The sequence below is a fragment of the Erythrolamprus reginae genome, chromosome 10 (genome assembly GCF_031021105.1).
Source record: "Erythrolamprus reginae isolate rEryReg1 chromosome 10, rEryReg1.hap1, whole genome shotgun sequence".
Taxonomy (NCBI): Eukaryota; Metazoa; Chordata; class Lepidosauria; order Squamata; family Dipsadidae; genus Erythrolamprus; species Erythrolamprus reginae.
The window spans coordinates 24,517,980-25,094,695 of NC_091959.1; the positions used below are offsets into that span (position 1 = coordinate 24,517,980).

At 42.6% G+C, this 576,716-nt stretch overlaps 3 protein-coding genes and 1 long non-coding RNA gene across 8 annotated transcripts; 2 read left to right on the plus strand and 2 right to left on the minus strand.

Moving 5' to 3' along the window:
- Positions 1 to 7,237: 7,237 nt before the first annotated feature.
- Positions 7,238 to 134,256, minus strand: IGDCC4 (immunoglobulin superfamily DCC subclass member 4). Of its 2 annotated transcripts, XM_070762161.1 has the most exons (21): positions 134,046 to 134,256; positions 89,742 to 89,865; positions 87,352 to 87,602; positions 83,505 to 83,646; positions 82,239 to 82,372; positions 59,995 to 60,132; positions 57,168 to 57,323; positions 55,223 to 55,633; positions 46,772 to 46,936; positions 44,231 to 44,368; positions 41,382 to 41,552; positions 40,819 to 41,052; positions 32,611 to 32,718; positions 31,220 to 31,403; positions 29,873 to 30,000; positions 26,979 to 27,149; positions 24,439 to 24,576; positions 23,453 to 23,549; positions 20,031 to 20,268; positions 14,370 to 14,531; positions 7,238 to 11,962 (listed from the first exon to the last, which is right to left on the minus strand). In XM_070762161.1, the coding sequence occupies exons 1-21, from the start codon at positions 134,095 to 134,097 to the stop codon at positions 11,429 to 11,431; spliced, it is 3,876 nt and encodes a 1,291-aa protein (XP_070618262.1). In that variant the 5' UTR covers positions 134,098 to 134,256; the 3' UTR covers positions 7,238 to 11,428. The 2 variants fall into 2 exon arrangements, with proteins under 2 accessions (XP_070618262.1, XP_070618264.1); XM_070762163.1 differs by lacking the exons at positions 55,223 to 55,633; positions 57,168 to 57,323.
- Positions 134,257 to 189,120: 54,864 nt separating this feature from the next.
- On the minus strand, positions 189,121 to 200,906 carry LOC139173117 (uncharacterized). The gene is made up of 3 exons (XR_011559980.1): positions 200,894 to 200,906; positions 190,220 to 190,281; positions 189,121 to 189,146 (listed from the first exon to the last, which is right to left on the minus strand). It is a non-coding gene; the product is annotated as an uncharacterized lncRNA (long non-coding RNA).
- MCTP2 (multiple C2 and transmembrane domain containing 2) lies at positions 200,253 to 432,985 on the plus strand. 4 transcript variants are annotated; one of them, XM_070762681.1, is made up of 23 exons: positions 200,253 to 200,322; positions 249,040 to 249,576; positions 257,878 to 257,934; positions 262,942 to 263,047; positions 278,926 to 279,068; positions 284,334 to 284,410; positions 287,542 to 287,653; positions 292,666 to 292,701; positions 307,797 to 307,961; positions 311,063 to 311,193; positions 320,793 to 320,979; positions 323,086 to 323,179; positions 323,364 to 323,466; positions 324,921 to 325,023; positions 342,126 to 342,227; positions 345,333 to 345,407; positions 347,003 to 347,122; positions 396,873 to 396,995; positions 403,266 to 403,307; positions 411,587 to 411,696; positions 421,920 to 422,029; positions 426,310 to 426,407; positions 430,129 to 432,985. In XM_070762681.1, the coding sequence occupies exons 2-23, from the start codon at positions 249,094 to 249,096 to the stop codon at positions 430,192 to 430,194; spliced, it is 2,643 nt and encodes an 880-aa protein (XP_070618782.1). In that variant the 5' UTR covers positions 200,253 to 200,322; positions 249,040 to 249,093; the 3' UTR covers positions 430,195 to 432,985. The 4 variants fall into 4 exon arrangements, 3 of the variants coding, with proteins under 3 accessions (XP_070618782.1, XP_070618781.1, XP_070618783.1); XM_070762680.1 differs by lacking the exon at positions 200,253 to 200,322 and adding an exon at positions 201,258 to 201,360; XR_011559979.1 differs by lacking the exon at positions 200,253 to 200,322 and adding an exon at positions 201,260 to 201,360 and having other exon boundaries at positions 396,873 to 396,999.
- On the plus strand, positions 368,865 to 370,405 carry LOC139173147 (uncharacterized). The gene is made up of 2 exons (XM_070762739.1): positions 368,865 to 368,978; positions 369,013 to 370,405. Exons 1-2 carry the CDS (start codon positions 368,947 to 368,949, stop codon positions 370,403 to 370,405), a joined length of 1,425 nt encoding a protein of 474 aa, XP_070618840.1. The 5' UTR covers positions 368,865 to 368,946.
- Positions 432,986 to 576,716: the final 143,731 nt, after the last annotated feature.

Below are 576,716 nucleotides of genomic sequence, written 5' to 3' on the forward strand. Positions count from 1 at the left end.
GTCTGCTATGGGGCATCTGCTGAGGCCGTCTGCATGATTGATTTCCTTCCCCCCCTTGTGGGTGAGCTCATACTGATACCCAGAGAGGAAAAGGGCCCATCTGATTAGTCTTGGAGACATAAAAGGTGGAGTGGGCTTGTTGGGGGCTAGCAGGCCTAGTAGGGGTTTGTGGTCGGTGACTAGCTCAAAATTTCTTCCAAAAATGTAATTGTGAAACTTCTTTACCCCTGCCACTAATGCCAGAGCCTCCTTGTCTAACTGGCTATAATTTCTCTCCGTGCTGGTCATGGTTCTTGAAAAAAATGCTATTGGGGCCTCTGTCTGATTAGGTAGAACGTGAGCTAGGACTCCTCCTATGCCGTACGGCGAAGCGTCGCACGTGAGCCTAATGGGTAGTGAGGCACTATATTGGACTACTACACTTTTAGAAGTTAGTAAATTTTTTATTTGAGCAAAGGCTTCACGTTCAATTTTCCCCCATGTCCAGCGGGCTTCCTTCTGGAGTAAACGATGGAGAGGCTCTGCTACTGTTGCCTTCTGCTTTAAAAAAACGGAATAAAAATTAAGGAGGCCCAAAAATGCTTGCAACTCACTCTTATCCCGTGGCTCTGGGGCTTCTCTAATTGCTCTCAGCTTCTCAGTTGTGGGGTGGATACCTTCCTTATCTATTTTATATCCTAGGAATTCAATACTGTTAGTTCCCCAGACACATTTATCAGGCTTGATTCGTAACCCTTTGTCCTGTAGCCTCTTAAGTACTTCCCTTATTCTTTTGTTCACTTGTTCCTGGTTTTCCCCTGCAATTAAGATGTCATCAAAATATGGGATGGCCCCATTTACCCCTGACAATAGGCGTTCCATGATGCTCTGGAATATCCCTGGGGCTATGCTCACCCCAAACTGTAACCTCGTGCATTTGAAAGCCCCCCTGTGCGTTACAATTGTTTGAGCGTTTGCTGTTTGTTCATCGACCGGAAGTTGCTGGTAAGCCTGCGCCAGGTCGATCTTTGCGAACCTTTTCCCCTCCCCCAGGGAGTGTAAGAGTTGTTGCACAACCGGAATGGGGTAGGGGTGGTGTTGGAGTGCCTTATTCAGGGTTGATTTGTAATCAGCGCAAACTCTTAAGGAGCCATCTGGCTTCAGGGGTGTCACTATGGGAGTTTCCCATGGCCCCTGTTCCACAGGGACCAAGATACCTTGACTAATGAGTTTGTCCAGCTGTAAGTCTAGCTTGGGGAGAAGCGGGAGGGGAACCCTGCGAGGTTTCAGTCTAACTGGTGGGACCTTGGGGTCAATAGAGAAAGATATGGGGGTTCCCTTATACAATCCTAAGGTGGGGCTGAACACTTCAGGGAACTCTTTCACAAAGTTAGGCATAATATCACAGTTTACATTATACACACCCGAAATTTCAATCCCCAACGGTTCCATCCATGCTAGCCCTAGCAGGGAGTGTTTGGCCCCCGTCACAATAAGCATGGGAAGGGTACATTTGACATTCTTAAATACAATAGGTACATTTGCAGTTCCCAGGACCGAGATTACCCCCCCTTGGAAGTCTCTGATCACCAAAGAGGTTTGAATTAGGTCAGCCTCAGACACATTAGGCATATATAGCTTAAATTTTTCCCAGGGCATGATGGTATATCTCGAACCCGTATCTAGCTCCATTGAGCAAGGCTGGTTATTTAGCAACAACGAGATAACAATTTTAGCCCCCTTTTTGGTTGCCGTGTTATTCACGGAATATTGAGAGTTACCTCTATTGTAGTCTCGGTTAGCGGTGGGGTAATTCCTTTGACCCGAGTTGCGGAACGGTCTCCTTTCTCGCGATTGGGGGGGGTGGTTTTGGGGTCGCTGGTATTGTTGTGTGGCAAAAGTTTCTTCTGGTGCCGTTGCCCTGCATGCGATGGCGATGTGGCCTCTCCGGTTGCAACGGCGGCAAGTGGTGTCGCGGAACGGGCATCGATGGCGCTGGTGATTTCCCCGGCAGCCCGCGCAGGGGGCTGGATGAGTAGCTCTAGGGTGTCTCGGTTGGTCTTGCAGGAGGAGGCAGTCGTCCCCGTTGCTAGTTAGCTGGCCGCGGACGTCTGTTCCCATGGCGCTGGGAGACTCGGCGTCGATCTTGGCAATGGTTTCTCGCCTTCCGTGCTCTTTTAATTCTCTTGCCGCTGCGTCGGCTGCTTCCGCGGTTTGCGCTAATTTGATTACGGTTTGTAGAGTCGGCTCATCTTCGGTGAGGAGTTTACTTCTCACTGTGTGGTTCTTCATGCCGAAAATCAAGGCGTCGGTGAGGCGAGCTTCCGGATCTTGAAACTTGCATTGAGCGAGTACCGTTCGAAGCCGCGTTGTGAATTGGCTTATCGACTCGGTTTCTCTCTGAGCCATCATGTGAAATTGATGCCGGTAAACCACGGCTGGTCTGGTTGGTTTAAAATGGCTCGCTAGTTTCTGTTGAAGGACGTCCCACGCTGTGGCTCTTGCTTGTTCTGGTTCGGTGAGAGTTTGGGCAAGTCTACGGATCTCTGCGCCGCAGTAGTTTAGAAAAATAGCCCGTCTGCGATCGGCTCCGGCGTCCTGCATTCCCGCCGCCTCGAGGAATATCTCGAAGGTGGCCATGTACTCGTCCCAAGTCATTTTCTCGGCATCGAAAAGTTCTGGAGCCTGGCCGATCTGGATTTTGTCCATGTTGCACGCGAAGTTCTTCCGTTCGTTCGTCGCCAGTGAAGTAGACCCAGAGACAGGGTTTGAGCAATCGGTACTTTTATTCAGCTCAGAGAATAAGTGACAGCTCAGCAAGGTAAAGTGACGATTCAGCGAGTACCGACTGGCTCTGCAGGGAGAAGCCGCTTCTTTTATACTTTTGCGGTTCCCGCCAAAGCGAGAGCCGGCCGCGTCTGAGCCAATCAGGAGCGACTTCCTGCTTGGGCTCAGACAGCGCTGGAAAAGAGGAACAAACTATTTACAGCGTTACAAGGTAGCCATTTCAGGATACAACACATACCACTTCATAAAACAGCTGGGGTCTCCAGATGTGCAAACTTTCAGCTTTATAATCCCAGACCAAGACAGCACTATTTACAATTTACAAAAAGATTAGCTGGGAACTATGTTATCTGAACATGTAGCCTGAATGGACTCTTAACCGGATTTTATTTTTTTTAAAAAAATCCAAGTTCAATTTGTGTAGAAAACCTGATGGAAATGTGGATTTATGGTACTTGTTCCAAAGGATGTTTTGACAGCACAACTTGGAGTGACAAGACTGTAGACCTTGAAATAAAATAGATTCTCAGAGCTTATTGGAAGAGAGCAAGGTTTTTAATTCATGTAGGATGAGAAGGTGAAGGGGGAACCTTAAGCATCTGGTCCTGGCAGATCCCCCAAAAGAGCTTTTTAGATCTACCCAATTAAAATACCAGAAATATTAGTGGGCTAATATTTGGAAGCAGGACTTCCAAAACTTGGCAACTTCTGGGAGTTGAGGTCCATGCATATTTTAACAATACGAAGTTTGGGAACCCTTAATCTAAAACCTTAACAACTGTGTAAAAACAGCACACATATCCAAAACAAGCCACCCCTCCTGGCTTATTGACTTGCATGAACTACACCTAAGGCTTCATACCTTAGGTGTAGTCTTAAGCATAAAGGTCTTAAGCATAAAACATATCAGGAAAGACTTCATGAACTCAATCTGTATAGTCTGGAGCAGTGTTTCCCAACTTTGGCAACTTGAAGAGATCTGGACTTCAACTCCCAGAATTCCCCAGCCAGCGAATGCTGGCTGGGGAATTCTGGGAGTTGAAGTCCAGATCTCTTCAAGTTGCCAAGATTGGGAAACACTGGTCTGGAGGACAGAAGGAAAAGGGGGGATATGATCGAAACATTTAAATATCTTAAAGGGTTAAATAAGGTTCAGGAGGGAAGTGTTTTTAATAGGGAAGTGAACACAAGAACAAGGGGGCACAATCTGAGGTTAGTTGGGGGAAAGATAAGTAACGTGAGAAAAGTAGACGTTTGGAACAAACTTCCAGCAGACGTGGTTGGTAAATCCACAGGAACTGAATTTAAACATGCCTGGGAGAAACATATATCCATCCTAAGATAAAATACAGGAAATAGTATAAGGGCAGACTAGATGGACCATGAGGTCTTTTTCTGCCGTCAATCTTCTATGTTTCTATGTTTCTATACAAGGGGATAATTCATGCTTTGTATAAGCGGTCATTATACTAAGCTTGGAAGAACCGCTTAGAGACAACGTGAAAAGCCCGATAGGCAGTTGCTTAGCATGAGTTATACATTTCATCAATTTCTTTTAAAAGGAGTAACTTAATAATAGAGGCATTAGATGCGTTCAATTTGTTTGTGGTTTGTGGGCATTTGTGGTATTGGTATAATACTAGGCACAGTAGCCTAGTATGAATTAGGCATTAAACTGTGGCTGAAAAGATCCTAACAATGCAAACCCAACCAATTATCTCAGTGAGATAATTTTTGATTCTTGATTTGTCTTCTCTCCTGTTTCTCGACATCATCTTTTAAAAGTGTGGGTATTTACATGATTAATACAAGGAATGGGAAGATAAAGGATGATATAAATTAAGATTTAAATATTGATAGAAATATATCGCAGCCGAATTCATGTCACAAAATAACCTGTAATGTGTTTTTACTTGCTTTCCAACAATTTGATAAATAATTCCTATGAACTGGATCTTGTCCATTTTACCAGTACACTGTTTAAGGCTAGCATATACATCTACTTTAATTAAATTCTAAAGAATCCCTTTTATTGTTATCAAAAAATCATCAATCTCCATCCATCATCCATCCATCCATCCATCCATCCACTGTCTACCTACCTATTCTCTCTCCCTCTCTTCTGTCTCTCTCCCTATTCTCTCTCATCTCTCTCTCTCTCTCTCTCTCTCTCTCTATATATATATATATATATATATATATATATATATATATATATATATACTGTATATATATATATATATATACTGTATATATATCTATCTATCTATCTATCTATCTATCTATCTATCTATCTATCTATCTATCTATCTATCTATATATCTGTCTGTCTCTCTATCTATCTATCTATGTATCTACCTATCTACCTACCTATCTCTCTATCTCTCTATCTATCTATCGTCTATCTACCTACCTATTCTCTATCTCTCTCATATATATATGGACAGTCTGTCTGTCTGTCTTTCTTTCTGTCTATCCATCCATCTATCCATCCTCATTTACCTATCTACCTATCCTATTTAATGTACATCATATTTATCATCAATTATTTACCACCTGACTTTCTATCATGTTTATCATCTGTCATCTATCATCTCTTCTGCTATCAATTATCTATTCTCTCTCTCCCTTTCTCTTTTCACTATCATCTATCTATCATCTCTTCTGCTATCATTAATTCTCGCTCTCTTTCTGTCGCTTATAGCATCGCCCACCCACTAAAGGAACTCTGGATGGCAAACAGTGTGATGTTATGGTGAAGCCCTATAAAACTTTCAAGAGAATGAACTGAGATTTGAACTCAACGAATCTCATTGGAACGGATTACAGCATAACACAGTTTTAAAATCTGCTTCAGTGAGTTTCATGATCTGGCCATAAAGATCACGTAGGGGCATCAAACTATGAAATACCCTGTATAAATTGGAGCCTTTCTAAATGTCATTGTCAGACTGGTAAGCAAACACTCAGGTGTGTCAAAGCCCAACTCATTCCTTTCAGTTCAAAGGATAAATTGGAAAACTGTATTTCACAGTTAATTCTACTATTGGTTTATTATTTGGATTTTCAAATTCATTTTTGTTCATGGGATGTGACAAACTGATTTGTTTCTAATGTTACCTGAAAACTTTTGTCATTGTAGAACATTGGAAATTGAAAAAAAGTGCATTTAATTGGATTGGTCAAATTTAGTAACATTGATAACCCGCTACAACTAAGGATACGGGACATATTCAAGTTTAAAATCTTTAAACATCCATGATTTATTCAAATCCAATTGGCATTTCTTTTCATCAAGAAATTTATTTTCGTTGTGCAAAAGTCGGCTGAGCAGAAATATTGAATATGGATAGAAACATAGAAGATTGACGGCAGAAAAAGACCTCATGGTCCATCTAGCCTGCCCTTATACTATTTCTTGTGTTTTATCTTAGGATGGATATATGTTTATCCCAGGCATGTTTAAATTCAATTGCTGTGGATTTACCAACCACGTCTGCTGGAAGTTTGTTCCAAGCATCTACTATTCTTTCAGTAAAATAATATTTTCTCACGTTACTTCTAATCTTTCTCCCAACTAACCTCAAATTGTGCCCCCTTGTTCTTGTGTTCACTTTCCTATTAAAAACACTTCTCTCCTGAAACTTATTTAACCCATCTGCGGTTCCGTGTGCGATTTTGCTACCTCCACAGGTGCAGAAGCAAAATCGCGCTGGCCCCGCAAGCACTTACAAACCGCGGCGGTGAGCCCGATTTAGCAGTCCAGCTAATAATAAATAATAATAATTTATTAGATTTGTATGCCGCCCCTCTCCGAAGACTCGGGGCGGCTCACAACAAGCGATAAAACAATATTGTACAGGCACAAATCTAATATTAAGAAAAAACTAAAAACCCTATCAATTTAAAAACCAAACAGCACATACATACCAAACATAAATTATAATAAGCCTGGGGGAAAGGTGTCTCAAATCCCCCATGCCTGGCGGTATAGATGGTAGTAGCCCACCGCTCCCTGGAGGTCAGGGCTGAATATATTCCCCTCTTATTTGACACAGTTTAGATAGGGAAGGGAAGTTGCTATCAAATTTTCTGTCCTTGGAGACTAGACACTTGGAGGAATTCCAGATAGCTACAAAAGAGCATTCTCTTGACAAAGTAATATTGCTTTCAAAGAGCCACTTTCGCATCCTTTCTGCATTACACATAAACATGACAGATGAAGAATGGACAAACCATGATTCATAGCCAGGAATAACCTACTGAAATAGAATAGGCAATTATCCCAATGTCACAAAATCATCTTCCCTATAATCTAAATGTCTTGCTATTAACTGATTGTGTTTCAATTTTTTTTAAAAAAATAATACAGGCCATTTCTGATATCGTTTAGCGACATTGATCATAATGTGTCAGTGAATTCTACAAATATTTAAAGCGGAAGAGAGAAACAGAGAAGAAAGTGGCACCAAAGAGCAAAATCTACTGCTTTATTTTCATTAAAAAACAAAACAAAAAACAAAAAACCAAGCATGAGGTAGTTGTGTTAAGGGGAAAAGGGAGACAGAATAGAGAAGAGGTGTAAAAAGGCTACGCTAGAACACACACTATTATTTTTTTTCATCTTTTTTATATAAAATTAAATAATATAAAGATGTTCTGAAGAAATAAAAAATACATTTGTCATACGTTAAAAAAGGAGAAAAGAGATAGATCCAATACCCAAAATATTAGGTTCGAGAATTCAGAGGCCTAAACTGGCAAAATCTAATGTAAAATCTTTTGCAAAGATTTGCAAAATCTTGTACAGATTCATGTACAGATTCCAGCCACTTCCATGGGACTGGTTTGGGGAAAATCCCCAGTAGCCTCCTAACCTAAATGCACAGATTGGTGAGGCAACCCAGACGGGCCAATTCGCTGCAGCCAACTCAATACGGCCAACTCACCATAGTGGGACAATTAAACAATTCAGTTTAAAGATTAAAAATAATGTATTTTAAATCATTTTGATTTTTGTCAATCACATTTCATTGTGTCCCTCCTTTGGCAACCTTTCTTTAAATGATTCTATTCCACTACGTCTTGGATATTAGTGTAACAACTCTTGTCCCGGGCTGAGTTTTTTCTGCGGTGAGTTGGCGGAGGTGAATTGTCATGGACCCAGTCCAGGAGGCTGGAGAAAGTTCTCAAGCTTTCAGTACAAGCTGTCTAGAAGCACTCGCAGAGTGTGTAGTAAGAAACTGGCCCGCCTACCTGTTGAAAGAGTGGGAGAGAGAGGGCTTCCAGCTTGAACCCGGGGTGGGCTGCGGGGGGTGCGCAGGGATTCAGGAGAGCCTCTAGCTAAGACTCTGGGAAGTTCAGAGAACCCACAAATCCCACTCCGGGATGGCCCCAACTTGTCCCCCTGCCTCTTCCCTCCCAGGAGTTCCCAAGTCAGTATTGGATTCCTACTCGGCATGGGCCACACTGCGCATCGGTGGCGAAAATAGAACTGCATGCACAGCTCCATGTCTCCTGCATGTGCGTGCATGTGTCCCAGCAAGATTTTGCTTCTGCACATGCACAGAAAGCAAAATCTCATGAGAGGATGCGCGTGCGAGAAATTTGGGCAAAAAGGTTTTTTTGCCAAAATCTCACACATGAACTCTTGCAAGATTGTCCTTCCTGTGCATGCACAGAAGCAAAATCTCGCTGGGACATGCACATGTGCATGCTGGTGACCCAAAGCTGCACATGCATTGCACTGGAAGCGGCGCTAAGTAGCAACCCCCACCTGCCACACGTGGTCCGTTTTGGATGCAGGTAAGCGTAGGGCGTGCACGGAGGCTCAGGAGGGTGAAAAATGGGCCTACCAAAAGTTTGGGAAGGCCGGAAATGGACCTGTTTCTGGCCTCCAGAGGTCCTCCAAAGCCTGGAGAAGTCATTTTTGGCCTCCTGGAGGCTTGAGGAAAATCTCCAGAGCTGGGGAGGGCAAAAACGCCCTGCCCTCCCCCCCAATGGTGCAGGAGGCCGACTAGGCCATGCCCAGCATGGCCACACCCACCTAGCAACCAGGCAGTTTAAAAAAAAAATTCTGCAATCTAAGGAAGGGACCTGCAGAGTTGAGAAAACAGGCTGCATCAGTGTGAAAAACCACAGTTGAATCATCTCTAGTTTTTCAAAAGATTGCACAGAGGAAATGTCTCCGGATGCTAATCTTCCATCAGCTCTCAGCCAAGGGGTCCAGTCCACTTTAGACAAAATGATGAGATGAGGTTGGTAGGACTAGGACCTACCAAAGCTTGCTTTGCCATAGTGTGTTGAACAATCCACAAGTGGCTGGCTTTGAAAAAGAGGCTGGTTGTAAACCATGATTTACAAACCAAAGTGGCTGGCTGAACATAAATTCATTCAGGTAATTTGATTTTGGCTTCGTGTACAGTGTCACCCATCTCAAAGCATTAAAACAGGTTAATCCATTGTTTCAGTGTCCTGCAGATTGAAGTTAAAAAATACAAGGAACCCCAATGAGGGTCAAATCTTAATCAGGGGATGGAAGAAAACCTGTGATTCTTGAATCACCCTTAGTCATATTTCTTCAATGGCAGAAAATAGAATCAAATGGGTAAGTTCACCCTACTATGAAGATTACAATGGTCACATTTGTTTTTCAGTCCTTTACTCAACTTTCCTGCCGCCACTCCAAGATTGCTCTCCATCCTTTGTTATCTCCCCAGCTGAGAATTCTCTGCCAATCTCTGGGTCATGGCTTCACCCAATGGGGCATATATTATTGCAACAAGAAAAGTATCACTAGTGGGGTCTTCAGATCAAAGACAAGTAGAGACAATTCACAGCACTGTTCCTGAAACTAATTTGTGTGTGATTTTTCAGAACTTCATCACTGTTAGATGGTCTGTACAAGATGGTCTGCCTTAGAATGGGGGAATGTAAATGACATTCCACCTATAGCATGCCCATTTCCACCTATAGCATGCCCATTTCAAGAGAATGTCATTGGGCTGAAGGTTTATCACTGGAGCACCAATAGCATTTTTCACAACTTATCAGCTCTGGTTAAGGAGGAACACTGGCCAAATATGGAACTATACCATGAAGAAAACCTTCAGTTCTTTTCTTCATGCAGCTATGATACAAACACACTGGTTGCTTGACAAGTTACCTGGTCACAATCCATCTCTCAGACACTTTCAGGATACTAATGCACATCTAATGCAAAACGTATCTGCGGCTTGTCCTGGTGTGATTTGCACTAGCCACACCTTACATCAAGCCCGCAGTGCCAGAACACACTGGCAGGAAACTGACAAGATTAATGTATTTATTGAGTGTTCGGTTAACCCTCTAACCCAGGGCTGCCAAACTACCGGCCCATGGGCCGGATGGGTTATGCGCTAGCCATGCCCTCTCTCAGTTTAGCAAAGTCCCGATACATCACGTGACGCTGCCATGGTGACGTGAGTTTGACACCTCTGCTCTACCCATCCCAATGCTAATAGGAAAGGAAATCACATCCTGACAAATTGGGAATATTCCTCTGACTCAGTGCCTGAGTTCATACCACATGCTAAGCCAAGTTATGCTTAGAATCTGCTAACTAAACTAGCTGGGTTGACAAGCCACATTCAATGGTAAGCTATGAATTATATACTGTAAGGGTGGGTGGGTCACACAACATGCTTAAGCAACAAATGAACAAACCAATCCTTTGCCTTGGTGCATTCTCTCTACCTCTAGAGACTGACCGTGATTTTTAAAGGGGGCTAAAAGTGGCTTGAGGCTTCAAACAGATTTGATAGGTTTTGGAGACCCGGAAAAGAAAGAGAGATTTTCACAATTATCTTCATCAAAAGATCCTTGCAAAAATGCAAATGGATATTATTCCGATGCAGATTTATTTTTTTCACAGTTCCCGATGGATGTTTGGAGACCGATGTGCCTTCTTAGTTAAAACAGTTTTGGCCCCCCCAAAAATAATAATAAAAATTGCATTTGGCTGTAGTCCTACATCAGCACCTAGGGCCGCAGAACAAGGGATGCTACGAAATCTTCTCAGGCCATCTGACTTATTGCTTTCCATCTCTGCTTTCATTTCATCCTTTGGAGACGTAGAAGAAAGGCCCCTAAAATCTATTATGCTTGGCAACTTGAAGATATTTGGACTTCAACTCCCAGAATTCCCCAGCCAGCATTACGCCATTCAGTATTACGCCATTCAGAAGAGATGATCAACTCAAGGACCAACCTCATGACGTCTCATGAAACCATCTTCTTCCCAACACAACTGGTTATGTGACAGCTGCACCTGATAGTAAACAGTGTATGCAGCTGGTGGGCTAGAAGGAGGGCCTTGGGCCGTATGCTGCCTACTCCTGGGTCCTTGAGGCACAACATTAACTCGTAATTGGTATGAAATTCGCCAATTCTCAACAGCCTTTGTGGACCGGCTGGAGAAGAGAGAAAGAGAGAGTGAGCAGATACAATACTTCACGTGGGGTGGGGGGAAGGTCCTCCTTATAAAATCTTATGGAGCTTAGCTACGATCATTCCCTTCCCAACCACGAGTTATGAGACAATTTAGTGCCACAAAGGTCAAATCTTTATAGCTATTCTGTTTCTCCGAGCTCTGCCATGGCCAAGAATTTAATCAAAGCTCTCATCAAAGATGGTGGACACAGGCTGCGTTTTCAAACCCGGAAGGCGAGTCAATTATTTTAGGGAGGCCACTGTGTAGAAGGCCTTGTGGTTGGGCTGTGGGAAGAGCATCGCACAGGATGGGGTCTGGGTCCACTGCCCCTTTTTGGGATGATTCAGAGTCCCCGCTTCCTATCGCGTCCTTCCTTCCTCCAGAATGCGGGAACCCCCCGTCTGCACCATGTAATTTAGTAGCTCTCTGGTGAGCATCTTTCTTGATCTCCGGCAATGTTTCTGCTGTTTCGGGCTCGCCCTTGCCATCTCGGTCTTGGAATATAACGCCGAGATCTTGCGGAGAGGAGCTATAAGAAACCTGGTCAGGTAGGTCTTCCGCAGGGAATGTTTCCGGTTCACAATCCTCAATGGAGGTCCTTTCCAGGTCCAGCATTTGGAGTTGGGAACCACAGTCTCGGCTTGAGGCTAGAAAATCTGAATGGACAATGACCTCGGCTTCCAGTTGATTGAGACTACTTGGTGGGTGCTCCTTTTTTGCTTCATTCTTAGGAATTAAAAAAAAAGGATTCTTAAAACTCTAGAAATGGACAAGGCCCCCGAGATCAACAAACCCAACTCCCCGTTAGCACAAGAATCCAAATCTAAGTGAACAAGAACATATTTTAAGAATACACCCCGGAAACAGGAGAAAGATGCTAAGTCATTCGTTGCTTGGATTAGACTGGGGGTGTCAAAACTCCAATTCATTTGAGGGCTGCATCAGGGTTGTGTTTGACCTGGGGAGGCTGGGGTGGGTGTGTCCAGCTGGATGTCACTCATGTCAAGGGCGCTAGTGGTGGCCCAAGCATTCTGCCAGCGAAAATGGGCTGTTGAGTTCCGTTTCTGGCTGCGACGGCCTCCTGCAACCCTCTGTCAGCGAAAATTGAGCTTGGGAGTGCTCCTTGTGGCCCTTGCGAGCTCTGTTTTCACTGGCAGATGTGCTGCGGCCTGGTCCTTCGCTGTTTCCAGAGTGGCCCCGTGAGCCAGATCTAAGCACCCCACAGGCCAGATTCAGCTTCAGGGCCTTGAGTTTGACGCACCTGGATTAGACCATCCATAATTACCTGAGGGACTGCCACATCTACCTATCCCATTAGAGTGGGGGAGGCAGGGAATGTTGTGGGTCCCATCCCTGAGGGAGATACACTTGGTGGGACCCAGAAGAAGGACGTTCGCCGTGGTGTCACCCTCTCTGTGGAACATTATTCTACCAGAGATTAGAATGGCCCCTACACTATAGCAATAGCATTTAGACTTATATATCGCTTCATGGTGTTTTTACAGCCCTCTCTAAGTGGTTTACAGAGTCAGCCTATCGCCCCCAACAATCTGGTTCCTCATTTTACCCACCTTGGAAGGATGGAAGGCTGAGTCAACCTTGAGCCGGTGGTGAGGTTTGAATGGCTGAACTACAGCTAGCAGTTAGCTGAAGTAGCCTGCAGTGCTGCACTCTGACCACTGCGCCACCGCCGGCTCTAACACACTTCTGGAAGGTGCTGAAGACCTGGTTCTGCCAGCGGGCCTGGGGAACCACTGTGATCAGCCGTCCTTGGGGGGGTGGGGGGTGGTAGGAGTTGATTTTGTTATATTATACTATATTAATTTGATTTTTTTTGTTAGTTTTCATTGTTTTAAGTCTTCGGAGAGGGGCGGCCCTGTGACCCAGATCTACCTATCCCATTAGAGCAGGGGAGGCAGGGAATGTTGTGGGTCCCATCCCTGAGAGAGATACACTTGGCGGGACCCAGAAGAAGGACCTTTGCCGTGGTGTCACCCCCTCTGTGGAACATTATTCTGCCAAAGGTTAGAATGGCCCTCACTTTATAGCAATAGTATTTAGACTTATATAGACTTATAAGTCTAATAAATTATTATTATTGTTGTTGTTGTTGTTGTTGTTGTTATTATTATTATTATTATTATTATTATTATTATTAAAATGTGGTCTTTTAGTCTGTAAACTGCTTTGAGTTGCCATGGGCAAATAGGCGGCAATATAAATTCAATCAATCAATCAATAATCTTTAGCCCGGTGGGCTGTGGCTAGTCTACCTTCAAGCAAACCAGGAAACCATCAGGAGAGGCTGGGAGCTTATTTTGCTATTTTGATTTGTTGGGCCATGTACAAAATCCAGAGCAGAAGCAACCCAATGACGCCCAGCTCAGGGGTGAAAAGCTCCTGGTTTGCCTGTGCCTGTCCGTCTTAGGAGAACGGGTCGCGAAGGGAGCGTGAGGTTCCGCCCACCTGCCTGGACATGCCCTTTGGGTTCGTTTACCCTGTGCGCATGCACCTTCTGTGTATGTGCAGAGGGTAAAAACCCCAAATGGCGGCATCCATTTATGGGGCTGTTAACCGGTAGGGGTCACACTGTGTACTGGTAGCAATAATGGAGCTGTGTGCACAGCTCTGCATTTCCAGTGTGTGCGCATGTCCATCCCAGTGAGATTTTGCTTCTCCGCATGCGCAAAAAGCAAAGTCTTGCAAGGGGATGCGCATGAGAGATTTCGACAATCTTTTGCTTCTGCGCATGCGCAGGAGCAAAACAATCGCCAAAATCTCACTCGCGCGTCCTCTCACAAATTTTTTCTTCCTGCGTATATGCAGAAGGAAAATCTTGCTGGGCATGTGCACGCTTGCCTACTGGTGAGGCGGAACTGTGCGCGCATTGCGGTAAGTAGCAATCCCTGCCTGCCTACGACCGATGGGCACGAGCAAACCAGGAGCATTTCACCCTTGGCGCAGTGCCTGAAAACAGCGCTCTGTTCAATGCATGATAAATCCCAAAACCGGTATGGTAAGTGAAGCCGAGCACCTTAGAAGAACTTGACCATCTCCATAGTAAACCTTTAACTAAGTGGTGGGTCTCCATCCCATTATAGGCAGAAAATGTCTCCCTGCTGGGAATACACACCATGACAACCTCGTAAACCACAGCCTGCAACAAGAGCTTCTGTCCTCCGTTGGAAGCCATCTTCAGCGATCCGTTCAAAGCCATGGTGGGGTCTTTTGCAATGGAGGCTCCATAGCCGGCGACGCTGTTTGTCCAGCTGTTGAGAGATTTCTCCCATGGAGGCTGCCGAATCGAAAGAAAAGGCACATTATCTCTAATCCCACACTGACGTTTATCAGCTTAGAGCTATTTTATTTGCTCTTCCTTCCGATTTTAATTTTACAGGGCTTTCCAAGAGTTCTCAGCATTAGATAGAACAACATGGCATCGGGCCAGAATACCTGCAGGACTGCCTTCTGCCGCATGAATCCCAGCCACCGGTTAGGTCCCACAGAGTTGGCCTTCTCCAGGTTCCGTCAACTAGACAGTGTTGGTTGGTGGGACCTAGAGGAAGAGCCTTCTCAGTGTGGGCCCCGACCCTCTGGAATCAGCTCCCCCCCAGAGGTTTGCATCACTCCCACCCTCCTCGCTTTTTGTAAAAGTTTAAAAACCTATCTGTGGCTGCCCGGCTTGGGGTCATTAGACCCTCGCGCCCTGGCCAACAAGAGTGTATATCTTGTTGTGTGAATGGGAATGAAAGATTATTAATGTTATTAGACTTTTTAAAGTTTTTAGTGATATTAATTGGATTTTTAGATATGAACAATGTATATTGTTTGATATATTGTGAGCCACCACAAGTCCTCGGAAGGGGTCGGCAATCAAATCAAATCAAATTGAATCGAATCGAATCGAATCGAATCAAATCAAATCAAATCAAATCAAATCAAATCAAATCAAATCAAATCAAATCAAATCAAATCACTAAATAAACAAACAAACATGATCACAGCTTCATTTTCAAACCTCATAATCGGCTCAAGGTTGACTCAGCCTTCCATCCTTCCGGGATGGGTCAAATGTGGACCCGGATTGTGGGGGCAATAGGGTGGCTCTGTTTAAAAGTGCTATGGTTAACATGTTGTAAGCCATCCTGAGTCTAAGGAGAAGGGCGTTATAAGAAAATCAAATAAATAATTAAAAATAAATAAATTTTAAAGACAAAAGACTTGTATGAACACAGAAAGGCTTTGGCTAGGAAAACCTCAACATGGCATCTGGAGAACCACTCAAAATAGCTCCATCCACTCAAAATACATATTAATATACAGTGGTACCTCGGTACTCAAACGCTTCCTTTCTCGTACATTTCGGATAACGAAAAAAATTTTCGGCAAAAATTTGCTTCGGTATCTGAACAAAAATTCAGATACCGAACAGCCAGAGAAAATTTTGTTCATTATCCGAAATGTAATCCCGGCAGCTTCAGGGGACTGAGGAGCTCTCTAAGAGCTCCAAGCTGCAGGAAAGGTGGGGGCTGCTGTAATCTTGGCAGCTTCTGGGGGCTCCTTTCCTCATTGCTTCCTTTTATTACCTGTAAGCAGCTTCAAAAACTTTCTCCTCCCCTCTGGCTGCAACAGTGGCGATTTCCCTTCCAGTAGCAAGAGCGCCGGGAAGTCACGTAATGAAGGGAAGCTGCTGGAGCGGCAGCAACTGCTGAGATGGCTCCAGCGGCTTCCCTTCATCACGTGATGTTCCCGGCGCTCTTGCTACTGGAAGGGAAATCGCCGCTGTTGCAGCCACAGGGAAGGAGAAAGTTTTTGAAGCTGCTTACAGGTAATAAAAGGAAGCAATGAGGAAAAGAGCCCCCCAAAGTTGCCGGGATTGCAGCAGCCCCCACCTTTCCTGCAGCTTGGAGTAGCGAATTTATTTATCCCATTGGAAATAAAGAAAATAGATTTAATTGGTTCCCAGCGAGTTAACAGGGGCTGGGAACCAATTAAATCCATTTCCATTATTTCCTATGGGATAAATAAATTCGGTACTCGACCAAATCGGTTCTCGACCACACTTCTGGAATGAATTGTGGTCGAGTACCGAGGTACCACTGTATATATATATATTCATTTCATCTAGTTGACAACTATTATATTTCTGAAAGATACTAAACAAATTCAGTAGAAGACTAAGTATACAACTGTATACTTAAGTATACAGCCACCCCGAGTCTACGGAGAGGGGCGGTATACAAATCTAATAAATAAATAAATAAATAAATAAACTTCATTAGAAAGGAAGATTGAAATAGGAAGATTCGAGAATTCGGCGTTCACAAAATTTAGAGTTTCAAAGTTAGTATCTTGAATTGGTGGAGAAGGGATAAAATACTTTGCACAGTGGTACTATAAAATTGATGTATTATGGTTCCTGGACCACTGAAAAGAGTGCTGGTCATTTTCTGGCTGATTTTGAAATTCAAAAACTTCTTCAAGGATAATGGATAAGTAACACAACTGGAAAGTTGGAGGCAGAGGGGTACCGTAAACTAAAATGCCAGTGTTCAAAAATTATAGAAGCATGATATGTACATGTATGCAAAGTCTTCATATATACAATATTTGGTCTGATTTTATTTTACTGTGAAGTAAAAAAAAATAAAAGCCATTTTTTTAAAAAACGCAGCCACTGAGTAGAGTGTGTGTGTGTGAGGTGTGTGCATGGGCCTGCTTGCAAACAACTTCCAAGGTGAGAAACTCTCCTGCTTGACCCCACAGGGTGCAAAGAGCAGGGGTCTCTCTCTCTCTCTCTCACACACACACACACACACACACACACACAAAAGGAGTGGTGTCTTAGCAGGTCAACTTTCAGCAGTGTCTTTGCTTCCCTCTGGTGGCTACACAAATGCAGGCAGGATTTACTGTGTTGAAGAGTCGGTGTGTTCATTTCTGCTTCCAAAGCGTTTGTAAATGCCGGATTTGAAGTTATTGGTGGACCTTTTAAATGAGCAAAAGGAGTGGGAGGGGTTTAAGAAAAGGGACAGGGCCAACTGAAGGCAATATAGGTAGTTCTTGGCTTGTAATCACTCCTTTAGCAAACATCTGAAGTTACACTAAGTAAATGGAAACACCTTGCAGCTCTTCATTGGAATTCAGATTTGTGAAGCTCCCTTCCAACAGTTTTTGTGGAAAATGGGTTCTGTACGTGTCTATTGAGCTCTGCAGTGATTTTAGGAGCTGTGGTCTTGCGATCCGCTCTAACAATTCGCTTTAGAGTCCGATGGTCTCTCTCAGACCACTTCAACTTTCGACCAGACCTGTACTTGGCTGAGGACATTTCCCCTTCTCTTTCAAAAGGAGTCATTACTTTTGAGACATGACCTCTTGAAATGCCAAACATTCGGGCACTTTCTGTTACACTAGCACCTGCCATTTGAGCACCAACAATTTGGCCTCTTTGAAAGTCTGAGAGGTCTGCCATTTCTAGAAGGTTATAACCATTTTCCTTAAATTTCTGTAAAAAATAGTAGTTTAATAAAATATATCAAATAAAAGAATTTTTTAAAACTCATTAAAATATGTCAAATTTTGATTGATTTGAACATTATGATGCCAAAAAGTCAAGTGTTTCCATTTTTCTGTCCACCCCTGTAAATGTTTCCCTTGTCCAGATCTGTCCAACACTAGGAGGCAGTGTCCATCTCTGTTTCTTAAGCCAAGAAACTGTTTGTTTGTTTAGTTTGTCAAACATTTACTAACGAAGGACATGAACGGACTAAATTAGTACAAATAAATTAAGACAGTAGGACAGGGATGGTAGGCATGCTGGTGTGCTGTTGCGCACCCTCTAGGAATGGGGTGAGGTCCATGGTTGGCAGTCTTAAGGTTAAAGTTTTGGGGTTTGGGGGAAGAAACCACAGAGTCCAGTAGTGCATTCCAGGCATTGGCCACTGTAGCTGAAGTCGTATTTTCTGCAATTGAGTTTAGTGCCGTTTACCTTGAGTTTGTATCAATTGTTTGCCGTGTATTATTGAAGCTGAAGTAGTTGTTGACAGGTAGGACATTGTAGCAGACAATTTGGTGTACTATGCTTAGATCACACCACGGGTGGCATAGTTCCAGGTTGTCCAAGCCCCAAATTTCAAGCCTGAAGGCATAAGGGCTTCTATTGTGAGCAGAACAGTGGAGGACTCTTCTCGTGAAATACCTCTGGATCCGCTCAGTTGTGTTAATGTCTGACATGCAGTGTGGATTCCAGCCAGACAAGCTGTATTCAAGAATTGGTCTGGCAAAGGTTTTGTATGCCCTGACTTAGCAGAGCAATGTTATTGGAGAAGAAGCTTTGCAAAATTAGGCTAACAACTCTAAATGCCTTTTTGGCTCTATCTATCTATCTATCTATCTATCTATCTATCTATCTATCTATCTATCTATCTATCTATCTATCTATCTATCTATCTATCAGATTTGTATGCTGCCCCTCTCCACAAACAATGTTGTTGCAGTGAGCTTCGGGTCTTAAATCATTTGAGATGAGTACTTCTAGGTCCTTCACAGAGAGAGGGTCATCTACGAGGTCACATCCACCCAGCTTGTATTTGGTGTTCTGATTTTTGTTGCCAATGTGTAAGACAGAACATCTGTTAGTTTTTCGAGGAGATTTCTGTAGTTATCTGGCCAGCGTGGCTATACGCTAATGCAGCGATAGTGAACTATGGCATGGGTACCACAGGTGGCATGCAGAGCTATATCTGCTGGCACATGAGGTGTTGCCGTACTCAACTCCAACGTGCATGTGTGTGCCAGCCAGCTGATTTTTGGATCGCACAGAGGCTCTGGCATTTTTGGCTTCCAGAGAGCCTCCAGGGGGATGGGAGAGGGTGTTTTTACCAACCCCTGGCTCCAGGGAAGCCTTTGGAGCCTGCGGAGGGTGAAACATGAGCCAACTGGGGCCACCAGAAGTTAGAAAACAGGCTGTTTCCAGCCTCCAGAGGACCTCCAGGAGGTGGGGGAAGCTGTTTTCACCCTCCCCAGGCATAAAATTATGGGTGTGGGCACTCACACATGTGCAATAGCTTGTGTGCACGCTCTTTTGGCACCCGAGGAAAAAAATGTTTGCCATCACTGCGCTAAAGGTTCACAAAGTAGCATTTGCTAATTGGGATAGACAATCTATACCTTCTCAAAAATATAAAAAAGAAATTCAATATTTATTAATATACTGTATATCTTAACGGCAATGAGATTAATTTATGCACAAAGATGGAAGGATGCCAATATCCCAAGAGATGAAGAAATAATTAATAAGATTACTGACTGCGCTGAAATGCATATGATGATGAGGCAGTTAAAGGTACAAGAAGAATCGGGTATACGTTTTACAAAATTGGGTATACGTTTTTATGATTGGTTGAATAAAAGAACATCTATGTAACAGAATATATTATATTAGATGGTATAAAATTCTGTAAATTCTGTAAATAGTAGTAACATATATAGTATATATCTACTTTTTCTTTTTTTCCTAAGATGATCTGTAAGATTCTCTTTTCTTTCTCTCTTTTTTTTGGTGGGGGGGGACTTCTGAGAAGAATGGAGCAATTTTGGCTCTTATTTTTATGTTGTGTGTTTTTATCCGTGACTTTGTTTTATCTTGAAATTAAAAATCAATAAAAAATTTTTTTTTTAAAAAAAAGGTTCACAAAGCAGCATTTGCTAATTGGGATAGACAATCTACAGGATCTACCTCCCCACGAGAAGAATGGGTTCCCCACACAACACAACGAAAGGATCTCGGTCCTACCTTTATTGGGATGTGGCCTGCCTTGTCCTCCAGAGGATGACCACGGATGAGGCCATGGGCTTCACTCAGTTCTGCACAATCGCTCGGAGGTGAGGGAGCACCGTCGGAAAGCGGAGCCATGAGGGACTCCATTTCGTGGGAAGTGGAAGGGATCACCGAGAGGGGCACTGCCTGTCGGCTCCGGTGGTGGTACGTGTGGCTTCCTGAAGCTTGGGAATCCACACCCGGCATAGATTTCCTACAGAAAGGAATGGGGCAATTATTGTTCACCAAGGACAGCTCCATAGATCCACGATCACAAGCCTGTAAGAGAAATTGTGATCTTAGCTGCAAATGCTGTTCAGAATGGTGTTATTTTTCCTTGCTCAAGAATGGTGGAGATTTGTTATGCAGTTTTGTTTGTTCGTATTTCATGGCTTGCTTGTGTTCTGACCTAGGATTCCACAAACCAAGAAGCAGACTCTTTGTCCCGATGAAAAAACCCTTTTTATAAAGTTATTGTGAATTTTTCTCATTCACATCCAGCAAAGTCTTTCAAGGACAGATTTCACAGACCTTCTCTGGCTTGCAGAGCTGCCTGGCTGATATCTTCAAAAAGTGGCAAGGGAGTCTCTGAGAGTCACCAACCAAATAAGGGAATTATTTGTCCCATCCTCGTTTGCTCCTCTTTTATTCCGTATAGGAGTGGCCATTCATCGTCCACCTGTGGCCTTAGTCCCAAATCAATCCTTGTTCCTTAGCTGTTCCCTTCGTCTGGAAGCTCTGTCCATGCATACAGTGGGAACAGCGCTCCAGCTGTTCTTCTGCCTCACTGATGTCTGACTCCAAAGGCAACAAAAAACTGTCAGACAGCCCTGGCCCCATCTCTTCCTCCAATGCAGAGCACTTGTCAGAACCTTCCCCAGACTCTAGGACTGACCCATGTTCCTCCCCAACCTCCTGTCCACCTCTGCTGGACCCTGGTGGACCCCAACAACTTGTATTGAGTTTTAATTGCAAACCTCTAATTTCCAATTCTCTCTCCAATATTATTTACTATTATTATTATTTATTAGATTTGTATGCCACCCCTCTCCGAAGACTTGGGGTGGCTCACAACCTCGAGGTGATGAGGGCATGAGTGACTGTGAGCAGTGACTCCCAGTCCAGGTAGGTGCACCAGGCGAACCTGGGCAAACGCCCCCCTCGCCACAGTTGAAAGATGGTTCTCTAATGTAAGCTGTGGATCGAGGAGGACGCCCAAGTTGCGGACCCTCTCTGAGGGGGTCAATAATTTCCCCCCCAAGGTAATGGATGGACAGATGGAATTGTCCCTGGGAGGCAAAACCCACAGCCATTCCGTCTTATCGGGGTTGAGTTTGAGTCTGTTGACACCCATCCAGACCCCAACAGCCTCCAGGCACTGGCACATCACTTCCACTGCTTCGTTGACTGGACATGGGGTGGAGATGTACAGCTGGGTATCATTAGCGTAATGATGATACCTCACCCCATGCCCCTGGATGATATGGTGGTCTTATATCTCCTTTACATAATAGTTACCATCCCCTAGAGTACAGAATAACAGAGTTGGAACGTGTTGTGACTTGGCAGCAGCCAGTGCAGCTGGTAGCGGATTCTGTTTGAGACAAGGCTGATGAGCAGTGATGAAGAAGAAGAAGAGGAGCCTCTTCTTAATGCATGCCAAAAGGCAGGAGCTGCCAAAAGGCAGGAATGGCTACTCAGGAGGAGGTCTCCTCGGGAGTAGGCTTGGGGATAAGTGGCCACTCTCCAAGCCTACTTAAGGGATGATGAAGCAGGAAACAATTTGTTTGATAGTTTGTTCAAACAAATTGTTTCCTGATCCGTCATCCCTTAGGTTTGTTAAAGGTTTGTTCGTTTGTACCTCTTGTTTGGAAAACTTCGGCTTGACTTAACTGTTTTGGCTTCTGTTTTGTGGACTGATTCCAGGCATCTTGCCAACCTCCGTAAACTTCCTGCAATCTTGAGGACTAATTAATTATCTTTGCTTCCTGACTTTATGGACCTATGCCAGCTGTTAATGCCATATAATTAACAGATGCTTTTTTCAAGAAAAGACTGATTTAAGATTTATTTCCGTGTGAATACTACTAAGCCAGTTCATTAATAGTGGTTAATCAATCAATATATAGGTTTGAACAAACTAAGTATGTGCTATGGTTTCTCTGGTCCATAGCTGGGGCAGAACAAAAGGAGATCTATAGTCCAAGCCCCTGCTCAAGCAGGAGACTCTAAACCATTCGGGACAAATGGCTGTCCTGTTTCTTCTTGAAAACCTCCAGTGATGGAAAATCCACAACTTCTGGAGGCAAGCTGTTCCACTCATCTCATTGTCAGGAATACCACATTTTTCAGAGTATAAGACACACCTTTTTCCTCCCTAAAAGAAGCTGATAATTTGGGTGCGTCTTATACTCTGAATGTAGCCTTTTTTCCAGCCCTAACTAGCTGCTAACGATCTTCCCAGCTCTTACCTTGTAGGCTCTCTCACTGTTTCTCTCTGCGAAGAATGTTTTCCAAGCCCTAAGTCTTTGCAAGGTTTTTTTCATTGCTCTAGCTTGCTCCGAATAAGTTTCTTTCCAGTTATAATCAGGTGCTAATGATGTTCCCAGCTCTTACTGGCTTGCAAGCTATTTCATTGTTACTTTCTGCAAAGAATGTTTTCCAAGCCCTAAGTCTTCGTAGGGTTTTTTTCATTGCTCTAGCTTGCTCCGAATAAGTTTCTTTCCAGTTATAATCAGGTGCTAATGATGTTCCCAGCTCTTACTGGCTTGCAAGCTCTTTCATTGTTACTTTCTGCAAAGAATGTTTTCCAAGCCCTAAGTCTTCGTAGGGTTTTTTTCATTGCTCTACTTGTTCCGAATGTTTCTTTCCAGGTGCTAATGATGTTCTCAGCTCTTACTGGCTTGCAAGCTCTCTCATTGTTACTCTCTCCGAGTAAAGTTTTTTTAAAGCCCTAACCAGGGAATAAAATAATGTGTTGGCTAAGGACGCTAGCCAGATGAATACCTGGTAAGCACATTCTTTTCCCTATTGTCCTCCCCCAAAACTAAGGTGCGTCTTATACTCTGAAAAATACAGTAATTCTAGGTTGGAACTAAGTTGTTAAATCAAGACAAATCATTTCCTTGTCTTCAAGAAAATAATCAAAGACCAACTGTCTTTTAAAAAGCACCTTTGGGACACGACAGAGTCCAGTTTCTGCTTGGTTGCCTTGTTTTCACAGAGGGGCATTTATAGGTGAAATGATCTTTCCCAGCACACACCTTGATAGGGCTATCATCAATTTCTGCCCTTCCCAATTCTTTGACAACATTCACCCTTGAAAACAGGCAGAAGTCAAACAGGAAGGCAGACGAGTGGGTCCAATGCATTGGAGACCACAGCAAGACCAGACTTACTTCAGGTAATTGTTGCAAAAGCTGGCACAGGCACAGAAGATGATGCAGAGGAGACAGATGGCTACCGTGACTCCGGTGACAGAATGAACTAAGAGATCTGCAGGTGAAGGACAAAGGAGAAACATGAAAGCAGAGGGGAAGACGAGAGAGAGAGAGAGAGAGAGAGAGAGAGAGAGGACACAGAGAGAGAGGACAGAGAGAGGGAGGGAGGGAGGTCAAAACTCTCCCATGAACTTCTGTTTCTGAATCCCCATGATGTCAATTCCATGTCAAGATATACCACAAGGGTTTTCTAAAGTGTTAAACTTCTGTTCTGTTTTGTTCTGTTCTGCTTAATGTTCAGTGTTCTATCCTATCCTATCATTATTCCATATAGTCTATTCTATTCTATTCTATTCTGTTCTGTCCTATCCCTATTCTATTCTATTCTATTCTTAATCCATATATTCTATTCTATTCTAGTCTTATTCCATATATTCTATTCTATTCTGTTCTGTCCTATCCTTATTCTATTCTATCCTATCCTTATTCCATATATTCTATTCTGTTCTGTTCTATCCTTATTCTATTCTATTCTTATTACATGTATTCTATTCTGTTCTGTCCTATCCTATCCATATTCTATTCTATTCTATTCTTATTTCATATATTCTATTTTTATTCCATATATTCTATTCTATTCCATTCTATTCTGTTCTGTCTTATCCATATTCTATTCCATTCTATTCTTATTTCATATATTTTATTCTTATTCCATATATTCTATTCTATTCCATTCCACTCTATTCCATTGCTACTTTGTAATTTTGTTCTCTTCTCTTCTTCTTTTCTTATTCCTATTAATTCTAATTCTAATTAACTCTAATTCTATTCTACTCTATTCTACTGTTATTTTCTATTTCTCTTCTCTTCTCCCTATTCCTATTCCCATTCCACCCCACCCCACCCTTCTTTTTAAGGTGGCAAAAGGAACCAGCAGCAGTTACCTGTGAATCCCTCTGGCAAGGTTTGCACATCTTTCACGCTGGAATATGGTCCTGATCCTATAACCGTCTTGGCTCCGACCTTGAAGAAATATCTGGTGTCACTCTCCAACCCATCAACTTCGGCGCTGAAGGTGCTGCCTGAAGAAGAGAGGAATTGTGGATGCGGTATTAGATTCCAATATTCCAGCTGCACGATTGCAGCAAGTTGAATCTGCTTTCTTCCTGACCAGGGATGTGCTCAAAAAAAGTGATGCCCATAAAATATAACATAATAACAGAGTTGGAAGGGACTTTGGAGGTCTTCTAGTCAGTGTTCTCTCTAATTTTTTGGGGGGGTGAGCGGAAAAGTATAGTGTCTGAGCGGCAGTCCCTTTGGGACTGGGCGGCACAGAAATAATAATAAAATTTCCCTCTCGGCTTCTGGGCAGGTTTGGAAAACTCTGAGTTGATGATGATTTTTAAGTGAGCGATTGCTCACTGCTCAGCTTAGAGGGAACTATGCTTCTAGTCCAACCCTCTGCTCAGAAAGGAAACCCTCCACTAGACAAATGGTAATCCAACATCTTCTTAAAAACTTTCAGTGTTGGAGCATTCACAACCTCTGGAAGGAAGCTATTCCACTGGTTAATTGTTCTAACTGTCAGGAAATTTCTCCCTAGTTCTAAGTTGCTTCTCTCCTTATTTAGTTTCCACCCATTGCTTCTTATCCTACTGTCAGGCGCTTTGGAGACTAGCTTGATTCCCTCTTTCCGCTGTATAGAGCACTGGTGAGACCACATTTGGAATACTGTGTTCAGTTCTGGAGATCTCACCTACAAAAAGATATGGATAAAATTGAACGCGTCCAAAGATGGGCTACTAGAATGGTAGAAGGTCTTAAGTATAAAACTTATCAGGAAAGACTTAATGAACTCAATCTGTATAGTCTGGAGGACAGAAGGGAAAGGGGGGACATGATCTAAACATTTAAATATGTTAAAGGGTTAAATAAGGTTCAGGAGGGAAGTGTTTTTAATAGGAAAGTGGACACACGAACAAGGAGGCGCAATCTAAGGTTAGTTGGGGGAAAGATCAGAAGCAACGTGAGAAAATATTATTTTACTGAAAGAGTAGTAGATGCTTGGAACAAACTTCCAGCAGACGTGGTTGGTAAATCCACAGTCACTGAATTTAAACCTGCCTGGGATAAACATATATCCATCCTAAGATAAAATACAAGAAATAATATAAAGGCAGACTAGATGGACCATGAGGTCTTTTTTTCTGCCGTCAATCTTCTATGTTTCTATGTTTCTTTGCTGCAGCCCCTGAGATATTGAAAGACTGCTATCATGTCTCCTGTTAAGGAGTGTGCAAAATTATCTCTGAGTCCTCAAAGATATCCAACTGATAGCTCAGAAATACTAGTAAAAATTCAGCAATACAATTCAGACACACTAAGTGTATAATATATTCTTTACTTTTACAATTATCTTGGTTAAGAACAATCCTAGTCATACACAGTTACATCAATCAAAAACTCTTAATACATATACAATACTATAAGCTTACTTGTTCAGCTTACAAATACATAAACACTTGTTGTTCCACTGATTAATTATTCTAAATCTCAGGAAATTCTAGGTTGTTTCTCTCCTTGTTTGGTTTCCACTCATTGCTTATTGTTCTACCGTCAGGGGCTTTGGAGAATAACGTGACTCCCTCTTCTATGTGATAGCCCCTCAAATGTCGGAACATTGCTATCATGTCACCCTAGTCCTTCTTTTCATTAAACTTGGCATACCCAATTCCTGCAACCACTCTTCATATGTTTTAGCCTTCCGCCCCCTATTTATTTATTTATTTTTATTTATTTACTTACTTAATTACTTACTTACTTATTTTATTTTGTCCAATACACAATACACATTGAAGAGAATAGACATGTAGTAATATATATAAAGAAAAGGATAGAAGAAAATATATAAAAATAGAGAAGATATATGAAAGGAAGAAAAGATATATGAGATAAAGGAGAGACAATTGGACAGGGGATGAAAGGCACACTAGTGCACTTATGCACGCCCCTTACTGACCTCTTAGGAACCTGGAGAGGTCAATTGTGGATAGTCTAAGGGAAAAATGTTGGGGGTTAGGGGTTGATACTACTGAGTCCGGTAATGAGTTCCACGCTTCGAGAACTCAATTGCTAAAGTCATATTTTTTACAGTCACGTTTGGAGTGGTTAATATTAAGTTTGAATATGTTGTGTGCTCTTGTGTTGTTGTGGTTGAAGCTGAAGTAGTCATTGACAGGCAGGACGTTGCAGCATATGATCTTGTCATGTCATCCTTGTTGCTATTGTTGGCTGGGGGATTCTTGGAGTTAAAGTCTACAAGTCATGCTGTTATCATCTCATCCCAAGTCCTTCTTTTCATTGAACTTTTAAAAATTCTTAAACTTTGATCACAGGCCAACATCTTGAATTTTGGATGGACACCCACACACCCCTCTGCAGACAACTCCAGATGTTTCTGCGCATTTGCAGACCCCGTGCTTACCCTCTTTGGTCAACAGAGTCCACATCTCATCTGGCTGGGTGCAGTTGGCATTGTAGAGGATGACATATTCCACAATGATGCCATTGGGCTCCAAGGGGGGACACCAGTGAAGCTGGACCGCATATGGGTTGATGGGGTGCAACCGCAGGTCAGAAGGGGGAGTAGAAGGCCCTGCAGGAGAACAGCAGAGGCAGCAGGAGACAGAAAGCAAGCAGGAGGTAATATGGATGAGACTCTGAAATGCTTCCCGCATCCAGGTTCCCTGATAAATCAAATCAAATCCAATCGTAAGGCCAGATATAAACAAAGATAAATAAAAAGTATATCTATTTATTAATCCATCCATTCACATACACACACACGCACACATATCCATCATCCACCCATCTAACTATCTATCTATACATCCACCCACATATCTATTGCCTATCTCAGTGTTTCCCAACTGGTGTGCCGAGACATGGTCAGGTGTGCCACGAAGAAAGAAGCTCAGCTTCTGGTCTTGCAACTTTTTGCGAAGAGCAAAAAGTTGCGAGACTGGAAGCTGAGCTTCCTTCTTTGCGCCTTCCAAGTTTTCCGGCAGCTGCAGCACCCCGTCCGGCTGGAGCTTCCCTCACGACAGCAGCAGGTGAGCTTTGGGGCCTGGTGGGAGGGCGGTGGCAGCGGGAGGGTGATGGCGGCAGCAGCGGGCAGTAACTGTGGGGTGGCGCCAGGGTGGTCAGCTGTGAGGTGGAGCTCCGGAATGGAGGCACTGACCGCCAGCGGCTGGACATGCTGGAATTGCGTGGCTGGCACTTGCCTGCTGGCTGGGCCGGGACGGAGGCTCCAGCCCCACATCCATGCCCAGCGCAACGCCAGCATGTACGGCGTCTAGCAACAAGTCTAGCCGCCGCCGTCGGTGCCTCTGTTCCGGAGCTCCGCCTCACAGCTGATCACCCTGCAGCCGCCCCATGGCTACTGCCCAATGCCGCTGCTGAGAGAGAGAGAGAGAAAGAGATAGCAAGAGAGGGAGAGAGAAAGAGAGAGGGAGAGAGAAAGAGATAGCAAGAGAGAGAAAGAGAGAGGGAGAGAGGGGGAGAGAAAGAGTTAGCAAGAGAGGGAGAGAGAGAAAGAGAGAGGGGGAGAGAAAGAGAGAGGGAGAGAGAGAAAGAGAGAGGGAGAGAGAAAAAGAGGGAGAGGGGGGGAAGAAAGTGGAAGGAACGGAGAGAGAGAGAAATAGAGTGAAAGGGAGGAAGAGAGATATTTTTTTGTCCAAACTTTTTTTAGCCCCCCCCCCCCCCCCCCGCTCAATGTTCCCCAGGATTTTGTAAATGTGAATAATGTGCCGCGGCTCAAAAAAGGTTGGGAAACACTGGCCTATCTATCATCAATCTATCTTCTCTCCACCCATCCATCTATCCATCCACCCTTCTATCATCTACCTATGATCTGTCTGTCTGTCTGTCTGTAAAAGTATTATATCTATATCGAATCTATATCTTTATCTATCTATCAATCCATCCATACACCCACCCATCTGTCTGTCCGTCCGTCCACCCATCCACATATCCATCATCAAACTATCTTCCTTCCTTCCTCCCTCCCTTCCTTTTATCATCTACCTATTGTCTACCTGCCTGCCTACCTGAATGAATAAATGAATGAATGAATGAATAAATAAATAAATAAATAAAACCATCCCCATATATTTGCTTGCTACCTCCTTTCTGGAGGTTGACACTTCTTGGAGATGAAGCAGGTGAAGGCTAGGAATGGGGACTTTTTGGTAGCAACTCCCTGATAGCAAAGAAAAGAATTCAACTGAGACAAAATTTATTTAAAAAAATGCAAATGAAGAAGTTTTAAACCAGGGAAATGTGTTTTTCAGTCAATATCTACAATATATTAGTAATCTTGTATTCTGGGGCATTTATGGAGGGGTGTGTGTGTGTGTGTATGCAAAAGACAAGATGGAACTTGAGAAAAGAAGGGCTCAGATTGCACAATTGTACCTTTTGCTGCTAAGTTAAAAAAAGTTTCTTTCCCTTCATTTGGAGAGAATATTTAAAAATCTGTTTAAGCTGTCATTTTTTATTGCTCTGATTGTAACTGATTTTAACTGTACTAGCAACTGTTGTGGCTATTCGGATATAGCAAAGGCTTACATGTAAACATTTTGAAATGGGTGACTATAGAAATAACAAAACAAAACAATTAAATCAATCAATCAATAGATAAAAAAAATAAAATAATGAAATAAATAAATAAGATAATGAAATAAATAAATAATAAAACAAAACAAATACGGAAAAATAAAATAAATGAAATAATAAAATGAAATGAAATAAATATTATTATTATTATTATTATTATTATTATTATTATTATTATTATTATTATTAATTAGATTTGTATTCCGCCCTTCTCCAAAGACTCGGGGTGGCTAATAAAAGAAATAAAATAAAATAAATAATAAAATAAAATAGTAAAATGAAATGAAACAAATAATAACATAAAACAAATGAAACAAACAAATAAAATAAAATGTAATGAAATAAATAATAAAATAGCCTAAAATATAAACAAAGTAGTAAAATGAAATGAAATAAATAATAAAAATTAAATAAAATAAAAATTAAATAAAGTAAAATGTAAAATAAAATAAAGTAAAAAAAATCATTAAGTGCTATACCACATGATTCTTGACAAATGTATCTTTTTCTTTTATGTACGCTGAGAGCATATGCATCAAAGACAAATTCCTTGTGTGTCCAATCACACTTGGCCAATAAAATTCTATTCTATTCTATTCTATTCTATTCTAAAAACCCGGACTATTCTGGGTTTTCTTTTAAGGACTAAAGTTAAGATGCTCCTTTGTATTCCCATCCCAATTTTCATGCTGCTCCACTTACTGTCTGGGAGAGTAAAACACTCCACCACATTCCCAAACGGACTGTCCGTTCTGACGCCATTGGACTGCACCGCAAACTCGTATCGTGTGAATGGTTTCAGACCGCTGATAAGCGCATCCTCTTTAGAGCTACAGAGAAGAAGAAAATATTGCACGAGAGGATGAACCAGGATCACACAAACAGGTGCCCTTCAAAGGCTGGCAAGATTTTGGCAGATTTTGGAATGGTAAAATCATAAAATGCAAGAAATTTAGGGCTGGGAGGGAAAAGGCAGGTCTCGGTAGCCAATAGGGGCCTTCACCAGCTTCTGATTTAGCTTTTGTTTTATCTAAAGGGCTTAAAAACAGATTAAAATCTGGCGGGTCATAGAATCTGACAACTACCCAAAGCAATTTCTCTGGGTTGATCATGAGTGTATAGAAAGTCTAGTCAGGGTTATATCAAAAAGAAAAAAGTAAAGAGAAAAGAAAAGAAAAGAAGGAAGGAAGGAAGAAGGAGGGAGGGAGAGAGGAAGGAAGAAGAAAGAAAGAAAGAAAGAAAAAGAGATGAAGTTTAACAGAGACAAGTTTAACAGACTAACGGAATTGGGAGAGAACTTGTAGGTCATCTAGTCCCTACAAAAATCACAAACAGCTCAGAAAACTAAACATTGGTTTTCCCTTGAAAACGTTTCGCATCCCAGAAGCATCTTCAGAACTGAAGAAACATCTTAGGTGGGAAGTAAAATGTCTTCAAGGAAAAACAAAGTCCAGTTGCCTTTTGGAAAAAGCACCTTTGGGTCAACCATGACCTGGATGCAGTGGTGGGCTACGAGCTTAAACATTAAATTGTGCTTGCTGCCGCAGCTCGTAAATTCTTGCAGGGCCAGCGCGATTTTGCTGCTGCACCTGTGGAGGTAGCAAAATCGTGCATGGAGCCACAGGTGCACCTGTGTTTGGCAAGAGTTTTTTGCTTCCACGCATGCCGAAACACGGGCGCACCTGTGGCTCTGTGCATGGTTTTGCTGCCTCCACAGGTGCAGCAGCAAAATCGCGCTGGTCCTGCAAGAACTTACGGCCGTGTCGGCAATTTAGCGTCCCGGCTCATAGCCCACCGCTGCCTGGATGACTGAAAATCTCTGTAGACACTGTAATATGAAGGTGAAAACATAAATGCTCCCCAATAGATGAACCGAATGGTTCCAATAAGAAAAAGTCTATTTTTAATTCTTTGGTAAGAAAAGCCCCCACATTGGTTCTGCTTCCAACTGTCCACTGCACAACACCAAGGGTACATGCCCTGTGACTTCATTTGCGCAATGCCTCACGATCCTTGTGACATCACACACTCTCCTAAGGATGCTCCTACCTTGTGTAATACATCACAAGCGAGGCATTCTTTAACCCCCAAGGGCTGAATCGCACGGTGTAGTTGACGATCTTCACGCTGGTGAAGTTGGGTTTCTTCCACCGCAGCCAAATCGTTGTGGAACTATTGGAATCAACATGGAGATGCCCCGGAGGTGGCGGGGGACCTTTATGAACCGGAAGATCTGAGATCACAGGAAGAGGGGAGGGGGAAGCAGTGGAAGAGGAAGAAGGGGAAGAAGAAGGGGAAGAGGGAGAAGGAGGGAAAGAGGAAGCAGAGGAGGAAGAGGAGGAACGAGGAGGAGGAAGAGAAGGGGAAAATGGGAAGAGGAACAGGAAGGAGGAGGGGAAGAGGAAGGGGAGAAGGAAAAGGAGGAAGGAGGAGAAGGAGAAGGGGAAGAAGGGCAAGAGGAACAGGGAGAAGGAGGAGGAGGAGGGAAAGGGGAGGAAGAAGGGAAAGAAGAAGGAGGAGGAAGAAGATGGGGAAGAAGGGGGGAAGAAGGGTAAAGAAGAAGAGGAAGGAGGAGGAGGAGAAGGAGAAATTGTTAGGACTGTCCATAACTGCTGGGTTGGCAATATATTGGCTGCAGGTGTTGCAGACTCCCACAAGAGGGAGCTAGAGTTCATAGCTTATGAACCCTCTCTGTTTCGCTTTGGCTACTCACTGTTAGGTTTGCTCTGCATTTTCGCTGCAATCTCTCTGTATTGTAGTTATGTATATCAACCAAAATGTGTTTAGGCTTGATATTTTTGTTCACTGATTATGACAAAGACAACTGGTAAGATAGACTTTGTATTTGGTAATACTTGGACTGTTTATCTGAATATCCTATTTTTCAAAGTAAACTTTAATTCAAGTTAGTGTGACTGTGTGTGTGTGAGTAATTATTCACAACTGATCTCAATATAAATGTTTCTGTGTGTGCACAACCTTGGTAAACAAGGAATACAATAACAGAAATAATGAGAATACATCTGGAGTTATGAATAGAGGTGTGGAAATTCCAGCATCAGTAACAGCCATTGCTTACACTACTAGGTTTCCTGTCATGGGGCTCTACACATCAAATGCTTCATGGGTTCTTTGGAGTTCAGAGAAGCAACACTGGGGGAACTCTCCCAAAACAGGAGCCGTCAAGAGAATGAGCATTCCCACCTACAAAATGGTGGCCATGTTTTACCCAGACAACTACAAAGCACTTGTTTTGAGAACACCCATGTGTGGCTAAATGAGCTAATCCAAAGACCTAACTGCAGATTGCCCTCAACCTCAATTGTGGTCGTAAATTGAGAATCACTGCTAATAACCCCACTTTTTGAGTATGTCAAGCTTACGTCTGAAGCAGTGGCAATTTAAAAAATAAATTCAATATTTAAACAAAAGGTACCTACCAGCTGCCGTGATAGGCACTCGCTCCGTCCTGCCTTTCCACACGGCTGCGTAGCCATCTTCATGCTTGTTGAAAGCCACCAGCCTGATTTCATAAAGCTGTCCAGGAACTGGACAGAGTAAAACAGAGATGCGATTACTGAACAAAATACCAAGAAAGAGGCAAAAGCCAGAAAAAAATTAGTTTAACTTAACTTTGGCATTTTGGCATCCTGCTAGTTGGAAATTATGAAAGTGCATGGAAAAAAGTAGTTGATCTGACATCGCAAAACTATCCCAGTTGGTGCACTATGACCTAAATTTTGATTGTATTGTGGCCAGTGTTCCCTCTAATTTTTTGGGGGGTGGGCGGAAAAGTATAGTGTCTGAGTGGCAGTCCCTTCGGGACTGGGCGGCACAGAAATAATAAATAAATAAATAAACAAACAAACAAATAAAAAACCCACCCTGTTTTGCCTCAGAGAATTTCAAAATAAAATACTGTAGTGTGTGTCTATAACAGTGAGCTCATAATAGGGCAACTCTATCAATATCAAAATGCCACTTAAATAGTTGAGCTAGTTTCAAACTAGATTTTGATTTTCTTTCTCTCTTCCTTACTCCCATTCTTTTTCTTTCTCTTTTCCTTCCTTTCTTTTTTCTATCTGTTTCCCTCTCTTCCTCTCTCTCTCCTTCCCTCTCAGTCTTTCCCTCTCGGCTTCTGGGCAGGTTTGGAAAACTCTGAGTTGATGATGACTTTTAAGTGAGCGATTGCTCACTGCTCAGCTTAGAGGGAACTATGATTGTGGCCCACCAGTGGCCTGTGCAACTAATAGCGGATCCTGTTCGAGAGAAGACCGACTTGGTGATGTGCCAGCAGCCGGTGCAACTGGCACCCGAGTTGGACAGTGGGAAAGCTGGTAAAGACCCTGTGCCAGAGGTAGAGTTTCAGCCAGGGCCTTCGGAACTTCCAACACCTCTTGACAGTGATGAGGAAGAAGAGGTTTCTCCTTTTCTTAATGCACGAGCATGCAGAGCTGTGGAGTACAGGAGTGGTTACTCCAGAGGAGGTTTCCTCGGGAGTAAGACTTGGGGCTAAGTGGCCACTCCCCTAGTCCACCTTAGGACAGCAGAGGCAGCTGAAAGGCTGCAGGAAACGACGTTTCAGAATCGTGTATCTGTCATGAGTACCTCATGTCTAAGAAAATCTCTACTCTGTTTTTCTGCTTCGTCCTGCTTATTGAGAAAGACTTTTTGCCAAGCCTTTGTGAGATAAGAAGAAATAATTGCATTGGTCCAATTTAAGACTTTGCTGAACCTATGCCAGCTGCTAATAAAAATTAATTAGCAACCAAGTTTTTTGGATTGCTTTAAGATTTGTGTGTCTCCACTACTAAGCCAGTTAATAGTAGTGGTTTATTGATTAAATTAAGTCCGTCCAAACTATATGTTTGTTACATTCTTAACTGGGGCAGAACAGATGGTAGTATATTCCCTACTCAGCCACGCCATAAAAACATAGAAAAGTGGAGTTAGTAGAGACCTGAAAAATCACCGCTGGCCTTTTGCCTTGTGCTGGAAAACCAAGTACAGATAATTTTCAACTCACAACAGTTCATTTACTGACCGTTCAAAGTTAGAAAAAAAGTTACCTATTATCATTTTTCATAATTATGGCCTTTGTAGCATTCCCCGTGATCAAGTGATCACAATTTATTTTTTATTTTTTCGTTTTTATTCACAAATAGAAAAACAATACAATTCAAAAAGAATAATAAATGACTATTGCTAACATATAATTAAGAGAAAGAAAAGAAAGGATAGGGAGAAGAAGAAAAAAAAACCTAGCGAAAGAAGAGAAAGAGAAACGGGAAAGATGGACAGAGACACAAAAAGAGAGAAAAGAAAATGGAAGAAAAAGAAAAAGAGAACAGAAAAAGAAAGGTAAATGGTTACATAGTACGTCATTTCCATTTTGTTTGCATTCCTGGTGAATTAAAAAAGCAACAATAATAATAATAATAATAATAATAATAATAATAATAATAAATAATAATAATAATAATAATAATAATTTATTAGATTTGTATGCTGCACCTCTCTGAAGACTCTCTATATATCTCCTTATTGCTTTATCTCCGTATATCAGTTGTTTACATTTTTATTGTGTTATTTATAGTTATCAATTATATCCATATATTATAAAGTAAAAGTCTTTCTCTTGTTTATTTTGTAGTACAGGTGAGCTATGGGTGATCACAATTTAGATGCACTTGTGACCACTGCTGCGTCCCAATGTCATGATTCCCTTTTGTGACCTTTTAATAAGCACTAACTCAATGGGGAAGCCACATTCACTTAACCAACCAGGTTACTAACTCATCAACTACAAGGATTCACTTAACTGTGGCAAGACAGTTCATTCAATGGGGCAAAGCTTCACTTAACAACATAAAATTTGGGGGGTGATTGTGCAGTAGCGGGTTGCAGCCGGTACAGGGCAATATGGCGTCCCAGTAACAAAAATGGAGTTCAGCTTCAGCTTCTGCCCATGCACCAAAAGTGAAATCTAGTGTGTGGATGCGCACAAGTGAGATTTTGGCACTTTTTGCCAATTTTTTGCTTACGCGCATGCACAGAAGCAAAAATATCGATGAAAATAGCTGAACTCTGATCACGTGCCTGTCCTCACACACGATTTCACTTCCGGCGCATGCGCAGAAATCTAATCTCACGTCAACATGCGCGTGCCTGCCCGCTGGATGCCTGTGTGCCTGTGCCGGTCACCAGGATCATTCTGGTAGCACCGGTGACAGGGAGCCCTTCACTGTGATTGTGGTCATTAGTTGAGGACTATCTGTACACCCAGAGGTGGGCTGCTAAGGTGGAACGGTGGCGTGTGCTTGCCCCCGTGGCTCTCAGGGCTAGCAGAGCCCAGCATAATTCTGCTACTCCGAGTAACCACTCCGAGTCCTTGGAGAGGGGCGGCATACAATTCTAATAAATTATTATTATTACTGCACCTGGACAGGGAGCGAAATCGCACGCAGACACACAGGGGCGCCCAAGGCTGCCCAGGTGCAGTAGCAGAATTGTGCTGGACTCCGCTTGCGCTCCGAGCCGCAGGGGCGAGCACACGTCACCGTTCCACCTTAGCAGCCCACCTCTGTGTACCCCTATTCTTAAGATGCCTATGGAGATTCTCGGTTATCTAGCTCATGGCTGTCTCAAAGGTGCTTTTTCAAAAAGCAACTAGACCAGTGATGGCAAACCTTTTTTCCCTCAGGTGCTGAAAATATATGTGCCCACACTATTGTGTCTGCGCGAGTGCCCACACCCACAATTCAATGCCTGGGGAGGGCGAAAATTGTCTCACCTGGAAGCCCTCTGGAGGCCAGAAACAGCCCATTTCCCAACTTCTGGTGGGCCCAGTAGGACCGTTTTTCACCATCTCCAGGCTCCAGAGGCTTCCCTGGAGCCTGGGGAGGGCAAAAACGCCCTCCCCTATTCCTTCGGAGGCCCTCTAGAAGCTGAAAATGCCCTCCCAGAGCCTCCGTGTGCTGAAAATCAGCTGACTGCACACACATGCCTACTGGAGCTGAACTATGGTACGATATGGCTCTGAATGCCCCGTGACACCCATGCTACAGGTTCGCCAGCACTGAACTAGACTTCCTTTGTTTTTGTCCTTGAAGATGTTTCGCTCCCCATCCAAGAAGCTTCATGGGTTCTGGCAGAGTGGCGATGGGGACGGAAAGGTCATGTTTCTTTGGTCGTGAGAACACTCCCTGAGAGCTTTTGAGGCCACTTGGCAGTTTATCAGGGCCACCGGAATCAGAGTGCAAATGGGTGTGGAACAGAGGTGCCATTCAACCAGTTCGGGATTGGTTCGCCCGAACCCCTAGCGGAACCACGCCCAGTTTAGCGAAGGGGGGAAAAGTTCCGATACAACATGTGACGATATGAGTTTGACATTCCCGCTGTAGAGCAACACTTCCCAACCCCGTGAACTTTAAGATGGGTGGACTTCAATTCCCAGACTTCTCCAGCCAGCCCCGCTGCATTTGGAGCAAATTGGAGCACATTTTTGGGGCATGCCTGGCTGGGGAATTCTGGGAGTTCAAGTTTTACACCTGTCTTAAAGTTCCCAAGGCTGAGAAAAAAAATGGAAACAAAGAAGGTTGACAGCAGAAAAAAGACCTCATGGTCCGTCTAGACTGCCCTTAGACTATTTCCTGTATTTTATCTTAAGATGGATATATGTTTATCCCAGGCATGTTTAAATTCAGTTACTGTGGATTCACCAACCATGTCTGCTGGAAGTTTGTTTCAAGCATCTATTGCTCCTTCAGTCAAATAATATTTTCTCACGTTGCTTCTGATCTTTCCCCCAACTAACCTCAGATTGTGCCCCCTTGTTCTTCTGTTCACTTTCCTATTAAAAACACTTCCCTCCTGAATCTTATTTAACCCTTTAACATATTTAAATATATTTAAACATACTGCATTTTAAAAATCTACCAGACTAACCAGGGAAAGGCAGATCCTGGTGGAGCTTTTCTTGCTCTTGTTGAACCACAATGGGAAGCAATTTTGGTGTTCTCTAATTGTGGGTCAATGGCGCACAAGGCCAGGCCACGATCTCCTCCGAAAGCAGAGAAGCCAAAGTAGGGCATTGAAATGGCTTGCTTGCCTGCTGCCAACATAGAAATGGGGCAAGCTTTCTTTTTTCACTTTCTTAATCCAATTAAATAATTGCACGAGGCCGGTTCACCGCTGCAGGCTGCCCCTTACCCTCCCCCCCCCAGGCCAGTTCAAAAAGAGTTTGGCAAGGAAAGAGGATCCGGCAACTGCCAACTCTGGCCAATTCTGCATTCGACAGCCAAAAGACCAGCTGTTTCTGCCTTTGGCTGGCTTCTCCTTTTCTCCTTGCCTTGTTGAAAGATATTCTTTAAAAACTGTCCTATAATTTGATCCCCCACCTTTCTATTTTCTATTATTTTCTATTTTCTATTATTTTCTATTTTCCATTCTTTCTCTCTCTCTCTCCCTCCCTCCCTCCCTCTCTCTCTCTTTCTCTGTTTTATTCAGAACAACTGCAATGGCCCAGAGTTTACAAATAGAAAGAAAATGGGGCCATTGCTTTTTTGGAGCCCCCAGTCGCTCGTTCCCAAACGGTCTTCCCCTCCATCTCCCCTCATTAGCTTGCCCGATGAAGCCTTGCTAATTAAGGATGGGTCTATTCACCGCCTCTGGTTCAAGGCAGCCAGCTCTTTCTCACTTTCACAAAGCAGCCTGCAAACACCCCCTGTGAACACTGCCAACGGTGTCCCTCCTGCTTTGGCTGTATTGCGGGCAGGATGGACTGGGGTGGGGGCGGGAGGGCGAGGAGGAAGGGGGGGCGGCGGCTGGCTTCCAGCTTGCCTTCCCCACCAGGAAAAAAGATGGAAAAAAAGGTCCAGCCACATTTGCATCCGGAAGAGGAATCACATTTAAGCGCCCCTTCTCTGCTGGGTCTGCGCATTGAGAGGTTTTTGGTGGGCTCTCAAATAAGGAGGGCAGCCACAGGAGCAGAAAGACGAAGGGAGAAACGGGCGAGTGGCTTTGGAAGGAGGGCAGGGAGCAGGGGAGAAATTCTACCAGTTTGGACTGGCTGCCGGTGAACCGTTAGTGGACATTTGAGCTCCTCTCAGTTCACACAGGTTCTATAGAACTGGTAGCAAATCGCTTTGTGACATCACATAACCGGTTCTGCTAGTGTTGGATCATGGACACTGCCATGGGTTTTCTTTGGAATTTTCTTTTTGAAACTTTTTTTTTTTGTGAACTGAAAAAAGTTCACAAACTTTTGAAAAAGGTTGGGAACAATTAACTAGTGGAACAGAAGGTGTAGTAGATGCTTAGTCCCTGCAGCTTTTTAAGAAAAGGCTGGACAATCAGTTGTCTGAAATGGTCTAAGGCAGTGATGGCGAACCTATGGCATGGGTGCCACAGCTGGCACGTGGAGCCACATCTGCTGGCACCCGAGCCATTGCCTCAGCTCAACTCTAGCATGCATGTGCACAATGCCCAGATGATTTTTGGCTCGTACAGAGGCTCTGGGAAGGTGTTTTTGGCTTCCAGAGAGCCTCCAGGGAGATGAGGAGGGCGTTTTTGCCCTCCCTGGGCCCCAGGGAAGCCTCTGGAGTCTGGGAAGGGTGAAAAAAGAGAAGTTAGGAAACGGACTGTTTCTTGCTTCCAAAGAGCCTCTCAGGAGGCAGGGAGGCAATTTTCGGCCTCCCCAGGCATTGAATTATGGGTGTGGGCACTCGTGCAGGCATGATAGTGTATGTGCATGCGCTTTCGGCACCCAAGGGAAAAAAGGTTCGCCATCCCTGGTCTAAGGTCTCCTGCTCTAGCAGGGGGTTATTATTATTATTATTATTTATTAGATTTGTATGCTGCCCTTCTCCGAGGACTTGGAGCGGCTCACAACAAGAAAAAAAAAGTACAAATCCAATATTTAAAAAACAGTTTAAAATCCTTAACATAAAAACAATCATACATCTCATGCAGACCATACATAAAGTGGAAACGGCCCAGGGGAATCAATTTCCCCATGCCTGATGGCAGAGGTGGGTTTTGAGGAGTTTGCGAAAGGCAAGGAGGGTGGGAGCAATCCTAATCTCCGGGGAGAGTTTATTCCAGAGGGTTGGGGCAGCCACAGAGAAGGCTCTTCCCCTGGGTCCCGCCAGACGACATTGTTTCATCGACGGGACCCAGAGAAGGCCAACTCTGTGGGACCTAACAGGTCGCTGGGATTTGTGTGGCAGAAGGCGGTCCCGGAGATATTCTGGTCCGATGCCATGAAGGGCTTTATAGGTCATAACCAACACTTCGACTAGTGACCGGAAACTGATCGGCAACCAATGCAGACTGCGGAGTGTTGGTGTAACATGGGTATGACTACAAGACCTCCAAGGTCCCTTCCAGCCTTATTCTGAATTGTTCCAAACGGCTCATAATACGTTTCTCACTCAGCAACCTACAGTATATTCAGACTTCAATTGTGGTTGTAAGTCAAGGAGTGCCTGTATGTAACATGGATGCCTTCTCTCCATAAACAGACCTAAAGCGGACAGTCAGATCCTATAGAATCAGCCTTCTCTGGGTCCTGTCAGCTAAGCAGTGCCGGCTGGTGGGACCGTGGGGAAGGGCCTTCTCTGTGGTGGCTCCAGCCCTCTGGAATCAAATACCTCTGGAGATTCGCACTGCCTCCCACCTCCTGGCCTTTCAAAAGGCTTTAGAAACTCAGCTTTGCTGGCAGGCCTGGGGCCGTTGAGTGAAAATACCTGCTCCGGCCAGTAGTGTATTAGTGGAGTGGATGAGTGATGAACAATTGTCTTTTAATATTAGGGGGTTTTATATTGTATTTCAGTTTTTAATTCTGTACGCCACCCTGAATCCACTGGAGAAGGCTGGTTGGGCGGTAGGAAAAGCAAGTAGGATGCTTCGCTTCATAGCTAGAGGTATAACAAGCAGGAAGAGGGAGATGGTGATCCCGCTGTATAGAACCCTGGTGAGACCCCATTTGGAATAATACTGGGTTCAGTTCTGGAGACCTCACCTACAAAATTGATAAAATTGAACGGGTCCAAAGACAGGCTACAAGAATGGTGGACGGTTTTAAGCATAAAACTGATCAGGAAAGACTTCATGAACTCAATCGGTATAGTCTGAAGGACAGAAGGGAAAGGGGGGGACATGATCAAAACATTTAAATATGTGAAAGGGTTAAATAAGGTTCAGGAGGGAAGTGTTTTTAATAGGAAAGTGAACAGAAGAACAAGGGGATACAATCTGAAGTTAGTTGGGGGAAAGATCAAAAGCAACGTGAGAAAATATTATTTGACTGAAAGAGTAGTAGATGCTTGGAACAAACTTCCAGCAGACATGGTTGGTAAATCCACAGGAACTGAATTTAAACATGCCTGGGATAAACATAGATCCATCCTAAGATAAAATATAGGAAATAGTATAAGGGCAGACTAGATAGACCATGAGGTCTTTTTCTGCCGTCAATCTTCTATGTTTCTATAAATTTGATTAAACAAACAAACAAACAGACTGATTGATTGATTGATTGATTGAATAAATAAATAGATCAATCTGAAAACCAACAGTTCATTTGGATCCCCTTTTCAGTTGAATGGTCCATCCACCCTTGTAGAGCACTTTCCGAGAAAGCTTACCTAATGGTCTCAGCTCGTGTTGCTTCGCTTTCTTCTTCAGTTTGATGGGCCCGACATCCCGAAGACGGTTCCCTCGGCCTTCCAAAGGCGTCTCCATGCTTGACTCCTCGGTGGGTATTTCTCGGTAATACAGCTTGTAGCCTGAAATTTGTCCGTGGTTGGGTGGAGGCTGCCAAGTTATCAACAGCGAGTCCATTTTGGCTTGGACCATCAACTCGGTTGGGGCAAAGAGAACTAGGAAAAAGGGAGAACAGAATCGTGAGACGCTGCCCAACTGACCAGGTTAGTCTCAAATTCATCGGCATCGCCATAACTGTTCCCTGTCCTTGCCTTCTCAAATTTGCCTCGAGCGATAAATCAATGACTCAGATGTGCCAACATGGCTCTGCTAATAAATTGAAATTTGAGCAATGCTATGCCTGGGACTCTTGATTTAATTTTGAATGCTATTTGGAACCCTGGCAGCCTGCGGACAACTTGAGAGCCAAGCCCATCTCTTATTTCTGTCTCCACTGCTGGGTCAAGCCTGGAAGGATCCTAAGGTACAACAAGAGGTCGCTCACCATGGGTTTGGTTGTCCCGATCGGGAGTGCGGTGCTGAGTCCATTCTGATGGAGCTCCGTAGCCCACACTGGTGCTCGCAGAAATCCGAACTTTGTACATTTTGTTTGGCTGTAATCCGTAAAGCACCAGCTGGGTTTCATTCCCACTGAGCTCCGTTGAGGAAATCAGGTCTGCGAAGGGGGGAAAAGAGCTCAAAGATTATTTAGGTCACCAAATATAAATCCAATAAATATATTAAGTTAAAATCTAGTTAGACAACCCTAATCCAATAGATCAAGGGTGTCTAACTAGATGATAATAACAACAACAACAACAACAACAACAACAACAACAACAATAATGATGCTGCTGCCAGGGGACAGCAGAATTGAGGAGAAGCAGCTAGAGAAATTAGTGAAATACGAAGATCTAAAAATCGAGCTGCAACGACTCTGGCATAAGCCCATGAAAGTGGTCCCAGTGGTACTTGGCACGCTGGGCGCAGTGCCAAAGGATCTCAGCGGATATTTGAAAACCATCGGAATTGACAAAATCTCCATCTGTCAATTGCAAAAGGCCGCTTTACTGGGATCGGCAAACATAATTCGCTGCTACATCACACAGTCCTAGGTGCTTGGGAAGTGCCCGACTGGTGATGAAATAAAAAATCCAGCATAGTGATCTTGTTTGCTGTGTTGTATTGAAATAATAATAATAATAATAATAATAATAATAATAATAATAATAATAATAATAATAATTTATTAGACTTGTATGCCGCCCCTCTACGGAGACTCGGAGCGGCTCACAACAAATGATACAGAAATAGAAATATAATATTAAAAACAATTATATAAAAATTCCAAACAACCCATACATGAAATGGAACAGCTAGGGGTATGTCAATTTCCCCAAGCCTGGCGACATAGATGGGTTTTCAGAAGTTTGCGAAAGGCAAGGAGGGTGGGGGCAGTCCTAATCTCTGGGGGGAGTTGATTCCAAAGGGCCGGTGCTGCCACTGAGACGGCTCTTCCCCTGTGTCCCGCCAGACGGACAAGCCAGAGAGCCGCATCAGGATTGCGTTTGACCTTTGGGGGGGGGGCAGGGTGTGTGTGGCCTGCTCAACGTCACTTGTGTCGGGGGTGCCTGTGGTGGTCCAAGCGTCAGGGGATTCCTAATATTGCCGGTGTGCTGTGCGTGCAGCTTCAATTATCTTGAGAGGAAGCATGCGCAGCCCAGCATGGTTTTGCTTCTGCACATGTGCAGGAAGCAAAATCTCACCAGGGGATGCGCGTGTGTGTGAGATTTTGATGATTTTGTTTGCTTACATGCATGCACAGAAGCAAAAAAAGGGCTCCAAACTTGGCAACTTTAAGACTTGTGGATTTCAGCAGAGCTGGCTGGGGAACTCTGGGAGTTGAAGATCACATGACTTAAAGTTCCTAAGTTTGGGATGTTCTAGAGCAGTGATGGCGAACTTTTTTTGCCTCTGTGCCAAAAGGGCGTGAGTCTGCATAATAGCATGCGTGCCTGCCCATACCCATAATGCAATGCCCTCCCTTCATATATGTACACAAAACCTCATTCCAGGGGGCAGGGGAGCCCGTATTCACCCTCCCCAGGCTTCAGGAAAGGCTCTGGAGCCTCAGTGGAGAAAAACGGCCCCAACGGGCCTACCGGAAGTTCGGAAATGAACTTCCAACTGGGCAATTGAACCATTTTTCACCCTCCACAGGCTTCAGGAAAGCTTCTTGAAGTCTGAGGAGGGCAAAAATGGCCTTCCCACACCCTCCGGTGTGCCAAAATTCATCTGGCCTGCATGTACATGTGCATTGGAGCTGATATAAGGCAACACCTCACGTGCCCTCAGATATAGAAACATAGAAACATAGAAGATTGACGGCAGAAAAAGACTTCATGGTCCATGTAGTCTGCCCTTATACTATTTCCTGTGTTTTATCTTAGGATGGATATATGTTTATCCCAGGCATGTTTAAATTCAGTTCCTGTGGATTTACCAACCATGTCTGCTGGAAGTTTGTTCCATGCCTCTACTACTCTTTCAGTCAAATAATATTTTCTCATGTTGCTTCTGATCTTTCCCCCAACGAGCCTCAGATTGTGTCCCCTTGTTCTTGTGTTGACTTTGCTATTAAAATTAATATTATATGGTTCCATGTGCCACTTATGGCACGTATGCCATAGGTTTGCCATCACCGTTCTAGAGTGTTGTGTATACTCCTGTTCAGCTTGGGGATTTTTCAGATTCTGATTGAGAAAGTGGTTATAAATTAGTGGGAAGGCCTGATTTACAGGCAGAAAAAGAAGCAGGAGACCAACCACAGGGCATTTCTATGAGTTCAGATTCAAGTGAAGGAGAAGCAGATGCTAGATGGGTAAATCCTTATTTCAGACGCTTGCAGAGGCGAAGAGAGCAAGTGTCAGGGAAGAAATATTAAGGAGAAGAACGGGTTAATTAATTAAGTAATTAGTTTGTCATGTCTGGGTGTCAGCGTAAGAGAAGAGTTGAGTTGTCAATCTGCTGTTAAGAAATATGGAGGTTTTTTGAAGCAGCTCCGAATATAAGCTATGCCTAGCCATAAATCTTAGAATGACTTGTGGAATGTTTTAATGACTTTGATGTTGCCTTGCATACTGAAGTTTAAGATAAGAGATTAGCGCTGCGTGCCGAGATGATTCAGTGTGGATCAAAGGAAAGAAAAATAAAGATGATATGGTGTTTTACAAATATATTCATTTAGCAATCCTTTATTCCAATTATCAGTGGCCTTAGCCGAAGACCAGAACATAGAGTGTCAACAACCCACCATTCCATATGATAAGGCCCCTCAAACCTTCTCTTTCTCACCTTCCTTGAGAGAAGCATACTCAATTTTGTACTTGACGATCTTTCCGTTGCTCAGTTCTGAAGGGAGAGGCAGCCATGTTGCCTTGATGTCAGTCGGGGTTATACCGGACAGGAAAATCTGAGGGGCTCCACCAGGAACTGAAAGTGAGCCACAAAAGAGATCATGCCACCTCAAAAGGACCATCAGAGTTATAGCGGTTCTGCTCAAGAAGACATCTTTCGACTTGGAGGGCTGTGTCCATCCAGGGATATTGTTCAGGGGTGAAACTCAGCAAGTTCTGGAGAACCGGTAGCAGATTTTTTTTTGTAATTTGGGGAAGTGGCAAATGCCACCTTTGGCTGAGTGGGGAAGGAATGCACATTTTGCAATATCCTTCCCCCTGGAGTGAGGAGGGAATGGGGATTTTGCAGTATCCACAAGGGAAGTACAGAGGGGAAAGGAGAGAGAGAAGTGGAGAGGAGGAGAGGAGCAGGAGAGAGGGAAGGAGAGGGAAGTGGAGAAGAGGAGAGAGGAAAGGAAAAAGGAGGACAGGGAAGGAGAGAGGGAAAAGGAGAAGGAGAGGAGGGAAGGAAGGAGAGGCAAGCGGAGGAGAGAAGGGAAGGAAAGGAAAGAGAAGGAAAAAGACAGACGGTTGTTGTAAAACTGAAAATGTGATGTACTAGAAAGGAAAACGCATAATAAAAACATTTATAAATAAATAAATAAAGCCCTTCATGGCATGGGTCCAGAGTATCTGAGGAGCTCTCTCACCCCAATAGTTTAGGTTTTATTGGATTTATAAGCCTGATGGACTCTGGGCAGGATACAATGATAAAAACAATATGCAACAATTGAACAATCCAATACAAAAACAGTCATCACATTTTGGGCCAGAGCAGAGTACTATGGCTCAATGGCCCCAGGCCTGCTGGCAAAACTATGTTTTTAAGGCTTTCCGGAAGGCCAGGAGGGTGGAGGTGGCACAGAACTCCGGGGGGTAGTTGGTTCCAGAGAGCTGGGGCCGCTACAAAGAAAGCCCTTCCCCGCATCTCCGCCACCCAACACTTTTTGGTTGATGGGATCTAAAGGACAACCTTGTGGGCTCTGATCAGCCTCTGGGAAGTATGAGGCATAAATAATCCCATAAATAATCTGGTTTTATGCCATTTAGGGCTTTATAGGTGATAACCAACACCTTAAATTGCATCCGGAGACCGATTGGTAGCTACTGCAGCTCACGGAGGGTTGGAGTTATGTAGCTATACCCGGGCACACCCACAACAGCTCGCACGGCTGCGTTCTGGACTAATTGAAGTCTCCGAATGTTCTTTAATAATAATAATAATTAATAATAATTTATTAGATTTGTATGCTGCCCCTCTCTGAGGACTCTGAGCGGCTCACAACAGGAACAATAATATTAAATTAAATACCAGTTTAAATTACTACTAAAAAGCAATCAATTCTACACAATCATGCCACTCTCAAATGCTAAAGTCAGAAGGGTGGGGGAGAAAGTTAATCCCCCCATGCCTGGCGGCATAAATGGGTCTTCAACATCTTGCAGAAGGCAAGGAGGGTTCTGGTCTCCGGGGGGAGTTGATTCCAGAGGGCCGGGGCCACCACAGGAAAGGCTCTTCCCCTGGGTCCTGCCAGACGACATTGCTTAGTTGATGGGACCCGGAGAAGGCCAACTCTGTGGGACCTAATTGGTGCATTGAAGTAGTCGAGCTAGCCAGTCCCACCTACGCTGGTAGAAAGGACATTCTGCAGACCCCATCAAGGGGTAAAGGAATTCTGGCTGGTGAGGTCCAAGTGGAGAGCCATCTCTCCTGTGGCTCCTGCCCTTTGGAACATCTTGCCCACCATGGTGAAACCCATAGCAATCCTTCTAACCATCCATAAGAGTCTGAAGACTTGGTTCTTCCCCCTGGCCTGGGCTTGCATATCCAGCTCCCTACCATCTTTTTAATTGTTAAATTATTACTATTATGATTATTTATTGGTTCAATGTTTGATTGGGTTTTTTTAATGTCTGGAGATTCGCAAGTCTTCCAGGTCACGGCTGTCCCAAAGGTGTGCTTTTCCAAAAGGCAACTGGACTTTCTTTGTTTTTGCTTGAAGATGCTTCGCTTCTCATCCGAGAAGCTTCTTCAGTTTGGACGGAATGGAGGAGGATGGAAGGATTTATATTGTCAATATCAATCTTTCCATCCTCCGCCATTCTGTCAGAACCGAAGAAGCTTCTCGGATGAGAAGTGAAACAGCTTCAAGGAAAAATAAAGTTCAGTTGCCTTTTGAAAAAGCACTTTTAAGACTTTGGTTTTAAGATTTATAAGCTGCCCAGAGTTGCCTCCAGCTGAGATGGGTTGGGCAATTAAATCTAATAAATAAAGAATTCACTCAATTTTCCCAACCACAAATCACCTAGACCCATTTCAGCCTAGTTGGGCAGCTCATGGAAACCTGTCACCTCCTGACCAGGTAAACCCTGGATTATTTTCACCTCCAGTTTCAGATGGCCCTAAGGGCAGATTTTTCTCAGTTTCTGTTCTACAAACCATCCTCCAGAGTCTGCACATTTATGGACGAGGAGGTCCGGCTAGCTCCGAGCTGGGAGTAGGCCACCACGTAGAAGATATAATTGGTGTTGGGCTCCAAGTCTTTCACTGAAAACTCGGTGGTGTCGTTATTCACCGCAAACTGGTATTCCATGTTGTCAGCACCTAGAGAAGGCACACAACGCTGTCAGACAGAAAAAAAGAAGAAGAAGAAGAAAGTTTTGTTCTTTCTTTAAACTAGTTGCTTGTGAGATGTTTATAAAAAGGCCCTGCACAATTTTCATCCTGGGGTTTTTTCTTTTTAATGAGTTAAACATGTCAGGATGGTAGCCACAACTCTGCAACGGAAGCCCCAGCATTTTACAAACGTGCATCACGTACGAAAAAAGCTGTTGACTATGTAACACTCTCCTTTAACCTTTTAAACATCTAATAATGTAATGTAATGTAGTGTAGTGTAGTGTAGTGTAGTGTAGTATAATAATATAATATAATATAATATAATATAATATAATATAATATAATATAATATAATATAATATAATATAATATAATATAATATAATATAATATAATATTATTATAATAATACAATATTATGATGCCGGGGTGGCGCAGCAGGTAGAGTGCTGTACTGCAGGCTACTGAAGCTGACTGTAGATCTGTAGGCCAGCGGTTCAAATCTCATCACCGGCTCATGGTTGACTCAGCCTTCCATCCTTCCGAGGTGGGTAAAATGAGGAGCCGGATTGTGGGGGCAATAGGCTGGCTCTGTTTAAAAAAAAGTGCTATTGCTATCATGCTGTAAGCTGCCCTGAGTCTAAGGAGAAGGGCGGCATAAAAATCGAATTAAAAAAATAATAATAATATAATAATATAATCTGATGTGATATGATATGATATGATATAATATATAATATAATATATAACATATAACATATAACATAACATAATGTAATAATGTAATAACGTAACATAACGTAACAGAACCAGTGAAGCGCTGCCTGTCCGGCGGGCACACGCGCACACACCAGGGTGAGATTTGGATTCTGCTCATGTGCAGGAAGCGAAAACTCACGAGGATGCTCACACATGTGAGATTTTGCCGATTTTAGGTGACAATCGGCGAAATCTCTCTCTCTCGCACCTCCTCATGTGAAATTCCGCTTTCTGCGCATGCCCAGAAGCTGAATCTCATGCAAGTGTGTACATGCACACATCAGAAATGCAGAGATGCAGGCACACTTCCATTTTTCCAACCGGGACTGTGCACTGGACCGCCCATGCAGCCGCCCACTACTGCAACGTAACGTAACATAATATATAACGTAACATAATTCGGGACCGCCTTCTGCTGCACAAATCCCAGCGACCGATTAGGTCCCACAGAGTTGGCCTTCTCCGGGCCCCGTCGACGAAACAATGTCGTCTGGCGGGACCCAGGGGAAGAGCCTTCTCTGTGGCGGCCCCGTCCCTCTGGAATCAACTTCCCCCTGAGATCAGGACTGCCCCCACCCTCCTTGCCTTTAGCAAACTCTTAAAAACCCACCTCTGCCGCCAGGCATGGGGAAATTGATTCCCCCTGGCCGTTCCGTTTTATGTATGGTTTTTTTGGGGTGTATGACTGTTTTTATAGTAAGGGTTTTAACTGTTTTTTAATAATTGGATTTGTACTGTGCTTTGCTGTTGTGAGCCGCTCCGAGTCTCCGGAGAGGGGCGGCATACAAATCTAAATAATAATAATAATAATAATAATAATAATAATAATAATAATAATAAAGTTGGAAAGGACCTTGGAGGTCCTCTAGTCCAACACCCTGCTTAGGCAGGAAATCCTACCACCACTTCAGACAAATGTTTATCTAATATTGGAGCTTTCACAACTTCTGGAGGCAAGCAGTTCCACTGATTCATTGTTCTGTCAGGAAATTTCTCCTCAGTTCTAATCAGCCAAGAAATAGATAGCACGAATTCATCTCAGCAAGCCGAAGATATTAAAAAGGCAGGGTGCTAATTGGAAAATTAAGGTAACACTTTCATTACTGCCCTCTCTTATCACCTCAAAAGGTGATAGACCATTTTCATTTATCCAGGAGATGGAAAATCATTCCTTGCTCATGCAAGGAAATAAGATTTAACAAGACCATGAAGATGGTTGGACTAGAACTTCCAACTTCCAAGAGTCTTTTTAATAAGAGCACACATATCTTATTGTTTTCACCAAGTGCTTAATTCAATTCCTTCGGTCTGCATCCCACTCTCCTTTTACTGTGTTGTAATAATTAACCAATGTATGAATTACAAGTCTGATTAAAAGCTGCTCGGGGAAGAGTAATTTGCACCAACGGTGTCAGAAACCTTCAACAAGTCTGCTATTGAGCAATTAATTATTATTTACGGGCCTTTTGTGAGTGCGTATTTTGTGTTGTAAATTAATCAGGTCTCGTGCACCATTCATCTATAAACTGTGTTTCTCTGTAGAAAGGCAACCACAGGCAGTCCTTGACTTATGACAAATTCACTTAGTGACCATTCGAAGTTATAACGACCCTGAAAAAAGTGACTTATGACCATTTTTCACACTTATGACCATTGTAGCATCCCCCACAGTTACAAGATTTATATTCAGATGATTGACAACTGACTCACATTTATGACGTGTCTGTGGATCACAGGATCCCCTTCTGCGATCTTCCGATAAACTAGATTTATTTAATAACTGGGTTACTAATTTAATGACCACAGTGAATCACTTAACAAACATGGCAAGAAAGGTCGTAAAATAGGGCAAATTTCTCAGCCACTTCAATTTGGGGCTTTAATTGTGGTTGTAAGTTGAGGACTATCTGTATTATGTCTATAACGGTTGTTTTTATTTTATTTATTTATTTTGTCCAATGCACAATGAGAGTTTTAGTGGGGAGATATATGTGTGTATATACACACACACACACACACACACACACACACACACACACACATACACATAGTAAAATACATGATGAAGGTTATAGAGGAGATACTCATAGTAAAATATATCTATGAAAGAATAGAAAAGAAGATATAGTAATAGAACATATCAATGAAAGAAGAAGAGAGATAGGAATAGAAGAAAGGTATAGGAGATATAGGGGAGCAATAGGACAGGGGACGGAAGGCACTCTAGTGCACTTGTACTTGCCCCTTACTGACTTCTTAGGAATCTGGATAGTCAACCGTAGATAATCTAAGGGTAAAGTGTTGGGGGTTTGGGGATGACACTATGGAGTCCGGTAATGAGTTCCACGCTTCGACAACTCGGTTACTGAAGTCATATTTTTTACAGTCAAGTTTGGAGCGGTTAATATTAAGTTTAAATCTGTTGTGTGCTCTTGTGTTGTTGTGGTTGAAGCTGAAGTAGTCGCTGACAGGCAGGACGTTGCAGCATATGATCTTGTGGGCTATACTTAGATCTTGTTTAAGGTGTCTTAGTTCTAGGCTTTCTAGGCCCAGGATTGAAAGTCTAGTCTCGTAGGGTATTCTATGTTGAGTGGAGGCACCTTGTCATTTGCACCTTAGCAAGATACAGTGATACTTTTACTTAAGAACGCCTCTACTTAAGAATTTTTCTAGATAAGAACTGGGTGTTCCAGATTTTTTTGCCTCTTCTCAAGAACCATTTTTTACTTAAGTTGTTTGTTGTGAGCCGTTCTGAGTCCTCGGAGAGGGGCAGCATACATATCTAATAAATTATTATTATTATTATTATTATTATTATTATTAAGAACCTAGGCCCGCCGGGAAAAAATTCCCAGGAAATTTGAGAACGGCATGAAGGCCCAGCCAGTTTCCTGCCATCCCCCCTGGGTTTCTCTCTCTGGCGCAGTGTATGGGAGGCAGCCTTGCGCGGAGTGTATGGGAAACGTGTGCTCCTCTTCACCGTCTCAGAGTCTCTCTCTTTTTTTTTTAAGCTTTAAAGTTTTGAATATTTTTGATTCCCCTCACCTCACCTTCTTCCTTCGGCAGTGACTGTCCTCCTCCACTTCTTCCTCCTCCTCCTCCTCCCACCCAAATTCCGAGCTTTTATTTCTTCCCTAATGGTTTTGCATGCATTGTTTGCTTTTACATTGATTCCTCTGGGAAAAATTGCTTCTACTTAAGAACATTTCTACTTAAGAACCTGGTCACGGAACAAATTAAGTTCTTAAGTAGAGGTACCACTGTACTAAGAATGATAGAGGGCATCCAGCGATTGCTAGTAAACTATTGTCTCCTGATTTTCCCAGAAATGAAAATAATATCACCAAGATATTGGCATTAGTGGCTAGTCCTCACTGTCCACCCCCATATGAAAATGAATACAAGGACCCGCCTTGAAGCCTGTTTTATTACTCTCTCATAAATCCTTCAAAACGTCCATAACTTCTCAGCTTTTACAAGATGCTCCTTCTTTGATTATTACTTTCTACTTTGGATGGATAAGTGCATTAAAAGCTGTTCACGCCAACCCAATTAATCCATTCAATTAACAATCAACTAAGTGCTTGATGTCCTGGATCTCCTGTGTTTAAAAATTTATGCTTTCCAACCCACAGTAATGACTTTAAAGACTGCATTTCTACAGCATCCTCCCTAGCGAAGAAGCTTAGGAGAAACATTGTGGTACTCTTAGATACTTATTTAAAGGTCATCATTCAGAACAGAGGAGGTAAGGGGAACTTGAGAATAACCCCAAAAGTGGGTCAGCCAAAGCCAAAATACTATGACATTCTGTTTTCCTAGTTGCCAAGCATAGAAACATAGAAAGATTGATGGCAGAAAAAGACCTCCTGGTCCATCTAGTCTGCCCTTATACTATTTCCTGTATTTTATCTTAGGATGGATATATGTTTATCCCAGGCATGTTTAAATTCAGTTACTGTGGATTTACCAACCATGTCTGCTGGAAGTTTATTCCAAGCATCTACTCTTTCAGTAAAGTAATATTTTCTCACTACAGATACAGAAAGCCCACAGCTGATCTGAGCAGCTCCTTCTGATCACATGCTAACAGAATAATATGTATGAGTCCCAGCGACCGGTTGGCCAAACAATGTTGCTTGGCCGGGCCTAGGGGAAGAGCCTTCTCTGTGGGGGCTCCGGCCCTCTAGAATCAGTTCCTCCGGGAGATTCGCACTGCCCCCACCCTCCTTGCCTTCTGCAAGAGTCTTAAGACTCCCCTATGTCGCCAGGCTTGGGGCCATTAGGTCTCAGCCCCCTGGTCAACAAAATGCGATATATGTTGTATGATTGAACTGGTATGATTGATTTTTAGATATTGGATTTTTAGATTGTAATATTTTTTTTTAAAAAGATTTGCTGTTGTACTGTATTGTTATATTATATGCTGTTAGCTTCCCTGAGTCCTCGGAGAAGAGTGGCATACAAATCAAATCAATCAAACAAACAAATAAACAAACAAATGCTGGACTCGATGGGCTTTGGCCTGATTCAGCATGGCTCTTATGTTCTTATGTATGGTTTCAAACAATCAATCAATCATAAGAGTTGGAAGGGACCTTGGAGGTCTTTTAGCCCAACTCTTTGCTCAAACAGTTTGTTACTATTAAGATTTGAATTGCAAACCTTCACTCCTTTACATTTTATGCCTCCCTTCTCCTTAGACTCTGGGTGGCTTGCAACATGCTAGCAATAGCAATTCTTAACAGAGCCAGCCTATTGCCCCCCACAATCCGGGTCCTCATTTGACCCACCCGCAAGGATGGAAGGCTGGGTCAACCTTGAGCCGGTGATGAGATTTGAACCGCTGACCTGCAGATCTAGCAGTCAGCTTCCGTGGGCTGCAGTGCAGCACTCTACCTGTTGCGCCACCCTGGCTCATCATATAGCATACGGAATAACAGAATTGGAAGGGACCAGGCGGGGATTGCTACTTACTTCTGCCAATGGTGCGCTTCCTGCGGAGCTCTGCATCCCTGGAGTGCATGCGTATGCATCTGTGCATGTGCAGGAAGCAAAATCTCATATGGGGACATGTGTGTGCAGAAGAAAAATATCACTGAATATCCCTGAATATCACAGAAATCTATCTCTCCACACAAGAATTTGCTTCCTGTGTATGCACAGAAGCAAAATCTCATGCGGATGCATGTGCGCACATCCTGGGGATTGCGGAGCTGCACGTTCAGCTCCATTTTCGCTAGTGGAGCTATGATGTGGCCCGTTCCAGTAGCAACTCCAAAATGCAGTCGCACGAGCAGTTTTGGGCCTTCCAAGACATTTGCCCATATCTCGTCATCACTCCACAGACTGCATTGGCTGCAATTGTGTTTCCGGACACAATTCAAAGTGTTGGTGATGACCTATAAAGCCGTACATGGCATAGGACCAGACTATCTCCGGGACCGCCTTCTGTCGCATGAATCCCAGCGGTGAGGTCCCACAGAGTGGGTCTCCTCAGGGTCCCGTTGACCAAACAATGCTGGCTAGCGGGACCTAGGGGAAGAGCTTTCTCTGTGGGGGGCCCGGCCCTCTGGAATCAGCTCCCCCCGGAGATTCGCACTGCCCTCACCCTCCTCGCCTTCCAAAAGAGCCTAAAAATGCATGGGGTTACTAGATCTTCCCCCTGACCAATGAATGTTTCTTAGTATGATTGTTGAATGAATGGTAATGGAAGTTTTTAAGGATTGTTTATATGTATTAATTGGATTGATTTTATTATTGTCTCTTATATATGTTGTGAGCCACCCCGAGTCCTCGGAGAGGGGTGGCATACAAATCCAATTAAATAAATAAATAAACTCACTACTGGAAGGGACCTTGGAGAACTTCTATTCCGACCCCCTTGCTCAAGCAGGAGACTCTACACGAGTGTTGGCGAACCTTTTAGAGACCAAGTGCCCAAACTGCAACCCAAACCCCACTTATTTATCGCAAGGTGCCAACGCGGCAATTTAACCTGAATAATGAGGTTTTACTACCTAAAATAATGATAAACAAGGCGGAGTTCAGCTAACTGTTCTAAGAAAAATGTGGTAGACACACTTTTATGCGCCTTCATTTTTGTCTGCTTTTGAAATATTACATTTAGCAACAATTAAAAATAAAAACTTTTGTAAAAACTTTCCCTCCCTCCTTCCCTCCTTCCCACTTTCTATTTCTTTCTCTTTCCCTCCCTCTCTCCCTCCCTCTTTTCATCTCTCCCTCTCCTCCCCCCCCCATGGAAGAAACACACTGGAGTTGGGCTGGGGCAACGGTGCCCATGCGCCACCTCTGGCACCCATTCCATAGCTTCGCCACCATTGCTCTACACCATTCTGAACAACTGGTTTTCCACTCTCTGGAGGAGGCATGCCAGTGGAGGAACCACTAGTTAATTTTTCTCTCTGTCAGGAAATTTCTCCTTAGTTCTAGGTTGGCTCTCTCCATGATTAGTTTCCAACCGTTCCTTCTTGTCCTACCAGGTTATTATACAAAGCTAATCATAATCCCTTATGGGGTGGAATCTGGGCAGCTGAATGGAGCTAGCAGAGTGTTTATGGCCAGATCATCCTTCTGTCATCAATGCGGAGTTTTGTGCAGTAGATATATTCTCAGTGTGCCCAAGAGAGAGAAATATCTGCTTCTACCTAGGATCAAACTCACAGCCTCCTGATAGTAAGGCGGAGAACTCCACCTCTAGGCCACCGCACCACTCCTATTACACTGGGGAACAATTTGTAACACAATTTCTGTTGAGCATTGATTTTTAAGCTTTTTTATAGTTAATTAGGTATGCTGGTTTCAAAACTGTAGTTAGTTTTCTTCTACCACATCAAGTTTTTTTCTCTACACCTTATATATATATATAATAAACTTAATTAGGCAACATGAGCATCAAATTGCATTTTTTACATAGATATCTTCCTAACTTCCCGGAAAATCTTGGTGCAGTCAGTGATGAGCAGGGTAAGCGATTCCACCAAGATTTGAAGGTCATGGAGGCCCAGGATCAAGGTAGATGGGATGTACGTAGGATGGCTGACTATTGTTGGAGCATCAAGTGAGAATATCCACAGATTAAACACTCCAGAAAAAGATATAAGCAATTTTTTTTTACCTTAATACGTAAAATTACTGTTCGATTAAACAAACAACTATTTGTATGAACACAATTTAACTTGCAGCAACTATTATAGCCTTTGCATGAATAAAATTATTCTTTGTAAATGGTATATCTGGTAAGTTTTTACTTTCCTTTATATGAACAATTTGTTTGACTTTTGAGGGTATCCTGTAGCTTAAAAAGTTGACGTGATAGACAAAAACTGTGGTTATTTTTGGATCCAGAGGCCAAAAGTTAATTGAAAACAAATCACAGATTTAAGACAACAAAATTGTGGTTCCCCAGTGTTATACATATCTAATGCACCCCTATTTTCTTGCATTAGGAGTAGCCGAAAGAGCTAAGATCTTTAGGATACCAGAAACGCACCAAAGGCTTTTTGGTAATGAAGAGAGAATCCAATAATCTGCTCACTGTTGAACTCCGGCCGTTCCCAGGATACCAAGACAGTGGTGCTGGACAGAGAACTGGCCAATACTCTCTTTGGAGCGCTGGGCAGGCCTTCACGCACGATCACCTCTAGCCTGGCTGTAGCACAGGCCATGCCCAGGTGATTTTCAGCCACGCACTGGTAATATCCCGCGTCGTCCATGCCAATCTGGTTGATCACGAGGGTACCGCTGCCCTGGATTTTAACCCGTCCTTTAGACTGTAGGAGCCTTCCATTCCTCATCCAGTGTATGGCGGGCAATGGTTCTCCTTCTGCTTTGCAGACAAACCTCGCGGTGCTGGCCCGGGTGCGAGAAATTGTTTCAGGTGCTTGGGAAATCATAGGAGGAGCTAGGAATTGGGGGGGAATAAAAACACCAAATGAGCATGGCAGCCAATTGGAAAGTCTTCTTCTTTTCAAAGTGTGTTTTTATTTTTTAATCAGGGCAACTTGGCCTACTCAAATATGGGATGGAACATATTGCTTCCGCTTTCTCATATTTGGGTCCTAAGAAAATAAAAAGAGCCATGCTGAATTGGGCCAAAGCCCATCAAATCCAGCATTCTGTATCACATAGCGGCCCACCAATTGTCCATGGGGATCTTGAACAGAAAGAGAAGGCAAAACCTTCCCTTTCCCTTGACCACCAACAAATGGTATCCAAGGGGATCCTGCCTGTCTCAACAAACATAGAGGCGGCACTTGGACATCTGTTTCAATCACCACTGAAGTTGAAGTTTATCAGGGTTGACCAGGTTACTCTGATAAACTTAACAACTGCAGGGATTCACTTAACCAACATGGCAAGAAAAGTCATGAAATGGGACAAATCTCACTTAACAAATTTCTCACTTAGCAACATAAATTCTAGGCTCAATTGTGGTCATCAGTCAAGGACTATCTGTAGCTGAAAAATCTAAACTAGCCATTGGACTTATTATACTGTGGCTTATACACTATACACTAAACAAATCAAGCACTCTTCATACAATTCTACTTAAAGTTAGAGCTTAAAATCCCTAAAGCCAAATTCTTGACTGTCAAAGCCAACGTTGATAAGATAGCAGGATCCTTCCTCTGGCACAAGAAAGAAGAGACAATCTAAAGAGACAATGGCTTCTCTTCCATCCTTCCTGGACTGTTTGCAACCTCCTTCTGAAGGCCCACAAAATAAAAACCAAGGGAATTTAGTGGCTGCTAATGTTATGTTTAATAATAATAATAATAATAATAATAATAATAATAACAACAACAACAACAACAACAGCAACAGCAACAACAACAACATTGGAAGGGACCTTTGAGGTCTTCTAGTCCAACCTCCTGTTTAGGCAGGAAACCCTACACCACTTCAGACAGATGGTTATCCAACATATTCAAAACTTCCAGTGTTGGAGCATTCACAACTTCTGGAGGCAAGCTGTTTCACTGATTAATTGTTCTCACTGTCACAAAATTTCTCTTTAGTTCTAAGTTGCTTCTCTCCTGGTGTAGTTTCCACCGATTCTTCTTGTCCTATCCTCGGCTGCTTTGGAGAATAGCCTGACTCCCCCTTCTTTATGGCAGCCCCTGAGGTATTGGAAGACTGCTATCATGTCTCTCCTGGTCCTTCTATTCATTAAACTAGCCATGCCCAGTTCCTGCAACTGTTCTTCGTATGTTTTAGCCTCCAGTCCCCTAATCATCTTTGTTAGTCTTCGCTGCACTCTTTCTAGAGTCTCAACATCCTTTTTACATCGTGGTGACCAAAACTGAACGCAATATTCCAAGTGTGGCCTTACCAAGGCATTATAAAATGGTATTAACACTTCACATGATCAGGATACAATCAAGATCACATGAAGTGTTAATGCCATGAAGTGTTAATACCACAAGTGTTCTCACCGAGGACTTGGAGCTCAGCTGCAGCTGTTACAAACTGCCTGGTTTGGGGTTTGTTGGCTCGGCATACGTAGACTCCTGCATGATGAAGCTGAACGGAAAAGATAACGAGGTTGGTCCGTCCTAACACAATCACATCCGTAGAAATCGGATCCCCATCTTTAAAGAAAGAGCAGAGAAAGCATCAGACCTTTTCACGGGATAACAAGTATGCGAGAAAAACATAGAGCTGGAGGGGTGGCAGAATTAAGCACATCATCAGTTTATAGTCGTTGCGTTCCCATAGGCGCTCCAAGGCCAGCCCCTTCCTGAATTCAGTTGACACTCATCTGGAGCCAATTAGTGTTGAATTTGAGGTGACCAGGTTCTTATGCACAGTCTTGAATAAATATGCTGCAAACCTCTGAACCTGAACATAATGAGTTTTGTCATAGATATCGCTGCATGGACCACGTCTCTGCTTCAAATATTTCAGCACTACATAAATTTTCTCCACCCATTTAAATTTCTATAAAGGTGCCCAGCCCCAATTTTGCATAGGAATGCATTAGCAAAGAAAACCTTAAAAAGTCATCACATTTATTGGTTAGATAGCTTGGCCACTTTTGGCTTGGTGAACTGCATTAGATCTGGGTCATATGTTACATAATAATAATAATAATAATAATAATAATAATAATAATAATAATAATGTAGAGTGCTGTACTGCAGGCCACTGAAGCTGACTGTAGATCTGTAGGTCAGCAGTTCAAATCTCAGCACCGGCTCAAGGTTGACTCAGCCTTCCATCCTTCCAAGGTGGGTCAAATGAGGACCCGGATTGTGGGGGCAATAGGCTGGCTCTGTTAAAAAGTGCTATTGCTAACATATTGTAAGCCGCCCTGAGTCTAAAGAGAAGGGCGGCATAAAAATTGAATGAATGAATGAATGAATGAATGAATGAATGAATGAATAAATAAATAAATAATAAAACATTTATATATTTTGATATACCAATATTTCGACTATATATATTAAGCAACAGTGTTACAATTAATATCTTCAGAGGTGTACTGATTACGATGACAGTAGAAATATGTTAAAATGGTAAATGAGCATAAACTATTCTTTGTTATAAGTACAGTACTATAAAGTAACCCTAGAGGCATAAATGTGTGTATTGTGGGATTGTTTTTTGGCTTGATTTGTATTGTATAGTGTTTTACTTGTGTGTTTTTTAAGTTTATAAATGAATAAAAATGTATTTAAAAAAATAAAAAATGGCAGATTTCTATAAAACAGACTGTTTTGCCTCTACTTCAATGCTGAAATCCAGAAAGTTTTTTTTTAAATTTTTTTGTCAAGTATATATTGGTAATATACATAGATATAAAGCTGTCTATATTCATGATATGGGTACTAATAAGAGGGAAACATTAGGACAGGGACCTCTTAGGAATCGGATGAGGTCACAGCTCTTAATCAACCAAGGAGGTATTTCTGCAGAATGCTAACACATGTGTCGTATTTCCTACCAGATCGGCACAAAGATTCAGCCTTTGCCTCCTGACCTTTGAAGCTTGGGCATCATTAAAGATCAGCCTTGACTAATGTAGATCAAAAGGCATCCAGAAACCAGAATTCTGTATATCTTTTACAGATCAAATGCGGCAACCCAATCTTGTGCTTTGTCTGTTTTTAACTTTTTTTAACCGGCAAGCTCGACTTAGTAGCCTCACATCGGTTACTGCAAAGTTAAGTTTCTCAATATTCAACTGCAGATTATAGCATTTCTTAGAATGTCCCAAATGTGCTTTTTCAAGAGGCAATGGGGCTTTCTGGGTTTTTTTTTTCTTTGAAGATGTTTTGCTTCTCATCCAAGAAGCTTCTTCAGCTCTGACAGGATAGTGAGGAATGGAAGGATTTATATTTCTTGCAGACGGATAATCATTTGCATCGAGTGGTTCTCAACCTTTCTAATGCTGTGAACCCTTAGTACAGTTCCTCATGTGCTGACCCCCAACCTTAAGTCTAGCACCAATTCTCCCAACAGAGCTTTAAGCTGATTGGCAGGAAGGTCAGAGGGCCACCCCCACTGTAAACACGATTGGTCAGATTGTAAAAATATGTTCTAAGGTGACAGAATGGAAGCTTTAGTTCCTAACGCCATGAGAAATTTGTCTTTTCCCCTGGCCTTAGGTGAGCCCTGTGAAACGGTCGTTCCACCCCCCAAAGGGGTCCCGACCTCCAGGCTGAGAACCACTGTATTTAGAGGGTCTTTGAAGTACTTGGAGGGTTTATCTGTGTCCTCAGGATCATTTGGTTCCTGTAATCTGCATTTTTTTCCTCTGGAAATTCATTCCTACTTCCACACCATTCAAAGGATGTTTATCCCAAATTGTACATATAAAAGTCTGTAAGATTCTCCTTCATCCAGGTCATGGTTGTCCCAAAGGATCCAAGGTGGCGCAGTGGTTAGAGTGCAGCACTGCTGGCTACTTCAGTTAACTGCTAGCTGTAATTTAGCAGTTCAAATCTCACCACCGGCTCAAGGTTGACTCAGCCTTCCATCCTTCCAAGGTGGGTAAAATGAGGACCCAGATTGTTGGGGGCAAGAGGCAGATTCTGTAAACAGAGAGGGCTGTCAAAGCACTACAAAGCGGTATATAAGTCTAAATGCTATTCCTATTTTTTTCAGGAGGCAACCGGACTTTGTTTTTTCAGAATAGACATTGCATCTAGAATGCAATATCTATTTAAAACAACAACAACAATAACCACCACCAGATTTTAAGACCAAAAGGTCTTAGAAAGGCCTCTTGGCATCAAAAGAGGAATTAACTTCGTTTACCTTCCCGTATCCAAGAGATGAAAGGTGTGGGATTTGCCGATGCGACACACTCCATCACAACAGTCTCTCCAACCACCACTGTGGCATTTTCCGGTGCCGTGACAATGACCACATCATCCATCATTGGTTGTTGGGGACCTAGGGCAACAAAATTCAGATTTATTTTTCGCTCCTCCATTCCCCATATGCGTATTTCTATCAGAACGATTTCACCAAACCAACACACAAAAAAGAAAAGTTTTCTGAGTCCAGCGTTCAAGTCTTTGCATGAGAATGAAGGTCTTAGAGAGTTAAGACAGACTAACATACTTATAAAGTTTACACCACGTACAAAATGCTTCCTTCCATTGTGAAAGTGTTTTTGATTTTTAACTTTGGAAACGTTGGAAGGAGAGGTAGAGGAAGGAAAGAAAAAGGAGGAAGAAAGTTAATTGTAAGACGTTGTAAAAAAGGAGGAGAATCTCAAATTTTGTGAAATGACTAAATCTCCCCAAATTTTCACAGCTGAAATTTCACACAGTTGTCTACACTTATAGGAGTTTAGGCATGCTGAATTCAATTTGGAGTCTGGTTGCTACAAAGCTTTTTGTCCCCTTATGCTGTGAGTTCCATCCCTTGTCTTCTTTATTCAAAACATTTTCTCCAATGTCTGAACTTGGGGGAAAAACCCCTTTGATTACTTTAAAAAGATACTCTTAACACTCAGCTATAATTTATTTCTTCTCCTGTTCTGTCCTGTCCTCAATTCATTTGCCTTGGAAGTTTTTAGGCTAAACCTCCCATGGCCAGGACAATCTATTCAAGTCACATAAAAACTTGGGCTCTCTATTTAAAAAGACCAACATCCCCACAAAACCAGGATTCGTTTCTTTCTCTTTTTACCAACTAAACCATTTTTTACCCAACTCAATTGATTTAAACTAGCATGAAGAATTTCAATACTGGTTTTTTTTTCCAGAGGCAAAGAAAGTACAAGTCTTACGAAGCAGACCCTTGCTTTTAAAGGAGGAAAAACTAAATGAACACTTGGCTGGATTCCTTCCTTCCATCTGCACTCCAAATCCACAATTGTTGGGGGAGTAAACAAATGCACATTTAATTCTCAGTTTTCCCCTCCCCTTAATTAAATTTCCTCCCCCACCAACCAATTTTCCACTGCTTAAGTTTCTAATTAAATAGGTTGATGCTTGCAAGTCCTTTTGAGATAAAATAGGAGGGTTCTATAATACAAATCTGTATTTAATGTCTCTCGCCACAGTAGGGTGTCCTCGGGCCCCGTCATCCTTTTTGGGGTATCCACAGGGAGTCAAAAAAGTCAAAATGTGATCTTTTAAAAATATATATAATAATTTTTATTGATTTTTTGTAATAATAAAAACATACACCCTACATATAACACAGTGCTCGGTGATCTGTGCACCCACCACCAAAAAACATTCAAAACCCACCACCAGTTGTGGTCCCATCTGGACAGGGAGTCTCTGCTCACGGTCACTCATGCCCTTATCACCACGAGGCTCGACTACTGCGATGCTCCCTACATGGGGATACCTTTGAAGAGTGTTCGGAAACTAGAAATCGTACAAAATGCAGCCGTGCGAGCAGTCATGGGTCTCCAGCTCCTGTCAACTAGACAATATCACTTGGCAGGGCCTAGGGGAAGAGCCTTCTCTGTGGGGGCCCTGGTCCTCTGGAATCTGCTCCCCCAGAGATTCGTACTGCCCTCACCCTCCTTGCCTTTTGTAAGAGTCTGAAGACTCTTCTATGCTGTCAGGCTTGGGGTCATTAGATGTATGGTGAGTTTGTTGAGTGAATCGATATGAGAGCATTTTAACTGGTTTTCAGGTTTTTAGATTTTTAACTTTAATTAATTGGATTTTGATGTACAGTGATACCTCTACTTACAAACTTAATTCTTTCTGTGACCAGGTTCTTAAGTAGAAAAGTTTATAAGAAGAAGCAATTTTCCCCATAGGAATCAATGTAAAGGCAAATAATGCGTGTGATTGGGGAAACCACAGAGAGGGTGGAGGACCTGTTCCAAGAATATTCCTAGAGAGGCCCCAAGGAGGCTTCTCCCTGCCTTTTGCATTTACAGTTTCGGAGGCTCGGGTTTGTAAGTGGAAAATGGTTCTTGAGAAGAGGCCAAAAAATCTTGCTAACATGTTGTGAGCTTCTCTGAGCCTAAGCAGAAGGGCGGCATAAAAATCGAATAAATAAATAAATAAATGAATGAATGAATGAATGAATGAATGAATGAATGAATAAATAAATAAATAAATAAATAAGGCACGGTCCTGAAGAAACAACAATCAGATAATCTTCCACAACGGCCAAGACAGCATGCTGCTATTTATATTAGCAGCTCTAATTGCTGGAGCCCCACCCAAACACAGGTGGCCTCTCTTATCTCCTGTAATATTTCTACAATTGGTCTCTTCTATGCACAATTCTGCGCATGGGTGGGTCTAACACTTCCTCATCTGAATCGACCGAAGATAATGGAGATTGGCTTCCTGGGCTGTGTGCCAAGTCCCCCTCTTCTAAGTCACCCCCACCTTCGTCTTCGTCCGAGGAAACTGCACTACCTGACTCTGTCGGCAATACAACAGGCCTATGGCATGTTGATGTTTCCCCTGCATCCACCTTCACATGCCTTAGGGCAGGAGCTAGGCCAGAGCCAACCACAACACCGTATAACCTCGCACAATGTCCCATCGTCCCATCAGTTCTCGCAATTTATTTTCATTAACCACATTCTTCTTTATCTCCATAATTTCAAACTGAGTGTGGTCCACCATGTACTGGTACCAATTTTGTATTGTCCATTTTGTTGCATCCTTCCAACCTAAAACTATCACTGCTTGTCCACTTTTTATAGATGCTTCTTTAATTTCTTTAAATTCTACCATTTCATTTCTTTTTATTAATACAGCCATTTCCTTTGTAACTGTCCAGCTTTAAAAAAGTCAAAATGTGTTCGAAGCGCTGCCTGTACTGCCTCTCGAGAACGGCTGTCCAAACCAGTAGCATTTGCAAAACATTTCACGTCAACTGCTAACTGCCTTCTCGCTTTATGAGCAACCAAGAAAGATGGGGGGAGGGGGGGAAATCACAGATGGATCTTTTTTCTGCCCTCTCTTCTCGTCTCCTGAACAGCTGCTCAAAGCCTGAATCCATCCATCCCCAGGGAGGTTGTGGGTTGCTGGAGAGAGGAGGGAGGCTTCAACCCAATTTCAAGCTTCTGTTCAGGAAATGGACAAGAAAGTTCATAGCTGGCCCATACTTAGTTGTTCTACCTGTTTTGTCTCTTCCTCTTGAGATGCTAAATGCATGAAACCCAAATGAGATCCAGAACTTTGACCTCACTTGGGTATCTGAGAACCAACATCAATATATAAATATATAAATATATAAATATATATATATGTGTGTGTGTGTGTGTGTGTGCGCGCGTGCGTGGTTGTGTATGTATGTATGTATGTATGTATATCACATATTTTTTCTGAATATTTAAAATTAAGGGAGACTAGGATAGCGCTATTTCAGCCTTGTTCTGGCCTCATCAGCTAGCCATACCCTTACTGGGATTTGATCCCGGGGCTTCTGCCTTGTAAGGCAGAGAATTAACCTCTAGGCCTCCAGATCTGATCCCTTCAGCTTTGTACTAGGGAGGGGTTATATGTTTTTTCTGTTGGATCACCCTGGTATATTGAAGGAACGTCACATTTATATATATATTAATGACTATTTACACACACACACACACACACATATGTATGTAAATAGTCATTAAAATAAATTTTAAAAAATGAACAAACAAGTATAACAATAACAAACAATAACAAGAACAACCAAAACTACTACAAAATATAGAACTACTACAAAATATGTACACAAGTATATCAGTGTAAATTTGGATACAAAATATTTAACCAAAAAAAAATCAACCTTTCTGTTGACTATCAATTTCTACAGCCTTTCAGTGGCTTGCTATAAAAGTCCTAAATACTTATATATATTCCTTTAATGTCTAGCGTTCAATCAATTAACTGTGTTTCTATCTTATTTTCCATTAAATATAAACTTATATTACCCTTAATTGATTTTTATCTTCAATCTATCTGTTACTTTATCAACTATATTTTGTTTTAACATCAATTTGTCTATTGATAAAAAATTTATACCTAAAAAGAAAAAGAAGATGATGAACTCAGAGATCTTGGTGGTACTACCTGGACCATGCTACATGTCATCTCCAAGTGGCTTTCTTAAGCCAGAAGAGACATGGGTCTTAATAACCCGTTGACCTATGAACAGACACTGTCTACCTCCTCAGGAGTTACAGATTCAAACTCATCCTGCCTTGAATAACATCCAATTACGCCATCCCCAAATTATTCAAAAGATGGCTTTATAAGCGAGAGAAGGAAGTTTAGTTTTGAGGATACCTGCTAGATTCTGCAGAGTCTCTAATTTTTTAAATTCTATGCTGTGAGGTCCTGCAGAGACCTCTGAAAGGTCCCGAAAGCAACACACCAGTTTCTTTCTGGTGTGGAATCTAGGGTGCCAGCATGCCAAGCACTAAAGAACCGCCGATGTGCCAGGAAGTCGGTGGAGACAATATCATAGATGTGCAGCTTTTTCTCAGCAGGGACAGGTGTTCCTGGAGAACTCGGGAGCGAATGCGTGGCTATTGGAGACGATACTCGGAGTTTGCTGTTGGCAGAATTTCATTTAAACTGACAGATCTAATTGATTGCTGTGGTCATGCCCCACAGAAACATGTTCTCTGTGTCAAATATTTGTACAAGATCAGAGTGTCGGAATAGAACTAGCAGCATGTGAAGCTGCCTTCTTTTTTTTCTCCAAGAGAAAACACGGGGGTAGGAAGAAAGCAGAGGTAGGTAGGTGTGCCACTTGATAATGATAATGATATCATCATCATCATCATCATCATCATCATCATCATCATCATCATCATCATGTATTAGATTTATATGCCGCCCCTCTCCGAAGACTTGGGGTGGCTCACAACAGCAATAAACAATGCAGTACAAATCTAATAATTAAAACTACAGTATAGCTAAAAACACACTATCATTTAAAAACAGTCAACACTACCCACTCATAACCACACATAAATCTTACTAGCCAAAAAGGGGATACATCAATTGCCCCATGCCTGGTGACATAGATGGGTCTTCAGAGTCTTGCAGAAGGCGAGGAGAGTGGGGGCAGTTCGAATCTCAGGGGGGAGTTGATTCCAGAGGGCCGGGGCTGCCACAGAGAAGCCTCTTCCCCTGGGTCCCCCTAGACATTGTTTAGTTGACGGGACCCGGAGAAGGCCAACTCTGTGGGACCTAATCGGCCGCTGGGATTCATTCGGCCGATAATGCCTTGGTATAAGTCAGAGATGGCGAACCTGTTTTGGTTCATGTGCCAAAAGGATGTGTGCGCGTGTGCTAGCACCCTGGTACCTGCTCACACCTATTCCCTGCCCCCAGTGATGGGCTGCCAATGCTGGTGCTCACAGGGTGCTCCATGCATGTGTGCATATCCGGTGCATGTGCTCGCAGTCGCTTGCATGAGATTCAACTGCTGCGCATGTGCAGCAACTGAAATCTCATGCGTGCATCCTTGTGCACATGAGATTGGGGCGATTTTTGCCTTTTTGCTCCTGCGCATGTGCAGAAGGAAAAAAAAGTGAAAGTCTAGTTTTGTAGGATATTCTGTTTTGAGTGGAGGAGTGAAAGGCTCTTCTGGTGAAGTATTTTTGGACATTTTTGAGGGTGTTGATGTCCGAGATGTGATATGGGTTCCAGACAGATGAGCTGTATTCGAGGATGGGTCTGGCGAAAGTTTTGTAAGCTCTGGTGAGTAGTGTGAGATTGCCTGAGTAGAAGCTACGTAGGATCAGGTTAATAACTCTTGAAGCCTTTTTGGCAATATTGTTGCAGTGGGCTTTGGCACTTAAGTCATTAGATATTAGTATACCAAAGTTTTTTTTACTGAACGGGGGTTGTCTCTGAGATTTTGTTTATTCATGATGTTGAGTTTCTAGAATAAGAGTGCAAGGAAGAGCAACGAAAGATGATTAGAGGACTGGCGGCTAAAAAAGATGAAGAATGGTTGCAGAAATTGGGTATGTCTAGTTTAATGAAAAGATGGACTGGGGGTGACATGATAGCAACCCTGGGTGTTTTTAAGGAGAGACTGGAGAGCACCTTGCCTGAAATGGTTTTGGTCCCCTACTTGAGCAGGGGGTTGGATTGGAATACCTCCAATGTCCCTTCCAACTCTGTTATTCTGGTATCTTCTGATGGCATGGGAGCTTTGACAAAATGACCACTATGGAATCATTTTTTTCACATTAACAAATTAATAGAGTTGGTCATCTGCCTAACTAAATAGGAGACCCTACAGCAATTCTGACAGACGGCAGTCCAGTCTCTTCTTGAAAGCCTCCAGTGATGAAGCTCTCACAACTTCCGTTCCATGGGTTGATTGTTGTCACTATCAGAAAATTTGTCCTTATTTTGAGGTTAAATTTCTCCTTGATCAATTTTCATCCATTATTCCTTGTCTGGACTTCAGGTGCTTTGGAAAATATCTTGACCCCCTCCTCTCTGTGGCAGCCCCTTTAATATTGTAACTCCTATGTAGCTTCTGCCCTGGCAATCTCACACTACTCACCAGAGCTTACAAAACTTTTGCCAGACCCATCCTCGAATACAGCTCATCTGTCTGGAACCCATATCACATCTCAGACATCAACACCCTCGAAAATGTCCAAAGATACTTCACTAGAAGAGCCCTTCACTCCTCCACTTGAAACTGAATACCCTACGAAACTAGACTTACAATCCTGGGTCTAGAAAGCCTAGAACTACGACGCCTAAAACATGATCTAAGTATTGCCCACAAGATCATATGCTGCAACATCCTGCCCATCAATGACTACTTCAGCTTCAACCGCAATAACACAAGAGCACACAATAGATTCAAACTTAATATTAAGCGCTCCAAACTTGACTGTAAAAAATACGGTATGACTTTAGCAATCGAGTTGTCGAAGCATGGAACTCATTACCGGGCTCTGTGGTGTCAACCCCTTACCCCCAACATTTTTCCCTTAGACTATCCACGGTTGACCTCTCCAGATTCCTAAGAGGTCAGTAAGGGGCGAGCATAAGTGCACTAGTGTGCCTTCCGTCCCCTGTCCAATTGACTCTCCTATATATTTTATATTCTTTTCTTCCATTCATATATCTTTTCCTCTTTTCTTCATTGACATATTTTATTTTCATATCTTCTCTTCTATCCTTTCCTTGATATATATTACTACATGTATTCATTTTGTATTGGACAAAATAAATAAATAAATAAATAAATAAATAAATAAATAAATAAAAATAAAAAATAAACTCTGCTATCATGTCTCCCATGGTTTGTCTCTTCACTAAACCAGCCATGCTCATGACATCTCCCAGGACATATTGGAAAACTCAGAGCTCCCATGAAATATCGAAATGCGCCTGAAATATAGGAATAATGTCCCCTGCTCAAGGAAAAGATGCTGCCTTTGGTCAGGAGCCCAACTGTTGAAGTTCTTCCTTGTTCATCCTTTTAAGCAATTGAGGGCAGATGAGCACACAGCATTTGCAGGCTCTCTCTGTTTTTATTTCTTCAGGGGCTTCCGGAAACAAACAATATGATTTTAAAAGGATCTGTAGCATTGTAATGCATATTATACTGTATTTAAAACACAGACGCATCATATTTCCATTGAATCCTTCATGCAACGCTTGAAAAATTGAATTCTGGCACCAGATTGGATTTGGCAAATTAAATATCTCTGTGTAATTTCTCTTGACTTAATTCATAATACTGACTTTTATGAGATGACCCTCCTTCTGCTAATGGAAGAGGTTAATGGGATGTACAAAGGAAAACCCCTTCAGCTGAAACCCATCAAAGTCACCCCCAAACGAAAGGACTGAGAGTGTTGACCTCAATTTCTCCAGAGGGCAGAAGTAAGATGATCAACTGGCTTTCAAAATGAAGAAGACTTCTCCGGCCAGCTATAGTCAAGTTCTGGAATGTATAGCTGACATAGCTGACATATTTCCAAGTGTAGCTTCAAAGACATAAAAGACTCTGAAGTTGAATCGAGTAGAGTAGAGTACAGTAGAGCGGAGTAGAGTGGAATAGAATAGAATAGAATGGGATCGGGTGGGATGGGGTGGGATGGGACGGGACGGGACGGGACAGAACAGGATAGGATAGAACAGAACAGAACAGAGCAGAATTTTATTGGCCAAGTGATTGGACACACAAGGAATTTGTCTTGGTGCATATGCTCTCAGTGTACATTAAAGAAAAGAGATGTTCATCAAGAATCATAACGTACAACACTTAATGATTGTCAAATAAGCAATCAAATTATATTAGTAACCAGTCAATAGTGAGGATAAGAGTCAGAGAACTTAACCAGAGGTTTCATGGGTCATACCTTGACGTTCGGGTGAAGAACATTATCTGACCAGGGTTACTCTAACATCAACCATTTTCTTCCCCTCAACCATAACTTCTTCCTGGGTTGGAGAAAACAATCTCTCTGCAAAGACCCTCCCAGTCTCATTCTGCTTTGGAATGCACATTACTTAAAAATGTCTGGAACTTAATATGGAGCAGTCTAACCAGCCTTGAGTGTAACATCTGTCTTGGATGTAACAACTGCTCAAATCCTCGCTACCAGGAAGGCAAAAAACACCACAACATGACCTTTTCAACCTCGGCTTTAAAATAGCATTTAATCCAAGAGAGAAAAAGGCATCCATGCCACCCATTCATAGAAGCAAAACAAAGACTTTTTAAAAAAAGCACATGAAGAACGGTTGCATGAATTGGCTGTGCCTAATCTAGTGAAAAGAAGGATTGGAGTGACAAGATAGGAGTCTTCCAGTATTTGTGGGGCTGCCACAAATATTTATTATTTATTTATTTATTTATTTTGTCCAATACACAATAATACACAATGAAGTTTATAGAGGATATAGTAGAGAAGAAATACGAGATATAGGAGAGACTATAGGACAGGGGACGGAAGGCACTCTAGTGTGCTCATGTACACCCCTTACTGATCTCTTGGGAATCTGGAGAGGTCAACCGTGGATAGTCTAAGGGTAAAGTGTTGGGGGTTAGGGGATGACACTACAGAGTCCGGTAATGAGTTCCACGCTTCGACAACCCAATTACTAAAGTCATATTTTTTACAGTCAAGTTTGGAGCGGTTAATATTAAGCTTGAATCTGTTATGTGCTCTTTTGTTGTTGTGGTTGAAGCTGAAGTACTCTTTGACAGGCAGGACATTGCAGCATATGATTTTGTGGGCAATACTTAGATCATGTTTAAGGCGTCGTAGTTCTAAGCTTTCAAGACCCAGGATTGTAAGTCTAGTTTCGTAGGGTATTCTGTTTCGAGTGGAGGAATGAAGGGCCCTTCTGGTGAAGTATCATTGAACATTTTCAATGGTGTTAATGTCTGAGATACGATATGGGTTCCAAACAGATGAGCTGTATGTGAGGATGGGTCTGGCGAAAGTTTTGTAAGCTCTGGTAAGTAGTGTGAGATTTCCAGAGCAGAAACTACATAGGATTAGATTAACAACTCTTGAGGCCTTCTTAGCGAAGTTGTTGCAGTGGGCTTTGGCACTTAGATCTTTAGTTATTAGTATTCCAAGGTCCTTAACCGAGTGGAGATTATCTGTGATAATTTGTTTATTAAGTTTGTATTTGAAGTTCTGATCTTTTTGCCGATGTGTAAGACAGAGCATTTGCTGGTTGAGATTTGGAGTTGCCATGTGTTGGACCAGTCAGAAACTGAGTCTAGGTATTTTTGTAGAGTAGTTATGTTATCAGTTGTGTTGAAGAGTTTTACATTGTCTGCAAAAAGAACACAGTTGCTTGTGATGAGATCGCAAAGTTGTTGATGTAGAGAATGAAGAGCGTAAGTCCTAGTACGCTACCTTGGGGGACACCACTTTTAACAGGGGCGGGTGTATATGGAGCTTCCTATTTTGACCACTTGTTGCCTGTTAGACAGGAATGCAGTAATCCAGCTGTGGAGGGATCCTGAGATGCCATAGGATTTGAGTTTTTGAAGTAGTTTGCCATGGACCACTGAATCAACGGCTTTGGAGAATATTGTGAGAGGGGCAAAGCATCTGAAGGTAGAACAATATCAAGGACAAGACCAAGGGAGGAATTAATACCACTCTATAAAGCCTTAGTAAGACCACACCTAGAGTGCTGCATCCAGTTTTGGTCACCAGACTATAAAAAAGATGTTGAGACTCCAGAAAGAGTGCTGAGAAGATCAACCCGGATGATTAGGGGAGTGGAGACTAAAACATATGAAGAACGGTTGCAGGAACTGGGCATGGTTTGTCTAGTGAAGAGAAGGACCAGGGAAGACATGATAGCAGTATTCCAATATTTGAGGAGCTGCCACAGAGAGAAGGGGGTCAGGCTGTTTTCCAAAACACCTGAAAGCCAGACAAGAAATAATGGATGGAAACTGATTAAGGAGAGATCCAACCTGGAAATGAGGAGAAATTTTCTGACAGTCCATCAACCAATGGAACAGAAGTTGCCTTCAGAAGTTGTGGGAGCTTCATCACTGGAAGCTTTCAAGAAGAAAGTGGACTGCCATTTGTCAGAAATGGTGTAGGGCAGGGGTCCCCAAACTTGGCAATTTTAAGACTTGTGGACTTAAACTCCCAGAATTCTAGGAGTTGAAGTCCACATGTCTTAAAATTGCCAAGTTTGAAGACTTCTGGTGTAAGGTCTTCTGCTTGGGTGAAGGGTTGGACTAGAAGACCTACAAGGGCCCCTCCAACTCTATTAATCTTAATCTTAAGAAGCAATAGATGGAAACTGTTGTGGTTGACTCTGGCCCAGGTCCTGCCCCAAGGAATGTGGAGGTGGGGGAAACATCCACATGCCACAGGCCTGTTTTGCTCCCGACAGAATCTCCTGACAAAGTCTCCTCTGATGAAGGAAGCATGAGTGGCAGGGAAGAGGGGAGTTTGGCAGACAGCCCAGGAGTAGATCAATCATCCTTATCATCCCTGGATTCTGAACAAGAACTTATGACAGACCCACGCAAACTCCCCGCCTTCCATAAACTCCTTAAAACCCACCTTTGTCGTCAGGCATGGGGGAACTGAAACACCTCCCCCGGGCATGTCTAATTTATGCATGTTATGTTTGTGTGTGTGTATGTTAGTAAATGGGGCTCTTTTTAAATCTTTTTAAATATTTTAAATTTATTTGGATTTGTCATGATTTGTTGTATTTTGCTGTGAGCCGCCCCGAGTCTGCGGAGAGGGGCGGCATACAAATCTAAATAATAAATAAATAAAATAATAAATAAATAAAAATAGGAGAGAACAACTGAAGGATTATTACAGGAGATAAGTGGGGCCACCTGTGGTTGGGTGGGGCTGCTGTAGTTAGTGCTACAGATAAAAAGAGCAGCATGCTGGTCTAGCCTCTTGGAAGTTTATCTGATTCATAGTTCATCAAGATCGTGGTTTGTTGTTTCCCTGTTCAAGACTGTTTGTGGACTTTCTGGACTTTTGGAATTGGACTCAATTTCCCAGTTACTGGGTGAGAAATTGGATTGCATTTAACCTGTACCTTGTGTGTACCAGAGAATCCCTTTGACATTTAAAAAGGGAGCTTTTTCTGCTTTTCTGTTGATAAAGACTTCTGGTTTTCCTTCTATCATGTGGTGTGTGTCTTTTTGGACTAATTACCCTGTAATTATGGGCAGTTGGGACACGCCGGCAGAACAGAAACTAATCAAGGGGAGAAGCAACCTAGAACTAAAGAGAAACTTCCTGATGGCTAAAACAATCAGTGGAAATTAATCAAAATTAATTCCAGACATTTTGGCTGCCCTATCACTGGTTTTTAAGAAGAGACTGGACAGCATAGTTCCCTCTAAGCTGAGCAGTGAGCAATCGCTCACTTAAAAATCATCATCAACTCAGAGTTTTCCAAACCTGCCCAGAAGCCGAGAGGGAAAGAGTGAGAGGGAAGGAGAGAGAGAGGAAGAGAGAGAAACAGATAGAAAAAAGAGAGGAAGGAAAAGAGAAAGAAAAAGAATGGGAGTAAGGAAGAGAGAAAGAAAATCAAAATCTAGTTTGAAACTAGCTCAACTATTTAAGTGGCATTTTGATATTGATAGAGTTGCCCTATTATGAGCTCACTGTTATAGACACACAGTACAGTATTTTATTTTGAAATTCTCTGAGGCAAAACAGGGTGGTTTTTTTATTTATTTGTTTGTTTGTTTGTTTATTTATTTATTTATTATTTCTGTGCCGCCCAGTCCCGAAGGGACTGCCGCTCAGACACTATACTTTTCCGCGCCCCCCCCCAAAAAAAAAATTAGAGGGAACACTGCTGGACAGTCATTTATCTAAAATTGTATAGGGTTTCCTACTTGAGCAGGGGATTGGACTAGAAGACCTCCAAGGTCTCTTCCAACTCTGTTATTCTTTTTCTGTGTTCTGCTATTATACTATTTTCTTTCCTCTTTGTTTCGGACTAACAATGGCTGAAATCCCCAAATCAATTGTTGCCAGAAAAAAAGATTTGCACAGTCTCCTTGAAACCCAATAAAAGCTCAGCAAGCTTAACTGGAAGATATTTTAATTGGGCTTTCCCCAAAATCTCTTTTGACTATTCTTTACGATATGGTCAGAAGTAATGAATCAGAAGTAATGAATCCCTTCATTTTTCTGTGTCTTGTTCTAACACACACACAAAAATTATAGAAAGGTGAGGAAAAGAGTAAAAGGTAGATGGAAATGAGGACAAACAGTTGGATTCTACCCTGATATGTGATGTTCCGAAATGTATAAATAATGACAATTTCTGTATAAACTGACCCCACTGTAACAAAACAAGTTTGATTTTGCAACTGCTTTTTCAAGCAAAATAGAGTGATTCAGCAGCAGGTTGACAAATCTAGGGAACTGATGAGGATTTCTTTTGTGAGCCGCTCTGAGTCTTCGGAGAGGGACGGCATACAAATCTAATAAATAAATAAATAATAAATAAATCAATTTCAGTCTAAAACTGCAGTGGAAGCCTTTGAAACTGGCTTAGGAATCCTGATTTTCCAATTAGTGAAGTTTCTCCTGCTGCTCGATGTTGTAGGGCAGAATTTTCCAGGCCAGTAGACACTTTCCTAGAGAGCGGGCAATAATCCTCTGGAGCCATGGGAAGGTCGTCCCCAAAATAAATTAATTCATTAATGACAACTCTTGCCATTGCTCAAAATGATGTCCCACTTACTGAAAACACAGGGACATCCTTCAGCTGGGAATTATGAAACTTGGAAAACAAGTTAGTTCCTGGTAGAGGAGACATGGTTGGACCCAGAAATGGGACGAAAGTTTCATATTGTTGTCAAGAACTATAATAAACAGAATAACAGAGTTGGAAGAGACCTCAGAGGTCGGCTAGTCCAAACCCCCTGCATATCATTCCAACAAGTGGGTGTCCAGTCTCTTCTTAAAAGCCTCCAATAATGGAGCACTTGGAACAGGGGTGTCAAATTTGCATCGTCATGGTGTCATCATGTGACGTATTGGAACTTTCCCCCCCTTCGCTAAACTAGCTGGGGTTGGGACCAGCGGGTGATGTATCCAGCCTGCGGGCCGCGAGTTTGATAGCCCTGAATTTCTGAAGGCAAATGGTTCCACTAGTTGTTCTCATTGTCAGGAAATTTCTCCTTGGTTCTAGGTTGCTTCTCTACTTGATTAGCTTCCACCTATTGCTTCTTATTTTACTTTCAGGTGCTTTGGCAAAAATGTTGACCCCTTCTTTGTGGTAGCCCCTCAAATATTCAAACATTGCATATGGTGTCACCCTTAATCCTTAGAAACATAGAAGATTGAAAACAGAAAAAGACCTTATGGTCCATCTAGTTGCCCTTATACTATTTCCTGTATTTTATCTTACAATGGATATACAGTATGTTTATCCCAGGCATGTTTAAATTCAGTTACTGTGGATTTACCAACCACGTTGGTTCCAAGTATCTACTACTCTTTCAGTAAAATAATATTTTCTCATGTTACTTCTAATCTTTCCCCAACTAACCTCAGATTGTGCCCCCTTGTTCTTGTGTTCACTTTCCTATTAAAAACACTTCCCTCCTGAACCTTATTTAACCCTTTAACATATTTAAATGTTTTGATCATTTCCCCCCTTTCCCTTCTGTCCTTCAGACTATACAGATTGAGTTCATTAAGTCTTTCCTGATTTTTGTAGCCCATCTTCTTTTCACTAGATTAGACATACCAAATTCCTGCAACCATTATTTTTAATAGGTTTTAGCCTCCAGGCCCCTAATGATCTAATAATTATTAATCACCTAATAACACTGGGGAACAATTTGTAACACAACTTCTGTTAAGTTTGATTTTTGAGCTTTTTAAATAGTTAATTAGGCATGCTGGTTTCAAAACTGTATTTAGTTTTCTTCTACAACATCAAGTTTTTTCTATACACCTTATAATATAGTTAATTAGGCAACATGAGCATCAAATTGCATTTTTTACATAGCCATCTTGCTCACTTCCCAGAAAATCTTGGTGCAGTCAGTGATGAGCAGGGTGAGCGATTCCACCAAGATTTGAAGGTCATGGAGGCACGGGATCAAGGTAGATGGGATGTACGTAGGATGGCTGACTATTGTTGGAGCATCAAGCGAGAAGTTCCACAGATTAAACACTCCAGAAAAAGATATACGGTAAGCGATGATTTTTATCTTAATATGTATAATTACTGTTCGATAAGAAAACAACTATTTGTATGAACACAATTTAACTTGCAGCAACTATTATAGCTTTTATATGAATAAAAGTATTCTTTGTAAACAGTATATTTGGTATGTTTTCACTTTAATTTCTATGCACAATTTGTATGCCTCTTGAGGGTATCCAGTAGCTTAAAAAGTTGACGTGATAGACAGAAACTGGTTATTTTTGGATCCAGAGGCCAAAAGTTAGTGGAAAACAAGTCACAGATTTAAGACAACAAAATTGCTGTTCCCCAGTGTAATCTAATTGTGCCTGGACGAAGGTCCTGATCAGTCTGCGAATCCACATTGGAGGAAACCTCACCAAATCTTTGCAGTTGTTTGTTGGAGTTAAACCATGCTAGTAGAAGAAGGTTGCTTTTGCACAAAGGAGTTTCCATCAGCTGCCCTTGGCCACCCCTGATGGCTTTGGAAAAAAAGGCAAACCAGCAAACCGGCTTAGCCACCTGCTGGATATGTCAAGATGTCAACACTTTTCGAGGTCCCAAAGTTTAAAAAGACAGCCAGACAAGAAAAGCAGCCAAACCAAGAATGCATCGTGCACAGATGTGTCTTCTCATCCATATTTTGTCTGCTTTTGCATTGAAGCACTGAAGCTGGAGAAGCAAAATGTGAGAAAAACACATTTCCCTCAGAGGACTAGGTGACTGTTTAAAACTATAGTTGTCAATTAAATGCCTCATTTCACAAATCGTGGTTAAACAAATTATGACTTGGTTGAATGTGTGAACACAATTGAACAAATGATCTAAAATGCAGCTTGGGGAAAACCCTGTTTGGCTGAGTAATTGTAGTCCTTCCCCTTGCTATCTTAGTTTCTCTGATGACATGTGACATCTACACATGATAAATGAAACCAGGATCCCATGTATAATTCTATTGCATTTTAGAACGTAAATGGGGAACCCCATTTACACCTAGGAAGAAAGTTGTTGAAGCTCATGGCCAAAACACAGGTATGCTTCAACATACAACCAGTGAAGGGCTACCAAAATTTTTACTACCACACTGTGGGCGTGGCTTATGCATTTTCTTTCAACATCTTTCAGTGTAAATTGGGTGCTCTGGGGTGGAGCTCCATTTTCGCTACCCCACTGTGTTCCCCCCGGTTCGGGTAGTAGCCCACCCCTGCATGCAACCCCAAGGAAGTCCAGAATTTGAAGTCCTTGCAGTCATCAGACAAAACATCATGATGTGACCAGACTTGCTTTATGACTGTTTTTCCAATGATTATAGAACAAGTCACTGCAGTTTGTTTGATTTGATTGTTAAGCAAATCCCATTCTTATCTGAACAGGCGTTTTTTTCTACCCTTGGAAACCAGCATATGGCACTGGAAACCAGTAAAATTGCAAACGCTGATCATTTGAAAGGCAATCATGTGCTGGCAAAGAAAGGGGCAGATGGTAGTGAATAATTTCAAGGATGGGTTTACAGTGAAGGGCTACCAAAGTTTTGACTACCACACTGTGGGTGTGGCTTATGCAGGATGCCCTGCATTTTCTTTCAACATCTTTCAATACAAATTGGGTGCTCTGGGGTGGAGCTCCATTTTCACTACCCCACTGCGTCCCCCCCACATCCGGGCAGTAGCCCAACCCTGGTTGTAAGTGTTCTGCCGGCGTGTGCCAGCCGCTCTTAATTACAGGTTAATTAATCCAAGCAGACACACACACATGATAGAATCCAAGTAAATGTTCTTTATCAACAGAAGAGAAGAAAAAACTCCCTTTTAAACTTCAAAGGGATTTCTTGTACAGACAAGGCACACTTTAAAGACAATCCAAGAACGAAGTCTACTAATAAATCCAATTACTAACCCAGTAACTGGGAATTGGCTCACAGTTACTGTTGTCCACACGAGGATAAACACTCACAATGAATTATAGTCCAGAGTCTGGGAATTCAAACAAAGTCTTGAATATAATCAGGAAACAGCAAGGCACGGTCTTGATGAACTACGATCAGATAATCTTTCACAACGGCTAAGACAGCACGCTGCTATTTTATCAGCAGCTCTAATTACTGGAGCCCCACCCAACCACAGGTGGCCTCTCTTATCTCCTGTAATATGTCTTAAGTTGTTCTCTCCTATGCATAGCTCTACGCATGCGTGGGTCTGTCCTATGTTCCTCATCTGAATCCAAAGAAGATAAGGAAGATTGATCTCCTCCTGGGCTGGCAGCCAAGCCCCCCCTCTTCCATCCCACCCACACTTCCTTCGTCATCGGATAAGTCACTAGCTGACTCTGTCGGGAGCAAAACAGGCCTGTGACATGTGGATGTTTCCCCCACCTCCACCTCCACATTCCTTGGGGCAGGAGCTAACCACAACAGTAACTAGCTTAGCTCTGTCATAATTCTGAACAGTTATTCAACAGCCATTAGTAGGTCAGGCGCTACCTACACCCAAATCTTGGTGGTGGCCTTTGGAGGTTGGTTTGCAGGATCTGGGGAGAATTTTATAGTACCATTGGTAGCACTTTCTCTCCAATGTGTCTCCTACTCCTAATCTCATTTTTAAGTCCAACCCTGAATTAAGTCCAACCGACCTTGGAAGGATGGAAGGCTGAGTCAACCTTCAGCCTACTGAGATTCAATCTGCCACACTGCTGGCAGGGACTGAATGCGGCCCTGGATGTGGATTTGCATTAATTGGACCAGAACAACCACCACGTTTTTATTAATTATATTTAAAAGGCAATACGATATAAGTACCAAGTATCTGATTTTGTATATCACAACAGCTGCTAGGATCGTGTACGCACAATGCTGGAAGAACCTTAATACACCCATTGAAAATTTGATAATCAAGAAGATAGAGCCACAGTGGCGCAGTGGTTAGAGTGCAGTACTGCAGGATACTATTGCTGATCACCAGCTGCCAGCAGTTTGGCGGATTGAATCTCAGTAGGCTCAAGATTGACTCAGCCTTCCATCTTTCTGAGGTGGGTAAAATGAGGACCCAGATTGTTGGAGGCAATATATGCTGACTTTGTAAACCGCTTAGAGAGGGCTGTAAAGCACTGTGAAGTGGTATATAAATGCTAAATGATATTGCTATGTGATTGCACGGAAATGGACAAAACCCCATAGAACTTAAGAAGACAAAAGGACTCGGACTATTGCAAAATACAGTGGAACCCCGACATAAGAGCTGCTCGACTTAAGAGCTACTCGAGATAAGAGCTGGGAGAGGAGAGACATTTTTTTATTTTATTTTATTTATTACTTGGATTTGTATGCCGCCCCTCTCCGCGATACGAGCCGAGAAGAGCCGGGCTGGCTTACTTTCCTTCCTTCCCGCGCTGATGCAGAGCCACTCGAACAAAGCGTCGCGCCCCTCTGATGCTTTCGGCGGCTTCCGAAGCGACGCTGGGCTCTTTTGCCGCCAAAAGCGTCAGGGGGGCGTGACGCTTTGTTCGAGTGGCTCTGCATCAGCACGGGAAGGAAGGAAAGTAAGCCAGCCCGGCTCTTCTCGGCTCGTATCCCGGCACTTGGTGAGTGGAGAGGCGGTCGCCTCCCCTGCCGCCCCACTCTGGGGGTCCTTGGCTTCTGCTGGGGGTGGGGGGATCCGAACGCTGTTTTGAATTTCACATTCCGAGTGGCCCAAACGCCAAAGGCGAACTTCCGCACCTCAGGAGTTAGCTCGCAAACGGCGCGGCTGTTTTAAAACATCGCTGCCGGCCTGGGGGGGGAGAGGGAAAGGGGGGAGAGGGGGGAGAGAAAGAGAGAGGGAGAGAGAGAAAGAGAGAGGGAAAGGGGGGAGAGGGGGGAGAGAAAGAGAGAGGGATAGAAAGAGAGAGAGAGAGAGTGAGAGATGCTCAGTGAGCCTTTCTTTGAAGTTGCCTTTCTTTCTTTCTTTCTTTCTTTCTCTCTTTCTTTTTCTCTCTTGCTCTCTTGCTCTTTCATTCTTTTTTCTTTCTCTTTCTTTCTTTCTTTCTTTCTCTTTCTTTCTTTCTTTCTTTCTCTTGCTTTCTTTCTTTCTCTTGCTTTCTCTCCTTCCTTCCCTCCTTCCATTTCTTTCATTCTCCCTCTCTATTTTTATTTCTCTTTCATTTTCTTTCTTTCTCTCTTGCTTGCTTTCTTTCTTGCTCTTTTTCTTTCTCTCTTTTACCTTCCCTTCCTCTATTTCTTGCTTTCCTTTTCCTTCCTCCCTTCTTTCCTCCCTCTACAGGATTGGGTGGCAGTGAAGTTACTCTCCCCTTTCATAAGTTTCCTTGCTTCCTTCCTCTGTTCCTGTCCCTTCACCCTTTCTTTCTTCCTTCCTTTCTTCCTTCCTTTCTTTCTTTCCTTCCTTCCTTTCCTCCCTCCATTTCTTGCTTTCCTTTTCCTTCCTCCCTTCTTTCCTCCCTCTACAGGATTGGGTGGCAGTGAAGTTGAATAAATAACTACAGTTTAATGAATAAAAATAAAAGTTTGCCATGTTGATTGTTTTGGGTAAAAAGAGGAAGGGAAGGAAAGCTCTCAGCTTATCATCTTAATAATAAGTAAAGTTACATTTATTCTTGCAATGTCTTTTTGCATAATTTAGACTAACTTTGTGAGTTTTTTGAGGGCTGGAACCAATTAAAATTATTTACATTAATTCCTATGGGGAAAAGTCGTTCGAGATAAGAGCTGCTCGACTTAAGAGCGCAGGTCCGGAACGAATTAAACTCGTATCTCGAGGTACCACTGTATGGGAAAAGTGGTATAAATGGACTAATGATAGAAAACTGAAGAGAAAATGTGGGACAAAGAAGTAGAAAATACTGTAAAATGATGTATAAATTGTATAAATATAACAACAATGTACTGTATATAAAAGGCTCCACCTAAACTATGTTTCTTAGGACCAATGGTATCAACAAATACTACCTCTAAAGGTTCTTTAGTTTTAAATCCATTGAATCTGTTTGCAGGAGTTACTTTGCTCTTTTTCTCATTGACAGGCATTGTAATTTAAATATTTTGTACAAGGTTTCAATTTGATACCATTAGCCAACTCAACAGTTTTCTTCAAAACTTTAAAAGTCACATGTCCCGTACGCCTATGGAGTAGATGGATTCAATTATCACGTGTCTTTTTGATGACACAAACTCAGCCTTACTTAATAGATTGCCATTAAGCACAAACAAACCATTTTCTAACTTTGCAATAACTTTTCTTCCCTGCTTTTCAATTTTACATTTATCTCTCTCAAATGTTACAACATATCCTGCATTTAACAGAACCCTAACAGATAGCAGATTATGTGCTAGTTTAGGTATGTATAACATTGGTAAACTCTCATTTAACCATGAACAATATACATTATCTTCTCTGGTAGCTCTCAGTTTCCAGCCTTTAGCTAATGCTACATGTTGGTTACTTCTAGTCATGTTAACAAACTTTTCTCTAGTGTTAGTTATGCATTGTGTTGCTCCACTACCAATTACCCACAAATTGTGGTTTACATCTGTAGTTGCATAGCTAAACTAACATTTTACATGCTCTCTGGGAATTACTAACATTGTGGTTTCTATTCTTTCTACAGAATTTAGGTATGTGATCCTTAGCCCCACAAGAATAACATTTCCTAATAAAATATACATTTGAAGATATTTTCTCTTCTTGTTGTGGTTGTTTCTCTCTCGTCTGCCTTCTCATTGATTCCTCTATCACTTCCAGTTATGCCAGTCAATGTCAATTTGCAACACTATCTCTTAAACCTGTAGTACTTCCATGCAAACAAACATTCATTGTTAGCTTGTTTATATATTGAAAACCCAAATGTTTTGTACATAGTACTAAGAGACCTGCTCAAAAGGACATGTAAAATGTGAAAAATTAATAAAAACACATTGAATAAAAAAGAAAAACAAAGGGACTTTAGAGATAGCCTCTATAATTAATCCCCCCATCAAATTTATAGAATGTACCTGTTCTGCCCCTTTGTTACACAGATTGCAGATGCTCCCAACACCCTTCTTTAATGACTTTATTCATAACATTTTTGTCCAAATTATCAAACAATCATTTCATTTCCAGCTATGTTCATTAGCTCTTGGCAACTCTGCATTTCAATCTCAGTTCTAATTGAATGGCGCCGGGAGCCACACCAAAGGCTAAATCATTACTGTCCCAGATAGATAAAATTTCACATACATCACAAACTCTGACAGCTTCCCCAAAAGTTACATCTCCTCGTGTAAAGGTTCTTTCTTAGCTAGAAGCACCCTGGAAGAAACAGCCTCTACGAAGAATAGTTGCACTCCACAAAGGATTTACCCAGACTCCCATTCTTTATATAGCTCTAGTGATGAATCTGCCACTCTAAACTACACATAGTACAGAATCATTTCTTTTTCCCATGCAATTTCTGCTGTGTGCTCTGGAATCTTCTAAATCTAGGATCTAACAAAGGTCCATTTTCCATAAGATCTCCCAATTCCTCCTCTGACTCAGAAATAGTCTGCATTAACACCCCTCCACTGTCGTCTTCCCTCCCTTCACTTTGGGCCTCGGTTGGCAAAGCCATGGGGCTCTTCCTCATCCTCATCATCCAACATTATCAAAGTTGATCTAGGCCAGTGATGGTGAACATTTTCTTCCTCGGGTGCCGAAAGAGCGTGCGCGTGCACTATCGCACATGCTTGAGTGCCCACAACCATAATTCAATGCCTGAGGAGGGTGAAAACAGATCCCCCAACCTCCCCGGAGGCCCTTTGGAGACTGGAAACAACCTGTTTCCAAACTTCTGGTGGGCCCAGTAGGCTCGTGTTTCACCCTCCCCAAGTTCCTCTAGGGTAAAAACGCCATCCCCCATCTCCCTACAGGCGCTCTGAAAGCCAAAAATGTCCTCCCAGAGCCTCTGTGCGAGCCAAAAATCAGCTGGCCAGCACATACATGCACATTGGAGCTAGGGCAACGGCTCGCGTGCCAGCAGAAAGAAACATAGAAACATAGAAGATTGATGGCAGAAAAAGACCTCATGGTCCATCTAGTCTGCCCTTATACTATTTCCTGTATTTTATCTTAGGATGGATCTATGTTTATCCCAGGCATGTTTACATTCAGTTACTTTGGATTTACCAACCACATCTGCTGGAAGTTTGTTCCAAGCATCTACTACTACTCTTTCAGTCAAATAATATTTTCTCACGTTGCTTCTGATCTTTCCCCCAACTAACCTCAGATTGTACCCCCTTGTTCTTGGGTTCATTTTCCTATTAAAAACACTTCCCTCCTGAACCTTATTTAACTATTTAAATGTTTCAATCATGTCCCCCCTTTTCCTGTTATGGCTCCACCTGCCACCTGTGGGACCCATGCCATAGGTTCACCATCACTGCTGTAGGCTCACTCACAACAGTACCTTGTAAGAGAGTGAGGGGAGCATCCAGGCTGTAGTGTCTTCCCACTGAATTGGCTGCCAAGCAACGGTAGGCCCCAGCATCTCCTTTCTGGACATCAGTGATCTGAAGGACACCGTTTGGAAGGACGATGAACCTGTGAACCCAAAGATGAAGGGGAAAGATCAATTCCTACACTGGATCAAATCAAAATGCAGGAACACCCTAGCATATGTGCAAAGATGATAGAGGATCTGGAGGCTAAATTAGAATCTTTCGGCTAAATTAGAACTTCCATTACCCACCATCCAGTCAGAGCTGAGGAAGCTTCTTGCATGAAAAGCAAAATGTCTTCAAAGAAAACCCACAAAAGTCCAGGTGCCTCTTGCAAAAAGCACCTTTGGGATATTTGACTGGAACATGTAGAAGTTCTCCTGCCTTGAGTAGTGGGTTGGATTAGAAGGCTTCTGAGGTGCCTTCCAGCCCTAATTCCTTTACCAAATCAAAAAAGGTCGATGGCAAAATCTTTTTTTCTTTCCATTTTTAAAAAATTGCTTGATAATCTAATTTTATGTTTGAAACAGCACTCAAGTCTCCCATTGTACATATTCTTTCTCTTCCTAATTTGACTAAAAGTTCATGTAATTTTTAAATAATATTTTATTTCTTCATTATTTATATTTATAAGGAGTATCTTTTCTTGATCTATCTGTATTTCAACTATTAATGTCCTTCCTTCCTCGATATATTTGTTGCTGTCTTTAACATACATTAAATAAAATTTGTTGCGGTCTTTAACATACATCCACATAAAATTTGGATCAGCTTAAAAGATGTTTTAGCAAATAGAATATTAATATAATATAAGAAATCTGAGCAGCTATTTATTATCCAGATGTCAAAAGTAAAGGAGGTAGCATTGGATTTGTATACCATAATTTTTAAAATTGAATTATTGATGTATTTCAGCAATTTGATGTTGTTGGTACTTTACATTGTTCTGTGACTGGTGAGAAAATTAAAAAAAATTGAGAAAAAAAACCATACATTACTACTCCTCTTTTTTTAAAAAAAATCATCTAATGCGGCAAATACTTTCCCTAATTTAGATGTTATATTGGGCCATTCTGACAATCCACAGATAAACCTGTCAGTTGACACAACTACTTTCAGGCATCAAGCTTAGGCATATACCGCAGCTTGCAATCCACAACCAAAGATGCTTAGCAGCCTCCAGCTTAACTAACTTGGTTAGGTTTGATGCAAGGTGTGAGCCCTGCATAATTTACCTTGGTTCTGAAGGCACAGCCTCCTTGTCTTTCTCCCAAGTGATGACTGGAGCAGGTAAACCTTTGATTCGACATTCAAAACGAGCCATGCCATTTTCTGGCACAGACTGGGGTTCTGGATGTTGGAAAAATGGAGGCAAGGCTGGAGTAGGAAGTGGGGAGGATAACCGTCGACCGGAGATCAAAGAAAGTGGATAGAAAGAAAAAGAAAAAAAGAAAAGAAAAAAAGCCAAAAAGGGAGGCATGAGTTATAAGCAGAAGAACAATCTGGTTTTAGACAGAGTTGACCTACTATTGATAATTGCTTTGGGTTTGTTTGTTTTGTAGAATATTTAGTTTATTCAAGGAAAATTAAAATGCAAAGCACCAAAATATTAATATTTTAAAAGTTCAGTGGTACCTCTACCTAAGAACACCTCTACTTACAAACTATTCTAGATAAGAACCAGGTGTTCAAGATTTTTTCGCCTCTTCTCAAGAACCATTTTCCACTTACAAACCCGAGCCTCCGAAACTATAACTGGAAAAGGCAAGAAGAAGCCTCCCTGGGGCCTCTCTAGGAATCTCCTGGGAGGAAACAAGGCCAGAAAAAGCAGGTAGAACCTCAGTGGGGCCACTCTAGGAATCTCCTGGGAGGAAACAGGGCCAGAAAAGGCAGGGAGAAACTTCCGTGGGGTCTCTCTAGGAATCTCCTGGGAGGAAACAGAGCCACCCTTCCTGTGGATACATTATTTGCTTTTACATTAATTCCTATGGGAAAAATTGCTTCTTCTTACAAACTTTTCTACTTAAGAACCTGATCATGGAACGAATTAAGTTCATAAGTAGAGGTACCACTGTATTTTGTGAGTGGTCAGGACCCAGATATTACATTAAAAATAGCCTTTTCTTTGAATAAAACAGAATAATTGAGCACTGGCTTTGTTTGGGAAAAATTCAGTGTTGGGTTGCTACTGGTTCAGACCAGTTGGTGTGAACTGGTGGTGGAAAATCGGCCCCATTCACTGAACTGGTTGCGATGGCCGGTTTGCCACGCCTCTGAATCGATTCCCCGGTCACTGTTGCTTGAAAGTAGTTGGCAACGAACCCTCTGTGCATGCGCAAAGGCTTCTGCGAGAAGAGAAACCCACCCCTAGATAAATTATATAAATGATATGAAAATATTTTCTTTTCATTCTGCCTTTTACTCTTCTTGCTGCATATGGTTTTTCTGCTGTCTTATATTTTGCATTCTGATATGTCCATTGACTAATCAATCGATCCATAATCGTAATAATATTTTAAGAAAAGGGAGGGGGGAAAGGAATTCCTTATGACGTTCTGTTTGGGTGGCACAATCTTGGTAAATTGGGTGCAGTTTTTATGAAGACCATGAAAATAAAACAAGAATTTCACCCAGGAGATTTGCTCTAGCTGCGTACATTTCCTTGGACAAGAAGAAACTATTTTTTGTCCTTTAAAACTAGCAGAGAGAATATTGAATTTCAGGCAGGTTTCGCTTCCTTGCCCGGCTATTTAACCTGTCAAACAAGATTTGCTAATGGACACAGGTTAATAAAATAGGCTTTTATGAATAAGTCGCTTATATAAATTATGCATGGGCAATTAGAATGAAATGCGATCAGGATTTATTGAAACTGTTGTGTTACTCCATACGCGGGTGGTCCTGGACTTACGACCACAATGGAGGCCAGAACCTCTGTTGCTAAAGGAGGCAATTGTTAAACGAGCCATGCACCCATCTTATGACCTTGTGCAATGGTGGTGAAGTGACTCACTGCAATTGCTCATTGGATCCTAAGCAAATTGGGCTTTCCCCATTGACATGGCTTGTCGGGTGTCAGCTGGGAAGGTCACAAATGGCGATCACATGACCCTGAGACACTGCACACTGTCATAAATACACGCCGGTTGCCAAGTACCCAGATTTTGATCACTAAATGGACAGAGATCCAGTTGTTCTGTCACAGCCTCCCAAACACGACAAACCCTCTGAAATTAACTCGAAAATTCCTTTATGAGGAATGCCTGCAGACCTAGCATAACGTTTCTCTCTCGATGCAGGCTCAGTGAAGGGCTGCCCATCGCCAGCACTACCGGGCGCTCCTGGAGGCTGGTGTGGGTGCGCACGGAGAGCATGCGTGTGTGCGTTGGCATGAGATTCGGCTTCTGTGCATGTGCTGGAAATGAAATCTCACATGGGGATGCGCGCACGAGCGAGATTTCAGCAATTTTTGCTGATGTTTTTACTTCTGCACATGTGCAAAAGCAAAAAATCAGCAAAATGGCAATAATAATAATAATAATAATAATAATAATAATAATAATAATAATATATTAGATTTGTATGCCGCCCCTCTTTGAAGGCTCGGGGCGGCACACAACATAATACCCAATGCACAAATCCAATATTAAAAAAACAGATTAAAACCCTTATCATTAAAAAAAATTAATCACATTAATCACAATGGGAGACTTAATTAATTTAGGAGCTTGTGAAAGGCAAGGAGATTGGGGGCATTTGCCGGCTGGGGAATTCTGGGAGTTGAAGTCCAAATGTCTTCAAGTTGCCAAGGTTGGGAAACACTGGTATAGAGTAATAGTTTGTTTAGGTGTTCTGTAATACAGTGATCTCTCGATTAGCGCGGGGGTTACGTTCCAAGACCTCCCGCGCTAATCGATTTCCGCGTTATAGTGGTGCGGAAGTAAAAACCACCATCTGCGCATGTGCGCCATTTTTTTCATGGCCGCACATGCGCAGATGGTGGAGTTTGCGTGTGGGCGGCGGGGAAGACCAAGGGAAGGTTCCTTCAGCCGCCCAACAGCTGATCTGCTCCGCAGCGCGGAAGCAGCGAGGAGCCGAAGATGGGGTTTCCCCGTTGCCCAGGCAAAGGGGAAACCCCATCTTCGGCTCCTCGCTGCTGCCGCGCTGCGGAGCGGATCAGGTGTTGGGCGGCTGAAGGAACCTTCCCTTGGTCTTCCCGCCGCCCAGGCAAAGGGGAAACCCCAAGATCGCTTGCCGCTTGCCGCTTGCCGTATTGCAGCTTGGAGCCTTGCTTCGCCTCCTTCGCTGCAATACGGCAAGCGGCAAGCGGCAAGCGATCTTGGGGTTTCCCCTTTGCCTGGGCGGCGCTGGGGCCATGCGGAGCCGCTCATCTAGGGGGGCGTGGACCGGCAAGGTGCCCTCCGCTCTCTCTCTTTCTCTCCCTGTTACCGGTGTGGTATAAGAGAGAGAAAGAAAGAGAAAGGAGGGCGACTTGCCAGTCCACGCCCCCCTGGATGAGCGGCCCCGCATGGCCCCAGCGCCGGACTCCGCCGTTGCCTCCGCCCTTGTTCGGCTCTGCAGCTGAGAGGCCACGTCCACCCCCTCCTCGGTGTCCCCGGCACCCAGCATCCCCACGCCGCCTCCACCTCCCGGTAATGCGCCCGACCTCTGCCTCTCTCTTTCTCTCTCATATACCATGCCGGCAACAGGGAGAGAAAGAGAGAGAGAACTAGCGCGGACTTATTTTTTAATTAATATTTTTTGAAAAACCGCGTTGCAGCGTTTCGCGCTAATCGAGACCGTGCTAATTGAGGGATCACTGTATACTATAGAGTTAATAGTTTTGATACTAAGAAGAAGTAAAAACCTTCTGAAGAAAGAACACCTGGTGTAGACAGTAATGAAACTGTCAAGTACCTGATATCCTCCAGGTTCCAAAGAAAGTTCAAAATTAACTCTTAGACTATATATATAGTGTATTGCACCACAGTGAGGACTGGAAACATGATTCATTTTCTTTTTTTCAAAAGATACCCACAGTTGAAAGGCTCTTGTAATGAATTGAAGGGGTCAAATACTCACTAGATTCTCGGAGCATCAGAGTTTGGCCAGTGATGGATCCAAATGGGCCCTGAGTGGTACAAGAATAATTTCCTTCCATGTTGGAGCCTCCTGAGCGGTTGTCATGTTTCACAACTGCCTCGGTTGACGCGATCAACAAAGAACCGTTGGGGAGGACACGGAGGTTGTCTTCTTCTCTTAGCAGATGCCCGTTCTTCTTCCATGTAATATTAGAAAACTGCTCACTGGATGGAAAGGAACGGAGACCTAGCCTTAGGAAGAAGAAAGGGAGCGAGGAAGCGACAAGGGAAGAGAAAAGATTACTCGGTGTTGAGAACCAAGAACGTGCAAGAAATTATAAGCTCAACCCTGCCTTGATTTTGTTTGGCATAAAGTGGAGAAGAGACCAACTCTAGTGAGCTTTCAAGATTCTGTTATTATTACCTTATATTGATGTTTCTCAGCGTTAGCAACTTCAAGACCTGTGGACTTCAACTCCCAGAATTACCTAGCCATGTATTATTATTATTATTATTATTATTATTATTATTATTATTATATTCACAAAAAACAGTAATACACAGCAAACGAGATTCATATGCTGAATTTTGTATCATAACATCACAAGTCAAACACTTCCCAAGCATCTAGGTCTGTGTGATGTATTTTCGTATGATGCACACAGATCCATGTACAGTGGCCTTTTGCAACTGACAGATTTTGACTTTGTCAATGTTTAATATTTTCAAATGCCGGCTGAGGTCTTTTGGCACAGCACCCAATGTGCCGATTACTACTGGGACCACCTGTACTGGTTTATGCCAGAGTGCTTGTAGTTTGATTTTAAGATCATGTTATCGGTTAAATCTTTCTTGTTGTTTTTCATCAATCCGACTGTCACCTGGTATGGCGACATCAATGATCCACACTTTTTTCTTTTCCACAATCATGAGGTCCAGTGTATTTTGTTTCAAAACCTTGTCAGTTTGAATTCGAAGGTCCCAAAGTATTTTGGCATGTTTGTTTTCAACTACAGTGGTACCTCTACCTAAGAATGCCTCTACTTAAGAACTTTTCTAGATAAGAACAGGGTGTTCAAGATTTTTTTGCATCTTCTTAAGAACCATTTCCTACTTAAGAACCTGAGCCCGGAAAAGTTTCCCAGGAAATTTGAGAGCGGCATGAAGGCCTGGCCAGTTTCCTACCATTCCCTCTTTAATCCTGGTCATCTCGGGCTTTTCTGGGCTGCCAGAGGAGCCATTCGGTGGCGCTTAAGGAGGCTTTGTCAGTCCAGAGCGAACAAAGCATTTTCCTTTCTCTGGGTGCTTGGAGAGGGAATAAACCTCTGCCAGCACCCAGAGAAAAGAAACCCTCCCTTCGCTCTGGGCAGCCGAGGAGTCACCACAGCGAAGGAAAGGCGCCGGCTACAAAGCGAGCGAGAGGAAAGGGAAGCCCTTCAGCATGGGAAGGAAGAGGCAGCAGGTAGCAGCAGCAGCAGCCAATGTATGGGAGGCAGCCTTGCTCTGGGTATATTGGAGGCACATGCTCCTCCTCACCGCCTCAGAGTCCCTCTTTTTTTTTAAGCTTTAAAGTTTTGGATTTTTTTGATTCCCCTCCCCTCTCCTTCTTCCTTTGGCAGTGACTGTCCTCCTCCTCTTCTTCCTCCTCCTCCTCCCACCCAAATTCTGAGCTTTTATTTCTTTCCTAATGGGTTTGAACTCATTATTTGCTTTTACATTGATTCCTATGGGAAAAATTGCTTCTACTTAAGAACGTTTCTACTTAAGAACCTGGTCACAGAACGAATTAAGTTTTTAAGTAGAGGTGGCACTGTATTTTCTCAGATTTATGATTATTATTTTTGGGTTTATTGTTGTTGTTGTTATTGTTGTTGTTCTTGTTATTATCATTATCATTGTTGTTGTTATTGTTATTGTTGCTGTTACTACTACTACTACTACTACTACTACTTTGACTTATAGGTCGTCCAATCCTGTAGGACCCAGGGCTCCTTACAACAATAAAACAATGCAATAACACTAAAGTCATATATTAAGCAATAAAACCCATTTAACTAATCAATCAATATTAATAACATAAGTAAATAATGCAATCATACACTCACACATACCAATCGAACCATGCTTCAGCCGGGACTAAAGGGTTAACACTCACGGGCCCCAGGCCTGCTGTCTTTAAGGCTTTTCAGAAGGCCAGTAGGATGGGATCAGTATGGACATTGGGGAGGGATAGTTGGCTCCAAAGGGCCGGGGCTGCCATAGAGAAGGCCCTCCCCCGTGGGCCCTCCATGTATGGAGAATTCTGGGAGTTTAAGAACCACAGGCCTTAAAAACATTGCCCTACAACCATACAGCAGTGATGGACAGTGTCTTCTTCTTGACAGGACCTACCTCAAAGGGTTGACCTCAGGAAACAGACTGCAGCTCAGCTCCAACATCTCACTGGGGTTCAGGGTCACTTGTCCAGTTCCAGAGCCGCAGCTCAACTCCAAGGCCTGCACTCGAGAGCGTTCTCCTGCAGAAAAATGAGACGACCCACCCTGTCACAATTCCTGTTACCCCATGGTTTGTATAATTACAATCTACAGAATCAGTCCAAATTGGCCAAGTTCCCATAGGGCAGTGATGGTGAACCTTTTTCCCCTTGGGTGCTGAAAGAGTGTGGACACATGTGCAAGTGTCCACACGCATAATTCAATGCCTGGTGAGGAGCGGAAAAAGCTTTCTCTGCCTCACAGAGGCACTCCGGAGGCTGGAAAAGGATGGTTTTCCAACTTCTGGTGGGTCCAGTAGGATTCTGTTTTGCCTTTCTCAGGCTCCAAAGGCTTCCCTGGAGCTGGGGGAGAGAAAAAATCCCCCCCATCCTCCCAAGTCTCTTTGGAAGTCAGAAACGGAAGTCAGAAATGGCACCCATGCCATAGGTTCGCCATCACTGCCATAGGGCATAAATCCAAATACAGTAAGCCCATTCAAGCTCAAATATGTTGAGTAAGCAAATATCAAGGTGTTTAAGGAGAGACAATTGTTGTCCAATCATTTGCTTGAGTAGGAGGCTGGAGGAGAAGACCTCTAAAGTCCCTTCCAATTCTGTTATTCTGTTATAATGGCTCATCGGGCCTCTGGAGGACCCCCTGGTGGGTGGGGGAGGCCATTTTTGCCCTCCCCAAGCTCTAGAAAAGCCTCTGGACTCTGGGGAGGGTGAAAAACGGGCCTACCAGGCATCAGGAAATACATGCGTGGGGGAGGGGGGGCGTGCAAATGTGCAGGGGTGTGGGGCACAGGGGCATTGAATTATTCCCCTGTGATCTCTACATGGGGCTACCTCTGAAGAGTGTTCGGAAACTTCAGATCATGCGGAATGTGGCCGCACAAGCAGTCATGGGCCTTCATTTTGCCCTTGACAAAATTGAACGGGTCCAAAGATGGGCTACAAGAATGGTGGAAGGTCTTAAGCATAAAACGTATCAGGAAAGACTTAATGAACTCAATCTGTATAGTCTGGAGGACAGAAGGAAAAGGGGGGACATGATCGAACCATTTAAATATATTAAAGGGTTAAATAAGGTTCAGGAGGGAAGTGTTTTTAATAGGAAAGTGAACACAAGAACAAGGGGACACAATCTGAAGTTAGTTGGGGGAAAGATCAAAAGCAACATGAGAAAATATTATTTTACTGAAAGAGTAGTAGATCCTTGGAACAAACTTCCAGCGGACGTGGTTGGTAAATCCACAGTAACTGAATTTAAACATGCCTGGGATAAACATATATCCATCCTAAGATAAAATACAGGAAATAGTATAAGGGCAGACTAGATGGACCATGAGGTCTTTTTCTGCCGTCAGACTTCCCTGTTTCTATGTTTCTATGTTTCCCAGATACGCCCATGTTTCATCAACACTCTGCGATCCGCACTGGATGCCGATTATTTTCCAGACACAATTCAAAGTGTTGGTAATGACATATAAAGCCCAACATGACATCGGGCCAGAATACCTCTGGGGCCGCCTTCTGCCACATGAATCCCAGTGATTGATAAGGTCCCACAGAGTTGGCCTTCTCCGGGTCCCGTCAAGTATACAATGTCGTCTGGCAGGACCTAGGGGAAGAGCCTTCTCTGTGGTGGCCCGGGCCCTCTGGAATCAACTCCCTCCAGAGATCCAAACTGCTCCCACCCTCCTTATCTTCCCCAAGACTTTGAAGACCCATTTATGTCGCCAGGCATGGGGGGATTAATGTGCCCCCTTCTGACTAGCAAGTATGGTATGATTGTGTAGTATCGATTGTTTTTTAATGATAGTGGGTTTTTAACTTTAGTTTTAACTATTAGATTTGTGCTATATTGTTATTGTTGTTGTGAGCTGCCTGAGTTCTCAGAGAGGGGCAGCATACAAATCTAATAAATTATTATTATTATTAATTATTATGAATGTGGGCGTGTGCACCTGCGCGCTAGCGCATGTACTTTCACCACCCGAGGGAAAAAAAGGTTCACCATCACTGGTATAAGGTCTCCTGCTTGAGCGGGTGTGTGTGTGTGTGTGTGTGTGTGTTGGACTAGAAGACCTTCAAGGTCCCTTCCAGCTCTGTTTTGAATTCATTGATCACCTGCTTTTTGTTTTACTGTCTCTATGTGATTATTATTTTTTAATCAGCCTGGGTGAGAAACGGTGTGGCACTCTGCCCATGCTTGAATAGATTTTACAGCGATCCAAGCAAGCAGCCGATTAAACCTTTTGTTACTGATTGCTGATAAACAGGCCATGTTGGAGTGTGTGTGTGTGTGTGTATGTGTGTGTGTGCAGGGGAGAAGGCAGAGCGGGAGTTAGGAGCCGAAGGGAAACCAATACACTTATGCGCTTGTAATTAACTGCACCAATGCCCAGAATGAACACAAGAGATCTTGAAATGCTTCAAAAGAAATGCAAAGGCAGCTGGGGACCAAAATACCCCTGTCACATTATTGCCAAATAAAACGCTTAACTGCTCCATTAATACTTCATGTCTGCACAATCTATCCGAGTGCTAATATTTCAAAGCTAAGCATTGCCCACTGTTTAACCAAGCAGCTTCTTCTCACCTGGGCTCCACAAACTATTTAATTCAAGACCTATTCTTCGAGGCCTTCCTTCCTTCAATGATTAGGAGGCTAAAACGTACAAAGAACAGTTCCAGGAATCGTAAACTCCTTAAAACCCACCTCTGCCATCAGGCATGGGGGAACTGAGACATCTCCCCCAGGCCTATATAGTTTATGCATGGTATGTTTGTGTGTATGTATTGCTTTTTAAATAAGGGGTTTTTAGATATTTTAAATACTGTATTAGATTTGTTATACATTGTTTTTATTGTATAGTATTATAATACTTTAGTATTTTATTTTATTGTATAGTATTATAGTACATATTAACATAACTTCAGATCGTGCAGAATGCAGCTGCGAGAGCAATCATGGGCTTCCCTAGGTATGCCCATGTTATTCTAACACTCCGCAGTCTGCATTGGTTGCCGATCAGTTTCCGGTCACAATTCAAAGTGTTGGTTATGACCTATAAAGCCCTTCCTGGCAACGGACCAGGATATCTGCGAGACCGCCTTCTGCCGCACGAATCCCAACGACCGATTGGCCTTCTCCGGGTCCCGTCGACTAAACAATATTGTCTGGCGGGACCCAGGGAAAGAGTGGCGGTTCCGACCCTCTGGAATCAATTCCCCCCAGAGATTAGGATTGCCCCCACCCTCCTTGCCTTTCAGAAACTCCTTAAAACCCACCTCTGTCGTCAGGCTTGGGGGAACTGAGACATCCCCCCTTGCCTATGTAATTTTGTGCATGATATGACTGTGTGTATGTATTTTATCTATTGGGTTTTTTTTCTTTTTAGACTTTTTAATGTAAAACTGTTATTTTAGATTTTAATTATTAGATTTGTTACCATGTATTGTTTTTATTACTGTTGTGAGCCGCCCCGAGTCTATGGAGTGGGGCGGCATACAAATCTAATAAATAATAATAATAATAATAATAATAACAACAACAACAACAACAACAACAACAACAACAACATAACATAAGTAGAACATAGTAATAGAAAGGATAATAAGACAGTAGGACAGTGACATTACGCACAAAAGTGCACTTATGCACGCCCCTTACAGACCTCTTAGAAAAGGGGAGAGGTCAATTGTAGATAAGGTAAGGTTGAAGATTTTGGGGTTGGGGGAAGCAACAACAGAGTCAGGTAATGAGTTCCAGGGAGGCGGTGACCACTCTATTGCTGAAATCGTATTTTCTGCAGTCAATCTTATGTGCCCTCTGATATGGCTCTGCAGTTCGCCATCACGTATATATGGTCTCCTGCTTCTGCAAGAGGTTGGACTAGAAAACCTCTAAGGTCCCTTCCAACTCTATTATTCTATAAAAAAGAACAGTTTTTTTTCCTCGAACACCATTACTCTGCTAAACAAATAATTCCCTTAACACTGTCAAACTATTTACTAAGTCTGCACTATTATTATTACTAGTTTTTTCTCATCATCCATATCACCCATTTCCTCCCACTTATGACAGTATGACTGCAACTTGTTGCTTGTATCCTTAAGATTTTTATTAATATTGTTTCCTCATTGCTTACTTGACCCCATGACAATCATTAAGTGCTGTACTTCATGATTCTTGACAAATGTACGTTTTGTTTTATTTTCACTGATAGCATATGCAGCAAAGACAAATTCCTTGGGTGTCCAATCACACTTGGCCACTAAAGAATTCTATTTTCTATCTTCTATATTTTAGGCGTTCACCCTTTTATTGTAGAGTTGGACCAACATATTTCTGTATCTCTTCTCCAAGAACTTAACATGGCTATTTTGTCATGCTGATAAGGTGCATGGAAGGAAAGAAAGAAAGAAAGAAAGAAAGAAAGAAAGAAAGAAAGAAAGAAAGAAAGAAATTAATTCCTGTCTGTATTCTTTCAACCCAACACAAGAAATTCTATGCATCTTGCTTCCTAGAATTCTTGGTCTCCTGTGGTGACCCACATAGTTGTTTAACATAAGGCAGGAGTTATTTATTGGATTTATTTTTATAACTCTCTCCAAAGAGTCTGTCCCTTAGATCTGTGCCTTGTATGCTGATTCCATTTAAGCAGATTTTAGAAATATCCCAAAGGTGCTTCCCCCCCCCCAAGAGGTTAAGTAACCATCTAACCAACCCCCCAAATATTTTCCTCCAACTTGTTCTTCCAACAGCTCATATGTCTGGAACCCACAACATATTTTGGACCTAAATACATTAGAAAGTATCCAGAGATACTTTATGAGAAGAGCCCTCCACTCCTCTACTCCCAACAGAATACTTTACGCAACCAGACTTGAAATTCTGGGCTTAGAAAGCTTAGAAGCACATTGCCTTCGACATGACCTAAGCATAGCCCATAAAATCATCTGCTAAAACGTGCTTCCTGTCAACAATTACTTCAGCTTCAACCACAACAATACACGAGCACACAACAGATACAAAGTAAACCAATCCAAACTTGACTGTAGAAAATATGACTTCAGCAACTGAGTAGTTAATGCCTGGAACTCACTACCTGACTCTATAATTTTATCATCAAAACCCCAAAACATTACCCTTAGACTCTCCACTGTTGACCTCACCCAATTCCTAAGAGGTCAGTAAGGGGCGTGCATAAGTGCACCAGCGTGCCTACCATCCCCGTCCTAATGTTTCCCTCTTATTAATACCCATCTCATGTATATAAACAGTGTTGTATCTATGTATACTACCAATACGTACTTGACAAAATAAAATAAATAAAAATAAACTAGGCAGAGAACTTTCCCAGGCCTGATTGCCAAGAATCCTTTAGCTGATGCAATTCCAAAACAACCCTGGTGCTTTGGACAGGTGTTCTCACCCTAGCCGTCTAATAAAGTCAAATCTCTCTGGCATTCACGCTTGGATTCTGATGACATCAATGAACACACCCAGAATAGTTTACTTGGCAACAAGCCAAAGGCTCTTTTTTTTTGGTCACTGTCTTCTTCCAATTTTTAAAAATTTATTTTTGGCTTCCCATTCATCCCGCATCTCCTGGGATTCCACCCCCCCGCCCCCCAAATGAGATGTCTTCTGTCTAACTTTCTCAGATTAATAATGATCCACCAGGTGCAGCTACCAGTTGGAAAAGTTACTTAAAGAGAAATTTTTGAACAAGGTCTCTTCCCTTCTCTCACCTTCTTTCTTCTGCATAAATCTAAGCCTGTCTTTGTCACTTTGAACATGCTATTCAAGTATTTTTCCAGAAAACATCAACCATAAACTTGCATCTACGGATCCAAATTTGCAAACCGGTTCCCAGGGGTTCAACAGAAATCACCACCACAACAATCCAGAAGGCTACAAATTTATGCACAAGTATTTGCTCAACTCGTAGCAAGGTGAATAACTCTGAGCCTCAATCAGTTGAAGCTGTAATTTTTTTATTTTTAAAATGTGGAATGAAAAAACTCAGATGCTCTTCAACATTTCTAGTTAACATGCTGTTAGCCAAGTCCTAATTGCTTATTTTTCTATTGTCCAATTTGTGTCTTACCCTTTTAGAAAGATTTTCCTGAGAATCATTTACAGCATACTAAAAAAATAATTACAATCCATTAATCCCTCACTCAGCCTCAGGACACCTCACCTGTAAAATATGTGCATTTAATAGACTCTCCTTTCATCACTTTTGTATTTGAAACCTCCAAATGATAATTCCTCATTGTTGATGGAGCATAAAGAAACTAGCAGAATTAATTCGTTTAAACTACCGCCACCCATTTTTTCTCCTTGTCTCAATATGCTGTCATTATTTTGAAAGATTTATTTGTTCTCCAGAAACTGAAAACACATATATGGAGCTCTTCATCTGTATAAAGAACCTTGCAAAGTTAGGATGAGAGAAAGCCCATGAGTACTCCCTGGTTGAAATTGACTTGAACCTGGACAATACCATTTCTCTGCATGGCCTCTGGCTAAGAAATGAACAGTTCCTTAGCTTTTGCTGAGATTTTATGAAAAGCTTCGGGAGGGACATCACTCAACTCCAATGTTTGTGCTCAGGAAAATAGTCTCCTTCATGGATTAAAAGAAGATATGGATTCCAAAGCATCAGAAGACCAGAAATAATAATTTTAAGAGTTAACACTCTTTTATGTACACTGAGAGCAGATGCACCAAAGACAAATTCCTTGAGTTCAATCACACTTGGCCAATAAAGAATTCTCTTCTGTTCTGTTCCGTTCCGTTCCATTCCATTCTAATCTATAATAATATTAAAAGTTGTTAACTTAATTTTGTGAAGCTTCATCTTCGATAACACTGCACTGCTAACTAGGATATACAAAACCTTTGCCAGACCAATGCTCAAATACAGCTCGTCTGCCTGGAGTCCACACTGTATATCGGACATTAATACAATTGAGCAGGTCCAGAGGTATTTCACGAGAAGAGTCCTCGACTCCTCTGCTCATAATAGAATACCTTATGCTACCAGATTTTACATTTTGGGCTTGGACAATCTGGAACTAAATCGGCTACATTCTGACATAAGCGTAGCACCCAAAATTTTCTGCTACAACATCCAACCTGTTGTTCTGCCGGTGTGTATCAACCACCCGTAATTACAGGGTAATTAGTCCAGGAAGACACACACCACACGATAAAAGGAAAACCCAAAAGGTTTTATAAACAGAAAAACAGAAACAGCTCCCTTTTTAAATGTCAAAGGGATTTTCTGGTACACACAAGGCAGAGGTTAAATGCAGTCTAATTGCTCACCCAATAATTGGGAGATTGAGTCCAATTCTAAAGTCCAGAGAGTCCACACACACAATCCTGAACAGCAAAAACCACGATCTTGACGAAACAATGAATCAGATAAACTGCCATGAGGCTACAACACCAGGCTGCACTTTTATCTGTAGCACTAATTACAGCAGCCCCACCCAACCACAGGTGGCCTCATTTTCTCTTGTAATAATCCTTCAGTTGTCTACGCATGTGTGGATGTGTCATTAATTCATGTTCAGAATCCAGAGATGATACAAATGACTGATCTCCTCCTGGGCTGTCTGCCAAACTCCCCTCTTCACTGTCACTCACGCTTCCTTGGTCAGAGGAGACTTTGTCGGCAGATTCTACTGGGAGCAAAACAGGCCTGTGGCATGTGGATGTCCCCCCCCCACATCCACCTCCACATTCCTTGGGGCAGGAGCTTGTTCTGTCTGGGTTCCCCCAGACCTCAACACCAACTGGAAAAAACAGCCAGACACTCTGGTAAAAGCAAAAGTACTTTATAGCTGGAAAAAATAAACACAGAGGAAAACCTGTTCTTCCCAACAGACAGGCTATAATACTTTACAGCAGAGTCCTGATGTCCAGACAATACAGCAAGCTTCTTGCTGGCACACCCACCCCAAGGTTTCAGTAGTCAAAGGCACAAACCAGGATTCCAAGACGCCAAAGTTCACAGCTAGGTCCCAAGACTCTCAAAGATAAAACTCCACAAGCCAGGAAGGGTGGGTCTGCCTTTTAGCCTTTCCAAAGAGCACCACACCCAAACCCAGCTGTTGCCTCTTTAATGCTGAAAGTACCTAGCCAATTGGTCCCTTCGCTGTGTAGCTCTTCTCTGTCGCAGATCAATTATGGCTTGTGCATTTTCCTCTAAGGAATCCAGGCTGCTTGCTGGGGAGAGCTCCCTCTGGGGGGACTCTGGCTGTCCTCCCTCTTCTTCAGCCTGGGATTCCTCCTCCTTGTCTGCCTGCACCTCCTGTTCCTCATCCTCTCCCTCTGAGCTGGAAACCGACAGAAGATCAGCCATTCCCTGAGGGGCCTCAGACGGAACCACAACAGAGCTGAGCCAGAGCTAACCAGAACACCTGTCAACGACTACTTCAGCTTCAACCACAATAATACAAAAAGAGAAACCATAGATACAAACTCAAGCTCCAAATTCAACTGCAGAAAATACGACTTCAGCAACAGAGTGGTCAATGCCTGGAATACTCTACCTGACTCTGTTGTTACATCCTCAAACCATCACAGCTTCAAACTTAAATTGTCTACCGTGGACCTCACCCCATTCCGAAGAGGCCTGTAGGGGGCGTGCGTAAGCGCACCAGCATGCCTATCATCCCTTAATAATAATAATAATAATAATAATAATAATAATAATAATAATAACAACAACAACAACAACAACTACTTATTAGATTTGTATGCCGCCCCTCTCCGAAGACTTGGAGTGGAATGTTTACTTCTTCCTTGGGGGAGGGTATAACATAAAATAATTGAGAAGCACTTGTTTCAGAGGTGGGCTGCTAAGGTGGAATGGTGACATGTGCTCGTCCCTGTGGCTCTGAGTGCACCTGTGTGTCCGCGCATGATTTTGCTACCAGCCCAGGTGCAGTAGCAGAATTGGGCTGGACTCCGCTAGCACTCAGAACCACGGGGGCGAGCACATGTCAGCATTCCATCTTTGCAGCCCACTTCTGACTGGCTTAACAACTTTGCCCCAGCAGCCAGTCTGATGTGGTGTACAAGAATATCCGGCTTGAACTTGTGTCCCAAATCTTTAATAGATATTTTTCATTAACAGCCTACAAAAGGCAATGTGCTTGCCAAGATGTTAAAACTTGCTCTTTCCTCTGAAGGGTGTTATAAAAATAAAGCAAATGAACTATAAAACTCTTTGTCCGTAGAAGTCCTGGGAAAGATTTTTTTTTTTAATAAAAAACCTGCATTTGGATTTGTCAGCATCCAGATCTTTTAAAAATTTAAGAAACTTGATTGTACAGATTAAAACTTGATCAGATTATTAAGCTTTGGGTCCCCGTGCATGATCGAGTGGTCCATGCTCAGGGGCGGGCCACCATTCCCGGCCCTAATGACTGGCTGGGTGGGCATGGTTAGGTGATCATATGACTGTGTGGGTGCGGTCAACTCTATGTCACTCATGTGAAGGGGCATCTCACCCCGCCCTGCCCAGCTCCTCCTCCACCTCCTCGCCTGCCCTCTCGGGCTCCTTGGGGCCCCAACAGGAAGCAGTTGTTGGAGCTAAACAGCCACCACAAGAAAGAGTTGGCAAAGCAGCGGGCTTGGTTCAAATTGGACCTGATTGAGAAGGAGGCTCAGCAGAAGCACCTCACTGAGGACAAGGAGCATAGGCTTTCCAAGCGGAGGGAAGACCAGCGGGAGTGAAGTTACTGCAATGCTCTCTACATGGGGCTACCTCTGAAAAGTGTTCAGAAACTTCAGATCGTGCAGAACGTGGCCACGAGAGCCATCGTGGGGCTTTCCAGATTCGCCCACGTTTCTACAACACTCCGTGGTCTGCATTGGCTGCCGATCAGTTTCCGGTCACAATTCAAAGTGTTGGTTATGACCTTTAAAGCTCTACATGGCAGTGGACCTATGGAACCGCCTGCTACCGCACAAATCCCAGTGACTGATAAGGTCCCACAAAGTTGGCCTTCTCTGAGTCCCGTCGACTAAACAATGTCATTTGGCAGGCCCCAGGGGAAGAGCCTTCTCTGTGGCGGCCCCGGCCCTCTGGAATCAACTCCCCCCGGAGATTAGAACTGCCCCCACCCTTCTTGTCTTCCGTAAATTACTCAAGACCCATCTATACAGCCAGGCATGGGGGAGTTGAGACACCTTTCCCCCCAAGCTTTTTTAAAATATTTTTTATATTTATGTTTGGTATGTATGTGCTGTTAGCTTTTTAATATGATAGGGTTTTTTATGCTTCTTTTAATATTAGATTTGTTTCACTATAATATTGTTTTATTACTGTTGTGAGCCGCCCCGAGTCTTCGGAGAGGGGCGGCATACAAATCTAATAAATTGAATTGAATTGAAAGGACAGGCACCGGCACCTGGAGTCTCAGCAGGCTGAGATGGTTAGCCAGTTCCAGGCCATGATGCTGTCCCAACTGGAATGAGGCCCTCCGGCTCTTTGCCACCAGCGACGCTTTCCTCCAGGCTTCACTCAAAGCCCAACACCTGGAGGCCAAAGAAGACCCCAAGTTGGGATTTCTGTCCCCCTCTGACCTGCACAAAAAACCCCAAAGGGGAGACTCTTTGTAGCAACACAAGCATTCATTGCACGTATCCGTCCCAGGGGCCATAGTTCGAGGACCTGTGATTTAGTGCTAAATGAAAAATTCAAATAATTTTTCTGTGGACCACCAAAATTTTCTCGTGGACCATCAGTGGTCCATAGACCACCAATTGATGACCATTGTTCTAGTCCAACCTCCTGCTCAGGTAGGAAACCCTATACCATTTCAGACAAATGGTTGTCCAATGTCTTCTTAAAAACCTCCAGCATTCATAACTTCTGGAGGCAAGCTGTTCCACATATTAATTGTTTTCAATGTTAGGAAATTTCTCCTTAGTTCTAGGTTTCCACCCATTGCTTCCTGTTCTCCCCTCAGGACCTTTGGTGAATAGCCTGACTTCCTCTTCTTTGTGGTAACCCCTAAGATATTGGAACACTGCTATCATGTCTCCCCTGGTCCTTCTTTTCATTAAACTATCCATGCCCAGTTCCTGCAACCGTTCTTCATGTGTTTTAGCAATAATTTTAGCAGAATTGATTGAGTGATTGTTGTTGCCAGAGGGTGATGGTGGGGATTATTGCTTTTTATTGCTATTCATAACAGGGTTTTACTTTTGTAAACCATCCAAAATCACTGAGAATGAGTTGGACAGTCATATGTGGAATGCCTGTTGATATGACTAAGCAAACCTACTTCTTTAACCTGTTTAAAGAAATGATTATTTAATCAGTTTCTGTTTATCTAAGTTAATTAAAACTCTTGTTTGTCCAAAGTAAAAAGTTAATTAGACATTCTTCTCTTTAGTTAGCAATCACACCTTGATATAATTTGTCTGTATACTATGTGTCATACATTAACCATTTAGCATTGTAACTAAATTAGTGAAAGTTAATATTTCATACTTGTACACACAAGAAATTTGTTATAAAAATATAAACGCAAGTCCATGAAGATCAGAACTTCGGAACTTAGGGGCAGCTCTACTCAGAGTGATTTCTTTCTAACCAGGACAAGCTTTGCTGAAGAAATCTTCTCTCTGTGCCTATGATTAGTCTTAAATACCATATTCTTTGGAGTATAAAACACACCCTTTTCCTCTCTAAAAGAGGCTGATTAGGGTGCGTCTTATACTCTGAATGTAGCTTTTTTTCCCCCCCCCAGCCCTAACTGGCTGCTAACGGTCTTCCCAGCTCTTACTTTGCAGGCTCTTTCATTGTTTCGCTCTGCAAAGAATGTTTTCCAAGCCCCAAGTCTTTGCAGGGGGTTTTTCATTGCTCTAACTTGCTCGGAGAAGTTTCTTTCCAGCCCTAACCAGGTGCTAATAATGTTCCCAGCTTTTACCCGCTTGCAAGCTCTTTCATTGTTACTCTCTGAGAAGAATGTTTTCCAAGCCCTAAGTCTTTACAGGTTTTTCCCATTGCTCTACTTGCTCCAAATGTTTCTTTCCAGATGCTAATGATGTTTCCAGCTTTTACTGGCTTACAAGTCTTTCATTGTCACTCTCTCCAAATAAAGTTTTTTTAAAGCCCTAACCAGGGGATAAAATAATGTGCTGAAGCTGACCAGACTAAGGATGCTAACCAGATGAATACCTGGTAAACAGATTATTTTCCCTATTTTCCTCCCCTAAAACTAAGGTGCGTCTTATATTGCAGTGCATCTTATACTCCAAAAATATGGTAAGTAAACAAATTATTGTTCAGAGGAATCGGCATCATGTGGCCTGTGTCGCTTGCACAATGCCATCCCATGTACACAGTGTTATTGTGGGTTCTTCTAGAGGTCTAAGCTCACAGTCCCGAGTGAGACAAAGCTCTGGAACTTTAATCCAAAGAGCCACGGAGCTGTTTCTATGTTTCATGAACAGCTGCATGAATTGGCAGACAACAAACATCTTTGCAAGGCGAGGGGGATTTCAAAAGCTGTTTGTAATCCAACATGATGAATGTCCCAGGGCAGAACAGCAGAAGGAGAAATAAAATAAAATAAAACAATGTCTAGAGCTAAGAGGGAGGGAGTCAGATGCTGAAAAACTCTTTTTTTTTTTACAAAAGGGCACAGCCGATGTTCCATTGCTTGGCACCAGCAGGGACCATCTGGCCTTAGAATATTGGGATCATTCTGAAAACTGGAACTGTACATGAGCCAGTTTGGCACCACTTCTGTTTCGGCCAACAAGCTTAACGTAGCTGTTTAACTTGTGTTTGTAGTGCCTAAGAGGGGGAAAAAACCCCCCTTTCCTTCCCAAAAGAGAGAAGTAAAAAAATACCACTTCATTTCCTCCAAAATGCCAGGCTGTCTCTGCAATGCCCCAAAACTTTTGGTCACTGTACAAATGTGAGAAAAGGTCATCTTCCCAGCTGTTAAACCTGGTCCATGTTTAAAACAATCTCCATTTTTTCCAAACTGAGACTTCCCATTTTTCCCCCTCCTTCTGTCTAAAGACGCCTTTCTTCACCTCCCCCGTGGGATACTGCACCCAATTTTGATCACAGTGATGTCAAAAAAGATGCTGAGACTCTGGAAAATGAAATCCTGCTCCATTCCTAACATGGAGACGTCTCTAAGTGGGAAAGCTTTAAAAGGGTTTTATCAATGTATACATAAAGATCTTTGCAAGAAGGAATGAGATATAAAAAGGATGTTGAGACTCTTTTAAAAAGTGCAGAGAAGAGCAACAAAGATGATGAGGGGACTTGAGGTTAAAACATATGAAGAATGATTGCACGAACTGGGCATGGCTAGTTTACTGAAAAGAAGGACCAGAGAAGACATAACAACAGTCTTCCAATATCTCAGGAGTTGCCACAAAGAAGAGGGAGGCAAACTATTTTCCAAAACACCTGAGTGCAGGACAAGAAGCGATGGATGGAAACTAAACAAGAAGAGAAGCAACTTAGAACTAAGGAGAAATGTCCTGCCTGCGAGAACAATCAGCAGAACAACTTTAAACCCAGAAGCTGTGGTTGCTCCATCACTAGACTTTTGTAAGAAGAGATTAGACAGCCATTTGTCTATAATGATATAGGACAGTGATGACAAACCTATGGCATGGGTGCCACAGGTGGCACGCGGAGCCATATCTGCTGGCACATGAACAGTTGTCCTAGCTCAGCTCCAACGTGCATGTGTGTGCTGGCCAGCTGATTTTTGGTTCTCCCAGAGGCTCTGGGAGGGCCTTTTTGGCTTCCAGAGAGCCTTCAGGGAGATGGGGGAGGACGTTTTTACTCTCCCACGGCTCCAGGGAAGTTTTTGGAGCCTGGGGAGGGTGAAACACGAACCTACTGGTCACACCAGAAGTGTTTTCACCCTCCCCAGATATTGAATTAAGTGCACATGCACGCTCTTTCGACACCCGAGGAGATAAAGGTTCGCTATCACTGGTATAGGATCTCCCACTTGAGCATGTAGTTGGACTATAAGACCTCCAGATTGGTCCTTTCCAATCCTATTATTCTGTTATCTCCCAACACATGATCCAAGCCATCGGCTTTCTCCTTCCTTTCTTATCCTTCTATCAGCTTTTCGCAAAGTATTTTGCAAAGTAAGAAGAAGTGGAAGGACACTTTAATAGACCTATCCCATTATAAAATCAAAATTGTCTTGATGATGTTTATAATAGTGGTGATGATGGATCACTGACAAGATTATTTATTTATTTATTAGATTTGTATGCCGCTCCTCTCCGCAGACTCGCAGAGATTACCTATTTGGGTAGTGAAATATCTTCAAGCAAATCACCAAGCTCACCGAGGGCCAAGGGCTTCACAGACACCAGAAAACACACAATTGAAAATACAGCCTACTGAATTCTAAGACTTTTTCTAAGAGGTCTGTAAGGGGCGTGCATAAGTGCACTATTGTGCCTACCGTCCCTGTCCTATTATCCTTTTTATCACTTTATACTTTGTTACATTAATACAAACTATAACTCTATACTTGTTTGACAAATATAATAAAGAAAGAAAGAAAGAAAAGAAAGAAAAGAAAGAAAAGAAGAAAGGAAGGAAGGAAGGAAGGAAGGAAGGAAGGAAGGAAGGAAGGAAGGAAGAAATTCACACCTACAGTATTTGTTCCCCGAAAAGGCCAAAGGACTCACTTATTTCCTGCTGAGCAAGTAGAATAATGGGCCAAACCCTGATTAAACTGCAATTTTAGAAAGAAACCAGCTGAGCTGCTCAGGCAAATAATCCATTGGCTCATACAACTGAGCTTAGTCGGTTGTTGTTCTTCTAAAAGAAAAAACAGCCTCTCTGCCTCTCTGTTACAAAACAGAGCCAATGTATTTCCTTTCCTTCCTCTCTGAGCTAGTAAGCAAGGTCAGAGCTGGTGATCCCAAATTCATCTTTATTGGTGGAATATTGACTCCTTCGATCTATCAGAGCAACTGGCTTCAAGGAGAAGGTATTTGCCTTCCCAAATACCAAAATCCCAAATAAGATAAGGGAGGCACCAATATATTATGGAAGCTTGCCTTAACCCTCATGAATATTTCACAAACCCAGAAAATGGGTTGACTCATTAATCAAGTTAAATATGTTTTGCAAACTCAGCTAAGGTGCAACCTACATTTTCTCTGGAGCTCAGGCCACCCACTGGGTACTTAAATGGGCCAGGATGCCCTGGGTATTAGGCTACTTCCAGGGGTAAAAAAAGCAAATACTTTGTAAGGTAAAATGTGCTAGTCATTCCCAACTCATTCTCTCTATCTCTCCCTCCCTCCCTCCATCCATCCAGTTTGGAAAAATTTGCAAGACACATGGTTGCCTGATTCTTCTTTATTAGGAATTGGCTCCTATGTAACAAAACAAAGAACAAGGTATCCAGTTTGAGCTCACGGCAAAAGACAAAGCGCATGGCTTGGGTTGCTTTTTTAAAAGTATTTTTTCCCTGTAGGTGCGACTTTGACAGCCACTTGAACTTCCCGGCCGCAGTTTAACCAATCCGCAGCTGGTATGTAAATGGAGCAGATTTGCATACAATATTTACATAACATATTTACATACTGAACATTTACATAGGAACACAACACTATCTATTCAACTATCTGAATTTCTAGGCTGCCCCCCAGGGGCAGCTTACACAATAAAATAATAATAATAATTTATTAGATTTGTATGCTGCCCCTCTCCGCAATAAATCAAAACAAAAATACAAAATGTAAGAAACCCAATATAAATCTAATATAAAAACCCAACAATTAAGACCATTCAACTAAAAACCAGTCACACTCACTCATACTGTCAACCAGAACCGGTGGCAAATGCTCAGTGGTCCCAGGCCTGCCGGAAGAGCTGTCTTTTTAGAGCTTTACAAAGAGCCAGGATGGTGGAGGCGGTGCAAATCTCTGGAGGGAGTTGATTCCAGAGGGGCGGGGCTACCACAGAGAAGGCCATTCCCCTAGTCCCCGCCAGGCAACATTGTTTGTCTGATGGGACCTGGAGAAGGCCAATTTTGTTAGCTCTGACGGGTCGCTGAGATATATGAGGCAGAAGATAGTCCTGTAAGTAATCTGGTCCTAAACTATGAAGGGTTTTATAGGTAATAACCAACATGGGGCAGTGCTCATCTCCATTTCAAAGCCATTCCCAAATAACTATGACATCACAGCAGCTCAGCCAAGCAGTGAAGGCCTGCCACTTATCTTGCTACCCGGACGGTCCTCAGCAGCCGGTACAGGTGCGTGCATGCCCCGTGCGAGATTTGGTTTCTGCACATGCGCATCAAGCCAAATCTCGTGAGATTTTGGCTATTTTCACCATTATTTTTGGTTCTGTGGATACGCAGAAGCAAAAAACGTTGAAAATTGACGAAATCTCGTGAGCGCGAGATTTCGGCTATTTTTTGCTTGTTGTGATGATGATGATGATTATTATTATTATTATTTATTATTTATTATTATTTTTATTATTACCCTGTTTCCCCGATAGTAAGACACCCCCGATTGTAAGACGTATCGGGGGTTTCAGGGGGGTCGGCTAATATAAGCCATACCCCGAAAGTAAGACATATGTCTTACTTTCGGGGAAACACCGGGGGTATTGCCGCCTCCCTCTCATCTAGCTGGACCTGGAGAGCGAGAAGGCGGCGGCGGCGGCGAGGGCGAGGAAGGTGCTTGGGAGCGGCGCGGCGGGGAAAGCAGCAGGGGCGGGGGCCGCCTCCCTCCCTCCTTCCTTCCCAGCTGGCAGCGCACTCCGGGCCTCGCCGGCCGGCTGGCCGGCTCCCTCCCCGTCTGTCTATGTCTTTTTCTGACTCCAGCGCTACCTTCCTGCTCAACGAGGTAACTTAACGGGCACCGCACAGCCGCCGCCGTTGCCATCGCCTCTCATCTAGCTGGACCTGGAGAGTGAGAAGGCGGCGGCGGCGGTGGCGGCAAGGGCGAGGAAGGCGCTTGGGAGCAGCGTGGCCGGGAAAGCAGCGGGGGCGGGGGCCGCCTCCCTCCCAGCTGGCAGCGCACTCCGGGCCTCGCCGGCCGGCCGGCTCCCTCCCCGTCTGTCTATGTCTTTTTCTGACTCCAGCGCTACCTTCCTGCTCAACGAGGTAACTTAACGGGCACCGTTTTTTCCAATATAAGACATACCCCGAAAGTAAGACATAGTGGGGCTTTTGGGGATAAAAAGAAAGTAAGACACTGTCTTACTTTCGGGGAAACACGGTATTATTATTATTACTACTATTATTATTATTTTCTTCGCCGGTATTTTTGCTTCCCCACATGTGCAGAAGCAAAAAACTGGCGATTTTTGGTGGAAATCTGTTGGTCACACCAGTGGTACCTGGAGCTGCGTGCGCAGTTCCATTTCCACTACCTGGACAGCGTCTCCCCTCATGGAAAGAGTTGCCCATAACTGGACAGGAATGTTTTAATCTAGTTAAGTAGGTATGAAGCACCGTCAGCCTGGGCCAAGGGTCTGCAACCTGCAGCTCTGGAGCTGCATGTGGCTCCTCTACCCCTCTGCTGCACCTCCCTGTTGCTCAAAATATGTGTCACAACTGTCAATGTGCAACACCCACCAACCCCTGGTAGGCCAACCATGGATAAAGCCAAAACAAGAAAAGTTTCAGAAGAAAACAGAACCTTTAATTCAATTATATATGCTAGTTTTGTGGCCGCTCAGAAAATAGTCAGGCACGGGAAGAGTTTTGTGGCTCTTGGTGTTTTCTCTTTTGTGGAAAATAAGTCCAAATCACTTTCCATCCCTGGCCTAGGCTCTTATCAAAACATGAAAAATGTCATGGCGTATTCAAATTTTCAGGCCGGAATGCTTGTCACTACTCTCGCAGACAAGATTTGGATAGTGCTCTGAATTCATTACACTTTCAGAGTACGAAGTGATTATGATAATCAACCTTAAGTTTATTAGCTGCCTTGTTCACTGGTCCATAATCAATCCCATTTTCCAAAGCTAGGTATTATCAGCCTTGCTCTGATAATCCAAATCTCCCATTCGCTTCCTCCGTAACTTCTTCGAGCAAAAACATGTTCTTCCTAAATATCCTATTTGTTTCAACTGTGGTCACACCTTACAGGACATTGCTATGACATTTGCCGAACAGCCAGTTGCTTGAGATATTGTGTTTTGTTTTTTCTCTTTGCAATGTTTCAATCCATTTTTTGTCAAAATCTTAGATTTTGGTCAGGTGTCTGGAGCTGTGTTCCTCCAACTTGGCTGAGAGTCGGACTTCAACTCCAAGAATTCCCCTGCCAGCATTTGGGTCACACAGCCTTGAGAGAAGTGAGTCAAAGAGAGTGAGCAGTGGTGAGAATTAAGATTCGGTTAACAATGCACAATGTGTCTGCTTCCACGCACAATGCAATGGAAGCGGGCACAAGGCAAGAAGCAACCATCTTCTCTTTCAACTAAGAGCAGAATTACCATATTTTAAAGAGTAAAAGACATTCCAGATTATAAGACACACTTATCTTTTTGGGGGAGAAAACAAGAAAAAACCTGCCCTTGCTTCCCAGCATCTGCTATGCCGGCCCTTCACTAAGAGCCCCTCCAATGAGTTAGCAATGTAAATTCAAACACATACACCATTTCAGAATAAAAAGAAAGTCAGTTTATCCAAAAATAGTGCTGCACGCATGTACTTTAAACAGAGCCGAAGTGTTCTCACACAAATAACAGGCCTGGAATGCTGCAAGACACAAAAACAAAAAGAGCAGATAAAGGCAGCTGTGAAGGCATCACAGCCACCCCCTTCAAGAGTCCACGAGATGTACTTAACTGTGAAATATCCAAAAAGTCTTTGTAAATCATGGAGCAGTCCAAACCAAAAACACTTGTCTTTCTCCAAATGGATAAACTCCCACATGCACTTTCTGCAATGCTGGTAATTTATCATCAACCCCATTAACCTAATTGCCTCAGCAACAGGTGTTCTCTCTTAACTCCGACGATACCTGCGCAGTTGGTCCCTTCTAGCCATGAGCCTGCGTATTCTGGCATCTATCCACCAATCCTCCTCCATGTCTGATGACTCACTAATGGGGTCATTAACTAATGGGCTGGCTGCATCCATCTCTCTATCTGATTCTTTTCCCCCAGCGTCTGACCTTGGCAATGAATCTTCACTGTCAGAGGCTGATGGCAGTAAGACAAATCTCTGGGAACCTGAGGATTCTCCTAAACCAACATCCAAATTCCCCATTGCAAGAGCTGGCCCAGAGCCAACCACAACAGCATCCATCCAGTATTCATCTGGCCACGTTTGCCACAGCCTGTCCATGGTCCATTCGCTGCTGCCACTCGTTTGCTACAGTCCCTTTGCTGCCGCAACGGCCCATTCAGCACAGCCCACTCCTGCTATCTAGAACCAGACGAAAATGCGATGTGTGGAGGCAAAAAATGGGGCATGAGGAGGCTGAAAAAAATGATGCATGGAGGCTGAAAATGGCCGAAGAGTGGGTGTCAGCGGGTAGGTGGTGCTTCGGCAACATTTGGTGTATAAAGATGCACTGCAAATTTCATACACTTTTGTGGGGAGGGGAAAGGGTCTTTTAAACTCCGAAAAGTACGGTATTCCAACAACACAATGGTCCTCCATCATAGAACCCCATATGGAAATAGGGATGAGGGAAGGTGCTGAAGGTCATAACTGGGTCAGTGGAGAAAACGATCCACAGACAAGTGCCAAAAATCTCCAAGTAACAATTGATTTATGATCATTCCCAACTGGGGTGCCTGCAAATTTTGGTTTAAAAAATCCAGATTCAACGGTGAGATTAATAAACTCCACCTGTTTTATATGAATAACATGCTTCAATGCCACTGTGGCAGCCTGCAGATACCTTAATAGAATAACAGAGTTGGAAGGGACCTTGGGGGTCTTCTAGTCCAACCCCCTGCTTGTTTTATCCCAGGCCAACGCCTCTTGAAAACAAAGGCGGAATCCACATGCTGATATTTCCAATCACTCTTTTTATATATAAAGTCTCATTTTTACAAGCCAAATTCACGCATGTGAGTTCAATCATGGCAGCTTCTCAGTGAGAGGAGTTAATACTTAGATAGCCGTAAATACTTATAGGAAGTGGTCAACAATTCCCTAAAGCAGTGATGGCGATCCTTTTTTTCCTCGCGTGCCAAAAGAGTGTGCACATGTGGGAGGGAGGGAGGAAGGAAGGAAAAAGGAAGGAGGGAAGAAAAAGAAAGAAAAGAAAGAAAAGAAAGAAAGAAAAATAAATAAATAACACAAAGTTAACTAATCAGGGATTCTATAAATTGAATTCTAGAACCCAGAAAACTTTCCATCTATGATTCCAACACACAAAATTAACTTATTGCCCAAACAACAATAAGCTGGTTAAATTGTTTTCTTTCCCTTGTGTGATGTAAATAGAGTTAGAAAACTTTGGGATGGAGGCCAACAGCAAATTACTCTGCAATTAGATCCTCTCTTAATTATATAAGCGAAGGGGGTTTGCAGTAACACCAGAAAAACCCATTTCCATTTGACAAGTAATGTGCATCTTATTTTAAAATATAGACCTCTTGACCACTAAACTCTAACATTAACACATAAACCTAACTAATTTATAATTCCATAATATGGCTTTTATTTCTCAAAAACAATAGAAGGGCACAACTGTTTGAAGGCTGAAAAGGACAGCTGGTCTCCAAGAACCAAGCTGGCCTCTGTTCCCCAAAATGCATGCGGGACCAGTCAACACCCTAAATTTGAATTGAATTTACATTTTAATCTGGTTTAATATAGCTAATATGGTTATTCTCCCTGCATGACATCACTAGTCCCTTCTGTCACATTGAAAGTTATTTGGAGTCACATTTATCTTCCTTTTCAAAAGCAAAGTTATCTCTATGTGTTTGGCTACAAATCTCAACCATGAGTTACAAAATTTTTAAAGCACTTCCTCCTCCCCTCCCCTCTTCTCTTCTCCAGCAGTAAAAGTTTTTTAGTTTTTTCCTCTTCATCAAAAACATACATAACATACATCACCTATACCTTCAATAGAAATCAATATACAGTGGTACCTCTACCTAAGAACGCCTCTACTTACGAAATTTTCTAGATAAGAACTGGGTGTTCAAGATTTATTTGCCTCTTCTCAAGAACCATTTTCCACTTACCCGAGCCTCCAAAACTGTAGCTAGAAAAGGCAGGGACAAGCCTCCGTGAGGCCTCTCTAGGAATCTCCTGGGAGGAAACAGGGCCTCCACCCTCCCTGTGGTTTCCCCAATCGAACACATTATTTGCTTTTACAGTGTACATTGATTCCTATGAGAAAAATTGCTTCTTCTTACAAACTTTTCTACTTAAGAACCTGGTCACGGGATGAATTAAGTTTGTAAGTAGAGTTACCACTGTACAAAAGCTTAAAAACAATAGTACAATAACATAACTTACATTCCAATTTTAATTTTATTATTTCATCCATCTCAATCTTCCCTCTTTCCACTCCCCTCATTCTATCTCAGGTGGCTATTCCACCTTTAGTTACCTACTTTTTTACACCTTCTCTCCACGTTCCTACTACCATCTCCTCCTCTTTTCTTCTTCCTTCTCTACCTTTCCTTCTACTCTCTCTCCTTCCTCTTCCCTCCTTCCTCCCCTTGTATTCTTTCTATTTTCTCTCATTCTTTCCCACTTCCTCTTACATCCTCTAAATCCTTCCCTGAGTGGATAATTCTAATTACAAAGATTAGAACGTCACACGGTTTACACAGATAATTTCATTCTCCAATTAAATTTTAATGTTATTGTTTACTTCCTCTGCTAATTGTTCTCTCTTGCTTAATAAATTAAAGCCATTGTGCTTCATTCATTTCTTTACTTCCTTACCAATCCTTCATTTTTCTAAAACCCTATTTTTTCATAACTAAATGCCCCTAAAAATTGCACACTTATCCAAAGTTATTGCTTTATTATATAATTAATTACTTTTAAATACTTATGTTAATTCTTAAATGAAATTAATCAATGTCAATATTAAATCTCATCATCAACTATTAATCATTCAAAATCCCAAATTTCCAAAGATTAAGTCATTTCATCCATTACTGATTGTAATTCTTTCCATCTAGAAATACCAATATGTATTTAACAATTTTTAATTTAATCCACCAGATCAAGAATATTAATTATAAACATACAATATATTCATAGATATATTCCATTATATATTAGAAAAGGGTCATTATATAGTAGTCAAATAATGATCAAATAGTCAAATAGCAATCAATCATTTTCTTTAAAATTCCATCCTCTTAGTCTTAACTTCCCCTTCTTTTTTTCCCTTGTAACTTCTTCCCCTCTCTTTTTTCCCTTTTTCTTCTTTCCTTCCTCTCTCTTTCTCTGCTTCTTTCCCTCTCTCTTTTTCTCCTCTTTCTGTCTATTATTAATACCACTTTTGTTTTGGCTCCTTTTAATCCTTTCTGCAGGCCATTAAAGCTGACTGCTAAATCTGCAGGTTAGCGGTTCAAATCTCATCACCGGCTCAAGGTTGACTCAGCCTTCCATCCTCCCGAGGTGGGTAAAATGAGGACCCGGATTGTGGGGGCAATAGGCTGGCTCTGTTAAAAAGTGCTATTGCTAGCAGGTAAGCTGCCCTGAGTCTAAGGAGAAGGGCAGCATAAAAAAATTGAATAAATAAATAAATAACAACTGTGGCAGGATAGATCATAAAATGGGGCAAAATCCACATAACAAATGTTTCACTTAGAAACAACAATTTTGGGCTCAGTTATGATCGAGGACTACCTGTATAAAGTAAGAGATTTGAAAACTTTATATCTTTGTTTGCTTATTTGGACTTATATGCTGTTCAACTCCCAAAGGACTCTCGGCGGCATATAAGTCCAACCTTCATTTCTGCATGTCAAGATGTGCTGAAAGATACACAGCAGAAGCCGCCAAAAGCTGGTAAAATGTAGGGGGGAGGGGGAGAGCCTTTTCAAAGCCTTTCTTTCAAGTATTTCATCTTCCTGGAGGGATTCACTTAACCTTTTAAAAAATACATTTCATGGCTTCTCCCAACTGGCTTTTCATCTTCACTTGAAAGCTTTAGTGGACAAGGACTGATTTGATGTATCATGTGACTGACCGGGTAGCTTAAGCATAGTTTTATTGAATTCATTATCATTGTGGACCTTTGCGTGACACACAACTCATCAATCATGGATTGCAAGCCACATTTTACACAATTTGATAAAGCCAAAGTCAAACATGAACCAGAAAAATATGGTCTTTGCTTATTTTACTCTAGCCTGGTCTCCCCGCCCCCCTATGCTGCTAAACACAGCACTTTGTAGAAAATCTCAAATAACTTTCACTTATTTAAAGACAAATATTCACCCCAAAAGTCTACCAAATCTGGGCTGCAAACAATCGGGTGAGCAGTAGATGGCAGCAAAGAGATAAAGAACCTCCACATTTGTGCCCCCCCCCCTGGTGGCCAACTGAAGTGCTGCATTCCTGATCTAGTAGTACTGTGCCACTGAATATATTTATATTTTTTTGTTCCAACAGCTCCTGTGGATTAATATCCCAACATAAATCATAAGGCTGTGGAGAGCTGGACATATTTTTAAGGAATAACTTGCTGCAATTGTCTGAATTCTTACTTGATGGCGAAGGAAATGAATGTTACTTTCAAATAGAAATATATAGGATCAGAGCAAACGGATTGCTTTGCCACAATCACGAGGCTTGGCAACTTTTTTTAGAAAATTTCTTATAACTAACTTTCTTCCTAATGTGCATTCAAGCATCCCTTCCTATCACAGTTCTCTGCACCAACACAAATCTATATAAACCAGCCATGCAAAAACATAATGAAAATAACAGATGTAACAGTAACGTGAGCTGTGGGCTGGACTACAACAGTGTATTAAGTATCTTGCAGAAAATCTATTGCTAATCTAATTTAAAAACCATCAACTTCTAATTATTAAAGTTTTGGCTTTGTGCAATGGAAAAAGTGAGAAGAGGAGGTGTGTGTGTGTGTGGGGGGGGTTAATAGAAAGGGACTGTAACCAAGCTGACATTTGTTGGTCAAAGTACTAAACAGTTACTAATTCATAAAGTTGTGCTAAGATGGGCCATTGTAAATAGCAGGAGAAAAAACAATTGGGAGCAGCCAGATGCTGCCTTGATCAGCAAACCTGCTCTTCTTTACAGAAAGATCAGAGGGAAAAACTGTACAGTTGTAATATCGTCCAGATATTACCAGATCGGTTGACAGATTTTATTGTATTTATTTATGTATTTGTGAAACAATTATAGGATGGTAATTTGTACAAATGAAACATTAGATAAGTAATGATAAAAAGTAATGATAGAAGTCAATAGAACAGTAGGACAGGGATGGCAGGCACAATGGTGCACTTATGCATGCTCCTTAATTTTTATTTTCCCAACCAATCTTTCCCTAGCTGGCTGCCTACATCCCAGAATTTCCTAATCAACCTGGGCATTACTGAGAATCCCCACATCTGGAAACAGCCAAGGTGGAGAAGCAAACGATCACAACCAGTGATGGGCTACCAAAATTTTCACTACCAGACAGTGGGCGTTGCTTATGCATTTTGTTTCAACATCTTTCAGTGCAAATTGGGTGCTCTGGAGCTCCATTTTCACTACCCCACTGTGTTCCCCCCCGTCCGGGCAGTAGCCCACCCCTGATTATCTACTATATAAAGTGTATTTATACACACGCATGTACAGCTCTTCTAAAACCATACACATTCAAACTCATTTACTGTGATAGGAAAAACATACCCAGAGCCCAGAAGGGGAAAAAAAGAAAAAAAATTAAAATTTTGCTACCAATGCTGTGTACCTGACCAAAATTGTGCTACTGGTACTGCGTACCTGACCATACCCGTAGGAGCCCATCACTGATCACAACTATCAAAAAGTTTGCAGGAAGGAGACTTGCTACTCCCAAGCCACTTTGGCCCACTCCGCTTGTTTTTTTCACCAGGAATTTTTAAGCTTCTCTAAAATTCTAATTCTATTAAATATCTAGAAAGACAGTATTACCACCCTTATTCTCATCTCCCCTATTCCCAATCTCCTTATCTTCTTATGACTATAGGATTGTTGCTCGTATCTTACGATTTATATTGTTTACATAGTATCCTAGTCTGATTAATTCTGATTGCTTGTTTAGTATCCATGATTATCACTAAGTCTTGTAGCCAGCAGAGGGCTAACCGCCGCTTCTAGTGCGCTCCTGGCGGTGGGAGCAGGCACGGGTGCATTTGGCACATGCGTGACCTACAGGTGGGAGATTTGGCTTCCTGTGCATGTGCAGAAGTCAAATTTGCTCATGCGTGCGAGATTTCAGTGATTTTTGCTGATTTCTTTGTTTCTGCGCATGTGTAGAAGCAAAAAAAGGTGAAAATCGCTGAAATCTCATGTGGGCAAGTGTCCTTACATGGGATTTTGCTTCCTGCACATGTGCAGAAGCCAAATCTTACATGGGTCATGGTACATGCCTGCCGGTCACGTGCAGCTACGCATGCATCCTTGATTTTACTACCACTCTATAGAGTGGCCTGCACCAGCAGCAGACCACCATTGGTTGTAGCTAATGTTGTATGATGAATCTATTTTTACAACGACTGTGATAATGACCTATCACTATTTACCACCACTCTGTTAAACGCCTTATTCCCCAAAAAACGTAGTACGGCTGTCTTACTATCCTTCTTCTTGTCCTTCCTATTAACTATCTCCTTATCTTCTTATGATTATAATGCTGTTGCTTGAATCTTATGGTTCAGTTGTGGCTTCTAACTTACTGTGCTGCTGGTTCGTTTCCTCCTGCACCGCATGGCCGTGCCGCAGGTGTGCGTGCACAGTGCCAAAAAATTTAAAAAATCCCAACACCCCACTCCTTTGTAACACTGGTGATGTTACCTAGTTGGGTAGTGAAATGTCTGCAAGGAAACAATCAAGCTCAGAGAGCATCCAGGACCTCGTACTCCTCCTCTGCTTCCTCTCTGTACACTCCACTCTCTTCTAGCACTGATAATGTTACCAAGAAGGGTAATGAAACATTTGCAAGAAGACAGCCAAGCCCAGAGACCGCCAAAGACCCCAGTGTTCAGCCCTCAGCTGCAGACATTCTTATCTTGTAGGCAGGGGTGGGCAGCAGGCCGGACGGGGTGGAACACAGTTCCACCAGCGGAAATGAAGATGCGTGTGCAGCTCCAGCTGATTGGCGGCTGTCACTTCCTGGATTACTGGTCTCAGCTTGGCTCCTGTTTTTTTCCCTGCTGCTGTTGCTGCTGTGTCTGCGCTCATTGCTTTTTTCCTCTTTCCTCCTTCCTGGTCTCAGACTTCTCCTGCCCGGCTCCCCTCCAGCCTCACGCAGCCACCTCCCACCTGAGGTGCAAGCAGAAGGCGTGGATGGAAGCAGCGCTGGCAGCATTTATACTTCTGGCAGCACCCGTTCGCCTAGCTACCCAGCCTTAGGTGGGGGGTTGCGACACAGGAAGGAGAGCGTGGGAAACGCGAAGCAAATTGTCACCCCCGCAAGCAACACTGGTAATGTTGTAAGTCGAGGACTTAACAGTTCACCTGAATGATGATGATCGTTCAAGTCACTCCCACCAGATCACATGGCCGGCAAGCCACTCCCACCCAGTCACATTACCATTAGGCCACACCCACAAAATAAGCCACACCCACAGTGTGGCAGTAAAAAAAATGGCTGCCCATTACTGCTTGTAGGCCTCGTGATTCTAGCCAATGCTGAGATGTATAAACAATACCTAGGACAGGGGTGTCAAACTCAAGGCCTGGATCCGGCCTGTGGGCTGTTTACATCTACCTGCCATGGAAACAGCGATGCACTGGCCAGCGGTGCCTCTGCCAGTCTGAAACCAAGATGGCAAAGCATGCGCAGAACCGGAAACTTGGCTTTGGTGAATGCACAGAGAAAAAAAACGTAGAGTGTCCAAGCTATGCACATGCGCATACCCAAGCTGAAAAATGTGCATGTGTATGTGTGGACAAGCATGTATGTGCATCAGGGACCCCGAAGACCAGCTGATCAGTGGGAGGCAGAGCATGCCAACACAAGCAGCATGGCAGGATATGCCCATGCTTCTCCAGCACTCGGCGAGCTGCATTTGCTGCTGATTGGTCTCAGAGCGTAATTCGGATCAGATTACTTACGGGACCGTCTTCTGCCTCATGTATCCCAGCAGCAAGTCAGGTCCCACAGAGTCGGCCTTCTCCAGGTCCCATCAGCCAGGCAATGCCGTCTGGCGGGGCCTAGAGGAAGAGCCTTCTCTGTGGTGGCCCCAGCCCTTTGGAATCAACTCCCCCAGAGATTTGTACTGCCCCAAATCTCCCCGACTTCTGCAAGGCCTTAAAAACTCATCTTTGCCAGCAGGCTTATGGCCACGAATTTTAACATCTAGCCCTGGCCGATGAATGAATTTATATGTATGATAAAATGAATGTGGATGATTGGTTTTAAGAAATTGGGGTTTTAGAAATGTATTTTAACTTTTAGATTTCTACATGTTTTTGTATTTCTAGATGAGAACCGGGTGTTCAAGATTTTTTTTGCCTCTTCTCAAGAACCAGTTTCCACTTACAAACCCGAGCCACCAAAACTGTAACCGGAAAAGGCAGGGAGAAGCCTCCGTGGGGTCTCTCTAAGAATCTCCTGGGAGGAACAGGGCTGGAAAATGCAGGGAGAAGCCTCTGTGGGGCCCCTCTAGGAATCTCCTGGGAGGAAACAGGGCCAGAAAAGTCAGGGAGAAGCCTCCGTGGGCCTCTCTAGGAATCTCCTGGGAGGAAACAGGGCCTCCACCCTCCCTGTGGTTTCCCCAAACGCACACATTATTTGCTTTTACATGGATTCCTATGGGAAAAATTGCTGCTTCTTACAAACTTTTCTATTTAAGAACCAGGTCATGGAATGAATTAAGTTCGTGAAGTACCACTGTACGTTGCTCCACTGATGAATTGTTCTGTCAGGAAATCAGCTCTTTGCTAAGTGGTTTGTCTGAAACATCTTAAACTTTTTGCAGCCACCTTCCACCAAGAAATACACAGAAGGCAGTAAAATCGAAACCTTGCATTCCTTGCACCAAAATATCTTAACACAGCATCTTTCAAAATAAAAAAACCCCACACTTGCCAAAAGTCCTTGAGACAAATCTAAGAGAAATCTATTCTCAAGGCCATGGCAATAAGGCAGTGGTTCAGAGTCGCTGTTCAGAAGCTTATTGGTTAGATGCAGAAAAATTACCAGGAACTGGAGACTTTGAAGAATGAAGACAATGTAGCAGGAATTCTTTTGAAGAAGTTTTACTCTTCTTTGTAGCAAAACTGTATTCTCTATTTTCTATGTTACAGGACACAATACTATCCAACCCCACCACTCACTACAGAATACTAACCATTACGAACCACTACAAAACTAACCATGGACCACACCTATGCAAAGTTGCATTACTGTTTATACAATTGTAAACCAATCAGGTTGTAGCTTAATCATCGTGACTAAGCAGTCTTTCCACTTTGCATAATTACAGCCTTTCAACTGTAAATGGAACATTACTTTATGATAGTGCAAATCCTGAGACAGTGAAACAGCTTTTTCAGGCAAGGAGAGAATTAAAAACTGCTTTTGAGTGGAGCATGACATTTGTAGACACATCCATGCAATTTTCTTAGCAAAGAGAGGGTTGGGGTTTCCCAGGGTCTCCTTTCACATGTAGGAAGTTAGCAGCCACCCCTCTCATAGGAAAGTGAGATATTTTAGAAAATATTAAAAGGGCAGCATATTTCCCTTCAAAGGGAGGAAGAAACTCATCCCCCCAACACTTTTGTCAATCAATCATCAAGGCCTAAGTCAGTCTTTTTAAAATAAAAAATAAAAAAGTTTTTATTAATTGTCCAATGTTAAAAAAAAACCAAATAAAAAATACAAATGCAAAAACCCCCAAAGAAAAATAAATAAAAGTAAAAAAATAAAAAGACAAAAATTGAATTGAACAAATACAGAATACATACAGATATAAACTTTAAGAACACTATACAATATATTTTACAGTATTTTGTGTATTTGTGCATGTGTGTGTGTGTGTGTGTGTATATACACACACACACACACACACACACACACACACACACATATATATATATATGTAGATTGTTCTGAGTTCGGGTTTTGCCCTGTGTAATATTTTGCATGTCTATGCGACGTTTCGGTGAAATCACATTCACCATCATCAGGCTGAAGTTTTAAGCTTCGTGTTGCTGTAAATATGGAATGTTTGTAACTGCCATTTCTTCCTTATATATAGTGTTGGGGGTGGAGATTTGGTTTGAATGTAGCAAATAGATTGGGTGACTATGTTTTAGTGATTTGATTGGTTGGTGGAATCACACTTACTTGAAAGATTGATATGGTGATTATTCTGATATGTTTTTTTGTTTAAGGCTGGTTTCCAAATCTCTGGTAGGCGGGATGTATCATCTCTTTTATTCATGCATAGGGGGCGTTTCTCAATCTCTATAGCTTCTCTAGTAATTCTTCTGTATAAATTTTCTGTTTTGGAAAGTAATTTAGTTTTTTCAAAGTCAATTTCGTGCCCTGTTTTTTTAATGTGCTGGACAAGGGAGGAAGTCTTTTCTTCTTTTTTAACTGCATTCTCATGTTCTGTAATGCGTTGGCTTACTCTTCGATTGGTTTGTCCAATGTATGTGGCTGCACATGTTTTGCAAGGGATTTCATAGATTCCTTGGTGTTCTAGTCGGATTTTATCGTTTGGGTTCCTTAGGATGTTTAATATTTTTTGGTTAGTGACAAATGAAGTTTTGATATTATGTTTGTGCAGGATTTTACTAATTTTTTCAGTGGTGCCCTTGATGTAAGGGAGAAGGGTGGTACCATTGTCCTGTTCTTGATCTTGATTTTTTGGGGGGGTCTCTTTTTTGATTAGGTTTGTGATTGTTTTCCTTTCGAATCCATTAGAAATTAATACATCTTTGAGTTTGTTCAATTCAGTTTTTAAGTGCTCTTGGTCAGCTAGGCGTTTGGTTCTGGTGATGAGAGTTTTGGCTACTGAGGTGATTTGTGCGGGGTGGTGGTGGGAGTGTGCATTTAGATAACGGTTGGTATGGGTTTTCTTTTGGTAGATGGTGTGTCCTAGGGTGCCATTGGGTTTTTTATAGATTAGTACATCTAGAAAGGGAAGTTGATCATTGACTTCTGTTTCCATAGTAAATTGTATTTTGGGGTGTAGGCTGTTGAGATGTGTGAGGAAATTGTCTAGTTCAGTGTTTCCCAACCTTTTTTGAACTGCGGCACATTATTCATGTTTTCAAAATTCTGGGGAACACTGAAGGGGGGGGCGGGGGGTCTAAAGAAAAGTTTGGACAAAAAAAATATCTCTTCCTCCATTTCACTCTATTTCTCCCTCCCTCTTTCTCTCTCTTCCTTCCTTCCCTTCTTTCTCTCCATCCCTCTTTCTTTCTTTCTTTCTTCCTTTCTTTTTTGCTCTCTTTCTCTCTCCCTCCTTCCCTCCCTCTATGTCTTTCCCTCTCTCTCCTTCCCCCCTTTCTTTCTCTCTCTCTCTTGCTTTCTTTCCCTCTCTTTCTCTTGCTTTCTTTCTCTCATTCTCTCTCCCCTCCTTTTTCTCTCTCTCTCTTTCTCTCTCGTTCACCACGCCAGCAACAGAGAGAAAAAGAAAGAGCGAGAGAGAGCCGGAGAGAGAGTGGAGTGCGCAGCAGCCATCAGCCTCCTCGCCCTCCCAGACGTCCCCAGCGCCCGGCCTCGCGCCGCCTCCCGTTAGCCCGGCCGAAAGCCACACAGTCCCGGACTCCCGGATCGCTCGCTTCTCCGGCCAGCGCGGCGCTTTCCTGGGCAGATGGCTTTGCTGACCGGAGAAGCGAGCGATCCAGGAGTCCGGGACTGTGTGGCTTTGCGCCATGAAGAGAAAACGGCAGCAGGGAAAAGTCGGCCGTTTTCTCTTCATGGCGCAAAGCCACACAGGCCCGGACTCCCGGATTGCTCGCCCCAAGGCAGGAGGCGGCGGCGGAGGAGAGTGGGCGGATCGGGCGGGCAATGGGGCAGGGCGGAGAAGCCAGGGGAGCGTTTGGCCGGAGGCACCGTGGGGAGGCAGGGGCAGGGAGGTGCGGCAGTAGGTGCCTCTGGCCAAACGCGCCCCTGGCTTCTCCGCCCTGCCCCATTGCCCGCCCGATCCGCCCACTCTCCTCTGCCGCCTCTCGCCGCGGCACACCTGACGGTGTCTCGCGGCACACTAGTGTGCTGCCGCACACCGGTTGGGAAATGCTGGTCTAGTTTTTCCCTTCCATGTGGCCAAATTACAAAAGTATCATCAACATATCTCAGCCAAAGTTTAGGTTTGTGTTTAGATTGCTCTAATGCATTACTGTATTTTCAAAATATTCCATATAGAGGTTGGCGATGACAGGTGAGAGGGGTGATCCCATGGGGGCTCCCTCTATCTGTTTATATCTTTGTTCATTATAGATGAAATATGTATTAGTCAGACAGTGGTTGGTTAGATCTAGGATATATTTGGGGGGCTTGTGTTTGTTTTGGATAGCTGTTAAGGCTTCTTTAATAGGGTTCTCTTTTTCTTTTAATTCCATAGTCATCCTATCCATTTCAACACATTCTAAAATATTACTAATCACCATTTCATCTGGAGGAACCTTTTTTTGCTTCCAGTATTGTGCAAAAGTAATTCTGGCTGCAGTATGTGAAGAGTTAAATACTGTTTATCTTTTACCATTTTCAAATTCAATATTCCCAATAAATACAGTCCTGGTTTCATTTGAATTTTATACCCCATCATTCCTTCCAACTACTCCCTAACTTTTTGCCAGAATTTCCTTGCATGTGAAAAAGTCCACCACATGTGGTAAGATGTTCCAGATTTGTAACTGCATTTCCAACATTCTGGGGACAGGTTTGGAAGCATTTTGGCTAACCTCACTGGTGGCAGATGCCATTGGTAAAACATTTCATATACAGTGGAACCCCGACATAAGAGCTGCTCGACTTAAGAGCTACTCGAGATAAGAGCTGGGAGAGGAGAGACATTTTTTTATTTTATTTTATTTATTACTTGGATTTGTATGCCGCCCCTCTCCGCGATACGAGCCGAGAAGAGCCGGGCTGGCTTACTTTCCTTCCTTCCCGCGCTGATGCAGAGCCACTCGAACAAAGCGTCGCGCCCCTCTGATGCTTTCGGCGGCTTCCGAAGCGACGCTGGGCTCTTTTGCCGCCAAAAGCGTCAGGGGGGCGTGACGCTTTGTTCGAGTGGCTCTGCATCAGCGCGGGAAGGAAGGAAAGTAAGCCAGCCCGGCTCTTCTCGGCTCGTATCCCGGCACTTGGTGAGTGGAGAGGCGGTCGCCTCCCCTGCCGCCCCACTCTGGGGGTCCTTGGCTTCTGCTGGGGGTGGGGGGATCCGAACGCTGTTTTGAATTTCACATTCCGAGTGGCCCAAACGCCAAAGGCGAACTTCCGCACCTCAGGAGTTAGCTCGCAAACGGCGCGGCTGTTTTAAAACATCGCTGCCGGCCTGGGGGGGGAGAGGGAAAGGGGGGAGAGAAAGAGAGAGGGAGAGAGAGAAAGAGAGAGGGAAAGGGGGGGAGAGGGGGGAGAGAAAGAGAGAGGGATAGAAAGAGAGAGAGAGTGAGAGATGCTCAGTGAGCCTTTCTTTGAAGTTGCCTTTTTTTCTTTCTTTCTTTCTTTCTTTCTCTCTCTCTTTCTTTTTCTCTCTTGCTCTTTCATTCTTTTCTCTTTCTTTCTTTCTTTCTTTCTTTCTTTCTCTTTCTTTCTTTCTTTCTTTCTCTTGCTTTCTTTTTTTCTCTTGCTTTCTCTCCTTCCTTCCCTCCTTCCATTTCTTTCATTCTCCCTCTCTATTTTTATTTCTCTTTCATTTTCTTTCTTTCTCTCTTGCTTGCTTTCTTTCTTGCTCTTTTTCTTTCTCTCTTTTACCTTCCCTTCCTCTATTTCTTGCTTTCCTTTTCCTTCCTCCCTTCTTTCCTCCCTCTACAGGATTGGGTGGCAGTGAAGTTACTCTCCCCTTTCATAAGTTTCCTTGCTTCCTTCCTCTGTTCCTGTCCCTTCACCCTTTCTTTCTTCCTTTCTTTCTTCCTTCCTTCCTTTCTTTCCTTCCTTCCTTTCCTCCCTCCATTTCTTGCTTTCCTTTTCCTTCCTCCCTTCTTTCCTCCCTCTACAGGATTGGGTGGCAGTGAAGTTGAATAAATAACTACAGTTTAATGAATAAAAATAAAAGTTTGCCATGTTGATTGTTTTGGGTAAAAAGAGGAAGGGAAGGAAAGCTCTCAGCTTATCATCTTATTAATAAGTAAAGTTACATTTATTCTTGCAATGTCTTTTTGCATAATTTAGACTAACTTTGTGAGTTTTTTGAGGGCTGGAACCAATTAAAATTATTTACATTAATTCCTATGGGGAAAAGTCGTTCGAGATAAGAGCTGCTCGACTTAAGAGCGCAAGTCCGGAACGAATTAAACTCGTATCTCGAGGTACCACTGTACATTCTCCTTATAGGCCACTGCCATTGTAAGTTTGTAATTAACTTCCCACACTTCATTCCATTGTTCCAATTCAATATTATATCCAAAATTTCTCGCCCAAGCCAGTCTATTCCACATAATAAAGATCTACCTCCTTCAGGCAGAGCCATAGTATATCATCACCCAGCAAGAGTCAACCAAGCCTGGGATTCAAAAGACAACCTACAATGTTACCTCTGCATAGATCAATGGGAGTCTGACAACCAATCAGAGTACAACCTCATATTAAAAGCCCAACAGAGGCTATAAATTCTCTGTCACACACACCCATGTGCCTTTTTGCTCAGAACCTCAAAATCATGAGATCCTGTCCCCCATTAAACCATCTTTTCAAGCACTCTCCATGTTTCCAGCATCTTTCTCCCCACTTGGAACTGAATCCAGATGGTAATTTCTTCCAACGCATGCAATTTCTCCAACTTTCAGCTTTCAGGCCTGGGATTCGTTCATAGTTCCTCCCACTCTCCCAAAACTAACCAGGATCAACTCTGCTTTAACTTTCAAGGTAAGCTAAGCTCAGCTAAGATGCTATTAAGAGGCAGCAGGAAATGTGGGTATGGACAAGCCTAGCATGCTTGAAGAGGCCCATTGCTCCCTCTATACAAGGAGTTCTTGAGTTATGACCACAATTGAGCCCAGAATTTATGTTGCTAACCGAGATGGTCGTTAAGTGAGTTTTGCTTCATTTTATGCCCTTTTTTGTCTTGCTGCAGTTGTGAATCACAGCAGTTGATAAGTTGGTAACCTGGTTGTTAAATGTTAAATGTGGCTTCTTCATTGACTTTGCTCATCAGTCGGCTGTAATTTCAGTGCTGTTGTAACTTAGAAGGGTCATTAAATGAACTTCTGTAAGTCAAGGACTAACTGTATAACTTTGGGATCATGAGGTCCACAAGACCTCTTGTTCTTAAGGCTGCTGGGCTAATCTTTACTCATTCATTTGTAAAATACAGTGGTACCTCTACTTACGAACTTAATTCATTCCGTGACCAGGTTCTTAAGTAGAAAAGTTTGTAAGAAGAAGCAATTTTTCCCATAGGAGCCTTTTCCCCACCTTTTCTGGCCCTGTTTCCTCCCAGGAGATTCTTAGAGAGGCCCCACGGAGGTGTCTCCCCGCTTTTTCCGGCCCTGTTTCCTCCCAGGAGATTCCTAGAGAGGCCCTACGGAGGCTTCTACCTGCCTTTTCCAGTTACAGTTTCGGAGGCTTGGGTTTCTAAGTGGAAAATGGTTCTTGAGTTGAGGCAAAAAAATCTTGAACACCCGGTTCTTATCTAGAAAAGTTTGTAAGTTGAGGCATTCTTAGGTAGAGGTACCACTGTATATTGCTCAAAAAACCAAAGGGAACACTCAAATAACACATCCTAGATCTGAATGAAGGAAATATTCTCATTGAATACTTTGTTCTGTACAAAGTTGAATGTGCTGACATGTGAAATTGATTGTCAATCAGTGTTGCTTCCTAAGTGGACAGTTTGATTTCACAGAAGTTAGATTTACTCCGAGTTATATTGTCTTGTTTAAGTGTTCCCTTTATTTTTTTTGAGCAGTGTAGATTAGATAGAGTTAATAAGGTTAAATGGATTAACTTTTTCCACGTGATTCTCACCTTGGTCGTGTTCCAGAATTATTATTTTTTTAAACCTGGCCTTGGGGAAAGCTAATAGGGAAGCCCAATTTGGTGTGTGTTTTTGCAGTGCATGTAAAGTATATTTTGCTTAGACATAACATGGTCTGGTCTGTTCTTTACTATTTGTACTCTGTTAAAATGTAAACCTTCCACTTTGGAATCTGACTGGCTTTCGGTTTGCGCTTCTCAAATGTTTTCCTTGGTAACCCAAGCCTGTTTTTCAGAAAGTCTTATCAAGCTTCAAGGACATGTCACTAAGTCCCTTCCATCAGCACTGCTGTAACCTTGGTCATTGAGTCATAACTTGAGGAATGCCCTTATCATAAAACCCTTATCACTGAAGGACCATGTCATGTCAACAAATGGCCATTGGTATTTTATCTGTTTTTCACCTTTGTAGGCCTCTTTGGGAATCATGTTTCCAATATCTTTTAGTATACATGGCAATCTTTAAAGTCCATTTAAATAGACTAGAATAGACTAGAATAGACTAGACTAGAGCAGAGCAGAGCAGAACAGAATTCTTTATTGGCCAAATGTGATTGGACCCAGAAGGAATTTGTCTTTGGTGTATAGGCTCTCAATGTATATAAAAGAAAAGATACATTTATCAAGAATCATGAGGTAGAACACTTAGTGATTGTCATAGGGTACAAATAAGCAATCAGGAAACAATCAATATTAATATAAATTGTAAGGATACAAGCCACAAGTTAGAGTCATACAGTCATAAGTGGGAGGAGATGGGCGATAGAAACGATGAGAAGACTAATAGTAATAGTAATGCAGCCATTCCCATTCAATCAACGTTCTCTCAGCACATTCATTGGCCAGGGGGCAAGAATCTAGTAGTCTTAAGCCTGGCAGCATAAATGAGTCTTAAGGGTCTTACGAAAGACAAGGAGGGTTTAGGCAGTATGAATCTCTGGGAGGAGCTGATTCCAGAGGGCTGGGGCCCCCACAGAGAAAGCTCATCCCCTAGGCCCTGCCAAGCGATATTGTCTAGTTCAGTGTTTCCCAACCTTGGCAACTTGAAGATATTTGGACTTCAACACCCAGAATTCCTCAGCCAGTGAATGCTGGCTGGGGAATTCTGGGAGTTGAAGTCCAAATATCTTCAAGTTACCAAGGTTGGGAAACACTGGTCTAGTTGACGGGACCTGGAGAAGGCTGACTTTGTGGGACCTGACTGGTCACTGGGATTCGTGCGACAGAAGACGGTCCCATAGGTATTCTTCGTTTAGCAGAATGATGGCATTTAGGAAAAAACAAATAGAATAGCATTAGAATATTTATTTATTTATTTGTTTGTTTGTTAGTTTATTGATTTGATTTGATTTGATTTGTATGCCGCCCCTCTCCGCAGACTCGGGGCGGCTAACAATAACAATAAAATAACATGAAACAAATCTAATATTAAAAATGACTAAAAACCCTTATTAAAACCAAACATACACACAAACATACCATGCATAAATTCTATAGGCCTGAGAAGGGGAAGGAATATCTCAGTTCCCTCATGCGTGATGACAGAGGTGGGTTTTAAGGAGTTTACGAAAGGCAAGGAGGATGGGGGCAATTGTAATCTCTGGGGGGAGCTGGTTCCAGATGGTCAGGGCCACCACAGAGAAGGCTCTTCCCCTGGGTCCCGCCAACCGACATTGCTTGGTCGACAGGACCCGGAGAAGGCCAACTCTGTGGGACCTAATCGGTCGCTGGGATTCGTGCGGCAGAAGATGGTCCCGGAGATATTCTGGTCCGATGCCATGAAGGGCTTTATAGGTCATAACCAACACTTTGAATTGTGACCGGAAACTGATTGGCAGCCAATACAGACTGCGGAGTGTTGGTGTAACATGGGCATACCTAGGGAAGCCCATGATTGCTCTCGCAGCTGCATTCTCCACGATCTAAAGTTTCCGAACACTTTTCAAAGGTAGCCCCATGTAGAGAGCGTTACAGTAGTCGAGCCTCTAGGTAATGAGGGCATGAGTGACTGTGAGCAATGACTCCCAGTCCAAATAGGGCCGCAACTGGTGCACCAGGCGGAGCTGGGCAAACGCCCCCCTCGCCACAGCTGAAAGATGTTTAATGTGAGCTGTGGATCGAGGAGGACGCCCAAGTTGCAGACTCTCTCTGAGGGGGTTAATGATTCCCCTCCCAGGGTAATGGACAGACAGATGGAATTGTCCTTGGGAGGCAAAACCCACAACCACTCCATCTTATCAGGGTTGAGTTTGAGTCTGTTGACACCCATCCAGACCCCAACAGCACTTCCAGTGCTTCGTTGACTGGACATAGGGTAGAGATGTACAACTGGGTATCATCCGCATACTGATGATACCTTACCCCATGCCCTTGGATGAATAGCAATAGCAATAGTATTTAGACTGTTTCATAGTGCTTTTACAGCCCTCTCTAAGAGTTTTACAGAATCAGCATATACAGTACAATAGAATAATAGAATCAGTGTTAGAAGGGACCTGGGAGGTCTTCTACTCCAGCCCCCTGTTTGGCAGGATACCCTATATCACTTCACACAGATGGTTATCCAACTTCTTGGATAACCATTTGAAATATCCAGTGTTGGAGCATTCACAATTTCTGAAGGCAGTCCGTCCCACAGATTAATTGTTCTAACTGTCAGGAAATTTCTCCTTAATTCTAGGTTGGATCTTTCCCTGATTAGTTTCCACCCATTGCTTCTTGTCCTGCCTTCAGGTGTTTTGGAGAATAGCCTGACTCCCTCTTCTTTGTGGCAGCCCCTGGAATATTTGAACACCTGTATAATGATGCTACAGTATGCAGTGGTATCAGCACATGAAAGCTGCCATAATTACACATAATAATCTCAGGCACACGTCAGAAGGGCTGCATGATGACACTGCCACACTTGTTATATCTGTGAACGATTAACCACACTAAAACTTACTTCAATGATATGACGCTGGACACCAGCTGATAATTAGCCTTTAAAAAATGATAAGTAAGTAAGGAAGACCTTGAATTGAGCTCTGCTCTGATTGACTTCAGAAACAGGGCCATATGGGAAGCGGGGAAATGGTACAAGTAGTCCTCAACTTATGACCATAGTTCCCTCTAAGCTGAGCAGTGAGCAATCACTCACTTAAAAATCATCATCAACTCAGAGTTTTCCAAACCTGCCCAGAAGCCGAGAGGGAAAGAGTGAGAGGGAAGGAGAGAGAGAGGAAGAGAGAGAAACAGATAGAAAAAAGAGAGGAAGGAAAAGAGAAAGAAAAAGAATGGGAGTAAGGAAGAGAGAAAGAAAATCAAAATCTAGTTTGAAACTAGCTCAACTATTTAAGTAGCATTTTGATATTGAAAGAGTTGCCTTATTATGAGCTCACTGTTATAGACACACAGTACAGTATTTTATTTTGAAATTCTCTGAGGCAAAATAGGGTGGGTTTTGTTTGTTTGTTTGTTTGTTTATTTATTTATTAGATTTGTATGCTGCCCCTCTCCGAAGGGAAGGACTGCCGCTCAGACACTATACTTTTCCGCCCACCCCCCCAAAAAATTAGAGGGAACACTGCTTATGACAGGTCACTTAGTGTCCACTCAAAGGAATCAGAAATCTGAATAACAGAAGAAGGGACTTTGTCTAACTTCCTTCCTAAGCATAAGACTCCATACCATGGGTCAGCAACCTTAAAGACTGAAAGAGGCACAAAGAGGCTAACCACAAGCCCCCCATTCAATTCTGGAGCCCACTGGAAGCCCAGTTCCTCCACCATAAAGTCTCCTAGTGTGGCATCCTTTTTCTTCTGCAGACTGGAAGCCCAGTTCCTCCACCATAGAGTCTCCTCCTAGCATGTTGTCTTTTTTCCTCTACTGATCAGAAGTCCGGATCCTCCACCATAGAGTATCCTCCTAGCGCGGTATCCTTTTTCCTCTACCTTTCCTAACTGAACTACCTATCAATTGTGGAGCGGACCAGAAAATCCACCTCTTGCCATAGAGTCTCCTCCTGATGCGCCCTGCTTACCCCCACCCCAGCCGGAAGCTCCTCTCAAAATGGTGGTGCCAACCGGCGAGAGGGAGCTGCAGCAAAGGGAATGAAAAAGCCACATGCGGCTCCAGAGCCACAGGTTGCTGACCCCTGCTCTATACCATGACAGACAAATGGCGGTCCAATCCCCTCTTAAAAACCTCCAATGATGGAGCATCCACAACTTCTGGAGTCAATCCATTCCATTAACGGATTGTTCTCACTGTCAGGAAATTTCTCCTGAGTTCTAGGTTGAATTTCTCCTTGATTAATTTCCATCCTTGTCTATTAGAATATTCTATTCTATTCTATTCTATTCCATCCCATCCCATCTAACAACTGCATTCTATTCCCTTAATAAAGGTGGCGAAAAAAGTCATGATCTGAGAGAAAACCCACTTAACAAACTTCTCATTTAGCAACATAAATTCTGGGCTCAATTGTAGTTGTAAATCAAGGACTACCTGTACCAGTTAGATTAACAAACTACAAATAATCAGAGAATGCAAAACATTTGCTAGATCAATTCTTGAATACAGCTCACCTGTCAGGATTCCGTATTGCATATCGGATATCAATACAATTGAGAGAGTCCAAAAAATTTTCACAAGAAGAGTCCTCCACTCCTCTGCTCACAACAGAATACCTTATTCCACCAATTTGAAATTTTGGGCTTAGATAGCTTAGAGTTACGTCGCCTTTGATCTGATCTAAATGTAGTTCATAAAATTCTCTACCACAATGTCCTACTGGTTAATGAATACTTCAGCTTCAACTGCAACAATACATGAGCCTGCAATAGATTCAATCTTAATGTAAACCATTCCAAATTCTATTGCAGAAAATACGACTTCAGCAACAGAGTGATCAATGCTTAGAATGCAGTACCTGACTCTGTGGTTTCTTCCCCAAACCCCAAAATCTTTAACCTTAGACCGTCTACTATCGACCTCTCCCAGTTTCTAAGAGATCTGTAAGGGGTGTGCATAAGCTCACCATTTTGCCTACCGTCCATGTCCTACTGTCCTATTGCCTAATTTATCTGAACCTACATTGCTAATTTATTTATTTATTTATTTGTTTGTTTGTTTGTTTATTTATTTATTATTTAGATTTATATGCCGCCCCTCTCCGCAGACTCATAATATTTATGTTTATGCCAATACCTACCATCTTGTACATGTTTGACAAAAAATGAAAATGAAAATAAAATATAAATATAAATATAAATAAATGAATAAATGTATATATAAATAAATATATAAATATAAAATAAAATGTAAGAATCATGGAGAAAACCTGCAATTCTCCATTTCCTTTCCTGTATGGACCACAATGGAGAAGCTCCCGAAAAGAACCTGAAATTTTTCTGTTTCTCTCGTTCTCCAGGGTGTGGCCATGAAATTCAGTTCCCCGGCCCTTTGAGGAATCTAGATAATTGGAAACTTATCCTTGAGCACCTAATGTTCTACCCAAGACAACAGACATCACTGCTCTCCTTTCCCCCCAAATCCATAGATCACTTTAAAAATAAATCTAATTACAGAACCTATAACCAGGAATAAACCCAACCATACATGTTGGTTTCATAGTTTGAGAGAAATCCATGAAAATGTAAATGAGGCCAGACCGGATAGTCCATCAACATGAATATTGAAGATCCAGAAGACCAGCTTCTATGGAGGTTTCATGTCCATGCCAGAGGCCATCATACCAGTGACTACCAGGAGGCTGTTAAGCAACAGGCCAGATCTGGGGGACCCTAACATGGCAACTGAAAGACTTGTCGACATCACCTCCAGGTTTCACCAGCCAGCTTGAAGAACTGGGAGTTGAAGTCCACAAGTTGCCAAATTTGGGGCTGCGCTCAGATAATACAGTACATTTTACAATACATCTTCAGACTCTCTCACAAGTTCCTTTGTGTTGGAATCTACACATTAGAAGCAGCTTTGCCCTCTAAACGTGAGATATGAAAGCAGCTGCAAGTCAAGACAATGTATCTTTCACCAACTCGTGCCAAAAACCGATGCTCTATGTTTCATCACCAACTCTCTCTACAGTTCTACAGAGAAATTATTGAGTCAATCATCTGCACTTCTATAACTGTCTGATTCGTTTCTGCAACCCAGCAAGACCAACACAGACTTCAGAGGATAATCAGAACTGCAGAAAAAACAATTGCTGCCAACCTGCCTTCCATTGAGGACCTGTATACTGCACGAGTTAAAAAGAGGGCTGTGAAAATATTGACTGACCCCTCGCATCTTGGACACAAACTGTTTCAACTCCTACCCTCAAAACCTTGCTACAGAGCACTGCACACCAAGGCAACTAGACAAGAACAGTTTTTTCCCCAAATGCCATCACTCTGCTAAACAAATAATTCCCTCGCCACTGTCAAACTATTCGCTAAGGCTGCATTACTATTATTATTAGTCTTCTCATTGTTTCTATTACCCATCTCCTCCCACTTATATACTGTATGACTGTAACTTGTTGCTTGTATCCTTACGATTTATATTAATATTGATTGTTTCCTGACTACTTATTTGTACCCTATGATTATTAAGTGTTGTACCTCATGATTCTTGATGAATTCATCTTTTCTTTTTATGTACACTGAGAGCATCTGCACCAAAGATAAAATCCTTGTGTGTCCAATCACACTTGGCCAATAAAGATTCTGTTCTGTTCTATTCTGTTCCATAATGTCACATTTAGAAGTTTTGAAGATCATCTAGCAACTGAACTTTCCGAGAGCGTCATATGGGCCCTAAAAGTTATGAATTACCAAGAGTTTTGTTGACACAAGCTCCATCTTTTCTGCCCTTCAAGACTGACAAAAATCCAATAACCTCCAGAGGTGATATTGCAACAAAGAACTTCAAAAGAACCTTACTGACTTGCTTTATATATCCATCAAACTAACATTACAGGGTTAACTCTGTCCAACTCAGAGTCTTCCAGATATGCTTAGATGAAAACTCCTTTCACCACTAAGTAGGTTGATGGGAAATGTAGTCCACACATGACTGGTCCATACACAACTAGAGAGCAACAGATTTGGAAAGACAATTGAGCCACTGAATCTGCTTCAAGGGGGCTTTTGTGCTTCTCTCAAGCACTGTGCTCAGCCTTTTACAGCCAAAAGTATACTGCCTTTTCACATGGAAGCTCTTCCGTCTAGTCACTGAGGCTGCCACTGCGATCTTGGCTTGCCAGCCATAATGAGAGTCAAAGCCCTAACATCTGGAAGGCACATTTGAAGACTGCTGGGAAACAGCTGTTCCGATTGCATTCACCAGGAAATTGATCTGAGGCAGGGCGAAGAGCTGAGGCAGAGCCCCTGCCATCTTGTAAACAAACAAAGCATTTTGTTTGTGGTCTTGTTGTTTGGGGATTTATTTTTCTTTCCAAAGCCACTTTCTAATAGCATTTTTTTTCTTACACAGCATCAGCCCTTTGCTGCTCACCCAGAGTTATTCTCTTGCACAGTTTCTGCAACGCGGCTGGATCAGTCACGGATCTCCTTCCTGGATCGCAAAGCAACTAACCCCAAAGATACTTTTTCAAGAGGCAACTGGACTTTCTGGTTTTTCTTTTCTTTTTGTCTGAAGACGTTTCACTTCTCCTCCAAGCAGCTTCTTCAGCTCTGACTGAAGCTAGATATCTATTCCAGGGGTGAAATGCTACCGGTTCAGGCATACCAGTAACAGTAGCTGCCGGTGGTTTGGAGAACCAGTAGCAGTACGAGGCTCTGTCCACCGGCCCAAATGTCACCATTTTCTCTTTTTTAAATCCTCTGTGCATGCTCAAAACCTTCTGTGTATGCACAGAGGGTGAAAAAGCACATGTGCATGAAACATGCACTTCCAAACTGATAGGGAAGGTAAGCAGATTTCACCACCAATCTATCCCCATCATGCAGTCAGAGCCGAAGAAGCTTTTCGGATGAGGAGTGAAAGGTCTTCAAAGAAAAAGAAAAGAAACCTCAGAAAGTCCAGTTGCCTCTGGAAAAAGCCCCTTTGGCACAGCCACTGCCTGGAGGACGGAGAACTCTCCAAAGGCAATATCCCCCCAAATAACAAATGGACTTTAATTAAAAATATTTTCGCTTTTCATCCAAGAAGCTTCTTCCTGTTCAAGAGAATTGAAGAAGCTTCTTGGGTGAGGAGTGAAAGGGCTTCAAAGAAAAACCAAACAGTCACTTCTTGAGGGAAAAACCCCAAACCCTGGATGACTGAGAATCTCCCCAGACAAAAGAAAGGCAGCCACTTCCAACTGCACTTAGGCGTCGCTTTCGCGCGAATTTGCTCCAAAGACCCCGCGCCCCGCTATTCAACGCTTTCAAACTAGGCGCCCCCGGGGCCCGTCTGCTTGGCGCGCGCTAACCGCCATAGAGCCGCTTGGCCGCCTGGCCGGTCTTGGGCCACTTCTGCTCTGAGCTCAGCGGCTCTGGCCGCATCCAGCCCTCGCTAGTAGCCGTCGCCCCCGCCGCCTCCCTCCGCGCATACACCTGTTTGGAGCCATCACCCACGGAGGGGGCGCGCTGGAGAGGGAAGGGCGCGCGGCTCGCCAAGGGTTTAAGCGGCCGAGCGGCCGTTCTTCCTTTCCCGGCCGCGGCAGTTGGCTTGGCCTGGGGGACCTTTTCCCGGCCGGGGTTCCGTCTTTAACCTTCCAACCCCCTCCTCCATCGGGGCTTCGCACTCTCCTCCTTTCCCGTTTGCTTTGCGCGCAGCCTGCGGGCGCCCCGTGCGCTTCCCCGGCTCCTGTGCGCCCTCGAGTCGGAGTCTTAGCGCGGCGCCCCTTCCTCCCTGGGAGCCTTTCCCGGGGGGAAGGGAGCGATCTGGGGAGAGCCGAGGCTTGGGGTCTTACCTTCCACCGTGGTCAAGGTCAGCAGCAGCAGCAGCCAGCCCAGTTGCGCCATGGGGAGAAGCGAGCGGGAGGCGTCCGGAGCCCCGGCTCGGTTGCTTGGCGGCGGCTGCGGTGGGTTCTGCCTTGTTCCTTTTGCTTTTTTAGACGTGCGCGCAAACCGGAGACGGGGTCGCTCGCCCCTCCATCGCCATCTTGTGCGAATAAATGCGAGGGGGACTCCGCCAGTTTGCACACCCACCGCCCCAGCCTCCCCCTCCTTCCTTCTCTCCCCCCCTCTCTCCCGCACGCTCCCTTGCTTACACTCACACCCACATATACACACACAAACGCTCCCCCCCCGCGCGCCGAGTCCCGATTGGGGAGTCCGCTGGAGACGCCCGCGCCTCCTCCTCCTGTCCCCCTCCTCCTACTCCGATCGCTGGGCAAACCCGCCACGCCGCCCCCGCCCCCCCGCTTTCTCGCCGCGGAGAAGACGGACAGATGGGTCCCCTCCAGGCTGGGGAAGGGAACTGGCCCAGAGGCGAGGTGGGAGGGGAGGGAGAAGGAGGAGAAGGAGGGGGGGGATAGCCGAAGCCAAAAGGGAGGGGGGCAAAGAGAAGGTGGGGAGGGGACCGAGCTAAGGGGAGGGTGGAGAGGAAGACAGGGAAGGTGAGGAATCGAGCCAGAAGCGGGTGGACGGCGGGGGTGGGGGAGAAGACGGGGTGGGGGGGACCGGAGCCAAGCGGGGAGAGAGACCGATCCAGAACGGGTGGGGAGGAGGAGACGTGGGGGGGGGGCGACCTAGCTGGAAGTGGTTGGGGAAAGGGGAGAAGACGGAGGAGGGATACCAGAGCCTGTGTGGGGGCGAGCCAGAAGGGGTGGGGAGGGGGGAGGAGGAGGAGATGGGGTCTCTCTCCTCCACCACTGACTTCGGCGCAAAGCCTAAGCTGGCCGGTCGCCCTTTGCCAAGCCGTGCCGGTCCCCTGACCCTCCCCACCGGGGCAAAACTTCTATGCCGAGTGGATCCCCGAGAAGCGGGGTTTGGAAGGATCCCGCTTTGGGGCTGGGGTTGTGGAAGAAACAGTTAACGAAAGACAGACCAGGTTGTTGCAATAGTCGGGAGTTGGGGGCAAGGTGTTATGTTTGTTTAAAATGGTTCCCCTTTTTTTGGTTCCCCTTCTGTCCCAGCTGAAATCCCTCTCACCTGTGATTTCTATATTTAAGTTCAGTTTGCTGTCTTCACTTTCTCCCCCCTCTCTTTTTTTCTTTCTTTCTGCACACAAATGATGGCGCATTATGTGCCCACTTGTTTAGAATGTTTTCATTGTTAGGAAAGGAACCCTTTTTTCTTTGCATATTTTCTTTGGTGTTGAACCAGAAAGGTAAAGTGTATTTAATGGGTTCGCTTTTGATGAAAAACTGTTTAGAAATATAGAAACATGGAAGATTGAGGTCAGAAGAAGACCTCCTGGCCCATCTACTCTGCCCTTATACTACATCCTGTATTTTATCTTAGGATGGATATACAGTGGTACCTCTACTTAAGAAGGTCTCTACTTAAGAACTTTTCTAGATAAAACCAGGTGTTCAATATTTTTTTGGCGACCATCTCAGGCTTTTCTGGGCTGCCAGAGGAGCTTTTCGGTGGTGCTTTTAAGGAGACTTTGGCAGCCCAGAGCGAATGAAGCATTTTCTTTTCTCTGGGTGCTTGGACAGGGAATAAACCTCTGCCAGCACACAGAGAAAAGAAACACTCCCTTCGCTCTGGGCAGCGACTGTCCTCCTCCTCTTCTTCCTCCTCCTCCTCCTCCCACCCAAATTCCAAGGTTTTATTTCTTTTCTAATGGGTTTGCACACATTATTTGCTTTTACATTGATTCCTATGGGAAAATTGCATCTACTTACAAACTTTTCTACTTAAGAACCTGGTCACGGAACAAATTAAGTTCTTAAGTAGAAGTACCACTATATGTTTATCCCAGGCATGTTTAAATTCAGTTACTGTGGATTTACCAACCATGTCTGCTGGAAGTTTGTTCCAAACATCTACTTTTCTCACGTTGCTTCTGATCTTTCCCCCAACTAACCTCAGATTGTGCCCCCTTGTTCTTGTGTTCACTTTCCTGGTGCACTGATTGCAGCCCTACCTAAACAGGGAGTCTCTGCTTATGGTCACTCATGCCCTTATCACCTCGAGGTTCAACTACTGCAATGCTCTCTACATAGGGCTGCCTTTGAAGAGTGTTTGGAAACTTAAAATTGTGCAAAATGCAGCCGTGCGAGCAGTCATGGGCTTGCCCAGGCATGTACATATCTCTCCAGTGACCAGTCAGGTCCCACAGAGTCGGCCTTCTCCAGGTCATTTGGCGGGGCCTAGGGGGAGAGCCTTCTCTGTGGTGGCCCCGACCCTCTGGAATCAGCTCTCCCCAGAGATTCCTACTGACCCACCCTCCTCACCTTCCAAAAGAGTCTGAAGACTCATCTATGCCGCCAGGCCTGGGGCCATTAGATCTTGCTCCCTGGCCAATGAATGTGTTGAGAGAATGTGGAGTGAATGAAGTGATTGGTGGTTTTTTTTCATGTTTTGGTTTTTTTTTAGATTTTTAATTAGTTAATTGGATTCAAGACATTGTATACTGTGTATTTTTTATGCTGTGAGCTGCCCTGCATCCTCGGAGAGGGGTGGCATAGAAATTCAATCAATCAATCAATCAATCAGTAAATAAATAAATAAATAAATAAATAAATAAATAAATAAATAAATAAAATGCACAGGTACAGTATTATTATTATTATTATTATTATTATTATTATTTACATTTACATTTGTATGCCGCCCCTCTCCGAAGACTCGTTTATGTGGTGCATTGCTCAACAGTAACAACTGCGAGAGGGATCTTGGAGTCATAGTGCAGAACCATTTAAATATGTGCCAGCCGTGTGCAGCAGCTGCCAAAAGAGCCAACAGAGTTCTAGGTTGCATTAACAGAGGGATAGAATCAAGATCACGTGAAGTGTTAATAACCACTTTATAAAGTCTTGGTTAGGCCACACTTGGAATACCGTATTCAGTTTTGGTCACCATGATGCAAAAGGATGTGGAGACTCTTCAAAGAGTGCAGAGAAGAGCAACAAAGATGATTAGGGGACTGGAGGCTTACACATATGAAGAACAGTTGCAGGAACTGGGCATGGCTAGTTTAATGAAAAGAAGGACCAGGGGAGGCATGATAGCAGTGTTCCAGTATCTCAGGGGTTGCCCCAAAGAAGAAGGAGTCAACCTATTCTCCAAAGCACCCGAGGGTAGAACAAGAAGCAATGGGTGGAAACTAAATAAGGAAGGAAGCAACTTAGAACTAAAGAGCAATTTCCTGACAGTCAGAACAATTAATCAGTGGGACAGCTTGCCTCCAGGAGTTGTGAATACCCCAATACTGGAGGTTTTTAAGCAGACGTTGGATAACTATCTGTCTGAAGTAGTGTAGGGTTTCCTGTCTAAGCAGGGGGTTGGACTAGAAGACCTCCAAGGTCCCTTCCAACTCTGCTGCTGCTGCTGTTATTATACTACTATTACTACTACTACTACTACTACTACTACTACTACTACTACTACTACTATAATAGAAGGCAAAGAAGATGCCAGTGCAATCTGAAAACTTGCTGTCTTGCAGATTGCAGTTCAATCCAAGACAAAAGATTAAAAGCAGCCAGACCGTAAACAACACAACTACCAGCAAACATATAAAGCTCGAACTGTCTGGGCAAAGGCCTGTCAGGAAGGAGCAGCTGGCTACATTAATAGCCACCCTCATGGAAGTGGACCACAAAATAAAGCAATTTGCTCCAGAACAGAGAGCTGGAGACAATTCCATGTAGTAAAGAGAGAGAGAGAATGGAGCTTAAATGCTCCTGCCCTTGGGGAGCTTGTATATAATAAGTTGTTTCATTATGTCAATTCTCATAAATATTTATTGCCAACTGCCAACTTTTTGCTACTGCTTCGAGAACTTGAGAGGGTGTGTGTGTTAAGGTTTCTCTCAATCCTGAGGATGATGGCGGAGAAAGAAAGAACAAGGCAGAGGCCAAAAACTGAATTCAAGGGATGTATGTTAAAGGGTTCTGCAGGGAGATGTGGCTCTGGAAGATGATAATATCTTATTTAGGATTGCAACTAACCCTCCACCTACAACCAGTCATTTGGTGACTGTTCAAAGTTACAGTGGCAGTGAAAAAAAGTGACTCGGGGCTGTTTTTTAATACAGTAGTTGCAAAGGTTGCACGATTCCTGTGGTCAAGTGATCAAAATTTTGATGATCGCATCAAAACTTGTTCTTTCTTTTTTTTTTAAATTATTTTTCAAAAACAAGACAAAACATTAACATACACACATAGAGAAAAAAACAATACATACAATGAAAAACAGAAGCTCTTAGTAGAAGTCTTTAAAGAAAAACCTTTGTCGATCAGATCATATTAACAAGAAAAAAGAAAATATGCTTGTATTTTCCTATTATTTACAAGTATTCATAATATTTACAATTTTATGGTAGTACACTTTTATGGTAGTACACTTTGTAGTCTTGATTTTTTAGGTATTTCTTCTGTTTAACAAAATATAAACCTTGTTTTTTCTAGGGTAAAAAGTCTACGGAGAGGGGCGGCATACAAATTTAATAAATAAATAAATAAATAAATAAATAAATAAATAAATAAATAAATAAATAAATAAATAAATAAATAAATAAATAAATAAAAATGTTGTGTGAGACCACATTTGGAGTACTGTGTTCAGTTCTGGAGACCTCACCTACAAAAAGATATTGACAAAATTGAACGGGTCCAAAGACGGGCTACAAGAATGGTGGAAGGTCTGAAGTATAAAACGTATCAGGAAAGACTTAATGAACTCAATCTGTATAGTCTGGAAGACAGAAGGAAAAGGGGGGACATGATCGAAACATTTAAATATGTTAAAGGGTTAAATAGGGTTCAGGAGGGAAGTGTTTTTAACAGGAAAGTGAACACAAGAACAAGGGGACACAATCTGAAGTTAGTTGGGGGAAAGATCAAAGGCAACATGAGAAAGTATTATTTTACTGAAAGAGTAGTAGATCCTTGGAACAAACTTCCAGCAGACGTGGTTGGTAAATCCACAGTAACCGAATTTAAACATGCCTGGGATAAACATATATCCATTGTAAGATAAAATACAGGAAATAGTAAAAGGGCAGACTAGATGGACCATGGGGTCTTTTTCTGCCGTCAGTCTTCTATGTTTCTATGTTTCTATGTTGTGAGTAGAATAGAACAGAACAGAACAAACAGCAGAACAGAACAGAAAATGAAATAGAATATGGAATGGAATGGAATAGAATTAATAGAATAGAATTAATAGAATAGAATTAATAGAATAGAATAGAATTAATAGAACAGAATAGAATAGAATAGAATTCTTTAGTGTGATTGGACACACAAGGAATTTGTCTTGATGTAGATGCTCTCAGTGTACATAAAAAAAAGATAAATTTGTCAAGAATCATAAAGTACAATACTTAATGATTGTCATAGGATACGAATAAGCAATCAGGAAACAATATTTACTATAAACCGTAAGGATATAAGCAATAAAGTTACAGATGCAGTCATAAGTGGGAGATGGGTGACAGGAACAATGAGAAAATTAATAGTAATAGTAGTGCAGACTTAGTAAACAGTTTGACAGTGGTGAGAGAATTATCCGTTTCGCAGAGTGATGGCGTTCGGGAGAAAACTGTTCTTGGGTCCAGTTGTTCTGGTGTGCAGTGCTCTATAGCATTGTTTTGAGGGTAGGAATTAAAACAGTTCATGTTCAGGATGTAAGGGGTCTGCTTTTGACTTATGCAGAACAGAATTAAATGGAACAGAACAGAACAGAACAAAATAAAGTGGTACCTCTACTTAAGAACTTAATTCGTTCCGTGACCAGGTTCTTAAGTAGAAACGTTTTTAAGAAGCAATTTTTCCCATAGGAATCAATGTAAAAGCAAATAATGAGTGCAAACCCATTAGGAAAGAAATAAAAGCTCAGAATTTGAGGGGGAGGAGGAAGAGGAGGAGGAGGACATTCGCTGCTGAAGGAAGAAGGGGAGGGGAGGGGAATCAAAAAAATCCAAAACTTTAAGGCTGGAAAAAAAAAAGGGACGCTGAGGCGGCGAGGAGGAGCACGTGCCTCTCATACACCCGGCACAAGGCTGCCTCCCATACAATGGCTGCTGCTGCTGCTACCTGCTGCCTCTTCCTTCCCATGCTGAAGGGCTTCCCTCTCCTCTCACTTGCTTTGTAGCCGATGCTTTTCCTTCGCTGTGGTGACTCCTCGGCTGCCCAGAGCGAAGGGAGCATTTCTTTTCTCTGGGTTTATTCCCTCTCTAAGCGCCCAGAGAATGGAAAATGCTTTGTTCACTCTGGACTGCCAAAGCCTCCTTAAGCACCGCCAAAGGGCTCCTCTGGCAGCCCAGAAAAGCCCGAGAGGGCCAGGATTAAAGGGGAAACTGGCCGGGCCTTCGTGCCACTCTCAAATTTCCTGGGAAATTTTTCCGGGCTCGGGTTCTTAAGTAAAAAATAGTTCTTAAGAAGAGGCAAAAAATCTTGAACACCCGGTTCTTATCTAGAAACGTTCTTAAGTAGAGACGTTCTTAGGTAGAGGTACCACTGTAGAACATGGAATAGAATAGAATAGAAGGTAGAATCAAATCGAATGGAATAGGACAGGATGCGACATGACACAACGCAACACAACACAATGGTAGGAAGGCACCTTGGACATCTTTTACGCCAACCCCCTGTACAAACAGGAGACCCAAATGGCTGTCCAGTCTCTTTAAAACCTCCACTGATGGAGGAGCCACCACATCTTGTGAAGGCAAGCCGTTCATATAAACATACGGATAGTTTCTTAACCAGTAACAACACCCACTGAAACTCGGAGATGCTCTTTTTGAGATTGCAGCACGTGCCAAGACCTTGGCATTCAAACGACCATGTCCCCGACAGAAATACCAGAGGGCGTTGTGACATTCAAAAACAGCAGCAAAGTTAACAGTTTTTTAAAAAACTCCCAAAGACTGCCTTTCGTCTCACTGCGGTTCACCATCTTACCAAAGTAGGATATTAGGAAATAAGCACCATCCTAATAAGCTTTTTAACTACACATTTTAGCCAGGAGAGTGGGTTGGCTTGACCCACAGTTTGCCAGCTGTTTTCACTCCAAGATGATCCAATGAATTCTTTAAAAATCTAGAAATTGAAACGATTCTCTGCTTCAAGTTTCAACTTAACAATATATTCTGACATATTACAGCCCCAACTCTGCATTCTGTGTCCTGCAAAGGAGGGGCCTAGGAGTTCCTCCCTTTCCCCTCTTCAACCTCAACTGAAATAGGTCTGGAGGAATAAAAAGAGAACTCCTTAAAAATGCTACCCCCTAATCCCAAACTCCTAGAGCTGGCTCAGGACACCACAGTTGATTGATAAGAAAACCAGCTGATAGATCAAGGATATACACCAGGGATGAATCCAACAGGTTCTGGAGAACTGGTAGCAGAAGTTTTGAGTACTGGTAGTTCAGAGAACTGGCAAATACCAGTGCTGGAGAACCTGCAATCTCCAAATAATGTATTTATATTTACAGTGGTACCTCTACTTAAGACCTTAATTCGTTCTGTGACCAGGTTCTTAAGTAGAAACGTTTGTAAGTAGAAGCAACTTTTCCCATAGGAATCAATGTAAAAGCAAATAATGTGTGCAAACCCATTAGGAAAGAAATAAAAGCTCAGAATTTGGGTGGGAGGAGGAGGAGGAGGAGGACAGTCGCTGCCCAGAGCGAAGGGAGCATTTCTTTTCTCTGGGCGCTAGCAGAGGTTTATTAATCCCGGTTTATGGCCGGGATTAAAGGGGGAATGGCAGGAAACTGGCCGGGCCTTCATGCCACTCTCAAATTTCCTGGAAAACTTTTCCGGGCTCAGGTTCTTAAGTAGAAAATGGTTCTTGAAAAGAGGCAAAAACATCTTGAACACCCAGCTCCTATCTAGAAAAGTTCTTAAGCAGAGACGTTCTTAAGTAGAGGTACCACTGTACTGTATAAAATGCAAAGAGAAATTCCAAAAGATTATACAAAACTAGGAGGAGGGAAAGGGGAAAAACCAGTGTAAAGATGGAAAAAGTAAAAGAAAAAGGCTGCAACTTCCAACTCTCTTCAGTGCAATAGAAGATAACAATATTACACCCACAACGGTTTACTTTTACACAACAGTATGTACAAGCCATTTCTATGAGAATAAACCCGTCTAGTTAACAAAAACAAAATAAAAGTTTCATTATTTGTTTTCATTTCAAGCACAAAATCAGGAAGCAATTTCAAAACAGAAGAAACAAGGTTAGACCAGGGGTGAAATGCTCCTGGATGCCATTTGGATTCTTTTATCCTCTGCGCATGCGCAAAACATTCTGTGCATGCGCAGTGGGTAAAAGAACTCAAATGGCGGCATCCAGGCAGTTGGGCGGAGCCTGGCGCACCCTTCGCGACCAGCTCTCTGTCGACTGACAGGCATGAGCAAACCAGAAGGATTTCACCCCTGGGTTAGACATATTCTCTTCTTTGGATAAAAGAATCATGCCCATGTTTCGTGGCCTGCACTGGTTGCCGATTAGTTTCCGGACACAATTCAAAGTGTTGGTGATGACCTATAAAGCCCTACAGGGCATCAGACCAGAATATCTACAGGACTGCCTTCTGCCACATGAATCCCAGCAGCCGATTAGGTCCCACAGACTTGGCCTTCTCCGGGTCCCGTCGACTAAACAATGTCGTCTGGTGGGACCTAGGGGAAGAGCCTTCTCTGTGGCGGCCCCAGTCCTCTGAAATCAACTGCCCCTGGAGATTCCAGCTGCCCCCACCCTCCTCGCCTTCCACAAGACCCTGAAGACCTATCTTTGTCACCAGGCATGGGGCAACTAATGTATCCCCTTCTCTGGCCGTTAAGAGTTATGTGTGGTTATGACTGCACAGTATTGATTGTTTTTTAAGATAGCAGGTTTTTAGTTATAGTTTTAATAATTAGATTTGTATTGCATTGTTTTGTTACTGTTGTGAGTCTACTCCTCCTCCTCCTCCTCATCATCATCATCAATTTGGTCATCTCTGTTTCTCTTTGCTGCGGGGAATAATACATTATTCTCTGTATTTTCTTTTTCTTATCATCTCTCTCATCTTTCATAGCAACAGTATTGGGTTGCTCTCTGGTACGAGCCACACTGCGTACCAGTAGCAAAATGTAGTGGGCGCGTCCCAGTGAGATTGGCTTCTGTGCATGCGCATAAGCAAAAAATAACCGAAAAATCACTGTAATCTCATGTGCATTTCCTCTTGCAAGATTCTGCTTCCTGCACATGCACAGAAGCCAAACATATCTTGGACACATGCGCCCGTCCACCGATCACCCAGTGTGGTGCAATGTGGCGCGTACTGGCTAGCAACCCATTATTGGCCATGTTCCACCTAAGCATCTCTAAAATCCTGATGCCCCCCAGTGACATATAATTCTTATATTCAAAAAGTGAACTTGTTACGTCCGTTAATTTAAATGATTGGTTCCGGCGCGACAAGCAGACAGAAGCCGCCAAAATTAAACGTCTGTCTGCAGTTTTGCAGCACTAGTTGGTGTATTCCAGTTCCTGCTTTCAATAAAGATTCACAGAACTACAACAGTCTCTTGTGGTCCTGACATAACAGAACCCCTACTCATGCGGAGGAAGCCTAAAAGGCCACTAACTTGGTTTAAAAAAGGTTCCAATTGCCCCATCTACCGCACGAATCCCAGCGGCCGATAAGGTCCCGCAGAGTTGGCCTTCTCCGGGTCCCGTCAACCAAACAATGTCATTTGGCGGGCCCCAGGGGAAGAGCCTTCTCTGTGGCGGCCCCAGCCCTCTGGAATCAACTCTCCCCAGAGATTAGAACGGCCCCCACCCTCCTTGTCTTTCGCAAATTACTCAAGACCCACTTTTATCACCAGGCATGGGAGAGTTAAGATATTCCTTCCCCCTAGGCCATTACAAGTTATGCATGGTATGTTTGTGTGTATGTTTGGTTTATATAATAAGGGTTTTTAGTTGTTTTATTAATTGGATTGTTACATGTTGTTTTTATCATTGTTGTTAGCCGCCCCGAGTATGCGGAGAGGGGCGGCATACAAATCCAATAAATAATAATAATAATAATAATAATAATAATAATAATAATAATAAATCAAATTGGTCTCAAAATCAATAAGGATAAGACTAAAATACTAGCCAGGACCTTACAATAAATCAGGAAAAAAGAATTGATAGAGAAAACTGAACTGCAAATTGCAAAACATTTTTTAAATATTTAGGAATTTGGTTGACAGTAAGATGTTCAATGTTAAAAGAGAATAATTATAAAAAATATTGGAAAAAACAAAGCAAGATCTGGAATAATGGGGGAAACTGTAACTATCATTGGTAGGGAAAATGACCTCAGTTAAAATGAATATATTTCTAAGATGGTTTATACCATTTCAAATGATCCCTATAAAATTAGACCAAAAATTATTTGGTGAACAGAATAGAATAATAACTAAATTTGTATGGGCAGGGGAAAAAAATCTAGAATAAAACTTAAATTACTACAGGATACTCGAATTAAAAGTGGCTTCGAACTCCCTGACCAGAAACACTAATATAGATTAAAGAATGGATACTTCTAAATAATAATAAAAATACTCACGTTAAAAGGACATGATTTGCAAACAGGGTCGCATGAGTATTTGTGGGAGAAAAATCATATAAAACATTCACACTTTCAAAATTATCTAATTGCACGTTTGGAGGAAAATTAGGAAAAAAACATTACAATAGAATGTGGCTATCTACAATGGAGCCAATAGTCACTTTATCCTAATACTCTAAATGTAACTAAAATGAGAAGGTACAATCAATTGTTGGATAATTGAGGCAAATTGAAAACAAATCAAGAACTGAGAGAATAGGGAATAATTATTGATTGGTGGTCATACCTACAATTACAGACAAGATACAAGGAGGATATAGAAGAATTTGGCATTGATTGGGAACAACAACGGATACAATCCTACTAGGAATGGAGGAGAAATTCATATCCAAAATGTATAATTGTTAAGAATTGATAAGACAGAGGAAGTAGTAAAAGGAAATATGATAGCTTGGGCAAGAAATTTTGACTACAATATTTAATTGGAGGATTGGGAAAAATTGTGGGACAAAAAATTACAAATTAACAATGTTGGTCTCATATTAAAAATGTATACAAAATATTTTATCGCTGGCATCTGGCACCGGCAAGATTGGCAAAAATGTACCCGAATCTGAGTCCGAAATGTTGGAAATGTAAATATGAACTTTCATATGAGGTAGTCATGCCCTGAAGCCAGAAAATATTGGAATAAAATAAGGAGTTGGTTGCAGGAAATAATAGGTTTCCAAATTGAATTTAATCCAGAAATGCTTTTATTAGGAATACTGGTAATTAGAGGAACCTTTGCAAAAGAAATGCAATATATTATAATACACATACTGACGGCAGCAAGAATAGCTTATGTGCAGAATTGGAAATTAGAGTGTAGGCTTTCTGAAAATATGATAATTAAGAAAGTAATGGTCTGTGTGCGAGGATGGTTTAATTAAAACTGCAGGGTAGAGAAGATAAGGAATATTACACAACATGGGAAAAATGGCATTATTGGTTAGAAAGTAAAAACAGTAAGAAAGCTTATATCATATATATGTAATATTAGTCTATAGGAAATGGGCGGTAGGAAAAGCAAGTAGGATGCTTGGCTGCATAGCTAGAGGTATAACAAGCAGGAAGAGGGAGATTGTGATCCCCTTATATAGAGCGCTGGTGAGACCACATTTGGAGTACTGTGTTCAGTTCTGGAGACCTCACCTACAAAAAGATATTGACAAAATTGAACGGGTCCAAAGACGGGCTACAAGAATGGTGGAAGGTCTTAAGCATAAAACGTATCAGGAAAGACTTCATGAACTCAATCTGTATAGTTTGGAGGACAGAAGGAAAAGGGGGGACATGATCGAAACATTTAAATATGTTAAAGGGTTAAATAAGGTTCAGGAGGGAAGTGTTTTTAATAGGAAAGTGAACACAAGAACAAGGGGAACCAATCTGAAGTTAGTTGGGGGAAAGGTCAAAGGCAACATGAGAAAATATTATTTTACTGAAAGAGTAGTAGATCCTTGGAACAAACTTCCAGCAGACGTGGTTGGTAAATCCACAGTAACTGAATTTGAACATGCCTGGGATAAACATATATCCATTGTAAGATAAAATACAGGAAATAGTATAAGGGCAGACTAGATGGACCATGAGGTGTTTTTCTGCTGTCAGTCTTCTATGTTTCTATGTAAATATGAATACTACATGCAATGTAAATTGATTGAAAAACATGTATGAGGATAACCAAAATGAAGGGCCATGTGTCAGGATTGGGAAGATTGGATGTGAGGTGTTTTTAATGTAAAAATAAAGTTCAATAAAAATATTTTTTTAAAAAATCAAATTCCTCCCCTGTGGGGTGTGGGCCCCATATTTGGAACCATTAGTCCACACAGTCACTTATCTGAAATGGTTTAGGTTAGTGAAATAACACCTTTGTTCTATGAGCTGCACTGGCTTCCTATTAGTCTCCGGTCACAATTCAAGGTGTTGGTTATTACCTATAAAGCCCTACATGGCTCAGGGCCAGGCAATGTACAGGACCGCCTCTTGCCACATACCTCCCAGAGACCAATAAGAGCACACAGAGTCGGCCTCTTCCAGGTCCCATCTACTTAGCAATGCAGATTGGCGGGACCACGGGGGAGGGCCTTCTCTGTGGCTGCCCCAGCTCTATGAAACCAACTTCTGCCCGATGTCTGTACTGCTCCCACCCTGCTGGCCTTTTGTAAGGCCACAAAGACTTGGCCTTGCCAGCAAGCCTGGGGGCCATAAATTTACATCCTTGATGGCCAACTCTATGAATGGTGTGCATGTGTATGACTGTGACTGCCTTTTAAAAATAACTTTTTAATGGGGTTTTAGTTTTAGATAATATTTTAGTTTTAGGTAATGTCCGACTTCTTTTTTTATCCCTTTGCATCTATTTATATTGTATTCTTTATTATTGTTGTAAGCCGCTCTGAGTCCTTTGGGATTGGGCAGCATAGAACTCAAATGAATGAATGAATGAATGAATGAATGAATGAATGAATGAATGAATGAACGAACGAACGGATGTATACATATTACGTTATGGATGGAACAACTGCAGTGATTCACTTAATGATTGTTGAAATACAGGTTGTAAAATGGGACAAAATTAACTTGTTTATCAGCGGAAATGTGCTTAAATATGGTCATAAGTCCAGGGCTACCTGTAATAGAATGGCCCAGTATGATTGGACACCCAACAAATTTGTCTTTGGTGCTTATGCTCTCAGTGTACATAAGAGAAAATGATGCACTTGTCAAGAATCACGAGGTACAACATTTAATGATTGTCATAGGGGTCAAATAAGCAGTGAAGAAGCAATCAATATTAATACAAATCTTAAGGATACAAGCAACAAGTGACAGCCATACAGTCATAAGTGGGAGGGTAATAGGAATGATGAGAAAAAAACTAGTAGTAATAGTAGTGCAGACGTAGTAAAAAGTTTGAGAGTGTTGAGGGAATTATTTGTTTAGTAGAGTGATGGCGTTCGGGGGAAAACTGTTCTTGTGTCTAGTTGTCTTGGTGTGCAGTGCTCTGTAGTGACGTTTTGAGAGTGGGAGTTGAAATCATTTATGTCCAGGATGTGACGGGTCAGTAAATATTTTCCCCACCCTCTTTTTGACTCGTGCATTATACAGGTCCTCAATGGAAGGCAGGTTGGCAGCCATTGTTTTTTCTGCAGTTCTAGTATTTAGACAAAAAAGACGAGGCCAAAGAGTTTATCCTTTCCCAGTGTGGTTCTCTCTCAAACTTCACCCTCTGTGTGTGTTTTTTTTCAGGTCAGGGCATCACAATTATAAGCAGGGTGCCAAGTGCCACAATCAGCAGACATGGTTGGTAAATCCACAGTAACTGAATTTAAACATGCCTAGGATAAATGTATATCCATCCTAAGATAAAATTCAGGAAATAGTATAAGGGCAGACTAGATGGACCATGAGGTCATTTTCTGCAGCAAATCTTCTATGTTTGTATGTTTCTATGATCCATGGGAAATGGGTTACAGGGATCTTTAAAAGATACACTTTAAAAATACTATATTCATTTCAATGTTAACCATTTGTCTGAAATGGTATAGGATTTCTTGCCTAAGAAGGCGGTTGGACTAGAAGACCGCCAAGGCCCCTTCCAACTCTGTTATGCTAAAGATGTCCTAACCCATAAAGCACGATATTTATTTATTTTATTTATTTATTTATTACTTGGATTTGTATGGTCGGGGGTTTTAAAAAAACAAACTTACAACTTACAAACCAGCCAATATTGTGAGTGGTTTTGAGAGAGCCCAGATCTTCTAGATAGGCTTATTTTAGGAGACCATTCTTCCTTGGTATTTTCAATACTATAGGATATTAGCGGCCACCTGTCATTCTTCCCCCACCAATCCATCCATTTACCCGACTGAATGAGCCAGCCATTGGTGGTTTTGTCATGAAACCATGCTTAAGGAAAAGAAGGCTTGCCACGGAGACTAAATCCCCTCTTTACATTCTTCCTTCTTTGTTTCTGCCTACGGCAAGCTCTTCATATAAAACTTTTCTCCGCTTCCCTGCGGAGAAAGAGAGTGGAGTGCAAGAGATAATGTTCTGGGCTCGGACCAGCTGGCTTTACTCTTTCCATTTTTTTTCTATTAATCAAACTTGTGTCCTTTTCCACCCTCCCTTGACACCTGCAATTTCAGCAAGTCTGATTACACATGGCTGTTTTTCCATTCTTTCAGCTTTCTGACTCCTGTTGCAGATTTGTTCCAAGGTCTGGCACAAGAATCATCTGCATTGTTCAGCAATTGTGCTACGGAGCCTGTGCTAGGAAAGGTTTTTATGAAAAAGGATTATTTATCGACTGGACTGTACATTTTTACGCAGGGGAAAACCTCCCCGGCATGCATCTTAAAGCACAAATGAGTTCAAAGGACTTAAGACCTGACTGTCTGGAAAATGCTCATTTTTTTTTTTGTAATATTAAAATATATTTACCTCCTGAAAGGGATTATAAATCGACTTTAGAATGGGCTACCATATCTGGGTGGCTGAAATCTAAACTAACACCAGAGGGCAGCAAAGGACAGAAAAAAATTCTGTCCTCATTGCCATCTAGTGGTTGAGTGGTGCAGTGGCCTAGAGGTGGAGCTCTCGCCTCACAATCAGGAGGTTGTGAATTTGATCCTAGGTAAAGGCAGATATTTCTCTCTCAGGCACAATGAGGCTATATCGGCTGAACAAAAACTCCGGATTGGCGACAGGAAAGGCATCCATTCATTGCTCAGACTCTGCCTGGCAAGGGATAATTGGGCCATTAAAAAAAGATGACGATTGCCACCTACTGATTAGTCCCATTGTGTTTTTTCCAGTCCATTCAGGGAGTCCTTGACTTATAAACATGATTTTGAGCCCAACGTTTCTGCTGTGGAGCGAGACATTTGGGAAGGGAATTTTGTTTCATTTTACGACCTTCCTGGCCATTGTGGTTAAAGAAATCCCTGCAGTCTTTAAGTTAAGTGACACAGTTAAGTGAATCTGGCTTCCCCATTGACTTCTCTCATCAGGTGATGGCAAAAGGGGATCGTAGGACCCCAAGACCACCTTAAACAGGAGCCAGTTGCCCAGGTGCTGAATTTTGGTTATGGGGCCGTGGGGACTGTCAGGCCCACTCATCCTCATGTGAGATTTGGCTTCCACGCATGCGCACAAGCTGAATCATGTGCTGGGAATGGGCATGCGCCGGATGCGTGTGCCTGTGCGCACTCACAGTGCATTCCAGTAGGGCTGGGATTGGTAGCCCGCCCCTGGGTCAGTCTATTCTCCAAAGCAGGAATGGATGGAAATTAATCAAGGTGAGAAGCAACTTATACTAAGGAGAAATTTCCTAACAGCGAGAACAATTAATCAGTGGAATGGCTTGCCTCCAGAAGTTGTGAGTTTGGCCCGCCATTTGCCTGGAATGATATAGGATTTGCTGCTTGAGCAAGCGGTTGGGCTAGAAGACCTCCATGGTTCCTTCCAGTTCTGTTAGGATACAAATATGTTTCAAGTACGAAAAGCAATAACACTGGGTCGAATGCATGTAGGTGAAACCTCCACATACGAGCCAGTCAAAAATTGAACAGCTATATAAGAGTTGCTTCTTATAAAAAAACTGAACTGAACAATTCCCCAAAAGTTGTAGCCCGAGACATTGTTATTTTCCCAACATCTTTGTGTGTGTGTGTGTTCTGTGTAGCTAACCATTGTCCAGAGGAGAATAAAATCAGCTGAAAACCCTTTCTGGCAAATAATAAACCAACCTTCACTTTCACTTGGCTGATTGAGAATAATCAATTGATGGGACATTGCCTTAGATACAAGAAATTCAGGATACAATGCATTCAATTCAAAATACTAAACTTCAAGCCCTCTCGTTCTTGATTATCAAACAAAGCCCAAATTCTTTATTTTTTAATTGTTTTAAAGTTTTATTGAAAATATATAGTTAAAAATCAAGATCATGTGAAGTGTACATAATCTTTGGAATCTGCTTCATACTTCTTTAAAATAATCCTACTGTATATTGTCTTAAAAAGGACAAACATCTTAAACAGACAGAGATAGGAGTGAAAAACAAATAAGAGGAAAGGAAAACATAGAAACATATAACAACCCCCCCCCTTTGCTGCTTATCTTGACAGCTATTTCTTATATCAAAGCCCAAATTCACTTCTTCAGCTACTCTGTAACTTCCAGTCTGATAGAATCAGAGGTAGCATTTACGTATTGAGAGGTACTGTGTACAGTTGTTGTTGTTGTTGTTGTTGTTATTATTATTATTATTATTATTATTATTATTATTATTATTATTATTTAGATTTGTATGCCGCCCCTCTCCGTAGACTCGGGGCGGCTCACAACAACAGTAAAACAATTAATGTTTCCTTCCTTCCTTCCATCCATCAGAAAAGAACTGGCTACCAAGAATGGAAATAGCAAATAACTGTGAGGGGGACCTTGGAGTCCGTGTGGACAACCATTTAAATATGAGCCAGCCGTGTGCAGCAGCTGCCAAAAAAGCCAACACAGTTCTAGGCTGCATTAACAGAGGGAGAGAATCAAGACCATGTGAAGTGTTAATACCATTTTATAAGGCCCTGGTAAGGCCACACTTGGAATACTGCATTAAGTTTTGGTCGCCACGATGCAAAAAAGGATGTTGAGACTCTAGAAAAAATGCAGAGAAGAGCAACAAAGATGATTAGGGGACTGGAGGCTAAAACATATGAAGAACGGTTGCAGGAACTGGGCATAGCTGGTTTAATGAAAGGAAGGAGCAGGGGAGACATGATAGCAGTCTTCCAGTATCTCAGGGGTTGCCACAAAGAAGAGGGAGTCAACCTGTTCCCCAAAGCACCTGAGGGTAGAACAAGAAACAATGGGTGGAAACTAAACAAGGAGAGAAACAACTTAGAACTAAGGAGAAATTTCCTGACAGTGAGAACAATTAATCAGTGGAACAATTTGCCTCCAGAAGTTGTGAATGCTCCAACACTGGACGTTTTTAAGCAGATGTTGGGTAGCCATCTGTCTGAAGTAGTGTAGGGTTTCCTGCCTAAGCAGGGGGTTGGACTAGAAGACCTCCAAGATTCCTTCCAACTCTGTTGTTGTTGTTGTTGTTAATTATTATTATTATTATTATTATTATTATTATTATTATTATTATTATTATTATGTCGACCTTCCTGTCAGTCAAGCACAGTGCCGCCTGTCAGGGCCTAAGGGAAGAGCCTTCTTTGAGGTGGCCCCAGTCCTCTGTAATCAACTCCCTCTGGAGATTCACACTGCCCCCACCCTCCCAGTCTTTCGCAAAGCTCTGAAAACACATCCCTATCGACAGGCTTGGAGGCGCTAAGAACTTTTTGTATCCCTGGCCCATGAATGAAGAAGAATGAAGATAAATCTACGTCTGTTTCTTAAATTTCTAGGGGGTTTTAGAATTAATGTAAATTAGATTTTTATGTTTTTAGTAGCAAGTTTTTAGTACTTTTAAATATTTAAATATTAGATTTCTTCACGTATTGCATTCTCTGTTGTGAGCCACCCTGAGTCCCAGGAGAAGGGCAGTATAGAAATCTGATTAATAAATAATAAATACATACATAAATAACCCAAAGGTGGGCTGCTGGGCAGTTAGCGAAATCACACATGGACCTGCCGGGGCACCCATGGCTACCCAGGTACAGTAGTAAAATTGCTCTGGACTCCACTTGCACTCAGAGCCACGGTGGCGAGCACACATCACCGTTCCACCTTAGCAGCCCACCTCTGAAATAACCCCAGAAAAAGGGGAGATATTCCCTACCTAGCCTACGCCAATCCTCCCCCAGCTCTGTTTCCATGGCTGCCAAATAGAGTGGCAACTTTGCTTGCTGGGAGAGGCATTCCAGCTCAGAACAGCTGCACCAGCCTCTCCCCTTCTTTCCTCTCCCCACCGCTGGCTTTGATGTTGGCGAGGAAGGTCAACAAGTCCACTCAAGGGTCTCCTCCAGGAGGACATCGGCTCAAGTTACACATCACACCAGCCAAGAGCATTTCGGCCTTGGAGAGTCATTGGAACCACCCAGGGAGGCATTTGCTGTCAAGAATTCGGTCCCAACCTTCCGGGGGTTCAACATTGAACACAGCTCTCTCGTCCTTTGCAAAGCCTGTTCTTTGCAGTTTTAGAGAAAATTGGATCCTGAGCAAAAATGGACTATTGGAGTGGAATAGCAATAGCATTTAGACTTATATAATACTTTGCATCCCTCTCTATACGGTTTACAGAGAGTAAGCATTGTCAAGGATTTGCTCAATCCTAGGTGATATTTCACAGTGTTTATTTATTTATTTGATTTTTTAATGCCGCCCTTCTCCTTAGACTCAGGGCAGCTTTCAGCATGATAGCAGTAGCACTTTTTAACAGAGCCAGCCTATTGCCCCCACAATCCGGGTCCTCATTTTACTCACCTTGGAAGGATGGAAGGCTGAGTCAACCTGGAGCCGGTGATGAGATTTGAACTGCTGACCTGCAGATCTACAGTCAGCTTTAGTGGCCTGCAATACTGCACTCTACCTGCTGCGCCACCTTGTCTCTTAACCCTAACAGGTAAAAAAAAGAGAAGGATATAAACCATGTTACAGTAATGAATGATGAGTCATTAGGTGTAACCTGCAACCTGATTGGGCCAAAACATTATAAAATGCAAAACACCTTTACAATGGGTGTGGTTTTGGTTTGGTGGTGTGTTGCTGGTGGTTTGGTGGTAGTTGTTAGTTGACTGGCTGGAATAGTTTCAGCTTGAGTTGATATGGAGAAACCTGGATTGGTTTAGGATCTACATGTAAGTAAGCTTTACTGCAAATTGTTAAAATACAGTTTGTTCCTGTAAACAGAAGACTAAGACAGAAGATATTTTGCTTGCACTGAAGATATTTTGTTTGCTACTGTTTTCTACAAAGGTGTCTTCGCCATTTATCTGCACTGGTTCCTTAATGCAGTGATTTTCAACCTTTTTTGAGTTGCGGCACATTTTTTACATATACAAATTCATGGGGCACATTGAGTGGGGTGGAGTGGGGGGGCTAAAAAAAGTTTGGACAATTTTTTCTCTCTCTCTCTCTCTTCCTCCCTTTCACTCTATTTCTATCCCTCTTTCTCTCTCTTCCTTCCTTCCTCTCTCTCTCCATCCCTCTTCCTTTCTCTCTTCCTTCCTCTCTTTTTTGCTCTTTCTATCTCTCCCTCCTTCCCTGTCTATCTTTCTCTCTCTCTCTTGCTTCCTCTATCTTTCTCTCTTGCTTTCTCTCTCTCTCTCTTGCTTTCTCTCTCTCTCTCTTTCTCTCTCTTGCTGAGCTTCGCGGCACACCTGACCATGTCTCGCGGCACACTGGTTGAAAAACACTGCCTTAATGAACACAATATAAATTCTGGTATCTTGACAAGTCCTGCTGCGTATCTCAGTATATCTGGACAAACATATTGCCCCCAGCAATCTGGGTCCTCATTTTACCAACTTTGAAAGGATGGAAGGCTGAGTCAGCAAAGATGAGTTGGCATCACTGCAGAGGTGGGCTGCTAAGGTGGAATGGTGACGTGTGGTCGCCTCCATGGCTCTGAGTGCTGGTGGAGTCCAGCGCAATTATGTTACTGCACCTGGGCCATGGGCGCACCTGTGTGTCCGTGTGCGATTTCGCTACCTGCCCAGGTGCAGTAGCATAATTGCGCTGGACTCCGCTAGCACTCAGAGCCATGGGGGTGAGCACACGTCACCATTCCACCTTAGTAGCCCACCTGTGCATCACTGATAATTATGGGAATCAGAGCCCCCACCACCTGCTCCAAGAATTCAAGAGACAGGTGTGTCCATCTAACCAATTGTTCTGGCTCATTTGTTTGTTGGTTTGTTTTGATTCTCTCCACTCTTATCCCAGTGGGATGCTAGCCTGAAAAATGCAGCTGCCCTAATGAATAAGCATCCAGAGGGTGGGACACAGGAATGGGGATACATTCTATTCCAGGCATCCTCAGCATCTCAGGGCACAAGTGACAACATTACTGCTTGTGTTGGACGCAGCTGCGAGAGGGTAGGAAACACAAAAACAGAATGATAGAATAACAAAGGTGGGACCTTGGAGATATAGTCCAACTTAGGGTTGGAAAGGACCTTGGAGGTCTGGTCCGACATAGAACTGAAAGGGACCTTGGATGTCTAGTCCAGTGTTTCCCAACCTTGGCAACTTGAAGGTATCTGGACTTCAACTCCCAGAATTCCCCAGCCAGCGAATGCTGGCTGGGGAATTCTGGGAGTTGAAGACCAGATATCTTCAAGTTGCCAAGGTTGGGAAACACTGGTCTAGTCTAACATAGGGTTGGAAGCAGGGATGGGCCCAGGCCCGGAACAGCGGGAACACCATTCCGGTAGTGGAAATGGAGCGCGTAGCGTAGCTCCATTACACGTAACCAGCGCGACTCTAGTAAAAATTGCATGGAAGCAAATAAATTGGCAATCTTGCTACCGGAAGGACGTCCGTGTGAGATTTCGGCTGCTGCACATACGCAGCACCCGAATCTCACTGTGGCGCCTAGAGCAGCAGCTGGAGCCAGCAGCCACCGTGGTCTGCCCGAGCTCCGACTGTGTGGCCTGCTCTCTGTTCTCCAGTGCCGCAGGCATCTCTCAGCGCAGGAATGGCACCCTGAGCGAGTTGTGGCCTTTGGGAGCAGTGCTGTGCTTCTGAAGGCCACGATTCACTCGGGGTGCCATTGCCGCGCCGAGAGACGCCTGCGGTATGGGAGAGAACAGAGCAGGCCGCATGGCTGGAGCTTGGGGCCACCTGGCCTCCTCCCCGTGCCACATGCCATCAGTGAAGGAGAAGCCGTCGAGCAAGCACCACAGTGAAAGGTATGGCAGGCAGCAGGTGGCGGAGCACTCGGGCTGCTCGTGGTGGAGCCGCCACTCGCCGCAGGGCAGGCAGCGGGTGGGCAAATGGGCAGGGCAGGTGGCGGGTATAACTTATCTGTTTTTTGCTGTTTTCAGCTTTTTTGCTTCTACGCATTTTGGAGAAGCAAGAAAAACTGGAAATCGTGCATCCCCATGTGAGATTCGGCTTGTGCGTAGGTGCAGAAGCAGAATCCCGCGGCAGGCGCAAGCGCATGCACTGCCGGCCTGTTCCGGTGGTGCCGGGAATGGTGGCCCGTCACTGATTGGAAGGGACCTTGGAGGTCTTAATAACCCTCAGCAGATATCAGCCCTTAAGAGCTAAAGAGCTTATCGAAAGAAGCCAAGCATCTAGGTAGCTCTATTCATAGGCGAAGCAAAGGCTGCAGGCAGAAATCCATTGAAGACAGGATATTTTGAAATTCCTTGCAGCAAGGTCTGAAGAACGGTAGGATTTGCCCTCAGCCACAATAGGAATTGTCCAACGCCCCTTCATTGCATCACTGTCCGAAATTTCAGCCAAGCATAGCTCAGACAAACACCTGGGATTTGTACTTTCCCTATAGAGCAAGCTACGACCCCCATGTAACCCCTACAAGCCTCCATGGGAAACAGCCAAGAGAAGACATGTTCTTGCAGAGAAACAGGAAGCTCAAATACAAAGAGCCCAAGAGAAGATACAAACCCCTCCCCCCACTCTCCACTCCATGTGGTCAGCTCCCCAGAACCCATACGCTTGGAGGTTTCATTCCTCAATAAACCATCTTTCCAATCAGCTTCCATGTTTCCAGTGTCTTTTTCCTCCCTTGGAATTGAACCAGGATGGATATTTCTTCCCACAATAGGGTTGGAAGGGCCCTTGAAGTCCAATCCCCTGCTCAAGCAGGAGACCCCCGACCATTCCAGACAGGGGGCTGCCCCCTCTCTTCTTAAAAGCCTCCAGCGATGGAGCATCCACAACGTCCGAAGGCAAGACGTTCCACTGGTTATTTGTTCTTATAGTCAGGAAATTTCTCCTGAGTGCTAAATTGCTTCTCTCCTTGATTTAATTTCCACCCATTGCTCCCTTGTCAAAGTCGATGGGGAAGCCCGATTCACTTAACGACCGTGTCACTAACTTAACCAATTCAGAGATTCACTTCACAATGGCGGTGTCAGCCTTGTTATGTTTCATCCTTCAACTAGGCTTCAGTTGTCATAAGAAAAAGGAGTGGGTGTGGGTGTTTGCGTTTTGGGTGGGTGGGGGGAAGTTTTCTGGAGAGGCCCAAGTAAGTTTTCCTTTCTTCTGGTGAAGGCCAGGGGAGTTTCGTTTTTCCTGGGAAGAGGTGATAAGGAGGTCTGTTCCGTGGCGTGCATTCCAAAAGCATGATGCGACAGTGAAGATGCGCCCACCTGATGAAGATGGACCACGGGGGTTGGTTGTCTTGCCAAGGGGGGGGCAAGTGGGATACTTTGATATGAGCAACGATCGCTCCTTCCCCCCCAGACTTTGCTTTGCTTCTGATGCATTCGCTTCTGATTTAGTAAAGTCTACTTTTTGAAGTTCAAAATGGACTCTGAGTTTTACTTTTCTTAAATACTGAGTGGAGCCATCCTGACAGGCGGCGAGAAAGATCTTAAATTGGGCAGAATTCGCTTAGCAAATGTTTTGCTTAGCAGCAGAAACTTTGGGATCAGCTGTGGTTGTAACTCGAGGACTACCTAGAGTTAAACAATATTTATTTTTTTATTTTATTGTATTTATTTACTGGATTTGTATGCCTCCCTTCTCAGCATTTAGCATTTAGACTTATATACCACTTCACAGAGCTTTACAGCCTTCTCTAAGCGTTTACAGAGACTAAGCCTCTTGCCCCCAACAATCTGGGTCCTCATTTTACCGACCTTGGAAGGAGGGAAGTTTTTTATTTATTTTATTTATTTATTTATTTTGTCCAATGCACAACAATACACAATGAAGGTTATAGAGGTTATACTCGAGTAAAATATATTAGAGAAAGAATAGAAGTGAAAATTTAGGAATAGAATATATCAATTAGAGAATAGAAGGATAATATGAGAGTAGTATCAGAAGAATAGAATAGAATAGTAGTATCAGAAGAATAGAATAGAACAGTGTTTCCCAACCTTGGCAACTTGAAGATCTCTGTACTTCAACTCCCAGAATTCCCTAGCCAGCATTCTCTGGCTGGGGAATTCTGGGAGCTGAAGTCCAAATATCTTCAAGTTGCCAAGGTTGGAAAACACTGGAATAGAAGAATAGTAGATACGATGTATGAGATATAGGAGAGACAACAGGACAGGGGACGGGAGGCATGCTAGTGCACTTATGCACACCCTTTAAGTTCTGAGTCAACCTTGAGCCTGATTAGTTTTGAACTGCCAAACTGCTGGCAGCTGGTGATCGGCAGAAGAAGCCTGCAGTACTGCACTCTAACCACTGCACCACCGAGGCTCTTATGTACTACTCAAGTACAGTCTCCAGATCGATTTGCTTTATCTTGGATTAATAATTGTTGCTGAGAAATATTCCTACTGTTTTCCTGCCCCAAGACCTTGGTTTCTCTTTTCCCCTTCCCGCATTACAGTGGCCTCTCTTTCTTTTTCTATCCTTCACCAAGAGAAGCAACCTTTTCTCTTCCTCTTCGCTTTGTAAAACAGTTGGGCATTGCAAAGACCAGTCTGGCAGTTCACTATCCACAGATGGCCTTCGTCTGGGAGGGGGGGAGGGAAGGAAGGGGAGGACTCAAACTGCACTTCTACAGATTTACCATTGCTCTGTTAAACAACTAATTCTCCACAACACTGTCAAACTATCTAGTAAGGCTGTATTAGTATCCTTATCAATAGCATTAGCACTTAAACTTATATGCTACTTCATAGTGCTTTTCAGCCCTCTCTAAGCTGTTTACAGAATCAGCACATTTGTTCCCAACAATCTGGGTCCTCATTTTACCTCCCTGGGAAGGATGGAAGGCTGAGTCAACCTTGAGCCAGTGGTGAGATTTGAACTGCTCAACTACAGCTAGCAGCTAACTTCAGTAGCCTGCAGTGCTGCACTCTAACCACTGCGCCACCTCAGCCCTTCTCATCTTTTCTATTAACTATCTTCTTATGACTACAACATTGTTGTTTGCATCTTATGGTTTATATTGTTTTGTTTAGTATAGTAGTATGAATTATCTCTGTTACTTATTTTGTATCCTATCACTGAGGGTATTATCTTATGATTTATGATTAATGTATTTTTTATGATGACTACGATCATGATTTATCACTTATTGCTTGTATGTACACTGAGAGCTTATGCACCAGAGACAAATTCCTTGTGTGTCTAACCACACTTGACCAATAAAGAATTCTATTCTATTCTATTAATCTGGGACCTAAGAAAGGGAGGCAGGATGCAGTCTGCATTGGTTGCCGATCGGTTTCCGGTCACAATTCAAAGTGTTGGTTATGACCTATAAAGCCCTTCATGGCACTGGACCAGAATATCTCCGGGACCGCCTTCTGCTGCACAAATCCCAGCGACCGGTTAGGTCCCACAGAGTCGGCCTTCTCCAGGTTCCGTTGACTAAACAAGGTCGTCTGGTGGGACCCAGGGGAAGAGCCTTCTCTGTGGTGGCCCTGACCCTCTGGAACCAGCTCCCCCCGGAGATTAGAATTGCCCCCACTCTCCTTGCCTTTTGTAAACTTCTTAAAACCCACCTCTGCCGCCAGGCATGGGGGAACTGAGACATCTCTCCCGGGCCTATACAGTTTATGCATGGTATGTTTGTGTGTATGTTTTCTTTAATAAGGGGTTTTTACTGATTTTTAATTATTAGATTTGTTATATATTGTTTTGTTGTTGTTGTGAGCCGCCCCAAGTCTGCGGAGGGGGCGGCATACAAATCTAATTAATAATAATAATAATAATAATAATAATAATAATAATAATAATAATGTGGACAAACATTTTCTTTAAATTAGATTTCTATGCTGGTGTTGGGATTCCATAAGGTACAAAGATTTATCACTTATTGCTTGTATGTACACTGAGAGCTTATGCACCAGAGACAAATTTCTTCTGTGTCTAATCACACTTGGCCAATAAAACATTCTATTCTATTCTATTCTATTCCATCCCATCCCATCCCTATTCAATGCATTGTATTGTATTGTATTGCATTGCATTGCACTGCACTGCACTGCATGGTATTGTAGCCTAGCCTCTATTTAATGGGCTCCCTCTGTGATCCTGGATCTCCAAGCTGGACCGTCTTCCAGTTGATCTTGAGTAGGATGCTGAGGTGGTGCCTCCCCTGAATTTGACCCATTTATGTCATTTGATCGGAGACACAATCTGACTTCTTCTGAATGAGCTTGCTACTTGAGCGGAAGGAGTTTGGGGTGGGGAGAGAGAATAAGCAAGAGATAGGGAGAACACCCCCCCCCCAAGGTCACTTCTGAGAGGAGGCATCTGCAAGTGCCCAAGTCAATGGCAATCTTGTTAGGTGGAGAATGGCCCCTCTTTGCTAACAAGCTCTTATCTGGACTCCCCGCCCCCCATTGAAGACCCCCATCATTAGCGGAGTGTGAACCAGGGCTCTCAATAGCCTCCCAACAGCACAGCCGCCTCTGCATATTCATGAGCAGGAGAAGAGGATGTGGGAAAGCAAATAAGGTGGGACGGGGGAGAGCGGCCACCAGAGCCTGGGCACTTGTTCAAAGGGGAACACCCCCCCCCCCCGCCTGATGGGAAAAGGGGGCTCTGGGTTCCCAGGAGGACAATAGGGCTGTTTCCCCCCCCACCTCATCCCGCCTCTGAGACGCAAAACAGACCCCATCTGCCCCAATAAGGCTGAAGACAGAAGGGAAACGAAGGGAAGAAGAGTAAAGAAAAGGGGAAGAGGAAGAGGAAGGGGAAGGGGAAGGAAAGGACAGGAAAGGAAAGAAGGAAGGAAGAAAGAAAGGGAAGGGAAGAGTATGGAAAGCTAGGGAAGGGCAGGAAAAGAAAGGAAAAGAAAGAAGAAGGAGGAAAGGAAAGGAGGAAAGGAAAGGATAGGGTAGAGTAGGCTAGGGAAGGAAAAGAAAGGAAAGAAGAAGGAAAGGAAAGAAGAAGAAAGAAAAGGAAAGAGAAAGAAAGGGAAGGGAAAGACAGGGAAGGGAAGGGAAGGGGAAGGGAGGAGAAGGAAAGAAGGAAAGGAAAGAAGAAAAGAAAGGGAAGGGAAGAGAAGGGAAAGGGAGGAAAGGGAAATAAAGGAAAGGGGAGGATAGGGAGGGAAGGGACAGGAAAAGAAAAGAAAGGAAAAGAAAGAAGAAGGAGGAAAGGAAAGGAAAGGAAAGGAGGAAAGGAAAGGATAGGGTAGAGTAGGCTAGGGAAGGAAAAGAAAGGAAAGAAGAAGGAAAGAAAAGAAGAAGAAAGAAAAGGAAAGAGAAAGAAAGGGAAGGGAAAGACAGGGAAGGGAAGGGGAAAGAAGGAAAGAAGGAAAGGAAAGAAGAAAAGAAAGGGAAGGGAAGAGAAGGGATGGGAAGGGAAAGGGAGGAAAGGGAAGGGAAATAAAGGAAAGGGGAGGATAGGGAGGGAAGGGACAGGAAAAGAAAAGAAAGGAAATGGAAGAATGGGAAAGGGAAGGGGAAGAAAGGGAAGGGAAGGGGAGGGTAGGTTACAGAAGGAAAGGAAAGACAAAGGAAAGAAAGGGAAGAAAATAAAAGGGAAGGGAAGGAAAGGAAGAAAGGAAAAAGAAACAAAGGGCGGGGAAGGGATGGGATGGGAAGGAAAGAAGGAAAGGAAAGGAGGAAAGAGAAGGGTACAATAGGATAGGGTAGGGAAGGGAATGAAAAGAAAGGAGAGGAGAGGAAAATGAATGAGAAAAGGGAAGGTAAAAAGACTAAAGGAAAAAGAAAGGAAGGAAGAAGAAAAACCAGAAAGTCCAGTTGCTTCTTGAATAAAACACCTTTGGGATGTCTCTGGAAGGGTCCACGATTTCATGCCTTTCACACTTATGACCATTGTAGTATCCCCAAAGTCCCACGGTCAAAATTTAGATGCCTGATCACGACTGATATCGTGCTCCCCTTTTGAAACCTTTTGACGAGCAAAGTCAATGGGGGATCCAGAGTCACTTAATAACTGTGTTACTCACTTCAATGCCGGCAATGATTGACTTAACAACTGCTGTAAAATGGGGCCAAAAAAATCATGCAACTGTCTCACTTAACAACAGAAACTTTAGGCTCAATTGCGGTCATACATTGAGGACTACCCGAACCAAAAATAAATAAATAAATACAAATAAAAGCATTTGGAAGTTGCCTTTCTACATTTGGGCACCGATTGCAAAAGAATTCTGTCCAATTTCCCGGGACTTTCTTTCAAAAAAGTTTGCCAAATCTTTGCAAACAGCCGAGACATCATTTCCACTCAGCAAATAAATACCTGCAGAGCCCTTTAAAGCTAGGAGGATCTTCCCAGATTACGATAGTTGCTGGGGAGTGTGAAAGAAAACGTTAAGGTGAAAGATAATAAATATGTTAATTAATTATAGTATATTTTATTGAATAGAATTAATGTATGATTAAAGTGATAGATCTATAATGCACCAAATATGAGATTGTAACAGGGCTAAACAATGTGAAGAACTGCACAAAATATTCTTTGAAAAGGGAAAAAGTTATAGATAAGAATTTGATAGCCAAGAGACAAAGGGAGCTTTCTCTCCTATTTTTAAGCAAGTGAACTCTTCTATGTTTTTGTATTTTTTTTGCTCCCCCCCTCTTGTTTATTGTAACCATGCTATTTTCTTGGACCCATATGCACATTTGTAAATATAAGGCTTGTTTATTTTGCTTTTAATTAATAATTTAAAAAAAAAAGAAAAAGAAAACGTTATATATTTATATTTATATATATATAAAAAACAAATCAGAGAAGAAAAGCGGGCTGCAAACTGCAGTTGGAGAAAAAGGAAAGCAAAGAAAACTGGGCTGGAAGGCAGAAGAGAGAAAAGAAGAAGAAAAGAAGAAAGAGAAAGAGAAATGAAAGCAGGAGCATTAGCTCAAAAGGGATCTTGGTATTTATTTGCCGATTTTGCCATGGACTAAAAGCTAAGAAAGGAACTTTGAAAGTGCTGGGAAAGCTAATCATCCAAACAGCTCAGCGTGGAGAGCCAAAAAGGGTGGTGGTTTTTTTTTAATTAAAAAAGAAAAAGAAAGGACGTCCAACACAGAATACAAAGCAGCCTCTACGCTTAGGGCAAAGGGACCCTCGCCTTGCCTGGTGCTGAGGAGAGGACCCTGCCCATCACATGCGCTGGAGGAGCTGATCAGGATGGGTTTGAGGGAAGGGTCAAACCAGGGATGAAATCCAGCAGGTTCTGACAGGCTCCGGAGAATTGGTAGCGGAAATTTTGAGTAGTTCGGAGAACCGGCAATTTTATTTTATTTATTTATTTGTTTGTTTTGTCCAATACACAATAACACACAATGAAGGTTATAGAGGATATATATGGGTAGAATGTATCAAAGAGAGTACAGAAGAGAAATATAGGAGTAAAATATAACTAGAGAGAATAGCAGAAAATATAAGAGATAAAAGAGATATAATAGATAGATGATGGATAGAAGAGATAGAAGATAAGATATAGGAGATATAGGAGAGACTATAGGACAGGGGACGGTAGGCACTCTGGTGCACTTATGTACGCCCCTTACTGACCTCTTAGGAACCTGGTGAGGTCAACCGTAGATAGTCTAAGGGTAAAGTGTTGGGAGTTGGGTAATGATACTACGGAGTCCGGTAGTGAGTTCCACACTTCGACAACTCGATTGCTAAAGTCATATTTTTTACAGTCAAGTTTGGCGCCTCTGGCTGGACCCAGGAGTGGAGAAGGATTGGGGATTCTGAGGAATTTATTTATTTATTTATTTATTTTATTTATTCGATTTTTTTAAATGCCGCCCTTAGACTCCTTAGACTCAGGGCGGCTTACAACATGTTAGCAATAGCGTTATGTCCATTGGTTCAAATGAAAAATTTGTTGTGATTGGTTCCCACGCGGCAAGCAGTCTAAAGCTGCCAAAAATAAATGGCTGTCTGCAGCTTTGCCACGCTTTTGCAAGACTATAAATAAGGCAATGGAGGAGCCATTTGTTGGGATTTAGCGTAGTTGGTGTGTGTTGCTGTTTCAGTCCCTGCTTGTAATAAAGATTGTTCGAACTTCAAAAGCCTCTTGTAGTCCTGACTTAACAGTGGCAACAAAGGTGGTCGGACTCTTGCAAGACTGAACTCACCATGCAATCGTCTGTGGCTCAAGCGCCCAATTTTTTCAACTCGGACAACGAAACATGGACTTCATATCTGTCCAGATTTTGAATCTTCCTACAAACCAGCAATCTCCACAATGCCTCTGATGACCGGAAGCAAGCGATTTTTCTCAATTACTGTGGACCCACTTTCTACAGCCTTATTACTACGCTTGTTGATCCGGAGTCTGTAGAGACCATTGTATGTTCCTCTCTTCAGACGAAGCTCCGAACTTCAACAGCCTCTTGTAGTCCTGACTTAACAAATAGCACTTTTTAACAGAGCCCCAGACTATTGCCCCTACAACCCGGGTCCTCATTTGACCCACCTCCGAAGGATGGAAGGCTGAGTCAACCTTGAGCCAGTATCCTTCCCCCAGGAGTGAGCAGGGACTGTGCTGGCTGAGATCTGATCTAAGCATAGTTCACCAAATTGTCTGCTACAACGTCTTGCCTGTCAACCAACATCTTCAGCGTCAACTGCAATAATAGACCGGGAAACAATCGATACAAACTCAAGGTAAACCACTCCAAACTCGATTACAGAAAATACGACTTTAGCAACAGAGTGGTTACATCCTCAAACCTTCACAGCTACAACCGTAAACTACCGTTGACCTCACCCCATTCCTAAGAGTTCTGTAAGGGGCGTGCATAATGCACCATTGTGCTAACCTCCCAGTCCTACTGTCCCAATATATTCATAATCATTTCCTTCATTCATGTCCATGTTCATATTTCTACCTACTATCTTGCACATACGCGAGCAGTCTTGGGCCTTCCAAGAAATGCCCATATCTCACATCACTCCGCGGACTGCATTGGCTACCGATTTGTTTCCGGGCACAATTCAAAGTGTTGGTTATGACATATAAAGCCCTACATGGCATAGGACCAGACTATCTCCGAGACTGCTTTCTGCCGCACGAATCCCAGCAACTGGTTAGGTCCCACAGAGTTGGTCTCCTCAGGGTCCCATCAGCCGGACAATGCCGGTTGGCAGGGCCTAGGGGAAGAGCCTTCTCTGTGGGGGACCCCGGCCCTCTGGAATCAGTTTCCCCCAGAGATTAGCACTGCCCCCACTCTTCTCGCCTTCCGAAAAAGTTTAAAAACTCATCTTTGCCGCCAGGATTGGGGTTTTTAAATCTTCCCCCTGACCAATGAATGATTTCAGTATGATTGTTGATGATTGGTTTGATGGCTTTCCTTTTAATTAGAATTTAATTATTGTTTTAATGTATTACTAATTGGATTCATATTATTGTTCTGTTTTTGCACATGCTGTGAGCCGCCCTGAGTCCTCGGAGAGGGGAGGCATACAAATCCAATTAAATATAAATATAAATATGTTTGGCAAACTAATAAATAAAAGAAATAAGCCAGCACTCCTCTTCTCTGTGACAGTCCCTCAAGTAATGGAAACATGGAGTGACCCTCACTGTTTTATTTTCCTTCCTTTGAAAGGGATGGATGCAGAGGTGGGATGCCCCGTGGCTCCGAGTGGTAGCGGAGTCCAGCGCAATTCTGCTACCGCACCTGGGCTATGGACGCCCCTGCGTGTCCATGTGCGATTTCGCTCCCTGCCCAGGTGCGGTAGCAGAATTGTGCTGGACTCCGCTAGCACTCAGAGCCACTGGGGTGAGCACACGTCACCGTTCCACCTTAGCAGCCCATCTCTGGATGGATTGGGGGGGGGGGTACGGAATGGTACCCTTTGAGGAGGCAGCTGGGGCGGAAATCAGGAGATCCAGGCAGTTCCAATAAATACATAGGGGTGGCGCAGCAGGTAGAGTGCAGTACTACAGGCCACTGAAGCTGACTGCTAGATCTGGAGGTCAGCGGTTCAAATCTCATCACCGGCTCAAGGTTGACTCAGCCTTCCATCCTTCCGAGGTGGGTCAAATGAGGACCCGGGGCAATAGGCTGGCTGAGTCTAAGGAGAAGGGCGGAATAAAAATTGAATGAATGAATGAATGAATATAAAGATTTATTGCAAGCTCTGTACCAGAATCTGAACTAAAGTACTAATGGCCCAAGCAAATTATTGGTAGATAAGACTAACAGAAATTCAAATTGGGCTATGCAGCTACCAAGGGATTCTAGACTGATGACATGTTTGACCCAGTGAGGAAATCCATTTTTTTTACTACAGGTTTTGTGGGTGTGGCTTGGTGGGCGTGGCAGACAGACAGATAGGCAAGCAAGCCAGCAAATAAATAAATGCCACCCTGATCACATGACCACCAAGCCACGCCCACCTGAAGCCATGACCACCTGACCTCCAAGCCATGCGCAGAAAATAAGCCACATTGACAGAACTGGTAGGGAATTTATTTTTGATTTCACCACTGATTTCTTCCCTTATGTATCAAATTTTTTTCAGGGGTTGTGAGGGGAAAAAAAATCAAATTTCCACACAAATGAAATTATGCATTTGGTCATTTGACCCTACCTTGATTTAAAACAAGAACAACATCTGTCTACACAACCCAAACTTTGTGATCGGACCCATTACAAAACTGTTTCAATGATCTATTTTCTCTGTTTCTCCTTAAAGTGCTAACCTTCTTTCAATATTTTAATAGCATTTTATACATTTTTCCAATACTGCTTTGGGGCAATATCTTTTTATTATCTCTAATTCAAAAGCCAGCTTTATTTTAATTCTGTATGCCTTAATTAAAGCCTTTACTGCACATTGCAGCTGAAGAAATTAAAGAGAGTCTGATTTTCCCTAATAATTCGGAGGTTTCCCCCACTAATTTTGGATAATAATTTATTTGAATTATCCTTAATTGTAATCATTATTTAATTGCAGTGTTAAACCACTCTAAAATTGATGAATGAAAATAATATTCTTGGTATTTCTGAAAACAAATGTCTGGAATTTTATAAATTAGAAAATGCACTTTTTTAAAAAATCCAAGGCCCATATTTGGTCTTTAGAGTTGTATACTGAGGGGTAGGGCACAAAACAGAAAAATAGGTGAGACCTCAGTCAGAAAACAGGCAGTGCCTATTTTACATTTCAACCTGCCTCTCTTTCATAAGCAAAATAAGGGGGGAAATCCTGCTCAGATTCATAGAAAGGGACCTTGGAGGTTCTTCTAGTTCAGCCCTCTGCTTACTACTTCAGACAAATGATTATCCAACATCTTTCAAACTTCCAGTGTTGGAGCATTCACAACCTCTGGTGGCAGGTAGTTCCACTGATTGTTTTGTCAGGAAATTTCTCCTTAGTTCTAAGTTGCTTCTCTCCTTGATTAGTTGATTAGTTTCTACCCATTGCCCGGTAACAATGGGATGGTGTTAGATCTCTTGCTTAGGCAGCGGGTTGGACTAGATGACCTACCAGGTCCCTTCCAACTCTGTTAATTAATGTAATCTATGTTATAAATTGAGGACTAAAATTGTATTTCTCCTGAATGGGGGCTACCTAATGGAATCTATAGGAAACACTGCCCCCCTGATGGCTCAATGAGGGAACTGAACTTTTAAGATGGGAAGACTTCAACTTCAGATTACAGTGGGACCATCTGAAATAAAGGAAAACCTGCGAAGTAGGGACACTATATTTATATAAATATTTATATTTTAAGGCTTTATAAAGCCTCCCCCATACTTTTACGCTACATAAACCTTTCCCATTCCCTTAATAACCGTTCCCACACTGTTCTGTGCATGTATTGTACCTTTACCCTTACTGTAAAATGTTTTGAATTCCTAAACCTACACGATGAAACGATGCTCCACGTGAAATGGCCGAGTGTAGGACCAGGCTCGGAGATGGGGAAGCTGCGCACAGAAGGAAAATAAACAATGCACTCTCTGGTTGGTCACTTCTCCATCAATCAACCAATCGTATGTAGTTTACAATATCATGTAGGCAAGTAGTGTCTCAGGTGGGTGAGTTCCGCAGAAAACCCACAAAATATTTTTCCATTAATATTTTATTAAAAACCCGTGATGCACCGAGTCCGCGAAAGGTGAACTGGGAAGTGGCGAGGGAACACTGTATTCTCGAAGGTGCATTTTCAAAAGGCAACTGGAGCGTGTTTTCTCCCTCCAGGAAGACGTTTTGCTTCTCCTCTAAGAAGCTTCTTCAGTTCTGACTGGATGGTGGATGGAGATGGAAAGTTTATATTTCTTTGCGGTTATGTTTTTTTTAAAAAAAGGATCCACAGATCTCAAAGATGCCATGGTCAGGAAACACTGGCTTTAATTTTAAGGAGGTGATAGCATATCACATATAAAGAACGGTTGCTGGAATTGAGTATGTCTAGATTGAAGAAAAGGACCAGGGCAGGCAGACATCCATCCATCCATCCATCCATCCATCCATCCATCCATCCATCCATCCATCCATCCATCCATCCATCCACCTATTTATTTATTAACCTATTAACCTATTAACCTATTAACTTATCTATCTATCTATCTATCTATCTATCTATCTATCTATCTATCTATCTATCTATCTATCTATCTATCTATCTATCTATCTACCTACCTACCTACCTACCTACCTGTTTATTTAGGACCAGAATACCTACGGGACCACCTTCTGCTGCACGAATCCCAGCGGCCGATTAGGTCCCACAGAGTGGGCCTTCTCTGGGTCCCGTCAAACTAAGCAATGTCATCTGGCGGGGCCCAGGGGAATAGCCTTCTCTGTGGTGGCCCCAGCCCTCTGGAACCAACTCCCCCCGGAGATCAGAACTGCCCCCACCCTCCTCGTCTTTTGCAAGTTGTTGAAAACTCACCTTTGCCACCAGGCATGGGGAAATTGACATCTCCCTTAACTACTTTGGTTTATGTATGGTTAGATTGGGTTGTGTGATCATTTTATTATAAGGGTTTTTAAATTGTGTTTTTAAATATTGGATTTGTACATTGTTTATTATTGTTGTGAGCCGTCCCGAGTTTTCGGAGAGTGGTGGCATACCAATCTAATTATTATTATTATTAATAATAATAATAATAATAATAATAATAATAATAATTTATTCATTCATATATTCATTCATTTACCTATTCATTCATTCATTCATTCATTCACCTATTTATTTACCTATTTAGTTATTTACTCACTCACTCACTCACTCACTCACTCACTCACTCACTCACTCACTCACTCACTCGAATTTATAAGCCATCCTTCTCCAGTGGACTCAGGGTAGCATACAGAATAAAACAAATACAAAATCTTTCAACCCCAAACATTAAAAGAAAACCATTCATCCAAGATTCATCCGGTACCACAACATACTACTGGCCGGAGCAGAGTGTTAACACTCAACGCCCCCAGGCCTGCCAGCAAAGGCGTGTTTTTAGAGCCTTGCGAAAGGCGAGGGGGGTGGGGTGCGAATCTCTGGGAGGAAGTTGGTTCCAGAGGATCGGAGCCACCACAGAGAAGGCCCTTCCACTTGGCCCCAACAGCTGGCATTGTTTGGCTGATGGGACCTGGAGAAGCCTGACTGTGGGATCTGACCGGCCGCTGGAATATATGAGGCAGGAGAGGGTCCCGTAGGTAGCCTGGTCCCAAGCTATCATGTAGGACATGACAGCCGTGTACCAATATCTCAGGGGTTGCCACAAAGAAGAGGGAGTCAAGCTTTTCTCCAAAGCACCTGAGGGTAGAACAAGAAGCAATGGGTAGAAACTAATCAAGGAGAGAAGCAACATAGAACTAAGGAGAAATTTTCTAGCAGTCAGAGCCAGGGATGAAATGCTTCCGGTTCGCTCGTGCCTTTTGGTCGTTGGACAGCTGGTCACAAAGAGAGCGTGAGGCTCTACCTATCTGTGCGGACACCATCATTTGGGTTCTTTTACCCTCTGCCCATGCGCAAAGTGTTCTGTGCATGCCCAGAGGATAAAAAAGTCCCCTTTGCAACTGGCATTCCAATGATCGACAAGTACGAGTGAACCGAATGCATTTTGGTTCATGTATCCCAGTGGCTGGTGAGGTCCCACAGAGTTGGCCTTCTCCAGACTCTGTCAGCTAGACAATGTTGTCTGGCAGGACCTAGAGGAAGAGCCTTCTCTGTGGTGGCCCTGGCCCTGGAATCAGCTCCCTCCAGAGATTTGTACCGCTCTCACCCTCCTCACCTTCCGTAAGGTTTTAAAGACCCACCTCTGTCGACAGGGTTGGGGCCACTAAGTTAAACATCTAGCCCCAGCCGACGACTGAATTTATACGTATGAATATGCACGACAGAAATTGAGTTTTTAAGAAATTAGGGTTTTAGGATGTTTTTAGTTTTAGATTTCTAAATGTATTTTTTTTCTTGATGTGAGCCGCCCTGAGTCTGAGGAGAAGGGCAGCATAGAAATCTAATGAACAAATAAGTAAATTTCACCCCTGGTTAGAACAATTAATCAGTGGAACAACTTTCCTCCAAAAGTTGTAAATGCTCCAATACTAAAAGTTTTAAAGAAGAGATTGAATGATCATTTCTCTCAAATGGTATAGGGCAGTGATGGCGAACCTATAGCACAGGTGCCACAGGTGGCAGGCGGAGCCATATCTGCTGGCACGTGAGCTGTTGCCCTAGCTCAGCTCCAATGTGCATGTGTGTGCCAGTCAGTTGATTTTTGGCTCACACAGAGGCTCTGGGAGGGGGTTTTCAGCTTTCAGAAGGTCCCCAGGGTGATGGGGGACAGCATTTTTGCCTCTGGAGCCTGGGGAGGGTGAAAATCGGGCATACCGGGCTCATCAGAGACTGGGAAATGGGCTGTTTTAGACCTCCAGAGGGCCTCCGGGAGGAAGGAGGCTATTTTCATTGTTCCCGGGCATTGAGTTATGGGTGTGGGCACTCGCGCATGCTTGAGAGCTGTGTTCCAATATCTCAGGGGTTGCCATAAAGAAGAGGGAGTCAACCTATTCTCCAAAGTACCTGAGGGTAGAACAAGAACACACACTTTTGGCACCTGAGGAAAAAAATGTTTGGCATCACTGGTATAGGGTTTTTTGCCTAAGCAGGGGATTGGACTAGAAGACCTCTATGGCCCCTCCCAACTCTGTTATTCTAACCTGCAGCTGATACTGGAAGCTAACCAAGATGGAAGTTGGATGAGGAGGGCAGTGTCAAGGACTGGCTCAATCCTAGGTGATATTCCATTGCGTTGCTACATAAGGTAAAAGAAGGTTGTAAGCATGCTAAGCACTAATGAATGCCGAGTCATAGGGAGTAATCTGCAATCTGATTGGACCAGAGCATTATAAAATGTATAGCACCTTTACAATGTGGTGTGGTGGTGTTTTAGGTGGTAGTTGGTTGGCTGGATGAAGCAGTTTGAGTGTGAGTTAAGTATTGGGTTTGAGCTGTGGTGTTGATACGGAGAAACCTGGATTGGTTTAGTATCTACCTGTAAGTAAACTTTACTGCATATAGTTTGTTCCTGTAAATAGAAGACTAAGACAGAAGATATTTTGCTTGCACTGAAGAGTAAAACTGTTTTCTACTGTTTTTCTGCAAAAGTGTCTTCATCATTTATCTGCTCTGGTTCCTGAATTGCCACACTGTAAATTCTGGTATCTAGCTGCTGGCTGCATACCTCAGTATATCCGGACAGGCAGTTCTTAAGAAATTGCAGAGCTGAAGCTAGGCCGAGAATCAGGAAACTATCCTGAAAGAATTATTTCTACATAACCAGACAGAAATCTACGTGGATATGCTCATGAAATCACCAAGGGATTAAGTTGAGTAGGAAATGTGACATACCTACAAAACTTGGCAATGTGCGGTTGACCCTGGCTGCTCTTGAGGAGCTAAGCAAGGTCAGATCTACTTGATAGCTGGATGGGAGTGACAGGATATAAGCTGTTGGCTTGATTAGAAAATCAGAAAAACATCCTGAAGCCAGACAATGGCAAATGCTGTCCTGAAAATACAACCAATGTGGTTGATTCAAGTACTTTTTCTACACATTTATGTTCCATTTTAGAGGTGTGGAGAGGAGTTTGTGCCCGACGCTTGTTTTCTTTTTTGAGATAAAAATGATTAAAGTAAGAACAGAAACAGAGGAAATTTTTCAGAACCTTAAGGGGCATTTTCTTCCCTCTGTTGTTCTCAGCTGTGCTTACTAGCCAGAAGTATTTTACTTGCAAAGAAAATTTGATTGATTTGTGAAGCAATTCTGCCCCCTTGTGGTGAGATGCAGACAGCGCTTGTGAAAACTTATAAGATCCTCATTGGAATCGGAATTTGTACCTTGTGTTTTTTCAAACAAGGTGTGTCTGCAGGAAAGGGGTAAACAGAATTAAGATGGCTGTGAACACTCTTGCTCCAAAACTGGAGGTTTGTAAGAATCTTAAAGTTTGGGTCACGTGCTCCTTTTACACATCATCAGGGCTACAATGGGGTGGGATGTGCAGAGGAGGAGGAGGACGATGGGGTCCTTGGTGCCCTCTGAGCTTAGTTATTTTCTTGCAAACATTTAATTACCAACTAAGCAACATAATCAGTGCATGACATGGCTCCCCAAATCAACACAGACTGTGGAAACTTTTGCATCTCATTTGGAAACCAAGGACCCAGAGTATGGAGGAAGAAGGGAGAGGCACACACTGCAAGATGATTGAGGTCCAGGGTAACATTTCCATAATCTGAGTTGATTTGGGGAGCCATATCATCTGCTGGTGTTGTTCCACTGTGCTTCCTTAAGTCCAGGGTCAACATAGCCATCTACCGGAAGATTTTGGAGCGCTCCATGCTTCCACCCGCATACGAGCTTTATGGGGATGGTGACTTCAATTTTCCAGCAGGACTTGTCACCTGCCCACATTGCCCAAAGCACCAAAACCTGCTTCAATGACCGTGGGATTACTGTCCTTGATTGGCCAGCAAACTCGCCTGACCTGAACCCGCTAGAGCAGTGTTTCTCAACCTTGGCAGTTTGAAAATGTGTGGACTTCAACTCCCAGAATTTCCCAGCCAGCAACGCTGGCTGTAGAATTCTGGGAATTGAAGTCCACACATCTTCAAATTGCCAAGGTTGAGAAACACTGCGCTAGAGAATCTATGGGGCATTGCTAAGAGAAAGATGAGAGGTATGACATGGAACAATGCAGAAGAGCTGAAGGCCACTATTAAAGCATCCTGGTCTTCCGTAACATCTCAGCAGTGTCATAGGCTGATAGCGTCCATGCCACACCACATTGAGGGAGTAATTGCTGCAAAAGGGGGCCAAACGAAGTACTGCATACATATGCATGATTATACTTTTCAGAAGTCCTTTTTGTATTGATCACATGTAATATTCTAATTTTCTGAGATGGGGGATTTGGGGTTTTCATGAGCTGTACTCCATAATCATCACACTTATGACAAATCACGGGTTGAACTATCTTGCCTTGCATGTCTTGAGTCTCCCTCATATATTAACTTTCACCTTTTAATTACTGAAATAAATGAACATTTGCATGATATTCTAATTTTTCGAGTTTCACCTGTACATACAGGCAACTAAGTGATAAGTCATAAGGTACAACCAACAGGTGATAAGTGATAGATACCAACAGGTATAAGTGATAGGAAAGATGAGAAGGGGGACAGTAATACAGTCCTACTACATGGTTAGATACCCTTTGACATAAGAGAGTGTTGTGGAAATTATGTATTTAGCAAAGTGATGGTCTTCGGAGAGGGGTGGCATACAAATCTAATAAATTCAATTCAATTCAATTCAATTCAATGTGCGGCGGTGGGGGAACTGTCTTTGTATCTAGTGGTTCTGGTATGCCATGCCCTGTAACAGTGTCCTAATGAGAGAAGTTGAAAGAAATTGTGTCCAGGATGTGAGGATCTGTAGATATATGAATACATGCAAATGGAACCTATAATACAGGGCTCTCCAACCTTGGCAACTTTAAGACTTATGGACTTCAACTTCAAGTAGTCAAGGTTGGAGACCCCTGCTATAGGATATCTTATGCTTGTAGTAAAGAAGTCAAAACATACTTTGGGAAAAAGCATGGGGAAGGAAACATCTTCAATATAAGCCAGATAAGTCTGCCCGGATGCTGTCATAGACCTTGTTCTCGATTCAACTCCATCCTCGACTTTAGCTCTGAGAATTATCTTCAAATCCACACGATTGTTGACAGAGAATAATAAGAGTCCCACACGGTATTAAAACTTTTGCTTTCAGACAGGATGCTCCTGCCTTACTAAATTTAATACTGCTGAGGTCATGCAGGAGGAAAAGACTCATTTTGATATAAGGAAAGCTGAGGATCATTGGTGAAATTCACATTCTTTTTCAATAAGGGGTTTTTAATGACTTTTAATTATTAGATTTGTTATACATTGTACTATTATTGTTGTGAGTCACCCCGAGTCTACGGAGAGGGGCGGCATACAAATCTAATAAATAATAATAATAATAATAATAATAATAATAATAATGTTCATTTATAGGAAATCACAGGAGATGCATCAGATGATAACTGCTCTTACCCTGCTGCTATTTACTTTTAGGATGAGTTGTGGGTGTCTGCAGGATGTGGCCAGAACATGAAGATGACAGCTGTGACAGGGCATGTGAAACTGTGTATGTGTGAGAGAAAGAGACAAATAAAGAAAGAGAGAGAGAGAAAAAGAAAGAGAGAGAGAAAGAAAGAGAGAGAGACACACACCTGGAATGAACAGATAGCAGAGAAGTAGAGGCATATAAGCAAGGAAACCTGATCCTACGCAGGAGCCACAAGGGTTTTTTTCCAAAAGGCAACTGGACTCTGTTTTTTCTTTGAAAACATTTCGCTTCTCATCCAAGAGGCTTCTTCAGTTTTTCACTGAAGAACCAAAGTCAGAACTTCAGTCAGAACTGAGGAACCTTCTCAGATGAGAAGTGAAATGTTTTCAAAGAAAAAAATAAACCCAAATCCAGTTGCCATTTGAAAAAAATACTTTTAGGACAGCCATGAAATTGATGATTGAGAATCTGCATAAACACTCCATTGTGTTGGTTTCATTTGCCCTTGGTCTTCTTCAATTGCAGCTTTTATGCAAAGCTGGCCTTTGTAAAAGCGAAAGTTAGAATATTCCCAACATTGCAACGCAACACCTGGAAAAATATGCCGTACTTCACTTAATCCTCCAGGGAAAAATGGAAGGCAAACAACGTCCAGGTAGAAAGGAGAACATCGTGGCTTCAAAATCTAAGGGATTTGGTTTGGACAAAACTCAGTAGCACTTTTTTTTTTGTGTGCAGCTGCTGATAAAAATAGGATCGCCGGCATCTGATGACAGATATGGCAGAAGTAGGAGGAGGAGGAAGAAGAAGAGAAGAAGAAGGAGGAGGAGGAGGAGGAGGAGAGAGGAGGAAGAAGAGGAGGAGGAGGAGGAGGAGGGGGAGTTTTCAATGCCACCAAGATTCCTGGAACCATAACAAAACCCTTTTACTGTTTTCTTCTCCAAGGATGATCCGGGGAACATGAGGTCTTATTTCCCTGCTCTTTTGATACCTTACTCCTTGCTTCTCTGTAAGTAGGATATCCCCTGCTCCAGATAGCTTCTGTCATGCTCCCCTCTGCTCTCAATATACTATCCGTTCATCTCTCCCCTCCTTTTCTGATGGAGTGAAGAAGAACTTTGCCTGTTTGGTCTTCATTTTTTCCTCCTGTTTCCAAACCCTGCTAAGCAAAGGGTTGGGCTTGGAAGGTATTCTGAAACCAGAAGTGTTTTGCCAAACATTATTTGATTATGGCGTGGATTTATTTGCATAAGTGGGTTAATCAAGACGGGCGAAATCTGATTTTTCATTTTTGGTGTCATTTTTGATTTGCTTTTTCCCTCCTCTGTCTTTCCTTTCCTTTTCTTTGCTGTAGGTGTTGTGAGTGGTCCTTGACCAACTCTGGTCATGTCAGATTCTGAGGAGGATGAGCCAGGCCCATCTTGGTACCCTGGGCCAGTGGTGTTGCCAGCTGATGCAGAGAGTGAGAGTGAGGGAGAGATAGACTTGGATGAACCTGAAAGACCACCAGAGGTGGCAGATATGTCAATGACAGTAGAGTCTGACTTAGAGAAAAAGGAGGAGGAGGAAGACCATGAGCCGTTGTTAGATGCCCGCTTTAGAAGATTAAGAAAAAGACAAGAATATTTGTATGGGAAAAGGAAGTACTACTGTAATGCTCTGTACATGGGCCTAACTTTGAAGAGTGTTCGGAAACTTCAGATGGTGCAGAATGCAGCTGTGAGAGCAATCATGGGCTTCCCTAGGTATGGCCATGTTACACCAACACTCCGCAGTCTGGTTGCCGATCAATTTCGGGTCACAATTCAAAGTGTTGGTTATGACCTATAAAGCCCTTCATGGCATCAGACCAGAATATCTCCGGGACTGCCTTCTGCCGCACGAATCCCAGCGACCGATTAGGTCCCACAGAGTTGGCCTTCTCTGGGTCCCGTCGACTAAGCAATGCCGTTTGGTGGGACCCAGGGGAAGAGCCTTCTCTGTGGTGGCCCCGGCCCTCTGGAATCAACTCCCACCAGAGATTAGGACTGCCCCCACCCTCCTTGCCATTCGCAAGCTCCTTAAAACCCACCTCTGTTGTCAGGCATGGGGGGATTGAAATTTTTTCCCTTCCCCCTAGGCTTATAGAATTTATACATGGTATGCTTGTTTGTATGATTGGTTTCTTAAATTGGGGTTTTTTAGACTACTTTTTAATATTAGATTTATTACATTGTTTTCTTTATTGTTGTTAGCCACCCCGAGTCTTCGGAGAGGGGCGGCATATAAATCAAACAAACAAACAAACAAATAAATAATTTTACTGAAAGAGTAGTAGATGCTTGGAACAAACTCCACAGCAACCGAATTTAAACATGCCTGGGATAAACATATATCCATCCTAAGATAAAATGCAGGAAATAGTATAAGGGCAGACTAGATGGACCAGGAGGTATTTTTCTGCCGTCAATCTTTTATGCTTCTATGTTTCTATAAGTTGGTTGAAAATAATAACTACCCTGTTTTCCCCAAAATAAGACATCCCCTAATAATAAGTCCAATTGGGCTTTTGAGTGTATGGCAGGGTCTTATTTTGGGGAAAACACGGTATTACTAATGCTATTAGTTTTATTCGTATTGGAATGTATGACACCCCACACTGTTCACCCATTGATGCATTTGTAAAAAAAATAAAAAATAAATTATGTTTTAAAAAAGGGCAGGTGAAATCTATGTGCAATGCGCTCAGACTGATTATTATTATTATTATTATTATTATTATTATTATTATTTACTTAAGGTTCCTGTTGTTGTTTGTGGCTCCAAACAGTGTGTGCAAAGCCCCCACAAAAAGGGGTCAAATGGGTAACCCAGTTAAGACTGGTGCTGTGTAAATGCTGATGCTGATTGATGCGGATCATATAACCACCACAAGCAAAATGCACTTGGCCAGTACCTCTCGGATGGCTATTTAAGAAGGCGCAATAAATATATTTCATTTGTTCTCAGACCATATGAAAGATGCCTAGGCACAGAAATTCCTCCAAATGTCCTTTTTTCTAATTTCCCCCAAAATTAAAGGCAACCATCTGCTTGTTTAAAGACATTTGTTCTCTCCGGTCCCCAAATAGAAACAAGTTAATGTCTGAACAATTTCCATAAAAGACTCTTGACTTGCCTTAAGCTTCTGCATCATTCCATCTGAAATTTAGCAGGGCAGACTTCATTTCATTCTAAGGGGCAGGCGGGGCAAGTTGCAAATTTCATTTCATGCCGGCAGAAGTCAAAAGAGTGAAAGAAGCTATTGTATTGACTTGATATTTTAATTTGAGGTATGTAAATTGGAATCCTTGTAGGATGTGAAAAATAATAAAAAATGTAAACCCCCCAAAAACAGTGAAAGAAGCCATACCACTGATAACGAGAGGGGCATTGTGCCAATTATGAAGCACCTCTTGGTCTTCTTTTCTTTCAACCCAACAGAGTACTGAATCTTTGAAGAACGTTTGGAGACTGCAGGTAGTGCAGAATAAAGCTGCACGAGCTATCATGGGCCTCCCAAGATCTGCCCACGTCTCACCATCACTCCGCGAGGTGCATTGGCTGCCGATTGGTCTCCAAACGCAATTCAAAGTGTTGGTTATGACCTATAAAGCCCTATATGGCTTAGGACCAAATTACCTAAGGAATCATCTCTTGCCTCATTTATCCCAGCAGCCGGTCTGGTCCCACAGAGTTGGCCCTCTCCAGATCCCATCAACTAGGCAATGCTGCCTGATAGGGCTTAGGGGAAGATACTTCTCTGTGGTAGCCCTCTGGAATCAACTCCCTCCCTCCAAACTCAACCCTGACAAGATGGAGTGGCTGTGGGTCCTGCCTCCCAATGACAATTCCATCTGTCCGTCCATTACCCTGGGTGTGTGTGTGTGTGTGAATCACTGACCCCCTCGGAGAGGGTCCGCAACTTGGGCGTCCTCCTCGATCCATAGCTAACTTTAGAACACCATCTTTCGGCAGTGGCGAGGGGGACATTTGCCCAGGTTCGCCTGGTACACCAGTTGCGAACCTACTTGGACAGGGACTCACTGCTCACAGTCACTCATGCCCTCATCACCTCGAGGTTCGACTACTGCAACGCTCTCTACATGGGGCTATCTTTGAAAGAGTGTTCGGAAACTTCAGATCATGCAGAATGCGGCCACGAGAGCAATTGTGGGGCTTCCTAGATTCGCCCACGTGTTCTCAACACTCCGCAGCCTGCACTGGCTGCCGATTAGTTTCTTATAATTCAAGGTGTTGGTTATGACCTATAAAGTCCTACATGGCATCGGACTAGAATACCTTCGGGACCATCTTCTGCTGCACGAATTCCAGTGGTCGATAAGGTCCCACAGAGTTGGCCTTCTCCGGATCCCATTGACTAAACAATGTAGTCTGGTGGGGCCCAGGGGAAGAGCCTTCTATGTGGCGGCCCCGGCCCTCCCTCCAGAGATTAGAAGGCCAACTCGTGACCTTCTGCAAGGCTTTAAAAACTCACCTTTGCTGGCAGGCTTTGGACCGTTGAGTGTTACGTGTAGCTCCGGCCAACGATTGGAATGTACATGGGATGAGTGTGGATGATTGTTTTAATGTATTGGGGTTTTAGATTCGATTTTTAAATTTAGATTTCTTCTTGAAGATTGATTGATTTGTTTGTTTGTTTGTTGATTGATTGATTGATTGGATTTGTATGCCGCCCCTTTCCGCAGACTGGGGGCGGCTAACAACAGCAATAAAACAGTATATTACAAAATCTAATACTAAAAACAGTTAAAAACCCATTATATAAAAACCAAACATACATACAGACATACCATGCATAAAATTGTAAAGGCCTAGGGGGAAGTGTATCTCAGTTCCCCCATGCCTGGCGGCAGAGGTGGGTTTTAAGCAGCTTTCAAAAGGCAAGGAGGGTGGGGGCAATTCTAATCTCTGGGGGGAGTTGGTTCCAGAGGGCCGGGGCCGCCACAGAGAAGGCTCTTCCTCTGGGTCCCGCCAAGCGACATTGTTTGGTTGCTGGGATTCGTGCAGCAGAAGGCGGTCCCTGAGGTAATCTGAAAGTAGGAAATCCAAGACTCATGATCTATGTCCTTTCTCTACTTTTCTTTAGATCACCTGAAATATTACTGGTGCTTTATAAAACTCTACTAAGACCCCCAAAGATGTTGAGACTTTGGGAAAAGTTCAGAGAAGAGAGACCAAGATGATCAAAGGCCTGAAGACTAAAACCAGGGATGAAATGCTCGTCAGTTGTTGGAGAGCTGGTTGCGAAGGCAGCGCGAGGCTCCGCCCACCGGTCCGGATGCCGCCATTTGGGTTCTTTTATCATCTCTGTTTGCACAGAAAGCTTTGCGCATGTGCAGAGGGTAGAAGAACCAAAATGGTGGTGTCCAGGCGGGTGGGTGGAGCCTCATGCTGCCTCCGTGACCGGCTCTCCGATGACTGACAGGCACAAGCGAACCGGGAGCATTTCACCCAAACTAAAACATATGCAGAACGATTGTAGGATTTGGGTTCGGCTAATCTAAAGAAAAGAAGAATTAGGGGGTGACATGATAGCAGCATTCCAGTATTTGAGGGGCTGCCACAAAGAAGATGGGGTCAAATTGTTCTCCAGAGCACCAGAAGGCAGGGCAAGAAACAATGGATGGAAACTAATCAAAGAAAGAAGCAACCTAGAATTAAGGAGAAACTTCCTAACAGTGAAGACAATTAATAATAATAATTTAATAATGATTTATTAGATTTGTATGCCGCCCCTCTCCAAGGACTTGGAGTGGCTCACAACAGCAAATACAATACAATATAAATATACAATAGAATACAAATCCAATATTAAAAACTAAATTAAAAACCCATTATTACTAAAGAAACCTAGCAATTCTGCACAGTCACACCAAACTCAAATGTTAACTTAGGTGGGGGGAGAAATTAATTCCCCCATGCCTGGCGGCATAGATGGGTCTTCAACATAATAATAATAATAATAATAATAATAATAATAATAATAATAATAATAATTATTATTATTATTTATTAGATTTGTATGCCACCCCTCTCCGAAGACACCTTGCGGAAGGCAAGGAGAGTGGGGGCAATTCGAATCTCAGGGAGGAGTTGATTTCAGAGGGCCGGGGCCGCCACGGAGAAGGCTCTTCCTTTAGGTCCTGCCAGACGACATTGTTTAGTCAACAGGACCCGGAGAAGGCCAACTCTGTGGGACCTAATCCACCACACTTCCACCACCTAATAATAATCCTCCAATGGACAAACCGGAAGTTCGGAAAAACGCACTTCCGGTTTGCCTGTTTGGGCATTTTTTTCACCTACCAGCAGGGGTTTCTACCAATGGGGTCCAGAGTGCTGCACCGATATGGATTCACGGATGCAATTTTTGGGCGATTCCACCCCCCCAGCATCTCCCGAGAAGAAGACAAAGACATAAAAACGAGGTTGGACCAGAGGGCGTCTTCCGACATGGAGATGCTGGAGAAAAATAGCCAAAAATCGCATCAGTGGGTTCATATTGGTGCGGCACTGCCTGCCAGGCTTTGGAAAGGCATGTGCGCATGTGCGGTGGGGGGGGCAGCACGCAGGTGAGTTTTCACAGGTATGGGGGGAAGGAGTGTCGGCAAATGCATGCATGCTAGCACCCCCACAACTTTTGGCATGCAAATCAAAAAAGGTTCGCCATCCCTGGCCTAGTTCATCCCCTGTCCCCCACTTTCCTTCTCTTCTCTTTTCTTGGGAGGTATAAATTTTTTTATTGTTTTTCCACACCTTAGAGAGATTCAAATTCACATGCCTCAAATTAAAATACAATACAATATAATATCTATAGTCAAATTCTTTATAAAAATTTCCTAATTATTTATCCATTTTATTCTGGTGCACATCATTCATCTTGTGCTTCCTCCTTTTCAGATTTTATCATCCAGATTTCAGGGATTATATTTCGCTTTCATTGGAATTCAAAATGATATGAGCTATCCAAATTTCTCTTGGCTTTTTACTTTTTTTTCTTTTTACTAAAACTATGCCGTCATGCTTCAATCCATTTCTTGTATTCTTACTTAACTCATTCCTGCTTTTTAAACCCACTTTTTATCATAGCTGCCCGTAACAAAAAAACCACAACCCTCCAAATTTACTTCTCTTTATACCACAGAAAGAAAAAAGAAAGAAAAAAGAAAACCATTCACATCATACCTTAATCTAGCATTACCAATGTACATGTAAGAGGAAGGGTTATTATTAAAAAAATAAAAATAAATTTTCTACTCTCTGTGTTTAAGCATTTTGTCATTCCTTTCATTCACGCATGAAAGAAGATCCCCAGCCTCTTTTGCAAATCTATTTGGATTCTTCATAAATCCCTTGGATGAACAGTCTGGGATCAAGCGGTTCAGGTTCATTGTTGTATCAGTTCAAGGCTGACCTCCGTGTCAAAGGACCGTCCATCCATTCTTGCACAATCTCCTCAGCCATTCCTCAAGGCTGACCTCCATTTTAGACACCATAATTGATTGGGTCCGACTTGAGGCATCTCTCAAGATGGAGGTTAATAATAATAATAATTATTATTATTAAGGTATATTATTATTATTTATTAATAATTAAGGCAATATTATTATTAATTATTATTATTATTGAGGCATCTCTCAAGATGGAGGTTACCGTAGATTAATAGCACTGGCCCACACAAAAAAAATCATCAGAAAAAGTAATATTAGGGAGTTTGATGTGCTGATTCCAAAAAATATGCTTAGTTTTGCTCTATCACATAAAGTGTCTGATATAGAAGCATTTTTGTTATTACATTATTTCTGATATGTAGATTACTGTTTTCTTAATGTCACCAGTATATTTCCTATACCTTAGAATAACGATGCTGCTCCGTGGAAACTATACCTGCTACAGAAAAACTATATACTACATTTTAAAAATCTGAACCAAAAAAATGATTCAGAAAAGTACAAGGTCAACTGCGGTGATTATGAAAAATATTTTTTTACAAACCTGTGTAACCAGCAGGTTAAGGAAGACTGGGGTTTTTCTTCCCCCTTCTTGCTGTGGTAGAAATATGAAAAGTAGAATTGGGAGTGTTCCCAGCCTTTTTGTGATTCTCCACCAAATTTATCAGCAAAGAACTTGGGTAGAATAAGGTCCTGAATCCGCTCCGGGTCCTCGGAGAGGAGCAACATACAAGTCTAATTATTATTATTGTTGTTGTTGTTGTTGTTGGTTGTTGTTGTTGCTATTATTATTATTATTATTATTATTATTATTATTATTATTATTTTAATTTTTTTTTTCACTGATGGAAGCTGAAGTTCTGCAACCATTCCCGAAGAACAACATTTCTCTTTAACAGTTATAGATATTAAAATGTCTGTGAAGATTCTCAGTCATCCAGGCTGTGGTTGTCACAAAGGTGCTTTTAAAAGAGGAAACTGGACTTTCTGTTTGTTTGTTTTTCTTTGAAGACATTTCGCTTCCTATCCAAGAAGCTTCTTCAATTCTTCAGAATCGAAATCATAACGATACATTCAGAGTCCTGAGCTGTCAGAATGTCCACTAGGAACTCTTGTCAACCGAGCACAATAAAAGCGTTTTACCACATTTTATGTAAATATCTCCTGTACAGATTTTATTGGCCTGTTATAATTTAACTGCGAGTGCTTTCGTCATCAGTGCAATAAACCATTTCCTCTCCAACTGAAAACGATGTTCCTTTAAACCTGTACATCCACATTCTTTTAATCTTGATTTTTTCCCCTCCCACATCCCCTGAATATTGATAATAATAATAATAATAATAATAATAACAACAACAACAATAATAATAATAATTTATTAGATTTGTATGCCGCCCCTCTCCACAGATTCGGGGTGGCTCACAACAATAATAATAACAACAATGTGCAATGTAACAAATCTAATATTTAAAAGAAAGTATCTAAAAACCCATCATTTAAAACCATACAATACAAGCATACTATACATAAAACTATATAAGCCTGGGGGAGATAGTCTTTGCCTTACAATAGTTTCATTTAATGACCAGAGTTACAAAAGTCAACGAAAAATTTTAGACTGGACCTGTTTCCCAAAATAGATCCACTTGTGCAGTGTCTTGATGGAAGAACACAAAGGCATCTCACAGCCAAATTTTGCAAACTGCCCGAAAATTAGGCCCAGGGATGGAGGATGTGTTTAAGGGGGATCAAACTGGTCTCCTTTCTGGATCTAGCTGGAGTTTCTGTTTGTAATTAAAGAGGAAGAACGTGTCCCTGGAGCTGTCATTTCTTAAAGGCTCCATTCCTTTATGGATTATCATTTCAACCCCCAGCAATGGCGTATCTTTATTCGGTACCCACCATTATACCACTCCTATTTTGTTGGCACTTCTGAAGATAAAACAACAACAGGCCATTTTCTCACCGGGGTTGGGGGAAAAGGAATCCTGTGAAATTTATGAAAACTGGCCAGGAGGTTACAGGGCGTCCTTGACTTACAACAATTCGTTTAGTAACCGTGCAAAGTTACGATGGCACTGAAAAATGTGACTCTAGGGCAATTAAGCTAGAAATAAGGATTCAGAGATGCATATGAATAAATAAGGATATACGAAAATTGAATTTAAAACTGTTAGAGGTCCATTTGGACCCAGTATATTGATGAGTAAAAATACTCGATTAGATATATCAGCCAATGGTGTTGTAAATTTGAACAAGGATGTTGGAAAATTTTATATTTGATTTTTCAGGTGATAAAAGAAAGGAGGCAGCACTTGTGGAAGGATAAATACAAAAAGCAAATGGATAATTATTGTATTATAAAGTAGATGGTAGGTATATGATATTGAACATGTTTCTGATTGGAGAAAATTTTTAAAAAAATTAACCTGGAAAATAAAATGTCACTCCTGACGGTGTTTTACAGTTACGAGCTTTCCAGTGTCCATGTAGAGCTTGACAACCGGTTCATAATTATGACGGTTGCAGATCCCCTTTTGTGACCATGGGGGATCCAGATTCACTTAACAACTGGGTTACTAACTTAAGAACTGTAGTGATTCCCTTCCCAATAGTGGAAGGAGAGTCATAAAATAGGGCAACACTCACTTAACAAATTCCTCGCTTAGCAACATAATTTTTGGGTTCAATTTTGTCCGTAAGCCGAGATCTACCTTTAGTCTCCTTCATCGGGACAGGTAGTCCTCAATTTACAACAGTTTGTTTAGTGACCATTCAAACTAATAATAATAATAATAATAATAATAATAATAATAATAATAACAACAACAAAACAACAACAACAACAATAATAATTTATTAGATTTGTATGCCGCCCCTCTCCGCAGACTCGGGGCGGCTAATGCCCTTATCACCCCGAGGTTTGACTACTGCAATGCTCCCTAGATGGGGCTACCTTTGAAGAGTGTTCAGAAACTTCAAATCATGCAAAATGCAGCCGCTCGGGCGGTTATGGGCCTTTCAAGGCATACCCATGTTTCATCATCACTCCACGGACTGCATTGGCTGCGATTGGTTTCCGGACACAATTCAAAGTGTTGGTTATGACCTATAAAGCCCTTCATGGCATAGGACCAGATTATCTCCGAGACCACCTTCTGCTGCACAAATCCCAGTGTCCGGTGAGGTCCCACAGAGTTGGTCTCCTTAAGGTCCTGTCAACCAAACAATGTTGCTTGGCGGGGCCTAGGGGAAGAGCATTCTCTGTGGGGGGCCCAGCCCTCTGGAATCAGCTCCCCCTGGAGATTTGCACTGCCCCCACCCTTCTTGCCTTCCGAAAGAGTTTAAAAACTCATCTTTGTCGCCAGGCATGGGGTAATTAGATCTTCCCCTTGACCAATGAATGTTTTCAGCATAATTTATTGGGGGAATGTTAATGAATGTTTTTAAAAACGTTTTAGAATTTTTTTAAAAAAAATAATTGGATTTATTGGATTTATTGTATTGTTATGTCTACTATATATGCTGTGAGCCTCCCCAAGTCCTCGGAGAGGGGCGGCATACAAATCCAATTAAATATAAATATATAAATATAATATAAACGTACAACAGCAAAGAAAAATGTGATTCCCGATCATGTTTCACAGTTACAACCTTTCCAGCATCCATTCCAGGTCACGTGATCCAAATCCAGACACTGGGAAAACTGCTTCATCGTTACAACCGTTGCTGTGTCCTGGAGTCACATGACCTCTGTTTGTGAACTTTTGACAAAGTCCACGGGCAAGCCACGGTCACTTCACAACTGTGCTACTAACATAGCAACTGCCTTGATTCACTTAACAACCGTGGGAAGAAAGGTCGTAAAACAGGGCGAAACCCAGTTAAGAAATGTCTCCCTTAACAACAGAAATTGGGAGGTTGATTGTTGTCGTAAATCGAGGACTATGTGTATTCCTAGGGAATTATCCCTATGTAGTCTTTAATGGAAGAAGAGAAGGTGTCTCTTATCTGCTTCTTTCCTGAAATGTCCCTCAAAACATCAAGCAAAACATCAATTCGTATAAGTCCCAGCGACCGATCAGGTGCCACAGAGTCGGCCTTCTCCAGGTCCCGTCAATTAGACCAGTGATTTTCAACCTTATTTGAGTCACGGCTCATTTTTTACATTTACAAATTCCTGGGGCACAGCACCAACCAAAATGACACAAAATGACACTCTATCGATAACATTGTGATGCATTGTATATCACCCTTTGCGGGGGCCTCTTATAAAAAGAAAAAGGTCAAATATCTATATACACCACCAGGATAAACATAACCAGCTGAGGCTCCATCTGATGGTGGCAACATTTACCTCCAGTCCTGACCAGGATTAGAAATCGGGACTTTGGGGAGGAGTAGCAGCTTCAACTACTCGCCGCAGCCACATAATGATAAGTGTGCGGCAGCGCGAGCGGGGAACCTTCCTGGGTGTGGATGAGAGGCGGCCTGCTATTGGTTCATCGCTAGGGGTCGGGATGAATCCTAGAAGGTGATTGGTCAGTGAGCGTTCCCTGTGCCTCCATCTTCTTGTCGCTGATAGCTGGAGGGATTGTGAGGGGAATGTTTATGTTTGGACAGAGGCGGCTGGCGGCGGGCCTCCGTGAGCCGTAAATGGCCTCCGTGGGCCGTATCCGGCATGCAGGCCGTAGTTTAGGGACCCATGTTTTATTTTCCCCACAGCACATCTGACCATGTCTCATGGCACACTAGTGTGCTGTGGCACACCAGTTGAAAAACACTGAACTAGACAATGTCGCTTGGCGGTGCCTAGGGGAAGAGCCTTCTCTGTGGAGGCCCCGGCCCTCTGGAATCAGTTCCCTCCGGAGATTCACACTGCCCCCACCCTCCTCGCCTTTCGCAAGAGTCTACTCATTTATGCTGCCAGGCTAGGGCCGATTAGATCTCAGCCCCCTGTCTGACGAATGCTATGTATGGCTGTTGTTTGAATGGGTATGATTGATTTTTAATATAATTAATTATTTTAGAGTATTTTATTTAACGTTAATTAATTGGATTTAGCGTATTGTATTTTAGTGTTCTTTTTATTTATTTTTATTTTTATTTATTAGATTTGTATGCCGCCCCTCTCCGATATGTTGTAAGCCATCCCGAGTCCTCAAATAAGTAAGTAAGTAAGTAAGTAAGTAAGTAAGTAAGTAAGTAAGTAAGTAAGTAAGTAAATAAATAAATAAATAAATTCAACAAATCTAACAAATGGTTTAAATTAAATTCTAGTACTTTAGAAAATTCAGCATCACTGGCTGAATTTTATAACACATGGGATTTTTTTGGTGGGGGGACACCAAGGAAAGCAACGTTTGCCTCATTGGAAATTCCACAATGTGAGGGTGAACGAGGGGTGTGTGTAGAATAATTAACTGCTGCTTTGCTACAATCCTCCGCTTGCCTCTTAGGAAAGGACTTTCCTTCCGATTTCTGCCTCCTGCAGGAAACCGGCCTGATGAGTCTGCATGCTTTCCTTTGCTGCTTCGGTTGGTTTCCAGCATGGCCAAAAGAACAGCCTTCCCGTAAAATGTGTTACGCAACCTGGCTGGGACCCAGCAAAAGCCTCGAGGCCAGAAAGGGTTGAAGGGGGATGACATTGGAAGGCTTTGATGGGGCAGAAAAATTCTGAGCCATAAAAATAACTGATGACTCTTTTTCTTTTACTTCCTGCTTGATTCAGAGTGGCCTTAAGAGAGCCCAATGCTTAGAGCCACAACAACAACAACAACAATAATAATTGATTAGATTTGTATGCCACCCCTCTCCGTAGATCTGGAGCGGCTCACAGCAAAATAATAACAGTATAACAAATCTAATATTAAAAACATCTAAAAAGCCCAACATTAAAACCATACAACACAATCATACCATGTCTAAACTATATAAGCCTGGGGGTATCTTAGTTCCCCCATGCCTGGCAACAAAGGTGGGTCTTTAGCAACTTACGAAAGGCAAGGAGGGTGGGGGCAGTTCTAATCCCTGGGGCGAGTTGATTCCAGAGGGCCGGGGCTGCCACAGAGAAGGCTCTTCCCCTGGGGCCTGCCTGTTTAGTCGACGGGATCCGGAGAAGGCCAACTCTGTGGGACCTTATCGGTCGCTGGGATTCGTGCGGCAGAAGACGGTTCCAGAGGTATTCTAGCATTTAGACTTATATACCGCTTCACAGTGCTTTACAGCCAGTGAAGGGCTACCAAATTTTTTCCTACCACACTGTGGTCGTGGCTTCTGCAAGACGCCCTGTGTTTTCTTTCAACATCTTTCAGTGCAAATTGGGTGTTCTGGGGTGGAGCCCCGTTTTCGCTACCCCACTGCGTCCTCCCCCCCCCCGTCCGGGCAGTAGCCCACTCCTGTTTACAGCCCTCTCTAAGTGGTTTAGAGACAGTAAGCATATAGTCCCAGAACAACAGAATCCCCTATGCAACTAGACTTACAATCTTAGGTTTAGAAAGCTTAGTACTACCTCGACCTAAGCATAGCCCATAAAATCATCTGCTACAACGTCCTTCCTGTCAACGACTACTTCAGCTTCAACCACAACAACACACGAGCACACAACAGATACAAACTTAAAGTAAACCCCTCCAAACTCGATTGCAGGAACTGGGGCTTTAGTAACTGAGTAGATGATGCATGGAACTCTGGTAGTCCTCAACTTACAATGGTTCATTTAGTGATTGTTTGAAATTCCAATGGCACTGAAGAGACTGACTGACGACCGTTTTTCGCACTGGTGACTGTTGGGAGGGCACTTGGCCACTGATCTGTATTATGGTTTACAATGTCCTGGAAGTCACGTGATCCTCTTTTGTCCCCTTCCCACAAGCAAAGTCAATGGGGAAGCCAGAGTCACTTCATTGCCGTGTTACTAATTAGCAACGGCAACCATTCACTTAACAACGGCGACAAGAAAGGTAATAAAACAGGGCAAAACTCGCTTTATCAAGTTAGCATCAGAATTTCTAGGCTCAGTTGAGGATGACCTGTGAGGCAGCTCTATTTCAATCAATCAGACTCGAGCCGGAAGGGACCTTGGAGGTCTTCTAGTCCAACCCCCCTGCTCAAGCGGGAGACCCTGTACCAGTGAGGACAAACATTTTTTGGTTTGCGTGCATAATAATAATGATAATGATAATGATGATAATGATAATGATAATGATAATGATAATGATAATAATAATAATAATAATAATAATAATAATAATAATAATAATAATTATTATTATTATTATTTTTAAAAATAGATTTGTATGAGGCCCCTCTCCGAGGACTCAGAGGGGTTCAAAACAGCAATAACAATACAATACAATACAAATCCAATATTAAGAAAACTAAATTACAAACCCATTATTACTAAAAAAAAACCAATCAATTCTACACAATCACACCACTCTCAAATGCTAAAGTCAGGAGGGTGGAGAGAGAATTAATCCCCCCATGCCTGGTGGCATAAATGGGTCTTCAACATCTTACGGAAGGCAAGGAGGGTGGGGGCAATTCGAATCTCCAGGGGGAGTTGATTCCAGAGGGCTGGGGCCGCCACAGAGAAGGCTCTTCCCCTAGGTCCCGCCAGACGACATTGTTTAGTCGACGGGACCCGGAGAAGGCCAACTCTATGGACCTAATTCACACACAAAGGGTGCGTGTATGTATGCTAATACACGCAGAGGTGCCCGCACCCATTCCCTCTCTTCCACACATGTGCAACCCCCACATGCTGCCCCCTGCACATAGACACCCTCTCTGCCCCCATGCATGCACAAAGACCTCACTGAAGCCTTGGATGGTGACAAAACGGCTCAATGGGTAAACCAGAAGTTTGGAAAAATGGACTTCTGGTTTGCTTGTTATGCTGTTTTTGACACACCGGAGGCTCCAGGGAAGCTTCCTAAGGTCTCCGTAGGGCGAATCAGCCTTCCCCAAGGCTGGAAATTAGCTGGCCAGAGCACGCATGCACCCCGGCTCTGACATAAGCCGATGCCTCACGTGCCTTTCGATACGATTCTGGGTGCCACCTGTGCAGTGATGGGCTGCCAAATTTTTTACCACCGCACTGTGGGCATGGCTTATTGTGTGGGTGTGACATAATTGTCATGTGACTGGGTAGGAGTGGTTTGCCAGCCATGTGACTGGGTGGGAGCGGCTTACCGACCAAGGTAAGTTTTCAAATAGGTGCTTGGACTCTTTTGCAGTTGATGAAGTCACGTTATCTGAACAGCCACAAAAAGAACAAATGATAGACAGCATTATCTGATGAGGAGCACAGGAACATTTTAAGGTTTTGTACTGAACCCACAAGGTTCAGTAGGATAACAGATTAGGCAAGTAGCTCAATTTTCTTTCATTGCTATAAAAGTTCAGTTCTAGATCATGTTTAAAATGATTAAAGCATTTAATGGGTAAAAACATACTATTTTACTTTTTCCTATTTTAAAGGTAATTAAGGATCATACTAAGGTACTAGAGAAGGAAGGACAATAAAAAAATTAAGTATTCTATAAATAGTGCATAAACCTATTACCCCCACAGCAGCCCATTACTGCATCTCAGGCACACATGCCATAAATTCGCCATCACTGCCCCATATACACTTTCAAACAAGGGTTGTGCAGTTGTGCATTTTTCAGGCTTCTGGGTTCCAGTCCTCTCTGTTTATTCTGTTCACTGTACAGTATCTGCCTTTGGCAAACATCCTTTATAACAGGAAAAACTCAACAAGCATATTTGATCCTGGCTGCCTTTCAGCATCTGCAGAATTATTCTCACATTTGGGTGCCGCTGTGGTTTGTTTTATTTCCTTGTGGACACAAATAATGGTTTTTTTCTTTTCTTTTTTTGGGTGGGGGGAGAATGGACTGAGCAGCACTTGCGCACAGACACACAAACACACAACCCTTGCCCTGCCAGGAACTGTAGAAGCCACAAAACAGAAAAAAAAACCTATGGTGACTGGTATCGCTTTGGGAGTTAATGGTGTGTGAGTAATATTTTATTGGCAATAGCACAAGTTTAACAAGAACAAGCTTGGCCAGAGCAAGGAAAGATTAGATTGGCAAACGTTCAGGAAAGCTTGAACCCAGGAAAAAGAGAGACAAGCCTCCGAGCACGGCGTGACTTTATGCAAACACAGGAAGTAAATCAACAATCAGAGGTTTTGTTAAGAGCCAGAGGTCAGATAATTTCCCATCTCAGATTGCAATGGCCTGTTGCTGCTTTTTTTAAAAAAAGCAAGTTCCTAATCCTGGTGATTATTATTATTAAAATAACCTCGAAAAGGGTTTCTCCTGGCTACTCCGAGCCAACACCTGAGAGTAAGGGAATCTCCCTATTGCTTTTTGTTATTCCCTGTGATAAGCAAAATTTAAACGAAGTATAGGATAATAGTAATGGTGCGTTTATGGTGACCTTACAGATGCCTTAGAAACAGGGAGAGGTCAACTGTAGGAAGTCTAAGGTTAAAGTTTTTGGGGTTTGGGGAAGAAACCATAGAGTCAGGTAGAACATCCCAGGCATTGATCACTCTGTTGCTGAGTTTTCTGCAGTTTGAGTTTGGAGCGTTTTTCATTTACGTGCTTGTGTATTACTGCGGTTGAAGGTGAAGTAGTCATTAACAGGAAGGACATTTGGGTATATGGTTTTATTAACTACAGTTAGATCAGATCGGAGGTGATGTAGTTGTAAATTGACTGATTTCAGTATTTCAGGTCAGGTGGAATAAGGTGTATTTGTTGCAAGCGGAGGAGTGAAGGACTCTTGTGAAATATTTCTGGATTGTATTAATGTCTGATATGCAATGGGGGTTCCAGATAGGTGAGCTGTATTCCAGAATTGGTCTTCCAGAACACAGTATAGTACTAATGAGGTCTTCGATTTACGATCACAATTGAGTCCAAATTTTCTGTTGCTAAGTGAGATATTTGTTAAGTGAGCTTTGTCCTGCTTTAGGACCTTTCCTGCCACTGTTGTTAATTGAATCACTGCAGTTGGAGTTGGGACAGGGTTAGAGGTTATATAGTTAGTAGAATTCGACACCAAGGTATAAAGAATAAACTGGAATCACTCTACAATTTGTAAATATTGCAATGTTCTTGGTTTAAAATAATATTAAAAGTACACCCTCATTTTGGTGGAGGGATCTGAATGGTGGTGAGACCACACTTGGAGTACTGTGTACAGTTCTGGTCACCGCACCTCAAGAAGGATATAATGGAACTGGAAAAGGTGCAAAAAAGAGCAACAAGAATGATCAAGGGAATGGAGCCCCTCCCTTGTGAAACCAGGTTGCAACGCCTTGGTTTCTTCAGCCTTGAAAGACGGTGTTTAAGAGGTGACTTGATCGAAGTGTATAAAATCCTGCATGGGATAGAAAAGGTGGATAGAGAAAAAATATTTTCTCTATCACACAATACTAGGACAATACTAGGACCATTTGTTGGGGGTCAAGGGAAAGGGAGGGTCTTGCCTTCTCTTTTTGCTCAAGGTCCCCATGGACAATTGGTGGGCCACTGTGTGACACAGAATGCGGGGACTCGATGGGCTTTGGCCTGATTCAGCAGGACTCTTCTTATGTTCTTATGAATGAATGATGTTGGGTGGTGGGAGCATGCAGCACTGTGCATCACTTGTCTTTTATGTAGTGTGTATCTGTCATTATTAAAAATTAATAAAATTTATTTTTTAAATATTGAATCACTGCAGTTGTGAAGTTAGTAACCCAGCTGTTATGTGAATCTGGCTTCCCATTGGTTTTGCTTCTCAAAAGGTTGCAAAAGGGAATGACGCATGAACCTGGGGCATAGCAATAGCGCTTAGATTTATATAGCGCTTAGCCACCGTCATAACTATGAGACAGTTGGAGGGGATCCGAATTTCGATCACGTTGCCATGGGGATGTTATAAAGCTCATTAGTGTGAATAATAGTTGGTAAATGAATCACTGCAATTTTTAAGTTGGTCCTTGACTTACGACCATAATAGGTCACTTTTTTCAGTGACACTGTAACTTTGAACCGTCACTAAATGAATTTTTGTAAGTTGAGGACTGCACCTGAACTGACGAAGAAGAATACAGACAGTCCTCAACTTATGACCAGAATTGAACCCAACATTTATGTTGCTAAGCGATGCATTTGTTAAGTGAGTTTTGCCCCATTTTATTTATTTATTTATTTATTTATTTGTTTGTTTGTTTGTTTGTTTGTTTATTTATTTATTTATTTATTTATTTATTTATTTAGTTAGTTAGTTAGTTAGTTAGTTAGTTAGTTAGGTATTTAGGTAGTTAGTTAGGTAGTTAGGTAGTTAGTTAGTCCAAAACACAACAAAGGGTACATTGGATATACTCGTAGTTAAATATAATAATGAAAGAATTGAAGAAAAGATATAAGAATAAAATATATCAATGAAAGAAGAGAAGAAAAGACATTTATTATTTATTTATTTATTTATTTATTTATTTATTTATTTATTTATTTATTTATTTATTTATTATTTAGATTTGTATGCCGCCCCTCTCCGCGGACTCGGGGCGGCTCACAACAAGGCATAAACAAATCGTAACGAATCCAAATAATTTAAATATTTTTTAAAAAGTTTAAAAGAGAACCCCAATATACTAACAAACACACACACAAGCATACCATACATAAATTATACATGCCCAGGGGAGATGTTTCAGTGCCCCCATGCCTGACGGCAAAGGTGGGTTTTAAGAACTTTACAGAAGGCAGGGAGAGTAGGGGCAGTTCTAATCTCCGGGGGGAGTTGGTTCCAGAGGGTCGGGGCCGCCACAGAGAAGGCTCTTCCCCTGGGGCCCGCCAACCGACATTGTTTAGTTGACGGGACTCGGAGAAGGCCCACTCTGTGGGACCTAATCGGTCGCTGGGATTCGTGCGGCAGGAGGCGGTCTCGGAGGTAATCTGGTCCAATGCCATGAAGGGCTTTAAAGGTCATAACCAACACTTTGAATTGTGACCGGAAATTGATCGGCAACCAATGATATGGGAATAGAAGAAAAGATATATGAGATATAAGAGAGACAATAGGACAATAGGACAGGGGACGGAAGGCACTCTAGTGCACTTATGCACTCCCCTTACTGACCTCTTAGGAATCTGGAGAGGTCAACCGTGGATAGTCTAAGGGTAAAATGTTGGGGGTTAGGGGATGACACTATGGAGTCCAGTAATGAGTTTCATGCTTCGACAACTCGATTACTGAAGTCGTATTTTTTACAGTCAAATTTGGAGCGGTTAATATTAATTTTGAATCTGTTGTGTGCTCTTGTGTTGTTGTGGTTGAAGCTGAAGTAGTCTTTGACAGGCAGGACATTGCAGCATATGATCTTGTGGGCGATACTTGGATCATGTTTAAGGTGTCGTAGTTCTAAGCTTTCTTACCATAGTTGGTAAATGAATCACTGCAATTTTTAAGTTGGTCCTTGACTTACGACCATAATTGAACATACATTTCTGTTGCTAGGTGAGACAGTTAAGTGAGTTTTGCCCAATTTTACGACCTTTCGTTCACAGCTGGTAAGGGGATCGCTGCAGTTCTTACATTAATAGCACGGTTGTTAAGTGAATCAGGCTTCCCCATGGTCACAAAAGGGGATCGCGTGACCCCGGGACGCTGCAACCATCATAACTATGAACCGGTTGCCAAGCTCTACATTTTGGTCACGTGACCGCAGGGACACTGGAAAGATCATAACTGTGAAACACGGTAAGAAGTCACTTTTTTCAGTGCCGTTGTAACTTTGTATGGTCACTAAACAAACTGTTATAAGTCAAGGACACCCTGTAACCTTCTGCCCGGTTTTCATAAATTTCACAGGATTCCTTTTCCCCCAACCCTGGTGAGAAAATGGCCTGTTGTTGTTTTATCTTCAGAAGTGCCAACAAAATAGGACTGGTACGGTGATGGGTACCGAATAAAGATACGTCATTGCTGGGGTTGAAATGATAAACCATAAAGGAATGGAGCCTTTAAGAAATGACAGCTCCAGGGACACGTTCTTCCTCTTTAATTACAAACAGAAACTCCAGCTAGATCCAGAAAGGAGATCAGTTTTGATCCCCCTTAAATGCATCCTCCACCCCTGGGCCTAATTTTAGGGCAGTTTGCAAAATTTGGCTGTGAGATGCCTTTGTGTTCTTCCATCACGACACTGAACAAGCGGATCTATTTCGGGAAACAGGTCCAGTCTCAAACTCTGCCCCACTCCTGACTGCTTGGTAAATTAAGAATCTTACCTCTATTGTTACCAGGATCAATTAAGATTCTTGCTGGGGATTAGCAGAGCTAAACCCCAGGATTAAGAAGGTGTATGTTTTCAGGCTATTTGATTAACAGTTGCAACAGCGGTTATTGTTCGTAGCTCATTCAATAAATAGAAGTATAAACTTCAAAATGAAATAAAATATAAAATACATAAAAAATATAAAATATATAAAAAATATAAAATATATAAAAAATATAAAATATATAAAAAATATAAAAAATATAAAATATAAAATATATAAAATATATAAAATATAAAATATATAAAATAAAAAAAATAAAAAAAATAAAAAATAAAACATAAAATAACAAAACAAAAAATAAGATAAATGAAAGAATGGGATGGGATAGGATAGGATAGGATAGAATAAATAGTAGAATAGAACAGAACAGAACAGAACAGAACAGATGGAATAAGAAGAGAAGAGAATACAGAAGAGAAGAGAAATCTTTATTGGCTAAGTGTGATTGGACATACAAGGAATTGTCTCCTGTGTATAAACTCTCAGTGTTCATACCAGCAACAAATGATAAATCATGATCACAATCATAACATGTAATTATCATGCATCATAGGATGCAATACTCAATGATAGTCATAGGAGACAAGCAGTCCACATAAATCCTAAGAATTAAACAGCATAGTTATAATATGATCACTTATAGTGCAAAGGGAATAAGGAATATGATGATGATGATGATGATGATGATGATGATGCAGCCCTACCACGTGGTTTGACATCCTGGGGCCTCAGATCGTTTTGTGGAAATTTGTTGTTTAGCAGAGCATGAGCTCCAAAGAGTGTTCTCTGTCAGAATGGAGATCATTATTGGTAATGATTTTTTTATGCCCTGTAAAAGCTCTGGTCCATTGACAGACAGATGCTCCTGACAAAACCGGTTCAGTGTCTAGCAGGCTTAAACTTTATGGGATGTTTGGCCTTCGCTCGAGGATTATTTGGCTACGGCATATCAGAGAAAACAAGCAAAGGAAGGAAGGAAGGAGAACCTTGGCGATAATCTGCAGCTGAAGGAGAAAGTTTGTTTATTACAGCAGAGCTGAAAGAAAACTTTCTACCTGGTCATGGGAATACAATTTTACAATCTCCAGCCACCGGAAAGAAAATTGTTCTGAACCCAACTTCAACCAAAACGATACACAAGAACACAATAGATACAAAGTTTGTATTACAAACTTAAGGTAAACCACTCCAAACTTGATTTGATTGATTGATTTGATTTGGTCAAACATGTACAATATAGTAGGCATTGGTACATAAACATAAACACTAGCAAAGTAGGTGGTGAAAAATGGTGGAAGGTCTTAAGCATAAAACTTATCAGGAAAGACTTAATGAACTCAATCTGTATAGTCTGGAGGACAGAAGGAAAAGGGGGGACATGATCAAAACATTTAAATATGTTAAAGGGTTAAATAAGGTTCAGGAGAGAAGTGTTTTCAATAGGAAAGTGAACCCAAGAACAAGGCGGCACAATCTGAGGTTAGTTGGGGGAAAGATCAGAAGCAACGTGAGAAATTATTATTTGACTAAAAGAGGAATAGATGCTTGGAACAAACTTCCAGCAGACGTGGTCGGTAAATCCACAGTCACTGAATTTAAACATGCCTGGGATAAACATATATCCATCCTAAGATAAAATACAAGAAACAGTATAAGGGCAGACTAGATGGACCATGAGGTCTTTTTCTGCCGTCAATCTTCTATGCTTCTATGTTTCTAGGTACAGGTAAATTAGGCAATAGGACAATATGTTTGATTGCAGAAAATACGACTTCAGCAAACAGAGTGATTAATTCCAGGAATACTTTACCTGACTCTGTGGTTTCTTCCACAAACCCTAAAATCTTTATTTTAGACCTTCTACTGTTGACCTCACCCCATTCCTAAGAGGTCTTGAAGGGACATGCCGCATGCATAAGTGCACCAGTGTGCTTACTCCCCCTGTGCTAATGTCCCCATTTATTCATACCCATTTCCTGTATTCATAATCATGTTTATACATGTATCTATGATACATGCTTGACAAAATTAATAATTCAATAAATCACAACTTATGATTATTTTTTTCCCAGGAAAGAGGGATTTCTTTGCAAGTTTTAGAAGCATACAGGTAGTATTCCACTTACCACAGTTCGTTTAGTGACTGGAGATACACCAGCAATGAAAAAAAAGTGACCCTTATTCACACTTATGACCCATGGTGGCATGCCTATGGTCACAGATCAAAATCTGGACACTTGGTGACCAACTCGTATGTATGACAATTGCAACATTCTGGAGTCATGCGATTCTCCTTTTGTGACTTTCTGACAAGCTAACTTAATAGGGAAGCCAGACTCACTTAACGACCATGTTATTAAAACTTAAAACAACCACAGGGATTCCCTTAACAACCGTGACAAGAAAGGGTCGTAGAATGGGGCAAAACTCACTTGACGCTTGTCTCGCTTAGCAACAGAAATGTTGAGCTCAGTTGTGGTCATAAGTCGAGGACTACCTGTTATTGTTGGTATATAACCATGATGGCAAACCGATGGCACATGTGTCACAGGGGGCAGGCAGAGCCATATCTGAGGGCGCGCAAGGCTTTGTCCGTTGCCGACTCTAGTGTGCAAGTATTTATTTATTTTTATTTATTTGTTTCATCACATACGTATTGGTGGTATACAAAGTTATAATATTTATATACATGATATTAGTAAGAGAGAAACATTGGGACAGGGAACGGAAGGCATGCTGGTGCACTTATGCACGCCCCTTACTGACATCTTAGGAATCGGGAGAGGTCAACAGTGGAGAGTCTAAGGGTAAAGTTTTTGGGGTTAGGAGATGACACTACAGAGTCTGGTAGGGAGTTCCATGCATAAATTACTCGGTTGCTAAAGTTGTATTTTCTGCAATCCAGTTTAGAGTGCTTTACATTGTTTGTATCTGTTGTGTGCTCATGTGTTGTTGTGGTTGAAGCTGAAGTACTCGCTGACAGGAAGAACATTGTAGCAGATGATTTTATGGGCTACGATTAGATTGTGTTTAAGGCGACATAATTCTAAGCTTTCTATTCTGTTATGAGCAGAGGAGTGGAGGGCTCTTCTAGTAAAGTCTACGGAGAGGGGCGGCATACAAATCTAATAAATAAATAAATAAATAAATAAATAAAAATAAATAAATAAATAAATAAATAAATAAATAAATATATAAATAAAGGATCTCTGGATATTTTCTAGAGTGTTTATGTCTGAAATGCGGTGCAGGTTCCAGACAGATGAGCTGTATTCAAGGATTGGTCTGGTGAAAGTTTTGTATGCTCTGGTTAGAAGTGTGAGATTACCGGAGCAGAAGCTACGTAGGATTAGGTTAACAACTCTTGAAGCCTTTTTGCCGAAGCTGTTGCACTATATGCGCTGGCCAGCTGATTTTTGGGCTTCTTTTCGGTCATTTTTGCACTTCTCAGGCTTCAGAAAGGTCTCCAGAGCCTGTGGATAACGAAAAATGGGTCCAATGGGCCTATTGGAAGTTCGGAAATGAACTTCCGGTAGGGCCATTGGGCCATATTTTGCCCTCCCCAGGTTTCAGGAAAGCTTCCAGAACCTGTGGACGATGAATAATAGGTCCATTGGGCCTACCAGAAGTTCGGAAATGACCATCCGATGGCCCTTTGGGCCATTTTTCACCCACCCCAGGTTTCAGGAGATTCCTGAAGCCTGGGGAGGGTGAAAAACAGCTCAACGGGCCTACTGGAAGTTCAGAGGCTTCAATGAGGCCTGTGTGCAGACATGGGAGACAGCACTGGGGGGGTTTGTGTGCGCATGTGTGGGGGAGAGGCCTTTGCATTATGGGTGTGGTTACAGGCATGTGTGCTATAGTGCACACACACACCCTTTTGGCACCTGAACAAAAAAAGGTTTGCCATCACTGGTATATAAGCTACAGGTGTGGAATTTGAACCCTTCCTGGGATGATTTTAATAACACAGTCCTCCACTTACAACAGTTCCTTTAGTGACCATTCAAAGTTATAGCAGCACTGAAAACAGCGATTTATGTCCAATTTTTCACACTTACGACCACTGCGGCGTCCTCATGGACACACGATTTACAATTGGGTGCTTGATAACGGGTTCATATTTATGATGGTTGCAGGTGTCATCTTTTGGTTCCCTTTTGCGACCTTCTGACCAGCAAAGACAATGGAGAAACCAGCTTCCAAAATTAACAACCCCCTTCATCATTTAACAGCTTCAGGGATTCACTTAACGGCCGTGACATAAAAGGTCATAGAATGGAGCAAAACTGAACAAATTTCTCACTAAGCAACATAAATTTTGGGCTCCATTGTGTCCTAAATCGAGAACTACCTGTAGAGATTTATTCACACAGGTACACACAAACACATATAAATTTTAGGAGTTAATATGAATTAAGAGGCATAAATTATCCGGAATATGTTATTCTTAATTATCTTGCAATTAGCGTGTTATTATCATGATATTATTATTTGTTTGCTTTCTCTGTTGCCAGAAAACTGTTTCTAGGGGGATTTCTCATTTAACAACATATACGTTGGGCTCCATTGTGTCGTAAATTGAGAACTACCTGTAGAGATTTATTCACACGCGTGCGTGTACACCAACCCACCTCCACATTAATTTTAGGAGCTAAAATGAATTAAGAAGTCAAAATTATCTGGAATATTTTATTCTGAATTATCTTGCAATTAGTATTTAATTCTTCTTCTCCTCCTCCTCATCCTCCTCCTCATCCTTATTATTTTCTCTCTCTGTTGCCAGCTTCTGTTTGAAGGGTCCCAGGGAAATTTCTCCCTTAACCACATAAACATTGGGCTCCATTGCGGGTGTAACCTGAGGACTCCCTGTGGGCGCCTTGAGTTGAGTTGGACTTTACAACACCTAGCACCTGAACTCGGTGCCTGGAATTAAGCTGATTGCAAGTATGTATGTTTTTTATATTATTGTTATTACTGATTTTTATCATTATTTTTATCATTATCATTTATCATTATCTCCGGGTCGCGTCGACTAAACAATGTCGTTTGGCGGGCCCCAGGGGAAGAGCCTTCTCTGTGGCGGCCCCGGCCCTCTGGAACCAACTCCCCCCGGAGATTAGAATTGCCCCCACCCTCCCTGTCTTTCGTAAACTACTCAAGACTCATTGATACCGCCAGGCATGGGGGAGTTGAGATAATCCTTCCCCCTAGGCCATTACAAATTATCCATGGTATGTTTGTGTGTATGTTTGGTTTTTATAAATAAGGGGTTTTAGCTGATTTATTATTGGATTGTCACATGCTGTTTTTATCATTGTTGTTAGCCGCCCTGAGTCTATGGAGAGGGGCGGCATACAAATCCAATATTATTATTATTATTAGATTTTAATCTGTTTTTATTGCTGTCCCTTTGGAGTGAGGGGCATAGAAATACAATAAAGACATAAAATAAAGAAATAAAAAACAATGAGAATATTGGGGTGGGTGGGTGGGAGGGAGGGGGCAACAGTCCTACCTTGCCTGTCCCACTTCACGGAGGTCTTCTGAAGCAACTCCCGCCATCCTAGCCCCTTCCAGAATGGGTATAAAGAACGCTGGCCTACTCTGCAAGGCTGTTGTGTCGTAAAAACTTTTTTGGGGGGCAGATTCCAGTCCAACGCAGGAACCCCCTTCTTCCCCCCTCCCCAGATTGGGTGGGTGAGGGATCCCGTTCCATCCTTCAAGGGGCGGGGCCTAGTCTCATGTGGGGGCGGGGCTTCTCCGGTCGGCGGGCCCCGCGGAGGCGCGCGCGAGGCGTGGGACTCTCCTCCCTTCCGCGGAGGCGGCTCCGGCTCCTCCCCACTCGTGTCCGCCCCACCCCGTCGGAGGCGGCGGGGAAAGAGCGGCCGCAGGGAGGAAGCGGAGCTCGAGGAGGAGGACGGGGAGGAGAAGAGCCGCGCGGGGGCGAAGCTCGCGGGGGAGCCGAGCCGCGCTCGGGGGCAGGTAAGGCTGCAGACGCGCGTGGGTGGGGGGTTTTTGGGGGGGAGGAGGAGGTGTGAGCTGGGGAAGCGAGGAAGACGGGGACGAGGTCTTAGGGACTCCTCGGGAGGGCATCTCTAGACCCGGCTCCGAGAAGCCTCTTTGGCGGGGAAAAGTCTCGGGTGGGTTCTTCCCACGACTCGCTGTGGGTTCCGGCAGGAAGTGGGGAGGAGGTTCGGTTTTAGGGAACCTTTGGAAAGGGGGATGAGGGCATATGGACCCCGCTCCAAGAAGCCTCAAAAAAGTCTCAGGTGGGTTTTTTCCACCACCTGTTCTGGGCTCCTGCGTGTAAAGGTGGAGAGGGGGATGAGGTTTTAGGGACCCCTTGGGAGGGCATCTATAGACCCTGGCTGGGAAAAGAGGTTGAGATGCAAGGGGGGGGGGGTTCCTAGGATAGAAGGGGGAAGTGGTGGACAAAGAGGATAGAGGGCATCTAGACCTGCCCCCCTAGAAGACCCCCTTTGCCTGGAAAAATATCAGGTGGGTTCTTTCCATGACCCATTGTGGGCTCCGGCAGGTAATGCGCCTGGGAGGGGGTTACGTTTTAGGGACCTTCGGGAGGGGGGCAAATTGGGGGGGGGGGGTAAGGGCATATGGACCCGGCTCTGAGGAGCCTCCTTTGCTGGGAAGAATCTCTAGTGGATTCTCCCCACGACCTGGTTGTAGCCAGCTGTTGCTCATGGCTGGACTCCAGCAGGAGATGCTGGAGACATGAGTGGGGGGGTCCTGTAGTAGGAGGGGTAAGGGGTGGGCAAAGGGCGCAGAGGACATCTAGACCTGGCCCACAAGGAGACCCTCCTTGTCCGGAAAAGTCTCGGTGGGTTCTTCCCACGAACCTTTGTAGCCAGTGGCTGGGCTCCAGCAGGTAAGGATGGAGACTCACGGGGAGGGGGGGGGGAGGCTGGGATAGGAAGGGAGAAGGAAGGTAGATTTTAGGGACCCTTCGGGATGGGGGGGAAAGGGGGGTGAGGGCATAAGGATCCGATCCGAGAAGCCCCCCTTTGCCCAGAAAAGTCTCTGGCGGATTCCTACGACCCGTTGTAGCCAGCTGTCGCTCATGGCTTGGCTTCTATAGGTGAGGCTAGAGACATTGATTTATTTATTTTGTCCAATACATAATGAAGGTTAATGAGATTGACCATGTGATAATATATATCAAAGAGAGGAAAGAAGGAAGGAAGGAAGGAAGGAAGGAAGGAAGGAAGGAAGGATAGGAGTGAAGATATAAGAATAAAGTACAATACATCAATGGAGGATAGAGGAGGAGATATAGAGATAATATGAGTGGAAGAAAAGAAATATGAGATATAGGAGAGATAATTGGACAGGGGACGGAAGGCACCCTAGTTTGGGGGTGGGAAGGAGAGGCAGGGAAGGAAGACTAAGACTTTAGGGACTAAAGTGCCCCCACACCCCCAAGGAGCCAGGGCCCGGAAGACCCTCTAACTGGGTTCCCACGACACCCTTTCTAACCATCTTCAGTTACAGACTCCGTGAGTAGCCCTCTGCTTTCATCCCATGGATAAATTTGTCTTAAAGGAAAGTGGGATTTTTATTTTTTATTTTTTGCTTTCTCGGCGGCTCCTAAGGCTGCGCTAACCGTTCCGACGTGTGTTTGATGCCAAGCCAGGTCCTGGATGGGAAAAGCGGGTGATAGGGAGTCGTGTGTGTGTTTGGGAGGGGGGATGTTGGCTAAAAGGAAAGAGATGCAGGGTTTGGCAAGCCAGGTGGCAAAAGTAAAGAGTGGGGTGGGCTTGAGGTTGGATGGTGGAGATCACATCCCTCAAAGGCAGCAGCTCTGGGCCTGCCTGCAAGGGTCATGCCGATTAGGTGGGTGGGTGGGGGCTGAAAATCCCCTTATTTTTGATGAACTTGGACTTGATTGGGGGGTTTCGCTGCAGAGGTTCAGCCTCAAAGCAAGACCCTCAAAGGGTAACGTTTTCTCGTTGCGTGCCAAAAAGCATGTGTGCGGCCATAGTATGCCCACACGTGCTAACCCCTATAATGCAAGGTGCGCATGACACCCTCGTGCACTTTGCCCCCCCCTCCTGCGTGCCCCACCCCCACGCATGCAAATCTTTCCGAGGCAACTCAAGAAAGGGATCTTGGGGTTTTGGTGGACAGCTCAATGAAGATGTCAACCCAGTGCACAGCAGCAGTAAAAAAAAGCAAATTCCATTATTATAATTATAATTATAATATATATAATAAATATAATTATAATTATAATTATAATTATAATTATAATTATAATAATTATTATAATTATAATTATAATTATAATTATAATTATAATTATAATTATAATTATAATTATAATTATAATTATAATTATAATTATAATTATAATTATAATAATTATTATTATTATTTAGATTTGTATGCCGCCCCTCTCCGTAGACTTGGGCATGATTAGGAAGGGAATCGATTAGGAAGGGAATGCTTGGCATGATTAGGAAGGGAATCAAAAATAAGTTGGTAAGTGTTGTATTGCCTCTGTACAAATCGATGGTGAGACCACACTTGGAGTCCTGTGTACAGTTCTGGACACCGCACCTCAAGAAGGATATAATGGAACTGGAAAAGGTTCAAAAAAAGGGCAAGAAGAATGATCAAGGAAATGGAGCACCTCCCTTATGATACCAGGTTGCAACGCCTTGGTCTCTTCAGCCTTGAAAGACGACGTTGAAGGGGTGACTTGATCTAAGTGTATAAAATCATCCATGGGATAGAAAAGGTAGATAGAGGAAAATTATTTTCTCTATCACACAATACTAGGACGAGGGGACCCTCCCTAAAGCTCATAGGTAAGAAAGCGAGGACAAATCAAGGGAAACATTTCTTCACCCAGAGGGTCATTGGTTTATGGAATCCACTTCCAGAAGAGGTCGTGAGAGCTGTCAGCCCTAATAGCTTCAAGGCAGGATTAGACAGATTCATGGATGCCAAGTGTACCATAGGTGGTGATTGAAAGGGATGTCCATGTGCCGCCTCTATGTTGGTTGAGGCAGGCAGGATTCCCTTGAGTACCATTTGTTGGGGGTCAAGGGAAAGGGAGGGTCTTGCCTTCTGTTTCTGTTCAAGATCCCCGTGGACACTTGGTAGGCTACTATGTGACACAGAATGTTGGACTCGATGGGCTTTGACCTGATTCAGCAGGACTCTTCTTAGGTTCTTATGTTGTTATGCGCATGAGACCCCTTGCACTCCCCCTTACGTATGCGCAAGACCGCAACCCTGTTTTGGGCCTAAGAGGCCTCCCTGCAGCCTCCTGGGACCAGAATTGGGCTGGTGGGGGGGCACCTGCCCCCATGCATATGTGCATAACCTCCCCATCCCTGCGCAGGTGCACATGTTTCCAGCATGCGCCCCGCCCTCCGAGCATGCACGGCAGATAACCGAAAAAATCTGCTGGCCTGTGCGATGGAGCTGAGCTGAGCAACAACTCCCATGCCTGTTAAGAGGGCTCTATGTGCCATGTGTGCCACACATGCCATAGGTTTGTTTAATTAATTAGTTAAATAGTTAAATAATTAAATAGTTAAATAGTTAAATAATTAAATAGACTTGTATGCCGCCCTTCTCAACCAACCCAGGGTGATATACAACATAATAAATACAGTACAAAGTGTTACAATATGAAATATGAAATAATTAATATGGAAATATGAATATGAATACGATATGATATTCATGCTAATATGAAAATATTAAAAAACTGAAAAATTCTAAAACCCCATTTATGCTAAACACAATCATCCACATTCATCCCAACTGGGTCTAGCCACTCAATAACATCAGACATTGTTAGCTGTCGACACTCACAGCCCCCGATGCCCACCAGCAAAGATGAGTCTTCAAGGCTTTGCGAAAGGCCAGGAGGGAGGGGGCAGTACGTATCTCCGGAGGGAGTTCGTTCCAGAAGGCCGGGGCCACCACAGAGAAGGCTCCTCCCCTAAGCCCCGCCAGATGGCATTGCCTGGCCGATGGGACCTGGAGGAGGCCGACCGTATGGGACCTAACCTGTGGGATGCATGAGACAGAAGTCGGTCCCGTAGGTAATCCCCATCCATTTATCATTGCAACTCTAAAGGATGCCTTCCCCTCACAAAAGGGCAACCTCGAAGGCTCAAGGGGAAGGAAATCAACCTGCGAGGTCATCTAGCCTTTCCAAGGCTGGTGCTTCCTAAGACACGTTGGACTCCAGAGCCTGCCATCCTCAGCCAGGATGGGATGAGCGGCTCCGAGTGTGCAGCTGCTGTTAAGTTTCACTTCGGATCTGCCCACCCTCAACTCATCCGGTGGATGAGCCGAGCAAGACATGTCAGGGGAAGGAGGGTCCCACTCAGTTTCGTGGGTCTGAGCAGGTTTCTAAAAATGCTCTGTCAATTGTCTCCCCTCTCGCTTGGGTGGGGGGCACTTGACAGGCATCGGCTGACAGCCAACTTGGGGCAAAGAGCTTTATTTTCTGCGCGCCTACGGATTTCTGCCAAACCAGTCCAACCTCTGTGGCTTGAAAGTACAAAAGGCTTTGCCAGGCTTTGCTTGGCAGTTGGCGGTTATAACGGAGGTGGGTTGGCTCGTGGCGAGCGGGTACAGGTGGCCTGAGTTTGCAGAACAGGAAGGCGATCTTAAGGAGATCTTGCAAGGTAAACATCTCTGGTTGACTGGCATTTGGCTCTTGGGAATTATGTGCGCTCATCCATGGAATTCTCTTTGCATCCGTGCAGAATCGTTGATTGTGTTTCTTCTGGGGTCTTCACTTTCTCAGGGTAGCCCACTCCCGACTTTCCTAGTGGTCTCCCTTCCAAGTCCTCAGCAGTCATAAACCTGCTTAGTTTCTCAATCTTAAGCTTTGCAAAGTTGGCTAGGCATTGCTGCCCAGCTGGACAAATTTACTAAAGGTAGGTTTTACAAATTTTACACGGATGGCAGATCCTGTTTGTTGCCTTTCCAAATATTTTATTTTTTATTTATTTGTTTGTTTTGTCCAAAAACATAATGAAGGTTACAGAGGATACACTCATATAAAATATATCAATAAAAGGGGAGAAGAAAAGATATAGGTGTAAGATATATCAATGAAAGAGTAGAAAGAAACATATAGGAATAGGATATATATATATATATATATATATATATATATATATATATATATATATATATATATATATATGTATATGTTTTCGTAGATTTTCACGGGTACAGGTATGACGGTCTTGGTATATTCGGGTTTCTTCCTACACGGGAAGAAACCCGAATATACCAAGACCGTCATATATATATATATATATATATATATATATATATATATATATATATATATATATATATATATATATATATATATATATATATATATATATATAGATTGTTCTGAGTTCGGGTTTTGCCCTGTGTAATGTTTTGCATGTCTATGCGACGTTTCGGTGAAATCACATTCACCATCTTCAGGCTGGAGTTCCAATCTTTGTGTTGTTGTTTACAACAACACAAAGATTGGAACTCCAGCCTGAAGATGGTGAATGTGATTTCACCGAAACGTCGCATAGACATGCAAAACATTACACAGGGCAAAACCCGAACTCAGAACAATCTACATACATATACCCGTGAAAATTTACGAAAACATATATATATATATATATATATATATATATATATATATATATATATACACACACACACACACACACACACACACACACACACACACACACACAGAGTATATATTATAGGAGAGTCATTAGAACACGGGATGGAAGGCACGTTGGTGGGCCCCTTACTGATCTCTTAGGAATCTGGAGAGGTCAACCGTGGAAAGTCTAAGGATAAAACATTGGGGGTTAGGGATGATACTACAGTCTGGTAATGAGTTCCATGCTTTGACAACTCGATTGCTAAAGTCACATTTTTTACAGTCAAGTTTGGAGCAGTTAATATTAGGTTTGAATCTGTTGTGTGCTCTTGTGTTGTTGTGGTTGAAGCTGAAGTAGTCTTTGACAGGCAGGACATTGCAGCATATGATCTTGTGGGCAATACATAGATCATGTTTAAAGCGTCGTAGCTCTAAGCTTTCTAGATCCAGAATTGTAAGTCTTGATTTGTAGGGTATTCTGTTTCGAGTGGAGGAGTGAAGGGCTTTTCGAGGGTGTTAATGTCCGAGATGCAATGAGGGTTCCAGACTGAAGAGCTGTATTCGAGGATGGGTCTGGCGAAAGTTTTGTAAGCTCTGGTAAGTAGTGTGAGATTGCCAGAGCAGAAGCTACGTAGGATTAGGTTAACAACTCTTGAAGCCTTCTTGGCTATGTTGCTGCAGTGTGCTTTGGCACGTTGGTCATTTGATGTGAGTATTCCCAGGTCTTTTACTGAGTGGGGGTTATCTGTGAGATTTTGTTTATTCAGTTTATATTTGAAGTCCTGATTCTTTTTGCTGATGTGGAGGGCAGAGCATTTGCTGGTTGAGATTTGGAGCTGCCAGGTGTTAGACCGATCAGAAATAGTCTGAGAATAGAGAATATCAGATTTTCCCCTGTAACTTGGGCCCCCGGCTTGATGGGGAGAGTGGTCCCCACCCTTTAACCTTTTCCTGCTCCTATATGGGTAGTCCTCGACTTAACGACCACAATTGAGCCCAATGCTTCTGTTGCTAAATGAGATAGTTAAGTGACTTTTGCCCCATTTTCTTATCCACTGTGGTTAAGCGAATCATTGTAGTTGTTAAGTTAATAACATGGTTGCAAAGTGAATCGGGGCATCCCCATGGGCTTTGCTTGACCCCGGGATACTACGGCGATCATGAATCAGCTGCCAAACTTTGGAATTTGGATCGGGGGATGCGCCAATGGTCGTAAGTATGAAAAAAATCACTTTTTTTCCTCAGTGTGCCATTGTAACTTTGAATGGTCGCTGAATGAATTGTTGTAACTACTGCTTTTTGGTAGAAAGACACACACGAAGCTCTTCCTCAACAGTTCTCAGTCTCTCTCTGTTTTTAGTTTTTATTGCAGTCAAGCTTGAGAAGCTCAGGTCACATAGCTATGTGGTTGAAAACGGGAGCAATGTCAAAATAACTTTGTTGGCCAGAATGGGGAACTCCGTGGCAACATTTACCTCCAGTCCTGACCAGGATTAGAAATCGGGACCACGGGGAGGAGTAGCAGCTTCAACTACTCGCCGCAGCCACACAATGACAAGTGCGTGGCAGCCAGAGCAGGGACCTTCCTGGGTGTGGATGAGAGGCGGCCTGCTATTGGTTCATCGTTAGTGGTTGGGATGAATCCTAGAAGGTGATTGGTCATTGAGCGTTCCCTGTGCCTCCACTCTTCCTGTCGCTGATAGTTGGAGGGATTGTGAGGGGAATGTTTATGTTCGGGTGGAGGCGGCTGGCGGCAGGCCCGATAAATGGCTTCCATGGGCCATATCCGGCACGCGGGCCGTAATTTGGGGACCCATGTTTAATTTCCCCACGGCACATCTGACCATGTCTCACAGCATACTAATGTGCCGCGGCACACTGGTTGAAAAACACTGGGCTATAGGATAGTGATGTTGAACCTATGGCACGGCTGCCACAGGTGGCACGTGGAGCCATATCTGCTGGCACGTGAGTCGTTGCCCTAGCTCAGCTCCAACATCCATGTGTGTGCCATCCAGCTGATTTTTGGCTCGCACAGAGGCCCTGGGAGGGCGTTTTTGGCTTCCAGGGAGCTCTGAGAGTGTGGGGGAAGACGTTTTTACCCTCCCTCGGCTCCAGAGAAGTCTTTGGAGCCTGGGGAGGGTGAAACACAAGCCTACTGAACCCACTGGAAGTTGGGAAGGCTTTTTCCAGCCTCCAGAGGGACTCGGGGGGGGGGGAAGCTGTTTTTGCCCTTTCCAGGCATTGAGTTATGGATGTGGACACTCGCTCATGTGCGATAGCGTACGCACATGCTCTTTCGGCACCAGAGGAAAAAAAGGTTTGCCATCACTGCTATAAGAGCTATTCAGCTCTCCTGTAGCCATCCAGGCTTTCCCCAAAGGTCTGGCTGCCAAGGTTGATGGATTTACAAGGCACCTATGGAGAAAAACCGCAGGTAATTTATGGCTTTGAAAGTTCCAGTTCAGGCATGCGTGTGTGTGAGAGCGAGAGAGAGAGAGAGAGAGAGAGAGAGAGATATTGTTTGTATATATCGGGAAAATGAGCACCCTGATTGTTGGGGGCAATATGCTTACTCACTGTAAAACGCTTAGAGAGGGCTGTAAAGCACTGTGAAGCGGTATATAAGTCTAAGTGCTATAAATCTAAATGCTATATATTATTTATTTATTTGTTTGTTTGTTTGTTTGTTTATTTATTAGATTTGTATGCCGCGATAATAACACTGTTATTTACGTTGAGCAATAACATCTAGTTCTGCCTTAGTAGTGATGAATGTTTTTATTATAGGGATTTTTAAAATTGACCTTATATTGTTTAATTTGCTGTATGCCTGCCCAGAGTCTGATAGGAATTTAATAAATTAAATTAAAATTGAATTGAATTTTGCAGGCTGCAGAAGTGAAGATTAAAAAAAACCCAATTGGCCCGAAGGAATTAAAAACAAACGTATGATTTGCAGAAATTAAATCTGGGGTAGCACAAAACTTGTGGCGTCCTCTCTTTCCCCTCCTGAAATTATTCCAAAAAGCCCACAGGCTTGGGATTTGTTAAATTTGGGCAAGCCCTCCAACCCTTGGTGGTTACTATTTTGATGTTTGTGTTACTTAAGCGGCTCTGAAATTGTGGCAGTTGGCAGTACAGTTTCATGGACTTGACTGGTGCTGCTGGCCCTGGCCCGTATGCCAAAGGGAACGAAAAGTGTGGTTTATTCTTGTAATGGGTGATGACTGAAAAGGCCCTGTGGTGACTCCCTCGCACTGCCACCCATACACTCGATGCGAGGTTGCCTCCCGGAGCGTCTGGGTACGGAAAGGCAAAAGGGGGCGCTTTGCCCCGGCCAGATCAACTTCTACTCCAACCCCTTGTTCATGAAGGAAGCATCATACCATTCCAGACAAATACCTTTTTAACCTCTTCTTCTTTTTTAAATATCTTTTTTATTATACACAAAAACATGACATGACATGCAAACATATAATATTAAGAATCTTAGTCTCCTATCTTAAATGTAGCTGAAGATCAGCCCACCAAATTCATACACATATACTATAAGTATTTATCCTTCTTTTCTATATCTGTACTTACTATATGCTCTTCTATATATATACATATTTATTTTATGGTCTATTTTACCCTGTTACTTACATTTCTATACATTTATCTGATATTTACACACATACTATAATAAATTATCTCTATTCTTTAACCATTTGTAAAATCAATTCCATGTTAAATAATCTGATTCCTCCTTGTCTTGTCATTCTTTTGTCATCTAATCCATCTCAGTGCAGTCAAAGATTTTCCTTATAATTTCCTCGTCAATTGGTATGTCATTATGTTTCCATTTTGTTGTGTATACAATTCTGGCATCTGTCACTATGTGTATTATTAAATAATATATTTCCCTCACATAATTACCCGATACAATGCCCAATAAAAAGATTTTCTGGCTTCCAATCAATGTGATCCATTATTATTTCTTTTATTATTTTTCTAATTTTTGTCCAATTTTTTTTTTTTTTGCTTTTTCACATGCTTTCTAAACTCTTCTTAAAAATCTCCAGTGATGAAGTACCCCTAGCATCTGGAAGCAAGCCATTCCACTGCTTAATTGCTTTCACTGTCAGAAAATTTGTCTTTATTTCTAAGTTGGTTCTCTCCTTGATTAGTTTCCATCCATTGGCTCTTGTTCTGCCTTCAGGTGCTTTGTAGAAAAGTTGACCACACTCTCTTCCTGATGATTATTACATGGATACTCCTGATGATAATAGGGGACTGGAGGCTAAAATATATGAAGAACGGTGGCGGGAACTGGGCATGGCCAGTCTAGTGAAGGAAAGGACAAGGAATAATGGATGGGAACTGATGAAGGAGGGATTCAACTTAGAAATAAGGAGAAATTTCCTGACAGTGAGAACAATCAATAGAAGTTGCCTTCAGAAGTTGTGAGACCTTCATCACTGGAAGCTTTCAAAAAGAGACCAGACTGCCAACTGTCAGAAATGGGATAGGGTCTCCTGTTTGGTTGGACTAGATTAGTGATGGCGAACCTTTTTTCCCTCCCCCCGCATGTATACCCCCTCTGTGCCGCCCCCCCTCCCCCGAACATTCGCACAAGTCTTTCTGGAGTCTGGTAGTTGGAAAAAAATGCTCAAACTGGCAAATCGGAAGTTTGGGAAAATGCACTTCTGATTTGCCCATTAAATAGAATAGAATAGAATGGAATAGAATGGAATGGAATGGAATTTTATTGGCCAAGTGTGATTGGACATACAAGGAATTTGTCTTAGTGCATATGCTCTCAATATACATAAAATAAAAAGATACATTTGTCAAGAATCATGTGGTACAACACTTAATGATTGCCATAGGGGTCAAATAAGCAATGAAGAAACAATATTAATAAAAATCTTAGGATACAAGCAACAAGTTACAGTCATACAGTCCTAAGTGGGAGGAAATGGGTGATAAGAATGATGAGAAAAACCTAGTAGAAATAGAAGTGCAGCAATTGTTTTTTCTGCAGTTCTGATTATCCTCTGAAGTCTGTGTCGATCTTGCTGGGCTGCAGCACCAAACCAGACAGTGATAGAGGTGCAGATGACAGACTCAATGATTCCTCTGTAGAATTGTATCAGCAGCTCCTTGGGCAGTTTGAGCGTCCTGAGTTGGCGCAGAAAGAACATTCTTTGTGGTGCTCTTTTGATGATGTTTTTTATGTTAGGTGACCATTTTAGGTCTTGAGATATTGTGCTGTTTTTTTGCACTCCGGGGCTTCAGGAAGCTTCCCTGAACCCTCTGGATTGCAAAAAAACAGTGCAATGGCAAACTGGCAGTGTGTTTTTCCAAACCTTGGGAAACAGCCTTTCTCCCAAGGCTGAAAATGCACATGCTGGAGCTAAAACATGGCAAAATCTCACATGCCCTCTGATATGGCTCTGTGTGCCACCTAGATGATCTACAAGGTCCCTTCCAACTCTATTATTCTGTTCTCTTCCTTGTGGCAGCCCCTCAAGTTTTAGAAGATTGCTATCATGTCATGTCATGATTCATAACTAGACATACCCAATTCCTGTCCTTTGTATGTTTTAGCCTCCAGTCCTTAAGAGGCTCTCTATTTTAGGTGGGGATATTAAGGAGGGAGACCTCCACCTTTAAAAAAAACTCTTAAAAATCTGACTGTTCTCCCTGGTCGTGGGGCTGCAACAGATGGCAGACCTTGGGTGTGTATGTTATGCTTGTCTTCTGTTTGTATATTCAACTCAGATTTCACTTTGTTTGAATTGCCTTTTATCTTACATAATTTGCAAATTGCCCAGAGCTGGAGTTGAGTAATGTCAAAATGGAATCAAAATTTAAATAAATAAAACCAGCTAATTTGTCATCTACCTAACTCATTTATCAACTAGTTTTGTATCCTACCCCAGATTTTTTCCCTTGGGAACATAACGTACATGCCAGTTGGGTCTTTGAAAGCATGCAGGGTAATTGATAATCTGACTCCTCCATTTCAAAGACAAAATTCTGCTGCTTTGTTACAGTGAAGAAAGTGGCATCTATGAACTTGTATGTTCCTACTCCCTTTTTACTTGCACGTTCGGTGTAACACAGCGTTTCCCAACCTTGGCCACTTGAAGATATTTGGACTTCAACTCCCAGAATTCCCCAGCCAGCGAATGCTATTGTTCTTGGTGACCACAGACAGCTTGGCTTCAGCCAACACAGTTCTTTGTTATATTGAGTCTTTGCTCAATGAAGAGCCATACCTGATGCACTTTTGTCTGCTGCTGTTGATCCTGGAGGCTTGTTTGGAATGCTGATGCCTCTCCCAAACTGAGCGAAGGGTTATGCATATAATATAAAATTGCTAGTGCAATAAAAACATTTCTTGAGAAATAGGGTGGCTCTGAAACCCCAGGAATTCTTGGCACTGTGCCATTCCAATCTTCGAATTACTTGTATGATACAGTGGGCTTCACCTGGCTACTGGATTGGCATCTTTTGTGGTATCAATAGAAGAGAATGTAGCCCAGGGTTGAAGTATGGGGCCCTCAATATTAACAGAATAACAGAGTTGGAAAGGACTTTGGAGGTCTCCTAGCCCAATTTTCTGCTCAAGCAGGAGGCTCTATGCCAGTGATGGCGAACCTTTTTTTCCTTGGGTCCCAAAAGAGCATGCACATGCTGTATCGTGCATGTGCGAGTGTCCACACCCATAATTCAATGCCTGGGGAGGGCAAAAACAGCTTCCCCCATCCTTGAAGACCTTCTGGAGACAGAAATAGCTTGTTTGCCAACTTCTGGTAGGCCCAGTAGGCTCGTGTTTCACCCTCCCCAGGCTCAAAAGGTTTCCCTGGAGCCGAAGGAAGATAAAAATGCCCTCCCCCATCCCCCTGGAGGCTCTCTGGTAGCCAAAAACGCCCACCCAGAGCCTCTGCGTGAGCCAAAAATCAGATGGCCAGCACACACATGCATGTTGGAGCTGAGCAAGGGCAACGGTTTGCGTGCCTGCAGATATGACTCCGCATTCCACCTGTGGCACCCGTGTCATAGGTTCGCCATCACTGCTCTATACCAATGATGGTGAATGTTTTTGGTTTGCGAGCCAAAAGGGTGTGTGCACATGTGCTAGCATGCACGCATGTGCCCACACCCACTCCCTCCCTCCCATGCATGCACAACCCCCCCTATGCTGTCCCTGCACATGCGCACAATCCCCCCATCCCCAGGTCTCACTGAAGCCTGGGATGGTGAAAAAATGGCCAAATGGGGAAACTGGAAGCTTCCTAAACCCCCAAGTGCAAAAACCAGCACAAAGGGCAAACTGGAAGGGTGTTTTCCAAACTTCCAGTTTGCCCGTTGTGTGTGTGGGTGTTTTGCACTCTAGGGCTCCAGGAAGCTTCCTTGAAACAGCCTTCTCCAAAATTGAAAATCAGCTGGCTATTGTGCACATGGGCACTGGACCTGACATAGGCAACGCCTCATGTGCCGTTCGATATGACTCCATGTGCCACCTGTGGGACATGCGCCATAGGTTTACCATCACAGCTCCATGGGTGGGCAGTAGGCAGGATGGGATGGAACGCAGTTCCACTGGCGGAAATGAAGATGTGTGTGCAGCTCCATCTGATCAGCAGCTGTCATTTCCTGGATTACTGGTCTCAGCTCGGCTCCCCAATTTTCCCCTGCTGCTGTGTCTGGCTCCTTGCTTTTTTCCTCTTTCCTCCTTCCTGGCCTCGGATGAGCTTCCCTCACTCCTGCTTTGCTCCCCTCCAGACTCACGCAGCCACCTCCCTCCTGAGGTGAAAGCAGAAGGTGTGGGTGGAAGTGGCACTGGCAGCATTTATGCTTCTGGCAGCACCCGTTTGCCTAGTTACCCTGCCTGATGCGGGGAGGGGGGCGACCCAGGAAGGAGAGCACGGGAAACGTGAAGCAAATTGTCACCCCAGCGAGTGACACTGGTAAGGTTGTAAGTCAAGGATTTAACAGTTCACTTGAACAATGATTGTTCAAGCCACTCCAACCTGATCACATGGCCAGCAAGCCACACCTACCCAGTCACATGACCATTAAGCCACACCCACAAAATAAGTCACACCCACAGTGTGGCAGTAAAAATTTTAGCCGCCCATTACTGCACAGCTCTACAGTGGTACCTCGACATACGAGTTTAATTCATTCCAGACCTGAGCTCATAAGTAGATCAACTCGTATCTCGAACAAATTTTCCCCATATGAATTAATGTAAATAATTCTAATTGGTTCCAGCCCTCAAAAAAGTTCCAAAGTTAGCCTAAATTATGAAAAAGGACATGTTTTTAATTAATAAATGTACATGCAACACGTATAAATAAACAATAAAGTAAATAATGAAAAGAGAAATGTACAAAATACAATAAGAAAATGTATAAAACACGGTACAGTAACCTTACCTTGGCGACAGACAAGTGCGGCTGTGTACTGTAGGCTACGTAAACAACACTTTCTTAAACTATCATAAACGTAAACAAAACAACAATTCCATAGTTAAATGGTATACAACTGTAAAAATATACACTTTCTGACATGACCGAGATGAGACTTTGTTTTGTGCGCTAACACGTGCGAATGGCCGAGATAACCGGAAGCAAGGGGATTCTGGGTCAGAGAGGCGATGCACCAACTAGCGGTAGCATCCTGAAGCTCGGCTCGTATCCCAAATTTGAGCTCGGGTGTCGAACAGAAATTTCGCTCGCGTCGCGGCTCGTAACTGGGAATACTCGCATGTGGAGCAGCTCGTATCTAGAGGTAACACTGTATACCATTCTGAACAAATGTCTGTTCAATCTCGTCTTGAAAATCTCCAGTAATGGAGCATCCACAACTTCTGAAAGCAAGTCCCCAAAGGGGCTTTTTCAAAAGGAAACTGGACTTTGTTTCTCCTTGAAGATGTTTTGCTTTTCATCCAAGGACCTTCTTGCATTCTTCAGCAAGTCATTCCACTGGTTGATTGTTCTCACTGCCAGGAAATTTCTCCTTAATTCTAGATTGGTTCTCTCCTGGATTAGTTTCCATTCTTTTTCTTCTTATCCTGCCTTTAGATGCTTTAGAGCAGTGTTTCACAACCTTGGCAACTTGAAGATATTTGGACTTCAACTCCCAGAATTCCCCAGCCAGCATTCGCTGGCTGGGGAATTCTGGGAGTTGAAGTCCAAATATCTTCAAGTTGCCAAGGTTGCGAAACACTGCTTTAGAGAAAAGCTTGACTCCCTCTTCTTTGTGGCAGCCCCTGAGATATTGGAACACTGCTCTCATGTCACCCCTAGTCCTTCTTTTCATTAGAGTAGACGTACCTGCAACCATACTTCAGGTGTTTTACCCTCCAGTCCCCCAATCTTCTTTGTTGCTCTTCTCTGCACGTTCATCTCTCCTGGGTTTGCATGATGCATTAAATCACAAATTAATCAACCATGCTTGAGAGATTTAACCATGGCTAAGATTAACCCAGGCTGCAAGTGAAGGCGTGGCAATTTTCACCTTTGTAGATAATGCCCAAGTGCAAAGACAAGCTGTATCTAAATTCCTCGGGAGTTTCCAACTTGGTTGCAGACATCTTTCTCGTCTCCTCTTCCTCCACAACCCACCTTCTTAGCATCTTTGGTTGACCAGACACTGTACTGAAAGTGTTTGCTTAGGAGAGATGAACGTCCCTCAGCCTGCTGGCTAATAAGTGTTTATTATCAAGTTACGCCTATGGGGTGAAGTGTTTTGTAAGGAAATTAGTTTTCTCGAGAACTTGCTGTGGTGGAAGGTTGCACCATACGCATCGTCTGGACGGGTGTTGCTCAATCTTGGCAACTTTTAAGAAGTGTGAACTTCAACTCCCAGAATTCCCCAGCCAGCACGCTTCAGACTGCCAAGGTTGAGAAAAAAAACACCACTGCTTTATTTTCCTTGCATCCTGAGGGAGAAATATTGCATTGCTGCAGAACGTCTGAATCTAAAGTTCAACTAAAAATCTTTGGACTTGTTGTATGATCATCATAATCATAATCATAATCATAACAACAACAGAGTCTGATTGGAATTAGGTGGCTTATAAATGTAACAGATTAAAATAATAATAATAATAATAATAATAATAATAATAATAATAATAATAATGCAAAAAGATTCCACAGACTGACTACAAGCATAGACATGATGCTGCGGCACAGATGATCCACTGGAACGTGTGTCAGAACTACCATCTACCAGTGGCAAAGAACTGGTGGAATCATAAGCCTGAAAAAGTGGTTGAAAACAAGCAAACAAAGCTACTGTGGGACTTCCGACTTCAGACTGACCTAATTATGAAGGATAACACGCCAGACATCCTGATTGTGGAGAAAAAGAAAGTATGGATCATCGACATCGCAATCCCAGAATTGTCGAGAAGCAGCTAGAGAAATTAGTGAAATATGAAGATCTAAAGATTGAACTGCAACGACTCTGGCATAAGCCAGTGAAAGTGGTCCTTGGCACACTGGGCGCAGTGCCAAAGGATCTCAGCAGACATTTGAAAACCATCGGAATTGACCAAATCTCCATCTATCAATTGCAAAAGGCCGCTTTACTGGGATCGGCAAACATAATTCGCCGCTACATCACGCAGTCCTAGGTGCTCGGTAAGCGCCTGACTGGTGATGAAATACGAAATCCAGCATAGTGATCTCGTTTGCTGTGTTGTATTCCCAATAGTAGTAGTAGTAGTAGTAGTAGTAGTAGTAGTAATAATAATAATAATAATAATAATAATAATAATAATAATAATAGAAATGCAAGTGCAGCAAAATCATGTAAAGTGGTTACAAAGTTAGACCACTGGTCATTATGTAAAAAATATGATGTGCCTGTATCTGAAAAGTCAGAGGAGCACAAAGTGGTTAAAATTACTGAAAATGAGTCTTTTAGTGGTTTGTAATAACGACTACTATACAGTAAAGACAACAATCAATAGCAATAGCACTTAGCACTTAGACTTATATACCACTTTACTGTGCTTTACAGCCCTCTCTAAGTGGTTTGCAGAGTCAGCATCTTCTCCCCAACAATCTAGGTCCTCATTTTACCCACATCGGAAGGATGGAAGGCTGAGTCAACCTTGAGCCTGGTGAGATTTGAACTGCCAAATTGCAGACAGACAGCAGTCCAAAGTAGCCTGCAGTACTGCACTCTAACCGTTGCGTGACCACAGCTCAATAGAATCCATAGCAGCAGCATCAGTAGCAGCAGTTAAAAGCCAAATATAAATCAAAACCAGTAATTTTCATCCTCCCAATCTGAAGAAATGTGGACTTCAACTCCCACAATTCCCCTAGTCAGCATGCTGGCTGGGAAATTCTGGGAGTTGAAGTCCACATATCTTCAATGTCTAAGGCCGGGTAACAATGAGTTAAACATTATTTATTGGGTGGTTGCAAAGGGAGCAATGGGGAGAAAATGTTCCATCACAGAGAAGACCAGCCTTCGGATTTACTTTCTCCAAAAACAAGGACTTATGGGAAGAATAGGTGACCATAGTTAGAAGGGAAACTCTTAAGATAGTGGACCAACTTCAAAGCAGATCCTTAGATAGCCCACAAGGCAACCACAGATGTATCAAGGGATCAAGGCATAAGATCTAAAGCCCACTGAAAAGATGTTTTTGCTATACAGCAGTGAGTTCAAAATAATATTTGAAGGCAGTTTCCCTTAGAGTGAAATGCAGTAAAATTAACAATAATTTTAAGTCATGTCACTAGATGTTTTACAGCCAAACCACTAGCAACAGTTTTCACTCTCCTCTGCGGTGGTCAGATCAGTTTTGGGCCCAGCATTTAAAACTAAAATACAGAAGTTGGCAAAACACAAGCCTACTGGGCCCACCAGAAGTTGGAAAACAGGCCTCCAGAGGGCCTCCAGGGGGGTGAGGGAAGCTGTTTCCGCCTTCTCTGGTTATTGAATTATGGGTGTGGGCACTCGTGCAAGCACAATAGTGTGCATGCACACTCTTTTGGCACCCAAGGAAAAAAAGTTTGCCGTCACTGCTCTATAGCATCGTTTTGAGGGTAGAAGTTGAAGCAGTTTGTGTTGAATAATATAGTAACAGTTAATAATAATAATAATAATAATAATAATAATAATAATATATTGGATTTGTATGCCGCCCCTCTCCAAGGACTCGGAGCGGCTCACGATAGCAATAATAATACATTGTAACACTGTTATTATTATTATTGTTGTGAGCTGACCCGAGTCTTCGGAGGGGGGCAGCATACAAATCTAATAAATAATAATAATAATAATAATAATAATTACTATTATTATTATTACTATTATTATTACTACTATTATTATTATTACTATTGTTGTTGTTGTTGTTGTTATTATTATTATTATTATTATTATTATTATTATTATTATTATTATTATTATTATTATGCTCTTCTCACCCTTCTCATTAGGTGACCAAAGCTCTCTCACTGATTAGTTTCTACCAATTGCTTCTTGTTCTACTTTCTGGTGCTTTAGAGAATAGGTTGACTGCCTCTTTTTTGTGGGGGCCCCTTAGATATTGGAAGAGTGCTATGATAACACCTGTAGTGACGTATCCAATTCCTGCAACCATTCTTTTTAAGATGAGATAGAAATCTCACAAAAGGAGAAAAGGAAATTTCCAAATATTGTAAGGCACAGTTTCTTCCTTCAATTGTATGTTGTTATGTAATTGTTTTCTGTTATGGGCAGTTCAAATTATAAACAGTTCCATCTAGTTCCATATTATGGTCAACTTGTGAAAATCATTTGCTGTTCAAGGCACATTAATTGCAACCCGGATCAGGCAAGGCTGCTTGTAGACAGGTTTCTGACTTCCAAATATTGGCTAACTTCCAAATATTGTCTGCTTTTGCAGGGTAGGTTTATTTCAACTAGAAGAGGAAGACATGTTTGATCTTGCGGATTATAGTAGTTGAGACAGAGGAGTCTCCAAAGCTTCTTCTAACTAACTTGGTTATGCAAAACGTGGGCTGGGTTCACACATTTCTTTGAGCTATAATTTAAAATATGGTTTTGGATTAATGTGTTCTCAGAATCCAGCTCTTAATGGTTAGTAAGCTCTAAGTGAATGCTTTGTATTTGCAAATGCAATACAATCTGGAAAACTAGGATGCAGTTATAGATTACACAATCAACAGAAGAGGCCACTTTTTATTGCCCAAGATTGCAAATGAGGTTTTGTGAACCCAATCATGATTTAATGCAATGGTTTAAACCACTTTCTTTCTCCTGCAATGGGATAGAAAGTTCTCTTTTGATAAATATTAGAATACTGCATTCAATTTTGGTCCCAACACTATAAAAAAAATGTTGAGACTCTTTAAAAAAGTGCAGAGAAAAGCAACCAAGATGATTAGAGGACTGGAGGCTAAAACATACGATGAACGGTTGCAGGAACTGGGCACGGCTAGTCTAGTGAAGAGAAGGCATAAACTTTATCCAAAACTTTACCCTTAGACTGTCCAGTGTTGACCTCAACCAATTCTTAAGAGGTCAGTAATGGGGGTGCATAAGCGCACTAGCGTACCTACCATCCCTGTCCTAATGTTTTCCTCTTATCAGTACCCATCTTATGTATATAATGTTATATATATATATGTGTATTACAAATATGTACTTGAGAAATAAATAAATAAATAAAAATAAATAAAATATCAGTCTTCCAATATTTGAGGGGCTGTCAGAGAGGGGAGGTTCATGCTATTCTCCAAAGCACCCAAAAGCCAGGCAAGCAATAATGGATGAAACTGACCAAGGATAGAGTCAATCTTGAAATAAGGAGAGGAAGAGGGGCGGGGTCTGATGGCCATGGCATCAAGGAGCCTTTCCTCTCTCTTGGAAAGGCTCCGAATCCCCACTGCCCAGGGGTTCTAGTCCTTTTGGACCAGACCGGATACTTCCTGAAGGGAAGATGGCACAGGGGACGCTACTGGGGGTCTGGTAGGGACCGGCATACCCCACCAGATGAACCGGCTCATTTTCTCACGGGCGGTGGTGTGAAGTCAGCAGTAAATCAGGGGTCCTCAAACTACAGATTCCTGCAATGAATGTGGTCTTGTGTAGGTTAGACAGTTGCAGAAATTCTGACTTGGGATCTGCTTAAGCCTCCTGGTGTGGGGCTTTACCGAAGGCTGGAAGGAAGTACCACTGGTGGCAAAGAGAAGAGGGCCTTGTTTCAGTGGGACTGCATCATAGCCTGGAACTGGCTGACCATTTCAGCCCACTGAGCCCCCAGGCGCCAGTATCTGACCTTGCACTCCCACAGGTCTTCCTTCTGCTCGTAGGAAAGCCTATGCTCATAGTCCTCAGTGCGGTGCTTCTGCTGAGCCTCCTTCTCAATCAGATCCAATTCTAACCAAACCAGCTGCTTTGCTATCTCTTTCTCCTGGTGGCAGCTTAATTCCAACAACTGCTTCCTGTTGGGGTCCTAAGGAGCCCGCGTGGGCAGGTGAGGAGTGGCAGGGAGAGGAGGGGCAAGTAGAGGCTGGCAAGTTGCCCCTTGATGTGGGTGACATCAAGTGGAGAAGATCGCTTCACTCGCTAGTGCCTTGTTAGGGCTGATAAAAGCTTCTAAAGCACAGCTGATTGTTGGAGGGAGCAGCAATGAGAAAAGCAGGCGAAGTGGAGAAGTTTGCTTCACTCACTGGCACCTCTAAAATTCTAGGGAGGAAATACCTGGATCTGACATTTCTTTTGAAGATAGACTATGGGCAGATTTTAACTTGACTGAGTGTGCTCTTTGCCAATATCCTTGTTAAGGTGAGGTCAGGATCAGAAATACAAAACAAAATATAACCCAGCGAGTGAAACTGATGTTATGATCTGCACCGTGACATTTTAAGATTCTTTTAAAAAAAATAATCTTTATTGAATTTTAAGATTAAAACAACACATATTGACCAAAAAACAAGACAAACCAACAAACAACAAACAAAAACCAAGTATGCAACTACAATAATACAGACATTGAAAACCAAAACAGTAAATGAATAGTCATTTTTACAGCTTTGTCAAAATATTATTGCTTATTTAAGGCTATCTATATTTATTATTTGCCTAAACTTCTATTTTCAGTGTCTATAGTTTAATCTACTTTTGTTACATCATTAACTTAGGTTCTCGGATGTTAAGAGAAAGTAAGAACATTTATTGATTTATCTTCATCTTGATTTTATAAACAGATCTTTAAATTTGGACTTTGTTTTAACCAATTCTACATTTTATTCTATATTTCACAGAATTCAGTATCTTCTTTTATTACGTATCTCCAATGTACTCATCTCTGAGCATTCTAACACCTTTCTAATCACCATTGAGGATGTGGGTATATTATCTGTTTTTCAGCTCTGGGCTTATACTATTCTAGCCGCTGTAGTAATATTTAATACTAAATATCTTTTCTCTTTTGTAAGTTTCTTATGAGATATCCCCAATAGAAACATCATCCGTTTTAAATCAATTTTTTTTTGTAAAATTTCTTCCAGCCACCTTCTAATCTGGTATCAGATTTTAAGATTGTTAATCATGCTAGATGCCAATTCTTCCCTTTTTAATGTTCTCCTCATTACCACCCATTACCCAAAAAACTTTCCTCCCCCCCGTGGCACTGAATAATAATAATAATAATAATAATAATAATAATAATAACAACAACAACAACAACAACAACAACAACAACAACAGAGTTAGAAGGGTGTTTGGAGGTCTTCTAGTCTTCTAACTCCCTGCTTAGGCAGGAAACCCTACAGTACTTCAGACAGATGGTTATCCAACATCTTCTTAAAAACTTCCAGGGTTGGAACATTCACAACTTCTAGAGACAAGCTGTTCCACTGATTAATTGTTCTGTCAGGAAATTTCTCCTTAGTTCTAAGTTGCTTCTCTCCTTGTTTAGTTTCCACCCATTGCTTCTTGTCCTACCTTCTTTGTGGCAGCCCTTGAGATATTGGAAGACTGCTATCATGTCTCTCCTGGTCCTTCTTTTCATTAAACTAGCCATGCCCAGTTCCTGCAACCGTTCTTCATAAGTTTTAAACTGTTTTAACATTAGATTTGTACATGATGTATTGTTGTTGAGAGCCGCTCTGAGTCCTTGGAGAGGGGCAGCATACAAATCTAATAAATTATTATTATTATTTTAGCCTCCAGGCCCCTAATCATCTTTGTCGTTCTTCTCTGCACTTTTTCTAGAGTCTCAATATCCTTTTTGCACTGTGGCAACCAAAACTGAATGCAGTATTCCAAGTGTGGTATTCACACTTCGCGTGATCTTGATTCTATCCCTCTGTGTGCTATGTTTTCTGGCTCACTGACAGGTTTATCTTAATGCTGGTATTTGTAAGCCACTAAATAGGCCTTTCTGATGCGTTTTTATTTGTAGTAAAAATATCTCAAATAGCAATCCTGTGTTTGGAAGAGGAAATATATGTGAGCAGGAATGTTTGCATTTTACGTAGATGTTTCATTTTCTCTCCCAATTGTTTTACTTGGCTGACAAACAAGAAGCAGAAATTACATATAATGCGGCGCAACAAAATAATTGTTACAGGTAGAGTACAACCAGTCCCAAAGGTCAATTTTTCATTAGAAATTTGGCAGGGTTGTTTCTTTGTCTTTCAGTAAAAGAGAAGTAGATGTAACTTCTCTCACAACTCTTCAGCCTCCTTTCAAACTGAAATTTGCTTTCTAATGGAAAGAAAAGTGGACAAACTTATTAGAAAGCAAATTTCAGTTTGACCAGCAGTGTGTTTGGAAGGAGGTTGAAGGAGTTTTGATGGCTGTGTCCCAGGGTTCCGTAGTGCAGTGCTTCTCAAATAGTGGGGCGCATTCCCCGGGGCGGGGCGCGGAGCGATGCCAGTGGGGCACGTGACCCCAGGAACATGCTTTTTTTTTGCCGGAGGGAGTAGGACATGTGTCTTGCTTGACACTTTTTCAATACTTTTATTAATTTTTTAAAGATATAAACACATACACACAACAAAAACAGGTGCTTTGTGATTAGTGCCCACCACCAGACAAACATTCACACCCCACCGCCAAATCGGGGATGTGTCTTGTATAAACCATTTTAACTCAAGAGCAAGGTATCTGCTTACATATTATAGAGTGATTCCAATTTATTCCTCGTAGCTTGGTCTCGGATTCTACTTGCCACATATCATCTTGCCTTGTACCATCGTCCCATCCGTTGTTGCAAATCAGTTTCATTAACCGAATTCATCCTTTTATCCATAATCTCAAATTGAATATAGTCCACCATGTATCGGGACCAATTTTGCATGTCTTACTCGACACTTGAACCGGTCTCCATCGCGTTCCTCATCATTGTGTCCAGGGCAGCCCATTCTAAAAGAAAACGTCTCACGAGTTCAATCAAACTTCTCAAATTTGCGAGATGTTTTCTTTTAGAATGGGCTGCCCTGGACACAATGATGAGGAACGTGATGGTGGTACCAGTACAATCATCAGGTAGATGCGCGTCTCACGGTGGGGGGCAATTTGAGGGTGGAGGGGTTGGCTGCAAGACACATGTCGGTGGAGAGTTGGGGGGGCACGAAACTGCCTAGTGTAATGTGTTGACTTTGATTTGGGGGATCCTGGTCCACGTGTTCCCTGATGTCCAAGTCTATAGGAAAAGAGCAAGCATAGCTGCGGGCAGAATTAAGTCCGTTAGCAGCTTGGGATCATTATGTTGTCACAAACAGTCTTAAATCCAATTCAGTGCTGCCTTTAAATTGACTACATTTTTCTATATAAACTTGAGTGATAAATCCATTTTGAATTGCAACTTGACATTATAGGGTCCTGATCATTTGCACCTGACACCCAAGTAGGGTGCCTCTCTACTCTCCCAAGTAGGATGATGTGGGGATATAAATAAGATAGGATACAAGTACAAGTGGGATACAATGTGGGCTGAAGAAAAAGCGAAATATAACTCTTCACAAAAATAAATGGAGTTTTGACTGAGAATATGTTGCATTCCAGGAACACTGTCATTTTACTTGTAGGCTAACTGGTTTATTACTGAGCTCACTACTCCAGTCAAAATAGGATGTAAAAAGAGAACTCTTTAAAATTTTCAACTTCTAAATTCCTTCTCCAGTCTTGATAAGGCTCATTTGAGGAATCTGTGACCATTTTGGGAGTCAAATCAGTGATGGAATCCAATTTTTTTTACTACTGGTTCTGAGAGCGTGGCTTCTGGGCTTCATGTGCTTTGGTGGACATGGCAAGGGAAGGATGCTGCAAAATCCCCATTCCCTCCCCACTCATGGGACCAGTCAGAGGTGGTATTTGCCAGTTCTCCAAACTATTCAAAATTTCTGCTACTGGTTCTCCAGAACCTGCTGGATTTCATCCCTGGGTCAAATGCAGCATTTTGATTTATTGTAAAGTGGTTTGCAAAGGAGAAGAGGAGGAAGTGGTTGAGGGATATATCTTTGTATCTTGAAAATATCAGGAAGCAAAGGGGGAAAAATCCCTCCCCAGGATTTATGGATCCCAGTGTAATTAGATATATTTGGGAACTGTCAAGGGAAGCAGGATAGATTGTGTAAAAATAGGCAGAGTTACTTCCTCATGGCTGCAGATTAATAGAAACCGGGTGCAAAGTTTCAAAGTGGATAACTCAAGTGGGGTGGGAACATAAAATCTCAGGTTAAAACGAAACAAAAGAAAAGAGGAAATTGCATGTTTTCTATGAAAAAAAGCAATATTTTTGACTGGAGTTTGGGGCAAATGAGATTCAGAGTTAAGCCAGTGTGATGTTCTTGACAGCTGAAGAAAGGAGAAGAACAAAAGTGCAGATTCATCAATGGGTTCAATTTAGCTCTTGTTTTTTCTTTTAAAAAATGCAGTGAAGAATGAATTGTTGACCTTTGAAGGTCTACAGAGAAAATTCAAGGCTGGTGTGGATCTAAATCTGAAAAGTAAAAAAATATATAATAATCTGAGGTTGTGAAATCCCTTTGTTATATAGTGTCAGGGTTCCAAATAACATTTATGTTTACCTTATTTTATCAAAGTCAGCTTGGTTTTGGGAAATGGATGGGATTTTTCATTTTGTTTAGAAACATAGAAACATAGAAGATGACCGCAGAAAAAGACCTCATGGCCTTTTACTATTTCCTGTATTTTATTTTAGGATGGATATATGTTTATTCCAGGCATGTTTAAATTCAGTTAGTGTGGATTTACCAACCACGTCTACTGGAAGTTTGTTCCAAGCATACTATTCTTTCAGTAAAATAATATTTTCTCACGTTACTTCTAATCTTTCCCCCAACTAACCTCAGATTGTGACCCTTGTTCTTGTGTTCACTTTCCTATTAAAAGCACTTCTCTCCTGAACCTTATTTAACCCTTTAACATATTTAAATGTTTCGATCATGTCCTCCCTTTCCCTTCTGTCCTCCAAACTATACAGATTGAGTTCAATAAGTCTTTCCTGATAAGTTTTATGCTTAAGACCTTCCACTATTTTGGTCACCCGTCTTTGGAACTCTTCAATTTGATCCATCTCTTTTTGTAGGACAGGTCTCTAGAACTGAACACAGTATTCCAAATGTGGTCTCACCAGCAGGATCACAATCTCCCTCTTCCTGCTTGTTATGCCTCTAGCTATGCAGCCAAGCATTCTACTTGCTTTCCCCACCACCTGACTGCACTGTTCCCCCATTTTGAGACTGTCAGAAATCACGACCTCTAAATCCTTCTCTTCTGAAGTTTTTGCTAACACAGAACTGCCAATACAATACTTTATGCAATTTCTTGATACAGATGTAAGAGAACCAGCATCTGTTATCTGAAGCTGTCCTTGACTTAAATATTTGCTTTAAGTGCAGAGCAAGAAGGAATGCCTAGCTGAAACATTTCAACCATTCCCAGATCATGAAAAAGTCATCGTTGCAAATTTCCCTCCTTGTCTATAATTCCCTGGTTGGACATCTTTCCTTTCCAAGATCTTAGAGCTTTATAGCTCCTGCTTCCTTTTAAGAAGTTCAAAACATTCATCACATCCTGGGCACCCTTTTTTTGAACTATTGCCATCTGGCAGATGATACAGGATAATAAAAACAAGGACAAATAAGCTGAAAAGCAGCTTCTATCCCAGGACAATAACCATATTGAATTCTATGGTATAGTACAACATTGAGTTTTAAATTTCAATTATACAGAATGTAAAGGGTGTATGTTATAACAACAAGAACAACAGAGTTGGAAGGGACCTTGGAGGTCTTCTAGTCCAACACTCTGCTTAGGAGGAAAACTCTACACCACTTCAAACAAATGGTTATCCAACATCTTCTTAAAACTTCCAGTGTTGGAGCATTCACAACTTCTGGAGGCAAGATGTTCCACTGGTTAATTGTTCTAGCTGTCAGGGAATTTCTCCTTAGTTCTAAGTTGATTCTCTCCTTGTTTATTTTCCACCCATTGCTTCTTCTCCTACCCCTAGATGCTTTGGAGAATAGCTTGACTCCCTCTTCTTTGTGGCAACCCCTGAGACATTGGAACACTGCTATCATGTCTCCCCTGGTCCTTCTTTTTATTAAACTAGCCATGCCCAATTCCTGCAATCGTTCTTCATATGTTTTAGTCTCCAGTTCCCTATCTTTGTTGCCCTTCTCTGCACTCTTTCTAGAGTCTCAACATCCGTTTTGCATCGTGGTGATCAAAACTGAATGCAGTATTCCAAGTCTGGCCTTACCAAGGCCTTATAAAGTGGTATTAAGACTTCACGTGAACTTGAGTCTCTCCCTCTATTAATGCAGCCTAGAACTGTATTGGCTTTTTTGGCAGCTGCTGCACACGGCTGGCTCATATTTAAATGGTTGTCCACTAGCACTCCAAGATCCCTCTCACAGTTACTACTGTTGAACAAGGTATCATATATACTGCACTTGTGCATTTTGTTTTTCTCGCCTAAATGTAGAATTTTAATTTTTTCACCATTGAATTTCATTTTCTTACGTAGCACCCAATGTTCAAGTCTGTCAAGATCCTTCTGTATCTGGAGCCTATCTTCTGGAGGGTTGGCTATTTTATTTTTATAGTTATAATGTAAATGGCATTTAATTTTGTTGTACCATATGCAGTGAGAATAAACTAAACTATAAACTCAACTCAATTCAACTCAACACATCTAAACAGCTTTGGGGTTCTGAAGGTTGTTTCTGATGGCCAGCTCTACTTATACCGTTGCTAAAAAAACCCACTTATTTTTCAATAAACTGATAAGAAGCTCTCTCAGCAACATGAGTTACGATAAAAAGAGCCTGACTTTCAGTTTGTGGACAACATTCCACTGTTGAATGGAATTTCTCTCTTTGAAGGTTTGCCCCAGCCAAGTGGTTTTCAAGATAAAGAAGGGGGGGGGGGATAGTAAGGATTTTGGCACTCATTACCTCCAGTTGGGACAACAGGTGTGACAGGCAATCATTCATCCAGCCATGTTTTTCCCTCAGCCTGCTAAGATGCAACTATTCAGGCTAGAAATACTTATTTTACCATGTCACTTTGTATGCTTTATTATTCAATCACTGATATGAATAATAAAGAGCACAATTTCTATGTAGCTTGCAAATAGATGCAAATTTACCAATGTTTGGCCTCTCTTTTGGATATCTGGCTGTCAAGTTTCAAAATAAAATCCTTGATGTTGGTTTGGGTCAAGTATTTATATTTGAAGTTATATATAAGTCTAAGTGCTATTGCTATATAGTCTTCCCCCATGTCTGTCCTTCCTTCCTTCCTTCCTTCCTTCCTTCCTTCCTTCCTTCCTTCCTTCCTTCCTTCCTTCCTTCCTTCCTTCCTTCCTTCCTTCCTCCCTCCCTCCCTCCCTCCCTCCCTCCCTCCCTCCCTCCCTTCCCTCCCTCCCTCCCCCTCCCCTTTCCATCCTTCCACCCCCTTTTCCTCCCTCCCGCCTTCCTTTGTTTCTTTCCTTCAGTGACTGCTCATCTACCAGAAAAACCCTAATACATGTGATGTTTCTTGTTGGAAGATACCCTAAAGCTGATTTATTCATCTGATTTGTTCCATCTTTTTTATCTTGTTTGAGCACTGGTCCAAATGAGGAAAGTATGAAGAGAAAGATGCAATAAAATGTAATAAACAAAACAGCTAAACTGTGTGGTGATAGTCGACATTATTGGAATTTGCCAGCCTGAACCGCTTGAAGACTCATGTCCCCATCCTCACATATTAAAATGAAATTGAAACACCCCTGAAATCCAGATGGATTTCCTCCTTTGGGGAATACCGTATTTTTCAGAGTGTAAAATGCACCTTACCCCCCCTTTCCCCTCTTATATTCTGAATGTAGCTTTTTCAAAGCTTCCTTTTCTTAACAGGGTGCTAATGATCTTCCCAGCTTGCAGGATTTTTTTCATTGCTACTCCAAAGAAGTTTTTTTCCAGCCCTAAATCTTTGCGGACTTGTTTTTACTGTTACTCCCTCTGAAGATTTTTTTCAGCCCTAACCAGGGTATAAAATAATGTGCTGAAACTGTCCAGACTAAGGTCACTAGCCAGATAAATACATATTTTCCCTATTTTCCTCTCCCCAAACTAAGGTCCATCTTATACTTTGGTCGTTTTATACTCCAAAAATACAGTAAATGGAGGTCATTATCCAGCTGTTGTCTTTCAAGCTTAAGACAATGAATTTCCTCTTCAGTCCAGTTTTGGAGCTCTCATGGACGAGATGACTCAGATTCATAATCAAAGATGCTTTTGCAAATATTTACTTCGTTTCACAGTATTGCTCAATTGAAAATTAGCAAGAGGGGCTTAGAGCTTACAAAGAATTTCACTGGTTCTTTGGCCAAAGGAGAATTCAAGAAGTTTTGACTGGAAAAAGAAATATTTGGTGCAAGTCCTAGCCTGCTCTTTCTGTTAGTAAGCAAGAATAAATTCCAGACTTTATCTTTCAGGAGAAAAAGAACATTAAGAGATATCCTGTTACCTGCATGTTTCATTGTGTGCTTTTTGTCCCATTTCTGGAGTTTGAGAAACAACTTGCACTCTCAATTTCTGGTACAATGGGGAAAAGAATAGCAATAGCAATAGCACTTAGACTTAGAGACTGCTTCACAGTGCTTAACAGCCCCCTCTAAGTGGTTTACAGAGAGTAAGTATATTGCCCCCAACAATTCGGCTCCTCATTTTACCGACCTTGGAAGGCTGAGTCAACCTTGAGCCAGTCAGGATCGAACTCCTGGCTGTGGGCGATCAATTTGCCTGTAATAACGCATTCTCACCACAGCATCACCATGGCATTTCCTTCCTTCCTTCCTTCCTTCCTTCCTTCCTTCCTTCCTTCCTTCCTTCCTTCCTTCCTTCCTTCCTTCCTTCCTGCCTGCTTGTCTTCAAGCAATAACCTTTAGACTTATATACCGCTTCACCGTTCTTCCTTCCTTCCTTCCTTCCTTCCTTCCTTCCTTCCATTCTTTCTTTCTCTCTCTCTCTCTCCCTTCCTTCCTTCATTCAATTGGATTTGTATGCCGCCCCTCTCCGAAGACTAAAAAACTTTCCATTACCATTCATTCAACAAGCATACTTTACAGTCCCCTCTAAGCGATTTACAGAGAGTCAGCATATTGCTCCCAACAATCTGGGTCCTCATTTTACCGACCTCGGAAGGATGGAAGGCTGAGTCAACCTTGAGCCTGCTGAGATTCGATCTGCCAGACTGCTGGCCGCCAGTGATCAGCAAAAGTAGCTTCCAGTACTGCACTCTAACCACTGCCCCACCACTGCAACGAGTAGAAACTCACCCTGCTTCCTAAGGCCATACACAAAACAAAAATAACAAGCAGCGACAAAACTCAAACCCTCCAATTATTCAGGTCAGTTAAAAGCCTGTATATTAATTCATTTACCATGCTTGTAGGCTTAGTGAATTGTTACCTTTGCACTCCATTCTGGGGGGATCCTGGCAGGGAGAGGTGAGGTGGATTATAATGTCATATGAATCATAGAATGAAAGAGTCTTAGGGCTGGTAGGACCTTGGAGGTCTTCTAGTCCAGCCCCCTACTCAAGAACCTACCATATTTTTCAGAGTATATGACGCACATTTTTCCTTCCTAAAAGAGGCTAAAAATTCAGGTGTGTCTTATACCCTGAATGTAGCTCCCCCTCCCAACCCTAACTAGCTGCTAATGATCTTCTAGTGGTTGATTTAGGGCCCCCAGGCCTGCCAGCATAGCCAGGTCTTCCTGGCCTTACAAAAAGCCAACAGGGTGGGGGCTGTACGGACATTGGGGGGGGGGAGTTGATTCCATAAAGCAGGGGCAGCAACAGAGAAGGCCCTCCCACGCAGTCCCGCCAACCTTATTATTTATTTATTTTATTGATTGATTGATTTTGTCCATTACACAATGAGGGTTTTAATGGCTATACCCATAGTAAAATACATAATGAAGATTATAGAGGATATACTCATAGTAAAATATATCTAAGAAGGAATAGAAGAGAAGACATAGAAATAAAATATATCAATGAAAGAATAGAAGAAGAGATATAGGAATAGAAGAAAGGTATAGGGGATACAGGAGAGCAATAGGACAGGGGACGGAAGGCACACTAGTGCACTTGTACTCGCCCCTTACTGACCTCTTAGGAATCTGGAGAGGTCAACCATGGATAATCTAAGGGTAAAGTGTTGGGGGTTTGGGGATGACACTATGGAGTCCGGTAATAAGTTCCACACTTCGACAACTTGGTTACTGAAGTCGTATTTTTTTACAGTCAAGTTTGGAGCGGTTAATATTAAGTTTGAATCTGTTGTGAGCTCTTGTGTTGTTGTGGTCGAAGCTGAAGTAGTCGCCGACAGGAAGGACATTGCAGCATATGATCTTGTGAGCAATACTTAGATCATTTTTAATGTGTCGTAGTTCTAAGCTTTCTAGGCCCAGGATTGTAAGTCTAGTCTCGTAGGGTATTCTGTTTCGAGTGGAGGAGTGGAGGGCTCTTCTGGTGAAGTATCTTTGGACATTTTCAAGGGTGTTAATACTTACTTTACCATGTCACTTTGTATGCTTTATTATTCAATCACTGATATGAATAATAAAGAGCACAATTTCTATGTAGCTTGCAAATAGATGCAAATTTACCAATGTTTGGCCTCTCTTTTGGATATCTGGCTGTCAAGTTTCAAAATAAAATCCTTGATGTTGGTTTGGGTCAAGTATTTATATTTGAAGTTATATATAAGTCTAAGTGCTGTTGCTATATAGTCTTCTCCCATGTCCTTCCTTCTTTCCTTCTTTCCTCCTTTTCTTCCTCAGACCACTTCTCAACAACAACCAACCAATCAATCTGAAACTAGACCATGACCCTCCCAAAGGTGTTTTTTTCAAGCAGCAACTGGACTTTTGTTGTGAGCCGCCCTGAGTCTGTGGAGAGGTGCGGCATACAAATCTAAATAATAATAATAATAATAATAATAATAATAATAATAATAATAATAACAACAACAACAACAACAACAACAACAATAATTATTATTTATTTATTATTATTACTTTCTGGTTTTTCTCTGAAGATGTTTCGCTTCTCATCCAAGAAGCTTCTTCAGCTTCTTCAGAGTTCAAGAAGCTTCTTGGATGAGAAGCAAAACGTCTTCAAAGTCCAGTTGCTTCTGGAAAAAGCACCTTTGAGACAACCATGACCTTGATGAGTGAGAATCTCCATATTTATATTTATTTATATTTAATTGGATTTGTATGCCACTCCTCTCCGAGGATTCGGGGTGGCTCACAGCATGTACAAAAAACAGAAAACAGTAATAACAATCCAGTTAAAATACATTAAAACAATCTTTAAAATTCTAATTAAAAAACTATCAATACTATTCATTCGACAATCATACTAAAAACATTCATTGGCCTGGGGGGGGGGATCTAAAAACCCCAGCCCTGGCGGCAAAGGTGAGTTTTTAAACTCTTTTGGAAGGCAAGGAGGGTGGGGGCAGTACGAATCTTTTGGGGGAGCTGATTCCAGAGGGCCGGCCCCCCCACAGAGAAGGCTCTTCTCCTAGGTCCCACCAGCCGACATTGTCTGGTCGACGGGACTCTAAGGAGACCAACTCTGTGGGACCTCACTGGTCGCTGGGATTCGTGCGGCAGAAGGCGGTCTCGGAGATAGTCTGGTCCGATGCCATGTAGGGCTTTATATGTCATAACCAACACTTAGACCGACCACGACTCTCAAGCATAGAAACAAGCAACACCAATTTACACATGTGAAAACAGCCAATCAACAATCAGACCTGACTCAGAAGTAGCAAACAACTTCCACACTTATTTACATCACATAAAGAAGGTATTTAAAGTCCAGTGCTCTGACAGATGAGCACAATTCAAAGCTCACTGACAACGTCTCCTCGAATGGTGATGAACTGTTTGCAAACCAAATTGCCAGGCTCGGAGCTCCAAGCAACAGCCCATTCATTGCCCAGGTAAAGGTTGTCCTCAGCAGATAGCATGGAGAATTACGCAATTAACTTAAGAGTTATCAAGGTTGAGAAACGATGTATTAAATCACATTTGGAGAGCTCAGGATAATTGACAGGAACAGCATCTTGCAATGACATGAAGCAGATTCAAGTTCGCCTCTCTTTGATCATCCAATTTACTGATGGAACATCTCTTTCCTATTTCACATAATTGCTTTTAGGAGGGGGACCAAGTCCCTTTGTTGACTTTGTACATCTGTGCAGAGAGTGTCGGCCAAGGAGAGGGGAAAACTGCCATTCCCCTCACTATATTTTAGCCATGGTAACCAAACCAAATTTTAAAAGATGCATGGGAAGTGATGGATCGGATTTATTTGTTTGTTTTGTAAAGTACGTATTTGTGGTATACAAAGATATAACAATGTTTATATACATGATACTAGTAAGAGAGAAACATTAGGACAGGGGACAGAAACGGGTGTGCTGCTGCTCGGATGGAGGGGGGCACAGTGGGGTAGCGAAAATGGAGCACCACCCCAGAGCACCCAATTTGCACTGAAAGATGTTGAAAGAAAATGCAGGGTTTCCTGCATAAACCATGCTCACAGTATGGAAGTGAAAATTTTGGTAGCCCTTCACTGGATGGAAGGCACACTGGTGCACTTATGCACGCCACTTACTGACCTCTTAGGAATCGGGAGAGGTCAACCGTGGATAGTCTAAGGGTAAAATTTTGGGGGTTAGATGATGATACTACAGAGTCAGGTAGTGCATCAACCACTCGATTACTAAAGTCGTATTTCCTGCAGTCGAGTTTAGAGGTCTCTTGCATGGCTAAGGTTTAGCATGGTTTTGAAATCCAGCATTTTGTTCTCTTGATTGCATCTGAGTAGACCTGTAATCAAATTTGTTCACGTCCTTTCATTGGCAGGATTTCTGCTCATTGATCCTTCGTCTTCAGTGTAAAGCAGTGTTTCCCAACCGTGGCAAATTGAAGATATCTAGACTTCAACTCCCGGAATTCCCCAACCAGCGAATGCTGGCTGGGGAATTCTGGGAGTTGAAGTCCAGTTATCTTCAAGTTGCCGAGTTTGGGAAACACTGACATAGAGGAATCAAAAAGAGCTGAGCATAGAACTGTAGATTGACGATTAGAGCCCTAAGTCAAATATTATTACTTGGAAGAAAGAGAGATAATAAATCTTGTTCTGTTCAGGAGAAAAAGTGAGAGTTTTTCCACAGAAACCTCTTCCCCTTTTTCAGTTAGAGAAGGTTGCAACGGAAGAAGGAAATTTGGGCCCTTGCTAAAATTATTCAAAATTAAAATAAATTCTTCACTCCCTGCCCCGTTTTGCTATTTTTGGTGAACGGAAGACAATTGCTTCATTCTTCACAGCTTTATAATCTCTACTTTCTCAAATTTCCTTTTTTTTTCTTTAAATATAGAACTCATTGTTCTTTAGCATAATTGTGGCATTATATATTTTTCAACCTTTTTAACTTATCGTGAGCTGCGCTAAGAAGGAACAGATTTGATTACGTACATTAAAATGTGTTTATCCCCATATTAACCTGATAATTTGTTATTGCAGATACCAGATTTTATATCTCTGTAATTTAATAACAGAAATATGATCTACATTGGATTGATTATCTGGCTGTCTTTTGCTGTCAGAGGGAACAGGCCTGGTTCGTTTAATTTGCAAATGAAATAATGCAACGGCGTTTGTGCCACGTACATCTTGAAAACCCAAAACTTTGTGTCTGTGTGTAATTTTGCTCGAGGAAGCTGAGCACTGATTGCTGTATATATTTCAGGAGGATTCAACATACGGTAATTCTTGCAGGCTGAATTGGGTAGACGAGTGTGATTAAAAGGATCACATTTCTTGTAAGTGGAACAGAAATAATTATCATTAAAAACAAAACAAACAAACAAACAAACAAACAAATGGAGAAGCACTTTTGGGGGGCCGCAGCAAAGCTTGACGTTGTTCCATTTTAACACATTAGTTTTCTCACGATTGCCATTTGTTTTCAATTACATTTTTTGTTGCATATTTGTCATAATTTAGCTTGTTTAGCCTTAATGATGCTCCATAGGGCAATTCCAGGTGTGTCTGTTCAGAAGGCTTGCTTCAGGAAAATACAGTGGTACCTCTACTTACGAACTTAATTTGTTCCGTGACCAGGTTCTTAAGTAGAAAAGTTTGTAAGTAGAAGCAATTTTTCCCATAGGAATCAATGTAAAAGCAAATAATGCGTGCAAACCCATTAGGAAAGCAATAAAAGCTCAGAATTTGGGTGGGAGGAGGTGGAGGAAGAAGAGGAGGAGGAGGACAGTCGCTGCCCAGAGCGAAGGAGCGTTTCTTTTCTCTGGGCGCTGACAGAAGTTTATTCCCTCTCCAAGTGCCCAGAGAAAGGAAAATGCTTTGTTCGCTCTGGACTGCCAAAGCCTCCTTAAGCGCCACCAAAAGGCTCCTCTGGCAGCCCAGAAAAGCCCGAGATGGCCAGGATTAAAGGGGGAATGGCAGGAAACTGGCCGGGCCTTCGTGCTGCTCTCAAATTTCCTGAGAAATTTTTCTGGGCTCGGGTTCTTAAGTAGAAAATGGTTCTTAAGAAGAGGCAAAAAGATCTTGAAGACCCGGTTCTTATCTAGAAAAGTTCTTAAGTAGAGGCGTTCTTAAGTAGAGGTACCACTGTAATGGTTGGAAGCATGGGATTTGAGAAAGGCCCTGTTTCCAGATGATCTAGCGCTTGGTCGACACTGAATTGCAGTCGCTCCAAATATGGAAACCATCATTCTTTAGAAATATTTATTTTATTGGAACTTAATGTCATCACCACAATGAGGAAAGCTTGTGAACCATGTAAGCCTGCAATTTTGTGATATACCATATTTTTCGGAGTATAAGATGCATCGGACCATGAGACGCACCTTAATTTTTAGGGAGGAAAATGGGGAAAAGAATCTGCTTACTAGGTATTCATATGGCTAGCATCCTAGTCTTAGTCAGCTTCAGCACATTATTTTATCCCCTGGTTAGGGCTTTAAAAAACCTTATTCTGAGAGAGTAACAATGAAAGAGCTTGCAAGCCAGTAAGAGCTGGGAAAATCATTAGCACCTGGTTATGGCTAGAAAGAAACATTGAGGGAAAGTAGACAAATTAAAAAACCTACAAAGACAGGGTTTGGAAAACATTCTTGACAGAGAGCAACAATGAAAGAGCTTGCAAGCGGGTAAGAGCTGGGAACATCGTTAGTGCCTGCTTAGGGCTGGAAAGAAACATTTGGAGCAAGTTAGAGGAATGAGAAAAACCCTGCAAACACTTCGGGCTTGGAAAACATTCTTCGCAAAGAGTAATAATGAAAGAGGCTGCAAGGTAAGAGCTGGGAAGATCGTTAGCACCTGGTTAGGGCTGAAAAAAAAGCTTCAAAAAAAGCTACATATAAGAAACACTTGAATTATCAGCCTCTTTTAGGGAGGAAAAAAGGTGCGTCTTATACTCAGAAAAATATGGTAAATAGCTGCATTTAATCAACACGTCTTGTCTTCTCCAATGTGGTTAACCCCAACCCAGATTGATGGGAATTGTAGTGAAACATTTATGGAAGGCTATCAAATTGCAAAAAGCTAGTTTATTCTTCATTGTAATGGCTTAAGGAAGGCTATTTTATCCTTCCTCCTTAGTTTCCTTGAAGGTAATGGTGTATTGACTACAGAAACTCTTGCAGAAGTTATTCAGCGTAGTTCTGCCTCTAAGTCTAGTTGGTTTCTCCTTTGAATTAAGACTCCATGTAGTTCTTCATCAATTTATATGTGCTTATTTGTTCACTTTATTTTTTGCCTGTCTCAATCAAAAGGCTCTTGGCAGTGACAATCATAACAATGAAATGTTCCCGTTACCATTAAAATGAGCTAAAAATAATAATTTTAAAAAATCATTAAAAAATCCACCAGCCATAAAGCGATGAAAATAGAGGCTGAACCTTAAAAGTTCAGCTTATTAATTTACAGCCACAATCTAAAAATAAAGATTTCTAAGCACTACAAGTAGAAACAGGAAACATATCAAGATAGAAATGATAAAGAATAGATGGATGGATGGATGGATAGATAGATAGATAGAGAGAGAGTGACGGATAAATGGACAAATGGATATAGATCAAAGGTTCTCCACCTTGCTAATGCCATGACACTTTAATACAATTTTTCATGTTGTGTTGACCCCCAACCATAAAATAATAAAATTATTAGGAAACTCAGGGGTGGGTTATACCTTATCTCACTGCTGGCTCACTTCCTCCTGCGCAGTGCCACCCCCATGCAAGAATTTGAACTCTGTGAAAATCACCCAAATCTCGTGCAAGAATATTCGCACACACAAGATTTGGGTGATTTCCGGCAATTTCTTTGTTTCCACGCATGTACAGAAGTAAAGAAAGCCCAAAAATCGCTGAAATCTCGTGCGTACAAGCATCCTCGCATGATATTTCGGCAATTTTTGGTGATTTCTTTGCTTCTGTGCATGCATGGAAACTCTCTCTCTCTCTCTCTTTCTCTCTCTCTCTTCTATCTATTCTATCTATGAGATTCAGCATAAGAATCAAATCCTGACATACGTATAGGTAATTCTCCCTTTTTTTCAGTTTCCATTCATTGTTTCTTGTCCTGCCTTCAACTGCTTTAGAGAATATGTTGACCCTCCTCTTTCTAGAGTCCCTCAAATATTGGAAAGCTGCTTTCATGTCACCCCTAGTCTAGTTTCTCTAGGCTGGCCATATCCAGTTCCTGCAACCATTCTTCATACATTTTAGTTTCTAAGCCTTCAATCACCTTAGTTGCTCTTTTCTGTACTTTTTCCAAAATCTCAGCATCTTTTTTTTTTTTTTGCATTTTGTCTCAACATCTTATCTATTCACATTTTCCTTTTTGACTTTCTTGAAATACTATCAACTTCCTGTCGTTAACAAGGGAAGTTCCTTCTATATATATATATACTGTATATATTTGAGGGAGACACCATCAATTTTTTTTTTTGACCAGGATGTGGTGAAAGCTGCCTCTTTCCCAACTTAGAGCCAATGATGATTGAACGAAGGCTGAAATAACTATTTTTCCACTTACTGGTTCTTGAAAGAGCTTTCCTGTTTCAAATTTTAAATTAGAGAGAGTGAAAGCAGGACCTCACAAACAATTTATAAAGGCAGTGGAGAGCTGCATTGGCTGCCGATTGGTCTCTGAATGCAATTCAGAATGTTGGCTATAAAGGAGTAATGGCTTAGGAGTCCAGATTATTTACGGGGCCATCCTCTGCCTCTTGTATCCCAACGACCGGTCAGGTCCCATAGAGTCGGCCTTCTCCAGATCCCGTCAGCCAGGTAATGTCATCAGGTGGGGCCCAAGGGAAGAGAATTTGTACCGTCCCCACCCTCCTGGCCTCCTGCATGGCCCTGAAGACTCATCTTTGCTGGCAGGCCTGTGGCCATTGAATCCTAATATTTAAGCTCCGGCCGATGTCATGAATGGGCAATTCGATAGGATGAATGTGGATGATTGCTTTTATGAACTGGGATTTTTAGACTATTTTAACATTAGATTTCTTACTTTACTTTTGCATTTATTTTTGTTGTGAGCCGCCCTGAATCTGCAGAGAAGGGCACAATAGAATCTTGAAACATAGAAACAAAGAAGACTGATGGCAGAAAAAGACCTTCTGGTCCATCTAGTCTGCCCTTATACTATTTCCTGTATTTTATCTTAGGATGGATATATGTTTATCCCAGGCATGTTTCAATTCAGTTACTGTGGATTTACCAACCACGTCTGCGGGAAGTTTGTTCCAAGCATCTACTACTCTTTCAGTCAAATAATATTTTCTCACGTTGCTTCTGATCTTTCCTCCAGCAAACTTCAGATTGTGCCCCCTTGTTCTTGTGTTCACTTTGCTATTAAAAACACTTCCCTCCTGAACCTTATTTAACCCTTTAACATATTTAAATGTTTCGATCATGTCCCCCCTTTCCCTTCGGTCCTCCAAACTGTACAGATTGAGTTCATTTAATTCATTCATCTAATAAATAAGTAAGTAACTAAGCAAGCAAGCAAGTTGTGGTAAACATCTCCTGCTTTGAAATGTCTTGTGATGGTTGCTCTGCTTTCTTTGCTTGACTTAAAAGTGGAAATATGCCTGTTTTTTCCCCAGCCCCAGAACCCAGGTTTTAATTTTCTGCTTAATCAGGAAACCCTATATCAGTGATGGTTCACCATTTTGGTGACAAGTGCCCAAAGCATGCAAGCCCAATCCCAAAATACAATGCGACTGACCCCGTGCATGCGCCCTGCCTTCCCTGCGCCCATTTTTGGTTTCCAGGTTGGTGCAAGAGGCTTTCCAGGCCCAAAATGTGGCTCATGTGGTGCCCCCACACCCTATTTTGGCTTCCGGGTTGGTGCAGGCGTCCTTCTGGGCATGGGTGTGTGTGCACACATGCATGGAAACTTCATAATGGAGCTATTGAAAATGGAGTTGGAAATGCTTTGCAAAGTACAAAGGAACCTGAGACAGTTGGAGCTGGAATTAGGGGTTCTTTATTCTTTTCTTTTCCTTTTTGCCCTGGTTGAAATCAAACAGGGAAAAGGCCCCCTGAAAGCTTTGAATTTTCAATGGGCAATTTTGTCAGTGCTAACAATGGAACAGACTGCAACAGAATATTCATCTTGGGAGACAGAGAATGTGGTTCAGGCAGCAACCCAGAAGTCAAGAACTGAATATTGACTTGTTCCATATGATTGCTATAGACCTCCGTATTTCATTGTTTTGGCCAATAACACAGATTGGCAAGGTAAGGAGAAAATGCTGAAAGGTATGAATAATTAGGAGCCATGTCAAAACTGTGACAACGAAGATTGCAATAATTTTCAAAATGTTAGCAGAAAAGAGAAAATGGATAAAAGATTCATAACCGAGGCACACACATATTTCCCCCCTAAGTTTATGTGTATATTTTCACTGCAGAATAGCAAAAATAAAGAATATGTCTACTGATCTTTCTTTTGTTTTTTTGACTGCTGGATAAAGTGCTATGGCTTTTCAGGAGCAAAGAAGGACATAGTTGCATAATTGCCTATAACTGTGTTCCAAACTCTATTTTACACTTTCCACATCTTTAGCTGATGAATGTTTTAATTGGCAATTTAAGAGTGAGGGTGGGTTTTGTCTTTTGTTTTTCCATTCCAGTGCTCGCCTTTCAACTACTTTGCATCTTAAGTGACAAAGTTATGATGCAATTAGAACAGTGATTTATGAACAGTGATTTACAACTGTTGCATCATCCCATCCATGGCCATGTGGTTGGAATTCAGGCCTTTGACAAAACAGCTCATGTTGATGATCAATTGTGGCATCCTGTTAAGTCACATGCTTACAATCTGCAATCTTCCCAACCAGTTTTTGATAAGGCATGTCAGATGAGGAAGCCAGATTCAGTTATTGGCCAAAGTTTTGTTTAAAGGCATCATGTGGTTTCCTTAATATCCACAGTAAAAAAAAAAAAATCATAAAAATCAGATGATCACATAATGATCTCACTTAATGTTTGCATCACTTAGCAATCAAAATTCCAGTCTCCAAACTGGTCATAAGCTGAGGATCACTGTTTCAAAGGTTTGGGAATTAATTTTTGTATGTATTCATTTGTTTATTTACTATTGAAAAGAAGTGCAACATTTGTCAAACATATAACTCTTTATGGAACTATTGTACTTCTGCCTAAAAAATATTTCAGGAGCTCCTACAAAGTTGAGGGCCTTCTACAAAGATGAGAGGGTCAAACTATTTATATTATTGTCTCAGTTTAATTTTATAATTGATTAGTTTACCTTTTAAACCTATTTTAATTAATTAATTAATTATAACTTTTATATACTTTTAACTAACTTATTGGGGGGTAATTTTAGGGATGGATATTTGGGATCGGATGGAAGGCATATGAATGTATGGAATGACTGGAATGAATGATTGGATTAATTTGCGGAATGGATGGGATAAGTCAGATTATGGTATGGATGAGGTAAATGGTAATTGTAATTTATATGATATGAATGAGTGGGGTGGGTGGAATGCTATGTATGGATACAATGGGGATAGTTTGAATGTAGAATTTAGCGTACCTGGCAGTAGAGAGACAGGAGGGGTGGGGACATCTTTCTCCAGGGTGACAGAGGGCCAGAATATTCCGGTCTTGCTGGGGAGAGGTAGATATGGTGGGAGTCACGGGGCTAGCCGTTCTGGAGGAAAAAGAGATCCCTGCTTGATAGTGATCCCTTGTTCCGGTTCCGTGAGCTCAATCCGGGGTCCTGGTGACGAGTGCAATTCGGGCCCTGGGCTCAAGCTGCTGCTGCTCAATGCCAGATCGGTAGTAAACAAAGCTCTCCTCATCCGGGATTTAATTCTGGATGAGGAGGCCGATCTGGCATATGTGACTGAAACCTGGCTGGGCCCAGAGGGAGGAGTTCCTCTCTCGGAATTATGCCCATCCGGGTATCAGATATGGCATCAGCCTCGACTCCAGGGAAGGGGGGAGAGTGGCTATTGTAGCCAGGGAGAACCTTCACCTGCGTAGACTCATTGCCCCTGAGATTGCGGGTTGTGAGTCACTCCTTGAGAAGTTGGATTCAGGGGTTCAGGTGGGCTTGTTACTCACGTAACTGTCTCCCAGCTGCGTGTCAACAGCCCTGCCTGTGCTGCTCGAGGAGGTGGCCGGGTTGGCGGTGGAGTTCCCCGGACTTATTGTCCTGGGGGACTTCAATCTGCCGTCACTCAGCGGTTCCTCTGGATTGGCACAGGAGTTCATGGCCACCATGACAGCCATGGACCTGACTCAAGTAGTTCAGGGTCTGACTCATGAGGGTGGACACACACCCGACATGATATTCCTCTCGGAGCAATTGAATAATGCTCTGAGACTAAGGGGCTTAGAAGCATTGCCTTTGTCATGGTCAGACCATTTTCTACTGCGGCTTGATTTCCTGGCTCCAATCCTCCCCCGCAGGGAGGCGGAACCGATTAGGAGATTCTGCCCCAGACGTCTGATGGACCCTGAGGGCTTTCAGAGGGCGCTTGGGGTTTTACCAGATTCACTCATCCACAGCTTGGCAGAGTCTCTTGCTGAGGCCTGGAACAAGGCTGCAGTGGAGGCTCTCGACCGAATTGCGCCTTTGCGACCTCTCTGTGGCACTAGACCCCGTAGAGCTCCATGGTTCAACGAGGAGCTCCGGGAGTTGAAACGCCAGAAGAGACGTCTAGAGAAGCGATGGAGGAAGAGTAAGTCTGTAAGAGTTGTTATTAAGACCTACAAAGTGGTGCTCAAGGCGGCAAGATGCGCGTACCATGCTGCCTTGATTGCATCAGCGGAATCCCGCCTGGCCGCTCTGTTTAGGGTGACCCGCTCCCTTCTAAATCAGGGGAGAGTTGGGGAGCCCTTGCAGGGTAGTGCCGAGGAATTTAACTCATTTTTTGCTGATAAAGTCGCTCGGATCCGGGCTGATCTCAACTCCAATTGCATAGCAGTATCGGCTGACAATGCGTCAGTCGAGGTGACTGGGGCTAAATGTCTTTGTCCATCAGTCTGGGAGGAGTTTGACTTGGTGACACCTGATGAAGTGGACAAGGCCATTGGAGCTGTGAGTTCCGCCACCTGTCTACTGGATCCGTGTCCCTCTTGGATGGTTTCGGCCAGCCGAGAGGTGACACAGATCTGGGCCCAGGAGATTGTCAATGCCTCCTTGGGGAGGGGGTCCTTTCTGGCCCTTTATAAGGAGGCATTTGTGCGCCCCTCCCCAAGAAGCCTTCCCTGGACCCAGCCGTGTTTAATAACTACCGTCCAGTCTCCAACCTTCCCTTTATGAGGAAGGTTGTTGAGAAGGTGGTGGCGCTCCAACTCCAGCGATCCTTGGAAGAAGACGATTATCTAGGTCCTCAACAGTCTGGATTCAGGCCCGGCTACAGCACGGAAACTGCTTTGGTCGCGTTGATGGATGATCTCTGGCAGGCCCGGGACAGAGGCTTGCCCTCTGTCCTGGTGCTTCTTGACCTCTCAGCGGCTTTCGATACCATTGACCATGGTATCCTTCTGCGCCGGCTCGAGTGGTTGGGAGTGGGAGGCACTGTTCTTCAGTGGTTCTCCTCCTACCTCTCCGGTCGGTCGCAGTCGGTGTTAGTGGGGGGTCAGAGGTCGACCTCTAGGTCTCTCCCTTGTGGGGTGCCCCAGGGGTTGGTCCTCTCCCCCTTGCTATTTAATATCTACATGAAACCGCTGGGTGAGATCATCCAAGGGCATGGGGTGAGGTACCATCAACACGCCGATGATACCCAGTTATACATCTCCACCCCATGTCCAGTCAACGAAGTGTTTTGCCAGTGGAAGTGATGTGCCGGTGCCTGGAGGCTGTTGGGGCCTGGATGGGTGTCAACAAACTCAAACTCAACCCAGACAAGGGTTGCCTCCTAAGGACAATTCCATCTGTCTGTCCATTACCCGGGGGGGGAGAAACTACTGACCCTCTCAGAGAGGGTTCGCAACTTGAGTGTCCTCCTCGATCCACAGCTGACATTGGAACATCATCTTTCGGCTGTGGCGAGGAGGGCGTTTGCCCAGGTTCGCCTGGTGCACCAGTTGCAGCCCTATTTGGACAGGGAGTCATTGCTCACAGTCACTCATGCCCTCATCACCTCGAGGTTCGATTACTGCAACGCTCTCTACATGGGGCTACCTTTGAAAAGTGTTCGGAAACTTCAGCTCGTGCAGAACGCAGCCGTGAGAGCCGTCGTGGGGCTTCCAAGATTCGCCCACGTTTCTTCAACACTCCGTGGCTTGCATTGGCTGCCAATCAGTTTCCGGTCACAATTCAAAGTGTTGGTCATGACCTTTAAAGCCCTACATGGCAATGGACCAGATTACCTCTGGAACCGCCTGCTACCGCACGAATCCCAGCGACCGATAAGGTCCCACAGAGTTGGCCTTCTCCGGGTCCCGTCGACTAAACAATGTCGTTTGGTGGGCCCCAGGGGAAGAGCCTTCTCTGTGGCAGCCCCGGCCCTCTGGAGCCAACTCCCCCCGGAGATTAGAACTGCCCCCACCCTCCCTGTCTTTCATAAACTACTCAAGATTCACTTATGCCGCCAGGCATGGGGGAGTTGAGATATTCCTTCCCCCTAGGCCATTATAAGTTATGCATGGTATGTTTGTGTGTATGTTTGGTTTTATAATAAAGGTTTTAGTTGTTTTATTAATTGGATTGTTACATGCCGTTTTTTTATCATTGTTGTTAGCCGCTCCGAGTCTACGGAGAGGGGTGGCATACAAATCCAATAAATAAATAAATAAATATTTTCCAGTGTACTAAAAGGCAACACATGAAACAATGGATGGAAACTAACCAAGAAGAAAAGCAACCTAGAACTAAAGAGAAATTTCTGAACGGTGAGAGTAAACTACCAGTGTAAAGGCTTCCCTTCAGAAATTGTGGGTGCTCCATCACTGGAGGCTTTCAAGAAGAGGCTGGACAGACAGTTGTCTGAAAAGGTATAGGGTCGCCTGCTCAAGCAGGGGGTTGGACTAGAAGACCTCCAAGGTCCCTTCCAACTCTTATCATTCTATAATGCAATGGGAACCCCTCTATGCATGCACCCCTATGCATGCGCCCCCTTCATGGGTGGTGGGGAACCAAACACCAGCTGTCTGCGGGCAGACGCGGTTGAGCCGGGCTGGGGCAACGGCTGGCGTGCCCGCAGAGATGGCACGGTGTGCTACCTGCGGCATAGGTACCATAGGTTCCTCATCATGGGCCTATACCAGTGATAGTGAACCTTTTTTTCCTCTGGTGCCGAAAGAGCATGTGAGCGCACTATCGCACATGCGCGATTGCCCCCACCCATAATTCAATGCCCGGGGAGGGCGAAAACAGCTTCTCCTGCCCCCCGGAGTTCCCCAACTTCTGGTGGCCCCATTAGGCTCCTGTTTCACCCCGCCAGGAGCCTGGGAAGGGTAAAAACGTCTTCCCCCCTCCCTCTGGAGCCTCTCTTAAGAACCTAAGAACCTAAGAAGAGCCCTGCTGAATCAAGCCAAATCCCATGGAGTCCAGTATTCTGTATCCCACAGTGGCCCACCAATTGTCCCTGGGAATCTTGAGCAGAAAGAGAAGGCCAAACCCTCCCTTTCTCTTGACCCCCAACAATGGTACCCAAGGGAATCCTTCCTGCCTCAACCAAGATAGAGGCGGCACTTGGACATCCCTTTCAATCACCACCTATGATACACTTGGCATCCATGAATCTATCTAATCCTTCCTTGAAGCTATTAGGGCTGACAGCTCTCACGACCTCTTCTGGAAGTGGATTCCATAAACCAATGACCCTCTGGGTGAAGAAATATTTCACTTGATTTGTCCTCCCTTTCTTACCTATGAGCTTTAGGGAGTCCCCCCTCGTCCTAGTATTGTGTGATAGAGAAAATAATTTTCCTCTATCCACCTTTTCTATCCCATGCATGATTGTATACACTTCGAACAAGTCATTTTGATCAAGTGGAAGCCAAAACCGCCCTCCCAGAGCCTCTGTGGAAGCCAAAAATTAGCTGGCCTGCACACACATGCATGTTGGAGCTGAGCTAGGGCAAAGGCTTGCCTGCCAGGAGATAGGGCTCCATGGGCCACCTGTGGCACCTGTGCCATAGGTTCGCCATCACTGCCCTATACCATTCTGGACAAATGATTGTTCAATCTCTTCTTAAAAACCTCCTGTGGTGGAGCACCTACAACTTCTGGAGTCAAACTGCTCCCCTGTTCTCATTGTCAGGAAACCTCTTAGTTCTGATAGTTTCTCTCTTTGATGGGTTTCCATCCGTTACTTCCTGCCCTTTCCTCATGTAGCTTCGGAGTATACCTCTTCTTCTTTGTGACAGTCTTTTTTTTTTTGAAATATTTTTATTGTTTTGAAAAAACAAGACATTACAAATAAACATTAAGGGACCAAACAAAACAGAAAACATGAAAAGGAGCTACAATTGCTCCGCTCAAAAGTAGAAGTCTTCTTGATACAAAAAGGAAAAACTAATTATAGGTTAGATCAAATCAGAGAAGTAAATTCCAATATAAAACATTACTACATAACTTATTCTATTCTAGTAAGTTTAACTATTTAACTTTATATTTTTATATTTCTGACAGTCTTGGTGATGCTGAGTCTAGTCCCTCTACGGTGGACTGTAACATTCTGCCAAATCTCAACTAGCAAATTCTCTGTCCTACACTGAGAAAAAGAATCTGAACTCCAAATACGAACTGAATAATCAAATTATCACATATAACCCCCACTCGGTTAAAGACCTCGGTATACTAATAAAAAAAGATTTAAGTGCCAAAGCCCACTGCAACAACATAGCCAAGAAGGATTCAAGAGTTGTAAACCTAATCCTACATAGCTTCTGCTCTGGCAATCTCACATTACTTACCAGAGCTTACTTTTGCCAGACCCATCCTCGAATACAGCTCATCTGTTTGGAACCCATATCGCATCTCAGACATTAACACCATTGAAAATGTCCAAAGATACTTCACCAGAAGAGCCCTTCACTCCTCCACTCGAAATAGAATACCCTACGAGACTAGACTTTCAATCCTGGGCCTAGAAAGCTTAGAACTAAGACGCCTTAAACAAGATCTAAGTATTGCCCACAAGATCATATGCTGCAACATCCTGTCTGTCGGCAACTACTTCAGCTTCAACCACAACAACACAAGAGCACACAACAAATTTAAACTTAATATTAACCGCTCCAAACTTAACTAAAAAACATGACTTCAGTAACCGAGTTGTCGAAGCGTGGAACTCATTACCAGACTCCATAGTGTCATCCCCAAACCCCCAACACTTTACCTTTAGATTATCTACGGTTGACCTCTCCAGATTCCTAAGAGGTCAGTAAGGGGCGAGTACAAGTGCACTAGAGTGCCTTCCGTCCCCTGTCCTATTGCTCTCCTATATCTCCTATACCTTTCTTCTATTCCTATATCTCTTCTTCTGTTTTCATCGATATGTTTTATTCCTATATCTTCTATTCTATTCTTTCTTAGATATATTTTACTATGAGTATATCCTCTACAACATTCATTATGTATTTTACTATGTGTATACCCACCAATCAATCAATAAATAAAATAAATAAGATGTATTAATTGAAAAAGGTGCTCTTGGGTCACTTCTGATTGTTCGATCGTTTCAAAAAAAGATTTCAGAATTGGAAATGACCTGCAGTCTTGTTAGTATTCTATACATAACTAGCTGGGTTTGGCAATATATTAAATAAACCAACAATGTTGGTTTACGGATTGCCATAAAAGGGAGCCAGAAGGGTGAGTCTCTATGACTCTCTCTGATTATTCTTTGCTATTTCTGTTTTGTCTTTGTGACTATGATGTAGCAAGAACTATATGTTCAAATGATGGTTTATGTATTTGTAAGCTGGACAAGTAAGCTTATAATACTGTATATGTATTGAGATGTATTGACTGATTTAACTGTGTATGACTAGGATTGTTCTTGACTAAGATATTTGCTAAAGTAAATAATATTTTATGCACTTAGTGTATCTGGATTGTATTACTAGTATCTCTGGGCTATCAGCTGGATATCTGCTACACCTACACACGTCCTCTGTGTAAGTGTAACTTTGACTACTCAGAGATTACTCTGCACACCCCTAATGTCTGGTTTATGGAGATGGGAGCAAGATAGCCAATTGGACTAGTATTGTGGGTCTCCAGTATATGGAAAGTTTTCTCGTGCTCCAAGTAAATGGCCCCGTCGTTTAAAAGGTCTAGGTCACCCTTCCTCAACCTGTTTTAAGGCTTACAGATGTTCTAAGATTACTCTTCCCAGACTAACTTACTCATTGGTTTTTAGCCAACGTAGGATGGTGGGAATTCCAGAAAAATCCAACAAGTGATAGTTTGGAACACCAACCATATTTTTTTCCCTTAGGGGGGGTCAAGTATTCTCTCTTCCACCCCCACGTGGGTGCCTAGTTTGAGCTGTCTCTTCCATGCACAATTTCTGGTTAAAACTCTAAATAAATGAGCTTCTAAATAATTTACAACCTTTGGGAATTGCCATTGTGTAATTTCTGGGAGACAACTGAAATAGCTTACCCTTCACTATTTTTATCCTCCTGACTGGTGTGGAATCAAGAATTGATTTCCTTCCTAGTAAGAATAACATTTGCCTGCGAGGGTTTGTTGTTTTGTGTGGGTTTTTTTTTTTTGGATTTTCCATGTTGGGTGAAATTAGTAATGCAATCTGTTTTGATCAGGATCTGTTCAAGGTGTCTGCCAGAGACACACTTGGCATACAACCGAAATCAGTACATTTCCAGAAGATAAATGCTCTTTTGCGCTCTCTCTCTTTTTTTAACCCCATTGTTTTTTAGGAGTTGGTGAGAGGCGTATAACTCGGAGCATTATATAAGGCTGTCGGCTTAATAATGGATTTGGAGAAGCCTTCTGTCTGGGGATCCCTGAAGCAAAGGACGAGGCCTTTGTTACAAAACCTGAGCGTCAGGAGGACTAAAAAAAGCACCACCAAACTCATCGAGAAGAGGCAGATCCATCCGTTAGATCGCCGGCTTAGCTCCTCGGTGCCTGACGTGCTGAACGTAGAAACACAACTTGAAGAAGAATCCACCCACTATTCCAGGGCCAAAGCCATGTCCACTTACTTCCCAAGCGGCTTTTCCGCCACCGAGATGTTTTTTGAAACCAGTAGTAACTCTTCCACCAGGCAGACGGAGGAGGAATGGCAATGGCGGAAGGAGGAGACTGTCCGCTTGGAAATTGGGGTTCAGGAAACCGAAGAGTTGGCGGTTTGTGGTCCGGATTTGGAAGAGAGGCGGAAATCCAGCGAAGATTTTTTTGAGCTGCTGCAAAGGAATACTTTCAACGGTGACCTTGTGGGAGATCCCCTGGAGGTAATGGGCTTTTGGAGGGGGCTGGGGGGAGACAGTTCAATCTGACATAGTTTATTTCCAGCATGTTTCCTAAGCCATGGGCAATTTTAAATATCAAAATGAATCTTTTGGGGGAGATGGGAGAGAGGCTTAAATGCACAAAAAGGTTTATATCACTGGGTAATTGATGTAGATCTACTTCATCTAGAGCAATGTTACTCAATTATTTTCTGTCCCCTAGGAAGAATTAAACATTTTGCGCGCCCCCAATTCTCCGATCAGGGCCCCAATGGAATTTTGCTATTAATATTTATTATTTTACTTATTATAAGCTGCAAGCAAACTATTAGCTGGGAAAGGCTGCTCTACCCACTTACCTGGGAGTGAGTCACACTAAACTCAGTGGAGCCTCTTTTTGGTTAGGCAGGTAGAGGCTGCCATGGTTAGGGCCCTCTTTTGATACGGGGCCAGGCCAATTTAATCAAGCCGATGTTTCGGGGTCACCAGCCTGGCCCATAAGCGCCGCCTCTGCCGGGCACTCACAGCGAATGGTGTGGAAGGAGGCCGTAGGGGGTCGTTCGGAGCATTGGCCCAGCTGCAGAGGAGGCTCCTCCTTATCCATCAGCAGGTCCACCACACTGTTTAGGGCTACCACGGCGCCTGCTGAAAACAAGAACCCACGTAGCCACCCCCGTCCCACCTGGCCGCCTTCTCTTCTGGGCTTGGAGCAGAATGCAACGAGGAAAACTCTCCCCGTCTAGGAGAATCAATTGAGAGGGACCACGCGGGATCACATGCGGCCCCCCCAGGCATCACTCCGTGTGCCCCATTATTTGAGAAGCACTGACCTTGGCAAATTGGAGATGCATAGACTTCCAACTCCCAGAATACCCCAGACAACCCCATGCTGGCTGGGGAATTCTGGGAGTTGAAGTCGACATATCTTCAGCTTGCCAAGTTTGAGAAACAATGGTCTAGAGCAGGGGTCTCAAACTCAATTTACCCGGGGGCTGCTGGAAGTAGAGGCTGGATGAGGCTGGGCCACCTCAGGTTTTCCACAAGAAAAGCTCTTACAAAAACATTCCAATGTTATCCAATGTCTTTATTTTTTCATCTTATTTTGTGTTAAAAAATAAAAAATAAATTAACAAATTCATAAGAAAATAAATAAATAAATCAGTAATAAATTAAAAAATGAAAATAATAATAATAATAATAATAATAATAATAATAATAATACAGCAGATAAAGAAGACTGAAGAAACCACATTCAGCTCTGCACACAACACTGAAAAGTACCATTCGTATCATTAAACTTTGATATTGAGGTGGGGGCCACAAACTATTATCCCAAGGGCAGCAGTTGGCCCGCGGGCCGCGAGTTTGAGACCCCTGGTCTAGAGGCATTGATTATAGATAATCCAAGATCGCATGTAGTCGGTTTCTAAAAGCTTCCCTTGAGTCAAGCTTAAATGCTGGTTGCTTCATGTAATACATCCCTGTTGGTGGAAATGATTCGACACTGCCTTGTTGTTGTTCTCTTTGTGGCAACTCAGTCTAGTCTACAATCCAAGACACACAATTTCAATAATACACAGCTTTTCTGAGAACAGACAAGGGACCTCTCTATAAGTGGAAATCAACCCAAGGACACTGTTACTATAAATTGTATTTCTGCTGTTCAAAAGAAATGAAGCTTTTTAGTCCTTATCATTGCAGCTTTCTGCAACCTGTCATAACTCCCTCCCCAAATTTTAGGTTTTGTAGTCTCAACACATTAAGTTGAATTGACTTACAGGAAATTGAGTGAAATCTTTTTTCCATTTGAACTGAAGTATATTTATGGCAACAAAGTGGTACATATTCAATGACTTTGGAAACTCATAGGTTTTTTTTAAAATTTTAAACTCCTACAATCTTATTGGCCATTTCCTGTTTAGACAATTTAATTTTCACTTGCTAGATTCTTTTGTTTTCACTTTGACTAATTTGCTGTCAAATCTCTCTCTCTTTCTTTCTATGTCTTGACTTTACTGACAATCTTCTGGTTATACACAGATTCATTTATTTTTTGGCTAGATTTTGGCTAGATGGTCTGCTTTCTGCTTTCTGTTTGACTGTTTTGCGCTCTCTCTCCCTCCCTCTCTCATTTTCTTTATCGTAATGATGAAGTGACAGTAATACTGAATTTAAAAATCAGCCAAAACTCGAACCAAGCGGCAGCTGTTGATATGGGAACGAAGTACCTCTGATGACATTCCTGTTTTGCATCCTTGACTTGAAAGGCTTTTGTCTTGATTTTTCAGTTGACTCATAGTTCAGCTAAAGCAAACCCTCCCATTTTTTTCTCGGGGTAGCTTGAGCATGCTGCCTTTCAGCGACTATTTTTGGGATGGGGAATGTTGCACATCAGATTAGATGGAGATGGCTCAAGTTGATCCCCCATTTCGGATCTCTTTCAGATAGTTCTGGTTGCTCCATCGCTGGAGGCTTTTAAGAAGAGATTGGGCAACCATTCGTCTAGAATGGTACAGGGCAGTGATGGCCTATACCAGTGATGGAGAACCTATGGCACGGGTGTCACAGGTGGCACACAGCACCATGTTTGCTGGCACGAGAACCGTTGCCCTAGCTCAGCTCCAATGTGCATGTGTGTGCTGACCAGCTGATTTTTGGCTTGCAAGAGGCTCTGGGAGGGCATTTTTGGCTTCCAGAGAGCCTCCTGGGGTAAGGGGGAGGGCGTTTTTACCCTTCCCTTGGCTCCAGGGAAGTCTTTGGAGCCTGTGGAGGGCGAAACATGAGCCTACTGGGCCCACCAGAACTTGGGAAACAGGCTGTTTCTGACCTTTAGAGGACCTCCGGGTGGCAGGGGAAGCTGTTTTCGCCCTCCCCAGGCATTGAATTATGAGTGTGGGCACTTGCGCATGTGTGATAGCGCAATTGCATTTTTTGGGGGCACCCAAGGAGAAAAAGGGTCGCCATCACTGGCCTATACCATTGTCCTTGTGTACCGAAAGCACGTGTGTATGTGCAGCAGCACGCTCATACGTTCCCACATCCATAATGCAGGCACAACACACATACACGCATGTATGCACCACTTCTACCCCTGCCGCATTTCCGTCCTCGCTTCCTCCTGTGCCCCCCCTCCCCCATACATGCCTATGCTACTGGGCTGTACATAAGGCAAATAACTAAAGGTAAAAGGAAGAAGAAACTGCTATGGTTTAGCAATGATGTAAGGGCTATAGTCAATGAAAAAAAGGCTGCCTATAGGAGGTATAAAGAATCTGGAAGTATAGCTGATAGAGAGGTGTATAAAATGAGACCGAAGGAGGCGAAACAGCTAATATATGCAGCTAAAGCCTCAAAAGAGGAAGAATTTGCCAAATCTGTAAAGAAGGGGGATAAAAACTTCTTCAGGTATATTAGTGATAGGAAGAAGAAAAGCTTAGTACCGGGAATAATACATGCATTGATGGGAATAAGGAGATCGCTGACCATTTGAATAGCTACTTCTGTTCAGTTTTCTCAGAAGGCAGCTTACAATATAAAACTATGGATGGATATAGCATTGCTTCCAGCTGTAGGGATTTGGCTCTAGTGATCTCAGAGGCGGATGTCTTAGAAGAACTTGAACAATTAAAGACAAATAAAGCAATGGGTCCTGATGGCATCCACCCCAGAGTTCTTAAAGAACTGAGATATGTGATTGCTGCCCCCCTGACTGATTTGTTTAACCAATCCCTTTTAACAGGAGATGTTCCTGATGATTGGAGAATGGCCAGTGTTGTGCCTATCCACAAGAAGGGCAATAGAGAAGAAGCTGGTAACTACAGGCCAATTAGCTTGACATCAGTTATAGTTAAAATGATGGAGACTCTACTCAAAAAGAGCACCTAAAAACCAATAACTTATTGGACCTAGACCAGCATGGCTTTAGTGAGGGCAAATCATGTCAGACTAATCTCATTGATTTCTTTGACTATGTCACAAAGGTGTTGGATGAAGGTGGTGCCATGGATATTGCCTATCTGGACTTCAGCAAAGCCTTTGATACGGTTCCACATAAAGAGCTGATAGATAAATTAGTGAAGATTGGACTTAATCCCTGGATAGTTCAGTGGATTTGCAGCTGGCTGAAGTATAGATATTAGAGGGTTGTTGTTAATGGCGAGTATTCTGAGCAGAGCCTGGTTACAAGTGGTGTGCCAGAAGGGTCTGTTCTGAGTCCTATTCTTTTTTAATATCTTTGTGAGTGACATAGGGGAAGGTTTGGTAGGGAAGGTTTGCCTATTTGCCGATGACTCTAAAGTGTGCAATAGGGTTGATATTCCTGTAATATGGCAAATGATTTAGCTTAACTAGATAAGTGGTCAAAGCAATGGAAACTGCAATGTAATGTTTCCAAATGTAAAATAATGCAGTTGGGGAAAAGGAATCCTCAATCTGAGTATTGTATTGGCAGTTCTGTGCTAGCAAAAACTTCAGAAGAGAAGGATTTAAGGGTAGTAATTTCTGACAGTCTCAAAATGGGTGAACAATGCAGTCAGGTGGTGGAGAAAGCAAGTAGAATGCTTGGCTGTATAGCTAGAGGTATAACAAGCAGGAAGAGGGAGATTGGAATACTGGGTTCAGTTCTGGAGACCTCACCTACAAAAAGATATGGATAAAATGGAACGGGGCCAAAGACGGACTACAAATATGGTGGAAGGTATTAAGCATAAAACTTATCAGGAAAGACTTAATGAACTCAATCTGTATATTCTGGAGGACATAAGGGAAAGGGGGACATGATCGAAACATTTAAATATGTTAAAGGGTTAAATAAGGTTCAGGAGAGAAGTGTTTTTAATAGGAAAGTGAACACAAGAGCATGGGGGCACAATGTGAGGTTAGTTGGGGGAAAAATTAGAAGTAACATGAGAAAATATTATTTTACTGAAAGACTATTAGATGCTTGGAACAAACTTCCAGCAGATGTAGTTGGTAAATTCACAGTAACTGAATTTAAACATGTCTGGGATAAACATATATCCATCCTAAGATAAAATACAGGAAATAGTATAAGGGCAGACTACATGGACCAGGAGGTCTTTTTCTGCAGTCAATTTTCTATGTTTCTATGTTTCTACGCAGTTGAAGGTGTTATATCTGCCTTGTATGCAGGTTTATTCCTCTCTAGCATTTATCTTTATTGTTCAGTGGGCAGGAAACCCTACACTACTTCAAACAAATGGTTATCCAACATCTTCTTAAAACTTCTAGTGTTGGAGCATTCACAATTTTTGGAGGCAAATTGTTCAATTGATTAATTGTTCTCACTGTCAGGAAATTTCACCTTAGTTCTTAATTGCTTCTCTCCTTGTTTAATTTTCACCCATTGCTTCTTGTCCTGCCTTCAGATGCTTTGGAGAATAGCCCGACTCCCTCTTCTTTGTGGCAACCCCTGAGATATTGGAACACTGCTATCATATCTCCACTGGTTATTCTTTTCATTAAACTAGCCATGCCCAGTTCCTGCAACTGTTCTTCCTATGTTTTAGCCTCCAGTCCTCTATGTGACTTACAATCAGTTAGCACATTTTATTTTATTTATTTTATTTTATTTTATTATTTTATTTTATTTTATTTTATTTTATTTTATTTTATTTTATTTTATTTATTTTATTTGATGCGATGTGATGTGGTTTGATTTGATTTGTATGCCGCCCCTCTCCGAGGACTCGGGGCGGCTCATAGCATATAATATAACAATGCAGCAGAGAAGGCAAATCTAATTAAGTTTAAAATTACAATCTAAAAATCCAATATTTAAAAAACAATCATACCGATTCAATCATACAACATGTATCTCATTTTGTTGTCCAGGGGGCTGAGACCTAATTGTCCCAAGACTGGCGACATAGGGGAGTCTTAAGACCCTTGCGGAAGGCGAGGGGGGTGGGGGCAGTGCAAATCTTCCGGGGGTACTGATTCCAGAGGGCCGGGGCCCCCCACAGAGAAGGCTCTTCCCCTAGGCCCCGCCAGACGACATTGAGTAGTTGATGAGACCTGGAGAAGGCCGACTTTGTGGGACCCAGCGGTGGGCTACAAGCCAGAACGCTAAATTGCACTCGCTGCCACGACTTGTAAGTTCTTGCGGAACCAGCGCGATTTTGCTGCTGCACCTGTGGAGGTAACAAAATCGCGCATGGAGCCACAGGTAAAACCTCGCCGAAACACGGGCACAATTTTGCTACCACCACAGGTGCAGCAGCAAAATCACGTTGGCCCTGCAAGAACTTACGAGACGCGGTGGTGAGCGCAATTTAGCGTTCCAGCTCGTAGTCCATTGCTGGTGGGACCTGACTGGACACTGGGACTCATGCGGCAGAAGGCGGTCCCGCAAGTAATCTGGCCCGATGCCACGTATGGATTTATAGGTCATTACCAACACTTACAAGCATCTCCATCGTCATGTGATCAAAATTTGCTTGGCAAATGGCATATGTTATTTGTGATGTTTACAATCCAGGATCACGTGATCCCCTTTTCTATCTATCTATCTATCTATCTATCTATCTATCTATCTATCTATCTATCTATCTATCTATCTATCTATCTATCTATCTATCTATCTATCTATCTATCTAATTTGATTTCTCTACCGCCCAGTGACTTTCCTGGCTGAATTTGGCAAGCAGGGTCAATGCATTTAGCCGTTGCATGACTCACCGAAGAACTGTGGCCAAAAGACTGCAGAAATGGGTATGACTCAGTTAAAGACCATCTTTGTTTAGCAACAGAAATTCTGTTCCCACTCTCGGTCATAAGTTGAGGACTACCTATATTAGGGGTGGCACAGTGGTCAGAGTGCAGGCTACTTCAGCTAACTGCTAGCAGTTCAAATGTCACCACTGGCTCAAGGTTGACTCGGCCTTCCATCCTTCCGGGGTGGGTAAAATGAGGACCCAAATACTTGGGGGCAAGAGGATTCTGTAAACTGCTTAGAGAGGGCTGTCAAAGCACTGTGATACGGTATATAAGTCTAAATGCTATTGCTATTATTCTTGGTTAAACATGGGCGGAACCCTTCATCAATGCAAAGGAGATGAACTCACTTAAGAATATCTTATACCAGTATTTTACATTTGTTTTAATGCAAACCTTTCCCTGAGTTATATTTTCATGTTTTACTACTGAATTTTAGCTTATTATACTGCATTTAACTAATTTTATTTAAATTCTCTTTATTTTATCTAATTTTATTGTATTTTAACTAATTTACACTACTGTATAGTATTTATGATAAGTTGCCGGGTTTTTTTTATTATTATATTTTTTTTTATTTATATATATACAAAACATAAAAGTTGATCAAAACAGAAAACAATTAAGTCTTAGCATGGTATAACAATTGTGAACATAGAAATTAATAGAGAGAAAAAAGAGGAGTGAGAAAGATGGGAATGGAAAAAAGAGGGGAGAGGGTAAAGAGGACAAAGGAAATAGAGAAAATAGAGAAAGTAAAGGGGTTGGCGAATATCTGGGGGAGCTGTATTGAAAACGGGAACCAGTTCCTAATTTATTAGCTCATTCCCTAGTATCAGGTTGGCCATCTAGATATTTAAATGCTAGTGTTGAATTAATCTAAATATAGAGATTATAAAATTTAGTGGTAAGTATTCTGTCTATATATCTAAAGTCTCTTATCACTATAGCAAAAAATATGAGAAAACTATATATCGGATTTATATCTGGTCGAGTTTGTAACCATCATTTCAATTATGTAACGTGGTGATCTCTTTTTTTCTCTAACCAACTGTAGAAAGGATCCCAACAATTATTAAATGAGGATGTTGATTCATTCCTAACTAGTATAGTTAATTTTGTCATCTCTGCACAGTATTTAATTTTTTTGATTATTGTATCTTTCGGAGGAATATCCTCGTTTTTCCACCACTGTGCAAAGGTTAGTCTGGCTGCTGTAACTAAATGGACAATTAAATGTATTTGGGTTTTAGGCAAATTTTGTCTAAGGATACCTAGAAGGAAACATTCGGGGTTTTTTTCAATTTTCGAATTTAATATTTCATCGATCCAGAGTCCAATTGTATTCCAGTACTTCTGTGCTTTTGTGCATTGCCACCATAGGTGGAAATAAGTGCCGATCTCTTGGTTGCCGTTTTTGATGACCGATGCGGTCACTATTTATATTTTGATATGATCAAAATAAAATTGAATTGAATTGAATAAACATTGGTGGAACTCTTCATCAATGCAACCCAATGACGTGTTAACAAAAACCTCCCCAATTCACGATTTCTTCTTTTTCTGCAGCAATCCTATGGAGATTCCAGCCTAGACTCCTCATATTCTTCTCAGACATCTGAACCCGTGAGTAATTTTCTTGTTGTTTTGTTTGAAACAGAGTGAAAATCAAGAAATATAGCGGCTAATTGGATGGTTCTAAATTTCAGTTCAGCAATACCTTGGTGGAAAGAGATTTCTTTGCAGCAAAATCTATTCTGGGGGCTGCAGCTTCTAGAGCAAGGGTCCCTACCAGAGGTGGGCTCTTAAGGTGGAACGGTGATGTGTGCTCGCCCCCGTGGCTCTGAGAGCTAGTGGAGTCCAGCGCAATTATGCTACTGCACCTGGGCAGGTAGCGAAATCGTGCACGGACACGCAACTGCACCGCGCATACGATTTTGCTACCTGCCCAGGTGCAGTAGCGTAATTGCGCTGGACTCCGCTAGCACTCAGAGCCACGGGGCGAGCACACGTCACCGTTCCACCTTAGCAGCCCAGGTCTGGTTCCTAAACTTGGCAATTTTAAGACTTGCGGACTTCCACTCCCAGAATTCTCCAGCCACGTTTGAAGGTCTCTGTTCTAGAGTTTTTAACAGCCACACCGGGCAATTTCAGCCACAGAAATTATTTGATTATTTCTTCTAGTTCAATCCTGGATTGTCAGAAAGGTCAGATTGGCATGGCTGAGCGGTGGCGCATCATGCGGAAAACACATCTGATAAAAAGCACAGAACATCCAACCCTATCCAGAGGCAATCTGGGTGCATTTATTTACCTCATAGGTTCCCCTCCTTCCCCCGTCCCTGATTTTTATAATTTTATTAATTTATGATATGACATACAAAAAGAATACAAAAGCAAATATTAGGGAAATTAGGAAAGAGAAAAGGAAAGTTGATAGTGGGGGAGATGTCATAGGTTTCTCAAAGTACTGGGGGTGGGGGGGGGGGAAGGGGAGGGTGACAAAGCCCAAAAGAAAATCAGAAAGGGATTTACAAACTTTAAAACTGATAATTTAAAAGTAGCATTAGATCAGCGCTGCCTCTAGAAGTGGCCAGAACATGTATTAAAATCAGTGTTGAACAATGAACAAAGATAGCCTGTTTAAAGACAAATTCCATTCTATTCTGCTCTGTTCTGTTCTATTCTATTCTTATTCCATATATTCTATTCTATTCTATTCTACTCTACTCTACTCTACTCTACTCTACTCTACTCTATTACTAGTCTATCCCTATCCCTATTCCTCTTACTCTTCTTCGACTTCTACTCTATATTCCTATTCTATCCCTATTCCTCTTACTCTACTCTTATTCTACTCCTACTCTATATTCATATTCTATCCTTATCCCTAGTCCTCTTACTCTACTCTTATTCTACTCCTACTCTATATTCCTATTCTATCCCTATCTCTATTCCTCTTACTCTACTCTTATTCTACTCTTACTCTATATTCCTACTCTACTCTACTCCACTCCACTCCATTCTATTCTGGTCTAGTCTAGTCTAGTCTAGTCTAGTCTAGTCTAGTCTAGTCTAGTCTAGTCTAGTCTAGTCTAGTCTACTACTCTACTCTATATTTCTATTCTATCCCTAGTCCTCTTACTCTACTCTTATTCTACTCCTGCTCTATATTCCTATTCTACTCTATTCTACTCTATTCTACTGCACTCTACTCCCACTCGTACTCCACTCTATATTCCTATTCTATTCCTATTCCTCTTACTCTACTCTTATTCTACTCTTATTCTATATTCCTATCCTATCCCTATCTCTATTCCTCTTACTCTACTCTTATTCTACTCTTACTGTATATTCCTACTCTACTCTACTTGACTCAAAATAAACAATTAGCCAAAGTTTCTATTCAATCTAAAAAGTTCTTATTCAAAAAGACAGGAAAAAGTTAATATGTGAAAACTGTAGGTTGAAGAGATCCACAAATTTGAATGTGTTCTAAGTCAGTATTTAAAATTGTACAGATTTTCAATTTGAATTACATTTTACTTAAGATTTATTATGGACATTGATGCATGGGCCCATACTTAATTGGCCAGTTTTCTCAAGAAGAGATTGTATCTCTTAACAGTAAGAAGCATAAAACATCCTGACAGATATACTTGATATGGAGATCAAGAATTGCTTATCCATGATGGTGAATCTATGGTACGCCTGCCACAGGTGGCACCTGGAGCCATATCTGTCGGCACGCAAGCAGTTGCCCTAGCTCAGCTCCAGCGTCCATATGCATGCCGGTCAGCTGATTTTTGGCTTGCACAGAGGCTTGGGGAGGGCATTTTCAGCCAACGGAAGGGCGAGGGAGGGTATTTTATACATTGACTGCATTGGTTGCCGATTGGTTTCCGGATGCAATTCAAAGTGTTGGTTATGACCCTACATAAAGCCCTCCATGGCATGAATACCTCTGGGACCAGAATACCTCTGAGACCGCCTTCTGCCGCATGGATCCCAGCGGCCGGTCAGGTCCCACAGAGTTGGCCTTCTCCAGGTCCCGTCAACCAGACAGTGTCGCTTGGTGGGGCCTAGGGAAAGAGCCTTCTCTGTGGGGCCCCCGGCCCTCTGGAATCAGCTCCCCCCAGAGATTCGCGCTGCCCCCACCCTCCTCGCCTTCCGCAAGAGCCTGAAGACTCATTTATGCTGCCAGGGTTGGGCAATTAGATCTAGATACCCTGGCCAATAATTGTGATGTATGGCTGCAATTTGAATTTGTTGATTGATTTTTAATATATTGGGTTTTTTAAGCTTGCGTAGTTTTTAATTAATTAAATTTGTCTTTGTATTCACTGTTTTATATTGCATGCTGTGAGCCACCCCGAGTCTTTGGAGAGGGGCAGCATACAAATCTAATAAATTATTATTATTATTATTATTATTATTATTATTATTATTATTATTATTATTATCATTAGCATTTTTGCCCTCCCCAGGCTCCAAGAAAGTATCTGGAGCCTTGGGAGGGCAAAAAATGGTTCTCCTGGGCCCACCAGAATCAGGAAACGGGGCAGCAGGGCATCATGTGCAGTGAATAGGGCAGCACGGAGGGGTCAGTGCGCATGCGCAGGGTGATGCGGCATGTGGTGGGCATTGAATTATGGGTATGGGCATGCGTGTGCCTGGCTTTGGCACTCAAGGAAAAAAAGGTTCGCCATCACTAGCTTAGGTTGTCACGGAGGCTGTGTTGGGCCCCACCCAGTATGGATGGGATCGGCAATCCGTTAGCACTTTTTGATGAGTTCCAGAGGCCGGTCCAGCCGCGCATGCGCCCGACATATATATGCGTGCCTCCCTGTGAGATTTTGCTTCTGCGCATGCACCCGAAACAAAATATCGTGCGACGACACTTGCGCGGGCGAGAGTTCTACATTTCTTGCCCTCTTTTTGCTTCTGCACAGGCGTAGATGGAAAAAAGGGGCAAAAATTGCCGAACTCTCACCCGCACAAGCGTCCTCACGCGAGAGATCACTTTGGGCGCATGCGCAGAAGTGAAATCCCACACGTGGGCACATGCACATTTGTTGGTCACACACCCGCCCGTGCCAGTCTCAGGATTCCCAATCAGTAGGAAAAAGTAAGTGAAGCCCCTTCCCTGCACGGAGGTGATGGAATAAACCAGGGATGGTGAACCTTTTTTCCCTCGGGTGCGTGTGTGAGTGTGCTATTGCGCATGTGTGAGTGCCCAGCCATAGGTCAATGCTGGGGAGGGCGAAAACAGCTTTCCTATCCCCCACAAGACCTCTGGAAGCCAGAAACAGCCTGTTTCCCAACTTCTGGTGGGCCCAGTTGGCTTGTGTTTTGCCCTCCCCAGGCTGCAAAGGCTTCCCTGGAGCCAGGAGAGGATAAAAACGCTCTCCCCCATCCCCCTGGAGGCTCTCCGGAAACAAAAAACGCCCTCCCAGAGCCTCTGTGCAAGCCAAAAATCAGCTGGGCAGCACCCATATTCACGTTGGAGCTAAGCTAGGGTAATGGCTCGTGTGCCAGCAGATATGGCTCTGCGTCCCACCTGTGGCACCCGTGCCATAGGTTCGCCATCACTGGAATAAACTATGGAGAGGGGAAAGGGAGGCAGACGATGGTTGATTAGATAGCAGCCAAATCAAGGTTGACTGCAGCAGAAAATTTGGCTTTTTGTGAAGTCAATTTATCTATCTATCTATCTATCTATCTATCTATCTATCTATCTATCTATCTATCTATCTATCTATCTATCTATCTATCTATCTATCTATCTATCTATCTACCCACCCACCTACCCACCTACCTACCTACCACCCTATTTATTAGATTTGTATGCCCCTCCCCCTCTCCAAGGACTCGTAGCATCTTCCAATAAACAATACAGTCTACAAATCAAATATTAAAACAGAATACAGTAGTCCCTCACCTATCGCTGGTGTTACGTTCCAGACCCGGCCGCGATAGGTGAAATCCGCGATGGGGAATTTATCGACTGATAGTACTTATTTAAGTATTTATATTGTAATTGTTTGGTAAGTTTTCATTGTTTTAAGTGTTTATAAACCCTTCCCACACTATTTATTTTAGATACAGTATTTAAATGCAGTATTTACAATTTTAGATATATTTTTTTTGAAAAACCTGCTGATCGAGTTCGGCGGGCTGTTTAAATCTGCCGATCGACTTCCTCAAAAACCCGCGAACCAGCGAAGATCCGCGAATGATTTTTCTCATTAATATTTCTTGAAAACCCGCGATGAAGTGAAGCCGCAGTAGGTGAAGCGCAGTATAGCGAGGGACTACTGTACATTAAGAAACCCTTATTAAAAGCTATCACACAACTCAACAAACCATGCATAAAACGGGACAGACAGGAGAATTTCCTCCTGCCTGGTGACATAGGTGCATTTTTAAGAGTTTGCGGAAGGCAAGGAGGATGGTGGCAGCCCTAATCTCCGGGGGCAGCTGATTCCAGAGGGCGGGGGCCACCACAGATAAGGCTCTTCCCTTGGGTCCCACCAGACAACATTGTTTTGTCCTTGAAGGGTGATTGAGTATTTTCTGTGTTGGCTCTTCAGGGAAATGAAACTGATAGCTTTCTTTCTTTCTTTTTCCAAGACCCTTGAGGGGGCTGGTGATGGTTTGAGTAAATCCAGCTCCTTTGTGTACCTGCTGATGATACACCTGAAAGAAGGCCGGAACCTGGTCATCCGGGATCGCTGTGGTGAGCCCCTTTCTGAATCGTTTCTGATTTCTGAGACACATCTGTATGACGTCTGTATGCGTTTTTGGCTTCTTTGAGGAAATTATGCTGCTGATGATGTTCAGCACTTGACCGTGGACTCAAATTGTGGTCTCTGCGGAGCCCTGTGGGACTTCCAAGTTGACAGATTGGTAATATTTCTTTGGTCAGCGATCAGCAAAAGTTAAAGGAACCAAACTGGAGTGAAGCAAGGACAAATGGGAAAGAATTATGAAATAAATGAAGAAAGAGGGAGGGAGGGAGGAAATAATCACAGACTTGAGTAAGAAGCTCTTTTTTTTTAAAAAAAATTATTTTTATTGATTTTTTGCAATATAAACACGCACACAACATAAAACAGGTGCTTTGTGATTAGTGCCCACCACCAGACAAACATTCACACCCCACCACCAAATCGGGGGTGTTTCTTGTATAAGCCATTTTAACTCAAGAGCAAAACATCTGCTTACATATTATAGAGTGATTCCAATTTATTCCTTGTAGCTTGGTCTCGGATTCTACTCGCCATATATTGTCTTGCCTTGTCCCGTCTTCCCATCAGTTGTCACAAGTCAGTTTCATTAATCGAATTCATGCTTTTATCCATAATCTCAAATTGAATATGGTCCACCATGTACCGGTACCAATTTTGCATTGTTGCATCGTTCCAACCCAAGATATGACCACCTGAGCGCTTTCTATCGTTGCTTGTTTTATTTCTCTAAATTCTCCCATCGCATTACTTTTGACTAATACTGCCATTTCCTTAGTAATTATCCATCTTATATTTAACATCCTATTAATATACTCTTGCACTTTTTGCCAAAAATTCTGCACTACCAGGCATTCCAAAAACATATGCATAAACACTCCTTTATTTTGGCACCCATGCCAACCGATACCTTTAACATTCTGCTGAAAGTATGCAAGTTGAACAGGTGTGTAATACCTCTGATGTAATATTTTCCTTCTCATTTCCATAACCCTGGTATTCTTAGTTTTCCTTATATTCTCCACTATATTTTTCATCTCTTGCGCCTCTACTTGTATTTCACTTTGCCACCATTTAGTCAATCCTTGGATCACATCCCCATCTAACTGCACTAAATGAGTAAGAAGCACTTAATTCTTTTCCTTGTTAAAGACCGTGTACATGTGATTCTTTTTTCTTTTCTTCCCTTCCCTTCTCCAAATTCTCCTTCTCTTTTCTTCATTCATTTTCTTCTTTTGACTTTCCTTTTCTTCTCTCCCTTTAAATTTTTTTTTAAAGCTTTTATTGAAAATTCATAAAAACAAACAGTAGTACATACAGAAAGTAGAGAGATATCTTAGTCTCTCTTTCCTTCCTTATTTTGCTTTATATACAATTTTACATCTTATGTGTTTTTTCATATTGATATATTTCTTGCTTTTCTAATCTAGTTCTATGTTCATATGTAAGTAGAAAAGAAGATCAGACAAATAGACAAGCAAAACACACAGATATATATAAAAGGGGCTTAAATACATAATTAATATCAAGAGAAGGAAGGAAGGAATATAAGATACTCAAATAAGTTGATACCTTCCTAGTCAATTTGATAAGATTTATCTAATTCTAGCTTATGTATATTTTTGCAAGTCTGACCTCGATGAAAAAAGGTAAAGCACTCCAAATAAATTTTTATTAAGTTTCCTCTTTGTGACGTAGGTGGGTTAATTATTCCCTTTTATTTGTTCTCTTTTGTAACCAGTTGTACCATTTATCCCAGGTTTTATAGAAGACAGAGTCTTCTTTTTCCTATACATCATTAATCTATTCATTTCTGCCAGTTCCATTATTTTATTACTAATGTGTATGTTGGTAGGCGTGGAATCTTTTTTTCCAGTTTTGTGCATAACAGATTCTAGCGGCCATGATCAGGTGTAGGGTTAGATATTTGTTGTCCTTTTTAATGTTTGTATCTTCTCTTTCTTATCACCATACTTTTTTCTCTTCTATTGAAAAGGGTTTGAAAACTTCAGATCGTGCAGAATGCAGCTGTGAGAGCAATCATGGGCTTTCCCAGATATGCCCATATCTCATCAATACTCCGCAGTCTGCATTGGCTGCCGATCAATTTCCGGTCACAATTCAAAGTGTTCAAAGCCCTTGACTGTCTTCTGCCGCACGAATCCCAGCGACCGATTAGGTCCCACAGAGTTGGCCTTCTCTGGGTCCCGTCAACAAAACAATGCCATCTGGTGGTGGTGGCTCCAGCCCTTTGGAACCAACTCCCCCCAGAGATTAGGACTGCCCCCACCCTCCTTGCCTTTCGAAAGCTCCTAAAAACCCACCTTTGCTGCTAGGCAGGGGAAATTGATTCCCTTCGGCTGCTCCGTTTTATGTATGGTTTGTTTGGGTTTTATGATTGTTTTTAATTAAGGGTGAAACTGTTAAAACTGTTTTTGCTTTTAACATTGGACTTGTATTTTGTTTTATTGTTGTGAGCTGCTCCGAGTCTTCGGAGAGGGGCGGCATACAAATCTAATAAATGATGATGATGATGATGATGTTGTTGTTGTTGTTGCTGTTACTATTGTTGTTGTTGTTGTTGGCTCTGGCCCAGCTCCTGCCCCAGGGAATGTGGAGGTGGATGCAGGGGAAACTTCAACATGTCCTAGGCCTGTGTTATTGCCGACAGAGTCAGTTCAGAGTTTAGTTTCCTCGGACGAAGAAGAAGGTGGGAGTGACTTGGAAGAGGGGGGCTTGGCACAGAGCCTAGGCAGTCAATCTCCATTACCTTCCATTGATTCAGATGAAGATGTCTTGGACACACGCAAGCGCAGAATTATGCGTAGAAGAGACCAAGTAAGGACATATTACAGGAGATAAGAGAGGCCACCTGTGTTTGGGTGGGGCTTCAGTAATTAGGGCTGCTGCTATAAATAGCAGCGTGTGGGCTTGGTCATTATGGAAGAGTATCTGATCGCAGTTCTTCAGGAATCCTGTGTTGCTGTTTTCTGGACTTTGTTGATTTTTTTACGCTTTTAAAAAGCAGAGTGTGTGTGTGTCTCACTTCATTGGAAGAAGAAGGGGTGTGAAGTTTCTTCACAGCTGCTAGCTAAGTACTTAATGACTGCTTAAGGGAAATTGTACAGACTACCCGGTTGTTTTGGGATGAGTGCTTAGTTTATTTTGAATTTTGTGATAAAGAACATTGTTTTGAATTTTCAAACGTGTGTGTGTCTGAAATTTGTACCCTTGAATTTTCGGGAGGCTCCTACCAGAGAGCCCGGCAGAACAATGATTATTGTATTATTATTATTATTATTATTATTATTATTATTATTATTATTATTATTACTACTTCTACTACTACTACTACTACTATCTTCCATGGACACCCCTGCATGTCTGTGTGCAATTTCGCTCCCTGCCCAGGTGCAGTGGCAGAATTGTGCCGGACTCCGCTAAACACTCAGAGTCACGTGGGCGAGCACATGTCACCGTTCCCCCTTAACAGCCCCCCTCTGTGGAGGGTCACCACTTCCTGCTGCATGAAGCAATGGAGATTCTCACTAAAAGAAACCCATCTAAGTATGGTAGTTTTCTATAGGAAGTGGGCAGCAATTCTCCTTAATGACAGATCTGAGATCATTCTGCCTTTTTTTGATGAGGCCACTTGATGTTAGTGAGAATGTGATGTCACTCCTGTTTCCTTTTGGTGGTGTTTTCATTTATAGAGGTTATTTAGCACGGTGTTTCTTAACCTTGGTAACTTGAAGATATATGGACTTCAACTCCCAGAATTCCCCAGCCATTCCTCGAAGTGAAAAGAACGGTGACTCATTTCATCCATCGTGGCTTCTTCTAACTGTGTTTTTTAAGTAGGTTGTGGTAGCTGGGTTTGCGGTCGGCAACACTTTGGATGATGGCTTAGTCCATTGTACCAATCAGTTTAAAGAAATATATATTTATATATAATTTTATTAAATATTAATTACAGATAAAAATCAATGCAAACTACAAAAAAAAGTCTCTCCAAGTCTGCGGAGACGGGTAGCATACAAATCTAATAAATAATAATAATAATAATAATAATAATAATAATAAAAAATCATAAAATGAAAGGAAATTAGAGAAATAGAGGAAAAAACAAGAACATAAGCAAAGCAAAGGAAATGTAGAAACAACTTCCCCTTTCATCACACGTAAAAACAATTTTAATGACTTATCACCTTTTGGCTGAAAACAACAATCTTTTCATCCCATATCTTATCTCTTGTTTATAAACAGATCTTTAAAACCTCATTCAGTCCTAGTCAGTTAGGGAAAACGTTTAATTTGTGTTTTAGTGGCTCCCTCTGCTGGATATTTTATAACATTGTAATGTATTAGATAGAAGAATTGAGTTAAGTATGAATCTCCAGTGTTTTGCCAACTTCAATCTGTTGATCTCTTCAGCAAAATAAAGACTGGTATTACTATTTCAGATGCTGTAACCCATGCATATAACCCATGCGTGTGCTCCCAGCCCGTTCTGGTAGTACTGGGAATAGTAGTCCGCCCCTGGCGGGACGGGGCCAACTAGGGTGAAATTTGGAGGTTCTTCGAAACAGCTATAATATTAGCTCCAGGTTCTACCAAACCAGGCCAAACCTTAGGAGTCCACCCTTGGGTTTCTCCCACAAAAAGTCGGGGGTTAATACTATTATTTTTTTACTTCCTTGTTTTCAATATTATTTAGGATTTATTTCAGATTTTTGGGGTGTGCCTTTTCAGTTAGCCTTCTGGCTACGAGGGGGTGGAAGACGCTGACATCCTCTCTTTTCCCTCCGCCGTTTTTCTTTCTCCCGATGGATGTCACGTTCCTCTTCGCCTCTTCCTACTTTGATATTAATTTAGGCATGGGAAGCAAAAAAAGTTGTGTGGATTGTACAGTAAGAGATGGTGCTCTCACCCCACCCCCCCTGTGTGTGTAACCCAGACCGGGAAAAGAAATATCTACGCCATAAGCCTGTGAATCATTGTCTTCTTGCAACATGGCTTTGTTGTTACAATAGCTACCTCCCCCAAGTCTAATCTTAGATAAACTTGGAAAAAGCAGAAGCTCTTTTAGAGAAGAAAAGAAAATCTCGATTTGTCAAGGGAATGATTCCTTTCCAGACTCCAGTGCTGAAGTGTAGTTCATAAGTACCATAATTTTCAGAGTATAAGACACACTTTAGATTTGGGGGAAGGAGATTAGGGGGAAAAAAATCTACCTAGCAGGTATTCATCTGGCTAACATCCTTAGTCTGATCAGCTTCAGGACATTATTTTATCCCCTGGTTAGAGTTGGAAAAAAATTTTTTTTCAGAGGGAGTAGGAATGAAAAAGTCCTGCAAGACTGTTAGTACTGTACCTCGTTAGGGCTGGGGAAAAAAAGCTTTAAAAAAGGGCTATATTCGAAGTATAACATGTACCCAAATTTTCAGCCTTTTTAATGTGGTGGAAAGGTGTGTCTTATACTCCAAAAAATAAGATAGGTTGTGATCACTTAACAACAACAACAACAGAATTGAAAGGGACCTTGGAGGTCTTCTAGTCCAACCCCCTGCTTAGGCAGGAGACTCTGCACTATTTCTGACAAACCCATTAGGGTCTGAATCATTAAAGAACTGGGGGCTAAAACATATGATAGATAGTTGCAGGAAATGAGTATATTTAGTCTAACAAAGAGAAAGGCATAACAAGAATTAATAGATGGATGCGAAGGAGAATGTTCGTGAGAGTTAGAACAATTAACCAGTGGAACAGCTTGCCTCCAGAAGTTGTAAGTGTTCCCTCACTGGAGGTTTTTTAGAAGAGATCGGACAGCAATTTTCTTGGAATGATATAGCACCATGATGGCGAATCTATGGTACACGTGCCACAGGTGGCATTCGGGGCTATATCTGTAGGCACATAAGTCATTGCCCTAGCTTAGCTCCAGGGTGCATGTGTGTGCACTGGTGAGCTGATTTTCGGCTCACATGGTGGCATTGGAGGGCATTTTCGGCCTCCAGGGAGACGGGGGAGGCGGTTATCAGCTCCCCAGGCTCCAAGAAAGCCTCCAAAGCCTGGGGAGGATGAAAAAATGGGCCTACCGGGTCTACCAGAAGTCGGGAAACGGGGGAATGGGTGGTGTCATGTGCGCATGCACAGAAGCGCAGGGTGTGTGGGGCAGTGGTGTGGCACACAAATGCCTGCAATAGCACACACGCACGTACTTTTGGCACCCAAGGGAAAAAAGGTTCACCATCACTGATACAGGACAGTGAGAGCTAACCTTTATGTCAACACGTGTCGAAAGCGTATGCGCGCACTCATAATTCAATACCTGCGTGACCCCCCCCAATAAACCTCACCCTCACATGTGCTTGTGTGCCCGCTGGTGCCCCCCATACCATATATGTGCACATGACACCCCCCGCGCTCCCCCTGCCCCTGGGTGTGCATGTGTGTCTTGTGTGTTCCCCCTGCCCCCATGCATAAATTCAGGACCCCTGCATGCACCCCCGCGCATGTGTGTGACCCCCCCGTGTGTGGCCGAGGCATGAAAACCATCTGGTTGGCAGCAGACAAGTGTGCATGCACAGTGGAGCTGAGCTGGGTCAAGGATATCAAGGAAATGGAGCCCCTCCCTTATGAAACCAGGTTGCAAGCCTTGGTCTCTTCAGCCTTGAAAGGTGGCGTTTAAGGGGTGACTTGATCGAAGGGTATAAAATCATGCATCGGATAGAAAAGGGGGATAGAGAAAAATTATGTTCTCTGTCACACAATACTAGGACAAGGGGTCCCTCTCTAAAGCTCATAGGTGAGAAAGTGAGGACAAATAAAGGGGAATATTTCTTCACTCAGAGGGTTGTTGGTTTATGGAATTCACTTCCAGAAGAGGTAGTTGACAGCTGTCAGCCTTGATAGCTTCAAGGCAGGATTAGATAGATTAATGGATGCCAAGTGTATCAATGGTTATTGAAACGGCTGTCCATGTTTTGCCTCTATGTTGGTTGAGGCAGGCAGGGTTCCCTTGAGTACCATTTGTTGGGGGTCAAGGGAAAGGGAGGGTCTTGCCTTCTCTTTCTGCTCCAGATCCTCATGGACAATTGGTGGGCCTCTGTGTGACACAGAATGCTGGACTCGATGGGCTTTGGCCTGATTCACCAGGGCTCTTCTTATGGTCTTATGCTCTGGGGCAATGGCTCGCATGCCCTCAGACAAGGCTGTGTGTGCCATAAGTTCTCCATTACTGATACAGGATCTCCTGCCTGAGCAGGGGGGTGGATTAGAAGAGCTCCTAGGTCCAACTCTGTGGTCTGTTATTGTTGCTTGGAAAAGAGTTTAACCGTTTTTATTTTTAATTGTGAAAGGAGTCACATGGTTTTCTGCTCTTCCTTGTGGCTTTAGAGTCTAGTGCTGGCTGGTTTTGCACATGCATTTCTGCACCGTCACTTCTCTTTGTTGGAGGGAAATGCAGGAAGACCTGTCATTTTCGCTCAAAGTTTTCTTGCCAACCTGCTTGCTTTGTGTCTGTTGTGAAATTCTGGGGGAAACCTCAGCTGGGCTGAAACAGAAAGTTAAAAACAAACTCTTATGGTTGCTCAACATGTCAGTGTGGCTTACACCAGATGTTAAGATAAAGACTGAGTTTTCATGTCAGGTTTATTTAATTCTGCATATACAGTAATAGCGGTGAGAATTATATTTGCACAGCAATGGAAAAGTGAAAACATGCCATCCGAAGATGAACTAATAGAAAAGATATTGACTTGCGCAGAAATAGATAAATTAACAACGGGGATAAAAGATGAACATGAGTCAGAATATTACAAAAGTTGGAATAAGTTTTACTTTTGCTTAGGGAAAAAGAGCAATAATTAATTAAATAGTCGACTAAATCAAATAGAAACAAAAAAGAAAAGAGGATTGGGAAAAGGTGGCGCAAGATAGCATTAGCTTTTAGATTTATATATCGCTCCATGGTGTTTTAGATTTATATATCGCTCCAGCCTTCTCTAAGCGGTTTACAGAGTCAGCCTCTTGCCCCTAACAATCTGGGTTTTCATTTTTACCAACCTTGGAAGGATGGAAGGCTGAGTCAACATTGAGCTGGTGGTGAGATTCGAACTGCTGAACTACGGCTAGCAGGTAGCTGAAGATAGTCTGCAATGCTGCACTCTAACTACTATGCCACCCTGGCTCATAGAGACACCTATGTAAGACCTATGTACAATATAATCTATATAATAATAGTAATAGAAACGTAGAAAATTGATGACAGAAAAAGATGGTCCATCTAGTCTGCCCTTATACTATTTCCTGTATTTTATCTTAGGATGGATGGATGTTTATCCCAGGCATGTTTCAATTCAGTTCCTGTGGATTTACCAGGCACCAAGTTTGGCTTGGCACTGCCCCATCTGCGGCGGGAGGCTGCCGCGGCTCCCTCCTTCTCCCACCACCTGTGTCTACCGCTGGCACCTCTCGCCAAGCCGTCGGCCATCGCCATGGGTTCCTCGGGTGGGAGCTGCTGCTTCCCTCCGGGCAGCCCAGCCACATGGCCGTAGAGAGCGCAGAGGTTATTGCCGCCGCCTCTGCCTCCACTCAGGGAGCCACCTTGGTTGCCGCGCCTTTTCCTCTCACTCAGCTGAGCTTTGTGAATTGTAGTAAATTTGTAGTGGGAAAGTGAGCAGGTTTTGCGAGAAGGCTAAATGTAATACTACATTCCTCCTTCTGCTCCCCCTCCTGTTCTTCTTCATCTCCTCCTGTTCCTCCTCTCCTGTTGCTGCACCTCCTCCTCATCTCCTGCTCCTCTCCCTGCTCCTTCTGCCCCTGCTCCTGCACCTCCTCTCCTGCTCCTCCTGCACCTCCTCCTGCTCCTCCTTTGGCTCCTGCTCCTGAACCTCCTCTCCTGCTCCTCCTGCTCCTCCTCCGGCTTCTGCTTCTGCACCTCCTCTCTTGCTCCTCCTGCTCCTGCTCCGGCTCCTGCTCCTCCTCTCCTGCTCCTCCTGCACCTCCCCCTGCTCCGCCTCCGGCTCCTGCTCCTCCTCTCCGGCTCCTGCTCCGGCTCCTGCTCCTCCTCTCTTGCTCCTCCTGCTCCTCCTCTGGCTCCTGCTCCTCCTCTCCTGCTCCTTCTCTCCTGCTCCTCCTGCACCTCCCCCTGCTCCTCCTCCAGCTCCTGCTCCTCCTCTCCTGCTCCTCCGGCTCCTCCTCCGGCTCCTGCTCCTCCTCTCTTGCTCCTCCTGCTCCTCCTCTGGCTCCTGCTCCTCCTCTCCTGTTCCTCCTCTCCTGCTCCTCCTGCACCTCCCCCTGCTCCTCCTCCGGCTCCTGCTCCTACACCTCCTCTCCTGCTCCTCCTGCACCTCCCCCTGCTCCTCCTCCGGCTCCTGCTCCTCTCCTGCTCCTCCTCCGGCTCCTGCTCCTACACCTCCTCTCCTGCTCCTCCTGCACCTCCTCCTGCTCCTCCTCTGACTCCTGCTGCTGCACCTCCTGCTCCCCCTCCTGTACCTCCTCCTGCTCCTCCCTTCCTCTTTTACTGCTTCTAGTGTGTAGGGAGATATTCTTGCTCGCCTGGTGGCCTCAAGCATTGTTACCCGATGCTGTCATATTTTTGATGTTGCCTCTCCATCTTCTGCCTCGGGTTCTTAGGGCCTTCTCCTCTTTTTTGCACCTGCTTTGTTTGAGATAGAATCCCAAGACGTTCCCACCAGCTCAGCAAAACACTTCACTTGCTGTATTTGTACGTAGGCTAAGTTTCTTGGGACACTCGCAATAAAACCTAAGTGAAAGTTACTCCATCACCGGAATGAAAGATTTTGGGAAGGCTTCTGCCGCATGAATCCCAGCAGCCGGTGAGGTCCCACAGAGTTGGCCTTCTCCGGGTCCCGTCAACTAAACAATGTAGTCTGGCGGGACCTAGGGAAAGAGCCTTCTCTGTGGCGGCCCCGGCCCCCTGGAATCAACTCTCCCCAGAGATTAGAACGGCTCCCACCCTCCTTGCCTTTTGTAAGCTACTGAAGACCCACCTATGTCGCCAGGCATGGGGTAACAGATACCCTGAGCACATATAGTTTTATGAATGCTATTATTGTGTTGTATGGTTTTAATGATGGATTTTTTAGATGTCTTTTTATTATTGGATTTGTTATATTACTGTAATTGTTGTGAGCCACTCCGAGTCTCCGGATAGGGGCGGCATACAAATCTAATCTATTATTATTATTATTATTATTATTATTATTATTATTATTATTATTATTATTATGCTGCCAGAATGACCGGAAGGGATCAGTGCTGAGGGGTTCCCGGTTCGGACCTATTCTTAGAATTGGTAGCGCCAGTGGCAGGAAGCTCCAGCCGCGCACCCGGGATGCTTCTGTGCATGTACAGATGCATTATGCAAACAGTGCAAGCCTGTGCATAAACCGGTAGCCAAAATATTTACAATCCACCCCTGGGAGGGATCAAAAAAAAAAGCAAGATTGTAAGAGAAAGAACTGGAATCGAACCATCTGTCAACCACAACATTTCTAGTTTTATTGGCTTATTTATCAATTTCATCTTATCGGAGAGAATCGTTCTCAAAGTCATTTATGATTTCAGGAAGAGCGGTATTGCAAATTTTGAGAACTCCTGCGCTAAGTCAAGTCAAGGCAGGTTTTGAAAAGGAATCCAAGCTGTCCGTATAACGGGTGGGCTGGGGGTTGGAGTGGGGGGGGGATGAGACATCAAAGCAATTACAGACCCATTTAACCGAATGCATTCTCTGGATAAATTAATAGCGGCTTTATTGTAGATATTGTTATCAATCACACGGAAGAACGAGTGTTGTGGAAAGATAAATCAACATTACAGCTTCTGCAAATGTAGCATATTAGCCTATTAAAATTCTTGGGGAATTCAAGAAGCAGGTGGATGGACCTGGTAGCTGTCATTTATTTAAATGTTCAAAGCCATCTGACAGTTTCTCACTAAGTCTCCTGAGTAAATTTGCTCACCTTTATGACTCCAGGAAGGGAATAGTAAATAGAGGGGGAGAATGAGTCAACTTTGCTTGAAGGAAGTAATAATAATAATAATAATAATAATAATAATAATAATAATAATAATAATTATTATTATTATTATTATTATTATTATTATTATTATTATTATTATTATTTATTAGATTTGTATGCTGCCCCTCTCCAAATACTCGGGGCAGCTCACAACAATTATAACAAGTGACAAATCCAATAATTAAAAAACATCTAAAAACCTGTCATTAAAACCATACAACACAGTCATACTATACATAAAATATATAAGCCTGGGGGTATCTCAGTTACCCCATGCCTGGTGACAAAGGTGGGTCTTCAGTAACTTACGAAAGGCAAAGAGGGTGGGGCGGTTCTAATCTCCGGGGGGAGTTGATTCCAGAGGACTGGGGCCGCCACAGAGAAGGCTCTTCCCCTGGGGCCCGCCAGATGACATTGTTTAGTCGACGGGACCCGGAGAAGACCAACTCTGTGGGACCTTATCGGCCACTGGGATTCGTGCGGCAGAAGACGGTTCCGAAGGTATTCTGGTCCGATGCCATGTAGAGCTTTATAGGTCATCACCAACACTTTGAATTGTGACCGGAAACTGATCGGCAGCCAGTGCAGGCCGTGGAGTGTTGACGAAACGTGGGCAAATCTAGAGAGCCCCACGATAGCTCTCGTGGCCGCGTTCTGCACGATCTGATGTAAGTGGATATCTTGCTGAACAGTTCGGTTCTGGGTTCAGCTTTTGTTTATTTGCCTTATAAACGATTTAGAGTAGCCCATCCATAGCAAAGGACCTCCTACTCAGAGTAAAGGACAGGCCATCCAGAGAAAGGGGCAGCCTATTTAGAGCAATGGCCCTGCCAACATACTTGACAAAACAAATAAATAAACAAACAAGCAAATAAAATGGTTGTCCCATAGGTGCTTTTCTGGACTTTGTTTTTCCTTGAAGATGTTTCACTTCTCATCCAAGAAGCTTCTTCAGTTCTGAAGTTCAGTATTTGTAGCCAAGCTGACTTCACCAGCTAGGAAGGCAAAGGTGGTTGTTGGTTTTTTCCCTTCTTCCAGTGAATTGAGGCGGTCTTTTTATTCTGTGATAAGAATAAACCTGGGAATGAAGGGAACCCAAGCTGGTGATATTTAACAGCTAAAGTTGAAAGGCTGAGATTGGTTGAAATTGGACAACCCTTTGTTAGGGATGATCTCCTGCTCAAGCAGGGGGTTGGACTAGAACAGTGTTTCCCAACCTTGGCAACTTGAAGATATCTGGACTTCAACTCCCAGAATTCCCCAGCCAGGATTCGCTGGCTGGGGACTTCTGGGAGTTGAAGTCCAGATATCTTCAAGTTGCCAAGGTTGGGAAACACTGGACTAGAAGACTTGAGCCAGCAATAGGCAGTGGCAGCCAAAAAAGCCAATGCAATCCTAAATTGCATTACTAGAGGGATACAATGTTGGACTAGGGAGGTTTTAATACCACTCTGTAAAGCCTTAGTTAGACCACACCTAGAGTACTGCATCCAATTTTGGTCGCCACACTACAAAAAGACATAGAGACTCTATAGAAAGTGCAGAGAAGGATGATTAGGGGACTGAGTCTATAACATATATAATCTTCTAAGAGCGGTTGCAGGAACTGGGCCTGGCCAGTCTGGCGAAAAGAAGGACCAGGGGAAACATGATAGCAGTCTTCCAATGGGGCTGCCAAAGAGAGGAGGGGGGGGGGGTCAGACTGTTTTCCAAGGCAACAGAAAAATGGATGGAACCTGACCAAGGAGAGATTTAATCTGGAAATCAGGAGAAATTTTATGACAGTGAGAGTGATCAACCAGTGGAACAGAAGTTGCCTGCAGAGGTTGTAAGAGCTCCAACACTTGAGACTTTCAAGAGGAGATTGGCTGGAATGCACTACCTGACTCTGTGGTTTCTTCCCCAAACCCCAAAAACTTTAACCTTAGATTGTCTACAGTTGACCTCTCCCCTTTTCTAAGAGGTCTGTAAGGGGCGTGCATAAGCGCACCATTGTGCCTACCATCCCTGTCCCACGGCTCATTGCCCTCTTTTATCGTTACTTTTTACTTATGTTATGTTTAAGGGGCGAGTACAAGTGCACTAGAGTGCCTTCCGTCCCCTGTCCTATTGCTCTCCTATATCTCCTATACCTTTCTTCTATTCTTACATCTCTTTTTCTGTTCTTTCATTGATATGTTTTATTCCTATATCTTCTCTTCTCTTCTTTCTTAGATATATTTTACTATGAGTATCTCCTCTATAACCTTCATCATGTATTTTACTATGTGTATAGCCATTAAAACCCTCATTGTGTATTGGACAAAATCAAACAATCAATCAATCAATCAATCAATCAATATAAATTATACAAACTACTATCCTGTATATGTTTGACAAACAAACAAACAAACAGCGCCAGAACTGTGGGACTCAACGGATCGCTTCTTGTCAACCCAGGCTGTTTAAGTCAATGCCCACAGCTCCGTTGTTTGTAAAGCTGCTGAGATGGAAGTTTCACCCCATCTGTTAGTTGACACTGACGGAGACCCCTCTGGGATTTCAACTCCCCCCTCTTCTTGCATTCTTAAGACCCCACCACCACCCCTTTCTCATTTGTTGCTCTTCTCCTCCCTGTCATTCGGCTGGTTGAGATGTTACTTTCTTGACAAGCTTTCTTTGCGTCTGGCTTGTTTGGTTAGCTTGGCTGGGGCTTGGTGTGTGGAGAAGGCATCCCTCCCTCCATCCCTCCCTCCATCCCTCCCTCCCTCATTCCTCGCTGCGCCTCTCTTCTCCGACAACCTCTCAATTATCTCCCCCTCCCCACAATTAACATCCTCCTAACTTGACAAGTCTTCCCCTCATTTTGGCTCCGGCTATCCTATCTCCCCCTCACTTCCCCGCCCCTTCCATCTCCCTATTAATCCCAGGCATTAATATTTTCTTTCACGCAAGGGCCTCCACCGTTCACCCGTGAAACAGTTTGAACATTAGGTAGCTGTCAAGATGCCCGGGGTTTACCCAGCGTGCTTCCCCTCCCCTGCCACCCCCGCCCCCCAATAAGTCAAACCACCGAGGACCGCTTCGGAGATGTTTATTTGGAGAGGGAGCTGAAAGGCGTGAAGGCTGGCTCCCAGGGTACCCATCTCATTTAATTAAAATACTCTTTCATTATATTTCGCCTTTCCTCTCCTCTCCCCCACCCTCCTCGCCCCAAAAAGAAACGGGAAAGGAAGGTTGCTTTGCGTTGGAAGAGAGCATTGTTTTTGCGGGAAGGAGGCAGGCGGGAGGTTATCAAAGGCCAGCCGAAGCTGTTGTGTGGTCGATGCGGTTGTGTGGTTCTCCCCCCTCTGCGGAGGAGATATATTGTGGGGATTACTTGGGCCCGTAGTTTGCATTTTGAAGTTGAGATTTGTGGTGTGGATACTTTCTTTCTTTCTTTCTTTCTTTCTTTCTTTCTTTCTTTCTTTCTTTCTTTCTTTCTTCCTTCCTTCCTTCCTTCCTTCCTTCCTTCCTTTCTTTCTTTCTTTCTTTCTTTCTTCCTTCCTCCTTCCATCCTTCCTTCCTTCCTTCCTTCCTTCCTTCCTTCCTTCCTTCCTTCCTTCCTTCCTTCCTTCCTTCCTTCCAGCCGACACTGATCATGGCTGATTCTCTTTGGGATCACCTCCTGCCACACAGCTCCCAGCGACTGATAAGAGCCCGCAGGGTTGGCCTTCTCTGGGTCCCGTTGGCTAGACAGTGCCGGTTGGCAAGGCTGCAGGGAAGGGCCTTTTTATTATATTATATATGTATTATTATATTATCGACCTAAGCGTAGTATATAAAATTAACTGCTACAATGTCCTACCCGCCAGTGACTACTTCAACTTCAACCACAACAATACACGTGCACACAATAGATACAAACGTATAGTAAACCATACCAAACTCAATTGAAGAAAATATGACTTCAGTAACAGAGTGGCAGGTGCCTGGAATACTACTCTGTGGTTTCTTCCCCAAACCCCCATAACTTTAACCTTAGGCCAGTGATGGCGAACCTTTTTTCCCTTGGGTGCCAAAAGAGCATGCATGTGAGGTTTTGCGCATGTACGAGTTCCCACACCTATAATTCAATGCCTGGAGAGGGCAAAAACAGATTCCCTTCACCCACCCCGGAGGTCCTCTGGAGTCCAGAAAGCCTGTTTCCCAACTTCTGGTGGGCCCAGTAGGCTCGTGTTTCACCCTCCCCAGGCTTCTGTGGAGCTGAGGGAGGGTAAAAACACCCTACCCCCTCATCAGAGGCTCTCTGGAAGCCCAAAACACCCTCCCAAAGCCTCTGTGTGAGCCAAAAATCAGTTGGCCAGCACACACATGCACATTGGAGTTGAGCTAGGGCAACGGCACGCGTGCCAGCAGATATGGCTCCATGTGCCACCTGTGCCACCTGTGCCATAGGTTCACCATCACTGTCTTAGACTGTCTACCATTGACCTCACCCCATTTCTAAGAGGCGTGCATAAGGGGCGTGCATATGCACACCAGCATGCCTGCCATCCCTGTCCTAATGTTCCCTTTTATTCGTTTTCCATTTCATGTATTCATAGCTATGTTTATACTTATATTTGTTATATAATACATGCCTGATGAAATAAATAAATAGATGGATGGATGGATGGACGCATGGATTGGCAGACAGACAAGATAGATTAGCTGGATGGATGGATGGATGGATGGATGGATGGATGGATGGATAGATAGATAGATAGATAAAATATTAATGGTTTAAATTTGTACACTGCCCAATTCTCCACAACTCCACCACTATGTTAACACAATCTTTATTATGCTTTGCTACTAAGGTACGAGCGATCCGTATGTGAAGTTCAAGCTGAATGGGAAAACCCTGTATAAAAGCAAAGTAGTCTATAAGAACCTGAATCCAGTTTGGGACGAAACCGTTGTGCTTCCAATACAGTCTTTGGACCAGAAACTCTGGGTGAAGGTAAGCCGTCTATCCAACCGTATCAAATGTTGCCGTTTGTGATACTGTCCCCACAAGCTGACTTGGTTGTGTTAACAAGAGAGGAGGGAATTTTCCCTGAGAATTCACCCATGCATTTTTAATTTCTGTTTGAGGAAAGGCTGTTACCTGAAGGAATCTTTCAGATGTAGGCAATTCTCTTTGGGGATGTTTACAACCAGATGGCCTGCTTGGAGTGCAAACTGTACAACTCCCTTCACTTCCTTTAAGGACATCGTCACAACTTTGCAAGCTCCCTCTTTCTGTCTTTGAAAGCAAAACCCATTTTGTGCAATTTCTCTCCTTACCTGCATTTCCCATCATTTCCTTACCTGTATCATTAACATTTAAATACAGTGGTACCTCGGTTTTCGAACGCTTCCTTTCTCGTACATTTCGGATACCGAACAAAATTTTCTGCAAAAATTTGCTTCAGTATCCGAACAAAAATTCGGATACTGAACAGAAAATTTTGTTTTCTATCCGAAATGTAAGATCTGAGTGACGAGGTGAGAGGGAATGGGAGTCGGAACGCCCCTCCTGGCCGCCCTCTTAATAGCCTTCCAGTCTCTACCTTGTAACTTCTCTACGCAGCAGGAAGGGTAGGGCTGGCTACAATACCGGCAGCTTCGTGGGGGCTACTTTCCTCAGCGTTCAGTCGGTTACCTACAAGCAGCTGCACCAATTTTTTTTCCCCCGGCGGTAGTGGCTCCGTCGGCTTCCCTTCGAGGAGCAACAGCAGCGTCAGGAACGTCACGTGAAGGGAAGCCGCCGGAGCCGCCACGGGGAAAGAAAAAGTTGGTGCAACTGCCTGGAGGTAACCAACTGAACCGCGCGACATTCCCGACGCTGCTGCTGCGTCGGGAATGTCGCGCGGTTCAGTTGGTTACCGCTGCGTCGGGAATGTCGCGCGGTTCAGTTGGTTACCTCCAGGCAGTTGCACCAACTTTTTCTTTCCCCGTGGCGGCTCTGGCGGCTTCCCTTCACGTGACGTTCCTGATGCTGCTGTTGCTCCTCGAAGGGAAGCCGACGGAGCCACCACCGCCGGGGGAAAAAAAAATTGGTGCAGCTGCTTTTAGGTAACCGACTGAACGCTGAGGAAAGTAGCCCCCACGAAGCTGCCGGTATTGTAGCCAGCCCTACCCTTCCTGCTGCGTGGAGAAGTTACAAGGTAGAGACTGGAAGGCTATTAAGAGGGTGGCCAACCTTTTCCCTGAGATCTTTATCCCATAGGGAATAGAGGAAATACTGTAGATTTAATTGGTTCCCAGCAAGTCAATGGGCTGGGAACCAATTAAATACATTTCCATTATTTCCTATGGGATAAATTAATTCGGTTCTCGACCAAATCGGTTCTCAACCACAGTTCTAGAACGGATTATGGTCGAGAACCGAGGTACCACTGTATGTGAAAGGGTTAAATAAGGTTCAGGAGGGAAGTGTTTTTTGTTTTTTTTTTAAATGTATTGAATTTTTTAAAAGGACAAACAAGGACATACAACAATAAACATTTAAGGAGCTACCATTGCTCCTCTTATCGTAGAAGTCTAACTAATACAAAAATATAAAAATCCTAGCTATGTTCAGATCAAAGAAGAAATGTCATACATGTAAATTACATTCTTGTTAATTTTTAACTCTATATTTTCAATATTAAACTTGTTAATTAAACTTTTTTTATATTTTAAAATATTCTATGTTTATACAAACAGAAAAAACAAGAGAAAAAAGTTATTAGTAATACTATTTAATATTTCATTCTATATTATAGTTAATTATTAATACCATTTTTAAAATTCCACCAATCGTATACTTTATCCCATATTTTATAATATTCTGTTTCAGTTTGGTTATTTAAACGTTTAGTCATCATATCTAGTTCTGCACACTCTATAATTTTTTTTAATACTTCAGTATCTTTTGGTATTGTATTTTCTTTCCATTTCTGTGTGAATACTATTTGTGCCGCAACCAATATATGTATTATTAAATAATAAATTTCTTTTTTATACTTTGTATTTGAAATACCCAATAAAAACAATTCAGGAGATTTATTAATCTTCTCCTTTGTTATTTCGTTTATCCAATTCTCTACTTTGTTCCAAAATATTTTTGTCTCAGGACATGTCCACCATGCATGATAATATGTGTTTTTAATAGGAAAGTGAACCCAAGAACAAGGGGACACAATCTGAGGTTAGTTGCGGGAAAGATTAGAAGTAATGTGAGAAAATATTATTTGACTAAAAGAGTAGTAGATGCTTGGAACAAACTTCCAGCAGACATGATTGGTAAATCCACAGTAACTGAATTTAAACATGCCTGGGATAAACATATATCCATCCTAAGATAAAATACAGGAAATAGTATAAGGGAAGACTAGATGGACCATGAGGTTTTTTTCTTCCGTCAGTCTTCTATGTTTCTATCATTTCCTTATCTGTATTTTCCAACATTTCCTTACCTATGTTTTATATATATCGAACCCCTTATTGTCAGGTACAAGAAACCGGGAATCAGAAGAGAGTTCAAAAGTACTACAAACTTATTTTTTCATGTTACCAGCAAGGTTCCCTCTATTTTTTTTTTTTTTTGGTGTGGGCAGAAAAGTATAGTGTCTGAGCAGCAGTCCCTTTGAGACTGGGCGGTATAGAAGTCAATAAATAAAAAAATAAAAAAACTAATTAAAATTAAATAAATAAATATATTTTAAATTCATGATTTGATTTTCTTTCTCTCTTCCTTACTCCCATTATTTTTCTTTCTTTTCTTTCTCTTTTTTCTGTTTTTCTCTCTTCCTCTCTCCCTCTTTCCCCACTCTTCTTTCTCTCTCCCTCCCTCCTTCCCTCTCACTCTCCCTCACTTTCTCTTCTTCCTTTCCTTTCTATTTCTCTCTCCTTTTCTTTCTTTCTTTCTTTCTTTCTTTCTTTCTTCCTTCCTCTCTTTTTTCTTTTTCTCTTTCTCTCTTCTTTTTTCTTCTACCCTGCAATACCACTCACATGCACAAATACGTTTTTGGGGCCAGAAGCACAGGGGCTTCCCGGGAAACTTTCTCTTTTCCCACCTGGGACCGGGAGAAGGCGGCCGTCGGATTTGGGGCGAAAGGGCTTGCAGGCAGCAGCAGGAGCCCCGCCATCAGCCCGAAGGTGCATGGCATCCAGGAACACATCCAGTTGCCGTCACTGGTGCCTCGCAGCTGCCCGCTGCTGCCGCCGCCCCGCTGCTACTGCTGCCCTCTTGCTCGACCCCCGCTTGGCGCCACCTTCGCTGCTCGCCCTGCTGCAGGCCCACCTCAGGCCCGAGCCCTTCCCGAGAGCTGCAAAGCTCACCTGCCACCTCCAAGGAAGGAAGCTCAGCTCGGGGACGGGCCCGGAGCAGCAGCTGCCGCCACCTACTCCGCCCCGCGCTTTGGCCACACCTGGGTCAAGTAAGCCGAGGCTAGGCCCTTTACCCCCGGCTTCAAGGGGCTGCCCCCAGTGCGGGGCCTGGGCAGTGGGCAAGCATCGGGAGGGCCTACCCGTCACCTGGCAGGGGAAGAGCTCCCCTCCCCTCCCCGCGATCCAGGATGGCAGGGCTTGCGCTCATTCAAAAAGTTAGTGCGCAGGGGGGGGGGCTGAGGGCTGCACAGGAGCTCCCGCGCAGCTTAGAGGGTACACTGGTTACCAGTAGTTGGTTCCTCCTGATATGGCTAATTGCATCAGCTCTGGCACCCTGGCGCGCTAGTGCAGGGAAGAGTACAATTTTGCTTCCTACACCTGTGCAGGTAGAAAAATCTCACACCAGAATGCATGTGTGCGTGTGTTTCGGTGAGGTTTTTTGCATGGAAGCATGTGCGGAAGCAAAAAACCTCACTGAAACACACATGCATGTATGTTCTCATGCGAGATTTTTCTACCTGCGCAGGTGTAGGAAGCAAAATTGTGCGCGTCCCTGCGCTAGCGTTCCACGGACTATCCATGGACCAGCAGCAGTTGAACTGGTTCCATGATGTCATCATGATGTCACCAGTGGGGTTGCTACCAGTTCTGGTGAATCGGGAGGAACCCACCTCTGGGCAATGAAATAAACCCTGCACTGTTGACAAATGTAATCCTTTATTTTTCAGTGTCGTTGTAACTTTGAGTGGTCACTTAATGAACTGTTGTAAGGTGCATCTTATACTCCGGTACATCTTATACACCAAAAAATACAGTATCTCGCATTCCAAAACCTGGCTCTACAGTGTTACCTCTACCTTAGAACGCCTCTACTTATGAACTTTTCTAGATAAGAACCAGGTGTACAAGATTTTTTTGCCTCTTCTCAAGAACCATTTTCCTCTTACGAACCCGAGCCTCTGAAACTGTAACCGGAAAAGGGAGGGAGAAACCTTCGTGGGGCCTCTCTAGGAATCTCCTGGGAGGAAACAGGGCCGGAAAAGGCAGGGAGAAGCCTCCTCAGGGCCTCTCTAGGAATCTCCTTGGAGGAAACAGGGCCGGAAAAGGCAGGGGGAAGCCTCCGTGGGGCCTCTCTAGGAATCTCCTGGGAGGAAACAGGGCCTCCACCCTCCCTGTGGTTTCCCCAATTGCACGCATTATTTGCTTTTACATTGATTCCAATGGGAAAAATTGCTTCTTCTTACAACTTTTTCTACTTAAGAACCTGGTCACGGAACGAATTAAGTTCGGAAGTAGAGGTACCACTGTATTTAGTTTCCCGAACTGGAGTTATAAAACTAAATAATTAATAGATTGTGGTGGCTTACTGGTAACTTGTACAAATCCTGTCTTAGTTTGTAACAGATAAAAGGTGGCCCTTAGAAAGAGGGAGGGAAATGATGCACTAATTTGTGGAAAGATGTTGTATATTTTTGAGAATAGTTCAATCAATGATAGTAACACAACAGCAGCAGCAACATCAAGGCCATGATTGCAGAGAGTGACAGCTTCATTTGTTCAGTTTCATTGGCAGACACTGAACTAATAAGACCAACCTGAAATTATTTTTAGATAATTCAGATAATTCATTATAATCAGCTCCGGCCAGAAAGAGTGAATGTGTTTATTGAATGAATGTTGAGGGATTTTATATTGTTATACTGTTTTATGCTATTTATAGTGTTTCTTTTATATTCTTTACATTGCCTGTTCACCACCCAGATTCCGAAAGGAGTTGGGGCGGTTTATAAATGTAATAAATTAAATTGAATTAGTTAAATTAAATTTGTATTTTTTCCCCTTCCTCCTCCTCCTGTTCCACATGCATCAGGTTTATGACAGAGACTTGACGTCTTCTGATTTTATGGGCTCATCGGTTCTAGTGCTTCACAAACTGGAACTGAACAGGTAATCTAACATTTGTATTTGTCTTTCGAAATGCAGTTATCCATTACAGAGCACTTAAGGTGCTCAGCACTCTCGCATTCTACATGGCTCAATGAATATTTGAGTCCTTTTCCGTGTTTTGCTCTTAAATTAAATATGAGCCTTTATGTCCCAAAGGTGCTTTTTAATTTTTTTTTTCCAAGAGGCAACTGGACTTTCTGTTTTTTCTTCGAAGATGTTTGACTTCTCACCTAAGAAGTTCCTTCAGGAAGAGGTTTTCTTGGATGAGAAGCGAAACGTCTTCGAAGAAAAACCAGAAAGTTCAGTTGCCTTTTGGAAAAGCACCCTTTGGGATAACCATAATAATAATAATAATAATTTATTAGATTTGTATGCCGCCCCTCTCCAAAGATTCGGGGTGGCTCACAACAATAATAAGCCATGTGCAAATCCAATATTTAAAAAACAATTTAAAAACCCGTATAATACAATAATCACACAACCCAATCAAACCATACATAAACCAAGATAGTTAAGGGATATGTCAATTTCCCCATGCCTGGCGACACAGGTGAGTTTTCAACAACTTGTGAAAGGCGAGGAGGGTGGGGACAGTTCTGATCTCCGGGGGGAGTTGGTTCCAGAGGGCCGGGGCCGCCACAGAGAAGGCTCTTCCCCTGGCCCCCGCCATGACCTCAATGACTGAGATTCTCCATAGACATAAGACATCACAATGATTTTTTGGGGGGGGGGGGTGTTAATTTTTTTTCCTGTTTTTTTTCTTCTTCTGTGCATGGGCAGAATCAATGTCCAGCATTGCATAATCACCAACTAGTTTTGGGGGTTTTTTTGTGGGGGAAGGGGGGTTTAGGATTTTTTTTTGCCATGTGCATGTGTCACCATCTTGTTTTTGGCAATTTTGGGGGGTATTTATTTTAAATGTTTTTGCACTGTACATACATGTTTGCGCACATCTATGTAGCGTGGCCACTCAGCGCGGGAGGAACTAGACCAGTGATGGCAAACCTTTTTTTCCTTGGGTGCCGAAAGGGTGTGGGTGCACACTATTGCACATGCGTGAGTGCCCACGCCCATAATTCAATGCCTGGGGAGGGGGAAATCAGCTTCCCCCCCCAAAGGCTCCAAAGGCTTCCCTGGAACCAGAGGAGGGTAAAAACACCCTCCCCAACCCGGAGGCTCTCTGGAAGCTAATAAAAATACAAATCTAAATAATAATAGTAATGGTAATGGTAATAATAATAATAATAATAATAATAATAATAATAAAAAAAAAATTAGGTTTGTATGCCGCCCCTCTCCGAAGACTTGGAGCGGCTCACAACAACAATAAAAAATGTGACAAATCCAATACTTAAAAAACATCTAAAAAATAATTAAAAGCCATACAATTCAATCATACCATACATAAATAAATCACATTAGCCTAGGGATACCTCAATTTCCCCGTGCCTGGCGGCATAGATGGGTTTTCAGTAACTTATGAAAGGCAAGGAGGGTGGGGTTGTAATCTCTGGGGGGAGTTGATTCCAGAGGGCCGGGGCTGCCACAGAGAAGGCTTTTCCCCTGGGACTCACCAGACGACATTTATTTTATTTTATTTATTATTTAGATTTGTATGCCGCCCCTCTCCGCAGAGAGAGCCTCTGTGTGAGCCAAAAATCAACTGCCCGGCACACACATGCATGTTGGAGCTGAACTAGGGCAACAGCTCACGTGCCAGCAGATATGGCTCCGCTTGCCACCTGTGGCACCTGTGCCATAGGTTCACCATCAATGAACTAGACAATTTATTCATGGGTGCATTTATCTCCAATAAATGTTTTGGGTACATGAATTAAAGGAAGTGTCTCAAAAATGCCTTGCTAAAAGGCAAGCAGACTTCCTTGTATGCTTTTTTTAAAATTGAAAACAGTTTTGCTTCTCTTCCAAAGAGCTTCTTCAGCTGGAATTGGAGACTTCTTGGATGAGAAGCAAAATGTCTTCAAGGAAAAAAATCTGAGAAGGTCCAGTTAACTTTTAACAAAGCATCTTTGGGGAAACCATGTGCTCTGACCCTCTGTAGTTAAACAAATGTTCCCTTTATTATCCCTAGAGCTAGGGTGGAGCTTCACGAGCAGCGGTGGCTCTTCTGTCCCAAGCATCAGCCCATAGATTTCCACTGCTCTCCTCTTCTCTGCCTTCTGTGTATCCATGTGTCAGGCACTCGACCCAGCGGTTCCTCTTCTTAATCATCAGCCACTTGGGGGCTGTTGATTCTCCATCTGAGGGACGGTCCAAGCTTTGGCTGTTAGGGTTAGGCTCATGAGCCTCGAGTCACGCTTCCAAAGAAATCCAGTTATTTATTAGGAGCTTCATGTCCCCATGTTCCCCAAGTGAATCCAACTCTGAACCCACGTGGTTTACACTCCAGCTCTGACCCTGTTTCCTCCCTCCCCCCCAAGGCATGAAATCAGTCACACTCTCCAAGGAAACAATTCCCCCTCCAGCTATTGTAGGTAACTGCGGAGATGACCTTGACAGAGATACGGCTGGAATCAGGTGCGGATTGCTGCTACCAGTGTGATATGATACGTGCCCAGCTTTGCTTTCCTGCGTGAGCCTGTGCATGTCCCAGCAAAATTTTGCTTCTCCAAGTGCGTGGGAAGCAAATCTTGTGAGGGGATGCGGTTGCGAGATTTTGGTGGGGGTTTTTTTTGCTTTCATGCAAAAAAATTGCCCAAATCTCTCTCGCGCGCACGTCCCCTTGCAAAATTTTGATTCCTGTGCATGCGCAGAAGCAAAATCTCGCTGGGACATGCACGGGCGTGTGCTGGAGAAGCAAAACTGCACACGCAGCTCAACGTTTGCAACCGATACGGTGCTCTTAATCCGTACCAGTAGCAACCCTCTACTGGCTGGAATGGGCTTTTGTTTTGATTGATGTGCTGCCTCGCTGCAGCTGCAGAGTTTTTTTGTCCCACTTGCCTATGACGACTTGAGAGGATGCTTTGCGTGTTGACGCTGTCTCTGTCTCTATGTCTGACAGCTCCATTCCTTCTTCCCCCTGGGAAGAATCCCCATAGACCCCCCGCAGAGGCTGCTTTGGGTTGATTCCGGTTGCTAGTCGTGTCTAATTTCTTTTTCTCCTCCAGGACTACTGAGAGGATCCTTAAACTGGAAGACCCAAATAGCTTGGAGGATGATATGGGTGTGATTGTGCTGAATTTAAGACTTGTTGTGAAGTCGGGAGACATTAAAAGAAATGTAAGTAAGAGTATCTGGCTGCCGATCAGTTCCCGGTCACAATTCAAAGTGTTGGTTATGACCTATAAAGCCCCTCATGGCATCGGACCAGAATATCTCCGGGACCGCATGAATCCCAGCAACCGGTTAGGTCCCACAGTGTTGGCCTTCTCTGGGTCCCATCGACTAAGCAATGCCGTCTGGCGGGACCCAGGGAAAGAGCCTTCTCTGTGGTGGCCCCGACCCTCTGGAATCATCTCCCCCCGGAGATTAGGACTGCCCCCACCATCCTTGCCTTTCGAAAGCTCATGAAAACCAACCTATGTCGCCAGGCATGGAAAAACTGATATACCCCTTAGCTACTATGGTTTTATGTATGGTTTGTTTGGGTTGTATGATTATTTTTTATAATAAGGGTTTTTAAATTGTTTTTTAAACATTGGATTTGTACACTGTGTATTGTTGTGAGCGGCTCTGAGTCCTCGGAGAGAGGCAGCATACAAATCTAATTTATTATTATTATTATTATTATTATTATTATTATTATTATTATCATCATCATCATCATCATCATCATCATCATCATCATCATCAAAGCTATTCTGGCATTCCTGGTAGAAAGGAAGAGATGGACACAGGGTCACACATAGGGTGGTTGTGTGTTGTTGTGTCAGGCAAATTCATACTACAGTGATATCTCAGTACTCATCGTTAATTAGTTCTAGGAGGCATGATGAGTACCAAAAATGAAGAGTACCAAACAAATTTTTCCCATAGGGAATAATGTACCATGTTTTCCCCAAAATAAGCCCTCCTCCAAAAATAAGCCCTCCTCAAAAAAACCATTTCCTCTGGTTAAATTTGGGAGACAGAGCTGGAAATCAGGTAAGAGGGCAAGAGAAGTCTTGCTTTATGTGCCCCAAAATAATAAGACCTCCCCAAAAATAAGCCCAAGCGCTTGTTTTGGTGTTAAAAAAAATGACTGCGTCTTATTTTCGGGTAAACACGGTAGGGTGATACTGTGTTTCACAAGGTAGCTGACACCGACATGTTCTCGCTTATGCATTGACTACCAAAAAAATAGCATTTAGACTAGCAATGGCATTTAGACTTATACACCGCTTCATAGTGCTTTCATAGCCTTCTCTAAGCGGTTTACAGAATCACCATATTGCCCCCAACAATCTGGGTCTTCCTTTGACCCACCTTGGATGGATGGAAGGCTGAGTCAACCTTGAGCCTGGTGAGATTTGAACTGCTGAACCACAGCTAGTAGTTAGCTGAAGTAGCCTGCAGTGCTGCACTCTGAGCACTGCACCAACCCTGGCTCTTGATGACTGCCACATCAAAATGCATTGAGAACCAACTTAGGTGAGTTTCAGAGCTGTGAAGTACCTATCACACACCTATTGGGATCCAGCAAGGAGAAGCCACAGCTTGTCACTGCCTTCCTAGTGGCTTCATGAACATATCTGCATAGTTTTCTTGACAACCGCACGAAGACACTGATCATTTTCTTCCACAGCATAGTTTTAACTTCCCTGCATATCCTAGAGATATAAATATATGAGACCTCCTGTTGTTATTTCATCCAAGTACCAGAGCTGGGTCTGGACTGGTTCACCCGAACTGGTAGCAAACTGCTGGTGACATCACAATGATGTCACAGAAGCAGATTGGTTGTTGCCGGTTTGTGGGCTCCACCATCTTTTTAATTTTTGTTTTAATTTTTATTTTTTTAAAAAAATTTAGTGGGGTTTCTTCCCCCTTCTGTGCCGTTCCATGTCCTCGGAGAGGGGCGGCATACAAATCTAAATAATAATAATAATAATAATAATAATAATAATAATAATAATAATAATAATAATAATAATAATAATAGTTCTTGGAGAAGATTGAAGGCAAAATGGATAAAGAAAAGACCTGGTCATGGCTTACAAGTGGAACACTCAAAAAGGAGACAGAAGGACTAATACTGGCGGCACAAGAACAGGCCATTAGAACAAATGCTGTCAAAGTAAGGAATTGAAAAATCAACAGACGATCCAAAGCGCAGACTCTGTAAAGAAACAGATGAAACAATCGATCACATACTCAGCTGCTGCAAAAAGATCGCACAGACTGACTACAAGCATAGACACGATGTTGGGGCACAGATGATCCACTGGAACTTGTGCCAGAACTACCATCTACCAGTGGCAAAGAACTGGTGGGATCATAAGCCCGAAAAAGTGGTTGAAAATGAGCAAGCAAAACTACTATGGGATTTCCGACTTCAGAATGACTGAATTCTGAAGCATAACACACCAGACATCCTGATTGTGGAGAAAAAGAAAGTATGGATCATCGACATTGCAATCCCAGGGGACAGCAGAATTGAGAAGCAGCTAGAGAAATTAGTGAAATATGAAGATCTAAAAATCGAGCTGCAACGACTCTGGCATAAGCCAGTGAAAGTTGTCCCAGTGGTCCTTGGCACACTGGACGCAGTGCCAAAGGATCTCAGCGGACATTTGAAAACCATCGGAATTGACAAAATCTCCATCTGTCAATTGCAAAAGGCAAACATAATTCGCTGCTACATCATGCAGTCCTAGGTGCTTGGGAAGTGCCCGACTGGTGATGAAATATGAAATCAAGCATAGTGACCTCGTTTGCTGTGTTGTATTGACATAATAATAATAATAATAATAATAATAATAATAATAATAATAATAATAATAATAATAATAATAATAATGCACAAAAGCAATTTCCGGCATTGCACATCCATCTTGTTTTTGACTTTTTGGGGGATTTTTTTGCAGTGCACATGTGTTGCCATCTTGTTTTTGGATATTTTTTGGGGGTATTTATTTTAAATGTTTTTGCATTGTGCATGCATTTAGTTCAACCACGCAGCGTGGGGGGAAGCGAACTGGCAGAGAGGAAAGTTAGAACCCATCCCTGCCAATTACCAAATGAATGGAATGCTGCTTAACTTCTAATGCCAGATAAAATCCCTCACGCACTTCAGCCTGCTGTGGACAGAGTTGATACCATTGAACTGAAAGTGTGGACAAATAATGGAATGATCACATTGGAAGGTTTTCTGATTCCGAGAACAGGCTTTGGATGTGAGGCGAAGAAGAGCTAGCCTAATATCGCTCTCTGCAGCCAGAATTTGCAGATGTTTGATGTTCGTAATATTTTATAAGCCGTCGTCTTTTTCCCAAGCTCTCAGAAAGCCATTATAGTTTGGATTCAGACTATTGGGAACCAAACATCACTCATGGGTTGCTCTGCTGGAGGATATGGGGAGCTATTTTTAATATTTACCTACTACTATAACGTTCCAAGCTCCCTGAATAGCAGTTTCGAAGGTTCTTACATTCCAAAACAGTGTGGAAACAGATGCTGGAGAGAGGTAGTAAAAAGGATGGGTGAGAATTACCGATTCTTCAGCAAATACATCTGTGGTCCTGTCATTTATGGTGGAGGCAGCTCAGTCAGACTCCAATCATTTGCGGCCTGTGAAAAGTGGTCAGTGATCATCATAATCCGTATTCATAACCAATTCAAAAGCTTGGACGAATGAAAGGGGCTTTAAAAAACATCTAGCTCTAACAAGAAAGCCAAGTTAGATGCCGCCACTGAAAATTACCCACCACTCTTTCCCATGATTCATAAAAAGTTTTTGAGCGTTTTACATGGCATGGATGGCAGCTATTCCACTGCATGCCGGTCTAGTCAAATAAAGGTATAAAACCTGTGAGGTAAATGATGTCCTGCTTTACCTCACCAAGATAGGTTCCAAAGCCATCCATCCAAATGAGGTAGAAGTGTGAGGAAAAATTTCCTGGAAAATATCCATCTGTCTTATATTGGAGAGTGGATGGTCTGCTTGTACTGTCAAAGTGGAGAATCGCTAACTTTGGAGGACTCCAATGTCCTATTTATTGGCTAGCACTGTGGCAAGAGATTATGATCTTTTCTGTTGGATAACAGTCGTATTCTCTTTCCGGTTCTTTGCTAACACAGAGACAGCAATTCTCAGTTCCTTCAGAATCCCTCAGTGGTGGGATTCATATAACACAGGTCTACAAATAAATATTTTTTATAGTCATTGCAGTTGACCTTGTACTTTTCTGAATACATTTTTTTGTTCTGATTTCAAAACTGTATATAGCTTTTCTGTAGCAGGTATAGTTTCCACAGAGCAGCATCATTATTCTAAGGTATAGGAAATATACTGGCAACATTAAGAAAACAGTAACCTACATATCAGAAATAATGTAACAGCAAAAATGCTTCTATATTAGACACTTTATGCAATAGAGCAAAACTAAGCTTATTTTTGGAATCAGTCCACCATTCTTGTAGCCCGTCTTTGGACCCGTTCAATTTGATCCATATCTTTTGTAGGTTGAGGTCTCCGGAACTGAACACAGTATTATTCCAAATGTGATCTCACCAGCGCTCTATACAGCGGGATCACCATCTCCCTCTTCCTGCTTGTGATACCTCTAGCTATGCAGCCAAGCATTCTACTTGCTTTCCCTGACTGCACTGTTCACCCATTTTGAGACTGTCAGAAATCACGACCCCTCAATCCTTCTCTTTTAAAGTTTTTGCTAGCACAGAACTACCAATACCATACAGCTCAGAGAGCACCAGGGACCCCATAGTCATCATTGTCCTCATCGTCCTCCTCCTCCTCCTCCTTTCTGCATGCTCTACTCCTAGTACTGATGATGTCACCTAGCTGGGCAATAAAAGTTCTGTAGGAAAACCACCAAGCTCTGAGGGCACCAAGAGCCCCACTATTTCCAAATCGGTGATTAACCTCCTTGCCCTTTTGGGTGCTATTTCCCGTTTGTATTCTTGAAATTTGTACAACCGTGGAACAATATTTAAAATGGGACTTGACTGTTAGAGAATAAAGTTGATTTTAAGCTCCTGTGATTACTAACTATCCCCGTCTCTCTCTCTCTCTCTCTCTCCATTTTTGTTTCGTGGATTCTTTCTTGGATGTCCCATGTTGCACCACCCAGCGATGGCCAAACCGAAGGAGATGCTCCGTACCTAAGGTAACACATTCTTTGTCCCCATAGTTGTGTTATTGTGGTGTGGTTGTTTTTCTCTTCTTTTCTTAGAAACATAGAAGATTGACAGCAGAAAAAAACCTCATGGTCCATCTAGTCTGCCTTTATACTATTTCCTGTATTTTATTTTAGGATGGATCTATGTTTATCCCAGGCATGTTTAAATTCAGTTACTGTGGATTGACCAACCACATCTGCTGGAAGTTTGTTCCAAGCATCTACTACTCTTTCAGTCAAATAATATTTTCTCACATTGCTTCTGATCTTTCCCCCAGCAAACTTCAGATTGTGCCCCCTTGTTCTTGTGTCCACTTTCCTATTAAAAACACTTCCCTCCTGAACCTTATTTAACCCTTTAAAATATTTAAATGTTTTGATTATGTCCCTCGTTTCCCTTCTGTCCTCCAAACTATACAGATTGAGTTCATGAAGTCTTTCCTGATCACTTTGATGCTTAAGACCTTCCATCATTCTTGTAGCCCGTCTTTGGACCCATTCAATTTGATCCATATCTTTTTGTAGGTGAGGTCTCCAGAACTGGACACAGTATTATTCCAAATGGGGTCTCACCAGCGCTCTATCCAGCGGGATCACAATCTCCCTCTTCGTGCTTGTTATACCTCTAGCTATGCAGCCAAGCATTCTACTTGCTTTCCCTACTGCCTGACCGCACTGTTCACCCATTCTTCAGCTGGAAAAAGCCAGCCAGCTGCTTGGAGTCATGAAAAGCAGAGACGGCTCCGTTGAATGCAGATGGGGGTCCATTTTGCTGAGTGTCTTCTTTCCTGAAGCTTCTTTTCAGCTCCCGAAGTTGTCAGCACTGCTCAGAGAGGAGCTCCTGCCAGCTCTTCCATAGAAAGAATTCGGGGTGTTTGTAAAGTTGTTCTAAATTGGAAGCAGGCATACCGAAATCTGTCAGTTAAGTCTGGCAGATTCAGGGGCAGGAGAACATATGTTGTGATGTCAGCCTTATATTTCTATCCCTTTTTTTAGGATTGCGGTCTATCAATAATATATCGCAGTTAACGCGCCAGGAAAGATTTAGTGCAGATCAAATCCACACAGAATCTACAAGGAGATTCCTGGGATTTAAAACTACTGGAAGAGAGGGATGGTTATTATTATTATTTTTTTTTAAGGTTGTTTCTCTCGCTTTCTGTTTTTGTTTAGCTTTTCTCTTGAAGCTTCCGTGGGGCAAAGGTGATGCCTCTGGGAAGGCTTGCTGGGTGAAAGCGAAAAGCGCTTTGGATTGGTCCCTTCAAACGTTGCTATCAAAGTGACATGTTTAATGGTGCAGGAGGAGAAAATGTGGGCTTCATTGTAATGATAGAGCTGAATGAGTAATTATGCAGTTATTTAAATCAATCTTAGGTTTTTCTATTTTTAGTAGGACTCCAAAAATTGGTGTTGTTTTACTTTGCTTTAATTTACATGTCCTTCCTTCCTTCCTTCCTTCCTTCCTTCCTTCCTTCCTTCCTTCCTTCCTTCCTTCCTTCCTTCCTTCCTTCCTTCCTTCCTTCCTGTCTCGCTATGAACACTTAAAGTTCTGTTTGTATTCCCATGTCTTTGTCTTTAAAAAACAGTTCCTATATACAGTGATACCTTGTCTTACGAACCCCTCGTCATACAAACTTTTCGAGATGTGAACCCGGGGTTTAAGATTTATTTGCCTCATCTTAAAAACCATTTCTGTCTTACGAACCTGAGTCCAGGTCCGTGGGCTCCCTTACTGTGCCTGCGCTCTCATACTGCACATGCACTCTCTGACTGCCGAAGGGATTCCCCTGCCTTGTGACTGTCCCATTTTCCATTTGCTTGCATAGGAATTCTCCGCCAGAATTTTCCGCCCCCTTTTGCTTGCACCTCAGGCGGGGAACGTCGGAGCTGCCCCATTGCCCTGCCACTTTCCCCTCTAGCCCTCCGCTTCCTATGCTCCTCGCAGCCGCCCCATCCTGCTGCCAAAATCCTCCCTACCCTGCCCCTTCCTTCGCCCCATCTCGCTGTTAAAATCACCCCTCCAAAAGCTTCATACACCACTCCAAATTTCCCCCAAAATCGCTCCCCCAAAAGCTTCCTATCTTGCCCCAAATTCCTCCAAAAATCACCACTCCAAAAGCTTCCTAAGCCACCCCAAATCACTTTCAAAGTCTTCCAAACTCACCTCTCCTTTCAAAATGCCTTGTTTCTCCTTGCTGCCTTTCTTCACTCCATTTGCCTTCGTTAGGACCTCGATTTGGGTGGCATAGGAAGCGGCTGGAAGGGCGATTTTTCCCTATTTTGTGAATGAAACATTTGCAAGAAAACCAAGCTCAGAGAGCATTAAAAATAACAACAACCACAAACCCACCGTTTGATTTTGGAGTTTTCTTTTGCACGGATATTGACATATTACTTCTTTTGTTATTTTAAATGAGACTATAACTTTAAAGTAATAGAATAGAATAGAATAGAATTCTTTATTGGCCAAGTGTGATTGGACATACAAGGAGTTTGTCTTTGGTGCAGATGCTCTCAGTGTACATAAAATAAAATATATGTAGATTTGTCAAGAATCATGTGTTACAACACTTAATGATCGTCATAGGGATCAAATAAGCAATGGAGAAACAATCAATTGGGGTCACTCACTGGGTTCTCAAGGTTTGGGGAGTGCTTTTAGTCATTCTTACACAACAGAGAGGAAGAAAAAAAGGGACTTGGACTAGATGACCTCCAAGGTGCCTTCCAACTCCAGTTAATTTGAATCTATCAATTAGGGAAAGAAAAATCCTTCTTTTTTAAAAAAATATTTTTTATTGCAATTCTTTTATAAAAGCAAATACCAAAGGAAAAAATAGACAATACATTACAGAAATACAAAAATAACAAAAACCAAAACAACAAGCAATTCAAACAATAATTAATGTAAACTTATACAGTATTTTAAGAAGAGGAAAAATATACATTTCTCTAATTATATCGATATATGAAGAATAAAACTAAAATAGAAACTTTCGCTTCTGTGCATTTTTTTTCTTTGAATTGTTAAATTTTCTGGCATAAATATTCGGTGTCTCCTCGTCTTGATTATTGTTATTTTGTCTATAAATCGATTAATTTTCCTACCGCTTATATTAATTCTCTATTGAATACTTACCATTCTAATAATCATTAATTTGTATATATATTACATAGATGTATAATAAATTTAATTATGCTAGCAGAAATTTTCATCTTTAACTATTAGTCTAATGGATTATATTATAATTTTAATTTTCTTTTCTTTTCTTAAACCATTCATAAAAGTAATTCCAAATTACTTTTACAGAAAAATCCTTCTAAAGGCTTTTGTCGTTGTGTGTTGCTGCCACTAGAGGGCAGTCAGGCTTCAGCAAATGGTGCCCATGCTATCATTGGAGATACAGAAGGATTTTTTAAGCTTCTGTGGCCATTGCAGAGCCAGTAAAGAATTTCCCAGCAAGCCTATAGTACTTGGGCTACTCTTGACAAAGCAGTATTTCCTCCTTTATTGATTCTGCTGCCACAGTAAAAGGCCGGTGTTGTACATCAATAACTATCTTTAGTTAGGAAACACCGAGCTGGGGAAACATTGCTGGCACTTGCCTCTCTTTCTTCCTTTCTCCCATTTTCTTTTCTTTTTCTTTGTAATGGATCATAAAGCCAACAAAGGAAAAATAAAATAGTGCTGTGAGAATCCAAAATGTTTTGGGCCGTAGTTGAGAGGCTATGGAAGAAGCCACAGGCCGAGCAATCATTCCTTCGTTTGGCATTCTCTTCACAGGCTAGACTACAAAGCCCATCAGCCTCAGCCACTCTGCGTATTTCCCCCCAGTGGTTGCCAGTATGAGGCTTAGGTATTGGCTCCAATGTTCAAAACCTTTTTATTTCTCCTGTGCATGTGGCATTTTTTAAAAACCTCACAAGCAAACAGTATTTTCTAGCATTGTGGAACTAGGTTATAAGTTCATTAGTTATTTTAAGTAACTGAATTATATCATTTTGGAAGCACAGATTGCTTTTAGATCCAAGTGATATGTAAATAGCAACAGCGATATTAATCAGAGCTCTATAAGACATAAAACCGGAGGATGATTTCCGCTGTCCTTGGATTGTCCAGCCAGGAGACCTTCTGTCTTCTCCCCAGGAAGGTTGCTTGTTAGGAGATCTCTGTTGGCGATTCTGTTCCATTTGAGTTTTTTAAAAAGATTTTCTCAATGCGACTTTAACTTTTAATGTGTTTAATTAGCTTGAAAGTTGTTAAAAGCAAATGTTTTTAAAATGAAATAATGGAATAACAGAGTTGGAAGGGACCTTGAAGGTCTTCTAGTCCAACCCCCTGCTCAAGTAGGAAACCCCAATACCATTTCAGATAAATGGCTGTCCAATATCTTTTTTAACGTCTCCAATGACGGAGCACCCACAACTTCTAAAGGAAAGCCGTTCCACTGGTTTCATTGTTATCGCTGTTAGGAAATTTGGCCTTCATCCTACGTTGCTTCTCTCCTTGATTTGTTTCCATCTGTTACTTCTTGTTCTGCCTTCAGGTTCTTTGGAAAATAGAGTGACCTCCCTCTTCTTTCTGGCAATAGCAATAGCATTTAGACTTATATACTACTTCATAGTGCTTTGACAGCCCTCTAAGTGGTTTACAGAATCAGCCTTTCACCCCCAACAATCTGGGTCCTCATTTGACCCACCTCGGAATCGGTGATGAGCCGGTGGTGAGATTTGAACTGCTGAACTACAGCTAGCAGCTGAAGTAGCCTGCAGTGCTGCACTGTAACCACTGTGCCACCCCATTTCTAAGGCAGCCCCTTAGATATTAGAACTCTGCTGTCATTAATAGTGATACAGATTTTAGTATACTGCTGAAAAAAATAAAGGGAACACTTAAAGAACATAACATAACTCCAAGTAAATCAAACTCCTGTGAAATCAAATTGTCTACTTAGGAAGCAACACTGACAATCAATTTCACTTGCTGTTGTGCACAGTCAACTTTGTACAGAACAAAGTATTTAATATTTCATTCATTCAGATCAAGGATGTGTTATTTGAGTGTTCCCCTTATTTTTTTTCAGCATCATATAATTATAAGTACATTTGATTATTTAAATTCAATATATCGAAATTGAAACACTTCTTCAGAATTAAACAGATCCAAAATTCCTAATGTTGTAAGAAGCTCTGTTTACCCAGAATGTGGATTCCTTCATTGCTTCCTTTCAAAGTCTTTGAGTTATCTTAATATTTTCTTCTGTAAAATGAGTAAAACTACGCAGAAATAAATATTTTTTAAAAATGTTAGATGTGAAAAAAAGGATTTTAAATCCTGCAAAAGTTTCAGCCTCTGTCTCTAGAACTCATTCCTTTATCCATACCCCCCAAATAGCATCACTTTTTATGGGAGCTCCCCAAAAAAATAGAAATTAGTCTATGCCTGAAGTTTAGGGATTTTGCCTGGCGGTGTGCCTACCCTTTTAGAGAATTGCAATTGTAAACAGTTTGGAATTGGCTTGAGAGGTTTCAGAGAATACCAAAACTGGTAACCTTCCTTCCCAAGACAATCTTTATCTTTCCATGCTCTGGATGAGTAATGGTTCTGCTACTTTGTTACTGGTTCGGAGACTGGTTTATTTATTTTGTCCAATACACAATGAAGATTACAGAGGATATACTCATAGTAAAATATATCAGAGAAAGAATAGAAGAGAAGATATATGAATAAAATGTATCAATGAAAGAATAGAGAAAGGATATAGGAATAGAAGAAAAGATATAGGAGATATAGGAGAGACAATAGGACAGGGGACAGAAGGCACGCTAGTGCGCTTATGCCCGCCCCTTACTGACCTCTTAGGAATCTGGAGAAGTCAACCGTGGATAGTCTAAGGGTAAAATGTTGGGGGTTAGGGGATGACACTACAGAGTCCGGTATTGAGTTCCAAGCTTCAACAACTCAATTGCTAAAGTCATATTTTTTACAGTCAAGTTTGGAGCGGTTAATATTAAGTTTGCATCTGTTGTGTGCTCTTGTGTTGTTGTGGTTGAAGTGAAGTAGTCATTGACAGGCAGGACATTGCAGCATATGATCTTGTGAGCAATACTTAGATCATGTTTAAGGCATCATAGTTCTAAGCTTTGAAGGCCCAGGATTGTAAATCAAGTTTTGTAGGGAATTCTGTTTCGAATGGAGGAGTGAAGGGCTCTTCTGGTGAAGTATCTCTGGACATTTTCGAGGGTGTTGATGTCCGAGATGCGGTATGGGTTCCAAACAGATGAGCTGTATTCGAGGATGGGTCTGGCAAAAGTTTTGGGCACGCATTCGCTTTGCTTGCGCATGCACAAATTATCCGTGGTGACCTCCTGGTTGGTGGGTGGAGCCTACCGCCACCGCTATTGGTTTGCCTGAACCGGGGTGAACCGGTAGCAGCCCACCACTGCTATGGATTTCCTCCCAAACCATCAAATATGTGCACCAGGGTTTTTAAAAAATGGGGATTCCCTATTCTAGCAACCAACATTTTTCTTACTTAATCCATTAATGCTCAGGAACTGTTTGTTTTTTTGTTATTGTTCATCTGTTAAGCAATCAATTATTACTGTTTAGATTATTAATCTATTTTGCGCTGCCTCTCAAATCAAATGACTCTGGCAACACATACCACCCTTTATAGGACTTGGTTTCTCTCATCGTTGCATAAGTGACGATAATGGGTAAACATTCAATTAGGAATTCCCATCTTTCTCCACCCCCATATGGGTTTTAGCAGCATTTTGACGGCGGGTGAGACAGTAATAACTGGGATAAGCCCGTTATGAAATTTGTGGACGATGGAAAGAAAGAAAGAAAGCAGAAACCGATTTGCTGCTTTCTAGGCCAGTGGTTTTCTTGGGAGATTTTTGCATGCAAGAGCCACTTGTCAACAGCCTCATTACAACCTCTAATCTCAGGCTTGCTTTGCGTAAGTGCTGGAAACCTTTGCAGTGTGGGGCATGCTTTGCACACTCAGTGGGCACCGAGCGGGCGGAGGGCTCTTGCTCCAGGGATGCAAACTCCTGGCCATGCAGCGTGTGCAGAAGCCAAACCAAATTGATTGCTACCCTGGTGTCCAAATAATTGGATAAATTGGCCATGGAAACGAATAGGAGTTGAAGCAAGGCGAAAAGAAGGAAGCCCCATCTCCTTTCCATGTGTATATATGCGTGGGGTGTGCAATGCACACCTCCGGTGTTGCATCCCATCCCATCCGATTGGCTTTCTTATTTCTATTTGTCCATCTTCAGAATTACGCTTTGGGCTATTGTCCTGTTGAAGCATTTTGAACAACTATGGGATTCCATTGCAGGAGTATTCACCTGCCTCCTTTCATTTGTCTAATATTTTTTTGTTCGTCCTATGGGGAAAACACACACACACTTCTCCAGAATGGTTATCCTGCCTAATGAGCAGAGCGAAGGGTGGGTGGGGGACTGAGGCCTCCGACAAAAGCCGCAAACCATTTTCCATTCGAGTTGGGTTGCTACTTTGACCTCTTCACAGGTCTTCTTTGCCCCCCTGTCACATCTTTGAAAAGACAGGCGTTTGAAAGACGGCTTCATCTCGGTTTGGTGCAGCTTTCACGGTAGCAGCGTCTCAACACATCAGAAGTTTTTGCATTTGAGTGTTTGCGAAACATCTAAGCAAAAACATGATAACTCAACTTTTGCATCCAGCGTTCTGGCTATCTGCGAGGTTCTGCTAGGACAAGCTAAAAAAAAAAGGGAAACATTCTTCCAAAATTTAAACATGACTCCAACAGAACGCTTTCGTTTGCTCAAAACCTACTGTTTTCTGATAATTGAGGGTCATCTATAACAGTGTTTCCCAACCTTGGCAACTTGAAGCTATTTGGACTTCAACTCCCAGAATTCTGGGAGTTGAAGTCCAGATATCTTCAAGTGGCCATGGTTGGAAAACACTGATATATAAGGCTTGGTCAAAAGATTTGCTTGGATATTCTCACGTGGCTAGCACATCACTTGTCGGAAGCTCGCAAAATGGGATCACCTGACTCCAAGACACTGCAACCGTCATAAAAACAAACCAGTTGCCAAGCATTCGCTGGCTGGGGAATTCTGGGAGTTGAAGTCCAAATATCTTCAAGTTGCCAAGGTTAGGAAACGCTGCTCTAGAGCAGTGATGGCGAACCTATGGCATTAATAGCACGCAGAACCATATCGGAGGGCACGAGAGGCATTGCCCTATGTCCACTCCAATGCACACGCGTGCTTTGTCCAGAATATTTTCGGCCTGTTTTGCCCTAGGGAGGCTTCAGGGAAGCTTGAACCCTCCAGAGTGCAAAAAAACAGCACAACGGGCAAACCGGAAGTCCATTTTTCCTGAACTTCCAGTTTGCCCGTTGGGCCATTTATTTCACCATCCTAGGCTTCAGTGAGGCGTGTAAATATGCGCGGGCCCCAGAGGGGGTTGTGTTCATGTGCAAGGGGGTGCGCGTGCAGGGGCAGGGAGGGAATGTGTGCTGGCGTGTGCACCTTCCCCCCTTTTGCAATGTGACCCAAAAAGTTTCGCCATCACTGATCTAGAACAGTAGTGAAATGCTACCAGTATGCCCCAGTTCGGGCATACTGGAAGTAGCAGCCGCCAGTGGTTTGGAGAACCGGTGGTGGCAGTAGCGCGAGGCTCTGCCCATTGTAACCATTTCCTTGTTTTTTACACTCTGCACATGCGCAAAGCCTTCTTGATGGTTGATGGGGTGAGCGCACTTCCGAACTGGTAAATAGATTTCCTTGCTGATCCAGACTCCCTTTTTGGGGCAGTTTAGAAATGTGAAGCATCAATAATCAAACTGCAGGGTCTGGGTTTGGCTGGCGTAGAGAAAAGAAGGATTAGGGGTGACACAATACCAGTATTCCAGTACAGTGGTATCTCTACTTAAGAACTTAATTTGTTCTGTGACCAGGTTCTTAAGTAGAAACGTTCTTAAGTAGAAGCAATTTTTCCCATAGGAATCAATGTAAAAGCAAATAATGTGTGCAAAATCCATTAGGAAAGAAATAAAAGCTATCCTATCCTATCCTATTCTATTATTCTGCTTTCCATTCTATTTTCTATTCTACTCTACTCTATTCTATTCTATTCTTCTGCTTTCCATTCTATTTTCTATTCTACTCTACTCTATTCTATTCTACTTTCCATTCTACACTCCACTCCACTCCACTCCACTCTACTCTATTCTTCTATTTTCCATTGTATTTTCTATCCTATCCTATCCTATCCTATTCTACATTCCATTCCATTCCATTATATTCTATTTTCCATTCTATCTTCCATTCTATTTTCCATTCCATTCCATTCTATTTTATCCTATCCTAATCAATCTTGTATGTTTCCTGATAGAATCTGAGGTCCGTCCAAAGTCTGTCTGCTATTCCACGACGTCGCATCAGCTTTGTAAATGAAGTTAGTCTTCTACGATGCCTTTTTTGGATCCTGCTTTCTGGCTAGTGATGCTGCTTTTAACTTTAAGAACAAAACCCAAATATTTTTCCTCTCCTCTTCCCTGTGCTCTTCATTTTCTCCCCTTTCCTCCCCTCTGAGTGTTTCCAGAAAAACAAAACCAAACCCAAACAGTTCCAAAGTGTGGGGCATCCATTATGCCTTTCTGGGAACCCTTCTAAACCCCCCCCTTTTTCCTCCCCCTGCGGAAGAAGGGGAGGGAGTGGGCTGGAGGGAACCTAGGGAGACCCTAGTGTGTGTGCGTGTGTGTTCAAAAACAGTGGGCGGAATGGCTTTGGATGGAGAGGCAGCGAGTGCTGCATCAAACCCGGCCGCCTTATGCGCGGAAATGTTCAAAGTGCAGCCGAGATAGATAAAGCCCTTTGATGGGGGAGTGGATATTTCCCAGGGACATTGCAAGCAATAATCCAGATGTTCTTCTGTTAATGCAACGAGTGTCCATGGAAAGACGAGGAGCTCTTCGCCAAATGGAGCCGGCTGTAGACTTTGGCCCCGTCCCTCCCCTGCTGTCCGGCCATATGGAAGCAATCTCCATGTCCTGGTTAATGGCCAGCCTCAGATTCCCCTTTTCAGGGAGCCTCCCAGAGCTTGAGCGGGCCCGGCTTTTTAATGGGCAAGCGAGGAAGATGGTGAGTTTGGCTTTCCAAGACAAACAGGCCATTTGAAAAAGGGAAAATGGGGAGCCACGCAATTATTTTACTACTGTAGAATGTATTTCGAGGAAGAGTTGGCTCTTTTCTGTTAGGCAATTGGCTGACTGCAGCTTTGGGTGACATTTCTCTCCCTCCCTCCATCCCTTCCCCCTCCATTCCTTCCTTCCTTCCTTCTTCTTCCTTCCTTCCTTCCTCCCTTTCTTTCTTTTTCCTTCCTTCCCTCCCACCCTCCCACTTTCCTCCCTCCCTCTCTCCTTCCTTTCCTTCCTCCTTCCTCCCTCCCTCCTTCCTTCCTTCCCTCCCACTTTCCTCCCTCCCTCCTTCTCTCCTTCCCTTCCCTCCCTTCCTTCCTTTTTTCCTTCCTCCTTCCTTCCTTCTCCTTCCTCCTTCCTCCCTCCTTCCTTCCTCCCTCCTCCCTCCTTCCTCCCTCCTTCCTTCCTTCTCCTCCCTCCCTTCCTTCCTCCTTCCTCCCTTCCTCCTTCCTTCCTTTCTTCTTTCTCCTTTCTTCCTTCCCTTCCTCCCGCTTTCCTGACTCCCTCCCTCCCTCTCAACTTCCCTTCCTTCCTCCCTCCCTTCTTTCCTTCCTCCCTCCCTCCCTCCTCCCTCCCTCCCTCCTTCCTTCCTTCCTTCCTTTCTTCTCCTTCCCTCCTTCCTTCCCTCCCTCCCTCCTGCTTTCCTCCCTCCCTCTTCCCTTCCTTCCTTCCTCCCTTCCTTCTTTAGCACATTATTTTATCCCCTGGTTAGGGCTGAAAAAAAATTCTTTGGAGGGAGTAGGGATGAAAACGAGCCTGCAAAGATGTAGAGCTGGAAAAAACCTTATTCAGAGGAAGTAGGAAGCCAGGAAGATTGTTAGCACCTTGTTAGGGCTGAAAACACTTTTTTGGAGGGAGTAGCAATGAAAACAAGCCTGCAAGCCGGGAAGATCATTAGCACCTTGTTAGGGCTGGGGGGAAAAAACCCTTCAAAAAAGTTACATTCGGAGCGTAAGATGCACCCAAATTTTCATCCTGTTTTAGGGAGAGGTTACTTTGAAAAATACGGTAGTTTTAGCTTCCAGAAATTTGTGGTTAGTCATCTCTCTTAGCCATTATCCAGTTGGACTACTGCAGTACGCTCTCTGAGGGGCTGCCCTTAGAGATCATTTGGAAGCTGCAACCAAGTGCAATGGTGTGTACTTGCATATCACATCTGTATTAACAGCTGCCGTTGGTTGTCAGTTGGCTTCTAGGTGCAATTCAAGATACCGTTTTTCACCATGAAGCCTTTCATCTTTTGGGTCTCTCTCAGTGGCCACTTTTTCCCCAGGAACATCTGTCTGCCCAGGAAGATTCCCTTGATTGAGAAAATGACCACAAGTGTCCCTTCTTGGTTCCTGTGAAATTGTGTTTTCCCCACATGGACAATCACACTTTCCCCTCCCGCCTTTGAGGAAATTGGCGACAACAACGGTTGCTCCATCAAATCCGGGTGATTGCTCTGTTGTCACTTCCTCTTGGGTCACGAGATTGTGTCTTTTATTGTTATGGTTAATGCCTCCATTCAGGATTGCCAGTTCCATAAGAACATTATGTAGTACTAGTGGTTGGTTGTTGTGTGTGTGTGTTTTTTTTTACACTGACTATATGGTTTAAAACCAATTATACATTGGAGGCTTGTAAGCTGTTCGGTGCTTGTAGATTGGAGTGGCCTACCAGCTCCTGTAAGTAAATAAATGGACCAGCCTCTATTTGCAGCTATTCCTCCGAGTATCCTCCTGTTAATAAGAAAGGTTTTAATCTCAGAGCAGAGATAAGCAGAATTGCAGGGCAGAAAAAAGCTGCAGCATAAAGGAGCTTGAAGTGAGGGAGTTGGCAAACAGTTCTAAAGTGTGTGTGTGGGGGGGAGGTGGTTAGAAGTAGCTAATGTGACTTTATAAAAAGCTTAGTGAAGATCTGAAAACAAGGCAGGATGCTTTAGAAAGGAGGGGTTGCTAAGGAACTTGGAAAGAAATTCCCTTCTGGACCAAACGGAGTCTCAAAATTCTAAGAGAATTCCTGGAAACCTGCCACTCAAACATATTGCCGCACGAATCCCAGCGCCCAAGTAGGTCCGTCAGAGTTGACCTTCTCCAGGGCCCGTCGACGAAACATTGTCGTCTGGCAGGTCCCAGGGGAAGAGCCTTCTCTGTGGTGGCCCCGACCCTCTGGAATCAACTCCCCCCAGAGATCAGGACTGCCCCCACCCTCCTTGCCTTTCGCAAACTCCTTAAAATCCACCTCTGCCGTCAGGCATGGGGAAATTGATTTCCCGGGCCGTTTTGTTTTATGAATGGTTTGTCTGGGATGTATGACTGTTTTTATATCAAGAGTTTTAAACTGTTTTTATCGTTGGATTTGTATTGTATTTTGTTGTTGTGAGCCGCTCCGAGTCCCTGGAGAGGGGTGGCATACAAATCTAATGAATGAATGAATGAATGAATGAATGAATGAATGAATGAATGAATGAATGAATGAATGCCATCAACAGGCAGATAGAGATAAATCACGTCTACATACCGTTCAAAAGAGACAATCAGAAGGCCTAAAAAAGTCAGCTTTGAGTTCTTGGAACTCTTAAGCAATTCAGGACACATTTAAAAGAAAACCTATATATTTACATAATCAGTTTACATAGTCACCCATCTCACAAATGTGACCTGTAGGAGACATAGCATTAAAACTAAACCAATCAAGGCAGTAGTAAGAATAATGACACCTGAGGACAAATTAGGAAGTAGAAACTCACAGTGATGGGCACAATTGACCTTTAAACCTCATGCCCGAGGGAACGTCCAGGAGAACGGTCACATTTAGGTACTTTTTAATGCCCCCCCCCCCCCTTTTAAATATGTCAATAAATGCAAAAACTGGGTGGACCAGTTTGTAGATGAGTATATGGAGGAATATCTCAGAGTACAAATGGAATTATTTGGGTTTTTTTTACGTAGGTGAAGGACTTTGCTCTTGTCGATGTTGAACATCATTTTGTTGGTATGGGCCCACTGTGTTAGTCTGTCCATGTCATTCTGTAATTTGAGCCTGTCTTCTAGCGTATTGGCTATCCCCGCCAGCTTGGTGTCGTCTGCGAATTTGATTAGTTGCCCTTCTATTCCTTCGTCCAGGTCATTGATGAAAATGTTGAAGAGCACAGGGCCCAGGATAGAACTCTGTGGTACCCACTGCCTACCTTCTTCCATGTGGATTTGGAACCGTTGAGGACAACTTGTTGGGTGCGGTTGGTCAGCCAACTGTTAATCCATCTGCATGTCTTGTAATCTACCCCGCTTTTTTCTAATTTGTTGATTAAGAGATTGTGGTCAACTTTATCGAAAGCTTTGCTGAAGTCTAAGTATATGAGGTCCACTATGTTGCGCTGGTCTACTGATTTGGTTATGGTGTTGAAAAAGGATATGAGATTGGTTTGGCATGATTTGTTTCTGACAAACCCAGCTTCAACGTGCATATGTGTGCTGGCCAGCTGATTTTTGGCTCTCACAGAGGCTCTGGGAGGGTGTTTTTGGCTTCCAGAGAGCCTCCAGGGGGATGGGGAGGGCGTTTTTACCCTCCACTGGCTACAGGGAAGCCATTGGAGTCTGGGGAGGGTGAAACACGAGCCTACAGAACCTACCAAAAGTTGAGAAACAGGCTGTTTCTGGCCCCCAGAGGACCTCCAGGGGGTGGGAAAATCTCCCCAGGCATTGAATTAGGGGTTTGGGCACTCACACATATGCGACAGTATGCGCGCATGCTCTTTCGGCACCCGAGGGAAAAAAGTTTCGCCATTACTGCCCTATACCATTTCAGACAAATGGTTATCCAATCTCTTCTTGAGTCTTCATTGACATACAGTGGTATCTCTACTTAAGAACTTAATTCATTCCGTGACCAGGTTCTTAAGTAGAAAGGTTTGTAAGTAGAAGCAATTTTTGCCATAGAAATCAATGTAAAAGCAAATAATGCAGGCAAACTCATTAGGAAAGAAATAAAAGCTCGGAATTTGGGTGGGAGGAGGAGGAGGAGGAGGAAGAAGAGGAGGAGGACAGTCGCTGCTAAAGGAAGAATGTGAGGTGAGGAGAATCAAAAAAATCCAAAACTTTAAGGCTTAAAAAAAAATGTCAGGAAACTGGCCGGGCCTTTGTGCATGCTCTCAAATTTCCTGGGAAATTTTTTGGAGTTGGGTTCTTAAGTAGAAAATGGTTCTTAATAAGAGGCAATTTTTTTTTTGAACTCCTGGTTCTTATCTAGAAAAGTTCTTAAGTGGAGGCATTCTTAGGTAGAGGTACCACTGTACTCCTGTTTGTACGCCACCCTGAGGCCATTTGGAGAAGGTCATAGAAACATAGAAACATAGAAGACTGACGGCAGAAAAAGACCCCATGGTCCATCTAGTCTGCCCTTTTACTATTTCCTGTATTTTATCTTACAATGGATATATGTTTATCCCAGGCATGTTTAAATTCGGTTACTGTGGATTTACCTACCACGTCTGCTGGAAGTTTGTTCCAAGGATCTACTACTCTTTCAGTAAAATAATATTTTCTCATGTTGCCTTTGATCTTTCCCCCAACTAACTTCAGATTGTGTCCCCTTGTTCTTGTGTTCATTTTCCTGTTAAAAACACTTCCCTCCTGTACCCTATTTAACCCTTTAACATATTTAAATGTTTCGATCATGTACCCCCTTTTCCTTCTGTCTTCCAGACTATACAGATTGAGTTCATTAAGTCTTTCCTGATACGTTTTATACTTAAGACCTTCCACCATTCTTGTAGCCCGTCTTTGGACCCGTTCCATTTTGTCAATATCTTTTTGTAGGTGAGGTCTCCAGACTTATAAATCTCAGAAATTAAATTAAATTAATAGTAATTATCTTTTCCCCCCTCAACTTTAGGCAAGCTTCATGAGAAGCAGCAGGCTGGTAGATATGCTGCAAAAAAACCAGTTGTGGAATGGAACAGTGACTGTGGCTTTACTGGAAGGAAGGAATATCCCTGTGGGCGGCATGACCCACATCTCCGTTTTGTTGAAAATGGGCCAGGAAAAATTCAAAAGTAAGGTAAGCGTGATTGAGACGTGTGTACTGCCAACTGCTGTGATCTGAAGCAAGTCGGTCCATTGGAAAGTCAGTCCATCCTGAACTATAATTAAAACACAGATTTGTATCGTACAACAAACAGGAGTCTTTTCTATCTACAGTAATCCCTTGCTACTCCACGGTTCATCTTTCATGGATTCGCTACTTCATGGGTTTTCAAAGGGGACTTAAATCCATTAAATCCATTGAAAATTTTAAATCCATTAAAAATCCATAAAATTCTTCTACAGTACTACTGTACTCTATTAAAGAAACTGGTAGGATATCCCATGTAGTTCCAGCTGAGAAACATTTATAGAATGACTGTTTCATGCAAAGGGTGGGTTTTAAAAGTCCAAATACTCGTTAAATACATAAAAAAATATCTTTCCTCTACTTCACGGAAATTCATTTTTCACGGGTGGTCTTGGAACTCATCCCCCGCGAAAAATGAGGGATCCCTGTAGACCAGTGGTTCCCAATCTGTGGCCCACAGCCCACATTTGGGTTCCAGACGGAGGTGGGTTTCAGCAGGTTCTGACCAGTTCTGGAGAACCAGTTGTGGAGATTTTGAGTAGTTCGGGGAACCGGTAAATACCACCTCTGACTGGTCCCACCCCCATCTATTTTCTGCATCCCAAGTGCCAGCTCATTACCACTACCTGACTCTGTAGTATCTTCTCCTAACCCCCAAAACTTTACTCTTAGACTCTCCATTGTGGACCTCTCCAGATTCCTAAGAGGTCAGTATGGGGCGTGCATAAGTGTCCCAGCATGCCTTCCCTCCCCTGTCCTACTAGTATTACTAGTATCATCTATATGAATATTATTATATCTAATGTTTTTTTTCTTATTTTTCTTTTTACTAGTATCATGTATATAAATATCATTATATCTTTACATACCTCCAATATGTACTTGACAAAACAAATAAGTAAAATAAGTAAAATAAATAAAATAAATAAAATAAGTAAAATAAATAAATAAAATGATTGGGAGGAAATAGAGATTTTGCAGTAACCTTCCCCGGGAGTGGGGAGATTAGGTCCCACAGAGTTGGCCTTCTCCGGGTCCCGTCAACTAAACAATGTCGTTTGACGGGACCCAGGGGAAGAGCCTTCTCTGTGGCGGCCCCGGCCCTCTGGAACCAACTCCCCCCAGAGATTAGAATAGCCCCCACCCTTCTTGCCTTTCGCAAGCTTCTTAAAACCCACCTCTGTCGTCAGGCATGGAGGAATTAAGATATTCTTTCCTCCTAGGCTTCCACAATTTATGTATGGTACGTTCGTATGTATGATTGGTTTTAAAATAAGGGTTTTTAGCTTCTTTAGTATTGGATTGTCGCATGTTGTTTTTACTACTGTTGTTAGCCGCCCCGAGTCTACAGAGAGGGGCGGCGTACAAATCCAATAAAATGAAATGAAATGAAAATGAAATGAGAGATTGGAGATTTTACAGCATCCTTTCCCTGCCATGCCCCCCACGCCATTATTATTATTATTATTATTATTATTATTATTATTATTATTATTAATTAATTAATTAAATTTGTATGCCGCCCCTCTCCGTAGACTCGGGCCATGCCCACCACGCCACACCCACAGAACTGGTAGTATTTTTTTTGTTGAATCCCACTACTTGTCCCGGCTTATTGACCACTGGGCCACATGAGTAGCTGGCTGGTACATGTGAATGTGAGCCTGCGCAGAGCCCCACTCATGAGTGACATGGAGGTACTTGTAGCCCATTCACACGAGCGTTGCTGGAAGTGTCACAGGACCTCAGGGACCGCACTTGTGCGAGCGGCAGGTATTTGCACACGTACACAGGCACGCCTGCTCTTACCCCTCCCACAAAACCTTCCCCCCCCTCCACCCACTCCGGGGCGCCAGTTCTGAAAGTTTGGAGAACTTCGATGGAGCAATAGCAATAGGACTTTGACTTATACACAGTGCTTCACAGCCCTCTCTAAGTGGTTTACAGAGTCAGCCTCTTGCCCCCAACCATCTGGGTCCTCATTTTACCCACCTTGGAAAGATGGAAGGCTGAGTCAACCTTGAGCCTGGTGAGATCCGAACTGCCAAATTGCAGGCAGCCAGCAGGCAGCAGAAGTAACCACTGTGGCTGGTAGACAAGCGTCTTTCTCTACCTCAGTGGTTCTCAACCTTTCTAATGCCACGACCCCTTAATACAGTTCCTCGTGTCATGGTGACCCCCAACCATAAGTCTAGCGCCAATTCTCCCAACAGAGCTTTAAGCTGATTGGCAGGAAGGTCAGAGGTAAATGCCTGATTGGTCAGATTGCAAAAATAGGTTCCAAGGCACCAGAATAGAAGGTTTAATTCCTAACACCATGGGAAATTTGTCTTTTCCTCTGGTCTTAGGCAATCCCTGGGAAACGGTCATTTGGCCCCCAAAGGGGTCCCAACCCCCAGGTTGAGAACCACTGTGTCTACCTCCAGATGAATCTTTTTCAGGTACTTGAATTTCCCATCCAGCTAAGAATTCTGGGCTTTGAAGGATACCAACCTGCCCAAAATGCTGTAATCAGAAGATGAGCAAAACCGAGAACTTACCAACACCCTTGTTTACTGACAAATAAGATTTGGAAAGCTCTTATCCCCTCTCCGGCCTTTCTAATCCAAATAGACAGTCCCCATTGGCTATAACACCCATCATGCTTCAAGACCCCCACAAAAGCCTTTGTGTTTAATAGGGTAATTACATTAACTGTATTAAATACTTTTGGATTTAATGGAATGAAAACAAGCATAGCTTCTGCCCCAGATCTCTCTGCCTTCTGCAGCAACTTGATGTTCCCCCGGATATGCACGTATGCGCGGCCCTTCGGTTTCGGTGTCAGAAGTTTAAATTTTCCCACGTGTAGTATAAAAAGTGGTCTCTCTCCCTTCCCCCCCATTTCCCTGCTGTGTTGCAGAAGTTCCCTCTTCATACTTTGTTGGTCTTAAAGTTTGCCTCTCTTTTTTGGGGTGTGTGGATGTACATTTTTTGTAAAAGAACAACAACATGAAAGCTGCAACTCTTTGAACGAACGATGAACCTTTTCACTTTGTGTTTTCTAGACACTGTGTAAGACCGCAAATCCACAGTGGAGGGAACAATTTGATTTTCACTACTTCTCCGACAGGAAGGATGTGTTGGAAATTGAGATCTGGGGAAAAGATAACAAAAAGCACGAAGAAATTTTGGGAATGTAAGCTGCCTTCTTTTTATTACCACAAAACGTGTTTTGCAAAGCTTTGGAAGACAATGCGAAACGTGGTTATATCTCTCTGTTGTGCAGTATTTTAATTGTTGTGATTTTTCTATCAAGAACCTGAGAACTGAAGCTTCTCAAAATTATGTACATACCGGTAATACTGTCTTTCCCGGAAAATAACACCCTGTCTCATTTTTTTTGGAACCCTGAAATAAGCGCTTGGCCTTATTGCCATGCACTCAAAAGCCTGATGGGGCTTATTATCAAGGGAGGTCTTATTTTGGGGAAACCGGGTATCAATGCCCATGAGAATTTTAATTTCAGATACAGATCAACAGAGTTGGATGGGATCCTTACATCTGCCTCTACCTAGGATCGAACTCAGAACCTTCTGATTTGAGGCAAGAGCTCACCTCTAGGCCACAGCACCTTTGTTACTTTTGGGAATTTAAATTTAATCCCATGGGACTCAAGGCGGCTTACAACAATAACAATAACACAATACAATCTCAAATATAAATAACAAAATCAGTAAAAACCCCATTATAAAAACCCCAGCGAACTATCCAATGAAACACACATCTATACCAAGTCAATCCCCATTCAGCCATGACTAGATGTTAACGTTAACGGCCAGGTCTTCATGACCTTTCGGAAGGGCAGTAGGGTGGGAGCCGTACGGACATTGGGGGTAGTTGATTCCATAGAGCTGGGGCAGCCACAGAGAAGGCCTTCCCCTGCAGACCTGCCAACATACATTGCTTAGTCCAGTGTTTCCCAACCTTGACAACTTGAAGATATCTGGACTTCAACTTCCAGAATTCCCCAGTTGAAGTCCAGATATCTTCAAGTTGCCAAGGTTGGGAAACACTGGCTTAGTCGATGGGACCTGGAGGAGGCCAACTCTGTGTGATCTAATCAATCTCTGGGAGGTACGCGGCAGGACGTGGTCTATAGATAGTCAAAAACCTTTACCAAAACTTTATTGGCAGGAAACGTTTAGAGCAACATCTCTGTTGTTAAATAGAACAGGAAGAGATAACATGCAGAATTTCTGAGCCTGGGACTTCTCTCAGCTGAGCAGACCCCATGAAGAAAATAGGTGCAAATTACAGAAGGATCTTGACAAACGTGAACAGTGAGCGCTATCTAACCAAATGAAATTCAATGATGAAAAAACAAAATGTATAGGTACAGTATTTATGATACCTTGCTCAACAGTAGTAACTATGAACGGGATCTTGGAGTCCTAGTGGACGACCATTTAAATGTGAGCCAGCCGTGTGCAGCAGCTGCCAAAAAAGCCAACACAGTTCTAGGCTGCATTAACAGAGGGATAGAATCAAGATCAAATGAAGGATTAATACCACTTTATAAGGCCTTGGTAAGGCCACACCTGGAATAGTGCATTCCATTTTGGTCGCCACGATGCAAAAAGGATGTGGAGACTCTAGAAAGAGTGCAGAGAAGAGCAACAAAGATGATTAGGGGACTGGAGGCTAAAACATATGAAGAACAGTTGCAGGAACTGGGCATGGCTAGTTTAATAAAAAGAAGGACCAGGGGAGACGTGGTAGCAGTCTTCCAATATCTCAGGGGTTGCCACAAAGGAGGAGTCAACCTATTCTCCAAAGCACCTGAGGGTAGAACAAGAAGCAAAGGAAACTAAACAAGGAGAGAAACAACTTAGAACTAAGGAGAAATTTCCTGACAGGGAGAACAATTAATCAGTGGAAGAGCTTGCCTTCAGAAGTTGTGAATGCTCCAACAGTGGAAGTTTTTAAGAAGATGTTGGACAACCATCTGTCTGAAGTAGCGTAGAGTCTCCTGACTAAGCAGGGGGTTGGACTAGAAGACCTCCAAGGTCCCTTCCAATTCTGTTATTAATATTGAAGATGACGGTGTCAGAAACCTCTCAGTCCCTCCTCAATTTCTTTTTTCTTTTTTGCAAATGGCTTCTCCTTACTGTGAACGCTTCCTCCTTCGACTTCTCTGTGATATCTCCTCTGGGTTCCCTGAACGGATTCCCTCCTTAAGCTTTACGAGATTTCTCCCTCTTTCCACTCCCCCGACCATCCTCCATTCCCGTTCTATACGGCTGGCTTATTACCGGCAGAGGTCTGGCAAAAGACAATATGGTTGCAGCAATTCTTGGTGTTAAATAGTTGCAAACAGTTAGGAACCGGGACTGGGAGTCTCTCGCTGTGGGGAAACCGTTTTGAAAGCATGACCATGGCGGGTTTATGCGCTCTGGCCCTCGTTTGGAACAGCTGCTGCTGGCTCTCCTGGCCTTCTATGGGATCCTCACCGGGTAGTAAGAAAGGGGAAGGACGGCTCTATTGCTTAGACAGGGAGAAATAATCACTGTGCAAACAATTAGACTCCCAAGTAATTAAACAGCTTGATTGTACATTAAACTCAAGATGTGTTTGGCTCTTAGCAAAGTCCTTCCCCCCGCTTCCTCCTCCTCTTTCTGAATCAGTTCAATTCAATTAGTCAGGAGTGGGGATGGGGGTGTATTGTTTTAAATATGATCATGTCTTGATATGCTTTCCATGGATCCGTGCCCTGGAATTGTTTGGCCACCAATGTTGACTGTAGTTACAGTTCAATACACACAGTGGTACCTCTACTTACAAACTTAATTTGTTCCGTGACCAGGTTCTTAAGTTGAAAAGTTTGTAAGAAGAAGCAGTTTTTCCCATAGGAATCAATGCAAAAGCAAATAATACGTCCAATGGGGAAAATTACAGGGAGGGTTGAGGCCCTGTTTCCTCCCAGGAGATTCCTAGAGAGGCCCCGCGGAGGCTTCTCCCCACCTTTTTCCGGCCTTGTTTCCTCCCAGGAGATTCCTAGAGAGACCCCGCAGAGACTTCTCCCTGCCTTTTCCAGCCCTGTTTCCACTCAGGAGATTCCTAGAGAGGCCCCACAGAGACTTCTCCCTGCTTTTTCTGGTTACAGTTTTGGAGGCTTGGGTTGTAAGTGGAGAATGGTTCTTGAGAAGAGGCAAAAAAATCTTATACACTGCTCAAAAAAAATAAAAGGAACACTTAAACAACACAATATAACTCCAAGTAAATCAAACTTCTGTGAAATCAAACTGTCCACTTAGGAAGCAACACGGATTGACAATAAATTTCACCTGCTGTTGTGCACATTCAACTTGGTACAGAACAAAGTATTCAATGAGAATACTTCATTTATTCAGATCTAGGATGTGTCATTTGAGGGTTCCCTTTATTTTTTTGAGCAGTATATATAAATGCAGGCACACCAGCAATTCAATATTGAAACTGACAGCCTCTATTGTAGGTCTTTCACCACTTCTAACCTAGTCTCCATCTCACATTGGACCTTTGTAGCTAGCGAGGTTTTAATACCCTGCACTGGTATGACTGCCTTTGAAATAACTGTGTCCAGTTTGGTCAAAAGATGTTGAAAAGAATGCAGAGAAGAGCAACCAAGACGATTAGGTGAATGGAGCTAAAGCAAATGATAAAAGGTTGTAGATTATAGGTAGTCTAAGGAAGAGAAGGACTAGGAGAGACATAATAGCAGTGTTTCAATATCTCAGGGATTGCCACAAAGAAGAGGGAGTCAAACTACAGTATTCTCCAAAGCACCTGAGGGTAGAACAAGAAGCGATGGATGGAAACTAACCAAGGAGAGAAGCAACCTAGAACTAAGGAGAAATTTCCCGGCAGTGAGAACAATTAAACAGTAGAATAATTTGCCTCTAAAAGTTGTGGGTGCTGAACTTAAAATACTGGAGGTATTTTAAAGAAGAGACTGGACAGCCATTGTCCAGAATGATACAGGGCTAGACTAGAAGACCTCCAAGGTCCCTTCCAACTATGTTATCATATAATTAAAATTGGGTGGAATTGATCTTTGTTTAGATCAATTGGTTAAATAAGGTCCAGGAGGGAAGTGTTTTTAATAGGAAAGTGAACACAAGAACAAGGGGACACAATCTGAAGTTAGTTGGGGGAAAGATCAAAAGCAACATGAGAAAATATTATTTTACTGAAAGAGTAGTAGATCCTTGGAACAAACTTCCAGCAGATGTGGTAGATAAATCCACAGTAACTGAATTTAAACATGCCTGGGATAAACATATATCCATCCTAAGATAAAATACAGAAAATAGTATAAGGGCAGACTAGATGGACCATGAGGTCTTTTTCTGCCATCAGACTTCTATGTTTCTATGTTTCTAGATTAAATTGTCCAGGAAATTTTCTGAAGAGGTTAAATTTCCCTGTAAGGTAACCATCTCTGAAAACTTACATGGGAAGAAACCCGAAACCCAATTGAATATATGAAGGTGTGTGTGTATATATATGTATACCTTCATATGTTCATTCGACACAAAAATATGTAACCCTTCCCTGGTGCAGAGCTGAAGGGATTGGATACTGTAGCCTAGAGGTTAATTCTCTGCCTTACAAAGCAAAGGTTGCAGGTTCAAGTCCCAGTGAGGGTATGACTAGCTGATGAGGCCAAAATAAGGCTGAAATAGTCTCCCTTAATCCTAGTCTTCCTTAAATTTCAAAATTCAGCAAAAAACAAACATGTGACATATATATATATAATCACATTTTTGCTGAATTTTAAAATTAAGGGAGGCTAGGATAGCGCTATTTCAGCCTTGTAAAGGGGCTGCCAAATTTTTCCTGCCACACTGTGGGTGTGGCTTATTTTGTGGGTGTGGCTTGATCATGTCACCAGGTAGGAGTTGCTCGCCAGCCATGTGACCAGGTGGGAGTGGCTTGATACTTAGGTGACTTAAAGGTCATGTGACTGGGTGGGAGTGGCTTACCAACCAAGATAAGTCTTCAAATAGGTGCTTATCTTTTTCAGTTGATGAAGCCCCATTATTTGAATAGCCACAAAAAGGACAAATGATAGACAGCATTATTGGTTGAGGAGCACAGGAACATTTTAAGGTTTTGTACTGAACCCAGAACATTCAGTATGATAACAGACTAGGAAAGTGGCTCAATTTTTTTTCATTGCTATAAAAGTTCAGTTCTAGATCATGATTAAAATGATTAAAGACATAGATTAAGATATATAGAGATATAAGATTAAAGATAGAGCCGAGGTAGCGCAGTGGGTAGAATGCAGTACTGCAGGCCACTAAAGCTGACTGCTAGATCAAGGTTGACTCAGCCTTCTATCCTTCCAAGGTGGGAAAAATGAGGACCCGGATTGTGGGGGCAATATGCCGGCTCTGTTAAAAAGTGCTATTGCTAACATGTTGTAAGCCGCCCTGAGTCTAAGGAGAAGGGCAGCATTAAAAAATTGAATAAATGAATGAATGAATGAATAAACAAACAAACAAACAAACAAATAAATAAAGCAAGCGTTTATGGGTAAAAAACATACTATTTATCTATTTCCTATTTTAAAAGTAATTAAGGATCATACTAAGGTACCAGAGAAGGAAGGACAAGAAAAAAAGTATTCAATAATAATAATAATAATAATAATAATAATAATAATAATAATAATAGTAGTTGTTGTTGTTGTTGTTGTTGTTATTATTATTATTATTATTAATTAGATTTGTATGCCGCCCCTCTCCACAAAGAGCATAAACTTACTATCCCCACTGCACCCCCCCCTTTTGGGGGCCGATACCCATTACTACTTGTGGACTTCAGCTGTGAAATTCTGGGAGTTGAAGTGCACAAGTCTCAACGTTGCCAAGGTTGGGGACCCCTGCGAGGCTAGAAATCTCCTTGGGTCTAATGCATGTTCCATTTCCCAAGCAGAAACCCCCAGGAGATAAACATCCTCCTCTTCCTAATTAGGCTACACCTTAACAGGTCCTTGCTTTAAATAAAAGCCTTTCAACAGCCTTCCCCTGTCAAAATCTGTTCCAGTTTCTCTCTCACCATCCAGAAACTTGACTCCTGCGAATACCCGACAGCTGATTGGAAGCTTTGAGTATTTATCTTCTAGAAGGGCTGGAATCTGCAGAGTTCCTGGGAAGTTGTCTTCCATTTTTGCTTCCAAATCAAAAGAGATTTGAGTGTCTTCTCGCTACTACAAATCTGAGAAGGATCCCCCCCTCCATTTTTATCTATTTTTGAAGATTTCAATGTGCTGTTGTGTATATGTGTGTGTCTATTTTTAAAAGAAATGCACCCCCCCCCCCCCCCCCCCGTTCTTAAAATGGCAAATGCTGGAAGCAATTTTCTGGAGTGCATTGTCATGAAAATTGAGATGGTTTGGGGGGTGGGCTGCACCATTTCTAAAATAGAATAATAACGGAGTTGAAAAGGACCTTGGATGTCTTCTAGTCCAGCCCGTGCTTAGTCAGGGGACCCTATAGCACTTCAGACAAATGATTATCCAACCTCTTCTTAAAAACGTGCAGTGTTGGAGCATTTACAACTTCTGGAGGCAAGTGATTCCACTGATTAATTGTTCTCACCGGCAGGAAATTTCTCCTTATTTCCAGGTTGATTCTCTTCTTAATTTCCTTCTATTGCTTCTTATCCTGCCTTCAGGTGCTTTGGATAATAATAATAATAATAATAATAATAATAATAATAATAATAATAACAACAACAACAACAACAACAACAACAACAACAACCTGGTCATGGCTTACAAGTGGAACACTAAAAAAGGAGACAGAAGGACTAATACAGGCGGCACAAGAACAGGCCATTAGAACAAATGCTGTTAAAGCCAGAATTGAAAAATCAACAGACGATGCAAAGTGCAGACTCTGTAAAGAAACAGATGAAATAATTGATCACATACTCAGCTGCTGCAAAAAGATCACACAGACTGACTACAAGCATAGACATGATGCTGTGGCACAGATGATCCACTGGAACTTGTGCCGGAACTACCATTTACCAGTGGCAAAGAACTGGTGGGATCATAAGCCTGAAGAAGTGGTCGAAAATGAGTAAGCAAAACTACTGTGGGACTTCAGACTGACCGAATTCTGAAGCATAACACACCAGACATCCTGATTGTGGATAAAAAGAAAGTATGGATCATTGACATCGCAATCCCAGGGGACAGCAGAATTGAGAAGCAGCTAGAGAAATTAGTGAAATACGAAGATCTAAAAATCGAGCTGCAACGACACTGGCATAAATCAGTGAAAGTGGTCCCAGTGGTACTTGGCACGCTGGGCGCAGTGCCAAAGGATCTCAGCGGACATTTGAAAACCATCGGAATTGACAAAATCTCCATCTGTCAATTGCAAAAGGTCGCTTTACTGGGATCGGCAAACATAATTCGCCGCTACATCACACAGTCCGAGGTGCTTGGGAAGCGCCCGACTGGCGATAAAATACAAAATCCAGCATAGTGATCTTGTTTGCCGTATTGTATTGAAATAATAATAATAATAATAATAATAATAATAATAATAATAATAATAATGTATTAGATTTGTATGCCGCCCCCCTCCGAAGACTCGGGGCGGCTCACAACATAACAGCAATACAATATAAATACAAATCTAATGTTTAAAATTTTTTAAAAACTAATTTAAAATACATTATTATAAAAAATAATAATAGCTTAACTCCCTCTTCTTTGGGACAGCCCCTTAAATATCAGAGCACTGCTATCATGTCACCCTGAGTCCTTTTCATCAAACTAGACAACTTAGGTCCCCCTTAGTTCAAAATAAGGCTCCATCCATTTTTAAATGTTTTTAAAGAGTCTGTTCAAACACAGTGCATCACTTTTTCAGACTCATTTCTTGGATGTTTTATTTTCAGATCCCCCCGTAATTTGGATGTTAGTCCTCTTGATTTGGTTACTTGTTCTTAATATGAGAAAATATTTTTTGTTACACGGCAAATTTCCCATTTGATTCTTACAAGAAGAACCTGATTAAGAACTCTGTTCTTTAAATGTCTCTCTCTATTTTTTTTGACCACCACTTTCTGAAACGGAGTTTATTCAGGGGTGCCTTTTTCTCCAAGAAATGTTTTGAGTACATGGATTAAAGGAACTATCCCAATGGTGTTTTTTCCAAAAAGGAACTGGACTTCCTTCTCCTTTTTTTCTTTTATTTCTCCTTCAAGAAGCTTCTTCTGTTCAGTTCTTGACAACTGAAGAAACTTCTTGGATGACAAGTGAAACCTTTTCAAGAGGGGAAAAATAGCAATAGCATTTACAGCATTTAGACTTATATACAGTGCTTCACAACCCTCTCTAAGCAGTTTACAGAGAGTAAGCCTATTGCCTCCAACAATCTGTCATCATTTTACCAACCTCGGAAGGAGGTTGTTCTGAGTCAACCTGGAGCCTGCTGAGATTCGATCTGCCAAACTGCTGGCAGCCAGTGATCAGCAGAAGTAGCTTGCAGTTCTGCACTCGAACCACTGCACCACTGAGGCATCCCAAGAAAGTCCAGTTGTTCTGTTGGGACAACCATGATCTGGGTTGTTGTTAGTGCTCCTTGTCCATCTCAGGTTATGTCAAATTCTGAGGAGGAGGAGCCAGGACCCTCTAGATACCCTGGGTCAGGGGGGTTGCCAGCTGATGCAGAGAGCGAGAGTGAGGGAGAAAGTGACCTGAGTGAGCCTGACAAACCACTAGAGGGGGCTGATGTGCCAATGGGGGAGTGGCCCCAGTCAGAGGATGAGGAAGACATGAGAGTGGAAAGTCCATGGATAGACCCTCACTATAGGAGATCGTTGAGAAGGCAATAGGAGTTGCATAGTAAAAGGTATTAGTGTGCAGACTTAGCCTCTTTGGGGTGTGATGTCACTTTCAGGAGTATAAAGGCAAAGGATTGTGGGAAAATGGGTGTGGAGTTTCAACATCGTTCCATGAGAGAGATGTGAGACTGGGGTGTGATTGAACAAGGCTTTAAAACCATGATTTATGCCTCAATAAAAGGCTTTCTCTGCTGGATGCTTGTTGGCCAGGACTTCGGTGAGCCAATTCATATGCTTAAATGATAAATGGACTTGTTATCTAAGGCAGTGTTTGGCTGGCTGGGGGATTCTGGGAGTTGAAGTCCAAATATCTCCAAGTTGCCAAGGTTGAGAAACACTGATCTAAGGAATGCTGATTAGGCTGAGTGTGGCACCTTTCCCGGACATTGTTTATGTTTAGCAACCAAAGAAGAAGATAATTCCTTTTCCCTTGCAGTTTAAAATCTGCTTTTCATTATGTGTGCTTATATCCTCGGAAAAGGGCGGCATACAAATCTAATAAATTATTATTATTATTATTATTATTATTATTATTATTATTATTATTATCAGCAGCAATAAAGAGTTTGATTTATTCATAAAATAAAGGATTTTTGAGTCGGTGGGGTTGCCCCAAGGGCCGTGCACAGAACATGGATGACTGAGAGTCTCCATAGATGTTAAAGGAACTAGTAAATTTGGGGCCGAAAGGCAAAATTAGTTCGCATCCTTTGAAGTGGAAAAGTTGCAACTAACTCTGGGAGGGTTTCAGGACACAGTATAAATTCTTACCCCTCCATCGGATGTTGAACATTTTACGGCGCCCAGCAATTTGTAGAGAAGGTTGACTCTGATGGTGTAACCTACGAAATTGACTGTGTTTTCTTTTGCCTTCCAATGGTTTAGATGCAAAGTTGACGTTGGCCAACTCTCTGACAAACAACCCAACCGTTTGGAATTGCCCCTGGAGAAGCAGACGGGGTTCTTGGTGTTGGTGATCTCCGTGGCACCTTGCTTAGGGGTATCCATCTCGGATTTGTGCATGTGTCCCCTGGGAGACCCCAATGAAAGGAAGCAGATTTTCCAACGTTATGTGAGTCAATGTTATTTCCCCCCTCCCCTCCTTTCTCCTGAATAGCAATAGCATTCAGACATTTATTAATTAATTAATTTATTAATTTATTTATTTATTTATTCATTCATTCATTCATTCATTCATTCATTCATTCATTCATTCATTCCATTTTTATGCCGCCCTTCTCCTTAGACTCAGGGCGGCTTACAACATGTTAGCAATAGCATTTTTTAACAGAGCCATCCTATTGTCCCCACAATCCGGCTCCTCATTTTACCCACCTCGGAAGGATGGAAGGCTGAGTCAACCTTGAGCCGGTGATGAGATTTGAACCGCTGACCTACAGATCTACAGTGGTCTCCAGTACAACACTCTACCTTCTGCGCCACCCCGGCTCTGCTTTTACAGCCCTCTCTAAGCAGTTTACGGAATCAGCATATCACCCCCAATAATCTGGGTCCTCAATTGACCCACCTCGGAAGGATGGAAGGCTGAGTCAACCTTTTAGCTGGTGGTGAGATCTGAACTGCTGAACTACAGCTAGCAGTTAGCGGAAATAGCCTGCAGTGCTGCACTCTAACCACTGTGCACACCCGTGAAGCAGGGATATCCACAGAGGCCGAGTCTGTCTGTCTGTCTGTCTGTCTGTCTGTCTGTCTGTCTGTCTGTCTGTCTGTCTCTCTCTCTCTCTCTCTCTCTCTCTCTCTCTCTATCTATCTATCTATATACTATCTTAGTATATGGGTTTTTTTAAATCTTTAAAATTTTAAATTGTTTGATTACTTATGATTTGTTTCTACATGTTGTGAGCCGCCCCGAGTCTTCGGAGAGGGGCGGCATACAAATCCAAGTAATAAATAAATAAATAAATAAATAAATAAATATCTCATCTGTCTGTCTGTCTGTCTGTCTGTCTGTCTGTCTCTGTCTCTGTCTCTGTCTCTGTCTCTCTCTATCTATCTATCTATCTATCTATCTATCTATCTATCTATCTATCTATCTCATCTGTCTGTCTGTCTGTCTCTCTGTCTCTCTCTCTGCGGAGATGATGATGATGATTATTATTATTATTATTATTATTATTATTATTATTATTCTCTCTCCATCCATCTATCTGTCTATTCTCTCCTCCTTCTATCCATCTCTCTCTCTCTTTATCATCTGTTTCATCTATCCATCCATCGATATGTGCTCACACACACACGGATATATATATGTTTTTTTGCTGAATTTGAAAATTAAGGGAGACTAGGATAGATCTATTTCGGCCTTATTTTGGCCTCATCAGCTAGCCATACCCACTGGGACCTGAACCTGCAACCTTTGCCTTGTAAGGCAGAGAATTATTCTCTAGGCTACAGTATCCAATCCCTTCAGCTCTGCACCAGAGAAGGGCTACATATTTTGTGTCGAATCACCCTGGTGTATTGAAGGAACATCACAGCTCCTTATTTGCCTCTCGGCCCAACCCAGGGCCATTTCCAAGGCAGTTAATTTTATTGATAGCCGACAATTCTATCTATATGTGTCACATGTTTTTTTGCTGAATTTGAAAATTTCGGCCTTATTTTGGCCTCATCAGCTAGCCATACCCACTGGGACTTGAACCTGCAACCTTTGCCTTGTAAGGCAGAGAATTTTTAGTTTAGTTTAGTTTAGTTTTATTGGATTTATATGCCGCCCCTATCCAAAAACCCCTATCCTCTAGGCTACAGTATCCAATCTAAATCCAATATAAATATTTATTTATTTATTTATTTATTTTTATTAGATTTGTATGCCGCTCCTCTCCGTAGACTCATATGCGTACATCTCCCATTATGATTTACAGTGTTTGCAAATAATACTAAACAATGTTTGCAAATAGTTTAAACTGTGTTTAATTAAACATAGTTATAAGTATTTAACAGTACTATGCACTAGTAGGAAATCAGACATGAGTTTCTTATTTAAGGAACCAATGTGTTCCTCAAAAGAATCGGCAGAACTGAATATGAGGCTTACTTAATTAACTGGTTATTTGGATGAGAAAAATATGCTCTTAAAAGTGGACACCTCAAACATATTTTTTTAAAAAAAGCATCTTTCAAAGCATAATTTTTCTAACAATGATTTTCTTTTCAGAGTTTAAAGAACACTTTCCAAAACATAAAGGATATTGGTTTTTTGCAAGTCAAACTTTTGAAAGCAGTTGATCTGTTAGCTGCAGATTTTTCAGGTATGCATTGTTTTATTTCTCTTTCACTCTGTTCAGCATGACTTGTTTCGCACATAAGTGCAATTCCATACAGGAGCGTCTGAAATAAAGAGGATAATCTCTCAAGAAGCTAACCAGAATATTGGCAAGTGTCTTTTCATGGAACAAATTCTTCAACGTGATAGATTTTGGTTTCTTTCTGTAGGCAAAAGCGATCCCTTCTGCGTCTTGGAATTAGGGAACAGCAGACTTCAGAGTTACACTGTTTACAAAAACCTCAACCCAGAATGGAACCAGGTCTTTACTTTGTAAGTAGCTTTGCCACTGAAACTCCTGATGTGAGGGTTAGACTTGCCAAGAGAGAGGTAGCCCACCTAGTATGAACCCTTCTTGGGAAAGGAGGTGGGGGACATTGGGTACTTTCCAAAATGTAATAGGCTATATGACTGAGCTTAGGACGTTCCTTCTCTAGACGCATCTCTACTTTAAATCCTATAGCCACGCTTTACATTTTCTTTTGAAAAGAATTGTGGCATTTACTTACTTACCATATTTTTTGGAGTATAAGATGCACTGGAGTATAAGACGCACCTTAGTTTTTAGGGAGGAAAACAGGGAAAAGAATCTGCTTCCTAGATATTTATCTGGCTAGCATCTTTAGTCTGGTCAGCTTCAGCACATATCCCCTGGCTATGGCTTTTAAAAAATCTCATTGCTGGTGCTGATTTAAAGGACTAAAACCAGTACTGGGTGGGTGACGGCAGGGTTTATGGTCATGTTGCTTTCTGTAATACACCTCCCACCTATAATTTTCAGAGTTTCCCCACAGCAGGGGGATTACTGGAGCAATAGTCCTGAGATATTTGAAAGGCAACCAGTTTGGAAGGCTTGCTGGAGGGAAAGTTTATGCCGCAAATGTAACAGCAGGCGGGGGGGATGAGTAGTTAGAAGATGCCCCAAGTTGCCTTAATCCCTGTGATTTTCAGAAATGAAACGAATGTGATTGGGAACCGTGTTCAACTTGTATGTCGATGAATTGCATCTGCACTAAACATACGATAAACACCTCGAAGCGATCCTAACTTCGGGACTCTCTCCTGCCTCACATATCCCAGCGACCGATTGAGTTGCCCCGAGTTGACCTTCTCTGAGTCCCATTGGCCAAACAATAGCAATAGCATTTAGACTTGTATACCGGTTCATAGTGCTTTGACAGCCCTCTCTAAGTGGTTTACAGAATCATCATAATGCCCCCAACAATCTGAGTCCTCATTTTACACACCTTGGAAGGATGGAAGGCTGAGTCAACCTTGAGCCGGTGGTGAGATTTGAACTGCTGAACTACAGCTAGCAGTAAGATGAAGTAGCCTATAGTGCTTTATTCTAACCACTGCGCCACCCTGCGTCTGCCGGTCTGCGGGGAAGGGCCTTCTCTGTTGTGGCCCCAGTCCTCTGGAACGAACTCCCTCCAGAGATTCACACCGGCCCCCACTCTCCTCGCCTTCCGAAAGGCCTTAATAACACATTTATGCCATGATTGATTGTTTTATATTGGGTTTTATTTTTATTTTTTCAATGTTTTAATTGTATTTGTACTATTTTTATTATTGTATATATTTTATTCTGTAAATTGAAAGAAAGAAAGAAAGAAAGAAAGAAAGAAAGAAAGAAAGAAAGAAAATTTAATTAACGAATGCCCACCAGCTCTTTCTGTGGCGAAGGAAATCAATAGGGATTCCTAATTCTTCCCATCTCTTTCCAGCCCTATTAAAGACATTCACGACATTCTGGAAGTCATGGTGTTTGATGAGGATGGAGATAAGCCGCCTGACTTTCTTGGAAAAGTTGCCATCCCTTTGCTGTCCGTAAGTTATTTTCCCTCTCTGCTCTGGCTCCATACTTCATCTTAGCCTTAATGGCCTCCATGGGACAGGGCTGCATTCTTATCCTCCTGCAACGATGTGCGCAGAAAGAAAAATAGCCCTGTCTTGATGTTGCCATTGCGATAATCCTTTACCTTGTAGGTATGATTCTCTTCCAATCATGTTCTCTGTGTGTACAAGGGAGACAGGAATACTGGCACAACTTTGATTCATCTGCTAACCAGCCGATGAAATGGAGAACATGTTCCTCTATCTCGCTTGTTTACTCTCGTGCATACTTCGCTGTTGGGTGTGCAAAGACTCACACTTTTTTCTCCAGGGTACTTTTTTATTTTTTTATTGTATTTTATTTATTTGTTTTGTCAAGTACGTACTGGTGGTATACAGAGATATAATAATATTTATGTACATGATACTAGTAAGAGAGAAACATTAGGACAGGGGACGGAAGGCACTCTGATGCACTTATGACACGAATCGGGAGAGGTCAACAGTGGACAGTCTAAGGTTAAAGTTTTGGGGTTTAGGTGATGATACTACAGAGTCTGGCAGTGAGTTCCATGCATCAACTACTTGGTTACTAAAGTCGTATTTCCTGCAGTTGAGTTTGGAGCGGTTTACTTTAAGTTTGTATCTGTTGTGTGCTTGTGTGTTGTTGTGGTTGAAGCTGAAGTTGTCATTGACAGGAAGGATGCTGTAGCACTTGATTTTATGGTCTACGCTTAGGTCATGTTTAAGGTGACGTAGTTCTAAGCTTTCTAAACCTAGGATTGTAAGTCTAGTTGCGTAGGGTATTCTGTTGCAAGTGGAGGAATAGAGGGCTCTTCAGTGGGGGTTCCAGACAGATGAGCTGTATTCAAGGATTGGTCTGGCGAAAGTTTTGTATGTTCTTACTTATAAGCCTTAATTAGTAAAGCTTGTTTTCTATGTACTTTCACTGTTCCTTTGGACTCAAAGCACATGTAGCATTTCGAGGGAACCAAAGGCAATTCAGAGGCGTTGTATTCCAGGAATCAAATCAGGGATCAGTCGCGTTTCTTGATTAGGTTTTGGATGGAAAGTTTGCTTTCCTTTCTGGGGTTGCAACTTAAATTTAATTCTATGTAGGAACTCTATTGTCCTTCTTGTATTTGCATAGTTTAATACCGCGGCAAAGCTGTTCCAGAGTAAGTACTTTCCCTATGAAGAGCACAGAATATAGAATAACAAACCTCCTGCTCAAGAAGAAGACCTGTGGTCATCCAGTCATTTCTTAAATCTCCAGTGATTCCCACAGTTTCTAAAGACAAGCTGTTCTGCTGGTTAGTAACTGTTTTCACTGTTAGGAAATTTTGCCTTAGTTCTAGCTTACCTGCAAAGTCCTTTCCATTCTCTTTTATTCCATATTCTAAGAATTTCTCCTTAGTTCTAGCTTACCTCCAAAGTCCCTTCCATTCTAGGAAGCAAAATATTTCAAATCAAACAAAAATAATATGCCCAATTGCCCCAACTCAACTTCCAGATTCAGGACACCAAAATACCAGTCTGAAACCTCACTGAAAAAGCAGGTTAGCATTTCTTCTTCCGTTTTCTAATTAAGGCTACCTCTGATTGTTTTTTTTTAAAGCAAGGAAAACGCTTGTAGCCTCTTTTGCCAGAGAGCTTTATTAAGTTCTCCTCTTTAATTAAACCATATCAGCCGCTGCCCGAGGTGGCCTGAAGGAAAGTTGCCGCTTCGTTTCTCGAATTTCGTAGCTTTCAGCGTCGCTTTAGAACTTTCTGCGTTTTAATTGTAGAGAGTTTCCTTTCAAAGGGATGTGAAAATGGGCAGCTTCACGGCAACGTCTCCTCTTGACCTTTGAGCCACTTCAAACTTATTACTCTTCACACATCTGTATTTTCAGCTGTCTGTTCCTTCAGTTCCATTTCTTTTCCTTTAGACTGTCCTTTGAAACTGTCTTTTTTTGTTAAAAAGCAGGCCGGGCTAATTTCTTTTGAAGGAGCAACTCATACTTTTTAAAATCAGGAGATATCCCACAGCACATTTTGGAGACTTAGCAGGTAGACGTTGTTCAAATCTCACTATTGTCAGAAAACAGCTGCCTCCGAAGATACATTTATACAGTATGGGCTTTATACCTCTGAAACTTGCTGAGGTAATTTTTTTCCCCCTCAGCCATGAAGATGCTTCAGATTCTGTTCTTCAAGGCGGGCCAATCCTTTCCCAAAATATCTTGGTTTAATCTCTTCTTTTTTCTTCTTCTTCTTTTTTAAAAAAGCATGTATAGATATAATTCTCTTTTTGATCCTATTCTTTCCAATGTTTGCTTGGGGTCCCCCCCCCCTTTTTTTTTTTTGGAATGCTTATCAAAGCTCGCGCCGTGCGCCGAACCGTTTGATGTTTACAGGGAAGGAACAACTCCTTAACATCTTTTATTCAATTTTTGATGACTCTGTTAATTTCTCCCCAAATCCTCATATCCCTGATGCTGCTGGACGGGAACAGCATGAGCAGCTGGTCTCCTGGAGAGCGAGTGTTTGCCAAATGGCTTGTGTGAGAGGCAGCCGGCTGTGTGAGTTTGACAGGGGTATGTTAGATCTCCATTTCCTCCCCTTTCCTCTTGATTTTATAGACGTTTGTCAAGAGCCCCTCACAATCTCCCCGAACGGGGCTGCGAGAAGGAGGGAGACATCCATGTGGCTAGATACAGAGAAAGGGAAGGAGAATGTTAATTCATTCTGTCTGTCTGTCTGTCTGTCTGTCTGTCTGTCTGTCTGTCTCTCTCTCTCTGTCTCTCTCTCTCTCTCTGTCTCTGTTTCTCTCTGTTTCTCTGTCTCTCTGTGTCTTTGTCTCTGTCTCTGTCTGTCTTTCTGTCTCTGTCTCCCTCTGTCTCTCTCTGTCTCTGTCTCCCTTTGTCTTTCTGTCTCTGTCTCTGTCTGTCTCTCGTCTGTCTCTCTCTGTCTTTCTCTCTCGTCTGTCTCTCTCTGTCTCTGCCTCTGTCCTTCTGTCTCTGTCTGTCTCTGTCTCTCATCTGTCTCTGTCTGTCTCTGTTTCTCATCTGTCTCTCTGTCTCTGTCTCTCTCTCGTCTGTCTCTCTCATCTGTTTCTCTCTCTCTCATAGCAGATGTGTTAAGAACATATAATACTGCTGTGTATTTCTGGCTCCACTGAAAAATTTGTTTTAACACAATAAGAGTATAACAAAGTTGGAATTTATCCAACATCCTTGGTTATCACCTAGGTATGCCCATGTTTCACCAACACTCCGCAGTCTGCATTGGTTGCCGATCAATTTCCGGTCACAATTCAAAGTGTTGGTTATGACCTTTAAAGCCCTTCATGGCACTGGACCAGAATATCTCCGAGACCGCCTGCTGCCGCACGAATCCAAGCGACCGATTAGGTCCCACAGAGTGGGCCTTCTCCGGGTCCCGTCAACTAAACAATGTCGGTTGGCGGGCCCCAGGGGAAGAGCCTTCTCTGTGGCGGCCCCGGCCCTCTGGAACCAACTCCCCCCACAGATTAGAACTGCCCCTACTCTCCTTGCCTTTCCTAAGCTCCTTAAGACCCACCTTTGTCGTCAGGCATGGGGGAACTCGGGCATATACAATTTATGAATGGTATGTCTGTATGTATGTTTGTTCAGAAAATGGGGTTTTAAAAATATTTTTAAACAGTAATTTAGATTTGTTGTAAATTGTTTTTCACTTTGTTGTGAGCCGCCCCGAGTCTGTGGAGAGGGGCGGCATACAAATCTAAATAATTAATAAGTAAGTAAGTAAGTAAGTAAGTAAGTAAGTAAGTAAGTAAGTAAGTAAGTAAGTAAGTAAGTAAGTAAGTAAGTAAGGCTCAGGGTCAGACTATTTATGGGATCATCTCTTGCCACCTACCTCCCAGAGACCAATAAGAGCACACAGAGTCAGCCTCCTCTGGGTCCCATCAACTAAGCAATGCTGGTTGATGGGGCCGCGATGGAGAGCCTTCTCTGTTGCTGCCCGGGCTCTATGGAATCAACTCCCCCCCCCCCGATGTCCGTACTGTTCCCACCCTACTGGCCTTCCGCAAGGCCACTAAGACCTAGCTTTGACAGCAGGCCTGGGGGGCCATGAATTAACAACTATAATTTTAGTATGTATGTTGTGATTGGTTAATATATGGGTTTTTAATTGGGGTTTTATAATTTTTTAGATTTTAAATTTGACTTCTTTTTTATCGTTTTGTATTTATATTGTCATTTATGTTGTACTTATAAGCCGTCCTGAGTCCTTCAAGATTGGGCAGCATGGAAGTGTGTGTAAATAAATAAATGAATGAATGAATGAATGAATGAATAAATAAATAAGAAAAAATAAAATAAAAATATAAAAATAAAAATATAAAAATAAAATAAAATAAAATAAATAAATAAAAATAAAAATAAAAATAAATAAAATTCTTCTATAGCAAGAAACCCTATATCATTCCTGTCCAGTCTCTCCTTAAAAGAAACAGCCAAAACTTAGTTGTTCTCCCTCTCTGTTAAGAAGTTTATTGTTAATTCTAGATTGTGTTTCTCCTTGATTAGTTTCCATCCATTGCATCTCATCTTGCCTTCTGATGCTTTGAAGAATAGGTTGACTCCTTCTTCTTTGTGGCAACCCCTGAGATATTGGAAGACTGCTATCACGTCTCCCCTGTTCCTCCTTTTCATTAGACCAGCCATGCCCAGTTCCTGCATCCGTTCTTCTTATGTTTTAGCCTCTGGCCCCTTAATCATCTTTGTTGCTCTTCTCTGCACTCTTTCCATAGTCTCAACATCTTTTTTTATATAATATGGTGACCAAAACTGGATGCAGTATTCTAAGTGTGGTCTTAATAAGGCTTTATGAAATGGTATGGATGTTCTGGAGTATTTTGGTGTTTTTAAAAAAATTATTTTATTGATGGTCTTTGACTGTAATAAAGCTCTATTTATTTATTTACTCTGGTACTAATAATTCAAGTGATCTTGATATTCTATCCTTCCGCTAAAGCCTGAAAGAGCCTGAAGCTGGATTATCTCAAGGAATACCTTCTGCTGGATGAATCACTCCGGGGAACTTAGAGCTGCCTAGAGGAGTAGGGCCTAAATTCTGGGTGGCATTTATTTACCATATTTTTCAGACTTTAAGACTCACTGGAGAATAAGATGCACCTTAGTTTTTGGAGAGGAAAATAAGAAAAATGTTGATTGGAGGTGAATCAGCCTCCTGGAATACTCCCAATCAGCTATTCCCACAGGTTAATTTTTACCAACAGGTTCATTTCTTGTGAGTTCTGCTCCTTGCTTTTTCCCCTCTGAATTTGAAAACTCCATTTCAGAGGCTTTTATTCTGAAGCTCCGTTTCAGAGTCCAAAGCTCCATTTCAGATGCTTTTATTCTGAAGTTCCATTTGAGAATGTGAAGCTCCATTTCAGAGGCTTTTTTTCCCTGAAGCTCCGTTTCAGAGGCTTTTATTCTGAAGCTCCATTACAGAGTCTGAAACTCCATTTCAGAGGCTTTTATTCTGAAGCTCCCTTTGAAATATTTTTTTCAGCCTCTGAAACCTTTATTTGGAAGGCTGCACTACATTCGGAGTATAAGTTGCACCCAGATATTTACCCTCTTTTCTGGGGTGGGGAGGTGCTTCTTATACTCCAAAAATATGGTAATTACAGTCAGTCCTTACATCTTACAACCATTTGTTTTGCAATTGTTCAAAGTTAGGATGGGACTGAAAAAAGTGACACGTAACCAGTCCTCACCATTATATTATCTCCCCGTCCCCAGTCATGTGGTCAAAATTTGGTTGCTTGGCAATTGGAAGTTTCTAATAAATGCCCTTGAGAACTTGAAAACTTTGCAAGTTGACAGCTAGATTTTGTTCACAATTGTGTGACTTGCTGAATGACTGCACCAAAAAAAGTTTGTAAAATTAGTGTCTCTCTCTTAAGAACCATATTGCTTACCAACTGAAATTCTGATACCACTTGGGGTTGCAAAACAAGGAGTATCTGCATTATTTTGCTTATTTAATAGATGCTTTTCTGCTCTAGGGAGTACTCCAAATAAGCTAACCCAATTTTTTTAGTAGCGATTTTTAGTATATTTTAATATTAGATTTCTTCATGTTAGTATTTGTTATTGTGAGCCGCCCTGAGTCCCAGGAGAAATCTGATTAATAAATAAAATAAATAATTTTAAAACCAAAGCACAGATTAGAACACAGTAAGTGGAAAGGACAGATTAAAATGAGCAATAAAGTAAACTTTTTTTCTAGCACTAAACTAAAACACGCTCTCCTTTTTAGTCAATTTGCTAGTTGAATTGAGCATAATGTTTAGTTCTTGTTCTATACAGTACTCTAATATTGTAGGAGGACAATGACACCAGTGTATAAATGATAAAAGATCAGATTTATTCTGTTTTTCTGTTTTGCCTTTGTGTTTTGAATAGTAGACTTTTCCTTCTTGGGCTATTGATTGTTTTGCATTGGTTTCATTGTTTGAATCTTTTTTTTTAGTCGTTTCCAAAACCTTTTTGATGATTCTAGTCACTTTGTAATCTGCTTTGAGAAATCTGAATAGTGGATGGGCTTGAAATACAATAAGTAAATAAATTAATATTTCAAGGGCGGCCAGCTGGTTGCCTGAGACTAGATCCAATTCTCATCTTCCTTTATTTGTGCTTTGGTGGGTCCTAGCAAATGGAGCAAAGAATAGCAATGTGCAAAACTCAACCAATCTCAGAGCAGAACAATCTGGAATTGGTGTGTTTTGCACATCCCCAGTGAACAATGCGCTGAAATGGTTGTTGAAACAAGAGGAGTGAAAAAGGCCTTCCTTGTTTTACAGAGATGGAGCAGAGAGTTACAGCTGTAGATCCAGATGTTTGAGGACTGCATTCCGTAGGGTTGTTTTTTTTTTTTTTTAGCATATGTGGTTAAAAGTGGTCGCACCATATTTGGGTTTGTTGTCCTATTGCATCTGGACCTGGACTGGGAAAATGTGGTTTGCAAGAAGAAAGAATTGAAGTTTATGAATTTGCTTTGGGACTGATGGTGATGGCCTGCTTTGGTGGGTTTCTTTATGTGGAAGATAAATAGTTTAATGAATAAGGACATCAAAAGGATTTTGCAGTTTTGTGTGAATCTTACACTTTATCCACCTTATATTTAATCTGGTGACAGTGTCTGTGTGTTGTTGTTTTTTTAACTGTCCATATGTAACTAAATCGGGTTGGCTGGAATTCAGGCTGAAATCAGGAAATGAAGGAAGGAGGGAGGGAGAAGAGAGAAACAAAAAGAGAAAGAGGGAAGAAAAAAGAAAAAGAAGGGGGGAGGAGAGAGAGGAAGAAAGAGGGAAAGAGGAAAGAAAAGGAGTGTAAAAGAAAGAAATATAGAGGGAATGGAGAGAGAGGGGGAGAGGAAGAAAGGGATAGTGAAAAGAAAAAAGGAAGGAAGGAGAGAGAGAGAGAGAAAGAGAGGGGAAAGACAAATGAAAAGAAAAGAGTAAAAGAAAGAAAAAGGGATGGAGGAAGGAGGAAGGAGGAAGGGAAGGGAAGGGAGGGGAGAGGAAAGAGAGAAAGAGAAAAGAAAAAGAGAGGGAGGGAAAGGGGAAAGAAAAAAGAAAAGAAGGAAGGAAAGAGAGAGAAAGAAAGAGAAAGAGGAAAGAAAGAAAGAGAAAGGAAGGAAAGAGGAAAGGGAAGGAAGGAAGGAAGGAAAGAAAGTTTGGGTAGATCTTGTGCTACCATAGCAGTAATTACTAGAAAGAAAGTTCAACATTGTCAGTTTGATGACTTTTTTTCCTAAAAAATGAGGGTCTGGGCTTTACTTTCTCGTATCTCTTTGGCCCAGTTAGCTCAACCCAAACTGAAAAACCTACATTGTGCCTAGCAAGTAGAAATTTATTTAGAATTATAATCCCATTATGTGCTGTGACTGAGCACCACCGAATAAAGGTTTTTTTTCCTAAACTGGTAAGCCTAGAACTACGTGACAAATCCCCATTGAATCCCCAACTGGATGCCAATCGTTGAGTTCTTTCTCAAGGACAAATTATATTTTTTTCGCTTTTCTCCATTTTGCTTAACATTGAAGGGAGTCAAGTTTGGAAAAATTCAAAAACTGGCTGACTCTTCTGTGATTATCTATGCTATAAACCATCATAAAGATTTCCTCACGGCTGATAATTCACAGAAGGAAACCAGGGGGCTGGGAAACAGCATCAGAACGTGGTAGAGAAGTTGTACACAACATTTGGACAGCCATTTCCTGGGTTGGCCAAATGACGAATTTCTGCTCAGAGATGAGAATGGCCGATGATTCCTTCCAGCTGTTAATTCTCTCCCCGTCCCGCCCTGTGGTGGCAGATCTCGAGTTCTGCATATCGGAACCAGCATCTGCATTGAAGCCAGATGTACTTCTGTAAATAAATGATTGTGGGTGTGCGCGGGTGTGTAAAAAGGGAGAAAAATTGCCCACTCATTTTTCTTGCAGGCGAGAGCAACGCAGGCTCCTCCATTCCCCTCTCAGAGCTCTTAGGGCCCCTGTTCAGTATCAAAACTCCAACGTTTTCCCGTTTCATTAAAATTCTCCAGCGGTCAATAAGGGTGGATGCTTAATACATGTAGCACTGGCTCTCTTTAGTAGAGCTGAATTCCCAGACATCCATTTCACCTGGCAGGTTTCATACAAATGGCTGAGCAAATCTATCCATTAGGCTGCGGCAAAGTCGGGCTTGTAGCCTGCTATTCTGCCGGGCTGTTTACAGGTTACAGTTTTGTTCAGTTTGGAATAAACTTTGGTCCGGTTCCTGTGAATTAACCTTTTTAGATAACTGTTGGCCTGGATGATTGAATATTAATTTACACATTCAGTTAAGAAATCTTCACATGAAGAATATTAGATTTTATTTATTTATTTATAAATATACAGTAGTATTGTATCATAGTATGCTTAACATAATATAAGTACAGTGGTACCTCTACCTAAGAACGCCTCTACTTAAGAACTTTTCTAGATAAGAATCAGATGTTCAATATTTTTTTGCCTCTTCTTAAGAACCATTTTCTACTTAAGCACCCGAGCCTGGAAAAAATCCCATGAAATTTGAGAGCGGCATGAAGGCCCGGCCAGTTTCCTGCGATTCCCCCTTTAATCCCGGCCATCTCAGGTTTTTCTGGGCTGCCAGAGGAGCCTTTCGGTGGCGCTTAAGGAGGCTTTGGCAGCCCAGAGCGAACAAAGCATTTTCCTTTCTCTGGGTGCTTGGAGAGGGAATAAACCTCTGCGAGTGCCCAGAGAAAAGAAACCCTCCCTTCACTCTGGGCAGCACAGAGCGAACAGAGCATTTTTCTTTCTCTGGACGCTGCCTCAGTGTCCCTCTCTCTTTTTTTTTTTTTGCCTTAAAAGTTTTGGATTTTTTTGATTCCCCTCACCTCACCTTCTTCCTTCGGCAGCAACTGTCCTCCTCCTCCTCTTCTTCCTCCTCATCCCACCCAAATTTTGAGCTTTTATTTCTTTCCTAATGGGTTTGCATGCATTATTTGCTTTTACATTGATTCCTTTGGGAAAAATTGCTTCTACTTAAGAACATTTCTAGTTAAGAACCTGGTCACAGAATGAATTAAATTCTTAAGTAGAGGAACCACTGTATAAAGTAGAGATAGAAAAGATAAAAAGACATTAGGACAGGAACGGTAGGCACGAAGGTGCACTTATGCACGCCCGTTACAGACCTCTTAGAAAAGGGGAGAAGTCTATTGTAGATAATGTAAGGTTGAAGATTTTGGGATTGGGGGAAGAAACAACAGAGTCCGGTAGTGAATTCCAGGCGTTGACCACTCTATTTCTGAAATCGTATTTTCTGCAGTCTAGTTTGGAACGATTTACATTTAGTTTGTATCTATTGTGTGCTCTTGTGTTGTTGTCGTTAAAGGATATTCAGAAGGTTTCTATACCATTAGTGAAGGGCTACCAAAATTTTTATTACCACCCTGTGGGTGTGACTTATGCATTTTCTTTCAACATCTTTCAGTGCAAATTGGATGCTCTGGGGTGCAGCTCTATTTTGGCTACCCCACTGCATTCCCCCCGTCTGGGCAGTAACCCACCTCCGTATACCATCCCCACTCACCCTAGTCATTGAGGACAATCAACCCATGGAACAGAAGTTGCATTCAGAAGTTCTGGGAGCTTCATCATTGGAAGCTTTCAAGAAGAGGCTGGACAGCCATCGGTCAGAAATGGTGTAGGGCTGTGGTGATGAACCTATGGCATGTGATATATATGTGGCACGCGGAGCTATATCTCAGGGCATGCGAGGTGTTGTATGTGTGCACTGTCCAGCTGACCCTGAAGCCCAGAGTGCAAATAAACCACCCAACGGGCAAACCAGAAGTTTGGAAAAATGGACTTCCAGTTTGCCTGTTGTGCTGTTTTTTTGTATTCTGTGGCTTCAGAAAGCTTCCCTGAACCCTCCGAAGTGCAAAAACCAGCACAACGGGCAAACCGGAAGCCCGTTTCCTGAACAACTCATGGCCTAGTACTGGGCTGTGGACTGGGCTTTAGGGACGCCTGCTGTAAGGAGTCCTATGTAAGCACTTAAGAATTAACTTTGGAAGCAAGGGCTGGTCAGCACCATGCAGTTTTCTTAACCGTTCTCTGCATTTTCTTTCATTAGGGGGAAAAAAACTTCTTCAGCAAACTTCCAGAAAATTCTTTCTTTCCCTCTCAGTCTTTATTCCACCTTTTGGCCAGCTCTAAATGTGGCAAGCACATTTCTGAAAAACGCTTCTCTGAAACCTGTTGCCTAAAACAGATGTCTCCAACCTTGGCCACTTTAAGACTTGTGGATTTCAACTCCCAGAATTCCTCAGCCAGCCTTGCTTTAAGACTTGTGGACTTCAACCCCCAGAATTCCCCAGTAGCTGACTGAGGAGTTCTGGAAGTTGAAGTCGACGGGTATTAAAATGGCCAAGGTTGGAGACACCCTGATCTAAGCTGACTAAAGATTGAAAGAACCCAGAACGATTATAAACGAAACCAGTGACTTTTTATTTATTTTTTAATGTTTAGTTCACAATAGTAACTGATTGTGCATCCTCTTATTTATTTGATTTATCACCTGCCGCTCTAATCTAAGGCCGAGGTTGCCATCTTCTTTGATTTGCAGTGACTCTCTGGCTTGCTATCGGTCTGCTAATGATGCAAAGGTGTCCAGTCGTATAATCGTTGAACAGAAAATAAAGTGGAAGCAGTGGGAGGTTAGCCCCCTCCTCTTTCTAATTGACTCCCTATGAAAAAGAGAGAGAGAGACAAAAATCTACATTTCTTGATAGAAAAAAAAGTACTGTTCAGCCTGGTATTATGTTAAAAGCCCAATGTGGACTGGTTGTTTGCTGATGCAAAATTCTTTTGCTGTTGCAGATCATAATTACCACGTCTCAGCTTGCCAACAAATGATGGGGGGAGGCAAAGGGAGATAGAAAATAGGTCCAGAGATCGAGATGTTGGTGTGAGAACCAAGGGTATTTCAGCAGGGATTTACAGAAGCCAAAAAAAGATCCACAACAATATAGTATTGTATTGGCAGTTCTGTGCTAGCAAAAATTTCAGAATTTTTGGATTTAGGGATAGTGATTTCTGACAGTCTCAAAATGCATGAATAGTGCAGTCAGGCAATAGAGAAAGCAAGTAGAATGCTTGGCTGCATAGCTAGAGGTATAACAAGCACGAAGAGGGAGATTGTGATCCCGCTGTATAGAGCGCTAGTGAGACCCCATTTGGAATAATACTGTGTCCAGTTCTGGAGACCTCACCTACAAAAAGAGATTGATAAAATTGAACGGGTCCAAAGACGGGCTACAAAAATGGTTGAAGGTCTTAAGCATAAAACTTCTCAGGAAAGACTTCATGAACTCCATCTATATAGTCTGGAGGACAGAATGAAAAGGGGGGACATGATCGAAATATTTAAATATGTGAAAGGGTTAAATAAGGTTCAGGAGGGAAGTGTTTTTAATAGGAAAGTGAACACAAGAACAAGGGGGCACAATCTGAGGTTAGTTGGGGGAAAGATTAGAAGCAACGTGAGAAAATATTATTTGACTGAAACAGTAGTGGACGCTTGGAACAAACTTCCAGCAGACATGGTTGGTAAATCCACAGTAACTGAATTTAAACATGCCTGGGATAAACATATATCCCTCCTAAGATAAAATACAGGAAATAGTACAAGGGCAGACTAGATGGACTATGAGGTCTTTTTCTGCCGTCAACGTTTCTACGTTTCTATATCTGGAGACCGTATTGAACAATGTGACCTAAGCTAATGAAAAGATGGTAGAATCTCAACGAGGGATGGTTATGTGATGTTGATTAAAACCCTCAAGTCACTCTTTTGATCTCATCACAGGATTCGATGAGATGTTGCATTCGATGAGATGTTGGGTGTTGGATCTTCAGGCCTACCACATTTAGGGCTGTGGGGAAACTGGGTGAGGGGAGTTGTATGGAGCTGGGGAGATATCAGTAGTGGGCTGCTGCATGGACGATCTGGTGCGTGGTCCCAGTTGGAAAAATGGAGATGCGCATGCATCTCTGTGTCTCCGACATGTGCACGTGTACGCCGGCATGAGATTCGTCTTCTGTGCATGCCTAGAAAGCAAATTATCGCACGAGGATGCTCTTGCGTGTGAGATTTCGCTGATTTGGGGCATTTTTTTGCTTCCGCACATGCGCGAAAGCAAAGACACAAGCAAAATCTCATGTGCGTGAGCATCCTCACACAAGATTTTGCTTCCTGCGCATGCACATGTGTGCCCACACCGGTCACCGGGAGCACAGCAGTAGCCCTTCACTGGGAGATATGTAGCCATAATAACATTCCTTTCTCTGAGAGTCAAGGCCACTTTGCCATGGACCTGGAAGGGTGTGACTATTTATTTTATTTATTTGTTTGTTTGTTTGTCAAACATATAGTATTTTAATACATATTAACATAACATAAGTAGAATGTAGTAATAGAAAGGATAATAAGACAGTAGGACAGGGACATTAGGCACAAAAGTGCACTTGTGCACGCCCCTTACAGACCTCTTAGAAAAGGGGAGAGGTCGATTGTAGATAATGTAAGGTTGAAGATTTTGGGGTTGGGGGAAGCAACAACAGAGTCAGGTAATGAGTTCTAGGTGGTGACCACTCTATTGCTGAAATCGTATTTTCTGCTGTCAAGTTTGAAGCGATTTACATTCAGTTTGTATCTATTATGTGCTCTTGTGTTGTTGTTAAAGGTGAAGTAGTCACTGACAGGGAGTACATTATGATGTATGGAGGCATCTCCAGTCGGGATGGTGCATTGATTGGACCATGTGATGGACATTGGCTGTTGGGGCAGGGGCTTGGATTTTCTTTTGGATGGGGAAAACCCTGGATGTTTTCAAATTCGGGTTTTCCCAGACATCTTTAATAAAATGGAGCTTTGAGGAAACTCAAGCCTCTGAAAGATAAATAAATAGTTAGATGAGAGATAGAGAGATAGAGATAGAAATAGATAGATGATAATGTTAGATAAAGAGAGAGAGAGAGAGAGAGAGAGAGAGAGAGAGAGAGAGAGAGAGAGAGAGAGAGAGAGTGTAACATAGAAACATAGAAGTATGTAGGTGAATAGATAATATACAGACAGGCAGACAATTTGAATTGTAAGTTGTCCAGAGTCATGTACTGAGATGACTGGTTATAGAAACTGAAGGAAGGAAGGAAGGAAGGAAGGAAGGAAGGAAGGAAGGAAGGAAGGAAGGAAGGAAGGAAGGAGCAACCAAACCAAAGAAACAAGCAAGCAAGCAAACACAAATGAACAAATGAACTGAATTAATTTCTTACCTGTCATGAAACCCTATAGTCAGGACTGTTCTGTGTGCTGTTGAACCTAAGGAACTCCTTCCTTAAACCTTGACAAGGCTTTTGTGAAAGCATCTTAAAATGCGGTTGCAATTTCATAATGATCTTTGGGTATTTTGTTCTGCCAAAGACGATTCCCCCCTCCCCACTTCTGTGACAGCTTTCATGTTACATTATTTTGAATCCCGTTATTTCCCATCTTAAAAGCCAGGCCCGGAATTGAGAAGGGAGGGAGACTGAGCAGAAGCGAAATGTGTAATCAATCCTTATTGTACCATGCATATATATTTTCCTCCCGCATTTTTCAAAAGCCAAAGCCACCTTTCCTGATGAGCCAAATGGTTTGAGATGGGTTTTTCGTTTTTATTTTCTTTTACCTCTCATTTAGCACAATAGAAGCCAACAAACAAATTAGAACTTTGGAAATACATTTTATATTCAAAGCACCACCAAACTCTTTATAGGAATCCATTTATTTTGGTCATGTGTATTTACCGGTATTTTGTCTCTCTGAGTAGGTGTGAATATTTTTTTCCAGGTATGATTTTATAGATTCAGCAAACTTGGGGATAATCATGGAGGTAAGGTGGAATTGAAGGCTCCTGGATTTGGGTTAGCTATTTTTCTTTGAAGATTACAGTTGTCCTCAATTTAACTGCCAACTCAAAATTTCTGGTGCATTTGTTAAGTGAAACATTTGTTAAGTGAATTTTGCCCCATTTTATGACTTTTCTTGCCATAGTTGTTAAGTGAATCATTGCAGTTGAAAACAAGTTTCCAATGCAATCTTGACTTGAGAATAGAGTAGAATAGAGTATGGTAGGGTAGAGTAGAATAGGATAGAATAGAATAGAATAGAATGTGATACTAATACAGTGGTACCTCAAGATACGAACCCCTCATCTTACGAACAACTCGAGATACGAACCCAGGGTTCAGAAAAAATTTGCCTCTTCTTACGAACTTTTTTCGTGTTACGAACGCCAAACCCGAACTTCCGGGTTCGGCGTTCGGGAGGCTGCTGGGAAGCCGCTGGCTGTTTTAAAAGGTGACAGCCGGGCGGCAGGGCTTCCCAGCAGCCTCTGAATGCCGAACCCGGAAGTTCGGGTTTGGCGTTCGTAACACAAAAAAAGTTCGTAAGAAGAGGCAATTTTTTTCTAAACCGTTCGGAGGCAGCTGGGAAGCCGCGCGGCTGTTTTAGAAGGTGACAGCCGGGCTGGGGGGCTTCCCAGCAGCCTCCGAACGCCGAACACGGAAGTTTGGGTTTGGCGTTCGGCTTCGGGAAGCTGCTGGGAAGCCGCCCGGCTGTTTTAAAAGGTCACAGCCGGGCTGGGGGGCTTTGCAGCAACCTCCCGAACCCCGAACTTTTGCCGAACTTCCAGGTTCGGGGTTCGGGAGGTTGATGGGATGCCTCCCAGCCCGGCTGTCACATTTTAAAACAGCCGCGTGGCTTTCCAGCAGCCTCCGAACGCCGAATGCGGAAGTTTGGGTTTGGCGTTCCGCTTCGGGAAGCTGCTGGGAAGCCGCCCGGTTGTTTTAAAAGGTCACAGCCGGGCTGGGGGGCTTCCCAGCAACCTCCCGAACTTTTGCCGAACTTCCGGGTTCGGGGTTCGGGAGGTTGCTGGGAAGCCTCCCAGCCCGGCTGTCACCTTTTAAAACAGCCGGGCGGCTTTCCAGCAAACACCGAACGCGGAAGTTCAGGTTTGGCGTTCGGCTTCGGGAAGCTGCTGGGAAGCTGCCCGGCTGTTTTAAAAGGTCACAGCCGGGCTGGGGGGCTTCCCAGCAACCTCCCGAACCCTGAACTTTTGCCGAACTTCCAGGTTCGGGGTTTGGGAGGTTGCTGGGGAGCCCCCCAGCCCGGCTGTGACCTTTTAAAACAGTCGGGCGGCTTCCCAGCCGTCTCCCAAAGCCGAACGCCAAACCCGAACTTCCGCGTTCGGCATTCGGAGGCTGCTGATAAGCCCCGCCGCCCGGCTGTCACCTTTTAAAACATCCTGGGGGCTTCTCGGCGGCCTCCCGAATGCCGAACCCGGAAGTTCGGGTTTGGCGTTCGGTGTTCGGGAGGTCGCTGAGAAGCCCCCAGGCTGTTTTAAAAGGTGACAGCCGGGTGGCAGCGGTTTTTTGCGGGGGGGGGTTTTTTTGGTTGCACGGATTAATTGACTTTACATTGTTTCCTATGGGAAACAATGTTTCGTCTTACGAACCTTTCGTCTTACGAACCTCCCCCTGGAACCAATTAGGTTCGTAGGACGAGGTATTACTGTACTAATAGCAATAGCATGTTTTACAGCCCTTTCTAAGCAGTTTACAGAGTCAGCCTTTTGACCCCAACAGTCTGGGTCTTCATTTTACCAACCTTGGAGTCAACGTGAGCTACCCTAATACTAATACTGGTACTAGTACACTACACTACACTCACTACACTACTCTATACTACATTACTGCTAATGCTGTGCTGTGCTGTGCTGTGCTGTGCTGTGCTATGCTATGCTATACTATACTATACTATACTATACTATACTATACTATACTATACTATACTATACTATACTATACTATACTATGAATCTTGGAGGAATCTGCTGGAGAGGAAGCCCTATATATATATCATTCCAGGACAAAATCTTTATCTATCTATCTATCTATCTATCTATCTATCTATCTATCTATCTATCTATCTATCTATCTATCTATCTATCTTTCTATCTAATATTATAATATTATAATCATATTATAATATTATTTATTTATTATTGATTATATTACAAACAAACAAATAAAAAGTTGCTGTCCAGTCTCTGTAAAAGCCTCCAGTGATGGAGCACCCACAATTTCTGAAGGCAGGCTGTTCCACTGGTTAATCGTCCTCACTGTCAGAAAATTCTTCCTTATCTTTAGCTTGCTTCTCTCCTTGGTTAGTTTCCATCCATTGCTTCTTGTCCTGCCTTCTGGGGCTTGGGGGAATAGCTTGACTCCCTCTTCTTTGTGGCAGCCCCTGAGATACTGGAACAGTGCTATCATGTCTCCCCTGGTCCTTCTTTTCATTAGATCAGCACAGCAACTGTTCTTCATATGTTTTAGCCTCCAGCCCACACTAATCCTTGTTGCTCTTGTCTGTGCATTTTTAGATGTGCAAATGCATTGAAGGTGATATAAATAGCAGCTTTATTGAGTTTATTTTTGACACTTTTTGTATTTGTTACTTACAGATTAAAAATGGACAGCAGAGTTGCTACGTGTTAAAGAATAAAGATTTGGGACTTCCATCAAAAGGCATGGTCCACTTGGAAACAGAAGTCCTGTTTAACCCTGTAAGTCTATGGTCTTTAGAAGAGAAGGCATAAAAGGTGTTAACTTTCCCCGCTGAAGTAGTACCTATTTATCTACTCACATTTGCATGCTTTTGAATTGCTAGGTTGGCAAGAAGCTGGGTGAAGATGGGAGCTCAACCCGTCGCACGGAGTTCAGGTCTTAAACCAGGGCTGTTGGCTTTCCAGCCAACAAGCCCAGCATCTTAACCAGCCTCTGTGCCACCCTAAATAAATAAACAGGTTCCTGAAAAGTGGAAATTGGCATTTCTTGCAACCCGATACATAAACTATGGTTTATCCCAAATAACCTCTTTGTGTGGGCATGTTTCCGGGTGATTTTTTCTTAAAGCTGTTCATTTCCACCCTGTGCCCACTCGGCGAAGCAGTGGAAGTGATGTGCCGGTGCCTGGAGGTTGTTAGGGTCTGGATGGGTGTCAACAGGCTCAAACTCAACCCTGACAAGACGGAGTTGCTGTGGGTTTTGCCTCCCAAGGACAATCCCATCTGTCCGTCCATTACCCTGGGAGGGGGGGAATTATTGACCCCTTTGGAGAGGGTGCGCAACTTGGGCGTCCTCCTCGATCCACAGCTAACATTAGAGCAACATCTTTCAGCTGTGGCGAGAAGGGCATTTGCCCAGGTTCGCCTGGTACACCAGTTGCGACCCTACCTGGACCGGGAGTCACTGCTCATGGTCACTCATTCATTCATTCATTTTCATTCATTTATTAGATTTGTATGCCGCCCCTCTCTGCAGACTCGGGGCGGCTCACAGCAATAATAAAAAACAATATACAATGGCAATTCTCTGTGGCGGCACCGGCTCTCTGGAACCAACTCCCCCCAGAGATTAGAACTGCCCCTACTCTTCCTGCCTTCCGTAAACTCCTTAAAACCCACCTTTGCCGTCAGGCATGGGGGAATTGAAACACCTCCCCAGGGCTTGTTCAATTTTATGCATGGTATGCTTGTGTGTGTGTCTGTTAGTATATGGGGTTCTTTTAAATCTTTAAATATTTTAAAGTTATTTGAATTATTTATGATTTGTTATATCTTGTTGTGAGCCGCCCCGAGTCTTCGGAGAGGGACGGCATACAAATCTAAATAATAAATAAATAAATAAATAAATAAATGAATGAATGAATGAATGAATGAATGAATGAATAAATAAATAATTAAAATATATAAAAACCCTTATTTAAAACAATACATCCACACAAACATACCATGCATAAACTATACAGGTCAGGGGAGATAGCTCATCATATAACTCATGCCCTCATCACCTCGAGGTTTGACTACTGCAACGCTCTCTACATGGGGCTACCTTTGAAAAGTGTTCGGAAACTTCAGATCGTGCAGAATGCAGCCGCGAGAGCAATCATGGGCCTCCCTAGATACGCCCATGTCTCATCAACACGCTGCGGCCTGCACTGGCTGCCGATCATTTTCCGGACACAATTCAAACTGTTGGTAATGACCTATAAAAGCCCTACATGGCATCGGACCAGAATACCTCCGGAACCATCTTCTGCCGCATGAATCCCAGCAGCCGATCAGGTCCCACAGAGTTGGCCTTCTCTGGGTCCCGTCGACTAAACAATGTCGTCTGGCGGGACCCAGGGGAAGAGCCTTCTCTGTAGCAGCCCCGGCACTCTGGAATCAACTCCCCCCGGAGATTAGAATTGCCCCCATCTTCCTCGCCTTTCGTAAATTGCTGAAAACCCACCTATGTCGCCAGGCATGGGGTAACTGATACATCCCCCTGCTAATAGAGTTTATGTGTGGTATGATTGGGTTATGTGGTTATTTAATGTTAGGGTTTTTAGATAGTGTTTTTAAGTATTGGATTTGCTCATATTCACTATTGTTGTGAGCAGCCCCGAGTCTTCGGAGTGGGGCAGCATACAAATCTAATAAATTGTTATTAATTATTATTATTAAAGACCAAAGAACAAGGGAAGTTTCAACCAGTGGGGACTATTTAGATAAAAGGAAGATTAGCAGAAGATATCCAGGCGGTACGCTTGTCATTGTGGTGGCTGAATGCTAAACGGAACTCTGGACTCTGACTTCATTCATTAATTTGTTTGTTTGTTTGTTTGTTTAAACTTATATGCCGTCTAACTTCCAAAGGACTCTGGGCGGCTGACAACAAATACTCTTAAAATGTAATATAAAACCCCCTAAAGACAGTACAAAGCAATTAAAACCAGCAGTTAATGATAAAAACAGTAAAAAACCCCATGCATATCTTTACTGGTCGGTTCTTGATGGTATGGTACAGAGAGGGGCGGCATACAAATATAATAAATAAAAATAAATAAATAAATAAATGCCATCTGATCAACGCCCCCCAGGGCTGTTGGAAAAGCCAAGTCTTTACAGCTTTCCGGAAGGCCAGTAGGGTGGGGGCAGTCTGGGTCTCGGGAGGTAGGTGGTTCCAAAGAGTTGGAGCAGCCCCTCCCCTGTGGACCCGCCAGCCGACACTGTCTAGCTGACAGGACCTAGAGAAGACCAACCCTATGGGCCCTTATCAATCGCTTGGAGTTATGCAGTAGGAAGCGGTCTCAAAAATAGCTGGCCCTAAGTCATGCAGGGCTGTTTTGTCAACCATTCAGTGTTTAACATGATACACTTTCAATGAAATGGTAATCCAGGCAACAACCAAGGATTGAATTACTTTTTTTGGCTGCTGTCGTAAGCTGCTGGGTCGTATTTAAGTGATTGTCCAGTAAGACTCCAAAGTCCCTCTCAGACTTATTGTTTTTGAGTTTCATTTTGCGGGATAGGGTCCATTGTTCAAGTCTGTCAAGATCTTCCTGGCTATTCCTGCCAGCTCAGTGTCGTATGCAAACTTCATGAGTTGCCCATCTATTCCCTCATCTAAGTCATTTACGTGCATAAGTGCACTTATGTGCCTAATGTCCCTGTCCTACTGTTCTATTATCCTTTCTATTACTATGTTCTACTTGTTATGTTATGTTAATATGCACTGTAATACTATACTTGTTTGACAAATAGATAAATAAAAATAAATAAATAATTAAGATATTGAAATGTATTAGGTTCAATATTATGTGGCTGTTGCTACTTTTATTTCAGATAAGAGCAAGCGTTAGAACCTTTTCTCCACGTGAGAGGAGATGTTCTGAAGACAGCCGCAAGTTTTCGAAGAAGGTATGTCAATTTTGAGGCTGCCGGATGAAACCCAGTCTATCCCAGAATTCCAAAACCTTGTTTATTCACTCTTTGGAAAGTGCCATACCTGCACCTGTTACTGTTCTGGTTTCTGGTAGAACTTTAGCTATTGCAAATAACTCTTACTAAATGCAGCATTTCATAAACAAAGAAACTCCATCTTTATTTATCTTCCCTTCTGTATTCAAAATACAGTTCATATTAGCACATTCCTCTCAGCCCATTATCTTTCTTAATTGCATTCCTCATGCATTCCTCCCAGCCTCCTCCGTTTAGCAAGATTTATGTACTCACAGCATGATTCAAAAACAGCAGAAATGACTGTAAAATAACACAGAATGCATTTGCTTGCTTGGGAGCTGAACGGAAACCTTTCATTTTTCACCCTACAACATTGAAACTCCACCCTTCTTCCCCACTGACCCCCTGATGTGTTTGGGGAGTTTCGGGCATTGGCGTCCTTCAGTCTCGAAAGACCACGGTATCAGGCCCTGGACTCCCCATAGCACAAAGCCTGGGTAGCTTAGTATGGAGGAGAGACTGTTACCCAAGCAGCAGATCCCCCGTCTCCACATCTCTGAAATATTCCAAGGGAATGGCAAAGGCCAATACGATGGGTTCCAGCTACGTCGCAGGAGTGATCAGAACGTGGCTGTACACAGTCACGAACTGCTTCCAGGACTCCGGTTCTGGATTTTGCCTCGAGGTTTACCCCTGAAGCATTTTCCAATGATGGATATATAGCCACGAGGGAATGGAGGTTGGCAATCAAAGTTTCCCCTCTCCTAGTGGTTGACCAGAGTGTCTTTCATGTCTTGCCATGCTCTTAGCGTACCCCATCGCTTGCAGAGACTGCCCTCATGACCGTTGACCTATTACAGCATTAGCCTTAGCACTTAGACTTACATACTGCTTCATAGTGATTTTACAACCCTCTCTAAGCGGTTTGTAGAACCAACCTCTTGCCCCCAACCATCTGGGTCCCCATTTGACCCACCCCAGAAGGATGGAAGGCTGAGTCAACCTTGAGCCGGTGGTGAGATTTGAACTGCTAAACTACAGCTAGCAATTAGCTAAAGTAGCCTGCAGTGCTGCACTCTAACTACTGCGCCATCCCCGGCTCTATAGTAGGCTCCATCTGCTCAGTCCTCCAGAATCTGTCTTCACATGCTCGGTATAGACAAGTCCCTATCTCGCCAAAAGTCAATGACCCATTGGCTATGCTCAGCCTGCTTTGGCCAACCTGTCAAAGCTGTTGCCCGGGATGTGGCCACTACGCATGGCTACAAATACTAGGAGCCACAGGTGAGAGCTGAGTGACAAGTGGGGACCAAAGGTGAACGAGCTGCCATAAAAGCTGTAAAAGGACATGACATGCCCCTACACCAGAGGTGCTACCCCTCCCTAAGCACTATCTATACATAGAACAGAATAAATTTGAATACATTATTTTGTTTGGCTGGTGGGTATTTTTTTTGCGGGGGGGGGGTGGTTGCCCTGCAGTCTACGCTAAAACCTTGCCCACCATCCTGACCATCCTCTCCCTTATTTTCATTCCCTTGGCTGCCCACTAGATCTTATCAAGAAACGTGGACCGGGTGAAACGAATCTCCATGGCAATCTGGAACACGATACAGTTTCTTGGAAGCTGCTTTCACTGGGAATCTCCCATAAGAAGCTTGATAGCTTTTGTGGTGAGTGGGATTAATTCACACACCTAATTAAATGTGTGGGCTTTTTTTTTTTTTTTTAAAGAGGTGTTTGTAATTAGTTAACTACTGCTTTTGAGGGGGTGGGTGGGATAATATATTTCTTGAGATAAGATCTACAGCAGAGGTCTTCAAACTTGGCAAGTTTAAGACTTGTGGAGTTCAACTCCCAGAGTTCTCCAGCCAGCTATGCTTAAACTTGCCAAGTTTGAAGACCTCTGATCTACAGTATATGATTCAAAGATCTGAAGAAGGGTAGATCTGAACACAGATCTGTTCTTTTGCAGAACCTTTTATCTGGGGAGGAAGATGAATTCTTCCCTCCCCCCCCCCCAAACAAGCCACATTATGACTTAGGGCAGTGATGGCGAACCTATGGCACGGGTGCCAGAGGTGGCACGCAGAGCCATATCTGCCGGCACACAAGCCATTGCCCTAGGTCAGCTCCAACGTGCCTGTGTGTGCCGGCCAGCTGATTTTTGGCTCTCTCAGAGGCTCTGGGAGGACATTTTAGCTTCCAGAGAGCCTCCGGGGGGATGGCGGAGGGCATGATTACCCTCTCCCAGCGCCAGGGAAGCCTTTGGAGCCTGGGGAGGGCAAAACACGAGCCTACTGGGCCCACAAGAAGTTGGGAAACAGGCCATTCCTGACCTCCAGAGGGCCTCCAGGGGTGGGGTGGGAGAAGCTGTTATCGCCTTCTCCAGGCATTGAATTATGGGTGTGGGCACTCACACATGTGCGATGGCATGCATGCATGCTCTTTCAGCACCCAAGGAAAAAGAGGTTCGCCATCACTGACTTAGGGTAATGCCCAAATATGTTTTCATGTGTGTATCTGTGTGAGGTGCTACTTGTTCGTTCCGGTTCAGGCGAACTGGTAGCGGCGGTGGCAGGAGGCCCCACCCACCCACCTAGACTTCATCGCGGATAATCTGCGCATGCACAAAGGTTATCCAGATGCACAGAAGAACCACATGTGCATGTAGTGTGCGCGCATGTGTACACTCGCAGTTCCGAACCGATAGCGAAGGTAAGTGAAACCCACTACTGACCCACACATACCACTTTTTAGCCCCAAAATAGTTATCTTTGCTAAATTTACAACTTCCTGAAATCCCACCCCCAAAATGAACATTATTTTAGAAATTCTTTTCCTGGCATGGGGAGGAAAAGAATTTAGTTTTATTGTAACTTAGCAAATTGTATAACCTTAACTTTAAAAAAAACCATGAAAGAATGCTGTACAGTAATCCCTCGTTTTTTGCGGGGGATGCGTTCCAAGACCACCCGTGAAAAACAAATTTCCGTGAAGTAGAGGAAATATATATTTTTTATGTATTTAACAAGTATTTGGACTTTTAAAACCCACCCTTTGCATTAAACAGTCATTCTATAATGTTTCTCAGCTGGAACTACATGTGATATCCTACCAGTTTCTATAATAGAGTACAGTAGTACTGTAGAAGAATTTTATGGATTTTTAATGGATTTAAAATTTTTAATGGATTTAATGGATTTAATGGATTTAAGCCCCCTTTGAAAACCCATGAAGTAGCAAATCCGTGAAAGATGAACCGTGAAGTAGCGAGGGATTACTGTATTTAATATGCTTTTCTTTTTTTAAAAAAAAACATGTTTTGTGTTAGGACTCTATCCATAACTGTTGGATTGGTAATATATTGGATGCGGGTTTTGCAGACTGCCACCAGAGGGAGCTAAAGTTCATAGCTTATTTCTCTGAGTCACCCTCTCTGTTTCTCTTTGTCTGGCTACTCACTGTTATTATCACTGTTAGGTTTGCTCTGCAATGTCTCTGAAATCTCTCTGTATTGTAGTCATGTATTGTAGCTAAAATGTGGTTAGGCTTGCTATAGTAAGAATATAGTAAGAAAGACTATGTACTTGGTAATATTTGGATTGTTATTCCGACTTATTCTGTGTATGACTTTAGACTGTTTATCTGAATACGTTATTTCTCAAAGTAAACTTCAATTCAAATTACTCAAGACCCACCTACATCGCCAGGCATGGGGGAACTGAGACACTTCCCCCATGCTTTTATATTTTATGTTTGGTATGTATGTGTTGTTTGGTTTTAAATGATGAGGTTTTATATGTTTTTTCTCTTTTAATATTAGATTCACAACTGATCTCAATATAAACGTTTTCTATGTGTGCACAATCTTGATATAAAGTATGACCACTTTACTCATACATTAACAATTTTCTTTTTGCAAAAAAAACCCCATGTCCATTGGAAGATTTTAGAGTTTATAAGAGAAAGGGTTGTGAGAGACAAATAAATAACTGGAAAACTTTCAGTTCTTTCAAGTAGTTTGTTTTTCCCTGAGTTTTCAAAGCTTAAAGTACGTGATATGTGTGTGTGTGGATATTTAGAAGATTGAAAAGGAATAGGAAGCGATTTGCAGAAAAAGATGATTAAAAAGTGTACAAATCCATGCTGTGTTTATAGTAGGTTGGCAAGCATTTCTAATTAAATGATCTCGCGGAGCTTGTCGGAGCAAACAATCACTGGCTGATGAAAACGAAAGCAGTAGTATCAAATCTCTCTTTTTGAAACGAACGGCCCATCTCTTTAAAACCTGCGCTCTAAGCAAGCCTTGGGCCACCCGTGTGAAGACTTGGCTGGAAAGAGAAACATTATTGAGTTCTCAAACCCGTATTTCACTTAGCTACCCCAAGCCAAATAATTACCAGTTATAAAAGAGATCCAAATTATACTCTCTGGAACTACAGTTTATACAATAGCTGTTTTATATCGGAGCATATCAGATTTGTAAGGGATCTCGGAGGTCTTTTAGTCTAACCCACTGCTCAAATCAGGAGCATCTATACCAGTGTGGGTAAATCTTTTGGTACCAAGTGCCAAAATGGAGAGGTGAGAACCGCTTGGTGCGCATGCGCAATCTGGGAAGATGGTCAGAGAGTCGGCATTCTCCAGGTCCCGTCAACTAGACAATGTCATTTGGTTTGACCTAGGGGAAGAGCCTTCTCTGTGAGGGCCCCAGCCATCTGGAATCAGCTCCCCCCCCCAGAGATTCCACTGCCCCACCCTCCTCGCCTTTCGTAAGAGTCTTAAAACTCATCTATGTTGTTTGGCTTGCGCTGATTAGATCTTAGCCCCTGGCCAACGAATGATTATATGATAGCTGTAAGAATGGGTATACAGTAATTGATTTTTAAATTTAATTAGGAATTCTAGATTGCCATGAAAATTTAAATTTAAATGTAATTGGATTAGTTTACTGTTACTGTTACTGTTATTGTTCTTATATGTTGTAAGCTGCCTCGAGTCTTCAGAGAGGGGTGCATAGAAATCAAATAAATACATATATACATACATACATACATAATACATACATGCATACATCTCTCTCTCTCTCTCTCTCTCTCTCTCTCTCTCTCTCCCTATCTATCTATCTATCTATCTATCTATCTATCTATCTATCTATCTATCTATCTATCTATTCTGCCTGGCTTTGAACCACCCAGGAACAAAGTAATTAATCAAACACACAGGCTTGTAAAAATAAAGCAAAAAGGTTTTATTTATATACAGAAGGCTGTACGCTTCCGTGAATGAAAGAGCAATGCTAAGTTATTAGTCCAGAAGGCCAGAGTTACTCACTCAAGTCAGCATAATACTGTCAGGCTTACGTCAGCCAGTTACTCCCTGCTTAAGCGTCAGAAAGTTCACAGAAATCCAAAAGCCAAAAACGAAACCACGATGCATCAATATCTCTCTCCAAAGCTAAATGATAATCCCCACACAGATCACTCCAACCCTCCCTTTTTGTCAAGGTTGCAGCTGCATCATTAAGTCTTATCACCTGTGCCCTATAATTTGTTTCTGTGTTTGCGCAGCTGCTCTTGTCTTCCCAGCATTCTCCGGAGCCAAGCATTCAGAATAGGATTGTTCATTAACTCTTCCCCTTCTGATTCAGATGAATCTCTGGCTGGAGAGCTGACTGACTCCATTCCCCTCTCTGTCTCTCCAGTCCCTTCCTGCTCCCTTTCTCTCCCTGTCTCTGCTTCTGGTTCACTGTCTGATTCACCCTGCAGCCAGACTGGTCTTGTGTGAACAGACGGCCCCACTGCTCTTCATCAAAATCAGCAGCTATAGGAGCTGGCCTGAAGCCAACCACAACTCTGTCTGTCTGTCTGTCTGTCTGTCTGTCTGTCTGTCTGTCTGTCTGTCTGTCTGTCTGTCTGTCTGTCTGTCTGTCTATCTATCTATCTATCTATCTATCTATCTATCTATCTATCTATCTATCTATCTATCTATCTTCCGGTTTCCAGAGCCCTGGTCTTCTGATTTCTGCCACTCATGTGCATGCAAAGACCAGCTGGCTGATTTTCATGCATACATCGGAAACCAGAAGAACATCTGCCCGGTGCGCGCATGTGCAGCGGGCGGCTGATCTTCTCCAATGCACTTGCAAGGAGAGTCCAGGATGGGTAATTCTTCAGTCTGATTGGTAGGGACTGAGTTTAATTTAAATATTAGGCAGGTGCCGCCCCCCTTAGCCCTCCAGTCTAAAAACTCAGTCGCAGTAAAGGGACTCTGAGTTTTTTTGCTCTGCCAACAGGGTTTGGTTTGAGTAGTTGTTTATTAGTAGTATTTAATTCTTTAATTGATTATTTAATTGTTTAATTTATTTAAATGTTTAAATTAAATATTGTGGTGAAAAATTTTTTTAACTTGCCTTTTTTTCCTATCCTTTCTCCACAGGTGCAGCTGGGGGGTTTCTCCTCACACAGCCCTGGGTTTCAGACCTCCAGTGGGTCTAATCCAGAGGACTGCAGCTCCTCCTTTCTGGGAACCCACACAGAGCCTGTCTGTTGGGTTCAGGAGTGAGCGCCCGGGGAAACTACCTCCGAGGTAGACTCCGGAGGAGAGGAGCCGGTTGACGCCGCGGGGGGGTCCGCCCTTCCCCGTGGCGAAAATACCAGGGGCCAGGACGCCAGGGGTCCTCAGCAGGCCCGGAGAGGACATCCGCCCCCCCCCCCGTCGCCCCCGTGTGGAAGCGATCTGGCGCGAAAGCAAGCGCTTTAAAAGCCAGGAGAGGCGGGAACCTGGCAGGCTTTCCCGCCGTCTCGGAAAGACTCCGGCGGCCATCTTTCTTGTGTGAGGCCGACAGGGAGGCTTGCGCGCCGAAAGCTTCAGCCGTTGCTAGGCAACCGGCGGCGGCCATTTTTTAGCTGTCAAAATTTGACAGCAAGGAGGAGCTTGCGGTCCGTTTCGGCGCGCTAAGCATAGAACTTGAAATCTGCCCTGGTGACACGCAGGCGCAGAGAAAAGCAGTAACTGTCATTTTCACCTCGGTGAATGAGAGCAGTTACGGATTTTTGGACGGTCTTGCTGTTTCGTACAGGCAATCTCCAGAGATTTAACAGCATGGCAGATCAGGCGAGCCAGCTGGTGGAGGAGTCCTCAGCAGGGCCTAGCACTCCGAAAGAGAAGCCCCAGAAGACCAAGACCTCTCAAGGGGCCTCTCTGAGAGAAGCAGAGAAGCGCATCCGAGCGCTGGAGAGGCAGTTGGAGGCCTCTCAGAAGGTACCGGGCCCGGTTCCTTCTACCACTCAACCCACACCTTTGGTGGCCTCCCCCATGTTCCATCCGGGGTTGGTAGGCACAGCCACGGAGAGGGATTGGTCTCCAGAAAGGGTGAGGCTGACAACACCCACACCCAGGGCTGAGAGACTATGTGCAGTGGGACCTGCTGGTTATCCAGCCTTTCCATCAGCCCAGTGTGGTCCGGCTGCTACCTTCACTCCTACCTCAGCTGGCCTGCGCAGCTCCAATGATGCCTGGCAGAGTATGCCACAGACTGTGCAGGACCTCCTTGCCACTGCCTATACCCAAGGGGTGGCTGTGGGTGCCCAGCAACACCAGCAGGCACAAGTGGGACTCCCTCAAATGAGGTCTCGAGACCCCTGGACTGCCCCCGCCGCCTTTTCCCGGGAAGACTCGATGGAGGAAGAGCGGTCTTCAAGAGACAATTTCAGTGGGGATGAGGATGAGCTGTCTGGAGATGATCAGCCCCCTGAACCGCCCATCTTTCCTGGTCTCTTCAAATCATCCCTCTTCCGGGTACTATTGAATAAAGCTAAGATGACCATTGATCAGGCGGGTGAAGGAGACCAGGCAACGTCGACTGAGGCGGCTCAGCCTGCTGGGGGCCTGTTTGTTTTCCCCAAGCAGGAAACAATTCACATTCCCTCTTCCCACCTGTTCAGGGAAACCATCCAACGCCCGTGGGAGAACCCGGCTACTGCCCAGGCACCGTCTAATCTTGATCGCAGGTTCTACACATTTGATCAGGCCATGGAGGAGCTGCTGGAATTCCCTGTTGTGGATAAACCTGTGACGAGCCTTGTGTCTAATGCCCTAGTTCCCTCAGAGTCGCAGGAGGGTCTCAAGGCAGAGGACAAGAGGGCGGAAAATGTGGTACGCAGAACACACCAGATGTCTGCCTGGGCTCTTCGGGCCGCATCGGCGGCTTCGTTCTTCAACAGGGCCACGATTCTCTGGATCCAAGAGCTACAATCCAGGGTGGATCCGGAGGACAGCAGACTCAGACAGGACCTCAACAAGCTCCTGGCGGCCACGGAGTTTTCGGCGGACGCCACGATCAACGCCGCCAAATTTGCTTCCCGCGCAATGGCCTCCTCGGTCTCCTCCCGTAGGCTCATTTGGCTCAGGAGCTGGCAGGCGGACGTTAAGTCCAAATGGAGCCTGGCATCTGCCCCATTTAGGGGCAAGAAGCTGTTCGGGGAGGTCCTGGACGATGTCCTCATTGAGGATAAAGATAAGAAAAAGGTCATGCCAAGGTCCAGCAGGAAACAGGATAGAAGGTTCACTCCCTATCAACGGAGGCAGCCCTTTCGGTCCGAGCCCTCCTCGACGGGCACACAGGCGTCGAGGCCTTATTTTCAGGGCAGCTTTAGCCAGGGATCCTTTCGAGCAGACAGATCCTTCCAGGCAGACCGGAATAGAGCATACCAGGGCCGCCGCCCCTTTAGAGGAGGCAACAGAGGCTTTCGGAAGGCGAAGTGACTCCCAGGACAGCAGTTGTTTGGGCGGCAGGCTGATGGCTTTCCGTGGTACATGGGAGACTACGTCCTCAGACACCTGGGCGGTTTCCACAGTTGCACAGGGCCTGAGAATAGAATTCTTCTGCCCTCCTCCTCACAGATTTCTCCCGTGTCGGGTTCCCTCAGATGGGGAGAGAAGAAGACTCCTATTCAAAGAAGTCGAGCACTTACTGGACATTGGAGCTATAGAGGAGGTTCCCTTAACACAACAAGGCAGGGGCTTCTACTCGGCGATCTTTCTCATTCCCAAGTCGTCGGGGGGAGTGCGGCTGATTCTGAACCTCAGGCGCTTGAACCTCTATGTAAAATACAGGAGGTTCAGGATGCACTCTCTCCGGTCAATACTGGCAGCCATCCGCCACAGAGACTTGATGTCCTCCATAGACCTGAAGGAGGCGTATCTACATGTCCCAATATTTCCTCCTCACAGGCAATTCCTCAGATTCTGCATCGCCGGAGCACATTTCCAGTACAGGGCGATGCCCTTTGGCCTATCATCGGCCCCGAGAGCTTTTACAAAGTTGCTGGTTGTCCTTACGGCGCATCTCAGATGTCAGTCGATACGTCTCATGGCGTATTTAGACGACATCGTAATTTTGTCCAGGACGAGGGATCGTGCACAAAAGGACCTACAATTGACCATACAGACTCTGGAAGACCACGGTTTTTCCATAAACTGGGACAAGAGCCACCTGACTCCCACTACTCGACTGGCCCACTTGGGGACGACGATAGATTCCGAACTGGGCGAGGTCTTCCTGTCACAGGACAGGCAATCCACAATCAGGAGGTTGGTGAGAGAACTAAGCCGCCAGCCATACCCAAGTCTGCTATTCCTATCCCAGCTCCTAGGGACGCTAGTGTCATGCATTGGCATACTGCCGTGGGCAAGGTTCCACCTTCGACCATTACAGTGGTTCCTTCTCCCCTTTCAAAAGCAGAAATCGAGCCATTCTCACAGGAGGGTTTTCCTCAATGCCAGGGTTCGCAGATCTCTCAGGTGGTGGGTGTCTCGGGCCTTGAGCAGCGGTTCCTCCTTTCTGGAAAAGGAATTCCTCACGGTAACGACCGATGCGAGCCTGCGGGGGTGGGGAGCTCATCTTTCCTCACAGATGGCTCAGGGCCTGTGGTCGCAGCAGGACCTTTGCAACGTCAACATAAACTTCTTGGAACTGAAGGCAGTGTCACTGGCCCTCCACAGCTTTGCTCACCTGGTGAGGGATCAGCACGTGTTGATTATGACCGACAACGTGGCCACGCGTTCCCACATCAACAGACAGGGGGGAACACGGTCAGGGAGGCTGATGGCAGAGACGGAGTCTCTTTTCAGGTGGGCAGAGGCCAATCTGGCATCGCTCTCAGCGGAACACATTTCGGGGGTGGAGAACGTTTGTGCAGACTGGCTCAGCAGACAGACGCTAGATCCAGGGGAATGGCAGCTGGAACCCGGGATCTTCCTGGAGATCACCAGAAGGTTTGGGATGCCGGTTATGGATTTGTTTGCAACGTGTCTCAACTCCCAGCTTCCCCGCTTCTTCTCCCGATTTCCATCCCAGGGAGCGGAAGGAGTGGATGCTCTGCGCCTCAGATGGCCTCAGGGTCTTTTATATGCGTTTCCACCGGTTTCCATAATTCCCAGAGTCATTCGGAAAGTATTACAGGAGCAGGCGGAGGTGCTGTTGCTAGCCCCCTTTTGGCCCCGTCGGATCTGGTTCGCAGACCTGATGCAACTTTCAATTGCTCCATCATGGCGGATCCCGGACCACCGAATCTCTCTCTTCCAGGGGACCATGGCACACCCGGAGCCTCAGTGGTGGCAGCTAACCGTGTGGCGCTTGAGCGGGAACGTCTGAGGAGTCAAGCTTTGCCAGACTCGGTTATTGAGACCATACAGGCTGCCCGTAGGCCTTCTACTAGGAGGATCTACCAGGCCACTTGGGAGGCCTTCTCTAAGTTCTGTGCACTACGACAGGTTGAGCCTCAGGTGGCTTCCCCACCTATGGTTCTGTCATACCTGCAGGCAGGTCTGGACAAGGGCCTCGCCCCGAATACTCTTCGTCGGCATGTGGCTGCTTTATCCAGCATCATTACATTGGACAGTCATCGCCCCTTGAGCAAACATCCATGGATAAGAGACTTCCTGAGAGGGGCGGCTAATCTTAGACCGCCAGTCATTCATCGCTTCCCGTCATGGGACCTGTCCTTGGTGCTTCATTCCATCACCGCACCTCCATTTGAACCTTTAAGACAGGTTTCTGTACGGCTGTTGACTCTTAAAACTGCCTTCCTGGTAGCCATTACGTCTGCCAGGAGGGTGTCAGAGATTTCGGCTTTATCTACAAGACCGGATTTATGTCGCTTTCACCCGGACAGAGTGGTCCTTAGACTAGACCCGGCTTTCCTACCTAAGGTGAATACCACTTTCCACAGGGCACAAGACATCGTGCTGCCGGACTTTTGTACACATGGAACTCACCCCTTAGAGTTGAGATGGCACAAACTGGACGTAAGGAGAGCACTTAAAATTTATATTCGCAGGACTCAGTCCTTTAGAGCTTCAGAAGCCTTGTTTGTATCCTTTTCATCTCGCTCTATGGGGTCCAGAGTTTCCTCCCAGACCATCAGCCGGTGGCTCCGTGACTGTATCTCGGAGGCTTACAGAGCTAGAGGTTCGCCTGTACCGCAGGGGATCACGGGGCACTCAACCCGCAGTGCCGCTACCTCGACTGCATGGAGGACACAGGCGTCTTTGGAGGACATTTGCCGGGCGGCCACTTGGGCTGCTCCCTCAACTTTTATAAAACATTATCGTATAGACTCCTATGCTTCATCAGAAGCAGCCTTTGGGAGGAGGGTCCTACAGGAGGTTTGTTCCTTTGCTGAGCCACTGGTCCAGCCTTCTCCCTCCCTCTAAGTTTTTTCTTGGGCATATCCCATCCTGGACTCTCCTTGCAAGTGCATTGGAGAAGGACCGTTGAACTTACCTGAACGGTCTTCTCGATGCACTGCAAGGAGAGTCCAGACCCACCCAGTTCTGGACCAGGGGCCATGTTATGGTTTAAGGTTCCTTTCTTTAAAGTTGTGGTGTTTTTTCATATGGTTCAATAAATGGGTTGGACTTTACTGCTCCTTCGTTTTAATTAGACTGGAGGGCTAAGGGGGGCGGCACCTGCCTAATATTTAAATTAAACTCAGTCCCTACCAATCAGACTGAAGAATTACCCATCCTGGACTCTCCTTGCAGTGCATCGAGAAGACCGTTCAGGTAAGTTCAACGGTCCGTCTGGTTTCTGGCACTCCTGCAGGTATGAAGACCAACGTGCCCAGAGAGATGGTTCTGCCTGCCACTCTTGGCATGCATGCCATAGGTTTGCCATCACAGGTCTACACCATTTCAGACAAATGGCTGTCCAATTTTCTTCTTGAAAACCTCCACTGTTGGAGCGTCCATGAATGTGAATCAGTTGTAAAGCACCAGAACGTAGATTATGTGACCATGGGGATGCTGCAATGGTCATAAGTGTCAAAAGTTGCCATAAGTCCCTTTTTTTCACTTCCGTTGTTAAGTTCAGACAGTCACCAAGTATAACGTTGTAAGTCGAGGATCACCTATATATGCCCATTTTTTTCCAGTTTTAAATGATTTTTATTAAACATAAGAAAATTCATTGTCTAGATAAACAGTGCGTTGTCTGTGTGCAATTAATTTTAAGAAATAGTAATCATAATAGTAATATTCATAACATTAATAATGATCAGCTAATAAAATACTTTTTGTTTATCCATTTTAGTGAACCTTCCTTATGTAATTAATCATTCTCTTATGCTTTTAAATTTCTAACTTCTGTTTCTGCTGGCTAGCCATTAATAAAACAAACCCATATGCCAGTTGTTAAGCACCTGAACGTTGATCATAAGACTGTGCGTGTGTGCTGCAACAGTTGTAGGTGTGAGTCCAAGTTTTAAGTCAATTCTTTCTCCAGGGCCATTCCGTCTTTGAATGATCCTTGAATGAATGGTTGAAAATCAAGGAGTACAAAGTGTAAATCGTACACAGCGTGGTTGTTTTCTTGCAGACATTTCATTACCACACTAGGTAACTTCATCAGTGTTAGAAACATAGAAACATAGAAGATTGATGGCAGAAAAAGACCTCATCTAGTCTGCCTTATACTATTTCCTGTATTTTATCTTAGGATGGATATATGTTTTTCCCAGGCATTTTTAAATTCAGTGACTGTGGATTTACCAAAACGTCTGCTGGAAGTTTGTTCCAAGCATCTACTACTCTTTCAGTCAAATAATATTTTCTCACTTTGCTTCTAATCTTTCCCCCAACTAACCTCAGATTGTGCCCCTTTGTTCTTGTATTCACTTTCCTATTAAAAACACTTCTCTCCTGAATGTTATTGAACTCTTTAACATATTTAAATGTTCCGATCATGTCCCCCCTTTCCCTTCTGTCCTCCAGACTATACAGATTGAGTTTATTAAGTCTTTCCTGATAAGTTTTATGCTTAAGACCTTCCACCATTTTTGTAGCCCAACTTTGGACCCATTCAATTTGATCAATATCTTTTTGTTGGTGAGGTCTCCAGAACTGAACACAGTATTCCAAATGGGGTCTCACCAACGCTCCATACAGTGGGATCACAGTCTCCCTCTTCCTGCTTCTTATACCTCTAGCTATGCAGCCAAGCATTCTACTCGCTTTCCCTACCACCTGACTGCACTGTTCACCTGTTTTGAGACTGCCAGAAATCACGACCCCTAAATCCTTCTCTTCTGAAATGCTAGCACAGAACTGCCAATACAATACTCAGATTGAGGATTCCTTTTGCCCAATAGCATTATTTTATATTTGGATACATTAAACTGCAGTTTCCATTGCTTTGACCACTTATCTAGTAAAGCTAAATCATTTACCATATTACAGACGCCTCCAGGAATATCAACCCTATTGCACACTTTAGAGTCATCGGCAAATAGGCAAACCTTCGCTACCAAACCTTCCCTTATGTCACTGACAAAGATATTAAAAAGAATAGGATCCAGAACAGACCCCTGTGGCACACCGCTTGTAACCTGTCTCTGCTCAGTTAGAAGGTAGCAGGGTGTGTAGAGAGGAAGAGGAGGAAGTCTATGGAATGCTTGATGCTTTGTGAAGTTAATTGTTTTCTTGCAGACATCTCATTACCACACTATGTAATATCCATCATTGTTAGAGGGTAGTGGAGTGTGCAGAGAGAAAGAGGAGGAAGTCTATGGAATCTTTGCTGTTCTCTGAGCTTGGCTGCTTTCTTGCTGAAGTTTAATTACCACACTAGATAACTTCATCAGCGCATATAATATAAATCATATACAAATAAAAACTTCCAAGCTACCTTTTTGAGACCAATCTTATTGATTTTAAAAAACCCATTTTTTACAAATGTGTTATGGTCTTGAGGATCTCATCCTAGAAAGGGTAAACCTGCTGAATATGGAGCCATATCTACTATTGCAAAATAGTGCAATAGCACGATACAATTTAAAGGTTGGTTTTAAACATTGAATGGCTGTTGCGAGGAATGGTGCTTCACTGCACAGGCTGCTTATGATTTTTCCCCCCAGAATAATTATACTTTCTATCAACAGTTTGCAGTGAATTAATGGCAATTATGTCATTGAATGAAATTACAGAGGTTTTTTTTAATCCAATTATAGTTATCTGAAGGAAATTTAAAAAAAAATACATGTTCCACTATCCCTCTTTTTAAACTTAATGGAAATGTCCATCAGAATGTTTTCCAAGGAATATTGCAAGTAGGAATGAAAGCTCAACCCCCCCCCCCCCTCCGTGTCTGCCATCAATCCAGCAGCCACCTCCAGCACGGAATATCTCAGGGTTTGCCACAAAGAAGAGGGAGTCAAGCTTTTCTCCAAAGCACTTGAGGGCAGGACAGGAAGCAATGGGTGGAAACTAATCAAGGAGAGAAGCAATTTAGAACTAAGGAGGAATTTTCTAACAGTGGGGACAATTAATCAGTGATACAACTTACCTCCAGATTGGTTGTGAAGGATCCAACACTGGAGATTTTTAAGAACAGATTGGACAAACCATTTGTTTGAAATTGTATAAGGTTTCCTCCCTGAGAAGGGGTTAGAATAGAAGATCTCCAAGGTCCCTGGCAACTCCTGTTCTATTCTATTCCATTCCAAATTCCATTCCATTGCAAATTCCATTCCATTCCATTGTAAATTCCATTCCGTTCCAAATTCCATTCCATATTTTCTGTTCTGTTCTGCTCTGTTCTAGTCTAGTCTAGTCTCCATTCCCCATTCTCTATTCCACTCCACTCCAGGGGCTACCACAAAGAAGAGAGGGGTCAATCTTAAAAACTTCCAGTGTTGGAGCATTCACCACTTCTGGAGGCAAGTTGTTCCACTGATTAATTGTTCCGTCAGGAAATTTCTGCTTAGTTCTAAGTTGCTTCTCTCCATGATTAGTTTCCATCCATTTTTTCATGTTCTGCCCCCAGGTGCTTTGGAGAATAGCTTGACTCCCTCTTCTTTCCCGCAGCCTCTTGTCCTGTTATCGCTTTCATAAATTATGCAACCCCTGTCTTTATGGAAATGATCATCGCACCGCAACCTTGAATCTAGCAGATGGGAAAACAATGCTCTGTCTTGCCCTATCAGAGAATTACACTCTCTCTGGGTGATGTTCCCAGCTAACTTGTCCACTTGTGTTTGTATCTTATTTCTGAAAACTGCAGAGCGTTTTCCTTTTCCGTTCCAGCTGTCGTTTTTTTTTACAAGTCTTTCTGGCTCCTCTCCTGGATGATGCTTCTTTCCTCTTGTCTGTCTGGGCTTGGCAAGCGATGCCTCCTGTTTTAATCCCATACAAAGAGGCCCTGCTGTCCGGAGTAGCCTATCACCAGACCCACCTCAGGTGTCAGTGGCGAGAGAACTGGGCTAATCATTGGAGCTGCCTGATCTGATCCTTTCTGGAGAGAGAAATTCCCCATTGTGGTCCATTCATCAGTCAGTGGCTCAGTTTTGCCTGCTAGCCTCTTAATCATTGGAGTCCTTCTGAATTCCAAATAGGTTCAGCTACGATCACCGGCAGCCTGGCTTTTTCAGTGCTGCCTCTCGTTTTCCCAATACTTGCAGACAGCTGCCCGCTAATGTTAACAGGAAGAGAGTTTATGTTGCACCACAATTTATGGAAAATCACAATTCTCAGGGCTCTCCGGACTTACATTGGCAACCCCATTTTTTAAACTGGATTCCTGTCTGTCTATCTCTCCATCATCTATTTAGTGTCTGTCTGTCTGTCTGTCTGTCTATCTTTCTACCTAGTCATGAGTCTATAATTTACAGCTACCATCTATCCATCCATTGTCTGCCTGCCTGCCTGCCTGCCTGCCTGTCTGCTGGCCTACCTACCTACCTACCTACCTATCAAGTCATCTATCTACAGCATCCCTCCCTCTCTCCTTCCCCCCTCTCTCCTTTCCTCCATCCATCCATTCATTGTCTGTCTGTCTATCTAATCTATCATTCCATCTGTTTATCATCTATCATGTCATCTGTCTATGCCATCCATCCATCCATCCATCCATCCATCCATCCATCCATCCATCCATTACCTCTTTGTTTTAATAAAATTAAAAGATAAGAGAAAAGATAAGGGAAAAAATCCAGGTAGGAAAAAAAATAAAAATGCAAGAAAGAGAGAAAGAAAGAAGAAAAGAAAGAAGATTAGAAAAAGAATGACTTCCAAGTATTTGGTAGCACAATATCCCCACTATCATTGTGGTCTTCTGGGACGGGGTATTTGTTATTCTTGGAGTTTGGTGGCTTTCTCGCAGATACTTCATTACTGAATTAGATAACATCATCAGTGCTCTTCTAGGAAGTTTTTGACTTTCCAGTCTAGCCAAACTTAACTTATAATATTGCAGTAGAGCAGTGTTTCCCAACCTTGGCCACTTGAAGACATCTGGACTTCAACTCCCAGAATTCTCCAGCCAGCAAAAGCTGGCTGGGGAATTCTGGGAGTTGAAGTCCAGATATCTTCAAGTAGCCAAGGTTGGGAAACACTGTAGTAGAGTATTGTTTTTGTTTTTGGCCCAGTTCACCAGCAAGCTTAACAGAAGATGGGTGTTTTTATACAGGTGGTCCTTTGACTTATGACTAGTCATTTAATGATAATTTGAAGTTAGGACAGACTTCCCCAGAACTACTTACAATCTTTTTTCAGAGTTACAACAGCAACACATCACCCTGTGGTCACGCGATTGCATTTTGGGCCCTGGGCAACCAGATCATCTTAATAGCTATTCACAGTGTTCCTCAGTCACATGACAACGATTTGCGACAAATGCAAGTGTTTTCCCAAAAAAACCCAACCCCAAAATGCAATCCAACCATCGGGGGAAATGGTTTACTTAACAACTGTCACATTAGCTTAACAACTGTAGCATTCACTTAATGATCATTGTGGGGGGGGGGGGGGAACAGTTGTGACTTCAAATCAGCTCATGCAGTGTCTCCACTTATGGCTACAATGGCTCATTCCAGACTCAATTGCCGTCATAAGTTGAGAACGACTTGTATTCATAAAAGAGCAGTGGACCAGGTGTCTGTTCTATGCACGCAAAAACAAACTGAACTTTACAGAATGGAGAGAATAAAGTCTTCGTAACTCAGTCGCTGGCATGTGGTGCTACCATCGTCCTGAGCTGCAGTTAGTTCTCTGAAGATGATGGGGTTTATTTTCCATGTGAATTTGCTTTGGCTTTGGCTGATCTTGTATGCCTTCACTTTCATGCCCCCTCAGTTTGTGGCTAATTGTGATGTAAAGTACATTGAAATGCTAGAACACTTCTTTTTTCTTAACATATACAAACCACGAACAGGCAGCTGTTGGTAGGCAGGTAGAGAGATAAAACTAGATTCAGTTCTCGATCCCGTGGGAGGTTAGAAACCTTCCACCTGGAATTCCCTACGTGAGGCCTCGTGAAAGAAGACAGTTAAATCAACAGCAGCAGATTAGATTATTTTTTATTTTTTCCCAAAAAGAGAGAGAGAGAGAGAAGTTCCTGTAGGTGGCAATGTACAATCAAGAATGATAAAACTTTGATTTCCCCATCCTTCCATTTCCTTCCTTTCATCTGACTTATACCATCCTTTGCTCATGTCACTTATTCCTAATGGTTGTAATAATAATAATAATAATAATAATAATAATAATAATAATAATAATAATAACAACAACAACAACAACAACAACAACAACAACAACAGAGTTGGGAGGGACTTTGGAGGTCTTCTAGTCCAACCCTCTGCTTAGGCAGGAGACCCTACACTATTTCAGACAGATGGTTATTCAACTTCTTCTTAAAAACTTCCAGTGTTGGAGCATTCACAACTTCTGGAGGCAAGCTCTTCCACTGATTCATTGTTCTAACTGTCAGGAAATGTCTCCTTTGCTCTAAGTTACTTCTCTCTTTGTGTATTTTACACCCATTGCTTCTTGTTCTACTCTCCGGTGCTTTGGAGAATAGTTTGACTCCCTCTTCTTTGTGGCAGCCCCTGAGATATTGGAGCATTGCTATCATGTCTCCCCTGGTCCTTTTCATTAAACTAGCCATGCCCAGTTCCTGCAGCCGTTCTTCATATGTTTTAGCCCCCAGTCCCCTAATCATCTTTGTTACTCTTCTCTGCACTTTTTCTAGAGTCTCTCTTTTGCATCATGGTGACCAAAACTGAATGCAGTATTCCAAGTGTGGCCTTACCAAGGCCCCATAAAGTGATATTAACACTCCATGTGATCTTGATTCTATCCCTCTGTTAATGCAGCCTAGAACTGTGTTAGTATTAATAGTAGTGGTATTATTTTAAGGGGCGTACATAAGTGCACTTAGGTGCCTAATGTCCCTGTCCTACTGTCTTATTATCCTTTCTATTACTACGTTCTACTTATGTTATGTTATGTTATGTTAATATGTACTATAATACTATACTTGTTTGACAAATAAATAAATAAATAAATAAATAAATTTTAAAAAAAGAATTTTTTAGCCCAACCTACTTCATTGAGGTATTGGAGGTGGGGGAGAGAAAGGAGCATTATTATGCCTGCCACTTAAGTGTACAAAATAAAGGCTGGATATTTTCATTGCTGCTGTTATCACTTTTATTAAAAATGCAGGAAGTGTGGAGTCAAAGGAAGGAGTGGGATTCCCTCACAGACATACACTCTTATCAAGACAACAGAGAGGGCTAATTCTCCATTCTTTTTTCCTGTAATTTTCTCCAGCCGAGTCTGTTCTGAGGAAAATAAAGAGTCTAATGCATTAGAAAATTTAAAACATCAAAATGCTACCTTCTGGCTACAATTCATAGAAAATAACCATGAAATGATCTTGGAGTGGAATATCCACAGAGCTTTGAGTGCTGCGCCAAGGACAACGGAATGTAATTTCGCCTCCCCATCCTTCAATTTTCTAAAAGTGATCCAGATTCTACTAGGTTGGGAGGTCAGCTTCTTTGTGGATATGTAAGAAATGATTCCTGTAGGTTGAATCTTGTGGATGGGAATAGATCAGAAGGTTTGAAGAGCATACACTCTTAAGGTGTTAATTTCTTGGGTCTTTGCAATACGTTGTATCTGAAGAATTAGCAAGTATTAATGAACTTGCTATAACTTAGAAAAACCTTATAATGCCTTGGTAAGGCCACATTTGGAATATTGCATTCAGTTTTGGTTGCCAAGATGTAAAAAAGACGTGGAGACTCCAGAAAGAGTGCAGAGAAGAGCAAAAAAAGATTATTTGGGGACTGGGGGCTAAAACATATGAAGAACTATTGCAGGAAATGGGTATTTCTAGTTTAATGAAAAAAAGACTAGGGGAGACATGATAGCAGTGTTCCGATATCTTAGGGATTGCCATAAAAAAGAGGGAGTCAAACTATTCTCCAAAGCACCTTAGGGTAGAACAAGAGGCAATGGGTGGAAACTAAACAAGGAGAGAAACAACTTAGAACTAAGGAGAAATTTCCTGACAGTTAGAACAATTAATCAGTGGAACAACTTGCCTCAAGAAGTTGTGAGTGCTCCAACTATGGAAGTTTTAAAGAAAATATTGGATAATCATTTGTCTGAAGTAGTGTAGGGTTTCCTGCCTAAGCAGGGGGTTGGACTAGAAGACCTCCAAAGTCCCTTCCAACTCATTGTTGTTCTGGTCCAACTAATGCAAATCCACAAATCTTTTCCCAAGGCTTTGATATTGAAACAAGTAAATCCTTTATTCTCTCTTTCACAGAATATAAATGGCAACAATACAAGCAGGGTTGCAAGATAATGCACAGTGAATATTTTACGATGCAAATTCACATTTCAAGCTCAAAAGCTGGAGAGGCAAAGCTATACATCTCTCTTAAGGGCAGAGGAGTTTATCAGTACTAAAAAGGCTCTGCTCAGTGTTCTTGTTAATCTTAATTAGCACAGTGTGTCATGGTTTATCAAAAGCTTACTTTCCAGGCGCTATGAATCACACCATTTTTCAATCATGCAGGTTGTCCAAAAGCACTTTCTTTTTCAGTTATTACCTGGAAATGACACTTTCCCTTTTCACACAATTCTAACAACTGCAGATTCAAAACTTTTCCCCAAGAATTTCTTCCCTTCATTTTGTGAATCTCCTGAACCTAGGATTTACCCATGGGCTCTTAGATATTCCTCCATTATCTGAAAATGAATCACTTTCAATGCTAACTTCTAAATCATTGTCTCCTTCGCTCTCATCCCCATTGCCTTCGGATAAACTTCTTAAACCAGGATAAGCTAAAACCTCTGTTTCTTCATCCTCAGAGTCTGATATTTCCTGAGGCTGCCAAGGAACACTTACAACAGTTATTGATGTTGTTGTTGTTATTGTTGTTGTTCTTCTTCTTCCTGTTATTATTATTATTATTATTATTATTATTATTATTATTATTATTACTACTACTACTACTACTACTACTACTACTACTACTACTACTATTATCTCTTAATTCCTCAATGTCTATGGGGATTCTCAGTCATCCAGGTCATAATTGTCCCATTGGTTGATTGTTCTCACTGTCAGAAAATTTCTACATATTTCTAGATTGAATCTCTCCTTGTTCAGTATCCATCCAATATTCCTTATGTGGCCTTCAATTGCATTGGAAAATAGCTTGACCCCTCCACTCTGTGGCAGTCCCTCAAATATTGGAAGACCGATCTCATGTCTCCCCTGGTCCTTCTCTTGACTAGAGTAGCCATGCTGAGTATTTGCAACCATTCATTCAATTGTCATTGTTACATTAGCGTAAATCTACTATACTAATGAAACCATTCAAGAATACAAAGTTTAATAGATAATGGTACAAAGCTATTGTACTTGGAAAAAGAATTGCATAACCAGAGCACTCCTAAAAAGGTAAAATTCAGGATTTCTACTGGTAATGGAATCTATTTATTGGCTTTTGGATGAGTTGAACTTCACCCCCCACAATTTGCAGCCAGAGTGTAACCAGTGGTTGCATTCAGGCTCACTCTAGTAAAGGAAAGACTGAATTCTCTGCTTTGCACATTAGTTTCGGAGTCAATGCTGCTGTTTTAATGAGTTCCTTAGCTTTCTTACCGTGTACCCCTATTCTTTGCACAATGCTGCTAACAGATGGTTAGTAACTTCCTACTGATCATGTGTAGGTCCAGGGGCTGGCAGTGATCCTATATAGTAGTACTGAATTTAATAATGGAAGATATTTCCCAGAATTGACTTCTAGTGACTGCCTGGATAAGTCCTGGCAATTTTCTTGGCAAGATTTGGAAGTAGTATATATCCTTCCTAGGATTAAGAAAAAGTTCAAAGCTCTGTAGCTGCTAAGGCAGGAATAGAACTCATGACCTCCCAGTGTCTAGCCAAATGCTTTTACTATTGTTTACTCAGGATCTAGAAATAAGTGCATATCCTTTGCTCTCAAAAGGTAATTAGGATAGGATAAGATATGTTAAGGAGTGTGCAGAATGACACTTGAGTTTTCAAGGATGTGAACAGAGGAAAATGTGGGATGCCAGCAGATATCCAGGAAATATGAGTAATTATTCAGTCATACAAGTCAGATACATTAAAGTGTATAAAATAGTGTTTACTTTAGAAATTGCAGTGTCAAGTTAAACAAGCCGGTCATTCACATTCAAATCAGTCAATAGCTGTCAATGCAATAATAATATTATGAGCCTGTCTTTGTCTTACATATCAAATATATATTACACCTTACAAATACTTCAAACTATCATCAAACACACAGAGCTTACTACATCAGCCACAGTGAATCAGCAGAAAGAAACAGAGAGAGCAAAGAGAGAATCATGCTTTCTCCAATGCACTGCTGCGGAGAGTCCAACGTGGGTGATACTTCAGCCTGATTGGTTAGGGACTGAGTTAAATTAGAATATTAATTAGCTCCACCCTGTAGACCCTCCCTTGTAGCTCAGTTTTAAAAACTCAGTCGTAGTGATAGGGACTAGAGTTTTTTTCTCTCTACCTTTGTTAGGTTAATGAATGTTTTAATGAATATTTTAATAAAAGTTTGACTAATGAATTATCTTTTTCCCTTGTCTTTCTCTCCTTTCTACAGAGATTTGAAGAGGACAGAAGACAGAGGACCTCAGGTTGATACCCCCCGTGGGCAAAACCTGCACCCACATACCTCCTAAGGCTTTTTGCCCCCCGTGGGCATAGCCCAGAAGTATAGCTCCCCTAGGCTGGGTCCCTGACCTCCGTGGCCAGACCCCCTTCTTATGCCTAGTGATTGGATATGGAGCTGTAAGTAGACTTAAGGTCCCTAGCCTCCGTGGCCAGACCTTAGGAAGTCTAGAGGGGCAAAGGTACAATAGCCCCAGAGGCTACCCCCCCCTTCTCCTCCTCCTCCTCCACCTTCCCAACGAAAAGGAGAACCTTTGCTTTGGGCTCAGGATCGGCAGCTTCAAAGGACCGCCGAAGCGGCAAGCAAAGCCAACAGCGCTGCCTGCTCCATTCGCGGATCGCCGGAAAGCCGCCGATTCGGCGGCGGCACGCAGCAGGAGCCCGATGCCCAGCTGATTGAGCGGAGGCATCGGAGGCATTAAAAAAGCTGAGAATGGCGAGCGAGAGAGCAGATAAGCCCCGCAGGAGAGTTGAGGCTGCAGCCCGCTCTCAGGGCTGCTCGTAGGAAGCGCGGCAGTTGCGCCCGCCATTTTGGGCGCCAAATAATCCGCCCGCCAATTGGCCGGAAGAGAAGGTCAGGGCTGACCACGCCCCAGGAAACACGAGGCAGCGCCATCTTGGCTGAAACTGCATTTACCTCACCCAGAAACGGCACGGAGTTTGTCTTCTAATTGAACAGCTGCAGATTTCTAAAGGCAACCTGTGAGTACCGGGATGGCTGAACAATCTTCAATTGCGCCTACTGAAGCCCTGGCCGGGAGGGATGAGGCACCAAAATCAAGTGCCAAATCACACCTCTCTCGTTCTAAGGCAAAGTCTTCCTCTACCCTTAAAGAGGCTGAGAAGAAGATAAAAGCACTAGAGGCGCAGCTAGAGGCCGCCCAAAGGCAGGCATAGCTGATTCCATCGCCTCCAGCCCAGACCACAGCTACCTTTCAAGGCCCAGCGCTATGGCCTCCCATGGGCTCCCCAGGGCCAAGGGGATCAATCAGGTCAGGGCACAGCGCAGGGGCTATCTCCTGAAAGACAGGCCTACCAACCTGCTGAGATAACTCAGAGACCTGAGCTCCCACTGCCTCAACCTAGTGCCTGGTTCCAGCTCCCACAGCAGAGCCATGGAGCCCAGGTTCCATCAGCAACATTTACCCCTTCAGCAGCAGGATTGCGAGCCAATGACACCTGGCAATCTATGCCTCAGGCATTGCAAGACATGATTACTAATGTCTATACCCAAGGACTGTCCATGGGAGCCCAGCAAAGGCCAGCCACCCAATCCAGACCGGTCAGAAGAGACCTTTGGTCAGTGCCTCTGGATTCCTCATTCCCACAGGAATCAGAGATGGATGAAGGGGAGGTGGATACCGACAACGAGTGCGAGCTATCCGAAGATGAAGGTCCTCCACCAGAGCGACCCATATCTGCTATGCTTTTTAAGCCCGCTCTCTATGACATCATGCTCAGAAAAGCCAAGCAGGTCACCACGGTGACACCCGCTTCTAAACCTGCTGAGGCAGCAGTTGGACTGCAACCGGCAGAGCGACTCTTCACGGAACCTCAACCGGAATCCTACCACATTCCATCATCAAAGATTTTTATGGACAGTGTCAAACGCCCATGGCAGAATCCAGCTGCGGCTCAGGGACCGTCCATGATGGATCGTAAGTTTTACACCTTTGACCCAGGCATTGAAAACTTACTTACCTTCCCAACAATTGATGAACCAGTAGCGAGCCTTGTCTCGAATGCAGTGGTTCCGTCGGAATTGGCTGAAGGCCTAAAACCGGAGGACAGGAGAGCCGAAACCTTGATTCGAAAGACCCATCAAATGGCATCATGGGCTTTCAGGGCGACATCAGCTGCCTCTTACTTCAACAGAGCTTGCATACTCTGGCTCCAGGAAATGCAAACCAGAGTTGGGCCAGAGGACGGGCGCCTTAGGCAGGACCTAAGCAAGTTGATCCTGGCATCGGAGTTTTCAGCGGATGCTACGCTGAATGCGTCAAAGTTTGCCTCCAGAGCAATGGCAACTACCTTGGCTTCTCGCCGACTGCTCTGGTTACGATCATGGCAAGTGGATGCAAAATCCAAGTGGCGCCTGGCCTCAGCACCCTTCCACGGGTCTGAACTCTTCGGCCAATCACTGGATAAGGTCCTTATCGAGGATAAGGAAAAGCGGAAGGTGCTCCTGAAATCGGCCAAACGCACCGAATGGCGCCAGACCCCGTTCTTTCGCAGACAGCCCTTTCGGCAGGAGCCTGCTACGGCGGGCACCCAGACTGCAAGACCATACTCTACGGGATACACCCAGAATACCTTCAGATCCGACAGAGGCGGATACGGAGGCAGAGGACGACAATACCAGAACTCCAGGAAGCCCTACCGAAATACCAATCAGAAGGGTTTCCGCGGACACAAGTGACTGGGCGGAACGTATTCCCATAGGAGGTCGACTCCAGGGGTTCACCGACACCTGGCACGACACCACTACGGATGTTTGGGCCCGCAACACAATTTCTCAGGGCCTCAAGTTGGATTTCCTTTGCCCTCCGCACCAACGCTACATTCAGTGCCCCTGGACCAAGTGTGCACACAAGCGGAAACTCCTACGCCAGGAGATCCTCCACTTGTTAGACATAGGGGCAATAGAACCAGTACCAGTGAACCAACAGGGACTGGGATATTACTCCGTAGTATTTCTGGTACCAAAAGCATCAGGGGGATGCAGGCTCATCTTGAACCTGAAGCAACTCAACCTGTATATCAGATACGTCAGGTTCAAGATGCATTCCCTCCACACCATCCTCCCCTGCACAAGAAGAGGCGACTGGATGACTTCAGTGGATTTGAAGGAGGCATATCTGCACGTGCCAGTGCACGCAGACCACCGCAGATACCTCAGATTTTGTATCAACAACAACCACTTTCAATACCGGGCAATGCCATTCGGATTGTCCTCAGCACCAAGGACTTTCACAAAACTCTTGGACATTCTAACAGCTTCCCTCAGATCCTGTTCGATACGCCTCATGGCGTATCTGGACGACATCGTTATATTGTCAAGGGATCCTCAAAGGGCGAGACAGGACTTACTTCTAACCATGCAGGCCTTGCAGGAACACGGTTTCACGGTGAATCTTCCCAAAAGCCATCTGACGCCTACCAAGCGCATTCTTCACCTGGGAACCATCATACTCTCAGATTGGCGAAGTATTCCTGTCAGACGAACGTCGACAACGAATACGGGACTTGGTCCAACTCCTCCGTCATCGACGGCAGGTATCACTGGCATTCCTATCCCAACTTCTAGGAAATTTCGTGTCCTGCATCGATATCGTACCCTGGGCCAGACTACATGCCAGGCCCCTTCAGTGGTTTCTCCTGCCTTACCAACGGTGACGGCTCAGTCACTCCCACCGCCTAGTCACATTACCGAGGACGGTCAAGCGTTCCCTCACGTGGTGGCTCTCATCCGCCCTCCTCCGGGGTTCTCCCTTCCTGAAACAGCAGGAGGTAGTCATTACCACAGACGCAAGCCTCATGGGTTGGGGAGCCCACTCCGAGACCCAGGTCGCACAGGGACTGTGGACCCCAGCGGACCTGACAGACGTCAACATAAACCTGCTGGAGTTGAGGGCAGTATTTCTGGCCCTATTGGCCTTCCGGGCAGAGTGTCAGGACAACCATATCCCACATAAATCACCAGGGGGGAACAAGGTCAGGAAGGCTTATGCAACAGGCAGACACCCTGATGGCATGGGCAGAGACCAACCTGCTATCGATCAGGGCAGAACACATCTAGGGGGCCAGCAACATGCAAGCAGACTGGCTCAGCAGGTCCACTCTCAACCCATCCGAGTGGAGTCTGGGACAGGAGGCATTCCAAGCGGTAACGGACAGATTCGGCACACCACTGGTGGACCTATTCGCCACCCCGGACAACACCCACCTGAGCCGCTTCTTCTCCCGCTTTCCTGCGCCAGGGGCCGAGAAGGTCAACGCCCTCAGGAGCCCATGGCCGACGGCCTGCTATACGCCTTCCCACCGATATGCCTGATCCACAAGACAATCGCCAAATTAATCAGAGAAGGGGCCGAGGTCCTATTTATAGCACCATACTGGCCTCGCCGACCGTGGTTCGCAGACCTAATGGACCTATCGATATTGCCACCCTGGCGGATCCCGCCCAACCTGGTCTCCCTCAGCCAGGGGTCAGTGTACCATCCAGACCCCCACTGGTGGCAACTTGCCGCGTGGCACTTGAGGGGGACAGAATGAAGACGGCATCACTATCACAGGATGTAATTTCCACCATCCAAGCGGCCCGTAGGCCGTCCACCACCAGGATCTACCAGGCCACCTGGGCAGCATTCCATCAGTTCTGTACAAACCAAGAGGTGGAACCACAATCTGCATCAATACAACACATTTTGTCATTCTTACAATCTGGACTGGACAAGGGGCTTGCCCCTAACACATTACGAAGGCAAGTAGCAGCCATCTCCACACTAATTAAGCTAGACAACTGGAGATCCATCTCTCACCACCCATGGGTGAGGGACTTCCTGAGGGGAGCATCAAATCTCCGCCCTCAAGTGGTGCACAGATTCCCCTCATGGGATCTCCCACTAGTGCTGAACGCGTTAACCGCTCCACCATTTGAGCCACTATGCACCATTTCCCTTCGATTGCTGTCACTTAAAACAGCCTTTTTAGTGGCTATCACATCGGCTAGAAGGGTGTCCGAACTTGCAGCCTTATCGGTGAGATCGGACCTATGCATCTTTCACCAGAATCGGGTGGTCCTGCAGCTTGACCCGACATTCTTACCGAAGGGAAATACCCTGTTTCATAGGGCTAATGACATCATCATTCCGGATTTCTGTGCGCAGGGGAGTCATCCACTCGAACTGCGCTGGCATAAACTGGACGTACGCAGGGCCGTCAAAATCTACATTCGATGGATAGCGGCGTTCCGCAAGATGGAGGCCTTGTTTGTATCCTTTGGACTTCCTACGCAGGGGACCAGAGTATCCCCGACGACGCTTAGTCGCTGGATAACATCATGCATCGCTACAGCATACACTTCCCAGGGAAGAACTGTACCAGGCAGCATTACGGCACACTCCACGAGGAGCGCTGCAACTTCAGCGGCGTGGACCACCCAGGCGCCTCCGGAGGACATCTGCCGAGCAGCAACGTGGGCCACTCCGGACACGTTCATTAGACATTACAAACTGGACTCATTTGCATCTGCAGAAGCGGCCTTTGGTCGTAGGGTTTTACAGAGGGTGTGTGTGTCGCATACGCCCCTGGTCCAGTCGTCTCCCACCCTGTTGTCTTAGTCTTGGGCATATCCCACGTTGGACTCTCCGCAGCAGTGCATTGGAGAAGGACCGTTGAACTTACCTGAACGGTCTTCTCGATGCACTGCGAGGAGAGTCCAAACCCAACCCGACCTTGGGGCCCAGGGGCTCAGTTAAAGTTCTAGTTAAGTTAATAAAGTTCTGTTGATTTCACTACTCCTTCGTTTTTATTGACTGAGCTACAAGGGAGGGTCTACAGGGTGGAGCTAATTAATATTCTAATTTAACTCAGTCCCTAACCAATCAGGCTGAAGTATCACCCACGTTGGACTCTCCTCGCAGTGCATCGAGAAGACCATTCAGGTAAGTTCAACGGTCCTTCTGGCTCCCTCTTATGGCGATTTGCAACATTACCTCTTAAAGCTATAATATTTCAATACATACAAGCATTCATTGTTAGCTTGTTTATATACAGTATTGCAAACCCAACTGTTTTGTACATAGTACTAACAAGGTAGGATTGGATAAAATAGGATAGGATAGGGAATTTGGAAGGAGTAGAGTAGAATGAATAGGCCCCTTTCAATTCTGTCATTCTCTATTCTGCAGACACTTTCTTTCCAAAATCAGAAACGTTTTATTTAATAACTTAAGTTTTTTCTTTAGGCGAAAAGGCATTATAAAATGAATGCTACTTCCTGGTGCTAATTCTGCTCGTATCCAAAAAGATCATAATTCTGCCAAAGTGTTTCATTATCATGTTAGCCACTTGTGTAATTCAAAAGGGGAAAGAAGATGCTTATGAAAAATATGTTACAAGCCATCTGATTTTTTTGGGGGGGTGGAGATGTAAGACTTATTTTTTACCAATTTGTCAAGCAATATTTCAACACCTTTGAGTTCAACTAGTCCTCTTTTTGCTTTGCACTTCAGGGTCACTGGATTACCCATTATCCCCAACTAGAGTGTTCAGAGAATTCTCCATTTTAGTTTGCATGCTGGGTTCCAAAATGTAAAATCAGAAGAATGTAGATTTTAGGGGTGGGTGGGTTTCCCAGCTCCTTAACTGAACACATTAAACAACATTACAAAGAAGTGTGTATATAATATTTTTTGGAGGGGGGGGGAGTGTGCAAATATTAAACCCTGAATTTGATGAACCGAGTTTGACAGTTTCTTAAAAAAAGGAAAGTTGAGCACCTGAAATTAGCACATTGGGAGGAAAAAGGAGAAATTTCAAAGAAACTAAAATTGAGAGATTGATCTCTCCTAAGGGGGCAAACTAACATGACTTAGAAGTTTCTCCTTTCTCCAGCTGTGTTCTCTTTCCTTGTTAAGCAGGTGTGAAGTAAGAATATTTTAATATTTTTTCCCATTTCAAGGGGGTTATTGATAGGCATTTTCAAAGCTTGGCTGTCTAGCTCCTGTTATTCTAGCAGAAAAGCCAGGAAATGAGAATCTAAATAATTGGAGCACGGAAAAAGTCAACAGTTTAATCAGTGGGCTTATCTTTGCACGGTGTTTTGGCTTAAGGCCACTGGAACAGTGAGACCAACTCACAAGGTCCCAAGAATAGAATTATTTATTGGCCAAGTGTGATTGGACACACAAGGAATTTGTCTTTGGTGCAGATTCTCTCAGTGTACATAAAGAAAATATACATTTGTTAAGAATCATGAGGTACAACACTTAATGATTGTCATAGGGGTCAAATAAGCAATGAAAAACAATCAATATTAATAAAAATCTTAAGGATATAAGCAACAAGTTACAGTCATACAATCATAAGTGGGAGGAGATGGGTGATAGGAATGATGAGAAAAAACTAGTAGTAATAGGAGTGCACACTTAGTAAATAGTTTGATAGCGTTGAGGGAATTATTTGTTTAGCAGAGTGATGGCATTTGGGAAAAAACTTTTCTTGTGTCTAGCTGTCTTGGTGTGCAGTGCTCTGTAGCGACTTTTTGAGGATATGAGTTTAAACAGTTTGTGTCCAGGATGATATCCAATATGGTGCCAACAAAGAGCAGAAGAATCCTTATTTTGTCTGAAGAAATTGGCCATTGTTTGTTTGGTTTTTGCTTTGGTCCAAAAAAGCTCTTGGTATCTCTTTCAGGCAAACCTTGAACAGAAGTTTAAAAACACTTTTTCTTGAAAATGTTTTTTAAATTAAGTTATAAAGTATTATAAAATGCAAAATACAAGAGTAAATTAAAAAAGCAGTGACCTGGAAAGCAGAAAAAGAAGCAAGGAAAAGTAGGGAAGAGAAAAGGAAGCGAAGCATTAACTTGCTCTGTTGCAGTAGCATAAGGCATTAACATCAAATAACAGCTTTTTTTGGGGGGGGTCATAATAATATAAACAAGTCGTTTCTCTAAAGATCTAATCTATAATCTATCAAACACAAAGTCAAAGTTGCATTCTTTTCAACATCAGGCACAAAATTCAGAAGAGATTTCCTCCGAAATACTGTCTCAGAGGAGGCAAAGTTGCAAAAACTTGAGGGGGTTGCTGTCCATTTCCCTAAAGGCAGAAAGCGAAGAGGAGCTAAAGAGTCTCTTGATGCGGGTAAAGGGGGAGAGTGCAAAAGTTGGCTTGAAACTCAACATTAAGAAAACTAAGATCATGGCATTTGGCCCTCTCAACTCCTAGCAAATCGATGGGGTGGGGGGAATGGAAGTAGTGACATGTTTTATCTTCCTGGGCTCCAAGATCACCACAAATGGTGACTGCACCCAAAAAATTAAAAGACGCTTGCTCCTGGGGGAGGAAAGCTATGACAAATCTAGAGAGCATGCTAACAAGCAGAGACATCACCCTGCCAACCAAAGTGTGTACAGTCAGAGCTGTGGTTTTCCCAGTTGCAATGTATGGCTGTGAAAGTTGGACCATAAGGAAGACTGAGCGCCAAAGAATTGAGGCCTTTGAACGATGGTGCTGGAGAAGACTCCTGCGAATCCCTTGGACTGCGAGGCGATCCAACCCGTCACTCCTAGAGGAGATCAGCCAGGCGTCAGGCAGTAGGGAAAGCAAGTAGAATGCTTGGCTGCATAGTTAGAGGTATAACAAGCAGGAAGAGGGAGATTGTGATCCCGCTGTATAGAGCGCTGGTGAGACCCCATTTGGAATAATACTGTGTCCAGTTCTAGAGACCTCATCTACAAAAAGATTGATCAAATTGAATGGGTCCAAAGACAAGCTACAAAAATGGTGGAAAGTCTTAAGCATAAAACATCTCAGGAAAAACTTCATGAACTCAATCTGTATAGTCTGGAGGACAGAAGGGAAAGGAGGGACATGATCGAAATATGTAAATATGTTAAAGGGTTAAATAAGTTTCAGGAGGGAAGTGTTTTTAATAGGAAAGTGAACCCAAGAACAAGGGGTACAATCTGAGGTTAGTTGGGGAAAGATTAGAAGCAACGTGAGAAAATATTATTTGACTGAACGAGTAGTAGATGCTTGGAACAAACTTTCAGCAGATGTGGTTGGTAAATCCACAGTAACTGAATTTAAACATGCCTGGGATAAACATATGTCCATCTTAAGATAAAATACAAGAAATAGTACAAGGGCAGACTAGATGGACCATGAGGTCTTTTTCTGCTGTCAATCTTCTATGTTTCTATGTTTCTATGATCAACCCTGACTGCTCTTTAGAAGGACACAAGATCCTGAAGATGAAACTCAAATCCTATGGCCACTTAATGAGAAGGAAGGACTCACTGGAGAAGAGCCTGTTGCTGGAAATGATCGAGGGCAAAAGAAGAAGGAGAAGTCAGAGAACGAAGTGGCTGGATGGAGTCACTGAAGCAGTTGGCCTGAGCTTAGATGGACTCTGGGGGATGGTAGAGGACAGGGAGGCCTGGAGAAACATTGTCCATGGAGTTGCGAGGATCAGACACAACTTCACAACTATCCACAGCAGTGAAAGCTAGACACACAGGCATTCTGTTCAACCTCACATCAACAGCTTCTTCTTCCTCTTCCTCTTCCTCTTCCTCTTCCTCTTCCTCTTCTTCTTCTTCTTCTTCTTCTTCTTCCTCGTGTGCCAGACGGCTGGCGTGTTACCTCACCGGACTGTTCCACTCTGCCCAGTGTTTTATCTGTATATAAAAATTAAAAATTCAAGCAAAAATCTGGTCTGCATGGAAAAAGAGAGCCCTCCTGGGCATAAGGTTCATTATGCACGTTTATTTAATTACTAAAAAAAAATTGAGATGGTTCTCTCTCTTTCTTTCTTTCTCTCTCTCTCTCTCTCTCTTTCTCTCTCTCTCCCCCCCCCCAGAGTTAGACCTGTTCTTTAGGAAGGAATATTTGAAGCAGCCAGAAAAGGGTGAGCTTTTGCTTTATTCAACCAGTCTAGTTGCAGTATTTATTAATGAATGGAATGGAATATAATTTTATTGGCCAAGTGTGATTGGATACACAAGGAATCCGTATTGGTGCATATGATCTCAGTGTATATAAAAGATAAATTCATCAAGAATTCTCTCAAGAGTTTGCCTGCTCTTTCCTGTTGGATCACTTTCTGAGAAGGAGGTAGCATAGATGCTTGCATCCTTTTGCTTCGTTGAGATAAAAATGGCTTAACGATCCCTTTGATCTATTCAGAATGATTTGACATTCTCATTCCTTCCCTTTCTTTTTTTTCCTCCAATAGCTGTTTTATCTCATAATATTCAGGAAGGAACAATTGTATTAGTATCTATTAAGTGTTTTAGAACACCGTTGATCTGTATTATAAAAAAGTTTCAGGTAACTTTGATTTAATGCAAGCACAGCTAACTAAGAATGTAGCCAACAGGAACCTCATCCCATCTATTTCAAGCACATTAGAAATCAGAACAGAGCTAGAAGGGACCTTGGAGGTCTTCTAGTCCAACCCCCTCCTCAAGCAGGAGACCCTATACCAGTGATGACAAACCTATGGCACAGGTGCCACAGGTGGCACATGGAGCCATATCTGTTGGTACGTGAGCAGTGTGCCAGCCAGCTGATTTTTGGCTCACACAGAGGCTCTGGGAGAGAGTTTTTGGCTTCCAAGGAGCCTCTGGGGGGATGGGGGAGGGCGTTTTACCTTCCTCCAGCTCCAGGGATGCCTTTGGAGCCTGGGGAGGGTAAAACACAAGCCTACTGGGCCCACCAGAAGTTGGGAAACAGCCCGTTTCTGGCCTCCAGAGGGCCTCCAGGAGGCAAAGGAAGCTGTTTTCGCCCCTCCCAGAGGAAAAAAAAGTTCGCCATCACTGCCCTATTCCATTTCAGACTGGTGGTTGTCTATTCTTTTCTTAAAAACTTCAAGTGATGAAGCATCCACAACTTCTGAAGGCAGGCTGTTATACTGGTTAATTCGTCTCACTCTTAGGAAGTTTCTCCTTAATTTCAGTTTGCTTCTCTCCTTGACTAATTTCCTTCCATTGTTTCTAGCAAAAACATCAGAAGAGAAGGATTTAGGGTTCGTGATTTCTGACAGTCTCAAAATGGGTGAACAGTGCAGTCAGGCGGTAGGGAAAGCAAGTAGAATGCTTGGCTGCATAGCTATAGGTATAACAAGCAGGAAGAGGGAGGTTGTGATCCTGCTGTATAGAGCGCTGGTGAGACCACATTTGGAATACTGTGTTCAGTTCTGGAGACCTCACCTACAAAAAGATATTAATAAAATTGAACTGGTCCAAAGATGGGCTACAAAAATGGTGGGAGGTCTTAAGCATAAAACATATCAGGAAAGACTTCATGACCTCAATCTGTATAGTCTGGAGAACAGAAGGGAAAGGGGGGACATGATCGAAACGTTTAAATATGTGAAAGGGTTAAATAAGGTTCAGGAGAGAAGTGTTTTTAATAGGAAAGTGGACACAAAAACAAGGGGACACAATCTGAGGTTAGCTGGGGAAAAGATCAGAAACAACGTGAGAAAATATTATTTTACTGAAAGAGTAGTAGATGCTTGGAACAAACTTCCAGCAGACGTGGTTGGTAAATCCACAGTAACTGAATTTAAACATGCCTGGGATAAACATAGATCCATCCTAAGATAAAATGCAGGAAATCTGTCGTCAATCTTCTATGTTTGTATGTTTCTTGTAAGGTGGAAGGGAAAATGGAAGTCACCAAATCCACTCCAAGTTCACTGTAGGAATCAAAACTAAGCCATCATAGAAGATGACTCTTTAGGTGAACATCTCCAAGAAAGTCCACCCCTTCTCAGTCATTACTTCTATTGTTGAATGGCTTGTAGTCTTAGGACTTGTTTTTTATCTGGAGCCTCTGCTTTCCTGTAGCTTGAGACCTTTGTTTTCTAACCCACCTTTCACTCTGATTAAAATGGTCGACTCTTGACCTTCTTCAGTAAAGCATCATTTCAAGTATTTGAAGAATGTTGACATGTCCATCCTTGATGTCCTCTTCACCCGTCTTCTTTGACAGAAATTTAATGTCTAATTCTTGATCTTCCTTCTTATCCCTTTCTGCAGTGGTTCCAGTTTGCCTGAATCTTTTGAATTCTTTTAAATAAAAATGCCAAATGTACATTTCAGCGCTCTGAGCATCAACTTTATTTCTCAAAAATATCTGGCTGCTTTCCTGGGCTCGATAAATCAAAATAGAAATAGTATCTGACTGGAGCTCAATTCTTTGTTGAGAAGAATTCCACCTGTCCAGCAGAAGAGACAAAGATAAATTGGTCTGACAGGACAGATCCAGATGATGAGACCCAGCTTAGAACATAGAAAACAGTATAATAGAGTTGGAAGGGACCTCGGAGGTTTTCTAGTCCAAACCCTTGCTCCAACAGATACCATTTCAGAGAAATGATTGCCCAGTCTCTTTTTGAAAGCTTCCAGTAATGGAGCATCCAGAAATTATGGAGGCAAACTATTCCATTGGTTAATTGCTCTCACCATTAGGAAAATTTCTCCTTAGTTCTAGGTTGCTTCTCTCCTTGGTCAGTTTGCACCCATTGTTTCTCGACTTGCCTTTTGGTGCTTGATTTCTATTAAGTTATGGGTATTCCATCCCTGGAGGTTTTTAAGAAGAAATTGGAACAGCCATTTGTCTGGATTGGAGGAGGGGTTCGGCTTGGAATACATCAAAGGTCCCAGCCAACTATATTATTTATTTATTTATTTATTCATTCATTCATTCATTCATTCATTCATTCATTCATTCATTCATTCATTCATTCATTTATTTGGATTTGTATGCCGCCCCTATCCGAGGACTCGGGGCAGCTCACAGCATGTACAAAAAACAAGAAACCATAATAGCAACCCAATTAATACATTAAAAACAGTCTTTAAAATTCTAATTAAAAAAGAAAAACCATCATTATCATTCATTCAATAATCAAACTAAAGCATTCATTGGTCAGGGGAAGATCTAAGGAACCCAAGGCCTGGCGGCAAAGATGAGTTTTTAAACTCTTCCGGAAGGCGAGGAGGGTGAGGGACGTGCAAATCTCCGGAGGGAGCTGATTCCAGAGGGCCGGGCCCCACACAGAGAAGGCTCTTCCCCTAGGTCCCGCCAGCCGACATTGCTTGGTCGAGGGGACCCTAAGGAGACCAACTCTGTGGGACCTCACTGGTCGTTGGGATTCATGCGGCAGAAGGCGGTCTTGGAGATAGTCCGGTCCTATGCCATGTAGGGCTTTATAGGTCATAACCAACACTTTGAATTGTGTCCAGAAACAGATTGGTAGCCAATGCAGTCCACTGAGTGATGGTGAGATGTGGGCATTTCTTGGAAGGCCCAAGACTTCCACTTTTGAAATTAAAATTGAATTCTGAATTTTATTTTTCTTAAATTCTGATTGAAGCAGCTGACACACGGTATCTGAATTTCCAAATATGACCATTGGCACATATCTGAGCACCATGAACTCACATTCATCCCATACTAGAACTGGGTTTGCATGTGGCTACAAAAACATGTCCTCACGTCACACTTCCATGGGTGTTGTTCAGCTGTTCTCCAATGCACTGCTGCGGAGAGTCCAACGTGGGTGATACTTCAGCCTGATTGGTTAGGGACTGAGTTAAATTAGAATATTAATTAGCTCCACCATGTAGACCTTCCCTTGTAGCTCAGTTTAAAAAACTCAGTCGTAGTGATAGGGACTAGAATTTATTTCTGTTAAAACCTTTTCTAAATTAATTAAATATTATCTAAAATAAAATAACCTGTACCTTTGTCTCTTCTTTCCCCTTTCTGCAGGAACCAGAAGAGGAACAGAAGGAATCAGGATTTTGCCCTCTGTGGGTAAATCCTGCAACGATATACCTCCTAGAGGCTTTTTTGCCCTCCGAGGGCATAGCCCAGAGGTATGGCTCTCCCTAGGCAGGGTTCCTGTCCTCCGTGGACAGATCACTAGCTCACGCCTAGTGGTTAAGAAAAGAGCCTCAAATGGACTTGGGGTCCCTAGCCTCCGTGGCAAAACTGGTAAAGAGCCTGGAGGGGCGAAGGTACAGTGCCCCAGCGGCACCCCCCCTCCTCTACTCCCCTGCATCGTATTCAGCAACGCTTATTATAAAAGCGGCAGGGAGAGAAACAAGCGCCGAGAAACCGCCGAATTCGGCGGCAAGGCGCTATTTACAGCCCCGCCGCACAGCTGATGAGCGCGACAACGGAGCTGAGGAAACCGCCGATTTCGGCGGCAACGGAAAGGAATGCCGATTCCACGGCAGCGCTCACAGCTTCAGCCCGACGCCCAGCTGATTGCGAGAGAGACGTCGAGGCTCTAATAAGGAGCGGATGAGGGGTGAGAGCTGGTAAGCCTCCACAGAAGAGTTGAGGCTGTAGCCCACTCTTAGGAGGTTCAAAAAACGGGCGCGAAAAAAGCGCCCGCCATTTTGGAGCACGATTTCCCGCCCAACGGTTGGGAACTGGAAAAGAGATCGAGGACACACGCCCACCGCAGGCAAGTGCCATTTTGGGTGAGGCTCATTTCCGATCTTGATAGCAACCGGCAGAGAGCATTTTTCTAGCGGCTCCTTTGTTCAAACAGCCTTGATTCAAACAAACTGTGAGTATCGTGATGGCTGATCAGGCATCTATTACCCCTGCCGAAGCCCTGACTGGGAGGGAGGAAGCACCAAAGTCGAGTGCAAAATCACACCCCTCCAGATCCAAGGCTAAGTCCTCCTCTTCTCTTAAAGAGGCAGAGAAGAAGATAAAAGCTCTAGGGGCGCAGCTAGAGGCCGCCCAAAGGCAGGCATCGCTGAATCCTTCGCCTCCAGCCCAGGACACAGCTGACTTTCAAGGCCCATCACAATGGCCATCCATAGCCTCCCCAAGGCCAAGGGGATCAGTGATGTCAGGGCACAGTGCAGAGCTATCCCCTGAGGGACAGTCATACCAACCTGCTGAGGCAATTCAGAGACCTGAGATCCCACTGCCTCAACCTAGTGCCTGGTTCCAACTACCACAGCAGAGCTATGGAGCCCAGCTTCCATCAGCAACATTCACCCCCTCAGCTGCAGGCTTACGAGCCAATGACACCTGGCAATCTATGCCCCAGGCATTACAAGAAATGATTACTAATGTCTATACCCAGGGCCTGTCTGTGGGTGCTCAACAAAAGCCAGCCACTCAAACCAGGCCAGCCAGAAGGGACCTTTGGTCAGTGCCTATGGATTCCTCATTTCCACAGGAATCAGAGATGGATGAAGGGGAGGTGGATTCTGATAACGAGTGCGAACTATGTGAGGATGAGGGTCCTCCACCAGAGCGACCCATATCTGCTATGCTGTTTAAGCCCGCCCTCTATGATGTCATGCTCAGGAAGGCCAAACAGGTCACCACGGTGACATCCACTTCTAAACCTGCTGAAGCAGCAGTTGGACTGCAACCGGCAGAAAGGCTCTTCACAGAACCACAACCGGAATCCTACCACATTCCATCATCAAAGATTTTCATGGACAGCGTCAAGCGCCCGTGGCAGCACCCAGCTGCAGCTCAGGGACCGTCCATGATGGATCGTAAGTTTTACACCTTCGACCCGGACATTGGAGACCTACTTACCTTCCCAACAATTGATGAACCAGTAGCGAGCCTTGTCTCGAATGCAGTGGTCCCATCGGAATTGGCCGAAGGCCTAAAACCTGAGGACAGGAGAGCCGAAACCTTGATTCGAAAGACCCATCAAATGGCATCATGGGCTTTCAGAGCGACATCAGCTGCCTCTTACTTCAACAGAGCCTGCATACTCTGGCTCCAAGAAATGCAGACCAGAATTGGGCCAGAGGACGGGCGTCTTAGGCAGGACCTAAGCAAGCTGATCCTGGCATCAGAGTTTTCAGCGGATGCCACGCTGAATGCGTCCAAATTTGCCTCCAGAGCAATGGCAACTACCTTGGCTTCTCGCCGACTGCTCTGGTTACGATCATGGCAAGTGGATGTTAAATCCAAGTGGCGCCTGGCCTCAGCACTCTTCCATGGGTCTGAACTCTTCGGCCAATCACTAGATAAGGTCCTTATCGAAGATAAGGAAAAGCAGAAGGTGCTCCCAAAGTCAGCCAAATGCACTGAACGGCGCCAGACCCCGTTCTTTCGTAGACAGCCCTTTCGGCAGGAGCCTGCTACGGCGGGCACCCAGACGGCAAGACCATACTCTACGGGATACACCCAGAATACCTTCAGATCCGACAGGGGCGGATACGGAGGCAGAGGACGGCAATACCAGAACTCCAGGAAGCCCTACCGAAACACCAATTAGAGGGGTTTCCGCGGACAAAAGTGACTGGGCGGAACGTATCCCCATAGGAGGTCGGCTCCAGGCGTTCACCGAGGCCTGGCACGACACCACTACGGATGTTTGGGCCCGCAACACGGTTTCTCAGGGCCTCAAGTTGGATTTCCTTTGCCCTCCGCACCAACGTTTCATTCAGTGCCCCTGGACCAAGTGTGCACACAAACGGAAACTCCTACGCCAGGAGATCCTCCACTTGCTCGACATAGGGGCAATAGAACCAGTACCAGTGAACCAACAGGGACTGGGATATTACTCCGTGGTGTTTGTGGTGCCGAAGGCATCGGGGGGATGCAGGCTCATATTGAACCTGAAGCAACTCAATCTGTATGTCAGATACGTCAGGTTCAAGATGCATTCCCTCCGCACTATCCTCTCCTGCATAAGAAGAGGCGACTGGATGACTTCAGTGGATTTGAAGGAGGCATATCTGCACGTGCCAGTGCATGCAGACCACCGCAGATACCTCAGATTTTGTATCAACAACAACTTCCAATACCGGGCAATGCCATTCGGCTTGTCCTCAGCACCAAGGACTTTCACAAAACTCTTGGACATTCTAACAGCTTCCCTCAGATCCTGTTCGATACGCCTCTTGGCGTATCTGGACGACATCGTCATATTGTCAAGGGATCCTCAGAGGGCAAACCTTGCAGGAACACGGTTTCACGGTGAATCTTCCCAAAAGCCATCTGACACCTACCAAGCGCATTCTTCACTTGGGAACCATCATAGACTCGCAGATTGGCGAAGTATTCCTGTCAGACGAACGTCGACAACGAATACGGGACTTAGTCCAACTCCTCTGTCATCGGCGGCAGGTATCGCTGGCATTCCTATCCCAACTTCTAGGAAACTTTGTGTCCTGCATCGATATCGTACCCTGGGCCAGACTGCATACCAGGCGCCTTCAGTGGTTTCTCCTGCCTTACCAACGGCGACGGCTCAGCCACTCCCACCGCCTATTCACATTACCGAGGACGGTCAAGCGCTCCCTCACGTGGTGGCTCTCATCCACCCTCCTCCGGGGTTCCCCCTTCCTGAAGCTGGAGGAGGTGGTCATTACCACAGACGCAAGCCTCACGGGTTGGGGAGCCCACTTCGAGACCCAGGTAGCACAGGGACTGTGGACTACAGCGGACCTGTCAGACGTCAACATAAACCTGCTGGAGTTGAGGGCAGTATTTCTGGCCCTATTGGCCTTCCGGACAGAGTGCTAGGACAACCATATCCTGATACTCACGGACAATGTCGCCACCCGTTCCCATATAAATCACCAAGGGGGAACGAGATCAGGAAGGCTCATGCAACAGGCAGACACCCTGATGGCATGGGCAGAGACCAACCTGCTATCGATCAGGGCAGAACAACACCCACCTGAGTCGCTTCTTCTCCCGCTTTCCTGCGCCAGGGGCCGAGAGGGTCAATGCCCTCAGGAGCTCATGGCCGGACGGCCTGCTATACACCTTCCCACCAATATGCCTGATCCACAAGACAATCGCCAAATTAATCAGAGAAGGGGCCGAGGTCCTATTTATAGCACCATACTGGCCTCGCCGCCCATGGTTCGCGGACCTAATGGACCTATCAATATCACCATCCTGGCGGATTCCGCTCAACCTGGTCTCCCTCAGCCAGGGGTCAATGTACCATCCAGACCCCCACTGGTGGCAACTTGCCGCGTGGCACTTGAGGGGGACAGAATGAAGGCGGCATCACTATCACAGGATGTAATTTCCACCATCCAAGCGGCCCGCAGACCATCCACCACCAGGATCTACCAGGCCACCTGGGCAGCATTCCATCAGTTCTGCGCAAACCAAGCGGTGGAACCACAATCCGCATCAATACAACACATTCTGTCATTCTTACAATCTGAACTGGACAAAGGGCTTGCCCCTAACACCTTACGAAGGCAAGTAGCAGCCATCTCCACACTAATTAAGCTAGACAACTGGAGATCCATCTCTCACCACCCATGGGTGAGAGACTTCCTGAGGGGAGCATCAAATCTCCGCCCTCAAGCGGTGCACAGATTCCCCTCATGGGACCTCCCACTAGTGCTAAACGCGTTAACAGCTCCACCATTTGAGCCACTACGCACCATTTCCTTTCGATTGCTGTCACTTAAAACAGCCTTTTTAGTGGCTATCACATCAGCTAGAAGGGTGTCCGAACTTGCGGCCCTATCGGTGAGATCGGACTTATGCATCTTTCACCAGAATCGGGTGGTCCTGCGGCTTGACCCGACATTCTTACCCAAGGTAAACACCCTGTTTCATAGATCTAATGACATCGTCATTCCGGATTTCTGCGCGCAGGGGAGTCATCCACTCAAACTGCGCTGGCATAAACTGGACGTACGCAGGGCCGTCAAAATCTACATTTGGCGGACGGCGCCGTTCCGCAAGACGGAGGCCTTGTTTGTGTTCTTTGGACTTCCTACACAGGGAACCAGAGTATCCCCGACAACGCTTAGTCGCTGGATAACATCCTGAATCGCTACAGGATATACTTCCCAAGGAAGGACTGTACCAGGCAACATTACGGCACACTCCACGAGGAGCGCTGCAACTTCAGTGGCGTGGGCCACCCAGGCGCCTCTGGAAGATATTTGCCGAGCTGCAACGTGGGCCACTCCGGACACGTTCATTAGACATTACAAACTGGACTCATTTGCATCTGCAGAAGCGGCCTTTGGCCGTAGGGTATTACAGAGTGTGTGTGTGTCGCACCCTGTTGTCTTAGTCTTGGGCATATCCCACGTTGGACTCTCCGCAGCAGTGCATTGGAGAAGGACCGTTGAACTTACCTGAACGGTCTTCTCGATGCACTGCGAGGAGAGTCCAAACCCAACCCGACCTTGGTGCCCAGGGGCTCAGTTACAGTTCTAGTTAAGTTAATAAAGTTCTGTTGATTTCACTACTCCTTCATTTTTATTGACTGAGCTACAAGGGAGGGTCTACAGGGTGGAGCTAATTAATATTCTAATTTAACTCAGTCCCTAACCAATCAGGCTGAAGTATCACCCACGTTGGACTCTCCTCGCAGTGCATCAAGAAGACCGTTCAGGTAAGTTCAACGGTCCTTCCCTTTCATGGGCATTTTCCAAAATAGTCTGGAGGCTGTGAAGTTTCCTACAGCATCTTATTGTGCTTGTTTGTTTGTTTTGTCAAGTAGGTATTGGTGATATACAAAGATATAATAATATTTATATACATAATATTAGTAAGAGAGAAACATTAGGACAGGGGACGGAAGGCACTCTGGTGCACATGGACGTCCCTTACTGACCTCTTAGGAATCGGGAGAGGTCAGCAGTGAATAGTCTAAGGGTAAAGTTTTGGGTTTTGGGTGATGATACTACAGAGTCAGGTAGTGAGTTCCATGCATCAACTATTCGATTACTAAAGTCGTATTTCCTACATTCGAGTTTGTAGTGGTTTACTTTAAGTTTGGATCTGTTGTTTGTTCGTGTGTTGTTGTGGTTGAAGCTGAAGTAGTCATTGACAGGAAGGAAGTTGTAGCAGATGATTTTATGGGCTATGCTTAGGTCATGTTTAAGGTGATGTAGTTCTAAGCTTTCTAAACCTAGCATTGTAAGTCTGGTTGTGTAGGGTATTCTGTTGCGACTAGAGGAGTGGAGGGCTCTTCTAGTAAAGTATCTATTTTCTAGAATGTTTATGTCTGATATGCAGCTTGATTTTCCAGAGGGCATCAACTTTTTGACCCTGGGGTGTCCTGTGATGATAAGATTTGGATTTCAAACATGACTTGTTGGTTTGAAGGTGTCACCTAGTCTCAAAACTACATGACACATGCCTTAAATTCTCGTTTGGCTTTAATCTTTTAAAAAATTTATTTAAAGAAAGCATAAATGGCTGCTTTAAATTCCTTTCTTCCCTGGTCTTTTTCAGATGGTTTTGTGCTTGGAAAGTGAACGACCTAAGGGATTGGGGCAGTTTTATTGCCTAGTCATGCTGTTGGCAATATTATGGGCTCTCCTTGTTCCCCACCGTTTCCTGTTAATTTAGAAACGGAGATATATTTAAAATGCCATCTGATTATTTTAGTGCATTCTGTAATGCAGGCATTATGGGTCAATAAAATGGGTAACTGTGTTTAAATCTCCCGTGGATTTGGGTTAGTAGCACATATGCAAAGCTCATCCCCTCCTTTTTTCTGACGGTGACCCTTTATATTTTATGTGCTGTTGTACAATAAAAGAGTGATTTTCTTCTATGGCACGAGAAGAAGAGTGCTTCAACTTGGCTCAGAGCTCAACAGGCACGAAGCGGGTGGTGCTGGAAATGATCCATTCTGAGAATGACTCCAGGGTAGGAAAAACGGTAGCAGCAGACAAGACATTTATGATGAAATAGCAATTCAGGAATGGAAGGAATTGTGCACATGGTTGGAAAAAATCAGTTCTTTGGGAAGCATCGGGTCAAGGAAAAACGGTACGCTTCACTAATCGACTCCGGAAGAGATCCACTGGGAATTAATGCTAGGAAATCATTTCATAGAATCGTCTCCGTTCCGACTTAATTATAGTTCATAAAATCATATACCGAAATGTCCTACCTGTTAACGACTACTTCACCTTCAACCGCAACAACACACGAGCACGAAATCGATTTAAAATAAATGTCAACCGCTCCAAACTTGACTGCAAAAAATACGACTTCAGCAACAGAGTAATCAACGTCTGGAATACACTACCAGATTCTGTGGTTTCGACTCCTAATCCCAAAACCTTTAAGCTTAGACTATCTACAATTGATCTTCCTCCTTTCTAAGAGGTCTGTAAGGGGCGTGCATAAGTGCACCATAGTGCCTACCGTCCCTGTCCTATTGTCTACTTTTTATCATTATTTGTCTAATTTTTTATATGTACAAATTATCACCCTATAATTGTTTGACAAATTAAAAAATAAAATAAATAAATAAAATAAATAAATAAATAGAATCGTTACATCTGGAAGGTTTTGGAGATCTTCTAGTCCAGTGTTTCCCAATCTTGGCAACTTGAAGATATTTGGACTTCAACTCCCAAAATTCTGGGAGTTGAAGTCCAGATATCTTCAAGTTGCCAAGGTTGGGAAACACTGTTCTACTCAGCTCTCTTGCTCAAGGCAGGAGACTTTATACTAGGAGTGTCAAACACAAGGCCCGGGGGTCAAATCCAGTATGTGATGTGGTCAGATCCAGCCTGCGGGGCCATCCTGGAAAATGTATGGAGCCAGCCCACATCGCTTCAGTCCGGTCTACACAATGTGAAGAGGAAACAGTTGGCAGAACGCAGCCGCGCAAGCAGTCATGGGCTTCCCTAGATAGGCCCATGTTTCTCCAGCTCTCCACGGACTGCATTGGCTGCCAATTGGTTTCCGGGCACAATTCAAAGTGTTGGTAATGACCTATAAAGCTCTACATGGCATAGGACGAGATTACTTGCAGGCACCATTCCCCGTAGGCTGCGTGCCCGCGCACCCCAAAATACCCCCCCGCGTGCCCTTTTCCATGGGCGCGCAGTCCCAATCCCCCTGCCAGCCCGCGGGGGGGCGGGGAGGCGCCGACAGTAGAAGGCGCTGCCCCTGCCCGCCCGATCCGCTCCCTCTCTTCCGCCGAAAGAAACGCGCGGAAGCTGCGTGCTTGAGCCTCGCGTTGCTCCACCCCGCTTCGTCCTGCTTGTCATCCTCCGTTGTGTTTTCGGGGGGGAGGGGCGGGAAAGCCCTGTGCCGGTCAGGAAAGCCGGGTTTGCTTTCCGTGAAAGCAGCGTGCCTTTTAAACACATTGCTTTCCTGCACCTCTTTCCTTGGGGGGGAGTGGCATCAGCGCCACCTCTCTACGAGCAGCAAAAGCCTCAGCGACTGGGCACGCCGTTTGCCTTTCGGCTCCGTCGTTGAGGCTTTTGCTGCTCGTGGAGGGGAAGGCGCCGATGCCGAAAGGCAAACGGCGTGCCCCGCCGCTTAGGCTTTTGCTGCTTCTGGAGGGGTGGGCGCCGATGCCGAAAGCCTCAGCGACGTTTGGCTGCCGGGGGGGCGGGGAGGACAAAATCCTCCCCCCCCCTCCAGGAGCAGCAAAAGCCTAAGCGGCGGGGTGCGCCGTTTGCCTTTGGCTCCGTCGCTTAGGCCAGCGTTTCCCAACGCGAGACACGGCCAGGTGTGCCGCGAAGCGCCTAGGGAAGCTCCAGCTGGGCGGGGCTCTGCCGGTGTCGACCTGGAGCTCCCGCTCGCAGCTGTCCCCCGGCTCCTGCTCGATGCCGCGGTTTTCGGCGCTCTCCTGCTGGGTCCCAAAGAAGGAAGGCAGGAAGAAGGAGAGCTCCATTCTTCACGCCTTTTTCCCGCCTTCCTTCTTTGGGGCCCAGCAGGAGAGCGCCGAAAACCGCGGCATCGAGCAGGAGCCGGGGGACAGCTGCGAGCGGGAGCCCCAGGACAGAGGCACTGGCAGCGCCCCGCCCAGCTGGAGCTTCCCTGGCGTCGGCGGCAAGTGTCCTTTGTGGCCCGGCGGGAGGGCACTGGCGGTGGGAGGGGGTGGTGGTTGCAGCGGCCGCAGGCAGTCGCGGGGAGATGGCGGCGGCGAGAGGGAGCTCCAGGCGGCGGCGAGAGGGGGCTCTCTCTCTCAGCTGACTGCAAGCGGGAGCCCTGACGGTGGCGGTTGGACATGCTGCTGGACGTTGTACATGCTGGCGCTGCGGGCCTGGCATATACGGTGTCCAGCAGCACATCCAGCTGCCGCCGTCAGGGCTCCCGCTTGCAGTCAGCTGAGAGAGAGAGAGAAAGAGAGACATATAAGAGAGGCAGAGAGAGAGAGAAAGAGAGACATAGCAAGAGAGGCAAAGAAAGAGAGACAGAGCGAGAAAGAGAGACAGCAAGAGAGGCAGAGAAAGAGAGATAGAGAAAGAGAGAGAAAGAGAGACATAGCAAGAGAGGCAGAGAGAGAGAAAAAGAAAGAGAGACATAGCAAGAGAAAAAGAGACTTAGCAAGAAAGGCAGAGAGAGAGAGAAAGAGAAAGAAAGAGAGACATAGCAAGAGAGACAGACAGAGAGAAAGAGAGAAAGAGAGAGAAAGAAAGAGAGATAGCAAGAGAGGCATTGTATATATGAGGGGGTTATTTATGTATGTATGTATGTATGTATGTATGTATGTATGTATGTATGTATGTATTTATTTATTTATTTATTTATTTATTTATTTATTTATTTATTTATTTATACCTCTATGCCGCCCAGTCCCAAAGGGACTGTCGCTCAGACACTATACTTTTCCGCCCACACCGAAAAAAAATTAGAGGGAACATTGCTTGCAGGACCACCTTTCTTATGAAACCAGGTTGCAACAAGTTGGTCTCTTCAGCCTTGAAAGATGGTGTTTAAGGGGTGACTTGATTGAAGTGTATAAAATCATGTGTGGGATAGAAAAGGTGGATAGAGAAAAATTCTCTAGGACGAGGGGGCACTCCCTAAAGCTCATGGGTAAGAAAGCGAGGAAAAATAAAGAGAAATATTCCTCCAACCAGAGAGTCGTTGGTTTATGGAATTCACTTCCAGAAGAGAAAGTGGATAGCTTCAAGGCAGGATTAGACCGATTCATGGATGCCAAGTGTATTGGTGGTTATTGAAACGGATGTCCATGTGCCACCTCTATGTTGGTTGAGGCAGGCAGGATTCCCTTGAGTACCATTTGTTGGGGGTCAGGGGAAAGGGTGGGTCTTGCCTTCTCTTTCTGCTCAAGATCCCCAAGGACAATTGGTGCGCCACTGTGGGACACAGAATGCTGGACTTGATGGGCTTTGGCCTGATTCAGCAGGGCTCTTCTTACGTTCTTATGCCACATGAGTACCAGCGACCGTTGAGGTCCCACAGAGTCAGCTTTCTCCAGGTCCTGTCAACTAGAGACTGTTGCTTGATGGTACCTAGGGGAAGAGCCTTCTCTGTGGTGGCCCTGGCCCTCTGGAATCAGCTCCCCCTGGAGAGTCGCACTGCCCCCACCCTCCTCAAGACTCTGCAAGAGTCTCAAAATTCACTTATGTCACCGGGCTTAGGGTGATTAGATCTCAGCACCCTGGCTGATGAATATTTGTATGGCTGCTGTTTGAAATGGGCATGAGTGTTTTTTAACACAGCTGGGGATTTAAGACTGTTTGCTTAGTTTTTAATTGGATTGGATTTGCCTATTGTAATTGTTGCTTTTATTTGTTGTAAGGCGCCCCGAGTCCTCTGAGAGAGGCGGTATATAAATCAAATCAATCAATCAATCGGTCCAGTCTGGGTTCGGCTCGGTCTACCCAATGCGAAGAGAAAACATGTCAACAGTGTCGAGAGTGGCATCAAGCTGTCCGCGCCCACTCAGTCAGCCATGCCCACCCAATCGGCTACGCCCAGTGAGTGGCATCAATCTGGCCACACCCACCCAGTTGACCACACCCACCCAGTTGCCTACACCTGCATGGCCCCCTAGGTTCAACCACACCCTGATGCGGCCCTCAATGAAATTGAGTTTGACACCCTGGCCTGCCCTACACTATTTCAGACAAGTGACTGTCCAGTCGCTTCTTAAAAGCTTCCAGTGATGGAGAACCCACAACTTCTGGAGGCAAGCTGTCCCTTTGATTAGCTGTTCTCACTATTGTGAAATTTCTTCTTCCTTCTAGGTGGAATCTCTCCTTAACTTAACAAGCTTCCACACATTTTTAAAAAAAATATTTAAACTTTTATTGTTAAAAAGAAGATAATTCATATAATTGTTATTACAGATCCAATACAGTTTCATTTTGCATATTAAAATTACAAATCATATCTCTATATCTTAAGCAAACCATATACATTTCCATAAGTTAATAAAACCTATAATATTAGTATGTTTAAATCTCTTACATGTACACTTATATTCTATATTGATATATTTAGTTTTTATTGCAGATCCATTCATGCCATTTTTGCCACATCTCTTTGGTTTCTTTGATTCTTACTCCTTTGATTGCGTTTGTCATTTTATCCATTTCAGCGCATCTATACACTTTCTCAATAATTAGGTTTTCGGATGGGATTTGTTCTTTTTTCCACATTTGCGCTATTGAAATTCTGACTGTGGTAATTATATGCGTCATAATATAAAGTTTTTGTATGGGGTAATATTGTTTCCAAATCCCTAAAAGCATGCTTTCTGGTGAATATTCAATTTCGTCTTCCACAATTTCGGTGAGCCACTTATGTGTAGTTTTCCATATACTTTGAATTTTAGAGCAGGACATATGAAAAAAGGTTCCCGGGTGTTTCACACATTTTTTCGTGTGTCCTGCCCTCAAGTGCTTTGGAGAATAAGTCAATCCCTTCTTCTCCGTGAGAGCTCCTTGAGCACTGAAAGACATCATGTTCCCTCTAATTCTTCTCATCACTAGAGATACCTACTTCCCTCGATCATTCATTGTGTCATTCAATTTCCCGTCTCTTTATTCTATTTGCTGCTCTTCACTGCTCTTCTCTGCACTCTTTGTAGATCTTAACCTCTTTTTTGTAGTGTGGTGACCAGAACTGGACACAATATTCTCTCAGTTTACATTCAGTTCTTTTCCTGGAACGGAGGTGAGTGATAGTCCGTTTTAGGCTCTGGGTTACTCTTAAGGCTCTGATGCTTAAGAAAAGATCCAATTCCTTCTCTCCAGAGCTCTGAGGTGAATATGGCAGTTCTACTCTGTTTCCCTCAAAACAAGACATCTCCTGATAATAAGCCCAATCAGGCTTTTGAGTGCATGGCAGTGAGGCCAAGCACTTATTTCAGGGTTCAAATAAATATAAGACAGGGTCTTATTTTCAGGGGAAACACTTTGTGTAAGTAGGTAGGTAGAAAGGAGGAAGGAAGGAAGGAAGGAAGGAAGGAAGGAGGGAGGGAGGGAAGGAAGGAAGGAGACAGATGGATAGGTGGATGGAGATATAGATAGAAAGATAGATACATAAATACAGACAGACAGACAGATAGATAATAGATAGATAGATAGATAGATAGATAGATAGATAGATGATAGATAGATAGATAGATAGATAGATAGATAGATATAGACAGACAGACAGACAGACAGACAGACAGATAGATGATGGATGGATACATATATACATACATAGATAGATACATAGATAGATACATAAGATACATAGATATAGATAGATAGATAGATAGATAGATAGATAGATAGATAGATAGATAGATAGATAGATAGATAGATAGATAGATAGATACCCTGCTTCCCTTAAAATAAGATAATAAGCTCAATTGGCCTTTTGAGTGCATGGCAAAAAGGCCAATGCTAATTTCAGGGTTCAAAAAAAATAAAACACAGGGTGTTATTTTTGGGGAAGGGCGATATATTAATGGGGGTCCTGTTGTATTTCTGTACTCTTTCTTGTTCTGGTTGTTTTGGTCTGGGTTGCAAATGTTTTTGGGTGGAGTTTGTAAACTGCCCAGAATCTTATAGAATAGCTATTGCTAATTTGGACTTTAGCTCTGCTTCTTAGGCACCCCACAAAAGAGATTTGTAGGGGAATTTTGGGTCTTGGGCAAAAAAAAAAAAGTTGTCAATCTCTCGTCAGCCATCAGCTTGAAAGGATAGTAAACACTATCTTAATAGTGAAAGTAGGAGTTTCCATCAAAGTGGCTGTGAACTTGTATCAAAGGGGTGATAGCCACTCTCTGATGTCGCCTCAACTTGAGCAAATGAAGCAGAATCTTGGCTGGATCCCCATTAGGAAGCGGTGAGAAAGTGCTTCTGTACGGTTGCCAAGAGAACTTCTGTGTCTTTTTCTCTCTCTCACCATCCATGTAGTGAAGAGCTGAACTTTCCTCAAGGGCAACTTTACCACATGCTCGTATCAGAGCTTGTGTTTGCGGAAGCTAGCCAGTTTGTGCCCAAGCAGCAAACCAGTACAGCCAGCCCACCAACCCAACCAGCCAGCCAGCCACAGACCAGTAGAAATGGAGTTGAAGTCTTCAATGAAACACAACAGCAGTAGGAAGTTGTGGAAAAATATATTTACTTTTTTATACTACTACTACTACTACTACTACTGTCTATATTATACATACAATAAACTACTACAACTATCTTAGTTCAATAACTTACAGGAACCAACTTTTACAGCGTTACAGCTTCTTCAAAGCATACTTCCACGAACAGCAACAGCACACAGCTAACAGCGAAGAGACAGAGAGAAAGAGCCTAATTAAATACTTTTCACGTAATTGCTAGTTTGCTGCACGCTCAACTGCCTCTGAATAACTCAGCATTCTTACCTGAGGCCTACTTTCTGCATTATGATATTACCCAGGGATTTTTAATTTCTGACAGCTCGCTTAATCTCGGCTGTTGAAACCCAGCCGCCAAGGAGAAATATTCATACATGAAATGGCACATGCCCAGGCCACCAGAGTTTGCAGGTGAAGAGAAGGACCAGGGGAGACATGATAGCAGACTTCCAATATTTATGGGGTTGCCACAGAGAGGAGGGGGTCAGGCTGTTTTCCAAGGTACCAGAAGGGCAGACAAGGAATTACGGATGGAAACTGAACAAGGAGAGATTAAACCTGGAAATAAGGAGAAATTTTATGACAGTGAGAACACTCAATCCATGGAACAGAAGTTGCCTTTGGAAGTTGTGGGAGCTTTATCACTGGAGGCTTTCGGGAAGAGATTGTGAACCACCATCTGTTAGAAATGGTGCAGGGTGTCCTGCTTTGGAGGGGGTTGGACTAGATGACCTACAAGGTCCCTTCCAACTCTATTAATCTAAAAACAAACAAAGCAACAACAAAAAAACCCCAATAGGATCGTAGATGTTCCTTTTCAAAGAAATTAGGTTCTGCAGGAGGCAACTCATACAGCTCATCTGTCTGGAACTCACACCACATTTCAGACGTAAACACTCTAGAAAATGTCCAGAGATCCTTTACTAGAAGAGCCCTCCTCCACTCGCAACAGAATCCCCTACGCAACTAGACTTACAATCTTAGGTTTAGAAAGCTTGGAACTACGTCATCTTAAACACGACCTAAGCATAACCCATAAAATCATCTGCTACAATGTCCTTCCTATCAACGACTACTTCAGCTTCAACCACAACAACACATGAGCACACAACAGATCCAAACTTAAAGTAAACCGCTCTAAACTGGACTGCAGGAAATACGACTTTAGTAACCGAGTAGTTGATGCATGGAACTCGCTACCATACTCTGTAGTCTGTCTCATCACCTAACCCCCAAAACTTTACTGTTGACCTCTCCCAATTCATAAGTGGTCAGTAAGGGACGTGCATAAGTTCACCAAAGTGCCTTCCCTTCCCCTGTCCTAATGTTTCTCTTTTACTAGTAACATGTATATAAATATTATTATATTTTGTATACCACCAATACATACTTGACAAAACAAATAAATAAAATAAAAAATAAATAACTTTTCCCTACCCTGTTGCATTGGGTGCATGTATCTTTATCTGCAGATGCTTGAAACCTGCTGTGTAGATTTATCCACTTTCCTTGTTGATATGCATGTACGATTTAAAAGGAGAAGGTGATGCAAGCAATCTTTGCAGATTATACCTGGACCAAGAAATACAAAGGCATCCAGGCTGATGTATCTGACATGAATTCAAACCTCAGGAGGGTGGGCAGCCAGGAATCAGAGGTTAGCAGAGAGGCGAAAAGCTGCAAGCATTATTTTCAGACGGAAAGCCTTTGAAAGCTTTCTTCCCTGTATATTTCTCATTCTCCTTTCATGTTATCTTTTGACTTTGGAGGAGCTTAATGCAAATAATGTCGCTAACCTCCTCTCTCTTCTCTTCTGCCAGGTGTTTGTGACCACGGTGTGGCATTTTGAGCCCTACATGGTGCCCTTAGCGTTGTTGATGCTCTTTGTGTATAACATCTCCCTGAGCAGTCCTGACAAAGCCTTAATCATACAAGACCCCCAGGTAGGTGAGTGTGTGTGTGTTATTTTTTTTTTCAGATCCACCTAGGACTTCATTTGTGGAATGCAGGAGAATGAGAATCGGGCAAGGGCAACCTTTCCTAGACCAACACTGCTCTCGTCTTGTGAGGAACATGCTGGCATGCGTTGATAAATCCCAGTTGATAACCCTGAATTGTATTGCTCCGTGAAACCCAGCCTGGGAATCTTGTATTTGCCCAGGGAAATCAGCACTAAGAGGGCTTGTTGGTTCTCCAAAAAATGGGTGAGGTCGGGATAAGAATTTATTTATTTCTCAGACTCATGAGCTGTTCCACCATTATCAACTTTGAGCAGCAAAAAGCAGTCTTGTGAAACCAGGTAAATATATGTGTCCCCCTAGAACAGTGATGGCAAATCTTTTTTTCCTTGGGTGCCAAAAGAGCCTGCACTCACACTATCATGCATGCGCGAGTGCCCACACCCATAATTCAATGCCTCAGGAGGGTGAAAACAGCTTTTCCCCCGAGGCCCTCTGGAGGCCAAAAATGGCCCATTTCCCAGCTTCTGGTGGGCCCAGTAGGCTCAGGTTTCACCCTACCCATGCTCCAAAGGCTTCCCTGGAGCTGGGGGAGGGTAAAAATATCCCCCCCAGAGGCTCTCTAGAAAACAAAAATGCCCTCCCAGAGCCTCTGTGTGAGCCAAAAATCAGCTGGCCAGCACACACATGCATGTTGGAGCTGAGCTAATCAGCTGGCCTTCCATCCCCTGACCTATAGTCTCTCCTATATCTCCTATATCTTCTCTTCTATCCCTATATCCTTTCTGCTATTCTCTCATACATATGCTTTATTCCTATATTTTCTCTTCTATTCTTTCTCTAATACATTTCATTCAAGTATATCCTCTATAACCTTCATTGTGTATTATTGTGTATTGGAATGAATGAATGAATGAATGAATGAATGAATGAATGAATGAATAAATAAATAAATAAATAAATAAAAAATCGCCCGGGAGCCAGCAGATATGGCTCTGCTTGCCACCTGTGGCACCCGTGCCATAGGTTTGCCATCACTGCCCTAGGATAACATTGTAGGATCTAATCTGAGTCAGTCACCGGGACCAAAGTTTTATTCTTCCAAGCTTTGGGATTCATGCTGGAATTAATCATAGGGAACTTCTCCAAAGTGTGAACTGGGATGTTCTACACATTCTATTCATATGGTGCCTGGTTGTGTGTAGCTTTCAGTTGTTAATTAGTGTGTTGAAAGCTGGCTATTAAGTTGTTGATTGTTGTTTCTCTGTGCCATGTCTTGGGATTGCAAAGTATCTGATAAGTTGATGGTAAATCAGTACTCCTGTCCATTGACAAGGAGCCCATTTCCCAGGCTTCATTCATCTCTCTAGCTATTTTTGTCCCTGCTCAGCCAACAGTCATAATAGTTGTGAAATTGAATGCATGTCTTTGTTCATTGCAGTATGAGGCTACCAATGAAATTGGGTCTCCCTTGTCCAACCTGTCGCTTATGTTCTTACAAACAATAATATGTATTAGCACTTCCCAAACTTTTTCCTTCATCACCCAAAACCATTAAGTTGTTTTTATCCAATATAGGTAAAATATTTTAAATCAGTTTAAACGTCCCTTTTGTGATCAGGCAATCAGTTTGTGTGTTGGTACAAACTCCCCCCCCCCTTTTCCCCAGGTTTTGAAAGCCTCGGTCTATATGATTTCTTCCTGATATTTAATTTCTTTCTTCTATTTCTGTCTTAAAATTAAAATTTGTCAACAGCTTTGGAATTAGCTGCCCCCATTTTGGAGGAAAGCATACTCTGCAACAGAATTAAGAAACAACATCTTGAAGCAGAGTGGAGCCATTTAAACACCCCCAGTTTTTATTACTGTTGTAAAACTGATAATATTAATATTGCTGCTTTGGTTATGGGTCTCTTACGGTCTTCTCTCCTGCCTCCCCAGAGATATGGCAAATTTCATTTTTACTTAACCAACCATTTCGGGCACGCTGAGAACAATGACAAATGATAAGAGAGCAGGTGATCCTAGCTAAATCCCAAGTCCATTTAGCATGTGTGTTTTTATTGCATCTGGAAATTGAGAGCTTTTCCCACTAGAGGGGATCTGGGAACAAACAACCCATTAAATACAAGAGGAGGATTTTCAAAGAACGGGTATAAAAGTCAGGCAAATTCGATCTAGGCAGAGGATACAGAGTTACGAACCATTGCTCTCCATCATTCCTCCTCTGGTGTCTCTTCAGCGGCTCACTAAAATCCGAGATGTTGTGAAATACAGCTAAATAGATGATGGATGTTGTTATAGATTACTCTTTCTTGCAGAGAATACTCTTGTCCTCTGATCCTGCCGTGTCTTTGCAAAGTTCTCTTTCAATGAATGTGTATTCAACTCCTCTGCAAATTCATGCTCATGATAGGTAGGTAGGTAGGTAGGTAGGTAGGTAGGTAGATAGATAGATAGATAGATAGATAGATAGATAGATAGATAGATAGATAGATAGATAGATAGATAGATAGATGATAGATAGATAGATAGATGGAAGATAGATAGATAGATAGATAGATAGATAGATAGATAGATAGATAGATAGATAGATAGATAGATAGATAGATAGATGACTTGTGCACTTCAGCTCTTAGAATTCCTGATCCAATCATACTAGCTCAGGAATTCTCGGAGTTGAAGTCCATATGTCATAGAAGAGCCAACTTTGCCTATCCCTGCCCTATACTATTTCGGATAAATGCTTGTCCAGTCTCTTTTTGAGAGACTGTACAACCAATCATGGAGCATCCATAATTTATGAGCATCCACAACAATCAACAATTTCATTAGTTGATTGCTCTCACCATTAGGAAGTTTCTTCTTTGTTCTAGGTTGCTTCTCCCCTTGGTTTACTTCTTGACTTGCCTTTTGGTGCTTGATTTCTATTAAGTTATGGCTACTCCATCACTGGAGGTTTGTAAGAAGAAGTTGTAACAGTCATTTGTCTGGATTGGTTTCCTGCTTGAGAAGGGGGTTGGGTTAGAATACATCCAAGGTCCCTTCCAACCATATTATTCTGTTATGCTGTTGTTCTTTTGTTGTCATTCTGATAGGGCAGGTTACACCTGCTGTTTTGTGAATCAGGAAAACCATGCTTGAATGGTAGCCATATCCCCAAAGTCTGCAATCACGGTCTCAGAATTTCCAAATATGACCATTGGCATTTCTGTCCGTTGATTCTTGTCTTGCCTTTGGAAAATAGTTTGAGCCCCTTGTCTTTGTAGAAGCTCCTGCATTCAATCACTTTTTCCTACCAATGTGTGTGGCTTTCCTGGTCAAATACATAAATGGATTACTTCTGCAAATTCTTATGCAGTAGGAAGGGATTTCTTTGCCATCACTAAAATGATTGGCTGCTTCCAGCATCTTCTTATATCTTTGCTGCCTGATATAGGTGCCCGCTTGCTTCAGGTTGTTCAGTTGTGATGAACTTCATGACTTGATGGTCCAGATGGAATATAGACTTTTGACATCCACTCCTGGTATTCTTGGCTCATCCTGCTCAGGAACCCCAACGCCCTCACTGTCTCTATGTCACTATAGATTGGCAGTTTAGGAGGACATAAAGAGAGAATAGACATATATATCAATTGCCATAGAAATTAGATTAGATTTTTTTAGATTAGATTAACAGAATTGGAAGGGACCTTATAGGTCTTCTAGTCCAAGCAGGAGACCTTACACCATTTCTGACAAACTTCAGTCCAATCTTCAAAGCTTCCAGTGATAAAGCTCCCACAACTTCCAAAGGCAACTTATTTTCCATTGGTTGATTGTTCTCACTGTCAGAAAGTTCCTCCTTATTTCTAGGTTGAATCTCTCCTTGATCCATTATTCCTTGTCTGGCCTTCGGGTGCTTTGGAAAATAGCTTGACCCCCTCCTCTCTGTGCAGGCCCTCAAATATTGCAAGGCTGCTATTATGTCTCCCCGGTCCTTCTCTTTGCTAGACAAGCTAAGCCCAGTTCCTACGACTGTTCCTTGTCAGAGTAAGTCTAAATTTTCTGGGGGGGGTTTTCCTTTTGGAAGAGTGGTGGATACCAGTCACACAGTAGATTCTTCCAGCATAAAAACACAACCCAGCAGAGATTCTTTCTTGAAGAAGGTTCTTTTATTTTCAGTTCCAAAACACACCAGCATCAAACATCAAACATTGACTTCTTACAAATCACACACCCATAAAGGGTGTATTCCAATATATATAAACACTGACCAATCATATCATTTCGAACAAAGGGATTGCATCACTCTGCTAAATCATTATCATTGCATCATCCCATAGATGAGCTGAATTACCATGATTATGCAATTGCAGTACTATTGGGCTTAGAATATTACATTGAGGCCTATACTCTGATGTTCTTCACATATTTGAGCCTCCAATCCCTTAATCATCTTGGTTGCCCTTCTCTGCACTCTTTCTGGAGTCTCAACATCTTTTTTATAGTCTGGTGATCAAAACTGGGTGCAGCACTCTAGGTGTGGTCTTAATAAGGCTTTATAGAGTAGTCTTAGTACCTCCCTTGATCTTGATTGTACCCCTCGGCTAATGCAATTTAGGATTGATTCTCTTCTGAGGCCATCTAAACAATTGGCCAAAATGTCCCAAAGGTGCTTTTTTTCAAAAGGCAACTGGACTTTGTCTTTCCTTGAAGAGATGAGAAACTAAACATCTTCAAAGAAAAACGAAGTCCCATTGCCTTTCGAAAATGCACCTTTGGGATAACAGTGACCAGGATGGCTGAGAAACTCCATAGACAATTGGCCAAAATGTTTTCGATTATTTCTCCTGCATCTCTAGTAGAAGAGGGAAGTCTCCTAGTTGTGCAGGATCTGGAGATGCCCAAAATAGCTGGGAACAGAACTGGAATATTTTCTTACAGTCTCTTGGGATCAAAGCAGAGAGTTTGCAACAATTGTTCCTTTGCTGTCTGCTTCACTTGGGGTGACCCATTGGACACACCTTGCCCTGTGTTAACATCAGGTCTATTTACCTTTTAGCTGTTCTTTGTTGCCAAGACAACTGAATACTTTGCTTTATAGAACCCACTCCTAGACTAATTTTCCCTTTCAAATATGAAATTCTTCCTGAAATTTGTGGCCTTCTTAGTTGCAATTTTTCAACAAAACTGTTTTTAATTTTGCTTTGGTGCATCTCTTTCATTCTGCTATATTTGTTTGCCTTCATTGTGTACATATAAGGCTTATTTTTAAAAAAATACTGGCATAACTCACAGAATATTTTTATACATTGCAAAAATAAAAATACTGGGATTCAGGTTTACCTGACATTCCATCATAACCTCACTTTCTTTTTTAACCCTCTCTTTCAACAATTGGTGCAATAATGCTGTATAGAATTTTGCATCTGATTCTTTAGATTGATTACGTGTGTGCTAATGTGTTTTCTACCTCCTAATGTTTTCGTAATGGCCCTAAAGGGAGGGAACAATCATTGAAATAAGCAACAATGGGAGAACAAACTGAGTGTTCGGAATCTCAGCCTTGACATTCCAACTGGTTCATTTGTCAAATGATGAACAAAAACCCCTTACCAGGAGAGAAACTTGGCAATGAATTAAAATAACATAAAATACGGTCTCTCAAAGCCTCCTGATCTTCACAACAATTAGACCCCATATGTTTTGTTAACATGTTTTCTTGGACCAGGGTTATATTGGGGGCTGCTGTTTTTCTAGGGTTTTTTTTTAAGCTTTCATGTCCTTGAGAGTTAAAGAAAAAGAAGATTGTTAAAAGGAAAATAAATTAGTGATTTTTAATTGGCATTGTGGACATATCTGTCACAGTTTTCCTTTCTGGGATAAACAGTTTTATGCAAAGCAAGGGGTGGGGGGAATCTTAGTTGTTTTAGTTTTTAAAAGCATATGATTCGGAAAAGAATATTTTCATGGTTCCATCCTGTGAGCAAAATGGATGGATGGATGGCAGACATAGACAAGAGAAAGAGAGAGAGAAGGAGGGAGGGAGATGGATGGATGGATGGACGGACGGACGGACGGATGGACTTACAGACAGACAGGCAGACAATCAGACAATGAGAGAGATAAATTTGAATAATGTACAAGAGAGCTTTTCTTCTGGTTTGTTTTACTTTTTTTGCATAAAAAGAAGCATATATTTTTCAGAAGTGCTGATACTTTGTGTGGGCACTTTCAAATGATCTACTATTTTTCTTCTTTTTTATTTTAAAGGACTACATTATCGTAGAAGAGGAGGATGATGACGACGACAAGGTAAGAGGGAATAATGGTTTTGAGACGTTGAACTGGGGATAAAGATTCTCAGGCATAAATTCATACATACTGGGAACATTAGTCTAAGAAGAGTAATTCCTGTACATTAGAAAATAAGGCATTGTAGAAAACCAATTATGTATTTCAAGCATTTATTATTCCCCTTTTTTTGCATCAAGTTACTAAAATGTACAAAAGCCGACTTTTTTAAAAAATGTAATGAAATACAGTCTTCTCTCCCACACAACACAACAACTTCTAGGGATAGCAGTTGGCTGAGATGTAACCCAGAGGAACATGGTTTCTATCAAGTGGATGGTTGTGTTCCTGTCAAAATATACAGAGACCTTTCTTGACCATAACAGAAAGAACTTCTGGGAATTGTAACGTGTCTTTGGAGACAAACTGTTTACAGCTTAGAAACCCCTTAGACAGTTAATTAAAAAACAGAGGAACCAATTAATTCTTTTCTGTATGAATAATCGAACTTTAAAGTAAAAAAATGTTGGGCTGCTGGATCCCTTAAAAAATAATAATAATTCCCCTCCTTTTCCAAATACCAACTGTGAAAATAATAATAGTTGGTTTCCCAAGCAAGCTCCAGTAAAGTTTTCTCCTTAGTGATGGCCTTTAACCACAGAGTCTGTCTGTCTTCCATGAAATTGTAAGACATCTAAAACGTCACTTTTCTCTCCCCTGCTTCCAGAGTCACACAGGTTTCATTTCATTGTGTACCATGTGAAGGTTTCAAAAGAGGATTTTCTTCTTTTTTTACTTTTTTCTTTTTTTTAAAAAAAGCTGATTTTGTCATTAAAGGAGGGCATGCCAAGTTTTCCTGGGATTTGACCATGTACTGAAATAGGCTCATTTAATAAGAAAACCCTTTTGTTTCTTAGCTTTTCATTCAGTTCTTGGATGCCCAATTACATTTCTGACATTATTGTGAAAAGACATTTCCCCGTATACTTAGAACAAGAGTGGACAACTCTTACTTAAGGTGGGCTGTAGAGCAGTGGCGGGATTCAACATTTTTTACTACCAGTTTTGTGGGCATGGCTTGGTGGGCATAGCAAGGGAAGGATGCTACAAAATCTTCATTCCCTTTCCAGGGGAAGGTTACTGCCAAATCCCCATTTCCTCCCAATCAGCTGGAAGAGGCAGAGAATAGATGGGGGCAGAGGTCAGTCAGAGGTGGTATTTACTGGTTCTCTGAACTACTCAAAATTTCCACTACTGGTACTCCAGAACTGGTCAGAACCTGATGAAACCCACCTCTGTTGTAGAGCCTTTTCAGTGTGCTGGATGCAGGTATCAATTGGGAAAGATTAACATATGAAGCTTTTATTAGATTGCTTTATTGCTAAAAGCCTACATACAGGAATCTTCATCATTAATGATGGGTGCCTGGTTAGAGTTAGATAATGGCCAATGACACAAGGGGGCGGGTTGAATTTATTTTGCTTGTGGCTATGTACCGATGCTAGGCTGAGTTCCCCTTTCACTCCACCCACAGGTTCTGTCATTCCTGCTCTTACTGTTGGCTTCATTCTGTTATGTGGAGGGAAAGATCTGAAAGTCCTACTTATATCTACCCCCAAGAAAACAAGGATCCCTCCCCCCCAGCCAAAAAAAGAATGGCTTTTCCCACTTTGTATTATCATAAGAGGATTCCTTAAGTGTTATCTGTTTGCATTTCCCCATGGTTATTTCTTCAATGGGGCTCAGGACCTCCTATCCCGAAGGTCAGATTGATCAAGACAATAGAAGAACGACGTAGTATGTTAAAAATATAGCCTTCTTTGAAATAAATCCATTAACAACCTTACTAATCAGGACTGCATGACAAACCTTAAATGTTTGAATATTTCAGACCATATCCACAGAACCAATGTTCCAAAAACTGGCTGATTACTTTGTGGAAAAAGAGTAAGACTGCTTTTTTTCTTCTGGGAAACTCTTTTCTCTGTAAAGTTGAATTTGCCCTTTTGTAGTCTTGTTTAAGCCTAGTAAATTCTTTCCTTGGTCAGAAGATGGAGGAGAGATATTAAGCAACACAAGTATTCTTTAATCAATTCTTAACTGAATTTTATTTGCAAGGTCATAATCCCCCCCCCTTTTTTAAAATAGTGCTTTTATTAACCATTAAATAAAAAGAGTACAAAGAAAAATGAGGAAGTGTAGAAATCAGAGCTTTCACTATATAGGAACAGAACAGAAAAACATGGAGGCTACAGGCTATCAGAATGAAAAGATTAATTTACCATATCAATTCAGTATTGATAACAAATCATAACAATGAGTAAAACCAAAATGAGGTTCTATTTAAAACAAATATTATATTCATTAAAGATCGAAAAAAGCAGTAGTGTCCTTCTGGGATCCTGCTAAGAATGAATTAGGGACTTTGTGTTTCCTTGGGAAGATGTTCTGCAGTTGAGGTGGGTTACAGAAAAGACCCTGCCTCTTGCAGCTACACACTGTTCCTACCTTGATGCTAAGACATGTAGACATCTGTCTATGAAGTAAGGTCCTTGGGACTCTTTGGACGTCAGAATAAATCCCTGATTCCCACTTAATCCAATCTCTCAGTCCCAGTCAGTCCAGCAAGCTCACAAGAGAAGATGTAATATTGTGTGGCTAAATTGTGTGATCGCCACATTTTTGTAGCGCAATCTGAGATGTGTAAACAAAGCCAGCAGGATAGCTATGCAGCTGCCACATAACGGTTCTTCACAGTTCCATGCTGCAAGAACAGGCTTGCTTTGAAAGATCTCACTTGCAAATGTTTATTTCACTGCTGTTAAGAACTGGTCAGAAGTTAGATCAAACTAGGAAAAACATGGCTGGCATTCCCTCGATTTCGAATCGGCCTCAGCCTTTCATGCTGGGAAGCAGCATGTTGGAATTTAGGAACCATAAAGGCCTAGGGACTAAAACGTATGAAGAATGGTTGCGGGAACTGGGTATGGCTAGAGTAGAGAAGGAAGGGTCTTCGTTTTACCGACCTCGGAAAGATGAAAGCCTGAGTCAACCTTGAAGCCATCAGGATTGAACTCCAGATTGTGGACAGAGTTAGCCTGCTCTACTGCATTCAGGGACATGGTGGCTCAGTAGCTAAGACACTGAGCTCATGTATCAGAAGGTCAGAAGTTCAGTGGTTCGAATCCCTAGTGCCGCGTAATGGAGTGAGCTCCTGTTACTTGTCCCAGCTTCTGCCAACCTAGCAGTTTGAAAGCATGTAAAAAAATGCAAGTAGAAAAATAAGGGTCACTTTGGTGGGAAGGTAACAGCGCTCCATGTGCCTTTGACATTGAGTCCTGCCAGCCACATGACCACAGAGGCGTCTTTGGACAGCACCGGCCTCTGAACTTAGACACGAAGATGAGCATCACCCCTGGAGTCAGAAACAACTGGCATAGAAACATAGAAGATTGACGGTCCATCTAGTCATGGTCCATCTAGTCTGCCCTTATGCTATTTCCTGTATTGTATCTTAGGATAGATCCATGTTTATCCCAGGCATGTCTAAATTCAGTTCCTGTGGATTTACCAACCACATCTGTTGGAAGTTTGTTCCAAGCATCTACTACTTTTTCAGTCAAATAATATTTTCTCATGTTGCTTCTGATCTTTCTCCCAAGTAACCTCAGATTGTGCCCCCTTGTTCTTGTGTTCACTTTCCTATTAAAAACACTTCCCTCCTGAACCTTATTGAACTCTTTAACACATTTAAATGTTTCGATCATGCCCCTCCGTTTCCCTTCTGTCCTCCAGACTGTACAAATTGAGTTCACTGAGTCTTTCCTGATAAGTTTCCACCATTTTTGTAGCCCGTCTTGTTTTGTAGCATGCATGTGTGGGGGAATCTTTACCTTTACTGCATTCTTACCACTGCACCCACAAGGGTCTTAATATTGATAAGATTGCTTTTATTGTGTTAATGTAATCAAAAATGCTCAAACCAATGAACTGACTACATGTGAAGACTTGGTGCACATTTTGTGGGGTGGAGGGCTGGTGGCCAAAGCATATTTTGACCATAACTGGCCAGCCATATTCTGCTCTAGTTGACTTGCACCATTCCAACTCAACAGAACGTTGTAAAGAAAGGATATAAGGAGGCTGAGAACTCTTTCTCCCTTTCAACAGGAGAACTGTTCAAAAATATGGAGCCAACATTTGGGGTTTATTATTTGTTTGTTTGTTTGTTTGTTTGTTTTGTTATATTAGATAACAGTTATAAAAACATAATTTTGAATACATAAAATTGATATGAATAAAAGGGAACATTAGGACAGGGACTTTAGGCACATTGGTGTGGTTATGCATGCCCCTTAAAGACCTCTTAAGAATGGGGCGAGGTCAACAGTAGACAGTCTAAGGTTAAAGTTTTTGGGTTTTGGGGAAGAAACCACAGTGTCAGGTAGTGTATTCAGACATTGATCACTCTGTTGCTGAAGTTGTATTTTCTGCAGTCGAGTTTGGAGGGGTTTACATTTAGTTTGAATCTATTGTGTGCTTATGTATTGTTGTAGTTGAAGCTGAAGTAGTCATCGACCAGTAGAACATTGTAGCAGATAATTTTATGTACTACAGGTCAGATCAAAGATGGAAAAGTTCTCAATTGTCTAAGCCCAAAATGTCAAGTCTGGTGGCATACGGTGTTCTGTTGCAAGCAGAGGAGTGGAGGACTATTCTCATGAAATATTTCTGGACTCGCTCAATTGTGTTAATGTCTGATATGCAGTGCGGGTCCCAGACAGATGAGCTGTATTTGAGAATTGGTCTAGCAAATGCTTTGAATGCCCCAGTTTGTAGTTCAATATTACTGGAGAAGGAGCTACACAAGATTACGTTACTGTCTTTTAATGCCTTTTTGGCAATGCTGTTACAGTGGCACTTAGATGATTTGAGATAAATACTCGAAGGTCCTTGACAGAGTGAAGGTCATCTATGATGCCCAGAATAAATTTTGTATTGAGGGAGAAGATAGCCAAAGAAATGTCAAATAAAAAATGGGCTGCAGAAAGCGGAGAAGAAAAGATGCAGAGCATTTATCCCAAAACATCCCTATGGGGGGGGATGTGTTGGAAGGTTGCCAGCTGCTCCATTCTAGGTCCTGCATCTGTCTTTTGGTGACATGACCCAGAGGAGACGAAATGCAACCCACCAGAATGTTTAACACTGCTGATGGATTAACTAAGCTGATGGATTAACTAACTGTAAAGTGGTACCTCTACTTAAGAACTTAATTTGTTCTGTGACCAGGTTCTTAAGTAAAAAGTTTGTAAGTAGAAACAATTTGTCCCATAGGAATCAATGTAAAAGCAAATAATACATGCAAACCCATTAAGAAAGAAATAAAAGCTTGGAATTTGGGTGGGGGCAGGAGGAGGAGGAAGGAGAAGGAGGACAGTCACTGCAGAAGGAAGAAGGGGAGGGGAGGGGAGGGGAATCAAAACCATCCAAAACTTTAAGGCTTTTAAAAAAAAGAGGGACTCTGAGGCGGCAAGGAGGAGCACGTGTCTACCATACACCTGGCGTGAGGCTCTCTCCCATAAACTGTGCCAGAGAGAGAAATCCAGGGGGAATGGCAGGAAACTGGCTGGGCCTTTCAAATTTCCTGGAAATTTTTTCCAGGCTCGGGTTCTTAAGTAGAAAATGTTTCTTAAGAAGAGGCAAAAAAATCTTGAACAAGTTCTTAAGTAGAGGCTTTCTTAAGTAGAGGTACCACTGTACTTGAATATTAGAAGGGGTGTCAGCATATAACCCTGAAGTAATATTACAAGTACAGTAGAAGCAAAGAAAAGGCTGATTCATGATGCTTCGGCAGAATGATTGAATCTGTTCTATGATCTGATTGGTCAGTACATGTATATAATGTAATGCACCTTTGGTGTGGGTGTGATCTGGTTTAATGGTTTGGTTTAGTGGTTTAGTATAGTGTGGTCTAATAGAAGTTGGTTAGTTTGTGATGTGATTTGTTCTGTAACATAGTGTAAAGGAAAGAGTTAGATTTTGATACTACTGAAGAAGTAAAAAAGCCTTCTGAAGATATAAATCCTTCTGTCGTGGCTTTATTGAAGAAGCTGCCTTCTGCCTGGTATCCACCAAGTTTCCAATGCAAATTAAGAACTAACTTTGCTCACATACAGAGACATAAAACAGCGTGATTACAGAAATGCTTGCCTTCCTTCGCTCTCAAACATGCCCCCCCACCAACCCCCCCAACCTACCAGGGAGGAACATCTTACATGGAAGAAAATAAAGGCAACTTTTAGAGCCATTGTGGACAAAAAGCTCTGACGAGTATGAACCACAATTCGGGATGATGTAAAATGATTAAAGCTAAGTGAGCTGGATGCATTTTTGAAACAGAGATGGAATTTTAACGGAGGACTGAAAAGGGGGCCTTTATTGAAGAAAAGCTGGGTGTGCTTTTAAAACGTTCCTAAGTGCATTCTTGTTTGCAAATAAAAGCAAGATTTTAAACACCAGAGTCCAAGGTTGAAGTAGCTGAGAAAAACTCTAGTATGTTTTATATAGTCATATCACTAACTTCCACCATGTTTATCAGGGTTTCCTGTTTTGCAAATCCAATAATGTGCCTTTAATTTACAAACTTGTATTCATCCAACACTTGGTTAAAATAAAAACCTTGTGATCAGATTACAGGGGTTGTTTTGTTTGAAGGTAATTTTGATTGAATACCTTCTGTGCAGATTCTAAAAGCAATAGCAACAGCACTTATACTTATATACTGCTTCACAATGCTTGACAGCCTTCTCTAAGCGGTTTACAGAGAGTAAGCATATTGCCCCCAATGATCGATATCCTCATTTTACCAACTTTGGAAGGATGGAAGGATGAGTCAACCTTGAGCTTACTGAGATTCGATCTGCCAAATTGCTGGCAGCCGGTGATCAGCAGAAGTAGCCTGCAGTACTGCACTCTAACCACTGCGCCACCAAGGCTCTTGGAGGATAGGAGGGATTTTATTTATTTATTTATTCGGCTTCTATGCCACCCAATCCCGAAGGACTCAGGACTTTTAATGAGCTGTTTCCCATAATCATCACAATTATGACAAATCACGGCTTGAACTATCTTGCCTTGCATGTATAGTGGTACCTCTACCTACAAATGCCTCTACTTACAAACCTCTCTACATAAGAACCGGGTGTTCAAGATTTTTTTGCCTCTTCTCAAGAAATATTTTCCACTTACAAACCTGAGCCTCTGAAACTGTAAAAGCAAAAGGCGGGAAGAAGTCTCTGTGGGGCCTCTCTAGGAATCTCCTGGGAGGAAATAGGCCAGAAAAGGTGGGGAGAAGCCTCTGTGGGCCTCTCTAGGAATCTCTTGGGAGGAAAAAGGCCAGAAAAGGCAGGGAGAAGCCTCAGTGGGGCCTCTAGGAATCTCCAGAGAGGAAATAGGGCCGGAAAAGGTGGGGAGAAGCCTCCGTGGGGCCTCTCTAAGAATCTCCTGGGAGGAAACAGGGCCAGAAAAGACGGGCAGAAGCCTCTGTGGGGCCTCTCTAGGAATTTTCTGGGAGGAAACAGGGCCTCCACCCTCCCTGTGGTTTTCCCAATCGCACACATTATTTGCTTTTACATTGATTCCTATGGGAAAAATTGCTTCTTCTTACAAACTTTTCTACTCAAGAAGCTGTCACAGAACGAATTAAGTTTGTAAGTAGAGGTACCATTATAATGAGTCTCTCTCATATATTAAGTTTCACCCTTTAAGTTGCATTATTGAACTATGAACTTTTGCAAGATATTCTAATTTTTCGAGTTTCACCTGTATAGCTCATGAAGAAATAATTCAATTAGTTTTGTGATTGACAAGAAATATACAGTTTAGTGATTGGTGCTGTGCTGGCACTAAGTGTGTAATGTTGATGCTCTCCTCTGTTCCTTTTAGCTTTTTTCTCTTGTGTTCTTTCCTAAGCAGTCCTGGTTTTTTTTTAAAAAAAAAAAGATTCTAGCTGGTTTGATTGAAATGTTCACAGAATGCTGGAACAAGTAATGCATCTGGTTGTTTGCTTGCTGGTTTGTAAGTCTTAAAAAAAGGGTTTAGTAATTTGGAGAAAACACAACTGTTTTCCAAACTACAATACAGCAATAAGCAAACATATGGATCTGAAATGTAACTATCCTGAATGCTGTTACTTCTGATAACCTCTCCTATAACCTTTTATTGTCTAGGCCTCTTTTTTTTTTAAAGGAAATAAATACATTTTTTTCCTTCTTTTTATTCTCTTTCTTCTCTCGTTGTAGGAATCTGAAAAAAAAGGTTTAATAGAAAGAATTCACATGGTCCAAGACATTGTTATAACAGTCCAAACACTTTTGGAGGAAATAGCATCTTTTGCAGAAAGGATAAAAAAGTAAGTAAAAGTTTTGTTCCCGTGCTCTGAAAAACCTCTGAAAACCATGTCTGGAAACAATTGCAGGGGGGGGGGGGATGGACTACCCTTTTAACTGGAAATTTCTAAAAGCCAAGAATGGAATAAAGGTTGTTTCCTTCACCTGAATGGCAACGCAGTAGTGATAATCTATCATTATAGAATTCTTCTTTCTGAATTCCTTACACATTTAATTGTGACTGGAAATGTATGGAGAACCAGAAACCAGGAATTTTAGTTCCATGTTAAGTATGGATCCAGCTTGATGTTCTTGGGCCAATGGGTCAAGGAAGGAAGGAAGGAGGGAGGGAGGGGTTGCCACAAAGAAGAGGGAGTCAAACTATTCTCCAAAGCACCTGAGGCAGGACAAGAAACAAATGGAGAGAAACTGATCAAGGAGAGAAAATCAACCTGGACATAAAGAGAAATTTCCTGACAGTTAGAACAATTAATCAATGGAACAACCAGAAGTTGTGAACATGGAACAGCTGGAACAATGGAACAACTGGAAGTTTTTAAGAAAGTGTCTGTCTGAAGTGGTGTAGGGTTTCTCCACTGCATCTGGAAGGAGAGTCCAACATGGGTAATGCACCAATCCTATTGGTAGAGACTGAGTTATAATTAGCATAATAATAGCTACCGCCCCCTTACTGCTCCCATGAGCCCCAGTTTTAAAAACTCAGTCCAAGAGTAGAGACATACTGAGTTTTCCTCTAAGGTTTAGAGTTAAAGTAAAGAATTAAAATGTGGAAATAAATGTTTTTCTTTTTTGACCTGTTTAATTCTGTTCTTTGTTTTTCAGATGGAAGATTGAAGAGGAACAGAGGAACGGGGTCTCTGCCCTCCGCGGGCAACACCCCCAACGAACCTCCTCAGGGGTTTTGTATTCCCTCTGAGGGAACACCCCGTAGAGGAGCATCCAGCCAGCAGTCCCTGACCTCCGTGGCCAGACCGGGCTGTGAGCTGAAGGTGGGGGGGGTCCGCCCCCCCCCCCCCCACTGGGAAGCTCAGAGGCGCGATCGATCGGGCTCCAGGAGACAGGAGAGCGGAGCCGCGCCTCTCAGCTGTTCGGCGGCCACCGAACAAGCCGCCGCCAGCGGCATGGAAGCCGCTGGGCAAGCTGCTACCGCCGGGAAAGCTGATGGCTCTGGCAACACAGGGGAAGCCGCGGACATGCCGCCTGGGACGCGGCAGGAGGACCGCTGGCCAAGGAGCGGCAAGAGGCTGCACGCCCCCCCCCCAGGGGAAAAAAAGCTGCAAATGGCATGGGGGCCGCCATGTTGGGTTGCTGCTTGCACAACCCCAAAGGCGCGAAACGGAAGCCCTTCCTGCAGCTGATAGGCGCGAAGAGGTCACCAAGCCTCAGTGCGCAGGTGCAATTGGGCTACAAAACGGTAGCCATTTTTCGCTGAGTAACGAGGCTCTCAGGGCTGGAATTTCAAGACTCCTCAAATTCTCAAACAAGTGTGAGTACTATGGAGGAGCAAGCGAGCAATGAGAGGGCAACCTCCCCTGCCTTGGCCAAGGACAAACCTAAGGGGAAGGCCAAAGAGAAGTCAAAGGCTTCACAATCCCCAGTCTCAGCCTCATCTCTGAGAGAGGCTGAAAAGCGCATTAAGGCCCTAGAGAAAAAGCTAGAGGCAGCCTTAAAAGCCTCCCCATCAGCCATGCCACTGACCCAGAGGCTGCCCTCAACACCTGACCCAGTCACCCCACTACACTTTGGGCTACCTGGAACTATACATGAAGGGGACTGGTCACCTGACAGGCAATCCCCTGCAGTGCCTCACATCATGCCTTCACCGGGTCCCTCATGGAACAGACCTGGGTCAGCTAGCTACCCTAGAAGGGGTTCTCAGGGCCCCTCAGCCACGTTCACACCCACAGCGGCTGGACTGAGAGCGCAGGCAAGCACTTGGCAGGATATGCCACCTGATCTGCAGAATTTAATTGCAAATGTGTATTTGCAAGGCATGTCAGCTGGGGCCCATCAATATGGCCAGCAACCATCACAAGCAGCAACACAAGTTTGGTCAGCACCGCCCCCATTGGGTTTGGGGTCCCTATCAGAGGAACCAATCACTGGAGAGGACAGCGATAGGGAGTATGACCTCTCGGAGGACGAAACAACTCCTGAAATGCCTCAACGAGTGGGCCTGTTTAAGCCAACACTGTTCAGGACTCTGTTGTTTAAGGCTAAACAGGTGATGAATCTGCCTGGAGCAACTAAGACAGCAGAAGAAGCAAACCAGGCTCCAGACGCCTTACTTCAGGAACCTCAGCCGGAATCGGAACATTTTCCAGCATCTAACATATTTCTGCAGGGAGCCAAACGCCCCTGGCAATACCCAGCGGCTGCTCAAGGCCCGTCTAACCTGGAACGTAGATTCTACATGTTCGACGAGGAGGTGGAGAAAACTCTCGAGTTTCCACCCATAGACCAACCGGTTGTGACATTGGTCTCCAGCGCCCTGGTGCCTTCAGAAACAGGGGAAAGCCTGAAGCTGGAGGACCGGAAGGCAGAGATACTTCTGAAAAAGGCACACCAGATGTCAAGCTGGGGATTCAGAGCGGCAGCTGCTGCATCCTTCATAAATAGAGCTTCTCTCCGGTGGTTGCAAGAGATGCAGTCCCGTCTAGGGCCGGAGGATGGCAGGCTACATCAGGACCTGTCCAAGCTACGAGCTGCGGCGGAATTTTCCGCAGATGCCACATTACATGCGGCCAAATTCTCCAGCAGAAGTATGGCTACCACTATTGCAGCGCGCCGACTCCTGTGGCTCCGACACTGGCCTGCGGATCTGAAATCCAAATGGCGATTGGCGTCTGCCCCGTTCCAAGGATCTATGCTGTTTGGGGATATATTGGACAAGGTCCTCATTGAGGACAAGGACAAGAGAAAAGTCCTCCCCAGAACCGGCAGACACCAGGGCCGCAGAGCGACGCCATTTACGAGGCGCCAGACTCCCCGCTGGGATAACTCCACGGGGCAGGACAGAGCCACAGACCATACTCGCAGGGTCAGTTCTCACACCAGACCTTCAGGAGCGACCGGGGGTCATTTCAGGACAGACCCAGGGGATACCAGAACTCGAGGCGGCCCTTTCGGGGGAACAACCAGAGAGGTTTCCGCCGTTCTAAGTGACTCTGCCAAACATCTTCCAATCGGGGGGAAGCTTCAACACTTCAGCACTTCGTGGCACACCTCGTCTTCAGACTTCGCCTGGAGTTTGTGGGACAACCCCCCAATCGGTTCCTACACTGCCCGAGGATTCGGGAACCACAAAAGAAGCTGCAACTACAGAAAGAGATCATGAATTTGCTGGAAATACAAGCCATAGAACCGGTACCGCCCCAGGAAGAGGGCAAGGGATTTTATTCAATGATTTTCATTGTCCCCAAGTCCTCAGGGGGTTGCAGGTTGATCCTCAACCTGAAACAACTAAACATCTTCATAAAGTACCGGAGACTTGACATGCACTCTCTACAAACTATCTTGGCCTCAATCAGATCACAGGACCTGTTAACGTCCATCGATCTGAAAGAGGCATACCTGCATGTTCCTATACACCCGTCACACCAGAAATACCTCCGTTTCTGTTCAGAGGGAACACACTACCAATACAAGGCCATGCCATTTGGACTTTCGTCAGCTCCACGGACGTTTACCAAACTCCTGGATGCTCTGACAGCCCACCTGCGCTCTCAATCCATCAGACTGATGGTGTACCTGGACGACATCATTATACTGTCCAGGTCGCCAACGCAGGCAGGGCACGACTTAAACCGAACCATACAGACATTAGAAGATCATGGCTTCACCATCAATGTGGAGAAGAATCAACTGACTCCCAGAACCAGACTTTTACACCTAGGAGCGATCATAGACACCTCGTCAAGCTCGGTCTCACTCTCCCCGGAGAGAATAACAAATATTCAACGTTTAGTAGCCAGCCTCAGTCAACACAGGCAAGTGCCAATGTCCCTATTATTAAAGGTATTGGGGACACTGGTCTCGGCTATAGGAATTGTGCCCTGGGCCAGGCACCACATCCGGGATCTACAGTGGCTTTTACTACCAGCACAAAGAGCCAAGGTGAGCCACTCACACCAATGGATCCGCATACCGCGAAACGTCAGAGAGTCCTTGAGATGGTGGACATCACCGGCAGTACTCAGGGGTTCTCCCTTTCAGATACAAGACAAGATGATTCTAACTACAGACGCCAGCCTCTATGGTTGGGGAGCTCACATCGGCCCCCACATGGCGCAGGGCACATGGTCTGCAGAGGAATTAACACCTATAAACATAAACTTCCTCGAACTCAGAGCGGTCTTTCTAGCCCTTCAGGCTTTCCACTCTATTGTCCGGGACAAACACATACTAGTGCTTACAGACAATGTGGCGACCAGAGCCCACTTGAACCACCAAGGGGGCACGAGGTCACGTCGCCTCATGGAAGAGATGGCAAATCTATTCGATTGGGCCGAACTTCACCTGGCGTCCTTATCTGCGGAGCACATTGCCGGGACCAACAACACCCAGGCAGATTGGCTCAGCAGGACTACATTGGACCCATCAGAGTGGAGGCTGGACCCACCGCTATTTCAACAGATATCGCACAAGTTTGGGACTCCATCTGTAGACCTGTTCGCCACCCACCGGAATGCGCAGACCCGAAGGTTCTATTCACGTTTTCCGGAACCGGGGACAGAGGGGGTCAACGCCTTGCTGTCAGCTTGGCCGACGGGACTGCTGTACGCATTTCCCCCAGTAAACCTGATACCAAGAGTCATAGAGAAAATTCTCCAAGAAAAGGCAGAGGTTCTGATGGTGGCACCACACTGGCCACGCCGGCCGTGGTTCGCCGACCTGATGGCTCTGTCAGTAACCCCACCATGGAGGATGCCAGACCACATCATTTCCCTCAGCCAGGGGAACCTACAACACCCGGATCCCCAGTGGCTACAACTAACCGTCTGGCACTTGAAAGGCACAGGTTAAAGCATCAAGATCTGCCAGAGAAGGTCATCAATACAATTCAGGCTGCTCGACGTCCCTCAACTTCCAGGATATACCAGGCCACGTGGGCTGCCTTTTGCACATTTTGTAGCAAGGAGGGCAAGAACCCCAGGGAGGCATCGGTGATTACGATGCTGGAGTTCCTGCAGGCAGGAATAGACCGGGGACTGGCTCCTAACACGTTAAGGAGACAGGTGGCAGCACTCTCCACCATGATTCAGATACCGGAGTCTCGTTCGCTAGCCCATCACTCGTGGGTAAGAGACTTTATACGTGGAGCCTCAAATTCACATACACCACCTGTACGGAGGTTCCCCTCATGGGATCTCTCGATAGTACTTAAGGCATTGACAAAACCACCCTTTGAGCCTTTGAGATCAATTCCACTTAGGCTCCTTTCCTTGAAAACAGCCTTCTTAGTAGCGGTCACTTCTGCACGCAGAGTGTCAGAGATTTCAGCCCTCTCTGTGAGACCAGATTTATGTATCTTTTACCCAGATAGAGTGGTACTCCACTTAGATCCGACGTTCATTCCAAAGGTGAACACCTTGTTCCACAGGAAACAGGAACTTATATTGCCTGACTTCTGCACGCATGGAGACCATCCGTCAGAGTTAAGATGGCATAAAGTCGACGTAAGACCTGCTCTAAAGATTTATATCAGGAGGACTGAAACATTCAGGAAGTCTGAGACTTTGTTTATTTCATTTTCTCAACACAGAATGGGACTGGGACTATCTTCTAAATCGATAAGTCGTTGGCTAAAGGACTGCATTCTGGAAGCCTACAGAGTGGGAGGACACGACCCCCCGACGGGCTTAACAGCTCATTCAACCAGGAGTGTGGCCACATCGGCGGCCTGGACGACACAGGCCTCGATAGAAGATATTTGCAGAGCGGCCACTTGGGCAGCACCTACGACATTTATTAAGCACTACAAGTTGGACTCATTTGCGTCCGCTGAGGCAGCGTTTGGTAGACGTGTGCTACAGAAAGTGTGTGCATCTCCAACGTCCCAGTCAAGACCTTCTCCCTCCCATGGGCAGTAAATCTTTGGTATATCCCATGTTGGACTCTCCTTCCAGATGCAGTGGAGAAGTACCTACCTGAACGGTCTTCTCGATGCACTGGAAGGAGAGTCCAAACCCACCCGACTAGTTGAAGTTCAGAGACGTCGGAGATGGGGAGTTTGAGGTTTAGTTGTAATAATAAAAGTTGGTTATCGTCTTACATTGGTTTTTTCGTTTTTAAAACTGGGGCTCATGGGAGCAGTAAGGGGACGGTAGCTATTATTATGCTAATTATAACTCAGTCTCTACCAATAGGATTGGTACATTACCCATGTTGGACTCTCCTTCCAGTGCATCGAGAAGACCGTTCAGGTAGGTACAACGGGTCTTCCTGCCTAAGCAGGGGGTTGGACTAGAAGACCTCCAAGGTCCCTTCCAACTCTGTTGTTATTATTATTAAATATGCTTTCCCAATAAGGCAACTGGATTTTCTTGGGTTTTTTCCCCTTGGGAACATTTCGCTTCTCATCCAAGAACAAAAAATACCAAGGAAAGTCTAATTATTAGATTATTTAAAGATTTATTAGATTTGTATGCCGCCCCTCTCTGAAGACTTGGGGCGGCTCACAACAACAACAATACAACACACAGAGTACAAATCCAATATTAGATAAAAAAATGAAATTTTAAACCCATAAATACTAAAAACAATCGTTACTGCACAATCACACCATTCTCATGTATTACAGTCAGGAAAAAAGGTGGGGGGGGGAGAGATAGTTACTCCCCCCATGCCTGGCAACATAGATATGTCTTCAACATCTTGCGGAAGGCAGGAAGAGAAGGGGCAATTCGAGTTGATTCCAGAGGGCCGGGGCTGCCACAGAGAAGGCTCTTCCCCTGGGTCCTGCCAAATGGCATTGTAAAACTAATAATTTTAAATAATTGCCTTTTGGAAAAGCACCTTTGTGACAACCATGACCTGGATGATTGAGAATCTCCATAGACATTGTTGCAGGTTGTTGGGAATCCAATGGCACCATCATGCTTCTTGCCAAAGAGTTAATGGGGCATGGGGGAGATACAAGACTTTGTTTTCTTTCCCTCCAAGGTCAGTGTTTTTTTTAAAAAACACCACCTAGTAAAAATCAATGGAAACAGACTTTCCAACTATCTTCATATCTAAAGGATGCAAATGAGATCAAAAGAGATCATATCAATTCCATGATATGGAGGCAGAAATCATGCTTTTAAAACTCCATTCAAGCACACACACAGTTTCTCGTCTCTTCCATAGAACAACGTTGAGGCTCCACTCCTCATTTCCCACAACCCCATTCCTTTATATTGCCTGGAAGTGACATCACACCTCAAAGAGCTAAGACTGTGAATTAATACCTTTTACTCTGGATCTCCTCTCGCCTTCTGATCATTCTTCTATAGCGAAGATTTATCTAATTGTTTTCCACTAACATGTCTTCCTCACTGTCTGACTGGGACCATTCTCCCAATGTCACATCAGCCTCCTCAGGCTGCCCCCAGTCACTTTCTGCCTCACTCTCACTCTCAGCTTCTTCTGGCAACCCCCTTGGCCCAGTATACCCAGAGGGGCCTGGCTCATCCTCCTCAGAATCAGGCACTCACAACACACAGGAGTCACCATGGTCTTAGGAACTAAAGCTTCTATTCTGGTGCCTTGGAACACATTTTTACAATCCGACCAATTAGGCGTTTGCAGTGGGGGTGTCCCTCTGACCTTCCTGCCAATCAGCTTAAAGCTCTGTTGGGAGAATTGGCGCTAGACTTATGGTTGGGGGTCACCAAAACATGAGGAACTGTATTAAAGGGTCGCAGCATTAGAAAGGTTGAGAACCACTGGTCTAGTCAAAACACTTGGTCAAAGAGTTGAGTATCTCTGCTTCCAGTTCATCATGTTACATGTTATGAAATGCTTTGCTCCCCAGAGCGGCTGTGTTCACTCAGTTTTCAGGGGTCAAGCAGCTACTCTATGACTCTTGATCAAAAGTAGGTCGGCTCCATCTTTCTGCCCTTTACAAGACACTAAGAAATAACTCACTTGGGTCATGAACAATGCTTTCTCTTAATTGATGAGAGTTTTAATTTTTTAAATAAATGAATAGAGGAAATAACGCATCTCTCAGCTTCAGCCGAGACCTTCTCGTTTAAATTAGAGTGAGGGTGAACCCAGGCCAATTAATATATGAAATGTATTTTTAAATCCCCGGAGTCTGATAGAAGCAAGCTATTAAGAAGGTTCTTTGATACCCAGGGTTATACTGATGGAAAAGCTTATGTAAACCATTGTGACACTTGTTCAAACTACTCCCGCGAACTTCCACTCCGTCCACAGTAAGATTACAATTGAGACACAATTGGATTCTTGAGGGATTAGGCAGGGCAACCGTATTCATGTCCCACTGGGATCTTAAGGGATCTTTGTCATAGAGCTGAATGCCAGAAGGAAGTCACCCAACGTTCACAATCCAGCTGCACATAGAACAGTGCTCTGTGTTCAGACTCAAAAGCCATTCTTACGCACTCCCGGCCAGCTGGGACAGATGTGGCACAATCACAACACATGGGTTCCTAGTATTTTTAGACACCCCCCGTGCGGCTGCACTTTGAAAGAGGGGGAATGTTTGACAAGGCTCCATTTGTGAGCATGTGGGAGGCCTTGGAAGAGGAGAGGAAAACAGGGTCACACGGTTATGCCAGAAAACCTCCGTCCTTGGCTTCGCGGGGCCTGTTCTCCACTGGCTGTGGCCCCAGAAAAGAGCCTGAAATTTCCAGATGAAACTAAGCAAAGGGCAGGCCTGTACAATGTAGGAATAGCAGACTGCTTGGTGATGGATATAAAAGGTTGGGTGGAAAACAGGTGGGATATAGCTACAATCAATTAAAAACAATTATTATTATTATTATTATTATTATTATTATTATTATTATTATTATTATTATTATCATCTTCATTATCATTATCATTATTATTATATTTGTATACTGCCCCTCTCCAAAGACTCGGGGCGGCTCACAGCATGCAATATAAACACAGTGAATCTAATTAGACAAATCTAATTAAAAAACTATGCAAGCTAAAAAACCCAATATATTAAAAATCAATCAAAAAATTTAAATCACAGCCATACATCACAATTATTGGCCAGGGGATCTAGATCTAATTTCCCCAAGCCTGGCAGCATAAATGAGTCTTCAGGCTCTTGCGGAAGGCGAGGAGGGTGGGGGCAGTGCGAATCTCTGGGGGGAGCTGATTCCAGAGGGCCGGGCCCCCCACAGAGAAGGCTCTTCCCCTAGGACCTGCCAAGTGACAGTGTCTAGTTGACGGGAGGGCCAACTCTGTGGGACCTGACCAGTCGCTGGGATTAATACGGCAGAAAGTGGTCCCACAAGTAATCTGGCCCGATGCCACATTTTGTTCAAATGTGGAGTGAACTATTCATAATATAAACTATTTAACTTTAGCAATTTTATTATTAATCATACTTAATTATAATTAATTATTATACACCAATTATGAGAACTTTAACATGTTAAATAATGGGAATAACTGCAAAAGATATGGAATGATATAATTCAAAAGCAAGATAATTATAAGAGAAATAGGATATTTCTCTCTTTTTAGACTTTTATCTTTTCTTTTTTTGTGTGTTTTGATTGTTTATGCAGTCCCTTGTTATTTACGTATTGCAATTTTTATATTGTATATGTTTTTAAGATTCTCAATTAAAAAATTTAAAAAAGAATTTTTTTAAAAAATGATGGCAAAGAAAGGGAGTTAAAAGGGAATTCATGATTTTTATTGTTCAGTTGTTAAGTCTGTGTAGAGGGTCGGCATACAAATCTAATAAATTATTATTATTATTATTATTATTATTATTATTATTATTATTATTATTATGTCATGTCCTACTCTTCATGACCCCATGGACTATAGCACACTAGGTCTTCATGTCCTCCACTGTCTCCAGGAGTTTGCCCAAATTCATTGTCGTTGTCTTGATGACACTATCCAACCATCTTATCCTCTGTCCTTCTCTTCTCCTTCTGCCTTCCATAAAGACAGTGTTTATGAAGGACTACAACATTAATAAATAGAAAATGGATTAAAATCTATTTTTCCATGTTGGTTTCAGTACCTTCAACTGGACTGTTCCTTTCCTCTCTGCGCTGGCTTGCTTGGTGCTCACAATAGCTATGATCGTGCTGTATTACATACCGTTACGGTACATCGTTTTAATATGGGGTAAGTCTGTTCCTTGTGCCGTTTCCTTTTATGGATTCTACTATATAGAAACATAGAAACATAGAAGATTGATGGCAGAAAAAGACATGGTCCATCTAGTCTGCCCTTATACTATTTTGTGTATTTTATCGTAGGATGGAGATATGTTTATCCCATGCATGTTTAAATTCAGTTCCTGTGGATTTACCAACCACGTCTCCTGGAAGTTTGTTCCAAGCATCTACTACTCTTTCAGTAAAATAATTTTTCTCATGTTGCTTTTGATCTTTCCCCCAACTCAGATTGTGCCCCCTTGTTCTTGTGTTCACTTTCCAATTAAAAACACTTCCCTCCTGAACCTTATTTAACCCTTTCACATATTTAAACGTTTCGATCATGTCTCCCCTTTCCCTTCTGTCCTCCAGACTATACAGATTGAGTTCATGAAGTCTTTCCTGATAAGTTTTATGCTTAAGACCTTCCACCATTCTTGTAGCCCTTCTTTGGACCCGTTCAATTTGATCAATCACTTTTTGTAGATGGGGTCTCCAGAACTGAACACAGTATTCCAAATGGGGTCTCACCAGCGCTCTATACACAGGGGATCACAATCTCCCTCTTCCTGCTTGTTATCCATTTCTGTAGCAGCCTGTGGAGACCTGCCTGTAGTCCTCAACTTACAATCATTGGTTTAGCAAGCATTCAGAGTTACAACAGCACTGGAAACATAGGATCGGTCCTTGCACTTATGACTGTTGTAACATCCCCACAGTCCTTTTTTCAAGAATTTGGTTGCTTGGCAAAACAGTACGTATTTATACCAACTGCAGTCGCCCCATGGTCATGGGATTCCCATTTGTGACTTTCCCAGCAGAGTCAATGGGAGAACCCCTTAGTAGATTCGCTTACCTGATCCGTGTGAATCCGTGAACTGCGATGAGTCGCTTAACAAAGATGGCCCAAAAAAGCTCATAATTTAATTTAATTTAATTTAATTTAATTGACTTCTATGCCATAGGACTCAGGGCGGCTTACAACAATACAAAACAATACAATAATAAAAAGAAGTCAAATAGTAATAATAACCCCATTGAGCCGGGGTGGCGCAGCAGGTAGAGTGCTGTACTGCAGGCCACTGAAGCTGACTGTAGATCTGCAGGTCAGCGATTCAAATCTCATCACCGGCTCAAGGTTGACTCACCCTTCCACCCTTCCGAGGTGGGTAAAATGAGGACCCGGATTGTGGGGGCAATAGGCTGGCTCTGTTCAAAAGTGCTGTTGCCCTGAGTCTAGGGAGAAGGGCGGTATAAACATCAAATAAATAAATAAAATATATACCCAAACTGAAATAACCCCCCCATAAAATCCCTAAATCCAATCTAACAACAACATACATAACAATTCAACATAATTTGGGTGCGTCGGATGTTAAGATTCATGACCCCCAGGCCTGTTGACAAAGCCAGGTATTAATAGTTTTTTGTAAGGCCAGTAGAGTGAGAGCAGTGTGAACATCGGGGGGGGGGGGGGATTGGTTCCATAGAGCCGGGGCAGCTACAGAAAAGGCCCTCTTACATTGTTTAGTCAACAGGATCCGGAGAAGGACGATTCAGGTCTCTGGGAGGTATGTGGCAGGAGACAGTCCCATAAATAGTCAGGCCCTAAGCCATGTAGGGCTTTATAGGTGATAACGAGTCTACGGAGAGGGGCGGCATACAAATCTAATAAATAATAATAATAACTAGCACCTTGAATTGCAGCCTGCAGAGTGTTGGTATTATATGAGCGTATCCAGATACACCCATAACAGCTTGTGCGGCTGCATTCATAAAGGAGAATTACAGTAGTGCAAAGCCTGAACTAAGGTCTTTGCCTGCCAAATTTTCCCAATTAACTGCCCCCCCCTTTTCAGTGCTTGTCTCTCATTGTCCAAAAATTTTCAAAAAAGATGTTTTGGAAACAATCACTCCACGTGTTGGCATTTTTCTGCCAGGGAAACGACCTTGAAGACTTTGTCAGTTCTCGCAGTTCAGTTTCCTTCTCCCTCAAACCCCCGCGCTCCTTTCCAGCCCCCCATCTGCACCCCGGGGTTCATGGCAGACTGGCAGCGAGGTGGCAGTTCTGACAGTGGGAAGAAGCAGGTCGGTCCACTTCCTTGATCTACTTATAAAATAATAAACATGGGATAAAAATCAGATAGCTAGATGGATGGATGACAGAAGGTAGATAGGTAGGTAGGGAGAGAGAGAGAGAGATGATAGGTAGATATATAGTTAGAAAGAAAGAGATAGATTTGAGATAGAGAGAGAGTTAGTATATAGACAGACAGATGGACTGGAGGACAGACAGACAGGATGGATGGATGGATGGATGGATGGATGGATGGATGGATGGATGGATGGTCGGACGGACGGATGGATGGATGGTCGGACGGATGGACAGACGGATGGATGGACAGACAAATGGACAGATGGATGGATGGACAGACGGATGGACAGACAGATGGATGGAGGATAGGCAGGCAAGCAGGAAGGAAGGGAGGAAGGGAATAAACAAACAAATAAACAAACATATTCATGCAGGTCTAATATTCTGGTGATTTCTTGTACCAACTACTGTTCTGCCAAAATTGCACACGCCATCTCTGAGATATTAATAGACTCATTCCATGACAAAAATTACACATGTGTGCCTCTCTGCACATTTCTGGTTAATATAATGTAATTACGCCTTAGGAGATATTTAATCATTTATCTGTGCAGTAAAATTAAAGAAAAATCAATTTGGTCACAATTTTTACAATCTGTTTAGTTACTTAAATTTCCAGCAATTGCTTAAATTGTAGCTGGTCACAGAGTATTCTACAGTGTAGCCTAGAAAAGATTGCAAAACAGTTTAATACAAGCAAGACCAGTAATTGAATTTAATACTTAATGTAAGCAAGGCAAGCATGCCCACTCCAACAGCAGCAATGAAGCAAAACAGACCAAAACAACATAATATTGTAGAAAAATTCAGATAGGATTTGTTTGCTGCTTTCAAAACATACTGTAAAAGTGAGCTCCAGATAATCTTTTTGTAGGGGGTTCCAGGCAGGGCAACCGCCTCTACCGTTGTGACTTTTGCAGGTCAACAACCTTGTGCATACCCACCTCCAAGTTGACCTCTTGATGATTCTGCCCTGCCCTGTCAGTCTCTTTTTGAGAATGGGTGGGGGAAGGGGGGGATAGACCATGACAGGCTGGCTGGGTGTGTAATTTTTCCTGACTTTTATGAGAAAGGATCCAGCTACTCTCAGGCAGGCAGGCAGGCAGGCAGGAAGGAAGGAAGGAAGGAAGGAAGGAGAGAGAAAGAAAGAGAGAGAGAAAAAGGAAGGAAAGAAGGAAGGAAGGAAAAAGAGAAAGGGAGGAAGGAGAAAGAAAGAAAGAGAAAAAGAAAAAGTGTGTATGATTGTGAACAGGTAAGTTTTTATAACAATATATTTTAATGTATTTTAAATTAGTTTTTAAAAAGTTTTTAACATTAGATTTGTATTTATATTATATTGCTGTTATGTTGTAAGCCACCCTGAGTCTTCGGAGAAGGGCGGCATACAAATCTAATAAATTATTATTATTATTATTATTATTATTATTATTATTATTATTATTATGGAAGGAAAGAAGGAAGGAAGGAAGGAGAAAGAGTGAGAAAGAAAAAGGAAGGAAGGAAAAGGAAGAAAGGAAGGAAGCGAGAGAGAGAGAGAAAGAAAGGAAGGCAGGAAGAAAGAGAGGAAGAAAGAAAGAAAGAAAGAAAGAAAGAAAGAAAGAAAGAGGCATCCGCTGTATCACTGCTCTTCCCAAATATAAAAGGCAGAAGTCTGAAGAGGGACATCTGAAGAGTCGCCACATCTTGTCCAGACAGGTTCTCAGGCCCGTCACGAAATGTGCTAGCCATCTTGTTTTGTGGCAGCTCTCACTTCCCTCGGCCCTTCATGTGCGAACAATGGGATTTCTCATTCCCGAGCCGAGCAAGCGAGCGGCTGGCTGACTCTTGTAATAAACCTCCCACTGGTTTCTTCGAGGAAGAAATGTTGGTGCGCGACGCCACGTGAGAGCAACATGTGTCCAGCTTTTCTGTGTTTTCACACTCATTCTTTTCCCTTTGTAAAACTCGCTCAGCCACCCGCCCACTTTCCTGTCGGAGCATGTCAGGCAGCTCCATGCTGTGGTGTGTGTGTGTGTGTGTGTTTTCTCCCCGCTTCCACATCCAGCTTTTTCTTTAAAAAAAAACCCAACCCTTTCCCCTTCCGTCTTTTCCAGGCATACATAAATTTACCAAGAAGCTCAGGAATCCTTACTCCATCGACAATAATGAGTTGCTGGACTTCCTCTCCAGGGTCCCCTCCGATGTTCAGAGGGTAAGTATGGAATGGGGTCTCCAGCCAAGAGGAGCGGAGTCCCAGGCCAAAGAGCAGCAGGTGTGATGCTGGAGGGCCGGTTTTTGGCCAGCAGTGCACAAGCATCGGGGGGGGGGGGGGGGTTGTATGGGGGGGATCATGAACCAGGAGGGGTGAGAAGAGCGAGGGCATGCACGGGGGTGGGTGGGGGTGGAGGGGGAATAAGACCATCTGAATCCTGAAATAGGGTTCTCTTTTTTTGCAACAGCCCAGCGGGATTTCCAAAAAAGGCTGCCCTGGATTTGTATTTTCATGAGAACTTATAGGATTTTACCCCCTTTAAAGACAAAATAATAATAAGCAAAGCACAATATCTATTCCAATAACCTCTCCAAGTCTCTGGAGACAGGCGGCATACAAATCTAATAAATAATAATAATAATAATTTTAAAAAACCGCTGGGTAAAGTAACATTGAGAAAATTTGCCCAATTTTACATTCCAGCAATGATTGTTCTGATTTGAATAGGCTTCCTTCTGTGTCAGTCAGTTAGCATTTAATAGGGGGTTTGGAGAGAGATGGGGGAGAGAGAAATAGAGAGAGAGGGTGGTAGGGAGAGAGGGAGGGAGAGAGAGAGAGAAAGGAAAGCAGAGAGAGGACGGGAGGAAGATGGAGAGAGAGGGATGGAAGGAGGAGAAGAAGGGAGAGAGGGAGAGAATGAGGGAGAGAGGGAGAAAAAAAGAAAGGGATGGAGAGAGGAGAGAGAAATAGGGCAGTAGAGAGAGAGGGAGAGGGAGAAAGAGAGAAAGAGAGGGAAGAAGGATGGGAGAGGGATAGAGAGAGGGAGAGGAAGGGAGGGAGAGATAGAACGAGGAAGAGAGAAAGAGAGAAAGTGATGGAGAGAGAGAGAGAGAGAGAATTAAGAAAGGTCAACCATTAACAAGAAAGCCAGTTTGGTCTAGTGCTGTGGTGTCAAACCCTTGGCATCGCATTGTCATATGATGTATTCTGACTTTTTCCTCCTTCGCTAAATCACGGGTCCAGTGCATTACTCATCCGGCCCACGGGCCACAAACACCCTCTCCCTCCCCCCTCCCTCCCTCAGCCCATCCCACAGGGTTACTGTAGGGAAAATAGAAGGAGGAAGGTGTGTTGGATATGTCTGGCCGCCCTGAAGGGGTCAACGAGACTTTTAAACTGATAGTTAACAAAATGGGAACTCAATGGCGTCTAGGAATTTCTGTATATCTCAGGTTTGCATGGCTCCTTCTTAATGTCACTTATATCTTTTCTTTTTAACTTTGAAAATGCTTCTCCTGTCAATTGTTTTTTAACCAGAAATGAATTTTTGCTTTTTTAACATTAAAAAAAAAACTTACTTTGGATCATCTCTTAATTATTTTATCGTGCACTGTGATATTTTGATTGGAGTGAAGGTCTTTTATAAAGACTTGGAATTTTGAGTTGCATCTCTAACAAGTCCCTTTCCTTTGAAATACAGAGAGGTGGAAAAGGGGGAATGAGTGAAAAATAACTAGGGAACTGAAAAATGAGTGTCAGCGGCTCAAGTCCTTAGTAAGTTTCACAGAAAGACTCAATGAAACATACTGCATTCTAGCTCTATTGTTTATGCTTAATAATCCTGTTGCAAATGGAATAGAATGAAATAGAAGAGCTTTGCTTGGCTCTGTTGGTTTTAAAACTAATGGGGTCACAGAGGACAAAATTGATTTTCAGTTTGAATAAACTCGAACTGTTCAAGTATGCCTGTCAAAGAAGTAGCAGTGTTTAGCAACTCTCCAAAGATGAGAATTTTGGGGGTAGCATGCATATACCAGAAACTACTTCATCAGATACATAAAAGATGAATGTATTAGTTTGGGTCAAATAGATTTAAAGTGTCATGGAACATAGCTGAATAACAGAACATGATTGATTCCAACTCTTAAGTCAGTTGATGGATGGGGAAAAAGGAATTTAAATCACAGGGTTTTTCCTAGGTTTTAACCAACTTTGGATATCTGGTGCCTGATTTACAAACCTAGGCATCTTGGCATCTTCTTGAACTTCAAGAAACAGTGTCTAGCAGTATTGATTGATTGCATTTATATGCCGCTCATTCCAAACGGACTCTGAGCAGACTTGTTAGAGATGTAGAGATTCTCAGTCATCCAGACCATAGCATTATGGCACCTTTTCTTCAAGAGGCAACTTGACTGTCTTGTCCTTAAGAAAGAAGAAAAAGTTTTACCTCTCATCCGAGAAGCTTCATCACTTCTCCACCACCAGAACCCATGTATCTTCTTGGATGAGAAGCAAAACAACTTGTTGTTGTTGTTGTTGTTGTTGTTGTTGTTGTTGTTGTTGTTCTTCTTCTTCTTCTTCTTCTTCTTCTTCTTCTTCTTCTTCTACTTTCTTCTTCGTCTTCTTCTTTCTTCTTCTTCTTCTTCGTCTTTGTCTTCTTCGTCTTCTTCTTCTTCTCCTCCCCCTCCCCCTTTCCTCTTCCTCCTTTTTCCTCCTCCTCCTGAAAAAAATGTTCAGTTGTATTTTAAAGAAAAAAGCATATTTGTATGTCTAGCTGTGAAATCTGGTTCCTTTAAATTCAGGAAGAGAACTCCACAAAGAGAAAGAAAAGATATTTTCTGCAAAATGCCCCAGTGATGTGAAAGGTTTTCTATTCCCTGCCCCAAATTCTGGCACATTTCATTAGGACCAGGGAAATATCTATATCTATATCTATATATCTGTATCTATCTATATTCTATATCCTATATCAGACCTGGGCAAGATGCGGCCGGAGGGCCGGATGCGGCCCGCCTGCTGTCTGTGACCGGCCCGTGAAGGTCGGTCCAACTTTTCTATATAAGAACCAGGTGTTCAAGATATAATATATTATTATTATTATTATTATTATTATTATTATTATTATTATTATTATTATTATTATCATCATCATCATCATCATCATCATCATCATCATTAATTAGATTTGTATGCCGCCCCTCTCCGCAGACTTGGGGCAGCTCACAACAGTGATAAAACAATATACAGTGACAAATCTAATATTAAAAGTCTAAAATAACAAATCTAACATTAAAAGTCTAAAAGCCCCATTATTTAAAAATCATACACACAAACATACCATACATAAAACTACACAGGCAAGGGGAGATGTCTCAGTTCCCCCATGCCTGATGGCAGAGGTGGGTTTTAAGGAGTTTACGAAAGGCAAGGGGGGCAATCCAAATCTCTGGGGGGGAGCTGGTTTATAATTTAATAATTTATAATTTATAATTATAGTATAATTAACTCAGTTCTACCCTATAATATACAGTATTGGATAGAACTGAGTTAATTATATTAGTCCAGCCCTCTAAAACCATCCCAATTTCTCATGCGGCCCTATGGCAAAATTAATTGCCCACCCCTGTCCTATATCCTATATTCTATATCCTATATTTTATATCTACCTACTTACCTACCTACCTGCCTGCTTACACATACATACAGACAGACGTATCTGTTTTTAATATTTTGGTGTTCTAGAAATGAACCGTGACTCTTCCAATCCTTCCTGCAATTAATCCCCCCCCCCCTCATGTTCCTGTGTTTGGAAAATGATTCATGGCAATTGAACCTTCCTTCGTTTTCCTTTGATTCCTCTTTGGGGAGACATTAACACGCGGAGGAGCGAGTTGGGCTTTACTTTCCTCCAACGTGGCTGCCTTGTTTGTTTTTACAGGTGCAACAGGCTGAATTGAAACCGTACAGCAATTCCAGTCCCATTAGGAAGAAAAGGAGCGCCTAGTAGGATATCTGAACCTTGGAATGCCAGGTGCCCCTTCCGGGAACGCTGCCTACACATGGGCTGCTTCTCCGCGCGCCCTCCCCACCAGCCCCCGCCTAGCAGATCCGATCAGTGCTGCGTTGACTCTCCATCCAAGCTTGTCTGGAAGTCATATTTGGACTTCAAACAAATAAAAAAATCAAAGTTGTTCGTTGGAAGCTTGACCTGCCCGATTGGTCCCTGGAAGACCAGGAGAAAACAAGACTCTTCAAATCCAGCATGGCGTTGAGCGCCGATTGAAGAACTGCACAACCAGATGAGACATTTTCTTCCTTTCTTTTTTTATTCTGTACGACAGAAAAACCAATTTTTAACTCCACGACCCCTTTGTCTTGCCTGCCAGTTTGTCATCGACGTAACCGTTAAAAAAAGCTATGAAAGCCAGATGGACTCTCTTCCCTGGGTTGCAGAGTCAAAACCAGGTTGACCTTTGTCTTGTTTGTAAAATAGAAAAGTGCCTCTTTTTAAAAAGGAAAAAAAAACTGTTTTTGTTTTGCATACCAGTTGAACACTGGAAGAAAAGAACTAGAACTTTTCATAGCTTGAGTGGAATTTCTTAGTGTGAAACCTGGAGTCAAAATCAAAAGATATAAATGGTTTCATTGCTTGGACAATGACTGTACCTAAATGATTCTGAACTGCAGATTAATAGATCTTTGAAGCCCGTTTTCTTTTTTTAAAGCACTGCTCAGTTTAAAAATTCTCAGAACTGCAGAAGGAATTATCAACATCTTTCTCCCTTCCTTCCTTCCTTCCTTCTTTCCTTCCCCCTCCCGCCCTCCCTTCCTCCCTTTTCTCCTTCCTTCCTTCCCTCCCTCCTTCCTTTCTCCCTCTTTTCTCTCCTTCCCTTCTTCTCTCCATCCCTCCCTTTCTCCCTGCCTCCTTCCTTCCTTCCCTTCCTCCCTTCTTTTCTTTCTTCCTTCTCTCCCTCCCTCTCCCTCCCTTCCTTTTCTTTCTCCCTCCCTCCCTCCTCTCCATCCCTCCCTCCCTTCCTCCCTTCCTTCTTTTCCCCCCTCCCTTCCTCCCTCCCTCCCTTCCCTCTCTCCGTCCCCACAGTTTCTGCCAGAAGCCAGAGTGATTGTACTTTGAAGGAGACTATTGCTGGCAATAACTTCCTTCAACCATCATTCAACTACATTGTTGTTCAGATTTGATTTCCTTCTAGACCTCCATCTTGTTGGAGTCTTTGTCTTCTCATCCTCAATCCAGGTCATAATCCAATATTATGTTGATCATGCATATATAGAATACTTTTATAACTATATAGACAGGTAAAAAACACATGGCAAAAAATGGAACAGCGCCTTTGTTTTTATGTATATTTAAAAGAAGCTATTGTATTTAAATTGTGCAAACCAGGTTGAGTTTGCTGCATTGTTTACATGGATTTAGAGCAAGCAAAGTGATTTCTGAGATCTAGTCTGTCTTGTGCCATTTAAGGCAAACGTCTAAAAAGCTAGAATATTCAGATCGAGCAAAGACACTGGTTGTTGAATCCACTACTTTCAGTCTCAGGCCCTTCTAACTAATGTTTAGGTATTATTACTATAAATCAATAATGGCGAACCTATGGCACAGGTGCCAGAGGTGGCACGCGGAGCCATACATGCTGGCACATGAGCCGTTGCCCTAGCTCAGCTTCAACGTGCATGTATGTGCTGGCCAGCTCATTTTTGGCTCACACAGAGGCTCTGGGAGGGTGTTTTTGGCTTCCAAAGAGCCTCCTGGGGGATGGGGAGGGAGGTTTTACCCTCCCCCAGCTCCAGGGAAGCCTTTGGAGTCTAGGGAGGGTGAAACACAAGCCTACTGGGCCCACCAGAAGTTGGGAAACAGGCCGTTTCCAACCTCCAGAGGGCCTCCAGTGGGCGGGGGAAGCTGTTTTTGCCCTCACCAGGCATTGAGTTATGGGTGTGGGCACTCGCGCATGCATACACCCATACTCTTTTGGCAATTGTTTGTAGAGAACATTCTTGAAATGTTGGAGAAGAGACTTGAGAGTCCCTTTGACTGCAAGACAGTCAAATACTTTGGCCACCAAAATTAGAAGAGGAGACTCCTTGAAGAAGATCCTGACGTTGGGAAAGATGGAAGGCAGAAGGAGAAGGGAACTGCAAAGGGGGAGATGGTTCAATGCTGTCATGGGTGCAGTGGCAATGAATTTGAGTAGACTCAGGGAGACAGTGGAGGACTGGAGGATCTGGTGTGCTATGGTCCATGGCTCACAAAGAGTCGGACATGATTAACAACGGAACAACAGAAATCATGAATTCCATTTAAACTTGGACGCCTGGTAACATCATACCCTGTTGTCTAGGGAGGTTCTCAGTCATCCAGTGTTGGTTGTTCCAAAGGTGCTTTTTCAACTGGACTTTCTTTGTTTTTCTTTGAAAATACTTCTGGGGGGGTCATGAAAAGTCGAACACAACTGAAGAACATCTGAACAACAACAACATTATAAATGAGTGTTGAGTAGTGATTCCCAACCATATTGTTGACTGACAACTGCCATTATTTCTAGCCTTTGGTCAGGCAGAGTTGCAAATGGCACTAATCAAACAGTTTTTTTTAAAATCTAGAAATCTAAAATTCAGATTACAGATATGCTGAACCGGGGTTTTAAGAAGGCTACTGGTATTATACGCTTGCCTTGTAGAAGAAGGAGAACATTATTAAATGCATTGTTGGAAAATGACTACACTTAGTTATTGTTAATTTTACGTAGCTCTGAAGATAAATGACATGTGGTCAATTATAGCTTTGTCCTGGTCTTTTCTCTCTGTTTAGGATTTAGTTATTGCATGCCTCTCAAATGTCATCTGCAGCCTGTAGACCAGAAAGAAATTGCTCTAAGGCTTAGTTTCCAGAGAAGCTTCATCTCCAAAGGAATCATCATATTTTTTAAAAGTAGCACCAAAACGGGAAGTCACTTTGTTGTGAGCATCTAAAGGACCCTATAGATCCACTGGCACTAAACAGTATCCAGAAAGAAGGTACCACACCTATCTTACTCGGTGAGGTCATTGCAAAATGTATGCCATGAAAACAGAACTGAGAAAAATCCATTTACCTTTAGGTCAGCTTGTGATTTATCAGGTGCCTGTTGACCTTCAAGCAAGGTTTTGTATTATTATTATTATTATTATTATTATTATTATTATTATTATTATTATTTATTAGATTTGTATGCCGCCCCTCTCCGCAGACTCGGAGCGGCTCACAATTGACAGGTTGAGGAAGATTTTAATTTTATTCAATAAAGATCAGATTGGAATAGATGATGTTTGAAGGCTTGTATTTACAACTAATGCAAAGAAATATTTAGAGGATATAGACAGAGGCAGGTAGGTAGAGGATAGGTAGGTAGGTAGATCTGACAACTAAACAAACACAACTAAAAATAGGACCAAATAAACAATTGACCTCTAATCATCTACTCCTACACAGGGAGAATCTCTCTCAATTCAGTTCATTTCTTCCTGATTGGTATGGACTAGATTCTGACTGCTTTCCTCAATCCTGATTATGGTGTAAATCAAACCTGCCTGGAATGTTTTTGTAGGGAAGGAAGTAGGCAGCAAGAAGACCCTCCACCCCCATCCAATGATTAGCCAATATAAACATAATGACAACTGAAGGGCTAATTTGCCTAAATGGCAGCAAAGTTTAACTTGAAACTCCTCTGGAAGAGTTCCCCTTTAGTCACATGCCAGAAGGATGTCATGGGAGATGCCATCTGAACCACTAGAGAGAGGTTTACATGACATGGTCCCATGCCAGCCATTTTCTCCATGGAGATGTGGAGCCATTCCTCCTTAATATTATGAATATTATGAAATACAGAAATGTTCTGTATTTACCAAGGCCTTCCCCAAATGGGGAAGGGAAGTGTTGGACAAATCAATTTATCCAGGTGTACCTTTGGGGGAGATAAGATAAAGGTAAAGGTTCCCCTGGCACATACGTTCTAGTCGTTCCCGACTCTAGGTGGCGGTGCTCATCTCCGTTTCAAAGCCGAAGAGCCAGCGCTGTCCAAAGACACCCCTGTAGTCATGCGACTGGCATGACTCAACGCTGAAGGCACATGGAACACCGTTACCTTCCCACCAAGGTGGTCTCTATTTTTCTACTTGCATTTTTACATCCTTTCAAACTACTAGGTTGGCAGAAGCTGGGACTATCAGAGCTTGCATTTGCGGAAACTAGCCTGTTTGTGCCCAAACAACAAACCAGTCCAGCCAGCCCACCAACCCAACCAGCCATCCACAGACCAGTAGAAATGGAGTTGAAGTCTTCAATAAAACACAGCAGCAGTAGGAAGTTGTGAAAAAAATATTTTTATTTCTTTATACTACTACTACTACTACTATTATCTACACTATACATACAATAAAATAGTATCTTACTCGTACCTTGCTACAACTATCTTAGTTCAATAACTCACAGGAACCAACTTATACAGCATTACAGCTTCTTCAAAACATACTTCTCACGAACAGCAACAGCATACAGCAAACAGTGAACAGACAGAGAGAAAGAGCAGGGAGCTCTTGCCTAGTTAAATACTTTTCACATAATTGCTAGGTTGCTGCATGCTCAACTGCCTCTGAATGACTCAGCATTCTCAACAGAGGCCTACTTTCTGCATTAAGATATTACCCAGGGATTTTTACTTCCTGACAGGGACAAATAAGCTGGGAACTCAATCCATTACAAGTTGCTAGGGATTCAAACCGCCGAACCAACGTCTCATTGACAAGCTCGGCATCTTAGCCACTGAGCCAAACCTGGATTTTGTTCATACTTTGGTCTTCTCCACAGAATGGACTCAGTCCTGGTGAGAGAAACAGTGGTTTTGGGGAATCACGTTGTTCAATCTTACAAGAAAGAAGGTAGAAAGCACTTACAACTGGTTGCAATATAAACAATAAGACAATGGAAGAATAAGTATTATCTGATGGTGGCTTTTTTTTTTAAGTTAATGGCATTAGGAGTACCTTTTATGCTTGATATACCATTACACTCCAGAAGAAGAAGAAACTTAACCTTTGGAAGAAGTATTTATGAATTGTAGTTTCTGAAAGCAATCTTTTCCAAGATGCGACAAGGTTTCCAAATGTTGCTGTTTTATCTGTTCTGTTGGCACATGTCTGGACATCAATGTGCACTCAAGGGATGCTTAGATTTTTGTTCTCTTTGTTCTGTCATGGCTGGTAATTATAGAGATTGTAGCCAAAGAAAATAGAAGGTACCAGTGAAAACTGGCAGGCACCAAATAGTGGAAACCTCAATTTGAACATCAGCTATTATTAGCAATAGCATTTAGACTTATATACCGCTTCACGGTGCTTTACAGACCTCTCTAAGCATATTGCCCCCAACAGGGTCTTCTTTTTACCAACCTCAGAAGGAGGGGAGGCTTTATCATCCTTGAGCTGGTCAGTATTGAACTCCTAGCAGCCGGCAGAATTGTCCTGCAATACTGCAGTCTCACCACTGCACCACCACCAGTTTTCCCTTTCCTTCCCTTCCCTCCTTCCTTCCTTCTCACTTAACAATAACACTCAGACTTATATACCGCTTCACAGTGCTTTACAACCCCCTCTAAGCAGTTTACAGAGAGTCAGCCTCTTGCCCCCAACCATCTAGGTCCTCATTTTACCCAACTCGGAAGGATGGAAGGCTGAGTCAACCGTGAACCTGGTGAGATTCGAACAGCCAAATTGCAGTCAGCAGTCAGTCAGCAGAAGTAGTGTACTTTAAATACTGCACTAATAATGATGATGATGATGATAATAATAATAATAATAATTTATTAGATTTGTATGCCACCCCTCTCCAAGGACTCAGGGTGGCTCACAACAGCAACAACAATACAATACAATACAAATCTAATATTAAGAAAAACAAGTTAAAACCCATTATTACTAAAAACAATCAATTCTACACAATCACACCACACTTAAATGCTACAAGTCAGAAGGGGGGGGATTAGTTCCCATATGCCTGACGACATAAATGGGTCTTCAACATCTTGCAGAAGGCAAGGAGGGTAGGGGCAATTTGAATCTCCATGGGGAGTTGATTCCAGAGGGCCGGGACCGCCACAGAGAAGGCTCTTCCCCTAGGTCACACCAAATGACATTGTTTAATTGACAGGACGTGGAGAAGGCCAACCCTGTGGGAGCTAATCGTCCACTGGGATTCATGCGGCAGAAGACAGTCCCGTAGGTGTTCTGGTCCGATGCCATGTAGGGCTTTATAGGTTATCACCAACTGCGCCACTGTGGCTCATTAGCTAGATAGTTCCTGTCATGCATTATACATAATCCTTGACTTCCAGCCACTTGTTTAGTCACCGCTTGAAGTTGCAGCGGCACTGAAAAAAGTGACTTATGACCATTTTTCACACTTATGGCTGTTGCAGCATCTCTGATCATGATGTGACCAATTTGGGAGGCTTGGCAACTGTCATGTTTTTATGACGCTTCTGTGTCCCAGAGTGATGTGATCGCTTTTTGTGACCTTCCAACTAGCAAAATCAATGGCAAGTCATTTTCACTTAACAGTTATGTTAACTAAAGGTAAGTCAATGGCAATGATTCACTTAACAAGGGGTCAAGAAAGTTCGCAAAATAAGGCCAAAACTCACTTAACAACTCTATTGCTTAGGACAGTGTTTCCCAACCTTGGCAACTTGAATATATTTGGATTTCAAATCCCAGAATTCCCCAGTCAGCGAATATATCTTCAAGTTGCCAGATATCTTCAAGTTGCCAAGGTTGGGAAACACTGGCTTAGGCTATGGAAATTTTGGGCTCATGCAAGGACTGACCGACCAACAGACACAGACAGAGAGAGAGAGAGAGAGAGTCCAACTTTGCAACAGTGAAATAGGTCGCAATGCACACACCGTTCCATGTGGTGATCTTTGCACATAATCTAGTTTGCAATCCCCTAATTTTGATTAAAGACCGAACGATTAGGTCATGGATGAGCATGATGTCTTTCAAAGGTGAATTTAGAAGAGCCGTGTTCTTGTGTGAATGGGAATGCACTTGTTTTTAAAAGTGGGTTTTGTGCCTCGTGCCTTGAAAAATCAATCTCAAGCTGTGTTAGTAGTGACAAGCAGGCAAAGAATCACTGGCGTGCAATCGTGAAAGAATCTGTTTTCAGGAAAGGCGAGACTCTCCAGCGTTCAAAAGTGAGAAGGGGCAAAAGGTGAGGTTGGGCAAAACCAGTGCTCACACTGGGAAGATGGGAAAGCCAGATTTTTTTCCCCCCTGGTTGAACTAAGAGAAGCTTCTCCCTTCTGACTTGAGTTCATTCTTTCAATGTAGATCTGTTTTTCATATCAGATTTTCCTCTCCTCCCCTTTCTGGTCAGTTTCTCCCTCTTCTCCAGGTCTCCTCTCTCTCCTTTGATTTACTTTCAGGTTAATCATACTTTGTGGACAGAACAGCAACAGCTGCAACAAGCTGTTTTGGTTTGCTCACCCACTCAAGCTTCCTGGAAAGCACTATCTTTATTGCTCCCCCATCGGAGGATTCAACCCATTTTGCTATGTGGTTGAGTTGTGTCATTATAAACACACAGAGATCCATTTAAATGAAGCTTCCTTTGCCCCTTCGGTAAACTTTAGGAGGGAGGAGACTGAAGTCTGCTGTTTTATGCACAGAGTTTTGGAATTTTAAAGCACACTCACACACTCTCACTCACACACACATTAATGAACACAGGTAAAAATAAATAAATCTTGGGCAAACATTTTGCTTCTCATCCAAGAAGCTGTTTCAGTTCTTCAGAAGATCTAAGGAGAACTAAGAAGATGTTTGGAAGACAAACACTAGTTTTCCAAGAAGGTATGTCAATGTTGAAGTTAATAATAATAATAATAATAATAATAATAATAATAATAATAATAATAATAAAAAATTAGATTTGTATGCCGCCCCTCTCCGAGGATGAAGTTGCAAAATGAAACCCCATTGACCCCAGAATTTTGTAACATGCCAAAATAATTGAATTGAATTGAATTTTATTGCTCGTGTGATTGGACACACAAGGAATTTATCTTGATGCATATGCTCTCAGTGTACATAAAAAAAAAAGATAAGTTCATCAAGAATCATCAGGTACAACACTTAACGATAGTTCGGGTACAAATAAGCAATCAAGTGATATTAGGAACCAATCAATATAAATTTACAAGCAACAAAGGTACAGTCATACAGTCATTTTTGGGAGGAGATCTGTGATGGGAACGATGAGAAGATTAATAGTAGTTCAGACTTAGGAAATAATTTGACAATGGTGAGGGAATTATTTGTTTAGCAGAGTGATGGCATTTGGGAAAAAAGTTCTTGTCTCTGCAGTGCTCTATAGCGTCGTTTTGAGAGTAGAAGTTGAAACAGTTTGTGTCCAGGATGCGAGGGGTCAGTAAATATTTTCACAGACATTTTTTGGACTCGTGCAATATACAGGCCCTCAATGGAAGGCAGTTTAGTAGCAATGGGTTTTTGTTTCTGAAGTTCTGATTATCCTCTGAAGTCTGTCTGTCTTGTTGGGTTGCAGAACCAAACCAGGCAATTACAGAGGTGCAGATAACAGGCTCAATAACTCCTCTGTAGACCTGTATCAGCAGCTCCTATCATTACTAGATGCTGAACACACAGGACAAGGAGATGGTTTAGAAACATGGGTCTCTATTAGAAACCAGAGCAATATCAAACAATGTCCCAAAGGTGCTTTTCCAAAAAGCAACTAGGCTGCCTTGTGTTTTTTTTTTCCTTTGAAAACATGTTGCTTCTCTTTGCTCATCCAAGAAGCTTCTTCAGTTTTGAACTAAAGAACTGAAGAAGTTTTTTGGATGAGGAGCAAAACATTTGCAAGGAAAACAAACCCCACCTTTGGGATAGCCATGACCTGGATGATGGAGAATCTCCCTAGATGAGCAGCTCTTTCTTGGTCTCCTACCCAAGCTCACAATCTGTCAACCCATCTATTCCTCTGTCCTATGACTTTTCTCAGAAGACCAAGCTGGTTCTAAGGAAAGCAAAGCCTGCATGTAGCCAACAAAAAAAAAAAAGAAAGAAAGAAAAGAAAAAAGGCCTGAGAGAGGTGGAATTTCAGCCTTCTCCCATTCCTGGCAATAGATGACTTTACTGAAAGTCAACACCACCGTCTCGCATTTATCATTGCCAGTCTCACTCTGCATGTGTTTGGGTATTCGCCATGCATTGTTAACAGTGATTGTCATGTAATTAAATCACTGCTCATCATGAGTGCCTATTTTTGTGCTGAGATAAGCAGCAAGAATCCGCTGCAGTGTCCCCCAGATCAATAAAGATGTTCCCTGTAGGATTACAAATAGACTGAGGTTGAGCAGGGCACCAGAATTAATTAGGAATTATTTCTCTGTCTCTCTCTGTCTCTCTCTCCTCCCCCTCGTTCCATTTCCAATACATTTTTAATTGTTTATCTATTTCCAAAGGGGGGAAAAAAGCACTTCTCTTTAATTGTCGGTGGCTATTCTTTTTTTTAAAAAAAATTGGCCAATGAAGTTCTGGATAATGGGCCTTTTCTTGCAGGGTTTAATGGTGATGGGGAAAGCCAGGGATCAAATGACATGCAAGGATAGTGAGCATCATTTTGGTCTCTTGAAAGTGACTATGTTCGAAATCCGGGTTCCTCAAGATAATCTTCACACATCCTCCTTTCCATTCCATTTCCTCTGTTCACTGGCTTTTAATCCTGATCAAAAGTGGGTTTTGCTCTAATCAGCCATTAGAGCTAAATAGGATCTGTGGGCAAAGCACACACATTCTCCTGTATGTTTCGTTTCTTCTTCCATTTCGTTCGAGGAGGGAAGTGGATTTAAAAATGACTTTGAAAGGAGAAGCCATTTCGAATGTGGATGCAATTTGAAAGGGAGTGTTTCAGTACAAATGCTCCTCTGATGTATTGAATTTCAATTGTACGGTTAGATTGTCATAGGACCCCCCAACCTTGGATTAATCTTTGCCTCCAGACCAGTATTGGGTTGCTACCAGAATGAGTGGCGAGGCCATCCCAGTAGCAAAAATGGAGCTGCGTTTGCAACTCCAGCTGACCAGCGCGTTCTGATTTCAGACTCATACAGATAATACTTGGAATAAATGATTTCTCAATGCATCTCATTGTAAAACACATCCTCTTTATTTCTCCTTTTAACACTTCAACTTTGCATGCAGTTTTCTTCTCTCATCATTTCTATCTCAGCAATTAAGTAGATAAGCTTGACAGTAACATAAAATACATTCCACAAGTCATTCTAAAATTTATGGGCTAATTAGGGCTAGCCAGGAGCAATAAAAAAGCAAGTAATAAATCACACATTATAGTTTACGCTTCAGAGTAAGTCCTGGATGTGACCATCTTTAGATTGCAAGATTGAACGAATTCAGCGTCTCTTCTGTTTTACACCTGGATGTGAAGTAATTGATTAATTAATTACTCTCTAATATCTCCTCCCTCTTTTTTCTGAGCGTCTCTGAAAGCGTCTGAAATGAGCATTCCTCCATCTGTTATCTCCCCCATTTGAGTCACCCGAACTCATGTCTATGTCATTAGCTCCATGGTCTTCACTAACATTGCTAACTGTTGGTAGAACAGGGGGATTTATGATCTCTAAATCCCATTCTTCCTCCGAATTTGAAAATTCCTCAAGCTGCAAGGGAGTATACACAATACCGCGCATGCATGTTGGTGTAAGATTCAGTTTCTATGCATGCACCAGAAGCCAAATCTCACACGACGTGCGCACGACTGAGATTTTGGCGAGTTTTTCCTCTTTTTTTTTGCTTCCACAAAAATCACTGAAATCTCACACTCGCATGCATTTTTGCGCAAAATTTTACTTCCGGCACATGTGCAGAAACCGAATCACATGCGGATGCATGTGGAAGCGGGCTGGGGTTGCAGAGCTCTGCGGGAAGCACACTGGTGGCAATGTAGAGCCCTTGCCTGCTTCAGACGTTGTGAGTGTTCCACAGAGATGGGCTCCTACGGGAATGGCCAGAACTGCAGTTCTGGTAGCAAAATTTGGAGCTCCACCCCAGAGCACCCAATTTGCACTGAAAGATGTTGAAACAAAATGTATAAGCCATGCCCACAGTGTGGTAGCAAAATTATTGGTAGCCCATCACTGGCGCTCCATCACTAGAGATTTTAAAGATGACAGCTCAGAACAGAGGTGTCAAACCAGCTGTGGGCTACGAGCCGGAATGCTAAATTGCACTTGCCACCATGGCTCGTATGTTCTTGCGGGACCAGTGCGATTTTGCTGCTGAACCTGTGGAGGTAGCAAAATCGTGCACTGAGCAGCAGGTAAAACCTCACCAAAACATGGGTGCAATTTTGCTACCACCACAGGTGCAGCAGAAAAATCGTGCTAGTCCCACAAGAACTTAGGAACCGCGGCGGTGAGCGCAATTTAGCGTTCCGGCTCATAGCCCATCGCTGTGTCAAACCCAAGGCCCACGGGCCGATATGGTTGGATCCAGCCCACGGGGCCATCCTGGAAAACGTAAGGGGCCAGCCCATTTCACTGGTCTACCCAAGCCAAAGAGGAAACATCGGCCCAGTGTGACTTCGGCCCTTTAATTCCTAGTCACCATGTCCACATTCTGGGAATTATAGTTCCACATTCCAGATGGTTTTGACTTGGCTCATAAAACTGGACACTACTAGCTTAGGTTCATTCAAACTTGACTTGAATGGGAAAACTTTAATTGGAAATTCAGTTGAACTTTGGGTTTGTTCTTACCTTGATTTAGCTGGAATAGATATAGGAAAGTCCTCTCAAGGCAAAATGCTTGCTTTGTAAGGACTAAAGGAAACACACTTGGAGTTCTTGGTGGACAACCAACTAAATATGAGCCAGCAATGTGCAGCAGCAGCCAAAAAGTTACAATCCTAAGTTGCATTAACAAAGGGATACAAACTAGAACTAGGGAGGTATTAATACCCCTCTATAAGGCCTTAGTTAGACCACACCTAGAGTACTGCATTCAGTTTTGGTCACCACACCACAAAAAAGATGTTGAGAAGGTGCAGAAGAGAGCAACCAGGATGATAAGGGGACTGGAAACTAAAACATGTGAATAGAGGTTGCAAGGGACACATGATAGCAATACCTGTGGGGCTGCCACAGAGAAGCGAGTCAAGCTATTTTCCAAAGCACCAGAGGGCAAGACAAGGAATAACGGATGGAAGCTGACCAAGGAGAGATTCAACCTGGAAATAAGGAGGAACATTCTGGCAGTGAGAGCGATCAACAGCTTGCCTGCGGAGGTTGTGAGCGCTCCAACACTCGAGACTTTCAAAGGGAGATTGGACTGCCATTTGTCCAAAATGGTATAAAGCAGTGATGGCGAACCTATGGCACAGATGCCACAGGTGTCACGCGGAGCCATATCTGTTGTCACACAAGCCATTGCCCTAGCTTAGTTCCAATGTGCATGTGTTTGCCGTCCAGCTGATTTTTGGCTCACACAGAGGCTCTGGGAGGGCGTTTTTGGCTTCCAGAGAGCTTCTGCGGGGGGATGGGGGCGGGCGTTTTTACCCACTCCTGGCTCCACAGAAGCCTTTGGAGCCTGGGGAGGGTAAAACGCGAGCCTCCTGGGCCCACTAGAAGTGGGAAACAGGCTGTTTCTGGCCTCTGGAGGGCCTTTTGGGGATGGGGGAAGCTGTTTTTACTCTCCCCAGGCATTGAATTATGGGTGATAGTGTGTGCATGCGCTCTTTAGGCACCCAAGGGAAAAAAGGTTCACCATTATTGGCATAGAGTCTCCTGCTTGAGCAGGGGGTTGGGCTAGATGACCTACAAGGCCCCTCCAACTCTAATAAATAAATAAATATAAAACACTGGAAATGTCTGGATGTTTGACACTCCATCAATTCCACCTCAGTTGTTCATTTACTTTGGACAAGGTTGATCACCGGTTTCAGCTTTCCCACTCGAGGGAGAACAGGCCCAAAGACACCTAAACACTCTTGTTTCTTCTTTCTGCTCCCTCCCTCTCCCCGTTTCTGGCTTTACCTGTCAGGATCTTTTAGAACCGACATACTCCTCGGAGGAAGTCGGAACAGCAGTGGGAAAATGAGTAAAACCTCTATTATAAAACAGTTGTCCAAGAAGTTAGGCCCTGCACAGGGTAGAGATCAATAGGCTGTGAAGGTTAAATCTATTTTCACACTATGTTCCATTTCACAGTCTAATGGTGTTTTAATGTGTCTGTCACCAATTCTCCCCTTCAAGTTACCCAGGTAGGGCCTTTACAAAAAAGGAGTTGCATTTCTCCCGGGTTTCACACCGTAACATTTATTTGGTTGCCAAGTTCTGATACTTTTCCTTTCCTCTGTGGAGATCTGCTCGGCGCTTGGTTATTTCCACATTCAAAAGGCAGAACACGGGGACTACTTTTACAAGGATTTTAAATTATCTTTGACAAAGGCCTCTGGGGCTGTAGGGACTGCAAACCAATGAGGTTTTAGAGATTGAGGAGAATAAAAAAAATCTAATGGGTTTTTAGTGAAGCTGTGCACACGGAGGCAAACCGGAAATCAAAGTTCCCCCCTTAGTCAGCTCAGAAAGATCTGTCTTGCTGGTGGTTGAATTCATATCCTATCTGGTGATGAACGAAGAACTAAAATCACCTGATGCTTTTTTCCCCTCCGCCAACAGAGCATGAATCAAAGGTTGCAGATGTATATTGCTTCCATGGATAAGGACTACATCTGGTCTCAGTGCCTAGCCAAAATACAGAGCAGTTGCCGAGATAAACATTAGAACAGACTGCATTGTCATGCAAATGTAACGGACAACAAATATAATAACATCATTTTCCATTCACTAATTTTATCTTCCTATCCCAATAAAAGTGATGACCTGGAGCACGTCTCAAAAGTTTGCAAACAGGGGTTTAATTCTCTGTTGCCCACTACATTCTTTTTTTAAAGAAACTTTATTGATTTTCCATTCTTTAGTTTAAAAACAGTACAGTAATACAAAAATCCTTTAAGTAATTCTGCATTGTTACATTGTTGCATTTTTTTCTTTGAGTGTATTCACATTACATAAACTTGGTCACATTGTACTTAATCTCTTTTTCTTTGTTATAGTACTTATAACACTTATACATTTCTATTTACATACAGTATTATACTTTTATTTTAGGTCTAACCTTTCATTTTTGTTTTTCTATGCTCAATCCATTGGTACCATTGATTCCAGGTTTCATAATATTCTGAATCTTTCTGGCCACGCAAATCTATTGTCAGTCTATCCATTTCAGTGCATTCATAATTTTTTAAAATTATTGTACTTTCTGAAGGGATTTGTGAGTCTTCTACATTCTTTACCCCTTTGAGAAAAGTCTATAGAGATTCTCAATCATCCAGGTCATAGTTGTCCCATCCAGTTGTGTTTTTCCAAAAGACAACTGGATTTTCTTGGTGGGCGGGGGTTCCTTTGAAAAAACTTCATTCAAGAAGCTGCTTCATTTTTTTTAAAGTCCAGTTACCTTTTGGAAAAAGCACCTTTGGGACACTTCAATAATTTTTTAAAAACCCTTTCCTCCCTTAAAAGGAACTGGAGGGAATAGGTGGCACAAGATAGGGCAAACATTTTAGGAAGGCTGGGTGAAATTATCAGAATCCAGAGCTGGATGTTCGGTTCATGTTTAAAGGCTGCTACGATTGGTTGGGGGGGGGATTGAAATAAATGGATTAACAGAGTTGGAAGGGACCTTGTAGATCATCTAGTCCAATCCCCTCCCCTCACTCAAGCAGGAGACCCTACACGATTTCTGGCATTTCTCTTCTTGAAAGCCTCCAGTGATAAAGCTCGCACAATTTCCGAAGGCTGCTTCTCTTCCATCGGTTGACCATTCTCATTGCCAGAAAAATTCTCCTTATTTCTAAATTGAATCTCTCCTTGGTCAGTTTCCATCCATTATTTCTTGTCTGGCCTTTGAGTGCCTTGGAAAATAGCATGACCCCCTCCTCTCTGTGGCAGCCCCTGGGATATTGGAAGACTGCTATCATGTCTCCCCTGGTCTTTCTCTTCACTAGACTAGCCATGCTCAGTTCCCATAAGTGTTCATTGTATATTTTAGCTGCCAGTCCCCTAATCATCTCGGTTGCTCTTCTCTGCACTTTTTCTAGAGTCTCAACGTCTTTTTTATAATGTGTTGACCAAAACTGGATACAATATTCTAGGTGTGGTCTTATTAAAAGAGTGGTATTAACAGTACTGTATTATCTCCATTGATCTTGATTGTATCCCTCTGTTAACACAATTTAGGATTTCATTGGCTTTGTTGGCTGCAGTTGCACACTGCTGGCTCATGTTTAGCTGGTTGTCCACTAAGATTCCAAGATCTTTCTCACTGTCACTGCTATTAAGCCTGGCTTCACACAGTTTATATGTGTACTTTTGGTTTTTCTTACCTAAGTGTAGGACTTTACTTTTCTCTACATTGAATTTAGACTTAAAATATTCGTTTTCCTCCTTTCTTCTCTTTCAAACTAGACTTCCCCATTCACAGGTTGTGTTGCCTGTCTGAGAATGAGACTGAAAATCAAAGGTTAGCCGGAACAATGTGGGAGAATATTGTCTGTCACAAGGCTGTGATGTTTCCACTTACACTTCCTTTCCTACAAAGAAAGAAACATACTAACTAAAAATAAAGTCTAGGGATTTGCTTGGTGTAATTGCATGGTGATAGAGAAATCCATATCCATTGTGGAACTCTCAGAAGAAAAACATAAAATAATGCCATTCCAATGAAAGAACAGTTCAGAATCCCAACAGTATGAAAAACAAAAGCAAACAACAGCTGGCAGATGTGTCCAGTGAAACCCACAAACCCACATTTGAAAGAACAGTAGAACAATAATTGTGCATTTCCTTTCCATTTGAAATTTGGGGTTTGTAAGTTGCGGTCATAAGACAAGGCCCACCTATATTTAAGTGATGATCCACTTAATCACTCCAAGTTGTGTCTGCAACAACACACAAGCATGTAATAATTAATGATTTACAAAAGGAGCAGGGATTAGATCACTATACACCCTCTTGTACATTATGACACACACCCTTTGCAGATACTCCTGGATGCAAGCCAAAAAGTTGGAGAAAGGAATGCAGGGTCTGCTACCTTCAACTCCTAGAACAGCGATGGCAAACCTATTTTGGTTCGCGTGCCCACACCCATTCCCTCCCTCCCCACGCATGCACACTCCCTGCGCTGGCCCTGCGCATGCACACAACCCCCTTGCATGGGCACAGGCCTAACCGAAACCTGGGATGGTGAAAAAATGGGCAAATGGGCAAACTGGAAGTTTGGAAAAAGTGACTTCTGGTTTACCCGTTGTGATGTTTTTTGCACTGGAGCCTTCAGGGAAGCTTCCAGAAGTCTCCCGAGTGTGAAAAACAGCAAAACAGGGAAAACGGAAGTCCTTTTCTTGAACTTCTGGGAAGCCTCTGGAGGGTGAAATGGCCTTCCCCCAAGGCCAAAAACCAGCTGGCTAGGGCGCGCTTGCATGCTAGAGCTGATGTGGGGCAATGCCTCATGTGCCCTCCGATATGGCTCCATGTGCCACCTGTGGCATGCGTGCCATAGGTTCACCATCACTGCCTTAGAGGATAGGTGATGTATATTTACATCCTTGATGGCCAATTCTATGAATGGTGTGCATGTGTATGATTGTGCCTGCCCCTTTTAAAATAACTTTTTATGGGATTTTAGTTTTAGATAATGTTTTAGTTTTAGATAAATTTTCACTTCTTTTTATTGCTTTGTATCTATTTATATTGTATTTTTATTATCGTTGTAAGCTGCCCTGAGTCCTTCAGGATTGGGCGGCATAGAAGCCGAATAAATAAATAAATATGAACTGAATGAATAAATTAATAAATGAACGAGTGCATAAATGAAAATTAACTTTTAAGGGTTTGCCCTGCTTTTTTTTTTGCTCTCTTCCCACACGTGATTCACCCTAACGCCCCTCCCTTTTTTGCTTGAATGCTAATTTTAGAAAATGAAGCCCAACAGGAAATTTAATATTTCCTGTCCTCCTGTATATGAAAGCACTCAAGGGTTTGCACCCACTTCTATACGGGCTCCCATGTTTCACATATGTGCATCTGCTAGCATTTAGCAACGAACAATATTGCTGTTTGTAGTATGGTTTTTTTTTGTCCAGATAGTTGCTTGGATTCTCAAATGTTGTTACAGCTGTCCTGAAATCCTGACAAGGGCGGAGGGATTTATTCCTGGCTTTCTCTTGTACATCCCCCTCAAAACCGATGCTTGAATCCTTTCTGAACTGTCACCATAGCAACCTGAGCCGGTTCATAAGGGATCTCCCTTGTTTCCTTGGGGTCAACACTGAAAGGGGGGCTGCATAGCTAAGGAGAAAGAGAGCAACTATTAGAACTTTCCAGAAGTCATTTCATCCCCCAAGAGGCTCAAAGAAGCAGTTCAGCCTTTATTATTATTGTCAGAGAGAGAGAGAGAAAGACCTTTTTATTTCCATCAGTTCTTCTGTAGATATGGATGGATGGATGAATAGACAGACAGACAGATAATAAATTCAATGAATCTTGGCAGGTTGCAAGAATCAAATGATAGTCATCCTTCAATCATCAAAGCATTGCGCTCGAAGGATGCAGCTGTCCAGATGTCCAAAAGGCAACCGGTCCCTTTGGGCCTCACACGTAGGACAATTTGGCCAAAGAAGTGACTTCTGTTTCCTTGTCGTGAATTGACCCATGGAAAAGACCGTTTCCATTTCAGAAAATGCTAGCAGGGGCTATGTGCATGCCTGCACATGACCCACCTTTTCACAATCTGAATTGTGGCATAATCCTGGAAAGCCAATGCGGTTTTATCAAAAGGAGTGAGAATAGTGATGGGCTGCATAGGTAGGATCATCTATTTTTTAAAAAATGGAGATGCATGTGCACTCCACCCCCCCAACACCTGCACACATGAGATTTCACTTTTGCACATGCGCCCAAAGTGAAATCTCACGCGATTTTGGTGATTTTTGCTGATTTTTCACTTTCAGTGATTCAAAATTGCATGCACTTTGGGCACACCTGCCCACACCTGCCCTTGGAAGCACTGAGGAGGTGTCCCGGTAGGTAACAGCAACGGTGGCCCTTCACTGAGTGAGAACCAATAGAATAACCTCAACGGGTCATTTTACTGCAGAATCTAATCTGATTCGGTCACCGGAAACAGGCAGGAGTTGACTAACCTGGGGTTCAGGAGAACCTCTACCTAAGATTCTATGCCAGGGGTCCCCAAACTTGGCAACTTTAAGACTTGTGGACTTCAACTCCCAGAATTCTCCAGCCAGCATAGCTGTGGACTTCAACTCCCAGAATTCTCCAGCCAGCATAGCTTGTGGACTTCAACTCCCAGAATTCTCCAGCCAGCATAGCTTGTGGACTTCAACTCCCAGAATTCTCCAGCCAGCATAGCTTGTGGACTTCAACTCCCAGAATTCTCCAGCCAGCATAGCTATGGACTTCAACTCCCAGAATTCTCCAGCCAGCATAGCTTGTGGACTTCAACTCCCAGAATTCTCCAGCCAGCATAGCTTGTGGACTTCAACTCCCAGAATTCTCCAGCCAGCATAGCTTGTGGACTTCAACTCCCAGAATTCTCCAGCCAGCATAGCTTGTGGACTTCAACTCCCAGAATTCTCCAGCCAGCATAGCTATGGACTTCAACTCCCAGAATTCTCCAGCCAGCATAGCTTGTGGACTTCAACTCCCAGAATTCTCCAGCCAGCATAGCTTGTGGACTTCAACTCCCAGAATTCTCCAGCCAGCATAGCTTGTGGACTTCAACTCCCAGAATTCTCCAGCCAGCATAGCTGTGGACTTCAACTCCCAGAATTCTCCAGCCAGCTAAGCTCACAGGTCTTAAAGTTGCCAAGTTTGGGGACCCCTGTTCTATGCAGTTTGGAGAACCCCCAAATCCCACTCCTTGCTGGCTCCACCCATCCCATCATGCCCCTACCAGGAGTGCTTGCGCCAGAGGTGGGTTTCTCTTGGTATGGTCCGGTCCACCTGCACCAGTAGCGGTGGCCCGCTGGTGATGTCACAAAGATGTCACCGTCACACACAACCCACCACAGAAGCTGACCAGAGTCCTAGCAGGGCTCTTCCAATGTTCCTATTCCATGCCTCAGAGAGCTCCACAGATGACCTCCCTTCCCTGCTGAGAGGCAAAGATGGAGAACAGCTCTCTCTCCCTCCCCCCCCCCCCGCCGTATGCCCCTCGGTCACCTCTTCTCAGCTGTGGGCTGTCCCATTAAAGTTGGAGAAGGGATTGGAGGAGCTGGAACAGCATGAAATCTCCTCAGGGCCAAGCCTGGAGCCCATTGCAAGCAAGCCCAGGATCTTCTTCCATTAAAGGCAGGGAAGACATAGAAAAGATTTTAAAATCTTTAAAACTTTAAATAATTACATTACACTCAAATATGTTATTTCCTAGCAATCTTGTTACCCTTTATTGTTCCTTTATCATAAAATACTGGACATAAGTGTGAAATATACATGGCCAAGACTCTTCTAAATATATGAATATAGTAAACAATAGTGAAAGCTGTAGCAACAATGCCAACTTGCAGGTTGCCAAATATGTTTATTTTATCTTTGTTTTTGCCTTTTTTCTTTTTCTTTTTCTTTTTCTATTGTCTGTGTATTGCTGTATTGTTTTTTCTTCTTCTCTGCATTGTATTTGTCTTGTCTTTGTTTTAGTTAGTAATTTAGTAATAAAGCTATTTTTTTAAACAAAAATAAAAATAAAGGCAGGGAAGGAGGATGGTGGTGACCAAAGCTGGCAGTTATACTACATATAACAACCGCAGCAAGAATCATATATGCCCAACATTGGAAGCAGGAGACCCTCCCAACTATGTTTAATTTGATATCAAAGTTCTATGAGGTTGTAGAGGTGACTAAGCTTACTCCCGAACTACAGGATAAAGATACCAAGGAAATCCACAATACTTGGGACAGGTGGTATGTCTGGATAACCCCAAAAAAGTATACAAATATTTAAAATTTTGATTGTGAATACACACTCAAATGAAAACGGAGAAAAATGGAGATAAAAGAAAAATTGTTGTCAAATGTAAATATAGTTACTTTAATGAACCACTATACATAGATACATAGAAACATAGAAGATTGATGGCAGAAAAAGACCTCCTGGTCCATCTAGTCTGCCCTTATACTATTTCCTGTATTTTACCTTAGGATGGATACATCTTTATCCCAGGCATGTTTCAATTCAGTTCCTGTGGATTTACCAACCGCGTCTGCTGTGGAAGTTTGTTCCAAGCATCTACTATTCTTTTAGTAAAATAATATTTTCTCATGTTGCTTTTGATCTTTCCCCCAACTAACTTCAGATTGTGTCCCCTTGTTCTTCTGTTCACTTTCCTATTAAAAACACTTCCCTCCTGAACCTTATTTAACCCTTTAACATATTTAAATGTTTCAATCATGTCCCCCCTTTCCCTTCTGTCCTCCAGACTATACAGATTGATTTCATTAAGTCTTTCCTGATAAGTTTTATGCTTAAGACCTTCCACCATTCTTGTAGCCCGTCTTTGGACCCGTTCAATTTTGTCAAAATCTTTTTGTAGGTGGGGTCTCTAGAACTGAACACAATATTCCAAATGTGGTCTCACCAGTGCTCTATACAGCGGGAACACTACCTCCCTCTTCCTGCTTGTTATACCTCTAGCTATGCAGCCAAGCATTCTACTTGCTTTCCCTACTGCCTGACTGCACTGTTCACCCACTTTGAGACTGTCAGAAATTCTTACCCCTAAATCCTTCTCTTCTGAAGTTTTTGCTAACACAGAACTGCCAATACAATACTCAGATTGAGGATTCCTTTTCCCCAAGTGCATTATTTTACATTTGAAAACATTAAACTGCAGTTTCCATTGCTTTGACCATTTATCTAGTAAAGCTAAATCATTTACCATATTACAGATGCCTCCAGGAATATCAACCCTATTGCACACCACAGAATAAATATAGTTGAAACGAAAAGAAATACAGTCATATCTCGTCTTACGAACCTAATTGGTTCCAGGGGGAGGTTCGTAAGATGAAAGGTTCGTAAGACGAAACATTGTTTCCCATATGAAACAATGTAAAGTCAATTAATCCGTGCAACCCCAAAAAAAAGGAAACAGAGGAAGAGAGAGAAACAGATAGAAAAAAGAGAGGAAGAAAAAGAGAAAGAAAAAGAATGGGAGTAAGGAAGAGAGAAAGAAAATCAAAATCTAGTTTGAAACTAGCTCAACTATTTAAGTGGCATTTTGATATTGATAGTGTTGCCCTATTATGAGCTCACTGTTATAGACACACAGTACAGTATTTTATTTTGAAATTCTCTGAGGCAAAACAGGGTGGTTTTTTTATTTGTTTGTTTGTTTGTTTGTTTGTTTGTTTATTATTTTTGTGCTGCCCAGTCCCAAAGGGACTGCCGCTCAGACACTATACTTTTCCGCCCACCCAAAAAAAAAAATTAGAGGGAACACTGTCTGTGCATCACATTTCTGGAATACCTGGACAGGGTGTGGCTTCTTACTGTTTACTTTGGGTGTTAGTGGTCAGCATTTAAGTTGTTGGCTTTTGTTTCCTTGTGCTGCTGAGTGTTCGCCTCTTAAGTACCCGATAAACTGGTGGTAAATCACCACTTCTGTTGACTGACAGCAGCTACTGACCCAGATTGGATCCTTCAAGGTTATCCTGGGACAAGCATATTTGCTTTCATTTGGTAATTTTACTGTCTGGCAGAAATTGGAACTTTATTTTGGGAGTCTATGGAGATTCTCAGTCATCCAGGTCATGGTTTATTTTGGGAGCAGGCTCTGTGAAGAAGATCTTATGTTATGCCAACAAACAATAGCAATAGCATTTAGACTTATATACCACTTCACAGTGTTTACAGCCCTCTCGAAGCGGTTTACAGAGAGTCAGCATCTTGCCCCCAACAATCTGGGTTCTCATTTTACCTCAGACCTCAGAAGGATGGAAGGCTGAGTCAACCTTGAGCCTGATGAGATTCGAACTGCCAAATTGCAGTCAGACGGCAGTCAGTAGAAGTAGATTGCAGGACTGCATTCTAACCATTGCGCTACCATAGCTCAATACCAATGCAAAGCAAAAGGAAACGTGCATGTTACACTATGAGGATCAGCTAGATGTTCAGACTGGCATTTTTATCCACTTATTGACTCCTTCCTAAGTTTCTGGGACAGGCAGATGTTGTTGATGTTTGATGGTATTAAAGGCATTTTCACAGGATGTCAGCTATTCTGAGTCAAGCTGCCTTTTCCAATGGTCTGATGGTGAATTTGTCAATGCCAATGATGTTCAAGTGGCCTTCTTCTTGTTCTTGTTCTTCTTCTATTCCTTCTTCGTATTATTATTATTATTATTATTATTGTTGTTGTTGTTGTTGTTGTTGTTATTGTTATTGTTATTGTTATTGTTATTGTTATTGTTATTATTATTATTAGTAGTAGTAGTAGCAGCAGCAGCAGTAGTAGTAGTTTTTTGCACCATCAGCCAGATGTTTAGACCTATCGAGTCCTTCCCAAGGATCTGGGATAGGCAATTTTGAGTGTTTGATAGTGTTAAAGGAATCACTGCAGGATGTAAGCTGTTCTATGTAGAGCTGCCTTTTGCAATTAACTGATGGTGAATTTGTCGATGCCAATGGTGTTCAAGGGATGCACTAGTTGTTTTGGGATTACACCCAAGGCGCCATGACTATTGGTACAATACTGTTGCTTTCTTCTGCCACAGTCATTCTACAGTGATCCCTCGATTAGCACGGTCTCGATTAGTGCGAAACGCTACAACACGGTTTTTCAAAAAATATTAATTAAAAAATACTCCACGGTTTTTTTGCTATACCACGGTTTTTCCCACCCGATGACGTCATACGTCATCACCAAGAGTCACTTCTCTGTCTCTTTCTCTTTCTTTCCTGTCATTCTCTGCTTCAATCATTTTCTCATTTCTCTTTTTTTCTCCCCTTTTTTCTATCATTTCTCTCTCTCTTTCTTCCTCTCTCACACTCTCTTCCTCCCTCTCTCATCTCTTTCTTTCCTTCTCTCTCTTTCCTTCTCTCTCCCCCCCTCCACTTGCCCACGAGAAGAAAAAAAGCAACCTCTGCCGGGCAGCTCCCCTTGTGCCCCCGCTTTGTGCCTGCCTCTTGTCCCTCTCTTTTGGGGATTTTTTTTTCTTTTCTGTCTGAGTGCGTCTGTGTGAGCACGAGAGAGGGAGTGCGTGTATGTGTGTGTGTGTCTGTTGTGGCTTGGGCTGGTCGGCCTCGGAGGCAGGAGAAGGAAAAGAGGTAGCAAGCGGGGAACCCGGCGGGGTGGATGGCGGCGGCGGCGTGTGTGTGTGTGGTGGCCGCCTTCAGCTTAGGGTCGCCGCCGGCGTGCTCGAAGGACGCGCCGCCGCCCGCCTTGGAGCCCTCGAAAGCCTCGTCGTCTTCTGTGCTCTGCTCGCCGCTGCTCTCCAAGCGGGGCGCAGCGGCTGGGAGCGCGCGCCTTTTCTCCCCTGCGTGGATCCTGGCTAGCCGTCGCGCCTCTCTTGAAGATGGGGAGCCTGGCGACGCGCTGTTTTCCCCCACCGAGGACAATCGGGGTAAACTCTTTTGGTTGGGAACCAACCGCCCCGGTGCTCTTTTGGCTCTCTTGGGGTTTCCCCTTTGCCTGGGCAGCAGGAAGACCCAGGGAAGGTTCCTTTGGCTGCCCAACAGCTGATCTGCTCCGCAGCGCGGCAGCAGCGAGGAGCCGAAGATGGGGTTTCCCCTTTGCCTGGGCAACGGGGAAACTCCATCTTCGGCTCCTCGCTGCTTCCGCGCTGCGGAGCAGATCAGCTGTTGGGCGGCCAAAGGAACCTTCCCTGTGTCTTCCCCGCTGCCCACACGCAAACTCCACCATCTGCGCATGTGCGGCCATGGGAAAAAAAGGGCGCGCATGCGCAGATGGTGTTTTTACTTCCGCACCACTATAACACGGAAAATTGATTAGCGCGGGAGGTCTTGGAACGTAACCCCCGCGCTAATCGAGGGATCACTGTATTTCAAGTGGCAGGTCTTTGCATTGTGTTATCGTTTTCAGTTCTTGTTTATTTATTTATCCTATTTATTTATTTATTTTATTTTATTTGTCAAGCATGCACAAGGTAGTAGGTATTGGTATAAACATAAACATTAGCAAAGTAGGCACAGGTAAATAGGACAGTAGGGTAGGCACGGTAGGCACAATGGTGTGCTTATGCATGCCCCTTATAGACCTCTTAGGAATGGGGTGAGGTCAACTGTAGATAGTCTAAGGTTGAAATTTGGGAAGTTTGAGAAGAAACCACAGAGGTCAGGTAGTTCATTCCATGCAGTGATCACTCTGTTGCTGAAGTCATATTTTCTGCAGTCGAGTTTGGAGCAGTTTACATTAAGTTTGAATCGATTGTAGTCAATTATTTTATGAACTACATTTGGGTCAGATCAAAGGCGACAAAGTTCTAGGCTATCTAAGCCCAAAATTTCAAGGCTGGTGGAATAAGGTATTCTATTGCCAGCAGAGGAGTGGAGAACTCTTCTTGTGAAATATTTTTGGACTCTTTCGATTGTATTGATATCTGATATGCATTGCAGGTTCCATACAGGTGAGCTGTATTCAGGAATTGGTCTAGCACAGTGATGGCGAACCTTTTTTTCCTTGGGTGCCGAAAGAGCATGTGCGCATGCTATCGTGCATGTGCGAGTGCCCACACCCATAATTCAATACCTGGGATGGGCAAAAACAACTTCCCCCACTCCTTGGAGGCTCTCTGGAGGCCAGAAAGGGTTTGTTTTCCAACTTCTGGTAGATCCAATAAGCTCATATTTTGCCCTCCCCAGGCTCCAAAGGCTTCCCTGGAACCCGGGGCAAGCCAGAAATGCCCTGCCCCATCCCCCAGAGGCTCTCTGGAAGCCAAAAACACCCTCCCAGAGCCTCTGTGTGAGCCAAAAATCAGCAGGCCAGCATACACGTGAACAATGGAGCTGAGCTAGGGCAATGGTTCGCATGCCAGCAGATATGGCTCTGTGTGCCACCTGTGGCACCCGTGCCATAGGTTCACCATCACTGGTCTAGCAAATGTCTACTACTACTACTACTACTACTACTATTATTATTATTATTACTATTTATTAGCCTTATATGCCACCCCTCTCCGCTCTGAAGAAGCTATGCAAGATTAGATTAATAACTCTTAGTGCCCTTTTGGCAATGTTGTTACACTGGGCTCTGGCACTTAGGTCATTAGATATGAGTACTCCAAGGACCTTGACAGAGGGAGGTTCATCTACAAGGTCGTGTCCTCCAAGCTTGTATTTTGTGTTCTGATTGAGATTTGAAGTTGGCAGTTCTCTGACCATTCTGATACATGGTTAAGGTCTTTTTGAAGGGTAGCAGTATTGTTGGTGGTATTAAATAATTTAACATTGTCAGCAAAGAGAACGCAGTTGCTTGTAATATGATCACAGAGGTTGTTTATGTAAAGTATAAATAGTGTTGGTCCTAGAACATTGCCTTGAGGGACATCACTGCTATCAGGTGTAGGATTTGATAGAGCACTCCCTATTTTAACCACTTGTTGTCTGTTTGACAAGCATGCAGTTAACCATTCAGGAAGGGGACCAGAGATGCCATAGAATTTGAGTTTCAAAACAAGTTTGTCATGTACTACTGAGTCAAAGGCTTTACAGAAGTCTATGTAAATTGTATCTATTTTTTTACCCTGATTGAGATGTGTACTCCACATGTTTTTGTGGTGTAGGAGTTGCAGGTTACAGAATAATTTTTTTTCTGAAACCAAATTGTTTGCTAGAGAGTAGGTCGTTGGTTTTTAATTGGTGAATAATGGATTGGTTAATGAATGATTCCATGACTTTGCAAGTGACATATTGATCTGTTTCTTCTTATTGGAACAAAAACTTCAGATCCACAAGGGTTCGTGTTTGATCATGTCCAAGCTTGGAGAAAGCAAAATGGGATAGAACTTTGTGGCCTTAGAACAGGGTTGATTTCATGCCTTTGAATTTTAATTTCATTGAGCCAAGTTAGTACTTTCCCGAGTGGCCACCGCAATGATGCTTCCCATGTTTTCGTCATGCAGCAGTTGCAAAGCACATGCACTTGGAGAGAGGCTGGTTGTGTTGTCAGGTATGTAGTGATACGCCCGGCTGAAAATTAATTTTTTGTAATTAAACTCTACATCTGTGAGCTTTTGTGCTGGAAGCCCCTGCTCTGCTGATAAATGACATTAACGCCACAGGGCCGTGCGTACTAGCAAATTTAAAACCACTTTACTTCCCGGGTATGCCACTTAGCACAGCTGGGAGAATGGGCTGTTTAAAATTTAAAGGGCTGCTGAATCCTTGCAGAAAATGGTTAGGAAACATCATGCCAACTGTCTCGAAAAGAGAGACGGCCCTCGTTAGCAAGCAAAGACGGAGGTGGCTGGTTTCGTCTGGCACACGCTCTCGAAAAGCTGCCTGTGACAAAAAAACCCTCCCAGACATATTGCTTATGAAGTTGGGGAGGGAGGATTCCTCAGACACCCCAATTCCTATCCTAGAGGGCTTTGCTGAAGGATTATATTTTTGGCCAAGTATTTTTTATTTTATTTTAATCACCAGGAGTACAGGGAATATCCAAGCCAAATGGCTTCCTTCTCTCCATTAGTTTAAAAATCCTTATCATGATATTAAACCATATTTAAAACATGATTTGCAATTTTTCTGAAATGTGAAAGACATGTCCTCCTCCTTTCCTCTTTCTCCTCATTCCTTCTCCTTCTCCCCACCCTCTTCTCCCTCTTCCTTTTCCCGCATTTCTTGCTTCCTCCTCCTCCTCCTCCTCCTCCCTCTTCTCCTCCTGCTTCTGCTTCCTCCTTCTCTTCCTCTTCTCCTTCAGGTCCTTCTCATCATCCTTCTTTTTGCCACCTTCATTTCCCCATTCCCTCTTTTCTTCTTTCTCCCTATTGCCTCTTCCCTGTCAACATTTTTTTCTCCCCGTTCTCCACTTTCTCCTTCCCCTTGGTCTTTCCTCTTCCTCTTTCCCTTCCTTCTTCCTTCTTCCTCCTTCTCATCTCTTCTTTGTTTTATTCCCACTAAGAATGCTTGAATATTTTTCTTGAAAGTGTTCTATTCTTTGTGGCTCTGGATTGCCACAAAGGGTGGGGTGGGGGGACACTCAATTAATGACATCATGTTGGGCATCACTGATGTGCTATATCTCCAATTCTTCCCTTGCCTTTTGGCAAATAACAGCTTCCTGGATCCTTATGGACGAGCAGACTGACTGTGCATATCTTTGATGGTTTAATGAACTCACAAATTTAAACCAAGCAGGATTTAAGTAGAATTTGAGCAGGAGAGATCAGGGCAGTAGATTAATAGATAATCCCAGAAAAAAAATACGGAAACAACATTTCCATATTATTGTCCAGAGAACTACATGGAATAGTGATGTCCATGACATCACTGGGAGTTTGGCTGGACTTGAAGGACATGTTTATCAGCTTACTAGGGATGGCAAGAAATTTTAGAATAGAAGTTCCAGGCACACTCTACTATCTGTCTGTCTGTCTGTCTGTCTGTCTGTCTGTCTGTCTGTCTGTCTGTCTGTCTGTCTGTCTATCTGTCTTTCTGTCTTTCCATCTTTCCATCTTTCCGTCTGTCTGTCTGTAAAGTGGTAAATTGGTAAAGTGGTAGCTTTAAGAGAGGAAAGAAAAGAACAACTCTTATAATTTGCCGTGAAAAGTGTTTCCAAAGTAATTAAGATAAAAATATTTTGTTTTCATCTCTGTGCTTTTTTTTTTTTTAAAGCAAAATATGGACAGAATTTTTGCTGAAAAACCAATGTTGAACCATGATAGGCAACAAACAGTATTATTAGGGAGGAAAAAAATACTCTATCGTTATTGTTGTTTCCTGTTTTTCTATTTGGGCCATCTTTGGCATGCATTATTTGATGATGTTAACTGTATTGGAAGCTTTTCCAAGTAATAATGCCTTTTGCAATTGACTGAAGATCACATTGTCAATGACGATGGTGTTCAATTAGTGCTCCAGATGTTTTGGTATTGCACCCAAGGCATCTATCACTATTGATACTATCATATTATAATTATATCCCACCCTTATTGTCTCCAACTTAAAATAACAGAGTGAATGGCTCAAAATCATCCAGGGGTTGCATACCTAAAAGACAACTAGAATTCAGTCTCTCATTTCCTAGTCTAACTACTACACTAAAGTGGCTCTCTAACATGTCAAAGATTTCTATATACCAATGCTTTTGCAAGACCACACCTAGAATACTGCATCTATTTTTGATCACCACACTATAAAAAAAAGATGTTGAGACTCTAGAAAGAGTGCAGAGAAGAGCAACCAAGATGATTAAGGGATTGGAGGCTCAAATATGTGAAGAACGGTTGCAGGAACTGGGCATGGCTAGTCCAGTGAAGAGAAGGACCAGGGGAGACATGATAGCAGTCTTCCAATACTTGAGGGGCTGCCACAGAGAGGAAAGGGTCAAGCTATTTTCCAAGGCCTAAAGGCCAAACAATGAGACTGGACTGCCATCTGTCAGAAATGGTGTAGGGTCTCCAAGTTGGGAGGGGGTGAACTAGATGACTTACAAAATCCCTCCCAACCCTGTTATTCTATATGTGACTAAAATTAGACCTGCCCCACCTACTTCTGCAATAAAAGGTGAGACAATAAAACCTTGCCCAGCGTCTGTCTTTGCAGACAACATTATTGAAACTTGCCATGTATAGCTGGATGGGATGACTTGATCAAAGTGTATAAAATCGTGCATGGGATAGAAAAGGTGGATAGAGAAAAAATCTTTTCTCTATCACACAATACTAGGACGAGGGGCCCCTCCCTAAAGCTCATAGGTAAGAAAGCAAAGACAAATAAAGGGAAATATTTCTTCACCCAGAGGGTCCTAGGTTTATGGAATTCACTTCCAGAAGAGGTTGTGACAACTGTCAGCCTGGACAGCTTCAAGGCAGGATTAGACAGATTCATGGATGCCAAGTGTATCGATGGTTATTGAAACGGATATCCATGTGCCGCCTCTATGTTGGTTGAGGCAGGCAGGATTCCCATGGGTCCCATTTGCTGGAGGTCCCTTTCCTTGGATTTTAGAGCCCACTACTATTCTGGACATCACCATCAAGCAGTTCTCTATTTGTTGGTGATGTCCAGAAGGTGGAATCCTTCACTGCCTGAGATTGAGCTGGTTTCCACGTCTAGCTATGCATGCAGTGATGGGCTCCTTTGGGTACAGTCAGGTACGCAGAACCAGTAGCAAAATTTTGATTTTTTTTCTTTTTTTCCTTTCTGGGCTCTGGGTATATTTTTCCTATCACAGTAAATGAGGTTGAATGTGTATAATTTTAGAAGAGCTGTGTGTGCGTGTGTGTACATACACTTTATATAGTAGATAATGGGATAAACATATATCCTAAGATAAAATACAGGAAATAGTATAAGGGCAGACTAGATGGACCATGAGGTCTTTTTCTGCCATCAATCTTTTATGCTTCTATGTTTCTATAATCAGGGGTGGGCTACTGCCCGGATGGGGAGGGAAAATGGAGCTCCTCCCCAGAGCACCCAATTTGCACTGAAAGATGTTGAAACAAAATGCATAAGCCATGCCCACTCTGTGGTAGTAAAAACTTTAGTAGCCCATCACTGTACACATGGCAAGTTTTGATAATGTCTGCAAACACAGACTCTGGCCAAGTCTTAGTCAATAAGATTCTTCTTTTTAAAATCTGTTTTGCCAGTTCCTGTTTGCCAGATCCAAACAAAACTGGCTACCTAGGCAAGAATTCCCCATTTCAAAGCGTAGGAAATTAGTCAATATAGAAAATGGGCAACATGATTTCGGAGGACTCTGGAGTTTGAAAAGGAAAAAAAAACCAAATTCAGAGGCAGATGTTATACATATGATCCACCACTGCTTACCTCAGCCTTATCTAGACAACAACCAAAACCAAAAGAAAGAGGGAACCAATATATATGAAGAGTTGAGACCATTCTGAAATATTGCTAGATTAAATTCTGCCTGATAAAAAACAATCGGTTCTGGATCCTTGCATACCCGATGTCCTTAGGATTTGCAAAACCTGACAAATTTGGGAAAGAACACAATGGTGGGTTTTGGTTTTTTTTTTTTTTGCAAAGCATGAGGTGGAATTAAAAAACAAGTAGAGTAGGAGAAAGGGATAAAATACTGGGAATAAAAGTTAATTAAAAAATAAAAATCAAGAGAAATGTGTCTCGGAGGCCACGTCTTGCTTAGTCACCACCTGTCAAGAATTTTGCTGCTGTCTAAAACCAAAGAGGTAGCAGCCAAACTGTAGCTCAGGTCTTTAATTTTTAATCTCCCCACTCTTTTTGCTGGTCTCCAAGGCAGACGGAAGCTGTCATTAGGGTAGAGCAGATGTAGGCAGTGGAGCCAGCCACATCGACTCCGGCTTTGGGGAGGGTAGGAGCAATGGAGATATGCTTGGTACAGAACGGATCTCAGGATGGTTTGGAGAAGAGCAGGAGACCCTGCCAAACAAAGACCGAGTTGTTTCTCAAGAAACGTACAAATGTGGGGAGCCTGGAGTTATCAAGGCAGGCTCAAGACGATTGTGCAAATGCTTAGGAGCTGGGACTATGCAGCATTCAGGAGGCAAAATGCTAGAAAGACACTTCAGGGATGCAAGGGCAGGCATATAGAACCTGCTTGCAGAGTTTAGAGTCTGTGGAGAAGGGCAGCATACAAATCTAATAAATTATTATTATTATTAGAGAGCAAAGAGAACGTGCTATGGAGGTCATTGGCTGTGTGGGGAAAGATGTGGCTGTTTTAAGAAGCTGTAGACAGGTCTTGTGCCTCTAAAACACATTTCCCTTTCAAATCCAATTCTGAAGACTAGAATAAAATAGAATAACGTAGTTGGATGGGACTTTGGAGGTCTTCTAGTCCAACCCTCTGCTTAGGCAGGAAACCCTACACCACTTCAGACAAATCTGACATCTTCCCTAAAAACTTCCAGTGTTGGAGCATTCACAACTAAATTGTTCTAACTGTCAGGAAATTTCTCCTTAGTTCCAAGTTGCTTCTCTTCTTCATTAGTTTACCCCCATTGCTGCTTGTCCTGCCTCCAGGTGCTTTGGAGAATAGTTTGACTCCCTTTTCTTTGTGGCAGCCCCTGAGATATTGGTCCTTCTTTTCATTAAACTAGCCATGCCCAGTTTCTGCAGCTGTCCTTCATATGTTTTAGCCTCCAGCCTCCTAATCATCTTTGTTGCTCTTCTCTACACTCTCTCTAGAGCCCTGGTTCTAAATGTGGGGCTCATGCCCTACAGGGGGGCAATTTGATTTATAATAGGGGCAATTGGAACCTTGTTTAAATCAAATTAATGGCCTTTTTAGGCTTCCTCGACATGAGTAGGAGTTCACTTTTTGAATAGTAAGACTTATATGTCATTGGAGGGGGGTGTTGAGAATTTTAGAGTTGCTTAGGTGGGACATGGGCAAAAAAAGGTTGGGAACCAATGTTCTAGGGTTTCAACATCCTTTTTATATTGTGGCGACCAAAACTGGATGCAGTATTCCAAGTGTGGCCTTACCAAGACCTTATAAAGTGGTAACACTTCACATTATCTTGATTCTATCCCTGTGTTTATGCTGCCTAAAATTGTGTTGGCTATTTTGGCCCTCCTGCAAACTGCTGGCTCATATTTAAATGGTTGTCCACTAGGACGCCAAGATCCCTCTCACAGTTACTACTATTGAGCAAGGTACCATGTATACTGTACCTGTGCATTTTGTTTTTCTTGCCTAAACGTAGAACCTTACTTTTTCCACCATTGAATTTCATTCTGTTAGATAGCGCCCATTGTTCAAGTTGGTCAAGATCCTTCTGTATTTTGCATCTGGAGAGTTGGCTATTCCTGCCAGTTTGGTGTCATCTGCAAATTTGATGCGTTCCCCATCTATCCCCTCATCCAAGTCATTGATGAAAACTACTGAGCCTAAAACAGAGCCTTGCAGCAGTCCACTGCATACTTCCCTCCATATAGATGCAGTTCCATTGAGAACTGCATGTTGAGTGTGGTTGGTCAACCAGTTATGAATCCATCTGGTGGTAATGGTGCCTAACCTATATTTTTCTACTTTATCTAGTCATAGGTTATGGTCTACTTATTGAAGTCCAAGTAAATTATGTCAGTAGTATTCTTCTGGTCCACTAATTTGGTCACTTTGTCAAAAAATGCAATAAGATTAATCGGGCATGATCTGTTTTTGACAAATCATGTTGACTTTGGTTATTACTTTGCTTCTAGGTGTTCACTGATTCATTGGTTGATTATCTTTTCCAGAATCTTTCCTGGTATTGGGGTCAGGCTGATAAGTCTATAGATTCCTGGATCTATTTTTTTTCTTTCTTTGAAGATGGGAAGTATATATTGTGCTGTTTTTGTTGTGAGCTGCTCCGAGACCTCGGAGAAGGGAGACATACAAATCTAATAAATAAACAAATAAATAAATATCAGCTCTTTTCCAGTCTTCTGGCAGTTCCTCAGTGTTCCGGGATCTTTGAAAGATAAAGTTCATTGCAGGGATGGGTTCTGAAAAATTCACAGAAGCTAGGCACCACCAAGAGAGATAGTTTGGGAGTGTGTCCAGTCAGCCATCCCTGCCGATTCAGCGAGTGGGGGGAAATACTCACTACCGGTTCTATAGAACCTGCAGGAACCCACCTCTGAATTCTGAGATCTTCTTGGCCGATTCCTTCAGAACCTTGGGGTATAATCCATCTGGTCCTGGTAATTTGAACTTGTTTACGATAGACGGGTATTCACTTACCATTTTCTTCCCTATTTTAAATTGTGTTCCTAATCTTTTTGTGTGTGTGTGGTCCTGCTTAGGAGAGGCAGAGGAGGAAGGGTAGGAGAATGATGAGTCTGGATCTGTTCAATTCCACCAGATTTCTCTTTGTCCAAAACCCGAAACAACCAAAAATCATTGCGGCTTTCAGTTTTATTAAACATTGGCCAACCTGAAACAGTTTGGCAGAACTTTCAAAATATGATGATTTTATTCCAGGGTCTGAAAGGAAACGGGTTTCCTGTTTAGTACATATCCCTATCATATTACATCTTCATCATTTCCATCTTTGACTAGCCATACCATTACATCTATTCCCTCCTGACAACTATATTCATTTCTCATTAAATATATTTCATGTTTTATTCAGGAATTTAAATGAAGCTACCAGAGCCTGTAATAGCATCAGTTTGGGATAATTGTATCTCTGTGCTGGCAGCCTCCAGAGTTTTAATTAATATATATTTAGATCTTTGACTCTCTTTAAAATGAATTGGTTGTATGTGACACATGAGAAGGGAAATGATTTGTCTGTCTGTCTGTTTGCAAAAGAACATGGTGCAGTTTGAGAAGTAGCCCAACATATTGGTTATGTTTGTTTTGATGGCTTTTTTCTTCTCAAAAGTCTCAAAGTTGCTCAAACTGAGGTAGCATGGCAAGAGCACTTCTAAATGGAAGAGTAAACTCCACTTTATCTTTTCAAATGTGTTTCTCAGCCTGCAATCTTTTCTTCTGCTACTCCAGCATTATCGCTGGGTAAAAATGAGCTTTTGACATTTCCCTGCCCAATTTGTAGGCAAAGAGATTTTCTGGATTTTGTTTTCTCAATTTTGTTAGGTGTAGGATAACGTCTCCAACCAATCTTCGAAGAAAACCTTCTTTTCCCCTTGCCTATAAGGGTAGATCATATGCAGTGGTAGGATTCAAATAATTTAATAGCCAATTCTCTGCCCTAATGACCAGCTGAGTAGGCGTGGCTCATGTGACTGTGTGTGTGGCCAACTCAATGTCACTCACGTCAATGGGCACTTAGCCTTAGCTGTTACAATGCAATAAGCATTAACCAGAGAGGCAGTTTCTGTAAGCAGGGCAATAAAGATCAGGCTAGAAACAACCCCAGAATGTTTCCTTCCTGCCTTCTTTACAGGATTAGCCCTGTAATGTGGGATAAAAAACAAAATAAGATTTCTTCCAACAACTGGGTTCTCCGAATTGGTTAGAAAGTTAACAACCAGTTTTCCCGAATAGGTGAAAACTGGCTAAATCCCACCACTGCATAGGAGCACAATGGTTCAGTGGTTAAAGATGCTGAGCTTCTCAGTTGGTTTGAGACCTGAGCATCGTGCAATGGGATGAGCAATGGGATGCACCTAGCAGTTCGAAAGCATGCAAATGCAGTGGGAAGATAAAAGTACAGAGGGAAAGTAATAGCGTCCCATGTGCTTCAGTGTATAATGTTGTCCACATGACCACAAAAGTGTATTCAGACAATGGTGGCTCCTTTGGCTAAGAAACGGAGATGAGTACTGTTGAATTCTGATACTGAAGAGACAGAAGATTGATGGAGTGACTTCAGCTCTTTCCACTGTAAAATAATCTTTCACATGTCCTATAATTTCCTCGGTTGTCTAGGTATTGACTCCCAACAGTAGATATTGGGTGGTAGCTCCCACCTGCTTGCACAGTTTACAGACGCAAAGAGAACATGCTATGGAGATGATTGGCTGTGTGGGAAAAGATGCAGTTGTTTTAAGAAGCTGTAGACAAACCCTGTACCTCTAAAACATATTTCCCTTTTAAGTCCAATTCTGAAGACTAGAATAAAATAGAATAGCAGTGTTGGACGGGATCTTGGAGACGGGACCTTGGACGGCCAACTCAGGAAGCTCAAACTGCCAAGGAGCTGCTGGTCCAGTTCTACAAAGGAATCATTGAGTCTGTCATCTGCACCTCTATAACTGTCTGGTTTGGTGCTGCAACCCAACAAGACCAACACAGACTTCAGAGGAGAATCAGAACTTCAGAAAAAACAATTGCTGCCAACTGCCTCCCATTGAGGACCTCTATACTGCACGAGTCAAAAAGAGGGCAGTGAAAATATTGACTGACCCCTCACATCCTGGACACAAACTATTTCAACTCCTTCCCTCAAAACGTCACTGCAGAGCACTGCATACCAAGACAACTAGACACAAGAACAGTTTTTTCCTGAATGCCATCACTCTGCTAAACAAATAATTCCCTCAACACTGTCAAACTTTTTACTAAGTCTGCACTTCTATTCCTACTAGTTTTTTCTCACCATTCCTATCACCCATTTCCTCCCACTCAGGGCTGTCTCCTAAGCTTTTTCTTAATATTGATTGTTTCTTCATTGCTTATTTGATCCCTATGACAATCATTACATGTTGTACCACATGTTTCTTGACAAATCTATATTTTCTTTCATGTTCACTAAAAGCATATGCACCAAGACAAATTCCTTGTGTATCCAATCACACTTGGCCTCTGGTGCTTTGGAGAATAGCCTGACTCCCATTTCTTTGTGGCAGCCACTGAGATATTGGAACACTGCTATCATCTCTCCCCTAGTTTTTCTTTTCATTAAACCAGATATACCCAATTCCAGCAACTGTTCTTTATATGTTTTAGCCTCCAGTCCCCTAATGTTTTTCGTTGCTCTTCTCGGCACTCTTTCTAGAGTCTCAACATCCTTTTTACATCATGGAAACCAATACTGAATGCAGTATTCTAAGTGTGGCCTTACCAAGGTCTTATAAAGTGGTATTAATTCTTCACGTGGTCTTGATTCTATCCCTCTGTTAATGCAGCCTAGAACTGTGTTGGCTTTTTTGGCAGCTGCTGCACATGGCTGGCTCCTATTTAAACGGTTGTCCACTAGGACTCCAAGGTCCCCCTCACAGTTACTACTGTTGAGCAAGGTACCACATATACTGTACCTGAGCATTTTGTGCCCAAATTACAACATTGCACCCAAGTCCAAAGGATTACTCTTGTCAGCAAGAGCCTTCGGATGCCCACTGCATTAGTCCCCCTTCCCTCCCATTCCTTCATTGCAGACCCCAAAGTGCTTTTAAAATGTGCTGCACAGTTGTATTATTTAATGTGACAAAAGGATTTTTAAAAAAACCCATTAAATCCATAGGGAGTAAATACAATTGCATTTAATTAATTCAATGTAATCAATTGGGAGTAAACACAACTGCGCTTAATTAAACCTTAACTTTATTTAAATTTAAAACAAATGAAGTCACTGTGAGCATTAGTCTTGACCCTTTTCACTTTTTTTAAAATCATGTCTCCATCCCCTTTTTTGAAACTGTACTTTAGGGGCCCAATTCAAGCAGAATTTCATTTAATGAAGAATTTCAAATTTGTAGAACTGGTCCACAATCGGATAAACTACACATTTATATAGTTTGTGCAACTCTCTGTCTATCTCTGTTTCTCTCTGTCTCTCTGTTTCTCTCTGTCTCTCTGTTTTTTCTCTGCCTGTCTGTCTCTGTTTCTCTCTCTCTCTCTTTATTTCTCTCTGTTTCTCTCTGCCTCTCCATCTCTGTTTTTCTCTCTCTTTGTCTGTCTCTTTGTCTGTTTGTCTGTCTGTCTCTCTGTTTTTTATCTCTCTCTTTCTGTCTCTGTTTCTCTCTCTCTCTCTGTTTCTTTCTGTCTCTCTCATAGAAACATAGAAGACTGACGGCAGAAAAAGACCTCATGGTCCATCTAGTCTGCCCTTATACTATTTTTTTGTATTTTATCTTAGGATGGATCTATGTATATCCAAGGCATGTTTAAATTCAGTTACTGTGGATTTACCAACCATGTCTGCTGGAAGTTTGTTCCAAGGATCTACTACTCTTTCAGTAAAATAATATTTTCCCATGTTGCTTTTGATCTTTCCCCCAACTAACTTCAGATTGTGTCCCCTTGTTCTTCTGTTCACTTTCCTATTAAAAACACTTCCCTCCTGAACTTTATTTAACCCTTTAACATAATTAAATGTTTCGATCATGTCCCCCCTTTCCCTTCTGTCCTCCAGACTATACAGATTGTTCATTAAGTCTTTCCTGATACGTTTTATGCTTAAGACCTTCCACCATTCTTGTAGCCCGTCTTTGGACCCGTTCAATTTTGTCAATATCTTTTCGTAGGTGAGGTCTCCAGATCTGAAAACAGGATTCCAAATGTGGTCTCACCAGCGCTCTATATAACGGGATCACAATCTCCCTCTTACAGCTTGTTATACCTCTAGCTATGCAGCCAAGCATCCTACTTGCTTTCCCTACCGCCCAAACGCACTGTTCACCCATTTTGAGACTGTCAGAAATCACTACCCCTAAATCCTTCTCTTCTGAAGCTTTTGCTAACACAGAACTGCCAATACAATACTCAGATTGAGGATTCCTTTTCCCCAAGTGGATTATTTTACATTTGGAAACATTAAACTGCAGTTTCCATTGCTTTGACCATTTATCTAGTAAAGCTAAACCATTTACCATATTATAGACGCCTCCAGGAATATCAACCCTATTGCACACTTTAGAGTCATCGGCAAATAGGCAAACCTTCCCTATCAAACCTTCCCCTATATCACTCAAAAACATATTAAAAAGAATAGGACCCAGAACAGAGCCTTGTGGCACACCGCTTGTAACCTGTCTCTGCTCAGAATACTCGCCATTAACAATAACTCTCTCTGTTTTTCTCTCCCTGTGTTCCTCTCTGTTTCTCTCTCTCTCTCTCTCTCTCTCTCTCTCTCTCTCTGTGTCTCTGTTTTTTTTCTCTCTCTGTCTGTCTGTTTTTTCTCTCTCTCTGTTTCTCTCTGTCTCTGTCTCTCTCTCTGTTTTTTCTACTCTCTGTCTGTCTCTCTGTTTCTGTTTCTCTCTCTGTCTGTCTCTCTCTCCCTCCCCCTCTCTCTATGTGTGTATGTGTGTGTGTGTTAAGTCCTGCTCCGAGTCTTCGGAGAAGGGCTGCATACAAATCTAATAAATAAAATAATAATAATAATAATAATAATAATAATAATAATAATAATAAAGTCTTCGACTTACAACAAGATCAGAAACGGAAAGTCCTTGACTTACAAGCAGCCAGGAAGGCTCATGCTGAAGCCTGATTGGCTAAGCACAAGAGGCCTTTCGAGCGGGAAGGTGAAGCACTGTGATTGGTCAGCTGTCTGACAGCCACATTATAAAAGGAGCTTTCAGAAGTCTGTTCGCTGTTCTATTGAAGCCGAGCGGGAGGGGAGCTGAAAATGCCCGAATAAATGTTCCCTGTTTAAAATGTCCAGCTCTCTCAGTGCAAAGACTCACCTATCTAACACTCTGTGTATGTTTGTGTGTGTTTGGGATATAGGAAAGTTGAGAAATGTAGTAACTGGCTCCACAACCACCAGTTCTCCAAAGTACCTGAGGACAGGAAAAAAAGTAGCGGGTGGAAGATCATTAAAGAGAGACCCGATCTGGAATTGAGGAGAAATTTCCAGTCATTGTGAACTGTTAATGATGGGGGGGGGGGGGCCTCCAGAAGGTCTGAGTGCTCCATCTCTGGAGGTTTTCAAGAAAAGATTGGACAACCATCTATTTGAAATGATATAGAGCAGTGATAAAAACAGCTGTGGGTAAAACAGCTTCCCTCAGGCCCCCAGAGACCCTCTGGAGGTTGGAAGCGGCCTGTTTCCCAACTTCTGGTGGGTCCAGTAGGCTTGTGTTTCACCCTCCCCAGGCTCCAAAGGCTTTCCTGGAGCAGAGGGAGGGTAAAAACGCCCTCCCCCATCCCCCTGGAGGCTCTCTGGAAGCCAAAAACACCCTCCCAGAGCCTCAGCAAGCCAAAAACCAGCTGGCCAGCACCCACATGCACGTTGGAGTTGAGCTAGGGCAACGGCTCACATGCCAGCAGATATGGCTCCACTTACCACCAGTGTTCCCTCTAATTTTTTTGGGGGGTGGGCGGAAAAGTATAGTGTCTGAGCAGCAGTCCCTTCGGGACTGGGCGGCACAGAAATAATAAATAAATAAATAAATAAATAAATAAATAAATAAATATAAACAAACAAATACATAAAAAACCCACCCTGTTTTGCCTCAGAGAATTTCAAAATAAAATACTGTACTGTGTGTCCATAACAGTGAGCTCATAATAGGGCAACTCTATCAATATCAAAATGCCACTTAAATAGTTGAGCTAGTTTCAAACTAGATTTTGATTTTCTTTCTCTCTTCCTTACTCCCATTCTTTTTCTTTCTCTTTTCCTTCCTCTCTTTTTTCTATCTGTTTCTCTCTCTTCCTCTCTTCCTCTCTCTCTCCTTCCCTCTCACTCTTTCCCTCTCAGCTTCTGGGCAGGTTTGGAAAACTCTGAGTTGATGATGATTTTTAAGTGAGCGATTGCTCACTGCTCAGCTTAGAGGGAACTATGCTTACCACCTGTGGCACCCATGCCATAGGTTCACCATCACTGAGATAGAGTCTCCCGCTGGAGCAAGGAGGTGGACTAGAAGATCCCCAAGTAGTGATGGGTTCCTATGGGTATGGTAAGGCGCGCAGAACCGGCAGAAAATTTTTGATGTTTTTTTCTTTTTTTCCTTTCTGGGCTCTGGGTTTGTTTTTCCTATCACAGTAAATGAGGTTGAATGTGTATCATGTGTGAATGCAAATTCGTACATGATACACATGCGAATATGTGCGTGCACGTGTTTGTGTGTACATCCACATACAGTTTATATAGTAGATAATGTATATTTTTGTGTGCCTGTGTGTATTATGTATGTACACCTATGGCATATATACATAGAATTAAATAGTATGTTTTGGATGTTCAGTCATAATAAATAGAGAGGGAAATTGTATCTCTTTGGGGCGAGGAGAGGCCAGGCACCCTAACCCAAACCCTGGAAGTGAGTGACATCAAGTTGGCCAATTTAAGCCAGTTGTTGTTGTTGTTGGTGGTGTTATTATTATTATTATGTCAATACAACATAGCAAACGAGATCCCTATGCTGGATTTCGTATTTCATCACCAGTCGGGCACTTCCCAAGCACTTAGGACTGCGTGATGTAGCAGCGAATTATGTTTGCCGATCCCAGTAAAGCGGCCTTTTGCAATTGACAGATGGAGATTTTGTCAATTCCAATGGTTTTCAAATGTCCGCTGAGATCCTTTGGCACTGCGCCCAGCATGCCAAGTACCACTGGGACCACTTTCACTGGCTCGGAGCGGCACATGACTTTTAAGCCACCTCCCGGTCATATGATAATCAAACCACCCCCCCCTGGTCACATGGACAGCAAGCCACACCCATAAAATAAGCCACGCCCGCAGTGCGGTGGTAAACTTTTTGCAGCCCTTCACTGCCTCCAAGGTCTCTTCCAATAGTTGTTCCGTGTAAGGAAGGAGAAAAGAAGATTACAGGCAAACTGAAGTCAAACTCCAAGCCTCTTCCTCTCCCCCACAGCCCCACGTGTACTCCTGCGCATACTTCCTCCCTCCTCACACACCAATGCAAAGAGAGAGAGAATCCGGAATTAAAACAAATGGAAGAGCCGAGATAGATATTTCCCCTCAACCCCTTCTGGGTTTTTAAGAGCAATGTTGCTTCGCTCCTGCAGTCCCCCCACTCCTCCGTGCCTCCCACCCCTATTGCCAGTTCTTATGGATGATCCTATTAGGAAGGATGTTTCTTTACAGGGTCGAAATCCGGCCAGAGGCTGGTGATGTTAAAAGGACATGACACATTCGCCTGGCCTAGCAGAGGTGGTGGCTGCACACATTACAGCCAAACCCATCAATGCCCGCTTAGGGTCTGTGTCGTTGATGGACATTCCTTTTAAAAGTAATCCTCCAAAGCTTTCTCTCTCTATTGACTGATTATTGTTATTATTTTCTCTTCTTCTTCCTGGATTCTTCTGCTTTTCTCTTCTCCATCTTCTCTGAGTTGTAATCTTCCCACTTTCTAAACTTCATCGACCAAAAAAAAGTGCTCCCGCAGGTGTCTCATGCTTCTACTTCATGCACTGAGTTTTAGGATGGAAGTGGTTCAAAGAGGCTCGGAATTGGATTTTTAAAAAATGAAATGATTGCTAATGCATCAGGTTCTCTAATCTGTTCCCAGTCCGGCTTCTATCAACAGTGATGTTCTGCAGATGAAACAGAAATATGTAAACCTCTTCTGAGTTAGAAGGCCAGTCCATCAAGGAACAAATGTCTATGCTATAAGAGTTAGCAATAGCAATAGAATTTAGACTTATATACCACTTCATAGTGCTTTTTACAGCCCTCTCTAAGCGGTTTACAGAATCAGCCTATTGCCCCCAACAATCTGGATCCTCATTTTACCTACCCCGGAAGGATGGAAGGCTGAGTCAACCCTGAGCTGGTGGTGAGATTTGAACTGCTGAACTACAGCTAGCAGTTAGCTGAAGTAACCTGCAGTGCTGCATCACCCTGGCTCAGTGATCAGGAGGGTGGTTTGTTTCAGATGGTGGTTTGAAACATTGGAAAGAGTGTTCTAGAATTGAGTAGGACAGGCATAGCGAACCTTTTAGACACCAAGTGCCCAAACTGCACATATGTGCATGCCCAGATTTGAAAGGTGTGTGTGCATGCACGGTAAAACATGCACAAATGTGCACATGTATCAGAGAGACCCTAAGACCAGCTGGTTGGTGGGAGGCAGAGCATGCCAACACTGGCAGCGCGGGAAGATCTTTTTCTTTCTTGAACTTCTATTTTGGCATTTGCCCACTGTTAAGGAGTGTGCAGAACCCTTGAGCTTGCTTATTCATTCATTCATTCGTTCGTTCGTTCGTTCGTTCGTTCATTTGTTCATTTGTTCATTTGTTCATTTGTTCATTTGTTCATTTGTTTATTCATTCATTCATTCATTCATTCATTCATTCATTCATTCATTCATTCATTCATTCATTCATTTGATTTTTATGCCGCCCTTCTCCTTAGACTCAGGGCGGCTTACAACATGTTAGCAATTGCATTTTTTTTAAACAGAGCCAGCTTATTGCCCCCACAATCCGGGTCCTCATTTGACCCACCTCGGAAGGATGGAAGGCTGAGTCAACCTTGAGCCAGTGATGAGATTCGAACCGCTGACCTACAGATCTACAGTCAGCTTCAGTGGCCTGCAGTACAGCACTCTACCTGCTGTGCCACCCTGGTTCTATCGAGTTATCAAGGACATGCAAAGAGGAAAATGTGGGATTCCACCAGATATCCAGGAGATATGAGTAATTATTCAGTCATACAAGACAGATAGATTAAAGTGTATAAAAGAGTGTTTACTTTTAGAAATAGCACAGTCAAGTGAAACAATATCTCTAAATACAATAATAATATTACAAGCCTTCTTTGTCTTATATATCAGACATACATTACAGCTTACAAATACATCAAACTATCATTGAGCTTACTACATCAGTCACAGTGAATCAGCAGAAAAAACAGAGAGGGAGAATCATGGTTTCTGGCTCCCTCTTATGGCAGTTTGTAACACTACCTCTTAAAGCTATAGTACTGCAGTACATACAAGCATCCATTGTTAGCTTGTTTATATATTGCAAACCCAACTGTTTTGTACATAGTACTAACACTCACGAAAGGAACTCCACCTCCACACACGCCATAAGTCCGCCATCACAGTTATAGGATACAGAGGGAGACCAAGCTATCTGCTTTGTACCCACACTTCATTCCACCCTGAACATTATTCTTTTTCTGGAACAGATTGCCAGATGTTTTTCATATATGTTCCTGGCTGCATCTGTAAATTTCTGCCAGACTGCTCTTACCTTTCGCAGTTACTGTAATTGCTGGTGCTACACTTTGATTCTGTGTTATTAAATTTTTTTTTTTGCACACTGGGATTTTACAAATATGTTTATATGTTTAGAATATGCATGTACAGTATATGCAACCCGAACACAACAGTTGCATCTTTACAATGGAATCTAAATAAAGTAGCCAAAGATTAAGCAGCTTGCTCAAAACTTTTTCTACATTCATGCTAGGTTTCCGAACTCTTGGCTCCTTGGCCAGACCATAGCAGGGTGAATTGGTCATTTTTTCCTGTCTTAGATTTATTTTCTTCCAGTTAACTTGAAGGTTTATATTGAAATCTATATTTCCATGCAAACCTCTTGCAATATTTGGAATTTTGCAAAACTTGCTGTGCCATGTATGCATAGCATGAAAGCCATTTTCTGTAATAGATTTTGCTGTGGATGTTCCTCCCCAAAATTAACTGATTAAAGAACTGAATTAGAAACAGTTGGGGAAATGCATGTACTGAACAACAATAGTTTCAGTTTATCCCTTGGTTCCAAAGTGCAAATTAATAAAAGCAGCAAGCAACGCTTTGCTCGTGGCTTCTTGTGTTGATGAAGTCTTCACCCTGAGCAGTTAAAATGTTAGTAAATAACCTGCAGCACCATCAAAAGGCATCTAATGGCTTTGGAGAAACTCTGAGATCAATTGGCTGTATAATGTCAGTTGAAGCAAAGCACTTAGAAGAATGCAATTAATGGAGACAGAATAATTTCAGAAGTTATCAGGGCAGCTGTCCACGCTTATTTTATCTCCTTACAATTTTATAGATTCCCTCAATAAGGATGCCATTTCCCAAAGAATTTTGGAGACTGCTGTGGATTTGTGGACAATACTGGACATAAGGTAATACAGTGGTACCTCTACCTACGAACGCCTCTACTTACAAACTTTTCTAGATAAAAACCAGGTGTTCAAGATTTTTTTGCTTCTTCTCAAGAACCATTTTCCACTTACAAACCCGAGCCTCCGAAACTGTAACTGGAAAAGGCAGGGAGAAGCCTCCGTGGGGCCTCTCTAGGAATCTCCTGGGAGGAAAAGGCAGGGAGAAGCCTCTGTGGGGCCTCTCTAGGAATGTCCTGGGAGGAAACAGGGCCGGAAAAGGCGGAAAGAAGCCTCCGTGGGGCCTCTCTAGGAATCTCCTGGGAGGACACAGGGATGGAAAAGGCAGGGAGAAGCCTCCGTAAGGTTCCTCTAGGAATCTCCTGGGAGGAAACAGGGCTGGAAAAGGCATGTGGTTTCCCCAATTGCACTCATTATTTGCTTTTACATTGATTTCTATGGGAAAAATTGCTTCTTCTTACAAACTTTTCTACTTAAGAACCTGGTCACAGAACAAATTAAGTTCATAAGTAGAGGTACCACTGTAGTTCTTTCCTCTCTTATAACTTTTCTTAAAAAAAAAAGCCTATGTCTCAATTACAGGTAAGTCCTCAACGTACAATCACAACTGAGCCCAAAGTTCCTGTTGTTCAAAGGGAAACATTTGTTAAGTGAGATTTGCCCCATTTTACCAACTTTCTTGCCACAGTTGTTGAAGTGAATCACTGCAGTTGGTAAATTAGTAACAGCGTCATTAAGCGAATCCATCTTCCCCATCAACTTTCCTTGTCGGAAGGTTGCCAGAGGGGACCACATAACCATGAGATATCATAATAGTCATAAGTATCAGTCAGTTTCCAAGCATATTTAAGAGCCGAGGTGGCGCAACAGGTACAGTGCAGTATTGCAGGCCACTAAAGCTGACTCTAGATCTGCAGGTCAATGGTTCAAATCTCACCACCGGCTCAAGGTTGACTCAGCCTTCCATCCTTCCGAGGTGGATCAAATGAGGAGACGGATTGTGGGGGCAATAGGCTGGCTCTGTTAAAAAGTGCTATTGCTAACATGTTGTAAGCTGCCCTGAGTCTAAGGAGAAGGACGGCATTAAAAAATTGAATAAATAAAATAAATAAATAAAATCTGAGTCTACAGAGAAGGGTGGCATAGAAATCCAAATAATAAATAATCAATCTGAATTTTGATCGTGTGACCCTGTGGATACTGCAATCATCCTAAGTGTGAATAACAGTCATAAATCAGCTTTTCAGTGATTTTGTAACTTTGAATGGTCACCAAATGAACTGTTGTGTGTACTTTAAGAAATAGGAAAGTTTTGTACAGATGATGCTCCAAATTTTTTAAAAAACTTTTAAAAATATTTTATTTCTAAATGCACAATACAAAAACTAAAATCAAAACCAGATATAAACATATTCAAAGAAAGTGAAAAAAAGGAAAAGAAAATACATAACAGAAGAAAAACTTCCTTATTTTGTCTTATAAATTTACAGTATAATAATATTCAAACTTGCAGATTACCATATTTATATTTTCACGCTTTCCTAAAATAGTTATATTTCTCAATATCAAACAAAAATGTTTTTTCCTATCATTATTCATTTTAAAATTATCGCAAAAACATATCATAACAAGAGAAAATAACAGAATTAACAAACAATTCTAGTCTGTAAATATTATGGCATGACTCAATTAAGGAAAAAAGGTCTTAATTTCAATTTTGGTAAAGTTCCTTTTGATGATGTAGGAAATAGCTAATTGTTCTCAATTCTTTTCGCATCCCAGTTCTTGATTGTCTTTATCATCTTCATCTCAATCTAAATCTCAATCTAACTCTATCTTGATCTTGATCTCAGACTTGATCTCTAACTTTCTCTCTCTCTCTCTTTCTCGATCTATCTCTCTACCTCTGTCTCCCTCTGTCTCCCTCCCTCCCTCCCTATCTCTCTCTATATTGAAAGTAGCAGACACACAAATAGAGAAGCTGGAAGCATCTATCTCTGGCAGTAAAAGGAAAATCACAGATCCCCTTTAAAGCCAAGAACAGAAGTGAAACACACAAACAAACAAAACTGCACATACACACACACATTCACATGCATACCCGACGCCAGAGATTAATTTTAAGAACTGGAGCAGGGAACCATTTTAGGAAAATTCTCCTGACACAACAGTTTTTGCATGGCTGAAGTAAAAAAAAATGGAAAATTGTGTGATCTGACAGCTCTGGGCTTTTTTGCTTTTCTTACTATTTTGTGTAGCGTGACTAAAGGACCAGAAATTGATTTTTGTTTATGACAAAGAATGACCCAAGTAATATACTGTGCTTTTTGGAGTTGGTTAGTTTTCCAACAAGACTGGCTGTCTCTTTTGACTGAACTGTGGCTACTCTTCCCATAGAAAGGTGCGTTGGGTTTTCAAAAAGTTAGATGTGTCTGTGACTTTATGACATTTAAAATATATACCGTATTTTTCAGAGTATAAAACGCACCAGAATATAAGACACACCTTAGTTTTGGGGGAAGAAAATAGGGAAAAGAATCTGCTTATGGGGTATTCATCTGGCTAGCATCCTAAATCTGGTCAGCTTCAGCACCTTATTTTATTTACCTGATTAAGCACTTAAAAAATTTATTCTGAGAGAGTAACAATGAAAGAGCTTGCAAGCCAGCAAGAGCTGGGAAAATCATTAGCACCTGGTAAGAAACAGCCATCATCAGTACTGGTCCTAGCTATAAAATAAAATTTAAAAAGATACAATACAAAATATGATTGTTAAAAGGGAGAGAGGGAAGGAGGGAGGGAGAAGGATGAGCAGGGAGGGAGGTGATGTTTTATATTAATCTATAAGACCCCTCCAACATAAAGGTGTTAGTGCAATATACCACAGGCTGGAATGACAGATACTGAAATAATCAGGGTGTCTGTTTAGGCATCATTCTTAATTCAACTGCCTCTAAACATGGATAATATCAAACTTCATTGGACAATGTAACCTAATCCTAAGTAGTTTCTGTTCAGGCAATCTCACACTAATAACCAGATTTTACAAAACTTTCACCAGACCTATTCTTGAATACAGCTCATCAGTCTGGACCCACACCACATCTTGGACATAAACACCATAGAAAATGTCCAAAGATACTTTACCAGAAGAGCCCTTCACTCTTCCACTCACAACAGAATACCCTACGAAACTAGACTTACAATCCTGGGTAGAACTACGTCGCCTTAAACATGATCTAATCATAGCCCATAAAATCATATGCTACAACGTCCTTCCTGTCAATGACTACTTCAGCTTCAACCTCAACAGCACATGAGCACACAACAGATACAAACTTAATGTAAACCACTTCAAACATGACTGCCTGAAGTACGACTTTAGTAATTGAGTGGTTGAAGGATGGAACTCACTACCAGACTCTGTAGTGTCATCTCCTAACCCCCAAAATTTTACCCTTAGGCTATCCACGGTTGACCTCTCCAGATTCCTAAGAGGTCAGTAAGGGCGTGCATAATTGCACCAGCGTGCCTTCCGTCCCCTGTCCTAATGTCACTTTATGTTTTACTAGCATCATGTATATGAATATTATTATTTCTAATATTTTACTAATCTTTTTATTCATGTATATTAATATTATTATATCGTCACATACCTGCATTATGTACTAGACAAAACAAACAAATAAATAAACTCTCTGATAATACAGTTGACTCAAAGGCCTGCAGAAATGTTTGAAAAGCTGAAGACTTGGTTTTTTTCACTTCTGGTCGCATTAATTTAGCCCTCCGCAACCCATCCTGTTCAGGGGTAACCTCTTCATTTTTCATGTTGCAAGATACATCTCTATCCATAAAAAATCTCCCTTCCTGTGACTCTGAAAATTGCAAGCAACAGTCAAATTAAGAGACAAATTCTTCTTGCTCGTTCTAATGGAAGGAGCACCATTTATTGGTTCTGCCGGTGAACTGAGAAACGGCGCAAAGCGGTGGAGATCTGAAAGAAGAAAGAAAACCATTAGGTACTGATGGTTCTATTTTTAACAGGGGATATAGCACTGAGCAAATCGACTTCAGAACCATTTAAAATCAGAATGTCCTGCCAGCAGAAAGTAATTCCATTTCTGCTCTTTGGAATCATCCAGACAAAGGAAGAAAAGAAGGGCCGGTCCAGGTGCCTCTTTGCCAAAACACACTTATTCCACAAATGCAACTTCGAGCATATTTTGGATTAAATCCACCGAGGGAGCTTCCACTCATTCCTCCAAGTTCTCATTCCATTTATTTTTTCACTGGTCAGCTTTATGGATTTTTCTTTTGAAGCATTTATGTGTATTTCGATTGACAAAAGAGTGACTTAGACTAATCTGCTGGGCTCTCTTGATTTTTTTAAAAGTTCAATTAAAGTTTAGTTTTGGGTGCGGAGCAGTGCGGAAGACGTTCGCCTCCTGCTTGGAAGGTTGAGAGTTCAATCCTAGGCAGCGGCAGATCTTTCTCTATTGGGGTGCAAAGAGAAAATATCTGCTATGAGCTCTGTTTAGAGATTGGAAAGGGCATCCAGCCCATAAATGCTCAGGTCCTCTCAGTTGGCCAGACTCCACTCCAAAACAAGCTATCTTTCAAAGCAGAATGTTCTGTCCCAGTGCCAGGCCCCCCAAAATCAGATACACACCACCAGATTAAATAATAGAAGGTTTGCTATGTACAAAGTTCTATGCAGTTTGAGTATTTTTGCAAATAAATAAAACGCTAGCAAAAGCTTCACCGCTTTGATTATAAAGTCTTAGCAGCTGTCCAGAGTCCTAGGAATAAATAAATGCAGCAATTAATTATTATGTTGTAATAGTTTTCTTATCATTGACTTACAGAATTTGGCTGAAAGCCCCAAGCTCATAAGGAATCCAAGAATGTAGTCTTTTTAAAACACAAACCAAAAATACAAGAACAGAACTAGATGTCTAGGATGAACAATATTATTCTCTGCACCAGAGTGATGCATGAGTCCATCTCAAATAGCTTGAAGGTGTGGCCCAGTAGTCAGCAGTGCTACTCATGAGTGAACCTTCTCCTGAGTAACCACTCATGCCTCCTAGAGGCCCTGCGGATCCTAGCATCAAGAAGAGGCTCCTCCTCTTTTCCGGAGTCACTCACCTCAGGATGTGCAGAAGGCCCTGGTTGCTTTTCAGCCGCTGACAGCACGTCCTATTCGCTGTCAGTCTCAGGTGCCAGGAACATAGGATGCCTGTACCACGCCTTCACTGTCTCTGTGTCCTCTGGATCCATGACTAATTGCACTGGATGCGAACGAAGCACAACACAGGGTTTAGATTAGGTCTAGGAAAATCCAGCCTCAATGTCTGCCTTCAGACATGGAGATAATAAATTATAGCAAATAAAACAATAAAAATTACTAGTAGTCCTATTTGATAGGTTGGTATGTTGCTTTGATGAGGGAGGGAGGAAGCCACTGAAGGTGTTATTCTCCATGACACAGGATTCCAGTCCAAAAATATTCTTCCTAATAGATTCCGCTAAGAATTAATACGCACAAAACTGGAAATTGAACAGGATATCAACAGAAAGCGAAAGAATAAGGAACATTATGGATTGTGCCGAAATGAGCAGACTTACTTTAAGATTTAAAGATAAAGAAGATTAAGAAGATTATAGAATCTGGGGCAAATTTTATGAATGGATGGAAGTTAAAAGTAACTAAAGTGAAGCAAAAGATTGAAAAAATAGTGGGTAGACACCCAGATGAAAAAAAGAAGAAATGATGGCAGCACTAGCTGCTAATGTAACACAAATCTAAGATAATTTATGTTTTATATTATTCTAACTATTTTTATCAGGGAATTAGCTAAATGTTGGAGGGAGGGGGATTTTTTAACTCTATTCTTTCCCCCCTTTCTTTTCTCTTTCCCTTTCTCCATAAATAATGATGAATATGGGATTTATAGAATGTTAGATACCGAGGTTTTGTTTTTGTTCTTTTCTTTTCTCTCTCTCTTTTTTTTTTGTTCTTGGTTTTAAAGTTTAGTACTACTTTTAATGTTAGAGAGGGGGAGATAGAAAGTAAAGAAACTCCTTAAAGCACATTGATGATATGGAAATTTGGTATAGGTATATGGTTGGATATTGGTATTGTTTTTTGGTATTTACCTATGTTTTATCTTAAGGTGGAGAAAATTTTTAAAAAATTATAACCCCCCCCCCAAAAAAGGAATTAATTTAATTTAATTTATTAGATTTATATGCCGCCCCTCTCTGGAGACTTGGAGTGGCTCACAACATTCACAACAATATACAAATCCAATATTTTAAAAGAAAACAAAACATTTTAAAAACCCCTCATTAAGAACCATACAATACAATCATACCATTCACAAAAGCTATATGAGCTCAGGGGTATCTCAGTTACCCCATGCCTGATAACAAAGGTAGGTCTTGAGTAACTTGCAAAAGGCAAGGAGGGTGGTGGTCGTACTAAACTCTGGGGGGAGTTGATTCCAGAGGGCTGGAGCTGCCACAGAGAAGGCTCTACCCCTGGGGCCTGCCAGACGACATTGCTTAGTCGATGGGACCTCGAGAAGGCCAACTCTGTGGGACCTTATCGGTTGCTGGGATTCATGTGGCAGAAGGCGGTTCTGAAGGTATTGTGGTCCGATGCCATGTAGGGCTTTATATGTCATAACCAACATTTTGAATTGTGACTGGAAACTGATTGGCAACCAATACAGGCTGTGGAGTGTTGACGAGACGTGGGCAAATCTTGGAAACCCCACGATGGCTCTCACGGCTGCATTCTGCACGATCTGAAGTTTCTTCAAAAGTAGCCCCATGTAGAGAGCATTGCAGTAGTCGAACCTCGAGGTGATGAGGGCAGGAGCGATTGTGAGCAGTGACTCCTGTCCAAACCTTGGCAAATGCCCTCCTCACCACAGCTGAAAGATGTTCCAATGTTAGCTGTGGATCGAGGAGGACGCCCAAGTTGCGAACCATCTCCGAGGGGATCAGTGATCCCCCCCAGGGTAATGGACGGACAGATGGAATTGTCCTTGTGGGCAGAACCCACAGCCACTCCATCTTGTCAGGGTTGAGTTTGAGCCTGTTGACACCCATCCAGACCCTAACAGCCTCCAGGCACCGGCATATCACTCCCACTGCTTCACCGACAGGACATGAGGTGGACATGTACAGCTGGGTATCATCACCCCATGCCCTTGGATGATTAATAGAATTGTGGATGATTAATAGAATTAATAGAAATGTGGGAAACCACAAAAGCTGAAGACTCCCGAAAACCAACAACAAAGATGATAGGGGATCTGGAGGAATTAGATATGACTGGCCCATCAAAGAGAAAGACTACTGTGGACAAGATAAGCTGTATTAGAGGGGTTCTCTCAGAGAAGACGGGGTTGACTTCTTTTCCAAAACATCTGAAGGCAGGACAAGAAATAACGAGTGGAAGCTTGTTAAAGAGAGATCCAACCTAGAAGTAAGAAGAAATTTTCTGACAATGAAAATGATCAATCAATGGAATTATCAAGTTCCATTGATGAGTTATCAAGGATGCACATGACAAAGGAAACGTGGAATTCTAGCAGATATCCAGCAGATAGTCAGGAGAGATGAGTAATGGTTCACTCATACAAACCAGATACGTTAAAAAATATGAAATAGTATTTACTTTAGCAAATATTGTAGTCAAATTAAAACAGTCCAGTCATACACAGTTAAATCAGTCAATAACTCTCAATACGTTAATAAGCCTTACTTGTATGGCTTACAAATACATAAACCAGCATCGAACACACTGTTCTTACTATAGCAGTCACAATACCAAACAAAAAAATAACAGAGACAGAGAGAGAATCATGCTTTTGGCTCCTCTTGTGGCAATCTCCAACGCTAACTCTTAAAACTGTAGTGCTTCAATACATACAAGCATTCTTTGTTAGCTTGTTTATATATTGCCAAAGCCAACGTGTTATGTGCATAGTAGTAACATCCATCACTGGAGATTTTCAAAACAGACTGGACAACCATTTTATGGGATGATAGAAGATCTCCCCGTCTTGGGCAGGAGATTGGACAAGAAGACCTCAAGGTCATTTCTAGCCCAATGGTTGTATGTTCTAAAATGCAATTGTGGAAAGCAAGACAACACATTTACACAAGCCACCACTTTCTAACCTTGTTAGAAAGTAGTGGCTTGTGTAAATGTGTTGTCTTGTCTAACCTTGTTAGAAAGTACAAGGAGATTTCACCAATGTTCTCTTTGCCTTTGAAATATTGTTTCTTAAACAAGTTTCACTTTCCTCCATTAGAAAAAAAGCCACCTTCCTCATCCTTTTCTAGTCAACCTTGAATTACAGTTTTGGTATTACATACAAAGCCAAGCTACTCCTAAGGAATCTTTTGTGGGTTGTCCAACTTCCTTGAGGCTTTGGGTGTCCCCTGTCGAATGCAGACCAGAGATAAGGAGCACATCCGCTGAAATTCCAAATTCTTGCGTTAAATGTAAGGGCAGCCAGGATTTTCAATCTGCAAAAGGCAAATATTTGCCACATAAGCTGTAAGGTTAGAGTTTTATCGTGTCGTACATTTTAAAAAAGCGATTCTTCCCCTTCCCTGTCAAAAATTATCTCCTCTCCACACCGCCCACATGTTCATAATAATCAAATGCAGCAGGCTGCTGTACCTTCATCGCTTTGCAAAGCGTCTGTTTATCGCCAGTTTCCACTCCACCAAATAGTTTTGACCCCAGGTTACAATGTGGGCCTTGAGAGATGCAAGACAGGTTAAGTGGGAGACAGGCAAACATATCATTACGGGGCACCTCAGCTTGTTTTGAAGATATTCAAATCTTCCAGAAGATTGTTCAGCACATTCCTTTCATGGCCCAGCACTGGGACCGGGCTGCAGCTGCTCATCCATTTGAGCTAACATCTTCAGCTTACTTTGATCCAGCTCTGGGAGAGATTGGCATCTTGTGTGTGAATGGAGCCACACTAGGGGTGAAATACAGCAGGTTCTGTCAGGTTCCAGACAGTAGTGGGTTCCTACTGGAATGGAAAAGGATGCCGCATCGGTAGCAAAAGTTGAGCTGCATGTGCAGCTTCGGGTGTCTTGCGTGCATGTGCATGCGTCCCAGCGTGTTTTTGCTTCTGCACATGCACAAGAAGCAAGATCTCACGAGAGGATGTGTGCGTCAGATTTTGGTTATTTTTTGCTTCTGCGCATGCGCAGGACCAAAAACACACTGGGGCACATGTGTATGCACGCAAGACACCCAAAATTGTGTGTGAAGTGCACAGGTAGTGGTGGAAAGAGCAATCCACCCCTGATTCCAGAGAACCGGTAGCAGAAATTTTGAGTAGTTTGGAGAACTGGCAAATACCACCTCTGGCTGGCCCCAGGGTAGGGTGGGAATGGGGATTTTGCAGTATCCTTCCCCCAGGAGTGGGGAGGGAATGGGGATTTTGCAGTATCCTTCCCCCAGGAGTGGGGAGGGAATGGGGATTTTGCAGTATCCTTCCCCCAGGAGTGGGGAGGGAATGGGGATTTTACAGTATCCTTCCCCCAGGAGTGGGGAGGGAATGGGGATTTTGCAGTATCCTTCTCCCAGGAGTGGGGAGGGAATGGGGATTTTGCAGTATCCTTCCCCCAGGAGTGGGGAGGGAATGGGGATTTTACAGTATCCTTCCCCCAGGAGTGGGGAGGGAATGGGGATTTTGCAGTATCCTTCCCCCAGGAGTGGGGAGGGAATGGGGATTTTGCCGTATCCTTCCCCCAGGAGTGGGGAGGGAATGGAGATTTTGCAGTATCCTTCCCCCAGAAGTGGGGAGGGAATGGGGATTTTGCCATATCCTTCCCCCAGGATTTGGGAGGGAATGGAGATTTTGCAGTATCCTTCCCCCAGAAGTGGGGAGGGAATGGGGATTTTGCAGTATCCTTCCCCCAGGAGTGGGGAGGGAATGGGGATTTTGCCGTATCCTTCCCCCAGGAATGGAGAGAAAATGGGGATTTTGCAGTATCCTTTCATGTCCACCAAGCCACGTCCACCAAGTTACACTAAGCCATGCCCCCAGAACTGGTAGTTTAAAAAAAAAATTGGATTTCACAACTGAGCTATACACAACTTCTTTATATGTTTGGCTACTCCCTCTTCCCAGACAAATTCCCTTCCTAGATGAAACCAAATTTCATCTTGTCCATCTATGGATGTTTTGTTAATTCTTTCTCATTTTCCTGGTTTTAACTCACTTCCAGGGTTACTTTCAAATACAGGCAACCTTTACTTACAACAGTTCATTTTGTGATCATTCAAAGTTATGAAGTCCTGAAAAAAATGTGACTTTTGATCATTTTTCACCATTGTGGCCCTTGCAACATGCCCATGATTGTGTGATCAAAATTCAGATGCTTGGCAACGGGTTCATATTTATGACCTTTGCTGGGTCCCGAGGTCACGTGATCCCATTTTGTGACCCCTTCTGACAAGCAAAGTCCATGGGGAAGCCAGATTCACTTAACAACTGGGTTACTAAGTTATCCATTGCAGTGATTCACTTAACAACGGTGGGAAGAAAGACAGTAAAATAGAGTACACTCTCTTTAAAATATCTTACATAATGACAGAAATTTTGGGCTCAACTGTGATCATAAGTCAGTGCTTCTCAAATAGTAGGGTGGCCCCCCCAAGGGGGGGCGCAGACCGATGCCAGGGAACCTGTTTTTTTCTTGCCGCAGGGAGTAAGGGCTTGTTTGCACCAAACAACAGCACCCAGCAGGAGGTACGAAGTGCAGATAACAAACCCGTAAGAGACACCAGGGAAAAATATTTAACAAGGCTGAAAAGAAAGGAGGAGAGAGACAGAGATCATGAGACTAATATAAGTCTCTCAAAAGCTAAGACGAGGAAATATGACGATGCGTATGTAGCACTTGGCTTCACTGTAGGAAACAGGGAAAGACCAATATGTTTACTGTGTCTGAAAATGTTGGCAGCGGACAGCATAAAGCTAAATACATTAAGGCATCACTTAAACAGGTTACACCCCAATCACTCTGATAAGCTGCTTGAGTTTTTTCAGCAAAAATGTGCCAAATATTCATCCCAGCGGAGAGTTGGGGCATGCATGAAATGTTTACTTCTTTCTAGGGGAGGACGTAACAGAAAAAGAGTCTGCCATTATACGATTTCCTGTATTTTATCTTTGGATGGATCTATGTTTATCCCAGGAATGTTTTAAATTCAGTTCCTGTGGATTTACCAACCATGTCTGCTGGAAGTTTGTTCCAAGCATCTACTACTCTTTCAGTCAAATATTTTATCACATTGCTTCTGATGCTTCTGAGGGTAAAATGTTGGGGGTTAGGGGATGATACTACAGAGTCCGGTAATGAGTACCATGCTTCGACAACCCGATTACTAAAGTCGTATTTTTTACAGTCAAGTTTGGAGCGGTTAATATTGAGCTTGAATCTGTTGTGTGCTCTTGTGTTGTTGGGGTTGAAGCTGAAGTAGTCTTTTACAGGCAGGACATTGCAGCATATGATCTTGTGGGCAATACTTAGGTCATGTTTAAGGCGTAGTAGTTCTAAGCTTTCAAGACCCAGGATTGAAAGTCTGGTCTCGTAGGGTATTCTGTTTTGAGTGGAGGAATGAAGGGCTCTTCTGGTGAAGTATCTTTGAACATTTTCAATGGTGTTAATGTCTGAGATGTGATATGGGTTCCAAGCAGATGAGCTGTATTGTAGGATGGGTCTGGCGAAAGTTTTGTAAGCTCTGGTAAGTAGTGTGAGATTTCCAGAGCAGAAGCTACATAGTATTAGATTAACAACTCTGTTGATTTAACTGTATGTCCCCTAAGACTCCAAGATCCCTCTCACAGTCACTGCTATTGAGCCTGGTTTCACCCCGCCTATATGTGTACTTTTGGTTTTTCTTCTGCTAAAGGGCGCAACACTGCAGTGCTGCTTTCATTATCTTGAAGAGAGTCTTCCAGATGGAATCGGAAGCTACGTTGGCTGTCCGCTGAGTATGTATGTGTCAAAATTAAAACCAAGGTGGAGGCCACAAGCGTGACATCCAAGCCTTGCTCCTTTTCACATGTGAATTGTCTGGTTCCGGTCACCATCTTGACTTTTAAGGTCTGCTTGCTGCAGACCTTTCTGGCCCCTCCATTAACGTCCTTCTCCAGTCCTTTCTCCTGCTCCTGAGCGAATGGCAAAAGCTATTAAATTAACACTACCTCCAATTTTTGCCTTCCTGCTCTTCCACGGAGAGTAGGATGTCATTTTTGCCGACCGCAACTGCCCGTCTCTTTCATCCTTTCGCATTCTCTTTGGAAAAAGGGGGGAGGGGAGGGAAGATCACAAAGACATTCCTTTCTGAGCTGAATATTTCTTTCCCCCCACTTACTTTCTGCCTGCACACAATGGATTTTTCCACCCCAGATGAAAGGGCAAACACAATTTGCTATCAATTTTGACTTGGTGGAGTGATGTAGCATATAATCTCTTTATCCCCCCCCCCCCTTGCCATTTGTTAGAAATGGTTGCTAGGTGATGTTCCCTCCTTCTGGTTCTTCCCCCTCCCTGCTTTTGCATGCACCAAACACCAGTGATCTAACGTGGGAATATATTCAATTATATAATTAAACCTTCGGCGGGAGCTGATCTCTGTGCAAGGGGAAAAAATTGAATATTTTCCTTTTGCTTTAGCAGGGATGTTATTAAAACTGTCTGAGTGGGTTCAAGTGTCACCAGAAGGTACAAAGTTTTATGCCTTCCTTAAATTCAATCTATCCAAGGTCTAGTTCACTCAATGAGTGTGCTGTTACCATAGGCAGAAATAGTTAGATTGTATTTAGACATGCTTCTTTAAGACGTTGCATTAGGGGAAATGTAATGAAACTGCACCCTGGGTAATGTAGTTTTACATTTGACTACATCTGTGTATTCCTATTGGCTCTGACCCGGGATGAGGGGTGATTGGAGAGAGCATTCCAGCGGGTCCTTTGTTCTTCACTAATAAACCAGCATGTAGAAGCAACATGTAGAGCTGGGGGCAATTCAACCTCTTTTTACCTGCACAATAGGAAAGTTTATACTGCAGAAGAGTCGCATCATAACTATGAGTTATGTGTGAATGCCTGTAACAAAATAATCTGTGAGCCCTCGCTGTGCTGAGTTATCTTACTGAGAAACGTTGGTCTTGTACAAGCAAAATTAGTAAATCAGTAAACTTTGTTTTGGGTGACAGGCTGGTCCTTGACTTACATCTTCAATTGAGCCCCAAATTTCCATTGCTAAATGAGACAGTTGTTGAGTGAATTTTATCCCATTTTATGACCTTTCTTGCCAGACGTCTTAAGCAAAACAATGCAGTTGTTAAGTTAGTAACCAGTGAAGGGCTACCAAAATTTTTACTACCACACTGTGGGCGTGGCTTATGCAAGACACCCTGCATTTTCTTTCAACATCTTTCAGTGCAAATTGGGAGCTCTGGGGTGGAGCTCCATTTTCGCTACCTCCACTGTGTCCCCCCCTGTCCGGGCAGCAGCCCAACCCTCTTAGTAACTGTTGTGCTCCGCCAGTGACCTGCGGAGATGGCATCAGAGTCAGACAGTGAGGAGGCTGTGGAGGAACACGGGCAGGCCTGGAGTCTAGAGAAGGCTCTGTGTCGGAGGCAGAGATCCAGCACGGGAGGTCTGGGAGGTTGGTTCCGACTTCAGCGCCTCTAAAGCCTGACATGAGCGAGGCAGACGAACAGGAGGAGCCTGTTCCCAATGCGCACATGCACAGAGCTGCCTGAAGGCAAGAACAGCCAAGGAGAAAAAGGGTTACTCTGGAGCAGTGTTCCCTCTAATTTTTTTTTTTTGGGGGGGGGGGCGGAAAAGTATAGTGTCTGAGCGGCAGTCCCTTCGTGACTGGGCGGCACAGAAAAAATAAATAAATAAATAAATAAATAAACAAACAAACAAACAAACAAACAAACAAATAAAAAACCCACCCTGTTTTGCCTCAGAGAATTTCAAAATAAAATACTGTACTGTGTGTCTATAACAGTGAGCTCATAATAGGGCAACTCTATTAATATCAAAATGCCACTTAAATAGTTGAGCTAGTTTCAAACTGGATTTTGATTTTCTTTCTCTCCTCCTTACTCCCATTCTTTTTCTTTCTCTTTTTCTTCCTCTCTTTTTTCTCTCTCTTCCTCTCTCTCTCCTTCCCTCTCACTCTTTCCCTCTCGGCTTCTGGGCACGTTTGGAAAACTCTGAGTTGATGATGATTTTTAAGTGAGCGATTGCTCACTGCTCAGCTTAGAGGGAACTATGCTCTGGAGTAAGGCTTGGAGATGATTGGCCCCTCCTCTAGGACATAAAAGAGGAGGACATGGAATTGCTTGTTGCAGGAAGCAACTTGATTCAATTCTGGTTGGTGTAACTCAGCAGCTCTGTTCTGATTTTGTGCTCTGCTTGGCCTTGGAAAGCTCCTTGCCAGTTAGGTCCTTGGCAGTGTATCAAGAAAGATAAAGGTTGGTGCTTATCAACCTTCTTCCAAAAGACGGTGGCAGACCTCTGTTGATCTCCTTAACACTGTTTGGGACTTATTACAGCTGGGAATGAACAGAATTCACAGCCATTGGGGGGAAAAAGAGGGTTTTCGGGGACTACGTTTGTGTTTTGTGATTTATCAGGAAGCCTAAGTCAGAACAAACACAACCAGGAGCAGTACAGTTAGTCCTCGACTTATGACCACAGTCAAGCCCAAAACTTCTGTGGTTGAATGAAACATTTCTTAAGTGAGATTTCTCCCATTTTACGACCTTTATGACCATGGTTGTTAAGTGAATCACCATAGTTGTTAACTTAGCCAAATGGTTATTAATCCGAAAAGGCTACATGAATATCTAATTCTCTATCCCGTGGCCTTCCTTTCTCCCTCAGTGGTTCAAGATTACAATTCAGACAAAAGTGCTTCTATTTAGTCAGTGTTAAGTAATACGGTGCTAAAGTCAGCCAATTTCTAGATAGAAACATAGAAGATTGACGGCAGAAAAAGACCTCACGGTCCATCTAATCTGCCCTTATACTATTTCCTTATTTTACCTTAGGATGGATCCAGGTTTATCCCAGGCATGTTTCAATTCAGTTCCTGTGGATTTACCAACCACGTCTGCTGGAAGTTTGTTCCACGCATCTACTACTCTTTCAGTAAAATAATATTTTCTCATGTTGCTTTTGATCTTTCCCCCAACTAACTTCAGATTGTGTCCCCTTGTTCTTCTGTTCACTTTCCTATTAAAAACACTTCACTCCTGAACCTTATTTAACCCTTTAACATAATTAAATGTTTCGATCAACGAATACAAATCACCAGGGCCAGACGGACTTCACCCCAAAGTCCTAAAAGAATTGGCAGACACCATAGCGGAACCACTCCTCCTCATCTACCAAATATCCTGGATCACTGGAGACCTACCGGAAGACTGGAAGCGAGCTGACGTAGTCCCCATCCACAAAAAAGGCAAAAAGACCGACCCAGGTAACTACAGACCAATCAGTCTGACCTCTATACCTGGAAAAATACTGGAGAAAATAATCAAAAAACAACTTACCCACTTCCTAGAAACAAACAAGATCATATCCAATAGCCAGCACGGATTCATCAGAAACAAATCATGCCAAACCAATCTCTTATCATTTTTCAACACCATAACCAAGTCAGTTGACCAACGCAACTCAGTGGACCTCATATACTTGGACTTCAGTAAGGCTTTCGATAAAGTCGACCACAATCTCCTAATCCACAAACTAGAAAAAAATGGAGTAGATTACTGCACATGTAGATGGATAAACAGTTGGCTGACCAACCGCACCCAACGAGTTGTCCTCAACGGCACCAAATCCACATGGAAAAAAGTAGACAGTGGAGTACCACAGGGCTCTGTCCTGGGTCCTGTACTTTTTAACATCTTCATCAACGACCTGGACGAGGGAATAAAAGGGGAACTAATAAAATTTGCAGATGACACTAAGCTGGCGGGGGTAGCCAACACCCTTGAGGACAGGCTCAGAGTACAAGAAGACCTAGACAGACTATCACAGTGGGCCCATACCAACAAAATGAGGTTCAACACCGACAAATGCAGAGTCCTCCACCTCGGCAAAAAGAACCCTAGACATACATACAGCCTGGGAGATACCCCACTCAGCAGTAGTGACTGCGAAAGAGATCTTGAAGTCTTGGTGGACAATCAACTAAACATGAGTCAGCAATGTGCAGCAGCAGCCAAAAAAGCCAACTCAATCCTAAGCTGCGTCAACAGAGGAATACGCTCCAAGACCAGGGAAGTACTAATACCACTCTACTATGCCCTGGTCAGACCCCACCTGGAGTACTGCATCCAATTTTGGTCACCTCACTACAAAAAAGACATCGAAACTCTGGAGAAGGTGCAAAAAAGAGCAACCAAAATGATTAGGGGACTCAAAACCAAGACTTACGAAGAGAGATTGAGAGAACTGGGCATGGACAGCCTAGAAAAAAGAAGGTCTAGAGGGGACATGATAGCAGTTTACAGATACTTGAGGGGTTGCCACGGTGAGGAGGGGGTCTCTTTATTCCCCAGGGCACCAGAGGGCCGGACGAGGAACAATGGTTGGAAGCTGACCAAGGAGAGATTCAACCTGGAAATAAGGAAGAACTTCCTGACGGTCAGAGCGATCAACCAATGGAACTGCCTGCCAGGGGAGGTGGTGAACTCCCCAACTCTGGACACCTTCAAGAGGAGATTGGACTTCCATTTGGCTCGGGTGCTGTAGGGTTTCCTGCTCAGGCAGGGGGTTGGACTCGATGACCTAACGGTCCCTTTCAACTCTATAAATAAATAAATAAATAAATAAATAAATAAATAAATAAATAAATAAATAAATAAATAAATAAATAAATAAATAAATAAATAAATAAATAAATAAATAAATAAATAAATAAATAAATAAATAAATAAATAAATAAATAAATAAATAAATAAATAAATAAATAAATAAATCATGTCCCCCCTTTCCCTTCTGTCCTCCAGACTATACAGTTTGAGTTCATTAAGTCCTTCCTGATAAGTTTTATGCTTAAGACTTTCCACCATTTTTGTAGCCCGTCTTTGAACCCGTTCAATTTTATCAATATCTTTTTGTAGATGAGGTCTCAGGAACTGAACACAGTATTCCAAATAGGGTCTCACCAGCGCTCTATACAGCGGGATCACTGTCTCTCTCTTCCTGCGTGTTATACCTCTAGCTATGCAGCCAAGCATTCTACTTGCTTTCCCTACCCCTGACTGCACTAGTCAGAAATCACTACCCCTAAATCCTTCTCTTCTGAAGTTTTTGCTAATACAGAACTGCCAATACAATACTCAGATTGAGGATTCCTTTTTCCCAAGTGCTTTATTTTACATTTGGAAACATTAAGCTGCAGTTTCCATTGCTTTGACCATTTATCTAGTAAAGCTAAATCATTTATCATATTACAGACGCCTCCAGGAATATCAACCCTATTGCACACTTAAGAGTCATTGGCAAATAGACCCAGAACAGACCCTTGTGACACACCGCTTGTAACCAGGCTCTGCTTAGAATACTCGCCATTAACAACAAACCTCTGATATCTATGCTTCAGCCAACGGCAAATCCATTCAGGGATTACGTCCAATCTTCAGTAATTTATCTATCAGCTCTTTATGTGGAACCGTGTCAAAGGCTTTGCTGAAGTCCAGATAGGCAATATCCACGGCACCACCTTCATCCAACACCTTTGTGACATAGTCAAAGAAATCAATGAGATTAGTCTGACATGATTTACCCTAGGTAAAGCCATGCTGGTTTGGGTCTAATAAGTTATTGGTTTTTAGGTGCTGATTTATCCTCTTTTTGAGTAGAGTGTCCATCATTTTAACTATAACTGATGTCAAGCTAACTGGCCTGTAATTACTAGCTTCTTCTCTACTGCCCTTCTTGTGGATAGGCACAACACTGGTCATTCTCCAATCATTAGGAACATCTCCTGTTAAAAGGGATTGGTTAAACAAATCAGTCAGAGGGGCAGCAATCAGCTGCCCCAGTCTTTGGAGAGGGGCGGCATACAAATCTAATAAATTAAATTGAATAAATTGAATTGAATCACATATCTGAGTTCTTTAAGAACTCTGGGGTGGATGCCATCAGGACCCATTGCCTTATTTGTCTTTAATCGTTCAAGTTCTTCTAAGACATCGGACTCCAAGATCACTGGAGCTGAATCCCTACAGCAGGAAGCAATGCTATATCCACCCATAGTATTTATATTGTAAACTGCCTTCTGAGAAAACTGAACAGAAATAGCTATTCAAATGGTCAGCGACCTCCTTATTCCCATCAATGTATGTATTATCTCCAGTACTAAGCCTCTTGATGTCAGCTCCACATATTGATTGAAAGCAAAAAAACTTCAGTTGTTGGAACAATGGGGAAACAGTTGGTCAGCCTTTGAAGAAGAAGAAGCATCTATTACCATATCTTTCAGAGTATAAGACGCACCGGAATATAAGAGTATAAGACACACCTTACTTTGGGGGAAGAAAACAAGGAAAAAAGACCTCTGTCTTTCAGAAATTTTCCAAACAGCAAACAGCACAGGAGGCATACACTGTTTGCTGTGTATTTCTGTGCAGGTGTGCCTGACCCATAGAAATAGTAAAGAATTGGAGAAATGTATATTATGGCAGTATATTAATCCCACAAAGTTTTCTTAAATGTAGTCACACAAACTCCCAATTATTTAAGCAGATCTACTCCAAACGTAACTAAGTCAGGGTTTAACTCAGCTGCCTTATCTTAATTCTAATAATTAATACTAAAACAGACATTTCAGATTATACTTTTACAGATCTTTAAAATTGATGTGGCTTTCTGGAAGTATTCTCTGCTGTTTAAAAGAAGATACAATAGCAACTGGGTCTCTTCAGATGAAGCATTTATTTTAAAAAGCTTCTTCATTTTTTAAAGTTGTCTAGACAAGAATAAAGCAATCTTTAAAAAATAAGTCTAATAATTTGAACATTCTATAGGCATTTATAATTACTGACTTACCTTCTTGGAGCAAAAAAACAAACAGCCAGTTTCAGCCTTTGACTCTCTCTGCAGCAATTTGCCTCCCTGCAGCTTTAGTTTCCCTTTCATTTTAGCACCTGCGCTTGCTGGCAACTTCAATCAATCAGCTGAGTGTTGGGAGGGAGATAATCAGTGGCTTGTGCTAATTTAATTTAATTTAATTTATTCGACTTCTATGCCGCCCAACCCTGTAGGATTCAGGACGGCTTACAACGATAAAAACAATACAGTGATACAATAATAAAAAGAACTCAAATATTAACAATAGTAATTAAAACACCATTATAAACCCTAACTAAAATAACCCAGATGAAAACCCTAAATCCAATCTAAAAATAACATACATACCAGTCAAATATAATTCGGGCGCATCACATGTTAAGATTCACGGCCCCCAGGTCCATTAATTTATTTCTATGCTGCCCAAATCCCTAAGGGCCAGTTTCCTGCCATTCCCCATTTAATCCCGGCCATCTTGGGCTTTTCTGGGCTGCCTGAGGAGCCTTTTGGTGGCGCTTAAGGAGGCTTTGGCAGTCCAGAGCAAATGAAGCATTTTCCTTTGTCTGGGCGCTTGGAGAGGGAATAAACCACTTCACTGTGGTGATTCCCTCATGCTGCCTCCCATACACCCGGCACGAGGTTGCCTGTCAAAGTATCTGGGCACAAAAAGGCAAAAGGGGGCACTTCGCCCTGGCTGGATCAACTCAGCTTCAACCAAACCGAGGAGTCACCACAGTGAATGAAAGGCGCTGGCTACAAAGTGAGTGAGCGAGATGAGAGGGGAGCCATTCAGCATGGGAAGGAAAAGGAAGCAGGTAGCAGCAGCAGCAGCAGCAGCCACCTTTCGTTCAAAGGAGTGGGAGGTTCCCCTATCTCGTCCGCCTGGGTTTCTCTCTCTGGTGCAGTGTATGGGAGGCAGCCTCGCGCCGGGTGTATGGGAGGTGCTGCTCCTCCTCGTCGACTCAGAGTCCCTCTTTATTTTTTTTTAAGCCTTAAAGTTTTGGATTTTTTTATCCACCTCCCCTTCTTCCTTCAGCAGCAACTGTCCTCCTCTTCCTCCTCCTCCCACCCAAATTCCAAGCTTTTATTTCTTTCCTAATGGGTTTACATGCATTATTTGCTTTTACAGTGATTCCTATGGGAAAAATTGCTTCTACTTGCAAACTTTTTTACTTAAGAACCTGGTCACGGAACGAATTAAGTTCTTAAATAGAGGTACCACTGTACAATCTTAGTAAATAAATTGACAGTGTTTCAGAAATTAGTGGCATAGCAGAGTGATGACATTTGGTAAAAAACCGTCCTTTGGTCTAGTTGTTCTGATAAGGAGAGCCCTATACAGCATCGTTTTGTGGATAGAAATTGAAACAATTTATGTCCAGGATGTGAAGGGTCTGTAGATATTTTCACAGCCCTCTTTTTGACTCGTGTATTATACAGGTCCTCCACGGAAGGCAAGTTAGTAGCAATTGTTTGTTTTTCTTCAGTTCTAATTATCATCTGAAGTCTGTGTCGGTCTTGTTGGGTTGCAGAGCCAAACCAGACAGTTCTAGAGGTGCAGATGACAGACTCAATGATTCCTCTGTAGATCATTTCTATGCCTGCCACAGGAATAGCAGTATGCAAAAATGTCATGTACGGAAAATGCCAGATGGAAAAGGCACTCAGATCCCTTTCTAAATGTCTCTGAACTCAATGCCAACATTCACAGGGCACTTCAGCAGAACGAAGGCCAGTGTTGTTCAAATTAAGGTCTACAGCAGAAGACATTTCCTGCAAGGTTTTATTCCGTGGAAAGTTTTGCTCGGTGCTGAAAACCTAAGCTACGAGCAAAATCCCAGGGATATAACAAAAGCAGTGCGAGATGGTTTCTTTAAGTAAGCGGCGACTAGAGCCAGGAGTGTCTATGAAATAAATGAGAAATCGGGGAGATATAAGGCACTGTGAAGAGGCAAAATAAAATAGCAAGTATAACTCACTCAGGAATGACTTCTTGGGGAGTAAGTGTGGTGAAATCTATGTGATTCGCAAGGGGGTTTGTCCAATCTATCATATATAAGAAAATAAGCAATAACACTTGGGTAATTTACTCATCATACAACTGCTACTCCGGTGAAGAAGATAACTCAGTAGCAAAGATAACAGTCGATCCATCCACAATAACTAAATAAATGAATAAGGTGGTGGGAGTAAAACAGCAGCTGCTTTCTTTTAGGTTGGATCTACAAACAAGGATGGATGGATGGATATCTGAGTTTAAAATGTGTGGCACTAAACGGAAGTAAAACCTATTATTTCCTGACTTCAACAATATTTTCCAATTTTACTGTTACTTAGGGATGTGATTTAGAGGGAGAATGTGGCCAATTCATCTTCTCTGTACTTTTAAAATGTGCGTGGTGCTGTCAGGCTCTTCCGAACAATGCCACCCTGGCAATAATACTCCTAGGATTGCCTATGGGATCGTGCAATTACCCCAATTACTTTTTAAACTGTTTTCAGGAGGTATAAAAGTTGGCCAGACTTTGTTCGTGACTAGGTTTCATGGGTACTTTAGGAACAGAATGCCAAAATCTGTCCCAGTGGAAACTCTGACAAGTCTAAGTGCTGGTGCTAGTGGTATTTTCAGGGCTGTAAAGCACCGTAAAGAGGTATATAAGTCTAAGCGCAGGTGCTATTGCTATTTTCAGTTTGGAAGAAGGGTACTGGTATGATAACCCTCCATGAATTTCGAAGAGAGTGTGAGATGAATTGTGGACTGGGGAGTCAAGGAGGAGATAGGATTAATGATTTAATAATAATAAATTACATTTGTATACCGCCCCTCTCCAATGTTATTTCTAGGAAGGAGCAGAAATGGGGGCTACAGTTTTGTTTTGTTTTTAAAGAAAGGCATGAAAGAAAAACCACCTTTACATGTTATTGATTTCTGTGCTTCCAGCTATCACAACTCAGTAGGTTTGCTCTGAAGAAACGAGGGGGGAAAGCCATGCTTTCTGCCTGCATGTGCTTGGCCTTTGACCAGGAGGTGGGGGGCTGCTCCAGGAGACCCCGGCATCAAACCTAGGGCAGCATCCCATGCCTGCTCAATGAATCACAGGCATTCCACTCTGGAGACACTCTCTTTGGAACGGTGTTTTGTGCCATCCCCTCGAAACCTCCTGTCCTACTTTGAGAGGCAACGGTATGGAGAATGAAGTGGCTTGCAAATCCGAGGTGACGCTAAAAACATGGATAAGCAAGTAAAGAGGGGGGTGGGGGTGTTGGTTCACCTGTGACACTCGGATGGATCCATCTGAAACTATGAACCCAATCAATTCCCTTGGTATATTGGAAACTGACGGAAAAATTCCCTCAAAACGTCGCTACAGAGCACTGCACACCAAGACAACTAGACACATGAACAGTTTTTTTCTGAACACCATCATTCTACTAAATAAATAATTCCCTCAACACTGTCAGACTTTTTACTAAATCCGCACTTCTATTTCTACTAGTTTTTCTCATCATTCCTATCATCCTTTTTCTCCCACTTATGACTGTATGACTGTAACTTGTTGCTTGTATCCTAAGATTTTTATTAATATTGATTGTTTCTTCATTGCTTATGTGACCCCTATGACAATCATTAAGTGATGTACCTCATGATTCTTGACAAATGTATCTTTTTCTTTAATGTACACTGAGAGCATCTGCACCAAGACAAATTCCTTGTGTGTCCAATCACACCTATTCTATTCTATTCTATTCTATTCTATTCTATTCTATTCCATTCCATTCCATTCCATTCTGTTCCGTTCCATTCTATATAATAGAAATGAAATTTGCAGTACATCCATCAAAATATGGTATTGTGTTCAAGGAAACATGCCTGTGTATTGATGCCTTGAACAAGCATTATTATGAAATCATCCAAAGCATTCCTTATACATTTGTCAATAACTGTATTAAATAACCAAGGTCATCTTGCCCATCCTTCTCTTGTTCCTAGGTCAAGGTTGAACCACTTACTCAGCATTGCATTTATATCCATTTATCCTCCCCTACCCATTGATATGCCTGTTCTACTGAATTCACCAACCCAACCTAAACTTCACAGTTATGTTGCATTTGCAATAATAAATTGTCACCTAAAACATTTTATAATTGAACTCTATTCACTTGATCATATCCTCTCTATTGTATTCTCCCCAGAGCAAATCAAATCAAAGGCATATACACACCCACCTACATAAAATAAACTTTATTTTTCATACTCGCTTATTTCAAAATGACCCACTGAACAACAAAAACATGATCTACACACCTTGTGTACCATACAATAGAGATGTTTTTATTTTCCCAATTCCACTTTCCAGGGTAACAAGGTAAAGAAAAAAAAATTCCTGGTCAGCTATATCTGACTTTTGGGCATGGTGCTCATTTCCATTTCATGGCCCAGAAAACCAGCATTGTCCAAAGACAATTTCCATGGTCATGTAACCGGCATAGTACACAAAACTCTGTTACCTTCAGTAATGGGCTGCTGACCCCATGAGGGCGGGAGCAGTGTGGGTAGTAAGTTTATACACTATTTATTGAATATGTAATAGTTTTTTAATTGTTCTTCCTTCTCTAGTACCTTAACATGATCTTTAATTAGGTCATAATTAGGAAATAATTAGGAAATAATTAAATAGTATGTTTTACCCATAGACGCTTTAATCATTTTCATAATTATCTAGAACTGAACTTTTATAGCCATGAAAGAAAATTGAGCTACTTGCCCAATCTGTCATCATACTGAACCTTGTGGGCTCAGTACAAAACCTGAAAATGTTACGGTACTCCTCAACAAATAACGCTGTCTATCATTTGTCATTTTTGTGGCTATTCAAATAATGTGAGTTAACCAACTGAAAAAGAGTCCAAGCATGTTTGAAAACTTATCTTGGTCGGTAAGCCAGTCCCACCCAGTCACATGACCTTTAAGCTACCCTCCAGTAGCTTAAAGGTCACATGGTTGTCAAGCCACTCCCACTCAGTCACATGACCTTTAAGCTACCCCCGGTCACATGGTTGTCAAGCCACTCCCACTCAGTCACATGACCACCAAGCCACACCCACAAAATAAGCCACGCCCACTGCGTCAGTAAAGATTTGGCAGCCCCTCACTGGTTACCTTCCCAACGAAGAAGCACACTTTCAAACTGCTAGGGAAGCAACACCTGGGGTGAGGAATGGGAGCTCACCCCATCACGTGGCACTTGGGTCTTCAACCCCGGGCTGTCAGCTCTCCAAGGTGAATCTCTTTAACTGCGGAGCCATCACGCCACAACTTCTCAGTTAAGTGCCTTTCAAATATATCCCCTCATTTGAGTTTCATTCCACCAGTGGCGCTGCTGCTGATGTTTCCTAGTTTGGTAATGAAATGTCTATGAGAAAACAATCAAGGACCCCTCAACATAGATTATACTAATTCATACTTTATGACATTTTAAGCCCTTTCATTTGTAAAGTCATTTCCTACATGCATTCATCAACTGTCATCCATAAGATCAGATCTCCTTCATTCATACTGACGTACTTTTTCCATTTTTCTTAGTTTCAAAGACACACATCTGTCTTTATTGCTTTCATTTTCTTATTTATTTATTTGTTTGTTTGTTTGTTCCTTCCTTCCTTCATTCCTTCCTTCCTTCCTTCCTTCCTTCTTTCCTTCATTCATTCATTCATTCATTCATTCATTCATTTAGTCCAAAACACAATGAAGGTTACAGAGCAACAATGAAAGAATAAAATAGAAGATATAGGAATAAAATATATCAATGAAAGAATAGAAGAAAAGATATAGGAGATATAGGAGAGACAATAGGACAAGGGACGGAAGGCACGCTAGTGTGCTTATGCACGCCCCTTACTGACCTCTTAGGAATCTGGAGAGGTCAACCATGGATAATCTAAGGGTAAAGTGTTGGGGGTTAGGAGATAACACTACGGAGTCCAGTAATGAGTTCCACGCTTCGACAACTCGATTAATAAAGTTATATTTTTTACAGTCAAGATTGGAGTGGTTAATATTAAGTTTAAATCTATTGTGTGCTCATGTGTTGTTGTGGTTAATTCATACTATTTACCTTTTCCATTTTTTAATTTCACAGTGTAATACTCCTTATGCTGTTAGTGTAGATAGGTATTGCTCCTTGCCATGCATTCTAACTTTGACCAATCGATTGGTCTGTCTGTCTGTCTGTCTGTCTGTCTGTCTGTCTGTCTGTCTGTCTGTAAAATGGAGAACATATACCCTGTTTCCCCCAAAATAAGACATCCCCTGATAAGCCCAATTGGGCTGTTGAGTGCATGGTAATAAAGCCAAGCACTTATTCCAGGGTTCAAAAAGATCTTATTTTCAAGGAAACACAGTAGATTTTAGATCTATCTATCAATCTTAGTTACAATCCCACTATAGGTAGATAAAGGTAAAGATAGCACTAATCAGTTTTGGATATTGACTTGTCCTCTGAAAGCCCAGTGTAATCCCCAAACCCATTCATGCAAGCTACACATATTAGCTACATAAAATTAAATATACAACCCTAGTCAGTTGCTTTGGGATCCCTGCTTGTTTATTAGTTTAGACTTGGTTTTGTTGTGTAAATCTTAGAGGTTTAACATCAAATCAATAAATATGTAAGCCATGTTGGGTTGAACGCCAATAAACTTAGCTTTGTCAACTTTGAGCTGTCCACCTATTATTACACAGTTTGTATATTTAATTATCCCCTTCAACAACTTAGTTACCTACTATGGAAGACCCTTTTACTGCATGGCATGTCATTGAAATAGCTAGGCAATGTGTGAAATATACATCTACTACTCTCCAGTAACATATAATCTAACTATTGGACAATTAACTAGTGGAACAGCTTGTCTTCAGAAGTTGTGGGCGCTCCATTACTGGAAATTTTTAAGAAGAGACTGGACAGTCACTTGGCTGAAATGGTTTAGCGAACTAAACCATTTAGGTTTAGGAACTGGACCAGAAGACCTCCAAGGTCCCTTCCAGCTCTATTCTGATTCTGATTCTAACTTGCAGTAGCATTTAGCATTTATACTTACAGCCCTCTCTAAGTGGTTTACAGAGAGTAAGTATATTGCCCCCAGACTTTGGAAGGATGGAAGGCTGAATCAACCTTGAGCCTACTGAGATTCGATCTGCCAAACTGCTGGCAGCCGGTGATCAGTAGAAGTAGCCTGAAGTACTGCAGTCTAACTACTGTGCCACCGAGGCTCTGTATTCTCCAACACTGCAACATTTATTTAGCTTCTGCACATTTTAGAAATTATTAAAGTTTATTTTTAAGCCTTCCTTCCTTCCTTCCTTCCTTCCTTCTTTCTTTCTCTCTCTTTTTCTTTCTTTCCTTCCTCCCTCCCTCCCCTCCTTCCTTCCTTTCCTCCTTCCCTCCCTCCCTCCCTCCCTCCCCCCTCCCTCCCTCCCTTCCTTCCTAGAACATATACAGTAATACCTCATGATACAAACTTAATTGGTGCAAGGAAGAGGTTCGTAAGACAAAAGGTTCGTAAGACGAAACATTGTTTCCCATAGGAAACAATGTAAAGTCAATTAATCCGTGCAACCAAAAAAACCCCCGCAAAAAAACGGCTTTCGGCGACTGCTGGGAAGCCGCGCGGCTGTTTTAAAAGGTGACAGCCGGCCTGGGGGGCTTCCCAGCATCCCCCCGAACCCAGGTTCTGGGTTCGGGGGGGTGCTGGGAAGCCCCCCAGGCCGGCTGCGACCTTTTAAAACAGCCGCGCGGCTTCCCAGCTGTCTCCTGAAGCCGAACGCCAAAGCTGAACTTCCGCGTTCAGCTTCGGGAGACAGCTGGGAAGCCGCACGGCTGTTTTAAAAGGTGACAGCCAGGCTGGGGGGCTTCCCAGCAACCTCCCGAACCGAACCCGGGGTTCAGAAAATTTTTGCCTCTTCTTACGAACTTTGTTCGAGCTATGAACCGGCGTTCGGGAGGCTTCTGGGAAGCCCCGCCGCCCGGCTGTCACCTTTTAAAACAGCCGCGTGGCTTCCCAGCAGTCTCCGAACGCCGGTTCATAACTCGAAAAAAGTTCGTAAGAAGAGGCAAAATTTTTCTGAACCCCGGGTTTGTATCACAAGTTGTTCGTAAGACGAGGGGTTCGTATCTTGAGGTACCACTGTATGGCTATCCATCTCATACCATGATTTTAGATGGCACACAACAAGCGATAAAACCAAGATAAAAGCATTTTTCCCCCATTTATGATTCAGCGTGTCCCATCAAGAGACAACGATGGGACAGATATTTGCTTGTTCCAGATTTATGCTTCATTACATCAGTGGGCATTGTAAGCCAGTCATGGTGAATGGTTCATAAATTACACAAAAATGATAAGTGCTACCAATGAATCTGACATTATTATTTTGTGTGTGAGAGAGAGCTATTTGAGCTGAGTGAGATTATTAACATGCCTACAGCCTCCATTAATAAATTGCATTTAATTTTTGTCCTTTGCAATTAATGTAAGGACGTATACATCACATATATTATTGTTTCTGAATGCATATTACATTGTGGCTGCTATTGTCATGATACTGCATTCTATTTTCATCACTTGCTCACCTGTCAGCTCCATTTATACATTTTAAACAGAATATTCCAACGGGAAGATAATTTTGTGCGAACGGGTATTAAGGAGATTTGTGTCAATGGGGATTTAACCAGAAACCGAAAGAGCGTGCCTGTTTCAACAACTCATTTTTAACAAGGCAGCAACACACAGTACTCCTTTCCTCCAAGTTTATCCGTGCAAAAATAATTCTATAGAGAATGATCCTATTGGGAGAGAATGACTGGCCCAGAGCTTTCTTCATACAACTTTGCTTCACCAACAAGCGTGGCTTTGCACAAGGCGCTGAACCCAAAACTGCTCAAATGGTCTGAATTCATATTCCGTGAGATGCCACCAAATAAAAAGAACAACCAATAAAAAGAACACCAGTGTGCCTTCCGTCCGGTCCTAATGTTTCTTTTTTACTAGTATCATGTATATAAACATTGTTATATCTTTGTATATTACCAATATGTACTTGACAAAATAAGTAAGTAAGTAAGTAAGTAAGTAAGTAAGTAAGTAAGTAAGTAAGTAAGTAAGTAAGTAAGTAAGTAAGTAAGTAAGTAAGTACTCAGAGCATCTCACAACAAAATAACACAGTATAACAAATCTAATATTAAAAAACATTTAAAACCCCAACATTAAAACCATATAACACAATCATTCCATGCATAAACTATATATGCCTGGGGATATCTTAATTCCCCCATGCCTGGCGACATAGGTGGCTCTTTAACAATTTACGAAAGGCAAGGAGGGTGGTGGCGGTTCTAATATCTGGGGGGAGTTGATTCCAAAGGGTCGGGACCGCCACAGAGAAGGCTCTCCCCCTGGGGCCCGCCAAGTGACATTCTTTTCTCTGTCTTTCCTTGAAAGCCTCCAGGGATGAAGCATTCACAACTTCTGAAGGCAACTTCTGTTCCGTTGGTTGATTGTTCTCACTGTTGGAAAATTCTTCCTTATTTCCAGGTTGAATCTCTCTTTGTTCAGTTTTCATCCATTAGTCATTGTTTGGACTTCAGGTGCTTTGGAAAATAGCTTGACCCCCTCCTCTCTTTGGCAGCCCCTCAAATATTGGAAGGCTGCTATCCTGTCTCCGCTGGTCCTTCTCTTCACTAGACTAGCCATGTCCAGTTCCAGCGACCATTCATTGTACGTTTTAGCCTACAGTTCCCTAATCATCTTGGTTGCTCTTCTTTGCACGATTTTTAGAGTCTCAACATCTTTTTTACAGTGTAGTGACCAAAACTGGATGGAGTATTCTAGGTAAGGTCTTACTGAGGCTTTATAGAGTGGAATTAGTACCTCCCTTGATCTTGATTGTGTCCTTCTGTCAATGCAATTTAGGATTGAATTTAGGCTTTTTTGGCTGCTGTTGCGCACTGTCAGTTCATATTTAACTGGTTGCCCACTAAGACTCCAAGATCCCTCTCATAGTTACTGCTATTAAACCTGGTTTTGCCCAGTCTATATACATACTTTTGGTTTTTCTTGTCTAAGTGCAAGACTTTACTTTTCTCTACATTGAATCTCATTTTGTTGTATAGTGTTCAAGTCTGTCAAGATCTGGATGTTGAGCCTATCATTTTGGGCAGGGGTCCCCAAACTTGGCAATTTTAAGACATGTGGACTTCAACTCCCAGAATTCTCCAGCCAGCTATGCTGGCTGGAGAATTCTAGAAGTTGAAGTCCACAAGTCTTAAAGTTGCCAGGTTTGAAGAGCTCTGATTTAGGGGGTTGGTTATTATTTATTTATTTATTTATTTTGTCCATTACACAATGAGGGTTATATTGGATATATATGTAGTAAATATATAATGAAGATTATAGAGGATATACTCATAGAAAAATATATCTAAGAAAGAATAGAAGAGAAGTAATAGGAATAAAATATATCAATGAAAGAATAGAATAAATATGGGAAAGAAGAATGGCATAGGAAATATAAGACAACAATAGGACAGGGGACGGAAGGCACTCTAGTGCACTTATGCACGCCCCTTACTGACCTCTTAGGAATCTGGAAAGGTCAATCGTGGATAATCTAAGGGTAAAGTGTTGGGGGTTTGGGGATGACACTATGGAGTCTGGTAATGAGTTCCACACTTCGACAACTCAGTTACTGAAGTCGCATTTTTTACAGTCAAGTTTGGAGTGGTTAACGTTGAGTTTAAATCTGTTGTGAGCTCTTGTGTTGTTGTTACTGCCAGCTTAGCATCATCCACAAATTTGCTAAGTTCCTGCTGAGGAATTCTTGGACTCCATCCACCTTCAAGTTGCTGAGGTTGAGAAGAACTGGACTAGTCTTAAAGAAGAAATGGATCCTTGGTTTGCGGGCTTTGGCCCAAAGGCCTCCAACTGCTGACTCTCTAAAGTACTTTTTCCCATTATCTGTTGGGCTTCATCAACTAAGACTATTTTAGTCACTCCTTTAAAAATAAACACAAGAACGCGACTACCTTCTGCTGTTAAAATCCCCCAAAACTACGCATTAATGGCTGCTGTTGATTAGCCAGTTTGTTTGCGAATGGAGCCTCAGCTGGTTTCAATCCTTAAATGCCACCATAAAACTGATTACTTCCAGAGTAATATATTTCTCCTTTGGCTGGAGATAGCCCTGCTTTCCTAAGCATAGTTAAAAATAGACTAGGCAGGGAAAAAGTTACTGTCTGAAGAATGAAACAACGAACGTTGAAGCTGCTTTGCCAAAGGATAACATGACATTTTGAACCTAGTCGGTAGTATATGCTCGCCATTATGACTTACCTATAGGGCTTTTTTATTGCAAGCAGACTGACCCCAGTAGATTAAAAAGGGAAAAAGAAAAATATTTCCTTGCATCCTTATTTTAATGATTTGCAACCTTACAGCTACTTTTGCCATTTTCCAGTAGAGGGCAGTTAGGTTACATGAAAAAGAAAAAAAGTTATATATACGGTATATTGCTTCCAGTGATACATTTTCAATGGCTTTGAGTCCCTCTCCTGCATCAAGAAGATAAATAGAAATTTTCTCAAGATTTCAAGAATTGGCAATCAATGAACAAGGAAACAAACCAGAGCTTCTTAGCTACCTCATTTTTATCAGTTTAAATTCTTTTTAAAATAAATAAATAAATACACAAATACTTAAATGCTTTCATGGAAAGCAAAAAAGAAAATATACAACTTCAACAGTAAAACAAAAACATATTTTGGGGGGTGAATTGTGCTTACAGACATTCCTTTATAGCTCCTTGAAAAAGTTGAGATATGCATGCTGTACCTCTTCCATAACAATAATGTGCTATTTCTCTCTTTCTCTCCTGCGTCTGATTTTGGTTGCTTAAAAGGAGAACACAGTAAAGAAACAAAATGAATCAAAGAAAGGTGCTACTTTTTATTTCCTCCTCTAGATTCTTCTTAAAATAAAACTGGAGGAAACATTGTCAATCTAGAAGTAGAGGTAGACTAGTCTAGAATAAGCCATCTAGAGCAAATATTGCTCAGATCGAGCCATGCGTGGGCACTCTTGATTATTAAGTTGCAACATACATAATCATTCACGAGAAGCTATGTTGATTAGGAGAATTGGGAGTTGCAAAGCAGTAATAACTAGGGATTGCAAATTAGAAAAACTTTGCCCAGACCTTCTTAGCTGTACTGAAAGCTGGTCCTTGGACTTCTTCGTGAAGACTATTCCTGCTTCAAAAAGCAATTGCAGACAAATACTTTGGGGCTCATGAGAACAAGACTGATCTGTTGCTTCAGCTCCTAGAAGATTAACAGAGTTGGAAGGGACCTTGTAGGTCATCTAGTCCAGCCCCGCCCAAGCTAGAGATCCTACATCATTTCTAACAGATGGCAGTCCAGTTTCTTCTTGAAAGCTTCCAGGGATGAAGCTCCCACAACCTCCGAAGGTAACTTCTGTTTCATCGGTTGATTGCTCTCAGAAAAGTCCTCCTTATACAACAAGATTTCAATCTATCCTTGTTCAGTTCCCATTTATTGTTCCTTGTCTGGCCTTTATGTACTTTGGAAAATGAGCCAGCCATGTGCAGCAGCTGCCAAAAATACCAACACAGTTCTAGGCTGCATTAATAAAGGGATAGAATCAAGATCACACGAAGTGTTAAGGCTGCTTTATAATGACTTGATAAGGCATTGGACCAGAATACCTCCGGAACCACCTTCTACTACACGAATCCCAGCAGCTGATAAGGTCCCACAGAGTTGGCCTTTTCTGGGTCCCGTCGACCAAACAATGTCATTTGGCGGGCTCCAGGGGAAGAGCCTTCTCTGTGGCGGCCCTGGCCCTCTGGAACCAACTCCCCCTGGAGATTAGAATGGCCCCCACCCTCCTTGTCTTTCGCAAGTTACTCAAGACCCACCTGTATCGCCAGGCACGAGGGAACTAAGACATCTCCCCCAAACTTTTTATATTTCATATTTGGTATGTATGTGCTGTATGGTTTTTAATTGTTGGGGGTTTTATATATTTTTTATTATTAGATTTGTCCCATTATTACACTGTTTCTTATTACTGTTGTGAGCTGCCCCGAGTCTTCAGAGAGGGACAGCATACAAAACTAATAAATTATTATTATTATTAATACTGCATTCAGTTTTGGTCACCAAAATGATATTGAGACTCTAGAAAAAGTGCAGAGAAGAACGACAAAGATGATTAGGGGACTGGAGGCTAAAACATATGAAGAACAGTTGCAGGAACTGGGCATGGCTAGTTTAATGAAAAGAAAGAACAGGGGAGACATGATAGCAGTGTTCCAATATCTTAGGGATTGCCATATCTCAAGAGGGAAAACCATGCTATTCTCCAAAGCATTTCAGGGTAGAACAAGAAGCTATGGGTGGAAACTAATCAAGGAGAGAACAAAACAGAAACTTCCTGGCAGTTAAAACAATTGATCAGTGGAACAGCTTGCCTCCAGAAGTTGTGAATGCTCCAACACTGGAAGTTTTTAAGATGTTGGATAACCTTTTGTCTGTAAGGTTTCCTGTCTAAGCAGGGGATTAAACTAGAAGACTTCCAATGTCCCTTACAACACTATTATTATTATTATTATTATTATTATTATTGTTATTATTATTATTATTATTCAGTTATGATGGTGGAAAGAAAATAAATATTGGAAAGAAGAAGCAATATGAAATTAAATAAAACTGAAGGAAATGCGGTTGATTAATATCGTCAATATATTTTATAATATGAAATCTGTTTTTAGTAGCATTTTGAGAAATAAATTATAGGTGGTAAATAATTGAATGCAACAATGGGAAAAAAGTTGGAAGATGGTGGATGGAGAGAAAAGAGGATAGGAGAAAGAGAGAGGATAGGAGAAAGGCTGAAAAAAGGATAAACAAAGTAAGAGGACCAAGAGAGTAGAAAGAAGAGAGGAAAGAAAGTGAAGGGATGGAAGTGGCAAAGGAGAGAAAGGAGAAGGAGAGGAGAAGAGGAAGGAAGTAGCAAGAGGAGGGGAGGAGAGGAGAGGAAAGAAGGGAAAGGTGGTTTTTATTGCAAAACTGGGGGGAAATATGATAAATATGAGAAAGTAAACAGGAGAATAATTTTTTGGTTGACAGTTGTATAAATACTATAATGGAAGTTAAAAAGGTAAAAAATATTAAATGAATATAATTAGATTTTAAAGTATAGATGTATGTATGCATATGCACTCTGACAACATATTGTTTAAATTGAAAATGAAATATTTTATAATACAATATATTTTATAATATTATTATAAAATAAACAATTTTTTTAAAAAAAGGTAGTAGTTTCTACAGTGGTCTTCAAAGCACAGCTCATTTCCTCGATCTGCTTGATGGAGTTTTCCCCTCCATTGTAATGACTGGGAAGGATGGAGCTGAAGGTGGGTGGTAGGTAGGAAAAGAACCAGGAAATTCTTTAGAATAAGTTTCCATCTCTCTCTATTGTTCTGAATAGCGACAAGCTGGCAAAGTTAATTGCAATGAATGAAACCTATTGCCTGGAAAGTTGGCACTGACATTGAAAAAACACTTGTAATGTTGGGAGTCAATGAAGAAGCTCCTGTTACTCCAAGGAATAGAATAAAATAGAGTAGAGTAGATTACAATAGAGTAGATTATGGAATTTGGAATTTGGAATACGGAATATAGAATATTGGGAATGGAATAGAGTGGAGCAGAGCAGAATGGAACGGAACGGAATGGAATGGAACGGAATGGAATGGAACGGAACGGAACAGAACAGAACAGAACAGAACAGAACAGAAAATAACAGAAAATAGAGTAGAGTAGAGTAGAATAGAATAAGAATAATAGGAAAGGACCTTGGAGGTCTTCTAGCCCAGCCTCCTACTCAAGCAGGAGAACCTGTGACTGCCTAGTCTCTTCTTAAATACTTCTAGTGACTCCCATAGATGTCCAGGCATATAATAAGGAATGAAACAGAATAGTCAACTTGTCTAGATATCTACATTAATTTCTCTAATAGAGGTATAAATCTCATTGTGGAAATTCTGAGTCTCTCTATAGCACTCTAAACCGGTTTTTGGAAACTGAGAATGGTACCAGGCATATAAATTTTGCATTTTGTTTTTCCTTTTTTCAATTCACTTTTCAAGCAGAACTTTGTTTAGATGTCTATGGAGATTCAAGGTCCTCCAGGTGACCCTGGGGACACAAACCTCCAACCATGGTCAGTGACTCTTTAAAAAGGATGCAACTGACCAGCTGCCTGCAAGGACTATAAATCCTTCCATTCCCCACTATCCTGTCAGAGCTGAAGAATCTCCTTGGATAAGAAGCGACACATCTTCAAAGAAAAAACCAGGAAGTCCAGTTGCCTCCTGAAAAAAAGCACCTTTGGGACAACCATGACCTGGAAGACTGGGGATCTCTACAGACTTTTACCTATATAACATGGGATGAACACCCTTGGAATGATGTGGGAACATGAACGTATTTCCAGAAAAATTGCTGACTACACGAACCAGAAGCACCACTCAAGTAACCCTGAGGACATAGATAAACCTCCAAGTGGCCTCAACGACTCTCTAAAAGGATGCAAACAGCCAGCTCTCTGCAAGGAACATAAATACTTCCATTCCCCATCCTCCAGTTAGAACTGGGGAAGTTTCTTGGATGAGAAGCAAAATGTCTTCAAAGGAAAACCAGAAAGTCCAGTTGCCTCTTGAAAAAAAGAAAGAAATAAGCACCTTTTGGAACTTTGTTTAGAAATTTCTTTCAAATCAGAGAAGAATTTTGAAAAAATCTCCATGAGTGGGAGGATGATGTTCTGATATTTACTTGGTGTTAAAGTGGTGTAATGCACAAATGATCTGCCTTTCATTATAGATCGTTCAGATCATCTTTCTGAAACCAGGAGGCATTCTAGATTATTGGGTTTAACAACTTAACAGAGCTGGAAGTGACCTTGCAGGTGATCTAGTCCAACCTCCTGCCCAAGCAGGAGACCCTATATAGAGTAGAGTAAAGTAAAGTAGAGTAGAGTGGAGTAGAATTTGGGCAGGTCAAACAGGGAGCATCCCACTGTTGTCAGTGTTGTCTCGAAGATGCTTTTTCAAGAGGAACTGGGTTTTTTTTCTTTGAAGACAATTTTCTTCTCATCTAAGAATCTTCTTCAGCTCCAACTGGATGGTGGGGAATGGAATGATGCATATTCCTTGAAGACAGCTGAAGAAGCTTCTTTAGATGAGAAGTGAAATGTCTTCAAAGAAAAACCAGAAAGTCCAGGTGCCTCTTGAAAAAGCACCTTTGGGAACTCCACCCACCTGATTATTAAAACCAGAGATTAACATAATCTAGCTGTATCACCTGCTTCTTACCCTCTTGTGGTGGTTCAGTCCCAATTTTTATATTGTCAAGTTCCTTCGAGCAAGTTTTTGCTCAGATCTGCTGACTTAAATTGTAGGCTGGGTGCCATCCTTCTTATCATTCATCAATAAAGGATGCCTTTAGTTTTTCTTTCTTAGAGTTTTAAAGGGGTCCACATATTCTGGGAGAGGAGTTGGGATGATGACCTACCTCTTCAGCAGGTGTAGTTAATTAGGCATATTTCTCATCTTTTCAGGACTTTAACTACAAGAAGAGTCCAACTTCATTGAATGATTTGAGACACAATCCAATTAGTAGCCAAAAAAGCAGGTTGTGTGTTTTTTCTTTCCCTTTCCTTATACTACATGCCTAAAGGAAAATGGAAACATTTTATGTGATTGGTCATAATTTAGAACAGCCACAGAAGAAGAAGAAGAGGAGGAGGAGGAGGAGGAAGAAGAAGAAGAAGAGGAGGAGGAGGAGGAGGAAGAAGAAGAAAAAGAAGAGGAGGAGGAGGAGGAGGAGGAGGAAGAAGAAGATGAAGAAAGAGGAGGAGGAAAAGAAGGAGAAAAAGAAAGAGAAAAAGAGAAGGAACAAATTTTTAATAAACTCTCCAAATGTATTGGATATCAACTACCCTTATCTCCAACCAGCCAAGTCTTTTGGCTATAAATTATGGCAGCTGGATGTCAACATTTCTGGAAGAACTGGATAAAACTGATTTAGATAGCAACTTTTTTTATTTAAAAAAAGAAAAATCAAAGACTGCTTTCTTTTTTTCCCTTGTCCCCAGAAATTTTCCAGAATAAATCTTCAAATATGGCTTTGCGTTAGTTGCTGCAGATAAAATCAAAATATACATTACAGTGACACTGAGTGTTTAGAAGTAGGGAGTCTACTTTCTAATTTTGCTTTGTTTAATGCTTGCTTCCAAGCATCTCTGAAATAAAGCACCTCCTGAAAGCACAGATTTCTCCTAGCATATGCTAGGAGGTTGATATTCACACAACAACTTTCTTTTGCAACACCCAATAGAAACATGAGTGCACTGCCTTTTAACTGTGGATTTTAACAGGGGTGATCACAAAAAGATATATGTTCAATGAGAAAGAAACCAATAAGGACAATTGCTAAGGAACAAAATTTTTGCTTCCTTGAAAATAACATCTGAAGGCAAGCCATTCCACTGGTTAATTGTTCTCACTGTTAGGAAATTTCTGCTTAATTCTAAGTTGTTTCTTCCCTTCATCAGTTTCCAACTTGCCTTGCCTTCTGGTGCTTTGGAGAATTGTTTGATTCCTTATTCTTGGTGGCAGATCTATTCCATTCTGTATTCTACCAATTCCAATCTAGAACTCCAAGAATGCACCAAGATTCTCCCTTAGAGTAGCAGGGAAGGTCAAAACTGCTTGTCAATAAGTTCTCGCCGGATAAATGGATTGTGACGGCGAATGTGGTATATATGAGAATGAGAGAGATCATCCTCTCCCTCACAAACTGGAAGAGACAACTATATGCTTTTGACACATTCAGCAATAAAATCAGTTGAAAAGGTATCAAAAGAATGAGTGCTGTCACATTGCAACAATAAGTGTACCTACACCAGATCTGCCAGCAGCACCTGACATCTTGTTAAGGCCAGCCCTAACATTAAGTGGAGAGAGATGATATCTTGGACAACATATGATGGGAAACAGCAATAATTGTTTCCTCCTTGTTCTTTGAAGCCCTCTGGTCATATTCTTGTCAGGTCTATATTTCTGTGTTGTGTAATCTTTCTTGTAATTTATAATTTAGCTGACGATTTGGGCCCTATCTTGCTACTAATGGGGAGGTCCCATTCAATGGCCCATCCACCTGGTTTCTGGGATTAATGATGGAGATGGTCATAGCTTAGACTTTGTCCCTTAGCAGCACAAACTCTTGAATTTGTGCCAGATGCTAGATTTGAACTTATCCAACCCTACTAAGTGATGTCATTGAGGTTCTCCTCCCCCTCAGGATTCGAGAATATTGACCTAGCAAGCCAAGTCACTGATCCAAAGATAAAGTACATGGTTGAGTTTTTGGGAAAAATGATGCCCATTACATCTGGAGTGGTGTGGTGGAGCTCTTGCCTCACCATCAGGAGGCTGTGGGTTTGATTCTAGGTAGTGACAGATATTTCTTTCTCTGGGTGCAAATAGCAATAGCATATACCACTTCACAGTGCTTCACAGCCCTTTCTAACCAGTTTAAAGAGAATCAGCCTATTACCCCCAACAATCTGGGTCCTCATTTTACCAACCTTGGAAGGATGGAAGGCTGAGTCAACCTTGAGCCTGGTGAGATTCAATCCGCCAAACTGCTGGCAGCTGGTGATCAGCAGAAGTAGCTTGCAGTTCTGCACTCTAACCACTGCACCACCGAGGCTCACGGAAAATATTTTCTGCAAACCGCTCATAGGCATCAGGAAGGGCATCTAGCTAGTAAGCGCTCAGCTCCATTCAGTCATTCTGACTCCACCCTGATCTCAAACAGGATCGATCCCAATTTGCCAAATGGGAATCTGTCCTGCCGGCGTGTTTCAACCACCCGTAATTACAGGGTAATTAGTCCAGGAAGACACACACCACAGGATAAAAGGAAAACCCAAAAGTTTTTATAAATAGAAAAACAGAAACAGCTCCCTTTTTAAATGTCAAAGGGATTTTCTGGTACACACAAGGCACAAGTTAAATGCAATCCAATTGCTCACCCAATAACTGGGAAATTGAGTCCAATTCTAAAGTCCAGAGAGTCCACACACAATCTTGAACAGCACAAAAACCATGATCTTGACAAAACAATGAATCAGATAAACTGCCATGAGGCTAAAACACCAAGCTGCACATTTATATGTAGCACTAATTACAGCAGCCCCACCCAACCACAGGTGGCCTCATTTTCTCCTGTAATAATCCTTCAGTTGTTGTCTCCTATGCATCACTCTACGCATGCATGGATGTGTCATTAATTCTTGTTCAGAATCTAGGGATGATACCGATGATTGATCTCCTCCTGGGCTGTCTGCCAAACTCCCCTCTTCCCTGTCACTCACGCTTCCTTGGTCAGAGGAGGTTTTGTCGGCAGATTCCATCGGGAGCAAAACAGGCCTGTGGCATGTGGATGTTTCCCCCACATCCACCTGCACATTCCTTGGGGCAGGAGCTGGGCCGGAGCTAACCACAACAGAATCTAAACCAGAATCCCAAAGAAAAGCAAATTACGTGAAAGAACCCTGTGCAAATATTGGCAATGAAGAGTAGGAGGAGTGAGGTCAAGAGATGCAGAGGACATCAAATGTGTCATTTTCAAAATGGCTTCTTTTGGACACCTATGTGGGTATATACCTCGACTTACAACTGTTCCTCTAGTGACCATTCAAAGTGACAATACCAAAGTGAAAAAAGTTGACTTATAGCAGTGGGGGTTTTTTTTACACTTAATGATATTTGCAGCAATCCCTGTGGCTGCATGATCAAAATCCAGTTGCTTGGCAACCGATTCATATCACAGTACCTTGAGAGCAGGTGGTCCCTTTTGAGCGACCTGCTGATGAGTAAAGTCAATGCAGAAACCAGACCAAACAATAGACCACCATGTTACTCACTTAAGAACTGCAATGGTCCACTTAACCACTGTCGCGAGAAAGGTCGAAAAACAGAGCAAAGCTCGCTCAGAAAATGTTTCACTTGGCAACAGGAAATTGGGACTCATTTCTGGTCATAAACCGAGGACTATCCATAGGTCTGGATCAGGGGTGAAATCCAGCAGGTTCTGACAGTTTCTGGCGAACCAGTAGCGGAAATTTTGAGTAGTTCAGAGAACCAGCAAATACTACCTCTGGCTGGGCCCAGGAGTGGGGAGGGAATGGGGATTTTGCAATACAGTAGTCCCTCACCTATCGCTGGTGTTACGTTCCAGACCCGGCCGCGATAGGTGAAATCCGTGATGGGGAATTTATCGACTGATAGTACTTATTTAAGTATTTATATTGTAATTGTTTGGTAAGTTTTCATTGTTTTAAGTGTTTATAAACCCTTCCCACACAGTATTTATTTTAGATACAGTATTTAAATACAGTATTTACAATTTTAGATATATTTTTTTTGAAAAACCTGCCGATCGAGTTCGGCGGGCTGTTTAAATCTGCTGATCGACTTCCTCAGAAACCCGTGAACCAGCGAAGATCCGCGAATGATTTTTCTCATTAATATTTCTTGAAAACCCGCGATGAAGTGAAGCCGCAGTAGGTGAAGCGCGGTATAGCGAGGGACTACTGTATTCTTCCCCTGCCACACCCACCAAGCCCTGCCACACCCACAAAACCGGTAGTAAAAAAAATTGGATTTCCCCATGGTTGAATATTAAGTAGGTTCCTACAGAACAATAGACGGAGTAACTGTAACATCAGCTGCAACCTGTACTTGTCCAATGTCCCATAATGATTGATTAGAAACACCTCTGCTGTGATAGATATAGATAGATAGATAGATAGATAGATAGATAGATAGATAGACAGACAACCGACAGACAGACAGACAGACAGACAGATGTAAAGATAGATAGAAAGAAAGTAGATAGATAGATAGATAGATAGATAGATAGATAGATAGAAAGATCCAGTCAACGAAGCAGTGGAAGTGATGTGCTGGTGCCTGGAGGCTGTTAGGGTCTGGATGGGTGTCAATAGACTCAAACTCAACCCTGATAAGATGGAGTGTCTGTGGGTTTTGCCTCCCAGGGACAATCCCATCTGTCCGTCCATCACCTTGGGTGGGGGGATTATTGACCCCCTCAGATAGGGTCTGCAACTTGGGCATCCTCCTCGATCCACAGCTCACATTATAGAACCACCTTTCAGTTGTGGCGAGGGAGGTGTTTGCCCAGATTCCTCTGGTGCACCGGTTCCGGCCCTATCTGGACTGGGACTCACTGCCCTCATCACCTCGAGGCTTAACTACTGTAATGCTCTCTACACGGGGCTACCTTTGAAGAGTGTTCGGAAACTTCAGATCGTGCAGAATGCAGCTGCGAGAGCAATCATGGGCTTCCCTAGGTATGCCCATGTTACACCAACACTCCGCAGTCTACATTGGTTGCTGATCAGTTTCCGGTCACAATTCAAAGTGTTGGTTATGACCTATAAAGCCCTTCATGGCATCGGACCAGAATATCTCCAGGACCGGCTTCTACCGCACAAATCCCAACGACCAGTTAGGTCCCACAGAGTTGGCCTTCTCCGGGTCCCGTCGACTAAACAATGTCATCTGGCAGGACCCAGTGGAAGAGCCTTCGCTGTGGCGGCCCCGACCCTCTGGAACCAACTCCCCCTGGAGATTAGAACTGCCCACACCCTCCTTGCCTTTCGAAAGCTGCTTAAAACCCAGCTTTGCCGTCAGTCATGGGGGAATTGAGACATCTCCCCCAGGCCTATACAGTTTATGCATGGTATGTTTGTGTGTATGTTTGCTTTTAATAAGGGGTTTTTAGTGATTTTTAAATTATTAGATATTTGTACATTGTTTTATTGTTGTTGTGAGCTGCCCCGAGTCTGTGGAGAGGGACAGCATAAATAAATAAATAAATAAATAAATAAACAAACAAACAAACAAACAAATAAAAGATAGATAGATAGAAAGAAAGAAAGATAGATAAATAGAGAGAGAGAGAGAGAGAGAGACAGACAGACAGACAGACAGACAGAAAGATATGTAGAAAGAAAGATAGATGGATGGATAGATAGATAGATAGATAGATAGATAGAAAGAAAGATAGAAAGAAAGAAAGATAGATAGATAGATAGATAGATAGATAGATAGAAAGGTAGTTAGTTAGTTAGTTAGACAGACAGACAGATTTCAAAATGGGGGTAATGCTCCCATTCCCTGTTTCTTTCTTTCTTTCTTTTTTTTGAGTAGGGGGAGGTGCGTATGTGCAACATATATGCACACACACAGCGATCCCCATTACTTTGCGGCTCTCCATCCCCATCCATTAGCAGGAAATTTTGCAATATGGTGCTTGTCATCTGTTCCAAAGACACAGCGATGTGATACAGGTATGCCAGATGGGTAACCCTAGTGTGACTAATTATTGTGTATTTGCCTTTAATTATTATCATTTATTACAGAGGAAAAGACAATAGAGGTTCCCAGACTAGGAGGAGGCAAAAGGGAGTTTGCCCTCCCTTTATTTTCCAGAGGCCAATATATTATGGGACCAAATAAAAACCAAAAGGAATGTGGTCCAGGAGGTGCTATCTATCTCCAGATCTATGGGGCTTCTGAAAATAGCACTGCTTCAACAGGGCAATCCATAAACTTCCTCCCATTCCTGTAAGGGGGAGGTTGGGAGGCTTTCTGTGACATAAAAGCAAGGTCTACTTACTTCCGAGTCCTCGGAGAGGGGCGGCATACAAATGTAATAAATTATTATTATTATTATTAAATTCAATTATTATTATTCAATGATCCTTTCAACTATATTATTATTATTATTATTATTATTATTATTATTATTATTATTATTATTATTATTATTATTATTATTTGTTCTGCCGGCTTCTAGGACAAGCCTCCAATGAAAAGGAAATTGGTTCAAAACAGACACACACACGCAGTAGAATTACAGTAAATGTTTTTTATTGCAACAAAAGAGAAGCAAAAATCCCATTAAAAATTCAAAGGGATTTCTTGTATAAACAAGGCAGTAATGGATTACAGTCCAATAACCAGGCAAGCAATAAATCAGTAATAAACCAGTACTGTGCAGTTCAGCACAAATACTATTTGTTCCAAGACATTGCAAAAACTTATAAGGATTTCTTTTCTCAAACTCCGTGACTCCCAACAACTACGATCAGATAAACTCCACGCTGCTAAGCCCGCACGCTGCCAATATAATAGCTGCTCTAATTACATGAGCCCCACCCAACCACAGGTGGATTCTCTATTGCCTGTAATATTTCTTTAGTTGTTCTCTCCTATGCATAACTCTACGCATGCGTGGGTCTAGCAATTCATCATCCGAATCTACCGAAGATAATGGAGATTGGCTTCCTGGGTTGTCTGCCAAGCCTACCTCTTCCAAGTCACCCCCACCTTCTTCTTCCAAGGAAACTTCACTACCTGACTCTGTCGGCAATAAAACAGGCATCCACCTCCACATTCCTTGGGGCAGGAGTTGGGCCAGAGCTAACCACAACAATTATTATTATTATTATTATTATTATTATTATTATTATTATTATTATTTAGATTTGTATCCCGCCCCTCCCCATAGACTCCGTAGAAGATTATCAAGTCAACGGATCTAACTGGTTGCTGCAGGGGCTACTGCAGAGAATAAGAGAGTTGGAAGGGAGAGAGTGGCTCGTGGGGATAAGACCCTGGGTTCAAAGCAGCACTCCTGTGTTCAAGACTTGAGTGTTGCTGTAGGATGGGATGAACTGCTGTCCTTCACTCCAGCTCCATTTAGGGACATGAAAAGAGCCCCTAATTGGGCAATGATGATGTCATCAAGTAATGCTTTCAACCTGGAAGAATCTCAGTTGTTGAATGTGATGCAACAGAGTTATTTACTTACTTACTAACTTGCTTACTAATTTACTTACTTGCTTACTTATTCATTTAGACTTGTATGCCATCCAATCCTGAAGGACTAGAATAGAATAGAATAGAATGGAATGGAACGGAATGGAACGGAACATATGGAATAACAATAGAATAGAATAGGATAGGATAGAATATATGGAATAAGAATAGAACAGAACAGAATGGAATATATGGAATAACAATAGAATATAACAGAATAGAATAGAATAGATTAACCAATTGTCTGAGATGGTACAAATTTGCCATCATGGCTCTGTACTATTCCAGTCAAGTGGCTGTCCAATTCCTTCTTAAAAGCCTCCAGGGATGAAGCACCCACAACTTCTGACGGCAACTTCTGTTCCACCAGTTAACTGTCCTCATTGTTAGGAAACTTCTCCTTGCTTCCAGGTTGCTTCTCTCCTTGATCAGTTCCCACCCATTGTTTCTTGTCTTGCCTTCTGGGGCTTTGGAAAAATAGGTTGACACCTCACTATTCTTTGTGGCAAATTTCTTTCCAGTGCCACAGCATTAGGAGATAATATCATAAGTCAGGATCCTAAGAAACCACTGGAGAACTGCTTGTGTTCTCCTCAGAAAATTTTAGTGACATGGTAGCTCAACCTCTACAGAAAGAAGCTGAGAAATTATATACCTCCCAGCGACCAATTAGAGCCCACAGGGTTGGCCTTCCCTAGGTCCCGTGGTGGACAGTTGGCAGGCTCCTGGGGAGGGCCTTGTCCATGGTGGCCCCCTGGCTCTTTGGAACCAACTACCATCCGAGGTCCGTATTGCCCTCACCTTACTGTCTTTCCGAAAGGCCTTCAAGACCTGGCTTTCCTGGCAGGCCTGGAGGCTGTGAGTATTGATTTCCCTTAATTCCAGCCTAGATATGATTTGATTGGGATGTTTGATGGTATGAATGTAGTGATAGATTTAAGGGTTTTTAAATTATTATTAATTGCTGTATTTTAATTATTTATACTGTTTTACGGTTTGTTTTAATTATTTTTTATTGTTATTCTCATTTTCCTTTATTGTTGCAAGCTGCCCTAAGTCCTTAGGGAGTGGCGGCATACAAATTTAGATAGATAGATAGATAGATAGATAGATAGATAGATAGATAGATAGATAGATAGATAGATAGATCCTTGCATTTCTCTCTGTTTATGTATTGTTGCTAATGCTGTTGAAGTAATTATTGAAAGCCCACATCAGTATATAATGACAACAACATTGCTTTAATTAAAAATAGTGATAGAAAGGCAGTGAAAATAAATAACCTGTCTCCGTGCAGAAGGGTTGATTTGCAGACTGTTCTGGCTCTTGACATGTTTGCTACCCTACACAGTGCTACAGTCACTTGTGCAGCAACTGACTCAATAATTCTAATTCAGTTTTTAACATCTTTCTTGTAGATCAAAGGCAACAACAACAATAACAGCAACACACCACCCCGTCTTCTTGTAACCCAAAGATTATTGCATTAAGTTATCATGCTAAGCTTTGAGGAAGGAAGTATCAAGCTAATGAAATGACTTGCCACGTTCCATAAGAAGATTTAGAGTTAAGATCTTTTATTGGAGTAAAAATCTCCAATCGAAGAATAAAGTCAGTATCAATTCTCTCTCTCTTTCTCCCCCCTCCATCTCCTTCTCCCTCTCTCCCTCCCTCCCTCTCTTTCTCTCTCTCTTTCCCCAAATCTCATTTATATTATTGTTCAGAAAATCTGCAGGATTTCTCCCTGGCCCTCCCTTTAATGTCAGAAATGAATCAGAAATTGGTTCTAAACTCTGCCTAAACAGGAATAAATGTATTTCTAATCTAATTTTTAGACAATTTCCTTCTTTTTGCTGTTCCTCATAGCTTTACATAGAGCGACCTGTTCTGCTTGGTTATCTCAGCACAATTGCATATCTTGAGGGGAAAAACTAAAATTTCATTTTCCTTCCACTTTAAGAGGCAGAAAAAAAGAAGAAGATAATGTATTATGGGAAGAAGGGCAGTTTAGTATCATTAGATCAGCATCCTGCTCCTAGACTCTGTGGTTAAAACAGAGGCTGACATACAATTTTCTTCCATTCTGTTTTCTCCAATTTTGTTTCTAACTAGCCATTCATGGTGAACAGAAGGAGGCAGATGTTTGGAAGAATCATTTCAGCTTTATGTTTGGGTGTATGGGTAGGCACCTTCCTTTGCTGTCTGTATGCTACGGGTGGCCACATACCAGAATTATGTTGGCCTGGGTTAGCAATGAGTGAAAAGTAGCAGCTCTCCCCCCCCCCTTCTCTATTTTCTTCCAACAACTTACTTTCTTCTGAATCTTGCATTCTATTTTCTTGCTGCCCTATTTAGATTAACAGAGTTGGAAGGGACTTTGCGGGTCATCTAGTCCAAACCCCTGCCCAAGCAGGAGACACTACATCTGCCTATACCTAGGATCGAACTCCCAACCTCCCAACTGGGAGGCAAGAGCTCCACCTCTAGACCACAGCAGATAGCAGATATTCTTCTTTTATCAGTTCCTTAGTTTCAACCCTACTGACATTTTCTTTCATTATTCTATCTATCTATCTATCTATCTATCTATCTATCTATCTATCTATCTATCTATCTATCTATCTATCTATCTATCATCTATCTATCTATCTATCATCTATCTCTATCTATCTATCTATCTATCTATCTATCTATCTATCTATCTATCTATCTATCTATCTATCTATCTATCTATCTATCTATCACATCTCATCTCTCTATATATCATCTATGTATTATCATTCTCTCTCATCTCTTTCTCTCTCTTTCTCTCTATCTATACCATCTATCATTTGTCTCTCTCATCTATCTCTCATCATCTCATCTCTTTTTCTATCATCTATGTATTATCATTCTCTCTGATCTCTTTCTCTCTCTTTCTCTCTATCTATATCATCTATCATTTGTCTCTCTCATCTATCTCTCATCATCTCATCTCTCTATCATCTATGTATTATCTCTCTCTCATCTCTCTCTCTATATATCTACTCTATCTCTCCTCTTTCTCATTCTCTTTCTTTTTCTCTTTCTCTCTATCTATATCATCTATCATTTGTCTCTCTCATCTATCTCTCATCATCTCATCTCTCTTTCTATAATCTATGTGTTATCTCTCTCTCATCTCTCTCTCTATATATATATAAATTCTATCTCTCCTCTTTCTCATTCTCTTTCTTTTTCTCTTTCTCTCTATCTATATCATCTATCATTTCTCTCTCTCTCATCTCTCTCTCTATCATTTATCTGTAATCTATCTATCATCTATCAATCCATATAACAGCATACGTATCTAATATATTATTATTATTATTATTATTATTGTTGTTGTTGTTCTCTATCTCATCTCTTTCTCTCTATATCAACTCTATCGCTCTCTCCTCTTTCTCATTCTCTTTCTTTTTCTCTGTCTTCAGAGAGGGGCGGCATACAAATCTAATAAATAAACAAATAAAAAATATTATCTATCATTTCTCTATCTCTCATCTATCTCTCATCTATCTCATCTCTTTCTATATATCATCTACATATTATCTCTCTCTCTCATCGCTTTCTCTCTCGTCTCTCTCTTTCCCTCCCTCCGTCCCTATCTATATCATCTATTTATTTATCTCAGAATGTATCTGCATGCCAGTACATAAAAGCCTTGAGGCAAGTTCTTCAGGTGCTCCAAACATTTTTCAGTTTTAATTAGCAAAGTGGCTGAGTGGAAGAAAAACCTTCGAAAAGCATTTACTCGCCCCCCTCCCCATATTTTATATTCTCTCTTCCTTCTCGGCCTCTTCTCTGTCTCTGTCTCTCTCTCTTTCCTCCCTCCCACCTCCGTCCATTTCTTTATATATCTATGCCAAGCCTCCTCTTTCCAATTCTTCCTTTAAGGTTTAATTTAACAATAACATTTGCGATTGGGGTCCCGCACATCTCAAGGGCATTGCGCTTGAAATTGCACGCGTACTGCACCATTTATCATAGCCTGACGTGTGTCATGTTCCAGGCTGCAGCTTCGAGAGGTTACAGCTCGTGACTGCTCCTTTGTTGATCAGCTGCTGAGACAACCGAGACACCTTCTCCCTCCTTTCTTTCATCCCCCTCCCTCTCTTTTATTAAAGCTGCCTTGTTCCCTTTCTCCCCAGTCCGTTTCTGTTTCGAGGAAGATGGAAGCTGACCATTTCTTGAGAAAGGGAAGAAAACTCTACAAAGGTCATTCTTGTCTCCTGGATCCAAAAACAATAACAACAACAACACCCCAACAACTTTGAAAATCTCTTGGACCCGTCATGTTTTCAACGATGGCCGAGGGTACACCCTGAATTTGGAGTTTTTGGAGCACTGTGGGAAGGTTTTCCTAGCTCTGTTTTTGATGGAAGGTGTTCTCCTAAGTCCAGGATGGCGAACCTCTGGCACACATGCCACAGGTGATATGCGGAGCCATATCGGAGGGCACATGAGGGGTTGCCCAATGTTGCTCAATATGGTTTATATATATGTGATTTTAGTCCATTTTCCGAACTTCTGGTTTGCCTTTCGGACTGTTTTTGGCACTCTGGGGCTTCAGGAAGCTTCCCTGAATCCTCCGGAGTGTGAAAAACAGCACAACAGGTAAACCAGAAGTTCATTTTTCAAACTTCCGGTTTCCCTGTTTGGCCATTTTTTTCACTGTCCCAGGTTTCAATGAGGCCTGTGCGCATGCGTGGAGATGGGGGTGGGTGGGTTGTGTGCATGCGCAGGGACAGCACAGGGATGTGCACACGTGTGGAGGGAATGGGTGTGGACACATGCCGCATGCTAGCATATGCACACACTGCTTTTGGCACACAAACTAAAAATGGGTGGAGATAATGGGGATCTCTGGAAGCAGTTGGTTCCAAAGGACCGGAGCCACCACAGAGAAGGCTCTTCCCTGAGGTCCTGCCAGCCGACATTGTTTGGCAGACAGGACCTGGAGAAGGCCAACTCTGTGAGCGCTTACCGGCCACAGTGAGGTATGAGGGAGGCGGTGGTCCTGTAACTGTCACTGTCCTAGGTTATACAAAATGCTGGCAGTCCTTGACTGTTCACCTAAGTCCAGGATGGCGAACCTCTGGCATGCATGCCACAGGTGGTACGCGGAGCCATATCGGAGGGCACATGAGGGGTTGCCCAATGTTGCTCAATATGGTTTATATATATATGTGATTTTAGTAATTATTTTTTACTATTTTTACTTGTGTTTATAACCTATTGTTAGCCACCCAGAGTCCGTTTCCGAGTGAGTGGCATATAAATGCAACAAATCAATCAATCAATCAATCAATGTCAGCTAAGTGAGTCATTTCTGAAGTGAATTTTGGTCCTGGTATTTATGACCTTTTGTGTCAGAATTGTTAGGTGAATTACTGCTGTTGTTAAGTTCAGTGACCCAGTTGTTAAGAATCTGCCTTCTCCTCTTTACTTTGCTTGTCAGATGATTCCAAAAGATGATCACATGATCTCTGAGCTGGGCATTGCAACCATCATAAATAGGAGTCATTTGCCAAGCGTCTGAATTTTGACCACGTGACCTTGGAGATGCTGCAGTGGTTGTAAGTGTGAAAAAGGGTCATTTTTCCCTAGTACCGTTATAACTTTAAACCATTGGTTAATGAACTGTTGTAAGTCAAGGACTACCTATAATTTGGAGATCGGCATCTTCCTTGATGGATTGATGGATTGCTGAGCAACTCTATAAGATGCTAGCAAAAATAAACTTTCCACCTGCATTTTAATGGGAAAAAAATTTCCATTTTCTATATTCTGGGATGAGGTGATTCCAATCATTTAATTTATTAATTATTGCTTCTGAATAGCATTTATTCTACATTTTGTGTGGGACTTCAAATGGTTCAATGCAAGACATTAGCTGAATTTTTAAGATTAAGTTTCAGATACTATAACAAAGAAAAAAACAGCAACTGCTTTCCTCAGATCAATAATAATAATAATAATAATAATAATAATAATAATAATAATAATAATAAAGTAAGACAATTTTGGCTGAATTAGCCGAGCAGCAAGGAATTGCAAGGAATGTTTTAGTTAAAGACTGTTTTGCTTGCATCTTGTCTACATGTTAAATTAACTAAGTACATAGAAACATAGAAGACTGACGGCAGAAAAAGACCTCATGGTCCATCTAGTCTGCCCTTATACTATTTCCTGTATTTTATCTTAGGATGGATATATGTTTATCCCAGCAATGTTTAAATTCAGTTACTGTGGATTTACCAATCACATCTGCTGGGAGTTTGTTCCAAGGATCTACTACTCTTTCAGTGAAATAATATTTTCTCATGTTGCTTTTGATCTTTCCCCCAACTAATTTCAGATTGCGTCCCCTTGTTCTTGTGTTCACTTTCCTATTAAAAACACTTCCCTCCTGAACTTTATTTAACCCTTTAACATATTTAAATGTTTTGATCATGTCCCTCCTTTTCCTTCTGTCCTCCAGACTATACAAATTGAGTTCATTAAGTCTTTCCTGATATGTTTTATGCTTAATACCTTCCACCATTCCTGTAGCCCGTCTTTGGACCCGTTCAATTTTGTCAATATCTTTTTGTAGGTGAGGTCTCCAGACCTGAACACAGTATTATTCCAAATGTGGTCTCATCAGCGCTCTATATAGCGGGATCACAATTTCCCTCTTACAGCTTGTTATACCTCTAGCTATGCAGCCAAGCATCCTACTTGCTTTCCCTACCGCCCAAATGCACTGTTCACCCATTTTGAGACTGTCAGAAATCACTACCCCTAAATCCTTCTCTTCTGAAGTTTTTGCTAACACAGAACTGCCAATACAATACTCAGAATTACTCAGAATTCTCAGAAATAATTCTGAATCAAATGCCTCTATCTAGACTAATATCTTTGTGGACAGAAATATTGGAAATTGCAATTATAATTTTGAATTATACGACTACATAATCACATAATAGTTCATTATAAATACTTTTAGGTATGTGCCCATACTGTGTTATTGTTATGCCTTTTTTTTTAGTTTCTCTTCATTTTTATTTTTACTGATATTCTTGATCATACCATTTAAAAGCTATCAGAGTTTTGTTTGCCATTATCTTTAAAAATCAATCAATCAATAAATCAATCAATTCTTCTATCTGTCTGTCTGCCAACCTACCTACCTACCTATCCTCTTTCTACAGTATGTTATTCTTTCTTCTTAATTATCATGATACTTTCTCTTTTTGAGCTGATTTTCTTCTCAGAGGAGGCAAGGAGTGAAATAATGCATTGGTAAGCTGCCCCACATTTTCCCACCAACCTAAAAGTTTGCAGGTACCAAAGAAAAATCCTTTGAGGGTCTATGTGTGATAGTAAAATATCTGGATGGAAGAATGGAATATTTGGCGATGCCAATGCAACAGTGGTCTTCTCCTCTTGCTGTCTTCTACAAATCCTAATTGAGGGATCTCTTCAAGACATTCATTGTGATTCTTTCTTTTAAAAACCTGCTAGGCGGGATCCAGTAATTACTTTCAAAGGCATTTAAATGCAATCAGATCAAATTCCTGAGATGCTGTAGGAAAGATTAATGACATGTGTATAGTACACTCACAGTGCAGATTACAATTTATAACAGGTTGTAGGAAATGGATGGAGCTTGTTTATGAGGCCTATTCTTCATATTCCCTCCCGTGTGGTTCTTTCCTTGGCATAGGGCACTGGGTACTCATAGAGACACAATAGGACTTCTGAGACAATTAGTACTATTGGAAGGACACTGTCATATCTATTGTCTGATCATAGCAAGAACAGACTGGACAGTCACTTGTTTGGAATGGTATAAGATCTCCTGCTTAAACAGGGGTTTGAACTAGGATGCGGCAGAGGTGAAATGCTACCGGTTCACCCAAACTGGTAGTAAAAATAGTGAATGCAATATGAACTGGTAGGGAAAGTAAGTGGAAAGCACCCCTGTTTGATTCCCTCTTTTTTGTGGCAACCCCTGAGATATTGGAACATTGCTGTCATGTCTCCCCTAGTCCTTTTTTTCATTAAACTAGACATAGCCAATTCCAGCTACCATTCTTTATGTTTTAGCCTCCAGCCCCTTGGAGGGGGGGTTTTGTTGCTTTTTTCTGCACTCTTTCCAGTGTCTCAACATCTTTCTTGCATCGTGGTGACAATGTACCATGAGTTGTTCTATGGCAAGGTGATTGTAGTGGCTGTGGCCACTGCAAGTTGTCCCCATTCCAAGAAAAGGGACCATCCATCAGCACTGGACAATTCCAGCCTAAGTCAGTAGTTGCTCTCCAGAGATTCAGATTTCAAATCACAGGGTCTCTTAATCTTTTGAGAATTTGGAGTTGATGGAAGGCTGAAACTTTGGAACATATCTTTTCAATTGTAAAGGATATGAACCTTGGTGGCGCAATGGTTAGAATGCAGTACTGCAGGCTACTACTGCTGTCTGATTGCTGTCAGCAGTTCAGCAGTTCAATTCTCACAAGGCTCAAGTCAGCCTTCTAGCCTTCCAAAGGAAGTAAAATGAGGACCTAGATTATTGTTGAGTGGCCAATGTGCTGACTCTGTAAACTGCTTAGAGAGAATTGTAAAGCACTGTGAAGCGGTATATATGTCTAATAGCAATTGCTATTGTTATTAACCCAAGAAAGAAACAAGTAAAGAAAACTATATACCTATATGTCTGCAAAGTTGAGAAAGAGGAAAGTTGTAGCAAATGTACATAATCTGGTAGAGAGCAGTTGATGAATACAAATGGAGAAGTGAAGGTTTAATTATGAATGAAAGGGATAAATTGACTGAAAGTGTGAATTGGTGTCATCTAGGTTATTACGGGTGTCTATGAAAATAGAAATTCATAGTTGCTGATAGTTGCGTGTTATTATGCTCCAGTGAATGCTGATAATGACAGAACCAGGAATGAGTTTAGGGGGAAATACGTTCAACAGTCTGAATGAATAGGATGCAAGGGAAACATACATAGAACAGATGGGCGGGAACGATATAACAGAATACAGAAAAAAGCAATTTAGTGATTTAGATATGCAAGAATGAATGAGAATAGTGTGTGGTGAGTATCTGGTAAGAAAAAGTGTTTTCCCCACTCCTAAATAGTTAGTTTAAGCCTATCAGTGCATTAAAACACTGAGAAGGAATGAATGGGAAAATGCATTTGATTATGCTGAAAAATGAATAGAATGGAGTGGAATAGAATAGAATAGAATATATTTTCTTGATTTATGACCACAATTGAGCCCCAAAATTCTGTTGCTACTGGTAAGTGTGAGATTTGTTAAGTGAATTTTCCCTGTTTCATGACTTTTCTTGCCACCGTTGTTAAGTGAATCCCTGCAGGTCTGAAGTTAGTAAGACAATTGTTAAGTGACTCTTGCTTATCCACTGACTTTATTTATTTATTTATTTATTTATTGGATTTGTATGCCGCCCTTCACCGAGGACTAGGGGCAGCTCACAACATAATAAAAAACAGTATACAATATCAAAATCTCAAATCCAGTTAATATAACTAACTACTCTAAAAACCCTGGAACATTAAAAAGCATTCATTCATATTCAGCAACAAACATACATCACACTCATCAGCCAGAAGCTACTGTCTAGTGACCCCAACCCTGGTGGCATTGATGGGTTTTCAAGTTTTTACAGAAGGTGAGGAGGGGAGCAGTACGAATACCTGGGGGGAGTTGATTCCGAGGGCCGGGCCCCCCACAGAGAAGGCTCTTCCCTTAGGCCCCGTCAAGCAACATTGTCCATTTGACAGGACCTAGAGAAGGCCGACTCTCTGGGACCTGCCCGGTTGTTGGGACTCATGTGGCTTTACTTGTCAGAAGGTCATCAAAGAGGATCACATGATCCCAGGACATTGTGACTGTCTTAAGTCCGAGTCAGTTGCCACACATCTGAATTTTGATTGTGTGACCATAATAAACAAACAAACAGATGGACTGCCACCAACCAAACCAGTTCCATGATGTCATTGTAACATCACCAGCGGTTTGCTACCGATTCAAGTGAACCGATCCAAACCAGGAGGAACCCACTTCTGGTACTGTACAACATCTCCTGCTTTGCCTGGGGAGTTGGAGTAGAAGATCTCCAAGGTGCTTTCCAATCCTATGTTTCTGTGTTGTATGATCCAGCTTGATTTGCTGTTCTACCCTGCCAATACTGAAAAAGTGAAGGAAGGGGTGATTCTTCTTCAGGGAATGAAACAGGACAGTTGGCAGCTTCATCTCAAATGAAGCAAGAGTATCTGGAATATTTACACAGCCCCACTGGCTATGCCTATAAGTGAAACACAAAGGCTCAAATTATGGAAATGACCTCTCAGTTGATTGCCAACTCCTGCTGTTCAGGAAATGTGGGTCCTTGGTGGAGCTTGGCGGGGTTTTTTTTACAGATATTTCATTACCAAACCAGGCAACATCTTCACTGCTAAAAGGGAGAGGACTTCTCTCTAATTTTACATGGTAATAGCTTGCTTTTTCAATGTTGGTGGGAGTGTTGCTTAAGAGTCTAATCAAAACTTTGGACTTTTAATTGGCAGATAACGAAATCAAATACATTCAAGGAGAACCAGTGTAAGATGTTCAATCGGTGGCATTAGCCACCAAAAAGAGTATCTAAAATGTTTCCAAAGGTTTCTCCGATATGCTGGAAATGTAAGAAAGGAAAAGGTATATTTTATCATCAATGGTGGACCTGTGTAGAGGCCAAAAATTATTGGAACAAGGTGGCGGAATGGTTAAAAGAAATAACAAAGGAAGAACTAGAAAAAAAACCCAGAATTATATCTATTGGGTATCTTTAATAAGAAAGTTAAAAAAGAAATAAGGTACTGATTATTCACATTTTGACAGCTGCAAAGATAGTATATGCACAGCAATGGAAATCTGATAAAATACTGGAAGAAGGGATGATACTTAAAAAGCTAATGGACTGTGCAGAGATGGACATGCTGCCAAAAAAATTAGTAGGAAAAAAGATTCAGAATATTATAAGACTTGGGGAAACTTTTATGATTGGCTTGAGGGAAGAGTAAAAAATACGTCAATTTAAGGAAAAAATACCCCCCCAAAAAGCAAAGCAATAATATAATAATACAAATATTAATAATTAAGAAAAGAGGACAAAGAATTCTCCGATTGGAAACTTCATTTTTTTTGTTTTGTTTTGACTGTTTGTTTATTTTGTTTGTTATTGTAATGTTTTTATTGTGTATAATTTTTTTTAAAAAAAGAGTCTAATCACAAAGATTTTTCCCTCTGATAGGGGAAGTCTACATACAAACAAAGAGCAAAGCCAACTCTTGTTGTGGCCCACCAGTGACCAGGAGAGCCAGTGGCAGATTTGGACGATGAGGAGGTTGGGGAGGAACTTGGGCCAATTCTAGAGTCTGGAGAAGGCTCTGAGGGATGCTCTGCATCAGACGCAGAGATAGAGTCAGGGCCATCTGACATTTCTCAGACGCTGGAGAGGCTGAGATGACTGAGGAGGAAGAACAGCTGGGGCCTATTTCAGATGCATGTATGCGCAGAGCAGTTAAGAGAAGTGAACAATGGAGGATATGGAGTCAACCTAGTCAGGAATAGCCAAAGTTGGCTCTTCTATGACATGTGGACTTGAACTCCCAGAATTCCCGAACTAGCATGATTGGCTCAGGAATTCTGGGAGTTGAAGTCCATAAGTCATAGAAGAGCCAACTTTGCCTACCCCTGACCTAGGTACACCCACATAACTCCATTGCTCTGAGAGCTGCACTAGCTACCGGTTGGTCTCTGGATGCAACTTAAGATATGGGTTATTAACTACAAATAGTGTGTGAATGGGAGTGATTGATTTGCAATGAGCTTGGGTTTTAGATTAGTTAATTTTAAAGTTACACTGGATTTAAGATGTTTTCATTGTTATTTATATGTTGTAAGCCGCCCTGAATCCTCAGAGAGGGATAGCATTTAAATCCAATAAATCAATCAATCAGTAAATAATATAGCTCTACATGGCATCGGACCAGACTATCTACGGGACCATCTTCTGCCATGTAACTCTCAGCAACCAACCATGGTCGGCCTTCTCTAGGTCCCGTCGGCCAGACAAGGCCAATTGGCAGAGCTATGTGGGAGGGTCTTCTCTGTGGCAGCTCCGGCTCTATGGAACCAACTGCACCCAGAGACTCGTACTGCCCCCACCCTGCTGGCCTTCCGAAACATAGCTCTGCCGGCAGGCCTGGAGGGCCACAGAGCAACTGGCTCAGCCCCAAAGAGTTGAATGTTATTGAATAAATGTTGTATTTGGGTTTTTTACCAGTTTATATTTATTAATTGTTGTGTTATCATTTGCTATATATTACATTATATTATATTGTTTATGATTGTATGCTGTATGATTGTATGTCCGCTAGGAATTGGGTGGCTTAAATTAAATTAATTACATTAAATTAAACTTGGGAAGCAAAGCACATGTGGATGCTGAATGGCCCCTTCCTTGGCTGGGGAATAAATAGAAGGAGAGGGGAGTGGTTGTCGTAGAAGACAACAGTTCACATTTCTGAAGATTTTGCTCATCTTGTTTTGTGCCACAAAGACTGCTTTGGACGAACTTAATTTGCAGCCTTTTGGCTGGGAGCTCATGGGCTTGTATTTATCACAATGAACTGCTGTTGCCATTAACTTCTTGAAGGACCATTGTCTGGACTTTTAGAAACATAGAATCATAGAAGATTGATGGCAGGAGACAGTTCACTTTTCAGTGGGTGAATGCAATTAATTCACAAGAGGTAAATAAAGAGGGTTTTTTCATGACAAGGAGTCTGTCTCTTGCTTCTGCTAAGGCTGGGTCAAAACAATTCCCTCCTAACACTGAAGATGTTACCTAGTTCGAAAATGAAATCTCTGCAAGAAAACCAGGAAACTCTAAGAGAACCAAGGAACCCACAGTTCAACCCTGAGCTATAAATACAGTGGTACCTTGTCTTACGAACTTAATTCATTCCATGATGAGGTTCGTAAGTAGAAAAGTTTGTAAGATGAAACAATGTTTCCCATAGGAATCAATGTAAAAGCGAATAATGCGTGCAATCCCAAAACTCACCCCTTTTACCTTGCACCGCTGGGAAATCCCACCTCCGGACTTCCATTGCCAGCCGAAGTGCCCATTCTTAATAATAATAATAATAATAATAATAATAATAATAATAATAATAATAATAATATTATTATTATTATTATTATTATTATTATTATTATTATTATTATTTATTAGATTTGTATGCCGCCCCTCTCCGCAGACTCGGGGCAGCATACAAATCTAATAAATCTCCACAGAATCTTGCGCTGCTGGGATTTCCCTGAGGCTCCACTCGCTGGGATTCAAAGCAGCGCCGGCAAAAGTGTAGGGAATCCCAGCGAGGGGAGCCTCAGGGAAATCCCAGCAGCTCAAGAACGGGTGCTTCTGCTGGCAACAGAAGTCCGGAGGCGGGGATTCCCAGCAAAAGGAGGCTTAGGGGAATCCCAGCACTTTGGCTGGCAACGGAAGTCTGGAGGCGGGGCACACCAGCGGCAGCAGCTTGGGTTCGTAAGGTGAAAATAGTTCAGAATAAGAGGCAAAAAAAATCTTAAACACCGGGTTCGTATCTCGAAAAGTTTGTTAGAAGAGGCGTTCGTAAGACGAGGTACCACTGTATACTCTTTTATTGATACCACACAAGGAAATGGACAAGAATGAAAAGTTGCTAGTGTGCACATTCTTAACAAGAAAAAAAAGCTATGCCACTTCCCTGTGGGTGGACTAACCTTTCCCAGAGTTTTGGAGGTAAACCTTTCCATTGACATCTTATCCTCATTTGACCTGGTTATTCCACATCATTATGAATTGCGGGGTTCCTCCAGCTCAAACTTCTTCCTTTTCTTTTATTGACTTCTACTGTGGCTGACCTCTTCCAGCTGTTTACTTTCAAACATCCTGAAAGCTTTGTCGTTGTGGTTGCTCAATTTATCTCACCAAGGTTTGAGATTAAAAGGGGTAGGAGGGAAAATACAAAACCCTGTAACAACAACAAAGGGAATAAACGAGTTCTCGGTGACCACATGGACTTGATGAGTGGTCCAGGCAGTCACCCAGAAGAAGAGCAGATGGGGGGAAATGATAAAACCTGAATTGTACATATAAAAAAAGTGGGGGTTGTAGTGAGTTCAGGATTCAAGGGAAATGGTGCATAAGAAAATGAAAAGGGAGGAAAGTTCTACTGTTATTTCTTGTTCCAACAAGGCAGCTACTTCTTACTCCAATACAAGGACCATTGACTTGAAAATCCAAAGGGGGAACTGCAGACTGCCAGAGATGTTAATGACATTTGCCCCCTCTGATGACATAACTTGAGTACTGAGGGATTTCTCTACTAAAGCCTCCACCTTTGGGGGTCAAATTTGGGAAATCAAGAAAGCTGTAGATGTGAGCCATTAAAAATCCCCTTGTTCAGCAATGGACATCCTAGGGCCAGTTATGGTTGTAAGGGAAGGTTGATCTGGATAGCAAATCAAAAGGAATTGTAAGAAAGGGAGAATCACATATTCCTGGGTTTCTCTGGGATAGGTTCATTTCATTTTAATGTATGCTGAGTAGTGTACATTTAAAATGACAATAAAGATTTCTATTCTATTCTATTCTCTAGTCTAGTCTATCCTTATTCCATATTTTCTCTTCTCCTCTCCTCTCCTCTCTAACCTATCCTTATTCCATATTTTCTATTCTACTCTACTCTATATACTCTATTATTATTCTATTCTATTCTATTCTATTCTATTCTGAATTGCGGCATGGAATTCCAGTGGAACGGCTTGCCTGCAGAAATTGTGGGTGCTCTGTCACTGGAGGTTTTCAAGAAGAGACTGGACAGCCACTTGTCTGAAATGGTATAGGGCAGTGATGGCGAACCTATGGCACGGGTGACACAGGTGGCACGCGGAGTCATATCTGTTGCCATAGCTCAGCTCCAATGTGCATGTGTGTGCCAGCCAGCTGATTTTTGGCTCACACAGAGGCTCTGGGAGGACATTTTCGACTTCCAGAGGGTCTCCAGGGGGATGAGGGAGGGCATTTTTGGTCTCCCCAGGCTCCAGGGAAGTCTCTGAAGCTTGGGGAGGGTGAAAAACGGGCCTACTGGGCCCATCAGAAGTTGGGAAATGGACCTCCAGGAGGGTGGGGCAAGGATGGCAATTTTTACCCTCCCCATGCATTGAATTATGGGTATGGGCACTCGCGCAGGCACAATAGTACACACACAGTTTTGGCACCTGAGGGAAAAATGGTTTGCCATCACTGGTATAGGGTTTCCTGCATGAAGAGGAGGGTTGGACTAGAAGACCTCCAAGATCCCTTCCAGCTCTTTTCCGATTGATGGAAATTGCACTGAAGTCTCTTTCTCATCTCTTTTTCTTTCCCCATGAAATCTCATTCAACTTCTCAACACCTTCGCAGAATAACATTCTCTGCAACTAGAGGCACATCTCATGTTTCCTTTGGAGTTTTGTTTGCTCTTGCAATGAGTATTGTAATGGATGCCTGATGATCCCCACGTCTTTAGAGTGCAGCCCTGCAGGCTACATCAGCTAACTGCTAGCTGTAGTTCAGCAGTTCAAATCTCACCACCAGCTCAAGGTTGACTCAGACTTCCATCCTTCCGAGGTGGGCAAAACGAGGACCCAGATTGTTGAGCATATCATCAATATGCTGATTCTGTAAACTGTTTAGAGAGGGCTATAAAAGCACTATGAAGCAGTATATAAGTCTAAATGCTATTTCTAATGCTATTTCTGAACATTAAACATATTTAAAAACAGGGACCCCTCTCAAACGGCAGCCGTTCTCCACCATGAAGCTTTCCAGCTCCAATGTAAAAAATTATCTTGTATCTGCTGGGAACCCTCAAACCCATGTCCCAAAGCCTCCCTTCTCCTGCTATTCCTTACTTTCTAGTGCGTATTTATTTATTTAAGCTTTCAAGAAAACATGAAAGAAAATTCTCTCCCCCTTCTGTTAAACTTCCTGCCGCTCAGATAAAAAAAAACAGGAGCAATTTTCTGCTTGAATTTCTCACTGACTAAATCCATTGATCATCCTTTCTCTCTGTGAATGAGGAGAGGTTTTCCTGTTTAATAACTCCTATCCTTCTTGGTGGGTTTTTCGCCTCCTCTCTCTCCTCCTCCTCTCTCTCTCTCTCTCTCTCTCTCTCTGTCTCTCTCTCTCTCTCTCTCTCTCTCCCTTTCTCCCCCCTCTCTCTGTCTCTTACTCATTTGTGTTGTGTTGGTCAGTCCAGCAGACCATTCCTTGGAGAGTTAAAGAGAGCACAAAATTGAAGTTATTTTATGCTTGGGCTCTCTCCATCCCAATTTTCAGATCTTCATGTCAATTTTCACACATCAGTGTCATACAGGGAACATGATGGAAATTTTTACCAGAGTCCTTGAGAGATGTATATACATAACCCAACTGCATTCTCTCACTCAATACACCAGCACAGAAGCATCTGTCTTTCACAAAATACAATTCTATCTATAATCGATGTGCATTTAAGAAATGTAACTTCACTCAGACCTGGATTATTATTTTTTTTAATGTTTCTGTTACATTTCAGGAAAAAGGATAAAAAACAACAACAACCCATCAGCCCAATTTGTCTGCTGACAGAATTCTCATGTGAAATCTTTTTATGCCAAACGGCTGGCTCTACTCAACCTCTTTTTCTTTCCCTCTGAACACACCAAAATGACTGTTTATCATGCAAGCTAATTTGCTAAATGCCAGCTAGCGCCTCTCCCTGCCCCTTTTAGTAATTTCTTACCACATGAGCAGTTTTTGGACAGGTCATGATGTGCCTTTTTGAAACAGGTGGGGCACGGGAGCTGCGGCTTAGCATTTGGAAGCCAAGCGCATCATATTTAAACCTTGCAGAGAAGATCTGATGATGTCAGGCGCCTCGCGGTGTCACCGTGCAAATGAGACAAATTATATTCTTTGTGCTAATTGACTCCTGCAAATTTTGTAATGGGCATCTGTTGCAGTCCTCTCTGTAGACAGGATATAGAAATCCATAAGCACGGGTGTGAGTAAGCGTGAGGAGAGCTTACATTCACAGGTGCTTCATGCTATTGTCATCCAAGGATGAACATGTATGTCTGAAGCATCCTGCTTCCATGGTCTAGTTAATGTTCTAATTCTGTCTAGTACAGTGGTACCTCTACTTACTAACTTAATTTGTTCTGTGACCAGGTTCTTAGGTAGAAAGGCTGGTAAGAAGAAGCAATTTTCCCCAAGGAATCAATGTAAGAGCAAATAATGCGTGCAAACCCATTAGGAAAGAAATAAAAGCTCAGAATTTGGGTGGGAGGAGGGGGAGGAAGAAGAGGAGGAGGACAGTAACTGCCGAAGGATGAAGTTGAGATGAGGGGGATCAAAAGAATCCAAAACTTTAAGACTTTAAAAAAGAGAGGGACTCTGAGACGGGGAGGAGGAGCACGTGCCTCCCATACACTGAAACTGAGTTAATCTGGCCGGGACGAAGTGCCCCCTTTTGCCTTTCTGCACCCAAATGTTCCGGGAGGCAAACTCGTGCTGGGTGTATGAGAGGCAGTGGTTTATTTCCTCTCCAAGTGTCCAGAGAAAGGAAAACACTCAATTCGCTCTGGGCTGGCCAGAGCGAAGGGAGCGTTTCTTTTCTGTGAGTGCCGGCAGAGGTTTATTCCCTCTCCAAGCATCCAGAGAAAAGAAAATGCTCCATTCGCACTGGGCTGCCAAAGCCTCCTTCAGCACCACTGAAAGGCTCCTCTGGCAACCCAGAAAAGTGTGAGATGGCTGGGATTAAAGGAGGAATGGCAGGAAACTGGCCGGGCCTTTGTGCTGCTGTTAAATGTCCTGGGAAATTTTTTCAGGCTCTGGTTCTTAAGTAGAAAATGGTTCTCAAGAAGAGGCAAAAACATCTTGAACACCTCGTTCTTATCTAGAAAAGTTCTTAAGTTCTTAAGTAGAGGTATCATTGTATTTGAAAATGATCATTTTGTTAATCTGAAGCCTATTCTATTTTCGTTGTGTCCTTAGCATCCAATAAAAAGTGTAATCATAAAAAGCACTATGGGAAAAGGAGGAGAAATGAAGACATGGTAAGATTTGCAAGCTTAAAGGGAACTTTCTGAAGTCTTCTTCTGACATCTATGCACTTTTCGATTGCAGTAGAAGACATGGATGGTATCTTATTTATTTTTTTATTTTAAAATTTGTTTTGTCAAGTACATTTTGGAAGTATGTAAAGATTTAATAATATTCATATACTATGATACTAGCAAAAAATAAAAAAAACATTAGATATAAGAATATTATACATGGATCTTAATGGAGCACCTCTATGAACCATCAGACTTATCCAAATTAATGCCTTGTAAACATTACGTGTATGGAGGAGGCTTGAAGCTTTAGTAAAAAGTAATTAAGTTGGTGAGTTAATGAAGTTCGCTTTCTGTTACCAGTTAATGTCCATTGTTAAGCGACTGCTGTAAAGGAGAGAAAGCTGTCAGGGAACTATCCTTCTGAGAAATGTTAAATTTTCTGGAAATGTCTATTTATTCCCATTTCTCAAATAACTAATTCCCCCCCTCCCCCTTGGCTAGCATTATAGAACAGCTTTTTTTTTTTTTTTTTTAAATTCTTTAAACCCTCTTCCTTCTTTTTTTTAAAGGTACCATACAGCTTTTATTTTACAGGTCAGTGCAACTTGTAATGGGGAATTTGAAGCCTTTGGAAGAGGGTGGTGCTAAATTTCTGAATCCAGACAGTTTGCATGCTTTGTTAATCACAGCTTGTGCACGTAAAAGTTGACAAATTCTAATTGTCTGACGAGTGATAGATCTCCCCTGAACTGCAAAGAATTGTCATGAGCTTGGAAAACATCTTTTTCTGCCTCCGTCCTGCTCTCTCTCTCTCTCCCCCTTTCTACAACCAACTGAAATTTGTACAGCTGCACATAACAAATAGCTAACCAGGCCTCCTCTCCTTTGATTCCGTGCGCAGTCCCGAGACGCGATAGCTTTATCATAATTGTTATCCCTCTTCGATCTGCACATGGGAAATGAATGAGATGAGTGCACTGCTGTGCCACATGGAGATCAGCCAATATTCTCTGTAGCTTTCCTGCCGAGATCACTGGCAACTATTCACTGTAGCACAACAATGTTTAACTAAAGTTGTTCTCAGAAGGCTTTTCGAAACACACAAACTGCTGGCTTGGTGCCACGTCTCTTCAGGCAGCGATCTTTCCATAAAGGCTAAAGAAGGAAGGAAGGCAAGAAAGAAAGAGGAGGGATTCTGTAGACCCAGGAAAGAAATCTCGGGGGATAGATCCAGGTTTTCTTGGAAAACTACTGGGGCCAAAACCTGTCCAGGAGAATTCCCTGAAGCTGATGACTCCATTCATGTACCACCAACTGACTTTTTGGAGGCCACTGAAAGAAGCTACACAGCACAATTGTTGGTCTCACCTGTGCTCAGTGATATATAATTTAATTATATTTCTATGCCGCCCTTCTCAACTGACTCAGGGTGGCTTACAACAGAATATCATGGGTCAACCTGTTCTCCAAAGCACCTGAGGGTAGAACAAGAAGCAATGGGTGGAAACTAAACAAGGAGAGAAATAACTTAGAACTAAGTAAAATTTTCCTGACAGTTAAAACAATTCATCAGTGGAACAGCTTGCCTCCAAAAGTTGTGAATGCTCCAACACTGAAAGTTTTAAAGCAGATGTTGGATAACCATTTGTCTGAATTGCTGTAGGGCTACCTACCTAAGCAGGGGATTGGACTAGAAGACCTCCAAGGTCCCTTACAACTTTGTGATCATCATGATGATGGGTGGAAAGAAAAGAAATATTGGAAAAAAGAAGCAATATAAAATAAAATTAAAATAAAATAAAATAAAACTGAAACAAATGAGGATGATTAATATTGTCAATATAATTTATAATATTAAATCTGTTTCTTCGTAGCATTTTGAGAAATGAATTAGTTTCCTGCCTAAACAGGGGGTTGGACTAGAAGACCTCCAAGGTCCTTCCAACTCTGTTGTTGTTGTTGATGATGATGTTGTTGTTTTTGTTGCTATTATTATTATTATTATTATTATTATTATTATTATTATTATTATTATTATTACCAAAGCAATTTAGCCCCAAATTGATTTGCCAAGTGAGAAATATTATTACATAAAATTTTGCCCCATTTTATAACTTTTCTTGCTGCATTGGTTAAACGAATCACTGCAATCGGTAAATGAATATTACGGTTGGTAAGAGTGAATCATGTTTTCCCATTGACTTTACTTGTCAGAAGGTTGCAAAAGGGGATCACGTGACCCTGGGATACGGCCACAACCGGTCATAACAGTGAAAAATGATCATAACTCTCTTTTTTAGTACCTTTATGACTTCGAACATTCCCCAAGAGAACTGCTGCAAGTCAATGACTATCTGTATAGAATTAGGGTTGGATTCATCCCTAAGACAGTGCAACCATAATAAATGTGAGTCAAGCATTTGAATGTAAATCACATGAACTTGGGGATGCTGCAGCGGTCATAACTGTGAAAAATTGTCACAACTCTCTTTTTAAAGTGCCGTTTTAACTTTCAACGGTCACTAAATCAAGGATTAGCTGTATAGAATTAGGGTATGGCTCCTCCAAATTGGTGGTTGTCTCCAGATCTAGGATAACAAACTCCATGCCTTAAATAAATATCATTTAAATAAGAATTGTCTATCCTGTTGCATTATCATCACATTACTTTAGGTAGATGGAATGTAATGTTGCTGGATTTCTGCCTTTGTGCAAAGAACCAGAGGTGAAAGAAAATTTGGGATGAAGGACTATAGAAATATATTTATTCTATTTTTTATTTTCATTTATTCTCTTTTGGAGTTTTAAGCGTGTCTCTGTCCCATGTTTGTATAAAGAAACCCTACAGTTCTGCAGCAAAACCAGTCTTAGCAGGCTCTGCTATTTTTAGCATCTTGCCCTTACAGCCTGAGAATTCAGGGAATTGCATTTAGGAAATTATAGCACTAGCAGAAAATTACTTTAGATCCAATTTACATATTTTTAAAAATCTTTGTTCCAATTTCTGGCAGAAACCTAGCTTTTCACCCCGAATTTGACTCAGCTTCTCTGATGTATTTTACAAGACCAACATGGCTTACCAAAGTAGCTACTAAGAAGTTTGGGAAAGTCTTGGTGGTGGTTTTTTCTCTGGGTTTGCTGTTTAGCTTCTGAACATTAGATAACCTCCGCAGTGGGCCTTCGGTTGAAGCATCTTGTTTCAAGTTCTTCTCCACTTTTATTGATTGCATATGGTCCTCAGATTGGCCAATGATGTCATGTGAAGTTTGCCAAGTGAAGAAGTGGTCAGTTCCATCATTGGTTGACCACTCAATTGCTACAGCTCCTTATGGGTTTGTAGGCTGGCTCTAAATCTGTGGGAAACCTGGTATGTCCCACAGCATGACCAGCTGACCACACAACCCATTAACCACACAACCACATGAGATCTAAAAAAGTGGAGAACTGAAACAAGATGCTTCAATAGAACAGAACAGAATAGAATAGAATAGAAGTCTTTATTGGAAAGTGTGTGCACACACAAAGAATTTGTCTTGGTGCATCTGCTCTCAACGTACATAAAAGAAAAAGATAATTTGTCAAAAATTATGTGGTACAACACTTAATTATTGTCATAGGGGTCAAATAAGCAATGAAGAAACAATCAATATTAATAAAAATCTTAGGATACAAGGAACAAGTTACAGTCATGCAGTCCTAAGTGGGAGGAAGAGGATGATAGGAATGATGAGAAAGAACTAGTAGGAATAGAAATGCAGACTTAGTAAAAAGTTTCACAGTGTTGAGGGAATTATTTGTTTAGTAGAGTGAAGGCGTTCAGGAAAAATCTGTTCTTGTGTCTAGTTGTCTTGGTGTGCAGTGCTCTGTAGCAAGGTTTTGAGGGTAGGAGTTGAAACAGTTTATGTCCAGGATGCGAGGGGTCAGTAAATATTTTCCCCACCCTCTTTTTGACTCGTGCAATATCCAGGTCCTCAATGGAAGGCAGGTTGGCAGCAATTGTTTTTTCTGCAATTCTGATTATCCGTTGAAGTCTGTGTCGATCTTGTTCGGTTGCAGAACCAAACCAGGCAGTTATAGAGGGGCAGATGACAGATTCAATGATTCCTCTGTAGAACTGGATCAGCAGCTCCTTGGGCAGTTTGAGCTTCCTGATTTGGCACAGAAAGAACATTTTTGTTGTGCATTTTTGATGATGTTTTTGATGTTAGGTGACCATTTTAGGTCTTGAGATATGATAGAACCTAGAAATTTGAAGGTCTTTACTGTTGATACTGTGTTGTCTAGTATTGTGAGAGGTGGAAAGATGGAAGGGTTTCTCCTAAAGTCTACCACCATTTCTACAGTTTTGAATGTGTTCAGTTCTAGGTTGTTCTGGTCATACCACAAGGTTAGTTGTTCAACCTCCCATCTGTATGCAGATTCATCATTGTCTCGAATGAGTCCGATCACTGTTGTATCATCTGCAAACTTCAGTAGTTTAAAATATGGATCATTTGAGATGCAGTCATTGGTGTATAGAGAGAAGAGAAGTGGTGAGAGTAAACAATCTTGGGGGGACCCTGTGCTAATTGTACATGTATCTGGTGTGATTTTTCCTACTTCACCTGCTGCTTCTTGTCTCTTAGGAAGCTTGTGATCCACTTACAAGTGTGTTCAGGTACCGCTAACTGATTTAATTTGGTTAAGAGAATGTCCGGTATGATAGTGTTGAATGTTGAACTGAAGTCTACAAAGAGGACGCTAGCATAGTTCACTGGAGATTCAATATGTTGTAGGATGGTACTGCAGAGCCATAGTAACAGCATCATCTGTCGATCTATTTGCTTGTTATGCAAAGAAGAGGAAGAAGAAGAAGAAAAGCAAGAAGAAGAAGAAGAAGAAGAAGAAGAAGAAGAAGAAGAAGAAGAAGAAGGGGGAAGGGGAAGGGGAAGAAGAGGAGGAGGAAGAAGAAGAAGAAGAAGAAGAAGAAGAAGAAGAAGAAGAAGAAGAAGAAGAAACAAAAAGTGATATGGAGACAATTCCCACAAATGCTCTTAACTCAAACACAAATTGGGCAAATAAACCAGGAGTGCCACAATCCTGGCTCTAGGCTGCTTAATTTCTTCCAAAACCATGCTTTGTTTTTATTTTCGATCGAAGGAGCTTGGCTTTGATTGCACAAAAACTGCTGTTTTTCAGCAGGGAGAAACAGAAGGAGAGCATGTACATACTGTAGCCTGAGGTCGGTTGTACGGCTTGCAGGGTGCCTGAATGGAGTCTAGCATTAGCCTGTTTATAAAGCATGTAAAGGAACAGTGGCAGTGTTTGAAACACGGATATTCCTCCTTGCCTAGATAAATGATCCAACTGCAGGAATTACCCCCAAGAGAAAATAATCCACAATCTCCTTTTTTCCTATAGGACAGCTGGAAGCTGCTGTGATTCCATTGATATTTCGCGCTGGAGCAAGGGTGGGTCCCAACTTACTTCGCTGCTGGTTCGCTCCCTCCCATGCCGTTTGGGCGCATGCACACCCACAAACCAAAAAAAGGCCAAAAAAAGATGGCGACCTCATGCACAGTGCTGGAACTCACCTACTTTGCATGCTCAGTTTTTTCTAAAAAGTTTTGTAAAAGTTTAAAAATTGATTTTTTTTAAAAAAAAAGATGGCAGTCACAGACTGCCACCAACCGAACCAGGTTTGTGATGTCATTGCGATGTCATCAGCAGGTCGCTACAAGTTCGGGTGAACTGGTGTGGGTGGTCGTTGTCATTGCGATGTCATCAGTGGGTCACTACAAGTTCAGGAGAACTGGAGGAACCCACCCTTGCCCTTGGAGAAACGTCTTTGGGGAAACGGCGTGTATAGACTTCAGACAGAGCTGTCTGGCAGCCATGCCAGCAGGATTTGCTCTGAGTGAATGCATCTCTCAGGAGGTTCAGCTACGACAGTGTGTCCTTTTAGCAAGCTGCAGTTCTCTTTTCTAAGAAGGAAAGGTTTTTCTTTTCTTTTCTTTTCTTGTCAAAGAAATGGCTGGGTCTTGCATTTTTATTTTTGCTTTCTTTGGCTGCCGTGGCCAAGAGTGACCTTTGGTAACTGTTGGGTGAACTATTAGGAAAAGGTGGGCTTCAGGTATATAGGCACCTCCCGCATAGCGGCTGCAATATTTTCTCTATGGGGCTACCTTGAGAAAATATTTGGCCACTGCAGCAGGTGATGGATTTGACACACCTTATTTGTGTTTTAGGCTTTTATCTTATCTTTTATGTACAGTACAACAGAATAACAGAGTTGGAAGAGACCTTGGAGGTCTTCTAGTCCAACCCTCTGTTCAAGCAGAAAATCTTATACCATTCATGCAAATGATTATCTACTATTAGAGCATTTACTACTTCTGGAGGCAAGTTGTTCCACTGACTAATTGTTCTAACTGTCAGGAAATTTCTCCTTAGTTCTAAGTTGCTTGTCTCCCTGATTAGTTTCCACCCATTACTTCTTGTTCTACCCTCAGGTGCTTTGGAGAATAGCTTGACTCCCTCTTCTTAAGGATAGAAGCAACAAGTTACAGTCATACAGTCATAAGTGGGAGGAGATGGGTGATAGGAATGATGAGAAAAAACTAGTAGTGATAGTAGTGCAAACTTAGTAAATAGTTTGACAGTGTTGAGGGAATTATTTGTTTAGCAGAGTGATGGTGTTTGGGAAAAATCTGTTGTTGTGTCTAGTTGTCTTGGTGTGCAGTGCTCTATAGCGTCGTTTTGAGGGTAGGAGTTGAAATAGTTTATGTCCAGGATGCGAGGAGTCAGTAAATATCTTCATAGCCATCTTTTTGACTCACACAGTCTACAGGTCCTCAATGGAAGGTAGGTTGGCAGCAATTGCTTTTTCTGCAGTTCTGTTTATTCTCTGAAGTCTGTGTCAGTCTTGTTGGGTTGCAGAACCAACCAACCACCCCTCTCATATGAATAGTTAATAAACATTGACTTAATGCACCATTGAGAAGGAAGAAGATGCTTGTTATTCTAAAATGTTCATTAAATCTGAAAGTATATAAGTCATAGCAATTTACATAATATACATCAATTTATCTCATTTGTGCCCATTTGTGTCATTTGCATAATAGCATCACCAAACAAATAACAAATTGTGTCATTATATCATTACACAGATGATGTATATTGATGCAAATACTATGGATAAGTGCTTCATCTGTTTCAGAGTCAATAGACGGTTTTCACCTTAGCCAGGCTTTAGGAAAGCCTCTGTAGCTTGTGATGGTGAAAAACAGCCCAAATGGGCCTACCAGACGTTCAGAAACTTCAGGAGGCTTTCCTGAAGCCTGGGGAATGGAGAAAAGGCCCCAACAGGCCTACCCAAAGTTCATTGCTGCCAACCTTCCTTCCATTGAGGACCTGTAGACTGCACGAGTCAAAAAGAGGGCAGGGAAAATATTGACTGACCCCTCGCATCCTGGACACAAACTGTTTCAACTTCGACCCTCAAAACGTCACTACAGAGCACTGCACACCAAGACAAATAGACACAAGGACAGTTTTTTCCTGAACGCCATCACTCTGCTAAACAAATAATTCCCTCAACACTGTCAAACCTTTTACTAAATCTCCACTTGTACTTCTACTAGTTTTTCTCATCATTCCTATCATCCTTTTTCTCCCACTTAGGACTGTATGACTGTAACTTGTTGCTTGTATCCTAAGATTTTTATTAATATTGATTGTTTCTACATTGCTTATTTGACCCCTATGACAATCCTTAAGTGATGTACCTCATGATTCTTGACAAATGTGTCTTTTTCTTTTATGTACACTGAGAACATCTGCACCAAGACAAATTCCTTGTGTGTCCTATCACACTTGGCCAATAAAGAATTCTATTCTTATTCTTTTATTCTTCTTTTTCTTGTTCTTGTTCTTGTTCTTGTTCTTGTTCTTGTTCTTGTTCTTGTTCTTGTTCTTATTCTTATTCTTATTCTTATTCTTATTCTTATTCTTATTCTTATTCTTATTCTTATTCTTATTCTTATTCTTATTCTTATTCTTATTCTTATTCCATTCCTGAACTTCCAGTAGACATGTTGGAGCTGGTTTTTGTTTTTGCTTTGCAATCTAGAAGTTTTGGAGGCTTTTCGGAAGCCTGGCAAGGGTGAAAAACAGCCCAACAGGTCTACCGGAAATCCGGAGGCTTCAGTGAGGCCTGCATGCATGCACGAGAGAGTATCAGGTGGAATGGTGTGCACAGGGGTGGGCTACTGCCTGGATGGGGGGGGGGAAATGCAGTGGGGTACCGAAAACGGAGCTCCACCCCAGAGTACCCAATTTGCACTGAAAGATGTTGAAAGAAAATGCATAAACCACGGCCACAGTGTGGTAGCAAAAATTTTGGTTGCCCTTCACTGGTTGTGCACACATGCATGGGGAGGGGAGGGCATTGCATTTTGTGTGTGGACACACATTCTATTGTGCGTGCTAGTGCCTTTTTGGCACCTGAGCGCGAAGCGTTTGGTGTGCTATGTTTTGGTCAGACCGCAGGAGGCACAGTTCTAGATTAAGTCCAAAATTTCAAGCCTGCTGGCATAAGATATTTTATTGCTTAGCAGGTGAATATCCACATTCATCCTTAGATATTCTGGAATTTTGCCCCTAGGGGTATGTATTTTCTGATTCTAAACCCTTCAACCATGCTATGCCTTTTTAAAAAGTTATCTGCTGAACCAAAGAAAAGTTATGTTTTTTTTTTTTAATATTTCATTTGCAAGACTGTCTCTCCGGAAGCTTAAGCCCCAACAAACACAGTTCACCTCTTTTTCTTTCCTTGCTATTGCAGTCAAAACTGCTTTTAGAGAATTCACTTTGCCTGCTGACACGATTCCTCCGTGCCCACCTAGATTAAACACGGTTAATTGGAGAGCGCTGACAGCTCATTGGCAGGTGAACGAATGCCCTACGTTGGCTGTCCAGAGATCACACAGCTGGGCAACAGGTAATAGGAACATAGCCTTCCTTTTGTGCTGTTCTTGGCTTTGATTTACAACAGAGGATGGGTCAAGAGGGAACTACCATGTTTTCCTGAAAATAAGACCCTGTGTTATTATAATAATAATAATAATAATAATAATAATAATAATAATTTATTAGATTTGTATGCCGCCCCTCTCCGTAGACTCGGAGCGGTTCACAACAAAATAATAACAGTATAACAAATCTAATATTAAAAACATCTAAAAAACCCAACATTAAAACCATACAACACAATTATATGATGTGTAAACTATATAAGCCTGGGGGTATCTTAGTTCCCCCATGCCTGGTGACAAAAGTGGGTCTTTAGCAACTTACGAAAGGCAAAGAGGGCAGGGGGTCATAGTGTTTGTTTGTTTGTTTGTTTATTTATTTATTTATTTATTTATTATTTTTGTGCCGCCCAGTCCCAAAGGGACTGCCGCTCAGACACTATACTTTTCCGCCCACCCCCCAAAAAAAATTAGAGGGAACACTGGCAGGGGTGGTTCTAATCTCTGGGGGGAGTTGATTCCAGAGGGCTCTTCCTCTGGGGCCCACCAGATGAGAGTGTTTAGTCAATGGGACCTGGAGAAGGCCAACTCTGTGGGACCTTATCGGTCGCTGGGATTCGTGTGGCAGAAGGCGGTTCCCGGATATATTCTGGTCCAATGCCATGTAGGGCTTTATAGGTCATTACCAACACTTGGAATTATGACCGGAAACTAATCGGCAGGGGAGGTCTTATTATTTTGGGGTAGGTGGAGCAAGACACAGCTGATTTCCAGGTCTGTCTCCCTAACCCTGACCAGAGGAAATGGTATTTTCTTTTCTTTTTCTAAACAAATATTTTTCTCCACAATTCCATTAAAATGTCAGTTCACGCGTACCTTTAAGTATAACAATAACGTATATACACTGCTCAAAAGAATAAAGGGAACACTCAAATAACACATCCTAGATCTGAATGAATGAAATAATCTCATTGAATACTTTGTTCTGTACAGAATGAAATTGATTGTCAATAAGTGTTGCTTCCTAAGTGGACAGTTTGATTTCACAGAAGTTTGTTTTACTTGGAGTTATATTCTGTTGTTTAAGTGTTCCCTTTATTTTGGGGGTCAGTATATTTATACAGATGAAACTTGAAAAATTAGAATATTGTGCAAACAATATTTTGGAGCACTCCATGTTCCCATCCATGCTTCCATATGAGCTTTATGGGGATGGTGACTTGGCACCTGCCCACACTGCCCAAAGTACCAAAACCTGCTTCAATGACCATGGGATTACTGTCCTTGATTGGCCAGCAAACCTGCCTGACCTGAATCCCCTAGAGAATCTATGGGGCATTGCCAAGTGAAAGATGAGACATATGACATGGAACAATGCAGGAGAGCTGAAGGCTACTATTGAAGACTCCTGGTCTTCCATAACACCTCAGTAGAGCCACAGGTTAATAGCGTCCATGCCACATCGCATCGAGACAGTAATTGCTGCAAAAGGGGGGCAAACTGCGTACATATGCATGCTTATACTTTTCAGAAGCCCTATATTGTTCTATGTACCATCCTTGTTTTATTGATCGCATGTAATATTCTAATTTTCTGAGATGGGGGATTTGGGGTTCTCATGAGCTGTACACCATAATCATCATAATTATGAGTCATTTTTAAGTCTTTTTTAAAAAAAGTTCGGGTTTGGGTTCGGCATGCTGAACACTACAAGTTCGACATGAACCCGAACTTTGCAGGTTCGGTTCGCCCAACACTAATTATGACAAATCACAGCTTGAACTATCTTGGCTTGCATACTATGAGTATCTCTCATATATTAAGTTTCACCTTTTAAGTTACATAACTGAAATAAATGAACGTTTGCATGATATTCGAGTTTCAATGGTACATTTTAGTTCAATCAGTCAAAAAACAATACTTTATGCTGCACCTGCCTTCTACTCTTATTCATCAGTCTGTTTTCCTTCTTTCAATTACACTTCCCTCCTTCTATCTCTATCTGTCCCTTCTACCTTCTTTCTCCGTCTCTCCCCGTCTACTTCTTTTCCCTCCTTCTGCTCTCCCTTCTCCTTTCTCCTTCCTCTTCCTCCCTCTGAACCTTTCCCTGAGTGCCTCATCCTAATTTAACAGACTGAAAGTATATGCCAAACTTTTAAACTGATGGTGCTTTCCCTAAAATTGTTATTTTATATCATTTCCATATGTATAACTTGTTGGTTGAGGTCAGTAGTGGGTTGCTACCAAAACGGCAAAGGACGTCGCACCAATAGCAAAAGTTGAGCTATGCGCGCCGTTTCGCATTTCTTACATGTACATGTCCCAGCATGTTTTTGCTTCTGTGCATGCACAGGAGTCAAAATCTTACAAGGAGACATGTGCAAGAGATTTTGGTGATGTTTTGCTTCTGCGCATGCATGGAAGCAAAAATATCGCCAAAATCTCTCTTGTGCATGCATACCCTCATATGATTTTGCTTCCTGTGCATGCGCAGAAGCAAAAACATGCTGGGGTACACATGTGTGCACATAAGATACCTGAAGCTGCACACTGGTAGCAGCAGTAGGAGCAATCCGCCCATGGTCTAGATATATGCTACCAATCTGATGCTACTTAGGGGAGGGTTTATTTTCAAGGGAGTGGTTTATTCAGGGGGAAACGCATTCCCCCTCCAAAAAGGGCAAAGTTGGAGAAGGAGGTTTCTCTATTGCCAACTTATAACCTTAACACATATTTCTCATCCTCTTTCCCTGTTTTGCACAAACTGTCAACTTTAGAGACGGACCAGTAAAGCAGAAGGAACAGCTGCCGTCTCGATGTTTTCTGCAACGAATTGCTCTGCAGGTTCGCTGCACATCGCGCCACTGATTTCGGACAGGCTCCCCAAGGCCCTCTGCTTCATATGGGGGGGCTCTATTCACTCCCACCGACCTCTTCTCTTGCTCTATCCCGGCCACCTACCTCTGCTCTGGACCTACCAATTACATCCTTTGAGTGTCACTGGCAAGCCAGGTGCTGAAAGCGCAGTAACCTTTCCTCCCGTGGATGCTGTTAAATCATTACTGGAAACTGAAGCATTGTTTGACAAGTGCTACTTCAGCCGCTAATAACTACTTCACAAGTGCGAGTAGTCGCAGCTGCTCTTAAGGCTGAAGCCGAAGGTTCAGGGAGCCACTTTCCAGGTCATTTAGAGCCATCCATCTGATCTATAGTGAGATCAGTCAATCTTTGTCTTGGGCAGCTTTGGTTGTCATGGCTCTTGGACGGTAGGGTCTCCTCTGTCGCTGTCCCTCTTCTCTGTCTGTCTCCAGTGTTAATGAAAAGGAGGACTAGGGGGGACACGATAGCAGAGTATCAATATCTCAGGGGCTGCCACACAGAAGAGGAGAGGGGGGTCAGTTCCATTTGCCAAAGCACCGAAAGGCAGGAGAAGAAGTGATGGATGGAAACTAATCAAGGAGAGAAGCAACATAGAACTAAGAAGAAATTTTGTCAAGCCAGTGCAGAAATTGGTGATAAATTAATGGCTTGCCACACTATCTATAGAAGGCCAGATGTGGATGGGAACTTGGGAGGGGTGTTTTTCATGTTGATGCAGCCACAAAACATTCTTTTGCGTGGTTCAAGGCCATCCTATGCCCACCCACCTGAGCGGAAGCAGAGGAAGGACATGTCATGCTGGCACGATCTGAGTGGGCAACGTGACAAGTTTGTGGATGGGGGACGAGGGATGTGAACTTTCAATTGGGTGGGAAACTCAGATTCAGGTTTCTCAGCGTAGGTGCCAGGATGACTCCAGCAATAAATTGGAACTTTGACTTGGACTCTGATTTAGCGTGGATGCTACCTGGAATCTTGATAATTTTCCTGTTAGAGAATCAGTGGAGCAACTGGCCTCCAGAAGTTGTGAGTGATCCACCACTGGAAGTTTTTAAAGAAGAGTTGGGACAAGCATTAGTCTTAAATGGTCTGAAATACTCCCCCCACAAGCAAAGGCAAAGAATGAATGAGCTATCCAGCATCATCATCAGGAGAGAGTGCTGGCGCCCTCTTATGGCGAACCAGCCAAAATCCTTAAAGGTATATTGCATCAAACTACAATTGGTACTTTACATACATGGCAACCCCAAATACTGGTGAGTACCATGTACTAACAAGGGCAGTGATGGCGAACCTTTTTTGGCTTGGGTGCTAAAAGGATGCACATGTGCATGACATCACCTGCGTGTGTGATCATACCCATAATGCAATGCCCTCCCTCGTGCATGCACACAACTCCCATACATGCACACAGGCCTCACTGAAGCTTCTGGACTTCCGGTAGGCTCATTGGGCTGTTTCTTGCCCTCTCCAGGGTTCAGGAAAGCCTCCTGGGGTTGGCAAAATATGACCCAGTGGGCCTACCAGAAGTTCATTTCCAAACTTCTGGTTCAGCCGTTGGGCCATTTTTCGCTGTCACCAGGGTTCAGGAAACTTCAGGAAAGTTTCCTGAACATTGGGGAGAGTGAAAACAGCTGAAAAGAAGGTTGAAAATCAGCTGGCCAGAGCACACATGTGCCCTAGAGGTGACATAGGGCAACATCTCATGTGCCCTCAGATATGGCTCCATGTGCTATCTGTGGCATGTATGCCATGGGTTCGCAATCACTGGTATAGGGCCTCCTGCTTAATCAGGGTATTGGACTAGAAGACCTCCAGGGTCCCTTCCAACCAACTCTGTTAAAAGTCATGAATGGTGCAGTGATTAGAATGCAATATAGCAAGCTCACTCTGCTGACTGCCAGCAGTTCGAATCTCACCAGCTGAAGGTTGACTCAGCCTTCCATCCTTCCGAAGTGGGTAAAATGAGGATGCAGATTGCTGACAGCAAAATGCTGACTCAGTAAACTGCTTAGAGAGGGCTTCAAAGCATTGTGAAACAGTATCTAAGTCCACGTGTTAGTATTAGTGCTATTAATTTGTATTCTGCATCTCTTGATTGTCAGGGGCCTCAGGATTTATTGATTTGGAGCAATACAATCAATATTTATCTCTTTGATTGATTGATTGATTGATTGATTGATTGATCTATCATATTGATTTTGGGGCATGCCCAAAGGCTTCACAAGATGAAACCATAAGATGGTGACATGACTGAAATTTAATTCAATATATTCAATTTATAGGCCACCCTACTCCTTCCAGATGGCATACAACATATAAAAGCAATATAAAAGCAGTATAAAAATAGTTAGAAACAGTTAGAAATGCCCAAAACATGGCTGATGTGCCCCAAATTTCTCCTACTTCTTAGAGTGGATAGTTTCGCCTTTTTCCTTGGTAGTTTGCCACTAAATTTGAGAGTATAAATTATATACTGTACTCAGGGGTGGGCAGCAGGCAGGACGGGGTGGAACACAGTTCCACCAGCGGAAATGAAGCTGTGTGCCCAGCTCCAGCTGACCGGCGGCAGTTACTTCCTGGACTAACAGTCTCAGTTTGGCTCTCCTTTTTCCCCTTGCTGCTGCTGCTGCGCTTGTTGCTTTTTTCCTCTTTCCTCCTTCCTGGCCTCGGACGAGCTTCTCTCTCTCCTGCCCAGTTCCCCTCCAGCCTCACGCGGCCACCACCCAAGGCCAGGGGAGCCGCACTGAAGAAGTCTGGCCAATGGTCTTTTCCCCTTTGTGAAGCCCTCACTCTCCCCATAGCTGAGATGAAAAGGCATTGTATGGCAATAACAGTTCACTTGAACGATGATGATTGTTCAAGCCACTCCCACCTGGTCACATGGCTGGCAAGCCACTACTACCCAGTCACATAACCATCAAGACATACCAACAAAATAAGCCACACCCGCAGTGTGGCAGTAAAATTTTTGGCTGCGCATTATTGACTATACATATTACTTGTAGGGACCGGCCTCTTTATAAAATGGAATAAATGTTTTCTCTGATACTTATGGGATAAAGGTGGCTCTCTTTCTCCTGCCCCCATCACCTTCTTTAAAGTCCTTTAAATATTATGAATCACAATACATTTTGGCAGCTGACGCTTGTCAAAAGGCTTAATAATCCATTTGACATACTCATCTGACACAGGGAGGCTTGGAGGAAAGGGGTAGAAAACATCTCCAGCTCAGATCTACGCAAGAGATAACGTCAAGGTTCCATGCCAAAGTGCAGCTACATTTTTTTTAAGTCTTAAGTCTCAGAAATTGATCAAGATGGGAGGGTAGCGGAGGGGAAGAAAATTGGTCATTCCGGTTGGCTGGAGATGCTTAATGACCATGTTTCGTGTCACACAGAGTTTTAATTCTGTTTGATGAAAGAGAATTTGGTTCCAAAATTGCTTTCACTGGAGAGAGAATATTGGGAGTGATTCCTATGGCAGAAGTATAATTTTCTTGCCCTTCATTACAAAGATGTGGATTCGGGGTGCAAGTCCCTTCTGAAGCTTCTCTGCCTTTCCATGCTTCTACAAGTAAAACTCGAAAAATTAGAATATTGTGCAAATGTTCATTTATTTCAGTAATGTAACTTAAAGGATGAAACTTAATATATGAGAGATACTTATTACATGCAAGGCAAGATAGTTCAAGCTGTGATTTGTCATAATTGTGATGAAAACGGGGTACGGCTCATGAAAACCACAAATCCCCCATCTCAGAAAACAATATACAATCCTTTTTTTACTGATCACATATAATATTCTAATTTTCTGAGATGGGGGAAAATCCCAAATTCCCCATCTCAGAAAATTAGAATATTACATGCACTCAAAAAGGATATATTATTTTCTGAGAAGGAGGATTTGGGGTTTTCATGAGCTGTACCCCGTGATCATCACAATTATGACACATCACAGCTTAAACTATCTTGCCTTACTTGTAATGAGTACCTCTCATATAGAGTATTAAGTTTTATCTTTTAAGTTATATTACTGAAATGAATGAACATTTGCACAATATTCTTAATTTTCGAGTTTCACCTGTAGAATCCCAAAGGAAGATATCAGGAGGGTGTGGGGTCATCCTGCCTGGGCCTTTCAGATTTCAATTTCAGATTCGCACTCGGGGAAATGAAGGTAATCACTTTGGTTTCAGAACAATGCAATGATGAGTCATAGGAAACAGCACCAGCATTAGTGCCTTTTCCAACACTAAAGCCTGCTTAGAAACTGGTCCAAGTTGAAAGAAACTCTCAAACCCCTTTTAGATAATGTTGAAAAACATGAAACCTGTACTCTAAGTCAGTGAGTCTCAATTTGGGGGTTGGGACCCCTTTGGGGGAGGGGGTGTCAAATGACTGTTTCACAGGGGTCGCCTAAGACCGGGTGGGGGGAAGACAAATTTTCCATGGTGTTAGGAACTAAAGCTTCTATTCTGGCACCTTGGAACATATTTTTACAATCCAACCAATCGGATGTTTATAGTGGGGGATGCCCCTCTGATCTCCCTGCCAATCAGCTTAAAGCTCTGTTAGGAGAATTGGTGCTAGACTTATGGTTGGGGGTCACCACAACACAAGAAATGGTATTAAGGGGTTGTGCCATTAGAAAGGCTAAGAGCCACTGTTCTAGGACAAGATAACTTTGGAGAAGTTGTCACAAAGAAGAGGGAGTCAGTTTATTTTCCAAAGCACCAGAAGGAAAGACAGGAAACAATGCATAGAACCCAGAGATGGTTTCCTCCTAGTTGGGACCGGTTCTTTAGAACTGGTAGCAGAAATCCCCCCCCCACACTTGGGTGAAGAGTGCAAAAAAATAGTGCCTGATTTATCTATGGCACTTAGCCTCATTGTTTCCTCACCCGTGGAATTCTTTTTAGGACATTAGCACATATCGACAATCAGACCAGCAGTGAATGTGGTAGCTTGTCTAGTTTTGAAGCCCTAACTTACTTTTGCTAGTTCTTGGTTGTGGGAGGAAGGACAGACAATACAAAAGGAAGCATTGTTTCATCTGCCTGCCAGAGATAGTCTAAAATGCAGATTTCTTTGTGGGATGAGCATGGAACAGCTGTCTTCATTTGCAGTTAATTCAACAGTATAGATAAAGATTAGTGGCTTTTAAATTTTCGAATAGCATGTCTCACTAATTAAGGCAGAAATAGCATAAGTACATGAACAGCTGACACGGTCTCTGATGCCTCCAAGGTCCCAGAGATATTTTAAAATGGCTGTTTCCATTATTCTGTTGTGTTGTCGCGCATTCTGGGAGGAAAGGACGGTTTTTCTTGGGTTCAGGAAATTGCTTTGTGGGGGAGCGAGGGGCACTGAGAACTTGGTTGTTTTCTTGCAAAAGTTTCATCATCCATCATCAGTGAACACTCTAGAATTGATGATGTTACCTAGTTGGGTAATAAAACATCTGCAAGATAACCACCAAGCTCGAAGGGCACCAAGGACTCTTCATTTCAACCCTAAAATCAGATTCTACAAATATTATCCTTAATTGCTTTTGGGTGTGATGCTTCTTACATTGTTGTTCCATGCCTTCCCACAAATAACCATGAGATTGTTTGGGTTATGGTCAGTGATGGGCTCCTATGGGTATGGTCAGATACGCAGAACCGGTAGAAAAAAAATGAATTGTTTTCTTTTTTCCCCTTCTGGGCTCTGGATATGTTTTTCCTATTGCAGTAAATGAGGTTGAATGTGTATAATTTTAGAAGAGCTGGGTATGCATGTGTGTACATACATGTTCAGTTTATATAGTAGATAATGTATATTGTTGTGTGCCTGTGTGTAATATGTTTGTACACATACGGCATCTATACATAGAATTAAAGAGTATATTTTGGAATAGCTAGGGAAATTGTATCTCTTTGAGACAAGGAGAGGCCAGGCACCCTAACTCTAATACTTCAGCTTCAGCCATAACAACACAAGAGCACACAACAGATTCAAACTTAATATTAACCGCTCCAAACTTGACTGTAAAAAATACAACTTTAGTAATCGAGTTGTTGAAGTGTGGAACTCATTACCAGACTCTGTAGTGTCATCCCCTAACCTCAAACACTTTACCCTTAGACTATCCACAGTTGACCTCTCCAGATTCCTAAGAGGTCAGTAAGGGGCTTGCATAAGCGCACTAGAGTGCCTTCTGTCTCCTGTCTTATAGTCTCTCCTATATCTCCTATATCTTCTCTACTATATCCTCTATAAGCTTCATTGTGTATTATTGTGTATTGGACAAAATAAATAAATAAATAAATAAATAAATAAATAAATAAATAAACCCTAACCCTTGACATGAGTGATGTCAAGTTGGCCAACTTTACACCAGTCACATGATCTTCAAGCCACCCCCTGGTCACATGATCATCAAGCCACACCCACAAAATAAGCCATGCCTACAGTACGGTAGTAAAGGTTTTGCAGCCCTTCACTTGGTTGTGGTTGCCATTTTCATCTCCTACATTCTCCATATCCACCCCCTTCCCTTTTCCATTTCACTTCCATTTGGAAGTGGCTGGAGTAGACCGTAAAAGGGAAACCAATAATAACTTGGGGAAAATACTCCAAATAAAAATTAATTAAAACGGAAAAGCTCTATTTCACCTTTCTTAGAAATATTCCAAAAGAGACAAATCTTAAATATTATATATAAGAGAAACTGAGAACCTATCTATAGATGGCTATCCAAAAACCATTAGGAACATTATAAACTAAAACGGCTAGAAATAATCTGAACTAAATCTTTAAAGTCGCAATTTAGCGGTTAAAAATATAGTTGACAAATCAATAGTAAAGATCTTTGGATGGTATCATTACAATTCTATGGAGTTTAAATTTAACTATATAAGTTTCAAATATAAGCAAAATAAGAATGAAAATGTAAATTGTGTTAATCTTAACTTATATATGTTATCCCTATTTAGTGATAAATTACTATATCTTAACTTGATATATTCACGAAAATCACTTTTTATAGTCAGCATTAAGTTTCTACCTTTGCGATGTGTATCACCTACAGTTTTCACTTTGGAAATACTCATTTAGTGTTTTGTTATGTCCTATGTGTTATTTTTGTTTGTTTTTTCTTTTTTATAATCAATAAAAATTAATTAAAAATAATAATTTGGGAAAATGGAATGGAGAGCCAGCCAAAGTCTTGCTTCTCACTAGGCTGGGCAAGACACCTTGTTAGCCAAGAAGGGCAACATCTAATTGTTTCTGCAAAACCTCTACAAGAGTGTACCACCCCTTAGGGCATTGTCCTTATTTAGCTTATTTGAGATAACATCCCTCAGCTGGCTTTGGTTGATGAAGTCCATCACGTTTGTGGGTTGGCCAGTCATCTGCCTCCACTGATTTTACAGTTATTGGTTTCGCGTTGGATCCTATTTATGCTTTTTGCCTAAGCAAGCCTTGAGTGGGCATTTTGGGCCAGTGTTGGTAATGACCTATAAAGCCCTATATGGCATCGGACCAGAATATCTACGAGACCAGCTTCTGTCATGCGAATCCCAGTGACCGATTAGGTCCCACAGAGTTGACCTTCAGGGGAAGAGCCTTCTCTGTGGCGACCCTGACCCTCTATAATCAACTCCCCCCAGATATTCGAACTGCCCCTACCCTCCTTGCCTTCCCCAAAATGCTGAAGACTCACCTTTGCCGCCAGGCGTGGGGGGATTAATCCCCCCTCCTTTTTTGATGACCTTATTATGTTTATTATGTTTTTTTATTTAGTTGGACTGAGTATGTATGACTGTGTAGCAGATAAGTTTTTATAATGTGTTTTTAAATGAGTTTTTTCAATTTTTTAACATTAGATTTGTATCTATATTGTATTGCTATTGTATTGTGAGCCACCCCAAGTTTTCGGGGAGGGGAGGCATACAAATCTGATAAATTATGATTATTATTATTATTTCGCTGAGGATGGTGGGGGATAAATTAAGGCAATGTAATGCAGCGAGGACATTTTCTGAATCAGGCAACAGCAATGACGACCTCAAAAAATATGGTGAGTCCAGGAAGGGCTAATCGGGAACTTTAGAAAGGGCAGCTGCCAAGAAGTCACGTCTGATTTGGAAGCTGTGGTATTCCATTTCTTAGCAATATTTTTGCTTGAATGGAGGGCAATGAGAAACCGAGGAACTGATAAGGAGGCGAGCGGGAGAGAGAGACTGAGATTTATGTTCTGTCACAGTTGAACTGTCAAATTTACCTCCGCCAGCATCTGTGGTGATGATGGGGCAGAGCCGGAATGGAAGCCGAAGTTCAGCGAGGGCAGGTTTTTCGAATCAAGAACTTTGACACTTTCACAGGAGTCTGTCAGGAACATTAAGTCTCCAAAAGTGATAAAGCTTCAATTTGCTAGTCCATTAGACTAATTACTGCAATAATTAAGTAACTACTTGATTAGAACTAATGGGTACCTAATTATGCAGGAGAAAAGTATCAGGTGGCAATTATCAGGTGGCAATTAATAGACTGGAGTTAATGTCTTTGCCTAGCCTTTGTATGAATTCATAAGCAAGGTAAAGAAAACAAACAATAACTTATTAATATTTATTGGTGCCGCAGCAATTTGTGGGTTGTTTCATTTACACAGAGCCAATTAGTGTTGCAAAGATATAAAGTGAGCAAAGCAAGAGGCCAGTGATTAAATATATGCCTGTGCATGTATGCACATATACATAATGTGTGCGCGTGTGTCTGGGTTTTATAGGAGTCCCACATCAAGCACGTGTGGGCCCAGCAAAGGTGTGCAGAAGCTACGAGGGATGAGAGGCATCAAAGAAGCACAAAACACTTTCCTGTATATAATTGTACTTGTTTTGAATGCCGGCTGAAGGCTGATTTGACATTTCTAGAATGAAATATAAACCTTGCGCGTATCGTTCTGTAAAATAAGAAAATTAGGAAAATGGGTTTTTTTCTATTTGGGTTCCAAAATGATCACAACCGGATTCACTCTTACAATACAGTGATACCTTGTCTTATGAACTTAATTGGTTCATAAGGTGAAAAGTTTGTAAGATGAAACAATGTTTCCCATAGGAATCAATGGAAAAGCAAATAATGCCTGCAAGCCCAAAACTCACCCCTTTTGCCTTATGCCGCTGGAAATCCCTGTTTCTGGACTTCCGTTGCCAGCCAAAGTGCCTGTTTTTGTACTGCTGGGATTCCCCTGAAGCTCCCCTCCTGGGGAAACCCACCTCCGGACTTCCATGTTTTTGTGATGCTGCGATTTCGCTGAGGCTCCCCTCATTGGGATTCAAAGCAGTGCCGGCAAAAATGAAGGGAATCCCAGTGAGGGGAGCCTCAGGGAAATCGCAGCATCGCAAAAACACGGAAGTCCAGAGGTGGGGTTTCTCAGCGAGGGGAGCCTTTGGCTGGCAATGGAAGTCTGGAGGCAGGGTATCCCAGTGGCAGTGGCTTGGGTTCATAAGGTGAAAATTGTTTGGAAGAAGAGGCAAAAAAATCTTAAACACCGGGTTCGTAGCTCGAAAAGTTCGTATGAAGAGGTGTTTGTAATACGAGGCATCACTTTATATCTCCACTTAATTCATTTAGTGACTGCATAGAAATCTAATAAATAAATAAAGTCAATACAGGAGCCAGATTCACTTAACAACCGTGTTGCTAATTTAACAACCGCAGTGATCCACTGAACAACGGTGGCAAGAAAGGTCATAAGGGGGAGGTCAAAATTCACTTAACATTTGTCTCATTTAGCAACTATTTTTTTTGAGCTCCATTGAGGTTGTAAGTCAAGGACCAGAGGTGAAATGCTAGTGGTTCAGCCCAGTTCGGGTATACTGAAAACGGCGACAGCATAGAGATAAATGGGATAAAGAATAGAGAATTAATTTTTATAAGGTGGAATAGGAGCAATCTAGATAAATAGGTCCCATAAAAGGGACTATGGAAATGTGGAAAAAATGGCAGGGGAAAATAGGATTATATAAATCAAAACTGTCATCGCTATATGTAATAAATAGAGATAACTAAACAAATCTAAATAGGGTTATAGGAGAGTTGAAGGGAAGAGTGATAATTAAGATAGAACAGTTATATGAGAAGGATGGGAGGCCAAGTAGAAATCATATAGAATGGTGATTGGGTAAGGGAAGATGGCTACAAATAAGTGCACTATGTCAATATCTGAATGAAAGGGAGAATAAAGAAGCATTATTTAGGGAAGAGATAGAGTTAGAGAAAATAATAAGAGAAAAAAGTGAGGGTACCAAGGCGCAAGCAAGTAATCTATATAAGATGTTAGTGCAGTCAGACGGGGATGTGATTCAAGGATTGACTAAATGGTGGCAAAGTGAAATACAAGTAGATGTGCAAGAGATGAAAAATATAGTTGAGTATATAAGGAAAACTAAGAATACAAGGGTTATAGAAATGAGAAGGAAAATATTACATAAGTGGTTTTACACACCTGTTCAACTTGCATACTTTCAGCAGAATGTTAAAGGTATCTGTTGGCATGGGTGTCAAGATAAAAGAGTGCTCATGCATATGCTTTGGGAATGCCCGGTAGCGCAGAATTTTTGACAAAAAGTGCAAGAGGTTATTAATAGGATGTTAAATATACGATGGATAATTACTAAGGAAATGGCACTATTGGTTAAAAGCAATGCGATGGGAGAATTTAGAGGGGAAAAAACAAGCAGCTCAGGCAGTCATAGTCTTGGGTTGGAAGGATGCAACAAAATGGACAATGCAAAATTGGTACTGGTACATGGTGAACCATATTCAGTTTGAGATTATGGATAAAAGGATGAATTTGGTTAATGAAACTGATTTGCGACAACGGATGGGACGATGGGACAAGGCAAGACGATATATGGCCGGTAGAATCTGAGACCAAGCTACAAGGAATAAATTGGAATCACTTTATAATATGTAAATATTACATATTATACAGTACAGTACATAAGTGCACCAGAGTGCCTACCGTCCCCTGTCCTATTGTCTCTCCTTTTTCTTGTTTTTAACCCTCTGCACATGCACACAGCCTTCTGCACATATGCAGGGGGTATAAAAGCATGCATAATGGTGGCACATGCATAAAATGCTTCCGAACTGATAGGGAAGTTAAATAAGCTTCACCGTTGTCAAGGACTGCCTGTATTTCTTTTCTCTTGGAGAGAAGATGTACTGTACTTGCCTGGCTCTTACTCTGATCTTAGACATGGACTTGAAGTCTAATATGCAGCAAATGTTTATTTTAATCCTTCTCTTAAAGATCAAGGAAAGATGGGTGATTTTAAGATGGCTTCCTCTCATTTATTTGACAGCCGTTAGATTCTCCCCTCTCCATGTTATTATTTTGATAGTACCTTAATATATAGAAGCCGCATTACGGGATGAGATGGGCTGTTTGTTTTATTAATGTGTTTTTAATGATGTTTTCATTATGCTTTTCATTGCTTATTTTTTTAGTTGGCTGCTGTCCTGCTCCTCTTTTCTAATTTCTTATTCTTTTTTTTTAAAGGAAAACTTGAAGGTAAGGTGTTTTTATGTCTTATCCTTTATTGGAAAGGCACAGTATAAATGGAAGAAACAAAAGGATAAATAAGTAAGAAAACTCTTTAATATTTGTTAGAAAGAGATCTTCTGACACAACATGTTACATTATTAAAATCTTCATTTCACATTACCTAACTTGAACTTTGTGCTACTTCACTATTTATTTTGAGATGTTCCTGTTCTGGATTTAGGGTCAACAATTTCTTTATCTTCGAAAGTTCTGTAGTACAATCTTCAAGATGATGCCTTTCAGATAGAATAAATTTCAATTTCTTAGAACTTCAGCAGTAGTTTTCATGCTAATACTGATTTTATGATCACTACTGATAGAATAGAATTCTTTACAGAATAGAATTCTTTATTGGCCAAGTGTGATTGGACCCACAAGGAATTTGTCTTTGGTGCATATGCTCTCCGTGTACATAAAGAAAAATAGAATACATTCATCAAGAATCATAAGAAACAACACTTAGTGATAGTTATAGGTTACTAATAAGAATCAAATTGTATGCAGAAACAAAACAATATAAATTGTAAAGATACAAACAACATAGATATAGTCATAAGTGGGAAGAGACAGGTACTAGGAAGGATGAGAAGAATAATAGTAATACAGTCTTAGTAAATTATTTGAAAGTGTGGGGATTTGTTGGAATTAGTTGTATAGCAGAGTGATGGCATTCGGTAAAAAATTCCTTGTGTCTAATTGTTCTGGTGTGCAATGGCCCTATAGCTGCATTTTGAGGGTAGAAGTTGAAACAATTTATGTCCAGGATGTGAAGGGTCTGTAGATATTTTCACAGCCTTCTTTTTGACTGCTCAATGGAAGGCAAGTCTGCTGTTCTGAAGTCAGTCTTCTTGGGTTGCCAAACCAAACCAAACAGTTATAGAGGTGCAGATGACAGACTCAGTAATTCCTCTATAGAACTGTATCAGTAGCTCCTTGGGCAGTTTGAGCTTTCTGAGTTGGCACAGAAAGAACGTTATTTGTTGTGCTTTTTTAAATGACTTTTTTGATATTAGGTGTCTATTTTAGATCTTGAGATATGATCACAGTGAATCCAGGGATCAAAACCTATTTGTGGTGCAAAGGGGAAGGAGAGAAGGAGGAAGAACCACCATTCTACTGGTAAAATATTTTCTTCCAGCTTTATTGACTTCTAAAACTCTGAAAGTACCCTTTAAACTTAGTGAGAAGGTGAGAAAGTGGCCCAGCCTGTTACTATGTTGACTCTAAAGCAGAGGTATTCAAACTTGGCAACTATAATACTTATGGACTTCAACTCAATATGCCGGCTCAGTTAAACAAATGTTATTGCTAACATGTTGTAAGCCGTCCTGAATCTAAGTAGAAGGACAGCATAAATAAATAGATAAATAGATAGATAGATAGATAGATAGATAGATAGATAGATAGATAAACAAACAAACAAACAAACAAAACAAAACAAACAAACAAACAAACAAACAAACAAACAAACAACCAGAATTCTCCAGTCAGCTGGCTGGAGAATTCTGGGAGTTGAAGTCCAAAGGTCTTAAAGTTGCCATGTTTAGGGACGCCTGCTCTAAAACATCATTTTTAAAGAAACCTGCAGGTTGAATTGATCCAGGTTGAAAAAAAGTTCTTCTCCCCATTTCCCTCTTTTTCTTTTCATGAAAGATCCACAGAACTTCACTTCTTTAATCACTGCCTTATTTTTTTTTAAAAAATGGCATGCTGAGGAAACACAATTACAACATCTATAATTACATAAATTAGAAACAATTTCTATCATTTTCTAATGGATTATGAAATTTGTAGAACACCAGCATTTACATAAGTGGCATCCCTCTACTTTTTCAAGAAATGTGTGCAGGCGAAGCGGAATTTAAATAAGGCACAGACAATAACTTGTTTCACGTGTCGGAGCTGAAATCCTTAACACGATTAAGATAATGTATCACTTGTTCTTACCTTATTAAAAGCATAATTGTTGTTCGACAAAAGAGCGGTGCTCAGTCTAATCAGTGTGTGTGTGTGTGTGTTTAAGAGAGAGAGAGAGAGAGAGAGTGGGAGAATGTGCGTAAATGTATCTCACAAATGTTGAATATAGAAATAGATGCTTCTGGTTGAATCCTGTGGCCTTTTTTTATTAATGTTTGAATAATAACTGCCTGAAGGGCCTGTTGTAAATTAGAGGGACTGATTGAGATATAAATTTTTATGAGGACTTAGTTATACATTTCCATTATGTGTTTAAGAAAGGAAAGAATTTACAGTGAACACCGACATAGTCAGCATCCATTCCAGGTGATTTGGACGGGACGAGGAAGGGGCAATGAAGGAAGCCTCCCACCATCTGCAAGAAAGATGTATTTGTCCTCCAGAACAGATATATCATATGTCATGCATGAATTGCCTTCAACTGGAGACTCTCTTCCACTGCTGATTTCCCATGATTATTTATTTGACAATCAGAAGTGGTGATTTATCAGATGAGTCTTTGCCTATTTGTGAGGGGAGAAGCCCGGATTTTGTCCAAATAGCATGGGTCTAAGAATATTAAGATTGGTTACTTCTATATTTGATTAGGGCCCAGTACTCTTCAACATCTTCATAAATGAGAGCCGGGGTGGCACAGCAGGTAGAGTGCTGTACTGCAGGCCACTGAAGCTGACTGTAGATCTGCAATTCAGCAGTTCAAATCTCATTGCTGGCTCCAGGTTGACTCAGCCTTCCATCCTTCCGAGGTGGGTAAAATGAGGACCCGGATTGTGGGGGCAATAGGCTGGCTCTGTTTAAAAGTGCTATTGCTAACATGTTTTAAGCCGCCCTGAGTCTAAGGAGAAGGGCGGCATAAAAATCGAATGAATGAATAAATAAATAAATGACTTAGATGAGGGAATAAATGGGGAACTTATCACCATTGCATTGGCATCCTTCAGTCTCAAAATACCATGGTATCAGGCCCTGGATTCCCCAGAGCATGAAGCCTGGGTAGGTTAGTATGGAGGGTAGACTGTTATCCAAGCAGCAAATTCCCACTCTCCACATCTCTGAAATATTCCAAGGGAATGGCAAAGGCCAATACGATGGGTTCCAGCTACGTCGCAGGAGTGATCAGAACGTGACTGTACACAGTCACAAACTGCTTCCGGGACTTTGGCTCCGGATTTTGGCTCCGGATTTTGCCTCCAGGTTTACTCCTGAAACCTTTTCCAATGATGGATATAGCCACAGGTGACACCGTCAGGAATAGCTAACACCCCAGAAGATAAACTCAAGATCTAGTCTAAATGGATCTCGGTAGAGCCGCCCAGAGTCTTATTGGAGTTGGGCGGCAGATAAATAAATAAAATAATAGAACTTCTTCTCTGTTGAGAAAAGCAAGGTCTTACTTCTAGGCAATAATAATAATAATAATAATAATAATAATAATAATAATAATAATAATAATAAAAAAAACAACAACTTTGGGCTTAGACATAGAAACATAGAAGACTGACGGCAGAAAAAGACCTCATGATCCATCTAGTCTGCCCTTATACTGTTTCCTGTATTTTATCCCAGGATGGATATATGTTTATCCCAGCAATGTTTAAATTCAGTTACTGTGTATTTACCAACCACATCTGCTGGATGTTTGTTCCAAGGATCTACTACTCTTTCAGTGAAATAATATTTTCTCACGTTGCTTTTGATCTTTCCCCCAACTAACTTCAGATTGTGTCCCCTTGTTCTTGTGTTCACTTTCCTATTAGAAACACTTCCCTCCTGAACCTTATTTAACCCTTTAACATATTTAAATGTTTCGATCATGTTCCCCCTTTTCCTTCTGTCCTCCAGACTATACAGATTGAGTTCATTAAGTCTTTCCTGATACGTTTTATGCTTAAAACCTTCCACCATTCTTGTAGCCCGTCTTTGGACCCGTTCAATTTTGTCAATATCTTTTTGTAGATAAGTTCTCCAGAACTGAACACAGTATTCCAAATGTGGTCTCACCAGCGCTCTATGTAGCGGGATCACAATCTCCCTCTTCCTGCTTGTTATACCTCTAGCCAAGCATCCTACTTGCTTTTCCTATCACCCGACCCCACTGCTCACCCAATCACTGCCCCTAAATCCTTCTCTTCTGAAGTTTTTGCTAACACAGAACTGCCAATACAATACAGTGATACTTTGTCTTACAAACTTAATTGGTTCCAGGACGAGGTTCTTAAGGTGAAAAGTTTGTAAGACGAAACAATGTTTCCCATAGGAATCAATGGAAAAGCGATTAATGCGTGCAAGCCAAAAATTCACCCCTTTTGCCATCCAAAGCGCCTGTTTTTGCGCTGCTGGGATTCCCCTGAGACTCCCCTCCATGGGAAACCCCACCTCTGGACTTCGGTGCTTTTGCGATGCTGCAGGGAAATCCCAGGAGGAGAATCCCAGCATCGCGAAAACGAGCACTTCTCTGGCAATGGAAGTCCGGAGGTGTGGTTTCCCAGCGACGGGAGCATCAATGAAATCGCAGCATTGCAAAAACACAGAAGTCCTTGAAACCCCACCTCCGGACCTCTGTGTTTTTGCGATGCTGCGATTTCACTGAGGCTCCCCTCGCTGAGAAACCTCTTGCTACCAGCTCTCCGTCGGCCGACAGCCACGCCCGAACTGGGAGCAATTCACCCTGATTTAGACTAGATGACCTTGAAGATCTCTTCAAACTCTTTTGCTGTTACCTCTTAGAATGGCAAAACCCAAAGAAGATGTAAGGAGACCGGCTATAAGAGTAGGGTTACTACATGTCTGGCTGAAGGACAACATGTCCTCTTTTTTGTCCTGGTGTCTATTCTTTGGAAGCATAGTTTTAAGATTCCATTTTTAAAAAATGTATTTATTTATTAAATACCGCCTTTATTACTTTTATAAATAACTCAAGGTCTTTCTCTGTTTCACAGAACAACACCTGTGAAGAGAGTAAAACTGAGAAAAAAAATCTCAGTTAAAGCTAACCAAGTAGAGAAGCAATCTAGAACGAAGGAGAAATTTTCTAACAGTGAGGACAATTAACCAGTGGAACAGCTTAATAATAATAATAATATTACATTTGTATGCCGCCCCTCTCCGAAGACTGGGAGCGGCTCACAACAGTGATAAACAATGTGGCAAATCCAATACTTAAAACATCTAAAAACCCATATCATTAAAACCATACAACACAGTCATACCATACATAAACTATATAAGCCTGGGGATACCTCAATTATCCCATGCCTGGCGACATAGGTGGGTCTTCAGTAATTTACGAAAGGCAGGGAGGGTAGGGGTGGTTCTAAACTCACATGAATGCAGCTTTCTGTTATCCAGGAAACCTGGAATTGAGGACAATTAACAAGCAGAAGAGCTGACTTCAGATGTGGATGCTTTATCACTGAAGGTTTTTAAGAAGAGACTGGACAACCACTTGGCTGAAATGGTATAGGATAGTGTAGACCAGTGGTTCTGGGACCCCTTTGGGTGTCAAATGACCATTTCACATGGGTCACATAAGACCAGGGGAAAAGACTAATTTCCTATGGTGGTAGGAACTAAGGCTTCTATTCTGGTGCCTTGGAACATATTTTCACAATCCAACCAATCAGGTGTTTACATTGGGGGTGTCCCTCTGACCTTCCTACCAATCAGCTTCAAGCTCTGTTGGGATAATTGGTGCTAGACCTATGGTTGGGGGTCACCACACATGAGGAACTGCATTAAGGGATCGCGGCATTTGAGAGGTTGAGAGCCACTGTAAGACAACTTTTTTGCCACCAAGTGCTGAAATGGGAGCATGCGCACAAACATGTGGGAGCTTCGGAAAACAGAAGTACACTTGCCTGAAACTATAGGAACTTCTGGTTTCTGGTGCATGCATGTGCACTGGTCACCTGATGCTCTGGTTTCTAGCGCTCATGTGCACATGAAGACCAGCTGGCTGGCATCAGGGGTGGGCAGCAGGCAGGACGGGGTGGAACATAGTTCCACCAGCGGAAATGAAGATGTGTGTACAGCTCCAGCTGATCGGTCGCTGTCACTTTCTAGATTAATGGTCTGGGCTCAGCTCTCCTTTTCCCCCCTGCTGCTGCATCTGCGCTCCTTGTTTTTTCCTCTTTCTTCCTTCCCGGCCTCAGACGAGCTTCCCTCTCTCCTGCCTGGCTCCCCTCCAGCTTCACACAGCCACCTCCCGCCTGAGGTGCAAGCAGAAGGCCTGGGTGGAAGCGGTGCTGGCAGCATTTATGCTTCTGGCAGCACCCGTTTGCCTAGCTACCCAGCCTGAGGTGGGGAGGCGACCCAGGAAGGAGAGCGCGGGAAACATGAAGCAATTTGTCACCCCAGCAAGCAACACTGGTAAGACTGTAAGTGGAGGACTTAACAGTTCACTTGAAGGATGATGATCATTCAAGCCACTCCAACCTGATCACATGTCCGGCAAGCCACTCCTACCCAGTCACATGACTATTAAGACACACTCACAAAATAAAGCCCTTCATGGCATCGGACCAGAATATCTCCGAGACTGCCTTCTGCTGCACGAATCCCAGCGACCAATTAGGTCTCACAGTGTGGGCCTTCTCCAGGTCCCGTCAACTAAACAATGTCGTTTGGCGTGCCCCAGTGGAAGAGCCTTCTCTGTGGCGGCCCCGACTCTCTGGAACCAGCTCCCCCCAGAGATTAGAACTGCCCCTACCCTCCTTGCCTTTCGTAAACTCCTCAAAACCCACCTTTGTCGTCAGGCATAGGGGAACTGAGATATCTCCCCCAGGCTTATACAATTTATGTATGGTATGTTTGTATGTATGTCTGCTTAATAATGGTTTTTTTAAAAAAATATATTTTAAATTGTAAATTATTAGATTTGTTATGAACTGTTTTATTGTGTTGTGAGCCACCCCGAGTCTATGGAGATGGGCGGCATACAAATCTAATTAATAATAATAATAATAATAATAATAATAATAATAATAATAAGCCACACCCACAGTGTGGCAGTAAAAATTTTGACTGCCCATTACTGGCCGGCATGCATGCCAGGGAGTTACTCTTCTGGTTTCTGGCACTCCCACATGTATGAAGTAATGGGTGACAGCTGGTGTGCCTGGAGAGAGGGCCTTGCATGCCACTTCTGCCATGGGTGCCATAGATTTGCCATCGTGGTTATAGGATCGGGACCATAAGACCCCCAGAAGGTCCCTTCCAGCTCTGTTCTAATTATGAAATTGCATGTACTGTCACTTATGCCTCCAGTTACGCCATATTAAGTCACATTTGCCTCTCCCTGGAAAGCATCCTAAATCAATAATTCATCTGAAGGGAGCTAATCAGCATTAGAGGCGTTCAGGTCGATTCTGATCTGATTATTCAAACTGATTAGAAAAAAAATGGATTGATTTGCTTCTGCATTTAAATTTGGAGTGTTAAAAAAATCACTTCAATTCACTTGTGTGAACTATCAAATTTATTCAAAGGGGTCTTTGTCCTCCTGGCTTAGAAAGCCATTTGAATGATACAATCATCATCAATTTAATCACTTTTTGGGTGTGATGAAGCGAGGTCCTGGAAACCTTACAAAGCAGACTCTGCAGGTTCAAACCCTGGTAAAGGTATGGCTAGCTGATAAGAGCATAATAAGCTCGAAATAGATCTCTACCTCTCTCCCTTCCTTTTCATCATTAGCAAAACATATACATATACATATACAAATACACACACACACATATACAGTGATCTCTCGGTTAGCGCGGGGGTTACGTTCCAAGACCTCCCGCGCTAACCGATTTCCGCGTTATATTGGATGCGGAAGTAAAACCACCATCTGCGCATGTGCGCCATTTTTTTCATGGCCGCACATGCGCAGATGGTGGAGTTTGCGTGTGGGCGGCGGGGAAGACAAAGGGAAGATTCCTTCAGCCGCCCAACAGCTGATCTGCTCCGCAGCGCGGAAGCAGCGAGGAGCCGAAGATGGGGTAAAGGCAAAGGGGAAACCCCATCTTCGGCTCCTCGCTGCTGCCGCGCTGCGGAGCGGATCAGGTGTTGGGCGGCTGAAGGAACCTTCCCTTGGTCTTCCCGCCAGATCACTTGCCGCTTGCCGCTTGCCAGTCCACACACGCCCCCCTGGATGAGCGGCCCCGCATGGCCCCAGCGCCGGACTCCGTTGCCGGCGGGAGGAAAGCGAATGCCACGGGGCTGGGCTCGGCTCCCCCCTCGGCTCCCCCCCCTTACCAGCCCCGCCGCGGAAGGCTCCATTCTGTTCCCTGCCGGCCCGATTGAGCGGCCGGCGGTCTCCATTCAGGGAACAGACGTCCACCCCCTCCTCGGAGTCCCAGCGTCCCCACGCCGCCTCCACCTCCCGGTAATGCGCCCGACCTCTGCCTCTCTCTTTCTCTCTCATATACCACGCCGGCAACAGGGAGAGAAAGAGAGAGAGAACTAGCGTGGACTTATTTTTTATTTTTTAATATTTTATTTTTTTAATTAATATTTTTTGAAAAACCGCGTTGCAGCGTTTCGCGCTAATCGAGAACGCGCAAATCGAGGGATCACTGTATATGTAAGTTGGAAAAAATCCAACCAGATTCTTTCTGTTTTGATCTATCAAAGACCATTACGTCTCTTTTTTAATCATGTTAGAAAATAAGATTCCAGAAGTGTCATAGATACAGTATGTAGTTTTCGCTCAGCAGTCTTTTAGTTGCCCTCTTTCAAATATTTCTTCATTTTATATTTCTAGTCTGGTACTTTTACCAAACTAGGTAAAGTCAGAGTTGGGAGGGACATTGTAGCTCATCTAATCCAACTCCTTCTCCCCCACTGCTCAAGCAGGATACCTTGCACCCAGTAATGGGCGGTCAAACTTTTTACTGTCACACTGTGGGTGTGGCTTATTTTGTGGGTGTGGCTTGATGGTCATGTGACTGGGTAGGAGTGGCTTTCTGGTCATGTGACCAGGTGGGAGTGGCTTGAACGATCATCATCGTTCAAGTGAACTGTTAAGTCCTCGACTTACAAGCTCACCAGTGTCACTCTTTGGGGTGACAATTTGCTTAGCGTTTCCCACGCTCTCCTTCCTGGGTCGCCCCCTGCCTCAGGCTGTGTAGCTAGGCGGATGGGTGCCATCAGCTGTTGAGAAAAGAGTGGGGAGGAAAAGGGCCCCCTGAACTCATGCAGGTGTTGTTCTCCCTGCCACTTTCTGAGGAAGATGAGGAGGATGGGAGGGGGGATTTTAAAATATTGGAAAGCCGAGGGAGAGTTACATGGTTATTATTGCTGCAAAACTCCTTTTCATCTCAGCTGTGGGCAAAATGAGGGCTTTGCAAGGGAAAAAAGACTGCAGCCCAGACCGCTTTGCGCAGCTCGGCTCAGCTCTCCTTTTTCCCCTGCTGCTGCTGCTGTGCGCTCATCACTTTTTTCCTCTTTCCTCCTTCCTGGCCTTGGGAGGTGGCTGCGTGAGGCTGGAGGGGAGCTGGGCAGGAGAGAGGAAAACTTGTCCAAGGCCAGGAAGGAGGAAAGAGGAAAAAAGCAAGGAGTGCAGATGCAGCAGCAGGGGAAAAAAGGAGAGCTGAGCCGAGACCCGTAATCCCAGAAGTGACTGCTGCCAGTCAGCTGGAGCTAGGCATGCAGCTTCATTTCCGCTGGTGGAACTGTGTTCCACACCATCCTGCCTGCTGCCCACCCCTGCTTATGCCATTTCTGAGAGATGGCAGTCGAGTTTCTTCTTGAAAGAGCCTTCAATATATCAAAAACGATATTAAAATGATCCTTCCTATCATCCTTCCTTCTTTCTTTCTTTCTTTCTTTCTTTCTTTCTTTCTTTCTTTCCCTCTCTTATTTTAAAGTTGACTTTATAGTTTCCCCATGTTACTCACCTCAAACTATCAGAAACTATCTCTAATATTTACCACTCATGTCATCACATTCTACAGTCCAGTCTGAGCAGATTCTAGAAGCCAAAACATGAAATGAAGGAGGTGTTGCACTGCAATTGCAGTGACCCCTGAGATAGAGAGTATAATGATGCCATGGGTAGATCCACCTTCTCTTGTGAGACAAAAAAATCATGTGGGGCTACCCACATATCAGGTGGTGGCTTTTTGGTTTTGGTTTTTGCAACATAGCAGCAGTTCCTGTAAATCATATACATTTGTCATTCCTCAGGGCTGCCTGACAGTTCTGACAATTCATTAGCTGAAGTTGAACAAGCATCTAAGAAGAAAAAGGAGGGTTTATTATTTTCCTTTCCTTTCCTTCTTTCCTCCTTTTGTCTATGCTTTTGATATATTTCAAATAGAAAACATGTTGCTTTTTTTAAAAAAAGCACCTGAGTTTTTGCTCAGAATTGCATTGCACCATTACCATGTAGTATTAGAGGTACTAATATGTATTTCTTGTAACAATATTTTCCGGGAAAGATAATAAGGCTAAACAAGGAATTTGATGTGAAACCCATAACTAATTACAACAATCTTGTGGTCTGAATAATTAGTTTACATGTCCTGCTATTGTATTTACAAAACCTAGTAACTTCACCTTCAAAAAATGTCTGATCTGCTTACCTGCATACACCTAAGATATTGAATAGTACTGGGCCTCCTGAGTACTACTCCATGCATATGTAGTGCCATTAAGGACTATTAATCGTGTATAGATTGTCAGCCAGTTACAAATCCATCTGGTAGTTGATACTGTTTATCTCACATTTCTCTAGCTTGCCAAGAAGTAAGTTGTGGTCTACTTTGTCAAATGCCTTACTGGACATTCGTTTGAAATGGATGTCCATGTGCTGCCTCTATGTTGGTTGAGGCAGGCAGGATTCCCTTGAGTACCATTTGTTGGGGGTCAGGGGAAAGGGAGGGTCTTGCCTTCTCTTTCTGCTCAAGATCCCCATGGACAATTGGTGGGCCACTGTGTGACACAGAATGCTGGACTCGATGGGCTTTGGCTTCATTCAGCAGGGTTCTTCTTATGTTCTTATGTTCTAAGTCTAAATATATTGTGTCCACAACATTTCACTGGCTACTAATTTAGTCATTTTGCCAAAGAATAAATATATCCAGAATGATATAAGATCTCTTGCTTGAGCTGGGGTTGGACTAGAAGACCTCCAAGGTTCCTTCCAACTTTGTTATTCTCTTATTTTGAATTCATATGTGTTTCCCTTTTTATTATAACCTTGGATTTCCTTCAATAGAGCACTTTTGAAAGAAGTTTACCTGAAGAATTTTTATATAATAGGATTGAAATATTAGAAGATTTATTTATTTATTAGATTTGTATGCCGCCCCTCTCCGTAGACTCGGGGTGGCTCACAACAAAAACAAAGACAATGTAAGAACAAATCTAATAATTTTAAAAAACACTAAAAACCCCATTATTAAAAGCAAACCTACACACAAACATACCATGTATAAACTGTATAGGCCTGGGGGAGATATCTCAGTTCCCCCATGCCTGACGGAAGAAATTGCAGACTGGGTGCTGAAAACAGTTGGTGTAAGTGCTTGTCATTGGAATTTGGACTTCAGCAAATACTGCATGTCTATTTATTGCATCCCTGCCTGATTAGTGGCATACATTAATAAGCCTATTGAAACTTTAAACATGTATTTTATTTCATTTCACATTGTTCACCATCCTGTCCATGCCAATTTTTTTAACTATATGTATCATCTCCATGCAATGTTCTTTTCTACACAGCTACTGCGTAAAATCCCATCTGCTTTCTTCTCCACAACACACCCACTCATTATCTGGTTTGATAATATTTTACCTTCATTTTATTTTTTTGCAGAAATATAAGTGAACACAAATTAAGCTATTTCATCAAATAGAAGCAGGGTGGAAGAAAAGCAGCTTTGAAAACATGAGATCCACTGAAATAAATCCAGACCACCAATCATTTAGGATGAAGCATCAAAGATAGGTTAAATGGTCTGCTCTTTTCTTCGCTGCTTCCTAAAACTATTTAAAAGGTCTTAAAGGTTATAATAAAAAGGGAAATATATGACCTGAAGAAGGATTATAGGTTTATGTTAAAGAATATGGACCTTAAAAGTGATTGGTATAGAAGCCAAAAAGGAAACATAGAACAATCAGGTTGAAAGGGACTTTGGAGATCCTCTAAGCCATCTCCCTGTTCAAGCAGGAAGCCCTATACTATTCTGGACAAATGGCTGCCCAATTTCTTTTTGAAAACATCCAGTGATGGAGCACGACTTTCATAAAACTCCCACTAAACCTCACCCCTTCTACTCCCACCAACCTTCAAATACGCCTCCAAGTCGAATCCATTTTGAGTCCATTTCAAAAATGAGAACCATAGAGATCCCCAAATCACCAATTATGCTTTAAGACTTATGCTTAAAAAAAGAAAGAAAAGAAAAGAAAAGAAAGGAAGGAAGGAAGGAAAAGAAAAGAAAGGGAATGGAAAAGAAAAAGAAGACTAGCTGATTTCCCCCCAATCTGGTGATGTCATAATATAAAGAATAACTAGGAGGAACTTGATAGAGATACGCAGGAACTACTGCCTATGTAAAATGGGGCTGGACATTTTTTTAAGTCTAGAGAATTTATACTAAAATCCAAGTTACTGCTAGATTGTTTGTCTGGGTGTTAATCTTGTTGTTAATAATGTCTTAATTCTGATTGTTATACCTGCTCTTCTTCCTGTTATCCAGTAAATTAGAAAGGTGCATGTCTGAGACTCAGAGAGATGCATTTTAATTCACTTGATATAAGGAAGAAGAGTAGGTATAATAGAGTCAGACTTAACATAGAAACATAGAAGATTGACGGCAGAAAAAGACCTCATGGTCCATCTAGTCTGCCCTTATACTATTTCCTGTATTTTATCTTAGGATGGATCTATGTTTATCCCAGGCATGTTTCAATTCAGTTACTTCAGTTACCAACCACGTCTGCTGGAAGTTTGTTCCAAGCATCTACTCGTCTTTCAGTAAAATAATATTATCTCACGTTGCTTCTGATCTTTCCCCCAACTATCTATCATCTATCTATCTATCTATCTATCTATCTATCTATCTATCTATCTATCTATCTATCTATCTATCTATCTATCTATCTATCTATCTTTGTATGCCTCCCCTCTCCGCAGACTCGGGGCGGCTCACAACAACAACAAAACAGTGTACAATAAACATATCTAATATTTAAAAATATCTAAAACCCCATTATTTTAAAAAGATACAACACAAGCATACCATACATAAAACTATATAAGCCTGGGGGAGATGTCTCAATTCCCCTATTCCTGATGGCAGAGGTGGGTTTTAAGACGTTTGCAAAAGGCAAGGAGGGTGGGGGCAATCCTAATCTTCACAGGGAGCTGGTCCCAGAGAGTCGGGGCCACCACAAAGAAGGCTCTTCCCTTGGGTCCCATCAGAGGACATTGTTTAGTCTACGGGACCCAGAGGAGGCCAACTCTGTGGGACCTAACCGGTCGCTGGGATTCGTGCGGCAGAAGGCAGTCTCGGAGATATTCTGGTCCAATGCCATGAAAGGCAGTGCAGGTTGCGGAGTGTTGGTGTAACATGGGCATACCTGGGGAAGCCCATGATTGCTCTCGCAGCTGCATTTTGCACGATCTGAAGTTTCCGAACACTCTTCAAAGGTAGCCCCATGTAGAGAGCGTTACAGTAGTCGAGCCTCGAAGTGATGAGGGCATGAGTGACTGTGAGCAGTGAGTCCTGGTCCAGATAGGGCGGCAACTGGTGCACCAGGTGAACCTGGGCAAACGCCCCCCTTGCCAGAGCTGAAAGATGGTTCTCTAATGTGAGCTATGGATCGAGGAGGATGCCCAAGTTGTGGACCCTCTCTGAGGGGGTCAATTCTTCCCCCACCAGGGTGATGGACAGACAGATGGAATTGTCCTTGGGTGGCAAAACCCACGGCCACTCCGTCTTATCAGGTTTGAGTTTGAGTCTGTTGACACCCATCCAGACCCTGACAGCCTCCAGGCACCAGCACATCACTTCCACTTCTTCGTTGACTGGACATGGGGTGGAGATGTACAGCTGGGTATCATCAGCGTACTGATGATACCTCACCCCATGCCCTTAGATGGTGCCCCCTTGTTCTTGTGTTCACTTTCCTATTAAAAACACTTCTCTCCGGAACCTTATTGAATCTTTTAACATATTTAATGACACACTAACTTGACTTAAAGTTTACTTTGAGAAAAAACATATTCAGATGAGCAGTCTAAAATCATACACATAATGCCAGAATAACACTTCAAATATTACCAAGTACTGTACATTGTCTTTCTTACAAATTGTCTTTGTCATAATCAGCAAAGATATCAAGCCTAAACACATTTTAGGTAATATACATAACTACAATAGAGAGAGATTAGAGAGCTAACCTAACAGCGAGTAGCCATTAACAGTGAGTAGCCAGACAAAAAAAGAAACAAGAGAGGGTGACTCAGAGAAATAAGCTATGAACTCTAGCTCCCTCTTGTGGCAGCCAATATATTGCCAATCCAACAATTATGGACAGAATCCTAACAATGAGGTAGAGTTTCACTTCTATTGCCCCACCCCTTACTAAAGTACCTCCCAGGTCTGCTCACTTTAAGACTCCGTCCCTTCATCTGCCACACCAATGATGGTGAAGTTCTCGGGCTGATAGAAATTGCTTGCTTTCCATCCCAGCGTAAAGAAATGGAGCCCAAAGCTATCACTGCAAACAATTTCAAAAATGAATTCAAAGAATGAGTTCAATTCAAAATTAGTTCAATCAACCAATGGAACTTCAAAAATTGTAGGCGCTCCATCATGTGCATGTTCAATCACCCCCACTTCCCCCTGTGCATGCTTTCAGGCCTCACAATAGACTCCTGAAGCCTTGGGATGGCAAAAAACAGCCAAACGGAAGTTTAGAAATGAACTTCTAGTTGGCCCACTTGGCCATTTTTCGCCAACCCCAGGCTTCCTTCCCTGAAGCCTGGGGAGAGCAAAAAAAAAAGAAGGTCGAAAAACAGCTGGCCAATGTGCATGGAGCTGGCATAGAGCAAGCCTCACATGCCTTCAGATATGGCTCTGGGTGCCATGTGTGGCACCTATGCCATAGGTTTGCCATCACTGGCATAGGGTCTCCTGCTCGAGCAGAGTGGTTGGACTAGAAGACCTTCGAGGTTCCTCCCAACTCTATTATTTGATGTTTGAGTGCACCCCACTGTGAAATGGATGTGAAAAGCACCACTATGGGTACAGGAAAGGAAAGGTAACGAAGGCACTAATTTCCTGAAGCAACTCAACAAACCTCCTGGATGCATGTTTCAACAGTGGCACTAATTCGTAACAGAGATTCGAATTCTTTGCAACTCATGGCTCTGCTTCAGCATACTCCAAGATTGCACAGAGGCCTTTCACTCAATTCTGGAATTGAAGGTATGGATAGATTGCTGAGCCAACGTTGAGAGGATCAGCAAATATCTCCCAATTCCCATTTCTTTTGAAGCCATTATGCTTTATGACTAATTGCCGAAGAGGCCCGGAGCTTATTCTTCATATTGCTTAAAGCATGATAGCTGTGTGGAGGTGCTTAAGGGCCGGGCCTCTTTGTTTGTGTACACTCCAGTATCTCAGTGACTCTCTTTTCCTTCCTTTATTTGTTCTGTCTTATCTGGCTTTGGAACATTTCCCTAAGATGCTGCTGAGATCAGCAGTGCAAAAAGAAACACACAAAAAATATTGTAAGGAAAAGGTTGATAAGATGCATTCAACTTCCACCGGGATGGCTGTTAGTCTCTCTCCCCTGACTCCCCTTCATTTTAATATATATATATATATATATTAAAATGAAGGGGAGTCAGGGGAGATATATATAGTTTCCGGGTGGAGAGATCAAGAAGGGAGATGAACACGCACATTCCCATCCAACCAGAAATGTCTTGGGGTAATTGTGATGGGAACCCTTGTTTTGCACAACAGTTCTTTTTGAGTTGAGTTGGTTGATTCTTGACTGTATTCTTCTTGGGTTCCAGAGGTTGTTTTAGAGTATGTTAACTTCAAAGGGTTTACATGATGGTTTATGGTTCTCTTCAGATTACATTAGATTACTAGAGTTGGACGGGACCTTGTAGGTCATCTAGTCCAACCCACCCACTCAAGCAGAAGTCCCTACACAATTTCAGACAAATAGCAGCCCGGTCTCCTCTTGAAAGTCTCAAGTATTGGAGCTCTCACAACCTCTGCAGGCAAGCTGTTCCACTGTTTGATCACACTCGCCATCAGAAAGGTTCTCCTTATTTTTAGGTTCAATCTCTCCTTGGTCAGCTTCCATACATTGTTCCTTGTCTGACCTTTTGACCCCCACCTCCGTATCTTCAGATTCAGTGATGAGCAAGCATACAACTTCCGCAAATTTAAGAAAAAGACAAAGTTGTAGATCTAACTTTGCTGCTCGCTCGCTCGCTCTATCTATCTATCTATCTATCTATCTATCTATCTATCTATCTATCTATCTATCTATCTATCTATCTATCTATCCATCCATCCATCCATCCATCCATCCATCCATCCATCCATCCATCAATTCATTTATTGTTAGAGTTGAAAGGGACCGTCAGGTCATCAAGTCCAACCCCCTGCCTGAGCAGGAAATCCTATAGCATCCCAGCCAAATGGCAATCCAATCTCCTGTTGAAAGTGTCCACTGGTAGGTTGTTCCACTGGTTGATCGCTCTGACCATCAGGAAGTTCTTCCTTATTTCTAGGTTGAATCTCTCCTTGGTCAGCTTCCAGCCGTTGTTCCTCATCCGGCCCTCTGGTGCCCTGGAGAATAGAGTGACCCCCTCCTCTCTATGGCAACCCCTCAAGTACCTGTAGACTGCTACCATGTCCCCCTTGGCCCTTCTTTTCTCTAGGTTATCCATGCCCAATTCCTGCAATCTCTCTTCGTAAATCTTGGTTTCTAGTCCCTTAATCATTTTGGTTGCTCTTTTCTGCACGTTCTCCAGAGTTTCAATGTCTCTTTTGAAGTGTAGTGACCAGAACTGGATGCAGTACTCCAGATGTGGTTTGACCAGGGCATAGTAGAGTGGTATTAATACATTTATTTATTTATTTATTTTATTATTTAGATTTGTATGCCTTACATCCCTGGTTTTTGAGTGTATTCCCCTGTTGATGCAGTTTAGGATTGTGTTGGGTTTTTTGGCTGCTGCTCCACATTGCTGGTTCATGTTCGGTTGATTATCCACCAAGAGTCTGAGATCTCTTTCACAGTCACTACTGCTAAGTGGAGTTTCCCCTAGGCTGTATGCATGTCTAGCTTTGTTTTTTTTACCTAGGTGAAGGACTTTGCTCTTGTCGACGTTGAACATCATTTTGTTAGTGGGGGCCCTTGAATTACTGTATTCCTAATCGATCAGGACTTCCATTTGCTTTATAGGCAGGTTATTGCTATGGCAGAACAGTGGTTGAATGCAGTATTGCAAGCTAACTTTGCCCACATACCAGGAGTTTAATCCTGACCGGCTCAAATTTGACTCAGACTTTCATCCTTTTGAGGTTGAGTCCTTCGGGACTGAGCGGCATAGAAGTCAAATAAATAAATGTGGACTCAGATTGTTGGGAGCAATTTGCTGACTCTATAAGTCACCCAGCGAGTGCTGTAAAACACTATGAAGCAGCATATAAGTTTGCTATTGTTATTATTGGGGTCAGTGGCTAAGACGCTGAGCTTGTAGATCAGAAAGATCGACAATTCAGCAGTTTGAATCCCTAGTGCTGCGTAACAGGTTGAGGTCCCGTTACTTGTCCCAACCTAGCAGTTTGAAAGCACATAAAA

Coding starts and splice junctions, on each gene's coding strand:
- IGDCC4 (XM_070762161.1), bottom strand. CDS start 134,097: ATGGCGCAACTGGGCTGGCTGCTGCTGCTGCTGACCTTGACCACGGTG. Junction 44,369..46,771: donor TGTGCAGACTCTGGAGGATG/GTTTGTAGAACA, acceptor GCTCACTTTCAG/TTCCTGGTGGAGCCCCTCAG. Junction 24,577..26,978: donor GACTCTGTTGACCAAAGAGG/GTAAGCACGGGG, acceptor TCTCTTCTTCAG/GCAGCACCTTCAGCGCCGAA.
- LOC139173147 (XM_070762739.1), top strand. CDS start 368,947: ATGGGCTCCCCAGGGCCAAGGGGATCAATCAG. Junction 368,979..369,012: donor GGGCCAAGGGGATCAATCAG/GTCAGGGCACAG, acceptor ATCTCCTGAAAG/ACAGGCCTACCAACCTGCTG.
- MCTP2 (XM_070762681.1), top strand. CDS start 249,094: ATGGATTTGGAGAAGCCTTCTGTCTGGGGATCCCTGAAGCAAAGGACG. Junction 307,962..311,062: donor AGGAAAAATTCAAAAGTAAG/GTAAGCGTGATT, acceptor TGTGTTTTCTAG/ACACTGTGTAAGACCGCAAA. Junction 403,308..411,586: donor AGGATGATGACGACGACAAG/GTAAGAGGGAAT, acceptor CTCTCGTTGTAG/GAATCTGAAAAAAAAGGTTT.